Source organism: Rana temporaria, chromosome 1 (assembly GCF_905171775.1).
Source record: "Rana temporaria chromosome 1, aRanTem1.1, whole genome shotgun sequence".
NCBI classification, from domain to species: domain Eukaryota; kingdom Metazoa; phylum Chordata; class Amphibia; order Anura; family Ranidae; genus Rana; species Rana temporaria.
Window position 1 is genome coordinate 493480088 of NC_053489.1, and position 534439 is coordinate 494014526.

Consider the following 534439-nt stretch of genomic DNA (forward strand, 5'->3'; position numbering starts at 1 on the left):
AGAGTGCACACATGTATTTTAACTGTGTATTTATATGCATGTTTAGAGTTTAATTTCAATCAGAACTATAGCCCATAACTATTTTACTAACAAAAATAAGGAAAGCATTTAAGGCACGTTTTAGTGGGAGTGGAGAAGATTTAGAACCATTTCCTAGGTTTTTATTTCTGTTTACATCTTTGTTGATAAGATTTCTCCTCCCTCCTGTGTATTCATTGCAAAAATGGAAGTGATAGTAAATCCCCCCATGCTGAGGCAAAGGCAGAAGGAAAAATATTACAGAGGTTGTGAGCCATCCATTTAAATGTTTTTTAACCACTTAACCCCCGGACCATATTGCTGCCCAAAGACCAGAGTACTTTTTGCGATTCGGGACTGCGTCGCTTTAACAGACAATTGCGTGGTTGTGCGACGTGGCTCCCAAACAAAATTGGCGTCCTTTTTTTCCCACAAATAGAGCTTTCTTTTGGTGGTATTTGATCACCTCTGCGGTTTTTAGTTTTTGCGCTATAAACAAAAATAGAGAGTCAATTTTGAAAAAAATGAATATTTTTTACATTTTGCTATAATAAATATCCCCCAAAAATATATAAAAAAAACATTTTTTTTCCTCAGTTTAGGCCGATACGTTTTCTTCTACATATTTTTCGTAAAAAAAAATCGCAATAAGCGTTTATTGATTGGTTTGCGCAAAAGTTATAGCGTTTACAAAATAGGGGGTATTTTTATGTCATTTTTATTATATTTTTTTTACTAGTAATGGCGGCGATCAGCGATTTTTTTTCGGTATTGCGACATTATGGCGGACACTTTGGACACTTTTGACACATTTTTGGGACCATTGGCATTTTTATAGCGATCAGTGCTATAAAAATGCATTGGATTACTATAAAAATGCCACTGGCAGTGAAGGGGTTAACACTAGGGGGCGGGGAAGGGGTTAAGTATGCCTGGGTGTGTTCTTACTGTGGGGGGGGGTGGCCTCACTAGGGGAAACACTGATCCTCGGTTCATACATTGTAGATCAGCATTTCCCCTGCTGACAGGACCGGGAGCTGTGTGTTTACACACACAGCTCCCGGTCCCCGCTCTGTACCGAGCGATCGCTTTGTGCCCGGCGGCGATCGCGCCCGCCGCGCACACGCACGGGAGTCGGGGGCGAGCGGGGGGCGCGCGCGCGCCCCTAGTGGCGGCTGGGAGAGAGGACGTTATACTACGTGCTCTCGCCCAGCCGAGCCAACTTGCCGACGTAGAATGGCGGTGGGCGGTCGGCTAGTGGTTAAAGGATAAGTTCACCTTTGTTCACCTTTTTTTATATTTTTTATAAATTCCAGCCAACCTATGTACCAATAGAGCATTCATGTACTTTTTTGCAAAAATATCAAAGCTTTCCATAAAATGTACAGACACTTACCTTACTGTCCTATATCCATGTTTCCAAACATATCTATTGCTTCTGTCTTACTTCCTGAACAGACTGTAGGTCATGACACAGGAAAGAGTTGACCAGCTGACCTCATTAGCACACACCCTGCATCATCTACCCACCCACTCCCAGCTGCACATTTTTTTAAATGAAATGCAATCAGTGATCACCCTTCTCACTAAATACACAATATACAGGAAATTTGAGCAATGTGTGATTTTTTTCACTGTTCTGGGTCTCACAGGTTGCAGGTTCAAATACTTCTATCTGCCTTCTAGTAGATTTTAGAATGTATTGGGCGGGAAGAGGCAAACACTGAGTTTGAATAGTTATGTGCTCTCAGACAACCCCTGGAGGGGAGCACCCAGCAGGTGACTGAGAAGGATGTAAATAGTTTGAGGCCTGGAGCAGCAGGGTTCTTGTCCAGGAGGAGAAGATCCCAGCCTGAAGGGCTGTTGCCCTTCTGGGCAGGTGAGCTGAAGCCTGCAGGAGTTCATTGAGGTCCCAGATCAGTGGTAGCTGGGGGCCCTGTTGAGGAGAGTCCACCAGGTTCCCAGCTCAGTGGGAGAAGGGGGGCCTATTGCAGAGAGTTCATCGAGGTCCCAGCTCAATCTAATTTGAGCCAGGTTGAGCCAAGTAAAGGAGGTGTACGGATGATCTGACCTGGAGATTCACAGGATAAGTGTCTAGCTAATATTGGACAAGAGGTATCCAAGTGTCTGGAGACACAGTGAGTAGAGGCCTGGAAGTAGGATCTCCGTGACTGTCTGCTGTTGAACGCCTATGTGACTGTGTCATTGTTGCTAAAGTGAGGGTTGCCCTGCTGGGAGTCCAGAAGTGTTTGCGTTCTAGTCTCTGTCATGAGCGGAATTTCCCTAAAGAGAGTAGACAAATAGAGAGTGTCTTACTTTGTGCACTACATTTTGGAGTATCTCAAAAGCTTGCTTGCTCCCCAACCAATTTCAACCAGTAATAAAGCCTAAAACGACACTCACTGCCTGGGAATTGTGAAGTTAATCTGTCTAAAGCCTCATGCATGCAATCAGACTTAAATCTGACCTTTCTGTGGATTTTGGTCCGAAGGGGCGTTGGCCTTGAACTTGGTATGCATACACACGGAAGGACATTTTCAGCCAACTTTCACCAAATCACCTGTTTTTTCAGCTCTTTACCGCCACCCTTTGGGCAACTTCTGCTATTGTTGTCTGATCTTTAGCATTGGTTCTGAGCATGCGTGTTTGTACTTTGGACTTTAGTCCGATGGACTTGTGTACACATGATCGGATTATCCTACATCGGACATTTGTTGCCAAAAAGTTTGAGAGCATTCACAGCGAACATTTGTCCGGTGAAAAAGCGAAAACAATTGTCTGATGGAGCATACACACGGTCGGATTGTCCGATAAAACACGTCTGTTGGACTGTTGTTGTCAAAAAGTCAGATTGTGTGTATGGGCATTAAGTGTTGTGTGCCTGGCTGCCTTTAGACCCAAATGGGAAGACAACCTGGGAGAAATCAGCGGGACCTGTCAGGGGTTTGCCCTACATGGGTCTTCTTTGCAAAGTGATTTTTCACAGCATTCACTAAGCTGAGGGAAAATTCCCTTGTAAAGTGAAGAGCCTATTTGTGACTCAACCCTTGTGCATCCTGATAAAAAATACAGAGGGGCAGATCCACAGAGAGAGTACGCCGGCGTATCTACTGATACGCCGGCGTACTTTCAAATTACCCGCGTTGCATCGTTGTTTTGAATCCTCAAAACAAGATACGACGGCATCTGGGTTAGATCCGACAGGCGTACGTCTTCGTACGCCTTCGGATCTAAGATGCAATTCTTCGGCGTCCGCTGGGTGGCGTTCCCTTCGTTTTCCGCGTCGAGTTTGCAAATTAGCTATTTCTGACGATCCACGAACGTACAAGCGGCCGGCGCATTCCTTTACGTCGTCTCTAGTCGGCTTTTTTCGGCCTATAGTTTAAGCTGCTATTTCGTGGCGTACTCAATGTTAAGTATGGTCGTCGTTCCCGCGTATAATTTCAATTTTTTTTGCGTAAGTCGTTCGTGAATTGGGATGGACGTAATTTACGTCCAGGTCAAAACCAATGACGTCCTTGCGACGTCATTTCACGCAATGCACGGCGGGAAATTTAGGGACGGCGCATGCGCAGATCGTTCGGCGCGGGGACACGCTTCATTTAAATGAAACACGCCGCTTGAGAAACACTACGCCGTCGTAACTTACGGCGCAAAATCTTTATGGATTCGAACCAAAGCCAGGTAAGGTACGGCGACGTAGCGTATCTCAGATACGATGCGCCGGGGCAGATCTTTGTGGATCTGCCCCAGAACATTCATCTGAAAGATTGTATATTAAAGTTTCTTTGCAGCAAGATTGCATCCTTTTTTTCTACTAGAGCGCTGACTGTTTGCATTTTGGCCTCTGTTCATTGATAACAAAAGGGTTAAAAATTGCTACAGCAAAATTTCTTTTATTTCTCATTACTTTTAATGACAGGTATTAGGGTAATTATTATAGTGGATACTACAAAAGTCACACAAGTAAATATAATAGAATTACTCTGTAAATGGTTTTAGATATAATGATACAGATTATGCAGACTTTGTCATGTACATTCTTGATGGGCATATGACGTCTGCTTTCTAAAATGTGTGAATTATTAATGGAAAAAAAAAAGTTTCGCTATAGACGGTAAAGCTCTTTTTATGTTTTATATATTGTCACACACACATGACCGACCTTCTGCACATACCTGCTTAATTAAAGAGAAAGGGTTCAGTGAATACAGGAACAGCAATGTCACACCAAAAGAAAACAGCTTCCTTGTGAAACTAAAACACTGACGCAGAGTACATTACTAATAAGCTGATTACTGATGGCTAGAAAATGTTTGCTGTTCCAAAGATATTTGTCATGACCCGCATAACTTACTTAGGTTATGTAATGGTAATTTGTTGCTGTCATTTTTCTGACACTTTTCAAATTTCAGATTGATGGCTAAGGGCTGAATTTATTTTATTTTAGTGGTATGAATTAATTCAATGTTATAATGTCAGATAACTATTTAATTGAAAAAAAAAAAAAAAACAAGATGAAAAAATAATTTGGATTAAGCAGAAAATGTTAAAAGCAACAACCAGCCGACAATTTCTCAGTCTGCATTAACACATCATGCTCTTGTGTTGCAAATTAGGCAATATCAAAATGCTTGTATCCAAAAAGCAGTATAAATATTTCATCTGAATAAAATAGTAACAACATTTGCAATTTAAAATGTAATCTTCAGGCAATAGACAGTTTCTTCAAAGCATATTTTGAAGTCCACAGCATTGGTAGATTCCAACAATCCAGCAGAAAAAAAAAATATTTTTGTATAAAGAAGATATTTTTATGGTGTTGTCTATCTATCTTTCTCTGTCCGAAACCAACTGTTGCCCACTGGGTTCAATTTTAGTATGACCCGTCCCATTGAATCTTGATCATTCTACTTGTAGCTTTTGTTCCCTCAGGCCCCGTACACACGAGAGGATTTTCCGATGGAAACGGTCCTCCGGACCGTTCCAGCGGATAAATCCTCTGGCGGATTTTGATCTGATGGTTGTACTAACCATCAGATCGAAATCCACGCAGAATCCATCTGCTGTGACGTGTCGCGCCGTCGCTGCGATGATGACGCGGCGACGTGCGCGACGCTTGAAGATAAAGACTTCCACGCATGCGTCGAATCATTACGACGCATGCGAGGGAGAGGAGCGGACGGATTGATCCGGTGAGTCTGTACAGACCACCGGATCAATCCGCTGGACAGGATTCCAGCGGATAGATTTCTTAGCATGCTAAGAAATTTTTATCCGCTGGAAATCCGTTGGCTGGAATTTTTTCCGCCGATAAATGTCCGCTCGGACGTACACACCACCGGATCTATCCGCTGGAACTGATCCGCGGATAAATCCCAGCGGATAGATCCGGTGGTGTGTACGAGGCCCAAGACATTAAGAAAAGCAACCTTGTGAACAGAATTCCTCTTCCCTTCTCTAACATCCCCATTACATCAGTGGCGGCTGGTGCTCAAAGTTTTTGGGGGGGCGCAAACAAAAAAAAAAAGAAAAAAAATTGCAGCCTCATTGTGCCTATCAAATGCAGCCACTGTGCCATCAATTGTCAGCACTGTGCCATGCCATCAAATGCAGTCACTGTGCCATGCCATCAAACGCAGCCACTGTGCCATCAATTGTCAGCACTGTGCCATGCCATCAAATGCAGTCACTGTGCCATGCCATCAAACGCAGCCACTGTGCCATCAATTCGCACCACTGTGCCATGCCATCAAACGCAGCCACTGTGCCATCAATTGTCACCACTGTGCCATGCCATCAAATGCAGACACTGTGCCCTTTAATTGCCGCCACTGTGCCCATTGTCCCCACTGTGCCAATTGTCCCCACTGTGCCAATTGTCCCCACTGTGCCCATTGTCACTACTGTGCCAATTGTCACCACTGTGCCCATTGTCCCCACTGTGCCCATTGTCACCACTGTGCCACTGTGCCCATTGTCGCCGATGTTCCCTGTAAAATGCCCCTCCCCCCAGCCGGCACTTACCTTTCTGGAAGTCAGCCATCCTCCTAGTCCTTCCACGTCCCTCGATGTCTTCTCCCGCCCACAATGACGCTTCAGCCAATCAGGTTACCGATAACCAGAACCGGTGAACCTGATTGGCTGAGACACCTGTCAGTCTTATCCAAGGAACGCACCCCTGGATAAGCATCCGGAAGGCTGAGGGCTGAGGGCTGTACTCGGGAAAGCCTAGCAGAGCCGCTGGCTCTGATAGGCACTTCCGCACAGCCAACCAACTGCCGTTATTCAGGTGGCCGGCGCTCAAGGTCCGGCCATCTGAATAGACCAGCGGCCGGCAAGAATAACATAGATTCATGCAATGCATGAATCTATGTTATTTGCGGTGCGAGAGCCAGAGGGGGCGGCGCTCCAGCGCCCTCTATATACGAACCGCCACTGCATTACATGTATATTATATTAAAGCACAAAGCACATAATAACATTTATAATCCAATACAAACGGATCAATGCGGAGTACTTGTTAAAAATAAAAAGTACACTGCTCATTTTCTGTCAGACTGGCCCAGTGCAAGGCTGATGGATCTTCCAGTGGGCCTTTTTTAAAAGCTTTTGGTCTGACTGGTAGTTTACTGAAGATTAAAACCACCTTGACTTTTGTCAGCAACCTGGTGATCCTGGAACTCATACGCTGCTGATGCTTGAACACCTTCCTTGCTGCCTCTTACATACCAAAATAAATGTCAGTGCTAATGCATTTTCCACAGCCACCAATCAGATTCAAAACTTTTATGGAAGTTTAAATGGGATTGATGATGCAGGAAGCAGAGGAAAATAAATTACACAGGTTTCAGGAAATACACTCCTAGATGTGTAAGGATAGCCATAGTAGCTCACAAAGATACTACTATGGGGCCTGGGGGACATCATTAGGGGGGTATTCAGGCAATTTAAACATAGAAAATCTGTTTATATTATTGAGAATTGCATAGGATGCTGTTGATACTGCAGCCTGTACCCCTTGGCATTTCCAAAAAAGAGCTGGCTCTATACAGGAGAAGACTATCATCATCGCTATCATTAGAGGAGACTTCAGAATCATTGTAGTGACATTGATTCTGAAGTCTCCTCCTGTAATAGTGATTACAGGAGGAGATTTCAAAATCATTGTTACTATCACAAGTTCACCTTTGCAGGCTTTGCAGTAAGGAGAATTTGTTTATCTGTCTTGGCAGTGTAGATGTGTTGCCCTCAGGGCTTTTGGTCATATCATAGCTGCTGTGCCACTTTTGTGTTAATCCCTCTTGTTATTGTATTGCACCAAATTCACGATGTATCTGTGACACTTTTGGTTCTGACAGTGACTAAAACTAAATTCAGGTAGTTCTAAAATGTAAAACTTCCTGAAGACACCTAATTGGGAGAAATGCGCTGAGACAGGACAAGAGCGCTGATGTTACTTCCGGTGATGTCACTTTTGTATGTTTTTGGAACACACACTGGTTCCGATCATCGGAACAGAGGCTTCCTAACCTCTTAACAACCCCATACTGCTGAAAATCCTTAGTGCCGGGAGGGCACTAATTGATGTAAGTGCACATTTAACCACTTCTTGACCGTCGCATGAACTTATACGTTGACAGAATGGCACAGCTGGGCAAATGGGCGTATATATACGTCCCCTTTAATTTGCCGACACATGGTCACGCGCGCGGCGAGCTCCGTGACCATGGACACCGCGGACTCGATGTCCGCCAGTGTCCCACGAACGGGTCATAGAGCTGAAGAACGGGGAGATGTCAGTGCAAACACAACATCTCCCCATTCTTCCTAGTGACATGTCACTGATAGTCAGTGTTGTAAACGCCGTTACTTAACGCAGTTACTTTTGAGGGTAACAAGTAATCTAACTGATTACTCTTTCCCTCATGCTAACGCCGTTCCCATTACTTGGGCGGCATTACCGCATTTACATCTACCGCCACTAGATGGCAGCAGAGTAATTGCTTCTGCCGGTGCTGTGAATATGAATATGGGTGGAACTCCGCTTTAGAATCATGTGACCGCTGTGATGGCCTGTCACAGCGGTCTGAAAACTCCCAATCGCAAGGAGCCCTGGATACAATGAGCCCCATCCGCCTCACACTGACCTATCACCGGGGAACAACTCACATCGATCACACACACTGTGTGCGCAACCTGATCAATGAGCCGGGGAACACATGGCCGGAACAAAATGTTTCACAGAACAAACGTTCCCTATACAACACAGTGTACACAGCGACATCTAGTGGTCAACATGGTAAGTGCAGGACACCTATACAGACCAATGATCAGCAGGTTATTTTTGGTCAGTGATTTCATCTCTTCATCAGACAACAAAGAAAAATCTGACATCCCCATTCCAGATGCCTGGGGGGGTCTCCATACTAACAAATCGTTGCATCTAATAAAGCTTATATAAGATAAATAAAATAATAAACAATAAACTATAGAAAATTCTAATAAAGCCTAATCAAAGATTTTAAATTACAGACTCTGTAAACGTCAAGGGAATGTATATTATAAACATACATTTGAATCCAGCTTATAATTTGGATGTAATATATAGCAGATGGATAAGGGTTTTAAGTCCTATTAGCTGCACATACATGGTGGGACGGATGCACCTAGGCTGGGATATACACAAGATCACCATTTGTTTCCGGTTTTCTCCTCTCAAGGATCTGGCATTCTTTTGTCTTGGAGTATAAGCTCACTGCTCCCTGGCAAGCGCCCGTCACCTGCATTTTAGAAAGGAAATCATCTCAACAAAGCATTGTAGATTAAAAAAAAGTCTTTGCTGAGTAACTAATTACCTTTTCAATGTAGTAACTGAGTCACTAACGTAATTACTTTTTTGGAGAAGTAATTTGTAACTGTAACTAATTACTTTTTTAAAGTAATATGAGCAACACTGCTGATAGTCTGTTCCCTCTCATCGGGAACAGAGATCAGTGACGTGTCACTCGTAGCCACACCCCCTAACAGTTAGAATTACTCCCTAGGACACACTTAACCCCTTCAGCACCCCCTACAGGTTAACCCCTTTACTGCCAGTGTCATTTTTACAGTAATCCGTGCATTTTTATAGCACAGATCGCTGTAAAAATTACAATGGTCCCAAAAATGTGTCAAAAGTGTCCGCCATAATGTCGCAGTCACGATAAAAATCGCTGATCGCCGCCACTACTAGTAAAAAATAAATTATTAATAAAAATGCCATAAAACTATCCCTTATTTTGTAGACGCTATAACTTTTGCGCAAACCAATCAATAAACGTATATTGCGATTTTTTTTTTTACCAAAAATATGTAGAAGAATATGTATCGGCCTAAACTGAGGGAAAAAAACGTTTTTTATATATTTTTGGGGGTATTTATTATAGCAAAAAGTAAAAAACATTGAATTTTTTACAAAATTGTCCCTCTATTTTTGTTTATAGGGGGGGAAAAAAAACGTAGAGGTGAAAGATACCACCAAAAGAAAGCTCTATTTGTGGGAAAAAAAGGACGCCGATTTTGTTTGAGAGCCACGTCGCACAACCGCGCAATTGTCAGTTAAATTGATGCAGTGCCGAATCGCAAAAAGTGACCTGATCTTTAGCAGCCAAATGGTTTCGGGGCTTAAGTGGTTAACAGGGGGTTATCTGTGTTAGAGCAAGACTTCTTTTAATAAATGATAAACACAATGGGGTTGATTTACTAAAGGCAAATCCACTTTGCACTACAAGTGCACTTGGAAGTGCAGTCGCTGTAGATCTGAGGGGAAGATCTGCTGATTTTATCACCCAAACATGTACAAGCTAAAACGCTGTTTTTTATTTTCCTTGCATGTCCCCCTCGGATCTACAGTGACTGTACTTCCAAGTGCACTTGTAGCGCAAAGTGGATTTGCCTTTAGTAAATACAGTACCTGACCGCGATATTGTACATAATCGCAGTCAGGCAGCGCGACGTTGCCTGCCCCATGACCCCCATCGCGGGAGCCAGTGCCGAGCTCTGCTGCTCCTCCCGCTCGTAATACATTCTTATGCATTTAGTGGAGGCGGCGAGCTCGAGAAGCACAGCCGCACAGCAATATCCAGCGTGATCCTTAGCACATGCACAAGAAGAGTGAAGGATGAAGTGTTGGTGTTGCATAAGTTTGGTTAAAGGATTACATCAATACATTCATATACCCTTGTTATTTCAAGAATGCAAAACTCCATAGATGTTGTAAAAGTTTACCTCTGCTGCTGTAGTTCTCAATAGACATGGCATGAGCGACCGAAATAAAAAAAAAAAACAGACAACGATACCTCAACAATCTTCACCGACATGCATTTGTCATGTCCTTTATTTCCTAAAGCTGCAATAAATAGGCTGCTTTATTAAGTGTAACTGGGAAAATCTGGAATTTAGTGAGTATTTTCTCTTTTTACAACTACCTTATCAGTATACATGGCAGCGGTCTTTAGCATTTATTTCCTTGATTGCAATTACCATGATTAAGATATGTGAAGCCCAATTTACAAATAGTTTGAATGTCAGTGCAGAATTCATTGAATATTCGGGATTAGGTATAACTTGTCAAAATATCAAGCTTCAAATGAAGAAATAACACCTATCTTAATAAAAAAAACATATAACATATAAATAGTTGAAAGCTGTTTTTAACTATCGTAACTATTCCTAATTTTAACACAGTATTAAACCCAGTGGTGTATTTAGGTTTTGTGATGCCCTAGGCCTGTCTAAACTTGTGCACCCCCTAATTTAAATATGACACACCCTTTCTGTCAAGGCCACACCCCTAGCTTTTTAAAATCCGGCCTAAAATTTTCGAGTGGGGACACTAGTTCTGAGGGCCTGGGGGGGCAATGAATTCCCTTAATTTGCATAGATTTCCTCTCACTTCCTGTTTGGCTGTGGGGCAGGAAGTGAAGGGAAATCTCTGCAACGGGACAGGGATGGTAAAAAAATAAACTGACAAGGGCTATAACTCTCTTAGGCCCCTTTCACACCTGCAGACCGTATGTCCGCTTTTTCAACCATCCGTTTGCGGATGAAAAAGGGACATACATTGGTCCCTATGAGATTGCGGGTGTCAGCGGATGAACATTCGCTGACACCCGATCTCATCCGCCTCCGCAATGATCCGATTCTGCAGACGGAAGAAAACCCTATTTTTCCTTCCGTCTGCGGATCGGATGAACACGGACATACGATTTATGTTCATCCGATCCCCCCATAGGGGAAAGCGGAGAAAAGCACAGTGTGCGGGGACCGCCCTGTCATCCGCCGGCTCAGCGGGGATCAATGGAGCGATCCCAGCTGAGCATACGGAGCATACGGAGGCGGATCATTACTGATCCGCCCCGTGTGAAAGGGGCCTTACTCTATCCAAAATGAAAAAACAAAGTGTTGCCTATAGTTCTACTTTAAGCACAAATTTCTGATAATTTTATGGAGAGGACTAAGAGGATATAACCATGCCAATGGTTCAGCAGAAAACATATAGCCCAGTGAGGAAGGTTTGTGGTCCACGATGATAGGTCAGTCAAAATTAGAAGCAGTGCCCCCCCTACAGTTGCAGAATGCCGGCCGCCTGCATACCGGAAGCAGTACGGTCGCTTTATGGGGGGTGGTAGACTAATTTGCCTCTCAGCCCAGTCCGCCCCATAAGACTGGCGCTACACTAACAGCCTATTGCAAACCGGTGGGGACTCTTTCCGTGCTGCCCTAGGCCTGGGTCTTGTTGACCTAGGCGTTGATTAAACCCAAATATTATATTGCAGTTTACCAATTCGTAGATGTGATGGCTGTATTAGTTTCCTTTTTAGGCTTTCTTTCTTCTAATTTCATCTGATAATCCAGCCAGCTAGTCTGATTTTTCAAAAGCCCAAACTCTCCAGCAGAATGTATCAGTTTACATGAATGAGACCAACCACTTAACACTGACAGGGGTAATTAACTACTTGCCTACCAGGCCAATTCTCACTCTACACGTAAATATAATAAAACATTTTTTGCTAGAAAATTACTCATAACCCCCAAACATTATATATGTTTTTTTTTAGCAGAAACCCTAGGGAATAAAATGGTGGTTGTTGCAACTTTTTATCTCACACGGTATTTGCGCAGCAATTTTTAAAACGCGTAACGTTTTTTTTTTTTTGCATAATGTGAAAGATGTTACGCCGAGCAAATAGTTACTGCATTTATCGGCGTATAACATGCACAGGCATATATCACGCACCCTAACTTTAAGAGGGAAGTTTCAGGAAAACAACTTTCCACAGCCCCCTGCGTATAACACGCGGGCACAGTTTACCCCCTATTTTTAGAGAAAAAAAGTGAGTGTTATACGCCAATCAATACAATACTTAACATGTCACGCTTTAAAATTGCGCACACTCGTTGAATGGCAGCAAACTTCGGTACTTAAAAATCCCCATTGGCGACGCTTTAAACATTTCTACAGGTTATCTGTTTAGAGTTACAGAGGCGTTCTAGCACTAGAATTATTGCTCTCACTATCGTTTACAGCGATACCTCACATGTATGGTTTGAACACCGTTTACATATGGGGCCGCGACCTACGTATGCGTTTGCTTCTGCGAGCAAGCGCGCGGGGACCGCGCGGGGACGGGGGCGATTTAAAAACAGCTTTCTTGCTGTTACTGCTTTTTAAAGTGTGAGCTGGAGTTTGGCTTCAAATTTGTTAGTGTATCTAATTCTGGTAATACATTTAACACTGCCCGACCCCCCCCCCCCCCCCCTGGACTTGCAATGCTGCTGTTTTCTGTGCCTCCTGTGCTCATCCACCCAGAGTTGTCTCTCACTAATATCGGAGGTGTGTTACAGGTCAGATCACTAGGTGAAAACAGAGGGGGAAAAGCCACAGAAAAGAAAAGAAAACTGATGCAGCCAACACATCTAATGATTGCTAAGCTGCAATATAATACATTTTTGTTTTTGGGTTTAATACTGCTACCCTCCCTTATGCTATTCAAAAAGAAAGTGGTAGTAAACTCCTATAATGAATTGTGTCCTGCAGCTAAGCTTATAACAAGTCTTACCTGTAGATACAGTAAATATCTCCTTAAAGTGGAGGTTCCATCAAAAAAAACAATTTTGCTTTAAACTGTAGCTTACGACTAAAAAAGAAAAAAAATAAGAATTTTTTTTTTTTACTCATCTGGAAATGCCTGTTGCTATGCGGTCCCACGAAATCTGCCTTTGAAACCACCTAGGATTCTGACATCATCTCCCTCTAATGCTCCTGGGAAATGTGTGTCATTATTTCCCAGGAAGCAGTGCGCTGTCCAATTATCACTCTCCATCCAAGACTTCCAGGAAGTAAGTGCTTTTTTGGCTTCACAATGCCCACAAGCAAAATGACAACGCTGTAGATATAGTTTTATAAACTATCTTTTTTGAATATCTATGCGGATCGGTGGCGGATTGTAAAATAGTAAGTGACCAGATTTATATTATAAAAACGCAGGATGAAAGGACATACATTTAAAAAATGCTAATTGTGGTTGGAACCCCGCTTTAACTTGTTTTTTTTCGGAAATATTCACATTGGCTATAGCCGTGACGATGACTCCCATGCGAATGCAAGGCAGTGACACCAACGTGGCCTGGCAGAAAGCGTGAGACCAGAAGAAAGCCTGGGTAAAGATGGAAGCACTGGCAGCAGTGACAGCTCAGCGCTTGAGGGCTCCGTTTGAAGGGTAAGTCTGTAATAAAGTCCTTGAAAGTCCTAACACAATATGGCATAACACTGCAGGGGGGCCCATTTTAAAGAAAAGTTGGTAGAGTTTGCTACCTGTTTGAAATATATTTTTCTCCTAGGCCAGCGGAGATCTGCGGACAGGTCCGCCTGTCAGTTTTGATGGCGGACCTGAACGGCTGCTCCACGCAGTCCTATGGAGCATCGCATGTCAGCGGAGACATGTCCGCTGACATCCGACCGAATCTGATCCGCCAAAATCAGACATATGGCGACACGTCCATATCCATCCATGGCGGATGGGATCGGTCGAGATCTGATGAAAACAGACATGCTGTCTGTTTTCATCAGATCGCTCCATAGGAGACAGCGGTGCCCGACAAGCCCCTCCCCGCTCAGTGAGCAGAGAGGAGCTTGTCATCCGTCGGCTCAGGGGAGATCTGCGGACAGATCTCCCACTGAGCTGGTGGGGGCAGGCGGATTCCGAAGCGACGGAGTCCGCCTCGTGTGAATGGGGCCTTAGTTACATGTATATAACAGATATATCATTAGACCTGTCAAGAATAATTCAAATATTTAACCTACAAACCTTTTATTCCAGGCCACAGACCAGGATGTTAACTTTCCATCACTTTCTTGGACGCGATTGCATGTATTTATTTATTTTTGGAATCCTCTTTTTCCTTATCTACATGACATTTTCAGTTTTTAATATAAACTTTATTATTCATATAGGAAGCTGAATGTTTATACATATTTGTAAGGTGCTTCCACAAAAAAAAAAACGGCCCCGTTCCAAGGGAGTTGCAGCTTGTTTGTTTGCCAATATTGAAAAGGACATTTCTATTTATAAATTGTTCAAAGGTGAAAATATGTGTTTTAGCAGCTGAATTTGAAACAAATGGTAATCTATGCAGCAACCACCATTTTAACAGTACATACACTTCATCTCTGTCTCACTGTTCATTTCTTATATGTTGATGTACAAAGCTCCTACCATTTATTTAACTTCACTGTAGGCAGACCTATAGCTTTAAAAGGTCTTAGAGAGCAGTCTGGTTCAGTGGTTTAAATGTATATTCCAAATGTATGCTCATACTGAAAAGTCCCAGTTGTGTTCAGTCTCTGCTTTGTTTGTAGATGTGCTTATTAGCAATGTGTTGGATGTGCAATCCTTACGCAGTTTAGAGAACAGAATATACTTACATAGATGGAAAAAATATTTAAAATGTTCATTTTATTTTTATTTCAATAAAGTAAGATTCTGTAAATAATATATAAGCAAGTTTCACTCTAAAAAGATTGAATATATCATGAACAGACATTCGTTTGATCAAACATTAGAATAATCAAACATTTTTAATGGACACAAACGTCACACTTTTTAAATACATTAAAATTCACTTCGTATGAAAGAACTACTAGATGTGAAAATCTATTGTAGCACCCTCTAGTGTGCTACCAGTGTGAGAACAGGCAAATCTATGTTTTGGTTCATGTTAACATGTGAGTCTTTAATCTGGGTCAAAGGTTTATTGCAGGCCATTGCTGGATGACTCATACATGCAGCTCTCTGGTGCCTCCCACTGCCTCTGGAAGTTTGGAGAAGTTTTTAGAAACTGGAGGGCGGAGGCCAGGAGGGTTGATCTGCATACTTAGGGGTGCAGCGGGGCTGGCATGGCAGCTGAGCCAGCCCTTAAATATGGATTAGTCCTGCTGGCTGGGGAAGGGTGGAAGATGGAGATGGAGTGCTGAGAAGACTGTCGGTGGCCCTTGAGGAGAGCCCTGCCTGGGGGTGGCTCTACCTAGGCCTGGAGCTCAGGCTGGCTTGGGAGAATCCTAACAGTATTGCAGTTTGAAATTAATCTTTACCTAACCGGCAGCAGGAGCAAGGAGGACAGTGTGAGTACATCAGCACGGTCAGGGACTTACAAGGGGAGACTGCCACATGTAGCGGGTCTCTCTGGAAGACAGAATTGTGCTTAAATCTTGTATTAACTTGTCCTGGGAGATCTCTGGAGCAGTCAGGCAGGCTGGTGGAGAGACAGCCGTGTTGGTCTGGTGAATAGTCAGTCGGGGAAAACTGGTGAAGAAGAAGCCGGGTGGCCTGGGGGGAGAAGCAACCAGGTGGGTTTGCATTTCCTGCAGTTGGTAGAGCTAGGATGAGTGTCTACAGTGGAGTTGGAGGTACTCCATGATGCAGTCCACAAAACTTTGTGCCCGTTTCTAAAGGGTTGACAGTTCCTAGTCCTTAGGGGGATTTTGCATCCTTTCAAGCAGAGACTGTCAGCAGTCAGGGGTGAAATCAATCAGAGTTTTACATAGAGAAGTAGAGTGAGGTCAATGGGAGTTGTACATAGTGAGGAAGTTGTCACTAGTTTTGTTGCTATTAGGTTGGGCATCCCATAATTTCTCAAATAACTTTTTATTGAAAAAGATAAGATTGCGTACAGCATACAGGAACATATGACATAGCATAAGAAGGGATAAGAAGATAAGGCACACATCTGCCTGCATTACAGGTACTCAAGTAGTAAGCAATGTAGGCCGTCTACAAGTTTCTAGGCAATAGTTAGTACAAAGCTGAGGTCGAGAGTGCCATATCATATCCATACATATAAGTGCATTGCAAAACCTTAAACATGGAGAGAGTCATAAGGGTCATCCCATAATTTCTATTCCCCATCCAAATTATTAACCCTAAAAAAACATAAAAACCAAGCTTAAAGACTGTTCCTTGTGTTTGGAATAAGTGTGGAAGTTACTTTTCAGCAAAGAAACTCTTTAGGAACACAACTATATACAGTCCATATATCCACTCCTCCTCTTCCTCCTGCACAAATATTGCTTGCAGAACACTCAGGCCTAGCTGGAACACTGTTAGGGGTATCTGACAAGGCACTGAGCCAGATTCAGTAATAGCCCTTTGCAGGCAGGGACCACTGGACCATTTGGTGTGTAGAAAAGTCCCAGTTTCCAGTTGCCCTCCTGTGGCTAATGATCCTAGCACCACCTCTTCAGGCACTGCCAGCCCACCTGGCTGCAATTGCCCCTTTCACTAGCCCTCCTGTTTAATCTTCCACAGTTCTCCCAGACTGAATCTACGACCATCTCAGACTGCCACTCCTCAGTCCTCTCAGGCTGCCTCTCAGTCCTCCCCAGCTGTCTCACTTACCAGCCACCCGGCTGTCTCCTCCCAGAGGAATCAATTGGAGTTGTACTGAAGAATCAGTTGTAAATGTGTGTGTGTATATATATATATATATATATATATATATATATATAAATAAAGCACTACCGCGGAAGGAGCTGCTGGATTCTTGGGTGGCGTGTTACCTTTTGGCTCCTCCGAAATTCCTAGGGGTAATTGATGTGTAGTACATCTAGTAGACGTAAAAGGAATGTCCAGACAGGTGCTCTTTGCTGTGCTCTTTATTACCCAGCCAGGTAAAAACAATAAACTTGTGGTGAGGAAAGTAAAGCTGAGGAAGATAGGAGAATAGCAGATTCAGGCCTAATGATAGGAAACAGTCCTGCTCCCAAACGTAACTTCTTAGCACCACTCCCGCCAGAATGGGTTTAGCGTACCCGGACAGGCCTCTCTCACTGACCTGGCAGCCAGAGTATCACTCGGACAATTGTAGGAATAAGTCTCTGCCACAGACCCTCCTAGGTGGACTTGAACTTGGGAGAAAGTCTCTGCCACCAGGAACACCACGTGGCACACAAGCCCCAGCCAGGTAGGCCATAACGCCGGGGTGCCGTGATGTGGCCACCCTAAAGGTGGGTGCCACACTGGACGAAGAAGAACCAGAACCAATGGCATCTGCCCCATAAATACCCCTCCCAGCATGCACAGCGAGGACAAACCCTCGTGACTGGCTGCCGGGAAAGAGCACCCAGCACCGGGGCTGGAAGAACACCTCAGTACAGCAGACAAAATTTCTCACCGCTCCAGGTAAGCCCCGTAGGCAATCAAGGGCTGTTAAACCACCAAGGTGCTGGCAATGCTATTGATAGCAAAAATGGAAAGGACGAAGACTGGACAGCCGCACTCCAAAATCACTTAAAAAATAGATGTCTTTTATTTTTCAACTGTACATACAGTCACTGCAAACCAACAACATACAGTATGGCCGACGCGTTTCGCACTGGCAGTCAGTGCTTAGTCATGGCTAATGACTAAGCAGTACAGCATAATGGACTCACAGCACAGCCAAGCTGAGACAGAAACCACATTTTGCACTAACAATCAGGATCAGAGTTTAACTACACTCTGATCTACACACAAATTTAGATAGCACCAGTACTGTACTATGTGTAGCGGGATATCACATTTTTCATGTGATATAAAAGACTACCATCTGCTGATCAAGAAGGATCTCAGCTCCCTCCTGTGGCTTAATTGTGTTATAACCACCTGCTGCTTACTTTTGTCCTGATACTGCAGAGAATGTTGGGAAATTGAGTGCAGGGAGAGAAGAGACTCCATTTGCCCTGGCTTGTTATAGACTACATTACCCAGAGAGCAACTGTACAATCCCAGAGTGTTTTGCTCCTCACACGGCCTGCTGGGAGAGGTAATTTAAGGGAGAGGTCGTGTTTGGCGCGCTCTCTCTGGACCGCCTCTTCAACTCAGGAGGACACCTGTGAGAGGTGTCTTCCCGGAAGTCTAGGCGGAAATTGTGGCTGAACTACGCCTGGGCGGAGCGCCATTGAGAGAGACAGAACCTCTGAAGGAGTGATCGGACGGGACTCCAGTACCCCTGCAACTTGTCTGAGAACCGGAGGCTGTCTTCAAGAAGGATTGTGATCGGAGATCGTGGACGAAGTGATTCTGTAGGACAAGACCTGAACTGATCGGGTGAGACGGGCACCTGCCCAAGAATATTAACTGTCTTGCAGGAGGGTGGATTCTTTCTATTCATCACTGTTGGACTGTTCAGGAAATTTCCACCAGTTACTATTTCTTTCCCTTGGATTACAAATTGTGTTTTTTTTCTTTGCGCGCCAACGCATTCCAACGCATACGTGCAAGAACTGGCACGCCAAACCATGTTAGTTAGTCATATTACTAAACGACTACCTATTTAGTTGTTGTATATTGGTGATATTTATTCTCATACTTGTTGATCGAGTAATTGGTTCTATTACACTGTGAGTATTGTTACTAGTGAGAGCTGGGTGAGGCCTGGCAAGGAGGTACCTCAGTATAGATACTTTATTGAGGGAATCCCCTTGCTGCGTGCTTACACAGGTCTACATAGCCATTATAAATTAAAGTGTACTTATTTGTTATTTCTGTTTCTGACTATTGCAGGTCTCTGCAAGCTGTCTTTTATTGTTTTACCTGTGTTTCTCTTGTTTTATTCTTTCAAGTAAATAGTTACATTGGTAAAGCTGGAATTTGTGTACAGTATTTCTGTCATCCTGTGGGATCCATACCATTTAACCACTTAAGACCCGGACCAAAATGCAGCTAAAGGGGCCAGGTTTTGCGATTCGGAACTGCGTCGCTTTAACAGACAATTGCGTGGTCGTGCGACGTGGCTCCCAAACAAATTGGCGTCCTTTTTTTCCCACAAATAGAGCTTTCTTTTGGTGGTATTTGATCACCTCTGCGGTTTTCATTTTTTGCGCTATAAACAAAAATATAGCGTAAATTTTGAAAAAAAATGCAATATTTTTAACTTTTTGCTATAATAAATATCCCCCAGTTTAGGCCGATACGTATTGGTAAAAAAAAAATCGCAATAAGCGTTTATCGGTTGGTTTGCGCAAAATTTATAGCGTTTACAAAATAGGGTATAGTTTTATTGCATTTTTATCAATTTTTTTTTTTTTACTAGTAATGGCGGCGATCAGCGATTTTTTACGTGACTACGACATTATGGCGGACACTTCGGACAATTTTGACACATTTTTGGGACCATTGTAATTTTCACAGCAAAAAATGCATTTAAATTGCATTGTTTATTGTGAAAATGACAGTTGCAGTTTGGGAGTTAACCACAGGGGGCGCTGATGGGGTTATGTGTGACCTCATGTGTGTTTACAACTGTAGGGGGGTGTGGCTGTAGGTGTGACGTCATCGAATGTGTATCCCTATAAAAGGGATCACACGATCGATGCCGCCGCCACAGTGAAGAATGGGAAAGCTGTGGTTTTTTTTTTACAGTTTTTTTTTTAGGGTTATTTTTTGAGGGGAAGCTGTGTTTACACACAGCTATCCCCGTTCTTCAGCTCCGGGGACCGATCGCGGGACTCCAGCGGCAATCGGGTCCGCGGGTCCCGCGGTCCCGGTCACGGAGCTGGGTACTAGCTGGGTACTAGCACAGGACGTACCTGTACGTGCATGTGCCCAGCCGTGCCATTCTGCTGACGTAAATGTGCAGGAGGCGGTCCTTAAGTGGTTAAGGTAACAATTAATTTACATAATTTACTGTGGTGTGTTGGGATATTGTGCCCTCCAACAAACTATTGGGGTCCCCAATTGCCACTATACCAGTTGTGCCAAGGGAGGGTTTTGAGACAATTTCAGAGGTTGGCAACCAGAGCGTAGACCCAAAACAAACCAGCAGCTCCTTCGGGGGTAGTGCTACATATATATATGGAGGAAGTTGTCCCTGGTTTTGTCACTATCAAGTTGTACATTCCATAATTCCTCTCCCCATCCAAGGTATTACCCTCTAATAAAACACAAAAACAAAGCTCAAGGACTGTTCACTGTGTCTGGATGAAAGTTGAAGATGTTATGTGCCTAGCTGTGCAGCAGTGGGGGACCCTGTCATCTTCATACCTCCAACATACTGTTGGGAAGGTATTTGGGAGAGGTTTTCAAAATGGTATTGCCCCAATGCCCCTCTAGTTTATTGAGTGTTTCAATGTTTAATGCTAACTCATCTTACAAAATAGAGCTTTATGGTACTATTTTGCTGATACTAATTATTCCTTGTTATATCCTCATTTTCATGTTGCAGTAGTGGACAGCTTTCATATTTGGTAGCAGCTGCCTAAAGTTAAACACTTTTTGCATCAGAATACAGTATATTCCCTAATTCCTTATCATATAGGTTAAAATCTTCTCAGAATTGACTAATATTATCTCTACAGTTCACATATTCAAATATTCTTTTTTAAATTACTTGGCTGGCAATATTAATTATCTAGCATTCTGCAAGATAAATAAGAAATATTCAAGAGGATTTGGACCCTCTGGATATGATCAGTACAAATCTAGCTCTTGCCAGGGAAAAGAAGAAGGGTGCCGTGGGGAGAACACTTGTTGTTCATTATATTATCTATCTTCCTCTTGGACCTTGCTTAGTTTTTATCTTCCTACTTCTCTTTTTTGTAATGCTCCTGAGCATAACTCAAGGTGTCAATGGTGTCAGGCCATCTTCACCTGGAAGCTGAAGGAATACAGGGCCAGATTCACGTAGAAGTGCGGCAGCGTAAAATATCGTAGATACGTTACACCGCCGCAAGCCCACGTAATTTAAAGGGGCATGTGCCATTTAAATTAGGCGCGCTCCCGCGCCGGACCTACTGCGCATGTTCCGTTTTGAAATTCCCGCCGTGCTTTGCGCAAAGTGACGTCATTTTTTCGAACGGCGACGTGCGTAGCGTACATTCGTATTCCCAGACGTCTTACGCAAACGACGTTGATTTTTAAATTTCGACGCGGGAGCGACGGCCATACTTTATACAGCACATACGTGTGCTGTGTTAAGTTAGGGCACCCAAAACGACGACTAAATTTGCGACGGGAAACTAGACTAGCAGCGACTTGGCGAACGCGGAAAACCGTTGTGGATCACCGTAACTCCTAATTTGCATACCCGACGCTGGTTTACGACGCAAACTCCCCCCAGCGGCGGCCACGGTACTGCATCCTAAGATCCGACAGTGTAAAACAATTACACCTGTCGAATCTTAGGGCTATCTATGCGTAACTGATTCTATGAATCAGTCGCATAGATACTCTGAGAGATACGACGGAGTATCTGAGATACTCCGTCGTATCTCGGCTGTGAATCTGGCCCACAGTGTCACTGGTAAGTTTTGTATATCGATCTTTTGTTTTCTATTAGTTGGCATTTTTACACTGCTTAAAGGGGATCTCCTGCTGACTGCTGATACACTGCTGATGGAGCACAGGAACCTGCAGGTACAGGAAGCAAGGCAGTAGTCAAGACCAGCAGGAATCAGCAACATTATAGAATGCATTATGATAAAAAAAACTTCTGACTTTACAACCATTTTAAGCTAAACTCATGGCAGATAGACTGGACAGTGGGAGTGCTAAAATTAATCGCTGCATCGATGCATTGCAATTCGGGTGTCCCCAATGCAGCATCGATGCATGCGACCGGGAAAATCTATTTCCGTGTGACCTGCGCCGCCCCTCCTGGGAGATCGCTCCGAGCGTATAGCCGTTAACCCCTTGGCGCCGAGTGTATGTGGCCTCGGTTTTAGGGGGTTATACCATCATCATCCCAGTACTGTTTTTTAGAGTGGGCGGTCGGCTTTCCAGGGATAACAACCGATGTGGCTAAAAGCCTTCCGCCGCTCTTACTGGGCCTACCGTCCCAGCGAAAGATCCGTGAGCCGCCACTTCCGGCGGCTAGAGACAGACTAGCGTGAAGCCGGAAACGTAAAAAAAAAAAAGAAGAAAAAATGTATTGTTTTAAAGCACCCCTGTCCCCAAGAGTTCGCACAGCAAAGAAAACGTATACGCAAGTCGCGCCCGCATATGTAAACGGTGTTCAAATCACACATGTGAGGTATCACGCGATCGTCGGCACTAGACCTCCTCTGTAACTCTAAACTGGAAACCGTAATTTTTTTTAAAGTGTCGCCTATGGAGATTTTTAGGTACCGTAGTTTTTCGCCATTCCACGAGTGTGCGCAAAAAGACACTCACCTGTCCTAAAATCCAGCAATGTAGCCACCCGAACCCTCCATTTTCTCCCCTGCCTGTCCACAGCGCTGGCAATACTACTGTGGGCATCCGGCTGTGACAGCTTGTAGCTTCACAGCTGGGTGTGCATGTCTCACTGCGCTGTCCTGCATAGCCGGGCAATCTTCTGGGACCTGTGATGTGTCCCAGAAGATTGCAGGGAAGAAGGGCCGCCTAGGCGGCCCAAGCGAAAGTGGGAGCTTGTCAGTAATCGTGATGCATCATGATGCATCGTGGAATCAAATCGAATCGAATCATTGACCAGATAATCGTAATCTAATTGAATTGTGAGACCAGTGAAGATGCGTACCTCTACTGGACAGACAGAAGTACAAATCTTTTTGCAAGTGAAACAACTCCCATATACAGTGTGTATCTTATCTGTGTTAAGCTATTGGACCAGAGTGCAGCTTTAAATGATGAAAAAGACAGTTCTCTTTTATGATTCCCAAGTACATGATTGGATATGCATTTCACTTTTCTCATAGTTAGCATGCTAATTTCAGATGTTTAAAGCAATAAATAATTATTTTTTACTTTATACATTAGGACCTTAGTCTGGTTATCTTATTGTCTATGGGAGTAAATCTACTCCCATTTTAATTATGTATTTTTATTATATATTTTTAAATATGTCATCACAGTCTTCTGGGAATATAGTCCATTTATAGAAAAAAATTAACACTTTTATTTCAACACAACGTGTCCTATTTCACTAGGAAAATGCTTGCAATTCATAAAAGTTTCATAGGGAAAATTTTAACGCCAAAATGAAGAGAAGAAAATGGTGAACTAACCAGATAAGAAAAAATATGAATTGTGATAAATCACATAAAACAAAGCAGAAATCCAGCCACATGGTTAATTATAGAGTTGAAATATGTATGGGGGAACTGTTTTACCTTCTAAAATAGTTGTATTTCTTGTCCGGCACTTACAAGAACAGTGAACAACCTAGATAAACTAAGGCCTCGTACACACGATAGGTTAACCAGAGGACAACGGTCTGAAGGACCGTTGTCCTAGGTTAACCTATGAAGCTGACTGATGGTCCGTCGTGCGTACACACCATCAGTTAAAAATACGATCATGTCAGAACGCGGTGACGTAAAACACAACGACGTGCTGAAAAAAACGAAGTTCAATGCTTCCAAGCATGAGTCGACTTGATTCTGGGCATGCGTGGATTTTTAACCGATGGTTGTGCGTACTAACGATCGGTTTTGACCTATCGGTTAGCAATCCATCAGTTAAATTTTAAAGCAAGTTGCCACTTTTTTAACCTAAGGTTAAATAACCTATGGGGCCTACACACGATCGGTTTGGACCGATGAAAACGGTCCTTCAGACCGTTGTCCTCTGGTTAACCTATTGTGTGTACGAGGCCTTAGACAGAAAATCATACACATATGTTGTACAGTCCAGTCCTAGTTTTCATGTGTGCTCAACACCTAAATGATGCAGCTCTTGTGCCTTCTCTTCCAATAAGGTACAATAAGGTGGGTGGGTGTCAATATTATACCTAAAAAAGACATTACAGCAAGCAAGAAATCCTTTATGCCATGTTATCCGAGCAAAAAAAGTGTATGTACAGTTATTTACCATTGGATCCTTAAAGTGGTTGTAAACTCCCACATATCCCCAATGAAGTGAACAGCCTCGGGTGATACACAGAGATGAATCGAATCCTACTACATAGGTTTTTCTTATTTATCTGCAGCCCTCTCTTCCCCACATCCCTTCAAAAGGGCAGAATGGTGTTAAAATCCTTCTCTATCTGTAAGGGTCCATGTACACTGCCAAAGCTCCTAAACTCAACTCTAAAAAAAGTCTATGGGCCGGATTCAGATACGTTGGAGTATCTTTAGGTGGGGCGTAACGTATCTCAGATACGTTACGCCGCCGTAAATTAGGGCGCAAGTTCCGTATTCAGAAACCACTTGCGCCCTTAGTTACTGTGGCGTAACGTATGTGTGTCGGCGTAAGCCCGCCTAATTCAAATGTGGATGATGTGGGCGTGTTTTATGTATATTAACTGTGACCCCGCGTACCTGATGTTTTTTACGAACGGCGCATGCGCCGTTCGTGAAAAAATCCCAGTGCGCATGCTCGAAATTACGCCGCAAATCGTTAATGCTTTAGACGTGAACGTAACTTACGTACAGCCCTATTCGCGAACGACTTACGCAAATGACGTAAAATTTTAAAAACTCAACGCAGGAACGATGTCCATACTTAACATTAGCTACGCCTCATATAGCAGGGGTAACTTTACGCCGGAAAAAGCCTAACGTAAACGACGTAAAAAAATGCGCCGGCCCGACGTACGTTTCTGAATCAGCGTATCAAGCTCATTTGCATATTCCTCGCGTAAATATACGGAAGCGCCACCTAGCGGCCAGCGTAAATATGCAGCCTAAGATACGACAGTGTAAGACACTTACGCCGGTCGGATCTTAGGGAAATCTATGCGTAACTGATTCTATGAATCAGTTGCATAGATACAACGCTGCACACTCAGAGATACAATGGCGTATCCGGAGATACGCCGTCGAATCTCCTTTCTGAATCTGGCCCAATGTGTTTAGGTGAGCTTTAACCTCCCTCTTCTAAACACGGAAGAATCACATTCAGGATAGGAAGATTTTGACCACCGATTTTGCCACGTTTTGCGATTTTTCACAGCCACAGTAAACGTAAGCTAGTGTACATGAAGCCTTATAGTACTACCGAGGAGGGGGTGGAAAGGCTGCAGTTACACTGTGTGAGAACTGATTGGAGGAAAAGCACCCCCCCCTTTCACACAGCAGAAGAACTGTATTGTGAATAGACAAGCTGCATGCTGAGCTCCCTCCCAGACACAAGTTTTATCTCAAGTGCTGGGAAATCTTCTCAGAGGCTGATAGCAGAGGAACAAAGCACCAGAGAGAAATTACACTAAGGCCGTTTACACACGATCGGTCCATCCGATGAGAACAGTCCGAAGGACCATTGTCATCGGTTAACCAATGAAGCTGACTAATGGTCTGATGTGCCTACACACCATCAGTTAAAAAAATTATTGTGTCAGAACGTGGTGACGTAAAACACAACGACGTGCAGAAAAAAAACGAAGTTCAATGCTTCCAAGCATGCGTCGACTTGATTCTGAGCATGCGCGGGTTTCTAACCAATGCTTTTGCATACTAACCATCGGTTTTGACCTATCGGTTATCAGTCCATCGGTTACATTTTAAAGCAAGTTCTAAATTTTTTGACCAAAGATTAACTGATCGATGGGGCCCACACACAATCGGTTTGGGCCGATGAAAAGGTCCTTCAGTCCGTTTTCATCGGTTTGGACCGATCGTGTGTAGGCGGCCTTAGAACTTTGGAAAGCAATAAGTAATCATTACAGACTGAGGTTTACAACCACTTGAAGCAAATCAGGATCTGTATAGGCAGGTGGGTGACATCATTTTTCATAAATAATAAAGCTTGGTCTCCCCCCAACTACTGGGCAACAAAGAAGCATCCGCACAAAGACAATGCTATATACTTATCTCATCGAGCATGTTCAGGCAAACCCAAAGGCAGTGGAGGCACCCATTTTGTGTGCAACAGACAATAGCAGTGTGAGGAGTACCAGTGCCACAGAGGGTAGAAATGACAGTTGCTCAGAATAAGAGTGTGCCATGGTACTGAGTCTACCTGTGACCCTTATTATTGCATTGTGGACATTTCCCTTTTCACAGATGCCCAGGAAGCTAAAATAACAGGGAAGGCATCGTAAGCCTAGGCGCAGTTGTTGGTAGTGTACATTACTTGAGGAGAACAGATACATGCAGGGGAATTAACAAAGTCTGGCACCAATGCACCAATTTCTATATGCACATGTAGTTAGCCTTTTATGCGCCAAATACCGTAAATAAAAGAGTTGTAGAAAATGTTGTTAATATGCATGATAGTAGTGTACAGAAAAAGATATAACAAAATAGTGAATAACAGAGTACTTAAAGCTGATCTCCAGGTTTTCTGTGACTTTGAATAATTTGTTTAGAGTGTAAATATTTTAAAATCAAAGTGAAGAATTAAAAAAGTATTTTGAAGCTTAATGGAAGGTCTCTGTTAAAGGATTTGTTATCCACTTTAATCTGTTCAGGTTGGGTGTAATGGAATACAACATGCTTGCTAAGGTAAATAAGACACACAAGACTTTACATTGGATATAGTGTTGCAAAGCTGCAAGTTCTCAAGACGATGCTCCATGATAATACAGATTTGGGGGTTCTCAGACCCCAATATTTTCACAACACTATCTCTCATCTGCCTCCTGCAGTGCTGCTCCCCACTGTTCACCCCTTCTCACTAAAATAATTAGTCCACTCTGGTAATGGTGTACTTTAGAACACATTTTATCCTTCACTGGTGCATGTGCTTGATTAGCAAACGCTTTTGGACAATAATAGAAATAATAGTTGCATATCACTTGTGATTTGGCATGGCTAGCTTGTTTTCTTTTTTGTAATGTAGGAAACACTCTCAATCTGGCAGGTTAAACCCATAAACATTCAAGATCATTTATGTAACAGAACCAAAGTGGCTAAATAAACCAAAGGAGGAATCCCAGACAGGACACACAGTAACCATACATTCCTTTCTCCCAGAAAAAAATGCTTTTTTTACAGCCACTCGTTGATAGAATAAAAGCAATACATGGTTACTGTGCTGCATCCCTTTCTCCCTCTGCGTAGCTTGCCACCACGCTCTCTTATAAAAAGCAATCCTTGAATTCATAATAAATCCTCACATAAGCATAATTGGGAGCTTTTCTCTACTTCACCTCCTCTTTTTACCGCAAGAATAAGGTTAAAATCAGGTCAGCTACTATTCACTTGGCTTCTATATACCCAATTGGCCCAAATACAAACTTTAACATTTTGGGTTTGTTTTAAAAAAATCCCAGAAACTGAATTTTTGTACTGTTATAAAAGAGACAAATGCAAAATAAAAATTGCCTTTGTGATGGAGAATAAGCTATCTTAGTTCTCAAACAGAACAAGTTTTGTTTAACATTTTTGTTCAACAGTTTTGTCCTTTTTACCTACTACACCAATGGAGCCACCATACATGTGGTTGTGCAAGCTCTATCTATCTCAGCATGGGAGGTGCACTTTGACATCTTCTTCTTGGGTGCCAGAAGACCATGCTCTGGCACTGCCCTCCTGTAAGCTAGCCCCCAGTGACTGAAAACGTACAATGTGTAACGTAATTTCACCCAGTTGTCTACTAGTGCTGGCCCCCTTTTTCTTAAGCCGGCTACACACTGTTAGTTCTTTTTTTCCGTTCACTCCCGTGGGTTGAACGAAATTATACTGTCAGCCTTGGTCCAGAGCCCCTGTACTAACCATGTGAGGCTGAAAGCGCTGATCGGGGGTCAATCGGATGCTGGTTTTCCAGCGTGCTCGACCGACAGACCGGCATACACCCGGGGCCGAATGTCGGACGTTTTTTTTTTTAACCAGCTGTTGTCTCCTGACATTCGGCCCGTGTATACCTGGCTTTAGTACTAATATAAAGGGATTCAAGAGAAGCTAATATAAAGACAAACATAAGCAATATCATTTAAATGCAAGGTCTGTGATATACCAGCAGCATTTAGCCATGCACACTGGCTTACAAATCGCTGCTTCTCAGGGGTTTTGTGTTTTGCCTGTAGAAGCAGCTCAATTGTATTCCATGCACATTAGGACGATCAGGGGCTTATTTTAAGCTTACTGTTTAAAAACAGCCAATAAAACCCTTCTGGTTTGCATTTCTGATTGGAGCTTTTTGGCAGAAAAAATGCTAAACTCTCCTAAACTTGCCTAAACTGTGTACAAAAACACTCTATATTAGCGTTTTTTTGTTTTTTTTTCTGTCAAGGGAACTGGCGTGTTTTTAAGCCCAGCGTGCATGGAGCCTTAAAACTATATTTTTAAAAAACAAACAAGATTAAGAGGTGTTTCTGTTATTTGCGAGTAATTCTAATTTAAACCATATAACATGTTCTTTGAAAATAATAGCTTATACATACCGTATCTTGGATAAAACATAGAAAAAAGCCCTTATAAATATATTATTGATATGTTTTTCAGGTCTAGGAGTTACGTACATGCTTCCACTCAATGTAAAATTCTATCTACAAATTCTGTTTGCACCATTATTGAGACCTTTGTCTGAATGTGTAAAAATGTGTTAAAGAATTGCTAATAACAGGTTTGTAAAAAGGCAGTTTACTTAATAAAAAATGACAAAATATTATTTTTGTAATTTTCTAAACATGTGTTTTCTTTTGATGAAGCATTGCCCTTAGTCCCCGAGCCCGCTGCAGGCAGAAATGTCTGGTGTCCAAAAAAATTGGTTTATCCAGCATTTAGAAGATTTACGGCAGGGATCTTCAAACTATGGCCATCCAGTTGTTGCAGAACTACAAATTCCATGAGGCATTGTAAAACTCTGACATTCACAGACATGACAAGGCATGATGGGAATTGTAGTTCCTGAACAACTGGAGGGCCATAGTTTGAAGACCCCTGATTTACGGTATTGGAAATATCTTTACATAACAAGTGTTGAATAGACACTACAGTGAAAAAAGTTATTTGCTAGCAGCAATATTGGCCAGGCTCTGTGTTACGGGCTACCCTAATATAATATGCCAGGCTTACTCCACAGGCAGACTGCCATTATCAGAGGCTATAGCTATGATATGTCAGAGCTCTGCCTTATCTTTTGTACACTGTACAAACATCCACCACACCCAGTGAGCATATTCAGCACACAAAACTGATATTTTAGTTTTGGAAAGACATATGAAAGCTTGAACTAGCTACTTCAGCAATAATATATAATATATAATGTTCCTTAAAATGTAACTACAAAAATTTGGGACGGTTATATATTTTTTGCTTAAAATGATACTAAATTATAATTTAAAATGTACTCAAGCATGTATTCTTAACTCAAGAAAAGTACCTTCTATTGCTCTCAGCCTCCTCTAAATTTCTTCATCCGGAAGCAGCACGTCGCGCTCCAACCCAGACCAACGAGGACATGGAACTCACTCCCATAACATCAGGTCATCAGAACGTCACGCTCTACCCCGTAGGGGCGTCGCACTACATGGCACAAATCATTGTATGTGCTCCAGGCCATAATTGCCACGCAACTGGATTAGGTTCTACTAAATAGGTTCCAACCCAAATGGCTAAAATAAACATAACAAATCTATAGTGTAAACATATAGATATGTAAAAAATAAATGTTCAAATATTATTATTACATGGATGACAATAAAATAAATTAAAATAAAATAACCCCAAAGGGGATATATCTTAAACAAATGAATTAATATATTCATCAAATGAATATTATAAACATTACCAATAGATGCCATAATTAAATAAGCCCCAAGACTATAAACACTCACTGGTAAGACAGCCTTACAATCAATGGGGAATACTAAAAGCATGTAATAGTAACATCTATTGATATAAAATACATATAAATATACATGTAAAATTACAAAATCTTATCTAAAACAAGTCAATCTATGCATAAGACATGTATGTTAACTCTCTTATATAAAAAGGAGAAAGTTATAAAAAAACACAAAATAAAAAAATGTACATAAAAAATGTATGTATAATAAAAACCCAACTTTTCTGTTGCATGAACAATAACCCTAGGATTTGTTAATGAAGGAATTGATATCCCACTCAACGTTAAATCCAGACGGTGTGTGAGACCCCAGCTCGTAAATCCAATATGTCTCGAGCTGTGACACCCCTCCAAGGTGGAACAAAAAGATCTATGATCAAAAATTGCGTACCAGCAGGATTTCTATTGTGGTGTAACAGTATGATGGGTATCGCCACTGAGAATTAGAGCAATGTGTTCTCCAACCCTCACCGAAAAGGCTTGAATGGTGCGGCCCACATACTGTTTGCCACATGGACATGTAATAAGGTACACCACATATTTACTACAGCAGGTACAAAACTGCTTGATAGGATATGTCTTTCCCGTGGTAGTTGATCTAAATAGATGTTACTATTACATGCTTTTAGTATTCCCCATTGATTGTAAGGCTGTCTTACCAATGAGTGACTATTAGTGAGTGTTTATAGTCTCGGGGCTTATTTAATTAGGGCATCTGTTGGTAACGTTTATAATATTCATTTAATGGATATATTAAATTATTGGTTTAAGATATATCCCTTTTGGGGTTATTTTATTTTAATTTAATTTAATTTATTTTATTGTCATCCATGTAATAATAATATTTGAACATTTATTTTTTACATATCTATATGTTTACACTATAGATTTGTTATGTTTATTTTAGCCATTTGGGTTGGAACCTATTTAGTAGAACATAATCCAGTTGCGTGGCAATTATGGCCTGGAGCACATACAATGATTTGTGCCATGTAGCGCGACGCCCCTAAGGGGTAGAGCGTGACGTTCTGATGACCTGTTGTAATGGGAGTGAGTTCCATGTCCTCATTGGTCTGGGTTGGAGCGCGGCGCGCTGCTTCCGGATGATGTGCAGCTGGCCGCGCTCCCACGTGGTGTGTCACGTTGCCTAGTGGGAAGGCCTTGTTTCCTTGCTGGTTTGAGCTGGAGCGCGGCGCACTACTTCCGGTTGACGTGTGGTCGGCCGCGCTCCCACGTGGTGCATCACGTGTTGCAGCGATAACGGGCCGGGATTGGGCGTGTCTGTCCCGTGCCGTCAGCCACCGCTGTATTCAGACGACGGGAGCTAGCAGTTCAGTCCCTTTCACAGGTTAATTTTGGCTACCATGTGCTGCTTTTACAATATACACCCTGAGTTTTGGTAAATAGTCACTACAGGTTTTTTCCATTATCTCAGACTGAGGCTTGGAGTGCAGGCCGGAAGTCTCAGAAGGTAACCCGGAAGTGGTCATTCATTGGTTGGACACCTCTGGGGGACTTTTTGATGCAAGATCACAGTGTGTATATATTTGTGGAGGGCAGCAGTGAGGGTACACCCCAGAGGGTACACGCCACACGATGCACGAGGCTGCGAAACGCGTCGGGTACCCCACTGCTGCCGCTTTTTATCTGATCAGCGCTTATTTCTACACATAATGTAAGTGTTCCTACCTGCATTAAATACATTTGTAATACAGTATTATGCTATGTGCCTTTCTTCTTTTTCTCTTCCGGTTACTCTTCGTTTGGCCTTGTTTTTTTACCTCTGTTGGGTCACTCCATATATACATCTACCATCCATTTTGGTTACTACTATTTGGAGTTTCGGAGGTTGTTTTGAGAGCTGCAGCATTGATTGGTCCTATTAGATCTGCATATGCCTGATTGACCCTTACGAACGCACGTTCCTCAGGGTTACATTTTTCCGGTAAGCCTCTCTTCAGTTGGTGACGGCTTCTTCTTCTTCTTTCCTTGGTTTTCACGTTTGGATTAAAGGGGTTGTAAAGGAAAAAAATTTTTTTCATAATAAGCATCCTTTACCTGCAGACATTCCTCTTTTCACTTCCTCTTTGTTTGTTTTTGCTCAGAAGTTGCTCTATTTCTTCTCTGTTCTGTTCACTTCCTGCTTGTCTGATTGTTACTCACCACCGTGAAGGGAGGCTTTACTGCAGTGGTCAGTGACGTGCTCGCCCCCTCCTGGGAACTACATCTGTGCGGCAGGAAGCTCTCTACGTGTTAGAGACTTCAAGGAGGTGTGAATTACTGGGCGTGCCGCAATGCATACTGGGAAATGTTGTTCTTACATGAACGACCACCGCAAACCAGGAAGTGAATGAGAGAACAGAAACTAGAATGCCAGAGGTGAGATAGATGAAGGAATTTAATAGGTATTTACTCGTTTTTTTAACAGAATCATTACACTATTCTGTCTGTCTACCTTGCAGACATAAATTTTAGGCAAAAAAAAATTTTCCTTTACAACTCCTTTAAGGGAACACCATCACTCAATATTTATTGGACTATCGACCCCCTTTTTTTTACAGAGACTGTATTTGCACATATATTTTGTCACATGTATTCACATATATATGTACTGTATATATAATTTAATTCAGTGTATTCATCATTGGTTGCACTTCAGCGCTACATTTATATGTTTTTTAATGGAAATATGAGGCCTAAAATTATTAACATTATTGTGAACTTTTGATAGGTGTCAAAGTCTCAGTTCCAAAGAAATTCCAGGAACTGAACAATCTGAGAACAGCTGTAATAAAAGGACATTATAAACCAGACCTTGAATTCTCTGGCCACCTGGTAATGTAATCTATCATGTTAAATAAAAATCAAAAAGTGACAAATAACTCTCTGGGTGATGTCACTTCAAAGGGCTGTATTGAGATGGGAATTGAAGAGGAACTACTTACGTCACAGCTGGTGACTTAAAGCTGACCTATCTTAAGATTTCTGATACAGTAAAACCTTGGTTTGAGAGTAACTTGGTTTGAGAGCGTTTTGCAAGATGAGCAAAATGTTTTAATACATTTTGCCTTGATATACAAGCGATGTCTTGATATAAGAGTAGCGTCATGTCACAAGTATAAAAAAGAAGAGAGGAGCCTCTAATTGTAGCAATATGGTTACATTTAATGAAGGTACAACATTTAGAAACTTATTGCTACACTTAGAGGTGCCTCTCCAGTCCAGACTGCATTTTAAAGGGCATGGCAATTGGCAGCCCATTTTTATTTAAAGGAAGCAAAAAGTTCAGATCAAACCAAAATTTCCCTCGCAGGGGGTTCCGCAATTTTTGCATCATGGTTATTCAGCCTCCATGCTTACCTACTGATGACACAGATGCTTCATAGGTCTGTATGCTTGGGTCAAGCTCTCTCCTAGCTTTCCCGGGGTTCAAACTGCCACCTGCAGTCTCTCTAAAGAAGGTGGGTGTCTTTCCAACACTCACACACAGACTCGTGTCTGTAGGGCGGAGTCCCCCTGACTCCTCAGCAAGACTTCCTGTCTCCTTGGGTGGAGCGGTCTCCAAGTTGGAGCCCTGAGCTCTATCCCTGGGATGTTTATGAACTCAGCCCACAGGTGTGCAATCAGCATGCCTCTGTTTAAAAGAACCAGGGTGAAAGTGACACCGTGAAATGGGGTCGCTTATCCACAATATATATATAAAATATAGCTGTGTGTCCAGCCCCCACCCTCCCACCCCTTGGATATCAGACCAGAACAGGGCTCCAGACATATACACTCGTCCCACACCAGCTCTCAGGTGTAACTAGGTGGCGGCAGACACCCCTTTCACGCAAGCTGACACCCTCCTGCCCCTTACAGCACCAGCTCAGTGCCAGGGCAAGGCGGATGGCCCAGATAAACAGTGTCAGTACACCAGTGACTCATCCCGGGCGGCAGCTGGAGAAAAGAGGATAGTGTGGGGTGGAGATAGTGACATGTGACAGGCTCAGTAGGGAAGTAGGAGTAAGAAGGACACGGGCCAGGCCGCGGCACTGGAGGTATTCTAGCTGGGTCAGCTGAAAAAAAATGTGCCAGGGCTTTCTTCACCCTTTGGAGAGTCAGATGGCGTCACCCCTCTAGCGGGTGTCACCCGGGTGCGGACCGCAACCCCATATCCCCCTAGCAAAGCCACTGGCACAAGGTTGAACTGCTAGTAAGTTTTTCCTGGTTTCCAACACAACTATGCTAGTTTATTTTTTGACATTTTAAACAAGTCTGTAGTCTGTAATGAACAAATCTAAAAGCAGTATGGGGTGCAGTAATGCAAGCCCGACTGCTTTTATATTTGTTCATGTGATCACTTTTATTAATTTTTTTTGTCATTTTGCTGTATGACCATTTTTACTCTAATAAACCGTCATTGGTTTTATTGACCTGCACCATTTGGAGCATTCTTTTTTTCTTTTGTTTCTGATACATTTTGATTCATTTCAATATCCACCAGCCAGCGGAAGGAGTGTCGTTTTCATATTCCAGCCGTTTAGACCTACCTTCGCAGAACTTCTCCAGACCTCTTAGGCAACCACTGAGATCCAGCTTCCTCAATCCAGGACTTCAAGACCATAAGCTTGTCTGAACCACTGTTTTTAACAGATGAGTCCATCAATTGTGGTAAGAGTATCTCATCTTTCTTTCGTATGAAATACCCGAGATTCCAACAGTCAACTTGTCATTCCTGCACTCAATATCACCTTTTGGGAAGATTCAATCCTGTTTGTGTTCATTTCATATGGACTTTCCCATTACTGTTTGTAGCCTCTTGGCTTCCTAAATATTATTTGTTACACTTTAACCAATTTTTTGTTTAACAATTGGTGTTCACTTGGTGGTATCTTTAATCAGTGTACCATTTATGATGATTTAGCACTGCACTATTTATTTTTATTTCTGTTTGACTTTGTCTGTAAGAGTGCTGGCAGCTTTTTTTCACATTATTTGGGTTCTAGCGCAGTTTATTCTTTCTATTTCCTCCATTCACATCACCGACCCCCATAGCTCTGTCCACCCAATTTACATTACAGCTCCTGCAGCTCTGTCCCCCCACAGCCCCAGCAGCTCTGTCTCCTACCCCCATTCACATAACAGCCCCTTCAGCTTTGTCCCCCCTATTCCCACAACAGCCCCTGCAGCTCTGCCCCCCTACAGCCCCTGCATCTCTGTCTCCTACCTCCATTTACATAACAGCCCCTGCATCGCTGGCCCCCCGCATTCACATTACAGCCCCTTCAGCTCTGTCCCCCCACAGCCCCTGCAGCTCTGTCTCCTACCCCCATTCACATAACAGCCCCTTCAGCTTTGTCCCCCCTATTCCCACAACAGCCCCTGCAGCTCTGCCCCCCTACAGCCCCTGCATCTCTGTCTCCTACCTCCATTTACATAACAGCCCCTGCAGCTCTGACCCCCCCCATTCACATAACAGCTCCTGCAGCTCTGCCCTCCCCCATTTACATAACAGCGCCTGCAGCTCTGTCATCCCCAATCACATTACAGCTTCTGTAGCTCTGTTCCCCCCATTCACATAACAGCCCCTGAAACCCTGTCACCCTCAATCACATTACAGCTCCTGAAGCTCTGTTCCCCTCTATTCACATTACAGCCACTGCAGCTCACCACCCTACAGCCCCTTCAGCTCTGCCCCCATTGACATTACAGACCCTGCAACTCTGACCGCCCTACAGCCCCTGCAGCCCTGCCCCCATTCACATTACAGCCCCTGCAGCTCTGTTCCCTCTCATTCACATTACAAACCCTGCATCTTTGCCCCCTACAGCCCCTGCAGCTCTGTGCCCCCCACCACCACATACAGCTCCCTGCAGCTCTGCCCCCACCACCACGACCACATTACAACCCCTGCAGCTCTGCCCCTCCCCCCATTCACAATGCAGCCCCTGCAGCTCTGTTCCTTCACTCTCCTACTTTACTCAGGAAAGAAGCAGAGAGCGAGAGTAAAGACCTGGACCGCAGGCCGCCATTTAGGGATGTCTGCTTTAGAGGCATAGGAAGTAGAGCAGGGAACTTTTTATGTAAACCTGAACTTGTCCTGTAAAGAGCAAGTGTAGCCAGGTGATTGACTCAGAATAAGTGAGCGAAACACTGGCTGCAGCTGCTCTTTGTAGCTACTTCTTGGCGGTGCTGAACTGATTAACAACTATTTTAGCAAGAGTAGGGAGCTGCTGAGCAGAAAGTGTTCAATTGACTGAGTCAGGCAGCAATGCACTTTAGGACCTGTAGTTCTGAGGAGAGACTGTACTGTGTAATCAAGAGCTTTTGAACTACATTCCCTAGAGAGGAGATAGCAAAGGAGGAGAGAATAGAGCTGCATTTTCCCAGGCTGTACAGGACATAGCTTCCTCTTGCCATAAGGAAGATCATAGAATGCACATCGCTGTGCAGTGTGCCCCATTCCTGCTGTATATCGGCGGCCCGACAGGAATCCGACGGTAAGATTGGGGGTGCTGACAAACAGTGTCACCAGGGTGCTGAGCAGAGAGTGGACTAATCGCTGTTTGTGGCCAGATGATGAGCTGCAATATCGCTGGGAGTGGTGAGCTGCTGCTGCGGGGGTTTACTATCTGCTGCTAGAGAGCCTGAACCCTTTAGGAAATTACTATACAGCCATCTAGTGGCCATATTGCTGTCTGCAGGCTTGACTGTGGCTATTCTCATGTGCACCAACGGTACAACTGGGACCCAATGCTAGCCGACTAAAGAGTTAAGACTAAAGAGTATCTCTGCTGCTACACAGAGACCTTTACCTATTGCTTATACTAAGAAGTACCTCTCAGGGGACATTGCACTCTATCCTAGCCATTCTCCTCTCACCCATTGTTTAACTCCTATACTAACTACCCTGTAAAAGGAATATGCTTATACCTCCCTTTTCTCAGGGTGCTCCAATCCAGTCACATGATCTCCCCTAAGCAGCCAGATTCAGGGGAGAGGAGAGAGCGCTGACAACAGCTTGAATGCCAGGGTGCTGACTTCGCCTATATGCTTACTATAGGGCTTTTATTGTTGGCTGTTAGCCCTTTCCCCTGAAGCTGGCCAATGGAAGCCAATCATGAAATACCAATACTATGCTCTGAGAATAGGTAAGTATGTACATCTGTCTTCCAGGATGCAAAAGGCATGTGCGCTTGATAACACTTTCATTATGAACACTGTGACTGATCCAATGCAAGGGCTCAGAGCTTGCCTGGTCTTTAAACCAGTTCAGCTGGTATTTTCTGTAGGGGATTTTTTAAAGCACAGTCAGCTGATGATGTGATATTTTTTAAAATTATATTTTTTACAAGCTATGACAAACTCTGGAAAATATGACATTCATGCAATTATAACAATAAGCTCAGTTGCATGCTTTCAATGTTTTACTGCACCATAAATAAGGTACAGCGTTAATCGATCACCTTTTGCACAGACTGTATTCCACAGCAAAGCAGACAACGCCTATGGAAACGGGAATCATGTCATGTAGATCATGTCTTTTTAGCGTTTGCAGCAGTAGAACATAGATCGATATTGAAAGCCATTCTTTAAAGATGCTTGAAAGCAAAAAAGTCTTGAATCGAATGAGCCGATGGATAAAAAGGGGTCTTTGACCCTTTAAAGAACCTCAGTTCCTCTGACACATCAGGTTGAGTGTACAAACATACAATATAACCGGAAATCACTAAAAGTAATACCTTGTACCCAATAGTAGTGCATTATCAAAGAAGACAAGCACCAAACCAGGTAATACAGGCAAACCTAATATATTGTCACCCAGTATGGTTGGTAACTAGGCAAGAATAACATGGATTAACAATGGTGATAACACAATTTAGCATACAAAGTGATTAACAGTAGGGACCAAACATAAGATGACATTTGTCACCCAGATTAGCATAAACAGTAGCAAGGCCACCTCAAGTGTAGCATTGAGCTGTAGTAAAGTAAATTCTGCCGAGTGCTAGAACTTTACTGCCAGATCATATTTATGGTGGCGATGCTAGTCCTAGACCAACTGGGTATGCCCTGTCCAAAAGAAAAGGAGGATGGTAGCACAGGCAGCAGGAGAACAAAGGGGGCTTGCAGAATAATTATTACAGGGAGAGCAGTGCTTTGAGATGTTCTTCTGCCAGCTATCATTGGGGCTCTTGAGGAGCGTTGGTGCACTTAATCACAGTCCCAGTGAATCTTCATGCAGTACAAGTACAGTACAGAAACAGTATAGACTTGGCTGTCACTGTAGAAGGGGGGGCTTGGACTCTCCCCAAAAGTTTTGGTGATTAGCAGTGGGAAGCAGAGGCAGAGTGGACGCTCCAGTCCCACTGTGGTAGCTATGCAGGTTCTGTGATGTGGGTGGTACTGCACTGCCCCTGGGTGACTCATCCCGAGGCTCAGATCTCCACATGGCATGGTCTGCTGCTGGCAAGCAAATATCAAGACAGAGGTACTCTCTCTAACTCACTAGGTGCCAAGAGGAAGAACTTTCCTGGGCAGTTTAATAAAAATCATTTATCTCAGTAGAGGGAGAGAAGAATGAAAGGCCATGTCTCCTTCTCTGTATTGCTGTAGTACAGCACCAGGCTGCACATATATAACTGCAGCAGTCCCTAAAAGCTAAAATCATGTTAAGTCAGAATCTATTACGGATAATTATTTGGTTATATTCATTCCATATTCTTCTAATGTTTTATCTTCTATATGAGAACAAAGTTTATGTCAGGACAAAAAAAAACATTTGCAGTACTTCTCTGCAATACATACATACATTTATTAAAGATTCATACTTACCTAGGTGGATGGAGCATCAGACCGATGCTGCAGCTGTCCCCCGCCGTCTCTGCATTGAGAGCCGAGCCACGAACATTGCAGTGTTCACACATCCCCGAAAGGAGAGCTGCTGACTGTCAGTCTGCATCTCTCCTCTATGCTTCTCCATGCTCATTGGTGCGCTGAGTTGTGGAGGGTCAGGGAGCGGCCGTCTCTGCCTCCCAGCTGCTCACTATGAGGCTGAGACAGGCATCAGTCAGGTCAGCTGGCAGATCCAGACTTGGAAGTCGGGATGACGCAATGCCTGGACTGATGGCAGTGACGTCAGCAGAGAGCAGACTTCAGACCGCTCTCTGCTGAAAACGGGTCAGAGGAGTGAAAAACAAATTGCACTCCGGTGACCCATAGGGGAAGCCCAGCCTAAAAGGGTCAGGCTGGACTTCTCCTTTAAAGAACTTTCAAGTACAGATTTTTTTTTTTGCATTTATCAAACAGATTACAAAACATTTTCAGTGGTATACAGTATTTATCAGACCAAAAGGTAGCAAATAAGAGAAGTTAATAGTTAGGGTTAACATACACTTTAACGACAGTTCTGACTTTAACAATCTTAACAATCAGACTTTAAAATAAATCTTGACAAAGCAATGGATTTGCCAAGATAGAACAATTATTTTCTCATGCGAAAATATTAGTAATACATGTAAAAAAAAGTGACATTTTAGGATGACGCTTTCAAACAATTACTTGGTGCTGTATTTTCCCAACAGGGGAAACCACTTTGTTTTAGAACCAAACTTTATTTAAATGTTAGTACATAGATATAGAAAAGAGTTAATAATAAGAAACATGATTTTGGGCCGTTGAAAAACAGGAGCAGAACATAATACTGCATGAAGCTTATAAAAACTATAATAAGTCAGGGAAAACATTGCCAGAAATCCAGGTAATTACCAGTAAGCACAGGAACAGTGAAATAATGAGAACAAATGCTAAAAATAAGAGCATGATACTTGTTTTCCGAGTATTAGGGAGTTGCAGGACAACCCTAGGGGCTTTCAGGACAGGTAAGCATGTTTAAAACTCGATGGTGAAAGCCACGGCAAGATACAGGTTGAAAGGCTAAAGGGTGGTAATAAACCCTAATGCCCCGTACACACCATCACTTTATGTGATGAAAAAAAATGACGTTTTTAAAAACGTCACTTTAATTGACTGTGTGTGGGGGAAAACGTTGTTTTATGTCTTGTAAAAAACGACCAAATTTTTTTTTAGCATGCTTCAATTTTATGTGTCGTTTTTCAAAAGTGCACTTTTTACTTCACAGACATTGACCGTGTGTAGCAAAAAACGTCGTTTTCTAAGACGTTTTTTCATCCACGCATGCCCAGAAGCTACTTATGAAGCAAGCTTCAATGGTAAAACGTGGTGGAACGTAACCTCACTTTGCAAGATCATTGTGAGAAAACGATGGTGTGTAGGCAACTTCGTCTTTGAAAATTGAAGTTTCAAAAACTTCACTTTTTACTTCACAGAAAGTGTCGTTTTTTTTCATCACATAAAGTGATGGTGTGTACGCGGCATTAGAAGGACTACCTAGCCAAACAAAAAAAAGGAAATACGAGAAAGTATGGGTATCTTCCTGCTCCAAGCAAAAAAGAAAATGAGTAAAGAAAGAAAACAATACAAACAAATTAAAGGCATGTCCACATTTGCAACAACCCTTGTTGCCTCTCTGAAAGGCATTCCATGGTCGTTCTTCAGAGAATGGTTGACAGGCTGCTGGAAGGTGATATGTGGCCTCCTTGTCACCTGTTTTACCACTTCAATGCCAGGCACTTACACCCTCTTCCTGCCCAAGCCAATTTTCAGCTTTCAGCGCTGTCGCTGTTTAACCACTTGCCGCCCGCCAATGACAAATTGACGTCGGCAAAGTGGTTGTAGAATCCTGACACCCTCAGGATTCTGAGCCGCTGCGCGCCCCCCGATCGTGGCGATCGTTGTTGCAGGGTGTCAGTCTGACACCCCGCAACACCGATCAAGGTAAAGAGTCTCTCACGGAGACTCTTTACCACGTGATCAGCCGTGTCCAATCACGGCTGATCACGATGTAAATAGGAAAAGCCGGTAATCGGCTTTTCCTCACTTGCGTCTGTCAGATGCGAGTAGAGGAGAGCCGATCGGCTGCTCCTGTGACAGGGGGGGTTTGTGCTGATCGATTATAAGCACAGCCCCCCCGAGGATGCCCATTGGATCACCAGGGATGCCCACTGGACCACCAGGGATGCCCACTAGACCACCAGGGATTAAAAAAAAAAAGTATGCCACCCTAGACCACCAGGGATGAGGACACAAAAAATGGATGCCAATCAGTGCCGCAATGGATGCCAATCAGTGCCCACAATGGGCATCACTGATTGACAGGCATTGTTTGGCACTGATTGGCATCCATTAGTACAACACATATGATAGTGCCCATCTATGCCCATCCGTGCCACCTATCAGTGCCCATCCGTGACGCCTATCAGTGCCCATCCATGCCGCCTATCAGTGCCCATCCGTGCCGCCTATCCGTGCCCATCCATGCCGCCTATCCGTGCCCAGCCGTGCCGCCTATCTGTGCCCATCTGTGCCACCTATCCGTGCCCATCCGTGCCGCCTATCCAAGCCCATCCATGCCGCCTATCCGTGCCGATCCGTGCCGCCCATCAGTGCCGCATATTAGTGCCCATCAATGCCACCACATCAGTGCCACCTCATCGGTGCCCATCAGTGCCGCATTATCAGTGCCCTTCAGTGCAGTACCATCAGTGCCCATCAGTGAAGGAGAAAACGTACTTATTTACAATGTTTTATAACAGAAACAAAAAAAAACGTTTGTTTTCTAAATTTTCGGTAATTTTTTTATTTTATTGGAGAAAATAAATATCCCAGAGGTGATCAAATACCACAAAAAGAAAGCTCTATTTGTGGGAACAAAATGATAAAAATGTAGTTTGGGTACAGTGTAGCATGACCGCGCAAACTGGTCTGGGCGGGAAGGTGTACAAGTGCCCTGTATGGAAGTGGTTAATCACTTGACAACCAGGCCTATTTTGGCACTTCCTTTGGCACTCTCCTTTATGTAAAAATCTCAATTTTTTTGCTAGAAAATTAATCAGAACCCCCAAACATAGTGGGCCAGATTCATGAAGCACTTACACCGTTTTTTTTGGTAGATGCGCGGCGTAAGTGCAGATTTGCACCGGCGTATCTCTGCACCGTACCCACAGAACCAGATACGCCTCAAAATAGACTTTTCCTACCGGCGTAACTTTTCTACGCCGGAGCGGCGTGGGTGCATCTTTACACTGGACGGATCTGGCGTGGCCATGGTTTTTTGGTTTTAAATATGCAAATGAGGGAGATACGCCGATTCACAAAACTACGTTTGACCGGCGCAGGCTACTCCCGGTGAGCGTAACTGGAAATTCCGGTGCAAAGTTACCCCTCATAAAAGCAGGGGTAACTTTGCACCAGACTTGCTCAAGTCAGCTGGAGAGGGCCCGGATGGCCCGGATGGGAACCCCCTTAAAGGTCCGGAGGCCACCAGGGCCCCAGATGGCAACCCCCCTTTTTTTTATAAAAATAAATTACCAAATAAAGGGGGCTTTCCATCCGGGACCTCTGGGCCCTTTAATAATAATAATAATGATAATAATAATTATATATATATATTTTTGTCCGAAAGGCACTGGCCGTGAACTTGTTCTGCATACAGACGGCAGAACTTTTTCAGCCAACATTCACGAAACTACGTAGTTTTTCTGCTCTTTTGTCCGATGGAGCGTACAGACGGTTTGATTATACGACAAAACACGTCCATCGGAATATTCGATCCCAAAGGTGTTGAGGTCAGGACTCTGTGCAGGCCAGTCCAGTTCCTCCACCCCAAACTCACTCATTTATGTCTTTATGGTCCTTGCTTTGTAGACTGGTCCAAATCATTTGATGAAAGGGGGGATTATGGTGGGGGGTTGTTTTTCAGGGGTTGGGTTGGCCCCTTAGTTCCATTGAAGGGAACTCTTAAGGCGTCAGCATACCAAGACATTTTGGACAATTTCATGCTCCCAACTTTGTGGGAACAGTTTGGGGAGGGCCCCTTCCTGTTCCAACATGACTGCTCACCAGTGCACAAAGCAAGGTCCATAAAGACATGGATGAGCAAGTTTGGGGTGGAGGAACTTGACTGGCCTGCACAGAGTCCTGACCTCAACTCGATAGAACACCTTTGAAATGAATTAGAGCAGAGACTGCAAGCCAGGCCTTCTTGTCCATCAAAAAAATATAATTACAAATATATTAAAAAAAATATATATATAAAAAAAAAAAAAAAGGGGGGGGTTCCCATCTGGGCCCCTGGGGACCCCCTGGCCCCTTACAGGTGTACTGCCTGTACCCCCCTGATGGCGGCCCTGGTCATAAGTCTCCATTGCTGTTATGAGGGCTGACATCTCCTGGGTGTTAAAGTTTTTTTTCCTCCTCTGCCTGTGGGGAACGGGAGTAGCCATCTCACAGCAAATGTACCTTTCCTGGGGGGGAATAAAACTGGATGTACATTTGCATCGGCTGGGCGTAAGTTGGGCTGGCGTATCTCTGTAAGTTGGGCCGGCATAGTTGTGAGCATGCTCAGAAGGGAACGAACGTACTGAGCATGCTCCGTTCAAGATACGCCGGGCGTAAATCACTGCTCCAAGTTCAGAACATCATTTGCATAAGGTCACACCCACTTCCACTTACGCCAAGGAAATTAAGTTAGGCCGGTGCAAAGTTAGGCACAAGTGTTTTGTGAATACCCTACCTGCCTCTCCACGCTGGTCCGGCGTAGTGTAAAAAAGATGCACTACGCCGGTCCAAAGATGCGCCATTGTACATGAATCTGGCCCTATATATGTTTTTTTAGCAGACACCCTAGGGAATAAAATGGCGGTCATTGCAATTTTTTTCTTGCACGGTATTTGCGCAATCATTTTTCAAACGCCTTTTTTTAGGGGAAAAAACTGTTTCATGAATTAAAAAATAACAAAACAGTAAAGTTAGCCCAATTTTTTTGTATAATGTGAAAGATGATGTTACGGGGGCGTGGCTTGGCTGGGGATGTAGAAGGTCGCACGTCCTGTGAGCTCCGCCGAAAATCCATCCGATTATCCTTCTCACTAGCCCCCTGTGGCTTACCTTTGATCCCGCAACATACCTCGGCTCCTCCAGCTGCCCCGTGCACCCATGGCGGCTTCAGATCCTGCCTTAGCACGATGTCCCGGCGAAATCCAGCAGGCCGCGCGGCCCCGGACCACGCGAGCCAAGATGGCGGCGCCACGCAGTCGGCGAAGGAGAAATACAGGGCTGCTGCCCAGAAACTGTTCTCCCCGATCAGCACTCGTGAACTGCTGGAGATCCCTGGGGATGCCGAGGACAATCGCAGCGGCTCTCAGTCGGATGCCGACGACACAGTGCCCCTGGAGGATCCGTCTGCTCCTGTGCTGCCATGGAACGCAGTGAGTATTTCACCGGGGTCCCACGTGCAAAGCCCTGTGGAGGCCTCAGGCTCGGACGGGCCTGAGCCCACGCTTAGAGACATATTCATGGCAATCACGGCTTGTAACTCCTCAGTAACACATATGGCAGCCGAGCTTAAAGGGGTTAAAGCAGAAATGTAATTTATGCGCCAAGACATGCAAAAACTGCGGGACCGCACAACTGATGTGGAGGGCCGTGTAAGTGTCCTAGAGGATGATTTAGCCCCTATACAGCGGGAGACCCATGCTCAGCAACTCATGGTCGCTAAGCACGCAGCAAAAATCGATGAACTCGAGAACAGAATGCGCCGCAATAATGTCAGAGCTATTGGGATCCCTGAGAGGATGGAAGGGAAAAATCGTGTGGCGTTCATAGAACAGTGGCTGTCAGAAAAGTTTGTTAAAGAATCCTTCTCCAATATGTTTGCTGTGGAGCGTGCACATCGTGTACCCCTGAGGCCTTTACCCCCTGGAATTCCCCCCCGGGCTTTCCTGTTTAAACTGTTACACTACAGGGACAGGGATGTCATTTTGTCTAAGGCGCGCACCTTGGGAGATGTTCTGGTGATGGACAACTCCAAGATTTCCCTATTCCCAGACTTTTCGGCGGAGGTGCAAAAACAGCGCGCTCAATTCAATGATGTTAAGAAGCGGCTGCGCTTCCTGGAATTGCGATATGCTATGCTTTATCCTGCCCGGCTGCGAGTGGTGGCCAGAAATGAAGTACATTTCTTTGAGAAACCTGCCCAGGCCATGCAGTGGATGGATAGGGAGGAACGATCCTTGCGGGAAGATTTGGGGAGGAGACGCAGGAATGAGTGAATTTCATCCATCGGGTTTGCTCTTGCTAGCCGTGTTACCTGACAACAGAGCTGCAGTACTGTCCTTTTCAAACCTCCTAACAAGGCGGAGAACTATTTCCACGGGAAGTGCCTACACTGTTTAACTACGTGTTAAGTTACCCTGACAAAAGGTCTGCTGATCGTAGAGGCCTTTGAACTGGCTAGTGAACTTAGCCCCCTAGAAATGGGTCCCTCGTGGACACGGTGGTTCTTCATTTGTTTTTTGACTTTTTTCTTATTTTTGATTTCTTTGAGTTTGAAATGCATCCTGTTGGATGTAGTACTTGCAGTCTGCCTAACTTTTGCTTTTACAGGTTATGCCCAGTTTGTGTGGAGATATTCTGCTGTCTGTTGTGCTCTCTACAGTATGAGAACAATACTTTTATTTTTTCGTATTCAATATTATTTTCTCACAGTTTTTTTGATCCAGGGAAAGAGGTTTCCATTTTTTGCGGGGCAACCGTGCTCTACTCATTTTGCATGTATTTTTAATATGTCTGATATCAATGTCTGCCTATCACGAAAATGGCCACTAGGTGTGTATTGACTAGTTGGAATGTGAGGGGTTTAGGGGATAAAGTGAAACGTATGGCAGTGGGTCATGTACTTAAGCGTCTGGGTTCTTCTGTGGTGTGCTTGCAGGAGACCCATATGCTTCAGGGTCAGGAGTCCCCGTTTTCATCTAAACTATATGGTAGCCAATATCACTCTACCTTCTCATCTTACGCCAGAGGGGTTAGCGTATTTATTGGCATAACTGTCCCGTTCGCTCTCACCTCTTCTCTTATAGACCCCGGGGGTCGTTTTGTTTTTTTGCACTGCACATTGAACGGCATACAATGCATCATAGCTAATGTGTATATACTACCCCCTTTTTCAGTGGATGTTCTTAAAACCCTGGCCACTTTTCTGTCCCGACACCCGGGTATCCCAGCTCTTGTAGTGGGGGATTTTAATAATTTCCTATGTGCCAGCCTCGACAAGTTTTCTCCTGGGGCGTCGGCGGCCACCCCGAGAGGGAGTCAGACACCTTTCGCTTGGCTTTTGCAGGAGCTGGGATTGAGGGATGTTTGGAGGCTCAGCCACCCACGGGAGAAATGCTACTCGTGTCATTCAGCCTCGCATAGGGGTCTTTCCAGGATTGATCTGGGCCTGGGCAACAGTGAGATGCTTCCCCTGGTCTCGTCAGCGAGGTACGAGACCAGGACTGTTTCCGATCACTCACCTTTATGTATCGAGTTGTTGACATCTAGCATTACTAAACGTACCTGCTGGAGGCTTAATCCATTTTGGATGTCGCTGTTCCCAACCCCTGATCCGATTCGCACTGAACTAGTGAATTTTGTTAGGATTAATAGACATTCCACGGGGCTGGATATACTCTGGGATACTCTAAAGGCTTATCTGAGGGGCCAGTTCATTAGATCTATTAATTCCATTAAAACTGGAACGAGGTCCTGGGAGCAGTTTGTCCTCCGAGAGGCTGAGAGGGCTGAATCAGCTTATGTGGACTCCCCCTCTGAGAACACTGAACGGGCGTGGAACGAGGCACAGAATATGGTTAAACATGTAACTTTGACTAGAGCTGAAAACTGTTTTTTTCTCCAACAAAAATACTTTGAAGACGAGAAATCACAGAGGGGTTCGGCCCATATAGAGTCAATTAAGAGTGTCTCAGGGATATTAGTGTCCTCCCATGCGGAGGTTCTGTCCACGTTTAAGGATTTCTATGCTGATGTGTATTCTTCTAAGGTCTCGCCCACGAAGGAAGAGATTGCTTCCTTTTTGGATCAGTGTCATCTCCCGCGCTTGTCGGCCGTGGATGTGGCGCAATTGAATGCTCCGCTCACGGTCGATGAGATGCTGGAAGCCTTAGCGCTTTCCTCTCCTGGCAAGTCTCCGGGCTTGGATGGCTTGCCGGCGGAGGTTTATAGGCGCTATTCGGATGGTCTCATACCTCTTCTGAAAGACGTGTTTATAGATTCGTTTGAGCGAGGCTCATTGCCTCAATCCATGAATGAAGCCATAATAGTATTGTTGCTGAAGCCAGGAAAAAACACCCAGAGTGCTGACTCTTATAGACCTATATCATTATTGACGACTGACGTTAAATTATTGGCTAGCGTCTTGGCCACCAGGCTAGCTAAGGTCATAAATAAGCTCATTCATACGGATCAGTCCGGCTTCATCCCTTCCCGGTCCACGGCCATTAATATCAGGCGTCTTTTTCTTAATTTACAGATACCTGCTGATAATGAAGGCCAGAGAGCGATCCTTTCATTGGACGCGGCCAAAGCCTTTGACAGCGTCGAATGGCCTTATTTATGGGAGGTCCTAGGTCGTCTTGGATTAGGTGACAATTTTATTAAGTGGGTACGTCTACTGTATGCTGCCCCCACGGCCAGGCTTCGGGTGAATGGGGACCTTACGGACCCCTTTCCTTTATATAGAGGCACAAGGCAGGGGTGTCCTTTATCACCCCTGCTTTTTGCACTGGCTCTCGAACCGCTAGCGGCGTTAATAAGGTTCTCCCCCTCGATAGTTGGATTCCAGAGAGGTGACTGCATAGAGAAGATCTCGCTCTACGCGGATGATACTTAATTGTATCTGGGGGATGTGGATACATCTCTCACAGCGGCTATGGAGCTGATCCAGAGCTTTGGCTCCTTGTCAGGTTTTTCGATTAATTGGGGTAAATCCGTCCTGTTACCTGTCGATGGCCCAATTGACTCTTTACCAGAGGCTGCAGGGTCCCTACAGGTGGTTAATTCTTTCAAATACTTGGGAGTTCAAGTGTCAGTCAACCCACAGAAATATTTAGAGGAAAATATTTTGCCGCTTTTTAAACGCCTGCAATCGACTTGTAATACCTCCCGTTATCAGTGATAGGACGAATAAATTTAATTAAAATGGTGTGGGGCCCCCAACTTTTATACATTATGCACAACTCCCCTCAGTGGATACCTCGTCGTTGGTTCACCAGGATAGATTCCCTATTTCGATCACTGATCTGGAAAAAGAACGTTGCCCGCATTCGATTGTCCACATTGCAATATGACAAAGACCATGGGGGGGGGCAGCGGTCCCCAATCCTAAATTCTATTTTTTGGCCTCCCAATTACAGCATCTGTGTGGCATGGGACGGGTAAACGACAGGGACTCCATTGACACGCTGTTACGAGTGGGATCCGGGGGTGTGTCGGTTTTGGCATGTCTGGAGGCGGGTTTTCCGCATCTGCCACGGGCGGCGCCCACGGTGGTCCTCTTGGGTAAGTTGTGGGCCATGGTCAAATGAACTTTGGGTATCTCGGGATTTTTAGCGGACACTCCTCTGTGGGACAACCTGAATTTGATGGAGGTCTTCAGGCTTGAAGGCTTCATGTCTTGGAAAATGGCGGGGATTCAAAATATTGCCCAGATTTACCATAACAATGTACTTAAGTCGTTTCAGGACCTACAAAATGAGTTTGATCTACCTAGACATCAATTCTACAGATACTTGCAGCTCAGGCACGCCCTTCAGGCCCAGGGTCGGATTTCTGTTCTTCAACTAACCAGTCATAGGCTGCTCACAGATATATCCACAAAAAAGGAATGATATCCCAGATATACTCCTCCCTTTTGTCATCCATACAGAATTCAGCGACTTTACCATGTAGAAGAGGCTGGGCGGAGGACCTGGGGGACATTGACGGGGAGACATGGGAATCCTGTTTACAAGCAGGTCCTTTGACCTCAGTTTCACAATCGCATAGATTGTCTCACCTGTTTCTGTTGCACAGGGTCTAGCGCACACCGATTCAATTGTTCCGTTGGGGAAGGAGGGATTCCTCTCTGTGTCCCAAACATTGCGGGGAGGAGGGATCGCTTATTCACCTAATGTGGCGCTGTCCCAAGCTGCACCAGTTCTGGAGGAGTGTCACTGAGGTTGTTTCCTCGGTGTTCCAGGTTAGGGTCCCATTGGACCCCATGGTATGCATATTAGGTGCAGTCGACGAAGAGGTATACCCTCCACCAGTTAATATCGCGGTGATCAGGCTTTTATACCTAGCAAGGAAACAGATAGCTAGATTCTGGTTGTCCCCGCACGTTCCGACTAAAAAACAATGGATCGACCAAGTGAACCTTATTATTGTAAGGGAACATTATACATATCAGCATAGAAATCCTTCGAAAAAATTTACCTCCATTTGGCAGCCCTGGCTGGAGATGCCTGGATTGGCACCTCCGAGACTAGTTATGACTCGGTTGTTGCAGATGTAGGTGTTGTTCTCCCCCGGGTCTAGAACCTGTTTGTATATGGTACTCTATATTTCAATGGGCATTATACTTTGGATATGAGAGTTTGCACTACTGTTGGGCGGCGATTCTGAATATCCGGGCAGACTGTGGAAGGCAGAATTTCTGATGTGGCCCGTTGGCCTAGTGTCTGATTAAGTGGGGGGCGAGGCGGTTTCTCGCCCACCCGACACTTTGTTACTTTAGTTATTAACAGTATATGGTTTATGTACTGTATATTTCTTGTGCCTCAGTGCTAACATTTGTAAGGAACTTGACTTCATGTGATGGTATTCTGTACATTTCTCATGTGTGTAGATCTATATTTTTTGTACCTGAATTTTATTTTTTGGCACAATAAACCATTTTTCTGATTTAAAAAAAAAAGATGATGTTACGCTGAGTAAATAGATACCCAACATGTCACGCTTTAAAATTGCGCACACTCATGGAATGGCGCCAAACTTCGGTACTTAAAAATCTCAATAGGCAACGCTTTAATTTTTTTTACAGGTTACTATTTTCGAGTTACAGAGGTAGTCTAGTGCTAGAACTGTTGCACACGCTCTAACGCACGCGACGATACCTCACATGTGAGGTTTGAACGGCGTTTACATATGTGGGCGGGACTTGCATGCGTATTCACTTCTTGGCGTAACATCTTTTGTCATAGTATGCAAAATAATTGGGCTAACTTTAGAGGTTTTTTTATTATTATTCATTAAGCACCGAATCTTACGCAAACATTTTGGTGCGCAAAGATGAGCATAGCGTTCCCTGACACTTCGCAGAATACCATCAAAAATCCACCGGGGCCTCAAAGTATGGGACATTAAATCCATCCCTGCCAGTTTCATCGAGGCAGAGAGATTTCAATGTCTCTGTCAAAGGGAAACATACTGGATATATGCCCTGGATGTATAAATTAGGAAATAGAAATCAACACTATACTTTAGAACTGAGATACGATATCCTCATACATCATTAACATCCACTGCGATCCTTGCATTTGCCACACACACCTGGACAGATAAGGTACAACTCACAATAATGTGAACAATTCCTTTCTTCACTGCATTAAAACGAACTTGACATTCAACATCGAATGTACTCGACTTTTCACATTCAACATCGCATGTACCAAACATTTTTCATCCAACATCGTATATACTCGACTTTTCCCATTCAACCTCGAATGTACCAAACATTTTTCATTCAACATCGAATGTACTCGGCTTTTCCCATTCAACCTCGAATGTACCAAACATTTTTCATTCAACATGAAATGTACTTGACAAACCCACTTTCCATTCAGCATCGAATGTACTTGACATTCAGCATTAAATTGACTGAACAATTTCCATTGAACATCGAATGTACTTAACATTGGCCATTCAATATCAAACATACTTAACATTTTTCATCAAATGTACTTCACTCCACTATAGCCATACACATTATGGCCCAACAAAGCACCTTTGGTTATAATCTATACCCCTATATGTATGTATGTATGGACAGGTACTCATATGTACCTGCTTTTTTCCCATTCAACATCAAACGTACCAAACTCTTCCCACCTAACATTGTATGTACTTGACAATTTCAGTCTCCATTCAACATTGAACGTACTTGACATTCAACATCGAATGTACTTAACATTTGCCATTCAACATTCAGTGTACTCAATATATATATATATATATATATATATATATATATATATATATATATATATATTTTTTTTTTTTTTTTTTTACATCAAATGTACTTGACTTTCTTCCTCACCCAATGTAGTAACTTTCGTTATAATCCATCCCCCCCTATATGTATGTACAGACAGGTACTCATATATGTATATATATATATATACGCACGCCTCCAACTCATTATACTGTTAGATTGTGCTAATCCTGCTGTAACCCTGTCTGTTCCTTCTGGGACCATTAAGATCAGACGCATGCTAAGTCTAATGTGCAGAATATGTCACATGTCCATTCAAATGACTCTGGCCCTTTATGAAACCAACATCCATCAACAGGTCTACACTCTGCCCCTCTTTTTCCCCAGCCTATGAGAAGACACCAACCCCTCCCCTCTCTCCTCCCCCTCAAGCATGGGTGTAGGTCTGAGGAAGGAGCTGTGCATGCTCTGAAACGTGTTACCGACCACCACATTCACCCGATGAACGCCTCCATCCTCGATCTCTGTATGATGTTATAAAGTGCTAATCCTGCTCTAACCTTGTCTGTTCTTTCCGGGACCATGAAGACCAGACGCACACTAAATCTAAAGTCCTGAATATGTCACATGTTCAGTCACATTTTTTTTTGTTCAATAACGTTTTTATTGAGTAAGAAGTATATATGAAAACATACAGTACAAAAGAACATACATAAAATAAAATTAGAAAATAACAGAGAATAATATCAGTAGCAATGAAAGCACCAATATCGGCGAACAAAGTAACTTAACAGTGAGCACCATTAGGGACATGGAGTTATATTAGTAAAAGAGACATTTAAGAGCACGTACGTAAATACCATAACGGAAATTAAAAGTCAGTTCTCACATCTTCATATGCCACTCCACAGCTCGTAAACCAGAACTTTGCATCGCTCAGTACACAAGGACGTGATATTGAAAGCCTTCAGATCATAAATAAAACTTAAAATGAGAGTAAAGAATAGAAAAGAAAAGTAGAGAGAAGAATAAGAGAGAGGGAGAGAGAGCAGAGAGAAAAAGAGAGAGTGGGGGGGGGAAGGAGGGGGGAAGGTAAGGGGAGTTCCTCTGCCCCTGGCCGCCACCTCAAACCGAAGAAGCACCTTAGGTGTAACACCGCATCAGACTGACAGTAAGATACATATCATCAGACAGGTTGAGACATAATGTCAGCATAAGCCGACTTATACTTAAAGGCAAACCAATCGGACCATATTTTCCGTGATAAATCTGATTTGTTCTTAAGAGAATAAGTGATATCCTCCAAGTGATATATATGATCAACCGCTTCCAGCCATTGGCGCAGTGAAGGGACTATCGTCTGTTTCCAGAATCGGGGAATGAGGGACTTTGCAGCGTTCAATAGATGTGGAGTGAGTGATTTTTTATATGATCCGATTGGTGCAGCCGTACAATGCAACAATATCACCCAGGGGTCATTCGGAGTTTCAAAACCTTGTATTTCCTTCATCCAGTGTAGGATGGTTAACCAAAATGGGCGAATGAGCGGACAGAACCACCAGATGTGCGCATGGGTAGCATTCTCACCACAACCCCGCCAGCAGAGCGGGGGTGTCAGGGGAAAATTCCCGTGCAACACCGCCGGAGTATAATGCCACCTAGTCAACAGCTTATAATTAACGTCTGCGTACCTAGATGAAATAGAGGACGTATGGGCAAGCAGCAAGACAGTGTCCCTTTGGGAAGGTGAGAGTTCCTTTCGAAGTTCCTTTTCCCACCTGAGCAGAAAGGCTGGAGTGCCATGGGAGGAGAGAGAGTACAACGCTTTATAAAAATAAGAGAGGTGCCTCTCCGCTGGCTGGTCCTCAGCAAATGCAGATTCCACCAATGTTAGGGTTGTATCATCTCTGAGGGGTTGAGGTAGAGAGCGAACAAAAGCCGTCAATTGACGGTATTTCCAAGCGTCCCCACCGAAGACCCAACAATACTAGAGATAGGGGCAATGCCTGATGAAGAAGCAACACGGTGGAGGAGCGTTGCGGAAATGTTCAGTCACATGACTCTGGCCCTTGTTAAAAACCAACATCCATCAACAGGTCTACACACCGCCCCTCTTTTTCCCCAGCCTATCAGCAGACACCAACCCCCCTCTCCTTCCCCTCCCCCTCACCTCTCATAAGCTCAGCGAGCAAGCTTGGGCGTAGGTCTGGCAAAGGAACTGTGAATGCTCCGAAATGCGTTACCGCCCATCACCTTCACCTGATGTCACATCGGCCGTTCCAGCTTGGTTCCAGTACCCGGGTCATCGCATCTTTACCTCCTCCCCAAATCCATGTCACCAGGGACTCTGACAGCTGCAGGATGGCTCTCTCTTCCCCAGACAGACGAGGATTACAGCGATCCGCATGAGGACAAATCATTATATGCCTATGACCTCTTACTATCTTGTAAGTGTTTTTAATCCCATTGTGCCTTTCTCTTTCCTTTACAACCAGGAAGCATTTAAATGCAAATAAACTGATGACATCATGGTGTTTGGTCGGAGCAGCTACTGTTATTTTTGTTGCTCTCTATAGTAAACAAGACTGTTGCTCTGTTAGTTAGTTTTTTCCTGGCTTTAGTGCAAAGCAAGATAAATATGAGGATTATATATTAATCTAGAAATACAATAGGCAGTTTATTTTTAATTCATTTAAGAAACTGAAGTTCTGCCTTGGTAAATAAACAACACTCATAACACCAACCCCTCTGGCACAGCGTCCTGAATCTAATAAACCATAGCTAGTAGATGCTATTAACAATATGAGCTTACAAGCAATTAAAAATATCTCCCAGATGTTGAATGTTGTAGCTTACACAGTGTAACAAATGTTTCCCATTTTACTTTACTCAATTCTGAATCCGAGTATTATGCCGCGTACACACGACCGTTTTTCGGGTTCTAAAAAATTAAGTTTTTTTTTTATGTCATTAAAAACTATTGTGTGTGGGCTTCAGAGCATTTTTCGGGTTCTGAAAAACGGGCACATTTTTTTCCGAACATGCTTTAATTTTTCACAACGTTTTTAACGTTGTCGTTTTTCGGGTTGTAAAAAATGGTCATGTGTGGGCTTTAACAACGTGAATAATCCGCGCATGCTCAGAAGCACGGAGACGGGAGCGCTCGTTCTGGTAAAACTACCGTTTGTAATGGAGTAAGCACATTCATCACGTTGTAACAGACAGAAAAGTGCGAATCGTCTTTCACTAACACAAAATCAGCGAAAGCAGCCCAAAGGGTGGCATCATCCGAATGGACCTTCCCCTTTATAGTGGTGTTGTACGTCACCAAGCTTTGCTAGAGCATTTTTTTTTTCACGATCATGTGCAGGCAAGACCGTTTAATGATCAAGTTGAAAAAAACTTTGTTTTTTCTAGAGCCTGAAAAACACAGGGCCGGATTCATAAAGAGTTACGCCGGCGTATCAGTAGATACGCCAACGTAACTCAGAATCTAAGCCCGTCGTAAGTTTAGTGTATGCTCAAACTGAGATACACTTAAACCTAGCTAAGATATGACGGCCTGCGCCGTCGTATCTTAGGGTGTAATTTTTCCGCTGGCTGCTAGGTGGCGCTTCCGTTGTTTTCGGCGTAGAATATGTAAATGACTAGATATGCCGATTCACGAACGTACGCTTGCCCGTCGCAGTAAAGATACGCCGTTTCCGTAAGAGATACGCCGCGTAAAGATAAAGCTGCCCCCTAGGTGGCGTAGCCGATGTTAAGTATGGCCGTCGTTCCTGCGTCTAAATTTTACGTAGTTTGCGTAACTTGTCCGTGAATGGGGCTGGACGTAATTTACGTTCACGTCGAAACCAATGACGTCCTTGCGGCGTACTTTGGAGCAATGCACACTGGGAAATTCCACGGCATGAGCCGTTCGGGGAAAAACGTCAATCACGTCGGGTCACCAATAATTAACATAAAACACGCCCCCTCATCCTCATTTGAATTAGGCGCGCTTACGCTGGCCCCATTTACGCTACGCCGCCGTAACTTAGGAGGCAAGTGCTTTGTGAATACAGCACTTGCCTCTCTGATTTACGGCGGCGTAGCGTAAATACCATACGCTGCGCTGCCGTAAAAATGCGCAGAACTACCTGAATCCAGCCCATCGTTTTTTACAACCTGAAAAATGATCGTGTGTACGCGGCATTATTTGCTCTCTATTTATGATTTGTGCCCAGCAAGAAAAAATACTATTGGGAACTGTTGGTGTAGAATTGTTTGCAATCCTCATTTTTTTGTCTGCATGCTATGACTGTGTGCATGCTTGTAAAATAATCTCCACTTATTATAAAGTAAAACCTTGGTTTGAGAGTGTTTTGCAAGACAAGTGTATCACTACCCCCGGAGGAGCTGCTGGATTTTTGGGCGGCACATTACCTCGTGGCTCCTCAGAATTCCTAGGGGTGAATGATGCGTATTGCATATAGTAGAAGTAAAGGAATGTCCACGACAGGTGCTCTTTGCTGTGCTCTTTATTACCCAGCCGGGTAAAAACAGTAAACTTGTGGTGAGGAAAGTAAAGTTGAAGAAGAAAGGAGAATAGCAGTTTCAGGCGTGATAATAGGAAACAGTCCTGCTCCCCAGCGTAACACTTCTCTGCGCCACTCCTGCTGGAGTGGGTTTAGTGTACCCGGACAGGCCTCTTTCACTGACCTGGCAGCCGGAGTATCACTCGGACAATTGTAGGATAAAGTCTCAGCCACAGACATGGGCGTCCGCTCCATAGGGCAAGGGGGGTCGTTTGCCCCCCCTGAAAATGCCATTGAGAGCCAGGAGCAGGGCTGAACTGGCCCTGGGGACGATTTAAGCAGTGACTGCAGAGCTCCCCTCCCCTCTAGTTGTCCCTTATTTAGAGTGCCTGTCCCTCTTCTGGAATCAAATCCATTTGTCCCTCATTCCGAAAGGTTCCTCTTTTAGACCTGAAATAAATATACTGTCAATATAGTGTAGTGTTTCAGTCAAGGGAAAGAGGTGCTGTGTAATGTAAAGGGGTCCAGTGATGCAGGGTGCTGTGTAATGTAAAGGGGTCCAGAGCTGTGGGGTGCTGTGTAATGTAAAGGGGTGCAGAGCTGTGAGGTGCTGTGTAATGTAAAGGGGTCCAGTGATGCAGGGTGCTGTGTAATGTAAAGGGGTCCAGAGGTGCAGTTGTGGAGAGGGGGTACACAGTAGTGACAAAGAGATATTGAAAGATGCAGGGGGAACAGTAGGGTGTTTTTACATTTTAACGTGGGGTGGCGCTTTTAACCCCCGCTAGCGGTCGAAGAAAGGGTAAAATGCGACTGTGTATCGCCACTGCCAAATCGCCCCCCTCTGAAAAAATTTCAGCGGATGCCCATGGCCACAGACCCTCCTCAGTGAGCCTCAGAAAGACACCTCTGCCACAGGCCCCCTCTGGATTGAATTATTGTAGATATCCCTCCTTGGATAAGTTACGCCTGGATCTCCTTTAACTTGTCGCCCAGGTGCCGACTGACAGGTGATCAATCCCTCAGTGTGTGGCTACCTTGATCCCCGGTGGTTTGTCCGGGCCCTTTTGGACCGCCAGCCTCTCAATGGCGCTCCTGAGACTGACTCCCCACCGAACAGCAGTACAGCTTGGGATCTTCAGAAGTGGGAACCCAGTCACTCACTGGCCCCCGTCGCTGTTCAGATGCTCCGGGCCAGCATGGTCCCGGAAACAGGAACACTGCGTGGCACACATGCCCCAGCCAGGTAGGCCATAACGCCAGGGCGCCGTGATGTGGCCACCCTAAAGGTGGGTGCCACACTAGACGAAGAAGACCCAGAACCAATGGCGTCTGCCTCATAAATACCCCTCCCCAGCATGCACAGCGAGGACAAACCCTCCTGATTGGCTGCTGGGAAAGAGCACCCAAACCTTGACTCCACTGCTGCCACCTGCAGCACCGGGGCTGGAAGAACACCCCAGTACAACAGAATAAGCCTACAGCACAGCCAAGCTGAGACAGAGACCTTGTTTTGCACTTAACAATTTGGATCAGAGTTTAACTACACTCTGATATACCCTTGAATTTAACTAGCACCAGTACCATAAAGTACACAGGCGCTACACAAGCAACATTTTTAATACATTTTGACTTGATATGCAAGCAATGTCTTGATATAAGAGTAGCGTCATGTCACATCTGAGTATAAAAGAGAAGAGAGGTGGCTATAATTTGAGCAGTATGGTTACATTTAATGAAGGGTCAACATTTAGCAACATATTAATACACTCATGCCTAGTACACACAACCGGGATTCCCGACGGGAAAAGGTCCGTTGGAAATCCCGAGGGGAAAACCAAGAACTTGCTCTCTACTTTTCCCCCGTACAGACGATCGGTTTTCCCGTCGGGAAAACTCAGATGAGAGCTTTTCCTCAGGAATCCCGACCGTGTTTATGCTCCATCTGAGTTTTTCCCCAGAGGAAAACCTGCCACAAATTCTACACACTGCCAGGTTTTCTGACGGCAAAAAGTCAGTCGGGAATCCCGGCGGGAAAAAAGAGGGCTGGTTCTCCTTTTTTTTTGTCCGGCAGGTTTGGCAGTTTTCCAGTGGGAAAAATTGCGAGGGAGCATACGCACGGCCGGGATTCCCGGCCAAAAGCTCTCCTCGCAATTTTCCCATCGTAAAACCCGGTCGCGTGTATGGGGCATTAGAGGTGCCTCTCTTCTCTTTTATAATCTGTAGCTCTTGATGGATTTTGCTTCTAATCTCCTTGTGGAGGCTGCCATTTGTGGATGGACATTTTATGGTTACACAATCTATCACATTGTTAGAATCTTTTAATATGAACTAGAAACTGAAGGATTTATGAATAAATTGTTGTTGAATGAATCATTTGAGTTTCCATTATTTCTTATGGGGAAATTTGCTTTTATATAAGAGTGCTTTGGATTACAAGCATGTTTCTGGAACAAATTATGCTCGCAATCCAAGGTTTTACTGTATTTTGTACCCATTGTACGCCATATCCTTCATCGTTAGCCTCCCCTAACATTTTTAATAAACCATTGCAACAATCGTACCAAAGTTCACAAATATAATATAAATAAATCAATAAATATACTTTATTACCACTTGTTGTCTGCTGTTGAGTCATAATTTGAAAAGTGCTTGTTGCCCAACTGCAAACCTTGTGCCAAAAGAACGAATGGAAGACACACCTTAACTGCTATGCTATGTACTGTAAATAAGTTATCAGTGAGAAAAAGTAAACTGCTCCCTTGATTAAATGTTCTGTTCTGCAATTAACAAGAGAAAAGTGTGATGAGCTGTGTTCAAGATTTTGGAAAATCCTTCTATTTTTCTGTAGAGTTAGACTTTAAATTCAGTGGTCAGATCTTGAAGAGATCTTGTATTTCTTGGCACTATTCATCTAAAATTCATTTACAATGGTCTCAAGAAAACTGATTGTAGGCAGTTTTAAGCCTGGTACATGCTAGCAGTTGGTTTTTGTTCAACCCAGCGAAAAAAAACTGAAGGGCTCGGAAGGAGATCCTCTACTAACAATCCGATGTTAGTACAATGATATTTCCGCTGAGTTATTGTGTTCTGACCTTGCCAAAACACACCACGTCAATGCTCTCAGCCATTGGCTAAGAGGGCTGATCAGATACTGATCGGCAGACCTCTTTCGGTCATGACCAGCTGCCATACACATGGGCCTAATGTTGGCGAGTGTCTATTTAACCGACTGATACCACCCAATATTCTGCCCGTGTGTATGGCCCTTAGGTCTTTCAACATTGCACCAATATGAATAACAAACACGCAATTAAAAGAATGAAAATTAACATTTACTTACCTGATAACGGATGACAGGAAATAAGTATTCTCATGTTTATCTCTTAGGTTTTGTCCAGTCCAGTGGGGGACAAAACCTGCAGACATCCTGCACTGCAGGCTGATGCATTTCAATGGTCCTGGTGGCATTTCCCCCATCAAAGACCTCCCAGACGATAAACTTTTGAGTCACATCCTTATAGTATTGGAGAAAGTACTGGAGAAAACTGGGCTATCACTATTCTTGTTCAATTTATTGGCACTAAAATCTATACAGATTTGGTAGACATCAGGATATTTTTGTAAACTGAGCAGTCCTGTGCTGATATGTGGAATCAGGTGATATATTAGTGAAATAGGTTTACAGTGGCCATAGATATAACATCATATCTGGGGTGTAACACCCCATACGATGTCCATTAGGACGAAGCACGCTGGTTGACGTCCATGGCAATCGCTCTTTACTTTTTAAAGAACAAGCTTGTTTTTATCTACATTTCTGTAAGTGTAAACCCCTCTTTTTAAAAATAAAAGATCTTACGGTATTATGCTATGTGAATCCATTTGTCTTTCATGTTCAATACCAATGGAATGACTTAATACTTGCTGCATGCTTTGGAGCTTGTTCGTCTCAAGTCCGATCTTCCATCATCTATCCTTGAGGTCCACTTTCCACCTACTGCTTCACTTACAGACCACTACATTGAGGCCGAGTCCTCACCATATCTGTTTGACCCATGTGCTGTATGGTACATGTGTCTACCCCATCTGGTAAGCGTGCCAACCTTACTTTTTTTTTTACTGCACTTCATGATCGAGCACTTTTTTCAAGACTTTTCACCTTCGATTTTACACTTGTGTTGATGTTTACTCACACCATCATAGTATATTTAATCAAGATGGACTGACATGCTATACCAATTGTCTAAGGCCTTGTACACACAAGAGTATTTCCAGCGGATAAATCCTCTGGCAGATTCTGATCTGATGGCTGTACACACCATCAGATCAAAATCCCCGCGGAATACATCCGCGGTGACGTGCCGCGGCGTCGCGGCGACGTGCGCGACCCTGGAAGGTAAATACTTCCACGCATGCGTCGAATCATTACGACGCATGCGAGGGATGGGAGCGGACGGACTAATCAGGTGAGTCTGTACAGACGACCGGATCAGTCCGCTGGACTGGATTCCAGCGGATAGATTTCTTAGCATGCTAAGAAATTTTTATCCGCTGGGAATCCGTCGGCTGGATTTTTATCCGCCTGAAAATGTCCGCTAGGCCGTACACACGACCGGATCTATCTGCTGGAACTGATCCGCGGATCAATCCCAGCGGATCGATCCGGTCGTGTGTACGGGGCCTTAGGCTACTTTCACACTGAGGCGTCGGCGGCGCCGCTATTTTTAGCAGTGCTTTACCGTTGTTTTTGTGGCGCTATTCGGCCACTAGCGGGGCGCTTTTAACCCCAAAAAAGGGTTATAACCGCCGGCAAAGCACAGCGGCACTTTGGTGGCAGTTTGGCGGTGCTGCCCATTGATTTCAATGGGCGGGGTGCTTTAGGAGTGGTGTATACACCACTCCTACAGCGCCTCAAAGATGTGGCTAGCAGGAATTTTTTTTGCAGGCGCTATTTTTAGCTAAAAGTAAGCTTGTCCTTTAAGGCTAGTGTAAATGTATTGTTGCGCACAATGCTGTCAATCACAGTGTTAAAGCGGAGTTCCAACCAAAAGTGGAACTTCCACTTTAATCACTCCTCACCCCCTTACATGCCACATTTGGCATGTAATTTTTGGGGGGCAGTGGGGGCTTCGGTAGGAGTGGGACTTCCTGTCCCACTTCCTCCTTCCACCCAAGGACCGCCTCAGCGACTTCTCTTCTCAGCTTAGGCAGCCCCTCCCTTTAGGCGATCTCCAGGGACACGTGACAGGTCCCAGGAGATCGCCTGTCCATTCATAGAGCGCAGCGCGACTTGCGCATGTGCAGTTAGTACCCGGCCTTGAAGCCGAAAGCTGTCACGGCCGGGTGCCCACACTATAAATGGAAGTGCCGACCGGAGAGGGGGGAGAGGAGGGGGGAGAGGGGGGGGGAGAGGTTGTGCTGTCTAGCAGGGCAGGGGTTCCTAGAACACAACCAGGTGTGCACATTTTTAAAATGTTTGAAATATGCATTTAGAAAGTTGCCTGGAGTTCAGTTTTAAAGTAGAACTAAAGCCAAAACCTTTTTTCCCCTTTGGATAGAGTAGGGGAAGTTTTTTGTTTACCATCAGTGTCCCATTGGGAGGATTTCTCTTTCCCTATTGTAAGATTTTCCCCCTATTCCTGTTCTGGTGACAACCCAAAATTTGTGATTTTCTTTCACTTTTGATAATAACAGTAATCAGAACAAATAGAGAGGTTGAATCTCCCTGACAGAGGCTCTAAACCCTCTCCAGTCAATCCAAAATTTAAAAAAAATGTTGCCTTTAGTCTTACTTTAATCCCTTAATGCCACCTTAAGTGGGCATTAATACCAGGGAGGAGGCTGCAACTGTATCATGTGACTGCTGTGATTGGCTCAGCAGTTATGCTATGGGTTGGTGACAGCTCCAAGCAAAACAAAGCTCATGCCACTATGGCCATATTTGTCCGATGGCTGAAAGTGAAAGCCCACCTTTCTTTCCCCCTCACATATGTGTTACATGATCGGCAAGAGGTTAACCCTCACATCTTATATTAACCTTTTTCTGCAAAAGATAAAAACATTTTTGCAAAAGTTCAGCGAAACTGCTGACAAATATGAACTATTCTGTCTATAAACAACTTACCAGTGCAGAATCAGTAGACAAAAACTGTGTTCCAGCTCGATCCCAGGCACTCGCCTGCTGAGCACCGCCATTTTGGCTCTTGCACAGCATAGAGAAGATGAGGTCAGGCTCACAGCCCACACATGAAAGACTCCTCTGCCCTTACTGTAACAGTCATGTGTCACTTCCCCCATGTTTAAGATGAAGGCTTAGCTACTGACTTTGTGAAAAAGCCCAATTTTGCATATATGTAACAGTGCTGTTTAGCAAGTTAGGCTGTTTGTTTTGAGGAACTAAGTAGGACTGAAACAGCTGATGAAACAAATGATGAAGGCACCATTAATATGCTGAGGGAATGGAATGCTTTGCTGTAAAATCACATTTGTTCTGGTATTTTGTTGAGGTGGTTTTATACTGCAAGCACAATAATAATCATACTCTTGAACCTGCATATATAAAAATTTAGTTTAGCTATGCTATTTTATTTCTAGCACTCTATAAATAATCTTGCATCCTAATAAAACATTAATACGGAAAATGTTTATTGTATAAAAACCAGGTAACCAGGATGCTTCCAGCTGATGTATTGCAGAAGTCCCCTTATCTCGTATGGTATGGGAACAAACTCCCTGAAAGAGAATCAGCAAATCGTTCTCCTGGGAAGATATGCTGCTTACGTTTCCAGCTATATTTGTTAAATGACCTTTCCCTGCTGACCAGTCCATTAAATTGGAATACTGTATATTTGCTGGTGCTTTACATTTTACATGTTTATGTGGTATCTCATAAAATTTACACTGGTGTCTGTTTAGGGTTGTTTCTAAGTTAAATCTGCAATTGGCTCTACTTGCAAATTATACGTATATAAGTAACATACCACTATACAATGCCACCTGCAAACATTTTTAGTGTTATTTTTAATCCTGAAAAATAGATGTCTGAAATATATACTTTATCTGAAAGTATTAACTGATATACTTAGCTTCTTCATCTCTCTGGGACAAATGTATTTTGGTCCCTGCTGCGCAAACAACAGGTTGTACATATTGTATTTGCATAATTATAGCAGCTAACAACTACTGTGTGCAACTTGCATTTATATGAACTATGCCAATATTGTACTAAAACATTTATTGGACGACAAAAAAAAAAAAAAATAGACCAGAGAAATAGATTTTTTTATCTTCGGTGACACATTTCTGAGTGTCCCTCTGTTATGTCAACTCAACTTTCTTTCCTAGTTTCCACCCCTTAGCCCCTTCCTCTTAACATCTCATATTTTCCCTCCTCGCTATTGTCCATTATGGCCAGTACTAGCTCACCATAACTAAAAAGCTGCTCCTATATTGTTAAAGGCTTCATCAACCCATAATGCCAAGGTACAAATATCCATGTTCCACAAGAACCATTTTTGTAATGAATGCACCCCTGCCTGCCATAACAGGTATTTCTCCCCAAGAGAAAATCTAAAGGGATCTCAATAAATAGCTATAAAAGTTGATCAAAGAACAGATCCCTGGGCAGATATCTACTCCCAAGGTATCTCTGCGAGGCCAGCTTTTTACCAAATTTCTACCTCCTGAATTCTAGGACCCCTTTGTTTAATAACCTTCCCTTGCCCTCTGTAATGCATAGGTCCTTAATTTAGGCATGGAACAGAGTATCTCATTGCAGACTCACCACAATACAAAAAAAAGTTCCTTGCCCCCTGAGAACTTATTACTCTGTGACTCCACTCCAGAACACTCCCTTTCAAATATATTCTTTCCTGTTAGCTATCTCACAGAGAATCTGAATACACAAATCAAACCAAAGGACTGGGAGAAAGCATGTGTACTCTCACATAAACCCCCTAAGGCCAGCAAAGCTCAGAAAAAGAACATTGAAATCCTTCCCCATTGATATAGAGGTCTAAATGTCTTTATCATTGGCGATACCCTTGGACCCCTACCTTAACTGAATAGGCATTGGAATTAAACTCTATGATGAATCTAGAACACCTCTTGGGAGCAAAATATAATAGGTTGCACCAACACACAGTTACCTGGGCCTCCTGGACAGCATTATGTCATTCTCAAGAATTCTAAAACATGATGTTCCCATAAATATAATTCCTCCCTGTCTCGGTCATGATGGACTTGGGTGGGAATTATTCCTCAACCCCCTCCTTCTATCCAGAGTCTCTCATCTGTCCCTTCCCCCTGCTCCAACTTCCCACTCCAGATTTCCTATTACGCTCTCTGACCCTGCCTACGCTCTCCTTTTTCTGAATAATTTTCCACTCACCTTTAGCCTTTTAAGTCCTATGGTTGACACTGGATCACCCTTTAATGAGACAACTTGGTAAAACCACCAATGATTTTTGTGCTGGAGGAGATATGGAGAACTCATAATGCACTATTGCAAAACTGAAGGGTTTCTGCTTGGAAATTATACATGCTTGTGTATCTGCACCTGTACTATGTGGACTATTGATCTCCTGTACTATGGGGTAATATATGATGTGCATGTATGCATCCTGCCTTTTCAGATTTTTTTGGGCTTTCCAACACTCAATATGTTTATTATCTTTTTAGATCTGGCGCACCCTACTAAGTGATTTATGTTGTGCGATCACTTTGTTGGAGACCATATACCGTATTTATCGGCATATATATCGCGCCTCGGCGTATAGTGCGCAGCCCCAACCTGGAAGGGAAATTTCAGGAAAAATACTTACAGTTTGAATGCCCCTCGTCGTTGTCTTGCCCGGCGTCATTCGGTGGCCTTGACCGGTCCGGCGTCCGTCTGCGGCCCTGGTGGTGTCCTCCCCGCTTCTCCCGTGCTCTTTCTGAGTCGATCTCCGCTTCCCACGCTGTGTTTGAACGCCCCTGCCGAACATATACCGAGCGCAGTACACTCGGGCACGCTCGGCTCCTCTCGCATAAAGGCTAGGAGGCGGCACAGGGCGTGGCCGCGAGGGGAGCCGAGCCTGGCCGAGTGTACCCGAGTGTACTGCGCTCGGTATATGTTGGCGGCGGCGTTCAAACACAGCGTGGGAAGCAGAGATCGGCGTATCTCGCGCACCCACGATTTCCCCCTGAGTGGATCTCCGCTTCCCACGCTGTGTTTGAACGCCCCTGCCGAACATATACCGAGCGCAGTACACTTGGGCACGCTCGGCTCCTCTCGCATAAAGGCTAGGAGGCGGCACAGGGCGCTCGGTATATGTTGGCGGCGGCGTTCAAACACAGCGTGGGAAGCAGAGATCGGCGTATCTCGCGCACCCACGATTTCCCCCTGATTTTAAGTAAAAGTATACGCCGATAAATACGGTAATTGATGAAATATTGTACTGTGCCCTCCCTTGTGAATTTCACTTTATGAGATAAAGGTGTTCTATTGAATGATGATTTCAGCGTATTATCTCTTGGTGTATTTTTAAGAACAAGCACTGGGGGTTTCACCACTCTGTTATGATTAAACCTTGTTATGTGATTGATATGATATACGGTACCTTTTTGTTTGTTTTTAGATTCCATTATGTCTATAACATGTATATCATCCTGAAGAAGAAAGTTCGAAATGTGACGAGTTTGCATGCAGAGTCTTATAAAATCTTCTCATCTAACCGAACCAAAGACATATTTTATGCTATGCAGTATTTTCTGCCTTAAAGGAGTTTTCCACCCATTTTGTAAGTTTATTAAAAGTCAGCAGCTACAAAAAGTGTAGCTGCTGGCTTTTAATAAACCGACACTTACCTGCTCCACGGCTCCAGCGACGCGCCGGACGGGGCTCCGCTCCTCGCCCCCCTCGCCGGCCGGCGTCTTCATGCTCAGTGTGGGCACCCGGCAGTGACAGCTTTCGGCTTCATGGCTGGGCACCCACTGCGCATGCGCGAGCGGTGTGGCCCGGCGAGGCGCCGTCTGATTGGACAGGCGATCACCGAGGACCTGTCACGTGTCCTGAGTGATCGCCTACAGCAGCCCCTTCCTGTAGGTGATTAAGCTTAATCGCCTAGGCGATTAGGCTTAATCGTCTACCCGGAAGGAGGAAGTGGGACAGGAAGTCCCACTCCTCCTGAAGCCCCCACTCCCCCCCCAAAAAAATTACATGCCAAATGTGGCATGTAAGGGGGAGAGGAGTGGGTTAAGAGGAAGTTCCAAATTTGGGTGGAACTCCTCTTTAAGTGATTTTAATCATTTTTTTTATATATTTTGTGATTTTATGCCGGTATTGGCGATTTTTTTACATGCCTACATAAAAATCCAGAGCTCCTCATTCTTGTTTGTAATGTATCTGCACATGCCTGAACTACTTACAATTGTATTTATATGCCTCTTTTTATTATACTGTACAATGATTGCCACTATGTGAATTTTGTGAATGCTTTGATTGTTTCTTTTGTAATGTACTGTACTGTTAAAATATAAACCTAATAAACTAAGCTTGAACTAAAAAAATGCCAATACTTAAAAGAACTTGGACATACTTTTATTCAAAGTGAAACTTAACAGCTATTTTTGTTTTCCTTTGATGAAAAGTATTGCTGACTACATAAGACTTATTTAGCAAACAGCTTACACATTCTATCGAATTATGAAGAGTTGGCAAATAGGTTATGCTGCATTAGAAATTGTGTATTAGGGATTGTTTGAACTTTATTATTTTATTCCGCATTAAAGATTGGACCTGCAGCATGTGACCCTGAGACCAAGTCCTACAAAGTGTTCCCAGCTAAAAATCATAGAATAATGATGAAGGCTGGAAATGTGATGTGATTCCACGAATTTGTGAATTAAGATCCTTTGTATGACTGATGTACCAGACACTAAGCTCCATCTTCTTTATTGTAATATTGCAGCCAGAATATGTCATATCTCTCAATTACTTTTCCCTGGTCCGCCAGATGTGATTTGTTGATAATTTTTATATGCAGCTTCCTGGCAACATCCTCTACACAAAAATAGCGATGAGCTGGAACAGGATGGTGACTATGTGACCTTAATTCCAGACCAGAGCACTGGCTCAGTTAATGGAGCATGGCACCGCTAATAATGAAGACATATATTTTATAACTGACTTTTTTGTTTGCAGCTTCAAAGCACAAACACATAAAGGACTAGACGATGTACTGTAGCTCAATGTACATTTGACAGTTAAAACCTTGCCCTTCTTTTAATCATGCTTTATACAGTATTATAATAAGAGCCAATGCTTACAACTGCTAAACAAACTAAAATTGCTTTGATTTGATTTGGCTAACCGGCCTTTGGAGAGGACAAACAGTTAGAAGATTTAAATAAACAGTTTTTGGAATGTGTTTATAGTTGGACACAACACAACATAGTTGGCCCGGAACAGCATGTATTCAGCAGCCTACAACTATAATAGAAGTGGATTACAGAGGAAGCAGAAGAGTTGCATAATTTCCTTGGTTACAGGTTAATGCTTACTGGGAACTGGAAATGGGTCCTTAGGCCTGGGGAAACATCCAGAACCAGAAGCATTGTTAAACTGGTGCCATAATGCAGCTTTTTCATTATTAGCTAAATCTATAGTGACAACATACAACTGTCCCTATGAAGGATTGTTTCAGCCTACTGACAGAACTTAAAAAAGCACATACTTGACTCTTGCAACATCTGTTTAGAGCTAGAGGGCCAGATTCACGTAGCGCAGCGGATCTATAGATCCGCTCGATCAACGTGAATTAAGATCCGCTCCCGCAAGTTTAGGAGGCAAGTGGCTAATTCACAAACAACTTACCTCCAAACTTGCGACGGCGAATCCTAACTCCCCCGGCGGAATTCAAATTCCGCGGCTAGGGGAGTGTACTATTTAAATCAGGTGCGTTCCAGCGCCGATTTAAATGCGCAGGCGCCGTCCGCGAAATTTCCCGGCGTGCATTGCTCCCACTGACGTCGCTAGGACGTCAGTGGTTTCGACGCTTACGTAAACGACGTCCGTCCGTATTCGAGAACGACTTAAGCAAACGACGTTAAAAAATTCAAATTCGACGCGGGAACGCCGGCTATACTTAACATTGGCTGCGCCTGATAAAAGAAGGGGTAAGTATACGACGGGTACGCCGCTACGGAAACGTCGTAAGAAGACTGCGTCGGGTCCGCGTACGTTCGTGAATTTGCGTATCTCGCTGATTTACATATTTTTTATCGTAAATCAGCGGGAACGCCCCCGGCGCCATTTTTGAATTTAAAGAGGAGTTCCACCCAAATTTGGAACTTCCTCTTAACCCACTCCTCTCCCCCTTACATGCCACATTTGGCATGTAATTTTTTTGGGGGGGGAGTGGGGGCTTCAGCACGAGTGGGACTTCCTGTCCCACTTCCTCCTTCCTGTAGGCGACTAAGCTTAGTCGCCTTCAGGAAGTGGCTGCTGTAGGCGATCGCCTAGGACACGTCACAGGTCCTAGGCGATCTCCTGGCCAATTACACGGCGCGGCGCCGGGCCGCGCCGCTCGCGCATGCGCAGTGCCGCTCGCGCATGCGCAGTGGGTGCCCGGCCGTGAAGCCGAAAGCTGTCACGGCCGGGTGCCCACACTGAAGATGAAGACGCCGGCCGGGGAGGGGGGGAGAGGAGCGGAGACCCGGCCGGCGCGTCGCTGGAGCGCTGGAGCAGGTAAGTGCCTGTTTATTAAAAGCCAGCAGCTACACTTTTTGTTGCTGCTGACTTTTAATAAACACACAAATGGCTGGAACTCCCCTTTAAAAATAGATCCGACAGTGTAACACAGTGTAACACTGTCGGATCTAGCCCTATCTATGCGTAACTGATTCTATGAATCAGGCGCATAGATAGGACCAGTGTAAGTCAAAGATACGATGGTGTATCTGTAGATACACCGTCGTATCTCTTTGTGAATCTGGCCCAGAATGTGTAAGTCTGAAACAATGTATGTTTGGCTAACAAATGTTAAATGTAAAGTAGGTAAATTCCTTGAAAACAGGGTAATACACGAAAGTGTAAACTATCCCCTGACTTTGAAAGACAGGTAGGTACAGTGGGCCAGATTCTCATACATTTACGTTGCTCCTGGGCAGCGTAACGTATGTGATTTACGTTACACCGCCGCAGGTTTACAGCCCGATTCTCCGAACACTTACCTGTAAACTTGCGGCGGTGTATCGTTAAATCGCTCGGCGCAAGCCCGCCCAATTCAAATGGGGCGAGCACCATTTAAATTAGGCGCGCTCCCGCGCCGAGCGTACTGCGCATGCTCCGTCGGGTAAATTACCCGACGTGCATTGCGCTAAATGACGTCGCCCCGATGTCATTTGCTTAGACGTTTACGTAAATGGCATCCAGCGCCATTCACGGACGTCTTACGCAAACGACGTAATTTTTTTTTAAATCGACGCGGGAACAACGGCCATACTTAACATTTGTTGCCCCTCCTAATAGCAGGGGCAACCTTACGCGTCGCGTACGCTACGGAAACAACGTAAATTCTCAGCGTTGACCACGCGTATGTTCGGGAATCTCGCGTAATTACCTCATTTGCATAGACGACGGGGAAAACGACGATGCGACACCTAGCGGCGGGAAAAAAAATTGCTTTTAAGATCTGACAGCGTAAGAGCCTTACGCCTGTCAGATCTAATGGGTATCTATGCGTAACTGATTCTAAGAATCAGTCGCATAGATACCCGGGGCCAGATGAGGAGTTACGATGGCGCAAATGGTGTTGCGCCGTCGTAACGCCTTTGAGAATCTGGGCCAGTGTCTGTTTTTTTTTAGGTCCAACTCCCGAAACCCTAAAAGCCCTTTCTTGCAGTGGGGCTGCAGTTAACCCTTTACATACATGAACAATAGCTGCCAACATGTGTTTTAACAGAAACACAAGTTGTTATAATAAGCTTGACTTCTAAGAAATGTCTGTGACACCCACAGACATGCCAGCTAGGAATTAAACAAAGTTTGGAGTATAGTAGTTTTCTTCATGTGGCAAGAACTTTGAGTTTTGGTTTTAGAGCATTTATAGATAAAACATAGTGGCCCGGATTCAGATACAATTGCATACCTATCTCAGATACATTACGCCGCCGTAACTTAGGGCGCAAGTTCCGTATTCAGAAAGAACTTGCGCCCTAAGTTACGGCGGTGTAGTGTAAATGTGTCGGCGTAAGCCTGCCTAATTCAAATGTGGATGATGTGGGCGTGTTTTATTTAAATGAATTGTGACCCCACATATTTTACGTTTTTTACGAACGGCTCATGCGCCGTCCGTGAACGTTTCCAAGTGCGCATGCTCCAAATTACGCCGCAAACTGTCAATGCTTTCGACGTGAACGTAACTTACGTACAGCCCTATTCGCGAACGACTTACGTAAACGACGTAAAATACGACGCTGTTCGTGTATTTCCGACGTCCATACTTAACATGACTTACCCCTGCTTTATGAGGGGTAACTTTACGACGGAAAAAGCCTTACGCAAACGACGTAAAAAAATGCGTCGGGCGGACGTATGATTCTGAATCGGCATATCTACCTAATTTGCATATTCCTCGCGTAAATCTACGGAAGCGCCACCTAGCGGCCAGCGTAAATATGCAGCCTAAGATACAACGGTGTAAGAGACTTACGCCGGTCGGATCTTAGGGAAATCTATGCGTAACTGATTCTACGAATCAGGTGCATAGATACGACCCCGCACACTCAGAGTTACGACTGCGTATCCGGAGATACGCTGTCGTTACTCCTATCTGAATCCGGGCCAGTGTGTTTTAAACATTGTATAATAAAAGATATTGTATTAAAAAAAAAGAAAAACAGTGCAAGAAAAATATTCAAAGAACATGATATTACAAAAATAGACAATAGCAACAGTGAAATAAATGTGAATAAAAGCTAAAAATACTTAACAATGTTTGCCTAGTCTTGGGTTCTGGCAGAGTCCAATTCACTGCTCTTAAGTCTGATCCTGATAGAGTCACTGGCCCTCAGAATGACTCTCGGCATTCGTATTCAATTTAATTGGAGAACTGAATGTTGTCAAACTACAGATCTAGTCATCTTTTCAGGTCCCTCAAGAAGGTGCTTATAGAAATAACATGATCAATCAATAGTCTAAGGGAGATGGAGTTTTTTATATATTCAGCAGCCCCTTCTTCGAAGGCCTGATTTCTAAATGCATAATTATTTTCAAATGACCGTGTTTCAGCCTGATAACCAATATATTACTGCATAGCACAGAATAATGATCTGATAAAGATTAGATAAGATGTACCACTTTCTCAAAATGATTCATAACATCTGTTGTAGTCAAGTTGATGGAATCACTCCTAAAAAGATGGATCATCGATCACTTAAAAACATATAACTTGCTGGACTCAATACAGCATGGCCTTACTGAGGGCAGATTTTGTTAGATAAATCTGACTGAATTGTTTGTTTATATTACCAATATTTTGGACTAAGGGGGTGCTGTTGAGATCCAAGACCAACCAATAAATATATAATTCATGTGAAAAATGAATGTGCTTAAAGTGGATGTAAACCTGATTCTTGAAATTTGACCTATGCATATATATACGTAGAGTTTATTTACTGTATCTCGCTTCAAAACCCTAAGTCCACTGTGTTTGTTCTGCTCTGTTCTTCTGTTATCAGCATGATAACTTCTGACAAGTTTTCTGACACAGGAGATAAAACCAGCCTAAAATTTGTGTCGGGGTTCGTGCTATGAATAGATTAGCAGAGAGCTAGTCTGTTCAGAGCACAGCTCTGCACATTCCTTCCTTCCTCTACCTATATGGAGAGGGGGGGTGTGCCTTTCCTCCAATTGGCTGTCCCACTGCTGAACAGGAAGAGAAAACTTCTAACAGGACGTGCATGTTCTAAACAATATAGCAAGCTGAAGACAGCAGATATACATGTAAAACTTATGTAGGGAGATTTGTTTAATCTCTGTGTACCATCTGAGGCTGTTCACCTCACTGAGTATATGTGAGGGTTTACATCCACTTTAAGTTGCCGTCTATTTTACAGGCACTTAAAGGCTCACGGGCAAGCTCATTAATTAATATACAAGTTATTTCCTTATTTTTCAATTTTATTTTTCACATTTATACCTCCTTTATTTTCTACACTAGTTTACTGTGTCCTAGATCACGTTTAATACATCTTTCACATCCTCAGTTTATTGTATTATCACATACACCACTTCACTACACGGTCACTCATTGTACATTTTGAACAATTTAGCAATTACATTTAATTAAGTCATTTTTAATTTCCTCCAAACTATTTTTATTAATATTAAGATTAATTAATCTATAAACTAAACAAATTATGTAATAATACGAATAGATAGTTTTAATGAATCAAACATCTGATCCAAGATCAGCCAGTCTGAAGTCGCAGGGCAGTGCTGAACACTCACAGAATCTATGCAAATTAATTATTTACAGTGATTTTTGCATATTCAATTTCAGGTGCCTTGCTTCCTGTCCTCCTCTTCAGGTCCAAAAGTGTGGCCCCTTGCAAGCCTGGTGGGATGTGGACTTGCCTAGGGTGGCGGTAGGGACAAGCAGAGACAATGGGAATCACTAAATGCAAACGTTTTTAACCATCTGGTTTGTGCGATGCATCCCCGCTTTTTCATCCACTAAATGGTAAATACACTCATGAACAAATAGAGACAATAATATTTTCGTATAAATTGAAATGTATAACAATGCTTTTTATACCGCTAAATACCTTAAACCAGAATTTTTTAACACATTCCCTCAGAATATAATTCCCCCTGAAGAAGACCAGACACAAAATGGGTCGAAATGCATTAGGGTATTTGGAATATTCATGTAAATGCAATTGACAAGTGATGTTTTATGCTGCTGTGGGTATCGTCAACCACAGTTTGTATTTTAAATATACTGTACATTTGAATGCATCTTGTATTTATCTTAAAATTACAAGATTTTACTTAACTACTTATTTATATTTTTTTGCTGCTTAAAAAAAACATTGGGGAAACCTTCCATTTTTTCTGTATACCTGTGCATCAAACCAATAAAAATTGTGCAATTTAATAAATAAATAAATAAATATATGCATAAATAAATAAATATTTCATAAATATCAAAGATTCAAGTCAATCAAGTTCAGCCATTAAAATTGCTCCAAACTGTTGCACAGCAAAGGATGCTCCAGTCAGCTCTTTTCAAAATGTGAACATCAGTGCTGTGCTCTTTGCACCTCTGTGACCTCAATCCGGTGGATTCTCACCTTACTAGATGGACCTGCTTATTTCAAAAGTCAGCATAAGCTCTATTTTGTAGGATTCTTCCAGGAATCTCAGCTCTCTCTCTCTCTCTCTCTCTCTCCACCTGGCTCCTGTGGGGTTTTTTCTAACCGTGAGTGCACTGGTGCCACAGATTCTCAAGGGATCTCTTAAGGATAGGATTGTCCCGATACCGATACTAGTATCGTTATCGGTACTGATACCGAGCATTTGCCCCAGTACCTACAGAGAGCTCTGCACTGCACGCCGGGAACTGTAGCTTCCAGTGCAGCCCTGCAGATTCTCTCCTCACCAACATTGTAAGAGTATATTAGAACAGGTCAATGCTGCTGGAGTTGCATATCTCAGGGGGAACAATAGCAATAATTGCAGGTTTTCCAACCTGAATTATCAACTATACTCCCACAGTGTGACCAAGTGACTGACTGGCAGGATCATGGACATAAAATCTCCATCCTATCTGGCCAAAAGTGGACAGATTGAGCCACTATCATCTTGTGTCTATGGGCACCCTCAACCAGCCCTCAAAATTTCCACTTGCCTGTTTGCATTTGCATGTTCCCGTTTGGGTGGGGGGCTGGCTTCCCCCAGTCAACTATACGGAGGGCTCTGTGTGCTGCGCTGCAAGCTGGAAAGTGTAGTTTCCAGCGCAGCCCTGTGGATTCTCTTCTTACCAACATGGCGGACAGGAGGTGGCTGAGGAGACGTGTGTCCTAAGACAGCAAGGAGGAGGAAGAAGAATCTGACAGCGAAAGCACAGGCTCCGGGAAATGGGTAGGCCTACCAGAGAGAAGTGAGAACTAAATAGTCGGCGAGACCATCAGAGACCGAGACAAGTCTGAGTATGTAAGTGTGCACAGGCCGACAGTGTACGGGGATGGTGGGCGCAGGAGCTTTTGCCGCATTCAGTTTTTTTTTTGATTACCGCTCATTTTACAGTGTATGCCCATTTTTGCATGCAAACAAACACATAGCTTGCGGTGTTTGGGATGCCATTAATAATAAATGCCACAGCAAACGTGATACGGTTTTAGCTCGTTTTATAACTGCATGCAAAATTACACAACGTTTCGTGCTTTTACAAAATGCGCAGATGTGAGTGGAGACTTAGGGATGGGATCGGTGCGAACTCAGAAAGAAGGTGTCACTGCCACCCAGGCACCTAGCGTAGCGCACCTCTCAACCCTGCAGTCTGTATCAATTTACTTAACAAGGCAGATGCGGTGTGTACAGTGCCTAGTAATCAAACTTATTTTATCAAGGTCAGAGCAAAGAAATATTCTTTATGTTATTGATGTTAAAGTTGTTGTTGTTAATATTTATTTTTGTAACTTAATTCTGCATAAAACATTTAATAGTGTCATTTCATTAAATAATTTAGGGGCGGAATTGGGGGCGGGGTAGGGGTTGGGTGGGGCAACTGATGGCGAGTAACTCTTAGGGCCTGGCTGGTAGCTCAGGACTTGAAATTTTGACCCCTTGTATATACCATCTTTTTATTTCATCTAATGCAATAAAACCACACTTCTTCTTAGAAATCAGTATGTATAAACAAGCAGAAGGCTGCTTCAAATAAACTGCCCAGCCTCTCAACTGCCAAGCTGCTGTACACTCTCCTCACCTATACCGACATACTGTAACTAGCCATGCCTCCCTGACACATTGCATTCTCTGGATCTTTTAAAAGGTTTCAGAACAGATTAAAACAATACACATCCTGATTTTGTTTAGTTTTTTACTACCAGGGCTAAACTTTTTACAACATGGTTGAATTGATGTATGGAAAGATGCCAATCAGACACCAGACACTCCTATTTTACAATCTCCAGAAGGCTCATGGGACACATCAGACCTCATTATAAAGATTTACATAATGTCTACATCATATTTGGTATCTAACAAATTGTAATTTCACTTAGACGTGTTGTCAGATTGGGAATCCTTGTCACATGGAAATATAGATGTGTTTAGTATAGTTGCCAATATTGGTGTTTTCGCTGAGCACAATAAATCACTTCAGCACACCTTCAACACAACTCTCGAACCCTTTGGGTGGGTGTCTTAATTCTGTACTGCCTTCCCAAGGGAACAGAAAAGATAGCTGCATTTTCAGCTCTGCACATCCGCAGATGCATGAGAGGGCTTGTGTCTTTTGTGTCAAATTGGATTTACTCTGCATGCTCATTTTAATATATTTTCAGAATTCTATTGTCCTTTTGACTTTGTAACAGCAGCTGTTTTGCACATTTCCCTTAAGAAGGGTAAAATGGAAACTGGTGCAAACATTTCACAACACAATTGCCATGCACATTGAACATAGATGTACAGTATAAGCCCTTGGAGTATCCATTACTGGATAAAATGACATTGTATGCAAGCTTCTGCCTGGTGTAAGAGTGTTAGCAGCTCTATTACCATACAAAAGCAGTTTAGAGCTAAATGTTAGCTGCTTAACACATTCCATCCATGCTAGCCACAGAGCCCAAGGCTGTATGAATACCAATGGGCGCCTGTTCTCTACAACAAGTAGGAAGCTGTCACATTTAACAGTGGTAACAACACCACTGCTAAATATTACACTTTACACTCTAGCTGTAGTTTTGATCGACTAAACACCCATTTGTTCAGCTGTTTGCACAGGATTTTCGTATATATATTATCTATAAACAGTCCAGAGGTCTTCCACATTTTTTTTCTACTGATGGCCAAATGTTCTTAACCTATAGTGTTAGGCCATTTTCTCTATTGGTGAATGTTAGCATATAAACAGAGCATACAAAGTTACAGCACACAGAGAGATGGTACACATGGACAGAGAGAACTCAATGATAACACACAGACAAATGTTACATGCAAACACAGTCACAGCACACAGACAGCGTTTTCAGTTGCTGTACACAGACAGCATATGCAGACAGTGCTTTTTTCAAACTGATATTGGTTGGCAGGGAGCAACTCCAGTGTTAACATAATACCCACTGACATACATACAACCTTCAGGCTTACGTAATTTGGCAACCAGAGATGACACCCTCATGTCTATAGGTATTCTAGTTACAAGTTATACTAGAGATTTAAATCTTTTCCTTGTTAGTGTATTCAAGTTTCAATAAGTCTTTCTGAACTGGGAATAAATCGTATGTAAGCTATGCTCTCAGAAAGCATGAAACAATGGAGAACCTGGCACACATCCACAGTATATTGGAAGGGATCAACTTATTCCTTAGCTACAGGTCCCTTTTTTACAGGGTATGATCTGCTAATTCTTACCTTTTGGGCAGAACCTCAAATATAGCTTGGATGGAATCTAGAAATTTGGAGAGTTGTGCACCTCACTGAAGAGAGATGTAGCAGAAAATCAAGTGGAACTCTGTTCAGTACCCCCACATGGGCTTTCCTTGCTATGGACCATTAAACACCAGATATGAAGGACTGACCTAAAGAAAACGATGACTTAAAGCTGTGCCCGGAGATATGCAGTATATTTACTGAATGGAAGCTGGAGGTGCTTTTATTACTTTGACAATGTTTGGTAGTTGTATACATTTATTGCCAAGTTAAAGAAGATGGACTTTGCTTCTGGTTGGCATGGTGTTATTCAAAGAGGAAGCTACCTGGTGGACAAGATCCTTAACATAAGGTATGTAGTGTAAACCTAGTCAGGTTAGGAGTGTTGGTAATTAGAGGAAGATGTCGTCACCCTCCTGGCAGACACCTCTATGGAACACGTGCCAGGTGACTTGGGCCCCCATGTCTCATTGGCCCCAAGTCAGATTCCTAACCTGGAACCATAGAAGGAATTACCTTGCAACATGACTGCTCCTGACCAGTTATCGGTTGGTGTTGCCATGGACCAGGGCATGATATAACAGAAGGTTTCTAGCCCAACATGTGTAAACATGTTAGCAGACAGTTTGAGACTAGGTGGGTTGTGGGGTGGTTATAAACGGAGGCAGGAGGCCCCCGTAGAGCCGTGTATGTCTGTAGGTCCCTAGTGGACTGACAACTACAGTATGTGGGACAGCTAGGGACCTGCCTACAAGTATTTTGAAGCTGCCTGGTAATAAACGGTATGTTAGAATTTTGGCAAAATATTGGTGTATCTGGTTATTTCCTCTGGTCCTTGTTTTGAAGTGATATTTTTCTTTTAAACTAGACCACACTTCTTCAATAACCACACATTAAAATGGATATTTATTCTAAAATTACCTAGCATAAGTAACCTATGCTCTATATTCCTTTTTTAGGCATAATAAAGACAAAGTGAAGCTAGAACAGCAGGTAATTGTGTATTATAATGGAATGCACTCATTCTTACTCATACCTTGTCTCTGTTTTTATTGTATTCAAACAGTTGTCTCATCATTCAAGAAAGATGCATCTAATCTGGCAGCGCATTTATATCACTTAATGGCAATCTCTAGCCAGACCCTCCTGCAAAAGGTTTCTGAAACTTCTGTTATGCTTTCACAAACTAAGAAAACCCTTCCAAAAGAAAATAGTGCACGGAGTAAAAAAAAGGGAAGAGTGAAGGACTTTATCGGGAGTCATGCATCAGAAGATCATGCCATGGATTATTAATGTGGAGTTCATGTGAGCTTTCCATAGGAAGTAGAGGTGTAAGCTTGAGTAAACCAAGACACTGCACACTGTCCCATAGGAAGCAACACATCATTTATTTATCAACTCTGCATTCAAACAAAGGATGTAAAGTAATTATTGTACAACTTTGTCACCAAAAGAGCCTCTAAATGAATTATAAACATTTTCATTGCTACTTCACTAAAGGTTTGGAGAATATTTCTGAAACAAAAATAGGTTGTCTTGCCTTCCTTTTATCTACTTTAGGAGAAGAATGAAAAGAGAATTCCATTACCAAACATCTATCCTTACATGGCCTAAGATTCATGAATAGGGATGAAAAGAAACCCCCCCCCCCCCCCCCCCGTTTGGTTCGCACCAGAACCTGTTAACAGACCAAAAGTTTGTGTGAACTTTAGAACCCCGTTAAAGTCTATGGGACTCGAATTTTTGAAATCTAAAGTGCTAATTTTAAAGGCTTATATGCAATTTATTGTCCTAAAAAGTGTTTGGGGACCCGGGTCCTGCCCCAGGGGACATGTATCAATGGGAGCAGTGATTTTAATAATGCTTAAAGTGAAACAGAAAACGTGAAATATTCCTTTAAATTTCGTACCTAGGGTGTGTGTAAAGTATGCCTGTAAAGCAGCGCTTGTTTCCCGTGCTTAGAACTGTCCCTGCACAAAAAGTCATTTCTGAAGGAAAAAAAGTAATTTTAATCTTGCGGCTATAATGAATTGTCGGCTCCCGGCAATACAGAGAAAAGTCATTGATAAAAAAAATGCGTGGGGGTCCCCTTAAATTCAATTACCAGGCCCTTCAGGTCTGGTATGGATTTTAAGGCAACTCCACCCCAAATTTAAAAAAAAATAGCGTTGAGTTCCCTCCAAAAATCCATACCAGACCCTTTTTCCGAGCATGCAACCTGGCAGGCCACAGGAAAAGAGGGGGGAACGAGAGTGCCCCCCCCTCCTGAACCATACCAGGCCACATGCCCTCAACTTTGAGGGGTCTGTGACCCCTCAAAGCACCATGTCCCCATGTTGATGGGGACAAGGGACTCATCCCCACAACCCTTACCCAGTGGTTGTGGGGGTCTGTGGGCGGGGGGCTTATCGGAATCTGGAAGACCCCTTTAACAAAGGGGGACCCCCCAGATCCCGCCCCCCCCCTATGTGAATTGGTAATGGGGTACATTGTACCCCTACCATTTCACAAAGAAAGTGTAACAAATTGTAAAAAAACACACAGACACCGTTGGGAAAGTCCTTTATTAAAAATAAAAAAAATAAAAATAAAATAAAGATTCCAGCGGTGGTAATCCACTCTCGGTCTCCGCTCCAACGCTGTCGGTATCCTGCAATGGGTGATCTCCTCTCCAGGGTCCAGCGATGAGATCTTCTCTTCATCCAGGCCCAGGATCCAACAATGAGATGTCCGCAGCGCAGCGCATCCTGTCTTCACCGGAGACACCCCGGGAATGATGCGGCGGGAGCCAGTGACAGCTCTTATGTAGCTGGGGGCGGGGCCACCTGTCACATGACCCCGTCCCCCTCTGACGCAAGGGGAAACCTACGTTACATCAGAGGGGGGCGGGGTCACTGGGAAAGCCTGGGTGAAAGTTGGTTTAGCGAAAGGTAGGGTTGCACCGATACTGATACTAGTATCGGTGCCAATACCAAGCATTTGCATGAGTACTTGTACTTGTTCAAATGCTCCGATGCTTAATCCGATACCTCCTGGCCCATCCTCAGCATAGCAGGTGGGGCAGGGCAGCCTTTCAGATGATCAGTGCGGTGGTGGGGGCAGTTGTAAGCCCCAATCCTCCTGTATAGCTTTCAATAAAGCAGCTGACAGCTGCTTCTCCTCCTCTCCCTCCTGTGGCTGTCAGCTGCTTTATTGAAAGCTATACAGGGAGATTGGGGCTTACAACTACCCCCACCACCTAGAAATTGGCCTATACCTCGGCCATGTACTTACCTGGCTGAGGTACATCGATGATGTCCTCATGATCTGGCAGGATGACCAGGAACAATTAGACACATTTCTGTGCGAACTTAATGTCAACAATCGCAATATTAAATTGACACATGTACTGAATTCTCAGGCTATTTCCTTTCTGGATTTAAATGTCTCTATTATGGACAACAAAATAAATACCTGCACTTTTAGGAAACCCACGGCTGCCAATACCTTCCTCCAGGCTTCTAGCCATCACCCTGACCATCTCATTAAGGGGATTCCAGTGGGTCAGTTCCTGCGTATTTGCAGGAACTGCTCCAGTGATATTGACTTTCGACGTGAGGCAGCTGAAATGCACAGCAGATTTAAAGAACGAGGGTACCCGCAGAAGCTACCGGACAGGGCGCGGAAAAGGGCGTGGAAAATAAACAATCTCAAAGACTTATTGGTACACTCGAAATACAGAAGGTAACAAACAACAAACAGGTTAACTGATCTCCCCCCTCTAAAAGTAATGTACGCCTGTGGCCATTGTCAAGTCTGTAACCATGTGGAAAAGACCGCAGAGTTTACCAATGTGGATGGAACTATAAGATTCTCAATTAATACATTTATAATTGCACCACCACCAGGGTAATATACATGCTTGAATGCCCTTGTAAGAAATTTTACATTGGGAAAACTAAAAGACAACTCCGCATCCGTATTGGGGAACATTAACGGAGTATAAGAAACCTTACCAAAATACAAAAAGGTCCCGGTCAGGGAAAAACTAGAGAGGAACTGTGAGGCCCCGTACACACGACCAGTTTCCTCGGCAGAATTCAGCTTCCGACCGAGTTTCTGGCTGAATTCTGCCGAGAAACCCGGCCGTGTGTACACTTTCGGCCGAGGAAGCCGACGAGGAGCTCGGCGAGGAAATAGAGAACATGTTCTCTATTTCCTCGTTGTTCTATGGGAGCTCTCGCCCCGCCGAGCTCCTCGGCGGCTTCAGTGCTGAACTGGCCGAGGAACTCGATGTGTTTGGCACGTCGAGTTCCTCGGCCGTGTGTACGAGGCCTCACCCATAGCACTACACTTTGCTGATTTCCATCAAAGTAATACATCTGGATTAAAAGTAAAGGGAATATATACCCTCAATCTATCAGCAAGAAGGGGAGATTTTGATACGGTTCTACTACAGAAAGAAAAAATGTGGATATATAGACTGGGTACCCTAGCACCCCTAGGCTTGAATGTTGAGTGCAACTTCCAGCCCTTTATGGAAAGATAAAAATAAGCCAGTGATCTATGTCATTACTGGCATTCTAAGATGCTTTGAGCTACATTATATAATTTCTCTCCTTTTTATTTGTTTTCTGTGAAAGGATATGATATGACCTGATATGCAATTTATCAGCGACTTGATATGCAATTTATCAGCGTCATACTCATGTTTTTGTTCCATTAAGTTTATTTTATTTATTAATTATGATATAACTGTATATTCATTTTCACATTTCACATTTATTTCTATTTAATTTCTTATTAATTTTGGAATTTTTTATTAACCTAATCTTATGCGGCGTACACACGGTCGTTTTTCGGCATGAAAAAAAAACAACATTTTTCAGCATGTCCAAAAAACGAAGTTTTTCCAACTTCATCATTAAAAACGATGTTGCCCACACACCATCGTTTTAAAAAAATGATGAACAAAGCGTGGTGACGTACAACACGTACGACGGCACTCTGAAGGGGAAGTTCTATTCGCCTTTGGGCTGCTTTTAGCTGATTCCTTGTTAGTAAAAGACGATTCGCGCTTTTTTGTCTGTTACAGCTTAATGAATGTGCTTACTCCATTATGAACGGTAGTTTTACCTGAACGAGCGCTCCCGTCTCATAACTCGCTTCTGGGCATGTGCGGGTTTAAAACGTCGTTTTAGCCCACACACGATAATTTTTTACAACCCAAAAAAACGACATTTTAAAAAACGACATTAAAAAATGCAGCATGTTCGAATTTTTTTTTTCAGAAGCCGAAAAACGATGTGAAGCCCACACACGATGATTTTAATTGACGTTTTTAAAAACATCGTTTTTTTTCATGCCGAAAAACGACCGTGTGTACGCTGCAATAGATTTACACTCCTTCCCAGTCAGTTCATCCAAAAATTGGTGAACAAGTGATTCTTATGAGTAGTGATGTGTAAGGGATACTAAATTATGCATTAATATATTCATCTCTATTTTAAAGCAAAACTCCTTTACTTGGAGTGGTGCCATTTCAAGGTAGCAAGGTCAGTACGATTTCAGGTGCTACTTGTTGGACATTTGTGTGACTTCATGAACAGATGTCTGTTGAAGTCGCACCTCAAATCGGCAAGGGTAGTGTAGGTACTACTTTTGCAAATCGGTGCGGCACTGCAAAACCGGTGTCGCACCGACTGGAACACCACTGCCATTGCCTCTAATAGGCTGCGACTTGCCATGAAATTTGATTATTCGGGTCGCACGACGGGTCGCTCCAATGTGAACCTAGGCGAAATGGTATTTGTTAATATTAGAATTCTGGGTTTAATGTTAACTAGTGTCTGCGATTTGTTTTTCCCCCCAGGGGGGTCTTTTTGTATACCCCCACCACCACACTGATCACCCCTGATTGTCTCTGTGTCCTCCTCCGGTTTCCCGGGTCCTCCTCCGGCTCCCCGGGTCCTCCTCTGTCAGGATGATGAGCAGAGGTAAGAGACAGTTTATATTTAATTTACCTTTTCTTTCCTTTTCTTTCCTTTTCTGAAAAAATAGACAGAGTCAGTGATCACTGACTCTGTCTATTCATAACTGTCTCTGTCTCCTATCCATCCATCTTCATGCAGCTGAGGCTGCAGAGAAAGGGACAGGGAAATCTGTGTCCTCAGTCCCTTTTTCTGTCTCAAAAGGGAGATGTCAGGGGTCTGTTTAGACCCCTAATATCTCACCAAAGCCGTCCCCCAAAAGAGCTTTAAAAAAAAAAGAAGAAAGGATTGTAATAAATAAATATGCAAAGGTAAAAAGTAATAACAATAATTTAAAAAAATCACTGACACCACCATCCCCCCTTAAAAAAATTATTAAAAAAAATTGTGAAGAAAAAAATAAAGAAATTGTAAAAAATAAAATTGTAAAAAAAAAATACTGACACAGTCCATGCCTCATCAGTGCCACCTACTAATGCCCATCAGTGCAGCATATTAGTGCCTCCTCATCAGTGCCCATCAGTGCCACCTCATCAGTGCCACCCATCAGTGCCCATCAGTGCTACATATTAGTGCACTGTCACACGACATTAAAAAAACATATTGTCACTTTGGGAACCTAGTGGATCTCCTGAGTCCTGACTCGCAAAATGCGCACGTTTGCAGAACTGCAGGCCATGTATGATCTACCGCGCCAAGAGTTCTATTTATATCTCCAGATACGCCACTATGCACAGAGGGGCTTAATTTCTAACATATAAAACATTTCGAACTCTAGGCCCGCGGATACTGTGGGCAAGCACGCATACATGGTTAAATGGGAAAAGGCCCTTGGTGAGGAGATCTCCATGGAGCAATGGCGGGTGATTTGGTCTCAAGCGGCAAAAAGCTCAATCTGCACACCATATAAGGATAACACATATAAAATCCTGTACTTCTGGTACATGACCCCTGACGTTCTCCATGCCATATACCCAACTACCTCTGACCACTGTTGGCGTTGTCAGCGGGACAGGGGAACACTTCTCCATGTATACTGGAGCTGCCCGTTGATCGTCACTTTTTGGAACTCGGTCCAGCAGTTACTGGCTCAGCTTCTAGACAGGTCGATCCCCCTGACTCCAAAATTTTACCTATTAGGATTAGGATCCCCACTGAAAATCCCAGGACCCTACAAGAAATTGACCCGGCATATCCTCACAGCGGCACGTTGTCTGGTGGCTTTACACTGAAAGCGCAGCTCCCCTGCCAGGATTAAGGATGTGGAACTGATGGAGAAGATGACGGCCAGAATGCAGGACAGACTGAAGGCCCACGAAAAGGTCTGGGAGCTGTGGCAACGTCGGGAGAAGGCATCCTGAGCAGGTAGCCAAACCACACTGATGACTTCTCATCTCGTTCCCTTCCCTCTGTTCCCCTCCCCTTTCTTCTTTTCCATACTTCTCTTTCCTTTCTTTTTTCTCTCTTTTTTTTTCTCTTCTTCTCATGAGTCCACTAGTGGTGACTCTTTATCGTTTAATAGTTCACTATTGCACTGAAATGTTTATTTCATTCCATACACTTATCTGGTTCAAAAAGTCTTTGCTCTGTACAGACTAGTCACTCCCTCGTGAGATGACACATAGTTGGTCAGGCAGCGCTCTGGATATTGTCAAATATGTTAATGACCAGTCCACTGATTGCTGCTTACGAGGACTGTCTTGCATGTATACTTGTATTGAAAAATCTCTAAATAAAACTGTTATTGATAAAAAATATATATATATATTGGTAATCCGAATCGGCGAGTACTTGAAAAAAAGTATTGATACTTGTACTCGGTCCTAAAAAAGTGGTATCGGTGCAAGCCTATCGATAGGTTGTAATAAATAAATAAATAAATAAATAAATATTTAAAGGTTAAATTGTAAAGAAGGACATAAAGAAGATCTTTTGATAAATTCTATATTCTTGTAACATTGATGACTCTAATGCCCTGTACACACAATCGGTTTGTCTGATGAAAACGGACCGATGGATCGTGTGTGGGCCCCATCAGTTTTTTTCCCATGAGTTAAAAAAAATAGAACCTGTTTTAAAATTTCCGCATGGTTAAAAGAACGATAGAAAAAAACGATTGTCTGTGGGGAAATCCAACGGTCAAAAATCCATGCATTCTCAGAATCAAGTGGACGCAGGCTCGAAAGCATTGAACTTAATTTTTCTCTGCACGTCGTCGTGTTTTACGTCACTGCGTTAGACACGATCGGATTTTTAACCGATGGTGTGTAGGCAAGACTGATGAAAGTCAGCTTCATCGGATATCTGATGAAAAAATCCATCGGTTCGTTTTCATCAGACGAACCGATTGTGTGTACAGGGATTAACAGTATATTATATTTAATTAAGGAATAGTTTGTACTTCTGCACTGTGATTTGGAAATATACTTTGCTTTCCTTTTGCATAAATAAAAGTAAAAAAAAAAACAAAAAAAACATAAAAGTTAATGATTTTTAATGAATAAATAACTCCATTAATTGCTATTGTGTCTCTTGAAGTTTGGCTTTAGTACTACATGACAATAAAAATAAAATGATCAGCACAACTGTGCAATTTACTTGAAGAATGTCCAATGATTTCTTCCTGTCCTACAGGGAACATTGACATTTACGCATTATGCAAAATGCCAGTTACTTATGCAAATATGCAATGGACATTCATCCCCCTTGGATACATTAGAAGCATGACCCCTATACAATATGTCACCTGGATTTTACTGAACCAATATGACTTCACTATAAAAAATACATTTTAAATTTAAATTAAATATGCAAAATGGTTATTGCCACTTTTTCATGTTGAGTGTAATGCCCAATGTAATTTTGTTTCAATTGTACTTCAAGTGAGATGATCTCTATTGCATCACAAGTAGGGATGAGCCGAACACCCCCCCATTCGGTTCGCACCAGAACCTTCGAACAAAACGAACGTTCACGCGAACATTTAGAACCCCATTGACGTCAATGGGACTCGAACGTTCGAATTCAAAAGTGCTAATTTTAAAGCCTAACATGCAAGTTATTGTCGGAAAATGGGTTTGGGGACCCGGGTCTTGCCCCAGGGAACATGTATCAATGGAAAAAAAAGTTTTAAAAACGGTCATTTTTTCTGGAGCAGCGATTTTAATGATGCTTAAAGTAAAAAAAAAAAAAAATGAAAAATTCCTTTAAATATCGTACCTGCTGGGTGTCTATAGTAGTGGCACATGTTTAGAACTGTCCCTGCACAAAATTAGATTACTATCAGAAAAAAGTAATTTAAGACTGCTTGCGGCTTTAATGGAATGTTTGATCCCTGCAATATGGATGAAAATCACTGAGAAAAATAGCATGGGTTACCCCGCCCCCCTCCCCCCAGGTCATTACAAGCCCCTTTGGCCCTATATACTGTGAACAGCAGTATACAGGCGGTGCAAACAAGACAGGGACTGTAGGTTTGTTGTTAAGTAGAATCTATTTGTAATTCTCAACAGGTACTTCTTTAAAGTGTAGCTTCAGCCATAAAATCTTTTTTAAGCTTTTCTGAAAACTTAGAGAAGGGTTATCACCCCTGTAACATTTGTTTTGCTGTCTGTGTGCATCTGTTCAGAAGATTGCACCTCACTTTCTGTCCCAATGACAAATGATTTTTTGAGATTTTTTTTTTTGTGAAACAAGGATTGTGATAAAGCATTAGTGGACAGAAGACACCTTTTACAGAAGAGAATTTACCTTCCTATGGGTAGATTTCCTCTCACTTCCTGTTGTCTCCTTCCTTTTGCAAGTAGTCGTTAGTAAGTTGGATGTTTGAACGTAGGGTCCTGCCGTATATACTCTGCATAAATTTGGGCCCTAGGTGTTGGTGTTGCCACAACACTGTAAGCCCTCACAGTTAGTCTTGGTGGGCGCTGGAAAGCCCTGCTGTGAAATATTAGATCAAGAATTGTAATTACATGCCCCTGTTGAACAGAGGCAGAAAAATTGTGCCTTAGGCACTGGTGCTGGTGCAACAACACTGCAACCCCTTACAGATACTCTAGTTGGAGCGCAGCAATGAGCCCGCTGCAAAGTATTGCATCAAAAATTGTAATTACACGCCCCTGTTAAACAGGGGCAGAAAAATTGGGCCTTAGGCACTGGTGCTGGTGCCACAACACTGCAACCCCTCACAGATACTCTAGTTGGAGAGCAGCAATGAGCCCGCTGCAAAGTATTGCATCAAAAATTGTAATTACAAGCCCCTGTTAAACAGGGGCAGAAAAATTGGGCCTTAGCCACTGGTGGCGGTGCCCAGAACCAACAATGGGCCAGATTCACAGAAGAGATACGACGGCGTATCTCCTGATACACCGTCGTATCTCTGAGAGTATCTATGCGGCTGATTCATAGAATCAGTTCCGCATAGATAGCCCTAAGATCCGACAGGTGTAATTGACTTACACCGTTGGATCTTAGGATGCAATACTTCGGCCGCTGCTGGGTGGAGTTCGCGTTGTTTTCCAGCGTCGGGAATGCAAATGAGGTTTTACGGCGATCCACGAAGGTACGCGCGTTCGTTACGTCGTCACAAGTCTTTTTTTTCCGTCGCAAAGTTACGTTACGCACGTCGCCATTCACAAACACGTCGGGGCGCCGTAATTTCGCACAAAGCACGTCGGGAAATTTACTAACGGAGCATGTGCAGAACGTTCGGCGCGGGAGCGCGCCAAATTTAAATGGTACACGCCCCATTTGAATTAGGCGGGCTTGCGCCGGACGTCTTTACGATACACCGCCGCAAGTTTACAGGTAAGTGCTTTGTGAATCAGGCACTTACGCTGAAAACTTGCGGCGGTGTAACGTAAACGGGTTACGTTACGCCGCCGCATTTGTTTGTGAATCTGGCCCAATGTTCTTACAAGCTATCAGCAAGATCATTGAGGAGGAAAAGGATATTCACTCAGCATAACAGGATAGTCACTCAGCATCAGCATAGGCAGTCTTGAAGGGATCTGACATTTCAAAAAAAAATATTCAGTTACATCAGCATCAGGTGCTTGGTTGCTGGTGGTGATCCAAGCCTGATTCATTTTTATGAAGGTCAGTCGATCGACCGAGTTGGAGGAGAGGCGCACCCTGTGATCGGTTACAAAGCCTCCAGCAGCACTTAATATGCGTTCTGAAAGAACGCTGGATGCAGGACAAGCCAGTAGCTCAATTGCGTACTGTGCAAGCTCTGGCCAGTGATTCATCCTCAAGACCCAGTAAGCCAGAGGATTTTCGGTGGGAAAGGTGTCCAAGTCTGATCTTGCCCCTAGGTATTCCCGCACCATGTAAAACAGACGCTGGCGATGGTTGCTGGAACCGGTCATACCTTGGGGCTGCGGACTAAAAAATTGTCTGAATGCATCGGTCAGACGGTCACCTTCTCCACCGCTCCTTCTGTGACTGACCGAAGCCTCAGCAACACGTTGTCCGGGACCAGGATTTTGTAACCCCCCAGTCTCTGGGAACGCGTTGCACAGACCTTTCTGCAAGGCCTCCCGAAGATGTTTCATCTTCTGCTCCCTCTGTGACGTCAAGATAAGGTCCGCAACCTTACTCTTGTAACGTGGATCAAGGAGAGTTGCCAGCCAGTAATGATCCCTCTCCTTGATAGCACGAATATGAGGATCCTTCCGCAGGCTTTGCAGGATCAGGGAGGCCATGCAGCGTAGGTTTGCTGAGGCATTCGGTGTGGAGTCCTCTGGGTCACTGAGGACGACATGATCCGCAGCCACCTCATCCCAGCCACGTACAAGTCCATGGGTTCCTTGGAACTGTAATTGAGCCCTTGAAGACTGCTGCTGATGCTGAGTGCTAGGCTCCACCTCCATGCTGACACAATCCTCCTCCTCCTCCTCCTCCTTTTCCTGTGTGATAGGCGAGCAAGCAGGAACACTGTCTGGATAAAGGGGGCTTTGAGAGGTAAGGAAGTCCTCCTCTTCCTCCCTCTGTTCTGCCTCAAGGGCCCTGTCCATTATTATTCCACGCAGTGTGTGCTCCAACATGTGAATAAGAGGGACATTCTCACTGATGCATGCACTGTCACTGCTCACCATCCTCGTGGCCTCCTCAAATGGTGACAGGACAGTGCATGCATCCCTGATCAAGGCCCACTGGCGTGAGGAAAAAAAACCAAGCTCCCCTTACCCAGTTCTGCTGCCATATTGGCACAGATACTCATTGATGACCCTCTGCTGCGTGTAAAGCCGCTGCAGCATGGCCAACGTAGAGTTCCACCTGGTGGGCATGTCACAGATTAGGCGGTTCTTGGGCAGGTTGTACTCCCTTTGGAGGTCTGCCAGCCGAGCACTGGCATTATATGACCGTCGGAAATGCACACAGACTTTCCTGGCCTGCTTCAGGACATCCTGTAAGCCCGGGTACCTGCCCAAGAACCGCTGCACCACCAAATTAAGGACATGAGCAAAACAGGGCACATGGGTCAGTTGTCCCTGTCACAGGGCGGAGAGGAGGTTGGTGCCATTGTCGCAAACCACCATTCCTGGCTTAAGCTGGCATGGTGTCAACCACCTCTGAGCCTGCCCCTGCAGAGCTGACAGAACCTCTGCCCCAGTGTGGCTCCTGTCTCCCAAGCACACCAGCTCAAGCACCGCATGGCATCTCTTTGCCTGCGTACCTGCGTAGCCCCTTGAACGCCTACGGAGCACCGCTGGTTCCGAGGACGCATCAGCACAGGAAGAGGCCACAGAGGAAGAAGAGGAGGGGGTGAAGGAGAGAGGTGTGTCACAACCAGTAGTAGCATTTTGGAGGCGTGGTGACGGAACAACCTCCAACACTACTGTACCTTGTCCTGCGTCCATCCCAGCTGCCAGCAGAGTCACCCAATGCGCCGTAAAAGATAGGTAACGTCCCTGTCCATGCCTGCTGTATTATGAGTCAGCGGTAATATGCACCTTACCACTGATCGCCCTGTCCAGCGAGGCATGGACATTGCCTTCCACATGCCGGTAGAGAGCCGGAATCGCCTTCCGTGAGAAAAAGTGGCGTTTGGGAACTTGCCACTGAGGTACCGCACATTCCACAAACTCACGGAAGGGGACAGAATCTACCAACTGAAAAGGCAGCAGTTGAAGTGCTAGCAATTTAGCTAAGCTAGCATTCAACCGCTGGGCATGTGGATGGCTGTGAGAGAACTTATTTTGGCGCTGCAACAGCTGGGGCAGGGAAATTTGCCTGGTACAATCTGCCATCGGTGTACCGATAGTAGATTGCCCACATGTACTAGGCTGTGACACACCTAATTCTACACCTTCAGTCCTATCAGTGCAGGCTTCAGAGAGGACTAAGGGTATAGTGGGGTTGGAGATCCCAGCTGATGAGGGGCAAGGGGAGGTCCGCTTTGTTCTTTGGTGTGGGTCTTTGAGGTACGCTTGCCAACGAACTGCATGGCAGGTCAACATATGTCTGGTCAAGCATGTGGTGCCCAAGCGTGTGATGTTTTGGCCACGCGAGATACGCTTGAGACATATGTTGCAAATAGCAGCGGTGCGATCTGATGCACTTATCTCAAAAGGCCCACACCAAAGAACGTTTGGAATAACGCTGAGACACAGCAGCGCCCTGCACATGCGTAGCTCTTCGTTGTGATGCAGTCGGTGTGCTGCCCTTAAGCTGGCCCCTGGAGGGCATCCTGCCTCGTTGGAGATGTGCCTATGCCTCCTCCTCCTCCTCTCTCCTATCAGGCACCCACGTAGAGTCAGTGACCTCATCATCCCCTCCCTCCTCATCACTGTAGAAAACCTGGCAGTATGCTGCAGCTGGGGGAACATGACTGCCAGATTGCTGTCCTTCTTGGGCACCCCCTCTCTCTGGGCTCACGTTACTGCCTTCCTCTATCTGTGTACCTTCATAGGAACCTTCAAAACACTGCGCATCCTCATGCAGCATGTACCCAACACTGTGGTCAAACAGTTCGGGGAACTCCTCAGGAGGACATGGAGGGGCTAGGGAAGGAGTGAGTGATGCCATTGAGCAGAGGGAAGAGGACGCCTTGGCAGCTACTTTGCCAGACCCTGAGCCTGGGTGAGAGAGGATGAGGAGGATGAGGACGGCTTGGTCATCCACTCTACCAAGTCTTCGGCATGTTGCGGCTCAACACGGCCAGCTGCCGAAAACAAGGACGAGCGTGTCCAAGGCCCATGCTGATGAGGATGCACCGTGTCCACGACCAGCACTGTTGCCTCTAGACGCAGAGCCTGCTTGCCCTCGTGACTCTCTGCCTCTCCTTGTTGTCCTTCCAGACATACTAATGGCCTGCAGAGGGCAATGGCAGTACACACACCTTGTAGCTTTAGGTGCAAACTACAGAGGACACGGCCAGTAAACACCAAGTAGCTTTAGGTGCAAACAACAGAGGACATGGGCAGTACACACCAAGTAGCTTTAGGTGCAAACTACAGAGGACACGGCCAGTACACACCAAGTAGCTTTAGGTGCAAACTACAGAGAACACGTGCAGTACACACCAAGTAGCTTTAGGTGCAAACTACAGAGGACACGTGCAGTACACACCAAGTAGCTTTAGGTGCAAACTACAGAGGACACGGCCAGTACACACCAAGTAGCTTTAGGTGCAAACTACACAGGACACGTGTAGTACACACAAAGTAGCTTTAGGTGCAAACTACAGAGGACACGGGCAGTACACACCAAGTAGCTTTAGGTGCAAACTTTTTTTTAGGGGTCCGGAGGTTCCCAGAGGCCCATAGGCCCCCAGATGGCAACCCCCTTTTTTTATTTATTTTTTATAAAAAGAATATATATTTTTTTAATATATTTTTATTTTATTTTTCATTAAAGGGCCAATTTTTTTTTTTAGAGGTCCCGAGGTCCCCACGGGCCCGGAGGCCCCCAGGGCCCCGGATAGCAACCCCCCCTTTTTTTATTTCTTTTTTATAAAAAAAATATTTTTTTTAATATATTTTTATTTTATTTTTTATTAAAGGACCAATTTTTTTTAGGGTTCCGGAGGTCCCCAGGGGCCCGGAGATCCCCAGGGCCCCAGATGACAACCCCCCTTTTTTTATATTTTTTTATAAAAAAATGTTTTTATTTTATATATATATATATATATATATATATATATATATATATATATATATATATATATATATATATATATATTAAAGGGCCCAGAGGTCCCCAGGGCCCTGGATGGCAACCCCCTTTTTTATATATATTTGTTATATATATATATATATATATATATATATATATATATATATATATATATATATTAAATATATATTTGTTATTTCTTCTTTTATTAAAGGGCCCAGAGGTCCCCAGGCCTCCGCTTTTTTTATATATATTTCTTTATTTCTTCTTTTTTTTGTAAAGGGCCCCCCCCTGCTTCTCAATTCCAGGCGGCAGCACCCCCCACCCCCCGGTTCTCTGCTCCAGGGGGCCCATGCCTTAAGCTGTGTAGGGGCCCATAATTCCTGATGGCGGCCCTGCTGACAGGTGTTATAACCCTTATTCTATCGAAAAATTTAAAAAAGTTCTATAGTTCTATTCTTATCACTGGTAAAGTGCAATATATCACATTGTTATTTGCGGAGTTAGCATTTGTTACCCCAACATTTCATATTCCTGATATGTGCATGCTGTACCATGTCCTTGTATGAGAAAGTCTCCTGTTCCCTTTGTGTGAATTCCCTGGTGTTCCTGTCAGTCCCTCTGCTTTTCATATTAAAAACTGATCACACTCAGCAGAAGAATACACTGTGGTCAGTTATCTAGCTATGCTGGGAATGCTATGTGCTTACTTCCAATGATCAGACTTGTCCTGACACACCCGCTGCACAGCCATTCACTGGGAAGCTCAGTGTCCTGCTGTTTCTCCTCCCCGACTCTTATGCAGCTTGTAAAAAAGGGGGAGAAAAAATGGTATTTATATATTTTTTTTATATCTATATAAAAAATGTTTTGCCTTTCATTTGTTTTTTTTTAAAACGGAATGGGCAGTTTTACAAGGTGGTCATTTACAATCACTTGAATACTGCTGTAAGAACCATTCAGACACTTTGCATAGTTGAACTTTTCTTTTACACATTTTACACAATGTACACATCACCCTCAAACTAGTGAGAACTATGGGAAAAGACAGAGGGACACAGAGCCATGTATAATGTATGGAGCTAGGCACCGATCACAGGTGACAGCCTCGACCACCCGATCCTCACTGTTTACCCTCTTTGTTGTGATCTGAAAGTCAGTTCGTGATTGGACGGGACGTCTCTGCCGCTCTCTCACCATTAGCTGACCTTTGGGAATCCCCGCCTCTCCTATGCCTCTGCCGGTTACGTCACCATACTAGGGGCGTGCCTACACACTAAGCAAGATGGCGGCTCAGGACGCTGACCGGGACCGGGTGCGGCGGTGAGCTGGTGTATAAAGCTGAGAGGGGATGAAGAGGAGGAGGAGTCACAGCAGCCGGTGAGAGAAGCTGTGGGGGCATGGGGTGTGGTCAGGCTCCGGTCATGTATGGCTGGTGTGTGGTGGAGAGAGAAGGGCGGCTTCCCACTTCCATCCGTGTATTACCGGGAGAGAGGGCGGCTGGTTACATGTGTGCTCTGTGGGAGACAAGTATTGTATTGGGCTGGAGAGCTCCTCTATATGCTTCTAATGACCGTCCACTGGTGACCGTCCACCCACAGGCTTAGGAGTTCTGTCCATTCACCTGTCCCTGGATAGTGACCTGAAAGCATTTTCCCAATGTTTCCTCTACATGTCTCTAGCTGGCTTTCCTGGAAACTGAAACTGATGATGTCATTTGGCTTTCTGTGTCTGGCTAGGTAGGGTCCTACTCTTCTGTGTTGGCAAGAATTTCACATGTATGTAGATGTACCTAGGTCTTCTATGCCATGTGTGGGCAAAGGCAAAATGTTCCCTTAGAGGGGCCGCTATCACACTGTGAGGGGAAACACTCTAAGGAAGTGGGCTCCAAACTGGCATTGTTTTTTCTTTTCCTTTATTCTTTTTAGACTTTGGGCACCATTCCCCCCCCCCCCCCTGATGCTGCCACCTCCGGACTGGGCACAATTGCTTCCGATGCCACCTCTGGACTAGGCACCCTTGCTCCCCCCCCCGATGCCACTACTGGACTGGGCACCATTGCTTTCCCCCCCCTGAGGCCACCTCCGGACTGGGCACGGTTGCTTCCCTCCCTGGACTGGGCACGGTTGCTTCCCTCCCTGGACTGGGCACGGTTGCTTCCCTCCCTGGACTGGGCACGGTTGCTTCCCTCCCTGGACTGGGCACGGTTGCTTCCCTCCCTGGACAGGGCACGGTTGCTTCCCTCCCTGGACAGGGCACGGTTGCTTCCCTCCCTGGACATGGCACGGTTGCTTCCCTCCCTGGACATGGCACGGTTGCTTCCCTCCCTGGACAGGGCACGGTTGCTTCCCTCCCTGGACAGGGCACGGTTGCTTCCCTCCCTGGACAGGGCACGGTTGCTTCCCTCCCTGGACAGGGCACGGTTGCTTCCCTCCCTGGACTGGGCTCCGTTGCTTCGGTGCAGGCTTACATTGCCAGGGGGGGGTGTCCATGGATGTCCTCCCTTGATCACGCTGCCCACGTGCCCCTGAGATCGCTGTGACGCAGCTGATCACAGATCAGGGAACGGAGCCCATCACAGCAGCCCTTTACTACACGATCAGCTGTGTCCAATGATGGCTAATCCCGATGTAAACACAAACCAGTTATCAGCATTCCTTTCCTCACGCTGACAGTGTAAGGAGAGGAGAGCCTATAAATGGCTTATGTATACTAATAAGGGCACTGGTTATCAATGCAGTCCCACCACATCAGTAAAGGAGAAAAATTACTTATTTCCAAATTTCTATAACACACCATAAAAAATAATATATATATATATATATATATATATATATATATATATATATATATATCTTTTATGCAAAACAAATCAATAAAAAAATCAATAAAACCCAGTGTTGATTAAAAAAATGAAAAAAATGTCATATGGGTACAGTGTTGCATGACCGTACAATTGTCATTCAAAGTGTGACGGCGCTGTAAATTGGCCTGGGCAGGGTAAAAGTGTAAGTGGTTATGGTGGAAATAAACCTTCCTATCCTTTACAGCCAATGAAGCTGCTTCTGTTTGATCTGCAACTGCCCTGGTGCTGCACATGTGACCAGTTATGACACCAGCCATTGAATGGGTGACAGTTTGGTTAAGGACACAAGCAAATGTGACAGTTTGTCATTCCAGAAACTTAACTTTTTTTTTTTTTTAAGTTGTTAAATCAATGGGTTTAGTTCCGTTTTATGATTTTTCTGCTACAGCACACTAATATTGGTAGCATAATTATTCATTTGGAATGTATGTTCCTGCTAAAGAACATTATTTTTTTGTTATCGGTAAAGTTCCGCTTTATGTTAAGGTAAAGAAATCTTTTACCCTTTCAACCACTTTAAAGCGGAGGTTCACCCTAAAAACATGTGTATACCATTCCATCCAGCATACTGCCGACATGTACAGTATGCTGTTTTTTTTTTTTTTTTTTTTTTTTTTCCCCGCTGTACATACCGCCGTATAGCTATTCCACCCCTCCCCCCCGGCTTCCCGGTAGTGGATCCCGCGGGAGTGGGCGTTCCTATTCAGAGACTAAGTCAGGGATCCTCAAACTACTGCCTTCCAGCTGTTGCTGAACTACAAATCCCATGAGGCATTGCAAAATTCTGACATTCACAGACATTATGGGAATTGTAGTTCCTGGAGGGCCGTAGTTTGAAGACCCCTGGACTAAGTGATTGACGTGATGACAAAAGCTTCCCCCCGGCGCGTCACCAGTTACCGAAAGAAGCCGAACTGTGAGTCGGCTCTATACGGCGCCTGCGCACCGACATTCGGCTTTATGCGCCGGGTGGAAGCGTTTGTCATCACGTCAATCACTTAGTCTCTGAATAGCAACGCCCACTCCTGCTAGATCCACTACCCGGAAGCTGGGGGGAAAATAGCTATACGGCGGTATGTACAGCGAAAAAAAAAAAAAAAACCCAGCATACTGTACATGTCGGCAGTATGCTGGATGGAATGGTATATACCTGTTTTTAGGGTGAACCTCCGCTTTAAGACCCCTTTCACACTGAATAGTTTTTGCAACGTTTTAGCGTTAAAAATGGCGCTATTAAAACGCTCATAAAACGCTCTCTATGCATCTCAATGGACCCTTTCACACTGAGTCCTGCAAGCAGCATCTTTGGAGCAGCTTTTGGGCGCTGAAAAAAACGCTCCAAAAACGCCCCTCTCCATTGAAATGAATTGAAAGTGCTGTAAAAATGCCTTACCCTTTCACACTGAGGCACTGCAAAAACGCCCTAAAGCGTTTCGGGCGCTGGCAGTGTGAATGGGCTCTGAAAGCACTCGGGCTTGTAGATGAGGCTACGCTCGAAAAACGCCCCAGTGTGAAAGGGGCCTTAGTGTGAATGAGGTTCAGGAGGGTAGCATCTTTATCATGAAGCTAACGCCAAGAACACAGGGGCATGAAAACGAACATTTTTATAAAGTACTATTTTACAGAAAGTATAATTGATGATTGGAACACATTCCAGCAGAGGTAGTGAGTCAGTGAGGTTAAAAAGACTCTTTGATGTCTATGACTACCCATTAGGCCTCTTTTACATGGGCGTCCTGGTGTGTGTGTTTTTTTTTTTTTTTTTTTTTTTTTTTAAGAGGGACCCCATGACAAAAAAAACAAACATGTGGATCCTTCTGTAAAATACGGAGCATGCAGCTTGGAACTGTACGGCCCTCCCATAACCATACCATCACCACATGCCCCTGTCGCTAGGATGCGTCATTGGTTGTTAAAACGCTGGCGGTTTCCAGCTCCTCAACCACTTGAGACCACCTGCCGCAGATGTACTGCGACAGGGTGGCTAGGCTGCGCACGTTGCAGTGATTCGTGCACTAGTTTTCGTGGGCGTGTGCGCTCCGATTGGCCATCGGGGGAGCTAATCAGTGGACTCTGTCTGCCAGCCGCCCGCCACCGTTCCCCGCAGAGACAGAATGTGTGTTTCCCCAGTCACGCAGTCCCCCATACAGTTGGAAAACACAAATCGGGAACACATTTAACTCCTTGATCGCTCCTGATGTTAACCCCTTCCCTGCCAGTGTCATTAGTAAAGTGTTAGTGCATATGTATAGCACTGATCACTGTAAAAAGTTCACTGGTTCCCATAAAATAAAGTGTAAAAAAAAAAAATGTCAGTTGTCTGACCTGTCCGCCGCAATGTTGCAGTCCCGCTAAAAATCACTGCCATTGGTAATAAAAATGGCTTAAATCTATCCCCTATTTCTTAGACGCTATAACTTTGGCGCAAACCAATCTATACACTTATTGGGATTTACCAAAAATGTGTAGGAGAATACATATTGGCCTAAACTGATTGTTTTTTTTGTGCATACTCGAGTATAAGCCGAAGCACCTAATTTTACAAAAAACTGGGAAAACGTATTGATTCGAGAATAAGTCTAGGGTGGGAAATGCAACAGCTACTGTAAGACCCCTTTCACATTGAGGAGTTTTTCAGGCGGTACAGCGCTAAAAATTGTGCTGCTATACGCCTGAAAAACTCCTTCACTGCATACTCAATGTGAAAGCCCGAGGGCTTTCACACTGAGGCGATGCGCTGGCGGGAGACAAAAAAATCTCCTGCCAGCAGCATCTTTTGGAGGGGTGAGAGGAGCGGCGTGTATACCGCTCCTTCCCATTTAAAACAATGACACTGCAGCAATACCGTCCGCAATGTGCCTCTGCAGAGGCGCATTGCGGGCGGTATTAACCCTTTATCGGCCGCTAGCGGGGGTTAATACCGCACCACTAGCGGCCGAATCCTGTGGCAAATCCGACAGTATAGCGCCGCTATTTTTAGCGGCGCTATACCGCCACCACGGCTCCCGCCCCAGTGTGAAAGGGGCCTTAGTCAGGGCTTGACAAATTTGCTTAGAATCTAGGAGCCAGCTAAAAAAGTTAGGAGCCATTTTTTTTTTAAATCAGCTGTCCAGTGCCCAGAATTGCATGTCCGGTGCGTCAGGCAATAAGAATTGCTCGGGCCTGGTGTCAAGCGAAATAAGACCAAAAAGTAAAAAAAAAAATAAGGTGGCACTGATAGGCTGCATTGATTAGATGGCACTGACAGGCGAGACTGATGAGGCTGTGCTGATAAGCTGCATGGATTAGATGGTACTGACAGGCCGTGCTGATGGGCACTAATGAGGTGGCACTGACAATTGGCACTTATGGGCACTGATAGGCTGCACTAATCAGGCTGCGCTGATGGGCATCGAGGTGGAACTGACAGGCGGCACTAATGGGCCCTGACAGGTGGCACTGACAGGTGACACTGATGAGGCTGCGCTGATAAGCATTAATAGGCTGTACTGATTAGGTGGCATTTATGGGCGCTGACAGGTGGCACTCAATGATGGGCACTGTTGGGCGACGATGAGGCTGCGTTAATAAGCACTGATGGGCGACGCTGATGAGGCTGCACTGATGGGGTAGCACTGATGAAGTGGCTCTGACAGTGGTGTCACTAGGGTTGATGTCACCTGGTCTGGAAAAAAAATGTCCCCCCCCCTCTCAGTTCAGACCCCCCCCCCCTCCCGCAGTATAGATCCCCCTCACTAAGAACAGACCCCCTTCCCTCAGTACAAGTACCACATCAGTGTAGAATCCCCCCCTTAGTACAGACCCCAGAAGTATAGACACCCCCTTAGTGCAGACCCCCGCAGTATACACCCCCGCCCCTTAGTACAGACCCCAGAAGTAGTCTGGTAAAAAAAAAAAAAAAAATAGAAGAATACGTATCGGCCTAAACTGAGGATTTTTTTTTTATATATATTTTGGGGATATTTAGTAAAGTAAAAGGTAAACAAATTGCATTTTTTTTTTTTTTTTTTTCAAAATTGTCACTCTATTATTGTTCATAGCGTAAAAAATAAAACCTGCAGAGGTGATCAAATACCACCAAAAGAAACCTCTATTTGTGGGAAAAAAAGATGTCAATTTTGTTTGGGAGTGATGTCGCACGACTGCGTAATTGTCAGTTAAAGCGACGCAGTGCCGAATCGCAAAAAGTGGCCTGGTCTTTGGCCAGCCTAATGGTCCGGGGCTTAAGTGGTTAAAATAATTCAGACCCTGCCACTTTCCTCATTAGAACCCTGCAAGTGCAGCAGGAGATCAATAATAAAAAATTCACTCCCATTCACATTTTACTTCGTACATGGACACAGACAAACGGCTATTTCTTGACAATAATACAAGGTTAGAATCTGGAACAAAGTTTGTTAAAATCCGTGCAATGTACATAAATCAATGTACATGAATAGGGGAGAATTGTTTTGTGTTTTTTTTTTTTTTTAGTAGAGTTACTCTTTAACCGCTTGCCGACCATCCACCGTAGTTTTACGGCGGCAGGTCGGCTCGGCTGCGTAAAATAACGTAATATAACTTCATTTTTGCACTCGTGATCGCTCGTGACAGAGCGAGAACCGGGAGCTGTGTGTGTAAACACACAGCTCCAGTTCTTTCAGGGGGAGAAATGACTGATCATCCATACAATGTATGAACAGCGATCTATCCTTTCCCCTAGTCAGTCCCACCCCCCCTTCAGTTAGAACACAATGAGGGAACATAATTAACCCCTTGATCGGCCCCTAGTGTTAACCCCTTCCCTGCCAGTGAAATTTTTACAGTAATCAATGCATTTTTATAGCACTGTTCGCTATTAAAATGCCAATGGTCTCAAATGTGTCAAAAGTGTTATGTTTGCCATAAGATCGCAGTACCGATAAAAATTGCAGATCGCCGCCATTACTAGTAAAAAAAAATTCTTAATAAAAATGCCATAAAACTATCACCTATTTTGTAGACGCTATAACTTTTGCGCAAACCAAACAATAAATAATAATTGTTATGAAAAATATGTAAAAGAATACGTATCGACCTAAACTGAGGAAAAAAAATGTTTTTTTATATAATGTTTGGGGGATATTTAGTATAGTAAAAAATATTTTTTTTTTTTCAAAATTGTCACTCTATTTTTGTTTATAGCGCAAAAAATAAAAACCGCAGAGGTGATAAAATACCAACAAAAGAAAGCTCTATTTGTGGGGGGAAAAAAGGACTATCTTAGACAGGTATCGGCACCCCCCCCCCTGAAAGGTGTCAAATGTGACACCGGAGGGGGGAGGGTTCCGATGAGCGGAAGTTCCACTTTAGGGTGGAGCTCTGCTTTAAGGAGCTGGTCCCCGTTGGCATCCTAACAACCAATGCAAAAACTGACAGTGTCTGCTTACCTCCATTCAGGTCTGTGTAAACAAAACCGGATTGAGAATTGTTCCACTTCCTGTTATGTCTCTGAATTTTTTTTTTTTTTTTTGATATTTTAAATAAAATGTATACATTTTTATATAACACACTGCTATTGGTATTATCAAAATTTTCATGCGGTGTCCCTCTAGCACAGTGGTTCTCAACCTGGGGGTCAAATGAGGATTTGCCAGGGGTCCCCAAACCTGGGCTGTTCCTGAAGCCTGCGGCCGCCCACTCAGCCTCTTCACAGCCGTCCATTCAAGGCATAGCTGGGAGGCAGAGACTAGAGATCAGCTGACTGGTGAGGAATGTGAAGTAGGAGGGGCTGGAGGAGACCCTATCTGCTGATTTCAGCATAGGTGTCACTGCTACGAGAAACCACAAAGTCGGAGACACAGTGAGTAACACTACCTGTGATTATAGTTGCCTTTAAAAGTTCCCACTACAGTTCTCAGATCAGCAGATGACCTTCATCAAGAATACCTAAGTTGGCCGATCCCAACTCCCCAGCAGCACTGCCACTGATCCCAACTCCCCAGCAGCACTGCCACTGATCCCAACTCCCCAGCAGCACTGCCACTGATCCCAACTCCCCAGCAGCACTGCCACTGATCCCAACTCCCCAGCAGCACTGCCACTGATCCCAACTCCCCAGCAGCACTGCCACTGATCCCAACTCCCCAGCAGCACTGCCACTGATCCCAACTCCCCAGCAGCACTGCCACTGATACCATACTCCCCACCAGGGAGTAAGAGAAGTAATAAAAATAGAGAATACATGGAAGGGAGAAGAAAAAGGGGGAAAAACAAAGAAAAAGGGAGAGAAAGAACAAGAAAGACATCTAGAGAGGGATGGGGATAGACATTAGGATAGAGAGAGATAAAAGTGAAAGAAAGGAGAACAAAGAGAATGAGTGGTACATCCTAAAATGTACCATAAGGGGTTTTAATACTGTACGAGTGGAAGGGACTCAGGGAGCGCTAAATATGCGTGGGTTCGGGGTGCAAATTACTTGTCTTGACTTGGGTGCCAAAAACCCACGATAGGAAAATAATTTTACTGTTAGGGGTCCCCACAACTTGGGAAATTTTATCAAGGGGTCACGGCACTAGACAGGTTGAGAACCACTGCTCTAGCAGATATGATGCAGGAGATGGTCAGAGACTGGGGACATGGTACAGGAGATCAATGCAGCCTCACCAGTGCCCATTGTATGCAGCCTGCTAGTGCCCAGCAATCTAACAGTGCCCGTCATGCAGCCTGCCTGTGCCTTACCAGTACCCAGCCGCCTACCTGTGCCCAGATCAGCGGTGATCTCAGTGTGTCACAGAGCTGTATTTTAATTGCTAGAGTTGTAGTAACAATGTCCCGCCTCCGGTAATCGCATCGCACTGATTCAATGTCCCACCATTGGATCAGTGTGCCGTCTGTTACAGGAGGCGGGACATTATTACTGTGGTCTGTGCAGTTAAGCTCTGTGACACACAGAGATCGCATCAGGAGGGAGAGAGGACTGGACTGGGGCACTCCAGAACGACACCCCCGTCCAGGCCCCGCCCCATTATCAGCTCCATTATCTGCGTTTTTTTTTCTTTTCTTTTGGCAATGTGCCAAAAACGCAATTTTTGGCCGATATGTTTTGGCAGCTCAAATTTCGGTGAATTCTGCACAATTCTGGCTAAAATGTAAATCGCAATTTTTTTTAATAAAGATCACGATTCTCTCGCGGTGTAACATCTTCTTTCACATTATACGAAGAAATTGGGATAACGTTGCTGTGTGTGTGTGTGTGTGTGTGTTTTTTTTTTTATTCATTAAAGTGTATCTTTTAAAAAAAAAAAAAGATTGTGTTTTGAAAACTTTTGTGCAAATACGGTGTGACATAAAATATTGCAACAACAACCATTTTATGCTCTAGGGTCTCTGGTAAAAAACAAACAAAAAAAAAATTATATATATATTCATGTTTGGGTGTTCCACGTAACTTTCTAGCAGAAAATAAGGATTTTTTACTTGTAAGCAACAAATGTCAGAAAAGGTTTGGTCTTTAAATGGTTAAACTTCCTTTATCCACACGTCAGAGTTCTTTCCTTTGATAAAAGAAGGAAGAGATACTTTGTTTCCTATTTTTTTTTTTTATTATTATTATTTAACACTTGGCAGGCTGCCTGGATTTTGTTTATCCAGCTGAGAGAACTCACTGCACTTGTTAGAGAGAACCCTGACATGCTGTTATGAAGATCGGGAAGGGAAAAAGATTGCGATTCCTCACTTTTAATCCTGAAGCTCGTGTGTGTGTGTGTGTGTGGATAGATAGATAGATAGATAGATAGATAGATAGATAATTACTAGTAGCGTTGCTTTAATTGACATCATATAAGGATAAAGGTCACCCCTTTGACCTGCCAGTGAATGGAACAGATTAAATATAGTTTAAAGCGGAGTTCCGGCCACAATTTCACTTTTTAAATATAAATACCCCTGTAACACACAAGCTTAATGTATTCTAGTAAAGTTAGTCTGTAAACTAAGGTCCGTTTTGTTAGGTTGTTACAGCATTTAGACACTTTATAAAATAGAAATTGACTGGGGCTATCTTAAGTGTGGGCATCATGAAGCCAGACTGTATGACTTCCTGGATTTCAGCCTTGCAGATCTCGCACATGCTCAGTGCTGCACAAGCAGTGTAATAGGTTTCAGATCAGGTTTCAGCACCTGTACTGTCCAAGTCACATGATTCTTCGAGGAAATTTACACCCACTACATTCCCAGGAGTCTGTGCGGTGTAGGTTAGGAAGCTTAAGCACCTAGGTGCAGGAAGAGGGAAGATTAACTATTCTGCCTAGCAACAACACTTTGAAGGCATCTAAAAAAAATATTTTTTTTCTTAAAGGACTAATGATTTTTTTTTTAAAACTACTGATGTAATGTTATATTTATGGGTGGAATTCACTTTAACAATAATGCTACGTTGTATTTTTAATAGACCATTCTTAAGCCCTGGTTCACACTGGGTACGATTTGGAACGATTTGAGATGCGATTTGACATGTCAAATCGCATCTCAAATCGGCGGCAATTGTCGGCAATGGCACTGTCCTAATCAGTGCGACGCCGCATCTGCGATTTCAAAAAGTAGTTCCTGTACTACTTTTTGCGATTTTGGGACGCGAAATTGCGGTAAAATCGCGCATTTTACCGCGATTTTGAATTCACAGCAGTGTGAACCTAGGCTAACAGTGTTTACAAATGCAGCTTTAGTAAGCCCTACTTCACACTGGTGTGATTTGTCAGTTCAAAATTGCATGGAAATGGAACAGTTAAAATCATTGCAACTCAAGTTGCAGCGACTTTTAAAAAAGGTTACTACTTTTTGGGGATTTCATTGCGACTTGCATGGGCTTCAGTTAAATGAATTCCCAAGCCACAATGCAATCTGAGGTCCAAACCTCATGGCTCTGCGGCTTTGAAATTGCGCTGCGAGTAGTACGATTTCAAAGCTGCACTGGTGTGAAGCAGGGCTAAAAGTTTAACTTAAAAGTATTGTAAATGTTTTGTTTCTTGCTGCTCTTATACAAGCTGATAAAGTTAATTGGGCATTGGCTCATCTGTTCCCAAAGAGAGACGGGCACTATAGCTTTTCTCTCTACAACATGGAGATTTGTAATAAACACTGACTATTCAGAAGTCAGTCTGATAAAAGATGTAGTGAAGGCAGCAAAATCTAAAAATGTTTCCTTAAAGCGGTGGTTCACCCTCCTTAACATCATTCTAGCATTACATTCGGCATCGTAGCGCGAGCTACAGTATGCCGGTCTTACATTTTTTATCCCCGTACTCACTGTGCTATTGCACATTGAAGATTCCGACTCCCGCGGGGAATGGGCGTGCCTATGGAGAGGGAGGATGATTGACGGCCAGCTCTGGCACGTCACGCTCCCCGAAGACAGCCGGAGTAGGTCTCGGCTCTTCACGGCGCCTGCGCATAGGCTATGCGCAGGCGCCGTGAAGAGCCAAGCCTATTTCGGCTATTTCCGGAGAAGCGTGACGTGCCAGGGCCGGCCGTCAATCACCTTCTCTCACCATAGGAACGCCCATTCCCCGGAATCTTCAATGTACAATAGCACAGTGAGTACGGGGATAAAAAATGTAAGACCGGCATACTGTAGCTCGCGCTACGATGCCGAATGTAATGCTAGAATAAAAAAAAATTTTTTTATTTATTTTTTTTTTAATAGGGTGAACCCCCGCTTTAAAATCAATGAACTGTATATAGTTCTGATTTTTCTCAGAAAAACTTGGTGTCCTGCCTATTTCTTTTTTTTTCTGTGACAAACACAAGGCCTAATTGTTTAATTTGTGGTACTTTGGACATCTTCGATAACTAAGCCTTATAAAGCAGGGATTTTGGTGCCAATGCAATAAAGCAATTTCTTCTTGCACAATGTCTCCCTTCTATTTCCCAGGGATTTATAAATGGTATTTGCTGCACTATAAAAATGATTTTTTGATCTTGGAACATTTTTGCATGGGGTATACTAAAGAAAACTCTCAGTTTGGTGTGCCAGAAAGTTAATTGATAAAGCGTTCTTATTATGTTTATATGATTTATTGCTTGCATGACGCGCTTGTACACTTATGAAAAGTAATTTTTAGTTTAGAGGCGAATATAATCATTAGGCAGTAGTCAGGCACGTGTAAGTTATTTAACAGCTGAACAGACTAGACTGAAAATAGACATTTACTTTTTCATTCATTTAACAGATATAACTGTGTTTGTACATCGATGAAGAGCCATTTGTACTTAACCACGTGAGACCCGCGCTATTGACAAAAGACGTCAACAGCGCGGCTCTCAGGTGCCAACTGGACGTCTTTGGACGTCATTTGAAGTGCATTACCCGCGCGCGCCTCTGGGGGGCGCGCAGCGGGCAAACACTGTCCCGGCGCATCGCTGGGAAGCCGATGCGTGTATCTGGCGGCCGCGATGTCCGCCGGGTACATGCGATCGTCGGGAACCCAGCAGGGACGTGGCGCTCTGTGTGTAAACACAGAGCTCCACGTGCTGTCAGAGGAGAGGAGACCGATCTGTGTCCCTTGTACATAGGGACACAGCATCGGTCACCTCCCCCAGTCACCCCCCTCCCCCCACACAGTTAGAACACACCTAGGATACACATTTAACCCCTTCCTCACCCCCTAGTGTTAACCCCTTCACTGCCAGTCACATTTATACAGTAATTAGTGCATTTTTATAGCACTGATCGCTGTATAAATGTGAATGGTCCCAAATTTGTGTCAAAAGTGTCCGATACATCCGTCGCAATATCGCAGTCCCAATAAAAATCGCAGATCGCCGCCATTACTAGTAAAAAAAAAAATAATTTATAAAAATTCATAATTCTGTCCCCTATTTTGTAGGCGCTATAACTTCTGCGCAAACCAGTCGCTTTTTACGCATTTTTCGACGTATTTTTGTAAAAAAAAATAAAAAAAATCGCATCGGCCTTAACTGAGAAAAAAAATTAGTTTTTTAAAAAATAAAATTGGGATATTTATTATAGCAACATGTAAAAAAAAAAAAAAAATATATATATATATATATATATATATATATATATATATATATATATATATATATATATATATATATATATATATATATATTTTTAAATTGTTGCTCTTTTTTTGTTTATAGCGCAAAAAATAAAAACCGCAGAGGTGATCAAATACCACCAAAATAAAGCTCTATTTGTGGGGAAAAAAGGACGTCAATTTTGTTTGGGAGCCACGTCGCACGACCGCGTCAGTTAAAGCGACGCAGTGCCAGAAGCTGAAAATTCGCCTGGGCACGAAGGGGGTTTATGTGCCCAGTAAGCAAGTGGTTAATACATTTTTACTGAATTTCCAATCATTGCAATTGTAGACCTAAATAAAGATGCATCACAATGAGAGTTTCTGCATTTTTTTGGGGGTATTATGATTAGCTGCACCTGGTTGATGCTTCGGCACCAATGGGTTTTCTTGCCATGACCACTACCTCTCCTTTTTTACCCTGGATGCCGAGAATCAGAAGGGATGGGCCATGTGATTCCCTAGGACAATAGAAGTCTTGGCTTTTACCTGTCTTGTGCTCTCCTTGCTGCCAATAGATTATAATTTGGCATGTCAAATCAGCCCAATGTGAACGTAGGCTTATGCCCGTACACTTTTTGAATGGAAATTCCGACCGTGTGTACGCTCCATCGGACTTTTGCTGTCGGAATTTCCGCCAACAAAATGATCGAGCGCTGGTTCTCAAATTTTCAGACGGAAAAAATTCCTATTAGAAAATCGATCGCCTGTAGCAATTCCGACACGCAAAATTCCGATGCATGCTCGGAAACAATTTTGCATTAACTCTTTCCTGTGAGGACTGGAAGTGCAGGACAGAGAGCAGATGCTACCAGCATTGAAAGTTGTAAATTGCAAGTGTTGAGATAAGAATTGTAAAAAATAGTTTACTGCGGAATGCGTATTTTTCTTTGCTCACCGTGTTTAAGCTAAAAACAAAAATGTGATTTCTCCCTTTATGCTCTCCCCCTTTACACTCATCCCTGCTCTTCTGTATTCCCTCCTTAAAGTGATTTATAAAGGCTCATTCAACCACTTCCGGACCGCCGCACGACTATATATGTCAGCATTTTGAAGAGGGATATCTCGATTATGGCAGCAGTTTTGAAGCGTGACATGTTGGGTATCAATTTACTCAGCGTAATATTATCTTTGACAATATAAAAAAAAGTATTGCAATGACCGGCATTTTATTCTCTAGGGTGTTCGAAAACATTTTTTATAATGTTTGGGGGCTCTAAGTAATTTTCTAGCAAAAAAACTTGTTTTTAACTTGTAAACACTGAGTTTGAAATAGAAGCTTGGTCCTTAAGTGGTTAAAAAAAAACACATGTTATACTTACCTCCTCTGTACAGTTGGTTTTGCACAGAGCAGCCCAGATCCTCCTCTTCTTGTGTCGCTCTTTGCTGCTCCTAGCCCCTTTCACCTTTTGAGTGACCCTCAGCCAGCAGCTTGCTACAGCTATTGACCCAAGCCAAGTCGGACCTCCGTGTATCCACTCAGACCTGGCCCCATCCCCTTTCTCCCCCGATTGACTGACTGACTGACTGACTTTGATAGCCGTGGGAGCCAATGGCGCCGCTGCTCTGCCTCAGCCAATCAGGAGGAGTGTCTTGGATGGCTGAGGGGATCGTGGACATCACTGGAGAGAGAAGGAGCTTAGGTAGGTAATTAGGGGGGTGGCTACACATAGGTTGTTTATCTTAATGTATAGAATGCATTAAGATAAAAACTTCTGCCTTTACAACTACAACTATTAATCTATCTTTTTGCCTAGGTTCACACTGCTGCGAATTCAAAATCGCGGTAAAGTGCGCGATTTTACCGCGATTTCGCTGCCGCGATTTTGCCGCGATTTCGGCCGCAATTTAATGTAAATCGCGGCCCGAAATCGCAAAAAGTAGTACAGGAACTACTTTTTGAAATCGCAGATGCGGCGTCGCACTGATTAGGACAGTGCCATTGCCGACAATTGCCGCCGATTTGAGATGCGATTTGACATGTCAAATCGCATCTCAAATCGTTCCAAATCGTACCCAGTGTGAACCAGGGCTTTAATAGATTTTTACTCCAAAAGCATTTCATTAAAATACATTTTGATAAAAACCCCAAAATCTGATTTAAATAATAAAAAAAATATCTGAAATCATTGATGCTGGCAGAAGATAGAGGAGGAGAAGGGACATCTATTCCTTCCTTTCCTCTGTGACAAATTAAGCCAGTTTAAAAGAGAAGTTCAGGATTGAAAAAAAAAAAAAGTATTTATACTCCACCTAGGTGAATGCAGCCTCAATCCAATGCGGCATCTGTCCCCCACCAACTCTGCAGTGAAAACTGAGCGATCAAAACACTCACTTCTCCCACTTGGCTTTGAGCAAGGACTGGCAGTCAGCGGTTCTCTGCTCTGCGCTCTAGTGCTCACTTAAGTGCTGGGCCATGGAGGGGCTGGCTCAGGCTTTCAACGTATCGCTGAGAGGCCGAGCCAGCTTCCGGTTTAGGTTTCTGGGTGGATCCTGACCATTTGCTCGCAATCTGTTCAGAGCCTGGACTGGCTCTGTGACATCAGCCGGAAAAGTTATTCAGCCCGCTTTTGGCTAAAAACGAATCACAGGAGTGCATAACCAACTGTAATCCATAAATATCTTTGGATATACTTCTCCTTTTTTAAAGGGGTTGTAAAGTCTGGTTTAAAAAACAAACATTTCATACTTGCCTCCTCTGTGCATGGGTTTTGCACAGAGGGGCCCCAATCCTCCTTTTCTGGGGTCCCACCGTGGGGCTTCTAGCTCCGCCTCTTATTGAGTGCCCTGACGGAGGAGCGATTTCCCTGAGGGCGGCACTCCTGTGGGCGCGCTCCCGTGTACTTCCGCTGCTTCCATTGACACAAACAGCAGGCCCCGCCCCTGCTATCAATCTATCAAACGAGGATCTGAGACACTACCTGGGGTTGCTGTGCTCATCCTCCTCGCTGCAGCAAAGGTTTTTCACCTTAATGCATAGAATGCATTAAAGGGGTTTTCCACCCATTTTTTAAGTTTATTAAAAGTCAGCAGCTACAAAAAGTGTAGCTGCTGGCTTTTAATAAACTGACATTTACGTGCTCCAGCGTTCCAGCGTCTTCATTGTCACTGTGGGCACCCGGCCGTGACAGCTTTCGGCTTCACGGGCGGGCACCCACTGCGCATGCGCGAGCGGCACTGTGCGGCGCTGCGCTGTTTGATTGGACAGGCGATCGCCTGGGACCTGTCACGTGTCCCAGGCGATCGCCTACAGGGAGGGGCTGCCAAAAGGCGATATGACGTATCGCCTTAGCAGCCCCTCGGCGGAAGGAGGAAGTGGGACAGGAAGTCCCCTTCTCCTGAAGCCCCCACCCCCCCAAAAAAAATTATGTGGCATGTAAGGGGGAGAGGAGTGGGTTAAGAGGAAGTTCCATTTTTGGGTGGAACTCCTCTTTAAGGTGAAAAACCCTGTGGGTTTACAACCCTTTTAATTCGCTTTTTCTTTTCTAGCTATTATTAGATGGATGCCTAATCACTCAATAAAGAGTACCTGTCGCTGCTCATGCTACCACAAGGGACTTTGTGAGTATGACCACCCATAGCAATTACATGCAACTAGAGATGGTCAGAGGCTACAGGCATGCTACAAGAGATGGTTAGAAACTGCCGATAGACAAAGAGGAACATGTTACAGGAGATGGTCACAGACTAAGCACATGCTATTTAAAAAAAACACCAAGGGACAGTCATACACTGGAGATCACTTCTATCATAGGCCATTTGCAAATAAGTGCTTCCACTTGTTATTTCTACAGCTGCATTAAAACTACATGTGCTGCATTTGATATTTCTCTCGGCAAGGTCCTTTTATGAAAGATCAGAGGGAAAGCAAATCTTAAAATTGAAATTCATACTACTTACTGTCAAGTACTTTATGAATATTAAACAGCCATGTAACACGGATACCTTGATAAATTCAAGGCACCTTTTGACATTTGTCCGCATTCTGGTTGTCCAGCAATCGGCATTGGAAACTGCTGGCTGTTTACAAGTGACACCATGTAACTCATGGTGTCGCTCGGCTCTTCCATGCTATCTACACCTTGTGATTACAAAGCCTCCCAGAAAACGCTTCCTCTGTGCCCTGATGCGGCCAGAGATGTAGATGGCACAAGGGAGGCTGAGCGATACTGTGAGTTGCTTGATGTCACTGGTAAAGGGCTTACCGTTTCCAAAGCTGTTTTTTGGACAACTGTAGAGCAGCCACATGCCCAACATGATGACATGCATTTTAGGTACATACAGTATCTCGCAGAAGTGAGTACACCCTCACATTTTTGTAAATATTTTATTCTAATTTTTGACGTGACAAATGCTGAAGAAATTACACTTTGCTACAATATAAGTAGTGAGTGTATAGCTTGTATAACAGTGTAAATTTGCTGTCCCCGCAAAATAACTCAACACACAGCCATTAATGTCTAAACCACTGGCAACAAAAGTGAGTACACCCCTAGGTGAAAATGTCCAAATTGGGCCCAAAGTGTCAATATTTTGTGTGGCCACCATTATTTTCCAGCACTGCTTTAACCCTATTGGGCATGAAGTTCACCAGAGCTTCACAGGTTGCCACTGGAGTCCTTTTCCACTTCATGATGACATCACAGAGCTGTTGGATGTTAGAGACTTTGCGCTCCTCCACCTTCCATTTGAGGATGCCCCACAGATGCTCAATAGGGTTTAGGTCTGGAGACTTGCCCATTTGATCACCTTTACTCTCAGCTTCTTTAGCAAGGCAGTGGTCGTCTTGAAGGTGTGTTTGGGGTCGTTATTATGTTGGAATAATGCCCTGCGTCCCAGTCTCTGGAGGGAGGGTATCATGCTCTGCTTCAGTATGTCACAGTACATGTTGGCATTCAGGATTCCCTCAATGGACTGTAGCTCCCCAGTCCCAGACCATGACACTCCCACCACCATGTTTGACTGTAGGCAATACACACTTGTCTTTGTACTTCTCACTTGGTTGCTGCCACACACGCTATCTGAACCAAATAAGTTTATCTTGGTCTCATGATCAGACCACAGGAGATGGTTTCAGTAATCCATGTCCTTAGTCTGCATGTCTTCAGAAAACTGTTTGTGGACTTTCTTGTGTATTATCTTTAGAAGAGGCTTCCTTCTGGGATGACAGCCGTGCAGACCAATTTTATGCAGTGTGCAGCGTATGGTCTGAGCACTGACAGGCTGATCCCCACCCCTTCAACCTCTGCAGCAATGCTGGCAGCACTTGTATGTCCATTTCCCAAAGAAAACCTCTGGATATGATGCTGAGCACATGCACGCAACTTTTTTGGTCGACCATGGCGAGGCCTTTTCTGAGTGGAACCTGAATCAAACCTTGGCACCACAGATGTTTTGGAACTACATTTCCCATGATGCTCATGCACTCTGCAGTGTAGTTGAACCTCAGGGGAAATGTAGTTTCAAAGCATCTGGAGTGCCAAGGTTTGCAATCATTGGCCTAGACCATCTTATGTAGAGCAAAAATTCTCTTTTTTTAGATCCTCAGAAAGTTCTTTGGCATGAGGTTCCATGTTGAACTTCCAGTGACCAGTATGATAGAGTAAGAGTGATGACACCAAATTTAACACACCTGCTCCACATTCACTCCTGAGATCTTGTAACACTAATGAGTCACATGACATCAGAGAGGGAAAATGGCTAATAGGCCCAATTTGGACAAATTTACTTAGGGGTGTACTCACTTTTGTTGCCAGCGGTTTAGCCATTAATGGCTGTGTGTTGAGTTATTTTGTGGGGACATCAAATTGACACTGTTAAAGCGGAGGTTCACCCTTAGAGAGCACATTTTCCCCTTAGATGGATGCTCGTTTTGTCTAGGGGAATCGGAATCGGCTAGTTGTTTTAAAATATGATCAGTACTTACCTGTTTACGAGATGCATCCTCTCCGTCGCTTCCGGGTATGGGCTGCGGGAATGGGCGTTCCTTCTTGATTGACAGTCTTCCGAGAGGCTTCCGACGGTCGCATCCATCGCGTCACGATTTTCCGAAAGAAGCCGAACGTCGGTGCGCAGGCGCAGTATAGAGCTGCACCGACGTTCGGCTTCTTTCGGCTACGAGTGACGCGATGGATGCGACCGTCGGAAGCCTCTCGGAAGACTGTCAATCAAGAAGGAACGCCCGCTCCCGAAGACCCATACCCGGAAGCCGACGGAGAAGATGCATCTCGAAAACGGTAAGTACGGCTCATATTTTAAAACAAATAGCCGATTCCCCTAGACAAAACGAGCATGAAGCTAAGGGGAAAAGAGAAAAAAAAAACTAATTGGGTGAACTCCCGCTTTAAGCTGGATACACACTATAAAACTTTTTCATTAACTTTAGATTTACCTTCAACTATGTAGTGCAAGGGCCTGCCTGATTGCATACAAACTGAAAGTGTTTAGGTTTGACCTAATATTATATTGGTAAATCTGAAAATGTTTTGAAAAACAAATCATTTTCTAATCAATGATGGGAAAACCATGCAAGAAATTATAATTGAAGAATAAATGCGCATGAGGTCAACATAAGAAGATTCCCGGCCACAATTTTTTTTTTTTTTTTTCTGTAGCAACATAAAGTGAAATTGAATGCTTGATTGGTCGAATTTCGTAATCAGTGGTGGTGGCACCATCTGATCACAAAACGCACAAAATTTCAGATTTTCGAAAAAAAAAAAAATTGGAATTCGACCCATGTATGACCTAAATCTCTCTAACGGGGTAACGGACGACAATAAAAACTTACAGGTGTTCTAATCACTCTCCACTCTTTAGGTTACACTTTAGGTCCGTTTTAAAAAGGTTTCCCCTCTTTGGCTGGGTTCACACTACTACACTACTTTCATCCTACTTTGCTCTGCTACATTGGTCCTACATTTATCCTACATTGGTCCTACATCCATCCTACTTTCATGAACAGGATACTACTTTGGTCCGACTTCAATGATATTCAATGGGCCTGAAGTAGGATCAATGTAGGACCAAAAGTAGTACAGGGAGCATTTTCAAAGTCGGACTGACTTGTGTAGGACGCTACAAGACACTCTCATAGGGAAACATTGAACACAGAGCAAAGTAGGATGAAAGTAGTGTAGTAGTGTGAACCCAGCCTTTGACTTGAATAAGCACCTAGGTAAGGAAAACACTGACTGTCACTGGGGCCCTGAGGGTGCTTAATTGTCAATGATCAACAGGTTGGATGCCAGGAATCTAAGGCTCCATGCACACTGAAGCTGATAAACTGCAGTTTATTGGCGTTTTGGCTTTTTTTTTTTTTAAAGCCCATAAACTGAACTCTGTGTTGGCCTATGTGCCCATGCACACATGGGCGTTTTTTAGTGTAAATGAGGTTTGGAGTTTATTGGCTTTTTTCTGAACGCCCGAAATTTGCGTTCAAAGTGCCATTTTTTTTGGTGGAAAAAACGCTCAAAAACACCGGTGCCAGCGTTTTTTAGCGTTTTTTAATCCATTGAAAAAAAAAAAAAAAAAGCTACGCTGATTAAAGCTATTGCAAAAACGCTAAAAAACGTTGAAAGGCTCCCTGCAAAGTTACTGGCGTGTTTTTTTTATAGCTTTTATCAGCTTCAGTGTGCATGGAGCCTAAAGACTGTCCTCTTCTTCCTTGACTGTTTGCCTTTCTAATTCACATACATCAAGATATGGACACTTGTACTTGCAGTCAATTGAGGTTTATGCAGCCCAACTAATGCATGCATAGTACTGTGCCAAGTGGAAAAAATGCAACCAAAACAGAGGCTGCATAGGTCTCCAAACTTTCCAAACAAAGGGCTAGTTTACTGTGCTTCAGACTGTGGCCAATGAAAGTAGAAAATGTCCTGCCATTGGTAGGAGTATACGATTCCCCACACATGGTGGTTAGTGTGAGGAGGAAGAAGAAAGCCCCATGTTTCGTTTCATTGCTTTGAATATCATCCCATTGTTGGTATCAGTGGGAGGAATATTGCCCCATCATTGATGTAAGCGGGAGGAATAGTTCCCCATCGTTGGTGTCAGTGGGAGACATAGGGGGTTATTTATTAAAGGCAAATCCACTTTGCACTACAAGTGCAAAGTGCACTTGAAATTGCACTGGAAATGCAGTATCTGTAGATCTGAGGGGAACATGCATGGAAAATAACAAACGGCAGTTTAGCTTGCACATGATTGGATAATAAAATCAGCAGAGCTTCCCCTCATTTCAGATCTACCCCTCAGATTTACAGCGACTGCACTTTGCACTTGTAGTGCAAAGTGGATTTACCTTTTGTAAATAACCCCCATAGTGTCCCATCGGTGTCGGTGGGAGGCATAGTGCCCCATCATTGGTGTCAGTGGGAGGCATAGTGCCCCATTGTTGGTGTCTGTGGAAGAAATAGTCTTGGTATCAGTGGGAAGACTAGTGCCCCATTGTTTGTGTCAATAGGGGAAATAGTGCCCTATCGTTGGTGTCAATAGGAGGATCAGTGCTTCATTGTTGGTGTCAGGGGGAGGAATAGTGCAGCCTCATTGCATCAGTGGGAGGAATAGTGCCCCATCATTGCTGTCAGTGGAAGGAATAGTTCCTCATGTCTGTGGAGGAAAAGCGCCCCATCATTTGTGTCAGTGGGTAGAATAGTGCCTCTTTCAGTGGGAGGAATAGTGCCCCATCATTGGTATCACTGGGAGCAATAGTGCAGCCTCATGGTATCGGTGGGAGGAATAGTACCCCATCATTCCTGTCAGTGGAAGCAATAGTTCCTTGTGTCTGTGGAGGAATAGTGCCCCATCATTTGTGTCAATGGGTAGATTAGTGCCTCAAGGGCCGTATAAATGCACACGAAGGGCCACATCCGGGTCAAGGGCCACAGTTTGGAGACCACTGGCCTAGATCAATAAACTGTCCTATGTGGGTAATGGGTTTTTTAATAAATGTGGTAGGAAGGGCAAAGACATGGGGGAATTTCAGTAGCACATTAATGTTTCATAAGTGTTGCTTATTTATATGTATCCCTTGAGTCACGTTATTCCTGTGTTTTACTGGGTGACAGAACTTTCTACAATGCGAAAGATTCCACGCCCCATTAACGCCGTAGTAAAAAGCTGGCCCAGTTGCGTAAAGAGACTGAGAGCCTTCATGGCTGAATGATTCACTATAAATATAATAATGCAGATTGTTTGACATAGTAAAATGCAGCTTGTGTGTGAGACAGAGGTCACAGGCAAGCTGAATTCTGATGTATCTGGTATCATTTGATTACATTCATTAGCCTGTGCCAGGCTTGATTGTGTGCATCACTAATTCATGACATGGCTCTTTGAGCCATTGATTTTAACAGTATATTTTAAGGTTGGGGATAATCTCATCTGGTACCAGGTTACAGGTAGAGTATACAGTGAGAAATGTACATATCATGAGCTCTGATTATATCCTGTGCTGCTCTATAAATTAGATGTGCTCACCTATTTATCCAGCCTCTGATAGATGTGAGAACTTCATGCCTAGACTTTTTTTCCACCTAGTAAAGTGAGAACTGTTTTCACGATGGACCCATTCTGACAGATCTTAATTCTTCTTCTTTTTTTTTTTTTTTTTTTTTTATGCATTCTTTATTTATAGACTGTCTTCACAATTACAATAAGCAGAAAAAAATAGAAATATACAAGATACATAGACCTAACCATCTACATATAAATTCAGAATAGGTACCAATAGGATACCACCATAAGTCTAGGTTGAGAATATTCAACATATGGTAGGTACAACATAAACCCATCTTGGGCCAAAAGTATAGCCCACCAGACTTCAACAGGCTAGATCAGGGGTCTGCAAATTGTTGCCCCAGGGCCAGATGTGGCCCTTTGCTAGCCTTTATCTGGCCCTTGGGTCACTTTTCCTCCCACTAATATAAGGGAGTATTTACTCCCACTGACACCAACAATGGGGCACTATATCTTTCACCGATATCAATGATGGGATACTGTACAGCGCTCAAATAGACAAAGAAGTGAAAGAAAGATCTAAATAAATTGATCTTAAATTGTAACTGTGATGTCAAATGAATACTGAGAAATAATTCTCCCAGTTACAAAAATGCCTTGTGAAAAAACAGTCACCGTATTTATCGGCGTATACCGCACACTTTTTCCCCCCCTTAAAATAAGGGGAAAGTCGTGGGTGCGCGATATACGCTGATACCCGCTTCCCGCGCCTAGTTTGAATGCCTGCGCCGACATATACCGAGCGCAGTACACTCGGGTACATTCGGCCAGGCTCGGCTTCGCTCGTGCTCACGCATAAACGTCACAGAGCACGAGCGATGCCGAGCCTGGCCGAATATAGCCGAGTGTACTGCACTCGGTATATGTGGGCGCAGGCATTCAAACTGAGCGCGGGAAGCAGTGATTCGACAGGGAGTGCGGGAGAAGCCTGGAGGACCCGACAAGGCCGCTGATGGACGCCGCGCAAGACACCAAGGGGCAGATTTAGATAGATTAGCGGATCTTTAGATCCGCGTAATCTATCTGATTTTCGATCCGCCGGTCCAATGTGCATGATTCACCGAGAAGATTCACCAAGCACTTACCTCGAAAATTGCACCGTCGGATCGTAACTCCCCCGGCGATTTAACTGCGCATGCGTCGCCGGCGAAATTTGCCAGTGCGCATGCTCCAAATGACGTCGCTAGGACGTCAATGTTTTCGGCGGCTACGTAAATTCCGGCCATCCGTATTCCCGATCAACTTAGGCAAACGACGTAAAAATTTGAATCTCGGCGCGGGAACGACGGCCATACTTAACATTAGCTACCCCTCATATAGCAGGGGTAACTATCCGCCGGAAAAAGCCGAACGCAAACGACGTAAAAAAAAAGCGACGGGCGGGCGTTTGGTCTTGAATCGGCGGTTCTCCTCATTTGCATATCTGACGTGTGAAAAACTGCGACGACACCTAGCGGCCGGCGGTAGATTGCAGCCTAAGATCCGACTGGTGTAAGGCACTTACACCAGTCGGATCTAAGGGAGATCTATGCGGAACTGATTCTTATGAATCAGTCGCATAGATCCGACCGTGGGATCTCAGAGATACGACGGCGTATCAGGAGATCCGCCGTCGTATCCCCTTGATGAATCTGCCCCCAAGACTGTAAGTACTAAAATGTTTTTTTTTACAGGAATTGCGGGTCCACATTAGGGGTGCGCGCTATACGCCGGAGCGCGCAATACCCCGATAAATACTATAACCACTTCAGGATGTAAGGTGTTTTTCAGATTTGGTGTTTACAAGACTAAAACATTTTTTTTTGCTAGAAAATTAGTTAAAACCCACAAACATTAGATATATATTTTTCTAACACCCTAGAGAATAAAATGGCGGTCATTGCAATACTTTTTGTCACACCGTATTTGCGCAGCGGTCTTACAAGTGCACTTTTTTTGGAAAAAATTCACTTTTTTGAATTAAAAAAATAAGACAAAAATAAATTTGGCCCAATTTTTTTATATACTGTGAAAGATAATGTTACGCAGAGTAAAATGATACCCAACATGTCACGCTTAAAAATTGCGCCCGCTCGTGGCATGGCGTTAAACTTTTACCCTTAAAAATCTCGATAGGCAACGTTTAAAAAATTCTATAGGTTGCATTTTTTGAGCTACAGAGGAGGTCTAGGGCTAGAATTATTGCTCTCGCTCTAACGATCGCAGCGATACCTCACTTGTGTGGTTTGAACACCGTTTTCATATGCGGGCGCTACTTGCGTATGCTTCTGTGCGCGAGCTCGTCGGGACGCTTTAAAAAAAAAAAAAAAAAATTATTTTCTTTTATATTTATTTTATAATTTGTTACACTGAAATAAAAAATAAAAATAAAAATTGTGACACAAAAACATATAAAGAAAAACATGTGTATAAATAAAGTCCCACTACATGGAATGTTCGATTTGTCAATTCCATGTAGTGGGACTTTATACACATGTTTTTCTTTATATGTTTTTGTGTCACTTTAAAGCGGTAGTTCACCCCCCCCCGACACATTTTACCATCGAGACAGGCATTGTAGCGCGAGCTACAGTATGCCTGTCCCGATTTTTTTAACCCCGTACTCACCTTGTAGTCGTCCATCGTAGATTTCGGCTCCCGCGGGGAATGGGCGTGCCTATGGAGAGGGAGGATGATTGACGGCCGGCCCTGGCACGTCACTCTCCCCGAAGACAGCCGGAGTAGGTCTCGGCTCTTCACGGCGCCTGCGCACAGGCTATGCGCACGCGTCGTGAAGACCAAGCCTATTTCGGCTATTTCCGGAGAAGCGTGACGCGCCAGAGCCGGCCGTCAATCATCCTCCGTCTCCATAGGCACGCCCATTCCCCGGTATCTTCGATGGACGACTACAAGGTGAGTACGGGGGTAAAAAATTCGGGACAGGCATACTGTAGCTCGCGCTACAATGCCTGATTTTAAGGTAAAAGAAAAAAAAAATTTTTTTTTTCCCGTCGATAGGGTGAACCCCCGCTTTAACTGTTTTTTCACAAGGCATTTTTGTAACTGGGAGAATTATTTCTCAGTATTCATTTGACATCACAGTTACAATTTAAGATCAATTTATTTAGATCTTTACTTCTTTGTCCATTTGAGCGCTGTACTGTTTATTATGTTTTAGAATTTTTTGTATCACAAATTTTGGTACTGGCAGCTATTAATTAAATGTATCACATATTTTGGTGTTTAATTTCACATTTATATCTAGCGCAGTGTTTTCCTTTTGGATTTTATTAATGATGGGATACTATTCCTCGTACTAATAGGGGCACTACTTCTCCTATTGACCACCAACCCTGAGGCCAAATTTATTTTCACTGCCCCTGCTGGCCACAATCCAGCCCTCCTAAAATGTGAAGGACAATAAACTGGCCCTTTGTTTGAAAAGTTTGGAGACCCCTGGGCTAGATCAGGGATCCTCAAACTACAGCCCTCTAGCTGTTGCGGAACTACATGTCCCATGAGGCATTGTAAAACTCTGATAATCACAGACATGACTAAGCATGATGGGAATTGTAGTTCCTGAACAACTGGAGGGCCATAGTTTGAAGGCCCCTGGTCTAGATCTTTAATGCTCTAGGTATAGAACTTTTTTTACACCTATATACATTCTTGAAACCCTTTCACACTGGAAACGCCTATAGCGGAGCATTAAAATAGCGGTAAAACACGCTATTTTACCGCGTTTTTACAGCGTTTTCAATTCATTTCAACGGAGAGGGGCGTTTTTGGAGCGTTTTAATAGCGCTATTTTTACAGCAAAAACGCTGCAAAAACGCACCAGTGTGAAAGGGCTCTTAGTCATTTGGCAGGCTGTCGTTATAGTGTTGGCTTAGTTATAGTGAGATCTGTTGTGAGCACTACAATACAATTCCAAGCTAATGTTACAATACTAACTATACAAAACTAATTATGATTATCAGTGTATGTTAACAGGGTGGACCAAGGTGTTTATTATGCTCTATATATAGCTTTGTCCCACATGTATTTATTGTTTCAGCAGAACCTAAAAATTGGAATGGGAATGTCAAACTAATTAAGTCTTTACTCCAGGCAGATAGAATAAAAATCCAATTAATACAGCTATATATTCATTAACCACTCAACTACTTTTTGTGTCGCTTTAACTGACAATTGCGCGGTTGTGCGACGTGGCTTCCAAACAAAATTGATGTCCTTTTTGTCCCACAAATAGAGCTTTCTTTTGGTAGTATTTGATCACCTCTGCGGTTTTTATTTTTTGCGCTATAAACAAAAATAGAGAGTAAATTTTGAAAAAATAACTATTTTTTGCTATAATAAATATCCCCAAAAAATTATATAAACAAAACCTTTTTTTTACTCATTTTAGGCCGATACGTATTGTTCTACATATTTTTGGTTAAAAAAATTGCAATAAGCGTTTATTCATTGGTTTGCGCAAAAGGTATAGCGTCTACAAAATAGGGGATAGTTTTATGACATTTTTATTAATAATTTTTTTTTTTTTACTAGTAATGGTGGCGATCAGCGATTTTAATTGTGACTGCGACATTATGGTGGACACATCAAACACTTTTGACACTATTTTGGGACCATTGTCATTTTTACAGCGATCAGTGCTATAAAAATGCACTGATTACTGTGAAAATTACACTGGCAGTGAAGGGATTAACCTGTAGGGGGCGCTGAAGGGGTGAAGTGTGACCTAAGGAGTGATTCTTACTGTGGCTTGGCGTGTCGCATCACTGATCGTCGTTCCCTATGACAGGGAACAGACGATCAGTGATAGTCTGACAAGGAAGCATGGGAGAGGTTTGTTTACACTTGCCTCTCCCCATTCTTCAGCTCTGTGACCCGATCGCGGGACACTGGTGGCGATCAGGTCCCGCAGGCGCGATCACGGAGTACCCGACAGGGTCGCAAGTGCGCCGCACGGCTGTGCACATTAAATGGGACGTACCTGTATGCCAATAAAGGGGACGTACATCGTCGTGCGGCGGTCGGCTAGTGGTTAAAAAGACAACTGCTATATTTTTCTACACTGTTTTAAGGTTCTTGCTGTACAGCAGTTTCTCTTGCTGCAAGTCTCCTGCAATCCCTTATACGGCTGGATTCTGACTAGGAGAGAAATGGTGACTTCTAGGAGCCCATCAGGTTACTTATGCTAATCAGAGGGGAGAGCAAGGTAGTCACTTTGCTGCTGCTTTTTTCCTGTCCAGTCAACAGGCTGGGAGCATCTTTTGGAGCAAACTTTGCTGCTACTGCAGTGGAAATCATACATTGTGATATGCAGTTTGGCATGGGTGCCTGAATAACAAAAATTGAGTGTCCAGATTTACAGGTCCTTGGTCAAGTACAATTATTCCAGCAAATGTATTTTAATTGCATAGTTATACCCTGGCCTGGAATAGAGCTTTAAACGTACATGTTTGTTCTCATGGAAGTACTTTATTTTGTTTTATTTTAGACATAGGGACTACACGCTTCTCTGCAATACACAAACGTTACTCTAGAACAGGGATCGACAAATCCCGGTAGCCAGGTCGACTAGAAATAGGGTCCTGGCGACTTGGCTTGGAAGGAGGGCCCAAAAAAAAAAACTGGTGCCATCTGGTGGTGGCCGTTGGTATTACACGTTAAACAGCAATTCTAATGTTATTTTTCACTATTTTCACTGCCATCTTCTTCCCTCTAATTAGAACCCCCAAACATTATATATATTTTTTTATCCTAACACCGTAGAGAATAAAATGGCGATCATTGAAATACTTTCTGTCACGCCGTATTTGCGCATCGGTCTTACAAGCGCACTTTTTTGGGAAAAAATTACTTTTTTTAATTAAAAAATAAGACAACAGTAAAGTTATCCCCATTTTTTTTTATATTATGAAAGATAATGTTACGCCGAGTAAATTCATACCCAACATGTCATGCTTCAAAATTGCGTCCGCTCGTGGAATGCCGACAAACTTTTACCCTTTAAAATCCCTTTTTACCCTTTAAAATCTCATGGAAGTGTTTGCTTCTGCGCGCAAGCTCGTCGGGACGGGGCGTGTTTTCTGGCTCCTAACTTTTTTAGCTGGCTCCTAGATTCCAAGCAAATTTGTCAAACCCTGCTCTAGAATCAATTATTTTTTCATACGGTTAGCTTTCATAGGGTCAGGGGTGTCAAACTGGCGGCCCTCCAGCTGTTCCGAAACTACAAGTCCCATCATGCCTCTGCCTGTGAGAGTCATGCTTGTAACTGTTAGCCTTGCAATGCCTCGTGGGACTTGTAGTTTTGCAACAGCTGGAGGGCCGCCAGTTTGACACCCCTGGGTTAGCTCAAGGAGGGGTCACCTTCTCTCGGAAAAAGGCAGGTTTTCTTAAAATCTGACTTGTAGCCTGTTTTATTTAAAAAGGTTGCATGAAAATAAAACCAACAAAAACAGAAAATAAATACTGCCTTTAGTGACTCTGGACATAAGTGGTGTGCCTTGATCCGTTAATATCTCCTTTTGGAATACCCACATGACTAAATACCTGGACAAGCTCGTTGGCAAAAGTCTTAGCTGAGGTATTACACAATGGAATGGCTTCAGGATACCGTGCGGCACAGTCCAGTATTACCAGTATTGTATGATGGCCCCAGGCAGACTTCACTACTGGTCCCACCAGATCCATGACGATTCCTTTAAAAGGAGCTTCATTTATCGGTAACAGTACCAGCGGACTGCGAAAATGGGGTGATGGCGCAGAATACTGACACTCTGGGCATGACTCTCAATATTCTTTGACATCTACATGTAAACCCAGGGCAAAAAACAAACAAACTTTAAACTCTATTGGCTCTAATGCCATTGCACATATTACCTGAATATATTACCAACATTAAATATTAAGAAAAAAAATAAGAGAAGCTTTTTTTCTTATTTTTTTTTTCTTTCAGCAGCTTAGTAGATGACCCTTTATGTGGTAGTGCAGTTTTTAATTGTGTTGTCTAATTTCAATTTAGTTTTAGTTGTAGTCTTTTGACTAAAATGCCATTTTAGTTTTAGTCATCTGAATTGCTTTAGTTTTAGTAGTATTTTAGTCAGCTAAAATCTTATTAATTTAGTCAACGAAAATATTTTAGTAGACGAAATTAACACTGGTCAACAGAAATATAGAACAATTTGTTTTCGGATATTCTTTTGGTCGCAAGCTGGCAGCAGTCGTCACTTTACATGAGTAGATTGCTAGGTGATAAGGCAGAAAGTATTAGCTTTGTTCTGTCTTCAGGCTTTGTGCTTGTAATTGGCATACATTGTGCTGAAAGCTAGATGTCTTGTCCACCCCAAAAGCCTTCTGATTTTTCTTTTTTAAAGCAATGATCTGTAATCTTTTTTTTATGACACTATCTTCATATTGCAATTTTCTGACAAACCCGAGCTTACCGAACCTATGCTTTTCAAACTAACACTTTGCTTTAGAATTGCATACATATCATTTATTGTGGAAAGAACCTTTTCTATGTCTAATTCAAGCTGTGCCAATGCTGTTGGTCTTCTGAAAATCTTTCTATCACATTCTGTATCTAGTCTTCTATATATCATTATATATAGTAATATCTGTGACTGTTTTTGATCTAAAAGGGAGATCAAAGCAACTGTACCATTTTAAAGAAAAACTTTACAAAATACTGTTTACAATTTAATTGACCATTTCTTGAAACTGAAAAAGGATTTTTAGAAAACAGCCATTCTGTGGAGAATATTTTTGTTTAGTGTGTCCCCATGCCAATGACAAGCTTGAATAAATGCAAAAAAGCTAGCGACTCTATGTGAATATTTCTGCCCCTCAGCATACCAAAGCAGTCAGTGGTGGAGATGCAAGCGTCACTTTACATCTCCTACTACCAGATCTTTGAATGGTCTAGAACTGCCATTAATAATCAGGGTTTCTTTGAGCCATGGCTGATTGACCCCCATCTGATGGTGGCTGCATAGTTTTGAGGCCAACACCACTTGGTATACAGTCTTTTTAACTGTCTGTAATGGTGACATGCTGGCCGTCCATTTGAGGGGGACATTCCTCCCACTTACCACCACTGGAAGGCGCAATATTCCCACTGAAATAATTTTGGCAGGAATTCACAAAGATATACATTTTTTTTTTTTTTTTTTTTTCAGGATGCCTTTAGGGTAGAAAGGTTGAAAGAGGCTGGTCTAGAACTAACCTAAAAACAAAGCCATCCGTAGGCGTACTGTCACCACTGAAGGTGCTTCCATCTTCACCCGGTTTTCCTTCCGGGTTTGCGAGCTTCAGCGATATGAATGGCCGAGCCAACCATGATATCACTCCCATGCATGCGTGTGGGAGGCACTGTTTACAGCACGGCTCTAAGGGAACGTCACGGTAATTTCACGGCTGCATTTTAAACGGTGCACGTTTAGGAGATATTTACTGTACTTATAGGCCTACTCATAGGTAAAAATCATACAAGGGAGTTTACTCCTACTTTAAGTGGGATACACACTGTAAGGGCCAGATTCTCATCCAGCGGCATATCTTTGCGGCGGCGTAACGTATCCGATTTACTTTACGCCTCCGCAACTTAGACGGGCAAGTGCTGTATTCTCAAAGCACTTGCTCCGTAAGTTGCGGCGGCGTAGCGTAAATCGGGCGGCGTAAGCCCGCCTAATTCAAATTAGGAACAGGGGGGCGTGTTTTATGTAAATGTTCTGTGACCCGACGTGATTGACATTTTTCACGAATGGCGCATGCGCCGTCCGTGGAAATCTCCCAGTGTGCATTGCTCCTAATATGCCGCAAGGACGTATTGGTTTTGACGTGAACGTAAATTACGTCCAGCCCCATTCACTGACGAGTTATGCAAACAACGTAAAATTTAAAAATGTTGTCGCGGGAACGACGGCCATACTTAACATTGGTACGCCGCACTTACGCCACCATATAGCAGGGGTAACTATACGCCGGGAAAAGCCTAACGTAAACGCCGTAACTTTACTGCGTCGGCCGGGCGTACGTTCATGAGGATTTTCCCCATCATTGTTTTTTTTTGTTTTTTTTTCATTGATTCCAACAAGAATGTGTCACTAGTTTTTTTTTTTTCCTTATTAAAATGTCAATTAACTGAAATCATCAAAAACTGTCAATACATGCTATATTACATTGTGATCATACACGCCCATCCACTAGATCATTTGTTTTCGGTATACTGCAAACATCCTGGTTGATCTTGCTGTTCACTGACCGTTCTTCCTTGTCTGTGTCTCCCCCCTGCAGCCTGAGATGTGTAGACTAGCTGTTGTTATCTACTGAGCTTGCCTCAGTTCCCCTCTAGCTGATCATTTGGTTATTTTTTGCTATCTGAGTGAGCAGCCCATGCAAGGCCAGGTCAAGGGGTGGGCAGGAGCAGCAGTAGGGGAGGGGAGGAATTTTTACCTCACCCAAACTCACCTAAACTCTAGAACAGAGGTTCATAAACAGGACCATGTTGTAGCTCCATGTATGCTTTGACAGATACTGTCAAGAAAATGGCCACGAATGTGCCATGCACACTCAATGCCAACCATGGACAGCTGGTGGAAGGGGGCAGAGAATGGGCACAGGGCGATAACACCCATTCTATGGCATGTTCTAGGCATGGGCGAGACGTACCAGTTCCATATCCTTGCCTAGGGTGCTGAATGAGCCTGTCCCCAAAACTGAGCCCATGCATCAATAAAGTTACACATGTGGGTGTATATACAGTGGTAAACGACATTTCCCCTCCCCCTCTTCTGATCCATGTCCTCATGTTGTTAAACACTGAGGGTGGTATAGAAGATGACGATTGATGGAGACTTCACCTTCCGGTTAGTCCTAGCACATGCACACTATGGTCACAGGCTGGAGGAGAGGCATGAGACATCCTGTGATTGGCAGAACCTCATCCAGATCTCTTTACAGTGTGGACACAGTGAAAAATATGTCTGTCAACTTAAATTGTGACTAAACCATGGTATTGCAAAAAAATAATAAAAAAAATAAACATTTTGAAATGAGGATTTTTTTTATAAAGCTTTAAAACTAGGGTCGACCCGATACCACTTGTTTGAGAACGAGTACCGATACTTTTTTCAAGTTTTCGCCGATACCGATTACTGATTTTTTTTTTTCTTTTTAACGTCGTGGCAGTATTTTTTTTTTTACATTTTTTATTTTTTACATTGCTTTCTTCTTTTTTTTGGAGGGGGGGTTGGATTATCAATGTGTTTTTTTATTTTTATTTTTTTATTTACATTTTTATTATTTTTTAAAATTATTTTTTTATTTATTGCAATTGTTTTTTTATCAGCCCTGTTGGGTCAGTTATGTGAATGGACATAGTCAGTGATCACTGACTGTTCATTCGGAAAAGGTAGGAGCCGGATCTAGCGGCTCCTACCTCTGCTCTCCATCCTGACAGATTCAAAGGGGTGGAGGAGGACATTGAGGGGGGAGAGCAGCACGGAGGGGGGAGAGCAGCACAGAGGGGGACATGGAGCACGGACTGCAGCGAGGAGGGGGACAAGGACACGGAGGGGGGGCACACAGCACGGAGCGGGGGCACACAGCACGGAGGGGGGGCACACAGCACGGAGGGGGGGCACACAGCACGGAAGAGGACACAGGGACTTTGTGTCGCTTTGGGGGGAGTTACAAGCACTAATCACCACTGTATAACTAAAGCAGCTGAAAAAGGGGGAAGATCGGTGTTTGCAACTACCCTGCCGCACCGATCACCCTGACTGCCCGGGTATCGGGTGAAGCATCGGAGCATTTCCCTGAGTACAAGAACCCCCGGAAAATGCTCGGTATCGGTACCGATACTAGTATCGGTATTGGGACATCCCTATTTAAATAACTTTGTTGCTATGATTTGTTTATTTTAATTCTCTATTCTGAAAGCCTTTTTTATGTCATGTGCTTGGCACAGCACCAATTACCGCTGGGCAGACACAGATTCATATATCGGAAGAGTACTAAAATCTCCTCCCTGAGGACAGGAAACATCATGTGACCTGTGAACTGCAATGATTAAATAAGGTGCACAGATGATGATTTATAATAAATTAAATACAGTGGTGTGATCCTTATACATAAATAAAAGGGATTTTGACAATATGGTATGTTTAGTATCACTTTAACATTTTGGTATTGATTTCCCTGTAGAAACCATAAATGTTTGAAGATATATATATAATTTTTTTTTTTTTTTTTTTTTACATTTGATAAATAAATTCAAGTGATATTAAGGGTTTACGTGTGTGTGTTTATTTTTTTTAATAACAGACATGCCATACTTGCCTGCTCTTCCTCTTTTCGGGGGCCCCTGCCTTCATTCCTGGCCCCTCCTCCTTCGCTGAGTTCCCCCCTGTGACGGACCCCAGGACTCGATCGTGTAAGCTTCCCTTGCTCAGTAACAGAATGATCCAAGATCCCATAGCTCATCCAATCGCTTGTTGGGACACAGCGTAGGGTGTCGCAAAACAACTGTTTATTGAAACACAGGCACAAAGAGATATAAACTCTGGGACAATCCCCTCTTCTTTGCGTAATGACACAGAGTGGGGTAAACTGTACACCCAGTAAGATGAGACACAGGTACATTCAACCTTTTCAACAAATAATTCAATCGGTAACTGGGCCAGTAGACAGCCTTATCAGCAGGAAGGACCGTTGAAGAAATCCCCCCCTCTAGCAACTAATACCTGACAGTGATATAATTAACATGAGCTAATTAATTAGGCACCTAAACCAGCCTAGGCGACCAGATCATTTGGCACCTACAACCCTGAATACAAAGTAGTGTACAATATCCATTATTGTAAGCATAAAATATAACATCTCACAATTATTGGGTTCATTTTGTGAGTGTTTCCATTGTCCTTGTGCTCCAGGGCCATCAAAAGTCTGATGGCCGGATGGTGCTCCCTGCATGTTGGGCCTCTGTATGTGGTCAGGCTGTGTAAAAGTCTCACAATTGTTATATTGTCATACTCCAGAGGAATAACAGAATGTGGTTTGGGGTGTAGTTGTAAGTTTGCATATGCCATGTGAGAGAAAAAAAACCTGTTAAAATTAAAATTCTGTGAAAAAAAAGAAAATCTTAATTTTGCAAAGAATTTGGGGGGAAAAAAACTCACCATGCCCCTTGCTAAATACCTTGGAATGTCTACTTTCCAAAATGGGGTAATTTGGGGGGTATTTGTACTTTCCTGACTTGTTAGGCCCCTTTCACACTGGGGCGTTTTTCGAGCGAAGCCTCATCTGCAATCCCAATGTGCTGGTAAAGCACCACCAAGACCTTAAAGTTTTGGGGCGTTTTTGCAGTGCCTCAGTGTAAAAGGGCAAGGCATTTTTACAGCGCTTTCAATTCATTTCAATGAAGAGGGGCGTTTTTGGAGCATTTTTTTCAGTGCCCAAAAGCTGCTCCAAAGATGCTGCTTGCAGGACTCAGTGTAAAGGGTCCATTGAGATGCATGGAGAGCATTTTATGAGCGTTTTAATAGTGCTATTTTTAACGCTAAAACGCTGTAAAAAACGATTCAGTCTGAAAGGGGTCTTAGGGTCTCAAGAAAGGAGATGGGCACATCAGGTGTGATACATTTTCAGTGATTGGCACCATAGCTTGTAGATGCTATAACCTTCACAAAGACCAAATAATATACACAATTTTGGGTTATTTATATATTTATTGTGCAACAAATAGGAACCCCAATGGGTGATTAAATGCCACCAAAAGAAAGCACTATTTGTGTGAAAAAAAGGACAAAAATGTCATATGGGTGCAATGTTGTATGTATGAGTAATTGTCATTTAAAACGTGAGAGCACTGAAAGCTGAAAATTGGTCTGGTTAGGAAGGGGGTTTAAGTGCCGAGTGGGCAAATGGTTAATCTCATCTACAAGAGATGCTCAGACAGACAAACAATAAAACATATATTGTTGATAAATATTTCTGTCCCATTTGAAGAAGCCTCTCCAACCCAGTTTTCAGAAGGGCCACCATATTCCCTTTGACCATTAACCCTTTAGAAGATTATTAATATTGCCTCTTTCCATCCACTCCAGAAAGGAAATGTTATTGTCCTTATTCAGAGAAATAATCCGAACCACGCTCTCGGCATCCATTAAGTAGTTGTCCATTGTTAGAGAATGATCTGCTCTCTCCATGGGCCATAATCAGTGGGTAGGGAGCTTGCCAAAAGCCCCTGTCCTGGTTGGATCTGTCACACCCCCATAGCAAGTGGCTCCTGCGTGCTCGCTCCCAGGCTGCCTCTGTATGTCCATAAGAAAAACATAGCGCCGCTCAGCCTTTACAACCACTTTAAAGGATAAGTTCACCTTTGGAAACATATTACATGTTCCACCCATTTTTAGGGTGGAACATGTAACATGTCCCCACTGCTGCAGCTGCTCCCCACTGCCTTCTCTCCGTGTGACTGCAGTACAGGGAGAAGTTCCCCATACTAGCTGTCACTTTTTGAAAACCACATGGCTGTGCAGGGCTCCGCCTACAAGGCCTCATCATTCAAAGTCCTGTATATAAATGAATTGCATGACCCGACATCCTTTGCAACTGTCGGCTTGTAGTCCTCAATGAACTACCACAGCGCTGTTGAGCACTGTGGTAGTTCATTTAGTCTTCATGTTGGGTCCCTTTCACACTGGCTGTCTGATTAGGTCTACCTGTCAGTTTTTCAGGCGGACCTGATCAGAACCTCAATTCACCTCTATGGAGCAGCGGATGTCCGTTGACACCTGCTCCTATCCGATCTGCCAAACCCAGATATATGGAGGTCCTAGTTTCCATCCGTCTAGTGGATCGTATTGGATGGAATCTGATGAAAACGCTCAAGCGGTCCATTTTCATCCGATCTCCCCAAAGAGGAGAGCAGGACTCTATCCATCTCTGCTCTGCTCAGTGAACATTGAGGAAACTGTCATCCGCCTGCTCAGCGGGGATCACCCGTGTTATAGGGACCTTAGTGTGAAACTGCCTGCCCAAGATGTACACTGAAAGTCTGCAGGAGACCCGCATGGCACCAGCAATTATCAGCCATGCAAATTTATTTTACTTGCAAAAAAATGTAAATTTTTTAATATATATATATTTTTAAAGTGAACTTATCCTTTAAGGGTCTTTTATGCTACATGTGTTGGTTTTCTGTCATACCATTCTTTCTGAATGGCACTCAAATGCACCTCAAAAACACAAATATGCTTTCAAAACTCATGGTTTTCTGTGCATTACGCTGCTATAAAAAGCTGCCTGCCCTGAAAAACAAATACATTGCTGTGTGTTTAAGCCCATTCATTTTGAAAGGTCTGTTTAACACTAGAACATGTGATCTTACAATGCACAGCATTATGCTATAAATGGGCCCATCCTGCTAAAATAGGGAGCAACACATCATCCACTGGTATGACTTTGTTGGTGAAATCAAATTTTTCTTTCACAAAATAAGTACCGGTATGTGTTTTTGGTCAAAGGTCCACAAGAAGTGTTGGTTTCATTGTCCCTCTTAATAAATTGAATCGCAAGCCAAAATGATTGGGAAGGGTTAGAACCTCAGTCAGGTTGTTATTGCTGTGTCCGTGAAAGGTTTCCTTGCTGTCGATGTGATTACTGGAAATCCCTCCAATGTGAACACACATAGTAAATGGAAAGCCCTAAGGGCTGATGTACACTACAACTTCTAAACTTGCCAAAGCTCTTAAACTCAACTCCATAAAAGCCTATGTGTCCATGCACACGTAGGCTTTTACAAGAAACTGCTGCAGTTAGGGGAGGTTCAACCTTCCTCTACTGAACGCGGAAGGCCCCATGCACACGAGAAGCAAATGCAAACACATGTAAACATAAAAAAGTTTTTAAAGACAAAAAACGGCGTTTAAAACGCCCGGTTTTGCCGCAAATTTCGCTGCGTTTTGCCGCGTTTAGCGGCATTTTACCACGTTTGCGGCTATCAGCTTTTACAACAAATACATTGTAGACCCTCCCAAAGCTTTGAAACGCAAAAACTTTTGCGTCTGAACCCCAAATTTTGCTTCTGAAAAAACAAACCTAAACACAACTGCTTTAAAATGCAAAAAAACGTGAATGTGTGCATGGACACAAAGAATTGCATTTAGGATAGGGAAACTTTGACTGCAAAAATCGCGGTAAATGATTGATGATTGTATTATATCATAAGATTGTATTCTGTGACATCACTCTTTCGGTTATTTCTTATTATTGTTATAATATGCAGTTATTTGATGTATCTATACGATGCTCGGTTTGATTTCATATTCACCTAATAAAACTTTATAAAACAAAAAAAGCACTAAAAAAAGATTGAAATAGACCATGCATGATATTGTGTTAATTGTATTTTATACAATTGAAGACATACACTAGTAATTTATCTTTCTAGACTGTAAAAAAAGGATATTTGTCTCTAAAATAAATAATGAATTCCAGCGGTCAACCTAGTCTGTGTGTGCATTACCCACTCATCTATCTACCATAGATTTGTAATTTACAAATAGTGGCAAATTAAAAATAAGAAATAAAAGAACCCGCTAATATGGAAAGTTTACGTTTTTAGATGTGTGACTTTATTATTGCATTTTGTGGAAAACACAAAAACACACTTTGACACGCGCTGCAGCGCACTATGTATTCAACTTCAACATATGTAAATCTGCGTGTCGGTGCACTTAGAACATGCTGTAAATTTCTGGGAATTTGTTTTGTGTATAGTTTACATAGCATTATCTCATTGCACAGCTCAGTCGAACCCAACAACATGTTTTAGAAGGAGGGCTTGTGCTGTAATGCAGGAACTCTTCTTGCGGAATCATGCCTGGTTTCTTTGGTAATGAGCCATTTTACTTCTTATCAAGTGAGCAGATGTTCTGAAATTTGTGTGAACTTGTTTTTACTGTCTGTGTTTCCTGTTGCTATAAAAAGTATGTGCTTGTTATTTCCAATCCATTCTTTGCTTTGGTTAAAGGAGTACGACCTATTTTCTGTAGTAGAATCTTGTATCTCGTGAGAATACTGAATTCAGTGGTTTAATTTTAGACAATTGCATTTTCCCAGCAGTACACAGTATATCTGCAGTTTCTGTATTCACCCCCTTGCAAGTTTTCATGTTATTGTCATTGAACATTGAATCACAGTGGACTAATTTATTTATTTTTAGACACTGATCAACAGAAATAGGCTCTTTTATGTCAAAATCAGAATAAACTTCTGCCAAGCAATTTTAAAGCTTTTAAAGTTTGATTCTGTTCATCCTTCCTAACTCATCAACTAGCTAATTATTTCCTTTTTAATATTCTATAACCTTTCTATTTTAATTGCTTACCTTACTTTAGACCAAATGATGTAAACTCTGTGCTTCTGTATGCAATGGAGACAGATTGTGGCTGGTGAAAGGGGCAAACGGATTGCTGTGCATAGCCTAATTAAAAAGATTAGAGTGCCTTGCTTTAGTACTCCTCTCAAGGGTCCTCAGCCCTGAAGAAAGCATCGGGATGTCTGTTGGAAGAAGTTATGCAAATCTCAACATGCCTTAAAGTGGCATGCTATGCCGCTACTCCGGCCACTCACTGAGCTGGAGTTTGCGGCCCCGGAAGGAAGAGGGGTGAAGAATGGCCGCTCGCTACTCACGAGGAAGACGGGGACATCGTGGGCTTCTTTTGCAGGTAAGTGTCACATAATAGGCTACTATGCTATGCATAGTAGCCCATTATACTTTACCTTTGCAGGGAAACAAAGAGTAAGCAACACCCATCAGGGTTTACTTCCTCTTTAATGGGGGATGTTAGTGGGCATTTCTAGACAGACTACCTTTTTATTAGAGGTGCGTATCTTCACTGGTCTCACAATTTGTTTACATTTCAATTCGATCCTGCGATGCATCACAATGCATCACAATTAATGCTCATGGTCCTCATCAAAAAATCGAAAGGGTAAGTTAGCCTTTACAGAAAAATCTGTAAGGTAAACTTACACAGGACGCCCTCCTCACCCCCTCCGAAATATGATAAATGAAAATTTAAGTTTAAGACCTCCAAAGAAAACCATGCAATGATTGGGAGAGGCTCCATCACATGTTCTGATTATTTATATTTGTTTATGAGCTGATCACCTGTCCAGAGCAATGATCCTATCATATCGGTCTATGTGTGGCAGATGGTGTCAGATCTGAGAAATGAGAAGAAATGCGTGCCCTCCATGTATAGGGCATCTCCTCACCTCCACCCTGGGGGTGACCAGACACTTTTTCAGCGGGCCCCAGTTCTTTAGGTTTCTGGTGTGCAGGATCAGGGAGTGGGCTGTGCTGAGTAGGCTCTGGGCAGTGTCGGTAGTACAGGAGGAAAGACGGCGTGCCGGGATGACGTCAGGAGAGACATGACATAAATTGGGCAATACCAATTCAGCTGTTCTCTGCATTGATGCAGAATCGTTCAAGGCTGCATCGCAATGCATCGATGCACCGATTATTTTCAATGGCCCTACTTTTCATGCAGGCTGCCCTAGGTAAGTGGCCACATGTGAGGCTGAGTTTTCATCATTGAAAGAATTGAAATCCAATGAATGGAAGGGTTTGGCCAGGCACAGTAAGGTTGGCAACAGAAAAGGCTAGATGATGCAGTGGTCTTGCAACTGAAAAATGAAGCAGGCTCCATCTGTATTGATTAAAAGATGAGGCGGCAATGGAGTCTTACCGACGCGTTTCGTGTCATAACAGACCCCCAGATGACGTGTTATGACACGAAACGCGTCGGGAAGACTCCATTGCCGCCTCATCTTTTAATCATTACATGCGCTGTCATTTCCAATTTCATGTAAGTGCAATTGCTTATTAAATTTCAGCAATTTTTACGGTATCACGCTATGTTGCCTCCTCTCTTCTTCCCTTTTGCTTTTATTGTTGAATAATCTATCTGAGGCATGCTGTAAGCAATTAGAGTTAGTGCTCATTCATCACCCGGGCGAATGTAACTCTGTTAAGGAGCCATTGGTTGATCCCTTGTTCCACAAAGGAGACCTGTCTGGAATGTGCATCGATTTCTAAGCCTGTTTGACTCATGAAATATACATTCCTTTGAGTCCATGATTTCTGGTAAGCCTACATCCTTATCGGTGGTGGGTCGTTTTTGCTGCACTTAAGAAGTCACCTATTACAGATTTAGGTCTCATCACTTCAGCGTTTGAGTTCTAATCACAGTTGTGACACATGGTGGATGTCTTGTCACATACATATATGGATATTTAACCATTTGGTTTTATATTTGAACACCACTGCAATTTTTATGCGATTTCACTGGACTATTTTTATGATTTATTAGTCACCTTTTTTCCTTAATATTTTCAATACTTTTGAATTTAGCGCTACACATATATCCACACAAGCATGCCGGGTTTAACCTGCAATTATCGCTAACGGCTGCTATAGCCACTATATTGATAGTCACTGTCTTGTCCCGGTGGGGCCGGCTTTCCCCCGCCCTTCTGCTGAGAGAAGACAATGGTGTGGCAGGACGGATTCCCTCATCAACACTGTGTTGATGAGGGATTTTGAGCAAGTTTCTTTCCTGCAACCCGTGGTTGCAGAAAATAAATTTGCTCCGTGTATGGCCGGCCTTAGGGACCCTGGCTTACACATTGAAAGAGACTTGCCTCTCCCTGATTCTAAACTCTTTAATAGCCTGTTCACTGATATCCCACAGGCTATTAATTAGTCAGTGAGTTGTCTGTGAGTGACTTTATCTACAGAACATCTCCAGATACCAGACATAGATGTCTTGTGGAGCAGAGGCAACCACTCAAACAGGGTTAGTATAAGGCCTCATGCACAGGGGCGTTATAAAAAAACGAGCTGCAAAGCTACTACCAATGCCAGTAAAAAGCGTCTGTAAAAATGTGCTTTTAATGGCTTTTTGCATTTCCGTTAATGCACGTTTGGCTGTGCTAGCTTTTCTCTGCCTCTATTCAAAATGTACCTGTACTCATTCACATAGGATGGGGGGCCTGGATCTGTGGGCCTTCTTGTAAAAGGGGGCTTCCTCATGCCGATAAGACCCCGTCTGCAAACCCGACAACCACCAACCAGGGTTGTCGGGAAGAGGCCCTTGTCCCCATCAACATAGGGGTGGGGGGGGGCACACCCCTTCAAGTTCTGCACCGCAAGTCAGATCATCATGATCCCACTTCTATTTAAAACAATGGGCTCTTATAGGGAACCATTGATTTTGAATAGTATCATGAGAAACTCCTGACAAGGCTTAACATGGCTGTATCCAGCATTAACCCGCTTTTAGCAGCTTTTACCAGCGTTGGGTGCTTTTACAGCCTCAGAACTTGCTGGTCCTGTTTTAAAGCGGAATGCTATAAATTCTGCCGGGTGCCCAAACTTTTGCAGATGCCATTTTTTTGTTTTCTGTCATTTTGAAAGTGTAAATGATGGAAATAAAATCAATTTTTTTTACATATTATAAGAATGTCTAATCTGTAATTTGATGCCTTTTGGAGATTTTTCCATCTTTCCTTGGCTTCGTTATGCACATTAATACAAATTTTTACCTGGGGTGCCCAAACTTTCGATCCCCACTGTAGAACAATTTACCTTCTGATATGCACTTCATTCACATTCTTCATTCTGGAAGCTTGCTGTTCTGTTCACTGTAGTTAATAGTGGTAATGCACCGAAATTTCGGCAGCCGAAACATATCGGCCGAAAATTGCCTTTAAGGCAATTTGCCAAAAGAGAATTTGCGCCGATAATGGAGCCGAAAATGGCGTGGGGCCTGCTGGGCGGGCCCCTGGTGCTGCCCATCACGGGGGTGTCGTTCTGGAGCGTCCGTCCTTACTCTCTCCTCCTACCCTCCCCTCCCTCCTCGTCCATGCTGCAGGAAGCCCGTGGCATCTCCATGTTCTCCCCCCTCCCCGAACATATGCATATGGAACTGGGCTCCCCGATCCTCAGCCGATGTGTAAATCGGCTGTGCAGGAGCTCGGTCACGATGTGTTTACTCTGAAAGTGAAAGAAAGCGAGAGGTGTCTAGCAGTGTGTGCTGTGCTATCTTCCTCCTCCTACAGTGCAGTACCCAGCGTAGAGATTGAAGGTACAGTGCTGCAGCTGCTGATTTTTAAAAAGGCTGTCTATATAAGTTTGTATGCGTGTGTGTTTTATATGCGTGTGTCTGCATGTTTGGGTGTCTGTATGTATGTGTGCATTTATGTGTGTGTTTTATATGTGTATGTTTATATGCACTGGTGAGGCACAGGCAGGCTGCATGACGGGCACTGGTAGGCTGTTTGGCACTGACTGGCTGCATATGATGAGCACTGGTGAGGCTGTATTGATCTCCTGTACCATGTCCCCAGTCTCTGACCATCTTCAGTCACTTTAAGTATCGGTACTGTTACGGTTTTGGTTTTCGGCCTAGTGTATTTTTCATTTTCAGTATCGGTACCAAAAAACCCATTCGATGCATCCCTAGTTAATAGAAATGACAGTACACATGGGACAGGATGCAGATACATTGTAAACTCTGTGCAAGCTATGTAGCTTAACAAAAAATTATATGTTGTCCCTGCTCCACCCTTGGATAAATATGTTTCTTTATCGTACATCACGGGACACAGAGCTGCATAGCCATTACATGTGGGTTATAGAGTCTACCTTCAGGTGATGGACACTGGTGTAATCAATTAAACAGGAAGTTCCCTCCCTATATAACCCCTCCCCCTACTGGGAGTACCTCAGTTTTTTCATCAGTGTCTAAGGTGTTGGTCACGAGTTAACATGTGCTCTTAGGAGCTCCACTGGAGGGATCCATGCTGGATGTAAAAAGCCTCCATAAATCCGGATCCGTCCAAGGTGCTTCATAGCCAAAGTGGACGGTACCCGGGCCTCGGTACGAAGAACGAGGTTTAGCCTATAATGCCTCTCTGCGGAGGGCTGGATCCTGGGTTCCAGAACTTTGTGCCTTCTAAGGACCAAATGTTTTTTCTGCTGCCAGGGTGCTATATAGGTCCAGGGGTGTGGTGTTCCTGCCATGGACCCCGGTCCCTGAAGGTCTAGGACTATACCCACGGTGAAGGGGGAAGATTGGGCCTCTTGCTTGGCAATACCCTGCAGCGTGGAAAGGTAAGAGAGGGACCTACGGGACTTGGTTCGACAGTAGGTCTTCTGTAGGGGACTATGGGTCTCGCCTATATTATGTTTTTATGCATGGGCAATGTAAACCACGATGTCTTCTGAAACGGGATGGCTCAGGGCACCCATATACCTCCCCTAGCCGGCATGTAGCCTGGGCCACTATGTCTGTTCAGACAGGATGGCTGTAGTACCCATATATCTCCCCTTGAAGGGGCTGGTACATAAAAAAAAAAAAAAAATGCCCTTAATCCTATGCAAAGCATTGTCTTCCATGAGTAGCTGCAAGTCTTATCTGTTTTTCCACTACTATGGGCAGTAAAAGACATGCCTGATGTTTTCGCTTACCATGCTTTCCAAAGACGGAAGCTTAAGTGTTAGCTGGTCTATTGTGCGTCCCACTTCCTCAGCTTCAGGCTCTACCATGTCGCACGTGCTCACTGGCTCAGTGCAGTCGCAGAGAGGGCTCTTCAAAAAGGCCCAGACGTCAGAGCTCTGTAAAGCTGGGGGGACACAAACGCAAGCACCTTGTGTGAGTTGGATACAGATTCATCTAAGACGCCTACTCCGCATCTAACTGTGCAGATTAGCAGGCATTGTTGCTGCCAGACTAAGTTCAGCTGTTGATGCACCTGGGTTAAGCTCCTCTGCTTTTAGCTTAGGACTTTGGTCTCCCCATTGAATAAGGTCAGGGGTAGGAATATAAAAAGGAATTGCCACCTGAACCTGGTGGCCCCTTATTCTCCCCTGTAGAGACAGCTCACAGATTGAGCCATCAGACCTGTCAGGCAATCAAAGCAGCCTCCCCCAACATTGCAGCCACTCTGCATGTGTTTTGTTTTTTGCATCACATTTGTTGTTCTACAAGAGGTTAGCTGCTATGTTCGCAGCATCCTCACAAGAAGCAAAAAAAAAGAAAAAAAGCAGGGTGTGTCCCTTTTCCTGCTTTAATCCTTAAACAAAGGGATTAGAAGAGCTGGGGATGAAGGTTCACTGTCAGAGGACAGGAGACAGGAGCTGCAGCCTAACGAGGAGAAGCTATCAAAAGCCCTACAGGTTCTGATTGCACCTGCAGTCTTTTCAGAGATTCATGATGCATATAACTTCCCTCTGCCTACTTGGCCAAAGCCTCTATCTTCTCCTTAGAGTGTAAAGAGAGGTTTTCCTATAGGTGGCTAGTAAGACCTCCATATGGTCCTCAGCCTGGTGTCGGCTTCAGGCTAACCAAATGCACATCTGAGGGATGCACAGTTGCTGGTACACATTGCTAACGTCTCTTAATTGAGGAAACGCACATCTACAGAGGATAACTTCCTCTTTACCAGTCCGCATGTTGCATAAGATACATGAGTTTGGAATGCATGTGGGATAAAAACAAGTAACAGAGCATGTTTTATTGTGGATCGCATAAGGATACATGTTTCTGTCTGTATGGTGTTGCATGTTTGTTAGAGTTGCATAGAAATGCTTGAGTGCATAAAGATGCTAGTTACCTGATCACTCAAGTCCTGGATTACCCAAGGATATTTGGTCACACAGAGAGACTTTTTTCCACAGAAAGGCCTAAAATCGCATAAAGACGTTTGTATGTATAAAAATGCTGGATCACACAAGTTTACCTGATCACCCAAATCCTTGATTACCCAAGGATGTTTGGTCACACAGAAGTGGTTTGTTTCCACAGAAATGGAGCCGTCAACAAGTGTCTCCGGGAGAATGACCTCTACACCCCGACTGTTTTCCTGACCAAATGTCACAGAAATAGTACCCTGTACATAAGATGTATTGGCGTCCAGGCTCAACAAGAGATTGAACAGCTTGGGGTCAAGGATAAAGGATCCACCCGCATGCGGGGCAGATGTGTTTGTAATCCGGGGGGACCAGTTGTCACTGGTTGTGTCTCTCCCCCCAGTGCCGCGACTTTTGTGGCTTCTATGCAACATTAGAGGAGAACGGAAGCTGGCCTGATTACTCCGGCATAACCCTGACGACCTCTCGGTGCAGGAACAGTAAGGGTGGTAGTAGAGGACCCACAGTCCCTAACATCTTGTCCAGGCCTACTTTGCAGGGGGTATTACATCCTGCCTTGCAACAGGTGAATTAATGGTCTGGCTATTATAGCCCACATTCTCGAGGATCGGGGCTTTCAGAATCAGCGGCAATTCCCTTGATTCATACAAGAGAGCTGGCCTCCAGGATCAGATATCCTACGGTCTGGAAGACCCATGTTCCTGGTGTGAAACCAGATGGTGGCATCCGTGGAAGTTTGTCAAAGGTAAAATTCCTGCCTTCCTACATTTGGAAAGGAGACGGAGCTAGCCTTAAGTTATATCAAGGATCCGATCTCGGCCTTGCATCCAAAGGTCGCTTACTTCACACTCTTTGGTCCGGGCTGTTATACAAGGGGTGACGTGCATAAGTCCACCAGTTGGGTCGCCCTTGTGCTCGGAGGATTGGCTCTAGTTTTGTCGGCTTACAGGGTCAGCTCCTTGGGCCGATGCACCATATTTCTCTTCATCCTTTAACAAGGAATTGGTGTTCTTGGTTGTGGTAGCCTCCAAGAGAGTTTCAGTATTGGCAACTTTCTTGGTATAGAGCCATACTCAATTATTCTTACAAGTAGAGTGATTTTCATCCTCACCCAACCTTATTTACTAGAAGGATCTAGTATTCATTTGAATCTAGATATTCTTACCTTCCCTTTTTTCAAAACCTTGTTTCACGGAAGGAAAGGTTATTGCTTTTCTCTCAATTGAGATGAGAGCAGTTAAATACCTATCTGAAGGTTTCAGATATAGAAAGCTGACGTTTTTATTGGGCTGCCAGAAGACCCTAGATGGGCAGGCAGTGTTCAGGTCAGCTATTAAAATGGTTACACTCTCTCTCTCGTTGGAGTAAGAAGGGTCAAGGCCTATCTGAAGCGGCTGCTCGGATACGGAAAACTGATGTTGTTGCGCTACCAGGAGGCCCCAGGAAAGGGCAGGCAGCGTCTAAAATCAACTGTTTTTAAGGTTGATTCATCAGGTTATTATTCAGGCTTGTGGTTAGAGTAGGATTCCCCCTGTTTTTTTGTGGGGGTGCTCCCTACCAGGATGGTAAGCGCTTTATGCGCAATGCATTTCCAAGCCTTGATGACGCAGATTTTTAAGGCCGCAACTTGGTCATCTGTGCTTACGTTCACTAACTCCTATCAGGTGAACATAAGACGGCAAGAGGATGCAGCTTTTTGGCGCAGTATGTTGCAGGCAGCATTATAGGTCCTCACGTCTGATGGCGGTCTGCGTTGTTGGTGTCTCCCTCCCCTCAGTAAGCATTGCTTTGGGACATCCCACATGTAATGGCTATGCAGCTCTGTGTCCCGTGATGTACGATAAAGAAAATAGGATTTTTATAACAGCTTACCTGTAAAATCCTTTTCTTGGAGTACATCACGGGACACAGAGCTCCCACCCCTCTTGTTTGGGGATATTGGGACACTTATTGCTTTGCTACAAAAACTGAGGTACTCCCAGTAGGGGAGGGGTTATATAGGGAGGGAACTTCCTGTTTAATTGATTACACCAGTGTCCATCACCTGAAGGTAGACTCTATAACCCACATGTAATGGCTATGCAGCTCTGTGTCCCGTGATGTACTCCAAGAAAAGGATTTTACAGGTAAGCTGTTATAAAAATCCTATTTTTTAGTGATGATTCCCATCTTGCAGAATAAAAATCAAGCACTTTTCACTAGCTGTTTGTATGCAAGGCATTCTGTGAAAATACTATACATATTTATAGTTCTTACTCCCTCTTAAAATTAGACAAAATATGCAAAAATATGGGAAGTGTGCATCATGAGACAGATAGTGGTTGTGTTGCGTTGCATGAACAAGCACTGACTTGTGATTTTACGAAAGAAGTGTAGAAATTGAATCATGAAATGTTGAAATAGCCATGGCCATTATGTGGTGGAATTTGTTGACCAGGCACCACTTATCTTTCATTGAGCCATATCATGAATCCAAATGTATGAAGGGGATATGCACTTTCCATTGACCAAAGGGTTGTTTTTATCCAAACTTATTTAATAAAGTCTCGGCACCCCTTCAAACCTTCCCATCCTTTACAGCCAAGGAAGCTGTGATCGTAGGCTGGCCATACATGGGTCAGTTTTTTATGTCTTCAGCCAGTGGATTAAAAGAAAAAACTGACCAGACTCTATCATTCACACATTCAAAGTGGATGGTGGAGTCCTTGCTGTGTCATTGTATTATGGCAGCAGGGGAGACTCCCTTACACATTTAAAATCTGAAACCTATTGCCTGCAGCGCCGATCAAGCGAAAAGATACTGACAGGGTGGTTGAACAGAAATCACTTGGTTGATCCTCTTCTTCTGTTGAACCACAGTGGCAACATTTATCAAAATTCGTCCGAACCGTGCTGAATGGCTGAACTTCGATCCATGTATGCCCAGCTTTAGTTTCTGTTTGTTCTACAGTTGCCATCGTGCCTTGGTGGCTTTAGTTCTGTTTTAACCACGAAGGCTTCATGTACACTACAGCTCCTAAACTTGAGTTTAGGAGCTTTTGACATTTTTGTTGCCAAAGCTTCTAAACTCAATTCCATAAAAGCCTACTGTATGTGTCCATGTACACATAGGATTTTGCTGTGGTTAAGGGAGATTCAACCTCCCTCTCCTGAATGTGGAAAAATAGCATTCAGGATAGGAGGAACTTTTTGACCTTCTCCCGCAAAACGTGGGAAAATCGCAGTAAAATATTTCCAGGATTTTGATGCGTTTTGGGTTTTCCAGCGGCCGGCAGTCATAAGAGGCTGTGTACATGAAATATAAACAGGGCCAATGATAAATCCAAGGGGGAAAAAAACAAGCTTACTTTTTCCCTTGGATTTATCCTTGGTCCTGTTTATATCTTATGTAGCCTTCTAATGCTGCTTACTGTGATGGCCAGTTATAGATGGGGGCAGTGGCGTCTATTTTTTGTATCACTATTGCCTCGTACACACGGCTGGACTTTCCGAGAAAATAAGTCAGACAGGCTTTTTTTTTCTCTGAAATTTCGGCCGTGTGTAGCCTCCACCTGACTTTTTTTCTCGGATGTCCGACGGACCTTAGATAGAGAACTTGTTCTCTTTCTTTCCGACGGACTCACAGCGGACTTTTGCACGGTCAAAAGTCTGACCGTGTGTACAAGGCATTAGTGTACATGAAGCCTCACAGATCCTGTCCCTCCCCAAGCTTGTGACGGTGAAAGTAGAAGCACTAGAATGATGAGCCCACCTCTTTGACAATCTGCTCTTCCCTCTTTCCAGCAAGCTTCCATGCACTGACTGGCTGCTTGTGCTGAGTGGGATTACTTGGGTACAGAATGGATGATTGGCCCTGGACTTAAGCTGTTAGGCCCGGATTCACAAAGCACTTACGCCGACGTAGAACAAGATACGCCGACGTAAGTTGAAATGTGCGCCGTTGTATCTGTGCGCAAGACCCACAAACAGAGATGCGCCTAAAACCAGGCTACACCCCGCCAACGTATCTTGCTTACGCCGGCATAGAGTGGGCGTACATTTAGGCTGGGAGCATGGTGCCACTCCCATTGATTAGTCATTCAAATATGTAAATGAGGGAAATACGGCGATTCACGAACCTGCGTGCGCCTGACGCAGGCTACGAGAGGTGCGCTTAAGTTGTATGTCCGGCGTAAAGTTAAGCCCCATAAAGGAGGTGTAACTCAGCAGCAGACATGCAAAGGTCTGCACCAGGGAACACAAGCCGGCGTATTTTACGTTGGACGTGTGTCTGGCTGGGCGTAGGTTACGTTCATGGCGTACGCATTGCTCCGGAGTATCTTAGGCAGTTGTTCCGATGTGGTTGTGAGCATGCGCAGGGGGATGCGTCCACATCACAGCGCATGCGCAGTTCGGTAAACCTACTTGTCTGGCACTCGGACCATCATTTGCATGGGGTCACACCTCATTTGCATGGGTCAAACCCACTTCCACCATCGCCGGCCTGCACCTTTGAAACATACGCCACGCCGACGCAGCGTTGGGAGCACTGGCTTCCATGCTTGCCTCTCTGCGCTGCGTCGGCGTAGCGTATATTATTTGCGCTACGGCGGCGTAATGTACGCCCGCTCTCTGTGAATCTGGGCCTTAGTGTCTAGTGTTGCTCCCTCTACGCATGTAACTACTCGTAAAATTTACATGAAAGCCAGGCAAGTAGCATCTTCAGAAGGAGAGGTCTTCATTTAGACCTAGTTTCCTTAAAAGTGAACCTGTACCATGTGTGGCAAGTAGCCAGTCAAATGCTTGAAAAAGAGAAGGGATCTTTTTATAAGATTTATACAGGACTTTTTCTCAGGGCTTAACAGGATTATTTAAAGGGGTTGTAAAGGTACAATTTCTTGTTTTCCTAAATGGCTTCCTTTACCTTAGTGCAGTCCTCCTTCACTTACCTCATCCTTCCATTTTGCTTTTAAATGTCCTTATTTCTTCTGACTTCCTGTTCTTCTGTCTGTAACTACACACCGTAATGGCTTTCTCCCTGGTGTGGAGTGTCGTGCTCGCCCCCTCCTTTGGACTACAGGAGAGCCAGGACGCCCATTAACACCCAGCTACTTTCTCTATCTCAATGTAGAGAGCGTCCTGACTCTCCTGTAGCCCAAGGGAGGGGGCGAGCACGACACTCCACACCAGGGAGAAAGTCTTGCATTACTGTGTGGAGTTACAGACAGAACAGGAAGTGAGGATTTCTCAGAAGAAATAAGGACATTTAAAAGCAAAATGGAAGGATGAGGTAAGTGAAGGAGGACTGCACTAAGGTAAAAAAATTGTACCTTCACAACCCCTTTAAAGGTTAGAGAGCACAGAGAAGAAATGTAATAAGAATAGGGGCCTATTGGTAAAGTTGTTACTTTGCTCTGAATGGGAAAAGTACAGGTTTACTTTGAATGAAAAAAATAACCTGGATAAAGGTAGCACCAAATCATGTTATTAATCAGTAAATGCCTCTGGACTGCGAAAACAGTGCTGCACTGCAGAGGCCAAACTAACAGTATTGAGCTATACAAGGACCGTTCTTGGAACAAATGGTGCTGACGCATGAATTGCTTTATTTCCCAGCTTTACTGTGCTGTGTCTGTAGAACAGTGGTTTTCTGTGTTACATATATTTAGAGATTACTTGCTTACTCAAAGCATTTTTTTCCTTTTTTCCATACATTTTTGTAATGAACCTGTCAAGCTGGTAACTAGGTTGCATTATTGTTATCACAGTTACACAATGTGTGATAGTAATAAAACAGTTATTTTATGTTTAATCTGTTTGATGGAGTTTTCAAATGTTGAACACACAGTTCTTCTATATATCTGTGTATATATTTTTTAAATTGTTGTTGCAGATTACTGAGCTTTTTTTTTTTTTTTTTATTCCAGGCAGTAAATTAGAAGACTGCTCGCAATGGAACTTACAAATGATAGCTTTGTCCCAACTATTACTCAACTTGAAGGATTTCTCTCTGAACACAACTCCAATGTTGTTTGGCTGCTCGTGGGTAAGTTTATTGTGTATGTACAGTGGGGAAAATAATTATTTGAACCCCTGCAAATTTTTTGTAAGTTTGCCCACTTACAAAGAAATGAAGGGTCTATAATTTTCTTTCATAGGTGTATTTTAAATGATAGAGACAGAATATCTACCAAAAAATCCAGAAAACAATCACATGATACAAATGTTATAAATTGAGTTGCAGTTCAGAGTAAAATAAATATTTGATTCCCAAGAAAAACATGACTTAGTACTTGATGGAGAAACCCCTGTTGGCAAGCACATAGGTAAGACGTTTCTTTGTAGTTGGTTACCAGGTTTGTACACATCTCAGGAGGGATTTTGGTCCACTCGCCTTTACAGATCTTCTCTAAATTCTTATGGTTTCTTGGCTGTCACTTGGCAACTCGAAGTTTCAACTCCCTCTATAAATTTCCTATAGGGTTAAGGTCCGGAGACTGGTTAGGCCACTCCATGAACTTAATGTGCTTCTTCTTGAGCCATTCCTTTGTTACCTTGGCGGTATGTTTTTGGTCATTGTCATGCTGGATGACCCATCCATGACCCATGTTTAGTGTTCTGGCTGAGGGAAGAAGGTTCTTATCCAAGATTGTACATTAAATTGCCCTGTCCTTTGGTCCCTCAATTTGGCAAAGTCAACCTGTTTCTTTTAGCAGAGAAACTGCCCCAAAGCACAATGTTTCCACCTCCATGAACAAAAGGAGAGCAAAAAGAGGAGAGGGAAGCGCCAAGCCAATCCTTTAAACTGCTTAGGAATTTATTCAGTATACTGTATAAGTATAAAACAACACTAAAAACTTGCATGAAAAATGTTGGAGCACTTGCAGAGTGCTAGAGCGGGTGGCAACTTCCACATGCAATGTCACAGGAGGGCTGCCGGAAAGTCTCTATAGAGGAATCCACGGGCACCATGTGTTAGCCACAGCTGGGGTCTCGTTAAGCCTCATGGAGATGTCGACTGTGTGCCTCTGGGTGGGAGTGGTCCAGGGCGGAGCCGCCCACAGCCGTTTCCACCTCCTATGCTGTAGAGATGGTTTTCTTAGGGTCATAGTCAGCATTTTTCTTCCTTCAAACACGGCGACTCAAGTTAATCCCAAAGCGTAAAGAGCTAAATTTTGGTCTCATCTGACCACAGCACTTTCTCCCAATCCTTCTCTGAACCATTTAGATGTTCATTAGCAAAAGTCAGATGGGCCTGTACATGTGCCTTCTTGAGGAGGGGGACCATGCGGGCGCTGCAGGTTTTCAGTCTATGGCGGCATATTGTGTTACCAATGGTTTGTTTGGTGACTGTGGTCCCAACTGCCTTGAGATCATTAACAAGCTCCTCCCGTGTAGTTCTAGGCTGATCCCTCACGTTTTTTATGATCATCCTAACCCCATGAGGCGAAATCTTGCATGGAGCTCCAGACTGAGGGCGATTGAGGGTTATTTTGAATTTCTTCCATTTGCGTATTATTCACTCCAACAGTTGTCTCCTTCTCACCAAGCTTCTTGCTGATGGTTTGTAGCATATTCCAGCCTTGTGCAAGTCAACAATCTTGTTCTTGACATCCTTTGACAGCTCTTTGGTCTTGCCCGTGATGGTGAGACGAAAGAGATTATGTGGACCGCTGTCTTTTATACACATAACATGTCCCTAGGAACACCTTAAATTGACAGGACTAATCTGTGTACCACGTGAGCACATACTGTAACCAGTCTGTGGAAGCTAGAGTTATTGTTGGTTGGCAGGGAATCAAATACTTATTTTACTCACTGAACTACGACTCAATTTATAACATTTGTATCATGTGTTTTTTTCTGGATTTTTGCTGTTAGGTTAATCGGATCCTGTCCAAAAAAAATAAAAAATTTGGCCCTAGTATATATGTATGAATGTGTGTTGGGGACCTTAGGCTGTAAGCTCCTTGAGGGTAGGGACTGATGTGAATACACAATGTATATGTAAAATGCTGTGTAAAGTGATGGCGCTATATAAGTATCTGAAATAAATAAACAATAAACTGGTATGTGAATAACAGTATTGCACAGTGCTCCAAATCCACACTGAAAGGTAATTGTAAAAAAGTCCTATATTAAGCAAGTCCACAGTGAAGGTGGTTGATATTGAAGTTATAATATTGTGACTGTGTGATGGTGATTCAAGCAATGGTACAGAAAATTCACACACGTGCCCCCCCCCCCCCCCCCTGTGTGATTACCACATACCTCAGGGTATGTGACCACACAACTAAGTTTGGTCTGGAAAAGCAGCTGAACCACCTCTGGGCTCTGAGTTTAACGGTCTCTGTGGGATCCCCCAGGTAAATCCAATGATGCTTTCCTCAATTCAAATTAAAAAGAGTCTGGATAGTGTATTATCGTTTAAACTTATTAAAGGTACAAACGTCAGGGTACTCACACTTTTATGGTGCTTCCAGCTCACCAATCTACAGCAAACAGAAAGTATAAAATCCACTCCAATAGGCCTAAAAACTTGTATGCATCAGCAGCTGCTCAAAGAGAGTGTATACTGTACTGTCTCCTCCACTGTCCTGGCCCCTCCCATACGCGTGGCTACACAGGTCTTTCACGTGTCTTCCTCAGGGGGATATGGTATCATATAACTTAGATCCCTCATATCCCCCTGAAAAAGACACATGACATGTTTTTAGCACACACTATGAGAGTGTGTTCAATGCTAACGGCTATATATTTGGTTTTTTCACCTTTTTAAAATGTATTAATTTTATCACCATAACGCATGGATATAGTTGTGATATAGGTTTGGCCATCTTTTTGGTAGCTTGCAAGATTTTTATTTATATAGAAATAAAGACAGGTTAAATACCAAATAAGAGAACAAGCTTATATTTTTTGTAAATGAATAGGTGCAAATAAAAAAATATGTTTAAACATTTTAGAATAGGCTTCATGGACATGATGTGTAAAAAAACATCTATATAAGGAGGATTGATTTTTGGTAATGTCTCATAATTTTTCATTTGAAACATATTGATTATTCTAATGCAGGGGTTCTTTGGTTTTTTCACAATGCATTTTGTCCCTGTGATTGTTTTTGATTGTCTTGCTTTGTTCATGTTTTTTTTTTTTTCAATAAGTAAGTTTGTTATGATCAATGTTCCAATATTTTATGCTGAGATATTGTATGGATCGTTTGTTGGGTTACAAGTCAGACAGTTTATGCCAGAAACTGTAATTCAAGGTCAGAATTCCTTAAATAGACTAATATTTAGTGGTCAATGTTCACCTTAGGGCTGTATGTACCCTTTAAAGTAGATGTAAACTCACTCTCATCCTTTCTAAACTACTGCCATTGTGCTGATCTATAAGGATATAGATTCCTCCTGCATGTACCCTTACCTGTCAAATGTCTCCCCTCTGGCTTTTATAAGAACTGAAAAACTGCAGATTCTGTGGGTGGATCTGTTGTCTGGAGCTCGGTGGGTGCCCCGTCCTCCTCTACACTCCCCTTGTCAACATGCATTTTGTCCTGGGTATTTCTTACACTAAATTCTGCTATGATCAGTAACATCCAGTCAAAATCCAAAAAAGTAACAACATGACTTCAGAAAAGGAGTGGGGGTGGGAATTAAAAAATAATGCATGTCTCCAAGCTAGTGCATGAGATATGTAAATAACCTGTCACTCACAGCAAGGGGGCGGAACGGACTAAGGTTTTTCTCTGTAAATCCGTTTTATTTCACTGAACAATAAAAGAGGATTGCTCAGAGCTGGATTAACTCTGTGTGGCAAGACTGGGCACAGATGATAGGAAATATTTTACTTTACATTGTAACAGCAAAAAATAAAATTGGGTTTACATCCACTTTAACCACTTGCCGCCTTCCCTATTGCAAAAAGACGTCGGCAAAGTGGTTTCAAAATCCTGACTGGACGTCATATGACGTCCTCAGGATATTGAGCCACTGCGCGCCCCCGGGGGCGCGCATCACGGCGATCGTTGTTGCAGGGTGTCAATCTGACACCCCGCAACACCGATCTGTGACGGAGACTCTTTACCACGTGATCAGCCGTGTCCAGAGAGGTGACCAAGAACGTGGTGGTCACTCTGACGGAGCTCCAGAGATCCTGTGTGGAGATGGGGAAAAAGTTCCAGAAGGACAACCATCGCTGCAGCCCTCCACCTCTCTGGGCTTATGGTAGATTGCAAACTCCGAAGGAGGCTTCGATCTAGTCAAAAAAACTTTTACCTAGAGGTGGGCTTTAAGTTAAGCACATCTATAAAGATAAAATTGTGATTGATTACTAGAATGCCTTCTGATGTACAAGTAGCATTCTGGGTTTCACAGTGATTTATTACAAACATGTTTTTCTGTTACAGCTACCATCTTGTCCTGTGGATGGATTATTTATCTAACTTATTACAATTCCAGGAATATAGGACTTATTTTAACACTGGTACTAAATCGATTGTACAAACATGGCTACATACACATTGGTAAGTAATCTTTTTTTGAACACTCAGAAATACAGTGTTGTACTTTGGTAATCATCAATAGAAGCAGGAAAATGATCACATGTGTAGTGGGTTTACGTTATATTAACAAATACATTTTTATTTTTTATTTTTTTTCTTGCTCTTAGAATAACTTTAAAATATTGCATGCAGGCATTTTGTAGTTCGCATTTTTGACTTTCTTTTAATATTTATCTGAAAATGCTTATCTGCTTTGCTGGAAAAAAAAACTTGTACACAAAGATCAGTAGCACAAGCTGAAATGTATGCAGTTAAGGACTTTATTAAAGAGAAGAAGGGGTGCCGCTCACCAACCCAGTGCATTAGTATGTAGATGAATGTGGCCTCAGCCAGTATCTCTCCAGCCACATGGCTGAGGCTGGAAGGTGGCTGGAGAGATGCTGGCTGAGGTGAGTGCACTGACGCCAGCTCCCTTCACTGCAACCTGCGGGCAGATCTCTGTCTCAGCTTAGAGCAGCACTGCAAGTTTCATTTGGATCACAGTTAAGGACTTGAAGTCATTTCTTCCTCAGCCATTCCCACGCTCATTGCAGCTGATTCCTGCTATAAGGCTTAGTTTACACTTAGTATACTGCCCCTTTAAAGCGGGAGTTCACCCGAATTTTTTTTTTTAACATTAGATTGAGGCTCATTTTGTCAAGGGGAATCGGGTGTTTTTTTTAAAATCGAAGCAGTACTTACTGTTTTAGAGATAGATCCCGCCGCTTCCGGGTATGGTCTTCGGGACTGGGCGTTCCTATTTGACAGGCTTCCGATGGTCGCATACATCGCGCCACGAGTAGCCGAAAGAAGCCGAACGTCGGTGCGGCTCTATACGGCACCTGCGCACCGACGTTCGGCTACTTTCGGAAAATCGTGACGCGATGTATGCGACCGTCGGAAGCCTGTCAATTAAATAGGAACGCCCAGTCCCGAAGACCATACCCGGAAGCGGCGGAGAAGATCTATCTCTAAAACGGTAAGTACTGCTTCGATTAAAAAAAAAACACCCGATTCCCCTTGACAAAACAAGCCTCAATCTAATGTTAAAAATTAACTTTTTGGGTGAACCTCCACTTTAAGGGGGCAGTGCGACTTGTCATGTGACTTGGGACTGCAAAGTCGCATTACAAGTCGTACCCTATGATTTCCAATGAGTGCCGTTCATAGCTGTGCGAATTCAAAGTTGTCCCTACACTACTTTGGTTCGACTTTGATGCGTCTTGATGTCCATAGACCTCAAGAATACACAGGCATTGCTTGAAGTCACATCAAAATTTCTTGACTTTCAGGTCACAATGGTGGAAACCTAGGCTAAGGCAGGGGTATACACCTATTGTGGCCACAATGTAAAAAAATCACCAGTATTCGTGAAAGAGCAACATGGGTGTAAACAAAGCCTTAGTTTGTAAGCTAAGGTCCTGCTGTGTGAGTAAATCCAGCTAAAACAGCTGTTCTCTGGAAGTGTTTATTACATCTTAGCAATGCTTTTACGTGCGTTTAAAAAAACATACAGCATGCTGTGATCCTCTGCATCAGAGCTGATGTGATTGCAGAGAAAATACATATAAATGCAACTCAATAAAAAAAAAATCTCCACAAATGCAAGTAAAGCGCATGCAGAACTGGACACAAGGATTGTGGTGTAATTGAGAAATGATTGGAAAGAAAGATTTTTTTTTTTACTTTTAAATGAAGCTCTTTCATAGTAAACCATTTATTTGCCTCCTTTTTTAATATTTGCTATTTGTACAGTTTTTTTTCCTTAATTTTGTCTATTAGGTTTTTGTAGGGTAACCAATTTTTAAAGCCACATAGGGAAAAGGAAAAAAAGAGCCTTCATTTCGTTTGGAAAAAAACTTACCATGCTTTGAATTGCACTTTTTAGGTTTTATTAATTGACATACAATTGACAATACAATAATATATATTTTGCTTAAAATTTTCCTTTTTATTATAACAATATTTATCAACCACATATAACACAGGATTGGAGAATTGTAATTTCACTGTAGGCAAAACAACGCTTTCAATGATAATGATTCCACAGTTAAATACCCACAAAAAAAAAACACAGCTCAGCATTATCCATGTAAATAAAACTGCAATGATCTTTCCTTTGAATGAGGCCTCATGCACACTGGAGTTTTTTTTTGGTGTTTTTACAGCAGCTGTTTTTGGCTGTAGACGTTTTTTTCTACAGTCATTAAACTCTCCATCCTGTTATCTTATGTGTTGCCATCCATGCACACATAGGCTGTTATCAGCAGTTTTGGGCAGTGGCGTTTTTGAGCAGTAAAAAAACCCAAAACTAGTGGGTTCTGAGAGACGTTTTTTAGCTGCAAAAACGCTCTAACGCTGATAAACGTCGCTCACCAGCGGTTTTTAAAGTTGTTGATCAACTGAAAAAAAAAAGAAAACCCGCTAACGCTGGAAAAACGCTAAAAGCCCCTAGTAAACGATAAAAAACGCTATTGCAAAAACGTTGAAAAAGTTGAAAAACTCACTGCAAAGATACTGGCCTTTTTATAATGTTTTACGTAATAACGTCCAGTGTGCACGAGGCCTGAATTTTGATTTTACCTATGGGGCTGGGGTGCTGTTTGACAATTTTCTCAGACCAATGAATCTTCAGAAAACTGCGAAAACACATCTCTATAGCAGAGGTCTCAAACTGGCGGCCCTCCAGCTGTTGTGAAACTACAAGTCCCATGAGGCATTGCAAGGCTGACAATTACAAGCATGACTCTCACAGGCAGAGGCACGATGGGACTTGTAGTTTTGCGACAGCTGGAGGGCCGCCAGTTTGAGGCCCCTGCTCTATAATATTGAATGTTACAATAAGATTTGTTATATCACCGCTAATAAATATATATATCTACTATATATATATGTCTTACCTGCTCTGTGCAGTGGTTTTGCACAGAGTGGCTTATTACCTCCTCTTCTGCCCCCCCCCCCACTCTCCACCTCTGGAGCTCTCAGTGGCTCAATGCAGCAAGGGAGTTTTTGATGAGAAGTAGCAGTGCAGGCAGCAGAGCCTGTATATGTAATGAACACATGTTAAATCATATTACAAGTATAAAATATAATATTATAATATACCGTATTTGCCGGCGTATAAGACTGGGCATATAAGACGACCCCCTAATTTTCCAGCTAAAATTTTGGTTTTGGGATATACTCGCCGTATAAGATGACCCCCTTCCTACTAGTCATGCCTCGCCTCACTGTGCCATTACATGCCTCACTGTGCCATTACATGCCAGACTGTGCCACCATTACATGCCTTACTGTGCCACTACATGCCTTACTGTGCCACTACATGCCAGACTGTGCCGCCATTACATGCCAGACTGTGCCACCATTACATGCCAGACTGTGCCACCATTACATGCCAGACTGTGCCACTACATGCCTCACTGTGCCACCATTACATGCCAAACTGTGCCATTACATGCCAGACTCGCTGTGCCCCATTACATGCCTCACTGTGCCATTACATGCCAGGCTCACTGTGCCCCATTACATGCCTCACTGTGCCACTACATGCCTCACTGTACCATTACATGCTAGACTCGCTGTGCCCTATTACATGCCTCACTGTGCCACTACATGCCAGACTCACTGTGCCCCATTACATGCCTCACTGTGTCACTGCATGTCTTGACGATCCCTTACCTTATCCTGAGACATGCAGTATCTGTCAGACCGCGGCCGTCCATTTTCTTCAAAATCTGCACCGCCTCCTTCTGCTGTTCCGTGATAGGCGGAACACTCAGCTTCCCAGGAGACACTGTGTTCAGTGTTCGACTATCACGGAGGCCCTCTCGTCCTCGGTCTCGGACGAGAGGGCCTCCGTGATAGGCGGAACACTGAAGTGTCTCCTCGGAAGCTGAGTGTCCCGCATATCATGTAACAGCAGGAGAAGGAGGCGTGGATTTTGAAAAATGGACGGCCGCGGTCTGCATGTTTGGTTACCGGCGTATAAGACGACCCCTGACTTTTAAGAAGAATTTCAGGGGTTAAAAAGTCATCTTATATGCCCGAAAATACGGTATGTAATATAATTTAACAATGTTATTTGTAATGCATTGGAGTGGCAACACTCCAATGTGTACGTATTTAAAGCGGGGGTTCACCCAAAAATAAATTTTTAACATTACATTCAGCCGAGTTGTCCTAATGACAATCGGCTGTTTTTCCCCCGTACATACCGTATTTTCACCACCGCTTCCGGGTATGTCTTCTGCGGAACTGGGCGTTCCTAATTGATTGACAGGCTTCCGACCGCCGCATACAGCGCGTCACGAGTTGCCGAATTAAGCCGAACGTCGGTGCGGCTCTATACGGCACCTGCGCACCGACGTTCGGCTGAAAATACGGTATGTACGGGGATAAAAAATAACAAAAAACAGCCGATTGTCATTAGGACAACTCAGCTGAATGTAATGTTAATTTTTTTTTTGGGTGAACCTCCGCTTTAATTGAAAATTTTAAATGGAAACATGGTCTTAAATTATTAGTCGATAATGACAAATGTATTTAGGAAAAGTAGCTTGCTTCAAACTTAAACGCTTGTGACACTACGGAATCCTCACGTTGCACATAAAGAATCTGTTATTTAAAAAGTAATACACTTTGAGAAATTTTAGATACAATTCTGCCATTTGGGTCACCATGCAAATATTATGCACACTGACTTTACGTGAATTAGCTCCATTTTTACGCTTCTCTCAAGCTCATGCTTACACCCTCGCAATGAATTATATGTTCTACGATATTCTCCACTTTCATCTAAAATCAAATGATAAATTTCACAGAAAATCTTGCTTGAGCACTGTATTTTTGTTAAAGGCCTGTTCTGCTGATGCCAGAACTTGCTGCTTTCCTGCTGACAAGATAATAAAAGCCTAAAGCTAACAGTGACATCCATGTTTCTTTATTTGTGTAATGCTAGCTTACTGAACCCTTGTCCTTTTGTCTAGGGAAGAATGATTTTTTATGTAAGAGTTCTGCAGGAATCGGTTTTCCTACTTGCCTGTATCTGTATGAAATGCTTTACTGTCACAATGTAATTTTTAATGAGTAAAGTAAAGGAGATCTTGGTGTAGAAAACATAAAGCCATAACACCAGCTACCCTCTGGGGTTTTTATGCACCTTTTATGATCTTTAACCCCCTGGGTTCTTGAAAACTTGGTTGGTTCCTGTTCCTGTATAGCTCTATTGGTCCTTATTGAATAGGTAGATTAATCAATAATGAGCTGTGGAAGGGAGAAGGCTTTTGATTCATGATACATAGCTACAAAAGTTTTTAAAGTCGATGTAAAGCTTTTATTTTTTTCCTCTTAGATTGATGAACAGGCATTAAAAATGTAAAATTGGCACATTAAATGATTTAAATAAAATGGAATTACTTAACCTCTTCTTTAATGGTAATTGTAGCTGTGTGGCTGGATTTTTCATGCCTCAAGCAAGTCCATGCTGGGGGGAATGGGAGGGACTGACTGGTGCTTTTACATCATTTTCCCTAAGTTCCTGCATGTAGAGCAATGTTCTCTCAATGTAAGGGGCTGTGAACCAGGCTAGGCTTGTCTATTCATTTGTGGGGCTATGAACAAGGAAAACAATGTTTAAACATTCTGATTCATGGCTTGTAAATTTGCATAGGAAATTAATTTAGAATTTCGTTTGTGTTTTACAGGATCATTTTCCTTTTCTGTCCTCTCTGGAAAGATCATGCTACGTGAGATATACTATATTACAGAAGACATGTCTATTAGGTATGTTATGTGTTTCTATAGCCAGTGGAGTGATTATTGCAACGGATCATTTGATAATGTTTTAAATCATATACCGTATATACTCGAGTGTAAGCCAAGGTTTTCAGCCTTTTTTTGGGCTGAAAATGCCTCCCTCGGTATATACTCAAGTCGGTGTCCGTTTCTGCCAGCGGTGCCCGTAGAAAAGATGGCTGCGGGCCAACAGTGCAACTGCATATGCGCCGTTCCAAAGTCTGCCAGGCTCCGGCGAACTCGTACAAGCTCTGCTGGGTGCCGTGGCCGGGCGCTTGCCCAGTGATGTAATGTCACCGCCTGCCGCCATTTTTGAATTGGCACCACTCATTCCTGGCGGCGCCTCGCCACAGCAGGGGTCAGGGGGAGGTCGATGAGGCCTGTGCCTGGCCTGGATAGAATAGGATTCTGGAACGGAACAGTGACTGACTGTGACGGACCCATCCGTATACTGGACATATTGTGTTCGTCTGCTTTGCCGTTTTACATGAAGTCGCCCATTCGTATGTCGACCACGAGGCGATCGGACTATGCGGATGGGATCTGGGCACTATTCCCCAATAATATGCCCTCAGTTCCAGGCTATCTGGGGATACGTTATATGAATATAAAATGTTCGGCAGTTATAAAGTTATAGATTTTAATGTCTGTTATTTCAGTCTCCTATCTGGTCCCCTAGGGGAGTGTCCACCTGGTGGGAAACCTGCATAAATAATATGCCCTCAGTTCCAGGCTATCTGGGGATACGTTATATGAATATAAAATGTTCGGCAGTTATAAAGTTATAGATTTTAATGTCTGTTATTTCAGTCTCCCATCTGGTCCCCTAGGGGAGTGTCCACCAGGTGGGAGACCTACATCAATACGGGCGGGTAGCCCACAGTAAATGAGTTCGTGTTTTACCCTCATAATGGAGCTTGGTCTCGTTACTGGAGGGGATTGGGTTACTGGCCACTAAGGACGGTGTATGGAGAGAGTTGCCGGTTGGAACCTATTGCACTTCGGCGGTTAGCGGCGGTTCGTGTACTTTGGAGCTCGGGAAGAGAGGTACCGCAACAACTGGTGGCAGCGGTGGGATGAACCTCAGCGCCCAAAGAAACCACTACAACCAGGACCAAATGGAATTGCAATACCAAAACCTGAGAAGAGCTACCTTAAAGGATTTATTAGAGCAAAGAGGCGGACAGGCCAGTAACCTCAAAAAGGGGGACATTATCACATTATTGCTGGTAATGGATGGAGTACCAGCAGCAGAGGGAACCAATGGACTCAGCCCAGACGACAGAACCCCCAAAGAAGAGAGATTTGACCGGGCGGTAAGAATTAGGCTGGCCCATTATGGTCCCAACCCATCTGCGGAAATTATCGCCCAAGCCCAAGCCGCTGTGGAGGCCAACCTGCTACGCCAAAGCGGCACTGCAGCAGCCCCAGTCACAGCAGACACGGGGGAAAGAAAGAAGGTTCCGTTTGCAGCATTTAAAGCCTTCAGTGAGACAGAAGGAGAGATCGATGGGTACCTTGCCGATTTTGAGCGGCAATGTGCCCTGCACAAGGTACCCCTGGAGGACTGGATCCCTATATTGTCCGGCAAGTTATCCGGCCGGGCCAGTGAGGCTTTTCGGGCCATCCCTGACGAGGAGATCGGGGATTATGTGGCCGTCAGGGAAGCTCTACTCTCCCGGTATGCCATTACACCCGAGGCATACCGAAGGAGGTTCCAGGACACTGTAAAAACGACTGGGGACTCCTACGTTGAATGGGCATGTAAGGTGCACCGCACCGCCGCACACTGGATGGCGGGGTGCCAGGCTGTGTCCGGAGAGGAGGTGCTACAGATGTTTCTGTTGGAACATTGCTTCGACAAATTACCAACAGGGGTCAGAGAGTGGGTAAGGGACCATAAACCCTCCACTCTCCATGAAGCAGCTCGCCTGGCGGATGAGTATACGGATGCCCGAAAATTGGACAATTCAGCCACCAAGGCTCCCGCCAGGGTGGAATACAAGCCAGCAGCTACTATTTACCAAGCCCCTATGAATCGGCCCTCAGCACCCCCTCCGTCGACCCAGTATCCCCGCTCACCCCGGTTTAACTCTCGGGAATACTCCCAACCCAGTCGGTGCTACCTATGCAATCAGCTGGGAAACAAGCGACCGGAGTGCCCGATGAACAATGCCAACCAAAGTCAGTCCTGGAAGAGACCCCCAGGGGCCAATCCACGACCACCTCTCCCCGCAACTCACTGTGTGGAGGAAGAGGAATGCTGGGGTATTCTGCATGAGGCCGACCCCGTTCAGGCGGCCCACCGAGATAACAGGCAGCACCACAGACAGTGTGTCAAGGTCAACGGGAAGGAGGTCAGTGGCCTACGGGATACCGGTGCGACCATGACTTTACTCCAGAAGCACCTAGTATCCGAGAACCAACATACCGGGGACACGGTCGCAGTACGAGTAGCCGGAGGTGCCGTGTTCCGACTACCCGTTGCCCGGGTACATTTGGATTGGGGAGTGGGCGCTAGACAAGTGAACGTGGGGGTTATGAAAGACTTACCCGCCGATGTCCTCCTTGGCAATGACTTGGCCCCCCTCCTTTCAGCCTATACTCCCATGGGCCCCGCTGCAGTAGACGCTGTCACGACCCGGGCCCAGACCCGTGCCACCGAAGCCGGCCCACCTGCTGCTGCGACCCAGGTAAGACCCTCTACCCCGACGTGTATGTTAGATCCGGCCCCTTTAGGCTGGGATACCCCAGAGATGTACGGAAGGGAGACTAGGGAAGACCCGACGTTAGCGAAGTACAGGGCCAGGGCCGACTCAGGGGAGGAAGGAGTAGATGGGGAGCACTACGAGTGGGTGGGGGATAGGCTGTACAGGATCCCGAGACCGTCCCAAAAACCGAGCACCCCTCCGCACAAGCGACAGCTAGTGGTACCTGCCAAGTACCGGCAGGAGATTTTACGGATTGGGCACGATGTGCCGTTAGCGGGCCATCTAGGCTCCCACCGCACAGCTCATAGGATCACACAAAACTTTTTCTGGCCCAATTTGAACCGAGACGTGCGGATGTATTGTAGCACGTGCGACACCTGTCAACGGGTAGGAAAGCGGGGAGATCACCCAAAAGCTAGGCTTCAGTCGATGCCTATCATTGGGGAGCCCTTTTCCCGCATAGCCGTTGACCTTGTAGGTCCACTGGCCAGGGCTAGCCCCTCCGGTAAGAAGTACATTCTTACCGTGGTGGACTATGCCACACGTTACCCAGAGGCAGTAGCGCTGTCTAATATCGAGGCAGAGACAGTAGCTGATGCCCTGGTTAAGATATTCACTAGGGTCGGGTTCCCTCAGGAGATTCTCTCTGATCAGGGAACTCAGTTTACCGCTGTGCTCACCCAGCAACTGTGGAAGGTGTGCGGCATTAAACCGCTGCTTAGCTCACCGTATCACCCACAGACCAACGGCCTCTGCGAGCGATTTAATGGTACCCTCAAACAGATGCTGAGGACCTTTACTGACACTTGCAGAGACTGGGAGCGATTCCTGCCTCATCTGCTATTTGCATACAGAGAGGTGCCCCAGGAATCTACTGGGTTCTCCCCCTTTGAGTTACTCTATGGGAGAAGGGTCCGAGGACCCCTAGATCTCATTAGAGGACACTGGGAGGGGGAGACAGAGCAAGAAGGGACCCCCATAGTACCATATGTCCTGGAACTCCGGGACCGCATGGAGAAACTATCCCTGATGGTAAGGGAAAATCTCCAGGCGGCCCAGGGGAGACAGAAGCGGTGGAACGATCGGGGCGCCCGACAGCGGGTCTTCCAGGTTGGGCAGAAGGTTCTAGTGCTCAAACCTGTGAAGGCAAACAAGATGCAAGCATCTTGGCAGGGCCCGTATAAAGTATTAGCGCAGATATGTGATACTACCTACCTTATAGCCAGCTGTTCAGATGAAGGGATCCAGCGATCCTTTCATGTGAACATGTTAAAGGAGTATCAGGAGCGACCAGAAGATGTTGCGGCAGTCTGTGCCCCAGCTACGGATGACCCCGAGAACTTACCTTTACCTGACTTGTTAGAGAGGAATCCCCAGACGGACCTTACGAGCCTTGTGCAGCTAGGAGACCGGTTAAACCCAGCAAAGAAGGTACAGGCAAGACAGCTTCTGTGGGAGAAGCAGGCGACGTTCTCCCAAGAACCCGGGTACACCACACTAGCTATGCACAAAGTCGAGACGCCCGGACAGAACCCCCTACGACAACCCCCATACCGTATCCCTGAAGCAGTCCGAGAGGAAATGCGGACGGAGATACAGGAGATGACTCGGCTGGGGGTTATCGAGCCGTCAGACAGCCCTTGGGCCTCGCCTGTAGTCCTGGTGCCTAAGAAAGATGGGACCACCCGGTTCTGCGTAGATTACAGGCGGCTCAACGAACGGACCACCACTGACGCGTACCCGATGCCCCGGGTAGACGAATTATTAGACCGCATTGCCAGGGGGCGCTACCTGACCACCATTGACCTGTGCAAGGGTTATTGGCAGATCCCCCTGGCCGAGGATGCTATCCCTAAGTCGGCCTTCGTCACCCCATTTGGCCTATTCCAGTTTAAGGTTATGCCATTTGGAATGAAGAATGCTCCGGCTACCTTTCAGCGTATGGTGGATAGACTCCTCGATGGCTTCCAGGACTTCGCGTGTGCGTACCTGGATGACATTGCGGTCTACATTTAGTCCACGTGGGGGTGGTGCTGGACAAGATTTGGGCCGCCGGCCTGACCTTGAAGCCAGATAAGTGCCATTTAGGCATGGCAGAAGTGCAGTACTTGGGTCACAGGGTAGGATGTGGGACCCAGCGACCAGAGCCAGCTAAGGTCGAGGCGGTAGCTAACTGGCCCACACCTATCACCAAGACCCAAGTGCTAGCCTTCCTGGGGACGGCAGGGTATTACCGACGTTTTGTCCCCGACTACAGTACGGTGGCCAAGCCCTTGACGGACCTGAAAAACTTACCTAAGCAGGTCCTGTGGTCGCCAGCTTGTGAAGCCGCGTTTCGGGCCCTGAAGCAAGCTCTAGTGAATGCCCCTGTCCTGGCTGCCCCAGTGCCTAACAAACGTTTTCTCGTCCATACCGATGCTTCCATGTATGGACTGGGGGCTGTGCTAAGCCAGGTCGGGGAAGATGGAGGGGAGCACCCTGTCGCGTATCTCAGCAGAAAACTACTACCCAGGGAAGTGAGTTATGCGGCAGTGGAGAAGGAGTGTTTAGCCCTGGTCTGGGCACTAAAGAAATTGAGTCCTTATTTATACGGACAAGAATTTTCCCTCATTACGGACCACAACCCCCTAGTTTGGCTTAACCGGGTCTCAGGAGACAATGGCAGACTGCTGAGGTGGAGTCTGGCACTACAGCCTTACAATTTCACCATCAGCTACCGACCCGGTAAGCAGAATGGGAATGCGGATGGATTATCTCGGCAAACAGACGTCTCTACGCCTTCTCCGTCCGGTCATCCCCAAGTTGACCCGCCAAAGGGTCAAGCCGGGTCTGCCAGAGTGTTCCACAAGGAGGGAGCCATGTGACGGACCCATCCGTATACTGGACATATTGTGTTCGTCTGCTTTGCCGTTTTACATGAAGTCGCCCATTCGTATGTCGACCACGAGGCGATCGGACTATGCGGATGGGATCTGGGCGCTATTCCCCAATAATATGCCCTCAGTTCCAGGCTATCTGGGGATACGTTATATGAATATAAAATGTTCGGCAGTTATAAAGTTATAGATTTTAATGTCTGTTATTTCAGTCTCCTATCTGGTCCCCTAGGGGAGTGTCCACCAGGTGGGAGACCTGCATAAATAATATGCCCTCAGTTCCAGGCTATCTGGGGATACGTTATATGAATATAAAATGTTCGGCAGTTATAAAGTTATAGATTTTAATGTCTGTTATTTCAGTCTCCCATCTGGTCCCCTAGGGGAGTGTCCACCAGGTGGGAGACCTGCATCAATACGGGCGGGTAGCCCACAGTAAATGAGTTTGTGTTTTACCCTCATAATGGAGCTTGGTCTCGTTACTGGAGGGGATTGGGTTACTGGCCACTAAGGACGGTGTATGGAGAGAGTTGCCGGTTGGAACCTATTGCACTTCGGCGGTTAGCGGCGGTTCGTGTACTTTGGAGCTCGGGAAGAGAGGTACCGCAACACTGACCATCCATCCAGGTTAGTCAGATGTGTATTAATTAACCTATACTGAGCCAAGTATGGAGGAGGAGGGAGACAGATAGACAGAGACAGACCCCCTTCTGTACAATGTCCGCACATGCCTCTGGCCCCTGTACCATGTCCGCACATGCCTCTGACCCCTGTACCATGTCCGCACATGCCTCTGACCCCTGCACCATGTCTGCACATGCCTCTGACTTATATTGCAGAGGAATAGAGGGGATAATTTTGACCGGGTCTAATACTGGATGCTGGTTGCTTAGAACATTAAAGAAATTTACCATACCAGTAGCTGCTGCATTTCCTACCCTAGGCTTATACTCGAGACAATAGGTTTTCCCATTTTTTTGTGGTAAAATTATGTCCCTTGGTTTATATTCGGGTCGGCTTATACTCGAGTATATACGGTAACTCAGTGGGGGGGGGGGGGTAATTATCATAACTGGAGCAGAAAGAATCTAGAGCAGCTGTGCATAACATCCAATCAGCTTCTATCTTCAGCTTGTTCAGTCAAGCTTTGAGAATGAAAGCTAGAAGCTGATTGGTTGCTATGCCCAAATGTTCCAGGTTCTATCTGCTCTAGTTTTGATAAATTCTCCTCAATGGAGGGAATTAAGAAAGAGCGGTGCAGGCTATATGCCTGCACAATGAAAAAAGTGTAAATAATTTGCGCCTAGGACCCGTGCTGAATAGTGCTCAAATAATAAAATCATTAAGTAAGATAGTGACAGCTGCAGCTAAAATGTGTACCAGTTTGTAACACAACTTGGCTAATAATTTATAATAAACTGCGCTAGTCACGTTAACACTTCATGTGGTAATCAAATGCTCATACAAAAAATGTGTTTCACATTCAGTGACGCAATATAAACAAATACACATCAATATAATAACAGAGTCCCATAAAAAAAACTTTTCCAGTGTAAAAGTGCAGGTGCTCTTTAAAACTTGGTGCTTTGTTGCACGCCCCACAGGGATTTGCACTCACCAAATGGACATGACCAACTATCACTAGTATGGTCAAATGCGCTTGTAAATGAATAAATGACTTGTATAGCGCTTCACATGCGAACTGAATCGCCTCTAGGCGATTTTTGCAGCCAGTGTCGTCCTAGCTGGTGCGGTCATTTTACCCCGTAGGATCTTGACACACAGGAAAAGTCGCACAAGTGTGAAAGGGGCCTAATAGAGTTTAGTTCTGAGGACATGGGTTTATGCCACCTGGACTAGAAATTTTATATGAAAAAAACTGTTGCATTTCCAGAATGCTGCATGATGGCAATAAAAAAAAAACCTGGAAAACCATTAAAAATATACAGGGAGTGCAGAATTATTAGGCAAATGAGTATTTTGACCACATCATCCTCTTTATGCATGTTGTCTTACTCCAAGCTGTATAGGCTCGAAAGCCTACTACCAATTAAGCATTTAAGGTGATGTGCATCTCTGTAATGAGAAGGTGTGTGGTCTAATGACATCAACACCCTATATCAGGTGTGCATAATTATTAGTCAACTTCCTTTCCTTTGGCAAAATGGGTCAAAAGAAGGACTTGACAGGCTCAGAAAAGTCAAAAATTGTGAGATATCTTGCAGAGGGATTCAGCAATCTTAAAATTGCAAAGCTTCTGAAGCGTGATCATCGAACAATCAAGCGTTTCATTCAAAATAGTCAACAGGGTCGCAAAAAGCGTGTGGAAAAACCAAGGCGCAAAATAACTGCCCATGAACTGAGAAAAGTCAAGCGTGCAGCTGCCAAGATGCCACTTGCCACCAGTTTGGCCATATTTCAGAGCTGCAACATCACTGGAGTGCCCAAAAGCACAAGGTGTGCAATACACATGGCCAAGGTAAGAAAGGCTGAAAGACGACCACCACTGAACAAGACACACAAGCTGAAACGTCAAGACTGTGCCAAGAAATATCTCAAGACTGATTTTTCTAAGGTTTTATGGACTGCTGAAATGAGAGTGAGTCTTGATGGGCCAGATGGATGGGCCCGTGGCTGGATTGGTAAAGGGCAGAGAGCTCCAGTCCGACTCAGACGCCAGCAAGGTGGAGGTGGAGTACTGGTTTGGGCTGGTATCATCAAAGATGAGCTTGTGGGGCCTTTTCGGGTTGAGGATGGAGTCAAGCTCAACTCCCAGTCCTACTGCCAGTTTCTGGAAGACACCTTCTTCAAGCAGTGGTACAGGAAGAAGTCTGCATCCTTCAAGAAAAACATGATTTTCATCCAGGACAATGCTCCATCACACGCGTCCAAGTACTCCACAGCGTGGCTGGCAAGAAAGGGTATAAAAGAAGAAAAACTAATGACATGGCCTCCTTGTTCACCTGATCTGAACCCCATTGACCTGTGGTCCATCATCAAATGTGAGATTTACAAGGAGGGAAAACAGTACACCTCTCTGAACAGTGTCTGGGAGGCTGTGGTTGCTGCTGCACGCAATGTTGATGGTGAACAGATCAAAACACTGACAGAATCCATGGATGGCAGGCTTTTGAGTGTCCTTGCAAAGAAAGGTGGCTATATTGGTCACTGATTTGGTTTTGTTTTGTTTTTGAATGTCAGAAATGTATATTTGTGAATGTTGAGATGTTATATTGGTTTCACTGGTAAAAATAAATAAATATTTTATGGGTATATTTTTTTTTTTTGTTAAGTTGCCTAATAATTATGCACAGTAATAGTCACCTGCACACACAGATATCCCCCTAAAATAGCTAAAACTAAAAACAAACTAAAAACTACTTCCAAAAATATTCAGCTTTGATATTAATGAGTTTTTTGGGTTCATTGAGAACATGGTTGTTGTTCAATAATAAAATTAATCCTCAAAAATACAACTTGCCTAATAATTCTGCACTCCCTGTATTTACCTAAGATCCTGGGAGTACCAAGTATTCCAAAACTCACAAAACTGGACTTTTGTCCAGTCCCCCCGCAGGAAGCGGCTTCCCAAATCCTGCTGTCTTTGACAATAGACTCAGCCCAGCTCCCTCGTCACAGGCAGTGATTGACAGCACTGGGAGCCAATGACTCCTTGTGCGCCAGAAAAGCCAGTGAGACAAGGAAGTGAGGAAAGAGAAGAGCTGTGAATGTGCACAGCGCTGGATCGAATGAGGGTTCAGGTAAATATAAGGGGGGGTGAGGGGCCCAGTTTAATGCCTTAAAATGTTCTACCTAATGCAAGGAATGCATTAAGGTAAATAATGTTTAGGCTTTAGAACCACTCTAAGTAATACTAAGTAAGTAAATCTCTCCCCCAGTCTGTCTCTTCACCCTTTCCCATTCTGAGTGCTGCTATACAAGAACTGCAAGAGGATGAAATTTAATTTAATTTGGGTGCTTCAGGAGGAGGCCCAGACCCCCCACCAAAAAATGAATAGTCAGCCACTACAAATACTTTTAATAATAGGACTCTTGCCTGTCCAGGAATCCCACAATGTCAGCACCCCAGCCCCAGGTGCTGTTGCTGCCATTCATGGTAAGGGAAAACAGCAGTGAAGCCTTTTGGGGACAGTACCTGTCAAATACAGGTACCCCCCCCCCTCCCCGGAAAGGTGCCAAATGTAGCACCAGAGGAGTGGAGGAAGCATACAATTGGAGCATCCACTTTTGAGTGGAACTCCGCTTTGACCACTTAGCGACTGCCCCACGTAGATATGACCTAGTACATTATATGGCACTTCCAGGCCTGGGGTGCGCGCACGCCTCCAGCAACCCACTCCCGCTGTGTTTGGACACAGCAAGAGCCAGTCAGCAGGTCTGGCGGATCCGATGCCCTCTGGGACCCGCCAATCTTTCCGGAAATTAGCAGAACGGCGGTCTGCCTATGTAAATAAGGCAGATTGCCATTCTTTGAGTAGGGAAGACAGAGATCTTGTGTTTCTGCTAAGCAGGAAAACATATCTCTGTCTTCCTACAGTAAATGCAAAACACACCCCCCCCACACACACACACACACACACACACACAATATTTGTGGGAAGAAAAGGACATCAATTTCATTTGGGTACAGCGTCACACAACTGCGCAATGGTCAGTTAAAGTAACGCAGTGCTGTATCGCAAAAAATGGCCTGGTCATGAAGGGGGTAAATCTTCCAGAGCTGAAGTGGTTAAACTTCTTGCATTTACAAAATATATTTTTGTTGGAAATCTCTGCGAAAGGGACACAATCATAAACGGCAAACAGAAGAATCAGTGCTACTACCCATATAACATATTGATGACCGAGCCTCCCGGGTGCTCAATCCACAGTCGTTCGCTGAGTAGATAATGAAGAAAAGATGATCCCCACACCTCATGTGGTTACGACTAAGGTCTTATAGGCTTAAACGCGTCAACTGATTTTATTTGCTTTTGTATATCGTGAGTTCCCAATAAAATTACGATTTCTTAAGAGCAACAACCCTTGTGCGATCATCTTTTCTACACAGTAATAAAAACCAGGTGGAAAATGTAACTATTCCATGATCTAAAATACAAAATAAAACACAAAATAATAGTTTTAGCTTATTGTGTTGTAATTTTACAACCTATTTTTGTTCAGCCTATGACGTTCTGGTGTGTAAGGCCTCATGTACACTGCTGCCGGTAAACAGACATTTAGGAACAGTTGGGCATTTTTTTCACCTGCTCCTGAACTCTCCTCTGTTATCTTATCAGTACATGTACACAGGGTCATTTACAGTTGTTTCTAGGCAGTTGAGTTTAGAGGCTTTTTCTGTAACCCCAAAAAAATGCGTTCTGAAACTGTGTTTAGAAGCATTTCAAGCATCAAACGCTGCTAAACGCATTTAGCAGCGTTTCATTTACAGACGTTTTTATTTTAACAAAACAAAATGCTTCTAAACGTGTCTAAACGGACATTTTTTAGATGCCGGTTTCTAGCTGTCAAGTTAAATCGTTCAGGAGAGGTTGAACAACGTCCCGTGTACATGAAGTCTTATTTTATTATTTTTCCTATACATTGTCGATGACAAAGTCTTTTTTTATATTTTGAAAATTGTATTACTTTTTACATGGGATATAAGTACATATAGAAATAGTAGAAGGATCTAGTCCTGTCCTTTGACATAAATGCTTTTAAATTCTGTACCCTGCCTTACAATGTGGTATTTATCATTATAGATGTATTATGCCGCATACACACAACCGTTTTTCATGACGAGAAAAATGCAATTTTTTTAATTGGTAGTGAAAAACGGTCGGGTGTAGGCTCCAGAGCATTTTTCTTGACGAGAAAATGGGCGTTAAAAATTTAGAACCTGCTCTATTTTTTCTTGTCGTCGTTTTTTCATGTCATGAAAAACGGTCGTGTGTACGCTTTAACGAGGGGGGAAAAAAATGCGCATGATCAGAAGCAAGTTATGAGACGGGGAAATTAGCATAAGCAGCCCAAAGGGTGGCGCCATTCGAATGGAACTTCCCCTTTATAGTGACGCCATACGTGTTGTACGTCACCACTCTTTGCTCGAGCATTCTTTTCCACAAACTTGTGTATGCAAGGCAGGCTTGAGAGGAATCACTTCGAGAAAAACATTGTTTTTTTCCATGACGTGAATAACGGTTGTGTGTACGCGGCATTACTGTCAGTAAATACATTCTGTACCTTTTTATTTTTTTGTATTTGTTTGTCTTTATAAATTCTTTAAGATTTCAGATAAGTGCACATAAATGGTTCAATAGAAAAGATAAAAAGGTATTCAAAGTAACAACCTGACCAACATGACATACATTTTCTTGTTCAATATTTTTATTGAGAGAAAGTAATAGCAAACAATACGCAAGAATCACAATGGTAAAAAACAAGCATAGAGTTTATCGGTACATATTTATGGTGCAGATAACAGAGTAATATGTTAAATGCAATGATGCGTAAAAACTGAGTGACAACAGTACATCATGAAAAGTAGGATTAAAGGGGAGAATAAGTTCCCACTAAGTGCAAATAGCACAACTATCTTGAACATAACAATTTAGGAGAGGGTGAAGACAGTGGAGAGTAACCCCAAGGGAATACCACATAAGACCCCCGACCACATGTTCAAGTCTGGGGGCAGGTTTCGCAAACCTATGGTTCAGAGAGCGTAGAATTGAAATGTGAAATGATCCACCCACGGTTCATGACATACATTTTCAAATGCATATTCTAGTAAAGTGTCTCTGGAAAAGAGAAGTGCCTGTGTTTCATCTTTATACCCTATAGCCCACTCTGTACTTTCTTATGGTAAAATGTAATCAACCATTAAGCTAAGAAATCGTTATGCGTTACTAGCAAAATGTTGTGTCTTTTTTAAGTAATTGATTTGTGCTTCTAGTTTCTTGACAGCTTTAGTGTTTTTGTTTTTACTTGGAGCATAGCCAGGTAGGCAGCTTGCCCAATTCTGCTTTATTTAGTAACATAATGATAAGATTATATATTCCTATTGCTCGGAAATTAAAATGTACAATACTGATTTATTGGCTTTGCCGTTCTTATGCCGTGTACACACGACCGTTTTTTGGGTTCTAAAAAAATACGTTTTTAAGGGTCTAGAAAAGAACAACGTTTTTTTCAACCCGATCATTAAAACGGCCTTGCCTACACAAGATTGTGAAAAAAAAATGCTCTAGCAAAGCGCGGTGACGTACAACACGTACGACGGCACTATAAAGGGGAAGTTCCATTCGGATGGCGCCACCCTTGGGGCTGCTTTTGCTGATTTCGTGTTAGTAAAAGACGATTCTCGCTTTTCAGTCTGTTACTGCGTGATGAATGTGCTTACTCCATTATGAACGGTAGTTTTACCAGAACGAGCGCTCCCGTCTCATAACTTGCTTCTGAGCATGCGTGTTTTTTCACGTCGTTAAAGCCCACACACGGCCATTTTTTTACAACCTTAAAAACGACAACGTTAAAAACGTCGTGAAAAAATAGAGCATGTTTGAAATTTTTAATGCCCATTTTTTAGATCGTGAATTTTTTTTTTATGACCATGAAAAATGCTTTGGAGCCCACACACGATCGTTTTTAATGAAAAAATTTTATTTTTTAGAACCCGAAAAACGGTCGTGTGTACGCGGCATTAGAATCCATCAGTGAATATTCTTAGCCAGTAAATTAGTGCTGTCCGTTTTGAACAAACAGAGTAGGTCAAACAATTTTAAGTTAGGAGGCAAACTCATTAGCTTGCCTAGACTTTATCTGCAGATTCCTGTTCAGATTCCTTTGACACCTATCCATTAGGGATTAGGGACTCGAACATCGTATGTTCGAATGTTACGAGCCGTTCGCGCCAAATTCGAGTGAAGCGTCACGGCCCAGGGTGGCTTTGGCCAATTATGGCTCAGGGCTTTAGTACACACCCCACACTATAAAAGGCCGCTTGCAGGGCGTGTGCAGGTAGTGTGTTGCGGCGCTGGTTAGAGATCTGTCAGAGAGAGAGAGTGTCTGTCTTTTTTTTCTAGGTAGATAGAGCAGGCAGGCTAGTCAGTTAAAGTTACAGTGTGTAGAGGATATATATATACATCCCAGGTGTTGTACATATATTTTTACACTGTATAGTTTAGCTAGATCAGTTCTTCCTAATTTACTGTCAGGCAGTTGATTGTGCTAGCTGCAGTATTCTCACGTGGTGTATTGCCTGTGTGCTCTGCAGTTTGCACCTAAGGCTACTTGGTGTGTACTGCACTTGTGCTCAGTAGTTTTCACCTAAAGCTACTTGGGGTGTACTGCACTTGTGCTCTGTAGTTTACACCTAAAGTTACTTGGTGTGTACTGCACTTGTGCTCTGTAGTTTGCACCTAAAGTTACTTGGTGTGTGCTCTGTAGTTTGCACATAAAGCTACTTGGTGTGTACTGCACGTGTGCTCTGTAGTTTGCACATAAAGCTACTTGGTGTGTACTGCACTTGTGCTCTGTAGTTTGCACCTAAACCTACTTGGTGTGTACTGCACTTGTGCTCTGTAGTTTGCACCTAAAGCTACTTGGGGTGAACTGCACTTGTGCTCTGTAGTTTGCACGTGTCCTCTGCAGTTTGCACCTAAAGCTACGAGGTGTGTGTACTGCCTTTGTCCTCTGCAGGCCATTGATATGTCTCGAAGGACAACAAGGAGAGGCAGAGAGACACGAGGGCAAGCAGGCTCTGCGTCTAGAGGCCACAGTACTGGTCGTGGACACGGTGCATCCTCATCAGCACGTAGCCGTTGGACACGCTCGTCCTTGTTTTCGGCAGCTGGCCGTGTTGAGCCGCAACATGCCGAAGACTTGGTAGAGTGGATGACCAAGCCGTCCTCATCCTCCTCATCCTCTCTGCCAGACAAAGTAACCTGAGCCTGGGTGAAAGTAGCTGCCAAGGCATCCTCTTGCCTCTGCTCAATGGCATCACTCACTCCTTCCCTAGCCCCACCATGTCCTCCTGAGGAGTCCCCCGAACTGTTTGAACAGAGTGTTGGGTACATGCTGCATGAGGATGCGCAGTGTTTTGAAGGCTCCGATGATGGTACACAGATAGAGGAAGGCAGTAATGTGATCCCAGAGAGAGGGGGTGCCCAAGAAGGACAACAATCTGGCAAGCCACCTATCATTGTCCACCAGTGCAGCCTCATCAGTGCCCATTTGTGCCGTAGTGTCATATGGGTGCAGTATAGCATGACTGTGCAATTGTCATTCAAAGTGTGACAGCGCTGAAAGCTGAAAATTGGCCTGGGCAGGAAGGAGGTTTAAGTGCCCAGTAAGCAAGTGGTTAAGAGTGCTTCTGGTACACTAGTATGGACCTTAATCCTTCAAGACTTGTGTAAAACCCTGCTACCCCCCTTTTTTTTATCCAGATGTAATGTGCTGCTGATACTGGCCCGCCACTTCACCAGGATGAACTGTTCTGCTGGTGCTTGCCTGCTGCTGTTCAGTACACCTGATTATTTTTGATGGGGCCTTTTTATTCTCTGAATCAGAGGCTATTACTGAACCACTGTTCTCCACAGATTCACATTCAGAATCCAAATTTGTCATGCCTATATTTTGAGCATTTGTTTTCAACAGGGTGGTCAGGACACTGGTTCTGGCTGGCGATCAGGTTACCCTGGCTTTGGTGACAGTGATCAGATACAGATGTTGCTGGGTGCACTGGTGACACTGGGACAGGTGTTGCTGGATGCACTGGTGAAACTGAGATGTATGGTTAGCATACAAAAAAAAAAAAAAGAACAGTGGACATGGGACTTAATTTGAGGCTTGTCGTGAAGAATAGTACATAGTATAAGCAGTAAAAATATTATTTATTAAACAATCAGAATTTTACATTCGATGATTATCAAGTACATAATAGGATTTTGCTACGAAGATAAAGCTCTATTAAAGAGCCGACATCTAAAAACCACATTATTAGTAAAATGAATTTGTCTTGCACCAATACATAGTAGTATAATCATAAACGATTGTATAGTTGACATAAAGTTTGAAAGCCGAAATGTCTTGACATCCTAAACCTCTATGCGTTTCGTGGATCCTGTCCACTCGTCGGGAGTATGATGCAAGAGATATCGATATATCTAAGTAAATGTAAAAAGAAATATGGTAATCAATGGTTTCCCAAGGGAGATCTTAAAAAGACAAAAAAACGAAATTCTTACAAGTCAGCTTAAAAATTGACCTAGCATCTAAGCGTTTTTTTTTTTTTTGTTTTGTTTGTTTTTACCCCTCTATGTGTGGTTAGCAATCAAGGACACATTGGATGGCTGCACTGGTGTGTGACAGTTCTCACTGCTGTGGCTAGCATTCAGGTCACTGTAGTTGACGGCACTGGTGTTTGTTTTACAGTAAAATGACAGTAAAATCCCAGATCAACTCCATCTCCTCTCACATGAATCTCTGTGTCAGAGGAAACAGAACTGATGTCTGTAAAATTGCTGTGATTGACCACATGGCACAGGGCCAGTTTAATTGTATATTACAACACTGGCAATGAAGAAGAATTTTTACTTATTTATACATTTGCGCACCTATACACATCTATACGCAACATTATTCAGGTACACACAGTTTTTTTGCTCAGGGACTTTCTGTCAACAAGTTCCTGAGTAAATATCAGCAAATTGTGATGCCCCGGTTGTAGGGGCCTAACATTTTGGATTTTCCAGGGGGCCGGATGAGTAGCAGAAAAAGTACACGTTGTCTTGTCTTTGGATGATAAGGCCCCTTTCACATTGAGGCGTTATTCATGCGGTACAGCGCTAAAAATAGCGCTGCTATACTGCAAGAATAAATCTTGCCCTGCAGGCTTCAATTCTAAAGCCCGAAGGCTTTCACACTGAAGCGGTGTGGTAGCAGGAACGCTCCAAAAGTCCTGCTAGCCGCATCTTTGGAGCGGTATAGGAGCAGGGTGTTTACCGCTCCTATACCACGCCTTCCCATTTAAATCAATGGGAAACGGCGGTAATACCGCCCGCAATGCGCCTATGCAGAGGCGCATTGCGGACGGTATTAACCCTTTTCCGGCCGCTAGCGGGGGTTAAAACCTCACCACTAGCGCCCGAATACTTCAAGAACTTCAAGAACTGAAAGCAGAATTATGAGATTTCCCGACTGTGGTCTGAATCAACATGCTGCTTCTTATATCTTGCATCAGTATGGTCACCCTAATGACATCTTATAAGAGCCAGAAGAATCCCCTTGTGTTAGCTACTTTCTATATTGGTAGGTGGTATCCTGCAAAAAACATCACTCTCAATCATGAAAAGTGGCACCATTACAATTAGTTTTGGTTTAGAACAGAAAGTGTGTTGGGGAGAATACAAGTTGTGTACAGACCCATTTAGAACTAACAAAAGTCCAAAATAATTACATTTTACTGGGTGCTCACACATCTTTGCTATTGATTATAATGCATTCCATTGTTTTCTGTTTACTGCAGAATTCAAGATGGATTTATTATATTTCGTTGGTGGAAAATGTATAACCCTAAGCAAAAACAACACGGTGAGTATTTGCTAATTATAATAATATAATATCAAGAATTACTGTTGTTTTGAAACTGTGTTGGTTCTATTTAAGACATAATTATGGCTTCTGGGTCCACCTTAACTATATACTGTATACAGTGAGTGTTTGTGTATGTATGTGTGTATATATGTATGTGTGTGTGTGTGTATATATGTATGTGTGTGTGTATGTATGTGTATATATATATATATATATATATATATATATATATATATATATATATATATATATATAATCATCTTTTTTCGTACATTATGGGACACAGAAGAAGTATGAGACACTGGCTCCTTTTGCCAGTGTCCTGTCTCCTCAAGGCCAGTCCAGTGTAGCCCTTTATTGTGCCATTCAAATCTCAGTTTTTTAATTGTGTCCATAGGAGAACAACTTCTCTTTGCTTTGAGAGAAGTAAACTATTTTCATACTTGCATAGTTGGTTGAATAAAGACACCAATCCCTTCAGTTTAACCTGTATGTGTGCAACTACAATTTTCAATATTCATGTACACATCTGAAAGTGTACACTGACACCAATTACTGTGGAAGGAATTTCCACAACCTTACCTCTTTAACAGAGTTTGAGATTGAACCACTTCTCATCCAACTTCATTGTGGGATTTTTTTAGGTTTAACTTTTCTTTTTCTTTTTTGTTTTCCTATTCGCACAATTCTTTACCAGCTGCAGAGCTACTGAGCTTCTTTTTTTTGCTACGCCTCTACTTTTTGGATTTGCTACTCCTTTACTTTGCCCTGGGGGATGTACCTTGAACCCACCAGCAAGAAGATGTGGTGCCAGCCTGTTATCTTGCCCTCTGGACAATGGTGTCCACATTAGGCACTCACCTAGGTATCTGATGGAACATGTTGAGCTGGCCATAGGGTGTTCTACAGGTCCAGGGCCATGATACACCCGCTAATTGGATCCCTGCCCTTTCAGGAAGTATGCCCGCTGTGGACATGTTTTTCAGTGAAGGTTATGCTGTCCATTAACATCCTGGAGCTCCAACACTGGATGCACAATGGATACCAAACCTGAGTGCAATCAGACAATGCCACATCAACTCCTGATGGGGCACTAGGAGCATATGGCCAGATCTCAGTCTCTTTGGTCTACATTCCAGGAGTGGACAACTGGAAAGCAGATTACCTCAACCGCATTTTAATCGTACCTAGAAATGTAAACACAGGCACGTCAATCCCAGAGATTATTCTGTGCTTCGCATTATGGCCTTCCTATAATGAGTACTTAATCAGAAATTGTCCTTAAGCGCTCTGAAAGGATAGGTTTCATCTCCCCCTTGACAAATCCTTAACTCAGGGCACATCTTGGATCAGGCCTTACAGCACCATGTGCTTCTTTGGGCCCTCGACTTGGTTCTTGCTATCTTACAAAAAAAGGATTTCTACTTGGATGACTGCAAAGTGGCCTTTTTGGTTGCTATCACATCTGTCAGATGTATCCATGAGTTGGTGGCTTTCTTTTGTAGGGGACTGTTTCTCATTCTTCACAATGGCAAGGTTGTCCTACTTCTAAGATTCTTCTTCCTTAGATTTTATTAGTCTTTCACCTCAGCATAGACACAATACTTCCATCCTTTGCCCTGCTCCAGCTGTCTTGTAGAAGGCCATGGCTTGGTATTCTGGTTCCGTATTAGCGGATCCTTCAGTCTTCCAGCAGCTGGAAATGCTGCCCATGGCCCTGGGTTATTAAACAGACTAGCTGACACCATTCAATTCGTTTTAACTGTGTTCATCTAGGAATGAATCCATCTATGCTCTAATTTGTCAGTGTTGTTGCTTGGCGTCTTTATATTTTTTTATTATATAGTCATATTTTTTTTATTCTGTAATGCAGAGTGGCTGGATTTGTTTAATATTGATTGCTGTAAAAAGACTAACAGTTTTGAGACTAAAGACAATTAAATACACTACATATCCAGATAAAATTGAATGTTGATACAGGAATGAAGATTTGGTTAATATTGTTCCTCTCATTGATTCTGAATTACACAACAGCAACTGTAAATCCCCAGTGTGAAGTGTTTACTTAGTGTGATTGTCTGTGGTTTTGACCTCCGTCATGGTCATGAGCAAAATTTGTCAGGGAAAAGAACAAAATAGCTTGAGAGTAATCCTGTTATTTAGAGTACAGGGTTTTGTAAAGGATTTATTCTTATGCAGATGACGATGCACGTCCTTCATATTGTACACAAATTGCTGTAATGTGACTCCAAGTATACAGGCAGCAGCCAAATATTCAGTATTTTGTAGATACATATTTATGTATAGTATATTAATATGTCTTTATAGACATTTGCATCAGTAAAATTGTAATATGGGAGCGTGGCTTCTAGAAACCTGTTTATAACATTCCTTGGGATAAAAGTAAATGCGATTACCATTCTTATCGTGGGGAGTTTTACAGCGTTCTCTGTCTGAAATTGCTTTGTCTCAAACAAGCTTCATTGCTCAAACAATTAAACCCAATACTTTTGTATACATATTTGCAGTTGCTAAATCAGGTGGGTTGCAAACTGCTTGCATGTATTTAAAAAAAAAAAACTCAGCCAATTACTGATTTAATTTTAATGCTACTGAAAACCCCAGTGCAATCTTAGACAAACGATCTATGGGTGGCTGCTGAGACTCGAAAGGAGTCAGTCTAACGATTGACTTTTTGAAAATAATCAGCAGTTGTCAGTGTATGACAGTGCAGAGTTTCAGCTGTTAGAATACAATATCTCAGCAGTCCACCCTGATTGTGTGGGTAGAGAAATCTTTTTTTAATTTTAAGTTTTTTAATCAAAAAAACAAAAAACAAACAAACACATACTTTGGCCAGCCTTAGCTGTCTCCTAGAGCTACAGTTGGGGAAAATTAAAAAGTTACACTGGACCCATAATTTTTTTTTTAATTGGTATTTACTATCTTAACCACCTCAATACTACTATAAGTATACATACGGCATCATATTAAGGTAGGTATACCAGAATCATGGTTGCAGCTACAACCATGATTTGGATACCGTTCTTTGTAGCCAGCGATTCCCTATCTGGTAAAAGTGATCTGAGTGGCTATACAGCTGCTTTATTACTTTTATGGCTGCCACCCGCCTCCTTTACCTTGCTTTCCTGTTTTAGCAGGAAGTCCAGTATTGATGCAGCCCCAACTGTACCCATCAGTGCTGCCAATCAGTGCTTAGCAATGATGCCTGTCAGTGCCGTTTATTAGTGCCTATCAGTACCGCCTATCAGTGCAGCCTCATCAGCGAGGAGAAAAATTACTTGTATTCAAAATTTTATAACAGAAATTTTATTTTGTTTTCAAAATGTTCTGTCTTTTTTCGTTTATCAAAAAAAAAAAAAAAAACAGTGTAGGTTAAATACCACCAAAAGAAGGCTCTATCTGCCTTAAAAATATTTTACAATTTTTGTTTGGGTACAGTGTTGCATGACTGCGCAATTGTTATTCAAATTGCGACAGCACTAAAAGCTTAACATTGGCCTGGGCAGGAAGGGGGATGAACGTGCTCAGAAGGCAAGTGGTTATTCAGTGCTTGATTGAACACAGTGTGAATGGACTGAGATGCTGACAAGGTATGTGCTTGTAATTACACTGAAAGGAATAACATTATTAGTCCAGTTTTCTTCTAGGCACATAGTGTTCATTCCCTGAGGAAGGGCCGGTTTTTGGACCCCCAAAACACAGTGGCTGCACTTTAGATTGTTCCACTGACCTTTTTTGGAAATAAAGTTTGCATCTGGCCCGCTGTGGTATTTAATTTCCATTTCTGAAGACTACAGAATTTTTCCTTGTGAGGATAGTGAGGTCTGACATCCCAAACTCTGGGAAGTCCAGAAGGCTTATAAAACACAATAGACTTCCAAGGAGAAACGGACAATAGATGTACTGTACAGTATATCATATTTAGTATCTAACCAACCATTATTTCATTATTCTTAATAATATGATGGTTTGCAGATTTAAAAAATTTAATAAGGCGATCAAACTTTTAATTACATTTTTTGTCAAAACCGCAAAATTTCATACGGAAGTATACAAAAGTATAGATGTGCCCAGGAGATTTGGTATTAGGGTATTAATACTGATGAAGGGGAAGCCCCATTCTCCAAATTGTGTTCCTATGGTCCTTTGTGATTTTCAGTAAGTTATATAGAAAGAGAGAATGGCTTGTGCTTATCCTTCCCTATCTGTTTACCGGTATTTCAATGTGTCAGCCACACTCTCTGCCTCCCCGCACCCCTGCGATGGCTGCCCAGGCTGTACACCTGTAACGTCACACAGCCACAAGGACATAACTTACCTATATGTGCGCTCTCCATCCCTACACTTGTGAGTGCATTACCTTTAGTGTGTGTTTATGTGCCATTTGATTAAAGATGTTACTGCACTCTATGACTTCTTTGTGCCCAGTTCTTTTCTTTATTTGTTAGCTCTGTATCGCCTTCTCCAGGTCAAGGAAAAACTGCGGCACCACTGCAACTTCCTTAAAAATTCATGGATTTTCCTCTGTCTTCTATTGAGTCAATTGCAATTCTATTCCCTTATGTCTATCAAAACTACCATTTTAGGGTTTGGAGGACTTTGCAGTGTTGACAAGTGGAATTCAAAGTTGCTTTATCAAACTGCCACATGTACAGAAACCTTTGTGCAAAGCATCCAGGAGCACAAAATGCATGATTGTGCTGATTGCCCTTTGCACAGTTCCGGACACTCTTGAGTATTAGTCTTAGAATTATTCTTCAGTATAAAGCGCAAAAGATTTTAATCTGTGGTCTGTATAAAGCAATGCCTAGGCATGAAAGAGTATGCCACATAAGGATGATTACATTTTCGAGTGCATAATTTGTATATGCCAGCTCAGAACGTACTATTTGACTCAAAGCACTCTATTTTATGTTAAATTCTAAATATTGCAAGTTAAATGTAATCTGTCAGATTTGTCTTACATAATTTAAGATTACACTTTTAATGAGGCCTAATAGCTACCCAGGAGAATCAAATCTAAGAGAAAAAAAACTCAATCATCTCCTTGTTGGTGATAGTTTGACACGGTCCCAAGTGGGCCCTGGTCTGCTTTAATTTTCTATGTATAATTGATCAGAGTCTCTTGGAACTGATACTCCTAATTAATAGCCTAACTTTCTGTTCTTCTCTATTAAGCGTTTTACTTTTCTTTTGTGCTGAATTTTGGCACGTGTATCATATAGTACAATTGTAAATAATGTTATGTATTTTCGGCTTCTCTTTCTAAAGAATTATTTATCAGATTTAGATATATAAATGTATCTATTTCTTATAAATAGTGTTGCTCATTTTTGTTCGTTTTGCAGGCAGTTTGACCAATTGGACTGAAAATCTGCAAAAATACCAAATCTAAATCTGAACAATATTGAAGTGACTGAATTTTGGTGGACTGTACAGACTGCACTGCCGCCACTAAATGGCAGTGTCACGGTCTGGAGTCAGGCTCAAAGGCCAGTAGCTATAGCAGCAGAGCGGATATTCACACCGGTCACCCTGGCTGATGACACGGGTTCACCTGAGGTGCGGGGTCTAAGCACTAACCGGTATTCACCAGAGCTCCTGATGGTGGATATGGGATTTGCTGCGTGTTAGTGCCAGGTCCCGGTCCTCAAGATAGCCCCACCAGGAGGTTAGCAGGCGGGGAGCCGGAAGCAGATATAACAGTTAGGGATCAAGCAGAAGCGTAGTCAGGGAACGAGCCAAAAGTCGGTAACAGATAGTTGCAGGTTGGGATTCAGCAGAAGCGTAGTCGGGGGACGAGCCAAAAGTCGGTAGCGAATGGTAGCAAAGATCGGTTGGCAGCAAGAGAGACAGGAGCAAGATATTGGCTGGTGAAGGCACAATATTCTGGCAACCAGCAAGTGCAGGGACATGGCTTTTATAGAAAGTTCATGGGAGGGTTCAAGGTTTGAGGCAAACAAGATTCAAGACAAGATTATTCAAGGAACTATCCGAAGAAATGTCCAAGGAGCTGTCCAGCATTCCAGGTGGCTCAGCAAGCAGAGTCACTACCAGACACACCAGAGGTCCCAGGTTCAAGCTCGGGTCCTAACAGGCAGATTCTAGACTGCAGTCCTTTAAATTTACTGCTGAGAAACCTGGTGGGCGACGGGTCATTGTAATTGATACAGTATCCATTACCAAGTTCAGGGGTGTCCTAACTTTGTTCGTATGCGCTCTGAAGGTCTGGCGTATCATGGCGGAACTTCAGAGCTTCTTGCTGAGACCATAGGCTCATGCGCACGAGTGACGTAATCGCGGCTCCGGGCCACTTATAGCGCCGAAACTGCCCGCAAACCCAGAAGTAACGCTGGGGGAACATGAATGGAGCCGCTGCGGTGGCTTTCGGTATAAGGTAAGTATTTCATAATAAGCTAGTATGCAGTCTGCATCAAGCTTCTCCGTTATTTGCCGAGCCAGAGAGCTGAGGTTGAGCTAAGAGCAGAGAGTTATTTGCAGTTTTCCAAATGAGCTGACATTGGGATTGTATCCTAACCCCACCATGAAGATGCAGGGCCGGTCTGCAATGGTTTGTATTTCTTTCTATTGGTGTGCCCAGGCAGCTCGGACTATGGCACTCCATGTGTTGCAGGGTATGGTTGGGAAGCAGGTGCTAAACCACTTTTGAATTTGGCACCTCACGCCCACCTTACTGAGCCTGCACAACGCCAACTTTGTGAGGCTGTTACTGCACATGTGTCTCCCCTTCCCTACATCACATGCACTTGCTTTCATGCCCATTCCCATCCTCTACCCAAGCCCGCACCGTTAGCATGCTGCTCTGGCAAAGACAAGCCACTGGATTCCTGCTGCTTTACAGTGACAAGGTCGCAGATGGCCATAGAACAAGCCTTGCTCCTACGGCTGGTTGTGAGTACCTCTTGTGGGACCTGCACTCACAACTTGCAGTATGTGGGCTCATAAGTGCAGAGGGAACATTTCTGTGGACTCACTTGGCTCCTGACCCACTGAGGCAGCAAGTGTTGCCCAAGGGCCTGGCACTGACACCGTAGGCAGTTGCCCCTCTGCTGAAGTCCTCCACTAACTCCCCCAAGTGAAACACCCTCCTCTGCATTATCTAGGGAGGAATTTTCTGCAACCATGTAAGACTTCATGGCTAATATCAATTTGATAGCTGACTTAGAACACAGGATATATGTGTGCCTCTTCTTTTTCTCTTTCAAAGTATCTGTATCTGATGTTCTTTCAGCAAGAATCGGACTGTTCCTGTCAAGGAAATTTTAATTGCTGTCATATTTATCTTCAAGGTTTACAGTCCTAAGATGTATCTAGAGATCCTGTTTCAATCCTTGCTGATCATTTGGTTTTTCAACAATTGGAATCTTGTGTCTGTTGCCCTGCACTACATGCCTGATGGGTCTCTTGTCTGGGGGACCCTGTGGCTCAAATGTTAGTAGGTGGAACATCAGTGCAAAGAAATACCTATTGTGCGTGCCCTTTTATGGTGAGCACTTCTTTGCTGTCTTTCTGGACAACTTTAACAGGGGCGACAAGGCAGGGCAAATAAGCAAAAAGCAAAAGAAAGCTAATGATCAGAGTCAAACTGAAGCTAAGAAGAGTTCCTGTCCTTTCTCCCAGTACTCTAGGTTCAAATCCAAGCCTGGAACTCTGTTCCACTGCAAGCCATGGACTTCCTAAGCCTCCAAACCTGTGAGCAAGCCCTCTATACCATTAGTTGATACCCCCACTCTCCAAAATGGGGGAATGTCTTTTAGCCTTTGCTACTATGGATGATAGAATAAACATAGTATCCAGGGGCTAACTAGACTTTCAAACTCTTCCTTCTCCCCACTTCATGCTGTCAGGCTTGCCAACATCCCAGCAGCGACAATCGGATGTCTATGCTGCTTTGTCACAACTCCTTTTTTCAGGGAGTTTTCGCCATGGTGCTGGAAAAAGAAAGGTTTCTCAAACCTATTTACCAATTCCCCAAAGCATAAAGAAGGCTTCCATCCCAACACATCAGTGCTATCTCCATTTTGTGGTGGGTTTGCCACACTAAAATAAAATGTGGTCTCTTGCGCTTTCCAAGTGAATATAGTGAATAAATATGAACTCTATGAACAAAGGTCTAAAGATAAATGAAATCGCTGCTCAATCTACAAGGTGTACATGTGCACTACAGAATTAGATAAATATAAATAATGATGAGCGCAACCTCCCAAATGTCCATCAAATAAAATATATATAAGTGATAAACGTGATTAAAAGTGTCCAAAATGTTTAATCAAATCCGAATCCAAAATTGAATATATCTTAATATATGCAGTAAATTTTTGCAAAAAAGTGCCAAACAGTGCTTCTTCCAATAATCCTCCTTACAGTGAATGCTCACAAAGCGCTTACCTCACCAATAGGTAAATTGAGCCTTAACAGATTTCCAGACATCCAGAGAAACCACAGATGATGGTCTCACTATCCTTGTGTGCTATCAATAGCGCAGGTAGTACTTACTCCACGATCTCTGTGATGGCGTCAAACAGCCGAAGCTGAACTTCATGTTCTTATATTTGCTCGTATATATGGGATTTATTAAAAGCCAAATGGGCACTTACATGCAGCAAGAGAAAAAACAGGCAAATAGCAAAACTGTTTGGTGTAGAGTGTAGACGATCCGAGCGTCACTTTGCGCGTAACCGGAAGTGACACTGGAATCTTCTACACCATACGGTTTTGCTATTTGCTCGTTTTTTTCCCTTGCTGCATGTAAGTGCCCATTTGGCTTTTAATAAATCCCTTATATATTTACATTCTACACTATGAGAGGCATTTATTTTCTTCTTTGATCTGCATGTGAGCTATGTCTACATCTGGTATGTTTGACACCATCATGGAGATCATGGCGTACTACCTGCGCTATTGATAGCACACAAGGATAGTGAGACGGTCATCTGTGGTTTCTCTGGATGTCTGGAAATCTGTAAAGGCTCAATTTACCTATGGTGAGGTAAGCACTCTGTGAGCATTCAATGTAAGGAGGATTATTAAAAGAAGCACGTTTTGGCATATATTTCCACATATATTCAGATATATTCAATTTTGGATTCGGATTTGATTGAACATTTTGGACACTTTTAATCACGTTTATCACTTATATATATTTTATTTGATGGACATTTGGGAGGTTGCGCTCATCATTATTTATATTTATCCGGGTTTACCACACTACAAATTCTTTGCACTTCCCTTAGGTCTGTACACTGTACTTTGCATCTTGACCAAGGTGATCCTTCACTTGCTCTACTTCATTCATAGGGCATCAAGTGTGATATATCTATAATCTTCTCCTAAGGAAGACATAGGCCTTATCTGACAATGCCCATCAAACTGTTCAGAGGCTACAATGGTTTGGATGGTTCCTGAACCTTCAGAAATCAGCACTGGATCTGACACACTGCTTAGAGTTTTTTTTCCCACCATACAAAACTCCTGACTCTCTGCTTCCAGGTTCCGACTAAGGTTCAAGAGCCAATCAACTGTTTGCATACAAGTTCTGGAACTTGTGGTTCTTTCTTTTGAGGCCATTATGTATACCCAAATCACCTTCAGAGCATTGCAACTCAACATTCTGGCCAAGTAGGATATAAAAGAGGCACACAAATCCAGCCCTAGAGTCAGGAAAGTTTTCTCTTTGTCGCTCTGTAAGATTTTTACAACAAATGCCAGCCTGACAGGGGGCAGAGGAGCCTTGGAACCCTTTTGGTGCAGGGCATGTGATCACCAGAGAAAGATTGTCTTCCAGTCAACATACTGGAGCTCAGAGTGATGTGGTTATCTATTTAGGGCTGGACCTCCAAATTGCAGAGAAGCCGAGGCTGAACTTCATGTTCTAGCCCTGTCAGTCATCCACATTTTAGGCGTGGAAAGAAAACTTTTAGATGTTAACGTCTGCACTCTGAAAAGTGGTCTCTTCGATTGGAGGCGTTTCAAGACCTCTGTTACAAGTGTGTACCTCCTGGGATACACATTCAACTACAAACTGAGCAGAATTGTCTCCAGGTGCCGGGACCCTCTAGAACAGTGGTTCTCAACCTGGGGGTCGGGACCCCCACGGGGGTCAAATGACGATTTGCCAGTTTTCTGGTGTTACACAGGGACAAGGTTGTCTTGAGGGCTAGATCCTTTCCTCTTGGTTTCTCCTTTTCATCTTGGCCAGGACATTGTGCTTCTATATCTCTGTCCTGTGCCAGTACATCCCATGGAGATATTCCTCTATTGTTTTAGATGTGATGCAAGCTGTTTGAGTTTATCTCTCAGCTATGGCTTCCTCCTAATGGACTGACTCCTTTTTTGCCTTTCCCAAGTGTCCCTTTAACTGACATCATGCCTTTCTACTATTCCTAATTGTCTTAGGCAGATAATTATTCAAGCCTATAGGCTTAAGCACAATGTTCTTACTTTTCCTGTAAAGGCACACTACATTAATACAGTAAGTCCCTCTTGGGCCTTTAGGCAGGCATCAAACACCTCAGGCGAGTATTGTGGGGGCTGTGGGGAGAGCTGCACACAAGGTTTTTTAACCCTTCATGCACAGAATGCATGAAGGTGAAAAACCTTTAGCCTTTACAACCACATACTGTACTTTGGGGCACACATTAACATTTAGTTCTTCAAGTAAATTGTATAAAATTGGATTGAGGTGGCTCAACATGAAGTGGAAATCGCCAATCTTACATATGGACTATATTGTTAGCTAATTTGCAGTGTTAATGTAATATCATATGCATTTAGACATTATGCTGGCCACGCACAAATTTATATAGAAGTTGAAATCTCTTAGTTCAGTACCTGACCTACAAGTTGAAAATTATAGTGTATATATATATATATAATCTCTATCTCCCTCAAAATTTACACTCGCATTTTGCGAGTAAATTTGGAGGGCTGGCGAGTGTCTGGCTGGCTGCTTGGGAGCAGGGGGGGCGAGCGAGGAGAGAAGAGGAGCCGCCGCCGCCGCGTTCAAACCACTGGGAACATTAGAGCTTTCAATTCAATAGCTGTGTTCCCCGCAGCATGCGTCCTATACATCCCCTCCGGGAAACTGATAGGCAGATCACCCATCCCAGGATTGGATGGGTGATCTGTCTATCAAAGTTTCCCGGACAAGGGGGAGGGGCTGTATAAGACGCGCGTTGCAGGGAACACAGCTATTGAATTGAAAGCTGTAATGTTCCCTGTGGTTTGAACCATTCGGCGGCGGGTTCTCCCCTATACAGCACAGGTAGGATGGGGGGGGGACTCTGGCTGCAACATGTGTGTGGGTGGGGGGACTCTGGCTGCAACATGTGTGTGGGTGAGGGGGACTCTGGCTGCAACATGTGTGTGGGTGAGGGGGACTCTGTGTCACGTACCTCAGAGGGTGAGCCCGACGTGCAGGAAGTGGCAGCCGTTACTCCTCTGATTCCGGGACCCCTGATAGAGTAGACAGGAGGAACGGAAATGCAGAGTCGCACAAGCGCCTGGAGAGACGCTGATGCAGGGGCTGTTGGTCGCTTCTGCAGGATCTGATGGAGTCTCTGGAAGGCAGGTGCAGCCTGGCAAGTAGCAGACCGGTGGGAAGAGGTCTGGAAGATCAAGCAGCAACAAGTCCCAGAAGACAGTGCAAGTCCCAGAAGCCGGAGAGAAGCTGGACCAGCCGATCAGGCGCAGGGAGGTCAGGATGGTAGAGGGGTCGTCAAGCCGGGTCAGTAACAGGCGGGCGGCAGAGTACCAGGGATGAGGCAGAGGGATGGTCGGAGCAAGCCAAAAGGTCAGGGCAGGCGGAAGACAGGATCAACAGGAACAAGCCGGGTATCAGGATTAGGATTCAAGCAGGGGTAACAGGTACTGGCAGGTTCAGGAAACACTTCAGACCGGACAGCAAGGGGCCAGACTCCCAGGACGCCTTAAGTACCTTGTTTTGGCGCCGAATTGCCGTTTGCACGTGCCCGTGCGCCGTTGCCGCCGGTGCGCGTGCCCGTGCGCGCCGTTGCCGCCGGTGCGCGTGCCCGTGCGCGCCGTTGCCGCGATTGCGTGTGCCCCGCGCGCGCCGATGTGCCGCTAGCGCCATCTGGTGGCTGAGGTATTTCATGACATTGCCCCCCTCCAATGGGCAGCCTCCGGATGCCCAATCGAGACATCTCCAGTGGATGCGAGTCCTTAAATGATTGGATTAGTCTCTCAGCATGTATGTTGTCCTCTGGTTCCCATGAATTCTCCTCGGGCCCATACCCCTTCCATTTAACGAGGAACTGAATTTGGTTGCGTCTCCTCCTGCAATCAAGGATGGATTCTACCTCAAATTCTTCTTCCCCATTGACTAATACCGGTTCTGGGGGACCAGTATCTCGTTCAGGAAAGGGATTGGGAACATCCGGCTTGAGCAAAGCAACATGGAAGACTGGATGAATTCGAAAGGTTTCTGGTAAATCAAGTTCGTAGGCTACCTCATTTATCTTTCTTTTAACAGAGAAGGGGCCCACAAATTTAGGGCCTAGCTTCTTCGTGGGACATGCAAGTCTTAGATTCAGAGTGGACAAATAAACTTTGGTTCCAGGTTCCAGATTGAGTTCTCCTCTTCTTCCCCTGTCAAAGATCTCTTTATTGCGTTCCTGTGTCTTAGTCATTGTCTCCTGCAGGATCCTGTTATTTGTGTTGAAAAAGTTTAGAGTATCCTGGACAGCGGGTACCGTACTCTCCGGAATAGAATTAGACAGGAACAGAGGATGAAACCCGTAGTTGGCATAAAAGGGTGACTGTTTGGTGGCGGAGTGAATAGAATTATTGTAAGCGAATTCCGCTAAGGGCAGCAGGGACACCCAATCTTCTTGAGAGAACGAGGAGAAGCAGCGGAGATACTGCTCAAGAGTTTGATTTGTTCTCTCCGTCTGCCCATTTGACTGTGGGTGGTATGCTGATGAAAAGGAGAGACCGATTTTGAGACTACTGCAGAGTGCCCTCCAGAACCTAGACGTGAACTGCACCCCCCGATCGGACACGATGTCCGCTGGGACGCCGTGAAGCCTAACAATTTCCCTGATGAAAACTTTGGCTGTTTCCGGGGCAGAGGGTGTGCCTTTCAAAGGGACAAAGTGTGCCATCTTTGAGAGCCTGTCCACGACCACAAAGATAGTGGTGAAGCCTTCTGATGGGGGAAGTTCCACAATGAAATCCATGGAGATCATTCTCCATGGTCTCTCTGGCACTGATAACAGTTTAAGGAGTCCCCAGGCTCTAAGCTTGCTTCCCTTGTTGCGAATGCACGTGGTGCAAGACTCCACATAGTCCTTGCAGTCCTTCAGAAGTTGAGGCCACCAAAAGGTGCGTTGCAAAAGTTCCGAGGTTTTTTGTATCCCAAAGTGACCGGCCAACTCATGATCGTGACAAGAGCTCAGAACATCAATTCGTAGACTCTCGGGCACGAAGATCTTGTCCTGATGCCATAGCAAACCGTCCCTGGACTGCAGCTCCGAACCAGATAAAGGGAAAATTCCAGCAGAGGCTTGCCTGATTTGCGGTAATAAGTCCCTTTGTAACAATAGAAAGTTCCCAGATGACAAGATGGTGTCAGGGGGACTGAGAGACCCTGAATCTCCGTACATGCGGGAAAGAGCATCCGGCTTGGTGTTTTTTGACCCTGGCCTGTATGTGATATGAAAAGAGAATCTCGTAAAAAAAAGTGCCCATCTGGCCTGGCGTGGTTTAAGTCTCTTGGCCACCTTCAGGTACTCGAGATTCTTGTGGTCAGTGTAAATTAAAATTGGGTGCGCTGCGCCCTCCAGGAGGTAACGCCACTCCTCCAGAGCGGCCTTTATTGCCAACAACTCTCGGTCCCCGACGTCATAATTTCTTTCTGCTTCAGACAACTTACGGGAGAAGTAAGCAACGGGGTGTAACAGAGCCTTGGGGCCCTGTCTCTGCGAAAGAACTGCCCCAACCGCGGTTTCAGACGCATCCACCTCAAGAATGTATGGCAAACTCGCGTCGGGGTGTCTGAGAATGGATGCCGAAGTAAACAAGTTCTTCAGGGTTTCAAAGGCTGTTTGGGCTTCTGTAGTCCAGCGGAAACGAGCAGTCTGTTTGGTCAAATCCGTTATAGGAGCAATGATGCTGGAGAAAGCTCTGATGAATTTCCTATAAAAATTTGAGAAGCCGACAAATCGCTGAACGCCCTTTCGGTCCGTAGGTGCTGGCCAGTCGAGAATCGCTGAGACCTTCTGGGGGTCCATCTCAACGCCTTTTATGGAAATTATAAGCCCCAGGAACTGTATACTTGAGCGTTCGAACTCGCATTTATCGGGTTTGGCATACAGTCCGTGGGTTCGGAGACGCTCAAGTACATTCCTGACGTGTAGCCGGTGTTTTTCCAGAGAAGGGGAGAAGATCAGGATATCGTCCAGATAAATGATGACAAAGAGGTCCAGGTAGTCTCTAAAAATGTCATTCACGAAGTGTTGGAACGTTGCTGGGGCGTTACAGAGCCCGAAGGGCATGACTAAATATTCGAAGTGCCCGAAACGGGTACGAAAAGCGGTTTTCCACTCATCCCCTTCACGTATGCGGACTAAGTTGTAGGCCCCACGGAGGTCTAGTTTGGTAAAGACAACCGCGGACCCAAGACGTTGAAACAGTTCAGGCACCAAGGGGAGAGGGTACCGGTTCTTAATTGTTATCTTATTAAGTTCCCGATAGTCCACACAAGGGCGAAGGGAATGGTCTTTTTTTTCCACAAAAAAGATGCCTGCTCCCGCGGGTGATGTGGATGGGCGGATGAACCCCTTCCTCAGACTTTCATCGATGTATGTTTTTAAAGTCTCTAGTTCAAGTCCTGTTAAGGGAAAGATCCTTCCGAAGGGAACTTCAGCACCTGGAAGGAGTTCAATGGGGCAATCGTAGGCCCTGTGTGGTGGAAGGGTCTCAGCCCCCTTCTTGCTGAAAACATCCAGGTAATCGTGGTAAGCTTCTGGAACAGATTGACGGGTCTCGATGTCGAAGTCCATACAAAGTAAAGGCAGAGGAGGAGGTGGCACTTGTAAGCAGTGCTGTCGGCAGAACAGAGAACCGAAGCTGACCTTGCCCGTGGTCCAGTCAATCTGCGGGTTGTGAATTTGAAGCCATGGTACCCCCAGTATGACAGGAAACAGGGGAGAGTGAATCACATCTAGGCATAGCAATTCATGGTGATTTTCAGCAATGGTGGTGGGTAGAGGCTGGGTTTCTCGGGTGACTGGTCCGGATTTTAGCACCGAGCCATCCGCTAGGTAAACAGAGAGTCCAGTAGTCCTGGGACGAAGAGGGATCCGATGCTTGATGGCGAAAGACTGGTCCAAAAAGCAGCTGCAGGCCCCTGAGTCAATTATAGCGCTGACTTGGATGGACTCTCCTGGAAGCTGGAAGAGAATAGGAATAGCCAGATGAGCGGAATTACTTGGCAGAACAGGTAGGTGAACGGAAGACATGGACAGACACTTACGAAGTTTGGCAGGACAGGTCCTCACGTAGTGCCCGGCCTCTCCGCAATACAGGCATAAGTTGTTGACCCTGCGGCGTTGTCGTTCTTCGGGCGTCAGGGAAGGACGGAGGAGACCCAACTGCATGGGCTCTGAGGTGTCAGGAATAGATGAGGCTGAAGGAACCGGAGGAACTATACTGGAAACGGGAGGCACCCGTGGCAGCATCCAGACCGGACGAGATGGGGTAGTGGTCCTTTCCGTTCGGCGCTCCCTCAGGCGCCGATCGATCTGGATGGTCAGGTTAATTAATGCCTCCAGGGTCCCTGGAACTCCTACCCGGGCCAGTTCGTCCTTCAGTGGCTCAGAAAGACCAAGGCGGAATTGGTAGCAGAGGGCCGAGTCATTCCAGGTTGTGTCTGAGCTCCATCTGCGAAACTCGGACACATAGTCCTCTGCTGGTCTGCGACCCTGTTGCAGGGCGTGCAAAGCGGCCTCCGCGGAGGCGGCCTGGTGAGGGTCTTCATACAGCAGAGACATGGCTTGGAAAAAGGTAGTAACATTGTCAAGTGATGGATCTTTGTTTTCCAGGAGGCGATGGGCCCAAGCTTGCGGTTCGCCAGACAGCAGTGAGATGGCGAAACCCACTTTAGTGGCTTCTAACGAAAAGGTCCGTGGCTGCAGAGCAAAGTACAGTTCGCAAGCATTGCGGAAGGCCCGGTATCTACTACGTTCACCCGCGAACCTCTCGGGCATAGGGACTTTGGGTTCGGGCGGCAGCATGATCACGGATGGGGAAGCAGATGCCCCAGAAGCCGCTGCAGCGGTGGTGGGAGTAGATAGAGCCTGGACACGATTCTCCAAACGCGTGTAGCCTTCTTGTAAGGTTCGGACGGCCTGGGTCAGTCCCTCAAGATGGCGGCAAAGTTCCTGCATAGGATCCACTCCCTGCGCGGGCTCGGACATGGCTGTCCGGTACTGTCACGTACCTCAGAGGGTGAGCCCGACGTGCAGGAAGTGGCAGCCGTTACTCCTCTGATTCCGGGACCCCTGATAGAGTAGACAGGAGGAACGGAAATGCAGAGTCGCACAAGCGCCTGGAGAGACGCTGATGCAGGGGCTGTTGGTCGCTTCTGCAGGATCTGATGGAGTCTCTGGAAGGCAGGTGCAGCCTGGCAAGTAGCAGACCGGTGGGAAGAGGTCTGGAAGATCAAGCAGCAACAAGTCCCAGAAGACAGTGCAAGTCCCAGAAGCCGGAGAGAAGCTGGACCAGCCGATCAGGCGCAGGGAGGTCAGGATGGTAGAGGGGTCGTCAAGCCGGGTCAGTAACAGGCGGGCGGCAGAGTACCAGGGATGAGGCAGAGGGATGGTCGGAGCAAGCCAAAAGGTCAGGGCAGGCGGAAGACAGGATCAACAGGAACAAGCCGGGTATCAGGATTAGGATTCAAGCAGGGGTAACAGGTACTGGCAGGTTCAGGAAACACTTCAGACCGGACAGCAAGGGGCCAGACTCCCAGGACGCCTTAAGTACCTTGTTTTGGCGCCGAATTGCCGTTTGCACGTGCCCGTGCGCCGTTGCCGCCGGTGCGCGTGCCCGTGCGCGCCGTTGCCGCCGGTGCGCGTGCCCGTGCGCGCCGTTGCCGCGATTGCGTGTGCCCCGCGCGCGCCGATGTGCCGCTAGCGCCATCTGGTGGCTGAGGTATTTCATGACACTCTGGCTGCAACATGTGTGTGGGTGAGGTGGACTCTGGCTGCAACATGTGTGTGGGTGAGGGGGACTCTGGCTGCAACATGTGTGTGGGTGAGGGGGACTCTGGCTGCAACATGGGTGTGGGTGAGGGGGACTCTGGCTGCAACATGTGTGTGGGTGAGGGGGACTCTGGCTGCAACATGTGTGTGGGTGAGGGGGACTCTGGCTGCAACATGTGTGTGGGTGAGGGGGACTCTGGCTGCAACATGTGTGTGGGTGAGGGGGACTCTGGCTGCAACATGTGTGTGGGTGAGGGGGACTCTGGCTGCAACATGTGTGTGGGTGAGGGGGACTCTGGCTGCAACATGTGTGTGGGTGAGGGGGACTCTGGCTGCAACATGTGTGTGGGTGAGGGGGACTCTGGCTGCAACATGTGTGTGGGTGAGGGGGACTCTGGCTGCAACATGGGTGTGGGTGAGGGGGACTCTGGCTGCAACATGTGTGTGGGTGAGGGGGACTCTGGCTGCAACATGTGTGTGGGTGAGGGGGACTCTGGCTGCAACATGTGTGTGGGTGAGGGGGACTCTGGCTGCACACGCACACACGAGTCAGTCAGTCAGTCAGTCAGTCAGTCAGTGTCAGAGGTGGAGTAGGGTGCTTCGGACCTTCCGTTACGAGCCTGCTCCCACCCAGACCTGGCAGTCAGCTACTAGGCAGACTACCATTACCTGTCCTGCACAGGGAACAGCTACTAGGAACTACTAGGAACCAGGAATCCAGCTCTCTTCTCTCCTCGTGGACTCCTTCATTCGCCGCAGGTAAGACCCTGCCTCTCAGGGCCTACCATCGTGGGGAACCACTGACGGCCGTCCTTCTCAGGGCAGCCGTCACTCAGACCCCTCACTGCGGCTCTCTATTCCCCTCTTGGGCTCGGCATCCCCACTCGCACGGCCACCCACGATTGTGGTGGCCCCTAAACACCCCACCTGGGTGTATTTTCGGCGCTTTTCGGCGTTTTTTTACACGCCCGCGCCAGCCTGCCACTTTCCGCGGCCGCCGCGCCTCAGGAAAGTCCGCGGCTTCAGCCGCGGCCTACCGGCGCTCCGACCGTTTTCTCCCTGCGCCTGCCACCAATAGTGCAGGTCTTTCTGATTATAGCCCCTGCACCCCCAGAGGTCCCCTCCACCCCCCTGCTTAGCAACCAGATCGGTGGATTCATTTTCTTACCAACCTGGTTGCCCCCCCAGCCTGGGTCCTGTGTCTTTGCCTGGCGGCCATCTTGGTGCACCCCAGCAACAGTGACACCCAGCACCCCCCCCCCCCCTTTTTTCCCCTCATTAAGTTCAGCAGTCTTTGATCCAGGGCTTGAGCCGATCGCCTTTAGGGATCAGGAAGGAATTTTTTTTCCCTGCCGCAGCACATTGGCCAGCTTGCCCAGGGCTTTTTTTGCCTTCCTCTGGACCAAGGATTGCTGAGAGCGAGGATTCTGCGAATCCTCTCTCACCGAACACCCGCACCCCCGCCCACGGTGACTGGCAACAATGGTTAAATTGCGATACTCTGCGGAAACCATTTGGGGTCTGAGACAATTCGCAACAATATTACCTGCCGTCACCAAAAAAGCCTTAAAATTAGATCAACTTTTGAGAATCGATCGACGATCGATCATCAAAAATTTCAACCATTCAACACAGCTCAAGCACATATCATGTGCGTTGCTTAACACTAGATCAGCAGTTAAACACCGATCAGAAATCCATGATTTCTTACTACAAAACGATCTAGACTGCCTCTTCATTACAGAAAGTTGGCTGTCAGACGATTGCAACACCATTCTCGGAGAACTGGTACCAGCAAATTATCGTATCCTAACGGAAAATAGAATAGGGCAAAGAGGAGGAGGCCTGGCGGTGATTCATAAGTCTCATATTGCAATCGCTAAACCGGTCCTTCAAAATCCTCTACCTTTTATGGAAACCCTTACGCTTCAACTTCAAGCTCACTCTCAGGAGACCGTTCACATTCTCCTCTGCTATAGGCCCCCTGGGCCCAAATCGCATTTGATTTCAGCATTAACGGAGTTCATATCCACTTACTCCCTTAACAGCAATCATCTTTTGCTGCTCGGGGATTTCAATTTGTGGGCCAACTCCTCACAGGATCCCATCGCGGAGGCCTGCATCGACCACCTGGAAGGGTTAGGACTTCAGCAACTTATATGCGGACCCACGCATGCTTCAGGTCACACTCTCGACCTAATTTTCAGACAAAATCTGAAAATAAACATTCTGGGTATTGAACCTTTGCCATGGACAGACCACCATGCAATTAGCTTCATAATTCCCAGAATTCCACTAGTCATGAAAGTACCCAAGCCGGTGACAATACACTGGGCTAGATCTCAGAGGAAGCTCCACTCGGAACTCTTCAGATCTACCCTGGGAAACCGAATTGGGGCTATTCCTCCTCAGCTAGCAGCCTCAGATACATTGGATGCCATAAATGCAGCTCTGTTACAGTCAGCCGACTTAGCAGCACCAAAGCGCAAAGTCCGCAGCCGGGCAAAAAAGTCCAGCTGGTTCAATAAACAGCTGTCGCTATTGAAGCAAGAGCGCAGAAGGGCGGAAGCCGTCTGGATTAGAAGTCCTTCAGAAGACCGCCTCAACTTCTACAAAGCAGTAACTACACGATATCACAAGGAAATTTTCAAAGCCAAAAAACTTCACTTTTCCACGGTGATTAACAGCGCAATGAATCGCCCACGTGAACTCTTCAGGATGGTCACCCAGACCATGAATCCGGGATGTCTTGAAGTCCCCACTTCAGACACCCAAGAGTTCTGCAATGAACTATCGGATTTCTTCATCAACAAAATTGAAAAAATTCGGGTAAGTATTCGGCAAAACAATACTCCACTCAGTCCCCTCTTCAATCAAAACACCGACGGAACGTCTCTACAATCAACTAAGTTCACTTTGGAACCCATCTCCATTGATACCACAAAAAAATTCATTGGTGCGCTGCGCAACAGCACAGCACCCAATGACATCATTCCCACCAAGCTACTGAAGGAATGTGCCGACATCCTGGCGCCTCCGATCACACAGCTTATAAATCAGTCATTTAAGGAAGGCATAGTGCCTTCCCTGCTGAAAGAGGGCACAATCCTGCCGATCTTGAAAAAACCTAATTTGGATCCTATGGACCCAACTCACCGCCGTCCCATAACAGGTCTAAATGCTCTGTCCAAGATAATGGAGAAAGTGGTGGTAAATCAGCTGCAACAGCATCTGGATACCCACAACCTACTCGATCCATTTCAATCCGGGTTCCGTCCCGGACACGGGACAGAAACGGCCTTACTGAAAATATGGGATGATGCGCTCGAGGCCGCAGACGAAGGAGAATCGTGTCTCCTGGTTCTGCTGGACCTAAGCGCAGCCTTTGACACAGTAGACCATAAATTGCTACTGAGACGACTAACAGAAGTCGCCGGAGTCTCAGAAGATGCCTTACCATGGTTCTCCTCTTTTCTCGGAAACCGTTCACAAACAGTGAAACTGGGATCTTTCACGTCAGAAAAACGCACGGTGCCATGTGGGGTCCCCCAAGGATCCCCCCTATCACCGGTGCTGTTTAATATCTATCTTCGTCCTCTCTTTGATATTATCAGTAGCCAAGAACTACTCTATCACTCTTATGCAGACGACACGCAGTTGTATTTTCGCATCTGCCAAAAAAAGGATCATCATCTCAGATTAGAGAAATGTCTCTCTTCAATAGAAAACTGGATGACTAAGAGTTATCTCAAACTCAATAGCGCTAAAACAGAACTCTTTATGTTCAATGCCAGTCGGAAGAGACAACCAACAACAAACTGGACACCTTCGCCCATCCTGGGTCAGACCATCTCCCCTAGCTCCAAAGTCAAAAGTCTAGGAGTCACGTTTGACACCTTCATGACAATGGACGCACAAATAGGGTCAGTAGTCAGCGGGACGCACCATTTGATGCGCCTACTACGCAGACTTATTCCATTTATTCCCAAAGAAGACATAGCAGTCGTGGTGGGAACAATCGTGAATTCCAGACTGGACTATGCAAATGCCCTTTACCTCGGGCTCCCCAAGTACCAAATCGCTCGTCTTCAAGTCGTACAGAATACGGCCGCTAGACTTGTGACTGGGAAAAAATCTTGGGAATCAATCTCACCTTCGCTGAGATCCCTTCACTGGTTGCCAGTGAAAGACAGAATTGCATTCAAAGCACTCTGCCTGACACATAAGTGCATCCATGGGAAGGCTCCTAGATATCTATGCGACAAGATCAAAACGCACAATTGCAACCGCATTCTGCGATCCACCGACCAAAATCTGGTCAAGGTTCCTAAAACCAAATACAAGTCCAAAGGAGAAAGAAGGTTTGCTTTCCAGGGCCCCAGGCTTTGGAATGCTTTACCAACCAGCATTCGGTTGGAGCAAAACCACCTGTCTTTCAGAAGGCAGATCAAAACCCTGCTTTTCTGAAGGCATGAGACACAAACAACTAGCGCCCAGAAGCGATTCAGTTCGCATGTGCCGCGCTATATAAATTTTTCATTCATTCATTCATTCAACATGTGTGTGGGTGAGGGGGACTCTGACTGCAACATGTGTGTGGGTGAGGGGGACTCTAGCTGGAAAATGGGGACATTTTGCTGCATTGGTAGACATGGGCAGGCTGCATTTTTGGGCACGGATTAAGTTGTTAATATTTATTACTTAATTCTACATAAAACATTTAAGTGTAATTTCATGAGATTTATGAGGGCGTGTCTAGGGGCGGGTTTAGGGGCGGGACATGGTAGGGGTTGGGCGGGGCAACTGGTGGCGAGTATGCCTTGAGGTCTGGCTAGTAGCTCAGGACTTGAAATTTTGAGCCCTGTGTGTGTGTGTGTGTATGTGTATGTGTATATATATATATATATATATATATATATATATATATATAATGTGTGTGTAAAATTCACTCTACATGAATTGGTAAGGCATAAATAAGCATTAATCTTTTAACAATAAATATGCCATATAATTGCCATGAATATAAACTTCTTCCTTATGTCACCTAAACATAAGCATCCTTGATAACATGGGCAATAGGGTTCCAATGAGCATTATGGGTTTTATATGAATGGTTTATTGTTTTTAGCCATGCAAACCCTGTCTGGTAGGCTTGTAGTGGGTTAGAGGATCAGTAAAGCCATATAAGTAAACAGAGCCATATGTTTTGAGCATACCTGTATGCCCCGTGTAAGGTGTACCCTTACAAACTATATACAAAAATTATGTTTTTACAATATAATCTTCTTGTTTTGTCTTTCTAGATCCCAAAGCAGAAACCAGACTGTACATAACAGTAAATGATTTTGAGTTCCATGTGTACAATCGCTCTGATCTTTATGGACACCTCCAGGAAGTTTTTGGTTTAGACCCAACAATATTCCCTCCCCGAAAAGAAGATGATAAGGTCCGAGAGAATGGAAAAGAAAAGGTGCATGCTGGACTTGCGAGGTAATAAGATTTCTTCGAGTACAGAGGTCATTTGCATTTAAAATGGTACTAAAGGCTGGACATTTTTTACCTTAATGCATTCCCTGCATTAGGGTAAAAAAATTCCCAGTATTTGTATCGCCCCCTTACCCTCCTGTATAGTTATCTGAGGCTGATCTCAATTCATTGCTATGCCCATCTGGAGCAGCTCTCTCCTTTTTTACTCCTCACAGAGGTAGCAGCAGGAGCCATTGGCTGCTGTCAACCAAATCCAGAGAGGGAGGGGCAGGGCTGAGCCTTGCTGTATGTGTCAATAGATGCACACTGCTCGGCTCGGGAGCAAGCATTTAGGTGTGCTCCCGTAGGAAGTGCCTTTCTATGGTTGCGCACCAAGAACTGTTTTGGTTAGCAAAGGACTCCTCTTTCATGTCAGATCAATATGATTAGGGACTTGGCAAGCCAGAGTGGCAGTAGTGTTCCTGTTCTCATTTCTAACTCCCCCACTCCCAGCATTGCTTTAGTTTTTTCTAGGGCCCACAGTTGATGGACCTGTCTTTCCACTGAGGGAACCTTTTCTGTTTTGATGCAGAAATTTCTAGTTAAACTACATTTTCCTGCTGAGCCCTGGTGCTTTATAGCAGAGGCAGTTTTACAGGTCTCCTGGTAGTGTAGGCGGCTCTGCCTCGCGCTCTCTCTTACTTACAGAGAGATCGTTGGTCACCATCTGTGCACTTGTTTACAGATGGGGATCACAAGGTAGCTTACCATGTGATGCCCTATTTTACACTGCAGCTGCATTTCTTCTGTTCCCCCCATGGGTGCAGGGCAGGGAGGGATCTGTGAGAGCCGCTGAGAGGAAAGCTATCCTTGTAAACACAGAAGGCAGGTTAGCATTTTTTTGCAGGCTATTTGTCAGGACAATGGCTGGTGTTGGTGCTTTAATCATCACGTCACCATGCTTGATATGGTGTCAGGATGATTGAAACGCATTATTTCTATTATTACATTGTAATATAAAATTAAATAGTTCAACTCACCATAATGCAAAATCAGTCGCCTGCCACCAGATGTGGATTGTTACTTGCCACATCGCCTGCCACCAGATGTGGCTTGTCACCTGCCATGTTGCCTGCCTTCAGATGCAGCTTGTTACTTTCCACCAGATGCAGATTGTCACTTGCCAGGTCGCCTGCCACCAGATGCAGCTTGTCACTTTTTACGTCACCTGCCACCAGATGCGGATTGTCACCTGCCATGTCGCCTGCTACCAGATAAGGAATGTCACTTGCCACATCGCCTGCAACCAGATGCAGATTTTCACTTGCCACGCTGCCTGCCACTAGATGCAGATTGTCACTAGCCACGCTGCCTGCCGCTAGATGCGGATTGTCACAGATACAGGGGCTCCTTACATTATTAAACACAGGATGGAAGGAGGCAGCAAAGTGGCTTAACAACCACTTTAACTAACTGTAACTTTAAAGGATATCTGGTATATTTGTCAATGCTTTGTCCCTAATTTTCCTTGTTCTTGCCAGTGCTAAAACGGAACCTCAAGATGCATCCTCATCGTGGAGATCTCTCATACCAGTGATTAAAGTGAATATCAGCACAGTAAGTAATACATAATTGTATGAAGATGGTTTGCCCTTTATGGATATAAAGCAATAGAACCGGTTCACACATGTCTGGGGCAGTCGCGGTCCGGATTGAAAAAGGGTCCTGTGTGTGTTTCGATCTGGTTCAGGTTCAGACAGAAATTTGGACTTGAACCCGGTGAACAGACACGCACCGGACCCCAGGCATGAACCCGTGGCTGCACATATGTGAACCAAGTTCACCTTTAGTAAAATGTAATATTGCAAAAAAAAATAAAAAATTGGACCTGCAATTTACTGATTGCAATTATAATTCTCTGCAGGCTTCTAATGCCCTGTACACACGATCGGTTCATCCGATGAAAACGGTCTGATGGATTTTTTCATCAGATATCCGATGAAGCTGACTCTCATCAGTCTTGCCTACACACCATCAGTTAAAAAAATGATCGTGTCAGAACGTGGTGACGTAAAACACAATGACGTGCTGAGAAAAATTAAGTTCAATTGATTCTGAGCATGCGTGGACTTTTAACCGATGGACGTGCCTACAGACGATCGTTTTTTTCTATCCGTTAGTTAACCATCAGATAATTTTAAAACAAGTTCCTAGTTTTAGCATTTTTTTTTTTTTTTTTATTATGTGAACTTATCCTTTAAGCTCTGTTAGCAGCATTTAGGCTGCATTCACACCTTGGCGTACCTAATCGCGGCGTTTTGTCCCGCCAATTTGTGGCGAAAAATTGCGGCGTTTTGTACCGCGATTTGCGGCGACAAAACGCCGCGATTGTGAATGCAGCTTACCCCCAGGTCCACATCTCCTATGCCGAACGCCGCTTGAAAAAAAGGTCCAGGACTTGTTTTCAGACGTACGGCGTTCGGTGTGGAGATGTGAACCATCTCCATAGAGGGCAATGTAAAATCATCCCTCCAGCGTCTTAGGGGCTGCTGCGGCGTCGCGCTTCAGGCGTATATACGCCTAGGTGTGAACAGAGCCTTAGAGTCTTCAGAAGAGTAATTTGTATTGTACAACCCCAATTCCCAAAAAGTGGGGACGCTGTGTAAAATCTATATTAAAAACAGAATGAAATGATTTGTAAATCTTACAAACCCTCATTTATTCAAAACAGAAAACATCAAATATTTAAACTGAAAAAATTTAAAATGTTAACCCCTTCCGTCTTTTTGTTTTTAAATATAACTGTTTAATGTATTTTTACATTATTTGTTTCCAGAAATGTAATGAAGCAAATTTAAAAAGCAATAACAATGAAATCGTGGTAAATAGTATAATGAACAAGACGAATAGGAACATAAAAACTTTCCATCGTGGATAGTTTTGATTAATATCTTGCCATACGCGCAAGCAAAATCCAATTGGCACAGGCTTTTTGCAAAAGTAGTGGGGAGGTAATATATATTCCAAAAAAAAAAAAAATGAAATTAACTAAAAATAAGATGGAAGTGATATAGAAATGCAAATCCAGTGCGGGTTCCCGCATTGCATACAACTTGCAGACAGTACACACTGCCCTATACAAACCGCTGGGAGTGTCAATACAAAGTTAATGACACTCCCAGATTGGTTCACATATTGCAGTGCAAACTCTCAATTGGGGGAGAAATTGGATCGCATGGCTGTGAACACCCATGCGATACGATTCTAGTGTGGACCAAAAATAAGGGGTCCTGTAAGAGTTTGGTCCAAATGCGATGCAAATTCAGCCATACAAGCTGTATGGCTGAATTTGCAGCTCACAGACATGGCATGTGATCAGCACAGCAGTGCGGTGTGAATCACATGCAATGTCTGACATCGCAGCAGTGGAAACCGGCTACTAAAGGTCAATTTCTGGAAAATTTAAAATGTAATGGTAAATAATATTGTTAATGTGGACAAAGGTAAAATGTTGATGACTGATCTGACTGCATATTAAATTGTAGGGACGCTTGGCTTTTGGAAATCATTACCAACCACAAACCTTATGTGTAAATTTTGATGATGCATTCCTCACATACACCACTAAGCCCCCATCAAGCCACCTGGACCAGTTCATGCACATACTGAAAGGCAAACTGGAGAATGTCAGGGTGATGCTAGTGCCCAGTCCAAGATATGTCGGCCTTCAAAATGACGAGTAAGCTTTTAATTAACTATTTTACTATAACTCTGTTTTCACATTGGTCATGTGTTCTAACTGCATAGTATTTTTTTGCATGACTGCGTTAATTAGCTTTAATGTGTTAAAGTAAATTGTTTGTATGCTTGCACTCGCCATACTAATTGTGTGTAGACTTCTACAGCTCCCAAATAATCACATGACATTTTTTAGAATCTAGACTACATGATGCCAGTTATAAACAAATTCATAGCGCCAAAACACCAACCAAATCCAGTGGCACAACTGTGTCCATACTATACTAGTGCCACTGGCATAACCAAAGCAGTGATTATGGATGGATGAAACAACAGAACAAGTCAAGCAGACACATGGGGCCAGATTCAGGTAGAAGTGCGGCGGAGTAACGTATCGTAGATATGTTACACCGCCGCAAGTTTTCATCGCAAGTGCCTGATTCACAAAGCACTTGCGATGAAAACTATGCCGGCGGCCTCCGGCGTAAGCCCGCGTAATTTAAATGGGCGTGTGCAAAGTGACGTCATTTTTTCGAACGGCGACGCGCGTAGCGTAATTCCGTATTCCCGGACGGCTTACACAAGCGGCGTGAATTTTTAAATTTCGGCGCGGGAACGACGGCCATACTTTATACAGCAATACGATTGCTGTGTAAAGTTAAGGCACCAAAAACTACGACTAACTTTGCGACGGGAAACTAGACTAGCGGCGACGTAGCGAACGCGAAAATCCGACGTGGATCGCCGTAACTCCTAATTTGCATACCCGACGCTGGTTTACGACGCGAACTCCCCCCAGCGGCGGCCGCCGTACTGCATCCTAAGATCCCACAGTGTAAAACAATTACACCTGTCGGATCTTAGGGATATCTATGCGTAACTGGTTCTATGAATCAGTCACATAGATACTCTGAGAGATACGACGGAGTATCTGAGATCTCCGCTGTGAATCTGGCCCATGGTGTAGTATTCCATAAAGGATCTTCCAATCATTGCTGGCAGTTCATGGGATGTCCTGAACCACACGCAAGATTACAGAATTGTGTCGATAATGGTGTAGGCAACCGGCACCAGCAAAAATTCTGTAGTTTGGACAATCTTGATGATAATAGGCATATATTCACAAAGGTTGAACCTGTGTGTGGGTTTTACACAACAAACTGATGTGTCCAGCTAGTAGGTCCAAATACCACATGAAACCAGTCAGTAGAATCAAATGAATCCTTAAAACCCTTGTCATTTAACAACAGTGGTTTGTGTTGTTTGGGTTTATCTCTCAGCCACTGCTTTCATTAGAAAGTCTAATTCTCTTTTTTCATTTATGATGGTCCCTGACAAAGCATATCTACTAGGTCTGTGAGTGTATCTTGACTTTTTGGCATCAGGCAGCTGCTTCCCAGATTAAGCCCTGGTTCACACTGGGTACGATTTGGAACGATTTGAGATGCGATTTGACATGTCAAATCGCATCTCAAATCGGCGGCAATTGTCGGCAATGGCACTGTCCTAATCAGTGCGACGCCGTATCTGCGATTTCAAAAAGTAGTTCCTGTACATTAAATTGCGGCCGAAATCGCGGCAAAATCACAGCAGTGTGAACCTAGGCTTAAAAGCCTTTTGTCCACATGTTCTTTCTTTAAACTGCAGTAAGCCCCCAGTGTTCCTGTTTTGTTATATGAGCCTGGTAATGTTTTTTTTTTTTTTTACCGTTATCCATTTCTCAATTGGGCTACTTCTCAACATCCCAATCATCTATAAATACAGAATTTTGTCCTGTAATATAGGAGAAATAAAACCGTATATCTGTACTTTCTTGGAGTTGATTAACCACTTGTATACCAGTCTCTCTTGCCCTTTTAATTACCAAGCAATTTTTCAGTTTTTAGTCTTGTGATACTTTGACAGTTAGGCTGCTTTCACACTGTAGCCACCCAAGTGTTATCGGTAAAGCGCTGCTTATTTTAGCTGCTTTGGCGCCATTATTCGGTCGGTAGCGTGGTGCTTTTAACCCCTAAGAAGGGGTTAAAAATGGGGTTAAAAACTTCTGTGGCGGCGCTACTCAATCGGTTTTCACCTGCTTTAGAAGCACTGCCCATTCATTCCAATGGGCAGGGGCGGCCTGGGAGCACTGTATACAGTGTTCCTAAACCACCCCATAAGATGCTGCTTGCAGGACTTTTTCTAACGTCCTGCAAGTGCTCCGCCCCAGTGTGAAAGCACTCGGGCTCCCACACTGGGGTGGCAGGGGAGACCGTTTTCAGGCGCTTTACAGGTGCTATTTATTGCGCTAAAACGCCTAAAAACTGCCCCAGTGTGAAAGGGGTCTAACTTTGTCATGTTTTCGGGGAGAGATAGAGCTTTCTACAGTAAAACCCCAAAAATTTCAAAACAGCACACACATCCCCTGAATTACCCCTTTTTGGAATGTAAATTACACTGGTTAGCCATAACATTATGACCACTGACAGCAAAAATTAATAACATTGATTAACTTGTTACAATGGCATCTGAAAGCGGGTGGTATTTATTAGACAGCCAGTCAACATGTTGTCTCTGAAGTTGATGTGTTAAAAGCAGGAACAATGGGTAAGAGTAAGGATCGTGTGACTTTGACAAGGGCCAAATTGTAATGGCTAGATGACTGGATCAGAGACTCTACAAAGCTGCAGCTCTTTTGGAATGTTCCAGGTCTGCAGTGGTCAGGACCTACCAAAAGTGGTCCAAGGAAGGAAAACCACTGACAAGGTCATAGGTGGACAAGTGTCATTGATGCACATGGGGGGCGAAGGCTGGATCATGCAGATTCAATAGAAAAATAACTGAAATTGCTGAAAAAGTTAAAGCGGGAGTTCACCCATTTATTAAATTTTTTTTTTCTTCCCTTAGAATCCTGCTCGTTCGGTCTAGGGGAATCGGCTATTTGTATTAAAATATGATCCGTACTTACCCGTTTTCGAGCTGCATCTTCTTCCGTCGCTTCCGGGTATGGGTCTTCGGGAGCGGGCGTTCCTTCTTGATTGACAGTCTTCCGAGAGGCTTCCGACGGTCGCATCCATCGCGTCACTCGTAGCCGAAAGAAGCCGTATAGGCTCTATACTGCGCCTGCGCACCGACGTTCGGCTTCTTTCGGAAAATCGTGACGCGATGGATGCGACCGTCGGAAGCCTCTCGGAAGACTGTCAATCAAGAAGGAACGCCCATTCCCGCAGCCCATACCCGGAAGCGACGGAGAGGATGCATCTCGTAAACGGGTAAGTACTGCACATATTTTAAAACAAATAGCCGATTCCCCTAGAGAAAACGAGCAGGAATCTAAGGGGAAAAAGTGCCCTCTAAGGGTGAACCCCCGCTTTAATGCTGGTTCCAATATAAAGGTGTCGGAACATACAGTGCATGGCAGTTTGTTGCAGATGAGGCTGTCTAGCCCCCAACTAGCCAGGGTGCCCTTGCTGACCTGTGCCAACAGCACCTTCAATGGGCATGTGAGCATCAAAATATAAATGTAGTAACTCCACGCCAAAGGTGTAATAAAATAATTATACAGCTGCTGTCACTATTCTCTCTGTGGAGTGTGCATGTGAGCATCAGAACTGGACCACAGAGCAATAGAAGAAGGTGGCCTAGCCTGATGAATCGTTTTCTTTTACATCATGTAGATGGCCAGGTGTTTGTGTGTGTGTGTTGCTAACGTGGGGAAGAGATGGCCAAGATGCACTATGGGAAAAGGGCAAGCTGACGAGGCAGTGGTCTGCTGCTGATGGCTTGGTGCCAGATACCACAATACACCTTCAGAGGTCTGATTGAATCCATGCCTAGACGGGTTAGGGCTGTTTTGACAGCAAAAGTGGGACTTGCTTAATATCCGGTCATAGTGGTGTGACTGATTGGTCTATACTGGTGACATAACACAACTTATGTTTTTAGGTAAAACATGCCTCACTAGGTTTATAATAAGTGGGCAGTAAATTATTATAGAATAATTTGACTGCAAACTTGGTGCACCTGACTATGCCCTCTACACCTATTGTTGCTGTGTTTGCATTTTGTGTTTCTTGTGCAAATATTAGCTTTCCTGGTTGCCTTTCCTGTTTAAACCTTACTACACTGTTCAAAACAAATTCAAAATAATTGTTCATAATTATCATGTAAATATGTATTTTTTTCTAGTCCTCATGCTATGACAGGGCAAAAGGTATAAGATAATAAACCCCAAACTGCTTTAAGTACAGGTAGAAATGGCACTTATAAGGAGTATTGCATACAAACAACTGTTATGATTTGTATGGGATGTTTACTAGGCTTGGTAGAAAAAATACTTTTGTAGAGGTAGAATTTTTCAGCCTGCGCTTTTTGCGTTCTTTTAAAAACGTCCTTTTATAGTTATGTGCAAAAATTGAAGAATGAATCTCTGATCTTTGTGCATAGTAAATTCTTTTTTTTTCGTTCTTGCACTCTTGAGACAGACATACCTTTACATAATTTGGTTTCCTACCCTGCTTATAATAATGTAAGTGGTTAGAGGTCGACCGATATGGGTTTTTCTTTGGCCGATGCTGATATTTAGAAATCGCGGCGGCCGATAGCCGATTTGTGATGCCGATTTTTTTTTTTTTGGCCCGATTTTTCAGGCGCTTTTGGGCTAAACAATAAAGTTAGCCCATATTTTGTTTTTCATCCAAAAATTTTCATTACCTGTTTTTGTGTATTACATTTTATTTATTTATTTATATATATATATATATATATATATATATATATATATATATATATATATATATATATATATATATACATACATACATACATACATACATACATACATACATACATACACACACACAAAAACAGGTAATGAAAATTTTTGGACGAAAAAAAATATATGGGCTAACTTTACTGTTTAGTTATTTTTTTTTATTTGTTAAAGCATATTTTTTCCAAAAAAAAATGTGTTTGAAAGACCGCTGCGCAAATACCGTGTAACATTAAATATTGCAGCAATCGCTATTTTATTTCCTAGGGTCTCTGCTAAAAAAATATATATGTTTGGGGGTTCCAAGTGATTTTCTAGCAGAAAATACAGGATTTTTACTTGTAAGCAACAGGTGTCAGAAAAGATTTAGCCTTTAAATGGTTAAACTGAGAACTCTCCTACACGGAGTTCAGTTCATTGATAAGTAGCAACATTGTATATCTTTTCTCAAAACTTGGCAAGCTGCCCAGAAGAGAGAAGTCTTCTATGGGTAAATTCAGGCAACTTACATTGACTTCTATTACAGAAGCTTTTTGCAAGTCGCGCTGCTGAAGTTTAAATCAGCTTTTTTACAGCACAAATCGGCCGATGCCGATTAATTAAAAAACGCCAAATATCGGCCGATATATCGGCCAGCCGTTATATCGGCCAGCCGTTATATCGGTCGACCTCTATAAGTGGTATCAATGGCAGTGGTTTGTCTGTGTTAAAAAGTTAATGGTAATGTGATATCACATATGCAGCTTCTTTAGTCGTGCACACAAAATTATGAAATATATAGGTTATAAACAATTTTTGGTCTGGAATTTAAGCTATTATCATTTGGGTCTATTTAATTTTGTAAAAGGCTGTTTTCCCTTAGCACTTAAGTACTCAGGAAAAGACCAAACAAGCATGATAAATAAAGCTAAAAAATTAAGGGCATTTGAAAGTAGAGGAAATGTTTTCAAACTAGGACCCAGGAGGTGAGATAGCTTGGAAAATTTCTTTCAATGTGAATTTAATCACAGCCGTGTGATAGTGAAAACAATCAGGAACATTTTTCTTGTAAGATTACATCAACCTTTTCCTCTCACGTCTCAATATCCTATTACCAGTGGCTTATCTGGCAATTTATATAAGAGAGCAGTTGCAATTGTGGGCATCATCAAGCTTCTACAAGATTTTTTCTTTAAAGCCCATCTGTAGATTCCACAAAAAACATTGTTTGATTCAAAGTGCTGAAAATACTCATCTTCCGAAGTTTTATTTTTTTGAGGGGCTTGCAAACCATTTCCAGCTGCAGTGCTAAACTCCATTGCCAGGCTGGAGGCTGCAGAACAGACGGCTGCTCTCTTCCTTGAATCAGTGGTCTCTCTGCAGCCGCCCAGTATGCCTCCAACTCAGAGCTACAGTGCTTCAGTCAGCCTAGTTCATACCGTCGTCTGGTTTCCTAGCTCTGACTCAGCGAGGAGGCATGTTGGCCCGTTGGAGAGAGTCGACTACTTCCACACAGAACAACGGTTCTCCGTGCAGCCTCATGCTTGGCCATAGACTTTTGTACTACTGCTGGAAATGTTTTTTTTTTTTTAAGTAGGATTTTGCAGAATGAGCATTTTTAGCACACTGCATTTCTATTTTTTTTGTTCATGGATGCTACAGTTGGGCTTTAAAAATACCTTTACTTTCCATATGTACAGTGCCTTGAAAATATATCCACACCCCTTGAAATTTTCCACATTTTGTCATGTTACAACCAAAAACGTAAATTTATTTTATTGGGATTTTATGTGATAGACCAACACAAAGTGTCACATAATTGTAAAGTGAAAGGAAAATTATAAATATCTGAAAAGTGTGGCATACATTTGTATTCAGCCCCCCTTTACTCTCATACCCCTAACCAAAATCTAGTGAAACCAATTGTCTTCCTAAGTCCCCTAATTAGTAAATCTCAGTATAAATACAGCTGTTCTGTGAAGCCCTCAGAGGTTTGTTAGAGAACCAAACAGCATCATGAAGGCCAAGGAACACAGCAGATGGGTCAGGGATAAAGTTGTGGAGAAGTTTAAAGCAGGTTTATGTTATAAGAAAATATCCCACGCTTTGAACATCTCACAAAGCACTGTTTAATCCATCATCCGAAAATGGAAAGAGTATGGCACAACTGCAAATCTACCAAGACATGGCCGTCCACCTTAACCAGCAGTAGGCAACCTGGGGTCCTCCATCTGTTGCAGAACTACAAGTCTCTCATGCCTCTGGGAGTAATTGTAACTGCCAGCCTTGCAATGCCTCATGGGAAATGTAGTTAACAGCTGGAGGGCCCCAGGTTGTCTTCTCCTGACCTAAACTGACAGACCGGGCAAGGAGAGCATTAATCAGAGAAGCAGCCAAGAGGCCCATGGTAACTCTGGAGAAGCTGCAGAGATTCACAGCTCAGGTGGGAGAATCTGTCCACAGGACAACTATTAGTCTTGCACTCCACAAATCTCTCCTTTATGGAAGAGTGGCAAGAAGAAATCCATTGTTGAAAGAAAGCCATAAGAAGTTCCGTTTGCAGTTTGCGAGAAGCCATGTGGGGGGACACAGAAAACATGTGGAAGAAGGTGCTCTGGTCAGGTGAGACCTAAATCAAACTTTTTGGCCTAAAAGAAAAACGCTATGTGTGGTGAAAAACTAACACTGCACATCACCCTCAACACACCATCTCCTCTGAGAAACGTGGTGGTGGCAGCATCATGTTGTGGGGATGCTTTTCTTCAGCAGGAAGAGTGAATCTGGTGAGAGTTGATAGGAAGATGGATGGAGCCAAATACAGGGCAATTTTAAAAGAAATCCTGTTAGTCTGCAAAAGACTTGAGACTGGGGCAGAGTTTCACCTTGCAGCAGGACAACGACCCTAAACATGCAGCCAGAGCTACAATGGAATGGTTTAGATCAAAGCATATTCATGTGTTAGAATGGCCCAGTCAAAGTCCAGACCTAAATTCAATTGAGTATCTGTGGCAAGTAGTGATGCACCGATATCGGTGCCGATACCAGGCATTTGAGCGAGTATCTGTACTTGCCCAATTGCTCCTGACACTGAAACTGATACTTTGCGGTGCAATATGCGGCAATAAAATATTGTGTGTATAGTGTGTGTATAGAAGCACTATCTAGTGGGCAGTTTAAAACTCACAAAGTTCAGCAGAGAGAGTGCTATTCCAGTAAGTAGGTAGAGACAGAGTAGACGTTTAAAGTAGCAATCATTTATTGAAAAACTGGAGCTCCTGGGGGTGGGTAGTGAGCCGAATGGATGGCGGAATGATGAACATCCTCGTTGGTTGCCCACACAGTACGGTCTCCATAGTGGAGCACTTCCGCCCACTCCTAGCGCTTTCCCTCAGCCGGCAGCAATGAGCCCCGACCGCAGCTGTCATTTCCAGGTTCGCCGGCCTTTGCCGACTCTGTCCATTGATCTGGCATCCATTGGGCTCACCGCCTGCCCCCAGGAGCTCCAGGGTTAGAGGCAGCCATTCATTCCACCAGGCTCAGCAGAATAAAATACGGTCTGCGTGAGTCACAGTGCCTCACTGGCACACTACCATCTCCCTGCATGGGCTTGTGATCTATTTACCTAATGTCATCAGTCTGTTCAGTTTTCCAATAAATTATTTTTACTTTGAACTTATAATCTATCTCTACCCACTTACTGGAACAGCGGTTGTGAGTTTTAAACTGCTCACTAGATGGCGCTTCTATATACACACACGGAAATCACATGCGATTCTTTGCAGTGTGATTTGCTATTAAAAAAAATTCTGTTGACGCAGATCACACCGCAAAGTATCGGTACTCGGTATCAGCGAGTACTTGACCAAAATTATCGGGACTCGTACTTGCTAATAAGAAAAATGGCATCGGCGCAACCGTAGTGGCAAGACTTGAAAATTGCTGTTCAGACGCTCTCCATCCAATCTGATAGAGCTTGAGTTCTTTTTCAAAAAAGAATAGATAAAAATTAGGCAGCAATTTCACTTTCTAAATGAGCAAAACTGGTAGAGACATACCCAAAAAAGACTTGCAGCTGTAATTGCAGTGAAAGGTGGTTCTACAAAGTATTGACCCAGGGGGAGGAATACAAATGCACGCCACACTTTTCACATCTTTTTTTGTAAAAAAAATTGAAAACCATTTTCTTTCCACTTCACAATTATGTGCCACGTTGTGTTGGTCTATTACATAGCATACCAATAAAATACATTCATTTTTTTTTGGTGTAACATGACAAAATTTGGAAAATTTCAAGGGGTGTGAATACTTTTTCAAGGCACTGTAACACGAGCTCTTGTATCCTCTCAGTGGACATGTTTTTTGCAAATACAGGAGGGAGGGTCAGCAGCCAGATATTGTGTCAACATATGGAATAGTTTCAATCTCTGGAAATATCCTTCATAGACGATTCCTGTTTTTTTGCTAAATCAGCTAGCTGGTGTTGTCTGCAGTAGTCAGATATGAGGGTTGACAACCAACCTGGCCAAAATCAACCAGGTCAGACTACAACCAGCTTTTGTGAATATGGGTTATAAAATGAAGGAAAATTGTTATTTTCAGGGCTATATAATGGGACACGTATATCTCATTTGGGTTGTAGACTACCGAATATGAATCTTCTTTTCCATCCCTATGCATTTAGTAAATGATCACAGCAGAGCCTAGACTCCAGGATGAAGCATTAGTGAAGACAGCAGACACATTACTTTTTCTATTGGAAGGTCCCTCAATAGTTTCTTTCCACATTAAAGCTGAATCAGTGCTGTCTTTTTAAAATTATGGACAACACAGGAAGACTAAAATGGAAGGATCCCCATTTGTTATATTTATTTTTAGTCTTAATGTGAATGCTACTAACTAGAGATGTTATTCACCTTGGCTTAAACCTGCTTCTGTTTGACAGTCTTATAGTTACTTTATATGGTGCAAATATTCTTTTCATTATCCCTGGAAAAAATCTGATGTTCATTTTGTTGTTTTCTATTCTAAGGCCTCCAAGACTCATGGGAGAAGGATTTGTGGTCATGCAGTCTAATGATGTTGACATCTACTACTACATGGATGAGCCAGGTAATCTGAAGCTAGAGGATAGAAATAGCTAGCTGATACAAGTAATTGGCTCCACAGTTAATTCATTTCAAGGTTGGATGTAATGTTCCAGTTTCTCTATCTTGCCTGATATGTTCCACTGATGTCTGTGATGAGCATCATCTTGACAGTTGTGACCCTTGAGCTCTGTTTAGAGTTTGTTCCACTTAACCTATGACGGGCTTGTGAAGTTTGCTGCTATCTTTTTCTGGTTCTGGATTGCTTTAATGTTGTGTTTTTCCTCTATTAATTAAACATTTCTTGTGGCGTGATATTGTATTTTTCCAGTAACTATATTATTGGTGATATTTTAGTTTACTCAAAAACGTAAACCTGGTCTTTTTTATTCTGCAAGGACTAGCACTGCCTCTGATTTGCACAAAGATATTAGTTTGAATAGCCTGCTCTAAAAAAAAAGCATACAAAATGCAGGCTGTGTCTCTGGCGCCCCCTGAACTTCCAGAGCAACCCACTCTCCGTTAAACGTCACTCTTCTTGAGGAGTTGTGCTCTTGACCTACCCCCTAAAGCTCTCCAGTCTCCCTGCTATCAAGCATTTCCTGAAGAATGAGCTTGGGGTCAGGCTCATTACGTCGGCATCATTTTGTGAGTGTTTCTTTTTTCCTCCTACTTAGGCCCTTTTCACACTTGCGGACCGTCTGTCCATTTTTCACCCATCCGTTGATGGGTGAAAAAGGGTTATCAATGCATCTCTATGGAAAAACTGATGTAAACGAATGATCATCTGTTTGCTTTAGCTTCCGTCAACATACGTTTTTTAGAATGGAACAAAACCTTCTTTTTGCATGAAAAAATGGCTCTGGGACTCAAGTAAATAAGGAAAAATGGATGAAAAATTGATGTAGACTTCATCTGTTTTTACTTTGAAAAAAATTAGCTGAAACGAACGGTTCGCACGTGTGACAGGGGCCTTACTTGCATTGACTGTATTGAAAAAGTCAGCCTGGGTATACCCCTCCTCCTAGCTCCCTTTCTTAGCAGTGTGCACACACAAATAATGGCAACACTGCTATGAGAGGTGAGGCCTTATTTCCACATTGGCACACTTCTTTATGGAGCTTTTCTTATGTTATAATACTTTTTGTATGTTTTTGTATAGAAAACCTTTCTCAAACTAATGAATTTCTAACAGTGAATGTTGTTATTAGAGAAAATGACATTCATTCCAAAATCGAATGTTAACAGCAAGCAAATTTTCAAAGTACTTTCAAATAACATTTGTTATGTTATCGAATGTACTGATGAACATTTTGAGTGTTTGTTTAAAAATCAACAAGTGTATGGCCAGCTTAAGTGGAAAAACATTTTTCTGAAGTGTCTTTTTAACATTCCAATTTTGTATTAATATTTACATTTATCCCTTTTCCGTTCCTTTTGTGTGAAGTCATATGGCTTGTGTTACATGCTTTTCATCTGTCTTCTGGTGCTATAAGGTCTGCACATTAAGTATCATATGGGGCATTTTTTGTTCTTCGCTACTATTTTGACGCATCGAAGTTACCACTAATATACATGTAAATGTTAAACCAAGCCTCGCTATCACGCTGCACCTCTAAGCGGAACATGAAAACCAGGCCTCGTCCAGAACTAGGTGTAGACGAAGAGGGAAGGAGGAGTTCAACAGAACGAAAACCTCCCTCTCGCTGTCTCATTAGTAAACACAAGCATCATCTCTCTATAGTAACCGAAGCGGCATATGAGGTGCATCAGAAACTCAAGCAGATCTAAAACTAGCCCCAAAAAAAGGGGAGGCATTTCTAATCAATTCAGATTAAAAGAACAGGCCTCAGGTCTCAATAGGTATTGTGAGCGAAGACAGAAGGCTCCAGAAACACATTAAGAGAAAATAAAATAAATACAAATTATCCAGATATGTAATTCTCCTTTTCCTTCGACACTTAAAAGGACAAAAAGAGATATTATATTTATGTCCTCATCAACGTCTCCGCTGATAAAAAAATAAAAAATAAATATAAAAATATTTAATTTGAAAAAAAAAAAAAAAAAAAATTCCTTTGTATGCGTATATATTTAAAAAATATTATTAAAAAGAGGGACAAATATATATATATATATATATATATATATATATATATATATATATATATATATATAATCTCTTAAAGGGCCAAACCATTCAAAGATCTGGCTAAGTGACAAATCTGGCTATATATCAAAGGCCAGATTAGAAAGTAGATAAGATATATATATATAATAGAATTATTCGAAAGCCTCTGATACTACACACAAGGCCAACTTAGACCCAACATCTGTTGTACAAGGTGTAATCCACAAGCAATACCCATACCTCATGAGTTATCGATAAAGGCATTAATTTCAATGTCCACATTGAGACCTAACAGTTTTAGACATTTAACCCTATATATCCAACTCATTTTGAGTTTGGAAATTGCTCTTCTCTTAAACTCAAATGTCACTGGAGAGGAGTGTCTATCTATTGCTAGAAAGGAAGTGCCCGTAGGGTCTCTATTGTGTACCTCCCTATAGTGTTTAGATATGGAGTGTTCCTTGAAACCTCTTCTGATGTTCCATATATGTTAGTTTAACCTCACTTGTAGAGGTCTAATGGTTCGTCCAATATATTGGAGCCCACATGGACAGGTAAGAAGATAAACTACATGAGTAGTGGAGCATGTAATGAAGGTTTTGATATCAAAAGACTGTGAGGTACTATTAGACACAAAGTTAGTGGTTTTACGATCTCTAATCTTGTTAATAGTACAGACCGCACACTTCTTGCATTTGTGGTATCCTACCAGATTTTGGAAAAACATGGGTTTATTATTAGGAGGATCACAGGCACTTGGTGCCAAAGTATCTTTTAAAGAAGGTACACCCCTGAGAATACCACCTGTGTTTTTTCTGGAAGAATAGGGCCCAGAATGGCATTATCTCTAATTAGGTGCCAGTGTTTCCGTACTGATTTTTTTATTAAAAAAATGCTGGTCAGAGAAGCCAGTGACAAAAGGCCAAACATACTCATTTTGTGCCCCAACATTCTTTGGCTTATCGGCCAAAAGTACGCTTCTGTCTAGATGTTCTACCTCAGAAACTTTAATTTCCAAATCTCTAATGGGGTATCCTTTCTCCAAAAATCTGTTGGTCATAACCTTAGCCTGTTCTTTAAAGTTATCGACCTTAGTACAGTTACGACGCAGGCATACATATTGACTTTTAGGTACTGAATCTAACCACTGATGATAGTGGCAGCTGTCTCGAGGGATAAAAGCGTTTCGGTCAGTAGACTTAAAATACGTAGATGTTAAAAAATTTCCCTCCTCTATTCGTATCTGTAAGTCTAAAAAGTGAATAGAATGCTGATCAGCTTCATACTTGAAACATATTCCCCTATCGTTGTTATTTAGGGATTCCTTAAAAAGATCAAGTGAATCTTTAGCTCCCCTCCAAAGGAGGAGGACGTCGTCTATGTAGCGGACATTTGTTTTTCCATCAGTGTTCCTAGCAGAGTTGTCCCGGCAGAGTTTTCCCCATCAGTGTCCCCAGCAGAATTTTTTCCATTATCAGTGTCCCCAGCAGAATTTTTTCCATTATCAGTGTCCCCAGCAGAATTTTTCCATTATCCGTGTCCCCAGCAGAATTTTTCCATTATCCGTGTCCCCAGCAGAGTTTTCTCAATCAGTGTCCCCAGCAGAGTTTTCTCCATCAGTGTCCCCAGCAGAGTTTTCTCCATCAGTGTCCCCAGCAGAGTTTTCTCCATCAGTGTCCCCAGCAGAGTTTTCTCCATCAGTGTCCCCGTCAGAGTTTTCTCCATCAGTGTCCCCGTCAGAGTTTTCTCCATCAGTGTCCCCAGCAGAATTTTTTCCATTTCAGTGTCCCCAGCAGATTTTTTTCCATTATCAGTGTCCCCAGCAGATTTTTTTCCATTATCAGTGTCCCCAGCATAGTTTTCTCCATCAATGTCCCAGCAGAGTTTTCTCCATCAGTGTCCCCAGTCTCCCTCCCCCTTCCTCCCTCTCCCTCCCCCTTCCTCCCTCTCCCTCCCTCCCTCCCTCTCCCTCCCTCCCCCTCCCTCCCTATCCCTCCCTCCCTATCTATCCCCCCCTATCCCTCTCCCTCCCTCTCCCTATCCCTCCCTCTCCCTATCCCTCCCTCCCTCTTTCCCTCCCTCTCTTTCCCTCCCTCTCTTTCCCTCCCTCTCTTTCCCTCCCTCTCTTTCCCTCCCTCCCCCTTCCTCCTCCCCCTTCCTCCCTATCCCTCCCCCTCCCTCTCCCTCCCGCTCCCTCTCCCTCCCCCTCCCTCCCTCTCTCCCCCTCCCTCCCTCTCTCCCCCTCCCTCCCCCTCCCTATCTACCCCCCTCCCTCCCTATCTATCCCCCCCTATGCCTCTCCCTCCCCCTCCCTCTCCCTCCCCCTCTCTCCCTCCCTCCCTCCCTCCCTCCCCCTTTCTCCCTCCCTATCCCTCCCTTTCCCTCCCACCCTTTCCCTCCCTCCCTCCCTCCTCCCTCCCCCCCCTCTCTCTCTCTCTCTCTCTCCTCTCTCTCCTCTCTCCCCCCCTCCCCCCCCCATCTCTCTCTCCCCCCCCCCCATCTCTCTCTCTCTCTCTCTCTCTCTCTCTCCCCCCCATCTCTCTCTCCCCCCCCATCTCTCTCTCTCTCTCCCTCTCTCCCCCTCCCCTCTCTCCCCCCTCTCTCTTTTTCTCTCTCTCTCCCCCCCCCCCTCTCTCTCTCTCTCTCTCTCTCTCCCCCCCCCTCTCTTCCTCTCTCTCTCTCTCCCCCCTCCTCTGTTCCTCTCTCTCTCTCTCTCTCTCTCTCTCTCTCCCCCCTCCTCCCTCTCTTTCTCTCTCTCTCTCTCTCTCCCCCCCTCCTCTCTCCTTTCTCTCTCTCTCTCTCTCTCACCTCTCTCTCTCTCTCTCTCTCTCTCTCTCTCTCTCTCTCTCTCCCCCTCTCCTCTCTCTCTCTCTCTCTCTCTCTCTCCTCCCCCTCTCTTCCTCTCTCTCTCTCCCTCTCCCCTCCCTCCTTCTCTCTCTCCCCCTCTCTCTCTCTCTCCTCCCTCTCTCTCTCCCTGAATTCTTGGTACACTCATCCTGGGGTGTCAGAGGGGCTAAAGAACAGAGGACCCAACTTAACCATTGTGCCACATATGGATGTACAAAACATTTTGTTTTCTTGCTTCATGTATTTAATATAGTAATAGATTTTTTAAGGTACAATCTGATCATGTATCATTTTGTTTGATTTAAAGGACTTGTCCCAGAAGACACTGTAGAAAATGTTGAAGAGGAAAGCAATTCGGAAGATGCAAAGCTGCAAGATTTGCCACCTTGCTGGGGTTTAGATATTGTCTGTGGAAAAGGAACAGATTTTAACTATGGCCCATGGGCGGATAGGCAGAGGTATGCATGAATTCTGTTTTTACTCAACCAAAAAAAATCCTCAAAGACATGAATATTCCTGAAAGAGTATTAACATTTTAAAAAGAGCACTTCAAAACACTTTTCCTGTTTGAGAATTGTCTGTGTAACTGTGAACCCTGCTTCTCGGAATACAGTAATTTCCCATAAAATGTGATCTGAACCTCATCAGGTGATAACACACAAACAATTCAAATTTATTGTGTCTTTATTGAAAAGACCCCTTAAACATTCAAAGTGCTGGAGGAAAAAGTAAGTGAACTCTCTGCATTAAAGTTATTGTAAAGGTAAAGGCTTTTCACTTCAATGCATTCTCTGCACAAGTAAAAATGAAAAAGCCTTTCCATGTTAGCCTCCCCCTCAGCTGCCAACCTGCCTGGAATACTTACCTGAGCCAGATCTTCATGCAACAATGTGCTGCTCTTCTCTCCCCTCTCTCACAGGAGGCTTGGAAGCAGTGGGAGCTATTGGCTCTTTCTGCTGTAAATCAGCTCCTGAGAGCAGGGGGTGGGGCTGAGCCACACAATGTGTTTCAATAGACACACACAGTGTGACTCAGGATCAAGCTCAAATTAGTGCCCCCCATAGCAAGCAGCCTGCCATGGGGGCACTTGTGCGAGAGGAGGAGCCGCCAAGTTCTCCAAGGGGGTCCCCAGAAGAGGAGGATCAAGGCTGTTCTGTGCATCTGTACACAGCAGGTAAGCATAACATGTTTGTTATTTTAGGGGAAAAAAATCTTTATAATCACTTTAATAGCTGGTCAAACCTCTTTTGGCAGCAAATGCTTTCGGGAGCTCTGGATCAGACCTGCATAATGTTCATGAGGAATTTTTGACCATTCCTCCTTACAAAACTGCTTCAGCTCAGCCACATATGCAGGCTGTCTGGTGTAAACGGCTTTCTTGAGGTCATTCCAGAGCATCTCTATGAGGTTGAGGTCTGGGCTGTGACTGGGCCACTCCAAAAGGTAAATTATCTTTTTCTGAAGCCAGTCTGTGGTGGATATGTACGGAATGCAGTGCCAATAAACAGTTAACCTAAATATCTGGTGTTGACAAACCAATAAAATTACATATCACAATTCATCAAATACTGTACAAATAAATATAGACCACCATTCATCACTTCATATCTGTATGTGCGAAGATGCAAATAAATGAAAAAAAAAAAAAAACAAAAAAAAAAACAATTTAACCATTTCAGCCCCGGAAAGTTTTACCCTCATAATGACCAGGCCATTTTTTGTGATACGGCACTGCGTTATTTTAATTGACAATTGCACGTTCATGTGCTACGCTGTACCCAATAAAAATGTATGTCCTTTTCCCCCCACAAGTAGAGCTTTCTTTTGGTGGTATTTGATCACCTCTGTATTTGATCATGTATTTTTTGCCCTATAAACAAAAATAGAGAGAAATTTTGAAAAAAAAAATATATATATATGTATGTGTATGTATGTGTGTGTATATGTGTATATATATATATAATTTTGCTTTCTGCTATAAAACTCATCCAATAACATAAAAAAAAAAATAAACAAAATTCTTCTTAAATTTAGGCCAATATATATTCTACTACATATTTTTGGTAAAAAAAAAAAAATCCCAATAAGCGTATATTGATTGGTTTGCGCAAAAGTTATAGCATCTACAAACTATGGGATATATTTATGGCATTTTTATTTATTTATTTATTTATTTATTTTAATAGTAGTATCGCCGTTCTGCCTCTGTGGGGAGCTATCGCCGGACCTGTGATTGGCTCCCCCTCTGTCCAATCGGCGCGTGCCCCCACTGTTGCACAAAAACTGACATACAGGTATATTGTTTCACGCAATCGAGCCACCCTGCCGCGGTATATCTGCGGGAAGCGGTCTTCAAGTGGTTAAATTCATGTGTGTCCTTCCATGTGGGTCAATTATCTTAATTTCATCAATTAATGTGCAAAATGAACCAAAATACATAGAAATCATTTGTTTTACCACTTTATCAATATATGTGCAAACATTAAACAAATGTGAATGAAGAAAGAAAACGTTCCACCAGTTCATATAACTGAGTGTCATTTCCCGTGTGTGCTTTCCTCACCCGGGGTGGAGCTAGCTTGCTGACCTCCACCACATCAAGGTCATGCGACAACCATTTTTGTGAGTTCTGCTGCACTGTTCATTTGTATTGTGTATTTTTACATTGTATTTTATGTTGATTGTATTGTTTTATGGAGAACTAATAGAGTACCACACTATGATCCTTCTATCTGGCTCGCAGCCATATCCTCAATGAGATTCCCCCCAGTGGTGAAGTATTTTTACAGCCCACTGCTGTTTGAGACCCCTTCACACTGGCATGCTTTTAGCGTCTGTAAAGTGCCTGAAAAGTGCCTCTCCAGCCACCCTAGTCTGAAAGCCAGAGTGCTTTCACACTGGAGCGGTGCGCTTGCAAGACGGGGAAAAAAGTCTTGCAAGCATCATCTTTGGGGCGGTACGGGAGCTCACAAGATACCCTGCCCATTAAAATGAATGAACAGAGCTGACGAAACGCTATTAACCCTTCGGCTGCAAGCTGGGGTTTAAAGTGCCCCACTAGCGGCCGAAAAGCACAGCTATAACAGCAATAAGGCGACGTTAAAACTTGTGTAGATATGCTGGTCTGGTGACACTCGCATGCTGATTCACACATGGGAGAACATATAGAGAAGTTGACACATATTTCTATGACTTGGTGGAACTTCCTCCTTCTTCGTTCTCATTCATTTTATTTTTGCGCATATTTTGATTAACTGGTATTTTTATTTATTTTGGTTCATCTTGCACATTAATTGATAGATGATTATTGACAAACACAGAAGGAAACTTATGAATTGAAATACATTTTTTAATAGAGTTTTTGCAGTTGAAGTGATGATAGGTTCTTGTCTGTATTTATTTGTACATTGTTTGATGAATTGTATTTGTAATTTTATTGATTTGTCATGACTGGATTGACTGTTTAGTTTTTGGTGCTGCATTCCATACACATGAGAGGTATTTGTATAATAACCTCTGTTGCGTGCTGCCAATTCCCTCCTTGTTTGCAGTTGTTTTACTTCCATTCTTCCGGTAATTTTCCTGCTGCATCACCCAACTCCTGCTAAGCTTCAGCTGGCGCGCAGCTACCCTGACATTATATTGTAGAATCTTTTGGTAAACTTGGGAAATGATTTTCACCCTTGATAATAGAAAGTGGTTCAGGCTCTAAAGCAGGGAGACAAGCCCAAACCACAATGTTCCCTCCACCATACTTCACTGTTGGGATGATGTTTTGATGTTGGTAAGCTGTGCCCTTTTTGCTCAAAACCTAGTGCTAAGTATTCTTACCAAACAATTGAACTTTTGTTTAGTCAGTCTACAAAACATTTTCCCAATAGCATTGCGATTTGCCAGGGTACTTTTTGGTTAACTTCGGGCACTTAACAATGGTTTGTTTGGAGAACCGGAACCTCCTCCAATTTATAGACAGTTGGTCAACTGATGGATGCCTAAACACTGAAATTGCTCTGTCTACTATTCCAGCATTATGCAGATCGGTCAGATTTTGCTTAGCTTTTTGTTCTACCATTGATTTATTCCTGCTGTATACCTTACTATTTGCTTCTCCTGGCAGGGAGTGCTTGTGGAAATTTTTCTTCCCACCAGATTATCAGACTTTAAAGGTTTCTGAGATTGCACAGCCTGGCAAACCTCGACAGATTCAGGCGTTTGAGCTAAGAATGAACATCATTGCAAATGCTACAATAGATCTTCTTTTTACCAAAAACAAAGTAAGTATGCCTCATAAATCCAGTAAATTGTGTACAAGAAAAACAACTTATCTTGAAATATACTGTATGTAGGAGGTTGTATGGCAAAAGCACTGGAATGTATCATTGAGATGTCACTAGAAAGATATTGTAGCTATATGTGACGCTAGCCCCTTAGTGTAACTGGCTGTATTTCCCAAAGAGCTTTAAGTCAGTGAATCCAACTGTCATATCGTAATTTGGTAACACAATGGTCTTTCTGTGCTTCAGGTCCCAGTGGTAGGCTAGCTGTGTGAAATCACTGAACCATACAGGAAGCTCTCTGTATGTCTTCACATGCTGTTGCTGTAGTGGATGGATATTTTACATTTATGTCCACACAGTATTCAAAATGTATTATTCAAGTTTAAATACATGCATTAAATGCAGATTTAAAAACGCAAATCGTGGTAAAAATATGGTAAAAACGCACTACATGCTTTTTTGCAGCTTCTTCATTGAAGTATATTGAACCAAAAAGGAAAAAAAAAATAAAAAATACCCATTTGCGGTTAAAATAGTTTGACCCTTTCCAAAAATGCAGAGGCACAAAAAATGCACTGATGTGAACGTGTTCCATATGAACCCATGTTAAAAATAATGTCCTGAGTTTCTGTAGCCTTACTGTAACCAAGAAAAGCTTTATTTTTGGGGTTTTCACCTATTGGGTGTAGTTGTGTGTGTGTGTGTGTATGTATGTATATGTATGTATGTGTGTGTGTGTATGTATGTGTGTGTGTGTATGTATGTATGTATGTATGTATATATATATATATATGTATGTATGTATATATATATATATATATATATATATATATATATATATATATATATATATATATATATTAAAAACAGTTTGCTAATGCAGCACTTTTACTTACATAGAAAAAAAAAGATTCAGAATGAAAATCTAACATATACTTAATTGTTTCCACACCATGCATTTTCTTCATAAATTGCAACTTTGGTATTGTTTGATTCAAGACAAATTAAAGGATAGGGTCACCTTTAGGAGCAGTCAATAGGGAATTTTCTCCCCACACCCACTGTCACTTTTTGAAAACAGAGCGGCTATGTGGGGTTCTCCCCACACAACACCGTCAGAGATCTGTGGATGAAAAAACTACAAGTACTATCTTCCACCTCGGAAAGCGAACTTGCGGTTTGAATCGGTTACAAGCGTGCTCATTGTTCATTCATTCTTCCTCTAGCTTTGTAACAGAAAGCCTGTACAGTGGATATCCAGCCACTACGGCAACAGCATATGAAGACATACAGAGAGCTTCCTGTATGGTTCAGTGATTTCACACAGCTAGCACAAAGCTGGAGAAAGACTGTGCAGGAGCCTGACACTGCACCCACGATCTGCTGAAACAAAAAGAGCATAAATGCATTTTTTTTAACCGACGCAAATATATATATATACACACACATTTTTTTTGTAAGGTGAAGTTAAATTAAAAAAAAAAAGCATTTCTGGGGAAAAAAAACACACTGGAGTTCATTTACTAAAACTGCAGAGTGCAAAGTCTGGTGCAGATCTGCATAGAAACCAATTAACTTTCAGGCTTTTTTTGTCAAACTTAATTTAACAAGCTCAAGTTAGAAGCTGATTGGCTACCATGCAGAACTGCGCCATATTTTTCACTCTTTGGTTTTAGTAAATCAACCCCATTTAAAGTATCGAAAGAAAGTACGATCTGTCCCAAAAAATAATATTAAGATTGGCTAACTTGAATGCAAAACAATAGGTGCTGGGATTCAAGTGGTTAAGAAAAAGCCAGGGCCGAAGTAACATCCACATATAGATGCACATTGTACCGCCATATGGGAACATTGTTCTTCCAGTAGAGGTTGCAGTCGTTAACATGCACTTTCTTTTACAGGAAACAAATGCTGTGCATGTAAATGTGTGGGCAGGATCTTATTTGGAAGTGAACATTCCCATTTCTGTCACAGAAAATGGTAAGATATTTTCCGAGCATTATTGCTGAGAAACAACAGTAATCTTCATAACACACAAGCTGTTAGATGTAATGAACTAATCTTCCCTACAGCAAACTGGACAACGCATCATTTTCAGATCGGCTCCAATGCTTAGTCATGTAATATTTGCTAAGAAAATGTTTGTCTTTGTGACGCCCATTTCTCTGCAGAATTAGTTGTGCCTTTATTGCACGTTGCAATTTCTCCTCAGTCAGGGAAAAAATTGTCTATGCAATAAACAAGTTGACGAGCTGTTTTTGAATTTTGAATTTATGTGTCTGCTTGGACGGCATGCAAATTTTAATAGCCATTACAAACAAGGATTCGGGCAAGCTTCCTGATACTGTAGCATTTAATTTTTTTAATCTGTCTGCCTAGTATTTTCCAGCTAAGCTCTGATAAAGAAAACGTTGTAGCATATTTTGTTTACAGTCATTGGGCCAGATCCACGAAGCAGTTACGCTGGCGTATCTATTGATACGCTGCGTAACTGCTAGGTTGCTCCGGCGTATCTTTGTTTTGTATCCACAAAACAACATATGCCTGAAGCTGGGCTAAATCCGACTGGCGTACGTCTTAATACGCCGTCGGATCTAAGGTGCAAATTTACGCTGGCCGATAGGTGGCGCTTCCGTCGATTTCCGCGTCGAGTATGCAAATTAGCTAGATACGCGAATCCACAAACGTACGTCCGGCCGGCGCATTTTTTTACGTCATTTCCGTATGGCTTTTTTTGGCATAAAGTTACCCCTGCTATATGAGGCGTACTCAATGTTAAGTATGGACGTTGTTCCCGCGTCGAATTTTTGAAAATTTTACGTCGTTTGCGTAAGTCGTTTGCAAATAGGGCTTTGCGTAGAATTACGTTCACGTCGAAAGCATTGGCTTGTTGCGGGTTAATTTGGAGCATGCGCACTGGGATACCCCCACGGACGGCGCATGCACCAATAAAAAAAAAACGTCATTTACGTTGGGTCAAGACGTATTAACATAAAACACGCACCCATCTCATCCATATGAATTGCGCGCCCTTACGCCGAAAAAAATAACACTACGCCGCTGTAACTTACGGCGCAAATTCTTTCAGGATAAGGAAAATACGCTGTAAGTTACGGCGGCGGCGTAGTGTATCAGAGATGCGCTACGCCGGACGGAAAGATGCGCTGAGGTACGTGGATCTGGCCCATAGTGTGCAAAATAGGTTTGTGAATGCATTGCAGTTCCTCAGTATATGACTGTTAAAATAAAGGTATATTTTCATCTTTATACAGTCCATTCTTTTATATAAAATGTTTTATCTGTGACATTTTGCCAAGGCATATCTTATATGTGTGAATACAGAACAGAATGTTTTTTTTTTTGATGATCTAACATCTAAATTTTGGACTTTTTATGTAAAACACTATTTGGTATAATACACCGTAAAATTGGCATACATTATAAGCAGTGCCTCATATTAACCACTTGGCCACTGGGAGGCTTTACCCCCTTTTGACCAGACCATATTTTGCTATTCAGCACTGTGCTACTTTACCACTTAGTCTCTGGAAGATTTACCCCCCTTCTTTACCAGGCCATTTTTTGCAATACGGCACTGCGTTAATTTATCTAGTAATTGCCAGATCACCTCTGCGTTTTGTTTTTTTTTTTGCGCTATAAACAAAAAAATAGCGACAGTTTTGAAAACAAAAAACAATGGGCTAGATTCACATCGATTAGCGGATCTTTAGACCCACGTAATCTATGTGTTTTACGATCCGCCGGTGCAATTTTGCGAGGCTAGTGCAGTATTTACAAAGCACTTACCTCGAAACTTGCACCGGCAGATCGTAACTCCCCCGGCGGAATTCAAATTCCGCGGCTAGGGGGAGTGTACAATTTAAATCGGGCGCGTTCCCACGCCGATTTAACTGTGCATGCGCCGCCGGCGAAATTTCCCAGTGCGCATGCTCCAAATGACGTCGCTAGGACCCGGTCCGAAGCTCCGTGACCGCGCCCGTGGACCCGATAGTCGCCGGAGCTGAAGAATGGGGAGAGGTGTGTGTAAACCTTCCCTGTTCTTCGTTGTGGCAGTTGCATTGATCGTCTGTTCCCTGATATAGTGAAAGACTGTCAATGTTGTCACACGTCCAGCCCCGCCCCCTACAGTTAGAAACACATATGAGGTCACACTTAACCCCTACAGCTTCCCCTAATGGTTAACTCCTAAACTGCAAATGTCATTTTCACAGTAAACAATGCATTTTTATAGCACTTTTTGCTGTGAAAATGACAATGGTCCCAAAAATGTGTCAAAATTGTCCGATGTGTCCGCCATAATGTCGCAGTCACCTCCGCTATTGGTAGTAAAAAAAAAAATTATTAATAAAAATGCAATAAAACTATCCCCTATTTTGTAAACGCTATAATCTTTGCGCAAACCAAACGATAAACACTTATTGCGATTTTTTTTTTTTTACCAACAATAGGTAGAAGAATACGTATCGGCCTAAACTGAGGAAAAAAAATCGTTTTTTTTATATATTTTTGGGGGATATTTATTATAGCAAAAAGTAAAAAATATTGAATTTTTTTAAAAATTGTCGCTCTATATTTGTTTTTATAGCGCAAAAAATAAAAACCGCAGAGGTGATCAAATACCACCAAAAGAAAGCTCTATTTGGTGGGGAAAAAAAGACGCCAATTTTGTTTGCGAGCCACGTCGCACGGCCACGCAATTGTCAGTTAAAGCGATGCAGTGCCGAATCGCAAAAAGGGCAAGGTCCTTAACCTGCATAATGGTCCGGGTCTTAGGTGGTTAATGAGAGTTAAAATTGAATAAAAATATATAAAATAAAAAAGCCTGACAGAGATTCCAACTCTGGATTTTGATTGTTATTGTATTTTTTTTTTCTTTTCATCAATGTTTTTTTACTTGTTATGTAACATTATTTTTTCTTTAATTTTGTTTTTAGGTTACTCTCCAACAATTAAAGGACAGTTGTTACATGTTGATACCACAACTAGTATGCAGTTCCGGTCTCTTCTTGAAGCTGAAATGCTTGCAGTAAGTTTGCGTTAGATTTAATTATTATTTGTGTTATATTGTTAATGTATATATTGATCTCTGCCCCATCTAGTATCATAAATGATATGGGAAAGAACAAGGTTGCTTAGGTGACTTCCCATTATAAATACATTAAAGAGGAACTACAGCCATTTTGTTAAAAAACAACAAACAGTCAGCAGCCACAAAAATTGGTCCTATCAATGTTCTAGCTAGTTTTTTTGTTTTGTTTTTTACACCTGTTTAATATAGTGTGTGTCTTTTTTCTCTCCCCTTAGTTTCATATAAATGCTAGTTACCCTCGGGTGTGGAATATGCCCCAATCATGGCAATGTGAACTTGAAGTGTACAAGGCAACATACCACTTTATATTTGCTCAAAAAGGCTTTTTCACAGGTAAGTAACATGATTTGTTCTAGCATTACCAAGATCACTGACAGATTTTTTTTATTTTGTTTATTTTTATAGCCTGTAATTTGCACTCATGTAAAGTTGCTGCTTCTTTTTATGGTAATACAGTGTAGTTCCTACAACTGTTTTTCAGCTGCTTGATGACAACCAGTATATTTAAGATGATGTACATGCCACAAATTTTCAAAAGTATCCAGCTTAAATTGCTATCTATGTCTCTAGCACATCCTCCTCCTCTGTATTTTACAAATGAATACGCTTACTTAAAGCGGGAGTTCACCCGAAATTTTTTTTTTTTAACATTAGATTGATGCTGATTTTGTCAAGGGGAATCGGGTGTTTTTTTAAAAAACTAAGCAGTACTTACCGTTTTAGAGAGAGATCTTCTCCGCCGCTTCCAGGTATGGTCTTCGGCACTGGGCGTTCCTATTTGATTGACAGGCTTCCAACGGTCGCATACATCGCGTCACGAGTAGCCGAAAGAAGGTGAACGTCGGTGCGGCTCTATACGGCGCCTGCGCACCGACGTTCGGCTACTTTCGGAAAATCGTGACGCGATGTATGCGACCGTCGGAAGCCTGTCAATCAAATAGGAACGCCCAGTCCCGCAGCCCATACCCGGAAGCGGCGGAGAAGATCGCTCTCTAAAACGGTAAGTACTGCTTCGATTTAAAATAAACTACCCGATTCCCCTTGACAAAATGAGCATCAATCTAATGTTAAAAATTAACTTTTCGGGTGAACTCCCGCTTTAAAGGAGTTGTAAAGGCAGATATACATTAAGATAAAAAAATACTTCTGTGTGTAGCAGCCACCCCAGCACCTCCCTAAATACCTACCTGAACTCCTCTCTCCTGTAATGTCCACAATCTCCTCAGCCATCTAGGACACTCCTCCTGATTGGCTGAGACAGAGCAGCAGCACCATTGGCTCCCGCGGCTGTCAGTGAGCCAATCAGGGGAGAGAGGGGGCGGGACCAGGTCAGGGCTCTGTGTCTGAATGGATACACAGAGCTCTGACTCGGCTTGGGTGCCCCCTGTAGCAAACTGATGGCTGAGGGGCACTCAAAGGTAGTGCTAGGAGGGGCTAGGACCAGCAAAGAGGGACTCGAGAAGAGGAGGATCCAGGCTGCTCTGGGCAAAACCAACTGCGCAGAGGAGGTAAGTACAACATGTTTGTTATTTTTAAAAGAAAAAAACAAGACTTTACAATCACAGTGTCGGCCAGATAAAAATATGTAGCTCACTAAGAGCTTCTTAATCTTCTTGAGTTCTACACTGCAATGTGACAGATCATACTCAGCCTGTTTAAGCTTCATACTGCCTCTTCGCTGGTCAGAATTCTTCACCACTGTCCTTACAATTGTGGCAAGTGTGGAAAAAAAAAACAAGGAAGGGTGCATACAGGACTGTTTTGTTAAAGAATTTTAGTTTGAAAGCCCCTGACAGATCACATCTATACAAGCCACCACATAACTAATTTAGTCTGTGAAACTTCTAGAGGCATACTGGTTCCTTTTCCATATTAACCCTTGCAATGCCTTATGTAGGCCTTAAACGGTTGTAAAGGTACAATTTTTTTTTCCTAAATAGCTTCCCTTTACTTAGTGCAGTCCTTTTTCACTTACCTCATCCTTCGATTTTGCCTTAAATGTCCTTATTTCTTCTGAGAAATCCTCCCTTCCTGTTCTTGTGTCTGTAACTTCACACAGTAATGCAAGGCTTTCTCCCTGGTGTGGAGTGTCGTGCTCGCCAGCTCCCTTGGACTACAGGAGAGTCAGGGAGCCCACTAACACACAGCTCCTTTCTCTATCTGCAACGTAGAGAGCGTCCTGACTCTCCTGTAGTCCAAGGGAGGGGGCGAGTGCGACACTCCACACCAGGAGAAAGCCTTGCATTACTGTGTGGAGTTAGACAGAAAACAGAAAGTGAGGATTTCTCAGAAGAATAAGGACATTTAAAGGCAAAATCGAAGGATGAGGTAAGTGACTTGAGAGGCAACTTGCAAAATGACTTCTGTATTGAATTCAATGCAAGTCGCCCCCAAAGTTGTACAGGAACCTTTTTCTAAATCAGAGCGACTTGCGTCGCTCCTATTAGAAGAACGGTTCCATTAAGTAGAGCGGACCGCGACTTGTCGGGCGGCTGAGTCGCCTGACAAATTACCCCTGTGTGAACCGGCTCTCATGCTTATTTTGTTTGTTTTTGTTTTTTCGATTTAATATCTGCCAAATGGGTAGTCCTTCAGCAGCTGCATTTTTAAAAGTTACATCAGTGTTTTTTTGCATTCTGAACAGAAGACTTTGGGTTTCATTGGCTCACAATTGCATTTGGTTATAAATGATGTTTCTGGTTCTACTTTAGATCTAATACAAGACTGGTCTAGTGACAATGCACCAGATTTATTTTCCTTTGTCCCATATTACTTGGAACCCTAAAGATAATGTTTCATCAGTTTGAGATGATCTGGGCAGCAAATCAGCACAACTGGATTGATTGCTCAATAAAGCAGCAGGAAAATGGATAACCTATTTGTTTATTTTTTTTTTCTCCATTTTCATAATAGCCTTACATTCAGGGCTCATTCACAGATGATGCTGTAACCTGTGTTTTTCACCGATAGGCCACATAGAAAATAATTCACACTGCAGTGGGTAGACATGTAGCATTAAATGAAGCAGTAAATAAACAGTCCATATAAAATACCACAAAGAATCAAAAATCGAGAAACACTCTTCAAACAAAAATCAGATGACTGGTGACTTTTCCTCTCCGTGCCTTGAGAAAATAATAACTTATTTCTGCAGGTGCTCCACTCCATGCTCTTCTTATGTATTTGCACTTACCAGAGGACTCTCCCCTATACGGGGTGTTGCACTTTCACAGCCACAATGCTGTTTGCTGGAACAGACCCCTGTTGGTAATGCTTCTTATAAGTCCCTTCTCCTTGTTTGTTGCACAGTATATGCACAGAGAAAATGATACTCCGTAGTGCAAGAACGTTTAAACCAATGACATATTGACGATGAAACGCGTAGGAGAAGCCACAGTGTCACTTCCTGTTTTCATTCGTGGAACGCAGAGGAAGCATAGACTTCATTTTTTTCACTGTTCAATTGATTTTAAACAATGTAAGTGCATACCCACACTTGTATGGGAAATATATTTGGTTTAAATGTTGTATCATTTTCTCTTTGCATATACTGTGCAACAACGAGGAGAAGGGGCTAAGAGGCATTACCAATGGTGGTCTGTTCCAGCAAACAGTATTGTCACAGTGAAAGTGCAACACCCCCTAGAGGGGAGAGTCCTCTGGTAAGTGCAAATACATAGGAAGAGCACGGAGTGGAGCACCTGCACAAATAAGTTATTATTTACTCAAGGCATGGAGAGGAAAAGTCACCTGATTTTTGTTTGAAGAAAGTTTCTCAATTTTTTATTTTTTGTGGTATTTTATATGGAATGTTTATTTACACTCTTTAGGACTTTAATCAATTTTTATATTAACTTTTTAAATTTCAGTTTTATATTTAGCTAGCGTAACTTGTATTCTTCACTGTACCATGTACAATATTTACACTTTTTGTCACTTTACACTCATCCAAGGTTCACAAAAACTTGCTGTGTCACTTTATATTGGTTCACTCAAGGTTTATATTATGACACTTTTTAAAGTTCATTGATTGGCACGTATTATATATTGGTTTATCCAAGGTTTATTGCACAGTTTCAGAGCAGCGCCATGACCCCCTCCAGTGCTCACTCAGGGTCTTGGCTTTGGGGGGGGTTTGCTTAGGCTCTCAGTGGATCGCTGAGGGGCTGAGCCAGGTGCCGATTTATATGGTCGGGATCTTTCCCAAGCCTGGATTGGCTAGGTGTGACGTCAGCCGACGTCATTCAGGGTCACAGGAGTACAGAACAAACTGGAATTATAGCCAAAACTATACTTTTTCTTTAATTGGCATTGCTTTGTTCTTCATAATCAACACACGTGTGAATGAACCCTGAGCTGATAAACTTACATATCTTTGGAGAGAGTGTTTGTTTGTTTACTATCAAGTCAAAGCAGATCTTTACAAGGGCTTTAAACTATTCCAATAAAAAATTTGACTGTTAGGAATACATACCTTTATTACGATGCACCTTAGGATTTATGCATGGGATATTTGACCCACCAGTCAAATCTCATAATTTTTGTTAGCCCAGAAGGCATAGGTGCAGCATCCAGCCCCACTAACTGCAGCCTATCAGACTCTGATAGGCTGAAATACACTGCAGTTGGATACTGTACCGACCATATACATTCAGGTACTTATGCCATAGAGGCATTAATTCTGCATTCGTAGTATATGTCTGTGAATGTATGTATAGGACCCTAAACACAAATACTGCTTGGTACAGCATCCAGCCGCCGTGTACATCAGCTTGTCAAAGATTTTTCCAATCTGCTGATAGCAGGGCTGGGCACTGCACCTGCGCCTCCCAGGTGCCCAAAACACTGGCATTTGACGCTGATGGGCCATACTGCCCATGTGCATGTAGCCTAAATCAGCATCGGTATAATCAAGTAATGACATAGGTAAAATGGAGAATACTTGCGATTGCAGCATAATTGCACATGTATCTATAATATCCTTCCTTTGTTGAACAGAAATAGCATATCTTATGCACTGAAACCCTCCAAGCAACTCTGTGAAAGGTGATAGAAAGCAAAAATCAGGGAACGAATACCATAAAATTCACAAATCAGTGAATATCCCTTGAAGTACAGTTAAATAAGTAATTAAGAATTAGAAAAAGGGTGGCACAGCTGTACATCTGAGAAGAACGTGCCAAAGGTGAATGATCTTTAAGGAAGAGATTGATGAGAGAGGCCACCTATAGGTGTATGACAACTGTATATGTCTCTAAGCCTGGAGAGATGGACAAGACTGTGCACAGCCGTTTCTTAGGTGCTTCACCAGTCAGTCTTATGGGATAGTGACAAAAGAAAAACTCTACATGTTTGCCAGAAAGCACCTGTGAGACTCTGAAGGTAGTTTGAAGAATGTTCTTACGAGTCCAAAATTGAGCTGTTTGTCCATTAAACATTCCCACCATGACTAATGGTGGTGGCAGCATTATGGCGTAGGGATGTTTCTCTGAAGAAGGTCATGAAATGGTAGAGTGGATTTGGGAAAATGCAGGGAATTTCTAGAGGAAAATCTAACACAGTCTAAACATAGAAAGCAGTCTAAACCTTGTCCAGCAAGATAATGACCCCAAACATAAAGCCAAAACGACATAACACTTTTACTGAAGTTGAATGACCAAGTTAGAGTCCAGGTCTCAATCCAATAGGCAAGTTGTGTCTCAAGGCTGTCCACCTCCGATGTTCATGCCAGAGCTAGAGCAGTTTTGCAAATGGGAATGTGAAAAAATTGCAGTTTCTAGATTCGCAAAGCTGGAAAAGACCTATCCACACAGACTGAAGGCAGTAATGCTGTCACATGTGCATCTTTTAATCGTAATAATTGAAATCACTTTGCAGAGATGTACGTTCACTTTGACATTAAAGATTACAATTTGGTTAAAGGGGTTGTAAATGTTTGTTTTTTATTTTCTAAATAGGTTCCTTTAAGCTAGTGCATTGTCGGTTCACTTACCTTTTCCTTCGATTTCGCTTCTGATTTTTTTTTCTTTGTCTAAATTTGAACGCTAACTAACCCCCAGCCAGAACGGCTCGGATGATGGGGGCAAGCTTACAGAGGAGAAACTAATAAAAAATCTAGAAAAATCTAGAAAATAAAAAAACGAACCTTTACAACCCCTTTAATCAGAGTAACAAAAAGAAAATCCTCTGCTATTCAATGTTCTATAATAGTAAGGCAATAAAAAGGGGGAAATCATTTTAAAGGCTCTGTATAGACAATATTCTTATGTTGTTTGTATAAAAAAAATAAAGCATTAAATGTTCTCATTAAACAGTTAATTATCGGTATAAGCTATTCATTTACTGTCATTTTCTGCCAGGGAAATTGTACATATATTTGCAGATGTTTTTTCTTAATATTTCTGTTAAATCAATAACAAACAACAGTAGCCATTATAGTACACATGGATTTTTTTCCAAAGCTTTTATTTTTTTTTTGTTTTTAAACACTAGAAACCTTTGTATGGATTTTCTTTTTTACCTTTCATTGTATGCACTATTTTGTTCTTTTAGTATATCTTGCTGCCTGTGGAGAAACATTAAACATTGATTTTGCACTGCCATTTACGGATTTTGTACCAAGTACATGTAATACCAGGTTTTCCCTTAAAGTAAGTGTCATTTTATTGTTCTTAGTTGTGACTAAACATTCTTTGCTCTTGTCCTTTTTGCTGGGCTTCCAGCAAAGAAGAGGACAGTATAATTGCTATTATAATAGGACCATACAGTTCTATGCCAATGAGTGCTTTTGTCTTATTTGACACAATGGATATGTGTTTCATTCATACCAATGAGATTATCATTTTCATTTTCCTAAGCCTGGTACACACTATGAGTTTTTTTTTTTCCCCATTCAACCCAGTGGGTTGTATGAAAAAAGACTGTCAACCCCTGGTCGGAGCCACTTTACTAACGATCCAACGTTGGTAGATCTCCCCCCGCTGAGCTGTTGTTTTCTGACAGGGGGACGGTCCCCCCACCAGAGCACTGCAGTCAGCACTCCCAGCCACTGGTTGGCCCCTGTGTACGAGGCTTTAGGCCGGCCATACACGGTGCAGATTTTTTCCCTGCAAACATGGACAGTGTTGATGCGGGAATCCCTCCTGCTGAGCCATCGTCTTCTCGTGGCGGAGGGAGACGGTGATTATTACTAGCGGCTTTAGCAGCTGCTAGCGATAATTGCAGGTAAAACCCAGCAGGCTGGCTGTATCCAAGTTAGTCGATCGATCGATCAACTTGGTACATTCAACCTGCCCATACATGATTCCAATCTCGGCCAGTTCCTGCTGAACTGGGATACGAACTGTGTATGGCCTGCCGTAGGTCCATATAGGAAACTAAAAGTAGACTAAATAATAGTAACACATAGGGGGTTATTTATTAATGGCAATTGCACTGCAAGTGCCCTTGGAGGTGCAGTCGCTGTAGATCTGAGGGCTAGATCTGAAATCAGGGGAATCTCTGCTGATTTTATCATCCAAACATGTGCAAGCTAAAATTCATTTTTTTAAATTTTACTTGCATGTCCCCCTCAGATCTACAGCGACTGCACTTCCAAGTGCACTTGTAGTGCAAAGTGGATTTGCCTTTAGTAAATAAAGTCCTTCTTTTAGACTCCATAATAAATGATGATGTTTGTTAGCAGAGATGTTGCTCTGTGTCATTTGAAGCAGAAAAACTTGCTCTTTTAGAGCATAAAGCTGTTTGACTGTACCAGATTGCTGGTGACCCCTTTGATCATAGAAATACTCTGATTTGCTGTTCTGTTATGTTGATGTTGATGATCTGTTGTCCCAAAGTAGATAATGTTTAAATATCTGGTTTCATATCTTAAAAGGGGTTGTAAAGGTACAATTTTTTATTTTCCTAAATAGCTTCCCTTACCTTAGTGCAGTCCTCCTTCACTTAACTCATCCTTCAATTTTGTTTTTAAATGTCCTTATTTCTTCTGAGAAATCCTCACTTCCTGTTCTTCTGTCTGTAACTCCACACAGTAATGCAAGGCTTTCTCCCTGGTGTGGAGTGTTGTACTCACCTCCTCCCTTGGACTACGGGAGAGTCAGGACACCCACTAACACACAGCTCCTTTCTCTATCTGCAACGTAAAGCACGTCCTGACTCTCCTGTAGTCCAAGGGAGGGGGCAAGCACGACATTCCACACCAGGGAGAAAGCCTTGCATTACCGTGTGGAGTTAGACAGAACAGGAAGTGAGGATTTCTCAGAAGAAATAAGGACATTTAAAAGCAAAATGGAAGGATGAGGTAAGTGAAGGAGGACTGCACTAAGGTAAAGGAAGCCATTTAGGAAAAAAAATTGTACCATTACAACCCCTTTAATTATCAAGGTAAACTAACATGGTTTCATGCTCTTTAAGTATTATAATTTAATGTGTCAATTTAAGGTATTTTTTTTTAGTTTTTTAAGTGTATCCAACCTTAAAAAAAAACTTGTTTGAGGAAGAATTGGACTTTCTAGGCACCAATCGTTAACACAGAATACATTTTTTTATTGATGCCATCCCAAATGGGTGGGTTATTGGATCAACATTACAGTAAGCATTCATAAACATACATTAAAAATACATTAATTATCACAGAATATTTTTGTAATAATTAGGCAAATCAAACAAATTTAAACCAATACTGGTCCAATAAAGACATCAACAATTGTTGATGGCTAACATAAGTATTAGTATATGTTTTCGCATGAGCTCTACATGTTTCGCAGTTGAATGCTTCTTCAGGAGCTATAGGTTTTCTAGAAGGAAGAAATAGACTATTATTGGTTTACATATATAAGTTAATATATCGCTAAACATTTGTAGATGACAATAAACCGTATCATGTGTGCACTAAGGCACCGTAGCGATAGAAATGCACCAGTGACCATAGTTGCCGTAATGTCACCGTCAGGACAGGACAGCACAGCACAGTGAGGGACCACAAACAGGAGATACACTGCACTATTTTAGGACACCCATAGCCCATCCTATGGTCTGTGTACTTTTATCTTATTGAATAAAAAAAAAAATTACCATTAGTTGTTGTTTTCCCTTTATTTTCACCTTGTGATCCTGCAAGTAACACACTTTCTGCCTTATATTGACAATTCTTGCTTACCCTACTGTATTTTTAAATTTGAAATAGGACAGGACTGCAGAAACCTTCCCCTCTAATTTTCTCCATAACACAGGGGGGGTGGAGTTTTCTAGCCATGAGCCCAAACTAGGAAAAATTTTACCAATAAAAATGCAACACAGGCAAAGCGTACAGGAAGTTATCAGCAGACATTGTTATGTATTTTCTTTGCACTTAAACCATTTACAGCATATTATAAAACCCTATTGATAGTGTATTTAACAGACCAAATGGGACCAAATAAGGAAAGTTCATTGTTAGGGTTTGCTTAGTCTTCAATCTGAACAGGTTCCTTAGTGCATATATAAACATGGCAGGGGATAATGTGTTTTTTATACTTTTAATGACTCTTGTGATTTATGCAATGCTCACAATTCTTATAGTATGCTTTTATACATTGTATAATATTATTTTATATTTGTTTTTTTTGTATGGTCTAATTTTCTTTCTAGATGCGTATGGAAAACAAAAAGGAGACGTAAAATAAAAATCATTGCTGTTTTGCCTTTGTATAAATTGATAAATTTACAATTCTTGTTTTATTTTAGGGAGGAGATGTGGACCTTCTCTTGTTTTTACCCGACTGCTATCCCAGTAAATATTCTTTGCTTACATTGGCAAAGGATTGCCATCTGAACAAGACAAGTCCTGACTCCTGCAGTTCTACAGAAAACCAGAGTGGCTTAAAACACTGCAAACCAAAATGGAGAAATGTAGCACGAGTAGAGTAAGCATCCAACAAGTAACTCTGGAAAGGCCACAAAAACAACAGTCTCATGTGTAATAACTATGCATTATACCGTGTTTCCCTGAAAATAAGCCCTAGCCCGAAAATAAGACCTAGTAACGTTCAGTAAAAAACTGTAAAATTGGTATAAGGTGCAGTATGTGTCTCCCTTTGTAACTGTATTTAATACGGTAATCCCATATTTACAGCCACTGCTCTGCCAGGGGTTTCTTTCTCTCCTCCCAGCTGACATCTGTAGCCCTTTGCTCTTCAGAGCTCTGAGCGGGCTGACGTCAGCAGGATCCCGGCTCTTCCCTCCTCCCGGTGACGTCTGCGGCCCCTCCCTCTTCAGAGCGGGCTGACGTCAGCAGGTATCTCGGCTCTTGCCTCCATTTGGCTGACGTCTGGGCCCCCCCCCTTCTCAGAGCTCGGAGCGGGCTGACGTCAGCAGGGATCTCAGAGCGGAGAAGAGAAGATCATGCGGGCCCGGGGGATCTGTTAGAAAGGTACCGTATTTCCGAAAACGGTTGCAAAGGGAGACACACTTATACCAGTACCGTATAATCTTTTTATTAAAACCGATTACATAATTTTAAGCAAGATAAATAAGACTTTCCCTGAAAGTAAGCCCTAGTGTGTTTTTTGTAGGCAAAATTAATATAAGACCTGGTCTTATTTTCGGGGAAACACGGTAGCAGTGCAACCTTATCTCTTTAAAGGCAGCCTGTTATCAAAAAGTGTGTAAGCTGTGCTGCTTAACCACTTTAGCCCTGAAAGGTTTTACCCCCTTCCTGACCAGAGCACTTTTTACAATTTGGCACTGCGTTGCTTTAACTGACAATTGCTCGGTCGTTCAATGCTGTACCCAAACAAAATTTTCATCCTTTTTTTTCCCACAAATAGAGCTTTCTTGTGGTGGTATTTGATCACCTCTGCGATTTTTTTATTTTTTGCGCTATAAACAAAAAAATAGTGCCAATTTAAAAAAAAAATAAAACATTTTTAACTTTTTGCTATAGAAAATATCCCCATTTTTTTTTCCCCAAAATTTTTTTTCCCCTTAGTTTAGGCCAATATATATTCTTCTACATATGTATTGATTTGTTTGAGCAAAAGTTATAGCGTCTGCAAACTATAGGAAAGATTTTTGGCAATTTTTTGACATTTTTATTATTATTATTATTATTATTATTTTTATTTTTTACTAGTTATGGCGGTGATCTGCTTTTTTTAGCATTACCGCGACAATGCGACAGACAGACACTTTTTTGGGACCATTGGCATTTATGCAGCGATCAGTGCTAGAAAAATGCACTGATTACTGTGTCACTGACAGGGAAGGGGTTAACACAAGGGGTAATCAAGAGGTTAAATGTGTGTTCCCTCTGCATGTTCTAACTGTGTGGGCATGTGAGTGACTAGGAGAGACGCAATATAGTTTTCTCCTACTTCGTAGGAAGAAACAATATGGCTCCTCTCCTCTGACAGCACAGGGATTGTGTGTTTATACACACAAATCCCTGTGGTGGCGCTCGTGCATGCAATAGCACGTGGCCGGCAGCGATCGTGCCCACCAGCCACGCGCATCGGATCCCCCACCGTGCAGTGGGGTGAAAACAGGTAGGACGTACCTGTACGTGATTTCGCCCAGCAGTGCCATTGTGCCGCAGTATATCTGTGTGACATGGTCGGCAACTGGTTAAATCACTGCTTGCTTATCTTATGGCTTCAGCATGTTCTGAGTTAGTAAAACAAGTATGGACACCAGGGGTTCTGGGTTCAGTTTAACTTCATTTGCTGCATTTTTGTTCAGGGATTCAGAGACTAAGGCCATAGTGAAGCAAGACAGCAAGGCGCCTCGCATTTTCAGACAGAGGGTAGCAGTGGTTGGTCAATTATTTCTTTCATCACAGTTCATCATGTTAAAGCAGGTTACGGTAGTCTCTATTTGTAACTGTATTAATAAGCTACTTAAGGACCGCCTAACACCGATATACGTCGGCAGAATGGCACGGCTGGGCACAATCACGTACCTGTACATGATTGTTAAATGCCCAGCCGTGGGTCGCGGGCACGCGACCCGGTCCGAAGCTCCGTGGCCGCGGGACCCGCGGACCCGATCGCCGTCTGAAGTCCCACGATCGGTCCCCGGAGTGGCGCTGTCATTGATCGTCTGTTCCCTGATATAGGGAAAGACGATCAATGATGTCACACGTCCAGCCCCGCCCCCCTACAGTTATAAACACATGAGGTCACACTTAACCCCTTCAGCGCCACCTAGTGGTTAACTCCCAAACTGCAATTGTAATTTTCACAGTAAACAATACATTTTTATAGCATTTTTTGCTGTGAAAATGACAATGGTCCCAAAAATGTGTCAAAATTGTCCGATGTGTCCGTCATAATGTCGCAGTCACGAAAAAAAATCGCTGATCGCTGCCATTAGTAGTAAAAAAAATGTTTTAATAAAAATGCAATAAAACTATCCCCTATTTTGTAAACGCTATAAATTTTGCGCAAGCCAATCGATAAATGCTTTTTGCAATTTTTTTTTTTAACAAAAATAGGTAGAAGAATACGTATCGGCCTAAACTGAGGGGAAAAAAAAAGTTTTTTTATATATTTTTGGGGGATATTTATTATAGCAAAAAGTTAAAAATATTGAATTTTTTTCAAAATTGTCGCTCTATTTTTGTTTATAGCGCAAAAAATAAAAACCGCAGAGGTGATCAAATAACACCAAAAGAAAGCTCTATTTGTGGGAAAAAAAGGACGCCAATTTTGTTTGGGAGCCACGTCGCACGACCGCGCAATTGTCAGTTAAAGCGACGCAGTGCCGAATCGCAAAAAGGGTCCTTTACCTGTATTTTGGCCCGGGTCTTAAGTGGTTAAAGGGGTTGTAAAGGTATTTTTTTCCCCTAAATAGCTTCCTTTACCTTAGTGCAGTCCTCCTTCACTTACCTCATCCTTCGATTTTGCTTTTAAATGTCCTTATTTCTTCTGAGAAATCCTCACTTCCTGTTCTTCTGTCTGTAACTATACACAGTAATGCGACACTTTCTCCCTGGTGTGGAGAAAGCCTCTTGAGGGGGCGAGCAGGAGGGTCAGGACGCTCTCTACTTTGCAGATAGAGAAAGGAGCTGTTTGTTAGTGGGCGTCCTGACACTCCTTCTCACCCTCTCCCCCCTCAAGAGGCTTTCTCCACACCAGGGAGAAAGTGTCGCATTACTGTGTGTAGTTACAGACAAGAACAGGAAGTGAGGATTTCTCAGAAGAAATAAGAACATTTAAAAGCAAAATCGAAGGATGAGGTAAGTGAAGGAGGACTGCACTAAGGTAAAGGAAGCTATTTAGGGGGGAAAAAAATTACCTTTACAACCCCTTTAAGATAGAGTGCCTGAGCAACTTTATACAATGCCTTTGATCAGTACAAAACTTCATTCACAAGGGAAAAATTGCACTTCGTAAAAAATGCTCAGGCATGGAAATTGAAACTGAAAGCACCAGTTTATATTGGAACCATCAAATATATGGGGAGATCCAATCGTCTACAGGACACCATTGGTTAATTGAAAACCTGACAGATGTATATGGGAACATCTGTTTGGGATACTTTAAGCGAGTTTGACCTTCTTTGAGAAAAGCGGTTAAATATTTCTGATGAGCGTGGTGTGCTTCTATTGGGAGAGAGAAGAAGAGCACTATTCTTCTGGGTGTCACTTTCCTTCACATTTTGATGCATTTATCTGTACTGAGCACTTTAATATGTGGAAATCAAATTAACCAGCTATAGAAACAATAATAATTAACCCTCCTCAGACCCGCAACTCAAGCACACATGGAAAAATCCTCTTTAACCTGCCTGGCGGTAACCCCGAGTCAGACTCGGGCTTGCCTCGCTAGATCCACAGGCATGGTTTACTTACCTTGTCCCTGGATCCAGCGATGCCACCGCGCTGTGTGAGCGAGCGGGACCTCGCTCGATTCACACAGTGCCTCTGTGTGACGCCGATCTCCGTTCCCTGCGACGTTACAACGCACGGGGACGGAGAACGGCGCCAAATTCAAAAAAGTAAACAAACACTTTACATACAGTACTGTAATCTATAAGATTACAGTATACTGTATGTAAAAAATAAACACCCCCCTTGTCCCTAGTGGTCTGTCCAGTGTCATGCATGTCATTTTATATAATAAAAACGTTTCTTTCTCCCTGCAAACTGTAGATTGTCCATAGCAACCAAAAGTGTCCCTTTATGTCAAAAATTGTTTTAGATCAGCTAAAAAACAGCGATAATAAATTATAATCACTTGCAGAATTGTGCGATAGCGATTTGTGGGGAAATTCTACATAAAAAAAAAAAAAAGAATGACAGCAACAATTCTGCAACTGAGCAAATTTCTGTGATTTTGATTTGATTACATTATTGAATAATTTTTATTATAATTATATTATTATTTGTTATAATTATTTATAATTATTTATTATATTATAATTTATAATTTTGTTTTTAAAAAAATGTCATACCCGGGATGCCTATTAGAATCTTGTTTGGTCAGATTTAAGTGAGTTATTTCTAAAAATTACAGACCTACAATATAAAACGCCAAATTTCCTTGCAAATAATGGTACCGCTTTCAGCATGTTTTTTCTGAAAGAATCATACCGCCAGAGAGGTTAAGAGCCCTTTCACACCTTTCCTGCCCATAGCGTCGGCGGTAAAACGCTGCTATTTTTACCGCCGACACTATGGGCGGATTTGAGGCATTTTGGCCGCTAGCGTTGAAAGGGTTAAAACCGCCGGCAATGCACTGCTTAAGCAGCACATTGCGGGTGGTGTAGCATCGCTGTCCCATTGATTTCAATAGGCAGCAGCGGTAAACACACCGCTCCTTCTCCACTCCAAAGATGTGGCTAGCAGGACTTTTTTTACCGTCCTCCTAGCGCACCGCTCCATTGTGAAAAGCCCCTCGGGCTTTCACACTGGAGTAAATGGGGACAGATTTTTAAGGTCGTATTGCAGGCGCTATGTTTAACGCTATAGCGCCTGCAATACGCTCCAGTGTGAAAGGGGTCTAACTGCTCTGGTGTTTTGTTCTATACAAGTGAGATGTCAACTTGTAGGCTGATTCTTGAATCTGAGTACTCACATAGCAGGTGTACTTCAAAATGCTGATTCCCCCCATTGTTTGTGAGAAAGTTGGCAGTCGAGATCTCTTTCCCAGGAGATCGGAAATGAGGTGCTGTACTGCAGGGACAAAATTAGCAAAGAGTTTACTTTGAAGACTACATGGATAGCTGGATATGGACTTTGGCACATATAGCCCTGAAGGGGATTAGGTCGTGGAAATTACTTTTTCTGTTAATGGCTTACAAAAAAATATTGATTTAACCGCCTGCTCCCTTAAGTGGGAAGCCTTTAAGGCCATGTTACATGGCTCCTTTATGTCCACTACTGGTGCTTTGAGACGAGTCTCTGAAATGTTGACTAGGGAGACGGAATCTGCCATGGTCCAGATGGAAGATCAACACATCCCTTTCTAGTATCATTTATCAAAATTGGATGGATAAACGGAGATCCTACAAACTACTGTTGGTCATTCAAACAAAAAAAAAAATTAAAGCAGGTGTATACCCGCAACTATTTTTTTTTGTTTTACCTTTGAAAGGCAAAAGGCATAATTAGCTAGTATTCACCGCTTACTAGCTCATTATGAAATACTTACCTTGGAACGAGGTGTGTAGAACTTACCTGGTCCACGCCGAGCGAGATGTCATCTTGCCTCGGCGTGTCTTCTGGGTATCGCTGCTCCAGCGCTGTGATTGGCTGGAGCGGCGAGACTTCATTCCGGCAAGGTCCAGGCCTCTAGCCGAGGATCCCCGCTGCGCATGCGCCGCTGCAGTCAGCGGCGCATTGCGAGGGGTATATCTCCTAAATCGTACAGGTTTAGGAGATATTCTTTATACCTACAGTTAAGTTTTATTATAGGCTTACCTGTAGGTAAATGTGGTAGTAAAGACTTTACTACCACTTTAAGGTTGGTAAACCTTTAGCTTATTTCCCCACACCAGATCATAACCAGACAGTTATCCCCAGAATAATTTCCTTGGTGGATCAGGAGACTACAGTCTATAACCACCTACTAGACATGTTTGTATCCTTTTATACTAATTTATATTCATCTTCTGTTACCTACTCAGAAGCTGACCTTGGACTATATTTTGCCACTTTTAACTTTCCATAGCTAGCACTCAATGACCGGTATTGGAAGCCCCATTGACTATAGGAGAAATCGAGGCTGCAATCTCTGCTCTCTCCCCTAATCTCCCAGAATAGGTGGGTTCCCAGCCAATTGGTATTCCATTTTCCATTGCCAGCTTGCAGAGACTCTCCTTTCTACCTTAGAGGAAGCTTTCGATACTGGTATACTCCCAGATTCGATGAGAGAGGCTCTGATAATACTTATATTAAAATCAAGAAAGGACCCCATTATGTGTGAATCATATTGACCTATCTAATTAATACATATGCCAAAATCCTAGCCGAAGCCTTGGCCTTGAGACTTAGAAAATCTATAGAGGGATATGCTTTGTTAATATTTAATGTCTGAGGTTTACAACCACTTTAAATTGTTCCCCAACGCCTTTGCATTCAATGACCAGTAGCGTTTTTGATCTTTGTTATGTTGTGGGTCAATTTAGGTTTCTGTAATGCCTTTGATTTTACTTCTTACTACCATAGTATGAATTTGAGTGGAAAAAATGAATTTGAGTGGAAAAAATGAATTTGAGTGGAAAAAATGGTTTTATGTTTAAGGAAGGAGAGTTAAGTGTTATTGTTGTGCTTGAACAGATCAATTGCATGTGTGGATGCTAAAGATTGTTTCTGATGCTGTTTCAGGATCTCAGTCTTGATTTATAAGATCATTGATTGTTTCAAGTGGAGCTTCTTTATGTAATCATTATTTTACAAATACTGAGAAAAATTATTGAATATTTGAGGACAACTTTGTTGCTTAATGAGGCGACTCAAAGGTTACACAGATCAAACATCTCAAAGTTTACAAAGCACATCAAAGTCCATAATACTGCAAATAACGTACAAAAAATATGAGAAGAAGAAAGTAAAAAGAACACAAGCAAACTACAGAGATGTAGTCCAAACAATTTTGAGTCCCTTTGGGCTAGTAGAGTCACGTAACCGAAGTAGGCAGCATGAGTGGGTACCAAACAGCGGGTAAAAGGCCAATTGCTGTAAGTGCCATTTGGTACACAGCATAAGCGCTAGAAATGTGTGGTACTTCCTAAGGCCGTGAAGCCATCAGCAAGAGCTAACCAGACTCAAGTGGAAAACTACCCATCAAATCGCCCGGGTGAAAACGTCCACATAACAGAGCATAAAATTGGACTGTAACGAAATAAGAAAAAGGATGCAAATCCAACCAATAAAAGTGCAGCTTCTTTGGCTTTAGTGCTTAAAGCTTTGTATTCACCCCATAAAAGTGCATTTATGAGCTTCCAAAGAAAAAGGGAGAATTTCCGTGTCTGCAAAATATTCTCAGAAAGTGTTTTCTATTATCTCTTTGTTTTGCAGATCATTCGGTTGGGATGGGTTTAAGCAGGAGAATTAGGGTCTGGTGCCTTGCCCAATGTTGGGTGCAAGGTGACAGGAACATGATAGTAGTAAATCTTCCTGGGAAATGAAATGATCAATGTGAAAATATTTCTTGTTTTTTTGTATTATTAACTGGTTATTTACTGTATTTTGTTCTTGTACATTAAGGGCTGGTTGGGTGGAGTGCTGGACTGTCCCATCTGTAGTGCTTACCATCGACTATATGTGGCATCCAATTTATCCACAAAAAGCTGATGAACAGCTGAAGCAGTCATGTAAGCTTGATTTTTTTTATTTTTATAAACTGTGAAATTAAGTAATTTGATTTGTGTTTGCCATGGCAGACCTTGTTCAGCCTTTCTAAAACCTAAAATGCAATCCTTACCCTCACATTTCTAGTATCAGAAATAGAGGAATCAATGCTTTCGATGCTGAGGCCTAGCAAGAGAACATCAGAGAGAGTCACTTCTCCCACTGCTTCTAGCAGAGCAGCAGTAGATCCTTCAGAGCTTCCACCGGATAAGCTGCACGTGGAGCTGGAACTTTCCCCGGATTCACAAGTTATATTCTATGGACCCCTCCTGAGAGCCTTTCTGTCAATAAAGGTACAATTTCATCTTGCTCTTTCTAGGTGTTGATATAAAGAAAGTTCAGAATATTTTCAAGTCAAAGGATCAGTATAACTGACAAATAACTTGTTTTTTCAGAACAAGGTCAGTGTTGGCAGCCCTCCACGTTTTTCTCAGCGCAGGTTTTCAACCTATATGTAGTACTGTATGCAGCATTTCCTCCAATGACCTCTAAACCTCATACTTTTCTCACTCCTACAATGTATTTGTTTGCTATAAGTATAAAAGGATAAATAGATTAATTTATAGAAGTGCTTGTTTCTGCATGCACCCATGTCTTGACCTCCATTGTTCTTGCACTACCCGAAGCAGGCCTTTATCTTCTCCCATTGCTCTGCTGTGTTGTCTTTTTAAAGCGGTTGTATACCCACATTTGTTTTTTTTGTTTTTTTTACACCTGAAAAGTTAAAGCCATAATGAGCTAGTATGAACCGCATAATAGCTTATTATGAAATACTTACCTTAAAACGAGGTGTAGGGAACTTACCTGGTCCACGCCGAGCGAGATGTCGTCATCTTGCTCCGGCGTGTCTTCTGGGTATCGACGCTCCAGTGCTGTGATTGGCTGGAGCGGCGATGTCGTCACTCCCGCGCATGCGCGCGCGAGATTTCATTCTGGCAAGGGCAGGCGGCGGCCGGCCCTTTAGCCGAGGACCCCCCCTGCACATGCGCCGCCGCAATCAGCGGCGCATTGCGAGGGGAATATCTCCTAAACCGTAGAGGTTTAGGAGATATTCTCTATACCTACAGGTAAGCCTTATTATAGGCTTACCTGTAGGTAAAAGTTTAAAAAAAGGGTATACAACCGCTTTAAGTTGGGATAATCTTCACAGAACAATCATTTGGGGGCAAAGCATTTGTGACTGGCAGTTAAAAAACAATGTTTTTTCCAAGATTTCTTGACCCAGATATATGGCAAATATGAGATAGAGAGCAAAGAAAGGCACATACTTTTATACGTGTGTGCAATAAACTATGCATAGTACACACATAGAACTTTGGTATAGAGAACCTTTGAACACAGTGGGTATTTGAAGTGTATGTCAGGGCAAAGTTAAATACAATTTCTAGTGTATCTTTGCTCATTTCCCTAAGCTTTGAGGACATGGGACATCTCAAAAAATCTTGCATTATCAGGAGGTACTTTATTTGCACTTCAAACACTCTGTGATATATTTTCTAAACCAAAAGAACACAAATAAGAGAAATTCATTGTTAAGGCTGGCCATAGTTTTTTTTTTTTTAGCCAACGTGTTACCCCCAAGTCATCTGTGGTCAGCTTTGTCTTGTTGTAATCGGGGCTGGTGCTACCACTAGGCAAACTACGCTGCCGCCTAGGGCGCATTACTGCCTAAGGCACCCAGCCACTGGTGTTCCTACTCTCTTCTCTCTGCAGCAAGCAAATAAGTCTTGGCCACAGCAGGCAGCTGGCGCTCCATTCGTACATATTGTCAGTGGCGCGGCGGTGGAGGACTGTGTCTGTGTTCCGACTCCTGAATAAATGGAAGCAAGCAAACATTAATTGATGAGCACTGAAAGGCTGCATTTAATGGGCACTGGTAGGCTGCATTTAATGGGCGCTGGTAGGCTGCATTTAATGGGCGCTGGTGAGACTGCATTTGATGGGCGCTTCATTAAAAAGGTGGGGTATACATGGGCAGGGCAAAGGGGGTGGAGTCGGGGGTGGCAAAATTAGGTTTTGTCAAAAATCCTTGCACCAGCCCTTGTTGTAATGTGTATGCAAAACTATTAGTACAGAATTGTCCGATACATTTAACAATAAAAACGAAAGTATGGGTTTAGGTAAAAAAAAAATTGTACTCACCTCGGTGGATGCAGAGTCAATCCCCTGCCGGCTCCAAGATCGAGAACTGCGCGATCAAATACCTCTGATTGCTCAGTTCTCGGTCTTCAGGTACATAGAGCTGGTGACAGGCTCTGTCATGTCAGCCGACAGCAGGCTTTAGCCTGCTTTTGGCTGAAAATGCGGTACAGGAGTGCACAACGAAGGAGGAAAACAGCTTTGGCTATACTTATCCAAGGCATTGGAATTAACTATTATGTGTGTGCATCATATGCTCATTTACAGAGAGCCGAAGGAAAATTGTATTTTCCTATAATGTGGATGGTACTTAGAGAAGTTTATATAAAATAGGGTAAACCAGATTTATTGTAATTTAAAGCTGGATAATTAACGGTAAGCCTTTTAACTGTATTCAGCAACAGATTATACACTTGATAAGTGCATCCATTGTCTTATCCACTTTGGTACTGGCAATGCTAAATATGGATCCATCACATTTGTAATTCATACTGTACATATCTGCCTGCTGTGATGCCAGGTGAATGATGCTTTCTTGTAGAAAGGAAAGATAAGCAATGACATCCATCACTGAAGATTTATTGCTGTCAAATCCTGTATTCATATTCTACTTACATTTGTACGTACTAAACTACATGTTTTAGAGACTTGGGAAAATGTTCTTGTGTTGGATAAAATAGAGCATTTCTTTCTGATGCCTAATCAATATTCTGTTATCGCTTTGTGAGTTCTATTTTCTTTGAGGTTTTTGGCTTCTCCCTTTCATCCCAATCATGTTATAATAATTAAAACATTGATCATGTGTGTTCTCCACCTATGCAGGGAACAATTGCTCCATTTTATGCACTGCTGTATTTTTAAATGGCGTTTTTAAAGTAGAATTAGAACCAGTGGGCTTGAAGCTGAAAGCTTTATCGGCATCTGGTCTGTTGCTTTTTACAGGGTTCAGCTGTGGGACCATTCTTTTTAAATGACTTTGTTTTCCCATTGACTTTCTGTTGTGTTTCCAAACTACAGCTGTCCATAATATTTTGCATAGCAGTTTCAGTCTAAAATAGCTCACCTTCACAGCTCAATATCAGATTGGTGCGTTGAAAACCTGTGGCGCTATTGTAGAATATGTTTCTAATTAATTCTCTGTGCAGGACAGGCTACAGCTGATAGATGTGAAATAATTCAATAGATCCTGTTGAGATGAGGGTTCAAGACCAATGTTTTTAGAATAATGTTCGGGTAATACAAAAGTAGTGTTTTTTTATTTTGTTACGTTATTCCATAGACTGTAGGATTTGTCATAAAGAATGAGCATATTGGTGCCCTGTTTTTTTTTTTTTTTTTTTTTAAATCAAAATGATTTTCTGCAACAAAAATAAAAAATTATAAATCAAAATGATTTTCTGCAACAAAAATAAAAAATTATAAGGAAAACGGACTACCAGCTTCAGCACGCTGTGTTCATACAAGCCTGATGGAGGATAATAAACTACATGCGTCAAAAGGTTTGAAGGACAAAATGCATTTTTTTTTTACAATGGTTAATCAGATTCTAGTTATTTTTTTAGTACAGATTGCAATTTTGCTGCAGTGGAATAAAGACAGTCCCTGGATAACAAACAATATAGGGTCTGTAGGTTTGTTCTTAAGTTGAATTTGTATGTAAGTTACATTATTTAAGTGTAACTCCAGCCAAAAATAATATTTTTAAGTTTTTTGAATAGCATAGAGAAGGGTTAACACCCCTGTGATGTTTGTTGTGCTGTCTGTGCCCCTGTCCAGAAGATTTCACCTCACATTCTGTCCCTGTGACAATTGCATTTTGAAAATGTTGCGTTGTTGCAGAAATAAGCATCGGTGATAACGCTTCAGTGGAGGCAGCTTTTTCCCATGGTAACTTTTACAGGAGTGAATTTCCCTTCCATGGGGTAGATTTCCTCTCCCTTCCTGTTGTTTCCCTCCATTTGCAAGTGTGAGTCGTTTGTAGGTCATTTGTAACTCAGGGACTGCCTGTAATGCAGACCGTCTTTAATAGTCATGTAGACTTGGGTATTAAAACCACTTTAAGTCCTTGTACGTAAGTCAGTCGGAAAGTAGTCCTAATATCATCCAATGAGGGCTCCCTGAAATATGGAACAGAAAAGCATTTTAACCACTTCATTACTGGGCACTTAAACCCCCTTCGTGCCCAGACCAATTTTCAGCTTTCAGCGCTGATGCATTTTGAATGACAATTGCGCAGTCATACAACACTGTACCCAAATTATATTTTTATAATTTTCCCAAGGCATCTTCCAGGACAGCCCTTGAGAGATGGAGCTCCTCCCTGGACAGGAAACACATCACCCCCAGCTCTTTAAAAGGCGGTCCCTCAGGCATCTGTTCAGTTTTATGTGTTTCCTCAGACGGAGGAGACATGTCACCACGAGGAACCGTCTTTTTTACAGGGGGATGGATCAGGGAGAGTATCCATCTCTAAAGGGCTGGGGAAGACAGCTGGGCTGATTGTTCCCCTACCTTAAAAATCTCTCCATTTCTGTGGCCACGGGTTCCCTCCGCTTGTGCATGGAGTTTCCCGTTCCTTCGTTCCTCCGGTGCCCGGCGAGGGAGTGGGCAGTGATGGCGGGCATGGCGGCGGCGTCTGACAGGCGGGAGAAGCTCTCCTTACGGTGGACGCCGTGACCCGGAAGTTGCTGGGCGTAACCTCCGGGCCTGATGCGCGTCATCACTGTGCGCCGGAAACTCAGGTTCCGGTTTCTTGGCGCGGGATTCGAAGGAAGGCCGAGTCGGCGCGATATAAGGCAGCAAGCGTGGGCTATACTCTGCCTATACAGGGAAGCAGCATGGACGCTGCACAAGGGGAGTCCGGCGCCGGCTCTTCACAGGTAGGCTGGCTGTGCCAAAACCTTTTTTCCTGTGTTTTCACCTGTATTTAAAGGTAGCTAGATAGGTCTGTTAGTCCTATATTTTAGCTCAGTGGGCACCTTAGAACAGGGGAGGAGGGGGATCTTGCATATAAGTAACACTAAAAGTAGCTCTCTCTCTCTCTCTCTCTCTCTCGTTTTTTCTATCAGAGAGAATCAAAGGAAGTTAAAAACCCTTCTAAGGATAAAAAGAAATGTGCCACATGTAATGCAAGGCTTGCTTCTGGATATACCAATAGTTTATTGGGTCCCTGTATTGCTACTGTGGTGAATAGCGAAGAAGATTCCCCACTCAATAAATTTCTGGGTTCATTTAAAGATGAAATGCAAGCCACCTTTCAATCATTCAGAAAACTAATTGCTGACACACAGATTGCAGGTTCAGCTGCTAGACAGCAGGAGGTGCCCACCTCTCCAATTCTGGTAGCATCAGGAACAGGTGATCCTGTAGAGAATGAGGAGATTTCCCTTGATAATTCTGATGCAGATTCTTCCCAGGGAGATTCTGGGCAAGAAAATGTTCAGGATGACTCCCACACCCCTACTAGATTCAAACTCTCCCAGGAGGAGGTAGATGAACTAATTGGGGCTATTCATGAGACATTGGAGTTGAAGGAGGAAAAAGCTTCGCTTTCACGCCATGATAAAATGTATCAGGGGTTAAGCAGGAAAAAACAGAAGGTTTTTCCAGTGCACAAAATAGTTTCAGACTTGGTCCTGAAAGAATGGGAGGAACCTGACAAGAGGCCCTTCTTTTCAGGGGGTTTAAAAAGGAGATTCCCCTTTGATGAGGACCCTGCTGCGGTCTGGAATCAATCTCCAAAACTTGATGCCCCACTAGCAAAGGTATCTAAACACTCAGATCTCGTGTTCGAGGACATGGGACATTTAGCGGATCCTATGGATAAAAGAGGGGATGTTATCCTCAAGAGATCCTGGGACACGGCCATGGCTAACCTTAAGCCAGCATTAGCAACCACGTGTGTAGCACGTAATTTAGAGTTTTGGCTCAAACAATTGCAGGAACACCTGACAGCAGGTACGTCTAGAGAAGAGTTGTTAAAATCCTTTCCCATGCTGTTTAAAGCCGTGGGCTTTATTGCCGATGCCTCGGCAGAATCGGTAAAGCTTTCAGCCAGGGCAGCTTCTCTATCAGTGGCTGCGAGGAGAACTCTTTGGCTCAAAACCTGGCCGGGAGACACTGCCTCTAAGTTACGCCTTTGCAGCGTTCCTTTTTCAGGAAATTTTTTGTTTGGCACTCCGCTAGATGAAGCGTTAGAACGCACTGCGGATAAAAAGAAGACTTTTCCTGACAAGAAAAAGTCAGGTTTCAAGAAGTTTTTTCGTCCCTTTAAAGGGCAAAAGAAAAATCAGGAAAAAGGGAAGTCAAATAGACCCTGGGCGACGCAAGGGGGGAAAAAGAAAGCCAATGTGCTCTTTAACCACTTGCCCACCAGGTAAATTCTGGCACTTCTCTCCTTCATGTGAAAATCACAATTTTTTTGCTAGAAAATTAATCAGAACCCCCAAACATTATATATTTTTTTTTAGCAGACATCCTAGGGAATAAAATGGCAGTCATTGCAATACTTTTTGTCACACCGTATTTGCGCAGCGGTCTTACAAGCGCACTTTTTTTGGATAAAAATCACTTTTTTGAATTAAAAAATAAGACAACAATACATTTTGCCCAATTTTTTTATATATTGTGAAAGATAATGTTACGCCGAGTAAAATGATACCCAACATGTCACGCTTAAAAATTGCGCCCGCTCGTGTCATGGCGTCAAACTTTTACCCTTAAAAATCTCGATAGGCGACGTTTAAAAAATTCTACAGGTTGCATTTTTTGAGTTGCAGAGTAGGTCTAGGGCTAGAATTATTGCTCTCACTCTAACGATCGCGGCGATACCTCACTTGTGTGGTTTGAATACCGTTTTCATATGCGGGCGCTACTCGCGTATGCGTTTGCTTCTGCGCGCGAGCTCGTCGGGACGGGGCGCTTTAAAAAAAATTTTTTTGGTTTTCTTATTTATTTTTATTTAGTTTTATAATTTTTTACACTGAAAAAAAAAAAAAAAAAAAATTGATCACTTTTATTCCTATTACAAGGAATGTAAACATCCCTTGTAATAGAAAAAAGCATGACAGGTCCTCTTAAATATGAGATCTGGGGTCAAAAAGACCTCAGATCTCATAATTAGACTTAAATGCAAAAAAAAAAATTAAAAAAAAAAAATGTCATTTTTTCAAATGACAAAAAAAAAAATGTTTCTTTAAGAGGCTGGGCGGGACTGACGTTTTGACGTCACTTCCGCCCAGCAGAGCTAGGAGGACGGGTGAAGGAGATTTCTCCTTCAGTCCCGTCCCCGCTCAGCTGCCGGACACATCGGATCCCCTCCGCCGCTACCGACGGCTCCGGTAAGCGGCGGAGGGCGCGGGAGAGCGGCGGGAGGGGGGGGGGGGCCCTCTCCCGCCACCGATAACGGCGATCTCGCGGCGAATCCGCCGCGGAGACCGCCGTTATCGTGTACACCACCGCCCCCTGAAAAGATGAATATCTCGGTTGTGGCAGCAGCTGCTGCCGTTATCGAGATATTCAACTTTAAAAAGGAGGACGTCTTTTTGACATGGGGCGGTGGTCAAGAGGTTAACCCTCCTGACAAAAATCCCAAAACCCAGTGATATCAGGATCCAAGTGGGAGGAAGATTGGGGGACTTCCTTCCACAATGGAAAAAACTGACCTCCAACAATTTTGTCAGGGGAGTCATAGAAAGGGGTTATGCTCTGGAGTTCGATCAAGCACCACCAAAAAGGTTCTTGATTACACAACTGGCAAAAAATCAGACAAAAGCACAGGCATTACAACATCTCATAGGAGAGCTTGTAGATCAGAAGGTCATCATACCAGTTCCCAAACAAGAGGAGGGTCAGGGTTTTTACTCGCACGTCTTTTTAGTGCGGAAGCCGTCAGGCAAGTACCGCCTGATCTTCAACCTGAAACCTTTGAACACGGCCATTCGATACAAAAAGTTCCGGATGGAATCGATCTATTCTGTGAAAAATCTACTTCAAAAAGATTGTTTCATGGCAAAAATAGATTTGAAGGATGCCTACCTTCATATTCCTATCAGGAAAAGCTCCCAAAAGTTCCTCCGCATAGCCATTCAAGTGAGAGAAAAAATTTATCATTTTCAGAGTCAAGCTCTTCCCTTTGGCCTCTCCTCGTCCCCGAGGATCTTTACCAAGATTCTTGCGGAGACACTGGCCCCCCTAAGACTCCAGGGCATAACAGTCGTCCCATACTTAGACGACTTACTGTTCTTAGCACCGACGAGGCAAAAACTGCTGGCAGACCTAGTGGTCGCCCAGCAGTGGTTGACTCAGTTAGGTTGGATCATCAACCAGGAGAAATCAAACCTCATTCCCTCTCAGGAGATCCTGTTTTTGGGCTATATAATAAATTCAACAGAACAGAAGACCTTTCTTCCTCAAGAAAAAATCGATCACATAACTCAACGAGTAGCGCAAATACAGACAAATCTCCCTGTAACAGTAAGGGAGATAATGTCGGTTTTAGGCCTCATGACAGCCTCCATACCAGCAGTGAAATGGGCCAGGTTTCACCAAAGACCGCTCCAGTCATTCCTTTTACAGAATCTTTTAGGAAAGGACTTGGAGGACAAAGTGTTTCTTTCAGAAAAAACAAAACAAGCACTTTGGTGGTGGAGAAACCAAAACAATCTGAAAGGAGGTCTGTTGTGGAACCCCTCGGTTGTGCTCATACTGACGACGGACGCCAGCAATCAAGGCTGGGGAGCCCATCTAGGGGATCAATGGGCGCAAGGCCTTTGGAGTCACCTAGAAAAGAAGCGCTCATCAAATTACAGAGAGTTAAAAGCTGTAGCAAAAGGCATGGCAGCATTTCAAGACCAACTAAAACATCAGCATGTGCAGATCAGGTCGGACAACGTCACGTCTGTGGCGTATCTGAACAAGCAGGGGGGAACCAGGAACCCCAGCCTGATGAATATAGCCAAGGAAATGTTTGTTTGGGCAGAAGGGAATCTAGAGTCTCTATCGGCCGTTCATCTCAAAGGTACGCAGAACGGTCTAGCAGATTTTTTGAGCAGACAGTCGATCTCTCAAGAGGAGTGGTCTCTAGATCCGACAGTGTTTGCAGACATAGTTACCAAGTGGGGTCTTCCGGAAATCGACCTTTTCGCAAACAGGAAAAATGCCAAACTACCAAATTTCTTCTCTCTGAATCCAAGAGATCAGCCACTAGCAGTCGATGCCTTACAGAACAGTTGGACATTCAACCTGACCTATGCTTTCCCTCCACTTCATCTTTTGCCGAGAGTCCTCTCCAAATTCAAGATGGAGAAGACTTCCCTCATTTTAATAGCCCCCTTTTGGCCGAAAAGGGCGTGGTTTTCACTTCTACTATCCTTAGTAGATCGGCCACCCTGGATGTTGCCGTGCAGTCCGGATCTGCTGTCTCAAGGTCCGGTCCAGCACCCCAACCCAACCTTTTTTAATCTGGCGGCTTGGTATCTGAAATAGACATCCTGAAGTCCAAGGGTCTATCAGACAGGGTGATCAAAACTCTGTTGCAGAGTCGCAAGCCAAATACCAGAGCAATTTATCAGAAACACTGGAAAAAATTTAATCTCTGGCTGAAAGAGAATAGGAAGAGAGAATACGATTCTCCAACAATTTTAGAATTCTTACAAGAAGGCATCGACAAGAAATTGGCTTTAAGTACTATTAAAGTTCAAATTGCGGCCTTATCAGTTTACGTTCAACGCTCACTGCAGCAAGATCCACTTATTAACAGATTTTGTAAGGCGGTTGCTAAACAACGACCGGCCCCATGCCGAAAAGTACCGACATGGGATCTTTCCATTATGTTGAAAGCAGTTATTAGAGAGCCTTTTGAGCCGATATCAGAGGCTTCTCTAAGGTTAATTACTTTAAAGACAGTCTTCTTAATTGCAATGACTACAGCTCGCAGAGTCAGCGAACTCCAGGCTCTATCAATCAGAGAACCTTACATGCAGGTATTGGAGGATCGGGTCATTCTGAGAACGGACCAATCTTTTGTTCCAAAGGTCGCTTCTTCTTTTCACAAGAGTCAGGACATTATTTTACCCTCTTTTTGCAATAAACCTGCAAACAGCAAAGAAGAACAGCTGCATCGGCTGGACGTCCGAAGATGCCTTCTTGCCTATCTAGATGCAACTAAGGAGTTTAGAACATCAGAGGCCCTGTTTGTTCTTTTTTCCGGAAATCGAAAAGGAAAACAAGCTTCAAAAGGGACAATATCCAGGTGGATCAAAATGGCCATCTTGGAAGGGTACAAAACTCTGCACCTGGACCCTCCGCAAGGCTTGAAGGCACATTCTACAAGGGCGTTAGCCACGTCCTGGGCAGAAAAAGCCGGCGCTACCCCTGAGCAGATATGTAAGGCCGCCACGTGGTCAAGCATGTCAACATTCATTCGACACTATCGTTTGGATGTCTTGAGTAATCAAGATCAGGCCTTTGGGAGAAAAGTCCTCCAAGCAGTAGTCCCTCCCTAAACTGGTGAGTGCTTGCTCATCCTCTCAAGGGCTGTCCTGGAAGACGCCTTGGGAAAAACAGAGTTAGTCTTACCGGAAACTCTGTTTCCAGGAGTCTTCCAGGACAGCACGTTCCCACCCTATGCTTTGAGGTAGGTATATATATATATATATATATATATATATATATGCATGAATAATGTAAATGGTATATATGTTATTAACTGTATTTCAGCTCCGTCCTTCGGTTCTTGGATTAAAACTGAACAGATGCCTGAGGGACCGCCTTTTAAAGAGCTGGGGGTGATGTGTTTCCTGTCCAGGGAGGAGCTCCATCTCTCAAGGGCTGTCCTGGAAGACTCCTGGAAACAGAGTTTCCGGTAAGACTAACTCTGTTTTTTTTTCCCACAAAGAGAGCTTTCTTTTGGTGGTATTTGATCATCTCTGCGATTTTTATTTTTTGCGCTATAAACATAAAAATACAGAAAATTTTGAAAAAAACACAATTTTTCTCTTTTTGTTATAATAATATCCCAATTTTTTTTTTAAAAAATAAAAATTTCCCTCGGTTTAGGCCGATACGTATTCTTCTACATATTTTTGTTAAAAAAATTGCAATAAGCGTATATTGATTGGTTTGCGCAAAAGTTATAGCGCCTACAAAATAGGGGATAGATTTATGATTATTTTTTTTTTTTTACTAGTAATGGCGGCGATCTGTGATTTTTTTTTTTTTTGTCAGGCCTGCGATATTGCGGCGGCCGTATCGGACACTTTTGACACAATTTTGGGCCCATTCACATTTATACAGCGATCAGTGCTATAAAAATGCGCTAATTACTGTATAAATGTGACTTGCAGTGAATGGGTTAACACTGGGGGGTGAGGAAGGGGTTACATGTGTATCCTGGGTGTGTTTTAACTGTGTGGGGGGGAGGGGACTGACTGGGGGAGGTGACCGATGCTGTGTCCCTATGTACAAGGCACACAGATCAGTCTCCTCTCTCCCTGACAGGACGTGCAGCTCTGTGTTTACACACAGAGCTGCACGTCCCTGCTGTCAACGCAGATCGCGGGTACCTGGCGGACATCGTGGCCGCCAGGCACAAGCATCGGCTCCCGAGTGATGCGCCGGGGAATGACAACAGGACTTCCAAAGACATCCACTCGGCACTTGAGAGCCGCGCTGTGGACGTTTTTCGTCCATAGCGCGGATCCCAAGTGGTTAAAGCACAAGAGCTTTTGCATTGTTGCACCACACTGTCTTAAATGTATCTCACAGCTGCTCTGTCCTGAAGAGCTCAGGAACATTCTGTAACCCCATTTGCACATTTGTTTTAAATATAATTTACTGCAGTGATGAAAACTGATTCCCTTTTTTCTGGTTTCTTGCTAGTGGGGCAGAATAGACAGATTATGTCTCTTCTGCACTTAGAAGCCTGCCTGTTTGCACATTTACACTTTAGGGATAATGCTTTCAGGACTATTTCTTTTCAACTGGCAGCCCCTGTGCTAAAAGAAGTGATTCAGAGGTTCAAGCACCTAGGTGCACCTTAGATCCTGCATGGCAGGCAATCATCATTGCTTGAGGCTCTTGTGCCTCCCTGGATTGTCAGCAGATGGATCCCCCAAGTTTCCTGCTGTAAGTACCTCCCCTGGAGACAGAGGGGGTTATTTACTAAAGGCAAATCCACTTTGCACTACAAGTGCACTTGAAATTGCACTGAAAGTGCACTTGGAAGTGCAGTCGCTGTAGTTTCGAGGGGGACATACAAGGAGAATAAAAATCAACATTTTAGCTTGCACATAATTGGATAATAAAATCAGCAGAGCTTCCCATCATTTCAGATCTACAGTGACTGCACTTCCAAGTGCAATTTCAAGTGCACTTGTAGTTTTCACTTGTAGTGCAAAGTGTGTTTGCCTTTCGTAAATAACCCCCAGAGTATGTCTTGATGACTTTGTGAGACCTGCCCACCTGGGGATAGGTACTCCTCCTTTTACTAATCCACAACCTCTTGAGGAAGGTCCTTCAGGTGCTTTACTTTATTCTGCGCCTAATCAGGCAAATGCTCTTAAAGTAGTTCATCACCTCACAGGAAGGCCTTGTCTTGCATCCACAAAACCTCAGCTACATACAGTTTATACCAGGGCTCGACAAAATCCGAGCGCCGGGTCGCAATTGGGACAAGAAATTGTGACCTGGCGCCCGCCGGTAATTGAGGCCGCGGCCTCAATTACCGGCCGCCACCATCGCGCGGCAGGGGAGGTGGGGCGCACAGAGGCACAGGATCCTGTGCGCCCCCACCGCGCGATGGCCCGGTAATTGAGGCCGCGGCTTTGCGAAGTCCCAAGTTTCCTTTTGTGACCTGGCGCCATCTGGTGGTGGCCGTTGGCATTACAAGTAAAACAGCAGTTCTAGTGTGTAATTTTTCACTTTTTTCACTGCCATCTCCTTCCCTCTAATTAGAACCCCCAAACATTATATATATTTTTTATTCTAACACCCTAGAGAATAAAAGTTTTAGTAAATCAAAACCTGTATCTGTATGAATGTCCTGGAAGTGAGTAGCATTAATATTTTGAAGGTGCTGGTAATATAAATAAGCGGTCACCGCAGCACTTATCTTAGTGTGAATATAATAATTAATGTGATAGTAAATACAATCCTTGAATGCCACTAAGCTTCAGCAGTGCTTTCCACCACACTATGCATACTCAGAATACAACAATGATGTAGTGCAAACAAAACAAAAAAGTTAATGTCTAAACTTCCGATGAGCAATAGTTCATCGCCATTGTATTACATATGTGAAGATTTCTTTAAATTCTCCAAAATTTGGTGCTGTGTCTCTAGCCACCCAGGGCAATATATCTGCACAATGGCAATGGACTATTGAGCATTGAAAGCTTGGATTTTTGATGTATTTTTTTATGTTTTTTTTTTTTTTTTTTTTGCGCTACAGTTGTATGCTAACATTCAACATCCTGTCCTGCACTGTTGTCCACAGTAAGTGTAGAAGGGTGTAAGGACATGGGTGACACTATATAAATCCAAATTAACAAAGAACCCAAAACACCATATTTTTATTAAAAACAGGTGTTAAGGGACATAGGCTGAATACAGGCTAGTGCTAGTCCTTCTGTTGAAGGGGCATGACTGAAAAAGGTCTACCGATTGACATCCAATCAGCGCGGGGAGAGGGGTTTGGGTTAGGGGAATGGTGGGGTGGGCTCCCCCTGTCAGAACACAATAGCTCAGCGGGGTAGATCGCTGTACTAATATCGGATTGTTAGTACAATATCTCCTCCCAAGCTCTTTATTTTTTTTTCGTCCAGCCCACTGGGTTGAACGAAAAAAAAAAAACTCTGTGTGTACTGGGCTATAGTTTCATGTATTTATGGCTGAGAACCCTTGGAGACGGCAGTAACTTTCATGACCCAGCGATTTCTTACATGCCAAACTGAACTACCTTTTACATCATGACATAGCACTAGCCTGTCACAGCATATAAAAATACATATTCCTGCACTGCTGTTTTTTTGGCATTATGATAATACACTTGCACCTCTGGGACAAGTTCTATGAAAAATCCTCGTTTCCAAAGCATGAATTTTATTTAACCACTTAAGCCCCGGACCTTTAGGCAGCTAAATGCCCAGGCCAGGTTTTGCGATTCGGCACTGCGTCGCTTTAACAGACAATTGCGCGGTCGTGCGACGTGGCTCCCAAACAAAATTGGCGTCCTTTTTTCCCCACAAATAGAGCTTTCTTTTGGTGGTATTTGATCACCTCTGCGGTTTTTTTTTTTTGCGCTATAAACAAAAATAGAGCGACAATTTTGAAAAAAATTCAATATTTTTTACTTTTTGCTGTAATAAATATCCCCCAAAAACATATATAAAAAAAAATGTTTTCCTCAGTTTAGGCCGATACGTATTCTTCTACCTTTTTTTGGTAAAAAAAAATCGCAATAAGCGTTTATCGATTGGTTTGCGCAAAATTGATAGCGTTTACAATATAGGGGATATTTTTATTGCATTTTTATTAATTATTTTTTTTGTACTACTAATGGCGGCGATCAGCGATTTTTTTTGGGACTGCGACATTATGGCGGACACTTCGGACAATTTTGACACATTTTTGGGACCATTGTAATTTTCACAGCAAAAAATGCATTTAAATTGCATTCTTTATTGTGAAAATGACAGTTGCAGTTTGGGAGTTAACCACAGGGGGCGCTGAACGTGTTAGGCTTCACCTAGTGTGTGTTTACAACAGTAGGGGGGTGTGGCTGTAGGACTGACGTCATCAATTGTGTCTCCCCTATAATGGGGATGACACGATCGATGCGCCGCCACAGTGAAGCACGGGGAAGCTGTGTTTACATACGGTTCTCCCCGTTCTTCAGCTCCGGGGAGCGATCGCGACGGAGCGGCTATAAACGAATAGCCGCGCCGTTGTCCCGGATCGCTCCCGAGGTAAGCCGCATCGGACCCCCGACCCGCGGAAAGGCAAGGACGTATATATACGCCCATCTGCCTGTCCGTGCCATTTTGCGGACGTAAATAGTCGTGCGGCGGGCGTTAAGGGGTTAATAATTGTACAGCATCATCCTTTAATTGTTTAGTCTATCCAAGCGAAAAATACTTCAGACCATGCGCGTATCACTAGATATCCTGCAGCAGTCCTGTAATGATTTGTCTTTACAAAGTGTTTTTGTGTCTGTTTTCACTTGTATATTGATTTTTTTTGGGTCAGAGCTAATGGCGCATCACTTCACAAAGCACACAATAGGGCCTCGTACACACTTGCCATTTTTTTCTTCCCCATGACACCTTTGTTCCTGGCAGGGATATAGCGGCATAAATAACGCACCTAAAGCTGCATTTTGCACACTTGTTTAGGCACATCCAGGACGTTCATTGATTCCATTCGTCAGAATATTAATTTATTCTGGCCATTGGAATGAATGAATGAATGCTCAAGCACTTACCACGCGTAGCGCTTAGGCAGGTTTTGATGCATCTACATGTGTTTAGGTGCATTATGATGCATTTATGTGCATTCAGCCTCTAAACACTTCACTTCTAATACACCTGTAAACGCCTATGTGTGCATGGCCTATAAATGCACCGTTTTTTTTAAAGGTGTGCATGAGGCCTAAAACCTACATTTAACCACCAGATGCAACTTATGTATTATGACCTGACTTCTATGGGAATGCTTTGTGAAACATTCCATCCACAGTGATTACTTTTGGAGGCCCTGGAAAACCAAGGTGAGGTTTAGTGGTTTGTAAACATCCGCTTCCCTGTTAAAATTTGAATTGTATTTGGCTTGTGTAGACAGGTGCACAGATACAGGCTCAGTTCTGCTTAATAAATGAAAGAATCCCAAATTTCTATTGCCTTTTAACAGTGTGGACATGTTATTTTATCCAGCCTACTAACTGTTTAATTTTCTGTAACTTATGGGATGCAGGTGTCCATTTTGTGTTCATTTAGACCTCTAATCTAATAACATAGTATAATAGTTCTAATAAATTAATATTATATTTCCCCATATCTGATTATGTTTTTGTTAATGTTAAAGTGACATTTCGTTGGCTTAGAAGGAATACAATATATACCAGGGGCGTATCTAGGACCTTCAGGGTCCGGTGCAAGAAACCATGATGGGCCTCCCCCTTTTGGGAGGGTGTCCATGGATATCCTCCCAGAACTCTGCCTCCGTTATGCCCCCTGGGACATGCATCCAGCACAACTACAGCGGCCCTTTACCATGTGATTAACTGATCACATGTAAACAGACTTGGTGGGTATCGGCAGCATTTTCCTCCCACGCTGTGTCTGTGTAAGAAAAAGAGAGGCGTTAACTGCCAAGAATGTCAGTAAATTGTTTATACTGATAATCCGTGCTGCCTACTAGTGCCACCTATCAGTGCTCATCAATGCCACCTATTAGTGGCCATCAATGCTGCCGATCAGTGCTGCATTTCAGTGCAGTCTATCAATGTTTATCAATGCTGCCTATCAGTACCACCTAGCAGTGCCCATCAGTTCCACCTATCAGTGCTCATCAATACCGCCTATCAGTGCTGCATTTCAGTGCTCATCAATACTGCCTATCAGTGCCCATCACTTCCGCCTATCAGTGCTGCCTACCAGTGCCGCCTATCAGTGCCCATCAATGCCACCTATCAGCGTCTGCCAGTGTGGCCATCAGTTCCGCCTATCAGTGCTCATCAATACCGCCTATCAGTGCTCATCAATACTGCCTATCAGTGCCCATCACTTCCGCCTATCAGTGCTGCCTACCAGTGCCACCTATCAGTGCCCATCAGTGCCACCTATCAGTGCTCAATGCCCATCAGTGCTTATCAATGATGCCTATCAGTGCCATCTATCAGAGCTTATCAGTGCTCATCAATAGTGCCTATCAGTGCCACCCATCAATGCCGTCTATAAATGCCCATCAGTGCAGCATATGAGTGCTGCCTATCAGTGACACCTATCATTGCTCATCATCATGCTGCCTCTCAGTGCCTATCCATGCCACCTATCGGTGCCCATCAATGCTGCCTATCAGTGCCCATCAGTGCTGCCTATCAGTGCTCATTAATGCCCATAAGTGCTGCCTATCAGTGACACATATCATTACTCATTAATGCCGCCTATCAGTGCTGATCAATGCCCATCAGTGCTGCGCCGCCTATCCGTGTCACAGACCATTGCTCATCAATGCAATCTATCAGTGCTGTTTATCAGTGCCCAGCTGTACCACCTATCAGTGCTCATTAATGCCCATCACTGCCATGCCACCTATCCATGCCACAGTTTGTTACTTCTCAATACCACCTATCGGTGTCCATCAATGCGTATCAGTGTAGCTGACCAGTGCTCATCAATGCTGCCTGTCTTCTTAGAATGGAAGAGTGGAGAGCATCTGTCATACAGCTCAGAGCTGACAGTTCTCCCTGCTCCCCCTCCCTCCCTCTCTCGCACGGGATGACACAGATGATAGCCTCCTCCCCCCACCGCTCTCCCGTATGTGTACCATGGGAGGTGTGAGCTCATTAACTTCACACTTGACTTTCCGCAGAGCACACACAGGAGAGGGGGGGAGAAGGAGCAGATCGGCTGTCTCCCCCCTCATCCCATGCGAGAGGGGAAGCAGGGAGAACTGAGTTGTATGAGAGATACTCTCTCCGCTCAGAGCCTTGGGACTAGCAACCCCGCTGGGGCTCCCGGCAGTGGCGGAATGCTGGGGCCCGGTCGAAAATGTGACTGCTGTGACCCTGGTAGTTCCGCCACTGATATACATACCGTACTTTTATTCTATTTTGGGAACATGCAGGCTCAACTAGTATTATAGCTGAAAATCAGTTTTGCTCCGAGACAAGTGAACATCATTTAAATTTTCAATGTAGGAGGGCTTTGTACGGCAAGCCCAGCATATACAACAAAACATCTCATCCGAGCCATTGGCTAACCTCAGGTCAGTTTCAGACCAACTTCTTCTTGTGGGTTTTCCAAAACAAACAGGCAGCACTTGTACCTTTTTACTGTTCTATTAGTAGTCAGCCTTTTCACCCAGTAGTTGGCTTCTACAGCAAACAGAGCAAAAGACAAAGCCCTGAGCATCAGCCTGCTCCACATGTATAAAGACCTGTGAACAGCTGAGACTTTTACTAAAGACATGGTAAGACCTTGGGTCTAGGAATGAAGATTTTATTCTGTACAAAGCCTCTGGGTGCCACAACCCAAGGCAGGGCTAATTAAAGAAGAATTCCATCCAAAGCTCATTTGCCTGCACTTCTGAGGATCACAGGAGGGCTAAAGCCTGACCAGGCTGGGGAAAGATTGCGACCATATGGCCCGGGAGCCTCTCAGCTGCTCCACTGGGAGACTGAGCCAGCTACTCTTTCCCCTCTCCAGCCCGGTACTCCAGTGTGCGTTGGAGGGCAGAACAGACAGTGATGACTGACCGTTACCGCTCTCTGCTCAGAGCGGCGGGTAGAACTGAGCGACCAGCGGTGTTTGATCACTCAGTTCTCAGCCTTAGAGCCGACGGGGAAAAGATGCAACATCAGATCGATGCTGCATCAACCTAGGTGAGTATGATTTAAAAATGGAAAAAAAATCCCAAACTTCTCTTTTAACAGTTTTACGATATGCAGAGATTATCTGATTGTTTTCTTTGTTTTGGTTTGTGCACGGCTACTTTAAAATTTCAAAGCAAATTGCTGTACAGCGTATTTGAGGTTTCAAGTTCTGGCAATGATTGTTTTCATATCAACTGGATTTAGTTTATTACCAACTTCCACTTTTCCCTGCTTCAGGAAACTATTTTGGAGAGGAGACATGTACACAGACTTTGAAGACAGCACCTCCAGCCCTGTATTATCATGGCCACATCTTCTAGCTCTGGCTGGACTGCAGTAGCAATGGAGAATGACAAGAGGGATCATGACCTAGCTTCCAAATTAATTCATCCTCTCACCCTGAGGCCATGGGACATCACTGTATTGCTCAATGTGTATAAAGTGCATGCCAAGCTGCCAGTGGTAAGTAGAATAACATACACTTTTTTCATTATGTTTAACTTTTACGTTGCCAAGGCTTATGTCGGAACAGGAACATCCAGACAGGAACTCCGGCTCAGTAAGCACTACATACTTGGATTTCACTTCTGTTCATAAGCTCATAGTTGCTTCAGCGACCAAGAACCTTTACCAAGAGGGTCCCCCTCCTGATAAAATGAATAGCTGGGATCAGTGGCTGACAAGAATCATATTCTGCACTGAGCATTCATGTGGTCATTAGTAGGGGTTCATTAGCAGGGCTGCAAAAGAGAAGGAAATTTAGGTCTCTGTGTCCTCAATATTTTTCTTCATTGCAAATGTGAAACATCAGGATTCTACTATACTCTTGAATTTCGCTAAAGCCCTGATGATACTTTTAACAAAAATCTATGAAAAAAAAAAAAAAATAAGACCACACAAGTAAAACACTGCTCAAGGACAATCACCTTTCTTGATACTCAGCTGTCTCTGCATCAGGAACTTTAGGAAAAAGAAAGGCTGGGCGGCCGTACTCCAACGCAATCGCCTTTATTCTGTGTAGTAAAAAACAGTACGTCATGCAGCACAAGATGGCAGGGCTAACAAGTGACAGTTTCACACCTAGACTGGTGCTTAATTATTGCTGAATATAAATAAGACCACACACATACACTAGTCTCTCTTTACATCTGTGCATCGGGGGAATGTGCGTAAAATCACATGTGTTCTGCACTGCATGGAATTGTGTCCTCTCTTCAGGTGAGCTGCGGTGTCATTCATTGATGACAGCCCAATGCACATTGCTAACGTGCATGCATTGTATCACATTAAAACGCATGGTTTCAAAGAAAAAAAATTATAAACACTTAATGGGTGTGATTGTCGCACATTGGGCAGCCCATTGAAATTAAAAGAGTGTTCAAATGCAACATACCCTAACTTTCATTAAAAGCGCATACAAAATACTATACTCCCTCTTCTTAACTGATACTCTCCTTGTTTCCATCTGTTGCTTAGGCTCTTTAAAGGAGCCTCTATCACCCAGTTATCATTTGTATAGATATCCTATATATAGCTTGGCAAATTCTGGTATTACCAGGCACCAAGATGTTGATTTCATATTTTGTGTTTTGTATACATTTAGGACCTATTTCTGTACCTTTTATTGTCTTGTTTATTTTTTCATTTGTTGTTTTTGTTTCTTGATGTTACAGTCTTTACTTAATAACGTTATATTGGAAAATAAAAGCGCTTGCACTTGCGCTGTCACACATTCACAAATCTGAACTCATTCTGGCTACCACACATACATGGCATACACATGTGCACTTCGCACATTGTGGTAATGCAGATTGTGGTCCGGATTCAGGTAGGGGCGTGGATTGTTACGGCGGCGCAGCGTATCGTATTTACGCTACGCCGCCGTAAGTCAGAGAGGCAAGCACTTACGGCGGCGTAGCGTAAATGGGGCCGGCGTAAGCGCACGTAATTCAAATGAGGATGAGGGGGGCATGTTTTATGTATTATTGGTGACCCGACGTGATTGACATTTTTTCCCGAACGGCGCATGCGCCGTCCGTGGAATTTCCCAGTGTGCATTGCTCCAAAGTACGCCGCAAGGCCGTCATTGGTTTCAACATGAACGTAAATTACGTCCAGCCCCATTCACGGACAAGTTATGCAAACGACGTAAAATTTCCAAATTTCGACGCGGGAACGACGGCCATACTTAACATTGGCTACGCCACCTAGGGAGCAGGTTATCTTTACGCGGCATATCTCTTACGGAAACAGCGTATCTTTACTGCGACGGGCAAGCGTACGTTCGTGAATCGGCGTATCTAGTAATTTTACATATTCTACACCGAAATCAACGGAAGCGCCACCTAGCGGCCAGCGGGAAAATTGCACCCCTAAGATACGAAGGCGCAATCCAAGTAGTTTCTTTATCTCCATGTGTAAAAAGGGATGAGATGTGATTCATTCTGTTTTCAATGGCCTGCTGTAATGTTTTAGAATGTTTTGCTATACACCTTATCTAAAATTCTTATGCCATTTCACTTTCTTTTCCCTGTCTTGGTCATTAACTATCTGAAAATGTCTTAACCACTTAAGGACCCCTTCACGCTGATATACGTCAGCAGAATGGCACGGCTGAGCACATCAACGTATAGGTACGTTGTCCTTTAAGCCCAGCCGTGGTCCGGTCCGAAGCTCCGTAAACACACTTCAGGGAACACATAACCCCAATAGCGCCCCCTGTGGTTAACTCCCAAACTGCAACTGTCATTTTCACAATAAAGAATGCATTTTAAATGCATTTTTTTGCTGTGAAAAATGACAATGGTCCCAAAAACGTGACAAATTGTCCGAAGTGTGCGCCATAATGTCGCAGTCACGAAAAAAATCGCTGATCGCCGCCATTAGTAGTAAAAAAAAAAATTCATAAAGATGCAATAAAACTATCCCCTATTTTGTAAACGCTATACATTTTGCGCAAACCAACCGATAAACGCTTATTGCGTTTTTTTTTTTTTTTACCAAAAATAGGTAGAAGAATACGTATCGGCCTAAACTGAGGAAATTTTTTTTTTTATATATATTTTTGGGGGATATTTATTATAGCAAAAAGTAAAATATATTGAATTTTTTTCAAAATTGTCGCTCTATTTTTGTTTATAGCGCAACAAATAAAAACCGCAGAGGTGATCAAATACCACCAAAAGAAAGCTCTATTTGTGGGGAAAAAAGGACGCCAATTTTGTTTGGGAGCCACGTTGCACGACCGCGCAATTGTCAGTTAAAGCGACGCAGTGCCGAATCGCAAAAAGGGGCAAGGTCCTTTAGCTGCATTTTGGTCTGGGTCTTGAGTGGTTAAAGTGAAAATGGTTCTAAAGGCTAGACATTTTTTACCTTAAAGCGGAGCTCCACCCTCATCGGAACCCTACCCCCATCCGGTGCCCCTCTGCAGCAGCGCTGGTCTCTCTCTCTTTCTCCTTGCAGGTTCAAAGAAAACGTCTGTCAATTAAATCCTGTGGGGGGGGGGGCGGAGACGAGCCCCACTGTGTGTGTTGTGTGTGTGTCAATGGATGCACACAGCGTGGCTCAGGAGTGAACCTGCAGGTGTGCCTCCATATGAAGTGGCTTTCTATGGTGGCACAAAAGTGTAGAAGCCAAGATCTCTAGAGGGGACCCCAGAAGAGGAGGTCCTGCGCTGCTCTGTGCAATACATTGCACGGAGCAGGTAAATATACCATGTTTATTATTTAAAATGTGTATCTTAGTTTACTTTGTGTTGTACTCCAATAGAATCAACAAATCACACTCTCTCTCTCATTGTTTTAACCTCAACTGAAAACAAAGTTACACAAAATGCTTATGGTTTGGTTGGTTGGTAACTGAACTGTGGGCTTATGTGGTCTTATACTACTGTATAATGTTCAAATTGTGCATTTGCCCTGCAATCTGTATACTCATAATACATATCTCTCTTCACTTAGCATTGCAGTAATGATGCACCAGAATGTCCAACTGCTTTTCTGGAGAGACTCTGCTTTGAGATGAAGAAAACTTACCGTGAGACATTTCTCCAGCTTGTACTTTCTCCTGTGTACATATTTGTGAATGACAACTACCAGGTATTGTTATAGAAATGTTTGCTAATTGTTTTCTAAAGGGTTGCACTTTTTTAGTAATTGGAAATGATAATAGAAATGAACAATTTACTGAGTACAGAACTTGTAATGCCCCGTACACACGATCAGAGTTTCCGTCTGAATAATCGCAGACGGGTTTTTCCGACGGAATTCCGTTCAAGCTGTCTTGCATACACACGATCATACCAAATTCTGACCGTCAAAAACGCGGTGACGTACAACACTATGACAAGCCTAGAAAAATGAAGTTCAATGCTTCCGAGCATGCGTCAAATTGTTTCCGAGCATGCATGTTTTTTTTCTCGGAATTCCATACAGACGAACTGAATTTCCCGTCGCAAAAAAAAGAAAACATGTTCTCTTTCTAAGTCTGTCGGAATCTCCGAAGGAAAAGGTCCGATGGAGCATACACACGGTCGGAATATCCAATGAAAAAATTCCGTCTGACTTTTTTCATCGGAAATTCCAATCATGTGTGTACAAGGCATAAGGGATTGATTTGTTAATTTTTTTTTGCATTCCACAGTAGGATATAATTGCAGTAAGTTGCAGCATTAGGAAATGTTTGCAACATATTTAGTAGCAAATAAGGAAGCATGCTTCTGTGATTTTTTTTTTTTTTTTAATCTGGAAACAAATTGTGAAAGTATCAGAGTATACTGTATACCTGCGATAAGAGATTACAGAAAATAGTTTTACATTTTTTTTTTTTTTTTTTACAATGTACAGATTTTGTATGCCTTCTTTCAGTTCTGTGTGCGTAGATTACTTGGTGCAGTTATGAGCTTGTTCAGTATAGGGTGTATATGTTAAATGTGGTCATTTGTAATTAAACAGCAACCCTTGTGTTGTGTCATTTTAAGTTATCCTGAAATCACTTGTGAGATGCAATTTACTTTGATGTTGCTTATATGCAATTTAATAGGCAGATTCTCGTTACTTGAACACATGCTGTCATTTTTCTTTGCATTTGAAGCCAAGTAGACTGTGCACCGTTTAGACAAAAGTTTTCAAATTACTATTAGAAAGTGTCTATACTTGTTGTGGCTTGTTGCTACTGATATATTCATTACCACTTGCATACTCTAATACAACATAGCTCACCAGCTGACAGAGAATGGGTCATTTGCTTACTGATACCTGATGGGTAGAATGGACATAATTTCAAGTACAGTTGAAGTGGTTGTAAAGCCTATTTTTTTTTTTACCTTAAATTTCTTGCATTGAAGGGGTTGTAAAGGTACAATTTTTTTTTCCCCTAAATAGCTTCCTCCCTTGAACCACAGAAGAGTCAGGACGCTCACTAACACACAGCTCCTTTCTCTATCTGCAACGTAACGCGCGTCCTGACTTTCCTGTAGTCCAAGGGAGGGGTTGAGCATGACACTCCACACCAGGGAGAAATCCTTGCATTACGGTGTGTAGTTACAGACAGAAGAACAGGAAGTGAGGATTTCTCAGAAGAAATAAGGACATTTAAAGGCAAAATTGAAGGATGAGGTAAGTGAAGGAGGACTGCACTAAGGTAAAGGAAGCCATTTAGGAAAAAAATTGTACCTTCACAACCCCTTTAAGGTAAAAAAAATTCAGATGTCGGCATCACCCCCTCAACCCGCCCCTCTTACTTATCTGAGCCCTCATTCGGTCCAGCACTATGCACGTCTGCAGCTTTTCTCTCCCCTCACTTCCAGGTCTTGCTGGCTTTGCTGGGGCACCGGGAGCCATTGGCTTCCAGTGCTGTCAATCAAAGCCAGTGACAAGGGGGTGGGCCGAGTCCTGCTGTCTGTGTCAATTGACGCAGCAGCGGAGCTCGAGTGCGAGCATGCATGAGTGCCCCCAAGGGAGCGGCTTTCCGGCTGACAGGACATTATTGTTAGACAAAGCTCTGTTCTGTCTTACACCTTGGCGATCAGCGGGTGTCAGTGGTCATCCATTGGCCAGGACCTGCTGGTCGGTTTGTGCTGTGACTAATCACAGCACAAGCCATGGGCCGTCCCCCTAGCTGGAGGAGCAGAATCATGTAGAAGTAAAGCTACAAGTGGTTAAAGAATGATTGGATACAGAATGATGCGCCGTCCGTGGGGGTATCCCAGTGCGCATGCTCGAAATCACGTCGCAAGTAGTCAATGCTTTCGACGTGAACGTAATTTACGCAAAGCCCTGTTCGCAAACGTTTTACGCAAACGACGGAAAATTCGACGCTGTCCCGACCTCCATACTTAACATTGCGTACGCCTCATAAACCCAGGCTTAACGTTACGCTGAAAAAAGCCTTACGTAAACTACGTAAAAAAATGCGCCGGGCGGACGTACGTTTGAGGATCGGCGTATCTAGCTAATTTGCATACTCTACATGGAAATCAACGGAAGCGCCACCTAGCGGCCAGCGTAAATATGCACCTAAGATCCGACGGCGTACTAAGACGTACGTCAGTCGGATCGAGCCCACATTCAGTCGTATCTTGTTTTGTGGATACAAAACAAAGATACGACGGCGCATCGTAGAACTTACGGGCCGTATCAATAGATACGCTGGCGTAAGTTCTTTGTGGATCTGGCCCTTTGTATTTAATGTCATGTGACATTAGCACTGATGGGCACTGATAGGTGGCACTGATGAGGTGTGGATTATGTCAGTAGTTTATTTTGTTATTCTTTATTTTATTTTTTTATATTTTATCTTTTTATATTTTATTTTTTACAATTTATATATTTTTTTGTTGTTATTTTTACAATGCTTTCTTATGTTTGGGTGGGGGGAGTTGACAGTGTCAGGCCCCGTACACACGAGAGGATTTTGATCCGTCATCGCGCCGAAATCCCATCGCGATGTCGTGCCGTCGCCGCGATGATGACGCGGCGACGTGCGCGACGCTGTCACATAAGGAATTCCACGCATGCGTCGAATCATTACGACGCATGCGGGGGATTCATTCGGACTGATTGATCCGGTGAGTCTGTACAGACCAGCGGATCAATCCGTTGGGATGGATTCAAGCGGATAGATTTGAAAGCATGTCTTCAAATTTTTATCCGCTGGAAATCCATCGCATGGGAGAAAAATCCGCGGAAACAGATCCGCTGGATTGTACACACCAGGGGATCTATCCGCTGGAGCCGGTCCGCGGATCAATTCCAGCGGATGGATCCTCTCGTGTGTACGGGGCCTTAGTGTTTGTGTTTGTTTTTTTATTTCATATTTTATTATTTTTACAATTTTACTTTTAAATATTTATTTAACAATGTTCCTTTATATTTATCAACCCTCTTGGGGGTTGGGGGGCATTGGAGAGATATCACCCCTTTGAGACAGTCCTTTTCTCTGTAGCCTCAGATTCACTGAATGGAGAGGAGACAGCGTTGTAAACACAGTTAGTGATCACTGCATTCAAAAAAGGAAGGAGCCAGTAAATTACATATTTACCGACTCCTTCCTCTGCTCTCCATCTTGACAGATCCAGGGCAGGGGGGGGCGGATAAGGACACGGAGGGGGTGCAGGGAACCTTAGGAGCACAGAGAAGGAAATGAAGGAGGACCCAGGAGACAGTCGGGGGTGATCAGTGCTGGCCGTTACAAGCACAGATCTTCCTGTATGGATTTCAATAAATCAGCTGAAAGCCATGGGAGGGAGAGGAGGATAAACAGCTGTCATCTGCTTTATTGAAATCTATTAAGGGAAATCGGTGCTTGTAACAGCCCCTGCCACCCCGATCATCTCCTGACTGCCCCAGGTATCGGATATTAAGCATCTGAGCATTTGCACGATTAAAAGTACTCGTGCAAATGCTCGGTACCGATACTAGTATTGGTATCGGTGCAACACTACTATGTGCTATGACCTCCGCTTGCAGTGCCCCCAGGTCACCAGGTTCTTGTTCCCTGAAGACGTCCACTTGTAGACAAAATGCACGTTGGGTGGGGTCAGCCACCTGTGACGTAATTACGCCCGCCAGTGGCAACTGCGAGGCATTAGATGCTTTATGTACCCTGTGATTTTTGTGAGTATCATGTATATATAATCAATGACAAAGTTTTAGTGATACTACTCTGTGGTCTCCTATAGTTCTCTGAGGAAAAGCTGGGCATTCTTGTGAATTGTGGGTTGATTGGACGTGTTTGGAAAGTGTCAGTGGACCCTGGGAAGTGATCTTGCATATGTGTTCAAATTCTTTTGATCTCTTTTGCTTAGAGATCCTGGTAATCCAGTAAGGATGTGGCACTTCTGATTATTTGGTGACCTGGGGGCACTGAATGCAAAGGTCATAGCATACAGTATTCATATATTAGGTGGATCATCCTTTTTGGGCACTGGGAGTGAACTTTTTATGTTTTTTTTTTACCTTGACTTATTTTTTATGTAATATGGTTTATGAATTTTTGGTCACACTGTGTAGTTTATTATTTTTCCAAGGTGGAATTTTGTAATTGTGGTTATAGTACAGTTTATTTTACAGTTTATATACAGGTTATTTTTATCTTTAAATATTTGTAACTTCTTGTAGCTGGAGGACTGAGTGCAACATTTTCCTGTTGCACCTAGCACATACAAATATTAGGTTTAAATATATTACTACTAAAAAAAAGAATACAAATATATTTTATAGAAACTCCACTCCTGAAAAGAGGTAAATAAAACATGTATGATTTTCTGTTTACGTCACGCAGAAGATTGTGCTCTCAGTTTAATCAGAGGAGAAATTATATTCTTACAAACTAAAGCAATAAGTGCCTTTTCTAGTGCTTTGTGGCATGGAGATAAAAGTAAAGTAACATCAAGGGATGTGCAGGAAGTAATTATTAGCAGTGAGAGAAGTGTCTTTATTGGCCTGTTATCTAAATAGGGCAGTGGAACAACATAGTAAACCTGTTGTTTTCACTTACAACCCTTCATCAGTCTTCTCTGTTGCTGCAATTAGTGTGTATGGGATTTGACAGATATGAATTGATGTCCAAAAGCTTTATTTTTGGACAAAGGGTATCCAAAAGGTTTCTTTTCACAAGGGTTCCTAAAGTAGCACCAATGCCTACCATTACAAAAAATGTGCCGTATCACTTAATTAAAAGTGTATCTGTATTTTTCTGTTTTCTCTTATCCCCCTGCAAAATATTTGTTGATCCTGCCAGTAAAGTTCCCCTAATGTAGCCTCCTATGATGGTGTGCCAATGATTCTGCACAGCTGCTGAATTCAAAACAGAATTGCTGTTTTCATGTAGGCTGTGTCTGCTTGCACTACAGTGGAATGAAACTAGTGTTGCAGGTGGTGTGGCTGTCAGCGTTGTCACTGTTCACTCACTAGGCTGTAGCTTGTCAATCAGCACCTGGCCACACATAGCTCTGCCCACTGCTTTTGGATTGGTAGCACTGCCTCTGTTGCTAAAACCCTCATACTGTGAGCTGCATTGTCTGGGTGAAGGAGTCTGTGAGACACAAATGAAGGAAAATTACATTAAGAAGTCTCACTTCAATTTTTGTAATGTGTTACTTGAAATGTTTCTAAAGATAAATGTACTAAGATTATGTAATTCACATTGCATTCAATAAAGAAAATGTGGGCATCCTCCGAATTCTTTTCTAACCCAGACTCTGAACTCCTCCTTTTTTGTACTCCAATGATCTGCGGGCCAGGTCATTCCCCACACTAGGGGTAGAAAATGACCTGGCCCGCAGCTCAGTGGAGTACAAACAAGTGTGAGTTCGGGTTAGATATGCGGTCAAAGGACACCCATGCTTTTCACTATTCAAAAGTTCTGGTTCCAGTCTCCAAAGCTTACTTTTATGATTTGAGCTGTGTTTTAGCTTCTAGCAATTTATCTCCAGCTCTGATCCAACTACAGGGCTTTCCAAAAACATCAGTCTAAAATCATATAAAATTAAATACATTTGATTCTAAAACATTGTAGCGCACCATTCTTGCATACATATCAAGGGCAAGGCATAACACAGTGGTTACTCTGAATCTGATATAATGCAATCTTTTAAGCACTCTTTTTTGTACATGTTCATGTAGGCCAAAAACAAAAATTTGCATATGTGTGTTTAGTTCTTACATGCTTTTAGGATTTGTGTTGCTTGTCTCATGTATATCCTCATAATTTATGCAGAGGCCCACAGTGGATGGGATGCTTCGAGAAGGGCACATTAGCCTGTCTGGATTACAGCTACGTGCACATGCAAAGTTTTCTGCAGAAGGCTTACCTCTAGGCACAGATTCATTGGAATATGCATGGCTAATAGATGTGCAAGCCGGTGCTCTTACTGCCATGATCACAGTACCACAGGTAAGAATATAGTATATCCTTTTTTTATCAAAATTATACTTTTTTCTTCTATTAAGATTCTTCAGTTGCTGCAGAGTCACTGGTGTTACTGTTTGCAGGTTCTGGATCTTTTACGTTGCAGCTTAAACTTGGGGCACTGTACTCTGAACTGCCAGATACAAGATACAGAGCCTATCTGGCCCCTGATGTCACCCTTCGGGCACTGGATCCTACATTTGGTGCTCACCTAATCACATGGTTCAATATGTTGTTAGCTGTAGGGTGCTCTACAGGTCCAAGGCTGAGGTATGTCTGTTATGGTGGAGCCCCAGACCTTGAAGATCCCTTAGAGGGTATTATTGCCGAATTGACGAAGATTGTTGCATACGGCTTGTCCCTACCTTTCTGGGGAAACCACAGTACTGAAAATGGCCCAAAAAGAGTAAGGGTTTTGTCCTTTAAATGGTGGCCAATTGCACTTGGGGCTTATCCACCCAGTGCTGTTTGTAGCGTTTTCAGTCACAGGCAGGGCATCATGAGAGGCTTGCTATCTGTTTTAATTTGCCACAATTTTTTTTATTTTTGGGCTTTGACCTAGATGGCCTCACTGAGACTGTGCTGCCCACTTCTAGGTCAGGCTCACTGCACATACGCATTTAATTTTAGAACAAAATCTAAAAAAGTCTGGTTTCAGCTGCCATTCTACCACTCGTCAAAGCTTTGTTTACCTTTGCAAACCCTGGCAGGTAACCTACTGTTGTAATCATGCCCAAACTCTGGCTGTCTGGTCCAAGGCCTTGTACTGGCAGCATGGTTCTGTACTTACAGATCCTTCTATCCTCCAACATATGGAGCTGTGGCCCTGTGCCATTATGTCCATGGGTTAGATGGCAAAGCTCCTTAAACTACAAAACTTTTAGTTTTCAGGTTTCCAAAGCTAATCCTGGAACCCAGTTCTGTCATAAGCCCTGGATCCCCAAATCCATCAAGTCAGGTGGCATGCCCACATCACAATAAGGAGGCGCCCCCAATCAAAAAAAGAGGGGGCAATCTTTTGGCTTTCACAACCATTCCAGTCCTTGCCGCCACCCTTCTTCATGTTGTCAAACTTGCCAATGACCCTAGTAAGATTAGCTGACCTCTATGCTGCTCTGAGGGAGCTCCCTTCCCAAGGAGTCATAACGATGTTGGCGGAAGGAGAGGTTTTAGGGTTTATATTACAACTTGTTCACTGTTCCCAGTGGAGAAAGCAGACATCTACCCCATACTGAAACTAACGATTCTCAACAATTATCTTTGGGTTAAAAAAATCTGTATGAAATTTGCCTTGTCAATCATTACTTCCCTTCACCTGGGAGATTTTCTTAGTGTCTGTGGACATCAAGGGTGTATACTTACATGTTCTAATCTTCCCAGCACACATACACTACTTGCATTTTCGCTGTGGACACGCATTACAGATTTCTGGACCTTCGCTTTGGCTTGTCCACTGCACTTTGTGTCTTTACCAAGATGCTAGCCTCTCTGCTGGTTCTTTTTCCATCTCCCCATCCCCATAGTGGAATATCTGGATGACCTTATTCTCCCAGAACAATAAGCACAGGCTCTATCAGCCACATCAATTTGGACTGTTTAGATCTTATAGAGCTCGGGTGGATCTTAAATCTTCAGAATTCAGTGCTGAAACCAACTCATTGCTTGGCATTTCTAGGCCTGGTCACGGATACAGACCTATCCCAAGTTTTTCTTCCACTGGACAAACTCCAGACTTGTTGCTCCAATGGTCAAGACTCTACAGTCCAGGGGCCCGCCTACCCTTCCTTTTTTGCATGAAGGTTCTATTCTCCTATACCCATTATCATTCCAGACCATTGAAATTTAAAATTTTGGTGATATGGGACAGGCACGCTCAGTCTCTGGGCCACCACATCCCTCTAATCTCAAAACCAGGCTTGTTTTGGTCTGGTGATAAATAATTCTGACTGTAGAAATCAAAAAATCCTTCCTCCTAATGGTCTGGAAAGTTCTCACAACGGACAAGGAATTTGGTCTCTGCAGAAAGCTCATCTTTTGATTAATGCTCAGAGTCATTCCGTTATAGCTTCAACACTGGATCGCTTGTCTCTGAACTTATCCAACAAGGATTCAATCAGCTGATGCCACAGCAGTGGCTTATATCGACCATCAGGAAACCAGAAGTTTTGAGGCTTAAAGAGAAGGGAATCCAATTCTCACTTGGGCAAAAAGTCATTTTGCAGCTCTGTCCGCTGTGCATTTCCCAGGCATAGAATATTAGCAAATGGGTTTCCTCAGTCGTCTGGATTCATAGAGTGGTCTCTTCACACCGAGGTGTTTCTAGACCTCTGTTGAAGGTCGGGTATGCTTGACATTGACATTCTCACTCATAGGTTCAATAACAAACTGGACAGTTTTGTCTCCAGAAACAGAGATTCTCTGGCCTTTGTGGTGGATTCCCTGGTGACTCAGTTCAGCCTAAATGATGCCCTTCCTCCTGCTTTACAGGATCAAGTTGGAAAGCATTCTGGTGATCCCCCACTGGGATCGGCCAGGTAGCTGAGGTTCTCAGACCGGATCAGGCTCCTGGCAGACTCTCTGTGAGACCTCCCAGATTGGCCAGATGTTCTGTCTCAAGGACCGACATATTGTTAACGCCCAAGTCCTGAGGGATGAGCATGCCTAAATTCATTTTCTTTCCACTCCTGAACTTCATAAAGAGATTTCCATCAATTGTCTAGATGTGGTCTGTGCTGTTTTCATTTACAGGTGAAACTCGAAAATTTTTAATATCGTGCAAAAGTTCATTTATTTCTCATGAAAACCCCAAATCCACAATCTCAGAAAATTAGAATATTACATGCAATCAATAAAAGGATTGTACATAGAACAATATTGGACCGAAAGTAGAAGCTGCATATGTACTCAGTACTTGGTTTGGGCCCCTCAATGCGGCATGGCATGGAAGCGATCAGCCTGTGGCACTGCTGAGGTGTTATGGAAGACCAGGATGCTTCAATAGCGGCCTTCAGCTCTTCTGCATTGTTGGGTCACATGTCTCTCAGCTTTCTCTTGGCAATGCCCCACAGTTTCTCTATGGGGTTCAGGTCAGGCGAGTTTGCTGGGCAATCAAGCACAGTAATCCCACAGTCATTAAACCAGGTTTTGGTGCTTTTAGCAGTGTGGGGGAGGTGCCAAGTCCTGCTGGAAAAGAAAATGAGCATCCCCATAAAGCTCGTCTGCGGAAGGAAGCATGAAGTGCTCTAAAATCTCCTGGTAGATGGCTGCGATGACCCTGGACTTAATGAAGCACAGTGGACAAACACCAGCAGATGACATGGCTCCCCAAATCAACACAGACTGTGGAAACTTCACACTGGACTTCAAGCATCTTGTAGTGTGTGCCTCTCTATTCTTCCTCCATACTCTGGCTCCTTGGTTTCCAAATGAGATGCATAATTTGACCAGGTCTGTTTTTCTTTATTTGTTGTTCAGGAGTCAAGCTTATGACCTCACCTTTTTTGGTCAAAGAATCCAGTAGAGCAGTTAGTACTTCCTTGGCTTTTATCATCAATCATCTTTTGCTCATATTTGCAAGGCTGCCATCTGGTCATCTGTTCACATATTTAAATTTTGCCAGGCATACGTTCAGGCTTCACTGATGCAGGCTTCAGTCTTTTGCTGTTGCCCACCCTTCAGTTCGACTGCTTTTGGATGTCCTAGTGTTTCAGATTACTATTTCGTGCCTCATAATGATTAAGAAAATAAGTAATTTTTGTACCTGTAAAATCCTTTTCTTGAAATACTAAACCGAAACACGCTGGGAGGGCTATCCTTACAACTTTGCTTTTCCACTGTCCACTTCTCCTGAAGGTGGCAGCATAGCCCATTGTCAGAATACTATCCTGTGTCCTCCAAGAAATAGAATTTACAGGTGTGATGCTGTGGTGGTTTTCACTTGGTGGTGCTTCCTAGTAATTGCAGCCCTACCCAAAAATGCTTTTTAAGGCATTCATGGCCCACTTTTACTACTAAAAAAAAAAAATAATCACACAAATAATCAGTTTCCCACATAGGGGTTTCCACCGTCAACACAGACATAAATGTTTAGCCTCCTGGCAAGACTGCTGCTCAGACCTTTTGCCTTGGTCCTGTGGAACATCTAACGGCACTCCGGTGCTCCCATACAAGCTCTCTACCTTTGCTCTTTTCCAGGGAGGGATTGGAGTCCTCTATGTAGAGACCTCCTGTCTCTCAGTTACAGCTCCAAACTATTGTCTGGTCCTAGATGATAAGGGTGAACACCTGCCCCCTCAGTGGGTTTCTTGCAAAAGCCGGACACTGGTCTGGACACTCCCAAAACTTCAAAGTCTCTGAGCTCCAAACCCTGATTTGGAAATTAGAAAACCCGGAGAACGGTGAAAAACCCAGTTTCTCCACTCAGAACTTGCATTCTGGAGCCCTGCACTCTGCATATGTGCAAACACTGTGTCACTTTCTTCAACGTTTTCCCAGTGTCACAGCCTCGCACTGCCACACACACGTAAGACAACAATCTTATTTTTCTGTGACTATGGTTTTAGCTGACTGTGGTATCCATATAATCACAAGAACAATAAAAATAACCAGGGATGTCTCTAAATAACTAAAGGTAACACGGTAAGAAAATTAATAAAGGCCTATGTCGGCTGACTCACCAAGATAAAAAAGTGTTTAATCCAATTAAAGCAGAGTTCCAACCACAATTAACATGTTTTAAATGTATGTCCTTTCATCCTGCGTTTTTATAATATAAATCCAGTCACTTACTATTTTACAATCCGCCGCCGATCCACATAGATATTCAAAAAAGATAGTTTATAAAACTATGTCCACACCGTCATTTTGCTTGTGGGCATTGTGAAGCCTACAAGCACTTACTTCCTGGAAGTCTTGGATGGGGAGTGATAATTGGACAGCGCACTGCTTCCTGGGAAATAATGACACACATTTCCCAGGAGCATTAGAGGGAGATGATGTCAGGATCCTAGGTGATTCCAAAGGCAGATTTTGTGGGACCGCATATCAACAGGCATTTCCAGATGAGTAAAACATTTTTTTTTTACTTTTTTGGGTCTAATGAGCACAATAATGAAAAAAAAATATTTTGGGATGGAAACTCCACTCAGCCAAAAACTCAAAAAATCTAGGACTGAAAGGAACCCAGAAGGATAGTTATACAACGTTATATAACTGCTCACATAGCATACACACATTCCCATCTGCTAGCAAAAAAATTATGTAAAGACCAGAGGCTCAATGGGCTGTGCCAGCCACCAAAAGGACATATAGGCATTATGGAAAATATATCCCCTTCCACATGTCACTACCAATAGTCTCACACATAATGTGCACTAAATGTAGGTCTTGGCTTGTCCTGTGGCATTAACAAGTAATGCCACAGTCACAGTCACCACACAGATATATTTTATATTGAAAAGTCCCAGTACTGGATAAATGATAAATAGTAGTTGGTAATGGCTCAATAAGGGATACACCTTAAACAACTTTCGTAGGCCATCACTATATCAGAGGTGGAACCATACATAGTCTGTACCACTCTTCATAGATGGCTAATGATTAAATGAGCATATTCCTGGATTTAGTCTGTGCTGGAAGACAGACACTCATAGTGCTCTAGCGGCACATTAACAAGCAGGGTGGCCAGTGTTGCCTCACTGAGGATTTCTCACCATTCCCTCATAATCTGGCTGCTTCCAGCCATGCTGAAATGTGGGGTTGCTTGTAGGTTCTCCTGAGCAGTAGGTGGCATCGTGAGGCAAGGCCGAGTCCATCCACATGCTCTCACAGTGGTATTTACGGTGCCCATATCAGAAATGGAGCTGGGTATGAAGGAAGTTCAAGTTTCAATATATAATATCTGTGTGGTGACTGGATTTTATTACTTGTTAATGCCACAGGGTAAGCCAGGACCTTCACTTAGCACACGTTATGTGTAAGACCTTTGGTAGTGACACGTGGAAGGGGATATATATTCTCTAACGCCTATATGTCATTTCCGTGGCTGGCACAGTGATACATTTTTATAAGGTTTTTTTCCTTCCCCACTACTTGGTCACTCCCATTGAGTCTCTGGTCTTTACATAATTTTACATAATTTTTCTAGCAATCTCCTTCTGGGTTCCTTTGTGGGGTTTTTTTTGGACTGTGGTATCCATGTCTAAGGACACTGCATTGAACCCTTTTGGAACATTTGGTTCAGTATGCCTTTTCTGTCATCAGGTAGCAATAAAACAGTTGTCAAAGTGTGCTAAGCTCTGCTTTTGGACACCTATGTGTATAACCCTAAATGTCAAAAGCAAAAAGATGATAAACAGTGCTTTTCCATCAATCTTAAATGACCAAACTATCCCCTCTTCATATTATGGCCGAACTACATCATTTTGCTCTCTTACAGAATTCCTCAGGCTCTCATAAGATACTAGATTGGCAATCTTGTATTAAATCCAAAATAGTTAATATGCAAATACAGTGATACCTATTATAAATAAGGTGCCAAATGTGATATTAAACAGCGCTCAAAAAAATATGTGAAAATGTAAATATCAACAAATATAATATTGGTACAGTGACATAGTGAAAAATAAATAAATAATCCACCCTCTAAGTGAGTCAATATATAAGTGTCCAAAAATCCGTGCAAAAATCGCATCAAAAAATACCAGGTTGGCAAATAAAGTCCATGAACTGTCTAAGTGAACAAAAAAATATATATAAATAGTTCATAAATGGAGAGCAAAGGAAAAGAAAAAATCCTTCCCGATCTTCAATAAGTGCTTTCACCACACCACAGTGACTGCGTGCTTCCACCACCCATCAGAAATGCAAACTCACCGCAACAAATGGCCTGACACTTTCGTGTTTAGGCACACAGGCTTGTTAACTGACCCCCTCAGTTTAACAAGCCTGTGTGCCTAAACACGAAAGTGTCAGGCCATTTGTTGCGGTGAGTTTGCATTTCTGATGGGTGGTGGAAGCACGCAGTCACTGTGGTGTGGTGAAAGCACTTATTGAAGATCGGGAAGGATTTTTTCTTTTCCTTTGTTCTCCATTTATGAACTATTTATATATATTTTTTTGTTCACTTAGACAGTTCATGGACTTTATTTGCCAACCTGGTATTTTTTGATGCGATTTTTGCACGGATTTTTGGACACTTATATATTGACTCACTTAGAGGGTGGATTATTTATTTATTTTTCACTATGTCACTGTACCAATATTATATTTGTTGATATTTACATTTTCACATATTTTTTTGAGCGCTGTTTAATATCACATTTGGCACCTTATTTATAATAGGTATCACTGTATTTGCATATTAACTATTTTGGATTCTATAATTTTTAAAGCAGCAGCTCTTGCATATTTATTAATTTATTCATTTATTTTATAAATATCACTAGTGTTCACATTTATTCTCCAGCTACGCGCAGTGAGGGTGGCTCACATTAGACGGCCCTTATCTCCACCCCTTTTTTCTACAATCTTGTATTAAAACTTGTATGTCTGTGGAGAAACTTAAAGAATTTTAAAGTTGAAATTGATCTGAAACTTATTTGAAAATAGTAATTATCTTATTATTCACACAAGTAAAACTTCTAACTTTGCATTTGAAAACACAGTTGGTTTCTAGGCTGGACTTTCCTTGAGTATTCTGCTATTAATGTGTTTTTAATGGATAATGTGCCCTACCTTATGGAAACTATATGCCTTGAGTCCACTAAGTAATTACTTTCCAATTCCTCTCTGGGATTATAATGGTTGTCTCCTTGCAGATAGAATATTGAATATTTTGTGAGCAGACCGATGCAGCATTTGAACTGTGCCTGCAAACATATCACAGCTGTGCACTTTCTCCGTATAGACCAAGTATTATAATTGATTGGATAAGTATGAGGGAGAGTGAAAAGATGCCCACTTTTTCAATTTATTGCATAAAGCTATGTAGCAGTATACCGCTGAGCAAAAAAAAAAGTAAGGTAAATGTGCTGCTCAGAATTGATAAATATGTAACTTCTATTTGCAGAGAACTCTCTTGAATAACACATTGTATAAGCTGGCACTATGTACCCAAGTCTTAAAAATAATGTGACTATACAGGGGGTTAGTTTATGTGGCAGCAAGGTTAAATTCTTCTTTTAATTATCAAGCTGTGCCCATATGTTACTCATTTTTATTTTTGCAATTTCTGATTACATTGCCTTAGCCTTTACCTTGTGAGTAACCCGCTGTCTTGCAGGTGGTGTGTTTGCTGGATTGGGGGCAGACCTTTGTGTTCCATGTCGCGTGTAATGAGTTCCAGATGGAGAGGCCAAAGTCTGTGGTGATCTGCCAGCATGGCATCGATCAGAGATTTTGTGACGCTAAGGTTGGTATTGCAATGTTCAGCTTCAATTAGAGATATAAGGGGCTGATCAAATTTGTAGAATGTTTAACACCCCTACAGATTTCCTTTACGTTATTAGCAAATTATTATTTTTATTATGGTATCTACTTTGCCATTCATTCACAAGTGTCAGTGGAGCCCTGAACAACGTGAGTTTGAATACTAATTTATAGTATAAATAAAGGCATAACCTTTTTTTGTTTTGGACAGAGTGAAGATGGGTTTGAATACCTGTCAGGTTTCTATTGCTACCTCTGCCTCTTTAAGGGAGGTTCACCCTCTCTAATTGTATTGTTTCCAATTATCATTAAAAGTTGAAAGAAAATCCCAAATTTTGGGTTGTCCCCAGAGCAGTAACAAATCCTCCAATTGGGATACTAGTTGGTGACCTGGGGGTCCCCAAGAGGTTCCCTTTATTTGCAGGGATTTCCTCTCCGTTACTGTTTTGGCTACGGGACAGGGAGTAAAAGAGAAATCTTCCCAATGGGACAAAAAAGAAAAAAAAAACCTGGCAGCAGTTATAACCAGTGCTGTGGAGTCGGAGTCGAGGAGTCGGAGGAGATTTTGGGTACCTGGAGTCGGCAAACAATGCACCGACTCCGACTCCTACTAAATTTAGATTGGAATTAAAAAAGCAAGTTTAAATGTCCCAATTTTTGGGCATTTGTTGCAATTTTTAAGCATTTTACCAGGGCACCCTTAAAGTACCCAGAAGGCACCCTGATTGAGAAAGGGTGAGTTAATCTATTCCCTAGTTTAAATGAAGAACCTAAAAGATCCCAGAGACATGTAATCCCTAAAGCCATTGGGGTGGATTCAGATAGGGGCGCGCACTACTACGGAGGCGCAGCGTACCGTTTTTACGCTACGCCTCCGTAAATTACTTGAGCTACGCTTCATTCACGAAGCATTTGCTCCGTAATTTGCGGGGGCGTTGCGTAAAAGTGCCCGGCGTAAGCGCGCGTAATTTAATTGATCCCGTAGGGGGCGTGGATCATTTAAATTAAGCGCGTTCCCGCACCGAACGTAGTGCGCATGCTCCGTCTGGAAACTTTCCCGACGTGCATTTCCCGACGGGAACGTAAATGGTGTCCAGCACCATTCACAATCCACTTAAACAAACGACGCAAATTTCGAAAAACGCGACGCGGGAACGACGTCCATACTTAGCATTGGCTGCGCCTCCTAATAGCAGGAGCAGCCTTACGACGGAAGCGCCGTACGCAAACCTCGAACGCGCGTACGTTTGTGAATCGGCGTGAGTATGCAATTTGCATACTCTACGCTGACCACTACGGGAACGCCACCTAGCGGGCAGCGGCAGAATGCAGCCTAAGATACGACGGCATAAGAGCCTTATGCCAGTCATATCTTAGGCTACAGTCGGCGTATCGAGCTTTCTGAATACAGAAAGTCGATACGCCGGCGCTACTTAGCAATTACGCTGCGTATCTATGGATACGCAGGCGTAATTGCTACCTGAATCTACCCCATTGTTATCTTACTTACAAACGCGGAGTGACACTTTGTGCCTAATATTAAAAGAGTGAAATCAGAATTGCGTCACTTTTTTGTTGACTTTTTCTGTTTTGCTCCTCCCACCTACTGTATAATTAAAAAGGCACAGCTATTTGTTTCCTACTTTTAAAAAGGACCTTTGCCGTTGTGGGCCCTCCTTCTCGAGGTAAAATCTATTCATTTTAACAGAGGAAATCGGAAAAAGGGACGTAAACGTAGGGCCACTATTTTTTCTTTCACCTTCTGTTTCCTGTATATCTGCTTTTTCTGTATTTTAGTGGACATTCTGTTAGGAAGCTAAATGCTCATCTTGTTTGTTGCTTTTTTTGCAGTTAAGCTGCTATCCAGGACCATGTCTGCCAGCGGATGACCTAAAATACCGAATGACGCGACTGTCAGCTGATGGAGCAGATCTCTACATTGTAGAACATGGCTGCGCTACAAACCTGAAAGTGAGTTTTTCGGAGTAACACATAGCAGTACTTGATTTATTTGATGCCCTGACAGTTAAAATTAGTGGCCCTTTTTTGTTTGGGCTGACAATATCCTAAATCATTTTTTTTATTTCACTAAATAAAATAACATATGATTTAGGAAGGCAGTTGCTGTCTCTGGCTTAGAGCTTCCAATTTTGCTTTTGTTTTTGTAGCAAATGCGGGGCTAATAGGGCAGTGATTAAGAAAAAGTGGAGGAAAAGAAAAGGAAAGGTGTTAGTGGGAGCACTCAATTGACACCAGGCATGTCACTTTTAAATGGCATTGTTCTCTGTCATTTACTCCTGAGCCCTGAACTATGCATCACTTACCTTTGACCCCTGAACTCTGTAGTAAGTGGGCCAGAGTTCAGAGGTCAGTTGTAAGTGATGCAGGTTGCAGAGGTCAGTAGTAAGTAGTTTTGTGTGACAACAAATAGGTCACAATGCATTTGGAGGTAAATGCAGATTGTGTTATCTACGTTCACATTTGCATCTATTTACTTTGAGTATGACCTGCAACACTATAGCAATCCACAGCCCAGTAATACGCCCTCGTTAAATTCCTGTTTCGAATGTCTCTACAGCTTTGTAGTTGCTTATCAATTTGTTTATATAATAACTTATTCTTTGTTACGGTGTTTTATTTTCCAGATGGGTGCTATCAGGCTTGCAAACTGCAACCTACATAACCAAGCTGTTGGTGAAGGCATTAGTGCTGCAGTTCAAAATGTGCAGCTGAAGCAGTACATTGAACAGCTGGACAGTAGCAGAATAGGGCTGCAACCTGCAGTCCTGCGCAGAGCTTACTGGCTGGAGACAGGCTCTGTCGTTTTAGGACTCATTACTGCAGATATCGCCCTGGCTGCTGATCATTCTTCTAAACACGAGGTCCAAAGGAACTTTCTAGAAACTCATGACAACAGGACTAAAAGGTAAGTGACTTGATCTCCACGCCAGTTTCTTTGTCAGCTCTTATGACTGATTTATACAGTATAGTACTAATGAAGCTGTCGAATTGCAGCAAACAAAATACCCCAGATGAGGCTTGTTTGTGGAAAAGAAAATTAATTTGTTCAAATGCAGCTTATCAGTCGAACTATTATAATTTAAATATAAATGTATAATATAAGGAGTTAGACATTGCTAAAAATCGGATTTTTATATTTATACATTTTATCTATGAATTATAATCTCTGACGTTACTTCATTGCAACATTACACAGGCCATAGATAGTTGACAGAATTAGTAATGCCTCCATTCTCGCCTCGCATTGAAAAAAAGGATTCCTTAGTCAAGACCAGACTCGTCAGTAAACCTATAATTCCTTTATCGTACATTGCTGGACACAGATATGGCATTTTTTGACGATTAAGTAATGTTCCACCTCCAGGTGATTGGACACTGGCAGATAGGAAACCTGAACCAAGCATAGCACTTACCACTCCCAGCATACCTCTTCTTTTTTTTTTTTAGCTAGGGTCCGTAGGTGATGGGCAACTGTCTTTCTGCTTTGAAAGATTTTTTCCCTTTTCTTCTGTGTGAACTTCTAGCAAATTTGCAATTTGCTGTCCTGCTGCTTTGATAGCAACACTGATAGGTTGCCTTGAGGCTTACTGCAGCCCTGAGGTACTGTACCCATATCCCACAGAATGGAAGGGAAGGCCTGTAAGTTGCTAGCTGGCACTGAACACCATGAGAAGCACTAACCCTGGCACACTGCTGCATCAGCGTGTGAACATTTGTGGGTGCTCTACAGGTCCAGGACCATGGTCCAGTGTCGTGGAGCCTAGATCCTGAAGACTCTTGTGAGAGTACACTTACCAGGTCCAAAGATGTAGATTGAGCTGAGTCTCTAAGGAAATGGCAGCTTTGCAATGCAAGACTTCTTGGTAAGTGCCCCCTGATGGATCCCAAAGTGCTGTGCTTTGGAACAGCTGGCAGACTTCCAAATGAATATGAGGCACACAGGCTGTAAATACCTACGCCAGAGGGGTTTCCCTGTGATTTTTCTTTACCAAGCCTACTACATTGAGAGGAGGAAGAAGAAAAGGCGTGGTCATGATAGGCATTTTCTTCCACATTCAACAAATCCTCCAGGAGGATGTCATGCTCATAGATCTACTGTGGGGGTCCTTATTGAGGTGATGTGTAGCTGCAACAATTTTTCTTGCATCAGAAACCCTCCAAGATGGGGTCGCAAGCTCACATCTCAGCACCTTCACTTCAAATTCCTTTCTGTCCAGAAGTTTTATATGGAATCTGTCTGGTCAGTGATTGCACCCCATTAATAAGGAGATTTTCTGAGATCGATGGAGAGCAAATATGCCTACATTTTTTTCACCTCACCACCGCTGTCTGCATTTTGCAATGGGATAAAAAACAGATTTGTGCCTCTGCCTTGGCACAGCACCATAAGTATTTACCAAGAAGCTGCCCTCCTGTATTGACTCTCCTTTAAGCACAGGGAATACCTATTTTGGGATTACCTGTTTCTATGGGAACAATCAGCAGACAGACTGTCTCTCGGGCTGGGGAGCAACCCTTGAGGGGCTCAAAGCTCAGGGGAGATGGTCAAGGACAGAGCATTGCCTGCCCATTAACATCCTGGAGTTACGGGCGGTACGTCTGGCCCTACGGTCCTGGACGGTGGAGCTTCAGGACTGCCCCATCAGGGTTTAGTCTGACAATGCCACTGCAGTGGCCTATATCAACCACCAGGGTGGTACCGGAGCCATTCAATTTAGGAGGAAGTGAACCATATATTAACCTGGGCATAGGGACATGTGTCAGTTCTATCGTGGTCCATAACCAGTGTGTAGAGAACTGGAAGGCAGATTATCTCAGCCACCAGCAGATCTGCCCAGGGGAATGGTCTTTACACCCGAATAAGGATGAGCTCCGGCGTGTTCGCATAGAACACGTGCAGAGCCCGCCAGGAAGTGAGCACGGCGCTGTGCTAATCACCAGACATTGTCCCAATGCTCGGCTGCAGGGATCGTGAAATGTCTCCCTGGCTGTTATTAGCGCAGCGTCGTGCACACTTCCTGGCGGGCTCTGCACGAGTTCAATGCGAACAAAACAGAGCTCATCCTTACACCCGAACGTGTTTGGGGAAGGAAAATGGTTACTTGGTAATGTGGAAACCTCTAGGGTTGGGATTATGTGGGCAACGAAAAGAATATATATTCAAAAAATTATAAAAAATATATTTTAATACATATGCGTAGAAAAATTACAAAAATTACATGAAATACAAAATTGGTGAAAAAGAACAACACATTTACATTGAAAACATATAAATAGACAGATTGACACTATGCCATGTTACAACATGAAATTCACCCCAAAGAGGTGAATTTGTGAAAGATGGACTGATCCGACGCGTTTCCGAAAAAACTTTCAAAGTTTGATCTTCATCAGGGATGTAAAGTGTCTTTACTGTCTAAATAGAGAAAATGTTGATTGAAAAATATATACAATGAAATTATATTCAATATTGTACAAGTTCATACAGATGCAATAAAAAACTCACTTCATAGTGCCTATGGCTGTGTCTCCATTCTACACCTGAAATAGCCTCCACAGTGCTGACCCAAGATCCCCAAGCCGATCCGTAATCCAAATCCACATAAAATCGCCAAACACTATCTCATCAGAGATTGAGACCAAAAAGGTCAAAAAAGGTGTTTAAAAAAGTGAATCTAGCAAAGGAAAAATCAATACATAGTAAAAAAGGTCATTCAAAAACTCATGGATGATGAAAGCAAGTCTGTATTTGTCAAAGGACAAAATAAAGGAATCCCACTTACTTTATGGAAAAGTGGACTAACTCTCAAGATGAAATGTTTTCCATATGGAGAGAAAAAGGTGCCCCAAAGAATATGTAACCTGTGGAGATTATCCAGCAGATATACTAAAAAACAGAGGGAAAAGAACAGCACCATTTAGAAGGAATACATCAATTGGGAGAAGTTTAAAGGGATGATGGCAACTACATGGTCAATTGTATAGGCTGGTTTATTTAGGAAAATGGTTACTAGGAAGACCTATTGTAGGATCTGGAAAGCCTATATTGCTTGGTGTGAAGTCAGAAAATGGCATCCTCGGAAATATGTGATTGGGAGAATTCTGTCTTTTCTACAGTCTGCTGTGGAAATCAGATTGGCTTTGAGAACAATCAGGGGTCAGATTCCGGCCTTGTAAGTATTCTTCCAAAGGCCCTTAGCCTCCCATTCACTGATCCAAACCTTTATGCAGGGGGTAACTCATTTGCTTCCCCCATTAGGTCACCTATGTGTCCTTGGGACTTAAACCTGGTGCTGTTGGTGTTACAGAAACAACCGTTTGAGCCTATCGAGGAAATACCATTAGGCTTGCTGTGACGCAAGCTAGCCTTCCTGATGACCATCACTTCAGCTAGAAGGGTGTCGGGAGTTGGCAGCCCTTTTGTGCAGGGAACCATACTTGATCCTTCACCACGACAGGGTGGTGTTACGACCTGTTCCATCCTTTTTGCCAAAAGTGGCGTTGGCCTTTCATTTTTTGAATCAGGACATTATTTTGCCTTCTTTTTTCTTTTAGCCTCATTCAGCGGAAGAGAGACAACTGCACCCCTTAGATGTAGTGTGAGCAGTCAGAGTTTATTTGTCTGGATCCGAGGATCAGACTCCTTTTTTGTTTTACCAGAAGGACCCAAGAAGGGGCAGGCAGCTTCCAAGACTTCCATTGCCCATTGGGTCCGTAAATTGATCATTCAGGCCTACGGTCTGAAACGTGACAGAAGAGACCCTTTTGGTCTTTTCTCCCATAAACGCATCCTCCTGCCTGTCAACTGTCATGTACAATGAGCCACGCATTGCATTTATTGCCCTAATCTGCATGTGCGGTAGTGACATCATTGCGGCCCGGCCTATTAAATGGCTGAAGGCACAGTACCTGGAAGGAAGGCCGGGAGAAGATGGAAGCTCTGGGTGCTTGCTTAAGCGATCCCACCGCATCGCTGGGAGTCCATTCACAGGTAAATCTGCCCTAATGTACTAATATGCTGTGGATACTTGCACATTATGGCAAAACCCAACTGGGGGCCCTTAAAATAGAAAGTTATATAGCGGATTTAACTACTGCATTAAAAGCTGGGAAATCCACTTTTTGCAAGGGCTTCCATCACACTTGGAAAGCGTGCTTCACATAGTGAGAAGCAAGGAGGTGTTATCTTAACAATTCTCAGCGGGATGCATTCTGACCTTCATTCAATCTGGTCAGGACAAAAAGCCTGTTTTAAGTGCTTTTAAAGGCCAGATCTTGGCTGTAGCATTATCTATTTTAGACTGCTTTCCCCTCATTTCCTAGCTGATTAACAGCTTTTGTTTACCAGTGTCCAGTGGCAGTATAACTCGGGTGTCTCAGAATCCTTTGGACTTTGTGGTATGTCCAAAACACTGTTTTATTGGCTGCTAAATATAAAATGTAACAAACTAAAAAAGGGGAGTGCTATTACTAAATTTTGCTTCTGAAAATGTGATTTTCATGCCATCGTTCTTGCTTCATTACTTTAAGTCACTGACGTACATGTAGCATGCAGATAATGCCTTATGACTTTACACTTCTCTAATCTTTATACTTCTGAGCAGTGTTGCCAACCATCAGTATTTTTACTGGCAGCCAGTAAAAAATGGGCTCTTTTCTCCTGCCAGTAAATGCCAGTAAGAGAAAAAGGTTGCCAGTAAAAAATATGGCTGTGACACTCAGCTCGGAACTGCCCATGCGCAGTTTGGGTCTGGAGGCGATCGAGACTGCTTGAGTGCCTGCTACAGTGTGTTCAGTTGTTGCCAGCAGGGAACGGGACTGGTGCAGGTGGTGTCTGAGAGTGTTGTGTGATGTCATGGTGCAAGGGAGCCAAGTGGAGCAGCCAGAGCCTTGTATGCGGGTCTAAGGGAGCAAGGCAAGTCAGTAGGAGGACTGTCAGTGCTGTTTGGAATGGGACCACCTGGTGTAGAGAGAGATAGTCTCTGTGACTCAGGAGGGGTTGTGTCGTGTAGGTCAGTGGTCATCAACCCTGTCCTCAGGGCCCACTAACAGGCCAGGTTTGCAAGATAACTGAAATACATCACAGGTGATATCATTTGCTGCACAGTGATTGCAGTATTCTAGTCTGCATCTCCCCAAGGTAATACATAAAGCCTGGCCTGTTAGTGGGCCCTGAGGACAGGGTTGATGACTGCTGTCAGTGTCGCTGTGAGAGTAAATTTTTTATGTGTGTGTGTGTGTGTTTTCCATTCTAATTTCTTTCCCTCCTGTCCCTGAGCTACTTACTATATCGAAAATAAAATAATAAATCATTTTTTTGTCTTAATATCTGCCTTAAATCACATATCTAATTGCATATTGTACTTATTTGTAGCTGTATATACTGAAATGTGTACTTAAAACTGTAATTCTGTAACTTTTGGAAATGTCAGTACATTTTGGGTGTTGTGTCAGTAATATCAATCTGGTAGGATGGTAACACTGCTTCCGAGTCAGCTATCCAAAGTATAAATGCCAATGATTCATAATAACATCCATGCAATGAGAAATTTTAAGATGATTCCAGAAAAGCCAGCCTTCATATGTCTTTTGTGACATGTTTACATTACAAAAATAGGCGTGCATTTTAATGAAATAATGTGTTCAGCCAATAAAATGGCTTTTCAGATTTCATTCTATTATAATGATCTAAAGAATGGGGTTTTCTTTGGTTAGCAAACTATTTAGACATTTGTTTTTATCAATAATTTTTAGTGGAACAAATTATTGTACATAAACAGTATAGGCAATGCAAAATATTACTTAGAAAAGTTATTACTACAAAACGTTATATTCACAGACATTTTGTGTGTTTATTAGGTTGTGGTTCCTGTGGCCTGATGATGCAGTAAAAAATAAGAGGAGCCGGAATAAGTGTGGTTGTCTAGGAGGCTGCCGTTTTTTTGGTGGTATCGCCACAGGAGTTGACTTTTTCCGGCTGGAGGAGCTGACCCCTTCAAGCAGCTCAGCATTCTCAAACACCAGCTCAGAGTCTGATATGTTTTATGGACAATCTTTGCTACATCCTAATGAATGGATTATAACTAAAGAGGTGCCAAAAGTGGGAGAAGGTAGGTTGTAATCGTGTTTAGGTTTATTGTATGGTAGGAAAGTTCCATTCCCCTCCTTCATCTGTTATCTATGAATCTCTTGTAAAAATGCCTAATGTGGAAGTATAGTTTGCTTTTAAACCCTTTATCATGTTACACTCATATTTAGGGTGGAAACGAAATGGTCACATGCACCAGCTCCCTCATTCCCATTTCCACTCCCCAACCCCTCTCATTCCCATTTCTACCCCCCTCACTCCCATTTCCAGCTTCAACACCCCCCTCACTCCCATTTCCAGGGCAGGCATTAGACTGAGGTCATTTCTCCTCGGAACACCGGCACTGGGGAGCTGCAATTCATTGAGGGAATCATAAATGCCAACATGTACTATGACATACTGAAGCAGAGCATGATGGGTTAAGGTGATGGACTGGCTAAGCATGTCTCCAGACCTAAACCCTATTGAGCATCTGTGGGGCATCCTCAAACGGAAGGTGGAGGAGCACAAGGTCTCTAATATTCTCCAGCTTCGTAATGTCATCATGGAGGAGTGGAAGAGGACTCGCAACCTGTGAAGCTCTGGTGAACTTCATGCCCAAGAGGTTAAGGCAGTTCTGGAAAATAATGGTGGCCACACAAAATATTGACACTTTGGGCCCAATTTGAACATTTTCACTTAGGGGTGTACTCACTTTTGTTGCCAGCAGTTTACACATTAATGACTGCGTGTTGAGTTATTTTGAGGGGAAATTTACACTATTATACAAGCTGTACACGCACTACTTTACATTGTAGCAAAGTGTAATTTCTTCAGTGTTGTCACATGAAAAGATATAAAATATTTACAAAAATGTGAGGGGTACACTTTTGTGAGATACTGTATACATTTTTTCAAAATTGCCTTTTTCTTTTTAATACAAAATCTTCATAAGCACATTTCACTACTAAAAATACATCATATTGAATATATAATGGGGTATTGCACAATCAGATCCAAAAGATCTTTGGGGTAGAGTAAGGGAGGGTTATCCCTTGATAGATTGTCCCCATTGGAAGATTTCCCCTCTATTACTTTTCTGAGGACAACCCAAAATGTTTGATTTTCTTTTACTTTCACTTTCAATGATAATGGTAAATAGGACAAATAAAGAGGCTGAATCTGCATAATGGGGGTACAAACATCAATAAAAACTTACAGATGTTCTCAGAGCTTTTTTTCTGCCGGAACGTGTCAGAACAGAGTTCTGCCACCTCTGGCAGCCCTGTCCCCTCCCTCTTGTCATGAAGCACAAGGTAAAGTAAAGGCCTCACTTCCTCCACCAGCTTCTGTGTGCTAGTGTCGGCACTGCATCCAGGGCACATGATGCTTGATGTTTTAGGATGGATGTCCCGGGTCTCGACGCTGCAATGGCCCACATTGTTTGTAAATATAGGGCTTGGGGAGGCAGCTTCTTTCTCATCTCCACCTGCAGCCTGTTACAACTGTGTAGCACAGAGAGGAGGGAAGTGCTGCGACACTCCTCCTCTGCTCCGTTTAATTTCTTAATAGGCAGAGCTGTGGAACATCACTGTGTTAAAAAAAAGCCCGGGCACAGCTATCAGAGCCCTGGATGCCTGCATTCTGCAGTGTGATAGAGAGCTGTGGGGGAGGAGGACAATCTGTGAACAGGCGAGAGAGCTTTTTGTGTTGGGGGTGGGAGGATTTGTGAGTAAGCTGGAAATAGGGATCAGTGAAAAAAGTGAGAGAGCTGGGGAGGGGGATCTGTAAAAAAGTGAGAGATTTGTGCAAATGGAAGTATTTGTGCAGAGGTTATAGCATGGAAGGGGGTTTGCATATGTTACATTAATGGCCCCTGGACAATACTAATGAATGCTGCACTCTGTACAGTGGGTTTTACGTTGCGTACTCCTGACCCCTGCACACTGTATGCTGTACTGCACATTACACTCTATATTGCATATTCCCGACCACTGCCCTCTGTACACAAGGGCTATATGTTGAATAATCCAACAACTCTGTATGTGGGGATTACATACCTCCCAACTTTTTGACATGGGAATGAGGGATACCTATCGGCAAAAGTATGCAGGCATAGAACACACCCCTTACCACGCCCCCTTAAAGGAGAATTGTACAAAAAAATAAGATTGGTTAAGCTCACATGCTTTTTTTACCACTACTATTCCTTTATATAGGATTTTGGAATTTACAAATGCAATTTAGAAATCAGTTAAAAGGTTTATCACTGGAAAACACTTTTTTATAGATAAAACGTGCATTTTATATACAAATATATAGATCAGACCGAAATGAGGGACAAATGAGAAATAATTAGGGACAGAGGGACATTGCTTCAAATCAGGGACAGTCCCTCGAAATCAGGGACAGTTGGGAGCTATGGGATTATAGCAGTCAGGGGCATGCAAAATACATCATAACATACATCATAACATACAGCATAGAGTTCAGCAGTCAGGAAAATGTAAGGTACAACAAAACTGATAGAGTGCAGCGGTCAGAAGTAGGTAACAGCCTAGTATAAAGAGAACAGGGGTCATGATTATATAATGTATAGCACAGTATACAGGGGTAGTGGTTAGGAGTGTGTATCATTTGCCTCAGATTATGTATGTACAGTGTACATTACATACTCCTGATCATAGTCTCTATGCTGTATGGTACATACTGTACCTTTTTAATATTGTGTACTGTACATGTTTATGGCTACTGCACCCTGTATGATATGCACTCCACTGCACAATACATACTCCTGAGTCCTGTACTCTGTGTTTCACTTTTCTGAACCTTGCGCCTTCTGCGATACACAGTTCTGAGCCTCGATCACACCCACTATTTGGCAACCCGCGTAATTTTCACCTCTAAAGGAAAGTGTGGCTAGCGGTGAGGTTATGGTTGGGGTGGGGCGTTGGCTGGGGAGGGTGAGTTCCAGCACTTATTTTCTGAGAAAAAAAGCCCTGGATGTTTTAATCCCTGTGCACTCTATCCAAAACTTAAAAAAAACTTTTGGCTTTAGTTATACTTTAAATGGTTTATAATAAATAATCCACAAAAGGCTCAGAAAATTCCCAAATCTGTACAATACTGCCAGCAAGTAATTATATGGATACCGTGTGTTTAGCTGGATAAAGTACTATAAACATCCAGGAGTCAAAGTCACTACTGACCATGTCAGCCATGCATAAACCATGCACAGTAAATCGGTTCCAATACATGCAGAATTTAGCAAATATAATGGATAAGATGCCTCCAGAGCACAAACAAGCAGACTCTGTACTTTGCTTAATTAAACTCGGAAGCCATCAAAGTTGCTGTTACCGATCACAAACCATTACTCATGTTACTGGTAGGAGCTGATTGATGCTTGGATTGTGCACTCCTTATTAACTGCAGGTGGAACTGTATATCTATAATGTGCTTGAAATGTATGTTCCCTTTTGCATTCTCCTTATTTCATATCCATATGCCACCTTCTAGAGTCCGTTAATCAGCATAAGTTGGAGGTGATTGAGGGTGGTACAATCTAGAGGGAAATTATGCAATCATTCACTCAGGTTTTTTTTTATTTTATTTTTTTATTTTGTTATTTGCCAGGAACCAGGCATATATTCAGGCAGTTGTATCCTATCCTAATCCTCCCTTTTTTCTGCTTCATCCTCTTGTTACAAAGTAGCCATATACCAAATGAGAAAACAGAATATGGGGCAGAACTGGAAGGTTCCACACTCTTCAGTACAGTGATGGTCTCTTCCCCTTATGCAACAATATGAGCTTAATTGGTGTAGAGGTGTAGAAGCCAGCAGAGCTGAAGCCACAAGGTCACAGACAACTCCAGGTCCTGCACTGAATATGCACAGCAGCTAAAGACAAGAAATAGAAATAGAAGTAACTCTAATAATTATAATAATTGATGTAAAATAATATTTATTATTATATTATATATAAGTGTGGATGCATACACTCTTTTAACTTGCAATTTAAGTGCGTTTTCAATAAATAACATTTTACTTTTGCATTAATGTTATTTTGTAATATTTTCCAAATGTTTTCCTGGTTTGTCTTTCCCTCCCATCTCCCTCACTTTCCTGTTGGCCCATCACTATAATGGGCTGTCTCACTAGCGGCGACTAGCCAATAGAAATATGCAAGAGATAGGATGGCCAAGCTTCGGTAATAACAGGAGGTGCCAGAACTTTGCCATTCAAAGTGGCTCAGTATTTCAGATTCACGGCAAAGACTTGAGTGCTGCTTAATTATGTGCAACCCACCTCTAGGTGCCTGCGCTATTTCCTAAATGCAGGACATTTTAGCTTTCAACTGTATCCTGTTAAAACTTGTCCAAATATAAAAATGGGCATTTTTATTTTTCAAGGTAAGTCCGCTGCCTGTAGAAGAAAAGAATGGGACGCCAGGTCTGTAGGCATAGAGATTGAAAGAAAAGCACAGCATCTGAGTCTACAAGTGCCACTGCGGTCTCACAGTTCTTCATCTTCTGATGAAAACAGCAGTTGCAGTGCTGCTCTGCCATTGCTGGCTGGTGAAAAAGACAGTCCTTCTTCTGCAACTGAAGAAACTTTGGGAAACATAGACTTTCCACCCAGAGCCAAGTCACAAGAATCTCATAGAAGGTAAATGCTGTTAATCTTCTTATTTTAATTATTTCTGTAAACAAATCCAATTCCAGGTAAAGAATTTTTTGCAAGCGATTAGTATTCTATATTACCAGTTTAACCAACTTTAACCTCAATTTTTATACAACGTTTATGCTAGAAAGTTTTTTTTACCAGGTTTTCTTTTGTTGCTGGAAGGGTATAACATACATTTTTTACATTTGCTATGTTATGTTCAAATGTTATCTCTTCCTTGTTGAGTATGCAAAAGTTATAAAGGTTTATATTCATTGGCCTTTGAATTAAGTATCGTTAAGGACTAAGTCCGCCTTACTGACCATGTTTCATATTACACCCATATTTTTATTTATACCCATGTTATTCCCACAGTTTACAGCCCCCAACCCCCAAACTGTCCCACCTTCTTAGTGAATCTGTGGAGTCTTCCCCCCCAGACTTACGTCACCTCTTTGAATTCGGTGCCACTCTGTCTCCACCGGCACATTTGCCATTTTTTCACAGAGTTCTGTGAATAGAGTGACAAGTTCCATCTGCCATACAATAGTAGTCCATTGATACATCCGCTGTCTGTACCTCGGTAGGGGCCTTTAGCTGGAGGATGAATCTGCAGGAGCCTCAATCCACTGATAGAAGTTGCAATGTTTCTCAGGCTCTGATAGAAACAATTAGTAAACAGACTTTTCTTGTTCCTACAGTACAGGACATAGGCGGATTAGGAGACAGCTGGATTATAGGCAGGCACCTTGAGTTATTTGGACACTAGCAAAAAGACTGTGAGGCCCCCTTTTTTTTTACTTTCCCACTCCCTGCAAGCCTTAGTTTTTTTTTTAGTTTCTTTAGGTGTTGAATGTTCCTCCTCTACTGAGTGGGGATTTTTTGTTGTGTTGGTTACATTTATTACATAGTAAGTTATCCTTCCCAATCCCCCAAGAGGCAATCAGATTTTCCCTCGCTCAACTTTACCTATAAATGTTAGTACCCAGTTATATTATAATATACAGTTGTGCTCATAAGTTTGCATACCCTGGCAGAATGTATAATTTCTTGGCCATTTTTCAGAGAATATGAATGAGAACACAAAAACTTTTCTTTCACTTATGGTTAGTGTTTGGCTGAAGCCATTTATTATCAATCAACTGTGTTTACTCTTTTTAAATCATAATGACAACAGAAACTAGCCAAATGACCCTGATCAAAAGCTTACATACCCCAGTTCTTAAAACCGTGTATTGCCCCCTTTAACATCAATGACAGCTTGAAGTCTTTTGTCGTATTTGTGGATGAGGCTCTTTATTTTCTCAGATGGTAAAGCTGCCCATTCCTCTTGGCAAAAAGCCTCCAGCTCCTGTAAATTTGGGCTGTCTTGCATTAACTGCACATTTGAGATCTCCCCAGAGTGGCTCAATGATATTGAGGTCAGGAGACTTGAGATAGCCACTTCAAAACCTTCACTTTGTTCTGCTGTAGCTAATGACAGGTCGACTTGGCCTTGTGTTTTGGATCATTGTCATGTTGGAATGTCCAAGTATGTCCCATGCGCAGCTTCCTGGCTGATGAATGCTGTTCCTCCAGTATTTTTTGATAACATACTGCATTCATCTTGCCATCAATTTTGACCAAATTTCCTGTGCCTTGGTAGCTCACACATCCCGACAACATCAGCGATCCACCTCTGCGTTTCACAGCAGAAATAGTGTACCTTTCATCATAGGCCTTGTTGACTTTTCTCCAAATGTAGTGTTTATGGTTGTGGCCAAAATGTCCAATTTTAGTCTCATCACTCTAAATAACTTTGTGCCAGAAGGTTTGAGGCTTGTCTCTTTGCTGTTTGGCTTATTGTAAGCGGGGTACTTTGTGGCATTTGAGTAGTAATGGCTTTCTTCTAGCAACTCGACCATGCAGCCCATCTTTATTCAAGTGCCTCCTTAGTGTGCATCTTGAAACAGCCACACCACATGTTTTCAGAGAGTCCTGTGTTTCAGCTGAAGTTATTTGTGGGGGTTTCTTTGCATCCCGAACAATTTTCCTGGCAATTGTGGCTGACATTTTAGTTGGTCTACCTGACCCTGGCTTGGTTTCAACAGAACCCTTAGTTTTCCACTTCTTGATTAGAGTTTGAACATGCTGATTGGCATTCTCAATTCCTTGTATATTTTTTTATATCCCTTTCCTGTTTTATACATTTCAACTACCTTTCCCACAGATCCTTTGACAATTTTTTCGCTTTCCCTATGATTCAGAATCTAGAAACATCAGTGTAGCACTGGATGAAAGATGCAAGGGTCTGTCAGGAGTCAATAAACTCATTGACCTTTTATACACACACACACACACACACACACACACACACACACACTAATTACAAGCAAACAGATCACAGGTGAGGATGGTTACCTTTTAATAGCCATTCAAACCCCTTTGTGTCAACTTGTGTGCATGTTATCAGGCCAAAATCACCAGGGTATGTAAGCTTTTGATCAGGGTCATTTGGGTAGTTTATGTTGTCATTGTGATTTAAAAAGAGTAAGCACAGTTGATTGATAATAAATGGCTTCAGCCAAACACTAACCATGAGTGAAAAATGATTTTATTGTTATTCATATTCTCTGAAAAATTATCAAGAAATCATAAATTCTGCCAAGGTATGTAAACTTATGAGCACACCTGTATAATAATATAAATTATAATATATAATCCAGGCCTTTTTTAAAGCAATCTGCTGAGCTTGCCAGAACCACCTCTGGAGGGAGACTATTCCACATTTTCACAGCGCTTACTGTGAAGAAACCTTTCTGTATTTGGAGATGAAATCTTTTTTCCACTAGACGTACAGAGTGCCCCCTTGTCCTCTGTGATGACCTTAAAGTGAATAACTCAAAACCAAGTTCACTATATGGACCACTTATGTATTTGAACATGTTGATGATATGTCTCCTTAATCTCCTCTTCTCAAGAGGGAATTAGTTAAATTCTTCTAATCTTTGCTCATAGCTGAGCTCCTCCGTGCCTCTTATCAGTTTGGTTGCCCAAAACGGAACTGCATATTCCAGGTGAGGTCTTATTTACTGATTTCTTCAATTTACTCTTTTTTGCTGTATTATGGCCACGGTGCAATATTATGCAGTTTGTAATGCGGTGTCCCATGACGAGCTATTTAGTGGCCATAATTAAACCCTACCAGAGAATACGTGGGGCCTGTCTGTAAAATTGCTTTGGGCACTGGATTTTGCATTAGGCACCCACCTTGGCACGTTGTGCAGCTTGTTAGGTTAGCCACAGGGTGTTCTACGGGTCCAGAGCAGATGTGTAATCTGCATTGGTGTCACCAAGTCCCTGACGACCCCCTCGCTGAGGGGGTGTGCCCTTACAAAGTGGGAAATTGAAGGTTAATCTCTACTCTCCCCTGTTTGGAACTGCTAGGAACCACTGGGGCTGCAATTAGGAATGCTATGGATAAGAGGCTTGAGGCTCTTCACAAATCCTTTTTTGCGCTAATAGGTCCAGCAATGCATCCCATCATTGCCTCAATGGCAGTCTGTCAGACACTTGCAGTCTCTACAAAAAATGCACAACACAGGAGTCGTGCCATGTAGATAAAGTCAGCAACCAGGTGAGGATGAATACAATTTCCCTTTATTTTGTCCAAGAAGTCCACATGCTCCAAACTGAGTCAACAGCAGTGTTGGCTCTGTCTGAAACGTGTACTTCTTGTACAAAATAAAGAGAAATTTTATTCATCCTCGCCTGGCTGCCAATTTTATCTACATGGAAGGACTCCTGTATGAAAAGGAAAGCATATCCCGTAATCCAGGATCCATTTTTATATAGACCTTGAGCTTTTAAACTCCTACCCTCTGCCTTGAAGTATTGCATGGACGGGATGGCTGACTCCCTATGTCAAAGGGTTAATTTTGTCTCTGACAGGCCTCCTCCTCGTAGGTTTAGTCAGACTGCACCATAGCAGTGGCTTACATTAATTGCCAGTGTGGAACCAGTAGCCATGCATCTCAGTGAGAAGCAGACCTGATTCTGCAGTGGGCAGATTTTTTAACTTTGCGGCCCTGTCATCCATATACATTCATAGTGTATTCTCTCTCACTAGCAGCTGGATTCAAGGGGCGGTACCTACACTCAAAGTTGTTTTGGGACATTTGCCAGAGATGGGTGTGGCAGAGAGAACAGCAAGTCTCATTTGAGAATCCAAGAGCCTTTGCAGTGGACACTCTCTGGTGACCATGTGGGACCAATTCTCTCTGACATATGCCTTCCTTTAAAGGTCCTCTGCCAGTTTTGCTGAATCAAGTTCCAGGGTGTCTCTGTGATACTTGTGGTCACAAACATTGTCTAAGAAGAATGTAGGTGTACTCTGGTTGATGTTTAGTGGCCATTAGACTGTTTGGATCTACTTTCTCAGTTTCCAGTGTTCTATCCTGCTTCTTGGTTGCTGGATTTGACAGCTTGTGTATTAAAGCCCAGGACTTGAGAGACAGGAGTCTGGAAACGTAGGTTTTGCTTACACTTTTAAGTACCAGTAAATCGACTTTGCAGAAGGTCTATTACTGCACCTGGGAGCCTTTTTTTTTGCCTGGTGTAAAGGGTTAGACATGTAATCCTTGCCAGTACTTCTTCGGGCATATCTTGGCTTTTCTTCAATCAAGACAGGATTTGCATTTGGCCCCGATATAATCAATGGGGAAATATAGGCCTTGGCTATTTCAGTGGCTGTTGGCATCTCACTCACTGGCGAAGGCCTTTGCACAAGGCATAGCTCATCTAATTTTCCCCAGATGATCTGGTAGCACCAAAGCATCTGAACCTAGTGCTTTCGGCTCAACAAGCTCCTCCTTTTGAGCACATTCAGGATATATCTTCATTTCTCTTAGAAGGATGTCAGAATTCGCTGTCTTTCCTTGCAAGGAGCCATTCCAGGTAGTTCACATGGATAAGATCATCCTGCAGCCTAAGGTATTATTTTGTTGCCTAAAATGGTGTCGTCTTTTGACCTCAATCAGGCCATAATGCTTCCATCCTTTTGTCCTTCTCCAAAACACCCTTGAGAAGTGACACTCCACTCCCTGGATATGGTTTGAGTTGTTAGAGTTTACCTCACAGCCACCACCTAATTTGGACAATCTGACTCCCTCTTCCGGAGAGATCTTGCACGGGTCTCAGTCCATCCTGTTCCACCATTGCTAGGTGAATATGTCAGTTTGTAGTTCGGGTCTATTCAGCAAAGGTAGGCTTTTTCCCTTTCCAGTGATGGATCATTCTACTAGATTCAGTACATCCTGAGCTTATCAACATAAAGTTTCTTAATTGCACCCCTCTGATTGGTATTGCTTTGTGTTGTTCCAGTCGTCTCTCTGAATCTGCCTGTGTTCTGTAATGTATGAACAAAATTTGACTGACCTGTAAAATCCATTTCTTGGACTATACTACAAGGCATAGGCCACCCTCCACTCTGTGGTCCCTTTAGGCTAAGTTTTCATATATGCAGGTGAAGGAATGCAAGCAAATTGCACTCATTCCTGAATCTGCAGGCGAACTGCGCTGCTATTTAGCAGACACGTGGGGCTGCCATTGATTCTTAATGACTGGAAATAGCAGGCTGCAAAAGCACATGTCATTTCTGTGAGGTTGCAATTAAAAAAATGGTTCAGGGACTGTTTTCTTGTGTTTCTCGCAAATGAATGAACTGCTGTGCCCGAGCAAATGCAAAACACCAATTGCATAGGTGTGAATCTAGCCTTATTGCTTGCTAACGAACCGAGGCTTGCATTGGGAAGGAGGGTATTTTTTATGGAGATCCTCAGTCTTTTTGCCAGTGTCCAGTCACCTGAACTTGCATGCCTGTAATGCCTATGTCCTGTATGTACTCTAAGATATGGATTTTACAAGCAAAAGGTGGACTTTGCCTTTAATGTACTAAGTGCAGGTGTTTGTTTGCACTGCATACAATGTAATACCCCGTTAAAGGTGTGTTAATTAAACTGTAAATCACAGACTGGTGCAATCATGTTTTTGCAACAGCTTTCAGAAAATAGTCAAAGGGTTGTTTGTATACTGTATTTTTATATACTATATGTGATATGGAGAAACATGGTGACATCACATGGGCTAAGTTACATTTATTTTTTTATTTTAGTGTTACAGTTGAAGCCTCAGGAAGCAGTCCAGTTTCACCAAACTCTCAGGACCGGTCCACAGTCCATTCTCCACTTCGCTCTCCACTGAAGCGTCAGGCATCTGTATGTTCCACGCGGCTAGGTAGTACAAAGAGTCTTTCAGCTGCATTTTATGGGGATAAACCAATAGGTCCAGTTGGAGTTCAGTTTAGTAGTGATGTCTCACGCAGTGATGAGAATGTCTTAGACTCTCCAAAACAGAGGAGGAGCTTTGGCTCCTTTCCATATACTCCATCTGCAGACTCCAACTCTTTCCATCAGTACCGTTCAATGGACTCTAGTATGTCTATGGCAGATAGCGAAGCTTATTTTTCTGCGGCCGAGGAATTTGAACCTATAAGCAGTGATGAAGGTCCTGGCACATATCCGGGGAGAAAAAGAAGGAAAAAGCAAACTCAAAAAATTGACTATAGCAGAGGATCAATTTACCACAGTGTAGAGGGTCCTTTAACTGCTACTACACAGGTGGATGGAAGATTAGATCCAAGAACATTACCACTTCGAACTCATGCTTCTCAGGCTTCATTCGTCTCTGCCCTAGGTGGGGAAGAGGAAACACTGGAACATGTATATGCAATGGAAGCCGAAAAACCTGTGGATAATGAACAGACTACTCAGCAGCCAATTATGTCCTGTTATCAGAACTATCTGAGCCAGTTTCAGGTGTTTAACTGGTCTGTAAAACACCCAACAAATAAAAGAACTTCAAAATCTTCCCTACATAGGCCATTAGACCTAGACACTCCAACCAGTGAAGAAAGTCCAACTTCCTATGAACAGCTTTGTGTTCCAACTTTTAAGGTAAACATATAGTAAATAATGGGGAAAAAAAGTCATGCGAGCATTTATTTTACATAATAATTCCATTAATGTAAGATACAGCCCCATTTTTATGTATTGTTTTTTTATGTTCTACTTCTGTGTAAATATATATTAAGTTCAGGGGCTAGCAAAAAGTAAGGATTCACCACTCTTGGAAAATGTTCATTTAATTGTGTAGAAAAAAAGCTAATCACAGACATGCCTCAAAACTATTTTCATTTAACATTCTAACCTTCTGGATTTAGGAAACCGTTAACAAAAATATAAAAGAAAGAAAACTGTAGTGAGTAACAACTATTTTTTTGCAGATCAAGCAGAGGAAAACAATATGGAATTACTCAATTTTGAGGAATCATTATGGAATCACCATGTACGTTGCAGTTCTAAAACAATCATCTGCATCAGATTACATCCTGAAAATGATGTCATCACCGAACATCCTTTCAATTGATGGAATAAGAAAAGTGTCCAAAATCTCAATATAAACTTGTGCATTTATTGAAGATTTAATGATTGTCATCTCCCCGTACCTTTTACCTAACATGCAACCCCATATCATCAACGACTGTGGAAATTTGCATGTTTTCTTTAGGAAGTCGTCTTTATACATTTCATTGAAACTGCACCAAACAAAAGAAGACCTTAAAGCGCCAAGATAGGGCACTTAGGACTCACCCCCCCCTGCCTCCCTAGCAAACTCTTACCAGAGTGAGAGAGAGAGCTGTGCATGATGTCAGAAGCCTAGGCTTTTTACCAGCCAAGAAACAGGAAGTGGGCTGTAATAGGTATTTACTGGCAGGAAAAAAAATGCAACGATGAAAAAATTATTGAAGGTGCGCTTTAAAGCAATATGCCTTAAAAACAGAAAATGCACAACAATACAAATGAGGAACAAATAGTCAATAACGAGTCAATGTCTGTGACCCAACTGTTAGACATTGGCTAAAGGAAATGGGATTTACATACAGAAAAGCCAAACGAAAATCATCATAACAATTAAACAGAAAAAAAAGGTTACAGTGGAAAAGCAATCATGGACTGGATGACTGAATGAATGTGATATTCAGTGATGAATTATGAATCTGCATTGGGCAGAGTGAAGATGCTGGAACTTTTTGTTTGGTGCCGTTCCAATGAAATGTATGAAGACGACTGCCTGGCGAAAACATGCAAATTTCCACAATCATTGATGATATTATGATATGGGGTTGCGTGTCAGGTAAAGGTACAGAGGAGATGACAGTCATTAAATCTTCAATAAATACACAGGTTTATATTGAGATTTTGGACACTCTTCTTATTCCATCAATTGAAAGGATGTTTGGTGATGATGACATCCTTTTTCAGAATGTTATCGAATGCAAATGTTTGTTTTAGAATTGTCAAGTACATGGTGATTCCATATTATTTTCCTCTGAATTGAGTGATTACATGTTTTTTTCCTCTGCTTGATCTGCAAAAACAGTTGCAACAGACTAGTTTTCTTTATTTTTTTAAGTGCCTCTTAAAGCCAGACGGTTGGAATGTTAAATGAAAATTAGTTTTGAGGCATATCTTTAATTCTAATTTTTGCCAGGTGTTGTATAAGCTCAAATGTTAAGGGTCATCCGTTGACCAGCATTCTCAAGCTGGTTCAATATCTAATCAATCTTGATGTGTTTTTTTTTTTGTTTGTGCCAAGAAAGGTGGTATATTAGAAAACTATTCTCACAGATTCTAAATTGTTGAGTGTTTTGTGATCTTAATTATTTTGTAATTTAGATTCTAACGCCTTACTAGTGTTTTTATGTACTGTATGCCTTGAAAACCTCCCTTTTTCATGCAGTGAAATACTAATTGGCTGCTCTATCCCCACATACCAATAATGTAATCAAATCTTCTACAGTTTATTTGATTTAGCATGCTTAGTATACAGGGTATACACAATCCGCAGTCCCCTCTTTCCTAGTTGTAGTTTTGCCATGCATTTGTAAACATTACAATGACACTGTAAGTCCTTTTCTTTTGTTTTTTAGGTGGTGAGACAGGGTCTGTCAGCCAATGCCTTACTTGACCGAGGGATGCAGCTTATGGGTTCTTCCTCCAGGTAGGTTGTCAATATATAACTGCATTATTTAACAGTTTAAAAGACTTACGTGTAATCTCACTTATTCATATGTAAATTGGTTGGAACAGCTTCTGTCTTTTAAAATATCTTGTGGAAAATCTTGCCAGGTGGTTAGGATGTCATATGTGCTTAGAAGAAGTGGAGTAAAGAACAAACACATCTTGTTTTGCAGGTTGTTAAGCCTAGCCTGGACAGATATGTGCTTCCTTCATTATCCAGAGTAATTGGGCCTCAATAAAACTTTCCTCTGATTGAGAAAAGAAGAAAAACAATACAAAAACAGATTAGACATAGCAGTACACAGATCCAATTAAAAGAAAAGGCTAAGGCTTCATGTACATGGGTTGTTTTTACAATCTCTCCTGAACAATTTAACTTGACAGATACTGTAGTAACCCACGTTTAAAACGTCAGTTTTGCAACGTTTAAATGCTGCGTTCAGCAGCGTTTTGCCGTGTTTTTTTTTTTTTCAAATTAGCCAAAAATGAAAAACACCTGTAAATAAAACTCAGCTAAATGCAAGTTACCGGGTTTAGCCGCATCTAGAAGCATTTGGCGCTTGAAAACTCAGCTTCTAAACCCATTTTTTTTCCAAAAAAAGCCTCTAAACTCAACTGCCTAGAAACGACTGTAAACGACCCCGTGTACATGTACTGATAAGATAACATAGAGGAGCGTTCAGGAGCAGTTGAAAAAAATGCCCAACTGCTCCTAAACGTCCGTTTAGCAGAAGCAGGTGTACACAAGGCCTAAAATAAATGTGTTACTAAGTCCAGGATCCTGCATTCACTATATATGGTCTCCCACAGTACACATAACATAGAAATGCAATTATTTTAGTAAATATAAACTGCTAAATACCCTTTCTTATCAGCAGTATATAGCAGTCTTGTGACTTCTATCACTGTCTGCCTGAGCACTGGTTAAAACTTGTAGGAGAAGTTTTTATTCTCATTAGATTGTCCTATGAGACCCCTGACCCTCTGTCTGGACAGTGGTGATTGGCCCTATGCTGATCACATGCACCCTTCCAGTAAAAATAAATAAATAAACTCTCTAGCAATACACGCTAAGCTGAGCATGTACAGAGTCCCTCCGAGGCTCTGTACTATAAGCAGATGGAAGTAAAAGAAGCAGAGGATCAGAGAAGACATGATCGAACAGGCTTTTTACACAACGCGGGGGATTAAACCCTTGGGTTCCACAGTGAGTACAACATGCATGTTTTACTGCATATACACACTGATTTTACTGTTGCAGGTTTAGTAATACTTTAAACTTAAAGTGATTGCAAACCTCAGACATGACCAGTCCAGAGCACTAAGTGTGATTTCTGCCTGATACTTTGTTCATCTATTATCAGTATGAATAACTTCTCCCAAGTTTTCCTGACACCAAGACCCCTTTCACACTGGAGGCGTTTTTCAGGTGCTAGTGGGATAAAAATAGCGCCTGTAAAGCACCTGCAAAATGCCTCCTCTGCAAAGCGCTTCGGCAGCAGCACTACACAGGCACATTTAACCCTTTCTTCAGCCGCTAGCGGGGGTTAAAGGCACCCCCCTATAAGCCGCATAGTTTTTAATTTCCCCTCTTTCTGTTCTTCTGACATATAAATAAATACGTGAAAATACAAGTCCAGAGATGGGTATCAAAATTATTAAGGGGACTGGGGGACCTCAATTATGAGGAATGACTACACGCACAAAATTTTTACTCCCCTCAAGAAGAGACGCTTGAGAGGAGATATGATAGCCATATAAAAATATCTCAATGGTGATCCCAGCGTAGGTAGGAAACGATTCAGTCTAAAGGAGTGTAAGACACTGGGCCACACAAGGAGACTGAAAGAGAAGCGGTTTAACCTTAAAGTGATTTTAAAGTCTTGTTTTTTTGCTTTAAAATAACAAACATGTTATATTTACCTCCTCTATGCAATGGTTTTGCACATAGCAGCCCAGATCCTCCTCTATTCGGGTTCCTCTTCGGCAATCCTGGCCCCTCCCTCTTCTGAGTGCCCCCACAGCAAGCAGCTTGCTGTAAGGGCACCCTAGCCGGGTCACAGCTTCCTGTATTCATTCAGACACAGAGCCCTGCCCCCTTTCTCTCCTCATTGGCTGACTGATTTTAATTGACAGCAGCAGGAGCCAATGGCGCCGCTGCTGTGTCTCAGCCAATGAGGAGGGTAGTCCCGGGCAGCAATAAAAACGGACTGCCTTTCGTTATATTTTATTGCATAGAATGCATCAGGATAAAAAACCTTCTGCCTTTACAATCACTTAACCACTTCAGCTACAGAAGGTTTTGCCCACTTACTGACCAGGGCATTTTTAGAGATACGGCATTGTGTTTCTTTAACTAAAATATTGCGCAGTCCTGCAACTTTGTACCCATATTAAATTGCTGTCCCTTTTTCCACAAAGAAAGCTTTCTTTTGGTGGTATTTGATCACCTCTGCAATTTTTTTTTTTTTTTTGCGCTAGCAATATAAAAAGACAGACGTGTGAATAAAAAAACATATTTTTTACTTTCTACTATAAAACATTCTCAATAAAAAAAAAAGTAAAAAATCAAATTTCTTCATCGATTTAGACCAATATGTAGTCTGCTACATATTTTTGGAAAAAAAAATCCCAATAAGCGTATATTGATTGGTTTGCGCAAAAGTTATAGAGTCCAAAATCTATGAGATTATATTGAGGAACTTTTAAATTGTTTTTATTGTTTTTACTAGTAATAGCGTTGATCAGTGAAGTGACACTTTTTGGGGACCAGTGACACCAATACAGTGCTAAAAGAAATGCACTGTCACAGTATAAATGACACTGGCAGGGAAGGGGTTAAGTGTGTGCCTGGAAGGTGCTTTCTAACTGTGTGGGGGACGTATACACTGGATGAAAAGAGAGATCATGTTTCAGCCTAGCTGAAACACAAGATTTCCCTTTTGCTCCCTGACAGATAAGCGGTTTGCCTTGTTTACATTGGCACACCGCTGCTCCGTCTCACTACAGAACAATTGGTGGACCGTGGTGGCCATGTTGGCCACCAGACCCGCTGATTGGCTCCCACTGTGTCCAATCACAGTGCGAGCAGCGTTTTGGCATCCTGCAGCACATGCAGGTACGTATTTTTTGCGCAGACGGGCTGCCCTGCTACAGTATGCGGCAGGGCGGTCTGGTTAAGCTGCGTAGAGGGTTTTTCACTCAGGGCGGTAAGGATGTGGAACTCTCTTCTACAATCGGTGGTGTCAGCAGGGAGTATGGATAGTTTTAAAAGACCCTTGGACGTGCATCTTAGTGAACACAATATATAAGGATATGGGAAATGATTATCTACATGAACACACCCCCACACCGGTTGAACTGGATGGACTTTTGTCTTTATTCAACGTTATTAACTATGTAACAAAGTACCTATAAAGGTAAGAGACAGCAAGAAAAAGCCTGACAGAGGGTCTAACTCTTCACAGCTCAAATCTGGGAAATACGTTTTGGCAGGAGCTGCACTTTCAGTTTGCACCCATGGATTTAAAAAAACTCTTTCAAATTTAAATGTGATTTTTACACTTATGTTGCCAAGTTTAGTTTATTTTCTTTGATTAAAATAAAGACCATGCAGCCTGTGAATGGCATTGGATGGTAACAAATGGGCTCTATCACTGGCTATAAGGCTTTACACTCCCCATGGTGCAACATGATGGGCATGATCTCCATTCTTTCGCCTCATCAAGCATTGTTTGGCCGCAGAAGCAGGGGAAACTCAGGGGTCTAGCGAACAGGCACCACCTTCCTGTGCCTGCGGGACTGAATCACTCCACCACAGCTATCACAGGATCCGATCCCCAGCATCCTCTTGCTCTTCAAAGCCCTCAATCAGTGTTACTGGTAGTCCTAGATCTGTATCAGACCTGATAAGATACTTGCCTTCTAAACCAGAAATAGCAGCCATACTCCAGTCCCTAGAAGAGGCACTTTCCAAGGGAAATGGCGGTCATGCGATCTGATCTCTCTGGTCTTTTAAACCTGAGTGGAGAACTATGAGGTCAGATTAGATTCTCATGATGAAGCCATATGGGAGCTTCAGGGGGGTTGGCAGGCAGATGGCAGATCACACACTCCACCATACTCTATAAGTTGGATAACCAGGGAAATAGGAGAAGACAAAATAACATACACATTTGGGGGCTACCGAGGAGGACCTGCAGGATGCGCTGCTGGGTAAACAGGTAACTTTCTCCTTACTTTTTGACAGAGTACTGTCTAATGAATCGCCAAAAGATTTTGAGGAGAAAGAATCAGCAATGTGTAAGCTTTGCCTTCAGTCAATTTCTGTGGCTCTACACTCACAGTGTACCCTGACTTGGCTAGAGAAACCTTGGAGTGCCCACTCGTGAATAAGCAATGCTTAGCAAATCTTCCTTATAACTGAGGCTTTCCCACGTGTCTTATTGCTTTTAGGCTGGGTTCACACTGTTGTGCAGAGCAGCTCAAAGTAGGAGTCCATTGCGTCCCTGCTCTCCTTTTCAGAGATGAATCGAGTCCGATTTTTGCCTGAATTCGGACCTGAAACAGAGTCAAAGATGCACAGGACCCCTGTACAATGCACTCCGCAGCCACCCCGGAGATGTGTGAACCAGCTCCATTGGGAGCTGGTCAGAGTCTCCTGTCATGCGAATTGGAATGCCGGGAAATCCTCATTCAATTCGTAATAGTGTGAAACCCAGCCTTGGATGCTCCTTCACTATTCAGGTTCCCTGAATAAATAGAAATCTTCTGTACCAACCTCCACGTTGCAGTCCCTGAGCTTCCAGGCTGGCAGGATGCATTTACCAGTCTTTGTGGCGCAGCCGAGGTGTCAGTGAACAGGACCCCCCTGCCTTCTCTCCATATTATGGGTGACACCACTCCATTTTGTCAGCTGTTCTATTAATTCCAATTACATTACATGTTGCTGAGTAGCTAATGAGTATGTTTTGCTTAACCAAATTTAGAGATCCTGTTTTTTTTACAGACTGCTAACTAATGCAGTTGTCTATTTCACTAAGGAATTTAGTCTGCCCTTTGACCTTTTGGGACTCCATTATCCAATCATGTGCAGGCATTTTTTTTAATGCACTTGATTGGGTATTCTTTACAAAGTGAAGCGCCACCTTATTACACTTACTAAAGAAAATGAGTGCGCAGTCTATTTGTCTTTAGTAAAACCACCCCAAAGTGCACATTCAATTTTGCTTTACAGAAAATGAAGAAAGTGACATAATGAGCCTTAAGAGTTTCAATTTGTATGCAAACAGATAGGCCCTTGCACTACATTGTTTTGGTAAATCTGAAAACAAAAATCTGCAGAAAATCTAATAGTGTGTATGGGGTCTAAATTAAAAACTTCCTTTAGGTACAAGGGTGCATACAACCTCTTCTATTGCTTGCGTTTCAGCGTTCTAGCAGAATCTCTGTAACGGTAACACATTCTCCTTCTACTCAACCAAAACACCAAAAGGCACTTATCTTCAGTTACTTACAACAAGCTAATCTATCTTCTTTACTAGCTGACATACTTAAAACCCCTAGAGTCCTTTCTCAGGAAAAACTTTTTCTAAGGTAACAACAAGCATGGGCACGGAAAAAGAATATGGCACAGATGGCTTAACACTGGCATTTAATAAAACTTTAAGGAATCACTTTTCCCCAGTTTGACTTTCTATGCTAACTCTATTGCATCAAGTGAAAACATTTGACCTGAGACATTACAAGCACATATTACAGTGATTCCCAAACCAGGGAAGTGTGTGCAAGCCACGGGCTAATCTCGCTATTAAATATCGACATAAAGCTTTATGTTGGGGTTCTGCCGACAAGATTATTGCCTCTTCTTCTAGAATAGATATTGCCAGACTCTGGCAGGGAGGCCAGAGATCATTCTTTACAGACTTTCTCTATCGTGACAAATGCACATACTGTACATTCAACAGGGTGGACTGGGACGACATAAAGTGGTATTGAACCCAAAAGCAAACATTTATTATATTGCAGCTTACCAATTCTTAGATGTGATGCCTGTAATCATTTTCCTTTTTATACATTGATTCTTTTTTTTTTACCCAGTGATTCTGTTTGGGTATTCTGCTGTTTTTTTAACAGAACAAGCTGTCCTGCAGATGTAGCAGTTAGGGGGTTTAGACAAGCAAATTAACACTGACGGTAGGGCCGAAACAATTAACTGGTTGCCGACCAGCCGCCGTCGTTTTACGGCGGCAGGTCGGCTCCCCTGCGCGAGAGCACGTAGCTATACGTCGGCTCTTGCACAGGCCAGTAGGGGCGTGTGCGCGCTGCCTGCTCTCCCCCGACTCCCGTGCGCGTGCCCGGCGGGCACGATCGCTGTTGGGCACGCGCGATCACTCGTTACAGAGCAGGGACCGGGAGCTGTAAACACACAGCTCCCGGTCCTGTCGGGGAGAGAATTGCTGATCTTCTGTTCATACAACGTATGAACAGAAGATCAGTCATTTCCCCTAGTCAGTCCCCCCCCCCACAGTTAGAACACACCCAGGGAACATACTTAACCCCTTTCCCGCCCCCTAGTGTGAACCCCTTCACTGCCAGTGGCATTTTTATAGTAATCCAATGCATTTTTATAGCACTGATCGCTATAAAAATGCCAATGGTCCCAAAAATGTGTCAAAAGTGTCTGAAGGCTGATCACCGCCATTACTAGTAAAAGAAAAATATTAATAAAAATGCCATAAAAATACCCCCTATTTTGTAAACGCTATAACTTTTGCGCAAACCAATCAATAAACGCTTATTGTGATTTTTTTTTACGAAAAATATGTAGAAGAATACGTATCGGCCTAAATTGTTAGTTTTTTTTAACCCCATTATGTTACTAAACATCTCAGGCCGGGGTCACACCTTTGTTTTCAGATGTTTTTTTGCAGAAACACACTACAGTTCATTTACATGGTTTCCTATGGGACACGTTCACATGCATGATTTCTTTCTCGTACATCACGGGACACAGAGCGGCATATTCATTACTATGTGGGTTATATGGAGTACCTTCAGGTGATGGACACTGGCAATCTCAAACAGGAAGTGCCCCTCCCTATATAACCCCCTCCCATAGGAGGAGTACCTCAGTTTTTTCGCCAGTGTCTTAGGTGTTGGTCATGGTTTAGCTTTGCCTCCACATCCTTGGGATCAAGGCAGGCTAACCGGATCTGTCCAACGGCCTCAGTGCTAAAGTGGACAGTATCCTGACCCCAAAGCCATGGGGTTTGCCCATAACGCTTCTCTTTTTAGAGAGCTGGACCCTGGGCCCAGGACTTAGAACCTTGGGTATCTAAAGCTCCTGTTTGCCAGGGTGCTATATGGCCCAGGACAGTGGCTCCTTCATAGGAACCCAGGGCCTGAAGGTCTAGACGCCACCCACGGAGATGGGGGAAGATTGGACCTCTTGCTGTGCAAAAGTCCTGCGGCATGGAGCAGGTAAGTATTGGGGAGCCTGCGGAACTTGGTTCTTAGCAGATTCCCTGGAGGGGGGTGCACAGGGGGTCATGCCTGGGTATGCTCTGCATTGGCAAGGAATCACTATGTCTATGGTTAGAGACAGGATGATTCAAATCTTTTTCCCCCAGTGATAGGTGTCCTCCCTGGTAAGTGTTGTTTAGCTGGGTCTGCTGCGCTAGGTGTGGGATCTCTGTGAATTACAGGAGCCATGTTTCCCATGCTGAGAGGAGGTCTGTGACCTACCTGAGGGCTTACCTGCCTGGGTGCTGCGCCGCTCCGTCCTCCTCCTGGGCGGCGATTTACATATAGGAAGGGGAGGCCCTTCCAGTAGCTGCCAAAAGCTCAGTGTCTTCCTGAGTTAGAGAGGAGGAGGACGCAGAGCGGAGCTCGCTGAGGACACCCAGTGGCGGAAGGAAAGATTACAGTCTTTTTCTAAGGAATAGACTGTCAAACCTACAGATAGGTTTCTTTTTCCTTTTTTCAGCAGATGGCTATTGGCAATACTTATTAAGAGACAGAGTATTTTTCTTTTCCTCATAAAAAAAAAAAAAAAAAAAAAAAAGATATATATAAAAAAAGAAAAAAAAAAAGAAAAGAAGAAGAAAAAGGGAAAGAACTTCTGATCTCCCTTCTCAGTTTGGGCGTTAGTCTCTATCGTTCCCAAACCGGCAGATCCCCTTAGCTACGTCTGTGGCTGGGTGATAGCAGGTGTACCTCGGTATTGTACCATGGCTTCTGGGTCAGAGGGTACAAAGGGTGGGGATTCCCCCGCAAAATCCGAGGGCTCAGACACGGCTATGCCGCTGCTCTCCCCACAGGACATATCAGGGCACGCCCTGATGGGACCTGGGGGATCTGGTGCTGGGGCTGGTCCAGTTCAGTCCAACCCCGGCTTTGTCACTGAGAGGGTGCTTGCTGTTTCTTTAGGAGAACTAGAGAAAAGAATGGCAAAAAGAATAGCTAAGGCTATATCGGGTAGAAAGCGGACTAGGTCTCCGTCACCCGAGCAGGAACCCTCAGATTCAGAGATCCTTTCCCTAGGGGAATTGGATAATCCTGACGTTTTGGACCAGGGTGGTCATATTTCAGGATTGGATCAAGCCAGATAGAGTCTTTTTACCACCTAAAAAATTCTCTGTTTTATATCCTATGGAGGAGAAATTCTCCAAAAGGTGGGCGCCCCCGGCGGTGGACGCAGCCATCTCCTGTGTGAACAGATCTTTAACTTGCCCTGTAGAAAACTTACAGGTGTTTAAGGATCCGGTTGATAAATGCTTGGAAACATTACTTAAGGCCTCCTTTACTTCAGCAGGGGCGATAGTTCAGCCCGCTGTGGCTGCTATTGGAGTTGCCCAAGCATTATCAGATAAAACTAAGCAAATGCTTAAACTTATCCCTGCCCAACAGGCAGAGGAATTTTCGGATATACCCAGGGCTATACGCTTTACGGTGGATGCTATCAAGGACTCCATCCAGCAGGCGTCACGTTTATCCTTATTTCTAATCCATATGAGAAGGCTCTTATGGTTGAAGAATTGGGAGGCTAAGCCCCCGTGCAAAAAACTCCTGGTAGGGTTTCCCTTCCATGGAGGACGTCTCTTCGGAGAAGATCTGGATAGATATATTCAGACTATATCAAGCGGCAAAAGCACTCTCTTGCCAGTCAAGAAGAAGGCCCGAGGGCCCGCATTTAAGCGCCAGCCCTCCCCGGGGCAGGGGCCCTCTAATACCAAACAGTATCGACGGCCTCCTGCAAGATCAGGATTTAACAATAAGCCGCAGGGCCAAGCCACGGGGGGCAAGAAGCAGTGGTACCGCAAGCCTGCGAAGCCAGCCCCCAAGTCGGCCTTATGAAGGGGCGCCCCCACCCACGATGGTGGGGGGAAGGCTGCGTCTCTTTGCAGAGGTTTGGGAAGCCAGCATTCCCGACTGCTGGGTACGGTCTTCCGTGACCACAGGCTACAAACTAGAATTTCTAAAATTCCCTCCTCCTCATTACCAGGAGTCAAGAGTACCAGGCGACCCTGTGAAAAGAGCCGCATTGATGGCGGCATTGAATCATCTGCTATGCCAGAAGGTGATAGTAGAAGTACCAGTCCGGGAACAGGGATTGGGGTTCTACTCCAACCTGTTTATCATCCCAAAGCCCAACGGCGATGTCAGGCCAATCTTGGACTTAAAGGGAGTAAATGCGTACCTAAGGGTCCGCTCATTCCGGATGGAAACTATTCGGTCAGCTGTCGCCGTGCTCCAGAAGGACGACTTCATGGCGTCTATAGACATAAAGGATGCTTACCTTCATGTGCCAATTTTTCAGCCACATCAAGTAGTTCTACGCTTCGCGGTGGCTCAGCGTCATTTCCAATTTGTGGCGCTCCCCTTCGGGTTGGCTACGGCCCCCCGGGTATTCACGAAGGTCCTAGCCCCAATCCTAGCCAATCTAAGGACCCAAGGAGTCACGGTCCTGGCTTACCTGGACGACCTCTTGGTCGTAGACCACTCGTCTCCTGGCCTGGAACGAGCAGTGGCCCTCACGGTTCAGTACCTCGAGAGGTTCGGCTGGGTCCTAAATCGAGACAAGTCAGCATTCCTGTCCACAAGGCAGCTGGAATATCTCGGCATGAGATTGGATACAGAACAACAGAAGGTGTTCCTACCCCTATTAAAGGTCAAGGCCATCAAAGAGCTAATACAAATAGTTCTAAGAAAGAAAAGGCCAACTGTTCGCCTATGTATGCGACTACTAGGCAAGATGGTGGCCACATTCGAGGCGGTTCCGTACGCCCAGAGCCACACTCGCATCCTGCAGGCAGCCATCCTGTCAGCATGGAGCAAGAGGCCTCAGGCCTTAGAAATTCCTTTGCCACTCTCACCAAGAGTGCGGCAAAGTCTATCTTGGTGGTTAAACCCTCAGAATCTCCTGAAGGGAAAGACTTTCAGTCCTGTGACCTGGAAGATAGTAACCACAGACGCCAGCCTGATGGGCTGGGGAGCAATTTTGGATGGTTGCACTCGCCAGGGCACTTGGGCAGCGGCAGAGAAGCAGTTGCCCATCAATATCTTGGAGCTCAGAGCTGCTCGACTAGCCCTCAGGGCTTGGACGTCCAAACTACAGGGGTTCCCGGTGAGAATACAATCGGACAATGCCCCGACGGTGGCATATATAAATCACCAAGGGGGAACCAAGAGTCAAGCCGCTCAGAAAGAAGTGAGCTTGATTTTCTTGTGGGCAGAAGCCCATGTGCCCTGCATATCGGCTATATTCATTCCCGGAGTGGACAACCTACAGGCGGACTTCTTAAGTCGCCAGACTCTGTTGCCGGGGGAGTGGTCTCTGCATCCACAGGTCTTTCAGACACTCTGCCAGAAATGGGGAGTGCCGGACGTGGATATCATGGCATCGAGACTGAACAAGAAGCTAGACAGGTTCATGTCCCGCACAAGGGATCCGATGGCCTGCGGAACCGATGCGTTAGTTTGCCCTTGGCATCAGTTCAAACTTCTTTATGCATTTCCCCCGCTCCAGTTACTACCCCGCCTGCTGCGCAGGATCAGGGTGGAGCACATACCAGTTATCCTGGTAGCTCCAGCATGGCCCAGAAGGGCATGGTATTCACTAATCCTGAAGATGGTAGTGGGAGACCCTTGGACTCTTCCTCTACGGCCAGACCTGCTATCGCAGGGTCCGATCCTCCACCCTGCCTTACGGCATCTAAATTTGACGGCCTGGAAGCTGAATCCCTGATTCTCAGGGGTAGAGGTCTGTCTCAGAAAGTAATCTCTACCCTAATCAGAGCCAGGAAACCGGTCTCTAGGGTGATTTATTACAGGGTCTGGAAGGCCTATGTAGGCTGGTGTGAGTCCAAGCGATGGCTTTCTCGCAAATTTACCATCGATAGAGTATTAAGTTTTCTCCAGCTAGGAGTGGATAAAGGACTGGCATTAAGCACAATCAAGGGACAGATTTCAGCTTTGTCAGTGTGGTTTCAGCGGCCGCTGGCCACCCACTCGCTGGTTAAGACCTTCATTCAAGGGGTCTTGCGTATTAATCCTCCAGTTAAATCCCTGCTTTGTCCGTGGTATTTTAATCTTGTTCTGTCAAGTTTACAGAAACAACCTTTTGAGCCGTTGGCTGAAATTCCTTTGGTTTTACTGACAAGGAAGTTAGTATTTTTGGTCGCCATAGTTTCCGCCAGAAGAGTATCGGAACTGGCAGCCTTATCCTGTAAGAAACCATATCTTATTTTACATAAGGACAAGGTCGTTCTCCGCCCTCATCCTTCCTTCCTACCAAAGGTTATATCCAGTTTTCATCTAAACCAGGATTTGGTATTACCATCCTTCTTTCCTAAACCTACTTCCAGAAAGGAAGGGTTGCTGCATACCTTGGATATTGTCAGGGCCATGAAGGCCTATCTTAAACCTACAGAGAAGATCCGGAAAACAGATGTGTTGTTCATTTTACCGGATGGGCCCAAAAAGGGGCAGGCAGCTGCAAAATCCACCATCTCGAGGTGGATTAAACAGTTAATCACTCAGGCCTACGGCTTGAAGGGGTTGCCTCCTCCGTTATCATTAAAGGCTCATTCTACTAGGGCCATGGGCGCCTCCTGGGCAGCACACCACCAGATCTCTATGGCTCAAGTTTGCAAGGCGGCAACCTGGTCTTCTGTCCACACGTTTACAAAGTTCTACCAGTTGGACGTAAGAAGGAATACTGATACAGCCTTTGGGCAGGCAGTGCTGCGGGCTGCAGTTTGAGACCCTCGGATTCCGGGGGCTCCCTTTTGAGTAAAATTTAAAATTATTTTTTTCTCAACTAAGTTGGATTTATTATGATTTAAATCTCTAAATTAAATCCTTTTGTCTTGGGAAGATGTCTCCCTCCCCTCATTGTAAGCATTGCTTTGGGACATCCCACATAGTAATGAATATGCCGCTCTGTGTCCCGTGATGTACGAGAAAGAAAAAGGGATTTTTAATACAGCTTACCTGTAAAATCCTTTTCTTGGAGTACATCACGGGACACAGAGCTCCCACCCCTCTTATGGGGACCATTTTGGGAGGCATACTGCTTGCTACAAAACTGAGGTACTCCTCCTATGGGAGGGGGTTATATAGGGAGGGGCACTTCCTGTTTGAGATTGCCAGTGTCCATCACCTGAAGGTACTCCATATAACCCACATAGTAATGAATATGCCGCTCTGTGTCCCGTGATGTACTCCAAGAAAAGGATTTTACAGGTAAGCTGTATTAAAAATCCCTTTTTTTTCAGCTGCTGCGTATTTGGAAAGGGCAAGAACTTTGTTTCTTTGGTTCAATATACTTCAACGGAGGAGCTACAGTAAAGCATGTAATGCATTTTTGCGGCAATTTGTGTTTTTTAATCTGCCCAACAACAAATTGGCCCAAAAAATGCAAATCGCAGCAAAATTCTTTTTTCTAAGGTTAATAATCGATTAATCGAAAAAATTGTCAGCCAACTAATCGATTATGAAAATAATCGTTAGTTGCAGCCCTAACTGACAGGGTGCTTACAATATTCAGCTTTTTTCAATTATGTAAACCTTTATCCCAACCGGAAACAAATCTGTTGCTGCAACTGCTTATAAAGTGTTAGCTGGAGTTTGGCTTCAATTTGTTAGTGTATAGTACATCTAACACTTTCCTTCTCCCAGTGTGACAATGCTGCTGTCCAAAGGTATCTCTGTGCCTTTGGAGTATATGCCCCCCTAATTCAGGATATGTGTTACTAGCTGGAATCACCATGTTAAAACTGAGGTAAAAAAAGCCCCCCCAAAAAAAGAAAACAAATGCAGCCACTACATCTAATGATTGTTAAGCTGCTGATTTTGGTTTTATTATCACTTTAATGACTTCTCTACACTACTTGACCTGCATCTGTCACCGTCATATTGCTGCACTGTATGATTCACTAATGGTTTAGGTCCCTATAAACGATATAATAATTTAACCTTTTGGTCTTCACAGTGGCTGTGGTGACCTTTGCCATCCCTGCTATTTGCCAGCTCTTTGAAAGTGTTTTTGGCAATGGCTTTGAAAGTGTTTTTGGCAATGGTCTGTAATAACTCAGACATTCGTAGGGTTTGCTTCGGAGGTCAACCATATGAACTGTGTACTACATAGATTAAATGGTCCCATATTACTCTACAAAATCTGCATGACTGCATTTGGAACATTTTCTGTGTTTAAAATAAACCTTAATAAGTCAGAAATATTGAATTTCACACTCTCAAACCACAAGATTCAAGAACTGAAACCGCACTTCCCTCCAAATTATTTTGTTGTCCATTACTTTTCTTCAAACCTGCCTAACTATTCCAAACAAACTATATTCCCCTCCTGAGCCTTGTACACACCGCTAGTTTTTTCCATTCAACGAAAAAAGAAATAGCTCAGGTCGAAGCCGTTTTACTAACAATCTTGTGTTAGTACAGCGATCTCCCCTGCTGTGCTGTTGTGTTCTGACAAGGGTACTGCCCTCAGCCCTCCAAGTGATTGTAGTCAAGATAATTACCTGCCAAGTGTTTAAATTTAATTTCTTACGATTCCCTTAACTTTTTTAACATTCTAAAATCTTTAGCAACTACAATTTTATGGAAAAAATAAATAAAAATTGTGTGTATTCTGGCACAAGAAACAATATAGTATGCTACGCACAAAGTATTATTCCTAATTAAAATCACATGTCACATTGAGGTGGAAAATGTTGTTTCACAAGCTATGCTCAGCAGGTCCTCGGCCAAGGAGGGGTTAAATTCCCAGTGTAATGGTGCTGGCGTAGCTGTGATTCTTGCTGAACACAGGAGGTAGCACCTAGTCTACTATTTTTAGCTTTATATTTTAATGCAGTCATTAGAAACCAAGAATCTCTCAAGCTATTTTAATCAGAACCAAACCTGCAGATGATAGACCAGTATCAAAAATTGGACTGAAGGTCCGCAAGAATTTATCAGCAAGGAACAGCCGGTTTTACAAAAATACAAATATCTTCATTAAACATAATATCGGCTTATACAAAAATCTATACCTCCCACCATATGATCAAATAAAAGTTGACAACATTGTCAAAAAGACACGGGTAGCTACCACAAACATTCATCCATCCACATACATGCTATGTGCAAAAATTATATAGCAGAGGCCAGCTGTGGAAGTACTAAAAATAATGAGTTATTAAAAAAGAAGTATGGCCAAAGCTTCCTTTGGCCATACTTCTCTTCTGGGTCACCGGAGTGCACTTATTTCTGCGCTCCTTCGATTAGGACGCTAAAGCCTGCTGGAGCCTGTCCAGGCTCTGCAGGGATACCAATAAAAATGTTGGTATCTACCCAGATTTCTGATGGCAACTAGCTCAGCCTCTCAGCATGGCCCTGAGAGCCTAAGCCAGCCGCTCCTACCTCCTCCACATCAAGGTGGTCCAGTGAGCTCTGGTGGGGCGGAGCACAGAGCCGGTGACTGACAATAACCACTGCCTGCTCAATAAAGACTGACAAGTGAGCGATCAGCGGTCATGTTCTCAGTCTTAAAACCGGAGGGGGACAGTTGCAGAGACAGCCATATGTGGCAGCCTGTCATTTAGGTGAGTGTGTGTGTGTTTTCGGGTTTTTTTTTTTTTTTACATCTTCTCCTTTAACCCTTCTTAAATCTTTGTTGTTTGCACCTGCACTCCCATCAATTGCCTTTTTAAACTGTATAAGATCCTCTTGCAATCTGACTTTGCATTACACCACCTGTAATTTTCAAAATAGGAAGCAGACCTTGGCCAACAGAATTTCGACAATCACATATCCTCTGTCTCTTGTAAAGTTGATAAAAAATAAATTAAAAAAAATTCTGTCTCAATGGCATAAAACAAGAAATCTGCATCAGTCCTTTTACATCTCTCCCCCCGTGTTGGAGTGGATACAGTGATATCAGAACACACACTAATTTCTCTTATCGTCCATGGACGGACACAGCTCCTTAAATCTTGACAAGTGGGTTATGTTCCCTGTTTACAGGAGAGGACTAGGCAGAAACATGTTAAATAGTTAAATACATGTTACATTAACAGAGTTGAACAGCCCCGCCCAGGGGGCGGTCCCTCCAGACATAACCCTCCTCACTGCAGCTTGCAGCCTCAGTTTCGTTCTGCCTAGCAAAGGAGAAGGACGTATGGCTCCCTTTGGGCCCAGCGCCCTGAGGAGAAATTTTATTTTATTTTACTTTACTTTTTCTTGAAGAATCTTCTTTCAACTGTTGGCTGAGAGACAGGCTGGATATTATAGATCCTTGTAGTCTACTCAGTCCGACCAGCAAGCGTGGGCACACCTTTGCAAAGAGGCTTGGTCTGCCACGCCATACCTCATGACTCCTGAGGTGGCCGGTGAGCTTTGCTCCGAGGTCCACATATGACTGAGCTGTGGTGTTGTCTCAATCACAGTGGACCGGGCCGACAGCTACCTCCATTGCGGTTGTAGTTCTGTCAGGAATGCGTCAGCGAGTCCTCGCTCGGACGGGTAAGTACAGTCCCTCCTGCTTCGGTGGGTTGGTACGGCTGGGCATTCCTGGGGTTCGGGGGTCCCTTCCCCTTACTTCCCTGCTCCTTTCCCTTGCTGCATTGCTAACATTGCCGCTGTCAGGGGGGAGGGGGCCTTCCTGAGGGGACTGTGTTATCTGGCCTGTGTTTTTTTTTTTTTTTTTTTTTTTTGTATTGGGCTTTCCTGTGAGGTAAAAAGCCCTGTGATGAGCACAGATGTTTATGATTATACTTCAGCAGACGCTGACTGATTGGTGACACCTGTAACGGTTTTGCTTTTTATGCTGTATCTGTGTCTTATCCTTAAATAAAACAGCCCTATGAGGCTTTTCCTGTTTAAACACAGGTCCCTGCAAAAGTTACCTCACGGTTCTTTTCCTCACAGGCAGCGCTGGGCAGTCTCCTCCTGAGGGAGTCCCCTGGTTACCCCTGGTCAGCGCAGCAAGTGGGTGAGAGGCCCTGAATAGGGCTCTAGGAGCTTTTGTCTATTTGTATGGACAGGTGTGCATATTATAATACACACTATATGTAAATATTGGAGTCAGTATCTGGGTCCTTCCCCACATGCTGGTGGTGGCAGCAGGTGTTAGCACCTGTGATTCCCACAGAGTTTTTATTGTAGTCCTGGACACAGTTTGTGCCAGGGTGGGGGTGGACTGCGGGCGGGCGGTAAAAGAGTGCCCCCTTCCCCCGTTATCCCCTGGGGAATGCTCTGTTATGGAGCCATGGACTAGGTACCTAGTTGAAAAAAAAAAAAAAAAAAAAGGCAGAATAAGGCATTTATGGGTGCGCTTTTTACTGCTGCAAGGGACTCTCCTAAGCTGCATAGTGCAGCTGGGTTTCCGCCAAGGGCTCGGTCTTTTTTGGATCACACAAATCAGACCGCTGTGTAGGTTTTTTCCTTCTGTGCCCTTCTTTGATAATTTCTGAGATGCGGAATGAGAAAAGCCACTGAGGGCTTTTGTAGTCCCTCACCGCCGGGCGGGAACCCCTACTTGTATGGATCTGACTGATAGAAGATCCGAAGTACTGACCCGTTCCATGTTTACCATGCTGGGGTCTGGCTTGCGGCCTATTGTGGCCACTACACTGGGGTCTCAGTGGTCGCTGGCGCTATTTTTTTTTTTGGGAGATTTTTCAATTACATTGAAAACTCCCATTGGCGCCCATTTTGTCGTAGCCACGCTATGGCGCAGCTTACATTGTGCTGGCCTTTTTCCTGTGGCCGCGTTCTGAACGCTCGGCGGCCATCTTGGAGTAGTCCTGACCCCTAGTGCTGTATACAACTCACAGAGTGAGCATTTTGCACCAGACAGTGGAGGAGCACCGACTCTCTCCTGAGGTTATTAGCCTAGCGGACCAGCTGGTCCAGGGCCTCATATAGGTCTGTGATGCTTCATTGAATGCTGCGCCCTTGTTATCCAGGGCGTCTGTTTCAGAATGGTTTTATGCACACGGTGGTGTAGTGCTTAACTCCATTACTTGGCAGCAAAAGAGTCATTGGTTCGAATCTCCAATCTGCCTGGAGCTTGCATTGTCGCTCCCTGTGTCTGTGTGGGTTTCCTCCGGGTACTCCGGTTTCCTCCAAAGACATGTGTGCATACACCTACATAATATACATACACACTATGTGTGTGTATTATTTAGGGGCAACCCTCCCAGGCCGTCAAAGGCCCAGCTGGGGGACTAATCTGTCCCTGGGTGCATAAGCCGATCACGCCGGCACCCAAATCCTGCCAATGTATATAGCCTTCCCTCCCTGTCTCTAGGTAGGAGGGGCGGCTTGCAGGTTCACAATTCAGTGAAACCTCCCTGCTCTCCGACTAGTGGGTCTGCGAGGTGGTCTCTTCGGAGTACTAGATAGGGTTTCCTCCTATCCACAGAACAAAGTTCTGTCCTTGTGTCTTCCCCTCCCGGCACGTCGGTCTGCCTTGGGCAGTGTGGGATTTGCTAAGCTGCAAGGTAATTTTACCTTTCCTGCAGGACGAGAGTTTTGGGGTTTTCTATGGGCCTCAGGCCCTAAATACCTTTGTGAACGTCGGGTAGTTCCGCATGGAATCCATTTGTTCGGTGGTAGCTGCGCTTCATCCGGGGGATGTCCTGACGTCCTCGGACATCAGGGACGCATACATGCATGTCCCGTTTTGCACATGTCACAGTGTTTTTTTCTGTACTTCGTGATGAGAGAAGGGTCTCTGTCAGCCTGTGGCCCTCCCTTTTGATCTGGCGTCAGCACCATGGGTTTTCAGCTAGGAGCTCGCACTTATTTGAATTTTGTTGGGTCAGCGAGGCTTTGCCTCATTGGCTACTTTGACGACTTTCTTCTGAGAGCAGCTTCTGTCTCCGACCTAGTGGATGGGTTATTCCCATTCAGACCCTCCGAAGATTCGGGTGGATGTTAGACGTTTAGGCCAGAAAGTGTAGCTCAGTGGCAGCAAGCCTGCCCTACATGTGTGCGACCCAGGGTTCAAATTATGGGCATGCTAGGTTCCGACTCAGCGTTGGAGTATCTAGTGTTGATCCAGACTCCTCAGTGGCAAAGGTCCTTCTTCCCCTGGAGAAATTGCAGACTCTTCAGTCTGCGGAGAAGGTATTGGCATCACGCAATCGGTCTTCTCTCCGGGCGCCTGCTGGTTCAGGGTCTGTGGGTAGCCTCCTTCAAGGTGGTACTGTATGCCCAGTTCCACACCCTGGTTTTCCAGTGGAACTACTGTCCAGGTGGTAAAAATCTCTTGTCTCTGAAATCATTAGATTCCTGTGCGCCACCTAGTCAGAGTCTCTCTGAGTTGGTGACAGAGATTCCCGACTCTTCGGTCCGGGAAGTTGTTCCTTCCTTCCAGTGGTCGGTGTTTACGACGAATGCCAGCTCACGGGTTGTGAACCTGGAGGTTCACAAAACTGGGGGGTCCAGTCGGCCCTGATTCGCTGGACTTGCGTGGACCTATGACCACACCTCCTTGAATGTGTCTGGTCTCGGTAGCTACCCAGGGTCGGGCCTGGCTAGTGCCTGGTGGAAGACCGCCTGGGAATACCAGGTGCTGTCTACTGTTCATTGTCCTACTATTTTAGGCGATCAGGCTATGCTTCTCCTTGTGGTCGACCAATCTGGTTTCAGCCGGACAACGCCACGGCCGTGGCTTCAGTCTACCATCAGGTATGCCGGCAGGCAGACTACTGGAGTCGCCAGATGCTGGACCAGGGCGACTGGTCTTTGTGCTTTGGGGTGTTTCGGCTCCCTTGCAGGAGGTGAGCCTCACATGGCATGGATCTCCTGGCAGCTTGTCTCCGCCGCAAGGGTGTCAGTTAGTGGCCAGGTCTAGTGATCTTGTACAGACGCGTCAGTCGCGCTGGTGGCCCTGTGTTGTCTGTATCGGTGATTTTTTGCCATTCCTCCATGGTAGTTGCTTCCTCGGCCGCTCCACAGAGTGGATGCTGAGGAGATCCCGATGATTCTAATCGCTCCAGATTAATCTCGGCGTCCTTGGTACGCTGATATCGGGCGCCTGGTAGCGGAGGCACCCTGGCGATTGCCAGGGCAGGAGGTTCCTGTCTCAAGGTCCCATACTTCCTCCTGTTGTACAGTCACTGACTTGCTTAACATGGTTATTGGAAGCCAGACTTTAGGTGACCAGGGTCTGTCTGACTCGGTCATCTCAACAGGGCACCGTAGTCTTCTTCCGGAGGATCTACCGTCGCACCTCTCTTGGTGCGAAGGGATGGAGTGACGTCCACGGGCGTACTTTCAATGTCCAGGGTCCTGCTGTTTTTAAAGCTTGGATTGGATCTAAAAATTGCTTAAAGCACCGTTTGGGGGCAGATTTCAGCCTTGGCTGTGTTTTTAGTGGCCTTTTTGCGGCCCGTTCCCTGGTGGGTCCCCTTTTTTTGTGTGCAAGGGGTTTGTCATATACTTTCCCCTCTTGGCCCATCTCTTCCCCCATGAGTTTTGACTCTGGTGCTCTCGGTTCTTCAGGAACCTTCCTTTTGGAAACATCAGAGAGATTTTCTCTTGACACTATCTCAGAAGGTGGCCCCTTTAGTGGCCTTTACCTCTGTTAGAGGGGTTTCTGAGTTGGCGGTCTTGTCTTGCAAGCCGCCATGCTTGATCCCCCATAAGGATTAGGTGATGGTGCGCCCGCGACCTTCCCTTCTTCCGAAGGAGGTTTCGGCCTTTCATACTTTAGGCGTGGTACGCGCTTTGCGGGTATACCAGCCTACTACGGCTCCATTTCGGAGCTTCTGACTCTCTTTTGTGTCGGTGTCTGGTCCACAAAAGGGCCTGGCGGTCTCGTCGACCACCATTTCTCGGTGGATCGGGCAGGCCGTCATACAGGCCTATGCTCCTAAGGGCGGGCCCCCCTTTTCCGGTCACGGCACTTTCGACCAGGGCAATTGGTGCTTCCTGGGTTTTTTTTTTTTTTTTTTTTTTTCCCGACATCATGCGTCGGTCTCACAGGTGTGCGAGGCGGCGATTTGCTCGTCCGTTCACGCTTTTTCCAGAATTTACATGGTTGCTGTGAGTGCATCTTATGATGTTTTTTTCAGCCGCTAGTTTTTGCCGGCGGCTGTTTAAAGTTGCACCTCCTCCGTTGAGGAGCTCTGCTTGTTTTGGGGTGAAGTTAAAATTGTTTTTACTGATATATTTCCCACCCCTCGTTTTTTGACACTGCTTGGGGACGTCCCACTTGTCAAGATTTAAGGAGCTGTGTCCGTCCATGGACGATAAGAGAAAATAGGATTTTTTGTACTCACCGTAAAATCCTTTTCTCTGAAGTCCATGGACGGACACAGCTCCCACCCCTCCTTTTTAGGTTTGTACTGCTTGTTACGAACTGAGGCTGCAAGCTGCAGTGAGGAGGGTTATGTCTGGAGGGACCGCCCCCTGGGCGGGGCTGTTCAACTCTGTTAATGTAACATGTATTTAACTATTTAACATGTTTCTGCCTAGTCCTCTCCTGTAAACAGGGAACATAACCCACTTGTCAAGATTTAAGGAGCTGTGTCCGTCCATGGACTTCAGAGAAAAGGATTTTACGGTGAGTACAAAAAATCCTATTTTTTGATGGCTTTGCCTGGTGATTGAGACCTTTTGGGTTGCAGTATTTCAGTATATAGAGAATGATCATCTTCTATATATTGAGACGATTCCAGAACACTGGTGGGATTAGGCATCTTCTTCCTTGTGTTTCAATGTACAAATGATCTAGCAGACCGTTATAAAAAAAAATGATTAAGCCCCTTTCACCCAATAGCCACTTATACCCTTTGTCATTGAAAACATTGCGTTCCTTCCATAAAACATTGATGTGAAAAAAATGTCAATTAAATTCACCTAATAGAGGAATCGATCCATGATGCCCGTGACACTCAGGATTTCTTTTGTAAGATATGGGCATACTAGAGCCAAATTTAAAACTTCCTTCTTTTACCTAGAAGTAATGTTTACTATTCTGTAATATGTTAACAGCAATGACCTCCATGTTTTTTGTATTTCGGTGTTAGGTGTTTACTGTAGTGTTTTCTGCCTGCACATTTGACCCACTCCAGTCCTGGGCACAATGGAACTGCTCCTCTGGAACCTTATCAGTGGTCAGAACAATGTTCCTCTTGTTATAATGTATGTTGTTTTTTTTCTTAATATTCAGTACTCCGTACACTCCTTTGGAGAAGAAGGCAATGGAAAACACAGATGATGAGACCCTGACTGAAGAATGGACTTTAGATCAACCAGTGTCTCACACCCGTACAACAGCAATTGTAGAAGTAAAGGGTACAGTGGATGTTGTTCTTAGCCCGTTAGTTGCAGAGGCATTGGACAGGTATGACTATAGTTATTTTAGTTTTATCAAATTAAATTTCTACATCAGAAGAAAGTGAGATATTAATGTAAAAGCTGTTCCTTTTAGTAGATAGTTTGCTTTAAAATGTAGGCACTTACTGTACTTAAATATTATTCTGACATTATTTCAGTACATTTTTGCTTTATAGTCGACTTACATGCATCCTCACATTCTTTTTGCAACAATATATTTAAATTGGGAATTGTGTATCCTTGTTACAATTTTTTTTCTTCAATGGTGCGACACATTTGCTGTTTTGTATGTTTTAATTCAAATTACAATCACCTAATGTATATGGAAAACTTCATAAAGAGGAATTACTAAAGATCCATTATATGCTTCCTTAAGCAAAAAAAACTTGGTCTGGATTCGAAACAAAGAAAAAAACTTTGCGCCACTGAAAAAGGTGAATCAAATAGTTGCCAGGAAGCAGTGTGAATGTGAGCTGACTAGCGTCACAGTGAGATAAAAAAGGGTTAAACACCGTGCTCAGCTAATGCAAATAGCAAATGTAAGAAATTCAATATGTGCATCAAAAAATGCAAAATATTTCACAATCGTATATTAACAGTCCTGCTTTGTTGTGAAATAAAGTGCTTGTGCGTAGATCAAATTAAAGGTGCTCCAATTCAGTGTTCAAACAATGGTGACCCACATGGATGTGCGCTCACCTTTATGAGTTGATCACCTAGAGTGGTGTAATCCAGGTCAGCTATAGTGATCACCTAGAGTGGTGTAATCCAGGTCAGTTAACCCCTAGACCAGTGATATGCAATTAGCGGACCTCCAGCTGTTGCAGAACTACGATTCCCATGAGGCATAGCAAGACACTGACAGCCACAAGCATGATACCCAGAGTCAGAAGCATGATGGGAGTTGTAGTTTTGCAACAGCTGGAGGTCCGCTAATTGCTTATCCCTGCCCTAGACAGTGTGTGTTCGTGATGACGCAATCAAGCATCAACGTGTTTCAGCCAATAGAAATGGGAGTCATCAGGAAGCTCTAAATCCGTCATCTTAAGTGTGGGGTTATATACACTTACGGGCTACAGCCTTAAAGGGGTTGTAAAGGTACAATTTTTTTTTCTAAATAGCTTGCTTTACCTTAGTGCAGTCCTCCTTCACTTACCTCCTCCTTCGATTTTGGTTTTAAATGTCCTTTTTTTTCTGAGAATCCTCACTTCCTGTTCTTCTGTCTGTAACTCCACACAGTAATGCGAGACTTTCTCCCTGGTGTGGAGTGTCGTGCTCTGCTCCTCCCTTGGACTACAGGAGAGTCAGGATTCTCCCTACGATGCAGATAGAGAAAGGAGCTGTGTGTCAGGGGCGTCCTGACTCTCCTGTAGTCCAAGGGAGGGGGCAAGCACGATACTCCACACCAGGGAGAAAGCCTTGCATTACTGTGTGGAGGTACAAACAGAAGAACAGGAAGTGAGGATTTTTTAGAAGAAATAAGGACATTTAAAAGCAAAATCGAAGGATGAGGTAAGTGAAGGAGGACTGCACTAAGGTAAAGGAAGCTAGTTAGGGAAAAAAAATTGTACCTTTACAACCCCTTTAATTATGGAGTGTTAAATACTGCTAATGGTTATATTTTTAATATGTGATCCAATAAGCAGCAAGGAACCAATCACACTCATCACAAACAGCAGCTCTGTAGTTAACAACTCGTGTTGAAGAAAAAAACACAGAAATAGACTTTATAGTGCAATATTTAGGTTGAAGCATTTATTTAAAAAAGTATTGGTACTTTAGTTTACAGCAAGGTGTACAAACTGAGGCTTAAAAATTCTGATTGCCCCCTGTAAGACGTCTTTTCGGACGAAACGTATGTCGGGCGATGATGGAAAATAGTGGTGACATTTTAATGCTTGCAATGAGAGGTGGAGTGTTTTCATGCAATGCTTGTGTGTACACCTTGCCCAGTTAGAACAGTTCAAATTTCAACATTTGGATTTCTGCATGTGCCAGATCGTGATTGTTTTTTTATTAAGGGCTTATTTAAATCTATGCAATTAAACAGAAGTTTTAAATTGTGTTAGTTTGCGTGTGCAATGCTTGATGTGCCTTTTTAGATGCGTTAATGCATGTTATTTAAATCATTACAGACAATGGCAGCTCATAAAGATGCATGATTGTTAATAATGCATGTAAAAATACATGAAAACATGCACCGTAAGGTTTGAAATTCCAGCCTTAGTGTAATATCAGTTCTACAGACAGATAATATCAGCAGATATGCAAAATAAATAAAACTGATTAAAATGAATACGCTTAGACAATAACTTAAAGGAAATTGACTTAAAAAGGAGGTCCAACCCCCCATGAAAAATTAAAAGTCAGCAGCTACAAATACTGTAGCTGCTGACTTTTAATAATAGGATACTTACCTGTCCTGGAAAGCAGTAACCTCGCCATCCAAGGCGATTGTTTCCATCAGCTTCCATCGGATTACGCTGCTCTTTCTGAATAGCGCGACGGGGGCAGAAAGAGGAGGGGCCAACTTCATCTCACTGCATCCAGGTCTCCTGGAAATTGGGACGGTACCTGTCAAAACCAGGTACCCCCCCCCCCCCCCTGAAAGGTGGCAATGGAGGGAGGAAGGAAGGAGATGAGCAGAGCTTTCCCTTTTGGGTTGAGCTCCACTTTAAATATATTTTTTACCTTTCATTTTTTGTATTATTAAAGCTACACTAAAGGTTCAGGTTTTTTTTTTTTTTAAATAACAAACATGTCATACTTACCTCCACTGTGCAGTTCTTTTGCACAGAGTGGCCCCGAACGTCCTCTTCTGGGGTCTCATGGCTGCTGTCTCGGCTTCTCCCCGCAATAGCTAACCCTCTCTGGGAAGCTCTCTCCCGTGTTATACACTCGGTGTTCATAGCCACCAAGTGTATGACTCGGACCCTCCAGCGGCCGCGTCACTGGATTTGATTGACAGCAGTGGCTGTGCTGCTATCAATCTATCCAATGAGAAGCCAATTAGCCATAGAGAGAACGACGCGGAATCGCGCCCACGGAGATTCAGGGCTCAGGTAAGTAAAAGAGAGTGCATGGTGTTTTTTCATTTTAATACATAGGATGCATTAAGGTGAAAAAACACAAAGCTTTACAACCCCTTTAAGAGTGCAATTAAGTAGAGCAGATTTAGAGCGATATCAATACTGAATGCCAAAAAATCTAGGAAAAAAACAATTGGTGCTTTAGTCCATCAGACTCCATCTATAACTGAAAAGTTTGAGAGGATTGAACATTTGACTTTAGAGCCCAAAAGTAAACATTCAAAACACAAAATTCACATAAGTGCATACAGATTTAAATTCTGAAATAAAAAGAAAATTATTGCGCACACCCAACCTATATATAGTGCATACATCAGCTGCGTTTCAAGTGTGCCATACAGCACAAAACAAACATAGTAAAAATAAGGAGTCGCGCTATTTAAATGTGATAACAACAAAAAACACCAATGATTGTGAAATACAAAATATAAGTGACTGTTAGGATAGCATGAATATCTCCACAGTAGTAAATTAATACAACACAAAATGGAATATGAGCAAGCCGAGAGGTTTGAAGGAGTCCAAAGGTATAGTGATGAAAAAAATCCCAGATGTCAGTGATTGTAACCACGCTGTGATCAGGACAAACAGGAGACCTCCACCACAGATATTACTGACTCTTACCGCAACTCAGTAAAATAACAGCAGAAATGGTAACAAATCCACAGCAGCAGCCCAAATGATCAATCCTCCAATAACGGTGTCTTTAACATAGGACCTTCCCATTCAATGGCAGCCAGCATTCAGCTCCAAACACATGTAAAGAAACACCAGGGAACATACATAGCGTAATACTGCGCAGATTTTATTTGAAAGGAAAGTAGCCAATTGCTTACTTACATTTCAGACTTTAAAAACAGGCTTCAAGCGAACATAAAAACAGTAAATAAAACACAGCCGGCCGGCCTGTGTATGGGCGTGCGTTCGGAGTATCCGTATCCTCACACGTGTAAACGCTGTGACGGTCAAGGCGTCTCCTCCCGGCCGGCTGTGTTTTATTTACTGTTTTTATGTTCGCTTGAAGCCTGTTTTTAAAGCGCGACTCCTTATTTTTATTAAATGCTGAAATGTTTTAGTCCTAATCTGTATTTCAAAACAATGAGAGAGAAAAAATTGTTGTTTACATTTTGCAGTATAACAATAAGGTTTCATATGAAAAAATAAAAAAAAACACCTTAGACCTCTAGCTGCAATACTCCTTCAAATAATGGCAGTATAACAATATTAGTGTCTTTGTGTATTTGCTATACTTATATGTTGTTTTGTAACACAAGGGCAGTTAATGTGTTTTTTCTTTTTTTTATTCAATGTTTGTCCCCTTTTTATCTATTAGGTACATAGAAGCCATGGTTCATTTTACCAGTACAAGACATCCAGCTGCAATTGTTGATGATCTGCACACAAAGGTGCTAAAAGAAGCCGTTCAGAACAGCAAAACTACTTTCTCTGAAAATGTATGCATTTTTTTTCTACTTCACATCACTGTAATGATAACATGTTTTACATTTTATTTGCAGAATATGTACACTATATAGGCAAAATGTTGAACGGAGTGTGGTGTGCAAGACCTTAGTGGGAATATAAGAAGAAAGGAAAGACAATATAGAATTCCTATGTAAATGTCTAAGAATCATTTTGTTGTAATCATGAAGAATGGAGCTATAATCTTTACATTAGGGCTGTGTATAATTTATGTACTGGTACTGGAAAATATATTGGTGCTCTCATAAAACCTGTTAAAATGAAAGCAATATATTGTCTTCTATTTTGGAGCTCCAGGGTACTATTTACTGAATGATGCTATGCAGTAGTACTTTCAATGGTCTTGATCAATTTATGGAAGTAACCATCTGTATTGCTGTTTTTTCCAGCTCTCTTCAAAGCAAGATAATAAATTGACCAAGCCCGAGACTCAGGTTAAAGGAAGCACAAATCAAACACAAGCTAAAGCTGTGCTAACCCAGGATAATGTGAAAATCAAGGGACTGCAAGCCAATGTTTCTATTCCCAAGGTGATGGTTTACTTCAGAGCTCTTGCAAATGTAACCACATATTTTTAAAGTGCAACATTACCCAATAATGATATTTTAGTTGCAGGCTGGCTTCTTTCTTATATTTCTCAGGGACTCTAGTGACTCCACATATTCCCTTACCGAAATTTACTGCTCTGCCCCAACTGTTCATTGCAAATATTGGTATCATTAACCCTAATGAAGAATAAATCCGTACACGATTAGTGTGGACATCGATCCTTTAGGGAGCCCAACTTATTATGTCCTTAGGGTGAAATGGAGGTGGGTAAAGTCTCACTTACAAGCTGTTGGCCACTGGATTGCTTTCACAGGCAGCAGGAGGGGATGTCCCCGTCCCCCCGACAGCAATTAACACCAGTTTACCACAGAGCTGCCCGAAGACCAGATAGTCCCCAGCCATCTCTATGATCCTGGGAGGCTGGAAACGAATGCCGGCTCTGGCAGACATAAACACTGCCATTTGTTTTCCTTTTAAAAAACAGAGATCAGTGTTATATATTGTGTTTTTTGCATTAAAATGCATGAAAGTGTATTTTTCCCAAGGACTTGCGTTTGAAAAATCACTGCACAAATACAGTATGACAGAAAAAATTGCAATGACTGCCTTGTTAATCTCTAGGGTCTGTTTGGGGGGGGGGGGGGGGGGGGGGTTCTAAGTAATTTGCTAGCAAAGAAATACAGATTTTCAAGTAGGAGAGAAATGTCAGAATTGGCCTGGGTGGGAACTGGTTAATAACACACCTTGCTATTCAGTTCTGTGTCTGTCATTTTTGTTATAATAATTAATTTGCCTTTTTCAGGTTAATCTCTGTTTGTTACAAGCATCAATTGAAGAGTCCAATACATCAACAAATAAAAGTGTTACCCATGTTTCTTTGGTTGCTCTGTGCTTTGACAGAATTGCTACACAATTCCGTATGAACAGGTAAAGCATTTTCATTGCTCTTCCAAGTTGTTATATACTTATCAAAATCTGAAACATATCCTATTTTTAGGCAGAGGAGCATAACACCTGCTATGGAGATAAAGTATAATCTGCGCTAAAGTAAAGTGTATTGCTGCTGCCCCCTTAGCAAGCCCCACAGAAAGGGGTGTGAATAGAGATAAAATTAGGGAGAGGGGTGACATATGCTGATATGATAATGCAATCCAATCCAGACTGAGTAAGGTTTCCTGGAGTAATGAAACACGCTTCCCTATGTTCTGTAGGTATAGTATATAGTAAATGAATGTCGGGTGACTTCTGATGGGTATGCTCATATGGTAATAAGAGCTGCCCTGTACCGTCAGAAGGTGAACCCTATTAATAGTCAACCAAGAATGATAAAGGTTCTGTGATCCCTGTGCTGTAAAAGTTTTATGTGTAAAGAGTTAATGAATGCTTCCCCTTGGGAATGTGTGAAATATAGTAATGCAATCCCTGCATAGCAAGATTAGGGATAAGTGTATGTGTTGCTCATAAGTTCCCAATAGTGGGGGAAAAGAGCCTATGTTTCAAGTAAATGCTGTGTATAAGTCAAACATGAAATAAAAATAAGTAAATAGTTAATGTCCCTTAATGAACAATAGTCCTTAACCACTTAAGGACCAGCCCATGTACATATACGTCCACAATATGGCACGTACAGGCACATGGGCGTATGGGTACGTCCTCCCCTATTAGCGGGTGGGGGGTCCGATCGGGACCCCCCCCGCTACATGCGGAGGTCGGGTCCGCTCGGGGAGCGATCCGGGACCACGGCGCGGCTATTTGTTTATAGCCGCTCCGTCGCGATCGCTCCCCGGAGCTGAAGAACGAGGAGAGCCGTGTGTAAACACGGCTTCCCCGTCCTTCACTATGGCGGCGCATCGATCGCGTCATTCCCTTTATAGGGAAGACACGATCGATGACGTCATTCCTACAGCCACACCCCCAAACAGTTGTAAACACATACACAGTGATCCCTAACTCCTACAGCGCCGCCTGTGGTTAACTCCCAAACTGCAACTGTCATTTTCACAATAAAGAATGCAATTTAAATGCATTTTTTGCTGTGAAAATGACAATGGTCCCAAAAATGTGTCAAAATTGTCCGAAGTGTCCGCCATAATGTCGCAGTCACGAAAAAAATTGCTGATCGCCGCCATTAGTAGTAAAAAAATAAAAAAAAATAAAAATGCAATAAAACTATCCCCTATTTTGTAAACACTATAAATTTTGCGCAAACCAATCGATAAACGCTTATTGCGATTTTTTTTACTAAAAATAGGTAGAAGAATACGTATCGGCCTAAACTGAGGAAAAAAAATGTTTTTATATATGTTTTTGGGGGATATTTATTACAGCAAAAAGTAAAAAATATTGCTTTTTTTTCAAAATTGTTGCTCTATTTTTGTTTATAGCGCAAAAACTAAAAACCGCAGATGTGATCAAATACCACCAAAAGAAAGCTCTATTTGTGGGGAAAAAAGGACGCCAATTTTGTTTGGGAGCCACGTCGCACGACCGCGCAATTGTCTGTTAAAGCGACGCAGTCCCGAACTGTAAAAACCCCTTGGGTCTTTAGGCTGCATATTGGTCCGGGGCTTAAGTGGTTAATACATAAGTGTGTAAAAAACACACTGAATGGCCTATAAACGTGAGTGAACAGGCTCGAAAAGTTCTTTCCTCAGACACTTTCATAAGTGAAGTAGCATGTCATTCCTATAATTTTTTTTAGAGACTGCGGTCTTCGCAAAACATAGAGAACCTGCATCAATTCTTGTGACTTTTCTAAAGCAGGCACATAAGTCTTTGCAGTATCCTGCTGTGTAAATAAAGAAATGTAGGCAGAGCTTGAACAACAATTGAAAAACTGAATATTTTCTAAACTATCTTTCTTTCTTTTGCAGGGGTGTAGTGGAAGAAGCCCCAAATAACCCAGAAACTGGTCGGCCAACTGTAAACTTTGAAAAATATGCCAATGCTACTAAGATGCAACCACAGTCCTCGGGATCCCTAAGGTCCAATGCTGGAGCTGAGAAAGGAAAAGAAATAGCTGCCAAGTTAAATGTACATCGAGTACATGGTCAACTTCGGGGGCTTGATACTTCAGGTATACAAATGGCGGTTGATTTAATAAAGGAGTAGAGTATAGTCGCTTTGCAAGGGAATTGTCACTTTGCAAAGGAATTTCACTTACTGTATTCTCAGTTAAAGTGGTTGTAAACTCTGTTACACCACTTGTACCTACAGGTTAGCCTATAATAAGGCTTACCTATAGGTACTGTAAGTATCTCCTAAACTTGCACAGTTTATAATATATTCACTATATGCACTGCTCCCGATGTCATTGGTGCATGCATACTGAAGAAACGGGCCGCTGGTGCCATTTCTTCAGTACCTGTGCCGTGACTGGTGGAATGCGTGGGGTTGACGTAATCGCGGCTCAGGCCAATTACAGCTCCGGAGCCTGCGAACCCGGAAGTAACTCTGAAAGATGTCGGCCGTGGGAGCGGAGTGCGGGCGGCACTACAGGGCATCGTTCTAAGGGAAGTATTTCATAATGAGCTTGTATGCAATGCATACTAGCTGATTATGCCTTTGTCTTGCAGGTTTTTTTTTTTACAACCTCTTTAATGGGGGTAAAATTTCATTTGCAAAGAATGCCTAATTATGTACGAGTGAAAAGTAAGAAAAAAATCTTAGTCATTGAAATGAGGACACAGGAGAAGCCAGCTTCAGAATCAGCATGTTGGCTGTGAACCCTGCGTGTACAGAAACCTGCACAATGATATATTGATATCTCCCCTTTTTCTGACCAGCTTACTGCAGGTCTGGTATTTTAGATTTTCATCCAGTGCCAGGGGTCAGTCAGTTATTATTGGATATTTTGCAGTAATGTTTTTTCACATTCTTGTATATTGCATTGGCGAGATTAGTTGTCTGGTAGGTAGCCTCAGGCCCCATACACACGAGAGGATTTATCCGCAGATACGGTCCAGCGGACCGTATCCGCGGATAAATCCTCTCGAGGATTTCAGAAGATTTCTATGCGATGGCGTGTACACACCATCGCATTGAAATCCGCGCTGAAATCCTCTGCCGATGACGTGTCGCGCCGTCGCCGCTATTATGACGCGGCGACGGGCGCGACGCTGTCATATAAGGAATTCCACGCATGCGTCAAATCATTACGACGCGTGCGGGGAATCCCTTTGGGCGGATGGATCCGGTAAGTCTGTACAGACGAGCGGATCCATCCGTTGGAATGGATTCCAGCAGATGGATTTGTTGAGCATGTCAGCAAATATCCATCTGCTGGAAATCCATCCCAGGGGAGATTTATCTGCGGATAAATATCCGACGGAGTGTACACACCATAGGATCTATCCGCAGAAACCCATTTGATGGGATTTATCTGCGGATAGATTCTATGGTGTGTATGGGGCCTCATTGTTATCATGGAACCTTCCTTCCCTAATTCTTATTATTTAGAAGTGTAAAGCTTGGACCTTCACATATACGTTGTAGACTGGCTGGTCTCTTGTGTAACCATTTTTTTCCGCTGAAGACCTGTTCTACTGCTGACTTTTCCCAATTTTTTTCTGTTGACTCGTTCATGTTGTTGGTGTTTGTTGTTCCTCCGGTTATGGTGGGTTGTTGGCTCACAGCCTCTTGCTTGTTCAGGCTCTATGTTCCTGCAGGTGGAGTCATTCTTTTTTGACAGTGATCTCTTCTGCCCTGGTCTTGAGGATCAGGTTGATTCTCTGCGGCATTCCGATTGTCGTGGCAGTTCCCCCGTCTTCAGGTAGTTCTGAGTTGCAGACAGTACCCAAGTCACATTTATGGGCCTGTCATTGATTTTTGCCAACACCTCAGTTGGACTGCTTTGGAACATTCCAACTGTTTTTGAATACCCGTGTCTGATGATTGATTAGAAAAAAAAAAAAGACCTAATTACTTACTGTAAAAAAAAAAAAAATGCCCTTTTTGCAAGAAGATTCCCCAGCATAGGTCCTGTTTAAGCTACATAAAATCCAATTATGTGCTTCTTTCATTTTTGCCTTGGCACCCTGCATAAGTTTCAAGATGTTTTGTGCTGTGTACCAATTCTAAACAGCTCTGTGTAGAATTCTACTGTACAGTATGTTATGTAGAAAATTAAACTGAAGTCTTATTGCATATTGGTTTAGTTTCCATTTTAGATGTTTTTGCTTCAGAAGAATGTGTTTTTGCATTTCGGCTAATTTTGTATATGAACGTATATTTATTGTCCACTAATTGTTTGCAAATTAGCATGAGATGAATACAAGTTTATGCAAGTAATTTTGGTTACAGAAGATTGAAAAGAGGCCATAGAGATATTGCCATCTTTTGGAAGGAGAATGGGGATTATTGTTGAAAAAAATATGCCTTCTTTGTCTGCTTTGTATTTTTGAATAAGAGCTTTGCAAAGGGCTATCTGTATGTAAATTGGCAACATAATACAGTCTTATTGGTATGTCAGGGAAAAAAAAATAATCCTCATTAGCATGTCAGCTAAATGGGTCTAAAGCTGAAAACAAAATCTCTATTACCATTATCAGCTTCCTCCAATTTATCCCTAGGTAAACCGCAAAGTCGGCGTTGCACCGATTTGGACGGTGACTTTGCCGGCAATAGCTGCCGATTTGGCATGCGATTTGACATATCAAATTGCATCAATATGAACCTAGGCATAAGGACATTTACGCCACACATTGGTACCTTTTGAAAATTAGGATTATGTGAGGAAGTTTAATCCCACACAACCACGATATATGTTTAGGAAGGCTGAATCACTAAGCCATTTATTCGCTCACAGTGATGTTACTTGGAAAATGAGTAACTCAGATGGGGTCTCGTTTGGTTTGCATAAATGTGACACCTGTGACCTTTGTGGGTATATGTTATTGGGACCCACTTTGAGACTCTCCACTGGGAGGCTCCTAAGGTGTAGACAGCATGTGGACTGTGGCTTTACGGGCGTTGCCTATGTTCTAGTCCAGGGATATGCAATTAGCGGACCTCCAGCTGTTGCAGAACTACAAGTCCCATGAGGCATAGCAAGACTCTGACAGCCACAAGCATGACACCAAGAGGCAGAGGCATGATGGGACTTGTAGTTTTGCAACATCTGGAGGTCCGCTAATTGCATATCCCTGTTCTAGTCTGTGCCTGTGGGGCCTCCAATCCACCTGGCTTGAATGTCAGCCTGAGCTATAGTTCCTTTTGGAATACGTGTGTGTGTGTGTATAATATATATATATATATATATACATATATATATATATATATATATATATATATATATATATATATATATAGCCAAATCCTCAAAAGGGATACGCAGGCGGAACTGCTGTTCAGCCTGCGTATCCCTGTGCCTATCTTTGGAACTGATCCTCAGAAGCAGTTTTCCAAAGATAGGCAGAAGATCCGACATCTGTAAGAGACTTACACTGTCGGATCTTAGGATGCAGTACCGCATCCGCCGCTGGGGGCATTTTGTGTCGAAATGCCGCCTAGCGTATGCAAATGAGGACTTACGGAGATCCACAAAGCTTTTGAGCTTTGTGTTTTCTGCGTAAGTTTACGTTTGCATACGTAAAATTAGTTCTGCTTTTACAAAGTGTAAACTAGTTGCACCTTGTAAAAACAGACCTTTTTTTCGATCGCCGCAAATTTTTTTTAATTTAGAATTTTTTTTTTCGGCGCGTAACTTTTTTTTTACCCGACGCAACTTTATTGTCCCGTCGCAATCCACAAAGCCCGGCGTAACGTAATTTCACGCGCTGCCCGTCGGGAAAATGACGTCACGAGCATGCGCAGTATGGCCGGCGCGGGAGCGCGCCTCATTTAAATTGTCATCGCCCCCTGGAGAAGAGGACCGCCTTGCGCCGGGAGAATTTAAGTTACACGGCCTGAAATTTCTAGGTAAGTGCTTTGTGGATCGGGCACTTAGGTAGAAATTTTAAGGCAGTGTAACTTAAATGGGAAAAGATAAGTTAGGCAGGATCTTTGAGGATTTGGCCCATACATTTGAATAGTTTCCTTGCAATAATTCTTTGAAAAAGACCAAACAGGCAAAGGGAAATAGATACGGCCAACCTGGATTCCACGCTCCAATCCCGATGATCCAACAGTTAACTCCACACAAGTATTATTCCCATGGAACACAAAGCAACAAACTTCATGGTGCTGTAATCCTCTATCTCGTTTAGTTAATTGAATAAAAAGCAGTACTCTCACAATTTACAGGTAAAAAGATACGCTATTTTCAATGTGGAAAACTTCCAGCGTTCCCCACCGACAAGATGGCTACCATGTCCCGCCATACGCTCACATCACGTCACATGGATGTGGAGTGATGTCATGTCCAGTGTTGCCGTGCCGCTTGTGATGATGTCATTTCCGGTGCTAACAGGCTATGTGGAGTGAAATAATTTCCGGCGCACATACACACACGTTTGAGAAGGGACAAAGTCCTCTCGGTCCTTCATTTAGGGAGTCCACCCCACAAGGTTAGCCTCTGATTTAGATGGTGCGCTATTGGAGAAAACAATCAGGCACTTTCTTCACCCAACAACCTCTGGTAGCCCCTCTTTTATCCACCAAGGAAGATATGGAGCAATACGTTTATTGCATTTCATCATTCCTTCATGGCTTTGGGCACAAATAGACTTTCATTACAATACTTTATGGTCATCCTTTCAACCTTTTTTCATATGTTTGCCTTATTCTTATATGATTATTTGTGAGGACCTTTAAATGCCTATTTTAATATATAAGGCATATTGTATGAAGACGAGTCTGGATGGAGAGTCGGTCTCACTATAGGGTGGAGTTTTGGCCAGTACACAGAAAAGCAAAATGTTTATGAAGATCCAATGACCCTCTAATTTTACAAGCTTACACTTGAGTTCAGGCAAACTAAAAAGGCATGCTATTACAGCTGATTCCCTCCATCCTGATTATATGGAGCTGTTTATACAAACCCTATTTGGGATATTCCACAGTGCTCTTTTAGGACTTATAAGCAGCATTCATCTACAAGTGATCCTTGGTTGGTGACCTTTCCGCTTTCCAAGGCTGCACAGCAACACATGAGCTTATTTGAACTTGGAATACACGTTGAATTTATTGTGTGTCACTACTCATGGACTTCTAAAGTGGGCAATTATATACGTTTAAAGACAAGATTTTGGCATGGGGGGGCATTCAAGGTCACCAGATGTAGTGGTGTTAATTCTGATTCTTGGGCAATTTTTTTTGCATTTTTTTTGTAGCTTTTTTTGTTTAATTATTTTATGGTATATGTATGTGTGTGTATGTATGTATGTATGTATATATATATATATTTATTTATTTAAGCATGTTTTTTACAGCTTATTTTTTTATATGTTCGGTGAGGTTGGACAGTCGCAACCAGGTTTTTAAGACTTTTGGAGAGTGTTGTAATTTACAAATACTGGTGACGCCCCCACTGTTTATTTAAAGTGCATTCGGAAAGAATTCACAGCGCTTCACTTTTTTACACATTTTGTTATGTTACAGCCTTTTTCCAAAATAGATTAAATTCATTATTTTCCTCAAAATTCTACAAACAATAGTAATGACAAAGTGAAAGAAGTTTGTTTGAAATCTTTGCAAATTTATTAAAAATAAAAAGGAACAAAAATCACATGTACTTTAGTATTCACAGCCTTTGCTCAGTGCTTTGTTGAAGCACATTTTTCACCAATTACAGCCTCAAGTCTTTTTGATTATGATGTTACAACCTTGCCACAACTATTTTTGGGCAGTTTCTCCCATTTTTCTTTGCAGGACCTCTCAATCTTCATCAGGTTGGATGGGGAACATTGGTGCACAACCATTTTTAGATCTATCCAGAGATGTTAAATTAAGTTCAAGTCTGGGCACTGGCTGGGCCACTCAAGGACATTCACAGAGTTATCCCGTAGCCACTTCTTTGTATCTTGGCTGTGTGCTTAGGGTTGTTGTCATGTTGGAAGATAAACCGTTGCCCCAGTCTGGGTTCTAGAGCGCTCTGGAGCAAGTTTTCATCAAGGATGTCTCTGTACATTGCTGCATTCATTTTTTGCTTGATCCTGATTCCAAGTTCCTGCCGCTTAAAAACATCCCCACAGCATGATGTTGCCACTCCTATGCTTCACTGTAGCGATGGTACTGGCTTGGGGGTGAGCAGTGCCAGGTTTCCTTCAGACTTGACGCTTGCCATTCAGGCCAAAGAGTTCAATCTTTGTTTCATCAGACCAAAGAATTTTGTTTCACATGGTCTGAGAGTGCTTCAGGTGCCTTTTAGCAAACTTCAGACAGGCTGTCAGGTGCTTTTTACTGAGGAGTGGCTTCTGTTACAGACCTGATTGGTGGAGTGCTGCAGAGATGGTTGTTCTTCTGGAAGGTTCTCCTCTCTCCACAGAGAAACGCTGGAGCTCTGTCAGAGTGTCCATCTGTTTTTGGTTACCTCCCTGACTATAGTCCTCCTTCCCCGATCACGCATTTTGGCCGGCGGCCCACTCTAGGAAGAGTCCTGGTGGTTCCAAACTTCTTCTATTTATGGATGATGGAGGCCATTGTGCTCATTGGGACCTTCAGTGCTGCAGAAATGTTTCTGTACCCTTCCCTAGATCTAATCCTTGATACAATCCTGCTAAAAGTGTACTGGGGGCGCTATAGAGTAATATGTAATTACACAACTTATCCTAGTATATTAATAAAAATGTGTCCTGTTGTACGTAATAAATCAATCAATAATTCAATAGTAAATAAGTCCCATTGGTGCAAAAAAATACATAAGGGCACGTTAAATATTTTAACTCAAGAAAACGGATACAAAATTTACTCGAGATGGTACAGAACCCCTTCAATTATTCATAAATTCGATCCAGACGCATCTCCCTTATGTTGGAGATGTGACTGTGCACCAGGTACTCTAATACATATTTGGTGGGAATGCTCCGCGATAACTAAATTCTGGAAGGACGTCCATAAACTAATTATGCAAATTACTACTTTTGCACCCGACTTCACTCCCGAACAGTACTTATTACACCTTTCTAGCCTCTCCCATTCAACCTATAGTAACACCATTATTATTCACTTAATTAACGCAGCAAGATTATGTATCCCCATCAAATGGAAACAAACTCTCCCACCAACCATTCCAGAATGGTTCCGCAGAGTTAATCACATTGCCAGCATGGAAGAATTAATACACCAGTCAAGAGACTCCTCTAGAGTCTACCTCGATAAGTGGTCATGTTGGTCACACTTTACGAAATCAGCCGAGTATCGTATGTTAATGGTATCCTGAAAGACTGTTATGATTTCGAAACTTTTGTTCTATTGAAGTAATATGTGTTTAGTACATTTTGAAATGCCATCCTAGGCCAGGTTTGATACGCCAGTTATTGCATATTTCGATCAATTGCACACCCTTTCCTAACCTATTCTTATCCTCTCCCCCTCATAATACTTGTTTATTACTAAGAACAACAACGCACGTTGTTGACTACTTTCTGCATGTTAATTTTAATTTTAGATAATATGCTTTGATAGCGTTTCCTCAATGTATAAATTGTATATGATGATTTAATTAGAATGTCTGTAATCTTTTATCTTGAAAATCTAATAAACACATTTAAAAAAAAAAAAAAAGTTTGCACGACCAGAGACGGTTTTTGTAACACAGCAAGAAATATATCTAGAGGATATTCGAGCATTGATGTTGTATCTTTGTTTGCACCAATGGGACTTTATTATTTACTATTGAATTATTGATTGATTTATTACGTACAACAGGACACATTTTTATTAATTTACTTGTTGTTGCATATTTTAGGATAAGTTGTGTAATTACATATTACTCTATAGCGCCCCCAGTACACTTTTTAGCACGCATCAGATAGAAGTCACATACACTTCATCACTTTCTAGGGGAGCAGCTTAGCACACATTGTGTGTTTGGGACCTTTACGTGGGCACCCAAATTATTGTTTAATAATATATATATATTTTATTTTAAATCAAGTAATTTTAATTTTTAATTTTGTTATTGCTCTTTTTACACACATTTACATTATATAATATAAGATAATATAAGATACAAAAATGTTTAATACAAACTAACAATGTAACAATTTGACATTCCAACAGAATAAAAATAATCAGAAAAGGGGAAAAAAGACCAATACCTCAACAACATTAAACATCTAACAAGACGTTACAACAAAAAACATACACCTCTATACATCATTAGGTTCGATCTTTGCTACCAAGTATATTACAGATCGTATCTCCTACCTCTATTCCACCACTTAATTTTAATAATATATATAAATATTTTTTTGGCGCGGAATTGTTTTTTATACTTGATGCAATCCTGTCTCAGGCCCCGTACACACGACCAAGTTTCTCGGCAGAACTCAGCCAGAAACTCGATCTGAGCCGTATTCTGCCGAGAAACCCAGCCGTGTGTACACTTTTGGCCGAGGAAGCCGACAAGGATCTCGTCGGGCCAAATAGAGAACATGTTCTCTATTTCCTCGTTGTTCAATGGGAAATTTCGGCTCGCTGAGATCCTCGGCGGCTTCACAGGGAACTCGACGAGCAAAACGATGTGTTTTGCCCGTCGAGTTTCTCGGACGTGTGTATGGGGCCTCAGAGGTCTACAGACAATTCCTTTGACTTCATGGCTTGGTTTGTGCTCTAACATGCACTATTAACTGTGGGACCTTATATAGGCAAATCATGTCCAATTAACTGAATTGACCACAGGTACACTCCAATCAAGTTGTAGTGGAAACAGGATGCACCTGAGCTCAATTTTGAGTGTCATGGCAAAGGCTGTGAAAACGTATGTACATGTGATTTTTTTTTATTTTTTTTTTTTAATAAATTTGCAAATATTTCAAACTTCTTTCACGTTGTCATTATGGGGTATTGTTTGTAGAATTTTTAGGAAAATAATGAATTTAATCAATTTTGGAATAAGTCTGTAACGTAACAAAATGTGTAAAAAGTGAAGCACTGTGTGAATACTTTCTGCATGCACTGTACAGTGTGTGTGTGTGTGTGGCCTTGAGGATTATTATGGATGGCATTTTTCAAAATAGTAAAAGTGATAATTGCTTATATTTATTGATTTCCACACACACAGTATACTGATTTTCCATTAAACTATCAAAAATGACTATTTCCTTTAGCTGGAGTGCAATTTGCATATCATTTTAACAGTGTTAGGAAACGCAGAAATAATTTAAACTTTTTGCTAATCTCCCAAACGCTTTTTTTCTTTCTATTTGTGTTTAGCGTTATTCAAATAAAAAAAAGTTTAATATTGGTTAAATAAGTGATTGAAATGCTCAGTTCCAGTTTATCTGTTTTACAGTGTGGTAACTGTAGCTTAATTGCCAAGCATAAAATAAGTATTATTGTGTCTGCTACTTTGCAGTTAAGCATTTTTCAACCTTGTTATTGTGTTTCTTTCTCTTGTTTGATCAGATGTGGGAACCTGTGCAATCACTACTATTCCCTTTGAGAAATCAAAGGTTCTTTTCACTCTAGAAGAATTAGATGATTTTACATTTGTGGATGAAACTGAGCAGCCTCCAGCTACTGATGTCACACGCATTGGTCCAAGCCAAGAAAAATGGGGTTGGATAATGTTTGAATGTGGAATTGAAAACCTGGTAATCAAAGGTAATTTTGTTCTGTCACTGTCTATAATAAAAACTAATTGTGGGATTATGGGCTGTGATGCAGTTGAAAACCTTAACAGAACACACTTATAATGTATTGTGTGGTTGTGGCAGGGCACATGTGTAGAAATAAATAAGAGAAGTTGCTAGTAAGAAATTGTTTTTGAAAGTGTGGCTGCTGGAGTAAACCAAACTGTGGAATGCTACAGCTCCTCCAGAGTTACCATGGGCCTCTTGGCTGCTTCTCTGATTAATGCTCTCCTTGCCCAGCCTGTTAGTTTAGGTGGACAGCCATGTCTTGGTAGGTTTGCAGTTGTGCCATACTCTTTCCATTTTCGGATGATGGATTGAACAGTGCTACATGAGATGTTCAAAGCTTGGGATATTGTTTTATAACCTAACCCTGCTTTAAACTTCCTCATAACTTTATCCCTGACCTGTCTGGTGTGTTCCTTGGCCTTCATTATGCTGTTTGTTCACTAAGGTTCTCTAACAAATCTCGAAGGGGCTTCACAGAACAGCTGTATTTATACTGAGAATAAATTACACACAGATGGACTATATTTACTAATTAGGTGACTTCTGAATGCGATTGGTTTCACTAGATTCCAGTTGGAGGTATCAGAGTAAAGGGGGCTGAATACAAATGCACACCCCACTTTTCACATATTTATGTGTAAGAAAATTGAAAAGCATTTATAATTTTCTTTCCACTTCACAATTATGTGACACTTTCTGTTGGTCTATCTTCTGTTGGCACTGTAAGGGTACACTGGGGGGCATTCCCTGTAAATCTTGTGCCAGTGCCAATCACCTGAAGGTAGCAGCATATAATCCATGGTCTATGACAGCAAGTTCTGTGTGCTATACTGTACTCCCACATATGAAATTTACAGATAAGTAAAAATTTAAATTTTGGGTGCACACAAACACAAAATAGGTAATATATTGTGTATTTTATTTTTTTGTAAAATAAAAAGATGAGGCTACAATGAATAAATAGATACACAACATGCATCAAGCCTTAAAATGGCACACGCTCAAAAATGGCAACAAATGTTAGTGCCCGAAATTGTCGCTTTAAAAGCCTTTACGGGTTATTAGTTTAGATGTAACCATCAATGATGGCACTTGAAATATTGCTCTCAGTTCAATGTTTGCAGTGCTCTGTAACTTGTGTGGGGCAGTTATTGTTTTTGCCTGTAGACACACCCGCCCCATACTGTACGTTTATGTTCTCGTGTGCATACGTGAGAGCAGGGTATTTGGCTTTTTTTGCGTTTTTTTTTTATGTTACTTTACTATTTTATCTTTATTTTATTAACTTATTTAAAATGGAAGACCATGCTAAAACTAAAATCCCTGCATCTATAGACACCCACGATCTAACACTAACCTATCTAGCTCTGTAAAGAAAAAATCAGTATGCATACCTTTTTTAAAGCCGATCCGACCCGATCCCCAGCGGCAGAAGCTCTGCAGAGAACACGGCCGACAATGGCTGTGAAATGAATGGGATGTGACGTCATCCATAGACTTACTATGGGGCTTATGTTGTCGGACGTGTCCTCTGTACCCACCTCTACAGCGAAGCAGCGGCTAACAGCTCAGCGTGGGATCGGGTCGGATCACTTGCAGAAAAAGTATATATACTGATTTTTTCTTTACATCTTTACAGGGCTAGATAGGTTAGTGTTAGATCGTGGGTGTCTATAGATGCAGGGATTTTAGTTTAAGAATGGACTTCCACTTTAATATTACAATTCATTGCTATAGCAATAGGAGCCCAACAGCCCCTTATGTGATAGCATTTTGCTGTGATGAGTTCTCTTTACTAAGACATCAGGGGGCAGTAACTTTAATGGGCCGTAAATGAGATTAGGCAGCTTTGCAGCTTCCCAAAAAGCTTCCATATGAAAACTCATCACCTGCTGTACAAATGCTTCACATCCCTGTCTACCAGCCACCTTTTATAAATTGCGCTAGTAGACAGGAGGATAAGGTTAAGTATCTTTCCCCACCCAGTAACCCCATACTTTATCTGTCCTACTGTAAAGACTGTTCCATAGAAATAAATTATTATTGCAGCATGCATGGAAAGTTCACAGCTTGACTGGGAGATTTTTTGACAATAGGGCTGTGCAACATCAAAAAGGATGCACATCAAAGCTATTGCCAGAGCAGGGACAGCTAGGCAACCCTTTTATGGGGTAATACTTGAAAGGGGTTTGGTAAGAATGCCTGACCCTAAACAGGATAGTTATACCAAAAGTATACTTTTAGTGATCAAATATGTTTGTATATGTAATTATCCTACTTTTTTCCTGGAGGTAAAATATAACATTTTGTTTTCTGCACAAAGGTGGGCGGCAGTCTGGTGCTATATTGTACAACTCCTTTGGCATGATGGGCAAGTCAAGTACCACTGACCAAAATGGCCTGCAAAAGTCTAATGACTCTTCTGATTCCCCAACTGGTAGTGGCTATAGCACTGATGTATCGGATGATAATATCCCATGTGATGGTGTTAGTCCCTCTTCAGACATCAATGGAAATTCTGTATCCGATGAACAGGTAAATCCTCATGCAGTATGCTGTTTGCTTATAATATTAATTTCTTTCCCTACTGACATCCTTCTTTCATTATTCATTCCCAACTTTAAACACCTTTAAATCTCTCAGTCATTTTGGGTATGAGTCTGTCAGCAGGGCACATCTTGACTTGGCAATATTTGCCCACTCTTCTTTGCAAAACACTCCAAATCTGTCAGATTGGAAGGGCATCTCCTGTGCACAGCCCTCTTCAGATGTTCAGCTTTCTGGCACAAGCCTGAAGGTTTTGTGCCAGTATTAATTGGTATTTGGAACTGTTTATAATTCCCTATACCTTGACTCGATACATCTAAGGTGGCCTCTGGAACTCTGTTGAAGTCCTCATACATCAGAAGGTGACTTTTTCTCAATCTCTGCACTTTCTTCCATAGCTAGTGCAGAAAATAGAGTTGCTTGGTGTTTGGGACATTTATCTTCACTAGGGGTGTTAATAATTCTTGGCGCATCGATGCAGCATTAAACGATTCTGCATCAATGTCTCTCTTAACATCATCCCGGTGTGTCCTGTCTCTCTTGACATCATTCTGGTGTACTCTTTCTCTCTCGTCATCCCGGCGCGCCCTGTCTCTCTTGACGCTATCCAAACGCTTCATCTCTCCTCCCGTGTCTGCCTCGCCGCCACTCACGGCATTGCCACAGTACATTACATGACCAGAATGTGACCCTTTAACATTTGAAAAATATAGCTCCAATTTGGATTAGACAAATGCATCCATGTGACCAAGAGTCAATGGCTATCCTCTCACAGGATCATATGCTGATGAAGTGACTTGTGCAAAAGCCACAGTGTTCTTTGGGCAGCAAGTTACATTTTTTTCATTATTCCATCTTATGTTCTTATTAGTGCCTGCAATAAGCCTTAATCTCTAGGGCAGCCTACCTCAAACCTTTTAACATGAAGGAACCCTAGAAATAACTTTCAAGTTTTCGAATACCCCTGCTAATAATTACTACTTACTATTTACAGCTCACAGTACTTTACAGTGTGATGGTCACTGTAAAGAACACTCCTTACATTTGTGGTCATTTGGAAGAATGACGTCTTACTGATACCTAGAAAGATCACTGTTGTCAGTGGGTTCTTACCTGAGAGGCAGAAATTGCTCATTGTTCAAGGCCAACCCCTGACAATCTCCGAAGGAACTCTGGTTGAGAAAAGCGGAATTCAAGTAGTTAAAGTGTAAAATATCACACACATATCAATAGGGTATATGTCATCATTAGCAAATCATGATGTTTTTTGGTTTAACAAAAAAGCTCTCTCTAAAGCTGGATACACACAGGTTTTTTTTTTCATTCAACCAGTGGATTGAGGTGGGTGCAGCAATCCTCCCCAATGTGCTATTGTATTCTGACAGTGGGACTCCCCACTGTCAGAATACACTGATCAGCACTGCAGCTGATTGGCTGCAAGCATCCGTGGTTATTGCTGCTGGGGAAGAATAAAGTTCTTCTGACTGCTTGAATTTTTTGATGAAAACCACGGGCAGTAATCTTGATGCATCGCAGAATCAAATAGTTGACAGGATAATCAAATTGAATCGAGACCAGTGAAGATGTGCCCCTCTAAAGTTCACTAAGTTCACTATCGTATAGAGAACATCATTGCTTTTTCAGGTCAGAATAATGTTCCTTTCTAGTTCATCCACAATAATATTATTAGGTTTGAAAGCTACCGAGTCCATGACTTTTTTTTATTTTTTCTGTGCGTTTGACATGACAATATTTGGAAAGTTTTATGACTAAAATGTAGTGCATGTTTACAAAATTGTGTCTTCTGGAGGCAAATATCATCACACTGGAGTTTTCTTACCTCCTTCCATAAAGAATAGTGTATGAAGAGAACTGTAGAGAAAATCTGAGCGAATAAACATTTATAACAAACAACTAGGAACAAAAATACTCTTGCTCCACAAATAGTAGTTTCTGGACATCGCAAAGAAAAAATAAGACAGACAGGAGTTTCCTTTGGGGAATAATTAAATAAGTTAGAATGAAAAGCCTGATAATATAGGTAATAATTTTATCGATACCGCCGACCACATTCCATTTAGGATCAAGGCATTTGGGTGGGTGGTATGGTAAAAAAAAATGTATATGAATTATTTCTCTGGACACTATTCCTCCCATTGAAACCAATGATCGGGCACTATTCCTTAGACTGGAACCAATATTGGGGCACTGTTCCTTCCGCTGACACCAATAATGGGTCAGTCAGGCCCCCCTAGAGTCTGAAGGACCGTAAACTGGCCCTTTGTTTACAAAGTTTGTAGACCCCCGTCCTAAAGGATACTTGAGTATGCATTTAATGATCTATTTTTTTATTTTTATTTTTGTTTTTTAAGGATGAAGGCGTTGAGTCAGATGACTTGAAAAAAGATCTTCCATTAATGCCACCTCCTCCAGACTCCAGTAGCATGAAGCTCACTTTAAAGGAGATCTGGTTTAGCTTTGCAGCACCCACAAATGTACGCTCAGCAACTCTTACCTTTTCCAGGTGTGTGTGGTTAAATAAAAAAAAATGGGCCGTTATGTGCTATTACAATGTTATTGCAGGATCAGCTCCTAAATGGCTTTGAATTTTTCATTTAGGCAATTGAACCTCCTCAGTACTGCAACTCCAGCAGTCAGTGCATGGTTGGTTCCTATTGACCAGTTAAAATCCTCTCTGAACAAGTTGGATACTGAGGGCACATTAAGAGTCTGTGCTGTAATGGGCTGTATTATGACTGAAGCTTTGGAGGTAAGTGAAGGGTTAATTTGTTTATGCACTTGTTTTGGAATGTAAGTTTGCTGTTAAGAGGGTAACGTGGGTGAATTTCCTAAACTATGACTTTATTCATGTTACTGTCATTTGTAATGTCATTGGATTTTTCCTTTTTTTTTTTTTTTTTTAATCCTTAGTGTGTTCGTTTTTGGAATCAGCATTATATGTTTATATTTTTTTTATATTCAACAAAATATGATGTCAAACCTAAACACTTTCAATTTGTAGGCAATCAGGCAGGCTCTTGGACTACATAGTTGAAGGTCACTCTAAAGCAGTGGTTCTCAACCTGGGGGTCGAATGACGATTTGCCAGGGGTCACCAAATCCTGGGCTGTTCCTGAAGCCTGCACTGCTTTTCCAGCCTTTTTGCTGCCACCCAGCTTGGCTGTTGTTGGAGCCCACGGCTGCCCACTCAGCCTCTTCGCAGCCCCCCATTCAGTTTCATAGCATGGCTAGGGGGCAGAAACTAGAGGTCAGCTGACTGGTGAGGAATGTAAAGTTTGAAGGGCTGGAGGAGACCCTATCTCCTGATTTCAGCATTGGTGTCACTGCTGCGAGACACCACAAAGTTGGAGACACTGTGAAGTTGGAGACACAGTGAGTAACACTACCTGTGATTAGAGTTGCCATTAAAAGTCCCCACTACAGTTCTCAGATCAGAAGATGACCTTGATCAAGAGCACCTAAGTGCTGATCAGAACTCCCCCCAGCTCTGCCACTGATCCCACCCCCCACGAGCACTACCACTCATCCCATACATGGAAGGGAGAGGAAAAGAGGGGGAGGAATAAAGAAAACGAGAGAGAAAGAATAAGGGAGAGAACAATAAAGATGGCTAGAGAGAGGGATGGGGAAAAAAAATGTATCCTAAGGGGTTTTAATACTGTACGAGTGGAAGGGACTCAGGGAGCACTAAATGTCCATAGGTTAGGGGCGAAAAATTTCTTCTCTTGCCTTGGGTGCTGAGAACCCACCATACAAAAATTATTTTAATGTTAGGGGTCCCTACAACTTGGGAAATTTTATCAAGGGGTCACGGCACTGGTAGGTTGAGAACCACTGCTCTAAGGCCGCGTACACACGGTCGGTCCATCCGATGGGAACGGTCCGAAGGACCGTTTTCATCGGTTAACCGATGAAGCAGACTGATGGTCTGATGTGCCTACACACCATCAGTTAGAAAAACGATCGAGTCCAACGTGGTGACGTAAAACTCAACGACGTGCAGAGAAAAATGAAGTTCAATGCTTCCAAGCATGAGTCGACTTGATTCTGAGCATGCGCGGGTTTTGAACCGATGCTTTTGCTTACTAACCATCGGTTTTGTCCTATCGGTTAGGCGTCCATCGGTTGAATTTTAAATGAAGTTCTAAATTTTTGGACCGAAGGATAACTGACCGATGGGGCCCACACGAGGTCGGTTTGGACCGATGAAACTGAACTTCAGTCCGTTTTCATCGGTTTTGTCTGATCGTGTGTACAGGGCCTAAAGGTTATTGAATAAGATAATGGTACAATGTATGGCTGGCCTAAGGCTATTTTCATAATTTTCTTAATAAACTACGTGAAGTGATTGGTAAATACCTACCACCAGTGGCCAAAAATCTTGAAACTTACATGACGAATACCATGGTTAGGAAAACAGACAAAAGGGGTAATAAAATAAGACTTACCAAAAAAAAAAATAAGACTTACCAATGTAATCTAACTAGTAGTAGTCTGGAGAAGGTCTACATCAGGGATTCTCAAACTATGGCATCCCATGAGGCATTGTAAAACTCTGACATTCACAGACATGATAGGAATTGTATTTTTTTGAACAACTGGAGGGCCATAGTTTAAAGACCCCTGGTCTACATCTTGCTTGATGCCATAAAAGCTGCGGTGGCACCTAGTAAAGTCCATAAATCTCAGGCAGACTTCACACCGGTGCATGTCCATTTTCATGCTCTTTCCTATTGCTTCAGCCAGGTGCATTGTCATGCATAGGTATTTTCTGCCATTTCAATCAAAAGCACCTTATAACGGGCATCAAATGAAAAATATATATATATAATAAAAAAATATATATATAATATATATATATATATATATATATATATATATATATATATATATATATATATATATATATATATATTCACTAACGGGTCAACATTCCACATATGAGAGAAACCACAGGCAACCCCCAAGTGTACCCAGATTTTTTTTTTTTTTTTTAGAAAATGGACTATCTTGGTACCCAAGGACTACATAAAAACATCATATAAAAAAAATAAAATAAAAATAAAAGTAGATTTTATTGGTACAAAGTCAAGATATTCATATATCCGTGTAAAAAAAAAACATTTATCTTATATTTATTTGAAACATAAAACATATATCTCTGGTAATATGACACCCTCATAAATTAAGAAAACTTAGGGTGTTATGTACAATTAATCCTCTACATGTTTCGTGGACAACTTACCACATATGTTTATGCCAACACTACTAAAGGCAATGATAAAACACTGCACATGCATAACCATGCGTTAAAACATTCAGGTAGAATATTTCCTGAACATCTTGTAGGCACAGCATATATCCCAGAGATGGGTGATGTTTGGCAATGACCCATTATGTGTAGTTCTTTTAAAAGTTATAGTTTGTTGTTTTGCATTTACCTTTTTTTGCAGAATAAAAGCATTCATTTCCCAATGCGGAGTAAATACAACCGACTTACGAAACAAGCTCGCTTCCTGCAAGAAAATCCCTCCCCTCTGCTTTGCAACTTGCTTCATCATTATTTACATCAAGCCAATTATTCCATTATTGAAGATGCCACACTGGTAAGTTTAAGGGGTCTTTTCATTATTTCATGCCTGTTAAGTGTGTGAAAGATTCTAGTTTGATGTAAATAACATTCCTTGGTTGTTTAGAATGATTCTGCTACTTTCCTTACAAGATTAATTTTCTGCCATGAATATGAAAAGCACCATATCTCAGTGGACAAAGATGTGTGTTTGTACTGAACCCACATTTTGCTGTATTGCAGTACCTCTACACACAAAGTCCTGTTTGTCAATCAAATCCCTGCTACTATGGCAATCACCTGTTTTCTTCTGGTAGATGGGTTTGACAGGTTGCCATCATTGGCTGTGTGCAGTAATAGGGCTCTATTTACAGTAACAGAAAAGCATTCTCACTGACTTGAGCTTATGTGGCAAGTGCATGGAACAAATATGACCTGCTTGTCATATACTCTGACCTCTAATTACTGACCCTTATCATTTTTTTTTTTTAATCTCCAGCTTGCTAAATGACATATATGCTATTTGGTAACCACTCTCTGCCCTTTTCTGACACCTCCTCTCTTCTCTATCATACATATTGGTTCACCTCTTGTTACTTGTGCTTCTTTGGTCTTTTCTTTATGTCTCCTGCTCACTGTATTATACATGCCCACCTTGTAAGTAAAACACCCACTTTCATTTAAATGGCATAACAATAAATCAAATGCATACTTTCTGAAAATACACAATTTTTTCTTTTTATACACCATTTAGCAAGTGGCAGACATTTTAATCTGGTTTCCAGTTTGAGTGTGGCATTTAATCCTTCAAACCTTTTGAAGATTTTTTTTTTCATTCTGGATAAACTAAGGGAGGATTTTGACACCTCTGTGTACCATTGGGGAGATTTTTCTTCACTTCCTGTTCCTTAGTCATGAGAGGAAATCCCCCAAAGTGAGGGAATTCTGGTGTGAATAGAGGGGAAGATTTCCCCTCTATTCGTGTCTGTAATGTGTCGGTAACGGTCAACAGGACAAATAGGGTGAATCTCCTTTAATGGAGGCACAGACCATAGAAAAAATTGACAGGTGTTCTAATCCGTCTCCACTCTATCCAAAACGTAAAAAAAACAATTGCCTTTAGTTAAACCTTAACATAGGTAGGTTATAGATCTGTTGATTCTGCCAGAAATCCTGTGAGATTCTGATTTCCTGTGCACTCTGCCTTGCCGCACTAAATTCTCAAGCAGTTTTATTATTCCTAACTAATTTTCCTCTGCTGGACTACGAACACCCCTTCTTTTTTTATTGTGATAAGGAGATGGTGAAGTGTTCAATAGTCCTAATCAGGAGAAACAACATTGCTCTTCCATAGATACAGTACAGTAACAGTGAGTGTGTTCTCTGGAGTTTTACCTCAAACAATGTTGTCTAGAGGTTTCTTTGGACTACAGCTCTCCCCAGTGTTATGAATAACATTGTAGCCCTGCATGGCAGGACCGGTCAGTTGCTATACATTAAATATTTGATCTTGAGTTTAGCTAAATATATCATTTTTATTTTCATGATGCCAGAACTGCCTCATACAATTGTAGAGATAGATATCTTTTTATTCTGGTAAAAGTGGCCCCATAGGCGGGTTCACCACCTCCTTCCGCTTTCTGATTGTTTCTGAGTTTAAACCGAGCAGTTGGTAAGCCCGGAACCAATCCGATCTGGCTGATGGCTAGACAGAAAGTCAAGTGAGGGCAAGATAGCCCCCACTCGGCTCTATGCCCTGGGGATTTGGAGCGAGGTCTGACACCCCTTCCTGTTCTCGGGCTTAAAGAGATGATTTTTTTAAACTGCTTTCGGACCGCCCTACATACATTTACTACCGCAGGGCGGCCCAGTGCGCAAAATCACGTACCTGTACATGATTTCATGCACGCTGTTAAGGGGATGAGCCGCTCCCACTGTGATTGGACACATCAGAAGCCAATCAGCGGGTCCGGTGGTTGGGATAGCCGCCGCGACCCGCCAATCGGTCACAGGAGAGACGGATCATCGGTGTGCCGATGTTAACAAAGCACACCCCTGATCTGGCAGGGAGGAAAAGTGAAAGATCGTGTTTCAGCTAAGCTGAATCACGGTCTCCCCTTTCCTCCAGTGTAACACCCCCCCCCACCCCACAATTACAGCTCCCAGGGAACACATTTAACCCCTTGATTGCCCTCTAGTGTTAACCCTTTTCCTGCCAGTGTCATGTATACAGTAATCGGTGCATTTTTATAGCACTGATCACTGAATAAATGTCACTGGTCCCAAAATAATGTCAAAAGTGCTCGAGCTGTCCACCACAATGTTGCAGTCCTGCAAAAAAATCGCCAGTACTAGTGTAAAAAAAAAATGCCATAAATCTATCCCTTATTTTGTAGAAGCTATAACTTGCACAAACCAATCAATATACGCTTATTGGGATTGTTTTACCAAAAATATGTAGAAGAATACATATTGGCCTAAATTGATGAAGAAATTTTGGTTATGTATTATAGCAGAAAGTAAAAAATATTGTTTTTTTAAAAAAAAATTTCAGTCATTTTTGGTTTTATTAGCGCAAAAATAAAAACGGCAGAGGTAATCAAATACCACCAAAAGAAAGCTCTATTTGTGGAGAAAGAGGAAATTTTTTTTTGGGTACAGCATTGCACGACATGCAATTTTCAGCTAAAAAGAAGCAGTGAGCATGCACAATTTTAAAGGATGACATTTTGAGTATCTGTTTACTCGGCGCAACATTATTTGTCACATTATACAAACAAATGGGCTAACTTTTCTGTTTTGTTTTTTGTGCAGTTATTTGTTTTGTTTTTTTAATTCATTAAATAAATGTAAAAAAATTATTTGCGCTTGAAAGACCGCTGTGCAGACATGTCCTCTCAAGTGCAGAAATATAAAACTTTTAATATCCCCTAAAGGGGTTAAAAACACTTACAAGATGGTGGATGAAGCAGGCATGTAGCAGGTAAGTGTGTCCAGAAGATGTTCCAGTGGCAGGGCAGTCCCAGTCTGATGATAAAGCTTCCAGGGAAGTCCACAAGATAACAGCCAATTTGTGCTGAGTGTTTAGGGAACACAATGGTGATGGAGCCTGGGGATGATGTCAGAGAAAGCCACACAAAAACCAGCATGGAACACAAACAGGAAGAGGGCAGGAAGTACACACACACTTCCTGCCCTCTTCCTGTTTGTGTTCCATGCTGGTTTTTATCTCGCTTCCTCTGACATCATCCCCAGGCTCCATCACCATTGTGTTCCCTAAACACTCACAGCACAAATTGGCTGTTATCTTGTGGACTTCCCTGAAAGCTTTATCATCAGACTGGGACTGCCCTGCCACTGGAACATCTTCTGGACACACTTACCTGCTACATGCCTGCTTCATCCACCATCGTGTAAGTGTTTTTAAACCCTTTAGGGGATATTAAACGTTTTATATTTCTTCACTTGAGAGGACATGTCTGCCCCCCCTTGTCATAGCAATAAAGTTAAAAGTGGTTCTAAAGCTAAAAAGTTTTTTTTTTTTACTTTAAAAGCAAAATAACATAGGCAAAGCAAGCAGCATAGAATAGTTCATTGAAATAAGAACATTATTATTATTATTACCTTTGTGTCACAGAGTGATGGACTCCCTGCGTTGGTCACCTTGAAGAAAGGGCTTGTTGCTCTTGCTAGGCAATGGATGAAGTTTATTGTTGTTACACCTGCTTTTAAAGGCGTTCGCTTGCTCAGGCCAGCTCAACCACTGAAGCCTCAAAATTCAGTCAAGAAAGAACAAGAGGATCTGAATGGTTTGGAGAATGGTGCAGCTCTGCAGAGTGACACCAGTGCTGATGGTGCAGAGTTTGAATTTGATGCAGGTATGCTTGTTCTATATACTGTTCTGAACATAATTAATTTTTTCACTGCTTTTGAGATGATGAACTGCTTAATAATAAGGTCAAATTCCAGAAAGGTCTTTATACACTGCAGCTACCAGATGCCCATTTTAAAGGTGCCTAACTTTATTTTTTTTGTCATATTACATAGGGCAGAAATCTGAACACACCAAAATCACGTTCAGGAGAAAAGTGTTTGGGCAGAAACTAGATGCGCCTAAATGCACCTAATCGCTAGGCACGTTTACTGCTTGAGTGTTCATTTCAATGTCCAGAATAAATGATTATTCTGGGCAATTAAATGAATAAACATCCAGACGCTTGATGGAGCGAGAGCCATTGGAGCGGAGCCGAGCCATGCTGCATGTGTCTATGGACTTGGACAGCTCAGCTCGGGAGAGAGCCCACACGTGTGCCCTATAGCAAGTGGCTTGCTATGTTGGTGCATGCGAAAGTGGAGAAATCTAAAACGTCGGTGGAGGACCCCAGAAGAGGAGGTTTGGGGCATCTCTGTACAAAGCCATTGTACAGTGCAGGGTAAGTATAACTAACATATTTATTTATTTACGACCACTTTAAATCTTCCGTAATTTGACACCTTACATACCTTACACAAATAATATATTGTGTCATGAGTTGAGCATGCAGAAATCCAGGTAATTCCAAAGAGCTGACACATTTTTTCCTGTACCTGTTCACCATCTTTCATGTGTGTTCTTTGGAAAAAAAATGGCTTTATGACTTTCAGCCATTTTTAGACTCTGAAAAATTATCATTTGTTCTTTTGAAGCTAAAAATACCATATAAGGGTGTAGGGCTGAGATAATATACAGTATCTCATAAAAGTGAGTACACCCCTCACATTTTTGTAAATATTTTATTTATATTTTCATGTGACAACACTGAAGAAATTACACTTTGCTACAATGTAAAGTAGTGAGTGTACAGCTTGTATAACAGTGTAAATTTACTGTCCCCTCAAAATAACTCAACACACAGCCATTAATGTCTGAACCGCTGGCAACAAAAGTGAGTACACCCCTAAATGAAAATGTCCAAATTAGGTCTAAAGTAGCAATATTTTGTGTGGCCACCATTCATTTCCAGCACTGCTTTAAGCCTCTTGGGAATGGAGTTCACCAGAGCTTCACAGGTTGCCAATAGAGTCCTCTTTCACTCCTCCTTGGCAACATCACAGAGCTGGTGGATGTTAGAGACCTTGCGCTCCTCCACCTTCCATTTAAGGATGCCCCACAGATGCTCAATAGGGTTTAGGTCTGGAGACATGCTTGGTCAGTCAATCACCTTCACCCTCAGCTTCTTTAGCAACGCAGTGGTCGTCTTGGAGGTGTGTTTGGGGTCCTTATCATGTTGGAATACTGCCCTGTGGCACAGACTCCGAAGGGAGGGGATCATGCTCTGCTTCAGTATATCACAGTACATGTTGGCATTCATGATTCCCTCAATGAACTGTAGCTTCCCAGTGCCGGCAGCACTCATGCAGCCCCAGACCATGACATTCCCCCACCATGCTTGACTGTAGGCAAGACACACTTGTCTTTGTACTCCTCACCTGGTTGCCACCACACACGCTTGACATCATCTGAACCAAATACGTTTATCTTAGTCTCATCAGACCACAGGACATGGTTCTAGTAATCCATGTCCTTAGTCTGCTTGTCTTCAGCAAAACTGTTTGCGGGCTTTCTTGTGCATCATCTTTGGAAGAGGCTTCCTTCAGGGACAACAGCCATGCAGACCAATTTGATGCAGTGTGCAGCGTATGGTCTGAGCACTGACAGGCTGACCCCCCACTCCTTCAACCTCTGCAGCAATGCTGGCAGCACTCATATGTCTATTTCCCAAAGACAACCTCTGGATATGACGCTGAGCATGTGCACTCGTCCTGTTAACTGCTGTATGGTTTTTTCCACCGTGCTGCAGCTCAGTTTCAGGGTCTTGGCAATATTCTTATAGCCTAGGCCATCTTTTGTAGGGCAACAACTCGGATCCTCAGAGAGTTCTTTGCTAAGAGGTGCCATGTTGAACTTCCTGTGACCAGTATGAGAGAGTGAGAGCGATAACACCAAATTTAACACACCTGCTCCCCATTCACACCTGTGACCTTGTAACACTAATGAGTCACAAATTGCTAATGGGCCCAATTTTGACATTTTCACTTAGGGGTATACTCATGTTGCCAGCAGTTTAGACATTAATGGTTGTGTTTTGAGTTATTTTGAGGGAACTGTAAATTTACACTGTAATACAAACTGTACACTCACTACTTTACATTGTAGCAAAGTGTAATTTATTCAGTGTTGTCACATGAAAAGATATAATAAAATATTTACAAAAAATGAGATACTGTATGTCAGGGGTTGGCAACCCGCGGGCTGCACCCGGCCCGCCACTGTTAGATGTCAGTGCTTGTGATTATTTTGCGGGCACCTGGTCCATGAAAATTTTCACCACTATCCTCTTCATTGGACAGCGGTGAACATTATGGGGGAGGGGGGATATAGAGGACACTATGGGGGGGATACAAAGGACACTATGGGGGGGAATACGAGGACACTATGGGGGGTGCAGAGCATACTATAGTGGTGGGTGGTGCATGGGTAAGAGGACACTGCTTTTGGGGCACAGGGACCCCATCACCCCTGGGGAAAGGGACCCCATCACCCCTGGGGACAGGGACGCCTCCTCACCTGAGGACTGGGACCCCATCACCCCTGGGGACTGGGACCCCATCACCACTGGGGACTGGGACCCCATCACCCCTAGGGACTGGGACCCCATCACTCCTGGGGACAGGGACTCCTCCTCACTTGGGGACAGGTAACCCATCTCCAGACCAAGCTGGCTGGCAAGGCTGGCGTCAACCACCCTTGGGTGCCAGGATGGGGGAGAGAGGGGGCAGTAAAATAGGAATCCCCAGCCACATGCTCCCTCAGGGTGAACTGGCTTTGTATTAGTGAAGCACTTTAAAGTGAGGTAAACCTGTACTGTTTTTAATGCTGTTAGGATTATTATTATCTTCATTTATTAGCAGGCCCTCCATGCATTCACATACATTGAATAGAAAAAGGTTGCTGACACTGCTGTATGTAATAATTCTGCTTTCTAGGAGGCTTCATTTGTAGATTATGGAAATGGCATAGATGAAGTCAAACGGTTATTTTAGTTTTGTAATTCTTAATGTAATTTCCTTTTCTTTTAAAATCAACATTGGTTTTAATTAAATTGTCTTGCACTAAAAGTAGCAGCAGATTTGTTCAATTATATGCATTTTAAGCAGAAACGAAGGATGAAGATGATAGACCTGATACTATAACACAAGGTTTATGCACAGCAAATACTGTTAGTTGGTGTGATATGTGTAGAATTAATTGCCATGTGTAGGTTGCAGATTTAATTTAAGATTTTCAAGCTTGTAGGGCCTCAAAAGATATTACTGGTACTTTTCCTTTACAGTTTTCCAAGCTAATGCGAATTCTGATGATCTAAGACTTTTTAATTATGGTCCTCTTCGTTTTAGTGGTCTACAGAAAAATATTTCATGTTGGGGGAGGATAACAATAGCAAATTGCTAAGCACATAGCTAAATGACATAAATGCGAACCACTGTCTTATCCGCCAAAGTATTTGTAAATCTCATGAGCCAGATACCACTAAACATGTCATAGTCAGGTGTAATACTGAGTACACACAATCATTTTTCAGGTTCTAAAAAATGACGTTTTTTTTATGTCATTAAAAACGATCGTGTGTGGGCTTCATAGCATTTTTCGGGTTCTAAAAAATGGCAAAAAAAATTCGAACATGCTCTATTTTTTAACAACGTTTTTAACGTTGTCGTTTTTCGGGTTCTAAAAAATGGTCGTGTGTGGGCTTTAACGATGTGAAAAATCCGTGCATGCTCAGAAGCAAGTTATGAGACGGGAGCGCTCGTTCTGATAAAACTACCGTTCGTAATAGAGTAAGCACATTCATCACGCTGTAACAGATAGAAAAGAGCGAATCGTATTTTACTAACACAAAATCAGCTAAAGCAGCCCCAAGGGTGGCGTCATCCGCATGGAACTTCCCCTTTATAGTGTCGTCGTACGTGTTGTACGTCACCGCGCTTTGCTAGAGCATTTTTTTTTGACGATCGTGTGTAGGCAAGGCCGCTTTATTCTCTTAAGGACCGCCTCCTGCACATATACGTCGGCAGAATGGCACGGCTGGGCACATAAACGTATATGTACGTTGATCTTTAAGCCCAGCCGTGGGTCGCAGGCGCATGCCTGCGGGTGTGCTCCCGCGACCCGGTCCGAAGCTCCGGGACCTGCGGACCCGATCGCCGCTGGAGTCCCGCGATCAGTCCCCGGAGCTGAAGAACGGGGAGAGCCGTATGTAAACACGGCTTCCCCGTTCTTCACTGTGGCGGTGTCATCGATCGTGTGATCTCTTTTATAGGGATCCACAATCGATGACGTCACACCTACAGCCACACCCCCCTACAGTTGTAAACACACATTAGGTGACCCATACAACCCCTTCAGCGCCCCCTGTGGTTAACTCCCAAACTGCAACTGGCATTTCCACAGTAAACAATGCATTTTAAATGCATTTTTTGCTGTGAAAATGACAATGGTCCCAAAAATGTGTCAAAATTGTTCGAAGTGTCCGTCATAATGTCTCAGTCACGAAAAAATTTGCTGATCGCCGCCATTAGTAGTAAAACATTTTTTTTTATAAAAATGCAATAAAACTATCCCCTATTTTGTAAACGCTATAAATTTTGCGCAAACCAACCAATAAACGCTTATTGTAATTTTTTTTTACCAAAAATAGGTAGAAGAATACGTATCGGCCTAAACTGAGGAAAAAAAAAGTTTTTTTATATAATTTTGGGGGATATTTATTATAGCAAAAAGTAAAAAATATTGAATTTCTTTCAAAATTGTCGCTCTGTTTTTGTTTATAGCGCAAAAAATAAAAACCGCAGAGGTGATCAAATACCACCAAAAGAAAGCTCTATTTGTGGGAAAAAAAGGACGCCAATTTTGTTTGGGAGCCACGTCGCACGACCGCGCAATTGTCTGTTAAAGCGACGCAGTACCGAATCGCAAAACCTGGCCTGGTCCTTTAGCTGCATCTTGGTCCGGGTCTTAAAGTGGTTAATGATCAAGTTGAAAAAAACTTTGTTTTTTCTAGAGCCTGAAAAACGTAATTTTTTAGAACCCGAAAAATGATCGTGTGTACGCGGCATTAGGCCTGGTTCACACTTATGTGTTTTTTGTGCTTTTTGCATAAACGCAATACAGTCTATTTAACATGGTTTTCTATGGGACACGTTCACATTTATGCTTTTTTCAGCCACTGCATTTTTGCATGTAGTGCGTTTTTGCTGCAATTGTGCCCACAGTTTGCATTTTTTATTCTACCTAACAACAAATCGGGCAAAAAGAATGCATAAAAAATACAAAACGCATCAAAAATGCGTACGCAAAATGCACCACAAAAATCACTGCAAGAACAAATTAAAACCTAACTGCATAGGTGTGAACCAGGCATAAGACTTGCACTGCAGTTATGAAAGTAAAGATCTCACCCCCTAACTTGCTGGATAGACAGTGAATAAAAGTAGAGTACTGATGAGCTAATCTCTCTGCTCACTCAGCTCTCTTCTCCTTTCAGTATGTTCACTGCCAGTATTTGTAAACCACTGCAGATCCTGATTATGTTCTAGTACTAGTCCTCCCAGAAACAAGTTTCTATACAGGGGATTACAAGAGGCTGTTGTTTAAAGGGGTTATAAAGGTTTGTTTTTAATTTTCTAAATGGGTTCCTTTAAGCTAGTGCATTGTTGGTTCACTAACCTTTTCCTTCGATTTCCCTTGTCTGTTTCTCCTCAGTAAGCTTGCTACCATCATCCGAGCGGTGGTTAGTCAGCCAGAACAGCTTACCGAGTAGGAACAGGAAGTGAGAAATTCAGACAAAGAAAACAAAGAAAAACATTTTTTTAGAAGGGAAATCGAAGGAAAAGGTAAATGAACCAACACTGCACTAGCTTAAAGGAACCTATTTATAAAATAAAAAACAAACCTTTACAACCCCTTTAAGACAGTTTTGGGTACTTGCACTATATGATTTTAAAAATACATTTAATTTGAATGGATACAAAACTGCATTGATTAATGTATTTTACATCTGTTTTGAATTGAGCTTTACAGTGAAAACATGTTTATTACAAGAGACCTTTTTAAGGACTATCTTGTATTTTTACATTTTCAATCGTCTGTTCTAGCTACCATTAGTGAACATACCATGCTGCTTGAAGGGGCAAATACAAAGCCTCCACAAACTGGTGTTACTTCAGGTCCTGTAAGTGGTGCTGAAATTATGAGGAAGCTGTCCAAATCTCATGCTCATAACGACTCTGCTTTGAAGATTAAGGTAGGTTTCTCTGCTTTTTTAGCTGTGCATTGTGAGATACAAGAAACACCATGAAGTTATGTAGTGATAATATTTGTTCCCGAGAGGACACAGGGTACTTCATGTTCATAACTACTTGGGTTAGTAGTGACTGTAATGGCTTATCTGACTGTAATGGCCCTTATCTCATATTTACACTGTTTTAAGGACACAATCCTCTGGTTCCTGTGTAGTGAGGGAGGGATTTGTGTAATCAGCTCTCAGGGGTCCTCACTGGTTTGGAATGCCTGGGACACAAATGTGGGTGCTCTCCTTCCTCCCTTTTGTGGGAGAAGGAGGTGTCAGGAGGAGGAGAAATTTGTGAATTCCTTGTAGATGATTTCTCTCAGGAGGTGTCTCCAAATCCTGGGCTTTTTTTATACAAAAGACCACTGTGGCCTTCCTTGTGGATATGGTGCACACTAACTTGAAGTTGCCTCTTCCAGAGTCCTCCTCTTTTATAGTCATTGGATTTGGGTCCTGACAGCTGCCTAAAGGATCCAAAATCTTTTCCTGTGCACGCTCAGTTGCAGAAAGTGATGAACACTGATTGGGCTCACCAAGCGTTTTGCTCATCAGTACTGGTGGACTAGGTATTCTGCAAGATATAGGATTCTTCATCTTCTGACCTGACTGTTTCCTATTTGAATAAGACCCTGATGGTTCCGGTTTATGAGGTCCTGGTCTTTAAAGATGCCACAGATAAGAAATTGAAGGCCCTCTAATTGAAAGCCATCCTAATCTCTGGTGAGTGGGACTCTGCAACCTGAGGTGGCTTTGGTGGGAGTATTACAAGCCCTGGGCAAAGCTTATACTTAATACCAGAGAATCAGATCCAGGGGATCTTGCAATTTTTCTGTTCTAGAAGATTTTCTGAGAGCTTTGAGTTTCTGTTTGGATATTTTGGAAAACTCCATATGGCAACTTTCCCAGTTGGTCATCATGCATGTCCTAATAAGAAGGATCCTATGGCTCAAGTGCTGGCCAGGGGAACCTCACTGCAAAAAAACAACTCAAGAGGCTGCCCTTTTGAGGGTGAGTGCTTGTTTGTACCGCCCTTGGCTGCCTTCATCCAGAAGTTGATTGTGGGGAAATGCTCTAATTCCTAAAGAAAGCCAGAAAAGGTTGCCACCTTTAGCATTCAAGAAGAGTTTATTTTATTGAATAAATATTAAATAAATATATCAAATATCAATGTTTGAAAAAGGTTAATTGTTAAAGAATTTGTTCAAACCTTATTGTACTGTCTTTTTATGCATGGCGCAAGGCCCATAAGTATCATGCTTGACAGTATATTGTGGCGCATATTTTGACCTTTCTCAAACCTGGTGTTGAGATATCTCTGGTTTTAAGTACCATCAAGAGGCAGATCTCGCCCTTTGCTGTTCTGTTTCAAAGACCTGTTATGTGCAGGGTGTCACACAAATTGCTTCACCTTTGCAGGCCCCTTTGGCTCTGTGGGACCTCAGTTTGATCTGGTTTGCAGACTTCTTTTGAGCCATGCCGAAATTGCTCTTTACTCACAATGTTGTCTTTCTAGTTGCCATTACTTCAACTTGCAGGGTCTTAGAGTTGTATGTGCTTTACTGCAAAGAACGTTTCCTGGTTCTTTACCCACCATAAGTTGGTGTTGAGACCTTGGTTCTCTTTTGTTCCTAAGGTGGTTTCCTGACTCCACCTGAATCAAGAAATTGTGTTGCCATCTTTTTTTTCCTAATCGGAGTCTGAGTCCCTTTTCATTTTGAGGTTCCTCACAAGGGTGTAGGCAGCTTTTTTATTCACCATTTCTAGGTGGATTCCTTAGCTCATTTCTCAGGCCTGTTATCAAGGGAAAGGTTCTTCCTTTCCAGTGAAGGCCCATTTCAGAAGCAATGTCACTACTTTATTTGCAGTCAGGCAGCTTTGTGTTGGGTTTCTTCCAGTTTTGCTTTTAGATTTTAAAGGTTTTGTTGCCTGTGTTTCCCCTTGTGTTAAGTGCTTTTGGACAACCCAAGTAGTCATGAATATGAAATGTCCTGCGAGGTATGATTAAGAAATTAGGATTTTTGATTTACCTGTAAAATCCTTTTCTCCGAGTACATGACAGGGCACAGGGATCCCTCCTTTTTTTGTCTGTGTTCCTCATTGCTTTATAAAAAACTGAGGCTCAGTTGGGGTGGGAGGGGTTATGCCTTGGCCTTTTTTTCCAGTGTTAATTTACTTGAAGTTGGTAGCATATCCCAAGTAGTCTTGAATATGAAGTGCCCTGAGTCATGTGATGTACTCCAAGAAAAGGATTTTACAGGTAAACAAAAAATCCTAACTTTATTGACACACAAAAACTTTGCACCAGCAAGGTGTCATGTGAGAAATGTCCTTGTGCACTATTAGAAATGGTATGGATTTGAAAATCTTACGTATCTGTCTTAAATAGCAGAATGAGTTTTTGCCATTCCTAGTGCTCATAAGGCAAAAAAAAAAAAAAAAAAACTGTGTATGGCTTAAAGTAGAAGTCCACCCTAAAACTAAAATCCCTGCATCTATAGACATCTACGATCTAACTCTAGCCCTGTAAAGAAAAAGAATCAGTATACATACTTCTTTTTTTTTTTAAGCTGATCTGACCCGATCCCAGGCTGAGCTGTCAGCTCCGGCTTCGCTGTGGAGGTGGGTGCAAAGGACACATCCAAAAAAGAAAGCCCCATAGTAACTGTATGGGTGACGTAACTCCCCACTCATTTCACCGCCGTTGTCGGCTGTGTCCTTTTCAGAGCTTCCACCGCTGGAGATCAGGTCAGATCGGCTTCAAAAAAGGTATGTATACTGATTTTTTTCTTTACAGGGCTAGATATGTTCGTGTTAGATCGTGGATGTCTATAGATGCAGGGATTTAAGTTTTAGGGTGGAATTCTAATTTAAGCCATACACAGGTGTGTTTTTTTTGTTTAGCCTTATGAGCACTAGGATTGGCAAAAACACATTCTGCTATTTAGTGGTCTAGATATGTCCATTATATGTACAGTACTGTAGCAGAATTTACAACAGATATACACATGGGATGATTGTCGTATCTCCAAAATGATGTTTAATTGTAAAACAGTGCTAAAGTCAACCTATCAAAAAATAATATATATGTTACCATTGCTGCCCTCTGTTATTTTCTAGCCATCATGCTAGTTGTATGGCTGTACTAATTAGTGGTTGTGTGACTTGAAAAATTATATATAGGTCAGGGCTACTGACGTTTGAACCTAGAAAAGTAAGAGAGACCACAGTGACTGGCTTTTGTTCTGTTGTGAAACCTTTAGGCTATATGTACACTAGCCTACTCTAGCCGTTGCTGTGGGAAAGCACAAACTGCATTTACCCGTGGTGGTCAAAACGTTCCTATCCTAAACGCGATTCTTTCACATTCAGGAGAGGGAGGTTTAACCTCACCTAAACGTGGCAGCTCCTAAACTATGCTAAAGCCTATGTGTACATGGATAAATAGGCTTTTATGGATTTAAGTTTAGGAACTTTGGCAAAAAAATGTCAAAAGCTCCTAAATTCAAGTTTAGGAGATGCTAGTGTACATGAAGCCTTAGCCAGGCTATGGGCATTCATGTACTTACATATTCTTAACAGTAAATTAAATGGAATTTGAAACAAGCCCACAATGACTTCTGTAGCTATAGGCACAATGGAGCTGTTCATCTTCACATTTTACAGCAGAACCACTAAAGTCATTCAACCCAGTTAAGCACCTTAGCTCCCGCTGCTTCTCCCTCACTGAGCACTTTTTTTTACATGAGAAATTGAAAGGCTGCTGCGTCACTCTTAGGAGGAGGAGCTAAACCTCTGAAAGAATGACTTGGCTCAACTTTAGGGCTTCAACTATCCAGAGGCCAGTGATGTGTCATATGAAGACATGGGGGAGGGAGTGGAGTATTAATTATGCATCCATGAGATATTTATTTGCTTCCAAAAGCCTACTTAGTGCTTCTGAGAACAGCTACAAAGTGGTACAAATTACCATTTTAAGCCTACATTTAAGACTTTTTTTTTTCTATGCATTTGTCTACTTGCATACAGTGGGTATAGAAAAAAATCATCCCCTTTAAAAATCAAATTTTGTTGCTTTGCTGCCTGAAATGAAGACAGGAACAGTTTTTGTTTTATGCAGCTGTCATTACTAAGTGCAACTTCTAACATCCAAGTAAAAGATATTAACACCAAAATATGATAAAAAAAAATATTTCTATTCTCGCTCTATGTGTATTTTTAATATCAGATGTGTAGGTCATCCATGCAAATAATTAGCGCATCATAAGTTTGCAATGCAATCCCAATTTTTATTTTCTGTGTGTTTTTCTTTCATGTTTATTTTAATATTTAGCTATACACTACTATACAGTTACCACGATCAGTTTATTAGTTCAGCTGCTGAGGGCCACTGAGTCTTTACTTTTACCTGCTATTTCTTTAGGGTGTAACAGCTGTAGTTTCTTACAAAGGTATTCAGGACTTTAATGCATATATTCATTTTTCATTCAATGCAGTGTCTTTTACCATGAGATTGTTTACATTTGTCTGCAATAAGCTCTTCTTGCTTTTGTTGTTTAGGGAATCCATCCATATCAATCTTTGAGTTACACCAGTGGAGACACAGCAAATGACTCTCCTGCACATGTCAGCAGGTCTGGATTGCCTGTTAAGGAAAGTCCACGGAAAGAGAGTCTCTTGAGTTATCTGACAGGGAGCTTTCCAAGCCTACACAATCTGCTGGAGGGGACTCCACAAAAAAGTGCTGCTGCTGCAGTTAAAAGCAGTTCCCTTACCAGGACAGGTACCCAATACTTGTCAGGTTAAACATTTAATTCTTTTGACCCCATAGTTCTGTGAAATTGCTTCAGTAATACTTTTTTTTTAATCAAATTATAAAGTTCTAGGAGCCTCAGATATTAAGCTAGAATTTGCCATCATTTTGGTTGCAATATTACTTTCCCTTTATTAAAGTGTTACTAAACCCACAACAGTAAAATCAGTCTGCATATGCAGTAAAGAAGGCTGCTTATACTCTGGAACCTAAGGGGTTAATCTTCTGCATTGTGTAAAAAGGCCGGTTGATCCTGTTTTCTCTGATCCTCCCCTTCTTTTGCTGTCCCCAATCCATCTGCTGATAGCACAGAGCCCTAGGTGTCACTCTGCACATGCTCAGTTTGGTGTGCATTGCTAGATAGTTTATTTTTTATTTTTTGGGAGGGTGCAGGGCCAATCAGCACTGTCCAGACAGAGGTTCAGGAGGCATGCAGCCTCATAGGACAGTCAGAAGAAAGTGAAAAAAACTCTTCGTACAAACTTGAACCAGTGCTTGGCCGGACACAGATAGACTGCTATATACTGCGGATGAGAAAAGGTATTTAGCAGTTTAAATTTACTAAAATAATTGCATTTCTATGTTCTGTGCACTGTGGGAGACCAGATATAGTGAATGCAGGGTCCTGGGTTTAGTAACACTTTAAGTAAAAAGCAAAGAGCAACATTTTGAAAACTGTATACTATTGTGAGAGTATTCACATTTGAAAACTGCAGTTCTTTTGTGTTCACATATCTGACATGTATTTTATAACCCTCTCTTTTTACATGATAGATCTTAAACTATCATTTAGATCTATCATCTAAACATGTTACATCTACATTTAGAAGATGTAACATGTTTTGGCACATAGTTTATGCCAACTGTGTTACAAAAAGGCTATGTGCTGTGGAGGATCAAATAAGATATAAAAAAAACTGCTAATTACTATCTATCTATAAAGCAAAGCACAAGTAATTTAATAATATTGCTGCATATGTGTTGTCTCTCACTGCTGCCACCATACAAATATGCAAACAACAATGCTCAAAGTGTAGAGAATTATCACTCTAAAGTGGCTCTGTGATATAACCTTATTATAGATGTACACTTGTGGTAACATAAAAGTCCATAAAATTTAAAATCCACCAAAATTGTGCAAAATAAAGTGTTGAAATCTTCTCCCGTTAAGATAATTATCAATCACAAACCACCTTGCATGCACTGCTGATCCCTCTCCCCAAGATGTATAAACTCACCAAATCGCAATGCCTCCCACTCTCACGTTTGGCATAAAACACTTGAACGGTTGGATATTCACATAACTGTTTTATGCCAACCATGGGAGTGGGAGGCATTGCGATTTGGTGAGTTTATTCCATCGCGAGGTGGTGTGTGATTGATAATTATCTTAACGGGAGAAGATCTCAATACTTTATTTTGCACAATTTTGGTGGATTTTATTTTATGGACTTATTTTATGGACTTTTTTCTAACCATGGGTGAAAACCTATAATACTGTAAGATTAAATCACAGGGCCACTTTGGAGTGATAATTCTCTACACTTTGAGCATTGTTGTTCATTGATATAACTTGATTATTATGCACTCTAATTATTTGTTTACATAATAATTCATACAGCCTGTCTTTTCTGTTTCATCTAAACATATGTGTACATTGCATTGTCTTCGTTCTGTCAGTTCATGTGCCAGTTGATGTAACACTTATTCCTGTCATTTTTCATTTTCTAGTGTATAATATATTGTTTCATATTCTAAGACGTGTAAAACACATCTAGTAAGCTAACTGATAATGGAGTTTGCACAAAAATTTAAACCATCCTCTTACATTGTATACCCGATGGAAAGTTTGTTTAAGACCCCAGCCATAAGAAATGTACTGGTTTCTGTCATTATTGTGTTACCAAAATATTGAACAGTACATACGTCTTATCAGAAACATAGTTCTGTACTGCCTTCCCTTTAGTGAGTCTCGGTCTGTGTAGTACAGAATAATACAATGCTAAATTAAGCACACAAATAATTTTTTTTTACCCCAGTTTATTTTACAATGATTGAGAACTTGGATGAAACTTTTAACTTACAACATTAATATACTTGGTAAAAAAACTTTATTTATTATTAAAGTCCTCTGAATCGTCTCCTAATTTATTGATACAGGGAATACTATGGGCACAGAAATTTTATCAGAACACCCCTTATTGTCTGAACCCTCCTCTGTGAGCTTCTATAACTGGATGTCAAATGCAGTGGGTAATAGAGGCAGTGTGGTACACGAATCGCCCCTGATCAAGTCTGGAAACAACAGCCTTCCCACAGGTATTGGCACTTAGGTTTATTTGGACATTTTTTAGTACATGAAGGGACAGAGATCACATATCTGTTTAAGTACCGTATTTATCGGCGTATAACACACACTTTTTTCCCCTTAAAATCCGGGGAAAATTGTGCGTGCGTGTTATACTCCAAATGGCTGCCTCGGAGGGGAAGGAGGCAACGAGCGCCGCCGAAATAGAGCCAAATCTCCTGTGTACTCGGCTCCGCTGGCAGTCACGCCCAGTCCCTCTGCCTAGCATTTACATCTTGCCCATTGGACTGGTGTTATGTCCATCATAGGAGCCGGGCCAAGAGGCGGGACTGCAAGACGAGCCAAGTACACAGGACTTCCGGCTCTGTCTATCTCGGCGGCACTCGTTCCCTCCTCGGCAGGGGAAAGACTGCAGATGGGCACTAATCATGCTGCAAACAGGGGAAAGACTGCAGATGGGCACTAATCATGCTGCAAACAGGGGAAAGACTGCAGATGGGCACTAATCATGCTGCAAACAGGGAAAAGACTGCAGATGGGCACTAATCATGCTGCAAACAGGGAAAAGACTGCAGATGGGCACTAATCATGCTGCAAACAGGGGCAATACTGCAGATGGGCACTAATAAGGCTGCATTGATGGACATTTAAAATGTAATTTTTTTTCCTTAAACTTCCCTCCTAAAATTGCGTGTTATACGCCGATAAATACGGTAATATTCAGAGATGGTCTCTTTCGTTTATAAGGCTGTTATAGTACAACAATATAATAAAAAAAAGCACACTAGTGCATTCTACAGTAAAACTAATATCAGGTAAATGTCATCTAATTATTTTACTTTCAGCCAAAAATCGCACTGCTAGTTGCTGTGCTCCCAGTGCACACTAAAGTTCAGTCTATAAACAACAAGGAAAGGAGCTACTACCCAAAATTAATGAAACTCCTCCTAAACTGTTGGGTGCAGGATGTTGGATGCAGGCTCAGATGCCGAAGTGATGAATGAGTAAAGGACACTCCGTAACTCCATACATGCTCTTTAAATCAGTCCAAATTTATTGTATCTCCATAAAGATAAAAGTACTGCAGAGATAGAATCGTTTGAAACGCGTCTATCTCTGCTGTACTTTTATCTTTATGGAGATATAATAAATTTGGACTGATTTAAAGAGTATGTATGGAGTTGCGGATTGTCCTTTAGCCAAAGTTCAGTCTAGTATTGTTCTAATAGACTTTCAAACCCGTAAGTTATCCAGGAATATTGGCTCACATGTCTTTGTGTGTTATGTGATCATTGTCACATACTGCATATTCATGCTTTCATTCATAAATAACATCAACATTTTTATATACTGTCATCTGTGTTGTTCATTGGGAAGGGTTTTAAAAGGACTTGTGACTTCTCACATTAGACTTTACGTAAAACCTGAAAGAAATAAAAAGCAAAGGAGCTTCTGGCATCAACCAACAAGTGCTCATTGTCATTTTACACCTAGACAGTCAACATCCAGAGTTAAAGTGGCTGTAAAGTCAGAAGGTTTTTCATCTTAATGCATTATATGCATTAAGATAAAAAGCCTTCTGTGTGTTATCCGAAAGGGGCACACTCCCCAAATGCCCCGCTGTGGTGCAACCCCAACTTGGCCCACTTCTACACGATACCAGAGCCACACGCGTGGGCCAAATTTAACATTAAAATGCTTTCCCAAGTGGTTGAGGGCGATTCTTTGATCCCGTTATCTCTACTCCGCTCTAAATTTAATGTTCCAGAGTCGCACTACTTCCGATATTTACAAATATCCCATGCCTTCAGCTGCCAGTTTCCCATGGCTGGCCCACAGATTGTCCGTGCCTCTCTGGAGGATCTCCTCCGATCTGACTGGCTAAACAAACTGACTTCCCAGATTTACTCTCGCCTCCTTCGGGTCTCCCTTCCAGCCTTAGACAAGCTTAGGGCCCGCTGGCTCCATGATGCCCCTGAACTTGACGGAGATGACTGGGATGATATCTGGGACTTTCCCTTCCGACACTTGGTCTCTCTTAGAGACCGTTTAATACAGTTTAAAATAACCCACAGGGCCTACTATACCCCATACAGACTGCACCAAATGAATCCCAGCCTCCCTGCGGAGTGTTGGAGATGTGGGGGATCTCCAGGAGATTTCGCCCACATCTTCTGGTCATGCCCAGCTATAGTGGGATTTTGGGAGGAGGTGAGGTCGTGTATCTGTTTGGTCAGTAACATCCCATTACAACTCTCTGTGTCCGTCTGTCTATTGGGACTGGTTGAGCAGTTGAGCAAGAAAAGATATCGCACTCCATTGGAAAAAAACAGCTCCGCCCACGAGTATTTTTTGGAAACAGCTAGTGAATCAGAATCTCCCCCTATATAGACACTTATTTCAACAGAGGTTGTCCCGCAAAATACCAGATAGTATGGTCTAAATGGTTAGCAGGGCCATCCACAGCTTAATATACACCTCCACAGATGTGGGGACAGTGGTCCTCCGGGACTACAACCCCCATGACGCAATGTCTTCCCGGTATTTAAGGTACAGAGGATAGAAATCACATGTATCTGTGAGATGTGTATCATTTCTTGATGAAGTTCTTCCAGGTATCAGGGATTAGATGAGAGCAGAAATGTTGTTACTTGGACTTCGGTGCATACATTCACTCGGTTTTATCAAGTGAATGTTAGGGTACAGGAGGATGTTGCATTTGGACACTGTGTACTGCAGGCAGCAATATAAATCCGGTTGTTCTAATGGTGTTTCTTTGATCATAATGGGTTTCCTCCCCTCAAAAGCATTGCTTGGGGACATCCCAGTTAGTTATTATGACTGCTCTGTGTCCCAATATGTACGCTAAAGAAATTAGGATTTTCTTTATCGTACACCACGGAACACAGAGCCATTACATAATGGATTAAGGGTCACCAGCGGTTATTGGACACTGGCACAACCAATTAAAGACAGTTCTCCTCCATATAACCCCTCCCATCAGGGAAGTACCTCAGTTTTTTCGCCAGTGTTTAAAGGTGTTGGACACGATAGAATGCTAAAAGGAAAGCTCTGCCAAAGAGACCCTCTGGGGGTAAAAGAGCTATGCTTCTGGACCCACTCAAGCATGATCTGGGCCTCATGCATGAGGCGTCGCCTGTAATGTCTCTCTTTGGAGGACTGGGCTCTGAGGTCCAGCACTTTTGCTACTTCGCTAAAAGTCCTGGTCAGAGTCTTTTACAAGCCCCAGGGAAGAGGTATCCTTTAAAAAGAAACCCATATCCCTGAAGGTTGGCACACACTGCCCGGCGTGAGGGGCGAAGATTGGTACTGTCTAATCTTAGCAGAAACCTGCGACGTGGATAAGAGGTTAGAGTCCTAAAAAAATAATTTTAAGGGCCTTTCCTATACTTTAAAGTGAGGTGTCTTCTCTAAAGCCGCCACTGGGGGGAGTAAAGAGACTCACCACGTTTGTATGTTAAGAAGAAAACTACATTTCCCTGCTGCAGCCTGGCTTCAGGTCTCCTCCTCCCCCCTCCACCTCTCTAAGCACTAAAAGGATAAGAGGTTAGTAATGGGGCAAACAAACATGTTTTACGCATAGGAGGGGGAAAAAACTCACCACAAACGATCGCCGCCATTGCGACGGGGGCACGCTTTTATCGGAGTAAGGCATGCGCGTGCACAAAACGGCGCCAAATTTTAAATGCCATAAAAGGAACCACAAAGCCCAGCAGACTTTCTCCTTGAAGGGAACAGCAGCATTGCAAGGGACACATGAGATTCCATGTGGTTGGGGCTGGTATTACCAAAGAGAGACACTCACTTGGGCATTGAAACTGTGTGTTTGAAGTTGCTTACTTTATGTAGATTGCTAAACTGAGCACAGTAGTCTATGCTTTTGTGTACCTTGGCTTTGCATAAGCAATATGGCCAGGACAAAAAATAAGCTACTTGAGGCGGAAGGCTCTATCACTGCTGGCTCAGCACCTTCCTCACCTGTATTAGCCAATGCACCTGTACAGGATGAGCCATTGCCGCTATCTGGGATAGCGGGTTCTGCGGTGAGGCCTGGGCCTGCGTATGTCACCAAAGACACTTTAACAGTAGCCCTAGACAATTTAGAAGGGAGAATCGCTACGTTAATTGCTAAATCCTCAAAAAAGGAAAAAAAGCGAAACAGATCCCCTTGTGTGGTAGACCTCCTTTCAGAAAGATCTGAGGATGAGTATGATGATTCACCTATAGAAGATAAAGACGAGGAGTCGGATCAGAGGAGACATTCTCTGCATCCCAGATCCTGAAGTCGCAGGTGCAATGTTATGCAGGAACAGTATGTTCCACATTTAAAGTGGAGTTCCACCCATAAATATAACATTACATCAGTAGTTTTAAAAAAAATTCATTAGTCCTTTAAGAAAAAAAAAAATGTTTTAGATGCCTTCAAAGTGTTGTTGCTAGGCAGACTAGTTAATCTTCCCTCTTCCTGCACCTAGGTGCTTAAGCTTCCTAACCTACACCGCACAGACTCCTGGGAATGTAGTGGGTGTAACTTTCCAGGAGTCTGTGCACTCCCCAGTCTCGAAGAATCATGTGACTTGGACAGTACAGGTGCTGAAACCTGATCTGAAACCTATTACACTGCTTGTGCAGCACTGAGCATGTGCGAGATCTGCAAGGCTGAAATCCAGGAAGTCATACAGTCTGGCTTCATGATGCCCACACTTAAGATGGCCCCAGTCAATTTCTATTTTATAAAGTGTCTAAATGCTGTAACAGCCTAACAAAACTGACCTTAGTTTACAGACTAACTTTACTAGAATACATTAAGCTTGTGTATTACAGGGGTATTTATATTTAAAACGTGAAATTGTGGCCGGAACTCCGCTTTAAGTTATCTTCTTCAGGGTTAACTGAATCATCTGTCTTCTCCCTGGGTTCATTAAAAGCCCAGCAGGGTGCAAGCTCCTTCCCAGTGCACCCGTTACTAGAGGGACTAATGTACGCTGACTGGCAACATCCAGACAGACGTTTCTCACCTCCTAAAAAGTTTGATATTCTTTATCCTATGGAAGAGAAGTTTTCCAAGAAATGGAGCCTACCTTCAGTAGACGCAGCTATTTCTTGTATAAATAAGACCCTGACCTGCCCGGTGGATAATGCACAGGGGTTTAAGATCCATCTAAAAAGAAATTGAAATCTCTACTAAAATCCTCCTTTCTTTTGGCCGGTTCAGTTACCCAACCTGCTGTTGCAGCAGTTGGTATGTCTCAGGTCATCAAACAACAGATAGAGGCTCCATGCAAAAAACTCTTGGCCAGTTTTCCCTTCCATGGCGAACGCCTATTTGGGAACGACCTGGAAAAATATATCCAAAAGATATCAAGTGGAAAAAACACTCTTTTACCCGAGAAAAAAAAACAAGCGGCCTTGTTTTTAACGTACTCTTTCCCCAGTTTCGGGAAAACCTGCCTTCAGCCAGTGGCAATGGCCTTTTCAGCCAGCCTCAAAGGCCAAAGGAAATCAGGCTCAGAAAAACAAGAAGCAATGGGGTTCAAGAGCTAACAAGCAAGACCCCAAAGCCTCTCTGTGAAGGGGTCAACCGAGTGGGGGGACGGCTGCGTCAGTTTTCAGTGGCATGACAAACAGAAATCCAGGACAAGTGGGTAGTATCCACAGTATCCTCAGGGTAAAAACTGGAATTTCAAGAGATCCCATCTTCTCAGTTCCGAAGTTCAAGACTCTCCAAAGATCCACGGAAAAGAGGATCCTTCTTAAAGGGCTTGGATCACTTGCTGTCTCAAGGAGTAGACACAGAAGTACCCCTAAAAGAGCAAGGTTCAGGTTTTTATTCAAACCACTTTGTGATCCCAAAAACCAAATGGAGACGTCAGACCCATCCTGGATCTAAGATCTCTAAATCGATTTCTGAACATCCGCCATTTCCGAATGGAAACTATTAGATCCGTGGTCGCCACCCTACAAGGTGGAGAATTCATGGCGTCCATAGACATCATGGACGCATATTTACATGTACCCATCCATCCTGGGCACCAAGGATTCCTAAGGTTTGCGGTAGAACAGCGCCACTTCCAATTTGTAGCCTTCCCTTTGGTGTAGCTACTGCGCCCAGAGTATTTACAAAGGTACTAGCTCCTCTTTTGGCAAATCTGAGGACACAGAGCATAGCGGTAACAGCCTGCCTAGCTCAATCAGTGGCATGATTAAATCACGCTGCGCTCACTACGGTAAATTACCTGGAGCATTTAGAATGGATTGTAAACCTACAAAAATCATCTCTACAAGCCCAAAGTAGGGTAGAGTATCTGGGCATGATCATAGACACAGCCCAAAGCAGGGTATTCCTGCCAGAGCCAAAGATACAGTCTCTGAAAGACCTGATCCACAAGGTCAGGACAAAGAGGGGGCTGTCTATTTGCCTTTGCATGAGGCTTTTAGGCAAGATGGTGGCCTCATTCGAGGCTGTCCCCTACGCCCAGTTTCATTCTAAACTATTTCAAAGCAGTATCCTAACTGCCTGGAACAAAAAGATCCAAGCTCTGGATTTACCCATGCACTTGTCTCTACAAGTGCGCCAAAGCTTCAACTGGTGGCTAAAGACCAAAAACCTGCGGAAAGGAAGAACCTTCCTCCCAGTCACCTGGAAGGTGGTGTCTACGGATGCCAGCCTATCGGGCTGGGGAGCAGTGTTCGAAGAAGTCTTAGCCCAGGGAACCTGGGCCAAGACCGAAGAGAGTCTGTCCATCAACATACTGGAGATCCGGGTAATATATCGAGCCCTCAAAACCTGGACATACAGGTTACAGGGCCACCCTTTTAGGATTCAATCCGACAATGCTACTGCAGTAGCTTACATCAATCACCAAGGAGGCACCCGCAGTCAGGGTGCTCAGAAGGAGGTGCATCAAATTTTGGCATGGGCAGAAGAGCAGGTTCCTTGTCTTTCTGCAATCTTCATCCCAGGGGTAGAAAACTGGCAAGCGGACTATCTGAGTAGCCAGCAGCTAACACCAGGAGAGTGGTCTCTACACCCCGATATCTTTTAGACCATCTGCCAGAGATGTTGTACCCCGGATATAGACCTGCTAGCATCCAGGTTTAACAAGAGGTTGGACAACTTTGTGTCCAGGACGAGAGATCCGCTAACCTACAGAACGGATGTTCTAATAACACCCTGGAATCAGTTCACACTGATCTATGCATTCCCTCAGATCTTTCTCTTACAGAGACTACTTCGCCGGATCAAGAAGGAGGGAATACCAGTAATCCTAGTGGCCCCAAATTGGCCCAGGAGGCCTTGGTACGCCGAAATCGTAAAGATGGCGGTAGGAAGGCCCTGGAAGCTTCCGCTTCAACACGACCTGCTGTCTCAAGGTCCAGTGTTCCATCCTTCCTTTACGAAAGCTTAATTTAATGGCCTGGCTGCTGAGACCCACATCTTGAAAAAAAGAGGGGTCTCTGGTCGAGCTCTTTCTACACTTATTAATGCTAGAAAACCAGACTTATCCATTATAGAGTCTGGAAAGCATATGTTTCATGGTGTGAATCCAGAGGATGGAATCCTCAAAGATTTGAAATAAGCAAAATTCTTGCTTTTTGCCAGTTAGGAGTGGATATGAAATTAGCCCTTAGTACCATCAAGGGTCAAATATCACCTCTAGCAGTCTTCTTTCAAAGACCACTGGCATCTCATCCCCTAGTCCGGGCATTCATTCAAGGGGTACTGCAGATCAATCCGCCAGTCAAGTCTCCCTTGTGCCCATGGGATCTGAATTTAGAATTGTCAGTGTTGCAGAAGCAACCTTTTGAACCTATTCGCCACATTCCGCTGATTCTTGTAAGCAGGAAATTGGCATTTTTGATTGATATCTCTTCTGCTAGAAGAGTATCTGAAATAGAAGCTCTTTCGTGTAAAGAGCCTTATTTAATTTGTCACAAAGACAACATTTTATTATGACCCCATCTGGCCTTTTTACCTAAGGTGGTGTCGGCCTTTCATTTAAATCAGGACATTGTTCTGCCTTCTTTTTTTCCAGATCCGCGGACAGCGGAGGAAAAATTATTGCACTCTGCACTCTCTGGATCTAGTGAGAGCAGTAAAGTTGTATCTGCAGGCAACCGCTCAGATACGCAAGACAAATGTTTTGTTTATTTTGCCAGATGGACCCAAGAAGGGCAAAGCGGCATCGAAATCCACCATTTCTAAGTGGATTAGACAAGTAATTATTCAAGCTTATGGTTTAAAGAACAGGACTCCTTTTTCTGTTAAGGTGCACTCTACCAGGGCGATAAGTGCTTCATGGGCAGCGCATCACCAGGCTTCGATGACTGCAACTTGGTCTTCAGTCCACACATTTTCCAAATTCTATCAAATAGATGTAAAAGGACATGAGGATGCTGCCTTCGGGCAAAGTGTGCTGCAGGCTTCTTGTCCGCAAGCGGCCTGCTTGATCTGTGTCTCCCACCCTTCATATTGAGCATTGCTATGGGACGTCCCATTATGTAATGGCTCTGTGTCCCATGGTGTACGATAAAGAAAAAGGGATTTTTATAACAGCTTACCTGTAAAATCCTTTTCTTGGAGTACACCATGGGACACAGAGGTCCCCCCCTTTTTATCGGAACCTTTATTGCTTGCTACAAAATTGAGGTACTTCCCTGATGGGAGGGGTTATATGGAGGTGAACTGTCTTGAATTGGTTGTGCCAGTGTCCAATCACCGCTAGTGACCCTTAACCCATTATGTAATGGCTCGGTGTCCCGTGGTGTACACCAAGAAAAGGATTTTACAGGTAAGCTGTTATAAAAATCCCTTTTTTTCTACAGTTTACCTGTAAAATACTTTTCTTGGAGTACATCACGGGACACAGAGATCCCTCCCCTTTTGTCTGGGAAGTTTATTGCTTGCTACAAAACTGAGGTACTTCCTGTGTAGGAGGGGTTATATATGTCTTTTTTGATTTTCCAGTGTCCATTTACCTTTAGGTGGCATATAACCCAGTTAGTTATTATGGCTGCTCTGTGTCCCATGATGTACTCCAAGAAAAGGATTTTAAAAAGTAAGCTGTAGAAAAAAAAATCAAATTTTTGGTTCAATAGACTTCATTGAAGAAGCTGCAGAAGAGCCTGTAGTGCTTTTTTGCTGTGATTTTGTCATGATTTGTGTTTTTTAATCTGTCCCACAACAAATTGGCCAAAAAAATGCATAAAAAAATGCGCAAAAACGCACCTCCAAAAAGCACTGCAGATACGGATCAAAAGCAAACTGCATAGATGTGAACCAGGCATTAAGCACACAATTTTACAGTAAACCAGAAAATAGGTCTACAAGCACACATATCAAAAACACATATTCCACTGCACATAACACCAATAAAAGGGTTTCTTAAAGTGGTTGTAAACACTTTACAACCACTTTTACCTACAGGTAAGCCTAGATTAAGCCTTACCTGTAGGTGCTTGAAATATGTCCTAAAACTCCACGGTTCAGGCCAATCACAGCGCTGGAGCTGCGATACCCGGAAGTAACCCCGGGGAGAGATGTTGGCCGTCCGAGCGGTGTACGAGGACGGCTGCGGGGGCTTCGATCTGAGGTGAATGTTACATAATGAGCTAGTATTCTATGCATACTAGCTTATTATGCCTTTGTCTTGCAGGTGTTTTTTTTTTGTTTTGTTTTTAAAGGTGGGTTTACTTCCTCTTTAAGGAATGTACCAGAAAATGGCACAGTAGACATCCACAGCCATAATAAGCATGCATTTCAACTGCCAACCAATAAAAGGAATTGAACTCCACCTCAGTACGGTATTAAGACTCAGTCATTACCGCCTGCTCAGTTCACCAGGGGAGGGTAGGAATCTGTCTCTCGCCAAAATAGCCATGGCCACATAGTTTTAAATCTCTTCATCCCAACCATCAACAAATACAGTGCCTTGCAAAAGTATTCACCCCCCTTGGAATTTTCCGTGTTTTGTGGCCTCACAACCTGGAATTAACATGGATTGTTTGAGGATTTGCTGCATTTCATTTACAGAACATGCCCACAACTTTGAAGGTGTTTTTTTTTTATTGTGAAGCAAACAACAAATAGGACAAAATAACAGAAAAGGTCAATGTGATAACTATTCACCCCCCACCTTTTGTGGCTATCGCATCTCCAAGTCGCTTTGGATAAGTCTCTATGAGCTTGCCACATCTTACCACTGGGATTTTTGCCCATCTTTCATTACATAAGCGCTCCAGCTCCTTCAAGTTTGATGGTTTGCGCTTGTGAACAGCAATCTTTAAGTCTGACCACAGATTTTCTATTGGATTGAGGTCAGGGCTTTGACTAGGCCATTCCAACACATTTACATGTTTCCCCTTAAACCACTCAAGTGTTGCTTTAGCAGTGTGTTTGGGGTCATTGTACTGCTGGAAGGTGAACCTCCTTCCTAGCCTCAAATCACACACAGAGTGGTACAGGTTTGCTCAAGAATATCCCTGTATCCATCTTTCCCTCAACTCTGACCAGTTTCCCAGTCCCGACTGCTGAAAAACATCACCACAGCATGATGCTGCCACCACCATGTTTCACTGTGGGCATGGTGTTCTTTGGGTGATGTGATGTGTTGGGTTGGTGCCAGACATAGCGTTTTTAATGATGACCAAAAAATTGTCTCATCAGACCAGAGCACCTTCATCCATACATTTTGGGAGTCTCCCACATGCCTTTTCACAAACTCAAAATGTGCAATTGTGTTTATTGCTGAAAGTAATGCCTTTCTTCTGGCCACTCTGCCATAAGGCCCAACTCTTTGGAGCGTACGGCTTATTGTTGTCCTATGTACAGATTCTCCAGTCTCTGCTGTGGACCTCTGCAGCTCCTCTAGGGTTACCTTAGGTCTCTTTTCTGCCTCTCTGATTAATGCTCTCCTTGACCGGTCCATGAGTTTTGGTGTGCGGCCGTCTCTTGGCAGGTTTGCTGTTGTGCCATGTTCTTTCCATTTGGTTATGATAGATTTGATGGTACTCCTAGGGATCATCAAAGATTTGGATATTTCTTTATAACCTAACCCTGACTTGTACTTCTCAACAACATTGTCCCTTACTTGTTTGTAGAGTTCCTTGGTCTTCGTGGCAGTGTTTTGTTATTTGTGCCTCTTGCTTAGGTTTTGCAGCCTCTGGGGCCTTTCAAAAAAAGGGGTGTATATGTAATGACAGATCATGTGACCCTTTATTGCACACAGATGGACATCATTTCACTAATTATGTGACTCCTGAAGGTAATTGGTTGCACCAGAGCTTTTTATGGGCTTCATAACAAAGGGGAAGAATACATACGCACATGTCAATTATTCGTTTTTTTTCCCTGAAAAATTGTTTTATGTATGTAAACCCAATTCATAAAATTTGAGCTGGGCACATATATCTGCAGTATTTTGTTGTCTCTCTTCAAAGAACTAAGTCCCATAGCTCTCTCCTGATCCGTTCCTCTGTTATTAGCCTGATAACTCCTGACAAATTCTTGGACACATCAGATAAAAGCAGCCTGAAATGGGGAGGTTGCTAAAATAGATTGGCAGGGAGCTGGCCCTGTTACAAAACAGTTTTGAGAGCCTCTGCCTATGATCAGAGGTGGTGTGTGCCTTTCCTCCAATCAGCAATTTTAGCTATCTTGGCTGTATGCCCAGACATCACATTCTGTGTTAGACCCCTTTCACACGGGCGGACCGCTTAGGTCCGCCTGTCAGTTTTTAGGCGGACCTGAACGGACGCTCTGTGCACCTCCTATGGAGCGAGCGATGTAAGCGGTGACATGTCCGCTGACATCAAACCCACTCCGATACGCCAAATTGTGACGGATGGAAACCCTATTTTCCATCTGGTGGATTGGATCGGATGAAAATGGACTCTACGGTCCGTCTTCATCCGATCCCCATAGAGGAGAGTGGCACTCTGACAGGGCGGTCCCTGCACATTGTGCAGAGACAGACCTGTCCTCTGCCTGCTCAACGGGGAACGACGGAGCGATCCCTGCTGAGAAAAACTGAGTCCGTACACGGACACGTCCGTGTGAAAGGGCCATTAAACAGGAAGAGAAATACTCCTAACATGATCTGAATGTTTTAAACCGTGTATCAATTTGAAGACAGCAGAAATACATGTAAAACTTATGCAGGGAGATTTGGTTTATGCCTGTGTATCATCTGAGGCTGTTCACTTCACTGGGTGTATGGAGGGATTACATCCACTTTAAGCACACTTTTTATATGTTGTGACGCTATGCGAGGTGCGATACATGATCATAGGTACATTTCACCTCGCATACGTTCTATCATGAGAGACTGAACCGGAATCCATTCCGGGTTTTACAGCCTCTGTGCCTGGCTAGGATTCCGGTCCGGATGTTTGGGTCCACTGGAGTCCACAATCAGCTGGACTTTAAATGTCCAGGAAGAGAGCACAACAGGGCTCTGGCTTGAAACTCAGGAAGGGACCTGAGTGAGGGGAGCGCTGAGTGCTGGACTGCTTTACTACATGTTTTGTGGGTGTCAGGGACTAGCCCCACACTGTATAGAGAGGAGATCCTGTTTGTTTAGTTTAGCGCCGGACGGCAAGGATTTAATTTATTGTTTTGTTTATTTTAATCTGCAAACCGTTTATAAATAAAATCTGGCATCCGCCAGACTTAAAAGAAAGTGCCTGCTTACAGACTGTGATTTCAGAAAAGGTGATCCCCACGAGCTAATCCCTCACAATGTATATAGGTTTGCTATTTTGCCTGAAAACAATTTGTAATGTTAAATAGCTACTCTTAAGATTTACATACTGCTCAGCCGGGTAAGTGTCTAATTTATTATATGTCCCCTTTCCATATCCAGTCTGCTGATTGCACAATGAATCATCCGTATCGCCTGAGATTTTAGCAGAAAATTGATCTTGGAACAAGTGAACCTGCATCAGGATGTAGTAAAGCTGTATATGAAGTAGTAAAAAAAATTTAAAATCCTGTCTGTGCAGTGTGACAGGAGTATGTAGAGCACAAGATCATTGAAAGATCAATATACATTTTTTGGCAAGTAAAACAGTTGTCATATATTCAGGAAAGTCTGCCAACAGAGCTGTTTTGTGGACAAATTAATTTTGTTTACACTTGTTTACATATAAAGTGTTTATTTTATTCCAGCAACAACACATAACTTGCCAACCATTCCTTCAGCTTCGGATTTCAACACCGTACTATCAAGTGATCAGAACACAATGGATGGAACCCACTCTCAGCACAGCAGCAGCCAGGATGATATAGCTGGCATTGAAGAAAGCAACCAAGGATTCCCTGCTGTCCAGCTTGCAGATGCACAGGTTGAAAAAGACAATACTTTTATATGACTTATTGAGAACTCGCTTTGGATCTGCACAAACTAACGCTTAAGACCATTTTAATCAGATCTCTGGCCTAAGTAGTTTGACAGTGTAAAATGAATCCCTTGCAGCCATCTGTGGTGAAACAGAAATATATTACGGGCTATAAATTCTCACATTTTCTTTGCGACCCTGAGCAAGCGATTTTTTTTCTTTCCTTCATTCAAAAAGGTTTTACTTGTAGAGAGTAACATATTTTACACTTTAGACAAAACTAGTAAAAATAGCAGCTCTTTTGAAAAGCGATGATCTTTGAAGGTTCTTTGGATTGTTTCACAACGTACTTTTCATTTTTTATTGATTAATATGATCAACCATACATACTCAAAGCTCTCTCGTGCTGCGCTAAGATTTGGACAAAAAAGTCCGGCACCAAATGAAGCCTAGATGTTCTATTGGTTGTCCATATAGGCACGCTTATAAAACTCTTTTTAAATATTGAGAGCTGACATATCCAGGGACAGTTGCACACTGCACATCTCTCTGAACACATGCCACTGTTGACACTAGTTGTACCCAGGGCTGTATCGTGGCCTAGGCCAACAAGTCCTAGGCCTAGGGCAGCACATTGCAGGGGGGCAGCACGGAAAGAGTCCCCGCCGGCTTGCGCTATTAGTGTAGCACTGTTAGTGTAGCACCAGTCTTATGGGGCAGACTGGCAGAGAGGCAAGCATCCCGCAACTGAAGGGGGGGCAGAGCTTCTAATTTTGACTGTCCTATCATCCTGGACCACAAACCTTCCTCACTGTGCTGCATATTTTCTGCTGTACCATTGGCATGGGTATATCTTTTTAGTCCTCTCCATAAAATTATCAGAATTTTGTGCCTAAAGTAGAACTATAGGAACACTTTTTTTTTTTTCATTTTGGATAGAGTAAGGGAAGGGCAGGTCTTTAACAGCAAGGGGTGTGGCCTTGACAGGAAGGGGTTGGTCATATTTAAATTAGGGGTGCACGAGTTAAGTCAGGCCTAGGGTAGCACAAAACCTAAATACATCAATGGTTGTACCTGATGATGATGATTACGACTTAATCCACTTGGGACTCTGTATCCAATAGACAAGGCTGAAAGCTCAAGAAGGGAAAAGAATATTGAGTAGTATGTTAATCTTTATTATATAATAAAGTTGCAATATCGATGTACTCACAGAAGCTTAGAAACAGTGCACATGTTTTGTCAGTTTGACTGACAGCAAACTCATTGCAGATGGTCAGAGCGGAAAAAAAAGTATTGACAGGCAGGATCAAGGCTGGGCTTTACGACAGCTCTGTGTATCACTGTTTTTCAATAGAATTATAAATTAAATCATTTTTGTGAAGTAATTATATTTTTCCTGATATTAAAATTTTAATTACAGTCATATAATTTATGTTTTAGGTGGTGTTTAAACCTTTGCTGAGTCATACAGGTATCCAGCCACAAGACGTTGTCCCACTAAGCTACAGGATGTACTTTGGGGAACACCTGTCCTTCTCTGGCACTTTAGACTGCCTAAGAGCTGACATTGTTGATTCTGATACTTCAAAAGAAAGAAGGAGCAAACGAGCCAGAAGGTTTGCTTATTTTTTTTTAATACGTTGTCATTCAGTCATCTTATTTTTATAATAAAAGCTGAAATATTATGTCTTATTTGTATCTTTAGACAAGGAGCCATCAATCTTCCTCCACTTGAATTCAAACCAGCTCTAATGCTAGAAACCTTCAGTATAAATGCAGTGGTAATGGAAAAATCTATGTCCACTCCCCAGAACCCTGCCAGCGCACTCTCGTTTCATGATCTCAGTAAAAGATACTATAACACCTTCCACTGTAACTTCACCATATCCTGCCAGTCCATCAGTCAGCATGTAGATATGGCCTTGGTACGGCTTATACATCAATTTAGTACAATGATTGATGACATCAAGGCAACACAGACCGATATTAAACTCAGTAGATACACAGCTGGATCTGCTTCGCCCACCCCTACCTTCAAGACAAGGAAACATCGAGATTTTCGCTCCTCTGATTTCAGTCGCAGCTCTCGGGGCAGTCTAAATGGAGGCACAAGATTGAATAATTTAAAGAACAAAAGAGCCAGCACTGATAACAAGAAAGAGGCTCGAAACAAGAACTCATTGGGAAGGTCAGAGCGGAGAACCTCCAAGGTTTCTCGCAAGGGCTCTAAAGATGCAGTAGATCACATGACAATCCAAATGGATGACTCAGATTCCATAACTGTTTCAGAACAAAGTGAGCCCTCTGCAGAATGCTGGCAGAACATGTACAAACTACTCAACTTTTACTCTCTTATATCTGACCCCACCGGGTTTTTGGAAAAGTCATCCGAACCTCTTGGTCCTGCAGGTATTGGTTAACACATTATTGTTTTTTTTTTATTTTATTACATCAAACAATATCTCAAGTACCCTGTGTCCCTGTGAAAAAAAAAATGAAGGGCAGTGCCTCTGCTGGTTTAAGTTTTTGTATGCTCAGTGTAGGTGAATGATATCACTGACTGCATTACTTTTATGTCAAACAGACGCCAAAAGGAGGCAGGTCTGCCTGGATATAATATATAAAAAAGACTAGGAAAGTAACCATGACCTCTCAAGAAATAAGCCCAATAAAAAAAAATATATATATCTCTTAGAGTAATTGATGCTTGGAACAGACTTCAGCAAATGTAGTGAGTTAGTCCGCAATAAGTAAATTAAAGCATGCTTGAGACTTGCATAGATCCTATGAAATAAAAGGTTAAAAAGGGGAAGGGAAATAATAACAAAGGGGCAGATGGTCCACTTTGTCTTTTTATGAAATCACTCTCTTCTGTGTTTACACTGGCACACAGGAAGCCTAGAGGCAATGTTAGATATGTCCTTGCTCTAGAAATGGCAGCTCCCAAAATGAGAACCTTCAAATAAAAAGGTGTGGCCTGGCAACAGGGAACACATGTTATGCCGCGTACTCCCGACCGTTTTTCACGACAAGAAAAATAGCCATTAAAAATTTAGAACCTGCTCTATTTTTTCTCGTTGTTTTTGACGTCGTGAAAAACGGCCCTGTGTAGGCTTTAACGACAGGGGAAAAAACACGCATGCTCAGAAGCAATTAATGAGAAGGGAAATTTGCATAATCAGCCCAAAGGGTGGCACCATTCGAATGGAACTTCCCCTTTATAGTGCCGTTGTACGTGTTGTACGTCACCGCGCTTTGCTCGAGCATTTTTTATCACGATCGTGTGTATGCAAGGCAGGCTTGAGAGGAATCGATGGGTACGTAGTCATTAAAATGTATGTCACAAAAAAGTATGCATTAATGGACCAAAGGATAAAAGAGTCCAATTAATTTCTTGTTTTTTACTAAACAAAAAACAACCACCCGTTTCTATGGTCAGATAAACATTCCCTCCTCATCAGGGCTTCAGTTAAAGTAAGAACTTAAAATGGACTCGAAATAGATTTTCACTGTGTGCATCTGTGTAGGAAAGCTTAGAGTTACTGGCCAGTAGTATCTGATTTATCTTGCTTTAAGCTGCTGTTTTGAATTTTTTTAGGAAGGAGTCCATCGGAGCCAACATGCAGGGTGGTGTTTGAAAATGAACAGGACAACAATAGCCTGAATAGGAGTCAGAGAAAACGCAGTCTAGTTACAGCAGAGCCTCAGCATGTCACTCTAATAGTGTTTGGAATAGGCATGGTGAATCGCACTCACCTAGAAGCTGACATTGGAGGCCTGACTATGGAATCTGAGCTCAAGAGGATTCATGGCAGCTTTACACTGAAGGAGAAAATGAAAGGTAATGAAACAGAATTGGAGTAGGTTGAAAACCATGAATTTTCTTCACTTTTGTGAATTGTGTTTTCTACCACTTTTTCTTGTACTTTGTAATACAAATCAGCATAGTCTACTCTTTTGAAACTTGAAAACCATAGTTTGTCTTTCCATACATCAATAATATTATAACCATGCATTACTGACTGTTGTGAACCTGATTGTAACGTGATTGCTTATTCACATAAATTATTTATGAGACGTATGTTCTCAGAATGAAACAGTAAAGTGAATAACTTGATTCTTTAATTCTGAAATTCCAAATATGCTCGCTAGAGGAGAACAATTTTGTTTCGACACGTTTCCATAACTCTGGTTTAAATTATATATTTTTAAAACAAATGTTCTTTTAAAGAGCACTTGCAGCAAAAAGCTTAAATTCTGACTCTAAGTTTTTGCCCTGGTTCACTCCGGTATGCTTTTGAAATCACGCTACTTGCACTGCCGATTTCATTGCCGCTTGTGACATCATTTAACAGAAGTCTTTGCAAGTTGTAATTAAATTGGTAAAAAGTAGTGCAGGAACCTTTTTCATAATCGCTGCAATATGAACAGTTCCGTTGCTGGTAATGGGGTGCAACTTGTCATGCGATTTGGAACTGTGTGAATGGGGGCTTAGGACCCCCTCCCTGATTGGCTGATTGATGACAGTACAGTGAATGAGCATTGTGACTCGTGGTCAGGAAGTGTTACTGGCAGGATCACCAGGTGAAATTAAAGGAAAAAAGGAAAACCAGTGCAGCGACTACATTCAATGACTGGCATTTTGCAGTTTATTACTTTTTTGTTGTATTTAGATATGCTTTTTTTTACAGCCTCACTATAAAGTGATCAATTTCCAATAAGTCCTTCCTCACCTGTTTTACATTTTTACTTTGTCTTTTTAAGATGTACTTCATCAGAAAATGACCGAGACATGTGCCACAGCTCATATAGGAGGTGTTAATATTGTTCTTCTGGAGGGCATTACACCAAATATACAGTAAGTTGCTCTTTTTTTTATTTATTTTTTATTTTTTTACGGTCTGCGCATTAACCATACAATATATGTTGATGAAGTAGTCCTGTATCTAGGATTGTCATCTGTTACATTTAGTCAAATGACCTTTTTTGATGGCCCATGGCTCTCATGTTCAAGGTAATAAGTGCAAGTGAACACTGAAAGTGTTGCATGAATTTTTTTTTTTTTAATAGTTAAATATTTCACAAAATTGCTCAGACTTCCCTAATCCGTGTGGATTTTTCCACTTATCATTTAGCATTTCACATGTGTTTTTCTTTCAGCGCTTAGCTTTATTTTACTATTGTAATAATTTCCTGGATCAATCTCTCTCCGCAGTTTTTCTAAAATATTTAAGATGGCACTGCATAATCTTGTAGGGTCCAGTGTATCCATAGGTGTGCGCAGCCTATAGCATTAGGGTGTGCACCCTAAATCTCAAAAGTGTGTGTGTTTCCACATAAATATGACCCCGACACATGGATCTCTCTACTGGCACAGTGAAAGAGAAGAGCGTAAACACTTCTCTTATAGCAGAGACGGTAAGAGGGAGATCTTTCCAATCTTCGTGCCGATAATGCTTAAGAACATGGGGTAATTAGGGTGTGCCGAAGCACATCTGGCACACCCTGTGCGCACACCATTGAGTGTATCATAGTTTTTTTTTAACAAATTTGTACTTTATACTGAGCTGTTCAATTTTATGTGTGACAGCGAGGGGTGAGCAAAAACATTTGATCAATATTCAGCTTGACATATCATTTTGTCAAAATTGAACTCTTGTTGACTCAACTAATTTCACCTTAAAATCTGCAAGATAGGCAGGCCAAAGATGATGTGATTTTCTTTACTGCAACTAGGAAAGAAAATCTTGTTATTCCCTCATCAACACAGCCAGTCTTGATGGGGGAATCGCTCTCATGGAGTTATTGGCTTTTTTTAGTTTTTTGGAGCCTTTAAGTTCAACAGTGCTAAGGATGATCATATACAATGTGAAATTGCCGAAACTGGGCTCTGTTGGTTGAGAAGTGTTTGATCCAGAAAGAGAAGTTTCTACATAAACTGTTGATGGAGAAGAAGGTGTGTTGTCTTTTTATTTGGTGATATTACTGATCCTTTGTCTTTGCCAGACTTATTGCCTGGTTCTTCTGCAGGTTCCCCATCACTATTCAGGCACACAGGGATGTTCCTTGCCTCCAGGATTTTTTTCAGCTGCCGACTCTCCTGTGCCTCAACAGATTTACCAATTTTCCTTTACCCCCTTGAAGTTTCCCTAATCCAGAGATCCTTTCTCTATTTACTGGGTCAGCTTCTCCCCCTTAGGATTGCTTTACTTCTCTTGGAGCATATAATTTCATCAAGTAGCACTGTGTACCCCTCATTATGTGAAACTTACCTTAGAACGAAGCCTTCCAGCGGCGCGCTGTCACTGCTAAAGGTGCTTCCATCTTCACCTAATCTTCCTTCCGAGTTTGCAGACTGCGGGTGTGTGAGTGGCCGGAGTCGTGATGTCAATCCTTCGCATGTGCACTGGAACCGCCATTTATGGCACAGGACTCTGAGGGAACGGCACAGGTCACTCCAATAAACTTGACATTTCAAGAGCATTTACACCTGTGATTAAAACCTAGTCTGTTTTCCTGGCTCCCCCTTTGTGGGACACTCAGATGCCCCCCCCCCCCCCCGGAAATAAATCAATAGCTGGAAGCCCTAGTGGACAATATCCCCCGAAGGGCCTAAGCCTGTAAGATCTAGCCAAATTTTGCTTCGTCAAGATTTAGTGTTAGAATTTGTCTGTCTCCTGTTAGCAATGTACACTAGCTTTGTTCCTCACGGGAAGGGTCCACAGAATGTCTGCCCCCTGACTCCATCTATAGAATGGGAGCTACCCTTTTCTTCTCCTTGCAGAAGCCTCAGGTGTTGAGGGGCTTTCCTGTTTTTTTTTTTTGTTTTCTTTCCCAGCTCTTCTCAGTCTACCTCAGTGCCTTTGTCTGTTGTGAGTCTAGTTCCTTTACAAACCAATATGTTTGTCCCTGAGAACCAGGTAGTTCATGGCAGGATTAGTTGGGCTTCTTATCTGCTGGCTGTTATGAACCTATTTCCTCATCTCTGCCAGGGCATCTTTCATTGGAGAATTATTTTTGCTTGGGTTGCTTTCTGGTATCCATGCATAATGGGATACCATCCAGGTGTCTTTTACGTGTAATTGGTAAGTCTAGCTTATCCTCTGCTCCATCAAAGTTGTGACCCATCTCACCAGTTTAGGGTTAGGCTCTAATATTCCTTGTCTGCCTACCCTTGTCAGGGGTTTGCCCTTGCATTTACACCTTCGGTCATGCTGACTTTGTGGAATTAAACCTTGGGTTCTTTGCTGGTTCTAGGAGCCTTTTTTGCACTCCAGACAGTTTGTGGTTATAGTCGTTCTTACCTGGTGAATTTCATCTTGGCAACGTGATTGCCTGTTGAATAGTGTCTCGAAGTGCAGAGTTCTCACTTTATGACCCTTAGGGTCTGGTGAGTAAAGGCTTAGGGCCTTTGTACTTTAATCAGCTGGTCTTGTCTTTGCAAGGCCTTATTCCCAGGTCTGATACCTGTTGTTTTTTCAGGGACCTACTCCTTATCCATGGTGGTTGTTGGTTGTTTTCCTTCCTAAATTGGAAATAGTTGTCACACCCCTTGGTGGTTAAGTCTTTTCAGCTTCTTGCTTGGTCTATGGATTGGTGCTCCTTTCCATGTTGACTTATTCGTCTCTAGTTGGTAACCATTTTTTCTTGGTCCTGGGCATCAGGCCGATTCCCCATTTCCTAACTCTAGTTGTTTTGGCAGGTTCACTTATAAGGCTTAAAGTTCAATTTGGGTGCTATTCCTTAGAGTGCTGGTAGTCCTATTTTGTTGGGATTGTTGCTAGTTGCCCACCCCCTCATTTGTACAGATTTTTACATCCTAATAGTATATAATTTCTGGGTCAATGGAGAAGAGAACAAATAGGATTTTAGTACTAATTTCTTGTCTATGCTCATGCTCTTGGTACTTCTTGCTGACTCACTGAGGCATGCTGGATAAAGGGAGAAGCGAGAGGGGAGGGGGAGGCGGGGGCGTTATGCTGGGCTCGGCTGTCCTACAAAAAAATCTTTTTGCCATTGTCCAAATACTACTTGTAGCCGGAAATATAACCTGACAAGACATGATTCTTGTGTATCCTCAATAACCTTCAAAAGGATTTTTACAGTACAAAAATACTATTTTTATTTTTCTTCCGCATTAAGGCAAAGTGCATTGCAGTTAATAGAAGAGAAAAGTGAAAGTAAACAATTTCACGGTGAACTAGGTTTTGCCTAAATTTCTCTGCTCATCTCAAAGCCAACTTTTCAATCTGTAAAAGAGAAAAATGTTTTCATTGGAAAAGTTAATTACCGAAGCTTAAATAGATGAGTAATGCTTTTTTAGAAGTTTGTCACACACCACACACTACCTAATATTAAAAAGTGATAGCTAGAAATCAGTTAGCTAGGCCCCTTTCACACTAAGCGCTTCTAAACTGCCAGTAAAACACTGAGGCCTTTTGAAGAGCTTTCCATTCATTTCAATGGACAGGGGGATTTTTTTACTGCCCTGCCAGTGCACTGCCCCAGTGTGAAAGCATTGATGGATTTTTAATAGAAATAGGTTTTTCGTGAGCTTTTCAGGCGCTTTTTTTCTGGCTTGAAAATCCCTGAAAAGCACCTCAGTGTGATAGGGGTCTTAGACTGATCTGTAACTGAGTAGGATAAACCCTGGGGGTCAACTTTGTGTACAGACCTACAGTATGTCTTTAGTTATTACTGTGTAAAAGCCTGTGTACTTGGGCTTCAACACCCTTTTATAACAATATAATGTATAGAACTAGTATGTGAGCAGAGTGATAATTCTATTCCATTCTGATTGAGGTTGAGGAACTACACTCCTCTAGAAAGTTTAGGTAACCCGCATTGCCACAACAATTAAACAATGAGCCTTTGTCTATGTAGTCAAATTACTGTTGCACCACTTTCTGTATCAATAAATTAAACATTTACACTATGATAAGCACATGTGGGCAACATTACAGATGGAGCAGTGTGGAGCCTGGCTCAAAAGGAACAATAGCCAGGCTCTAGCCTCAGCTTAGCAAATGTGTCTGGTGCAAGTGGGAACTATAAGCTAGGTTATGTTGCTTAACTATTTGTACTTTAAACTTGTAGGCTTTAGTGCATATTTAGAGAAGCTATTTAAAGTCACTTTCTTAGGTTTTCAGTATGTAACTTGACAGCTTTGCGTATATTTTTATCCTTTCTTTGGTTTCTTTTTGTTTCCTTCTTGCTTTCTCTTGAACCTTCATCTTTAGACTGGAGGATTTCCCTACATCTCCAACAAGCACAGCCAAACAAGAGTTTCTGTATGTCCTGAGCATTCCATGTATAGTGGTTGTGATTGTGATGTGTTTGTCAGAAGTGTTTTATTTAATCATTTTGACATCCCTTATGATTATTATTATTATTATTATTATTATTAATGTTATTATTTTCTTTGTTTGAGATATGGTAAGTATTTAACTTTGGACAAATCCAGCTTACATACAGACAAGAGGAGTAAACTTGCATTTAAATGAAACAATCCTTTGTTAAGTGCATTGTTAAGAAATCCTTATGTGGTATTGTTTGGGATGGTACACTCAATCTATAAAGAATTCACAATTTACATGCAGGTTTATACTCTGCTTGATGTACCGTATATGTAGCTATCCAGAAGTGGACGAGAATTGTCACTGTGTTTTAGTACTAGCTGCTTTACCATCCTAGCTTGCGTGAGGACCCTTGAATTCAATGATAAAATAAAATTGGTTATTAGGTAGAAGTGCAGCATATGTTAAAATCAGTTAGGTAGATTCACAAAGAGTTAGGCCGGCTTATCTACAGATAAGCCGACCTAACTCTGAATCTAAGCCGGCCTATGTTTAAGTGTATTCTCTAACAGAGATACACTTAAACATACCTAAGATAGGCTGGCTTGCGCCATTCTATCTTAGGCTGCAATGTTTCTTTTGCCCGCTAGATGGCGCTGCCATTGCGGCCGGCCTAGATTATGTAAATGAGGGACTACGCCGATTCCCGGCGATTTACGAGCGTACGCCGGGCCTACACCGTCGAGTTACGTTGTTTCCGTACGCGATAGGCTGCCTAAAGTTATTCCACCTATGAGGTGGAATAACAATGTTAAGTATGGCCGCCGTTCCCGCCGCGAGGTTCGAATTTTTTACGTCGTTTGCGCAAGTCGTCTGCAAATCGTGATTTACGTCGTCTACGTACGCGTCAAAATCAATAGGCCCGTACGGCCTACTTAGCCGCAATGCGCACTGGGAAATGTAGTCGCCCGGCGCATGCGCAGTGTAAAAAACGTGAGGTCAAGCCTCATTTCAATAATACACGCCCCCCTCTCAGTCATTTGAATTAGGCGCGCTTACGCCCGCTCGTTTCAGGCTACGCCGCCTAAAATTTGAAGGTAAGTGGTTTGAGAATCACTTTTAACCTAAATAATTTTAGGCGGTGTAGCCTAAATAAAGTAGGCTAGGCCATCCTAATTTTAGGCGCCCGTACGTGAATCTACCCCAGTGTAGCTATGTATAAGATTCTGTGCTAATTTATTATGTGCAGATTTGCAGGAAGAATAATTGTAAAACAAATTACACTATATGAAAGCTTCTTAAAGTAAATCTCTAGCCAATTTAGTTTTTGGTAAGGTGGGCAAGGGTTAGAATTGCTATCAAAATTTATTGCTGTGCCCTATTTGAAATGTACATAATTTGTCTAGTTTTTGGGCAGGAAGTAAGTAGGCTCCCCAAGATAGACACTGACAACGTTAAAATTACTTTTCTTTACTAGAATGGGAAAAGGCTAATGCGGTTTTCCCGTCAAAAAAACAAAAAAACAATGGTTTTCCCAACGTAATTCCTCTCAAGCCTGCCTTGCATACACACAGTCACACAAAAGTTTGGTGAACTTTTGACTGCCAAGAACGCGGTGATGTACAACACTATGACAAGAATATTAAGTTCAATGCTTCTGAGCATGCGTCGACTTGATAGTGGTTGTAAAGCGACTTGCTAGGGGGGGCACTAGGAAGGCAGGAGCAGGGGACCCTGGAAAAGAAGGGTCGGGGTTGCTCTGTGCAAATTCATTGCATAAAGCAGGTAAGTACAACATGTTTGTTATTTAAATTAAAAAAGATCTTTATAGTCACTTTATGGTGTTCACGCAATTCACCACAGAATTTTATTTTGACCAAACAGTAAGGGCTGGTTCGCACCACAATTTCTGCGTTCTGTATGTATTTCTGCCTTCGTGTTTTTTTATGCGTTCTGTAGTATTTTTTCCCCTCTTTTTTTCATCATCTTAATCAAGGATATGTGCATTCTGGTGCACTTTGGATGCACTCCAGTCCATTCTGGTGTGTTTTTGTGTTCCATATAGAAAAAATGCAGCACCTTCCACTTTTGTTGACTGTGCTGGAATGCATTGCACTTGTGTGAACTAGGGCAATTGGAATCCATGTTAAACACTGTCCGTTAATTTTTGATGCAGAATAAAAATGCACTGGACTGCATCTGATATGAACCAGCCCTAATACAAAAATATTACATGTTATGTCCAATTTCATAAAAATACACCCAGAATTACTAAAAAGTACATTACAAATGGGGTATTAGAAAGAAAAAACAAAGCTGCGCCAATAAACCTAAATACAGATGATGATAATAACCAGGTCTCTTATGCCCCGTACACACCATCACTTTATGTGATGAAAAAAAATGACGTTTTTAAAAACGTCACTTTAATTGACTGTGTGTGGGGGAAAACGTCGTTTTATGTCTTGTAAAAAACGACCAAAAAAAATTGAAGCATGCTTCAATTTTATGTGTCGTTTTTCAAAAGTGCACTTTTTACTTCACAGAAATTGACCGTGTGTAGCAAAAAACGTCGTTTTCTAAGACGTTTTTTCATCCACGCATGCCCAGAAGCTACTTATGAAGCAAGCTTCAATGGTAAAACGTGGTGAACATAACCTCACTTTGCTAGAACATTGTGAGAAAAACGATGGTGTGTAGGCAACTTCGTCTTTGAAAATTGAAGTTTCAAAAACTTCATTTTTTACTTCACAGAAAGTGTCGTTTTTTTTCATCACATAAAGTGATGGTGTGTATGCGGCATTAGGCTCAATTATATATAGATAGATAAAAAGTCCCGGTAAACACTTTGCATATATATATATATATATATATATATATATATAAACAATCCTGAAGATAACACCTCCGTGATCTCTTAACTGTTTCACACTGAAGTGAAGACCCACCACCGAGTTTTAAAGCTGCTTACCAGAGGGCAAGCATGATTTGCAGTCAGCTATAGCCCAGCCGCGGCCTTTACTTTAGTGGACTCCCAGGATTACAGGTTCCAGGAAAAAAGAATTTCCGGCACGATCACAAGTTCATCCAGATGACATAGATGGAGAGAATTCGCACCATAGTGTATTTCCATAAAAATTGGCTTTATTTTAAGAGATTAAGTATGTACTTACAAAAAGCAGAAAAAAACATGCAGTAAAAAACACAGATGCCGGCCGGCAACAAGCGGAGCCCTTCCTCCTTAGCGTGGTGACGTCACTGCATGTCCTCCCAGACGCGTTTTGTCATTCCGTAGACGTTTTCAATAGGATGTAAATTGGACAAATGGGGTATTGTTTACTAATAGTACCACACCCAGGTAGCATAAATAAATTGCACCAATCAAGTACCAAATTTGATTCACAGATCCTCTAGTACACTTGGTGGTGGTTAATAAAGAGCTCATCCAGCTTAGCCAATATAGCAAGGATAAATTCCAACTCCAGGTTTTAGAGCAGCATATGCTCCCATCCAGATGACGTCTTTTTCAGGGAAGGCCTTGCATATTTTAGCAGGGCAATGCTAATCTCCATACTGCATCTATGACAACTGCATGGGTTTGTAGTAAAATAGTCCAGGTTCTTAACTGGCCTGCCTGCAGCCCAGACCTTTCACCAATTAAAAATATTTGGCGCATCTTGAAACTCAAAATACGTCAGATGACCCAGGACTGTGGAGCAGTTAGAATCCTATATCAGGCAAGAATGGGGCAACATTCCTCTCCCAAAACTTGCAGAAGACTGCAGAGGAAATAAAAAGGCCAGGCAGACCATGCCCTTCTGACAAAAACTCCAAATATTCCAGACAATGACTTCAGCTAGCCTGATGGAACTCAGACTGTAGTCAATTATTGCTTTACTATGATCCACTTATGGCATTAAATAGCTGCAACACACAGGAGGCACATAGCCATCTGTATATTCTAGAATGTTATTCCAAAGCACAGGTACTTTTAGTGCCAACCGCCAATATTTCATTAAATCAGAAAGAGTATATAGATGCCTTGAGATGATACAATATACCATATAGCTGTTCCTTAAGGCTGGTGGGGGTGGATTGCTATTACTCCATACAGCTGGCAGGCATTTAGAGACCCAGACACACAACGGGAAGTAGTGACCTCTTGCGTTGGATGATATACAGGACCTTTAGTGTGGGATCAGCTATAACATACAGTATATTGTATCAATTCAAGGCATCTGTATATATTCATCTTGAAGATCCGTTGAAGTGCCTGTCTTGAATATTTTGAGTTTTTGTCAGAAGGGCATGGTCTGTTTGGCCTTTTATGTCCCTTGCAGTCCTCTGCAAGTAGTTTGGGATATCCACATAGGTTACCATACACAAGCACTATATGATTTAAATGTATTTCCATATGGTTTGAGGAAATGTGCCATTTTTTTGTAGTACTGTTTAGGCAGACACATTTTCTGTGGTGAATGGTGGAACACCTTAAAAGTCCCTTCTTGATGTAATTGCTGCAGTACTTTCCCAGTTATACAGTAACGTCAAAAAATGTTGGCTTGAGTTCCACGTTAACATAAATTTGAATACCACTAAAGTTAACTTAATTAGATGCACATCATGGTCTGCAAGTTTCTCGTTTATGCCTGCTGCACATTCAAAAAATAATTGCCCTGATGAGAATCAAAGCATATTGGTAAAAACAGTGACTGATATCTTGCTCTGATCTTTGTATGTTTTCATGTTACTTTAAGAAAACGTAATATGCACACATTGTCTTGGCACTCCAGTCAGCAAGGTTTTATCTAATTTAGCCATATTTACAGTTGCAATTTGGAAGTATATTCTGGTGTGCTGTTGTAAGCAGCAGGTTACTTGTCGATTTCCATCTTCTTCTTTTTTTTTTTTTTTTTTTTATCAAAATTTTTTAATTTATTTATTTATTTTGCTCATTCCATACAAAAATAAGACAAAAATAAATAATGATAGCTACAAACACTTCTTAATATACATGCAATAAGATAAGATAAAAACAATAAAGACAACAAACAAGACAAACGACACAAAGGATTGTTCAGATTAGAACAACTACGTTTCAATAAGCAATACTTAATATTGCCCTAAGTCGATTTCCATCTTTACTCTTCAATTGTGTCAGGTCTATAGGTTGTTTATAGTAAGGGATATTGAGTCCAACATATTTGTAGTCTTCAGACATTTTGAAAGAGAAGGTATGTCACAAAGAATGAGATGGAAAGATCCCTGATCAAAATGACATGCCTTATTTGGTGGTAGTTCCATTTGTATGATACTTCTAGTTAGAATTGACACTTTGTAGCTGAAAATGCAACTGAACTGTGTACAGGATTGTCTGCTCTTCTAACTCAGATTTTAAACTAGAAATTTACACTGAAATTCTATATTGACCAATACAGGTAGTTTACTGTGAAGTGTTTTGCACTGTACTTTATCTGAGACTGGACAAACAAGAACATGTGTGCAGTTAATGCATGAAAATTGATTGGTAGCTTGTACTACCAACTTGACGGATGGGTATTCAACATAGTCTTTCATTAATCCTTTTTTATTTCTTTCTTTACACAGGACCGTGGTCAAATGCAGTATTGCAAAGTCCCAGGCACTGTATAGTGCGCAGAGGGGCCTCCGAACAAGCAATGCTGCTGTGTTTAAAGTTGGAGCAATCAGCATTAACATTCCACAGCACCCAGCTACATTGCACAGCATGATGGTGCGCAGTTCTCACCAACTCTCAAAGCAGATCTCAGACCTCATCAGGCAGCCTTCAACAGTGTGAGTTGTGCTATACATATCAGAAATGAGTTCAGTAGGCCTTCCGTTTACTAATGGTGCAAGTACAAAAGTGTCTTAGAACATCGCATAAAACAAGATCATTTCCCAGCAGATAATCCCTTCAGAATGGTTTAAGACTTCACAAGTGCATCTAAAGCAAAAACTTTTTTGGGGTTTTGAGAATTTGGAGCGTTTTGGGCCAGTATTCAAAACTTGGCAGTTTTTTGTTTTGTTTTTTGCTATCTGTTCCCAGTTAAGGAGATTTTTCTTTATTTCCTGTTCTGTACACACAACAGGAAGTGAGATAAAACCTCCCCAAAATTAGGGAAAGCCCCTCTCAGACATTTTTCCCTTTATTTCTATTCTGGTAAAAATTTCCCCTCACTTTTTGTCCCTATGACAATGGTCACTAGAACAAATAGAGAAAATTTAATTTTGTATCGTAGACACAAATGGCAAATAAAGGCTTGGCAGGGGCACTAACCTTTCATTACCCTATCCAAAATCGAAAAAAAAAAAAATCATATTAGATACCCTACAAATATGACCCCTTCCCACCAACCACACACATATACGCGGCCTCATTGAAGTGGGCTTTTTTTTTATGGGGTCGCATATATACATATCTCCTTTTGTGCCTGGGGCACAGAGACCTGGCTCTCATCGAACTAATGATCGGGAACCAGGACTTTTTTTGTTTCTGGGTCATCTGATCGCTGTGATAGCCTCTGATTGGCTATCACAGTGATCAGTTACTGTGAGCCCACCCCTGTGTTTATTTCCTAGAGATAAAGAGGAAGGAGGAAATGTAAACAAACCAAAGTGTATAATATTAAATTTAGGAGGAGGAAATGTAAACAAACCAAAGTGTATAATATTAAATTTAAATAAAAGCAAAAAATACCAAACATCAATATTTGCCAGGATTAGTGTTAGGGTCAAGGTCGGGGGCAAAGGTCACAGTCAGCATATTTTGGGTGGAATACAAAAAAAATTGTATCTGTGTCAGTATGTTTTATGCAGGATAAAAATAAAAAAGCAAAATGCGCACCATTTTTTTTGGGCTGTACTACGGGTACAAATAACAACCAACATACACATATGTGGTATCGCTGCAATCGTCAGGAACAGAAGACTCTATTGTGGGTTGTTCTTTGGTGGTAAATTATGATAATAGCAAGACATTTACAGCTAAATAAAAAAAAAGGATTTTTTATTTTTACTCTTTTTGGGCAGTTTTCCTTTGATAATAAAAAAAATTGGGAGCTATCCACTACCATTTACCACCAAAAGAAAGGCTAATTTCTCTGGGGGGGGGGGGGGGGGGGGGACAAGGTATAATTCACCTGGATACACAAAGTAGTTGTGCCGACATGTACAGTTTTACAAACACATGTCAAAGTTGCAAAATTGTGCTTGGGCATTTACATTTACCGGCGTATAAGACGACTCGGCATATAAGACGACCCCCTAATACACTGCAAAAAAATGTGGTTTTGTGGTCTACTCACCGTATTAGACGACCCCCCGCCGCCGCCACCGCCGGGTGCTTTGTAAGGCTGTATGGAATGCCTTTTAAAAACGAAACCGCCGTCGCCGGGTGCTTTGTAAGGCTGTATGTAATGCCTTTTCAACACGAAAATGCCGCCGCTGCCGGGTGCTGTATGTAGTCTGTATATGCGCCGCTCAGCCAATCCCGATGCACTGTGTTGATGACAGAGCATGCTAAGCCTGCTCGGATTGGCAGAGGTTATTACTCCAATCCAAGCAGGCTTGGCATGCTCTGTCATCAACAGAGTGCATCGGGATTGACTGAGCGGCGCAGAATACAGGCTTAGAGTGCCTGGCGGGCTGAAATCAAGCAAGCAGCTGCTTAACCCGGCGTATAAGACGACCCCCGGTTTTTGGCTGTGAAATTCCGGTGTAAAAAGTCATCTTATACGCCGGAAAATATGATATTTTACCCTTATGCCGCATACACATGGTCGTTTTTTGTGATGAAAAAAAACGACATTTTTAAAAACGTCAATTAAAATGACAAAAAAAAAAATCGAACATGCTTCAATTTTTTATGTAGTTTTTCAAAACGTCGTTTTTTTGTGTAATTTAAAATGATAGTATGTTGGTAAAACAACGTTTAAAACAACGTTTTTTAACCCGCGCATGCTCAGAAGCAAGTTATGACGCGAGCTTGAATGGAACAGAGTGCCGTCGTACGCGCTGAACGTAACCGCGCTTTGCTAGAGCATTTTGAAAAAACTATGGTGTGTAGGCAACGTCGTTTTTTAAAATGAAGTTTGAAAACGTTGTTTTGTTTCATGATAAAAAACATTGTTTTATTTCATCACAAAAAACGACCGTGTGTATGCGGCATAAGGTGTAAAATGGTTAAATGTAGCGTCGTGTAGCTAGGCTGGGGAAATAGCATTACCCTTATGCGTTTGTTGGAATACATATGAGCAAAAGTTAGTTTGAGAAGTTGAAAATTACAGCTGAAGAAGCAAACAAAATATTGGCATGCATGTAAATGTATATGAATGTCTACAAAAACATTATTATAATATAACATTGCCTTTTTATAAACCACTTGTATGGCCATGTGGAAAATATGTACCGTTTTCCAGATTTGGGAACCACTTTGAAAAAAGAGAATTCAAGTTTAAGATTTGTGTTTTTAGTAATGTATTTAATGGCTTGTTTGCATAAATCACCAAGTAGTATATTACTAATAAATCATCTGTGGGATGCAAACATCTATAGGAAAGTCTAAAGTAGTTTTCTCTTGTCTGTGGGCAACCTAAAGGTTAAGTATTTACATGAAACATTCTCCAGTAATTGTAAAGCGAATTTATCAGGTTAATTAAACATTCACATCAGAAACATGTAGGTCTGTTGTTATAAATTACATGTAGAGGCCAAGATGAAGAGTTTACACTTTTAAACATATTTCCAGACGTTTCTACCAGATCATTTGATCAATGCCTGATACACATTTGATCTATGTCTCTTTTACAGGGTGCCCCCTCCAAAGGAAGATGTAGCAACTCCATTGCTATCTGAAAAAACCCCGTCAAGTGTTAACCAGACTCCAATTGAAACAATTGTATTCCCTCAACTCCCGGAAGGACTTGAAAAGAAGCCTATAGTGCTGAAGTTCAGTGCGATGTTGGATGGTATTGCTATTGGAGCTGCATTGTTACCTTCCCTCAAAGCAGAGTATAAAATGGGGAGAATGAGAAGCCATGGGATGACAGGTAAAGATGAGAGCTTTCAGGTTTTTGGTCACATTCAGGCTCGGTTCACATACATGCGAATTGGATGCATTTTGAACTGTGTCTGATTCACATGACATGAACCAAACCAGCTTTCTCTGAAGCCGGTTCACGTATGTCCGTACCAGCTGCAGACAATTTAAAAAAAAAAGAATTCTGTAAATTTTTCATTCTAGTTAAGATCCGATTTCAAGTAGAAAGAAGAAAATAATATAAGCATTCCTTTGTTTCCTATTTTAAACGTTGAATGCATTTTTATTGCAGGTGCACAGACAAGGTTTACATTTGAGCTCCCAAATCACAGACTGCGCTTCACATCCAGGGTCTCTTCTACAGATATGTCAACTATTCCCCCCTCAGCCAGTCTCAATCTTCCTCCAGTCACCATGCATGGTAAATACATCATGGAAGAGCATGATAACTACTCAGATCAAGCCTGGAGCATTGAGGACCTTCCTGCTAAGCACAGTTACTACCTCCAGGGAAACTATTTACGTTGTGTGGCTGAGGTTAGTAGCCCAAAAAAAGTATGCTCACTGGGTTTATAAGTGTTGGGTACCTAGCTAGCATATAATGTACCATTTTTATGTAGGTTAATTAAGGTACCCATGGCAGCTAAAAGTACATCAATAAATAACCTCAGTATTGGAATTTTGAAAGAGACTGTTAAACTGCGTAGCATTTTTATTACATTTCAGTTGCTTTCTGATTTCTGGTCTAGACCAAAATGATGTCATACATCCCATGAGTCATCTTGGACATTTTTTTTCCTTCATCTAAAGGAGGGGCTTTCTCTGCAAAGCATATCCAATTGCCTGCATGCCTGAGCCAGGGCTATATGAATTCCAGGAAGTAAATTCTATTTGAATCATCTGCCATTGCTTAAGATGGCTAGAAATGCTATATAAGTGTTTTTCAAAGTGATTTCTCAAGCCAAATAAAGCATAGAGACATGGATGAATGGCTGAGTATGCTTTGACTATTAAAAATTAATTATATAGTACAGGGCTCTACAAATTGCAGGGATGCACAGTTCCTATCGCCCAATGCCCGGGACATGTACTTCTGGGCTTTGGGCGGTTTACTTATCGGATGGAAGCATTCGGTCAGCTGCTGCCACTGAAACACTTCCATACACCCCACGCGTGCACCCCCCTTTATGTATCCTAGGCTCGGCCTGCCCATCTGCGGGAGGTAGAGGGTAGGGACGTTTGTCAGCTCTCCTCCCCTTCTTGCTGCTGTCCCAGAAATGATGTGCATGACATCACTTCTGGGTCCCCTCTGACAGTTTCCATCAAGGGCTTGAAAGAATCTAATGCAGTCCGATGTGCATTGCATAAAATTCAGTGGAGCGCAGGGGAGACACACTGGGTGTCTCATTAAAGAGAGACTGTCACCAAAAAAATTATCACATATAGGACTTTTCTCCCCTATGTGATGGAAAAAAAGTTAAAACATTTTTTTTTAATTGTAAAAAATTTAAGTTGCATCCAAACGCAGAAAATCCTCCCCACAAAAATGTGAGCCCACCCCCACGTATATGCATGTACAAATAAACGCACGGGTCGGGGCACCTACACCTGAAAGTGTTGATTGTGATACTTATGTTTCATATCGCCACACACATCAGAATGAGAGCAATAATTCTAGCACCAGACCTCCTTTGTAATGCTAAACTGATGACCTATAGGGGGCTTTTAAAGCCGTTAAAGCATCACCTGTGGATAATATAGGGTACTGAAGTTTGTCGCCATTTCACGGGCGCACACAAATTTAAGGTGACATGTTGGGTATCTATTTACTCTGTGCAACCTCGAGTTTTATGTTTTACCAAAAACTTGGGTAACTTTAATGTGGTTATTACAAAAAATTTGCGGTAAACCTTTGCTGTAATATTGTTGACATAAAAAATTGGAACTACCGATGTTTTATTCTCTAGGGCAGTGGTTCTCAACCTGGGGGTCGGGACCCCCTCGGGGGTCAAATGATGATTTGCCAGGGGTCACCAAATCCTGGGCTATTCCTGAAGCCCGCACCACTCTCCCAGCCTTTCTGCAGCTGCCCAGCAGGGCTGTCTCTGGAGCCTGTGGCCACCCACTCAGCCTTTTCGCAGCCGCCCATTCAGTTCATGGCATGGCTGGGGGGCATAGACTAGAGGTCTGCTGACTGGTGAGGATTGTGAGGTGGGAGGGGCTGGAGGAGATCCTATCTCCTGATTTCGGCATAGGTGTCACTTCTACGAGACACCACAAAGTTGGAGACACAGTAACACTACCTGTGGATTATAGTTGCCATTAAAACATTAAAAGTCCCCACTACAGTTCTCAGATCAGCAGATGACCTTGATCAAGATTACCTAAGTTGGCTGATCAGAACTCCCCCCAGCATTGCCACTGATCCCATTCCCCTCCACCAAGGAGTAAGAGAAGGAATAAAAATAGAGAATACATGGAAGGGAGAGGAAAAGAGGGAGAGGTAGAAATAAAAAAGGGAGAGAAAGAATAAGAGAAAAAACAAGAAAGACAGCTAGAGAGAGGGATGGGGGAAATAACAAGAAATTAGGATAGCGAGAGATAAAAGGGAAAGAAAGGAGAACAAAGAGAAAAAGTGATACATCCTGAAATGTACCATATGAGGTTTTAATATTGTACAAGTGGAGGGGACTCAGGGAGCGCTAAATTTCCGTGGGTTAGAGGCACAAATTACTTTTCTTGCCTTGGGTGCCGACAACGCACGTTACGAAAATTTTACTGTTAGGGGTCCCCACAACTTGGGAAATTGTATCAAGGGGTCATGGCACTAAAAGTTTGAGAACCACTGCTCTAGGATGTCATAGGGCTACATAAGAGAAGGAGTTTGGTCATTGAAAATAAAGCTTTGTTAAAAAAAAACTGTCTCCTAACTTTTTTAGCTGACTTCTAGAATAAGAGCAAATTTGTCAAGCCCTGACAAATTTTGTGTTTGTGTTGCTCAGATACAGTTAAGTTCTGATTTATTCATTTAAACACCTGAAATCCCAGCACCCCCCTAGATCTGGCACTTCCTTTCCTGGCGGCAGTGGGAGTCCCTGCTTTCACCTCCACCGGTGTTATGCCAAACACGACATCCTTCCAAACGTGCCTGGCTTGTCCTTGCCGCCCACCATTGCGGCTGATATGCACAACGTGGCATCCCTCCAGATTTGCCTGGGCCACATGCGGCCGCGGGTTGGACACCCCTGCTATAAAGGGTTAAACATCACACCTGCTTGAATTTGTCGATTTAGTAATTTTTTTTATAATTTTGTTTTACATCACTGCTGTATTTAAGTTATACAGCTGTAGATAATAGAAATCCAATAAACACTTTTCAATAATTAAGCAAATACAATTACTGGCCTTTTAGTTAACATGCAATTTTAACCTTAAAGGGTTTGTAAAGGAAATTTTTTTTTGTCTTAATAGCTTCCTTTACCTTAATGCAGTGCTGTTTTCATGTCCTCATTGTTCGTTTTTGCTCTCAAATTGCTGTAATTCTTCTCTGATCTCCACACTTCCTGGTTGTCTGTTTCCTGATAACCTCAGTACTGGGAGCTTTCTCTCTGTGGTCACTAGTCAAGGAGGTGTGATTACTGTGTGTCTAAAACCCCTCAGCACCAATCAGTTTCATTTTCCAAACCATCACTGCCCTGTATTGGCTCTGTAGTTCTGTACAGCAGAGGCAGGAAACAACATGCAAAAATGAAACTAGAAACTACAGGTACATTATATAATTGATTTTTATCCATTTTTAATCGTTTTTAAAAGGAATCAGTTAACTATTATGTCTCTATACCCTGTAAACAGTAATTTCAGCAAAAAAAAATATTTTTTATTTACAACTCCTTTAAAGTGATTATAAAGGCAGAAGGTTTTTATCTTGATGCATTCTATGTGTGTGCAGCAGGCCCCCTCAGCCCTCCTTAATACTTATCTGAGGCCATCTCTATCCAGCGATGCTGCACGAAAGACTTGGCGGCCCGGGACTGTCGTCCTTATTTGCTGAGACAGCCCTATTGGCCTTTGCTGCTGTCAATCAAAGTCCAGTGAGCCAATGAGGAGAGAGAGGGGGCATGGCCTAGCTGGGACTCTGTGTCTGAATGGACACACAGAGCTGCGGCTCGGCTGGGGTGCCCCCATAATAAGCTGCTTGCTGTGGGGGCACTTGTCAGGAGGGGGGGCAGGAGCAGAAAAAAAGGACCAGAGAAGAGGAGGATTGGGGCTGCTCTGTGTAAATCCAACTACACAGAACAGGTAAGTATAACATGTTTTTTATTTTTAAGGGAAAAAAAAGAGACTTTACAATCACTTTAACTGTGGAAAGGAACATACCCTTCAGGGCTACAAAGATAGGCAGGTATACTTATAAACCAGCCTTCACCACCACACTGACTAGTGCCAAATGTACATCTTCCTTTAAGCCCCTTTCACACTGGGGCGGGAGGTGCGGTGGAGGTATAGCGCCGCTATTTTTAGCGGCGCTATACCGTCGGAATTGCGTCGGTATTCGGCCGCTAGTGGTGCAGTTTTAACCCCCGCTAGCGGGCAAAAAAGTATTAATACCGCCGGCAATGCGCCTCTGCAGAGGCGCATTGCCTGCGGTATAGCCGCGGTTTCCCATTGTTTTCAATGGGAAGGAGCGGTGGAGGAGCGGTAAACACACCGCTCCTCTCACCGCTCCAAAGATGCGGCTAGCAGGACTTTTAGAGCTCAGGACTTCTGCTAGCGCACCGCTCCAGTGTGAAAGCCCTGAGGCTTTCACACTGGAGAAACAGTAGCCGCTGTTTAGGGACGGTTTGCGGACACTATTTTTAGTGCAATAGTGCCTGCATACCGCCCCAGTGTGAAAGGGGTATAAATGTTTCAAACTATTACAGTGTACTGCTCTTCTGTCTATTTTTGTTGTCAGTTTGAAACTGACTGTCCATCTGAATTACAGGTTGGGTCATTTGAACACAATCTAACCACTGACCTACTGAACCACCTAGTTTTTGTACAGAAAGTCTTCATGAAAGAGGTCAATGAAGTAATACAGAAAGTCTCAGGTTTGTGGTGTTTATATTATTTTTAGAATTATTATTTTTAGTTCATCTTGGTTGTGTGATTACAAAAAAAACTACAATCAGAAAAGTTTGTTAAATAACAGCAAATGTACAGAACCCTTAAGATTATTTTTAAAAACGTTTACGCATGTGTATAATTACACGCAACCTTTTTTCTTATAAATGTAAAGTTTTTAAAAGTTTCCATTATGTTCGGTTACTGATATCATCCAGCCTAATGTCTACAATTAAAATGACTACAAACACTATGGTAATTTCTAATACCTTTACATTTTCTAGCCACTTCAGCCCTGGACCATTATGCAGGTTAAGGACCTTGCCCGTTTTTTTGCAATTCGGCACTGCGTCGTTTTAACTGACAATTGCGCAGTCGTGCGATGTGGCTCCCAAACAAAATTGGCGTCCTTTTTTTCCCACAAATAGAGCTTTCTTTTGGTGGTATTTGATCACCTCTGTGTTTTTTTTTTTTTTGCGCTATAAACAAAAATAGAGCGACAATTTTGAAAAAAATTCAATATTTTTTAATTTTTGCTATACTAAATATCCCCGAAAAATATATAAAATAAAAAAAAAATTCCTCAGTTTAGGCCGATACGTATTCTGCTACATTTTTTTTGGTTAAAAAAATCGCAATAATCGTTTATCGATTGGCTTGCGCAAAATGTATGGCGTTTACAAAATAGGGGATCGTTTCATGTCATTTTTATTAATATTTTTTTTTTTACTACTAATGGCGGCGATCAGCGGTTTTTTTTTGTTTTTTTTTGTGACTGTGACATTATGGCGGACACATCGGACAATTTTGACACATTTTTGGGACCATTGTCATTTTCACAGCGAAAAGTGCTATAAAAATGCACTGATTACTCATGTGTGTTTCTAACTGTAGGGGGGCTGGGCTGGACGTGTGACGTCAGTGATGGTCGTTCCCTATATCCGGGAACAGACGTTCACTCACATTGCCACAGTGAAGAACTGGGAAGGTGTGTTTACACACACCTCTCCCCCTTCTTCAGCTCCTGTGACCGATCGCGGGACACCGGCGGCGATCGGGTCCCGCGGTCACGGAGCTTCGGACCAGGTCGCATGCACGCCAGCGACCCACGGCTGAGCTCTTAAAGGGGACGTATATATACGCCCTTGTGCCCAGCCGAGCCATTCTGCTGACGTATATCCTAGCTGAACTGGCTGTTCTGTATTATAAATGTTCTGAATCAAACCTGGGTGAAAACTGAAGGCCAATTATATTATTGACTGTTTGCTTTGAGCATCAATGATACTATTAACAGTTTGAACAAAGAAGGACACAGGTGGGACTTTAATTGAGGCATGCACCCCAGGAGATTAACAATGACAATTGAATATGGCTGGTAACTGATCCAGTAGAACTAAACACATAAAATGAAAGCATTGCATGACAACAATTAACAGTCAGTTATTTAATAATGTAAAAATATAACAGATACAATAATATGATAACCCTGGTACAATAGTCAAAGAATTTGATATTGCATAAATTCCAACAATTCATAGTATCAATAATAAAGATAAAATAACATGATTAGTTCATACTAGAAACAATAAAAATAAGCCAATTCATTGGAGCGTGTCTCCATGATATATAAATATAATCTTAATACGTTGGTACAGTCCAATTGGTATAAAAATAAATGGTTGGTAATCAAATTGTCATATATTGACCAAGGGGGCATCTGTTGGCTCCTAGTAATATATAATTGGTTCATAATATAGACATTGTACAAAACTGAATTAATTAAAATATCTCCGTAATAATTATAGCCATGATTGAATGATGGATAAATAAATTAAATCGATATATAAGATGATAGGTGGTACAGTAGCAGTGAGTGGGGGCATCTATTGGCTCAACGCGTTTCGTGTCTACTGCCACTCCTCAGGAGCAAGGTATGAAGTAGAAGTCTATAAATATTAAAACAATATCATTTTAGGTAAAGATATATATTAGATTCAGTTATCCAGTTATCCTGCTCTCCACTGGATATTTCATCAGTGTGGCGGGGTCAGTCCACCTCAGCTCCCGGGAGCTGTCACCTTCCCAGCTACCTTCCCGGCCACCTTTCTGCCCTCCTAGCCTATGCCCATAGTCATTGACATATCTGTAAATACCTTGGGGAATAGTTACTACTCTATTTCTTTCTCCTTTTTCCATAACTGGATCTACTACATTTATCTTTACCTAAAATGATATTGTTTTAATATTTATAGACTTTTACTTCATACCTTGATCCTGAGGCGATCGCTCGTTACAGAACCGTGTCAAAAGTGTTCGAAGTGTCCGCCATAAGGTCGCAGTACCGATAAAAATTGCTGATCGCCGCCATTACTAGTAAAAAAAAAAATATTAATAAAAATGCCATAAAACTATCCCCTATTTTGTAGACGCTATAACTTTTGCGCAAACCAATCAATAAACGCTTATTGCATTTTTTTTTTTACGAAAAATATGTAGAAGAATACGTATCGGCCAAAACTGAGGAAAAAAATTGTTTTTTTTATATATTTTTGGGGGATATTTATTATAGCAAAAAGTAAAAAATATTCTTTTTTTTCAAAATTGTCGCTCTATTTTTGTTTATAGCGCAAAAAATAAAAACCGCAGAGGTGATCAAATACCACCAAAAGAAAGCTCTATTTGTGGGAAAAAAAGGACCCGAATTTTGTTTGGGAGCCATGTCGCACGACCGCGCAATTGTCAGTTAAAGCGAGAGAGTGCCGAATCGCAAAAAGTGACCCAGTCATTGACCAGCAAAATGGTCCGGGGCTGAAGTGGTTAAATGAGAATTTGAAATGATCATTTTAAACAAAACCTGTTAGAAGAGTATTATGTAGGCTGCCACTGTCGACATTCTATTCGGAACATGCTAGTTACTTTAACTGGCTACTAAATTGCATGCTTTTTCTTCGACAGTTCCTCCGAAAGTATTAAAGCCTATTGAAGTATGATTGCCAGACAGCTAGTTTTCAAAAAAGGTCAACAGTGGCCACCTATATATTTCTTGTGGCACAGGTTTTATACAGATGTTTTATAAACTAAAAGGCATCAATAGAGGAATGCAGTGTTTAAATAACACTCACCTTTTTAACCAGCTCTGCCCACTTAGTCAGATGTGTAGTTTTCTTGGACCTTAAAGCCTGTTGTATTCTTTAGCTAGGTGTAAGTCTCTAACTTATATTGCATATGCAGAGTAAGGAAATGTTTTGCCGTAAGGTCCTGGAAATGAAACTAGGTTACTGGACTGGAGACAAGAGCATGGAGATGAGCATTGTTTATAGATTTAGAAACTAACATTACTTGCATTTAAGTCTAAGTCTTTTTTTTTTTTTTTTAATGAGTACAGGCAGTCCCTGGGTTACAAAAAAAGATACAATGCCTTGAAAAAGTATTCATACCCCTTGACATTTTCCACATTTTGTCATGTTACAACCAAAAATGTAAATGTATTTTATTGGGATTTTGTGTGATGGACCAACATAAAGTGGCACATAATTGTGAGGTGGATGAAAAATTATAAATGGTTTTCCAAATTTTTGACAAATAAATATGTGAAAAGTCTGGCATGCATTTTTATTCAGCCCCTTTACTCTGATACCCTAACTAAAATATAGTGGAATCAATTGCCTTTAGAAGTCATTTACTTAGTAAATAGAGTCCATCTTTATGTAATTTAATCTCCATATAAATATAGCTGTTCTGTAAAGCCCTCAGAGGTTTGTTAGAGAACCTCTGTGACCAAATAGCATCATGAAGGCCAAGGAACACACCAGACAGGTCAGTTGTGAAGCAGTTTTAAGCAGGGTTAGGATATAAATTTAATATCCCAAGCTTTGAACATCTCAGGGAGCACTGTTCAATCCATCATCCGAAAATAGAAAGAGTATGGCACAACTGCAAATTTACCAAAACATGGCCGTCCACCTAAACTGACAGGCCGGGCAAGGAGAGCATTAATCAGAGAAGCAGCCAAGAGGCGCATGGTAACTCTGGATGAGCTGCAGAGATCGTGCACTCCACAAATCTGGCCTTCATGGAAGAGTGGCAAGAAGAAAACCATTGTTGAAAGAAAGCCATAAGAAGTGGTGTTTGCAGTTTGAAAGAAGTCAAGTGGGGGACACAGCAAACATGTGGAAGAAGGTGCTCTGGTCAGAAGAAACCAACGTTTTACTTTTTGGCAAAAAAGAAAAACGCTATGTGTGGCAGAAAACTAACACTGCACATCACCCTGAACACGACACCCCCACCATGAAACATGGTGGTGGCATTATCATGTAGTGGGGATGCTTTTCTTAAGCAGGGACAGGGAAACTGGTTAGAGTTGATGGGAAGATGGATGGAGCCAAGTATAAGTCAATCTTAGAAGTAAACCTGTTATGCCACGTACACACGATCGGTTCATCCGATGAAAACGGGCCGATGGATTTTTTTCATCAGATATCCGATGAAGCTGACTTTCATCAGTCTTGCCTACACACCATCAGTTAAAAATCAATTCGTGTCAGAACGCGGTGACGTAAAACACTACGACGTGCTAAGAAAAATGAAGTTCAATGCTTCCGAGCATGCATCGACTTGATTCTGAGCATGCATGGATTTTTAACAGATGGACTTGCCCACAGACGATCATTTTTTTCTATCGTTTTTTTCACCGATGGGGGAAAAAAACGATGGGGCCCACACACGATCGGTTCGTCCAATGAAAATGGTCCATCGGACCATTTTCATCAGACAAACCGATCGTGTGTACAGGGCATTAGAGTCTGCAAAAGACTTCAGACTGGGGCAGGGATTCACCTTCCAGCAGGACAACGACCCTAAACATACAGAGCTACAATAGAATGGATTAGATCAAAGCATATTCATGTGTTAGAATGGCCCAGTCAAAGTCCAGACCTTAATCCAATTAAGAATCTGTGGCAAGACTTGAAAATTGCTGTTCACAGACACTCTGCATCCAGTCTGACAGTTTGAGCTATTTTGTAAAGAAGAATGGGGAAAAATGTCAATCTCTAGATGTGCGAAGCTGGTAGAGACATCCCCAAAAAGACTTGCAGCTGTAATTGCAGTGAAAGGAGGTTCTACAAAGTATTGACTCAGGGGGGCTGAATACAAATGCACGCCACACTTTTCAGATATATATTTGTAAAAAAAAATGTAAAACCATTTTCTTTCCACTTCACAATTATGTGCCACTTTGTGTTAGTCTATCACATAAAATACATTTATGTATTTGGTTGTAACATGACAAAATGGGGAAAGGGGGTATGAATACTTTTTCAAGCCACTGTAGGTTTTGTAGGTTTGTTCTTAAGTTGAATTTGTATGTACGTTGGGACAGGTACATTTTTTAAGTGTAACTCCAGCCAAACAAATAGTTTTTTTGGATAGCAAAGGGAAGATTTATCACCCCTGTAACGATTATTTTGCTGTCTGTATCCCTGTTCAGAAGATTTCAGACCAATACCCTGTTTAATCCTCATTTAAACAGTGTTAATAAAGCCTCAAAACCACCTTTCAATGGCTGCCATGAATGCTACAATGGACACCACACAGTGCAGTACACACAGTTGTGGTAGCATTGTGTTTTGTTTAAAACAACTTCAAGACCGCAATATGTATATATACGTTTTGAAGTGGTTTACCAGGATTATGACTGGAGATATCAGCCATAACCCTGGTATATTTTTCTTCAGCCAGCAGCTGGCTTTCTCATGAAAGCATTCCAAGTGGCTCATGAGTCGCTGGAACGCTTTCAGAAGCAGCAAGAGGGGACGCCACGCTCCCACCACCCACCGGTGTGTCTCTGTTCTGTTTCCACCGGCTCGTCTGAGAAAAGATCCGACCGGAAGGCCCCAAAGGCGATCAAAGAGTAGATTGTCTTTGAACGCCCCTATGGCCTTGGAGGACCGGAGCGACGTCTAGGCTGGAAGTAAACAATTACAAGGGATATTAACATTCCTTGTAATAGGAATAAAAGTGTTAAATGAAAATCCCTAAATGCATACGTAAGTCGCATGCACATGTAAACGGTATTCACGCCACTCTAAACAACTCTAAACAAATAATCTATAAAAAAATAAAATAAAGCGTCGCCTTTTGAGATTTTTAAGTACCGTAGTTTGCTGCCATTCCATGAGCATGCGCAATTCTTTACACATAGATTTTGTTTTGTTGTTTGGGAAGCTCATTATAGTTTGGCATTCAAATTTTCCAATGCATGTTTGTTAATATCAGCATGTTTATATCCTATTGAGTTGTATTTGAAATGTTGTCTCTATATCTACAGGAGGCGAGCAGCCAATTCCACTGTGGAATGAGCATGATGGTACAGCAGATGGCGACAAGCCAAAAATCCTCCTTTATTCCCTAAACTTACGATTCAAGGTGTGACTTTAATACGATTTCATTTATTTGAATTTTTGCTGTGTGTTTGTATAATTAATAATATATACATATATAAACCAGAACTACATTTAGTTTGCTTAACCACTCCAGCCCCGTACCATATTGCTGTCTGGGAAACTTTTTGCGATTTGGCACTGCGTCGCTTTAACTGACAATTGCGCGGTCGTGCGACGTGGCTCCCGAACAAAATTTTTTCCCCACAAATAGAGCTTTCTCTTGGTGGTATTTGATCACCTCTGCGGTTTTTAATTTTTGCACTATAAACAAAAATAGAGTGACAATTTTGAAAAAAAATAAATATTTTTTACTTTTTGCTATAATAAATATCCCCCAAAAATATATAAAAAAAACTTTTTTTCCTCAGTTTAGGCCAATACGTATTCTTCTACATATTTTTCGTAAAAAAAATTGCAATAAGCGTTTATTGATTGGTTTGCGCAAAATTTATAGCGTTTACAAAATAGGGGATAGTTTTATGGCATTTTTATTAATATTTTTTTTTTTTACTAGTAATGGCGGCGATCAGCGATTTTTATTGGTACTGCGACATTATGGCGGACACTTTTGACACATTTTTGGGACCATTGCCATTTTTATAGCTATCAGTGCTATAAAAATGCATTGATTACTATAAAAATGACACTGGCAGGGAAGGGGTTAATAGAAAAAGTCCATATATAAGTAACATGAATCACTTAAGTAAAAGTCCATGAGGAAATAAAACATATCCCTTGATGATAAGCATAAATTGATGTAGGTTAAATCACTGCAGTTAATGTCCTACGATCCACACCACCAAGTGACATGTAAACAGTATAGGTGAACCCTCCACCGGAATAATGGGCTGCTTACCAGAGGGCAAGCAAATCGAGCAATTGGCTGTAGCCCAGCCACGGCCTTTAACTCCTCAGGGACCCCGGATGGAACAGGTTAACCACAGGTATTCGATGGCAGCCAAACTCCAATTATATCTATAGAGAGTGGGTACCTGTAAGCAAGCCAAGGCTGTAGGTGTGTGGCTTGATCATCTGTCCTATAGTGTGTGCTGACTATGCCTGGTGAGAAGTTTTTTGCCAGCAAGCGGCAAGTCAGACAGGATCGTGCCAATGCTGCAATTTATGCTTATCTAAGGGATATGTTTTATTTCCTCATGGACTTTTACTTAAGTGATTCATGTTACTTATATATGGACTTTTTCTATATACCATACTCTCAGAGTTTCCAATCAAGAGTGTTTTAAATTTTGTGGCGCGGCTTTTTTGTTCTTGTATTGCTATCTGTGTATCGCACGCTAGCTGCCCGCTATAGTCTGTTAATTTAGTGTGAGTATTAGCGCAGTTTTGTTTTTTCCCTAGGGAAGGGGTTAACACTAGGGGGCGAGGAAGGGGTTAATCATGTTCCCTGGGTGTGTTCTAACTGAAGGGGGGGTGGGACTGACATTGTACATACATGCCGGGAACGCGCGTCGGGGTCAGGGGCGAGCGCCCCTATTGGCTGAACGGCGAGATGACATATAGCTACGTGATCTCGCCCAGCCGTGCTGACCTGCCCTTGTATAACTGCGGCGGCTGGTCGGCAAGTAGTTAAAGTATAAAAAAAGCCAAACTTTTTTTTTTTTCAGATTTTTTCATATTTTGGATTGAATTGGGAAGGACTAAAGCCACTGTATCTATTTTCATTAGACTCCCAAACAGATACACAGCAATAAATATCTGACAGTAGTTCTAATCCCTCACCACTCTGTCTAAATCTAAATAAGTGTTGCCTTTATTCACTGTGGGGGTTTTTTTTTAAAAAAAATTCATTTTGGCATCTCAGTGCTGCTGATTTCCCCAGTTTCTTTCAGCCATTTTCAGTCCACATGCTCTTGCTTCAGTATCATAAACATATTATTGCTATGCACCTTTCCTGCCCGATGTGTCTCGGCACAGAAGCTTGTAGTCTCAGTCGGGGGAGAGTTTGAAAGTGTGACACCACAGGGGGAGCATAACAGTTCATTGCCTTAAAGGGGAAGTTGGGCCCTACTTCTACGATTGATCAAAGGAGTGCAGGTGTTCTGCACTCCTTTAACCCATTTTCAGCAGGCTAAAGCCCACTGTTGGTAAATGTCACTCAGCTGGTCCAGGCTTGGGAAAGATCCAGACTTTATAGTCGGGATCCACACAGAAGCCTGGACTGGTAGCTGGCTCAGCCTCTCAGCACTCTGTTAAGAGGCTAAGCCAGCTGCTCTTTCCCCTTCCCAGTTCAGTGCACCAGTGATTGCTGGAGGTACAGTGGAGCGAAAGGGAGATCTGAGCTATTGGTGGTGCAGAGGCTGTGGGGGACAGATACAGCATTGCATTGATGCTGCATCCACCTAGATAAGTACAAGCGTTTGTTTTTTTAATATATATAACCCATACTTCTCTTTTAATGGTGGCAGGATCACCAGATATGAAAGCTGCAGGTTTAAAGATATCAAAAACAACATTTGGAGATGCATTCAAATATCTGCTTGTGGTTCAAAGAAGTCTTAATTTTTTTTTTTTTTTACTTTCAGTTAATATTTGGGCGATATGAGAAACCAGTGGGTCATTTGGCTTATAAGCATACAACATAACAGGACTATAATTTTTCGATTGATTTTCAAAACAAATGTGCTTCTTTTTAAAGCATGTTTGTGTATGATGTTTTTCCTGGATTATAACCATGCCATCCACTTGTTCTGATTTACCAGATTATTGACTGCATCTTGACAAATAATACTGATAATTATATATTGGATTTATGGTTGCTTTATATTCTTTGCTATAGGGCATCCAAGTGACCGCTACAACTCCCTCCATGAGGGCAGTCAGATTTGAGACCGGTCTGATAGAACTGGAGTTGTCGAATCGAATTCAGACGAAAGCCTTACCTGGAAGCAGTAGCTATCTAAAGCTTTTTGGCAAATGTCAAGTTGATTTGAACTTAGCTCTTGGACAAATTGTGAAACATCAAGTAAGCATCTTTAGATTTAGTTAATGTAATCATTTTCATTTGGCTTTTTTATGTACATGGTGAATTTCTTCTTTCCATTACCATAACTTGTCTAGACTTGTATTTTGTTGCAGTCATCCTTACATGCCTTTTCTTAAATATTAATATATTGTGATTCATGCAGGTTTATGAAGAGGCTGGATCAGATTTTCATCAAGTTGCCTATTTTAAAACCCGCATAGGCTTGCGTAATGCACTGCAGGAGGAGATCAGCGGCTCTACAGGCAGAGAAGCAGTGCTTATTACCTTGAGTAGACCCATTGTCTATGCACAGCCTGTAGCCTTTGACAGAGGTACTAGCAGCTGCCTTTCTATTCCTGTCTACCTTTCACAATCAGTGTAGAGTACCCTAAACAATACTTTACTTACCTCAGATGTATAAAAATATGATCATAAATAAGAGGCTGATTTTCTTAGCTTATTTCGGTCATACCTATGTGTGTGTTCATAATTTGTTCCAAAACACATTGCAACCTTTTCATTCTGTACAGTTCTCTTGCAAGCACTCACAATTTATAAAGCCTGCTTATGTTTATTGTTTTTTTTTATAATCCTTTTAGAAACATTTAAATTCTTGCAGCCCTGCTGGTTGCTTGCAGGTATTTTTATATTCTGCATCTTACAAAATGTGCTTGTTCCCGATTGAGTGTTCATAATTTGACACCGTTTACGTTTTTTTTTTTTGCTTTTTTTCCTGGTTATGTTGCTCATGCCCACAATATTAACCATTAGTCTCTATATGTACTAGATCCTGAAGAGATTTCCCAGTTAATAAACTGAATAGGTATGACAAAGTTTTATCATTTACTTCTCATAATGACATATAAAGTGACTTAATTTGTATCCCCTTTTTCCGATCAAAGCTGTGCTATTCTGGCTGAATTATAAAGCAGCATATGATAACTGGAATGAGCAGAGAATGGCACTAAACAAGGATATTCACATGGCAACAAAGGAAGTAGTAGACATGCTGCCCGGAATTCAGCAGACATCTGCCCAGGCTCTTGGAACTCTTTTTCTCCAACTCACAGTCAATGATTTGGGGATATGTTTACCTATCACCAATGCACCACAGGTATTGAGCTCAGCACCACACTTAAATTTTTAACCATTTGTTATAAACTAATGTGTAGTAATTTATATAAGCATCTGCAGGATACACATATAATTAGTGATGTGTTACACTTATGCCGAGTACACGCGATCGGTCAAACCGATGAAGCTGACTGATGGTCAGTCGTGCCTACACACCATCGGTTAAAAAAAACGATCGTGTCAGAACGTGGTGACGTAAAACACAACGACGTGCTGAAAAAACAAAGTTCAATGCTTCCAAGCATGAGTCGACTTGATTCTGAGCCTGCGTGGATTTTTAACCGATGGACGTGCCTACAAACGATCGGTTTTGTTCTATCGGTTAGGTATCCATCGGTTACATTTAAAACAAGATTGCTTTTTTTTAACCTTTGGATAAATAACTGATGGGGCCCACACACGATCGGTTTGGTCCGATGAAAACGGTCCATCAGACCGTTCTCATCGGTTTGACCGATCGTGTGTACGCAGCATTAGCCTTTTCATCACCTCATTCTTTTTATGATCAATTTCTGTTTTGTTTCTTCCAGGCAAATCACACCGGTGACTTTGATACAGGCTCTGCATTGGTACTGACCATTGAAAGTACTTTGATAACAGCATGCTCATCAGAGTCTCTGGTGAGCAAGGGGCACTTTAAAAACTTCTGCATTCGTTTTGCTGATGGATTTGAGACCTCTTGGGATGACTGGAAACCAGAAATCAGAACGGATCTAGTGATGAATGCATGTAAGTATATTTCTCTGTTCATTTGTTTTGTTATAGCCACAAAATGTCAAGTAATACAGTGGGTATAGAAAATAATCTTCCCCCCCTTTAAAATAATAACAACTCCATAGATTTTCAATGGGGTCTAAGTCTGAGCTCTGACTAGGCAATGCAAGGACATTCACCGTTTTTTTTACCTTCAACCACTGTGTGGTCATTTTTACTGTGTCTTTTGGCTCATTGTCATGTTGGAAGGTAAACCTTCTTTCCGTTGACAACTTTCTGGCAGAGGGCAGCAGATTTTCCTGAATAATTTGATGGTATTTTACCCCATCCGTTTTTCTTCGCTCCTGACAAGTGCTCCAGTCCCTGCTGCAGAGAAATACCCCCATAAGAGAATTTTTCCACCTCCATGCTTTACTGTAGGGATGGTGTTATTTGGATGGGGAGCTGTATTCGATTTCCGCCAGACATATTGTTTGGTGTTGAAGGCAAACAATACAATTTTAGTCTCATCTGACCACCTTAAATGTAGGCCACATAGAAAATAGTGTTATTGTCAAATGAGACTAAAATTGAATGGTGATTCTTTTTTATACCCACTGGGCCAGATTCAGAGAGATCGGCGCATCTTTAGATAGGCGTAGCACATCTCATATGCGCTACGCCGTCATAACATTGAGAGGCAAGTACAGTATTCACAAAGCACTTTGCTCCCATATGTACGCCGTGTAACGTAAATGGGCCGGCGTAAGCCCGCCTAATTCAAAGTAGGGCGTGTTGTATTAAAATGAATCGTGACCCCATGTAAATGAAGCGCCGAGTCCGAACGGCGCATGCGCGCGCATGCTCAGAACCATGTCAAATTTACTCCCTAACATACGCCGGCTCAATGCCTGTGACGTGAACGTAACCTATGCCCAGCCCCATTCATGTACGACTTACGTAAACAACGTAAAATTCCTTTGCATTACCTGCGCCTCATATAGCAGGGGTAACTTTACACCGGACGTACGCCTTACGTAAACGGTGTAGCTTACTGCGACGGGCGCAAGTACGTTCGTGAATCGGCGTATCTAGCTCATTTACATATTCGACGCGTAAATCAACGGAAGCGTCCCTGGCGGCCAGCGTAAATATGCACCCAAGATACGACGCCGTAGGAGACTTACGTCGGTCGTATCTTGGCGAAATTCAGGCGTATCTTGTTTCCTGGAATACAGCGCATAGATACGACGGCGCATCCTTGAACTTACGCCGCGTATCAACAGATACGTTGGCGTAAGTTGTCTGTGAATCTGGCCCACTGTATGTAGAAATTCTACTAAATGTGTACACCTTCTTTACAAACTGTTCCGCTCGGACTATTAAAATCAAATCACCCTTCCCCTCGAAAACAGTTTCTTTGCCTTTGAAGCTTAGAACTTCATGGGAAACTATGGTACATTTTCAGAACATACACTCTTAAGGTATTATTGTAGAATTTACCTAAAATTATTTTATCCCAAGTCTTTTAACTGTTTACAAACTTGATAAATCATATTTGTATTTTCTATGCAAATTTTAAAATTATCCCTATAGTGACTAAAGTGAATTATGTTTTATATAGGTTTTTAGGTAAATTGTTTTATAAGTTTACAATATCAGCTCTTTGTAATTTTGAATTGTTTATACATTTTGGAAAATCACTTAAGCCTAGTACACACCACTAGTCTGTAAAAAAACAACCTGACATCACTGGTAAGAGCCACTGTACTAACAATCCAATGTTAGTACAGTATTCTCCCCTGCTGTTCTATTGTGTTCTGACAGGGGGACTGTGGCTGAGAGCGCTGATCAGGAGACGTTAGGCTGCTGGTTTTCCAGCATGCTCAATCGAAAAAAGCTGGCCGAACAGCTGCCATACACTAGAGCCGAATGTCGGCTGTTTTTTTATTAAACCAGCTGATGTCGCCCAACATTCGGCCGTGTGTACTAGGCTTAAGAGTGTACAGGTGAATGGGTACAAAAAGCCTCCAGTGCTGTTTCTTTTTATATATATATGATATAGGGAAAAAATTACAAGCTTGTCTTTTTGAATTTTAGGGCCTGGTGGCTACAGAATTGGGTTGATTTACTAAAACGGCTGCATTTGGAATCTGGTGCAGCTGTACATGGTAGCTAATGAGCTTCTAAGGCTGGGTTCACACTGATACTACAGGATAAATATATATAATAGTGCGCTATATTACAATGTGTTGGTAAAAAAATATAGTGTGTAAGGCTGCCGACACAACATGGAAAAACTGTAAGACGAAATATAAAGAAAAAATGTGGCGCCAATAAAAACACAAATGCCCTGTAAGGCAGTATCAGACTCACAAAATCAATGAGACTTGGACAGTGAGTACATATGAAGAGATCGAGGAGACTCCCCCACAATCAGGTGAGTACCCGGATCAATAAATCGTGAATAATGAGTGTATCGACTCAAACCACATTTCAATCAACAGGGAAGTGAAATCCACAATGTAAAAAACTGTGCACATAAATGAAAACAAGTAACTGTGATATTCATAAAGTGTCAAAGTAGAAAAGAACAATGGTTGTCATGAACCATGAAGTCCCATTTAGTGCATATAAATAATTTGTATGCATAAAGTTTATACAGTCCCAGGGAACATCAATCTTTATGGTAAACGGTGTTATATCTCCAGACAAAATCAGCAGTAGAAATAAATAAGTTGTACCCTTACCGGATGGAGTAGACCACATCTCACCATACGGTGGGGGGTCTTCAAGGCTTGCGTAGGCCGATTGCCTTACAGGGTTAACTCTCCAGGCACTCCTAATGCTCTTTTCCGGTAGGACCTTTCCACTCTGATTGAACCAGGGATCTGGAACTGGTGACAGTGATGATGATATTCCTGGAGGTAGATATGCACCCCAGTAGAAGTATTTTGATACGAAACCGGTCGGGCATCTGATCATATCCATCCCACACTGCGCACAGCTACTTTTATCCTTCTCTGAAGTGTGTGTGCCCTTGATGCTAAGATTGCTTTTGCAGTGCTGCTTTCTTTTTTGGTGTGATAATGGTTTATTGAGAATCCCTTATTTGAGACTTTTGGGAGCTTATCCTTATTTTTGAAAATTTTTAATAAATTTTTTTATGCGATGAGGAGGTGTTTTTTTCTTTTCTTTTTAATTTATACTGGTACACTGGATCCCCTGAGAACTCCAACTACCTCCAGGAATATCATCATCACTGTCACCAGTTCCAGATCCCTGGTTCAATCAGAGTGAAAGGTCCTACCGGAAAAGAGCATTAGGAGTGCCTGGAGAGTTACCCCTGTAAGGCAATCGGCCTACGCAAGCCTTGAAGACCCCCCACCGTATGGTGAGATGTGGGTCTACTCCATCCGGTAAGGGTACAACTTATTTATTTCTACTGCTGATTTTGTCTGGAGATAATACACCGTTTACCATAAAGATTGATGTTCCCTGGGACTGTATAAACTTTATGCATACAAATTATTTATATGCACTAAATGGGACTTCATGGTTCATGACAACCATTGTTCTTTTCTACTTTGACACTTTATGAATATCACAGTTACTTGTTTTCATTTATGTGCACAGTTTTTTACATTGTGGATTTCACTTCCTGTTGATTGAAATGTGGTTTGAGTCGATACCACTCATTATTCACGATACTACAGGATAGTCTTACGACTTTCATCCTACTTTGCTCTGAGACATCGGTCCTACATCCATCTGACTTGAATGAACAGGATACTACTTTGATCCGACTTTGTGATAGTCTGACTTGTCCTTTGACCAATCAAAACAATCCAGTGTGAGATAAATTCCTTTTACTGCTGCTGTAATCACCATGTCGGATGGTAAGGACAAGGGTCCTACTTTGATCCGACTTCAATGATATTCAATAGGCTGAAGTAGGATCAAAGTCGGACCAAAGTAGTACAGGGAGCATGCGACATGAGCTCCCAATGTCAGAGCATTTCTCATACCAGTGTGAACCCGGCCTAAAGTCGGCTTGTTCAATTAAGCTTTGGCAATAAAACTAGGAAGCTGATTGGTTTTTATGCTGAGTTGCACCAGATTTTTCACTTTACAGTTTTAGCAAATAAATCCTAAAGTCTGATCATTTTGTCCGTAGTGTTGGTAACTTACAGGCGGTGTTCTTATTTCCGGTGGATACAAGTTTATCTTTGAAGAGCATGACATGTAGTTACCGTAATAGTGTATGGCATTTATCCTTAACTTATTAAAAGTTAAATATTCTTGCTTTTGTAGGTGTTGTGCCAGATGGAACATATGAAGTGTGTTCTCGGACAACAGGGCAGGCTTCGGCAGGTACGATCAAAATAGCAATTCCTATAATAACCTTGAGGATTTATGAGAATGCAGTTTGGTTTGTATATTCTTGTGCTGAGTTTCTAAAAAAAAGAATGCACTCATATTCATATGTATTTTCTTATTCAACACTAGAAAGCAACAGTGCTGGCACGTGGACCCTCAATGTATTGTGGAAGATGTGTGGCATTGATGTGCATATGGATCCAAATATTGGAAAAAGGCTTAATGCCCTTGGCAATACTCTGACCACACTGACCGGAGAAGAGGACATAGATGATATTGCAGATCTGAACTCTGTAATCATGGCTGATCTCTCAGATGAAGATGAAGTTGACAGCATGTCTCCTACAGTCCATGCAGTATGTTCACATACAAGCATTTGCCATTATTGTGTTTGTCCTGATTTTTTTTTATTTCACTTCAGGCTGACGCATACAGTATGCATTTGATTGTCTATAGGGAGGAGGGCTAACCATGATATGCAAGTGGGTATGAATGCTGGTGGCTAGATACAACGCTTCTTCCTTTTTGACATTTCTACCTCAAGCTGATATGGCGGTTACTTAGGAAATGTAGCTCATGTTAAACCAGTAATGCCTCCAGAAATATTTTTGTATTTTGCTTACTGTCTGTTTCTAATATAATACCTAATCATTTAGAGCATTGACCTACTTATTATTTAAAACTAGATTCTATGAACCAATTGGGAGAAATATGTTTTTCAGTCTCTAGGCAATGGCATGATGCTAACTCATTCTACAATCCTGCCAATGTAAAGTCTCACATGGACATGCCACTGTTCACAGTAGTTTATCTGTATTGGTATGTGTAATCTTGCTATGTATTGATAATAGGCTTGGAACGCTGCAATTAAATTTGCACTAAAGCTTAAAAAAAATCCACAGCAAAGAGAATTTTGCCATATGACTGTGGTGCCTAATGTAAGTGTGTACAATTTAGATGAAAATGCCTTTCTATCCTCTTTATTGTAGGCAGTATATAGGCATGCACTTGTTGAATTTATACACAAGCAGGATTGTGTCATTTTTAAGGATAGATTACATTTGTGAATCTGAAAGCTGAGTGAGAAATCTCAGAAGCCAGTTGGTCAATCTGACTAAACAGATACAGCTGGCTGTACATTAGCCTTTATTAGCCCTTTCTGTTGTGCTATTTAGAAGCAATAAAGCTTGCTGACACTTGCTGTACATTGAACAGACTGGCACCTCAATTAGTTTGATACAGATTTATTTCTAAGTTACTGGCATTTTATAGAAGAAGATCCTGGACTGCCGCACTCCTTAAAACAATGTCTTTATTGTACAAATGAAATCCAAAAAACTGGCATTTTTCAAGCTTAGGGTAAATTTTATCAATACATATTTTCATTTACTTTTAGGGATATGTATATATATATATATATATATATATATATATATATATATATATATATATATATATATAGCAGTTTGCCTGGGGAAAGTTCATGTACATTCGTTCTGTGAGTATGAAGTAAAAAAACAAATCCCATTTCCTGTTCTGGGCAAAAGTCCTTCAGTGATTTAAAACAGAATATACTACATTTGGACATTAGATGGTGCTAAGTATTATAGAAATTTCCAATGATGCTTGATGCCACCTAGTGGCCAAATGTAATATTTTCAATTTTAACAGCACAGGAACATTTGCTTTGTTGCTCGATTCACACAGAATGAATGTAGATTCACTTATTATTTTTATACACCCCTTATTGTTACCAGTCATGGTCAGGTGCTTATTACAAGTTTTAGAAATATGTAAGAGATCATTAACTAGAGTGTTTTTTGTGCGTAAGCCAGGAGGTATACTTACTGTTTTGTGACCGAAATGTGGCCCTTTGGGGAGCAATAAAGCCTTTGGTTTAGAGTACTCCCTCTCCTCTCATAATGTTTATCTTTGCTCATTTTCCTCCGTTACTTTCTTCTAAACTTTGCAAGGTAGTTGCTTCATCAATTAGTATATTACTGGATTGTCGGAGAAACTAATATAATGTTTACATAATGTTTACTGTCCAGAATTCAGAAGCAGTTTTTATAAAATGGAGAAAGCCACAAGCTTTACCTTGGTCAGCGACTTGTAATCACCTACTTGGCCTCAACCACAAACGTCAACGTTACTCAGTCCCCTGCAGATTATCTCTCTGGTTCAGGAAATATCTGACTCCGGTCCTGTCAGTACACACAAAAGCGCAAGCAGGTCTCGCTCATGGGCAAATGTATGTAAAAAAATAATAATAAAGTTACAATAAAAATGGTCTTCAAATCAATCCACACATTTAATTGGGTGAATTGTAAAAGGAATGAAATCTGTTACTAAATCTATGATTATTGCATGCCTAACTCACAGGGAGATTGTGTTGCAAATGATGGAGTTATATAGACCTTTGTGTTATGAATATTGGTATGTAACAAATTATATTTTTCTAGGATACTGTTGACCACAGACGACCTGGGCAGCTTGGAAGCCAGAGTGTTGATCAAAGAGGAAGGAAATTTGTGAAACGCTTGGTTGATATACGAGAACTCAATGAACAAGCCAAAAGTTATTGATGATCTCAAGTAAGTAACTTTTACAGGAATAGTTTTGGTAGATCTGAAATATATATCAATTGTGTTCGTGCAAAAGCAGATTCCTGAAGTTTTTTAGTTATTCCCTAGCTATTGCTGTGACTGTTGCACATGTGTATTATGTCATATGGTAAGCACAGGAAACTGGGTAGTAAGCACAATAAGTCAAAGGTTACAGCTTAGAGAACATGCACTCAAAGCAGAAGTAGAAGATTACGGCTTAAAATAAAATTCTCTAAATCTACTTGCATCCACAATCTAGATTTGCAGACTAACCTACCCTGCAATGAAATAATCGATATACATTCCTTTTCTGAAGCCGGTCCCACCCTGAGCTATTAGCGGTGGCTTCTCTAAGTAGATAAGTAGATGGGTGCAAAAGAGACAGCCGACAATGGAAGCCCCATAGTAACTCTATGGGTCACGTCACTTCCCAGGCATTTCCCAGCCGTTGTCGGCTGTCTCCTGCACAGAGCTTCCGCTGCTGGAGACTGACCAGAGTGGTTTCAGAAAAGGAATGTATAGCAATTTTTGCTCTACAGCGTTAGATCGGTTAGTCTTATATTCTGGATGCAAGTAGATTAGAGATTTTAGTTTCAGGGTGAACTTTCACTTTAAAGCCGAGTTTCTGACAAAAAAAAAATTAGAGTCAGCAGCTACAAATATTGCAGCTGCTGACTTACCATTAGGATACTTGCACGCAATGTCCTCACCCGAAGTCGATCTGTCCCGCTCTCGAGTGCAGGTTCCGGCATCTTCAGTAAGGGAATCAGGAAGGGAAGCCTTGTGGCTTCACAGCCTGGTTCCCTACTGCACATGCCCGAGTCGTGCTGTGCATCCTTATTGGTCCCTGTTGTCTTCTGAGACCTGTGTGTTTCTCAGAAGATAGTGGGGGGGTGGGGGCTTGGGACAGAGGAGGGGCCGGACATGGCGTAGATCACCACGGAATCTGCCAGAAGTAGAAGAAAATACCTGTATTAGGCAGGTATCTGCTCCCCCCCCCCCTAAAGGTGCCAATTGTGACACCGGAGGAGGGGAGGAACCGGAAAAAAGTGGAAGTTCCATTTTTTGGTGGAACTCTACTTTAAGTCCTTTAGCTTGTATGCTGTTGTATATATTTTCTCATATTTACATGGGACTCCTGCTGCTGCTCTAGTGTGTTCCCACAATCCAAAAACTTAGCAACAAATGAATGGTCTTTTGTGCAATTTTATTTTCTTTGTTGGTTGAACTAGATGGACTTGTGTCTTTTTTTTCAAACAGAATAACTATGTAATTTGACCCCACACTGTGTAGTGTTCTTGCTTGTACCATGGATCTGCTGTAGAAACATCAGATCATAAGCTCCATAGGGCCAAACACTGGTCCAATGATGAAAGTGTAAACTAGTATGTCAGTGCTATATGATCGTCACAAATATTTGCACTTCATTTGGTATTGTAATGCTTTTAGATGAAGAGCAATACATACCTGCATATATTCTGCAATCCTTATTCTTTTTTTATCTGCTGTCCAACCCCACTCAGATGATATGCAGCACTTTATATTAATTTTCATGTTTAGAAGTGATTTTAAGATTTCTGTCAAGTTTGCATTGCAGTGTGTGTAAAGCAACGTGAGTTATACAAAAAGTTTTGTCAGAACGATATGAAAGAGCATTTAGACATAATGGCTTAATACAATATTGAAAATAATGCATTATATGTTGACATTGAAACTAATTATGCATTCTATTTTTTTGTAAGAAAACTTGGGGCAAGTGAGGGAACCATAAACCAGGAAATTCAGCGCTATCAACACTTGGAGTCAGTGGCAGTAAATGACATTCGTAGAGATGTTCGAAAGAAGCTGCGCAGATCTAGCATGAGGGTAGGTTGCTGAAGAGCATTTTCATGTATATAATAAGATATTGTTGAGTGTAAATAAGAAGCTTTTTACTTGTTATAATTGTCTCCTCACTAGGCAGCCTCCTTGAAAGATAAATGGGGTCTTGGATATAAACCAAGCTACAATCGTTCCAAGAGTATCACTGCTTCTGGAAGACCACCTCTGAAACGAACAGAAAGAGCCAGGTACATGATGCTTTATACTCTCAAGGATTTAACATATTAATTAAATGTCTGCGCTAAGAATTACCTTATGTGCACAGTAGCAGAAGAAATAGGAGTATATACATTATTGGGCCCAACAACTCACTTGGTTGCCATTTTTCTTTTTCTTTTTTTTATATATATGCATCAAAGGAAAAAGTGAGTCTTTATCTGCTCAAGTTTAAAAAAAATAAAACAAATACCAAATGATCTTGTTTGAGATAAATATACCCTGTTTTTTTGTACACTTTTTTTCTACACATTATAGGGATTATATTAAAGTACCATTAGTGCTTATCTTATATTATACCATGCGTGCTTATATTAAAGCCTTTAGGCACAGCAGTTTGTCATCTTACTGTCATTAATGAATGTGTACTAGTGCAACAACTTGTACTTGCCTGTGTGGGATTAGATCATGCTAAATAGGAAAATCAGCAGTGTTTTGTGTTCTTGGTAGTTTTTATGCAGCGGTGTAGACCAGTGGCCTCCAAACTGCGGTCCGGGGGACGGATGTGGCCCTTTCTTGCCTTTATCTGGCCCTTGGTGCATTATTCCACCAATGGACATGATGGGGCACCATTCCTATTTTTCCCATTGATACCAACAATGGGGCACTATTCCTCCCATTAAAAACAATATTGGGGCATTGATGCCATGGCATTTTCTGCTCCCACTTGCCACAATCCGTTCCCCCTTAAGGTGGATGTAAACCTGATTCATGAAATTTGGGCTGGGCACATATATCTGCAGTGTTTTCTTATCTCTCTTCAAAGCACTGTGTCCTGTGGCTTTCTCCTGCCCTGTTCTTCTGTTATCAGCCTGATAACTTCTGACAAATTCTCTGACACATGAGATAAAAGCAGGCTGCATTTTGTGTCAGAAAGAGAGCTATAAATAGATTAGCAGGCAGCTTGCCATGTCACAGAACTCCTCTGAGAGTCTTTGCCTGTGGAGAGAGGGGTTGTGTGCCTTTCCTCCAATCAGCTGTCTTGGCTGTTTGCCCAGACTTCACACTCCATGTTAAACAGGAAGAGAACATCTAACACAATCTGAACTTTCTAAACAGTATTTAAAGTTTAAGACAGCAGATATACACGTAAAACCTATGTAGGGAGATTTGTTTTATCCCTGTGTATCATCTGAGGCTGTTCACTTCACTGGGTATATGTGAGGGTTTACATCCACTTTAAGCCTGAAGGACAGTAAATTTGCTTAGAAAGGTTGGAGACCCTTGATGTAGACACTATACTATAATAATTTGCATCAACATTTTAGATGCACAACCAGTAATAGGCACGATGAAGCTTTTGCCCAACTAACACGTAGATATCAACTTGTAATAGACAATAGAAAGCAGTTCCTCACAAGTACATTGTTAATGCTTTTTGCTTTTACATAGTATGTGTTTGGCGTGTTGTGTATAGCCCCCTAACGAAACTTATAAATTGATCTGTAACCCTTTTAGTGAGTTTTTGTCCAGCCTGTTATTTTCTTTACACTGCAGTACTTTTAACTGTCCTTATCAGGAGACAAAAATCATATCTATTTGCTTTCCTGTTTAGTTCTAGAGTAGAGGGCGAAGAGCTTCCTGAAATTCGTGTTGAAGCTGCTTCTCCTGCAGGTCCAAGAGTGACATTCAACATTCAGGATAGTGTAAGTATAATGCTCAAACTCGAATGGCCCATCTCACCAGAATCAAAACTTGTGCTCCTATATGTTGGGTGGTTACATATCAAAGTTATTAGGTATGTCCCTATACTTTACATATTACTCATAAAAATTACACCCTCCCCCCACAGGCATTTTTCAACAATAGTGAACTCCTGTTATCCTCCTCCACCTCCATCCTTGTGAAAAAAAACAGGCATTTGGAGGAGGTGGGGTCCCCTCCGTGTTAGTACTTGGAAGCTTCCAAATCCCCTGAAAATTATTATAATGTAATCCCATTTACAATACCAGTATTTAGATAAAAAACGTGCCCATTTCAAAACCAAGTTTTTGTGTAAAAACTTTTATGTTCTGGCAAGTTAGTTCATTTCAGTTTATTTTTATTTACTAAGTTGATCTTCTTTGGTGACATCTTAGACTCTTTCTTTTGTTTTAGTTGTTTTGCTATTTTAATTATGAATTGTATTCACCTTACTGGATAAAATCACCTTACTATGTGTCCTCAGTCTTTAAGATACATTTATGATTTCATGCCCTAATGTAAGCTTTATCTTTGTATGACATCCATTGGTTTATGAGTGTTATCTAAAATCAAGTGTTTTTATTTTTTTTTCCTTTTTCAATAAATGAAGTTAAATAAAACAGTTTTAGGGATAAATCGTCAATCTCGCAGTTCTTTGGAGGAAGGGTATTTCAAGGTATTTGTAAATGAAAAACTCTCAATTTCACACTAACTTCATGCAAATGCTAATTACTTTTTACTCTTTACCACCTGAAATATAAGCAAAATGTGCATCAATTAGTTTTATTTATTGCTGATGCTAAAACAAATGTTAAGTAACACAGTTTTTTGAATTCCTTTAATATCAGTGGACAAATGCATCTGTCTGTAAGAACCTCTAAAATCCCCATGGACATATAGGCAGTGGCGTCTCCAGCTTTCATATTTAGGGGGGGCACATGGGGGGACAGGGACAAAAGTAGGGGGGGCAACTATAAAATGCAATTTTATGTATATATATATATATCCTGGGGCCCTTTACTACGATCCCACTATGGGCCCTTTCACATGTTCTGCAGTGAGCTCCCTTCCTACTATACTGGGGCCCCCCAGGGTGGCAGAAAACAAGAGATATATGTCACCAGCACACCAAGAAAATATAAGGGTCCAGAGCAGTGGGAGAACTATCAGGGTTGCAAAGGTTGTCTTGCCAACGGGCCCTGGTGTTCTGCCACAGTGGGGATCCCCAGCTGTCCTGTCCCTGCTATTTACAGCGCTGGTCTGGCGTCTGTCTCCTTGGCAGCGGCTGCAGTGTATTAGGACCTAGTGCTGGTGACATTATGGGTGCATGCAGGGGAAGGCTGGCACTATTGGTTATAGAGAGCCGAGCCCCCAGCTGGTCACCTAGTAGCAGTAATGCTGTATAACCTTCTCTGTTGACATGCTGATCGGCATGTGATCCAGGTGATGCTCCCAGTCAGATCTAATAAACAAAGTATTTATTAGCATCAAGAGTACAACCACATAAATATAATCAACCGTATGATCAGCAGCCATGTGGGCTCTATGTCTGTAAAGTGTGGGCTTTGATCAATAAAATCACAGATATTTATGACTAGGATTTGACTAAGAGCATCACCTGGATTGCATCCCGATCAGCATGTCAGAGAAGGGTCCACTGCTGCTAAGCAACCTGCAGGGAGCTCCACTGTCTACAACCAATAGAGATGGGCTCGGGTGTGTTTGAAATCCTACATGCCCTATCACGCCAGGAAGCCGACACTCCACAGTGTTAATCAATGTATGGGCTGCCTAAGAGCTAAGACCAGCCATTGCCAGTTTAAATCTCAGCTGGTTCAGCAGAAACTGGCTGAGATTTGAACCATTAATGAGCAGATTCTCTTATAATTATCACTAGTGGTTGCTGTATAGTTACTAGTGATAATCACTGTTTGTCGGGAGAATATCATTGCTGGGCAGGAGGGATATTCTCCTGTCACCACTGTCTGTTGATGGGGGAATCATGCAAGTTTCTTTCCTGCAATCTGTGGATGCAGGAAAGAAATTTGCACCGTATATTATCTGCCTAACTGAAAGTGAAAGTAAATTGTGAATGTTTTGAAAGAACAGGAGAGGGGAGGGAGACAGATGGGGGGGAGAAGGGATGGAGATAATGTATTTCAGTGATTACAGTGTACTGCAGTCTGCAGTGCACACACTTAAACACGGCCCAGGCTAGAATATCTGGTTGTGTGAGCGCTCGCATTATGCAGTGTCGGCGAGCACAGGGAGGGGGAGGAATCCCCCGCAGAGCTGACTGGGGACGCTCTCCCTCTCGGGGAGCAAAATACAAAAAATGCAAAAAAAGAAACAAACATTTTTTTTGGGGGGGGGGCACATGGTGGGGCACAGCATGATGTTGGGGGGGGGGGGTCAGGGCCCCCTCTGCCCCCCCCCCCCTAGGGACGCCTCTGCATATAGGCTATAAATGAAAGGGACAGTCAAGGTTTTTTTTTTTTTTTTTTTGCTTTTTCTAAATAATAAACATGTCATACTTACCTGCTCTGTGCAGTGGTTCTGCATAGAGCAGCCCTGATCCTCTTCTTCTCGGGTCCCCCGCCGGCGAACCTAGCTTTTGGCCAGTGCCCCCAATAGCAAGCCACTTGCTATGGGACATTGGTGTGTGTGCTCCCTCTCTCCTCATTGTCTCCCACTGCTGTCTCAGCCAGTGAGGAGAGACCTGGGACAACTGAGGCTCCTGTGCACATCGCTGGATCGATAGGGGGCTCAGGGGAGTATTGGGGAGGGGGACTGAGGGGGGGAGCAGCACACAGAAGGTTTTTTACCTTCATGCATAGAATGCATGAAGGTAAAAAAAAAACTTCAGCCTTTACAATCACTTGAAGTTGCTTTATAGACCTACTCCCAGTTAGTCCAAATAACAAATATACTACATATAAATTTGGGGGAACAAGGCAATGTAAGGCACAAGGGGTTACAGATTAAAGTTAAATATAACCTGAACTGTGGTAGCTGTGACCAAATAGTGCAAACAGGGCGATAGACTATTTACCAGTCTGAAGGCCTCCTGAAGATGATCATTTCCCCATTACTGATTTCTATTTCTCATTCTAAACCGTGCCTTTGTGTGGAGGAAGCCATCTTGGTAGAAGAAGGGCTTTGCTTCCTCAAATCAGAACTTTCCACAGATCACAATTTGATGACTGTTGGGGGAAAATTCAAGAAGATCTTTGCACTACAAGTTCTCTAGTACAACTTGCTCTCTAGCAAGGAAAACAATTCAGCAGCACAGTAGTGAAATTGCCTAATTTAATGAGCAATCGGAGGCAGCAGTGCCTTAGATGATACAACCCTTTCCTTCAAGGGAAATGTGCTGCTACGGTATTTTGCAGGTGGAATTCAAAGTAGAACAAATATGTAGTTTCGTTTTAGGCAACAGTTCCCAAAAAGTGTATTGGGAACTGGTGAGAGTGCAGAGAAGGGCAACACAATTGATAAGAGGCATGTAGGACCTCAGCTATGAGGGAAGGTTAGCTGAACTGAATCTCTTGAGAAGCGGCATTCTACATGGTGATATAGTCACCATATCCAAACTTGTCCATATAATGAGCTTTGTTTAAAGTTATTCCAGGAAAGGAATTTTTTCCCTTGGTGGAACAAATTAAACCATGCTTTAACAATTTCAGCACAGAAGGTTTTACCCCCGTAATGACCAGGCCATTTTTTCCGATACGACACTGACAATTGCACGTTTTAATTTTTTTGCGCTATAAACAAAAAGACCGCCAATTTTGAAAAAAAAAAACAATATTTTTTTACTTTCTGATATGAAACAACATACCCAATAAATCAATCAATTTAGGTCAGTATGTATTTTGCTATATATTTATGGTAAAAAAAAATCCAAGAAGCGTATATTGATTGGTTTGTGTAAAAGTTATAGCATCTACAAACTATGGGATATTTTTTTTTTTTTTAAATGGCATTTTTTTTTTTTACTAGTAATGGCGGCGATCAACGATTTTTAGCGGGATTGCGGCGGACAAATCGGACATCTAACTGACACTTTTGACACTTTTTTGGGGACCAATGACATTATTACAGTGATCTGTGCTAAAAAATATGCACTGTTACTGTACATAATGACACTGGCAGAGAAGGGGGCGATCAAAAGGTTAAGTGTGTCCCTAGGAGTTGCTTGCATACTGTGTGGGGGATGAACTCACTGTATGAACAGGGAGGCCTGTGTTCCAGCTTAGCAAGATCTCTCTGCTAATACCTGACAGGATGGCGATCTGCCTTGTTTACATTGGCAGACCACCATCCTGTCTCTCTGGGGAGCGATTGTGGGTGGCCAGAGGACATCGCGTCCGCCCGACCCACTGATTGGCTCCCCCTGTGGCCAATCAGCATGCGCCCCTCTTGGCTCTTGCACGTACAGGTACGTTGTTTCGCGCAATAGAGCTGACCTGCCGTGGTATATCTACTGCGGCCAGTCGGCAAGTGGTTAAGAGTCTTTTGCCTTTCTCTGGATCAACTGTTGGTATAGCGTTCTCTATATCAAGTTTTGTAATTTGTATTCATTTTGTTTTCCATTTGGGATGGGAGAAGCCTAGTGCTCGTTGTCAAAATATAACATACCGTAGATTTTTAGAGAGCCTAACCAGATAAGGTTAGTTATACAAGGGCACCAAATTTTGTCCATTGATAAAACAACAAATGCATCTTGTTGCCAGCAGTAAAAAGACCTTGCTGTACAATTTGCTACATATATTTGCATGAACAGATTCTTTCACTATAATAGACCTTTGATTTTCAGGAAATCTTGGTGAATCAGACTACCATCTTTACAACTGCAGTGCTTACATTTTTATTTGCTCTCGGTGGCTGGGTGTCCTCCATACCTGTGTACTGTTATTGATCACAACATTATTCCATCCAATCTCTTTCATTGCTTACCAGCTCATTTGTGTCTCTTATGGAAATTCTTGGGTTTTTGAAATACCTGCCAAATTTTTTCCTGGTAATAAGAGCTAAACAATGCCATATAACTCTTGTGTTTTTGTTTTTTTTGTTGTTTTTCTTCCCCCCCTGAAACAGTTTCCAGAGGAGGTAGATGGTGATCTGTTGTCAGTTACCATTGATGGTCCATCTCATTACTCATCCATTAGTGATGGTACACATCCTGTGTTCAGTTCCCCAAACACCCCACTAGTGTTTTCACCAGGCATTCCTTTCCAGACTGAAGAAAAGAGAGAAGACACTTCTTCCTCATCCTCCGAGGAGTCTGAAAAAGAAGAAGACCATGAAAGGGAGAAGATGTATATTTACAGGAAACCTCAGTGAGTGTTCTTCTATTTTATTTTAATTAGTGATCCAAATGAGCAGTTGTAGGACTCATTTGTAGTCGCATCTAAAAAAAACAAAAATTTTTTTGGCAGAGTAGCTCTAAATTACCTTGTCTGCAGCCTCACTTAAAGTCCCAATTTATCCTTTACTTTCATTTTCTGAACCAGGGATGGAGGTGCTATACTCATACACCTCATTTAACCACTTGCTTACTGGGCACATAAACCCCCTTCGTTCCCAGGCGAAATTTCAGCTTCCGGCACTGCGTCGCTTTAACTGACATTTGCGCGGTCGTGCGACGTGGCTCCCAAACAAAATTGACGTCCTTTTTTCCCCACAAATAGAGCTTTATTTTGGTGGTATTTGATCACCTCTGCGGTTTTTATTTTTTGCGCTATAAACAAAAAAAGAGCGACAATTTAAAAAATATATATATTTTTGTTACTTGTTGCTATAATAAATATCCCAATTTTTTTTTAAAAAAAACTATTTTTTTTCTCAGTTAAGGCCGATACGTATTTTTCTACGTATTTTTGTAAAAAAAAAAAAAAATCGCAATAAGCGACTGGTTTGCGCAAAAGTTATAGCATCTACAAAATGGGGAACAGCATTATGATTTTTTTTCATTATTTTTTTTTTACTAGTAATGGCGGCGATCTGCGATTTTTATTGGGACTGCGATATTGCGGCGGACTTATCGGACACTTTCGACACAAATTTGGGACCATTCACATTTATACAGCGATCAGTGCTATAAAAATGCACTAATTACTGTATAAATGTGACTGGCAGGGAAGGGATTAACACTAGGGGGTGAGGAAGGGGTTAAATGTGTAGCCTGGGTGTGTTCTAAATGTGTGGGGGGAGGGGGGTGACTGGGGGAGGTGACCGATGCTGTGTCTCTATGTACAAGAGACACAGATCGGTCTCCTCTCCTCTAACAGCACGTGGAGCTCTGTGTTTACACACAGAGCTCCACGTCTCTGCTGTTACCGGCTGTGTCAACGACGATCGCGTGTACCCGGCGGACATCGTGGCCGCCAGGTACACGCATCGGCTCCCCAGCGATGCGGCGGCACAGTGGTTACCCGCCGCGCGCCCCCCAGTGGCGCGCGCGGGTAATGCTTTCAAATGACGTCCAAAGACGTCCACTTGGCACCTGAGAACCGCGCTGTTGACGTCTTTTGTCAATAGCGCGGGTCTCAAGTGGTTAAAGTCCCAAATTTCCCCTCCCCCCCTTTTTTCTTAGCTCTAAATTATATTTAAAATTTTATAGAGAGTTGCACATATAGATATTTGTATAGAACCTGTAAGTCAACTAGTGGTTGGGTAACCTTGAAACACAAAAACCTGTAGGAGCCCATTCACCCCTATTCATTTTAAATCCTGTTAATACATTTACATAGGTAAGTCATTGTTTTACACTGTTTGTAAGAAAAGCTGAGAATATGTGGTATGCAATCTCCTGCAGGAGTAACCACTCATGTCCCACATTCTTCTCCCTGCTTGGGACTAAAAAAACACCCATAACATATTTCCCCTTTACTAAAAAGCACCTATCAACCCGTCCTATTCCTGGTAAGCGGTCCAGTGCTCCAGACTCCTGGCTGACTCATGATGTCACTACCAGAGCAGAGTCAGAAAATGCCAGGCATAGAAAATAACTTCCTGGTGCAGCTCAGCATGTAAGATAATGACATTGCTGCTCAATAGATACAGAAATGTCACCTGCAACAGTCTTTTTTCTACAGAACAATTTGTCCTTGTCAGGAATTTCTCCCTCTAATATGCCTGCTTTAAAAGGAGAGTTTCTCCATAAAAAGGCTGTCTATCAAAAAGCAGATTTCATTATACTGTTTTTATTAGTCAACTCTAAATATTGGAGATGAATTAACAGACCCCTCCAGGCTACTGGCAGCCTTAGACTGCACTGACTGAATGACCAGTCAACATTGACATCCCTTCCTCCGAGATTTGTAACCATTCCAAGCCCTTCCCCTACAGGCTCATGTCTAACTATTCACCTATGCACAAACTCCACCAACCTGATACACATTTAGGACCCGCTTTTCCTTTTAAGATGCCCATAAAATAAGGGCTCACAGCTTACCCAACAAAAAACATTGTAGTGATTTGAAGGTACTAATCGATTAGCATGCATTATTTTATACATAAGCTTTTAGATACAATTTGTTTTCCTTTACATTTTCAGTTGATATTTTCCTGCATGTTCATAATCACAAAGTATTTATTACATAAAATAAATATATATATAAAATTAAATACACCAGCGCTTAAATGTTTCATACACTCAATTTTTTTTTTCACGCACACATGCAAAAGACACGTTTGATAACATTTTTATTTTTATCAATGCTAATATTTGGTAGCTGTTATTTTTGTAATAATTGGGTAAATGAAAGTAAAAGTCATGCTAAAAATGAAATCTACCTTTATTATCTTTATAGGCAAACCAACCGCAAGAAAGCCTCTGGATTTGCTGCAGTCCATCAACTATTCACAGAGCGTTGGCCTAGCACACCATCCAACCGCAATGTATCCGGCACTGCCACTGAGAGAAACATAGACTTTGAACTAGATATAAGGGTAGAAATTGACTGCGGTAAATGTGTTTTGCATCCCACAATTCTGCAACCGGACCACGATGAAATCAGTATGAAAAGGTAATCTTTACAAAGCCTTGTTTAAATGTAGCGGTAGTGCAACCAAAAGGTAATGTTGTAAAGGGCCAAATGTATTTTTGTATATTTTTATACAAAAAGCTGGAGTTACTTCTCAACCATGATCTAGTGTCAGATCTTTGTTAAAAGACTGAATCTGATTGGTGCCAAAAGCTGAAGCAGAACTACAGTCCACATTATGATGGGTGGGCTGTTGCCATAATGTCCAAATAGGGACAGGAACTTTTACATATTATAGTACTTTCCTTCCAAAGTGCCCCCTCTTTTACCCTTGAAATGCAGTGTTTATAATCTCCCTAGTTGCTCTGTCATTACCCCTGATATTGCCTGGCTTTCTTTCAGGATAGGAATCTTCAGATTTTTTTATTTTTTTTATTTTGAATTTTATTAGTGTTTACATTTCACTAGACACATCTGAAGCTTCCAGATATCCAAAAAGGCATCTAGCTGGGTTACATATATTTGGCATTGTCAGAAGACAGTGAAATCGAATATATCTGACCAGAAGGATGTTATTACAGGACATTGCCATACCATGTAAAAAAAAGTTCCACCAGCATATCCGCCACATCTGTGAGAAATCAGAGTGGGAAATCTGCTGTTATCTTGATTGGCCATCCCCAGGGATGTAATTCCCATACATGCACACAAGATTTACTCCATCCTTACACCCAAGACATTGCGCATGGAGCCATGCAAAAATTACCACATTGCTGCCAGGCAGAAAGTGAGATTTTATTGCTGAAGAGCACAACAGACCAGTTCAGTGAGAAGGGCCTAGGACAGTGGTTCTCAACCTTCTAGTGCCGTGACCCCTTGATAAAATTTCCCAAGTTGTGGGGACCCCTCATAGTAAAAGAAATAATAATAATTGTAGCGTGGGTTGTCCGCACCCAGGGCAAGACAAGTAATTTGTGCCCGATAGGACATTTAGCGCTCCCAGAGTCCCTTGCACTCCACATTTTAGGATGCAACTCTCTCTCTCTGTTCTCCTTTCTTTTCCTTTTTATCTCTCTCTATCCTAATCTCTTGTTTTTTTCCCCCATGCCTCTCTCTAGCCGGTATTCTTGTACTTTCTCTTGTTCGCTCTCTCCCTTTTCCTTTGTTCCTGCCCCTCTTTTCCTCTCCCTTCCATGTATTCTCTATTTTTATTCCTTCTCTTACTCCTTAATGGGGGTATGGGATCAGTGGCAGTGCATTTGGGATGATGAGTGGCAGTGCTGGGGGGTTCTGGTCAAGGTCATCTGCTGATCTGAGAATGGTAGTGAGGACTTTTAATGGCAAATATAATCACAGGTATCTTCCGACTTTGTGGTGTCTCATAGCAGTGACACCCATGTAAAAATCAGGAGATAGGGTCTCCAGCCCCTCCCACTTCACATTCCTCACCAGTCAGCTGACCTCTAGTCTCTGCCCCCCCTCAGCCATGCCGTGAACTGAATGGGCAGCTGTGAAGTGGCTGAATGGGCAGCAGCGGGCTCCAGGAACAGCCCAGGATTCAGTGACCCCTGGCAAATCATCATTCGACCCACAAGGGGGTCCCGACCACCAGGCCTAGGAGGTCAAGGCCCCCCTACCAGAATTTGCCTCAACTCATCACTGTCGGCATTTTTTTACACAATATTAAAGTTCCAATTTTAGTAAAAACACATTAATGCTTAAACCCCAAACTCTGTTTATTCTAAATGCGTGTAAATCATAATGGAAACTCACACTTTCCCCATACAATATTCCTTGTTTAAAAAGAAAAAGCAATCACACATAAAGCAAACAAAGTAGAAAATGTGGCATTTAAAGTGTAACTCAACTTTCGTTGAAGAAAAATACAGCAAATTAAAACAAGTAATACAGCATATACTGTACTATTTAAAAATAGGCCGTATTGTAATGTAATGTTATTAAAAGTACCTTCCTTTTTAAACTGCAGCACTGTAATTTTCTGTGTAATATAGCATCCTTGAGCTGTTCTGTATACCAACAGTGTACAGAATGCCTCCAAAAATGTAACTTCCTGCTTGGTGGAAGAACTCTACACTAGGATACAAGTCAAGTTTTAGACATCTTCCCGCAACAAAAATGTTATTTTTGGTGAGATACTTTGTAAGGATTAATCAATTCTGAAGGGATACAAATAGTGCAGGTTTTCTCATCAGACTTCTTAACCACTTAAGGACCGCCTAACGCCGATATATGTCGGCAGAATAGCACGGCTGGGCACAATCACGTACCTGTTCACAATAAACAATGCATTTTCATAGCACTTTTTGCTGTGAAAATTACAATAGTCCCAAAAATGTGTCAAAATTGTCCGACGTGTCCGCCATAATGTCGCAGTCATGAAAAATAATCAGTGATCGCCGCCATTAGTAGTATAATAAAAAAATATTAATAAAAATGCAATAAAACTATCTTCTATTTTGTAAAAGTTATACATTTTGCGCAAACCAATCGATAAACGCTTATTGCGATTTTCTTTACCAAAAATAGGTAGAAGAATACGTATCGGCCTAAAATGAGGAAAACATATTTTTTTTTTTTTTAGATATTTTTGGGGGATATTTATTATAGCAAAAAGTTAAAAATATTGAATTTTTTTCATAATTGTTCTATTTTTGTTTATAGCGCAAAAAATTAAAACCGCAGAGGTGATCAAATACCACCAAAAGAAAGCTCTATTTGTGGGGAAGAAAGGACGCCACTTTTGTTTGGGAGCCATGTCGCACGACCACGCAATTGTCAGTTAAAGCGACGCAGTGCCGAATCGCAAAAAGGGGCCTGGTCCTTTACCTGCATATTGGACTGGGTCTTAAGTGGTTAAAGTGTACCAGCGGATTAAAATTAATTGGGCAGAAATAGGTGGAAACTGCAACAAAGTTTGCTAAAATCCTTGCAATGTATATTATTCACCCAGTGAATAATCTCAACAAAACTTGAGTTACAATCTATTAAATGTGAGATAAATATTTTAATTTAAATTTTTTAAGAGAAAGTACTGTATAATGATTTTAGTCAGTTGTATTTTCATATTTTTCTTTAAATATTTACAAGTTGATAAACTCTTTGCTTAGGAGTTATGACAGAAGCTCACGTAGTCTTGACCAAGATTCTCCATCTAAGAAGAAAAAATTACAGAACAACTATGCATCTACCACTCATCTACTAGCTGGAAAGAAGGTGCCATCATCTCTCCAGACTAAATCAAGTGACTCTGAAACTACAGTTTTTTATATTCCTGGAGTTGATGTGAAGGTAAGATCAGATTGAGGTATGTTACTTTACTGTGTTCAAATACAGACATAAGGATGAATTAAAAGGATTTGTTTTACTCCCCACAAAATCCTTTTCTCTATGTTCATTGAATACACAACAGCAAAGTTTCTTGGATCTGGTGGTTCTGGGACATACATTCTCAAAGCAGTGTGTAAAAAAAAGAATACAAACTAAATCTTAACACAAAAAAGGCAGAAGTTACACCTGAAAAACTTTACGCACAAAACTGGGAGATGCAAATGCATCACTCTCATAAGAATTGGTAAAAGTTTGAACAGAAGACCAAGAAATTGAATCCTGATTACAGAAAGCCCGGAAAGCACTTACCGCTCTAGTGGAGACATAACCAAGACCTGAGGTTAGGCTAAGACAGTGTTTCTCAATTCCAGTCCTCAGGCCCCCCCCAACAGGTCAGGTTTTCAGGATTTCCATTATTTTGCTTAGGTGATTTGATCAGTTTCACTGCCTTAGTAATCACCACAGCCTTTTCATCTGAGGGAAATCCTGAAAACCTGACCTGTTGGGGGGGGCCTGAGGACTGGAATTGAGAAACACTGGGCTAAGAGGATAGGGCCTAGACAATAGTCTGATTTATCCTTCTTGTAGTGGAAGAGGCAGCCTGATCCTTCCAGAAGCTGTCCATGATGATGAAAAGAGAACCTGTCCTATGGTCTCAAAGCATCTAGGTAAACCCTAAGTACCCAAGCAAACATCCAAATGATGTAGGGCTCTCTCCTTGCGATGAACTGGTTTTGGACAGAGAATGAAGAGCAATATTATAATTTATATGGTAGGCTGAAACTACCTTGGGAGGAAAAAAAGGCTTATCACTATGCAAGACCAAAGAATTATATATGCCAGTTTAAACCCTGTGGGTCAAAAAGGCAACCTTTTGGGTGATTGTTAAAATGGAAAGTCTCCCAATGTTTTCAAAAGTGGCTTGCTACTTAATCGAAAGCAGTAAGTTCAGGCCACACCGCATCAAAGTCCGAGGGAACCTCTTTTACATAGGCGCTTACCAGGATATTACAAAAGAACGGTGCAAAAAAAAAACATGGCCATAGTCAAAATTTGACCCCTGATGGTACTCAAGGGTAGCCTTTGATCCATGCCATGCTGAAGGAAATCCAGAATCCTTGACACAGAATAAACTCATGGAGAAGCATGTAAGGACTCAGACCGTGCAAAGTAAGCTTTCTATGTGCGATGATAGCTTTTAAAAAAATAGCTTTATGAGCCTTAATTATAGTAGGAATTACCACACCAGACAGACCTCTGTCCCTCTGGACCTGGCTCTAAACAGCCAAGCTATTAAAGCCAGTGACTTGCATTCTCAACTTATACATGCTTAAAGCGGAGGTTCACCCTCAAACTGAACTTTCTGTCTAACATATCTGCAGCCTTAACATATCCCTGTAGCGTTGTCATTTTTTTTAAGATCGGTACACTTACCTGTATTCTGCATGACTTCCGGGTCTTCTTCCCTGCGGGGAGTGGGCGTGTCGCTCCTTTTCCCCGATGAGGCTTAATGGAAGCTGTGCGCAAGGTCTCCTGGGAGTGACGTTTCAACACTCACAGGAGACCATCCGAAATAGCTAGGCGTGTATTCTCGCGCTAGCTCGAGTGCCGCGGGAAGCGGGTCACATGACTCGCAAAGCCCGTCATGTGACGAGGAATCCAGGAAGTGTTTGCTTGTGGGCTTCACACTGCCCACAAGCAAGATGGAAAAGCCCTGGACTAATTTTTATAACCTCTTCTTCTTCACGAAAACGGAACCGACGGAGGGAAGAGCGGCTAGCAAGTGAGTAGTACCGTGCTAGCTAGATTGCAAAGCATTGCATATTTTATAAAAAAAATGCATAACCTGCGGAACCTCCGCTTTAATAGACTCTTGCACATTTTTAACAGAAGTAGAATCTTTGTCTCACACAATTAGGGAGGAATTGAGTTAGCCCCTGCCTAATTAATGCCACTTGTAAATTGCTTGAAACTTTAAATTTTTTTAAAAGATTTCTATAAAATCTCTGTGTCCCAGTCTCGAACAAATAACGTATAAATATAACAACTCAATTCCACATATTCATATTGTAATAAGCAGATATTGGCTATTAGAATAACAAAGGCTTTTAACAGTGTACCCCAATGAAGGCAGAGCAAATGTAAGAACTCTGGGTCAAGATACAACTGCCCGATGCAAGACCCAATGACTGGATAGTCTCCTGCCAGTTGTCAATAATGGGAATGTACACCATGGAAAGGCACTATGACCACACTCTTTGTCCCTCCTTAATGATTGCCAGAAACCGATAGTTTTGAAACTAGAGCAGCACCACAGGTGTATTTTAGACTTTGCATGAGCTAATCCAATAACTTGACATAGACATTTTCATTGGTCACTTAGAGCGATAGTGTTTTTTTCAGCGCAGTTTAGAAGAGATTGTCCTGGTAACATATTACTATTTTCCACTCAAAAGTGTGTTTTTTTTTTTTTTAAAAGGGAAGAGATGTAAAAACCGTATTGTCACCAGCAGCCTCAAGTAGCATATAAGTAGTTGTAAACCGTTACATATACCCAGTGAAGTGACTGGGCTCAAGTGGTACACAGAAATTAAATAAATCCTACTACATAAGTTGTACCTGTCTATCTGCAGTCTTCTCTATTATACAGCTTGTCTGAGCTGTCAAAAAACAGGGGACAGAGAGCTGAAATTACATGCTTTAGAGCTCAGTGAGCCGATTGGAGGGAAGGGACACACCCCTTCACATTGCACACACAGGAAAATAACTGAGGCTGTCAATCACGGGATGTGTCCTGGCAAAGGAACGAGGCTGTGGACAGAAATGGCACTTTTAATGTTCTGGTTTGAGACAAGTACACACTATAAAGGGATGTGCTTTGTTCATATTTCATGTCTGAGGTTTACAACCACTTTAATCCAAAAAGTAAAGAATTTTACAGATGTTCAATATTCAAGTCAGCCTAATTCTATGCTTGGATCTTAGATCTCTAACTCATTGTTTATATGCATTTCTCTTTTAGTTGCATTACAACTCAAAAACACTGAAAACTGAATCGCCAAATGCCTCAAGGGGATCATCTTTGCCAAGAACTCTTTCAAAAGAATCAAAGTTGTATGGTATGAAAGATACTGTACCATCTCCTTTACCTAGTAATGTCCACAGCAAGACTAACACATTGTTACCACCCCCACCCCCACCAATCCCCTCAGGTACTTTTCCTCCAACTAATCTATACCTCATAACCGTTTGTATTACCTGCCTGTAACAATTTAATGTCTAAACAAGTCATATTTTTGTAACCCACCACCCATCATCAGCTTTAATTGGCATTAGTAAATGAACAGAAGAGAAATCCAAATTAAATCAATATTTAGTGTGAGCACCCTTTGCCTTCAAAATAGCAATAGTTTTTCTAGTTACACTTGCACACAGTTTTTGATGGAACTCTGCAGGTAGGTCGTTCCAAACATGTTGGCTAACTAGCCACATACCATGTGTGGATGTAGGCTGCCTCAAATCCCTTTGTCTCTTTATGTGATCGCAGACAGGCTCAATGATGTTGAGATCAGGGCTCTGTGGGACCAAACCATCACTTCCAAGACCCCTTGTTCATCTTTACACTAAAGGTGATTGTAAAGTCTCCTTTTAAAATAAAAAATAAAAATAACAAACATGTTATACTTACCTGCTCTGTGAAGTGGTTTTGCACAGGGCAGCCCAGATCCTCCTCTTCTCGGGTGCCTCTTCACTGCTCCTGGCCCCTCCCTCCTTTCGAGTGCCCCCACAGCAAGCAGCTTGCTATGGTGACACCCGAGTCACAGCTCCGTGTGTCCATTCAGACCCGGATCCCTGGCCCTGCACCCTCTCTCTTCCGATTGGCTAACTGAGTTTGACAGCCACGAGAGCCAATGGTACCGCTGCTGTCTCTCAGCCAATCAGGAGGAGAGAATGCGTTAAGATAAAAAAAAAATGTCTGCCTTTACATCTCCTTTAATGACATTGGCTGTAGGTTTGGGGTCATTGTCCTTCAGCGGAATACATTTGGGGCTAGTCACATGCCTTCCTGATGTTATGGCACGATGGATAAGTGTCTGTATTTCTCAGCATTGAGGACACCATTGATCCTGACCAAATTTTCAACTCCATTTTCACAAATGCAGCCCTAAAACTTGCAAGGAGCCTTCACCATGCTTCATTGTTGCCTGCAGACAATCATTATTGTACCGCTCTTCAGCCCTTTGTTAAACAAACTCCCTTCTGCTACAGCCAAATATTTCAAATTTCGACTCATCAGTCCAGAGCACCTGCTGACATTTTTCTGCACCCCAGTTCCTCTGTTTTCACACATAGTTGAGTCACTTAGTCTTATTTCCACAAGGAATTTTGCTTTTTGGCTGCAATTCTTCCATGAAGACCATTTTTGGCCAGACTTCTCTGGACAGTAGATGGGTGTACCTGGGTCCCACTGGTTTCCGCCAGGACTGTGCTGATGGCACTGCTGGATGTCTTCTGAGGACGAAGGGAAGTAAGCATGATGTTCCTTTCACCTACTACATTTCTTTGGCTGACCACTGTGTCTATGATCCTTAACATTCTTCAAAAAAGCTTGAACAGCACATCTTGAAACCCCAGTCTGATTTGAGATCTTGCTGATGCAGTATAACTAAACTACCTTGTGTCTTGCTGCTGTACTCAGTCTTGCCATTATGTATGATCTGTGACAATCACACCTTAATTTCAGAGTTTGGCTGTTCCTTTCCCAGTTTTACGCCTAATACACAGTTGTTTCTGTTTCAGTTAATGACTGTTTCAACTGCATATGAAATTCATGATCATTAGCCCCTGCTTGGTATATTTGGTTAATCATGTACCTGACTGTAATCCTACAAAATCCCTGACTTTGTGCAAGTGTATACAGTTGTGCAAGTGTAGGAATTGATGCTGGTTTGAAGCCAAAGGGTAGCCACACCAAATATTGATTGCTTTTCATTTTTTTTCTGTTCGCTAACTTTTTGTTTTGTAAATTGATAAACAATTCTTACTTTACAGCACTTCACACCTGCCTAATACATTTTGCACGGTCCTGTATGCAACCGCAATGCTTCCTGACAGCCCTAATTTTTTCTCACTGTCTGCATGTGCGCAGTAGAAATCCAGAGACTTTCTACTGAGACAGAAATACACTAGTAACATTGTCAGGTAGCAGTCTATAAGGCTCTACAGTATAGACAGCAGGAAGAATATCCGGGCCCGGCAAGAGGTAAACATTGCGGTGAGCCAAAGGGCAAACCCACATTTTACATTTACAATAAAATTTACATGACAGATTTGTATATCTTTAAATCTACTGATTGTTTTCAAATGTGGTTTTCACAAAGTAACAATTACTTAGGTATTTTGTACTAGATGTCCAGACTGAATTTACCAGGTTGTGACATGGCTAGATTATTTTATAGCTAGATGCAGAAGCACATTATGAATCATTGATTAGACCATGCTTTGCTAAAATTGAAACTCTGGGGTGTTCATCAGAAAATGCAGTGAAGTCAGAAGCCAAGTGCAATGATCAGAGGGATATAAAGCATAGAGAAACTTGTCAGGAGTCACAAACACCTATCAAATCTCCCATTAATTCCTGTAGAGCATTGGGAGTACTTAAGTAACTGGAGTTGAGAAACATTGACCCTCAGGCAAAGCAAACACTACCATAATCAGGACTAAAGGGCCCAAGTTGACCACCAGAGCTGTATAAAGCTCAGACTTGAGTGGTAAAGCAAAAGTTCACAAATTCAGTAAGATTGTTTTCAATTATATTGCTCAATAATTTTCTGTATAAAGGAAATATATTTTGATTTTAACAGCCAAAGGAAAGGGAAGTTGTGGAGTGAAAACAGCAAAATTGTATGCTTGGGTAGCACTTCAGTCTTTAACCTGAAGAAATGGTTATCAGTCCAAACCTGCTTGATTTTCTGGAGAAGGCCTTGGAGACCATACCCATAACACCAATAGACCGAAATTACACTGGTAAATATTGCATTTCAGTAATCTTTCTATGCTCTTCCAACAGACAACGAAACCTTACTGGTAAATACAGCATTACGATAGCAGACTGAGTTATTAATGCCATCTTTTGTTTTCAGAGTTATATGCATTTCTTTCTTGGTGGTGGGTAATCATAAGGATCAAATTACTGCAGCCTAGTGGGTTTTTCGCACTTGATGGGAAAGGTCATTTAATCGTACACATTCATATACAGTCAGGATTTTTTCATTCTTACAGCTTGTCCGTTTTATTTTTATTTTTTTACTGGAAGGACTTTGCACTAGTGCTAAAAGCTTCATAAGATACCTAGAAATAATTGTTTTTCTGAATTTGTGTCTGTGAGAAGTTCAAATTTGTCTTATTTAAATGAGGACATGGTCTTCTTTATTTTACTGGAATCATTTCACGATATATACCGTAGTTATGAGCTGAATATGTAATACAAGTTGTTGAGTTATTGTAACTATTAAAATATATGAATTAAAAGGGGGAAAAGACACCCAAAAAAAAAATGAATAGTTGTGAGATTTTGCTCAGTCTAGCTTAAAGCAAAACTAACCGAGGTTGAAGGAAAGAAAATTGCATAATGTATGGCTTGCTTTATTTTAATTTTTAAATATATCCATAAAGCTTCTATCAGTAGAATTTTTGGTTCTAACTCACCTTTCCCGAATGTACTTTCAGAAGTTTAATTAAAATACTAAACATGTAGTAAGTTTCACACAGGTATCTTTCATTTTAGTACCGTTACCATTATTTTGTCATACTGGGCATAGCATGTAATATATATATATATAATTTAGAGAAATTGTATGCAAGTTATGAAATGTGCCAGAATTGCTTTTTCAGTAATCGTGTAAACAATATGTTCTCTTCATTACAAATGTGCCTTTATTGGTGTGTTTTGTGCAAGCATTTACCTGTGCGTGTTTCGGGCTTTTTTTACAGCAGTGAGTGCCCAGGATGAAGATATTGGACAGTTTGATCTGCAGGATCCGTTGGAAGAGTCAACTACCTCATTAGTGTCCTCTTCAACCTCTGCCTATTCTTCCTTCCCAGTAGATGTGGTTGTGTAAGTAAGAGTGCAGGTAAGTCTGATTTATAAAACTTTTTTATATTCTTAATGATCTCCTTGTTTTTGGAGTAGCTCTTTAGATTTCCAGAGTTTTATCCTCATTCTTATTCATTTTCTAGCCTTCCCAGATCAAGTTTAGCTGCCTACCAGTTCACGTGTTGAATGCATGTTGAAGCTGCCCTCATTAGATCTAGTGTTCTCCTCAAACCGAAGTGACCTTGAGACACTGGGTTCAGCCCATCCTTCTGATGCAGTCCTGGGAATCTCTCCATTGCCAAGTGGATCAAAAGCAAGCCTGAACAAATCTGGGATGACAGGTGAAACTTTATAATGTTTTAATAAATTCTTTATTTTCATTTTGCAAAAAGAAATTACAGACAGTTATACACCTTAGTAATTCAAAGCAATCCAGAGAGATGTATAGCACTCGAAAAAACTATCTGTACAGAAGGATGTGCATATTCATAGGAACTACATGTATGAATAAAAGTACAGCGAAGATACAGTAAGGATGTGTGTATCATGCTAGAGGACATTACAATCGATCTCTCATCTGTAATGACTGTGAGGCAAGGAATCAGCTGAACATTTTCTTTTTTGTCTGGTTGTTCTTGTTTGTATTATGGCATGCTAGACTGTTTTTTAAGACCAGTATGTTCATTGTTGCTGTTTGCAAGTTAACAAATTATGTTGGCAGTCTTTACCACTTGAACACTGCCTTTGGCTATATTTTCATCCATACTCGCTCTCATTAGTTTGCTTCAGCACAGTTAGATCTTTACCCAGAACTGTTGTTTTTTCTTGCAGGGCCATCCCCAGGGCTAGGCAGCCCTCTTGGAAGGATCGACACAGCAGCAGCCAATCAGATTTGACCAACTCAAGCAGCAACTCATCAGGCCTGAGCTTCACAGCTTGCATTGTCTGATTTCTCTCTGTATGTTTTTCACCCCTATGGAGCTGGCAAACAGAAATCTGGAGTCTCTGGTCTTACTCCAGGTTCCAGTGGTTTAGGTATGATAAGATGCATTCTATAGTATGCTGATAAAATGTATTCTGAGTAAATACAACTATATACGGTATATACTCAAGTATAAGCCCAGTTTTTCAGCAAATTTTTTTGTGTGCTAAAAATGCCCCCCTCGGCTTATACTTGCGTCACCTTTTTGCGCCTGATCTCCCGGACTTTGGGGACCCGGTACCGGCTGGCCGTAGGTCACTTCCTCTACAAGTGTGCAAAGTTTGTTGTCCGGGGGACCTACGGCCCTGGAGCACCGATTTTTCAAACCCAGGCACCTCTTCCATAGACTCCCATGTTAAATGGTTTTTCTCCAGTGACTTTGGGGACCCAATATCGGCCGGTCGTAGGTCCCTGGACCCCAAACTTGGCACACATGTAGCCCCACCCTTCCTCTATAAGTGTGCAATGTTTGTTGTCTGGGGGAACCTACGGCCAGGGAGCATCAATTTTCAAATCCGGGCACGCCTTTCATAGACTCCCATGTTAAACGTCAGTCTAGTCCTGGACACAGTGAGGCATAGACACAGCGAGGCATGGAAGCAGTGAGGCATGGACACAGTGAGGCATGCAGATGGCCACCCTAGGCTTATACTCGAGTCAATACGTTTTCTCAGTTTTTTTTGTGGTAAAATTAGGTGCCTCAGCTTATATTCGAGTATTAACGGTAAAATGTTTCTCATCAGATAGCTCAGACATAGTTATTGAACTGCACATCTAACAATAATTAACAAAATACTAAATATATTTCATATCACCGTTTGCAGATTAGTTGAAATAGTTGTTAGTTGGCACAGTTTATACAACTGGTTTAAAGGTATGACTTTTGACATATTATTTACTTGTAGGTCATGTGGATGAAGAGCTCACATCAGTGACGGGCCGGAAAGATTCTCTTAGTATTAACCTGGAATTTGTCAAAGTCAGTTTGTCCAGAATGAGGACGTTCTGGTGGAAATTCTTTCTTTGAAGGTGTGTCCGCTAACAAAGCTACTAGCAAGATGGATACTACCTTAATAAACATTTCAGGTAATACATTCTATGCCACATGGCTAAATGCAGTGACGCTTTGTATTAGGCTAACATATGTTTCTCGTTCATTTAGCTGTCTGTGATATCGGTTCAGCTTCTTTCAAGTATGACATGCGTCGACTTAGTGAAATTTTAGCATTTCCGAGGGCATGGTATAGAAGAAGTATCGCTAGACGCCCTCTTTCTTGGTGATCAGACTATAAATGTGCCCGGTAAGACACCTTAGTCAAATGTAGCTTTGGTTACTGTGGCAAAATACATAAAGCTTTTGAGGTGATGGGAAATAATGGTGTAGACCAGTGGACACCTTGGTCATATGTAGCTTTGGTTACTGTGCAAAATACATAAAGCTTTTGAGGTGATGGAAATAATGGTGTAGACCAGTGGTTCTCAACCCTGTCCTTGCGTACCCCCAACAGGCCATGTTTGCAGATTTTCTTTTATCTTGCACAGGTGCTTAAAACCTGTCACTGCTAGATCTGTACGCTCCTACAGAAGTACCCACAGGTGGCCAAATCTGTACGCCGTATGGACCTCATTTCTCCCTCTCCTATAAGCTTATATATTGTTCAGCAGGCTCTGAGAGCAGTGCAGGTGGGGGTGAAGTTTTTTCTTGGGGGGGGGCTTGGTAAAAATGTGTTTACCAAGCTCCCTCCTGTAGTACAGTAAATATAGGCAGCGATTGCTCCTATATTCACTTACAGCTGATACATGGTAAACCGCGAGTGTTACTATGTATCAGACTGTCATTTTATGAATGAATGAATGAATCAGAAAATCTCTATACAAATTCCTCATTCATTCGAGTGCTACAGAGAAAAGGGACTCTCTTTAGTTCCTTTTTCTGTTTTAAAAATTAGATATGGGATCTGTTTAGACCTCTGATATCTCACCAAAGACCCCCCCCTCCCCCAAAAAAAAATGAAAACAACTGTAAAAAAAAAAAAAACAGGTCCGCCCACACTCAGCTTCTCCACAGTGACGGCCCTCAGCCTCTTCTCCCCCGGCCAACCCGATCCATCCTGTCCTGGCCAGAGGAGAACCTGGAAAAAAAATAGCAAATGTTAATTTGCTATTGTCACAAGTGGGTGGGTTCAAAGTGCAGTGCTCTACGCCTGAGCCCAACCTTTTTCAAGCCAATTAGGGCCTCAGGTTCTAATCATGTGGCTTGAAAAATAAAACGTATACAAAGTTTGAGTCCCTCGCCCTGCAGGGGGGCAGCGCCCCTAATGAACCTGGCCACTCCTGGTCATGACCCTTTCACATGGAGCGGACTCTGTCAAGCAGATTCACCTGCTCAGTGTGGGATTTGTCTGATTCCCGCTGAGATGGCGGATGACAGGTCCGTGTCCGCTCCACTGATGCAGAGCAGACATGGACACAGCCCGCTGTTCTCTATGGGGCGGTCTGATATAAACGGAACACCTGTTATGTTCTATTGGATACCATCCAATCTGCTAGATGGATGAGGAATGTGATCCCCATCCCTCTGTTTTTAGCAGACTGGACTGGATCGGAAGCAGGCGGGTGTAAACGGACACATGTCCATTTACATCAGCCTATCCATAGAGAACAATGCATGGTCCGATTGAGCCCGCCTGAAAAACTGACAGGCAGATCTGATCGATGTGCTTGTGTGAAAGGGGCCTCAGGCCTTGTTCACACAGGGCATACACCGCGTACCTTTAAAGCAGTGGTTCTCAACCTTCTAGTGCCCGTGACCCCTTGATAAAATTTCCCCAAGTTGTGGGGACCCCTAGCAGTAAAATAATTTTCATAGCGTGGGTTGAAAGCTCCCAAGGCAAGACAAGTAATTTGTGCCCCTAACCCATGGACATTTAGCTCTTCCTGAGTGCCTTTCACTCTTACAGTATTAAAACCCCTTATGGTACATTTTTACTTTCTCTTTGTTCTCCTTTCTTTCCCTTTCATCTTCATTTTTTTTCCTTTCTCTCCCTTTTTCTTTGTTCCTCCCCCTCTATCTCCCTTCCTAGGAGAACAGTCCGGTTATCAGGAACAGCCCAGGATTTGGTGACCCCTGGCAAATCATCATTTGACCCCCAGGTTGAGAACCACTGCTTTAAAGGGACTCACAGGTGTTCCGTGCATCTCTGTGCAGGCAGTCCCATTGATGTAATTTGGGATGCAGCAACTGCACAAACAGAGCCCTTGCTCCCGATTTTACATCCATGTAGATAAAATAAAGATACTTATCTTTGTGTTAAAGTCTCATTAAATGAGCCCACTGCACACTATAGTAGGGAACTAACATGTCAGACAGCCAAATATTAACATGTATATTATGAAGTCACTCACTGTTGTACTAATGCCATTTTTTTTTTTAAACCTTTTTATCCTTGCTGATGACTGAATTCTATTTAATTCTTTTTTTAGCCTCTGGACCTGGGACTCCTGATTCAGTTGAAGGAGTCAGCCAGCATCTCTCCCCTGAATCTTCTCGCAAAGCTATTGCAGGACCTGGAGCAACCCAGTCAGTCGGCGTCATTCACTCACGCGGCACAGTCACCCAATGTTTTCAGTGATCACAGTGCAAGCAACAGTATGTCTCCTGGAATAGCATCACACTCTTTGAAATCGCCTGCTGTAACCAGATCGAGAAGTGTTTCAGATTCCTCTGCGCCACGCAGAGGTACCTTTTAAACATGATTGTTAATAGCTGTAGTAGACAATTCTCTTGGTTGATAATTGTTGATCTCTTGCTGCAGGCTAGTTCCTTTGTACATTTCCATAGCTTTTTCCACTGCCTTAAAGCTATATTAAAGCCTTGTTTAAAAAACAAAACTTACCTGCCCGAATCCCCCTCTTTTTGAGTCCCACGCCGGCACTCCTGGCTCCTCCCTCCTGCTGGGTGCCCCCACAGCAAGCTGCTTGCTGTGGGGGCATCCAAGTAGGCACACTCTTGAGCCGCAGTTCTGTGTGTCACACTGGTGGTGATTGACAGCAGCGTGAGCCAATGAGCCAATTGAGGGTATGAGCCCCTGGAGAGGCAAGGCTCTTGTCTACATCGCTGTATCAAGAGGGGGTTTAGGTAAGTATTGGGGGGGGGCTTCTGCACACAGAATGTTTTTTACCTTCATGCATACAATGTTCTTTTTTGGATTACACAAATCGGACCGCTCTGTGTAGGTTTTTTCCTTCTTTGATAATTTCTAAGAGGCGGAATGAGAACAGCCGCTGAGGGCTTTGTAGTCCCTTACTGCCGGGCGGTTCAGTGCCCCTTTGAGGAGAACCTCCGCTTGTATGGATCTGACTGATAGAAGATCCAAAGTACTGACCCCTTCCATGTTTACCATGCTTGGGTCTGACTTGTGGCCACTACTCTGGGGTCTCAGTCACTCACGGAGTGAGCATTTAGCACCAGACAGTGGAGGAGCACCAACTCACTCCCCAAGTTATTAGGCTAGCGGACCAGCTGGTCCAGGGCCTCATATAGGTCTGTGATGCTTCATTGAATACTGCACCCTTGTTATCCAGGGATTCTGTTTCAGAATGGTTTTATGCACACAGTGGTGTAGTGGTTAACTCCATTACTTGGCAGCAAGAGAGTCATTGGTTTGAATCCGGACACTGATGCCAATTCTGCCTGGAGCTTGCATTGTCCCTTTCTGTGTCTGCGTGGTTTTCCTCTGGGTACTCCGTTTTCTTCCAAGGCATGTGTGCATACACCTACATAATATACATACACACTATGGGCCAGATTCAGGTAGAACTTACACTGACGTATCTGTTGATACGCCGCGTAAGTTCTATGATGCGCCGTCGTATCTATGCGCCGTATTCAGGAAAAAAAATCCGCCTGAATTTTGGCTTAATACGACCGACGTAAGTCTCCTACGCCGTCGTATCTTGGGTGCATATTTACGCTGGCCGCTAGGCGTGCTTCCGTTGATTTACGCGTCGAATATGTAATGACCTAGATACGCAGATTCACGAATGTACCGTTTACATAAGGCGTACGTCCGGTGTATAGTTATCCCTCATAAAGCAGGGGTAAGTCATGTTAAGGTATGGGCGCGGGAACAGCGTCGTATTTTACGTTGTTTTACGTAAGTCGTACGTGAATGGGGCTGGGCGTAAGTTACGTTCACGTCGTACGCATTGAGCCGTCGTTTCTTAGGGAGTATATGCGACGTGATTCTGAGCATGCGCGCGCATGCGCCGTTCGTTCGGCCCATTCATTTACATGGGGTCACGGTTAATTATAATACAACACGCCCACTACCTTCCAAATTTGAATTAGGCGGGCTTACGCTGGCCCATTAACGCTACGCCGCCGTAACTTAGGGAGCAAGTGCTTTGTGAATACTGCTCTTGCCTCTCTATGTTACGTTGCGTAGCGCATATGAGATGCGCTACGCCCGATCAAACATACGCCGCTGACTGTGAATCTGGCCCTATTTGTGTGTGTATTATTTAGGGGCAACCCTCCCAGGCCGTCAAAGGCCCAGCTGGGGGACTAATCCGTCCCTGGGTGCGTGTAAGCCGATCACTCCGGCACCCAAATCCTGCCAATGTATTTAGCCTTCCCTCCCTGTCTCTAGGTGGGAGGGGCGGCTTGCAGGTTCACAATTCAGTGAAACCTCCCTGCTCTCCGACCAGTGGGTCTGCAAGGTGGTCTCTTCGAAGTACTAGATAGGGTTTCCTCCTATCCACAGAACAAAGTTCTTTCCATCGTGTCTTCCTCTCCCGGACCATCGCTCTGCCTTGGGCAGTGTGGGACTTGCTGAGCTGCGGGGTAATTTTACCTTTCCTGCAGGACGAGAGGTTTGGGGGTTTCTATGGGCCTCAGGTGAACGTCGAGTAGTAACGCATGGAATCCATTCGTTCGGTGGTAGCTGCGCTCCATCCGGAGGACGTCCTGGCGTCCTCGGACATCAGGGACACATACATGCATGTCCCGTTTTGCGCATTTCACAGTGTTTATTTCTGTGCTTCGTGATGAGAGAGGGTCTCTGTCAGCATGTGGCTCTCCCTTTTGATCTGGCGTCAGCACCATGGGTTTTCAGCTAGGAGCTCGCACTTATCCTAACTTTGTTGGGACAGCGAGGCTTTGCCTCATTGGCTACTTGGACGACTTTCTTCTGAGAGCAGCTTCTGTCTCAGGCCTAGTGGATGTGTTATTCCCATTCAGACCCTCCGAAGATTCGGTGGGTGTTAAACGTTTAGGCCAGCAGGTGTAGCTCAGTGGCAGCAAGCCTGTCTTCCATGTGTGCGAACCAGGGTTAAAATACTGGGCATGCTAGGTTCCGACTCAGGGTTGGAGTATCTAGGGTTGATCCGGACTCCTCAGTGGCGAAGGTCCTTCTTCCCTGGAGAAATTGCGGACTCTTCAGTCTGTGGTGAAGGTAATGGCATCACACAATCGCTCTTCTCTCCGTGCACCTGCTGGTCCGGGGCCTGTGGGTAGCCTCCTTCGAGGTGGTACTGTATGCCCAGTTTTACACTCGGGTTTTCCGGGGGAAATACTGTCCAGGTATTGTCTCTGAAATCATCAGATTCCGGTGCGGCACCTAGTCAGAGTCTTTCTGAATTGGTGACAGAGATCCCCGACTCTTCGGTCCGGGAAGTTGTTTCTTCCGTCCAGTGGTCGGTATTTACGACGGATGCCAGCCTCAAGGGTTGTGGGCCTGGGGGGTTCCCGTCGGCTCTGAGTCGCTGGACTTGCGTGGATCTGTGGCCACACCTCCCTGTATGATCCCGCTCTCGTCTGGTATCGGTAGTTACCCAGGGTCGGACCTGGCTGGTGCCTGGTGGGTGACCGCCTGGGACCACCGGGTGCGGTGGACCCGGTCTACCAGTCTTTGTCCTATTTTAGGCGATCAGGCTATGTTTCTCCTCGTGGTCGAGGAGGTTGCAAGGTCGTCCGATCTGATTTCAGCCGGACAACGCCACGGCAGTGACTTCGCTCTACCTTCAGGTATACCAGCAGGCGGGCTACTGGAGTCGCCTGATGCTGGACCATGGTGTCTGGTCTTTGTGCTGGGCTCCCTTGCAGGTGAGCCTCACAGGGCATGGATCTCCTGGCCGCTCGTCTCCACCGCAAGGCTGTCAAAGCTGGTGGCCAGGTCTAGTGATCTGGTACAGACGCGTCAGTCGCGCTGGTGGCCCTGTGGGGTCTGCATTGGCAATTTTTTTGCCGTTCCGCCATTGTAGTTGCTTCCTCGGCTGCTCCACAGAGTGGAGGCTTAGGAGATTCCGATGATTCTAATCGCTCCAGCTTGGCCTTGGCGTTCTTGGTTCGTCTACTCTGGCGGTTGCCAGGGCGGGAGGTACCTCTGTCTCGAGGTCCCATGTTTCATCCTGTTGTACAGTCACTGACTTGTTCAACATGGCTATTGGAAGCCAGACTTTAAAAGACCGGGGTCTATCCGACTCGGTCATCTCAACAATGCTGAGGGCACGGTAGTCTTCTTCCGGAGGATCAACCTTTGCGCCTGGCAGGCCTACATCTCTTGGTGCGAAGAGATGGTGTGACGTCCACGACGTACTCGGTGCCCAGGGTCCTGCTGTTTTTTACAGCTTGGAGTGGATCTAAAAATAGCTTAAAGCACTGTTTGGGGGCAGATTTCAGCCTTGGCTGTGTTCTTTCAGTGGCCTTTTTGCAGCCCGTTCCCTGGTGGGTCCCTTGTTTGTGCAGGGGGTTTGTCATATACTTTACCCTCTTGGCCCATCTCTCCCCCCATGAGTTTTGACTCTGGTGCTCTCGTTTCTTCTGGAACCTTCCTTTTGGTAACATCAGAGAGACTCTCTCTTCACACTATCTCAGAAGGTGGCCCCTTTAGTGGCATTTACCTCTTTTAGAGGGGTTTCTGAGTTGGCGATCTTGTCTTGCAAGCCACCATGCTTGATCCTCCATAAGGATTAGGTGGTGGTGCACCCGCGACCTTCCCTTCTTCCGAAGGTGGTTTCGGCCTTTCGCCGGAAAAAGGACATTGTTCTTCCATCCTTCTGTTCTCGGCCGGCACATCCTACGGAGGTTGCCTTTCATACTTTAGGCGTGGTACTCGCTTTGCGGGTGTACCACCCTGCTTCGGCTCCGTTTCGAAGATCTGACTCTCTTTTATGTAGGTGTCTGGTCCACAAAAGGGCCTGGTGGTCTCGTCGACCACCATTTCTTTGTGGATCAGGTAGGCTGTCATACAGGCCTATGCTCTTAAGGGGCGGGGCTCCCTTTCAGGTCACGGCACTTTCGACCAGGGCAATTGGTGCTTCCTGTTTTTTTTTTCCGACATCATGCGTCGGTCTCACAGGTATGCAAGGCGGCGACTTGGTCGTCCGTTCGCGTTTTTTTTCCAGAATTTACATGGTTGCTGTGAGTGCATCTTCTGATGCTTCTTTCGGCCGCTAGTTTTTGCAGGCGGCTGTTTAAAGTTGCACATCCTCCGTTGAGGAGCTCTGCTTGTTTTGGGGTAAAATTACAATTGTTTTTACTGATGTATTTACCACCCCTCGTTTTGACACTGCTTGGGGACATCCCACTTGTCAAGATTTAAGGAGCTGTGTCCGTCCATGGACGTTAAGAGAAAATAGGATTTTTTGTACTCACCGTAAAATCCTTTTCTCTGAGTCCATGGACGGACACAGCTCCCACCCCTCCTTTTTAGGTTTGTACTGCTTGTTACGAACTGAGGCTGCATGCTGCAGTGAGGGTTATGTCTGGAGGGACCGCCCCCTGGGCGGGGCTGTTCAACTCTGTTAAGGTAACATGTATATAACATGTTTCTGCCTAGTCCTCTCCTGTAAACAGGGAACTTAACCCACTTGTCAAGATTTAAGGAGCTGTGTCCGTCCATGGACTCAGAGAAAAAGATTTTACAGTGAGTACAAAAAATCCTATTTTTGTATTTGAGTTTAGATATACTTTAAAGCGGAGGTTCACCCAAATAACATCTATATAAAAACCAACTTTTTTATACTTCTAACATGTACAGTAGGCATTTTTTAGGCTGTACATACCTTATAATCTATATTTGCAATCCGGCTTCCGGGTACTCACTCCCGCGGGAGCAGGCGTTTCCAACCTGAGATGCAATGTAATCTGGGAGTTCGCCCAGATGATTGATGTCCTTCAAAAAATGTTCCCCTGGCGGATAAGGCCCCCCCCCCTGTATTGCGTAGGCACGTCACGAGAGTCACAGAGTTTCCGAAAGGAGCCGAACATGTAGAGCCGCGAGTTAGCTCTACACGGCGCCTGCGCACCGACTAGGAGCCGTGTAGAGCTGACTGCGCAGGCGCCGTATAGAGCCGACTCGCAGCTCTACATGCTCGGCTCCTTTCGAAAACTCCGTGACTCTCGTGATGCGCCTACGCAATACAGGGGGGGGCCCTTACCCGCCGGGGGAACATTTTCTGAAGGACATCAATCATCTGGGCGTACTCCCAGATTACATTGCGGCTCAGCTTGGAAACGCCTACCCCAGCGGGAGTGAGTACCTGGAAGCCGGATTGCAAATATAGATTATAAGGTATGTACAGCCTAAAAAAATTAAAAATAAATGCCTACTGTACATGTTAGAAGTATAAAGAAGTTGGTCTTATATAGATGTTATTTGGGTGAACCTCCGCTTTAAGACAAGTATTAACTGTTCGTAAACATTATATACACTGATTTGATGCTTTGTCTTTTCTTCAAATGTTTTAAATAGTAATTAAATTGTATTTTCTACTGCCGTATGTACGTCCCACATTCGTTTTTGAAACGATGGAGACTCATCGGATTGTACCATAGCTAATGGTGTATATAGGATACATTTCGATTTCCTTTATTATTGGTTTCTCATATTGATTGGTTGTATGTGGCCTTTGTATAACACCATCTCGTTTCCAGTTCTGATGTAAAATTAAACCACAATGCCAAAGCTTATGTTTTAGTTTTTTAATGTTAAACAGTGACTTACATCTATATACTGTATGTGACTGGCACAATTTACTTCTATGTTGCCAACATAATATATCAATGTCTTATTTAGTTGTAGTTGGTCTCTAAAAATATTTTTTCTCTTCTCCATTAGATTCTGTCACCAAGACTTCAACACCATCTTTCAGTAAAGCTAATAAACTATCTAGCCAGCAGGGGTCGCCGTGGGAAACTCTGGTTGTGTTTGCAATTAATCTAAAGCAGCTGAATGTTCAAATGAACATGAGCAATGTAATGGGAAATACAACGTGAGTTCATAAGCTCCCTCGTAACACAATATTGAGTGCCAACTGTGCAACACTTAACTTACAGCCCCTTTTCAATTGACATGTAAGAACTAGAGCCAAGGGAAAGGTTAAATCTATATTTTCAATCTGTTCTTGCTGTCTGTGTGGGGTTTTTTCCTTGCTTTCTTTTATAAAGGTGTCAGGCTAAACAGCAATTGAGGTATGGAAGTAGAAGACAGAAGCGAAAGGGGAAATCACTCCAAATGGGACACAGGCAGTAATGTAGGTCGGGTAAGAAGTAAGCACAGAGCCTCTGTAAGGGTTTAAGAACAAAAGGAGATATTTTATGAGGACACAAACAGAATCTATATTATTCACCATTATTTGCACAAATAACTTTTACGCTATTCACCAGACCTGAATTCAACTGGTGAATAAAATGGTGGAACTGTAAATTTTTCATGTCACATGATTTCTGCTCGGTTATTTATCAAATGCATATTTTCATCGAAAAATAAACTAAAATGAATTGGAGTGCAAACAAACACACTATTATACCCATTTTTGGGGGTAGAAGATGGGGTTGCGTTGAAAAAATAGATAACCAAAAAATAAATCCTGAAATTGTGTATGCCCGTGTAATAGCAAAAAAATAATTTGGTTGCAAAAATTTTCTCAAGCGACGCTTTAAATGATTTTTACAGGTCATCAGTTCAGAGTTGACCGTGATCTATAGCCCTAGAATAATTGCTGTCACTCCGACCACACACGTGTGGCACAATTGATGTTTACATGTGCACCCTACTGTGCCTTTTTACATGGGGATGACGGGGGCTCTATTTACAAAATATATATTTTTATTTATTTTATACAATTCCTTTTTTTTTCACTTTGTTTTTTACTTTATTGCTGTCACAAAGGGGCTAAAAGACCCCTTATGTGATAGCATGGATAGGTGGCAGATGCTCTTTAAGGAGGCATGCGTGTACCTTAGTTATTGACAGCTTCTAGTGACTCTGAACTAATACATGTCAAGAAACTAATCAGTGTGTGTAGCCAACAGTGAAAGAAGCTAAATCCAGCTATAGATGGAACTATTTTCTTTCCTGCAACCACAGGGTTGTAGGAAACCAAATCACTCAATTCCCCCATCAACACAGTCAGTGTTGATGGGGGAACCCCTCTTGCGGATCCATAGTGTTCTCTGTGCGAGGGTGTGGGGCAGTGGCGGCTGGTGCTCAAATTTTTTTGGGGGGGTGGCGCAAACAAATGAAAAAAAAAAACCTTTCTCAGGTCAGCCATCCTCTCTCGATGTCTTCTCCCGAGTACCGCCCTCAATGTCGCTTCAGCCAATCAGGTTACTGGTAACCAGACCCAGTGAACCTGATTGGCTAAGGCGAGTGTCAGTGTTAACCAGGGAATGCACACCCCCTGCGTTCCCTGGTTAACTATTTGGAAGCCGATTAGACCCAACAGGCTGTAATCGGAAAACCCATCAGAGCCGCTGGCTCTGATGGGCATTTCCAAACACCAACAAACTGCTGTTATTCAGATGGCCGGCGCTCACCAGGGGGCCGGCCATCTGAATAGTGGATGGCAGCAGCGACAATACATAGAGATTCATGCAATGTATGAATCTCTATGTATTGTACACTTGAGTGAGGCCGCAGGGGAGAGAGGGGACGGCGCTCTTGCACCCACTATGGACGCACCGCCACTGGTGTGTGGGAAGCCGCCCCAGCCAGGAGAACACAAGTATTATTGCTAGCAGGTATAACAGCCATTAGCAATAATCACATGTAAAATCTGACAGGCTGGTTCTAGCCAAGTTGATCGATAAACTTGAGTACATTCAGCCTTACCATACATTGTTCGAATCTTGTCCAGTTGGCGATGGCCGAGATTTGAACCGTCTATGGCCGGCTTAAAGATTAATTGCATCTAGGATAGTATTTCAGTCCCTTTTCTTTGTTTTTTCTTATCCCTCCAAGTAGACTTGTTAACTTAGCCGTTTGAGTATAGTTTGACTTAATCACTTATCTCTCACAACTGATGAGACGTCTGCTAAACCAACGTTAATTTCCAAAGGTAATTGCAGGCTCCTTTCTTTATACAAGGAATCACAACCCAACGTCCATTTACTTTAATTAGCCAATTGAGTTTATATACAATTTAATATATGTGAAATAATGACTAGCATAGTGAGTGGTATCTATTTGTCTGTGTTCAGGTGGACTACAAGTGGACTAAAAAGCCAAGGTCGCTTGTCGGTTGGAAGTAACAGGGATCGGGAAATCAGCATGTCTGTTGGGCTGGGGAGGTCTCAACTGGACTCCAGAGGTGGAGTTGTAGGTGGAACAATAGATGTAAACACCCTGGAAATGGTTGGTAAGTATTGATATGTTGTATATTAATGCCACAGTTTCCCAAATAAGTAAGCTGCAGGCCCCGACAAGTCACCCTGTGATCTGTAGACCCTACCTCTAACTTATAAGAGGCTCCACAGTGGAAGCACATGAATTCTGACAAGATAGATGAGGGCAGATGGACTGGAGTGAGCCCATCCCTCCTTTAAAGGTACTGGGGCACATTGAACACCCAGCATTTAGCACAATGGCTGCAAAAGATGTCAATGTGTTACCTGACCTAAAATCAAGCATACAAACAATCTGCCACTGGCTTTTGCAGTAAAGAACAGTTTCCCAAATAGGTTTTCTGGATATACATTTCCTAATATTGGGACATTGATTTACTAAAACGCGCAAAACCTGGTGCAGCTGTGGATAGAAACCAATCAGGTTCCAGGTTTTATTGCCAAAGCTTATTTAAACAAGCTAAAGTGAGAAGCTGATTGGCTACCATACACAGCTGCACCAGATTTTGCACTCTCCAGTTTTAGTAAATCAACCCCCATTGTCTTTTGTTTTGCTTCAGATAGTTTTGTTTGTTGTGCGTAGCACACACTTTATTTTTTTTTTTGCATGGCCTTACAATGCCTGCCACATTTGAGATTCAAACCCTTCCCAGATATATACATCATGGAAAACTTAGGATAGCTATATAAGTAATACAAAAATCATTCAATATCACAATAATTCCAATGAAATAATTATGTTTTTCAGAAGCTGGTTACATTGAATAATCAATTAAATCAATAAATAATGATTTTAATTTTCTCCTGGAGAAACCAAACTAAGTTCATCAAAAATAAACGTTCTTTATGTCCTATTAAATAATTACTTTCAGACCTCATGCACACTGGACATCAAAATAACGTTATAAAAACGCTTTGCAGTGAGTTTTTCAACCTTTTTCGTCTTTTTTCAACATTTTTGCAATAGCGTTTTTTACCTTTTTCTTTTTTTAAGAGTTTTTTTTATTTTTCAGTGGATCAAAAACTTTTTTGAGTGTTTATCGCTGTTTATGACGTTTATCAGCGTTGGATCGTTTTTGCAGCTGAAAAACGTCTCTCAGAACCCACTTGTGTGCATTGACACATAGGATAACATGATGGAGAGTTTAATGACTGTAGAAAAAAACGTCTACTGCTAAAAAACAGCTACTGTAAAACATCCAAAAAGGTCCAGTGTGCATGAGGCCTAAAGCTAAAGATTGTTTGAAAAGATTGAATCTGTCTAAATTATGATAGAATAAATGTTCCATAAAATGTGGGTAAAAGATGGATTTCCAACCCTCTTACTTTAGCTCCACAGATTTACTGTCGATCTTATGGTTACGATTACTGTACACAAGTAATCGTTAAAAAAAATGATGATCTTGATTCAACCCCCCTGACGATCTCCAATGTAGAGTTTGCCGATTCTTTCATATAACAAGTGGAGAGACTTATCAGCTGTCAAAAGAAAATATCTGGGCAGTCTGCCAAGTTCTTAACAGAAAACATTGTAACCAATGCTTCCTTCTTAGATCAAAGGGATACACTTCTGTGTGTAAAGAAAAAGGGCAGTCTGCTAAGTTTGTAACAACATGAAACATTGTAACTAACGCATCCTCCTTAGAGCAAACTTCTGTGTGTAAATGCAGGAAGTTTAACCATTTAGGCCCGGATTCAGAAAGGACTTACGACGACGTGTCTCCAGATACGCCGGTGTAAGTCCAAATGTGCGCCGTCGTATCTATGCGCTTATTCAGGAAATCAGATACGCCTGAATTTTGGCAAGATTCGACCGACGTAAGTCTCCTTACGCCGTCGTATCTTGGGTGCATATTTACGCTGGCCGCTAGGGGCGCTTCTGTAGATTTCCGCATCAAATATGTAAATGAGCTAGATTCGCCGATTCACGAACGTACTTGCACCCGTCGCATTAAGCTACGCCGTTTACATAAGGCGTACGTCCGGCATAACTTTACAGCTCATAAAGGAGGGGTAAGTCATGTTAAGGTATGGGCGCGGGAACAGCGTCGTATTTTACGTCGTTTGCGTAAGTCGTACGTGAATGGGGCTGGGCGTAGGTTACGTTCATGTCGAAAGCATTGAGCCGATGTATCTTAGGGAGTATTTGCGACGTGATTCTGAGCATGCGCCGTTCGATCGGCCATTCATTTACATGGGGTCACGGTTAATTATAATACAACATGCCCACTGCCTTGCTACTTTGAATTAGGCGGGCTTACGCCGGCCCATTTACGTTACGCCGGCGTACATATGGGAGCAAGTGCTTTGTGAATACTGTACTTGCCTCTCAATGTTCCAAATCTTTTTCTGACACTTGTTTATCAATATCAATATTTTTTGCTAGAAAATTACTTGGAACCACCGAACATTATTTATATTTTAGCAGAGACCCTAGGGAATAAAATGGCAATTGCTGCAATATTTTATGTCACACTGTATTTGCTCAGCGGTCTTTCAAATGCAATTTTTTGGGAAAAATACACTTCAATTAATAAAATAAATAAATAAAAAATAAACGGTAAAGTTGGCCCAATTTTTTTAGTTTTAATGTGAAAAATTATGTTATGCCGCGAGAATATCGCGATCTATCTTCTAAGCAAAAAAAATTGTGATTCTCATTTTAGCCAGAATCGTGCAGCTCTACTGTAAACTTATAGTGGAGTATGCAATTTTTGCTTATTTTGTGTCCTCATGTTTTCTAGTTAATAATAACATGAGACATTTGAGACATTACAGTGGGGAAAAAAAAAGTATTTAGTCAGCCACCAATTGTGCAAGTTTTCCCACTTAGAAAGATGAGAGAGGCCTGTAATTGTCATCACAGGTATACCTCAACTATGAGAGACAAAATGTGGAAACAAATCCAGACAATCACATTGTCTGATTTGGAAAGAATTTATTTGCAAATTATGGTGGAAAATAAGTATTTGATCAATATCAAAAGTTCATCTCAATACTTTGTTATATATCCTTTGTTGGCAATGACAGAGGTCAAACGTTTTCTGTAAGTCTTCACAAGGTTGTCACACACTGTTGCTGGTATGTTGGCCCACTCCTCCATGCAGATCTCGTCTAGAGCAGTCTGGGCAACACGGACTTTCAACTTCCTTACAAAGGTTTTCTATGGTGTTGAGATCTGGAGACTGGCTAGGCCACTCCAGGACCTTGAAATGCTTCTTACGAAGCCACTCCTTTGTTGCCCGGGCGGTGTGTTTGGGATCATTGTCATGCTGAAAGACCCAGCCACGTTTCATCTTCAATGCCCTTGCTGATGGGAGGAGGTTTGCACTCAAAATCTCACGATACATGGCCCCATTCATTCTTTCATGTACACGGATCAGTCATCCTGTTCCCTATGCAGAGAAACAGCCCCAAAGCATGATGTTGCCACCCCCATGCTTCACGGTAGGTATGGTGTTCTTTGGTTGCAACTCAGCATTCTCTCTCCTCAAAACACAACGAGTTGTATTTCTACCAAACAGTTCTACTTTGGTTTCATCTGACCATATGACATTCTCCCAATCCTCTTCTGGATCATCCAAATGCTCTCTAGCAAACATCAGACGGGCCCGGACATGTTCTGGCTTAAGCAGGGGGACACGTCTGGCACTGCAGGATCTGAGTCCCTGGCGGCATAGTGTGTTACTGATGGTAGCCTTTGTTACGTTGGTCCCAGCTCTCTGCAGGGCATTTACTAGGTCCCCCCGTGTGGTTCTGGGATTTTTGCTCACCGTTCTTTTGATAATTTTGAACCCACGGGGTGAGATATTGCGTGGAGCCCCAGATCGAGGGAGATTATCAGTGGTGTTGTATGTCTTCCATTTTCTAATTATTGCTCCCACAGTTGATTTCTTCACACCAAGCTGCTTGCACCTATTCAGTCTTCTCAGCCTGGTGCAGGTCTACAATTTTGTTTCTGGTGTCCTTCGACAGCTCTTTGGTCTTCATCATAGTGGAGTTTGGAGTGTGACTGTTTGAGGTTGTGGACAGGTGTCTTTTATACAGATAACAAGTTCAAACAGGTGCCACTAATACAGGTAATGAGTGGAGGACAGAGGAACCTCTTAAAGAAGAAGATACAGGTCTGTGAGAGTCAGAAATCTTGCTTGTTTGTAGGTGACCAAATACTTATTTCCCACCATAATTTGCTAATCAATTCTTTCCAAATCGGACAATGTGATTGTCTGGATTTGTTTTGACATTTTGTCTCTCATAGTTGAGGTATACCTATGATGAAATTTAATTACAGGCCTCTCTCATATTTTTAAGCGGGAGAACTTGCACAATTGGTGGCTGACTAAATATTTTTTTCCCCACTGTATGTTCAAGTGTTCTTATCAAGAGAAAATGGGGGTTTTGTACACTTCTTTTTTTTTTTTCTTTTTTTTTTGTACAAGTGTGAAGGTTTTCTTTTTTGAAGAAAATTCAATAAATATATCTTTAAAAAAAATATATATATGATTGAATATAATTTAACATGTTGCCGTTTACAACTCAAATGTTTGTGTTTCACTTTAGCTCACATTTCAGAACACCCTAACCAGCAGCCCAGCCATAAGATTCAAATCACAATGGGTTCCACTGAGGCTCGTGTGGACTACATGGGATCCAGCATCCTTATGGGGATCTTCAGCAATGCAGACCTTAAGCTACAAGATGAGTGGAATGTCAACCTGTACACTCCCATGGACACCAGCATCTCTGACAAAAGGTATAATGTAATTTACAACCCTGCATACATAGTGTATTTATCAAACATGTTACAGATTTACTATATATACTATCATGATGTGCTTTCCTTGTAGACTGAATAGCTCACTTTTTGAAATGTATTATTTTAATTAGCATTGTTGCAAGTGAACTGTATATAATAATACTATATAATATCTTTATCCTAGTGTCATATTTATCCATGGGGATCTGCAGTGGGATATTTTCCAGGTAATGATCTCCCGATCTACTACTCCAGACCTCATCAAGATAGGAATGAAGCTGCAAGAATTTTTCACTCAGCAGTTTGACACAAGCAAGCGAGCTTTATCTACATGGGGTCCAGTATCTTACCTTCCACCAAAAACTGTGGTCCCCAATGTTGAAAAGAATTCACGTGAGCAATGTATGAATTTTTTGAAGCTTTAAAAAACGAAATTATGCATATTTTTGTCATTAAATACTTAAGAGATTTTAGGTTTTAAAAAGGTGGCAAGGAATAAGATGTAGAAGAACATTCCTTTTCTGGTGTAATGTGTAAGTGCTATCCAAATGTTAACATCTAGTGATAGGGTGGAAGGAGAGAAAGCATGCCATTGGTGTCTCACAGCTACCTCAGACTGAGCCCCCTTTCACACTTATATGACTTGTCCTACGATTTTGGACTGCATTCTCCATGATTTCGAATGACTACCATTCATATTGGCACGACTTTAAGTCGTGCCGAATTCAAAAGTAGTTCCTGCACTACTTTTTTTAAAGTCAGATTCCGTATTAACAGATCCGACTTTGACATGCGACCTGTGCATGACTTGTGCATTCAGGGGAACTCCGTGCCAATTTTTGGAAGAAAAAACGGCATGGGTTCCCCCTTCATGAACATACCGGGCCCATCAGTCTGGTAAGGATTTTAAGGGGAACCCCCACACCAAAAAAAGGTGTGGGGGCCCCCCCCCAAATCCATACCAGACCCATATCCGAGCACCGGCCGGTCCAGGAAAGGAGGTGGGGATAAGCAAGTCACCCCCCCCCCCCCCTCCTGAGTCGTACCAGGCCACATGCCCTCAACATGGGGGGTGGGTGCTTTGGGGCAGGGGGGGGGGGGCAAGCTCATCCCACCCCCTTTCCTTTTCGGATAATGGTCTGGTATGGATTTTGGGGGGACCTTTAAAATCCATACCAGACCGATGGGCCATTTTTTTTTTTTTTTATTCGAGTGGAGTTCCCCCTAATTATTTGGGGGATCAAAGTCACGTCCCTGCTCATAGAAGTCGCACTTCAAGTCGTGGCAAAGTCGGACCCACAGTCGTATGACTGTCTTGTCAAAATCGCGAAACTTTGAAGTCGCACAAGTGTGAAAGGGGCCTGAGAATGAACTATTAGAAATCTCTTCAATTATTACAGGTACTTACATGGCAATGTCAATTTACGCAGTGCTTTACATATACATGTTATACATTCACATATGTCCTTGTCCTCAGAGAGCTTACAATCTAAGGTCCCTAACTCACATTCATACATACACATAAGAAGACCAATTTAGACAGGAGCCAATTAACCTACCAGCATGTGTTTGAAGTGTGGGAGAAAACCCTCACAGGCACAGGGAGAACATGCAAACTCCAGCATGTAGCGCCAGGGTTGGGATTCAAACTAACGACCCCAGTACTGCTATGGGGAAGTGCTAATGAGAACATAACAGCAGGAGTGAAATATACAGTTCCTGAACATGCAGGAGATACTACTGCTTTAGTAGTGATATGGTTTAGAAGGTGTTAGCTTAATATGTGAGTGAAATAAAAAACCTGTTTACTACTACTGCTTGTAAGATCACTGACCAGCTAGAGATACAGCTGCAAAGAAGATGGGGCAGCAAGACAGTCATTCAATATCTATGCAAAGGGAATCGCTGACAAAATGTAGATTAGGAGAGGTAAGTAAGAGAGGCTAAAGCTGGTCATACACTTTTTTTTTTTTTAATTATTCAATAAGGAACGTAATCCTCCATCCTTACAAAGAAAGCGTGTTAAATCTTTCCATTAAAACATACTTCATCAAAATGATATTAGGGCTTGTGCCGTTGTTTAAATACAGTTTACTTTCCGGTGCATTTAGCTTGCATTTGAGATCAGTTTGAGATGCTCCCGAATTCAAGCTGAGTGGCCGTCTCATCTTTCTGACATGCATTTGACCTACTAGGAGGCATCAAGCAGTTTTTTGCATTCCCATTGGCTTGTAAAGTGTAGAAAGGCAGTTCTGTAGTCAACAAAAAACCCTGTACACAGGCCTTTAGGCTCCATTTACACTGGGCTTAAAAAAAAAAAATTCTGCCACAAAACTCCAACACAATCAAATGAATTAAAAATTCAGTACTTTGAATGGATGTAGAGAAGACCGCAGATGAACGGCTACAAATTATGTAAAAGTGTTTTTTTAATCTCTGTGTATCACCTGAAGCCAATCACTTCTCTGGGTATATGTAAGGGTTTCCTACCACTTTAAGTCAGTGCGCATGGACCCTTATGCCGCGTACACACGGTCGTTTTTTGTGATGAAATAAAACAAAGTTTTTTATCATAAAACAAAACAAAGTTTTTCAAACTTCATTTTAAAAAATGACGTTGCCTACACACCATCGTTTTTTAAAATGCTCTAGCAAAGCGCAGTTACGTTCAGCACGTACGACGGCACTCTGTTCCATTCAAGCTTGCGTCATAACTTGCTTCTGAGTATGCACAGGTTTAAAAACGTCGTTTTACCCACACACTTTAATTTTAAATGACACAAAAAACTACGTTTTGAAAAACGACAACAAAAATTGAAGCATGTTCGAATTTTTTTTTTGTCGTTTTTCAGAAGACATAAAACAACGTTTTCCCCCGCACACGGTCATTTTAAATGACGTTTTTAAAATTAAGTTTTTTTCATCACAAAAAACGACCGTGTGTACGCGGCATTAGAGTAAAAAGTCTAGCTAACGTGAATACATTTAGGAGCTGAATATTACATCCAAAAAAACTGTATCTGAACTGTTATCATGACTTGTATCAGTAGTCTGCAGCTATGATCAATGTGGTATCAAGCAAGGACCAAGTACAAGTAAAGTGATTTGAAGGTTGCACGTTTCATACAACAGTGGAATGCTTGCCTAATAATTATTTTTAACCGTCTTGTCTCCCTCCTCTTCTCTTATGTACTGCCAGCTGTTGTTGTCTTCAGTAAAGTTCTGAACTATAGTAATGATGATTTTAGAGCTGCAAGCTGCTCAGCTTGGTTCAACCATACAGTAGGTGACCGCGATATTGTGTCAATCTCGCTCCTTTTCTCTCGGCGAGATTGACCACCTACGAGCCCCGTCGCGGGAGCCAGCGCTGAGCTGGCTCACCAGGAAGGGAAAAAGCCGATATGGAAGTGACGGGGATCCGACTTGGATTCCCGCCAATTCCAGACGCTGTTTAGTATGAATCATGGGGGGAACTCCACGCCAAATTTTAAATAATAAAACGGCATGGGTTCCCCTCCAGGAGCATACCATGCCCTTGGGTCTGGTATAGATTGTAAGGAGAACCCCCCTACAACCGAAAAAAACGGCGTAGGGGGTTCCCCCAAAATCCATACCAGACCCGTATCTGAGCACGCCGCCCCGCCTGGCCGGTCAGGAAAGGAGTGGGGACGAGCGAGCGCCTCCCTCCTGAGCCATACCAGGCTGCATGCCCTCAACATGTGGGGGGTGGACCGCTTTGGGGCAGGGGGCACACCCCAAAGCACCCTGTCCCCATGTTGATGAGGACAGGGCCTCTTCTGACAACCCTGGCCATTGGTTGTCGGGGTCTGCGGGCGGGGGGCTTATTGGAATCCGGGAGCCCCCTTTAATAAGGGGGCCCCCAGATACCGGCCCCCCACCCTAGGTGAATGAGTATGGGGTACATCGTACCCCTACCCATTTACCTGGAGGAAAAATGTCAAAAAAATAAACACACTACACAGGTTTTGAAATCATTTATTAGTCAGCTCCGGGGGTCTTCTTCTGACTTTGGGGGTCTTTTTTGTCTTCTCCGTTCTCTTCTTCTGCTCCGTCATCTCCGCGCTCCCCGGTTCTTCTCCCGCTCTCCAGTGCCTCCATCCTTCTGCCGGGCTGTGCCGCTATCTTCTTTGAAGCTCTTTTACTAGCGGCGGCGCCAGCCCAGTCTTCCTCGTTGCCTTCTTCTCTCTTCTTTTTTTCCGATGTTGACTCGACGCTCCCTTCCCTTGTAATGCCGGGTGTGCGGTACACATAATTTATATAGGCCCTCTTATGACGTCACAGTCCCAGCAATGCTCCGGGGTGGTGACGACATAAGGGGGGCGGGGTAATTATGTCGTCACCACCCGGAGCATGCTGAGGGCATGCGGCCTGGTATGGCTCAGGAGGGAGGGAGGGTGTGCTCGCTTGTCCTTACTTCTTTCCTGACCGGCCGGGGTGGCGTGCTCTTATACGGATCTGGTATGGCATAGGGGGGGTTTCTCCTTACAATCCATACCAGACCCAAGGGCCTGGTATGCTCCTGGAGGGGAACCATGCCGGTTATTTTAAAATTTGGGCGTGGAGTTCCCCCTCATGATTCATACCAAACACAGTGTCTGGAATTGGCGGGAATCCAAGTCGGATCCCCGTCTCTTCTATCTCGCGCTCGCTGGAATGTGCTTTTCCTATTGCAGCGAGTGCGAGATGTCGGCACCCTGTCACCGAGAACCAGTGCAATGCAGTCGTGCTGGAAACATATTCTCGCGGACAGGTACTGTATATAAAAGAGCAGAGCAAGGGCTGTCAGATCAGGTCCGCCTGTCAGTTTTTCAGGCTGAGCTGATCGGACATAGCATTGTCCTTTATGGAGCCACAGATGTCAGCAGACATGATCCGCTGACGCCGCCACCATCGATCCAATTCTGTCCGCCAAAAACAGACAGATGGTGATCTTATTTTCCATCTGTCCGATGAATCGGATTAGATGGAAATGGACCTTACCTGTCCATTTCCTTCTGATTTTAACATAGAGGAGAACGGGACTGTGTCTGCTCTGCACAGCGGAGCGGACATGAATCTGTCATCCGCCAAGCTCAGCGGGAATCAGTGGGCAGCGATCCTCCACTGAGCAAGGTGGATTTCATTAGGGCAGAGGTGCCCATGTGAAAGGGGCTTAACAGTAAATTTTGACAACAAACATGCACTTATTCTTTAGGAAGACAGAAAAAAAAAACTACAGCATATGATTCTAAGCAGAAAAATACATAAACCAGTTTCAGCTGTAATTGATTGGAGACAATATTATGACGTGCCACACATGATCATTTTTGGTTTGACATTTATTTGTTTTCTGTGAATTTTAGTGCTGGATGCAGCTCACCACCGTCATTGGCCCTGGAGTACTGAAGATCATCTCTGGCTGTCACATATCCTTGTTTCAGATCCCCTTGCCAGAAGACACTGTTCAGTTAGGGGGCTCAATGAGCTTACACGGCAACCACATGACCTTTAGCATGCTTTCATGGACCCAATTTCCGTTCTAAATCTTGGGCATTGTTCACTTGGAGGAGCCAAATATTGCATTTTGGACAGAAGCACAAAAAATTTGGGAAGAAGGTAAATTCTCTCTAAATGTATTAAAGAAAAACTATACTGTAAATCATTGTATTGGGAATCCAAATGAAGTTATAAGCAGTTTAAAACTTCCTCTTGGTCTGGGTTTCCTTACAGATTTATTTGTTTTAAATTAAAAAGGTAAATGGAAATTCACAAAACTTTCTTTGTCAATGTATATTGCTGCGGAATACAAACTAGCCAGGAAAGACAAGCTTTGCTTGATTTCTGTCCTAATAGAGACAGTTATTCCCCCAGTGAGTGCTTTAATGTTACCTTTAAAACTTCATAAAGAAGGTGTCAAACACCTCTGCTCTTCATGTTTTTGCCTTGTGTCACTGCTTTTTGCACATGTTAGTAGCAGGAGTGGTTAGTGATGTGATGAGATCAGAGTTTTGCTGCTGACTTTTGACTAAGGCCTGGTTCACACCTATGCATTTATTTAATTTTTTTACCTAGGTCACCTATGCATTTTTTAGTGCGTTTTTAGTTTTGAAGAAACACACTACAGTCCATTTAACATGGTTTCCTATGGGTCACATTCACATCTGTGCATTTTATGGAAAGGGCCAGGGACTTCTTTCTGTTTTTTGGTTCCATAGATTTCAATGGATCAAAAACATGTATTGAAAAATGCACCTGGAATATGCAAACTTAAACCTGCAGTGTAAACCAGGCCTAAAACTCTTTTGTCAAGTTTGCTGTTTTGGGAGTATGTTTGAAGCAGCTGATGGAGTGGATCATATAGGTACCTCTATGTCTACATGCTTGGTGAATAGGAAGGTTCACTTTAATGTCATACTAGACTAATGTGGATGCAGGACATTTTTTTTTTCTTAATAAAATCTTTATATTTAATTAGGTTCAAGTGAACACTCTACCTATATTGTGCAAACTCTGGATTTTCACCTTGGTCATAACACTATGGTCACCAAACCTTGTGGAGCACTGGAGAGTCCTATGGCAACAATCACTAAAATAACACGGAGAAGGCATGAAAATCCACCACATGGAGTTGCCAGTGTAAAAGAATGGTTTAATTATGTCACTGCTATGAGAAATGAAGGTCAGTCTTTTACAGCTGTCTACAGTTTGTCAGAAGTACAATGTGATTGTAGTTTTAGTGACCAGTAAAAGAGTATGTCCCTACAGCAATAAACCACACAGCATACTGTGCAGCCTAATGCAGTACAGCAGATGGGAATTCAATTCTGAAAAAACATTTAGCAAAATATTGGTGCTTTGTTAGTGAGGGCTGCAAGTAGGACAAGTGTATATATAAATATTTAATTTCACGGTTTCCATGCAATTGCTAAGCATTCATCTTGGTTTGTATGACTTTAAAGCTGGCCATAGACAGTTGGAATCTCATCTTGTTCAGCGGGAACTGCCCAAAATTCGAAAAGTGTGTAGGCTGGCTGAATGTACCAAGTTGATCGATCAATCAACTTGGGTACAATCAGCCTGCCAGATTCACTTGAAATTATTTCTAGCGGCTGCTATAGCAATGTCACTGTCTTCTCAGGCAGGGTAGGTTTCCTCCACCGGGAGCAGACGAAAGCTCCACAGGAGGCACTTCCCTGTCAGCACGGTCTGTGTTGATGGGGGAATCATGTGGCTGCAGGAAAGAAATTTGCACTGTCCATGGCTGCCCTAACTCATCTTAAATGTTGAAACTCGTGTGCTGATTATCAACTTCTGTTAGCAGTTGCAAGGACCTAAGATGTAAAAAAAAACCTTTCAGACTATCCTACATTTTGGGCTTACTCCAGTTTTCAGGCATCAAGGCTGAATTACTGAACAAGTTAAGAATACTCCACACAAAAAAGAGTGAAGATTCACTTAAATTATCCAAGCATGTGCAGATTAAATAAATAAACATTGATTGGATAATTGAAATGAATTTTCATTTTAGGTGAACATTCTCAGGTAATTTAGTAAATCGGACTCCTTGCCCCAAAATCTGTTCCTGACCTAAGCTTGTGGCAGGATTCCAACACGTCCCCAGTCAGACCATGAGCTTGGCAATCAGCAATGAGCCTCAGCTTTGCCCTGGTTCAGTTGGGTGCGTGTTGGACTGCTGCAGTGGACTTCTACAGTGAGATTCTTATTTGCAGGCTAGTGGTGGGGCATAGGCTATACTCTGTGGTAGTGGACATTGTCACACGGAAGATGATGTGTACAACATTGAAAAATTACACCCTGAAATGTTTGTCACAAAACTTCATTTGAGCTTTAAAAATAAAAATTGTAAGTGTATGGTGACAGAGAAGCGATTGCAAACTAATGTATGTTTTATTTCCCTTTAGAACTGAACTTGCTCCGAAATGTTGATGCAAATAATGCAGAGAGCAGCACAGCAGTAAAAAATGCCAGTCTGTTGAGTGGATTTCGGGGAGCCTCTAGTTACAACCATGAAACAGAAACAATCTTTGCTTTGCCCAGAATGCAATTGGATTTTAAATCTATACATGTGCAAGAGCCACAAGAACCAACACTGCAAGGTATATGTAAAGCAATGGTCATAGGGGCTAATGTTTGTATTTACGCTATAGGAAAAATAAGCCTCAGCAAACAGTAAAAGAATCCTTGTTTCATTTTCAAACTTGGAATGTAGAAATGACAATCAGAAACTCATTGTAAGGGCAAGTAGACATGTTTAAAGGGTCACTAAAGGATTTTTTTTTTTTTTTTAGCTAAATAGCTTCCTTTACCTTACTGCAGTCCTGGATTCATGTCCTCATTGTTCGTTTTTGCTTTGATGTTGCTGTAAATCCTCTCTGTTCTGGACACTTCCTGGTTGTCTGTTTCCTGATCACCACAGTACTGGGAGATTTCTCACGGTGGTCACTAATCAAGAAGGTGTGATTACTGTGTGTCTAAAACCCCACAGCACCAATCCAGTTGCGTTTTTCAAACCATCATTGCCCTCTATTGGCTCTCTGACTCTGTACATCAGAGAACCAGGAAATAACAGCAAAAACTAAACTAAACTGCAGGTACATTATATGATTGATTTTTATCTATTTTTAATCATTTTTAAAAGGAATCAGTTAACTATTATGTCTCTATACCCTGTAAACAGTCATTTCAGCTAAAAAAATGTTTTTTCCTTTAGTGACCCTTTAATGTAGCACACGTGTTATACTGTACATTAGCCCCAATGTTCTTTTGTCAAGTTCCTAGTGAATACTAAACTGTTCTAATTGCGAAGAATAGCTATCAGATATGTCAGTTTGCTATACAATGCGGTTGATTAAACTGGATGGACTTTTTTTCAACCTGACGAACTACAGTATCTCACAAAATGTGTATATACATTTATGATCCCCTTGGAGGCCCAGAGGTTTGGGTTCAGTAGAGAGGAGAGCGGTTTTGGTAAGTGATTATTAAACCAGAGAGGCATGTGGGAGTGGAATGTAGGAGCACTAAGTTTGCTCCAGAGTGTGCTTGCATGGGTACCCCCTTATGGCACAGCTTGCCAAGGGGGTACTCAGAGACGAGGAAGAGCAGCTCTGTGCAATACCATTGCACAAAACAGATGAGGGACAACTCTGTGCAATACCATTGCACAGAGCAGGTAAGTATAACATGTTTGTTATAATAAAAAAAATACATATGTTTTACAACCACTTTAAATACATCTGTTCAGTACTTGCTCATGTAGCCTGAAAAAAATAAAACAAAATTTAGTCATTATATCTAAGGACTGGTATGCTGCAATTTTTGTAACTAGAAAGTGAAAGGAGAATCCGCAGACTGAAGAACGCATCTCTCTGCCACCTTGATGTCACCTCTGCTGTGCAAAACAAAATACTGAATTGTTAATGAATACAGAGATGCATGATTGTGTGTTTTTATATCTGCCTAGAATTCAGCTTTAACTTAATTGGTGTCCCAAGTCTCCCATATGATAGCATAGTGCAGGTGATTGGTTCTCTTAGGGAGACATAAGGGGTCTATTAGACACTTAGGGGGGGGATTTACTAAAATTGGTGCACACATAATCTGGTGCAGCTGTGCATAGTAACCAATCCGCTTCTAGGTGTAATTGACACAGCTTATTTAAACAAGCTGAAGTTGGAAGCTGATTGGTTAAGTATTCACAGCTACACCAGATTCTGTGTGCACCATTTTTAATAAATCTCCCCCTTAATGTCTCCCCTGCACTCTTTCCACGCAGTTCCCAATATGCTTTGGCAGTGCTTCTGGATTCATAATGCACTACCGAGTTTACCAATTTTCAATCCTATATTTGTGGGTGTTCAAAACTCTCAGGAGAAAAGAGAAAGCCTGGGACATATGATTAACCACTTGCTTACTGGGCACATATACCCCCTTCCTGTCCAGGTGCAATTTCAGCTTTCGGCACTGCGTCGCTTTAACTAACAATTGCGCGGTCGTGCGATGTGGCTCCCAAACAAAATTGACGTCCTTTTTTCCCCACAAGTAGAGCTTTCTTTTGGTGGTATTTGATCGCCTGTGCGGTTTTTATTTTTTGCGCTATAAACAAAAAAGTGCGACAATTTTGAGAAAAATACAATATGTTTTACTTCTTGCTATAATAAATATCCCAATTTAAAAAAAAAAAAAAAAAACATTTTTTTTCTCAGTTTAGGCCGATATGTATTCTTCTACATATTTTTGGTAAAAAAAAAAAAAAATCGCAATAAGCGACTGGTTTGCGCAAAAGTTATAGCGATTACAAAATAGGGGACAGAATTATTATTTTTATTATTTTTTTTTTTACTAGAAATGGCGGCGATCTGCGATTTTTAGTGGGACTGCGACGTTATGGCGGACACATTTTTGGCGCCATTCACATTTATACTGCGATCAGTGCTATAACTTACTATGCACTAATTACAGTATAAATGTGACTGGCATTGAAGGGGTTAACACTAGGGGGTGAGGAAGGGGTTAAATATGTTTCCTATAAAGTGTTCTAACTGTGGGGGAGGGGGGGTGACTGGGGGGGGGGTGACCGATCTGTGTCTCTATGTACAAGGGACACAGATCGGTCTCCTCTCCAGAGACAGCACCGCTGTCTCTGTGTAAAACGGCAATGAGAGATGATCTCATATGTTTACATATGAGATCATCTCTCATTGGCCGCACAGATCGTAAACGGCCACTCTGATTGGCCGTTCGCGGCGATCTGTAATTGGCTGTGTCCAAGGGACACGGCCAACACAGATTTTCCCCGCTGCGCGCTCTGGAGCGCGCGCGGGGACCGCCCGAAAGGGCGGACGTCAAATGACGTCCACTTGGATTTTGGGATCCGCGCTGTAGCCGTCAATTGACTAGAGTGCGGGTCCCAAGTAGTTAAGCAGCATGCCTACCCACATGCAGGAAAAGTGTCTGCATTGGGATAGGGTTCAGCTTCAGTACAGTAATAATCTCCATAATCATAAGCGTTATCTTTTAGTTTAGCAGGAGGATGACTATGTTGATGATTGGAAATTGTATTTTTACCTATTTACACCTGTCATTTTGTTCACTACAGATGTTGACAGTAAGCCAAAGGTGGAGTGCAGCGTTGTTACAGAGTTTACAGATCATATATGTGTCACAATGGATGCTGAATTGATTATATTTTTGCATGATTTGGTGTCTGCCTATTTGAAAGAGAAAGAAAAAGGTATGGATTATTTTGTGTAATGTCAATTGTTTTTTTTGTTTTTTTCAATAATTGTAAGAAAAATGATAAACTTGCACATACTGTATACTGTACATCAAGCAGCCTTAACTTTATGACCACCCACCTAATATTGAGTAAGTCCCACTTTTGCCACCAAAACCATCCTTACCTTTCAAGGCATGGAAGCCAGTAGGCTTCTGAAGGTATGCTGTGGTGTCTGGCACCAAGCCATCGGTAGTAGGTCCTTTAAGTTCTCAAAGTTGCGAGGTGGGGCCTCCATGGATCAGACTTGTTTTACCAGCACATCCCTCAGATGCTCGGTTGGATTAAGATCTGGAGAATTTAGAGGCCAAGACAACACCTCAAACTCGTTGTTGTGTTCCTCAATCTAGGGTTGCACCGATACCACTTTTTTCACCGAGTACAAGTATTGATACTTTTTTCAAGTACTCGCCAATACTGATTACTGATACTCTTTTTTGTCATGTTACAGTGGCACTAATATGCAGCACTGATGACGCATGGACTGTGTCAGTAGTATTTTATTTTATTTTTTACAATTCATTTTTTTATTTTTATTTTTACAATGCTTTCTTTTTTTGGGAGGGGGAGGTGTAGAGTGGACTGAGTTTGTTTTTGTTCGTTTTTTTTACAATTTTAACCTTTAAATATTACATTTTTTTATTTTTATTTTATCAGCCCTGTTGGGGGGTGGCTTTGGTGAGATATCAGGGGTTTAAACAGACCCCTGACATCTTCCCTTTGAGACAGGGAAAGGGACTGAGGACACAGATTCCCCAGTTCCTTTCTCTGCAGCCTCAGCTGCATTGAAAATGAATAGGCAGGAAACAGCGGCTCCTCCATTTATAAACTGAAGCATGGTAAACAGTTATGAACAGAGTCAGTGATTACTTTGTGCATTCAGAAAAGGAAGGAGCCAGTAAATTACATATTTTTTGTGGAGGACATAGGGAGACTGGAGGAGTATCAAGGACACGGAGGGGGACTAGAGGAGCACCAAGGACACAGACAGCGACTGGAGGAGCATGGAGGGGGACTGGAGGAGCACAGAGGGCATGGGGGGGACTGGAGGAGCACGGAGGGCATGGGGGGGGGGGGGGCTAGAGGAGCACAGAGGTGGACTGGAGGAGCACAGATGACACAGAGGGGGACTGGAGGAGCATGGAGGACACAGGGAGACTGAAGGAGGACAGAGGAGGGCACGGGACAGTCGGAGGTGATCGTGCATATGCTTGGTATTGGCACCAATACTAATATCTGTATGAACATTGGCCAAAGCAACACACTGCCTCTGCCAGCTTGCCTTTTTCCCATACTGCACCCTGGTGCCATCTCTTCCCCAGATAAGCGACATACACAGTCACACTCGCCCAGCCATCCACACATGATTCGTCAGACCAGGCCACCTTCTTCCATTGCGCTGTGGTTCAGCTCTGAAGCTCACGTGCCCATTGTAGCTGCTTTTGCTGTGGACGTGTGTGTTGTGTGTGTGTGTGTGTGTGTATATATATATATATATATATATATATATATATATATATATATATATATATATTTAAATTATATATATGCCTGTAAATTTACCAGACAACATTTTTACATAGTGCATCATATTTGGTACCATCATCAGTTCACACAGAAACACTCTTAAAGAGAATTTTTTTTACAAGGATCTTTATACAAGCATTCAGTACATATCAAAGGGTTTCCAGAGCACTAATTTATCTAAGAGGCAACAAAACAGGGCAGCTTGTATTCCAGCTCCTTTTGTCTAATAGAAACCATGGACTCACGTATCTGCTGTGATGACTTATGGATTTCTCTAAATAATGGGTCTCTTTCAGCACACTTGAAAAGTAATCATGCTAATGATTTCACTAGAGCTGCACCTGTCTGGATACAATATTTCATAATATTATTTCTTAGTTATACAGGACACAGGATCATACCTCTGTACGATATTGCTCTGTTGTCTGCAGATCCCCTGATATTCTGGCCCGGATTCACGTAGAGCGGCGTATATATTTGTGCGGGCGTATCGCATCTCATATGCGCTACACCGACGTAACACAGAGAGGCAAAAACAGTATTCACAAAGCACTTGCTCCCTACGTTGCGCCGGCGTAGCGTAAATTGGTCGGCGTAAGCCCGCCTAATTCAAAGTAGGAAGGAAGTGGGCATGATACATTAAAATGAAGCGTGACCCCATGCAAATGAGGGGCCGAACGAACGGCGCATGTGCCATCCCGTGGACGTTTCCCAGTGCGCATGCTCAGAATCACGTCGGAACGAACGCCTAAGATACGTTGAATCACTGAACGTAACCTACGCCCAGCCCTATTCACATAGTACTACGTAAACTACGTAAAATACGACGGCTGTTACGTCGTCCATACCTTTGCATGGGTTGCGCCTCCCTATAGGTGGAATAAATTTATGCCAGACGTACGCCTTACGTAAACGGCGTATACTCATGCGACGGGCGCAAGTACGTTCGTGAATCGGCGTATATCGGTCATTTGCATATTCGACGCGTAAATCAATGGAAGCGCCCCTTGCGGCCAGCGTAAATATGCGCCCAGGCTCCGACAGCGTAGCAAACTTATGTCGGTCGGATAAAGCCACATTTCAGGCGTATCTTGCATTAGGAATCAGACGCATAGATACGACGGCGCATCTGTGCACTTACGCGGCGTATATAGAGATACGTCGGCGTAAGTGTTTCAAGAATCCGGGCCTCTGTGTTTAGTTGTTGCTTTGTAACGTGACACTGATAGACTCTGTCCCTTCCACAGCCACTTCTTTCCAGCAGCTAGAGTCTGTAACACTCCCCTTTGTAGTCTTTCAGACTCTGCCAATGATGTAACTTCCTTCATAGCTCTGATAGTGGGTGGGATTGAATACATCCTAATTAGCATTTGGTCCCGCACAGTCACACCTACAGATAGATTCAAAACCTCCCAAGTCCCGCTTCACAAATCACAGCATTATTCCAGAAGGAAACCCTTTCATATAATATATACAGCCTGTTCTGAAAGATAGATTAAATGGATCACAACTAAAATTCAGTCCTGCCCAGTAAAATTTGTCCTCCCGTGTGAATAGGGAGAGTCCCCCTTCCCCCCACAGATCCCGCCCTCCTGGAGCCATGCTCTCTGAGAAGTGATTCCTTTACATATTATAATAACCTCCCATAGTCCTTGCTATGTAGTTTTGCAATACGCCATTATTCTTTGGCATGCTGCAAGACAGGAAAGACACAGGTGGAGGTATGACCCATTTACACCATTCACCACCCACATGAAGATCCAGAAACATCCAGAGAAACCCTAGGACCACCCACATAAACTCCGAGAACTCCTGAAACTACAGAGATTAAAATTATCATGGCGCATGTAGTATCAGGACTGGAAAAGGAAGTCAAAGTACTTAGAAATTCATCCAGGAGAAGTGACGTCACAGACACAGAAACCCGCTGTATACAGCTAAAGGAAGATAGTTATACAAAAACTGACGGGGGGTTGTGATTCAACTACATGCACAATGCATCTGTTGTTTTGGGGAGGAAAAGCTGGAGTTCTTCAATAAATATGTATCATCAAACATTGTATTTCTTTTTTAACTCCTTAGAAGATCAAGTGTGCAGAGCACTTGGTTTTGCTCAAGTCCATCCCTTTGTGTCTAAGCAGTGTGGTCGGACAGGTTGACCCCTGTCCAACAATGCTGCTAGGAGATGGACAGATTTGTAATTGGTAACTCTGATCTTTGGTAGCGGGGCTGTTTCAGAGATCAGCACTGTCATTCACAAAAGCGGATCACTGGCAGCACTTTGTGTCTTTTAGGGCTGTTTACACATGCACAGCCCAGCCGATGGATGACACAGTGTGGCAGCACTGTGTGAGCTTTCTTTTTTTATGAATGAGCAATCAGCAATGTTGGACTGTTTTACACATGCAACCATACCAACTCTGCTGATCGATCACTGATATATAAAGAAATATAGCCCACACGGCGCTGCAGCACTCTTCATCATCCAGACTATGTATGTGTACACAGCCCTGATAGACACACAGAGAGCCATGAATGATCTGTCATTGTTATGAGTCAATTGTTATGACATTTAGTGCTGCTTGTTCATCCATAATACTAAAAGATCATTCAGAGCTGCAGGGCAAATACTTTACACAGAGCCAAAAAATTTCACTTGAATGAATAATCAGCATTGATTGTTCATTTGGGCTATGTGTCGGCTGTGTCTCCCCTCACAGGAATGCCCATATTTTGGGCTTCAGGAGGGGGTGGAAATACGACCAGCATATAGAATTGTTTTTAGGGACAACAGGGCCGCTGATCAGAATAAGACTGAGTGTTAAATGAACTTGGTCCCCTGGGAAATAAAAATGATCTTATTTAAGTCTTTACCATGGGTTATAAGCAGCTACTTTCCAGTGATTGGAAACAGGCATAAAAAGCTCCTGGGATATCCCCTATAGACCTCCTGCCACTCCTAGCTAGCTTCACTTTTGTTGCTGGTGTCCTTAGGTGATGGACCTCTTCTCTGAGAGCTAGTTGGAGTGATGGTACACAACCACCTTTACACAGGAACAGAGCTGAGGCTGTCAGTGGCAGGTTGTGTGTTGGAGCTCCTCCCCCTGTCACCTTGTTACCTCTTGATGTTAAGAAAACTCATGCAGATAGAGGAAAGAGGCAGCAGAAAGAAATGACACTTAGTGACTGAAACAAGCACACACTTTAGAGGGAAATGCTTTGTTCATATTTAATCTCAGAGGTTTACAACCACTAAGCATTACAGCTGGTAGCTCTGTCATAATGAAAGTTTGCAAATGGCAGTATACAGGCATCAAAATCCATGCTTTCTTAGGCATCTCGAGTCATTTTCTGCTTTGCAGTGACTAAATTCACACCTAGATGTTCAGCAATGCCTAGCTGCATTTACACAAACAAGACATTGCTGCATTATGGGACTGTTCAGCCTGTTCTATGGCTAAATACATCCATACAAATACATCTAGACTAGAGGTCGACCGATATATCGGCTGGCCGATATATCGGGCCGATATTCAGTCATTTTGGAGAAATCGGCATCGGCCGATTATTATCCAAATGTGGCCGATATTTAGCAGATCTGCATCAGCAGAGTGTGGAGAAGGAAGGAGGAACATGGGGTTCCCCCTCCCTTCTCCACACTGTCTGCAGAGCAGTGCCGTGTGTGTGAAGGAGAATGAAGCTGTCGGACTGATGTCGGGGTGGGCGGGACCCGGGGTGGGCGGGACTCAGATGTCCAACACCAGCCAATGGGATGAGATCATTGGCTGGATAGCTGCTGGGTCCCGCCCACCTCCAACATCACGATGAATCTGAGCTCCTCTCTCTCTCTGCTCTCACAGTTTCACAGCACATAATGTAGCTGAATGTGTGAAACTCTCTCTTCATACAGTTTCACAACTGCTGCAGAGAGAAAGAGGAGCTCAGATTCGTTGCGATGTTGAAGGTGGGCGGGACCCGGGGTGGGCGGGACTCAGCAGCTATCCAGCCAATGATCTCATCCTATTGGCTGGTGGACAGCTGAGCCCCGCCCAACCCGGTCCCGCCCACCTTCAACATCGCAATGAATCTGAGCTCCTCTTTTTCTCTCTGCAGCAGTTGTGAAACTGTATAGAGAGTTTCACACATTATCCACTACATTATGTGCTGTGAAACCTGCCAGTGCCATCTGCTAATGCCAACCAGCCAGTGCCACCTGCCAATGCCATCCAGTGCCACCTGCCAATGCCATGCCAACTAGTGCCACCTGCCAATGCCAACTAGTGCCATCTGTTAATGCCATCCAGTGCCACCTGTCAATGCCATCCAGTGCCACCTGCCAGTGGCAACGCCATCCAGTGCCACCTGCCAATACCATCCAGTGCCACCTGCTAATGCCATCCAGTGCCACCTGGCATTGCCAATGCCATCCAGTGCCACCTGCCAATGCCATCCAGTGCCACCTGCCAATGCCACCCAGTGCCATCTGCCAATGCCACCCAGTGCCATCTGCCAATGCCACCCAGTGCCATCTGCCAGTGCCATCCAGTGCCACCTGCTAGTGCCAACTAGTGCCACCTGCCAAGGCCATCCAGTGCCACCTGCCAATTAGTGCCACCTGCCAGTGCCATCTGCCAGTGCTAACTATTGCCAATTAGTGCCACCTGCCAGTACCATCCAGTGCCACATGCCAATTAGTGCCACCTGCCAGTGCCAATTAGTGCCACCTGCCAGTGCCAATTAGTGCCACCTGCCAGTGCCAATTAGTGCCACGTGCCAACCAGTGCCACCTGCCAGTGCCATTCAGTGCCACCTGCCAATCAGTGCCATCTGCTTTTGCCAATTGGTTCCATCCAGTGCAATCTGCCAGTGCCAATTAGCGCCACCTGCCAAAAAATAAAAAAATCGGCCTAAAATATCGGCCGCAAAAATCGGCATCATATATCGGCCATCGGCCGGCCCAAATTCTAAATATCGGCATCGGTATCGGCCAGAGAAAAACCCATATCGGTCGACCTCTAATCTAGACACTGTAGAAGTGACTATGGGAAGTATAAAATTAGTTTTACCACCTGGATCACATTCTTGTAAATGCAGGTGCCCTGTGTACATGAAACCTCAATGTTTGCCTTGTAACAGGTTTCCAGCAGCTGAGAATTGTAGTGTGTTGAAGATAATGACATAATAAATGGCTAAAGTGGAACGGAATTCAAAAAGTGAAGATTTGTTGATTGTGTCTATGCAATACCATGAACGACTTACCTTTTGTCCTAATTAGAAAAAAGCATTTCCTGGTCTTCGAGTGTAAAAAGGCCCTCTTGTGCCTACAGCCCTGTAGGTGTAAAACTTTCAGTGTAAAGCCTCATACACTTGGACTTCAAACAAACTTTTGCATGGATTTTTGTCCAAAGGGCATTGGCCGTGAACTTGGTATGCATACACACGACAGGAGTTTTCAGCAAACTTTTCCAAAATCACGTGGTTTTTCTGCTCTTTACCGCCACCCTTTGGACAACTTCTGCTAGTGTTGGTTGATTTTAACATTGGTTCTGAGCATGCGTATTTGTACTTCGGACTAAAGTCCGATGGATTTCTGTACACACAGCAGGACTTTGCACCATAGGACTTTTGTTGCCGAAAAGTTTGTCCGTTTGCAGAGCGAACTTTTGTCCGATGAAAAACGAAAAAGTTTGTCCGATGGAGCATACACGCGGTCAGATTTTTTTGAAAACCTGCTAATTTTGAAGTTTGTTGTCAAAAATTCCGATCATGTGTATGGGCCTTAAATCAGAGTTAAATCACTGCTGCCTCTTACTTGCCAGTCTTAGGAGATTTGGAGTGAGATCTTGTGATATCCTTCCTGTGCTGCTTACTGTTATCCTTGCTGGAGGCTCTGATTTGAGGAAGCAAAGCTCTACCTCTACCAAGATGGCCACCTCCGCACAGAGTTCAGAACAAGGCATGGTAAATCAGTAATGATAAAATTACAAAGACTTTAAATATATCATCACCTACAGTACATCATATCATCAAAAGATTTCAATAATTTGGAGAAACCTATGTGTGCAAGGGACAAGGCCGAAGCACAATATTGGATGCCCATGATCCTTAGGCCCTCAGACAGCACTGCATTAAAAACAAGCATGATTCGGGGGCGGAGAGGAAACGTTTTTCCCAGAGGGCGGCATTCTATGAGGAGGGGGAGAACACTGGACACATGTTAGCAACTATTGCCCACTCCCAGCAGATGTCTCCCTCTATAGGGGCGCTGCATACCTGCACCAGTGGAGTGACTAACTCCCCAGACCAAATTTTGTCTGAACTTGTGAGATTTTACTCCTACCTGTATGAATCTAAGAGGGCATATTCGCTAGAGTCTCTGACAGAATACCTGGATCCCGTCTGTTTACCGGTGGTGTTGGCTTCCAATAAGGCAATGCTTGACGCCCCTCTGACCCTTGAAGAATTACAAATGGCGACCAGTTTGTTCCCTAACTCGAAAGCCCCAGGGGACGATGGACTCCCCGTTGAAGTTTTCAAGCAGTATGGGGAAACAGTACTGCCACACCTTTTGAGGGTGTTTAATGATGCGAGGGAGGCCGGAGCCCGGAACATTTGATATGTTTTCTATTTTCTATTGTGAACAAAATATGGGTTTGTGAGATTTGCAAATCATTGCATTGTCACGTCCCACCTTTTTTGGAATTGGGCTTGTATAATTATTGAAAAGGCTGTACTTTGCCTTTAAAACCAAAATGGGCAGGCTTTACCTTAGTCTTATTTTACTATGCTACATAAACCGGGACTTAGTGAATCCTATTTCATATTTTTATTGTGGATTAGGATATTATTATTATTATTGATCTGTTATATGTAATATCTCCTGCATAATTGTCTGCCTTTTACCCACAGTTATTTTTCCACCACGAGTTTTCACAACACGTCCAGGACAAAAAAGTCCAGTGATCCAGATTAATGATGCTTCTTCTGAGAAAGAAAAGGAAGAAAACACTAATTACACTTATGTGGACTGGAGAGAATTCATGTGCAATACTTGGCATCTGGAGCCCACACTAAGGTTATTTTTCTTTCCAAATATGTACTATATTGTTCTTAATTTAGCGGTTTGTATGTAAAAAAAAACTGTAAAGCCTTGTACATGTGCGGGTTTCCTGAGGGGAAAACCGAGAACCTGCTTGGTAACTTTTTCCCCCTACATACGACTGGGTTTCTCGACAGGAAAACTGCCATGAGAGCTTTGGTCGGGAATCCCGGCTCTGTGTATGCTCCATCGCAGTGTTTCCAATAGGAAAACTGGCGGGTTAAAAACCGACGGGAATCCCGGGGGGGGGGGGGGGTGAGATGGTTCTCTCTTTTTTTTTTTTTCTGGCAGTTTTCCTGTTGGGAAAACTGCAATGGAGCATACACACAGCCGGGTTTCTCGGCCAAAAGCTCTCATGGCAGTTTTCCCGACAGGAAAACCGGCTGTGTGTACGAGGCTTAAGGTACAGATACAAACCATGGTATTTAAAGTTGAACCATACTAAAACCCCTATCTATTTAGATTGAGGTGAATGTATTGTTACATTTGGTCAGATTTTTCTGTGGTTTCCTCTGCTGGTTATCTAAATTCTCATACACTTTTCATGGGACCACTATTTGTAGTATGCAGAGGACTGGGAAATGCTTAGTGTGAATTAAACACAGGCAACACACTGACATTGCCACTATTTCAAAATCCATTTGAGTTACTATAGCAGTTAACTGATAGCAAATGTTTAATGTAACTGGGATCCTTTTTTCCTGATCTGTGCCTCCTCTCCACTTCAACTGCTTCCACGTCTGTTGTACAGGACAAAGGTGGAGGGCATTTTGGTGATTCTGATCGCACTGGCTTGGCCAAGAAAAATGTTGTATGCTAGTATTGTCGATCTCTTGGCAGACGAGCCCGCAGGCTATTCCAGGTCAACCATTTTTGCTATTGCAGGGTGCGATCTTCCAACCTGCTATAAGGTCGTTGGCTTTGATAACATGGCTATTGAAGCCCAAGTCAAGAGGGGAAGGGGTGTGTCTGGTTTCCGTAATTCCTATCCTCCTGAAGTCTAAAAAGTCAACCTTCAGGAAAGTGTACCGTCATATTTGGAAGACTCATTTCATCTGGTGTGAAGCTCATATTTGGGCTTTTCTCCAGTCTAGAGTGGCGATGTCTCTGACTTTGAGTATCACCAAAAGAGATGGATCTCAGCCTTGGCTGTACTTTTTCTGAGACCTATCATGTTTCATTCCTTGATTAAAGTCTTGTGCAGGGTATCTACCTCAGTCCCCTTTTCCTACCTCAGGTGTCTTCTCCACTCCACCAGAATGAGGACGAGGTTTTGCCATCTTTTTGTCGCAATCCTAAACATACTAAGGAGTTAGGTGCTTAGGTTTTTGGATGATGATCAAGCTGTTTGCATTCTTCTGAAGTGTACAGCTTTGTTTTGACAGATTGATTCCCTGTTTGTTTTGACTGAGGGTCCCCACAAGGGTCTGGCTGCTTCGCAATACACTATTTCTTGGTGGATTTGTCAGCTAATCTCTCAGTTCTATGTTTTCAAGGGCAAGATTCGTCCTTTCCCTTTCAAGGCCCATTTCCCAAGGAGTGTCACTGCTTTCTTTGCGATTCATCATCAAGCTTCTGTTGTTTACATTTGTAAGGCTGCTACCAGGTCTTCTCTTCACGTTTACAAAAATGTTGTTTAGCTAAGCTGGGAGGGTATGCCTGGGTGGGGATTCCTTCATTTTTTTGGCCAGTGTTTAGTCACCTAAAAGTGACAACATGATCCAAGTACTCATGAATATGAACTCTTGGCCTGTGAGGTATTCTTTAAAAAATGATTGTACAAGGATACCACGAATCCTAAATATTAACACTGTATGGGTTTTTAAGCTATACACAGAAACCAGATTTTTAAACCACAAAATTGTTTAGTGGTGCCTGCTAGTTTCTAGGCCTGGGCTAAGGCAGTTGATCATGCATTACTGGAAAAAAAAAAAAGTCAGATTTTGAACTGATTGTTGGACATTGGGTAGGGAGAGTTGTAACTGATTGTGGATAAGGCATACAAAAGACTAAGTGGGAGCTGATCTTGGACCATTTATGGAATAAGTAGAGTTGGAGTTGATCTTAGCAGGGTATGATGATTTTGGACATAGGGAACGAAAAGGCAGAGCAAGAGCTGGTCATAGACAGGAGAAATGAGACAGAGTGGAAGCTGATTATAGCTGAGAGATAGAACAAGATTGTGTGCCACTGAGATGCTAAGCAGCAACTGATCATGGACTAAAGGGGGAAGAATTATGAGGCAGGGGAAATTTTGCCTGAGACTTATGCAGGTCATACTTGGGTCGTATTCCAAAGTAATTTTCTTTCAAAAATCAGAAGTTTCATGTGTTTTGTGATCCGATAGTGTCGCCATTGATTTCGACATTCGACCAACCAAGCCTTCAATTTCACCTCATGTTGCAACAGAAAATAATTTTTTTGTCCGGCAATGTTCTTTTCTTTTATTGCAATTGTGCGCATTTCTTTGATTGTATTTCTCACACAATTCTCCCATCATTGATTAGAAAATAGTTTGTTTTTAAAAAACTCCAACATGCCGATCACTCAAATTTAGATGGACGCACAAAAATTGGCCATTGCTGTTGCCCACTAATGGTGTGAATTTGAACAAAAATTCTTATAAACGAAAAAAAGAATGTTACTGCTGCGATTTTTTTACACATTCACTCTTAGCTAAAGAATCCTCTAGCATTTGCAGTTTCTTTTAATACTACAAATAAAGGTTTGAAACTAACATGCTAATCTCTGAGCTGCACGCTCCAATATTTGTTAGGAATTCACAGGAAACAAGATGTAGATTCATATGGTAGCAAAATCCTTCCGCAAAAACAGAAAGTTGCATTCTTTCTTCATAACCCAATACTTAAAGAGATATTCTTCTGTGCTGATGATGGTAGCCGACGTGTGTTTAAAACATACACATTTTTTCCTAATCTTTAGTAAATATGTGTGATTTTTTTTAAGGTCTTTAATCTTGGTGTAGACAGAATAGTGGGTAAATGGCAAATTTGTTTTGGCTTATTTAAATGCTGTTCATTAAAATATTAGCCAACAAAGCATATTATAGGTAACAATTAAATCTAGCCCACAAAAAAACTAGGAACATTCTCAGGAAGTAAAGGGTTCAGAGGCATATTTTTTAAAACCATAGATTGTCCATTAATAGATAGTTGGTAAGTGGGTTTGTACTTCTACAAATATGACTCTGGAGTGACAGTGCTCTTGGTGCTTGCATCCACTTTTAGTTTTTATACTATCCAGTACCTTGAAAACCTGAGATTTTATAATACAAAAACATGACTCTTGTGACTATGCTGGGGCTGCTTCTTTCCACGCAGCTTATCAATCTGTTGGCCAGTAACATTTCCTATCTTACTTTATGGCCTGTAGGGAGGAAAAAAGAGCACTAAAGACCATTGTTGTTGTTTCTGCAAGACCCCTTTCACACTGGGGCCACATTTGCGGTAAAGTAGTGCTTTTCGGTCGCTTGCAGGCGCTTTTATCCCCAAAGAAGGGTTTAAAAATGTCTGTGTTGCAGCGCTTCGGAAGCACTGCCCATTCATTCCAATAGGCAGTCCCACAAGCACACCGCCCCAATGAGAAAAGTCAAGTTTGAATGAAAGGGAGGTGGTTTTCAGGTGCTTAGCAGAGGCTATTTCCAGCGCTAAAGTGCCTAAAAAAAAACAGCGTGAAAGGGGTCTAATACAGCACTCTGGTTTGTCTTGGTAGTGGGTGAACCTAGAAATAACAAAGTGTGCAGGCTTTGAGAAGTGCCTCTATTTTAATTATGCAACTAGATTACCATGTTTTAAATCCTTTAATTAAACTTTAACTCAATGGGGTTGATTTACTAAAACTGGGGAGTGCAAAATCTGGTTCAGCTGTGCATGGTAGCCAATCCGCTTGTTCAATTAATCTTTGACTAAAAAGCCTGGAAGCTGATTGGTTTCTATACAGAGCTGCACCAGATTTTGCACACTCCAGTTTTAGTAAATAAACACCAATGTTATACAAGAACCATGATGTAGAAGAAGTATTACTCTGATTACTTTATGGCAGTACATCAGACATGCTTGTTGATTAAGGCCCCTTTCACACGGACGGGTGTTCTGCCGCAGTTAAAAGCATGTTTCTTTCTTTTGAAATTCAAGACTCCAGGCACAGCGATTGGCTGCATTTGTACACTGCAATTAGCTGCGTTTACATGCAGCTGCGTTAAGCTGCGGTTGGCCATTACTGTCATCCCCATATCAACCGTTTTTATTTTGATGTGCTTCCTGTTGTTTTTTTTATTTTGTTCACGCTGCTATCCACAGCTGACACAGTGCACTATGATTACCTGCAGTTATGTGCAGATAGCTGCGCAAAATCGTTCCTGGACGCAGTCAAATCTATTTTTTCTATCTGCACCATACCGCATGTAACGAAACCGCAGCTAAACGCAGTGTGTGAATGGGGCCATAGGAAAGCATTGTGTGTGTTTAGCTGCAGTAGATAACTTGAGAATCTGCAGCTTAAAGCACCATTCTATCCGTCCGTGTAAAAGGGGCCTAAGGCAGAGCGTTATAAACATCAGTCACATATTTGCCATATGGTTGCTATGGGTGACTGTTCTTTGTACATCATCACTGCACATTGTACTGCCTTTTTCGAACATCTTCAATGCTCAGCTACTGTCCATTGTGTTTCTGCTGTAAAATATTTTCACATTTTACTGAAACCTTAAAAATGTCTCTTTTCAATGAATGAAAAGGCAAATAATTTCCAGTGTCCCTAAATTCTCTGGTACACTTGTGAATAATGGGGGTGGTGGGAGTAGCATAGCTGAGAAGCCAAACATAGATCACTAGTACAGTACTTTTATTTTTTTTTGCATATTTCCAGACATGTAGTAATGTGCCTTCTCATTTCCCTCTTCTTAGGCTAATATCTTGGACAGGAAGGAAAATTGACCCTGTTGGAGTGGATTACATACTTCAGAAATTAGGATTCCACCACGCCAGAACTACAATTCCAAAATGGCTTCAGCGTGGAGTAATGGATCCACTGGACAAGGTTCTTTCGGTCCTGATTAAAAAGCTGGGGTCGGCTTTACAAGATGAAAAGGAAAAAAAAGGAAAAGAAAAGGAGGAGCACTGAACATGCAGAGAATTGCGAACAAATTGTCAGAGATCAAATAAGTTACACTTTTTTTATACTGTACAGAAGAATGTTTTAACAGATGCATTGGATTTGACCAGCTTTTTTTATTTTTTATTTAACTGATGTTAACTCTCATCCCTGGGAGCAGTTTTAGCTACATTTCTTCCTGTGATCACTCCCATGGCCTTTTGCTGTGATATGACATGCCACTGCAATATTTGCATTTCTGCGCATTCATCCGTTTTCCACAAGACATCATTTGAGCCTGAAGCGGACCCATTAATGTAGTTCTCCTCCGGCACTTTGTTCATCTCAATACAAATAAGACTCAGGGATGAGAGGGGTTAATAAATTCCGTTGTGAATGTAATTGTTTACTGTGGTGCATGCTGCCATTCTGCATAGGATTACGCACTGCATACGTCTGTATATTTTGGACTGAAAAAAGGGGTTCAACACTGTAAATGGATGGGGTTTGTGTCATTACTTTAAAGTGCAATATTATTTTCTGTAATAACTGCAGAATGTTAACTGTGAATTTTCTTGATTCCCCCCTCCCATTGGCCATAATAATAAATTGTTGACAATGTGAAAATGGTTAATGATTGTTTTGTTTATGTGGCTTGTTGGTTATCTGCAGAGATTGTTTGGATAATGTTAAGTGCAGTATATACATTATCTCACAAAAGTGAGTACACCCCTCTCATTTTCTTTTTTTTTTTTATAATTTATTATATCATTTCAAATATTGTTATTGGGTTTTCACAAAGAAAATTGAGCAAAGATAAATGTTTATATGACAGAAACAATATAAACAAAATAAGGTATGATTAATACTGAGTCAGATCGATGTATATTGAGTAATACATAGGAACTGTGAAATCATCAAAGTTTTAGATAAACCATAAGTTGTATTTATTATGGTCAGAAGGGGTGACCCCTCTCCCCGAACACCCCTATTGGGAACATAGTGTGTCTCAGAGTTAAGGACACCCCCTCCAAATTTTTAACATTTCATGCATTATATCTTTTCATATCCAGACACTTTTGTGGGGGGGATTGCAAATAACCAAAAAATAATATAGCACATATATTTGCGACACAAATCATATTGTAATTGAATGTTAATAAAAATGAACTTTCATTCTCAATCTGCAGCCACTGTAATTTTCTGAGAATGCATTGCAATATGACTACCTGGGGTATTCTGTACACAGACTGACCACTCCCCAGAAACATCATTTCCTGCTCGTGTGATTGGCTCACCAATTTTCCCAGAAGTCTGCCTAAGATGCAAATCAGATTTCAGGCATCCCATGCAATCAAAATTAAATTTTTGGAGAGATCCTTTCAATAGGCACATGACTAAAGGGATGCAGGCCCAGCAGATTTTCTTATCAGTGTTATGCAGCTGAAAACCTGACAGTTAATTATGAAACCACTCACATTAGACCCACTCAGAACAGAGACACAGACAAACACACAGGGATTTCTTAAGAATAACAAAAGGTAGGAATCTGCAGCAAAGGTTGTTATAATCCTTGTAATGTACATAGATCACCCAGAGGGGAATTTTTTTTTTTTTCCTCAACAAAAGAGTTGCGCTTGAAGAAATAACACTTTGCTACAATGTAAAGTAGTGAGTGTACAGCTTGTATAACAGTGTAAATGTGCTGTCCCCTCAAAATAACTCAACACCCAGCCATTAATGTCTGTGGGCCCAATTTGGACATTTTCACTTGGGGGTGTACTCACTTTTGTTGCCAGCGGCTTAGACATTAATGGCTGTGTGTTGAGTTATTTTGAGAGGACAGCAAATTTACACTGTTACACAAGCTGTACACTCACTTATTTACATTGTAGCAAAATGTACTTTCTTCAGTGTTGTCACATGAAAAGATATAATAAAAAATATTTACAAAAATGTGAGGGGTGTACTCACTTTTGTGAGATACTGTATATATTTCCATCTCTAATATTATTAAAGGGACATATAAATAGAAACGCTTTGTAGTACAAATGATAAACGGTTACAGTAAAGATGCTGTATCATTTCTCATGAAGGAGGCTGTTGAAACCAGCCATAGATAGATCATAGATCAGATTTGATTAATCTATGGGCAGGCTGGTAGTATTGAAGTCGATTATTGGTATGAAATTATTGCTGACACTAGCAGTAATCATTGTGTTCTGCCAACAGGGAGGGCCCCCTTTTTTTTGCAGGAAAGAAAATCAAACAATTCATGGACTCCAACATTAGTTAGACAGCTTCTTATAAGAAGTGCTACAACAATCTTTATTTTTTTATTTGTGTATCTATGGCTGCACCTCCCCTAATAATCAGTTAATTTGAGCACAGCTGATTTCAAAGGACTCAAGAATTCACACAGCTTTTGCTTATATAGTGAACCTACCAACACCAGGAAAATGCGGTGTTAAAAATGCGCCTTTAGAAGCTTTTTGCATTGGCGATAATGCATGTTTAGCAGCGTTTCTCTGCCACTTCTATTTTCCACTCCCAAATCCAATTACTACAGAGCACAAGTCGCATGACATGTCAAAATCAATGGCTTCCTATGAGAGCCGTCTTAACTGATCCGACTTTCAGGCCTTTGATTTGTATGGAAGTCCCATCCAAGTCAGATCTGACCCGACTTGTGGCATGTAACTTGCGCTCTGAGGATCTTGAAGGGGAACCCCACACCAAAATGTAAAAGAAAAAAAAAAACGGCATAGGGTGTCATCCCTCCCAGATCCATACCAGGCCCCTTGAGTCTGGTATGAATCTAAAAAGGGCACCCCACGCCAAAATGAAAAAAAAAAACAATCTGCCCACCCCCCTCCCCAAGATCATACTAAACCCTTTGGTCTGATATGGATTTTGAGGGGAGCCCCACACCCAAAAAACAAAACTGTGTGGAGTCCCCCTAAGATCCATATCAGACCCTTATCCAAGCATGCAGACCAGCATGTCAGAAAAGGGGGGGGGCGGCGAGCGAGACCCTTCTCCTGGACCATACCCGGCCACATGCCCTCAACATGGGGGATGGGTGCTTTAAGGCAGGGTGGGGCTCTGCCCCCCCAACACTAAGCACCTTGTCACCATGTTGATGGGCACAAGGACCTCTTCCCAACAACCCTGGGGGTGGTTGTGGTGGATCCCAGGCCCCCCATGTGAATGAGTATGGGGTACATTGTACACCTAACCATTCATCGGGGAAAAAAAGCAGTGTAGTGTTACAAAAAAACAAGAGACGATTCTTGACAAGTCCTTTATTCGTAGCTGCAACATGTTTTCTTTCACTGCTACCGTCACCGATGTCTTCTTCCTCCAGTCTTTTCTCTCCGCTGATGTCTTCTCCCTATGGTAATGTCTTCTTCCGCCGGTCTTCTCCCTCTATCTTTTCCCTCTGACATCTTCTTCTGATCTTCTTCCTTGTATTCTGATGCTGGCTCCTGTCGTTATGCCAGCTCCGTTATCTGCTGGTTCTTATATAGCCATGGGGCGTAGCCATCTGGTGATGTCTCCCAGAGACCCCTCCCCTTGTGACGGCACAGTGATGTCACCGGATGGCCATGCCCCATGGCTATTTAAGAACTGGCAGACAACGGAGCTGGCACGATGATGGGAGCCAGTGTCAGAAGAGGAGGGAGAAGACTGCAGGAAGAAGACAGTGGAGGGAGGAGACTAGAGAAAGAAGACAACCAGTGACGGTATCAGGGAAAAAAGACATGGAGCTACAACGGGGGACATTCTTAATTTTTAATAAAGGACCATGGACTAAAGGACCGTCTCCTGGTTTTTGTAACACTACACTGCTTTTTTTTAGGAGTGAATGGGTACCCCATACTCATTCACATAGGAGGGGGGGATTGGAATCCATCGCCCAGGGTTGTCGAGAAGAAGCCCTTGTCCCCACTTCCCCAAAGCACCCACCCCACCTTTTCCTGACCTCCCAGGCTGCTTGCTCATGGTATTGATTTGGGGGGACCCCACGCCGGTTTTTTTTGCATTGCGTTTTTTTCCCAAAATTCATACCAGACCAGAGGGTCTGATATGGTCTTGGGGGGGCACGCTTTTTTTTCCATTTTGGAATGGGGTTTCCTTTCAAAATAATTTTTGGGCACTTAGGCGTCTTTTCTGCTCAAAAGCGCCTCTCAAAAACACACGTTTGGTGGGGGCTTTCTTTCCTGCCTGTAAAGCCATAGTGTGCATAGAGGGGTGTTTCCAGGCAGAAAAAAATAGAGCCTGGAAAATCCCCTCCTTTGAGCTTCTTTGAGATGCAGTGTTCATGAGCCCTAAAGCAGTTGCAAGAATTTATGACAAAGAGTGTTCATTGTGTACATGTGACAAAATCACAAATTCTCCACAAATGTGGCTTGTATGGGAGGGCTACAAGAAAAAAAGCCACTCATCAAGAAAGGTCACATGCAGTCATGACTGAGCTTTGCCAAAACGCACCTTGAAGACTCTGGGGCCACATGGAAAAAGGTGTTGTGGTCAGATGAGACTAAAATTGAATTATTTGGCCTCAACACCAAATGATGTCTGGTGAAAATCCAATACAGCTCACCATCCAAATAACACTATTCCTACAGTAAAGCATAGAGGTAGTAATATCCTGTTACAGGGATATTTCTCTGCAGCAGGGACTGGAGCACTTGTCAGGACTGAAGAAAAAAAATTAATGGGCCATAATACAGTCAAATTCTTGAGGAAAATCTGCTGCCCTCTGCCAGAAAGTTGTTAATAGGAAGAAGGTTTACCTTCCAACATGACAATCACCCAAAGCATACAGCCAAAATGACCACACAGTGGTTGAAGGAGAAAAGGGTCAATGTCCTTGCATTGCCTAGTCAGAGCCCAGACTTAAACCCCATTGAAAATCTGTGGAATGACTTGGACACTGCAGTCCACAAACGGTCACCAGCAAATGTAACTGAACTTGAGCAGTTCTGCAAAGAATAGTGGGCATACAGTAAGGTCCATATATATTTGGACACAGGCACAATTAAGCTTTAATTCAAGGGGTTGAACAAATATTAGGTACACATTTTAGCAACTGCAACCATTTTTATACACAGTCCCCCCATTTTCAGAGGGTCAAATGTGATTGGACAAATTTATATAATCATAAATAAAATGTATATTTTTTATATTTTGTTGAGAATCCTTTACTGGCAATAACTGCCTGAAATCTGAAACCCATGGACATTACCAAAGACTGTTTCCTTCTTTCTGATGCTTTGCCAGGTTCTAACTGCAATTGTCCTTTGTGGGTCTTTTTGCCTTCAGCAAGTGAAATGCATGCTCAATTGGGTTGAGATCAGGTGATTGACTCGGCCATTGCAGAATATTCCACTTCTTTTCCTTCAAAAGCTCCTTGGTTGCTTTTGCAGTGTGTTTTGGATCATTGTCCATCTGTACTATGAAGTGCCGTCCAATCAACTTTGCTGCATTTGGATGAATCTTGTCTGACAGTATGGGGGCTATTTACGAAAGGCAAATCCACTTTGCACTACAAGTGCAAAGTGCACTTGAAATTCCACTGAAAGTGCACTTGGAAGTGCAGTCCCTGTAAATCTGAGGGGTAGATCTGAAATGAGGGGAAGCTCTGCTGATTTTATCATCCAATCATGTGCAAGCTAAAATGCTGTTTCTTATTTTCCTTGCATGTCCCCCTCAGATCTACAGCGACTGCACTTTCGAGTGCACTTTCAGTGCAATTTCAAGGGCAATTGTAGTTTGCACTTGTAGTGCAAAGTGGATTTGCCTTTAGTAAATAACCCCCTATATCTCTAAACACTGCAAAATTCATATGGTTGCTTCTGTCACATCAATAAACACAAATGACCCAGTGCCACTGGAAGCCATGCATGACATCACACGCCCCCACCATGTTTTACAGATGACATTGTGTGCTTTGTATCATGAGCTGTTCCAAGCCTTCTCCACACTTTTTTCTTCCCGTTATTCTGGTACAGATTAATCTTAGATTCATCCGTTCAAAGAATGCTTTTCCAGAATTGGTCTGGCTTTTTTAGAGTTTTTTTGGCAAAGTCTAATCAGGCTTTTCTATTCTTCAGGCTTAGGAATGGTTTGCCCCTTGTGGTGAACCCTCTGTATTTGCTCTTGTGAAGTCTTCTCTTGATTGTAGACTTTGACAATGATATACTCACCTCCTGGAGAGTGTCCTTCACTTGTCTGGATGTTGTGAATGGGTTTTTCTTTACCATAGAGAGGATCCACCACTGTTTTCTGTCGAGGACGTCCAGGCCTTTTTATGTTGATGAGCTCACCAGTGCTTTCTGCTTTCCTCAGAATGTACCAAACTGTTGATTTGGCCACTCCTAATGTTGCTGCTATCTCTCTGGTGGATTTGTTTCATTTTTGAAGCCTAACAATGTCCTGTTTTACTTGCATGGACAGCTCCTTTGAATGCATGTGTAGGTTCACAGCAATAAATTCCAAATGCAAATACCACCTTAGGCCCGTACACACAATACGAAAATCAGATGTAAAAATTTGAATGGCGAGCTGTCTGACGATTTTCGGATTTTTAGTACAGTTCTTTCAACGGCCAATTTTGCTTTTTCATCAGACAAAAGCTGAATGTGCAAATTATAAATTTTTTGTTGGATATGAACTCAACGTCCGATTTTCGTTTCATTAGTACAGTTTTCAACTGGAAAAAAAAAGTGTGCCTGTGTCCAAATATAGATGGGCCTAACTGTATATTGCAAAGTCTAGATGTGCAAAGTTAGTAGAGACATATCCCAACAGACTAAAGGCTGTAATTTAAGCAAAAGGTGATTCAACAAAATACTGACACAAGGGGTGATCCTTATTTTAAAGAGGGGTGACTCTTTTCTATACCCACTGTATGCTATAGTTTTACACAAGATATATACAGGGCAGGCGTGTACTGGAATTTCCCAGTGGGCCGGTTTCAGTGACGGCCATTAATTTAAGCACTGCCGGACTCAGCGCGGCCCACTTCGGTTCTTTCCGCCCCCCGCCGCGGCTCATTCCGGACACTGCACACATCGCTGAGAGCCTGAGCCAGCTGCAGGTTCAGGCTCCAGTGTGGAGTCCAACCATATGGTTGCAATCTTTCCCCAGCCTGCACTGGCTCTGTGACGTTGGCCAGCAGCAAGCTTCAGCCCTCTACTGAAAATAGGTCGCAGAGTGAACTGCAATCCTGTGATCCACAGAAGTATAGCCAAACGAGCTTTGGCTGTACTCCGCTAAAGAACCATATACTACAAATATAATTTCCTGACCGCTTATCACATTTTTAGAGGCTCTGAAGCACCAGGACATAAAAAAGAAAATTGCCCCATTTTGCAAAGCAAGCACTCCAATTTATTTTCTGAGGCCTCCTACACACGACAGAGTTTCTCGGCAGAATTCACCGAGAAACTCGGTCAAACCCGGATTCTGCCGAGAAACTGTCGTCTGTACACTTTTGGCCCGATGGAGCCGCCGAGGAACTCGTCGAGAAAATAGAGAACATGTTCTCTATTTTCTCGTTGTTCTATGGGAGAAGGCGGCCCGCCAAGCTCCTCGGCGGCTTCATCCCTGAACTCACAGAGGAACTCGACGTGTTTGGCACGTCGAGTTCCTCGGCCGTGTGTACGGGGCCTAAGAGTCATGTTCAGCCTTTTGAAAGTGTAACTTTTTGCCACAGAAAAGAAAATGTAAATATTTTTTTTTTTTTTTACACAAAGTTATCATTAACATTTCTAACACATCATAGGTAGTGATGGACAAACATCTGACGGGACGGTTTGCGAACGCTAACCGCAAACTTGTCCGCAAATGTCAGCGAACTGCAAGTTCCCAGCGGGCCCCATTGACTTTAATGGCAGGCGAATATTAAAAACCCGCAGGTCATACTCAAAATACTTACTAGCTGTGCACAAATAGTCACACAACATGGACACTGACCTACCAGAAGTATTAAGTGAAAAATCGGATACATAAGTAAGTGCTGGCCATTACAAGCCCCAAAAATTAGCCGACAGGCGTTCACCTGACAGCAAACAACTTTGTATTCTGTGGCTGGAGGTACATTAAGCTATTCACCGGATACAGAAGTAAGTGTCGGCCATTACAGGCCCCAAAAATTAGCCCACAGGCGGTCACCTGACAGCAAACAACCTTGTATTCTGTGGCTGGTGGTACATTAGGCATTCAACGGATACAGAAGTAAGTGTCGGCCATTACAGGCCCCAAAAATTAGCCCACGGCCACAGGCGTTCACTGGACAGCAAACAACTTTGTATTCTGTGGCTGGTGGTACATTAGGCATTCACCGGATACAGAAAAGTGTCGGCCAGTACAGGCCCAAAAAATTAGCCCACAGGTGTTCACCTGAATTTGAATGAAACATGGTCTACTGGTCACATGTGTTGAATTCCTCCGAGATCCATGCTTCATTCATTTTTATAGGATGTGAGGTAGTCAACACTGTGGTGAGCTAGGCGAGTGCGGTTATCGGTCACGACCCCCCCCTGCTGCGCTGAATGTCCTTTTGGAAAGGACACTGGATGAGGGGCAAGCCAACAGTTCCATTGCAAATTGTGCAAGCTCTGGCCAGAGGTCAAGCCTGCCCACCCAGTAGTCCAGGGGTTCATCACTTCTCAGTGCATCCACATCGGCCGTTAACCCGATGTAGTCGGACACCTGTCGATCTAGGCGTTCCCTGATGCTAGATCCGGAGGACAGCTGTCGATGGGTCGGCTGAAAGAATGATCTCATATCATTAGTGACCAAGACATCTTCAAACCGCCCTCTTCTTGCAGGCACTGTTGGATTGGTACCTGAAAACTTTTTCTCTGTGAGTGGAAATTCCTCTGCCAGCGGACGCAAAAGAAGAATGCAGCATTTCTCGAAGCAAGGCCTGGAAGTGCTGCATTCTGGTAGCCCTCTGTGATGGTGGTAACATTTCCGCCATGTTTGGTTTGTCCCGGGGGGTCTAAGTACGTTGCCACCCAGTACTGGTCCTTGTCCTTTATGCTTTTTATACGGGGGTCCCTCTAAAAACACTGGAGCATGAAGGCCCCCATTTGCACTAAACTGGAAGCGCTGTCATGGCCTGGCTCCTGCTCATCATCCAGGATAATGTCATCCTCGTTCTCCTCCCCCCATCCACGGACAACACCAGGGATCCCAGAAAAGGTTTAAAGCATGCTCTTCTTGCTCCTCCTCCTCTGCCCCGGCACAATCCTCCTCTGACTCCCGTTGTTGACTTGTCTCAGGTGGAGTAGCCCCCCCTGGGAATTCATCCAGCATTCCGGCTTCCTCATCTTCCAGCTCCTTGACGGCTTGATCAATGACACAACGCAATGCACGCTCTAGAAAGAAGGCGTAAGGTACAATGTCACTGATGGCGCCCTGGCTGCAACTGACCAGTTTGTCAATCTCATCAAATGGCCGCAGAAATCTGCATGAGTCACACATGAGCAGCCACTGGTGCGGTGCAAAAAAAAACAAACTCCCCAGAACCTGTCCTGCCGCAGAGTTCGTACAGGTAGTCGTTAACTGCACGTTTCTGCTGGAGCAGCCTATCAAGCATATACAATGTTGAGTTCCATCACGTTGGGCAGTCACAAATAAGACGTCTGATGGGCAGGTTGTGTCGCCGCTGAATGTCAGCAAGGCGAGCCATGGCCGTGTAAGATCTTCTGAAATGGGCCGAGATTTTCCTGGCCTGCCGCAAGACGTCCTGGAGCCCAGGGTATTTGGCAACGAATCGCTGGACGACCAAGTTCAGGACGTGTGCCATGCATGGCACGTGTGTAATTTTGCCCTGTTTCAGCGCGCTCAGCAGATTGGCACCGTTGTCGCACACCACTTCACCAACTTTCAAATTGAGCGGTGTTAGCCACTGATCTGCCTGTGAACGCAAAGCTGAAAGGAGTGCAGGACCAGTGTGGCTCTTGTCTTCCAGGCACAACAGACGCAGCACAGCATGTCAACGTCTCACCTGGCATATCGAATAGGTTCTGGGGATCTTGGGCGGCGCAGCGGAAGAAAGGGTAGCATTGGAAAATGAGGAGTCAGCCGAGGAGGAGAGGGAGGATGGAGTAGGCGGAGGAGGAGAAGAAGAGGCAGGCCTGCATGTAATCCGTGGCAGTAAAACCAGATCTACATGGGTGCCACGGTTTACATGCTTGACGACCGTCAGAAGGTTCACCCAGTGGGCAGTGAAAGTTATATACCTTCCCTGCCTGTGTTTGCTAGACCACGTGTCTGTGGTCAGATGTATCTTGGCACCAACACTGTGTGCCAGAGATACATTCACTTGCCGCTGAACATGGCCATATAGCTCTGGAATGCCCTTCTGTGAAAAAAAAATCCTTCCTGGGACCTTCCATTGTGGTATTCCAATGGCCACAAATTTTCAAAAGGCCTCCGACTCCACTAGTTTATATGGCAGTAGTTGGCAGGCTATCAGTTCCGACAAGCCAGTTGGGCAAGAGGGTTATCCGGCGTCATCGTTTTTTTTTACAATCGAACATTTGGGCCACGGAAGCCTGCCTTTTTGCAGAAAAACGTGAGGAAGGCATTACAGAAGGTGGAGTGGAGGACAATTGTGAGCATAGAGGGGAAGAGGCTGGACAGTGAGAGCCTGGAGTGTGGCTTTGTGGGTTCTGATGGCCTTGCTCCCACTGGGCTCAGTGATGGGAGGCCAGGTGCCTTCTTAAGGTGGTCATCCCCAGGTGAGTGTTGGGCTTACCGTGACTTATGCGTTGACTGCAAAGGCTGCAGATGGCAACACTATTGTCTGCAGCGGACACGTTAAAAAAAGCCCACGGGGCGTGACCGGAAGCCGAGCTGGACGGACGTGCTGCCTAGGAGCTCCACACCAGCCCGCAGCATTTAGGCCGATTTCGGGGGAAATCTTTTAAATTTCATGAGCTCCTCCCGCACCACCAGATCCTCCACGTCCAGAGGACTCTCCCTGCCGTTGTCCGGAGCCTCCACGTCCTTCAGGGACTATTTTAAGATCCCCGACATGCCGCCGGGTAGCCATAGCAAGATGGCGCCGGACGCCGAGGCCTGTCAGCACCGCGGCCTCGCCCCGCAGCACGGGCAGAATACAGCTCCGCCACAGGCCCCCAGGGATCCACCGCCATCCCCGCAGAGGACATCGGACCCCGATGGGTCCCAGCAAGGGGTGAGTGACCGAGGCCATCAGCCTCAGATGCCGCCCGTGCGGCGCGGCGACCAGGCCGCAACGCATCCTCCGTCGCAGTTGCGGCAGAACGCGGAGACCACCCCCGGATCGAACCAAGCGGCGCAGGCCGTGGGGTCACAGGACACTGCCACCAGGCCAGCCTCCCCCCCGGATCCACTTCTGGACTTCCCGGCCCTGCCAAGCCCATCGCACCCCCCCGCGACGGTGCGGCCTAGCTCACCCCAGGCGCACAGCTTCACCTCTGTGTGGGCCCCGGATCCACCGCAAGCCCAGAGAACCTCACGCTCTGCAGACCCGCTCCGGACAGGGGCTCAGACAGCATATCACCCCCTCCTCTCCTATGCCCAGATGACACAGGCCAGCATGCCATCCCAGGGGGACGTACCCCCGGGGTCCACCCTACAGCCCCCCCTGACCATGCCATGGACTGACTCGGGGGCTCCCCCGTCCAAACACCCCCCGTCCCGAACCAAGAGCCCCACCGTTGGGCCCCATTGTCACACAACCTCTACATCCCCCCACCAGCCGTGGGGCCCGGATGGAGCCGAGCAGCCCTCCTGGCAGACCTATTTGCAAGCCTTCCCCACAAAGGAGGACTTTAAGCAACTGATTGCGGATGTAAAAGACACTTGCCGGACTGAAATTCAAACCATTCAAGCAGGCCTTAAACACCTGGCCGATAGAGTAGAGATGGCTGAAGAAGAGATACAGGAGACTAAAATGGCCGTACATAGGACCCAACTTCAGGGCTCTGAACACCGCCTTATGCTACGGGACATGCAGCGCCACTTGGAGGACCTGGACAACAGGGGGCGCCGCAATAACATTAGAGTGCGAGGCCTCCCTGAGGCGGATGAAGCTGAAGATTTGCAAAAAACGCTCCAGACGATGTTTAATGACCTCACAGGGGCTCCCCTGGACAAACACATTGAAATAGACAGAGCTCATAGGGCCCTGCGCCCGAAAGGCCCCGCCTCTAAACCACGGGACGTTATTTGCCGCATACAATCATATCCGCTGAAGGAGACCATCATGCGCAAAGCCCGCGCTGTCCGTGACCTAGTGTTCGACAACTCCCCGATACAACTTTATCCAGACCTCTCATGGATCACGCTCCAGAAGCGGAGACTCCTGCAACCACTACTACGCTCCCTGCAAGAACGGAACATTCTTTATAGATGGGGCTTCCCCTTTAGCTTAACGGCTAAACATCAAGGGAGATCGGCGATCCTGCGATACCCCGAAGACCTAGACTCTTTCTGTGACGCCCTGGACATCCCTGTCCCTCAACTACCTGATTGGGACCTGGTGGCCACTCCCCCTCCACCCCCGGTGGTCTGGCAGAAGGTTCCACCGAATAAACGCTCCAAGGGCCCGGAGCCCTCCCGCCGATCCCCCAGGCACAGATCCGAAGGCCCTGGTGTTGGAAGGCCCTTCCCCCTGATGACCAGCTGATCAAATGGCGAAACCCGACCTGTCCGGCCGGACACCACGAAGCACTGATCTGTACTCCCCCTTCCCTTTTTTTTCTTTTTAGATTGGTTCTTTATTATCTGTTTCGTGCGATGCAAGTTCATGACTGTCCCCTTCTCTTTTTTTTGGAAGCTCAGGTGCTCCAAATCCCTGCCTCTCCCCCGAAGGCCCTCGCTACATTTTTGTTTTCTATTTAACGGGCTGCCCTGAGGCGCCCCTGTCTGGACTGACCGGATTTCTGGATGCTGATCCCCCCTAGTGGCTACCCGCTAGAGAGTTCCTCCCTGGACTTCGGTCCCTCCGAGTCTCCCCGGCCCGGACATCTTAAATCTCCCGGCCGGGGAGTCCATTTGGAACTTATATGGCCCGTGACCCCTTGGTCACCCAGGGCATGTATGAGAATGTTTATCGTGTTTACTCTGTGTGTTCTTACTCTTTTTTCTTTCCCCCTTTCTAGAGCTCCCTGCTCCTGCTCTCCGCAGCCTGTGCCTCGTCCCCATTGGCCCCCGGCCTTCCTCGCGCTGATGTCACGCTCCTTGACCTGGACTCGTCGCCTGCTCCACCAGATAAGTATACGAGTAGCGCACCCCCTCCTAGGCTATGGCTAGAATTTTTTCATTAAATGTACATGGGCTAAATTCCAACAAGAAACGACACCTGGCGCTCCGAGAGTTTAGGCAATCAGGGGCAGATATTATCATGGTGCAGGAAACCCACTTTGATAGGGCTGACTCTTTTACATTTGCAGCCCGACACTTTCCCCAGGTATACCAGGCTTTTGGACCAAACAAGAAGGCGGGCGTAGCCATCCTCTTTAAAAAGGGGTCCCCTTTTACATGCTCCTCCACATATTTAGACCCTCGGGGACACTTTCTTATCCTCAGGGGCCTGTGGCAGTCACAGGCCATTACCCTCTGCGTAGTCTACGCTCCCAACACACATCAGCACCATTTCTTAACCAGGGTTCATGCCCGACTTTTCCGAGAGTCCCATGACATACTGGTGATCGGAGGAGACTTTAACCTGGCACACTCGGCTACCTGGGACCGCCTAGTGGCAAACACCCAGACCTCACAAACCCGGGCCCTAAGGGATTCAAAGTTGTTTCGCCAACTGACTAGGAAACACGCACTCTTTGATGCCTGGCGAGCCCTCCACCCAGGAGATCGCCAGTATACATTTTATTCGGCCCCACATCGCACACACACGCGGATAGACTACTTTTTCGTGAATAACAACACACTTCGGATTGCAGAAGCGGCTAGTGTCCTGCCCATCTCCTGGTCGGACCATGCCCCCATCACACTGTCCCTGAATTTAACCGCGCCCCTCCGCCGGCCCTATAACTGGAGGCTTAATGACTTCCTTCTGCAACACGCCCCCTCGAAACAGGAGCTAGAAGAGACCCTTCAGCACTACTTCGCTGAAAATGACACACCAGATGTTTCCACTTCCACCCTGTGGGCCGCCCACAAGGCGGTCCTGAGGGGAAAGTGCATGGCCCTCTCTTCGGCCATGAAGAAAGATGCCGGTGCTGCTAAAGCATTGGCCGAACGACAGTTGAAGGCCCTGGAGGCTAAGCTCCTGCAAAACCCATCCACCGCACTCCTTAAACGGATTGTCCAAACGCGCACGACACTGCGAGACCTCGCTTTAGGCAAAGTAGAAAAGGCGCTAACCCGCCTGAAGCAACTTTACTATGACAAGGGCAACAAGGCGCAGGCTCTCCTGGCCAGGAAACTGGCAGACCAAGCCCTTACCTCTACCCCACACCAGATAAAGAACAGGGGGGGCGATCTCGTAACACATCCTAGGGACATAGCGGCAGCCTTCGCGGACTACTATACGGACCTATATAATAAACCGGAAGTACCACACGATCCCCCTTCTCCCGACCTGAAGGCCCGAATGACCCAATACTTGGAACAAGCAGGTCTACCCCGACTTCAAATAGCAGACTTACAGGGCCTGAACGCTCCTATATCAGCGGAAGAGTTAGCAGACACTGTGAAAGGCCTCCCAGCCCATAAATCCCCTGGCCCTGACGGTCTACCGTACGAGTACTACAAGGCCTTTCTCCCGTTACTCAGTCCCCACATGACCACACTATTTAACGCCTTCCTCCACCAGACCCCAATCCCGAGTGACATGCAAGGATCCTTCTTGACCCTCATACCTAAACCGGATAAAGACCCAGCCTCTTGCGCTAGTTACAGGCCCATAGCGTTACTTAATTCAGACCTCAAAATATTCACCAAACTTCTATCGATTAGGCTGAACATTATTCTTCCCTCCCTGATCCATAAGGACCAAGTAGGTTTTGTGCCGCTACGCCAGGCAGGGGACAACACCAGGAAGATCATCGACCTGATTGATGTAGTCAATAGGGACGGTGCGGAGGCTCTCATACTGAGCCTAGACGCCGAAAAGGCCTTCGACCGCCTAAGCTGGCCCTTTATGTTCGCTACCCTGCACCACATGGGGTTCAAAGGTCCCTTCTTGCGGGCGGTACAACACCTATACTCAAACCCCACCTCCCAAGTTAAAACCCCCTTTGCCACATCCTCCCCCTTCCAGATAGCCAACGGCACGCGCCAGGGATGCCCACTTTCACCTTTGCTCTTTGCCCTATGTGTCGAGCCCCTGGCAGCATCCATACGGGGAAATCCGGACATTAGGGGCATCTCGGTACGGGGAAGGGAATTTAAGACATCCTTGTTTGCGGACGACATTATTCTTACCTTGACCCAACCCAGAATCTCCCTGCCCAACCTCCATGTTGAACTAGATAAATACGGGTCACTGTCGGGGTACAAAACGAACGCGTCAAAGTCAGCGGCCATACCGATCAACATTGCGGAGGCTGAGGTCCACCACCTACAATCGAACTTCCCCTATACCTGGGAGAGTTCATCCCTTAAATACCTTGGGATCCATATTACACCATCCTTCAGCTCCCTGTATCAGGTCAACTTCCCTCCCCTATATCGAACAATCAGAGGCCTTCTCCAAAAGTGGAAGGCACATCATATCTCGCTCCTAGGCCGAGTGGCGGCCATAAAAATGGTTATCCTCCCCAAACTCCTTTATCTGTTTCAGACGCTACCCATCCCGATCCCGTACGCCCACCTCCGCAAGCTTCAGGGTGATATGCTGAAGTTTGTTTGGAACTATAAAAAACATAGGATTCCTAGGTCGGTCATGACAGCCTCACGAGGAGACGGGGGCCTGGCTTTCCCCAACCTTGTTAAATATTACCAAGCTACCCAGTTACGTGCAGTGGTCTCCTGGTTTCCCCAAAGGTCCTTTAATAAGTGGACGGAGATAGAAAAGATATGGTTAGCCCCGGTCCACCCAAATAGCCTGTTATGGGATGCCGATGTGGGAGTGGGGCCTGACCGTTTGTTAGGCTCGATGTCTTTGCTCAGAGGACTCTGGCGTAAGATATCCCGAGAAGTGGGGCTTAAGTCCGAATGCTCCTTACTAAACTCTTTTGTTTGCAACCCCAAAATACCGGATAGCTTGACCCACCAGATGTCTTGGCCCTGGGCTTCGCGAGACCTATTCCATTTTGGACACTTGGTGGACCCCAGGACCCGTAGGCTGCTGACATTCTCGGAGCTCCAGGTGAAACACGACCTGCCCAGACAGGTGTTCTATAGCTACTTACAAATAAGACATTATGCCCAGACAATAGCCCCAAAGCTCCAATTTTCGCAACCGTCCCCATTTGAACGTATTGTCCTGGAGGGGCGCCATAGACGGGGGCTGATCACGGATATCTACCAGCTATTGAACGCATATGATTGGCAAGGGCGGGGGAAGCATGCATATATGCTGAAATGGGAGAGAGAGCTGGAGGAGCCACTGCCGATGGAGGCCTGGCAGGCCGTCTGGAGGCAGGCTGCCAAATCGTCCCTATGCACCCTGTATAAGGAAAACTCATACAAAATTTTGTATTTCTGGTACCAAACCCCGGACATACTCCACAAAATATTTCCATCCACCTCTGACCGATGCTGGCGATGTCATCAGGCCAGAGGCTCTCTCTTCCACATCTATTGGACGTGCCCCCTTATCACCCCGTTCTGGCAGTCCACGCACCAGCTGCTTACCCATCTTTTTGAGGCGCCAATCCCCCTAACCCCTAAACTATTTTTACTAGGCATCTCCCAACCCCGCCTGGCCAAGCCATATAAAAAACTGCTTAGGCACGTGCTAACGGCGGCTAGATGCCTGATAGCCCTTAATTGGAAAAAGACCACACCCCCGTCCCAGGAGGCCCTTTACGCTAGGGTCAAGGACGTGGAGCTGATGGAGCGGATGACAGCCAGGATACGTAATCGCATGGATGCCCACGACGAGGTCTGGAGTGAGTGGCACCGGCGGGAGGACCCGCCGGGGGCGGACGAGGTGGCAGGCGCGGTAACCTAAATCTCCTTTCTCTCTCTTTTCCTCTTTCTTCTCTTGACTCTCCTTTTCTTCTTATACAACTTACTGTTTCGGTGTCACCGTTGACGCCAGAGTATAGAAAACGGTTTGAAATGCATAAGTTTGTTGACCTGACTGACGGTAGAGCCAGCTTTTGGAATAGGGCCCCTAGGGCCGGAATCTCAACTCCCCCTCTACCCATAAAGGGCGAGGGTAATATCAGTACTCTTGGATAAGTGTATGATTTGGCTACTGTTATTACCTGCATTTATCTGTATCTTGTGAACCGATTTATACCAATAAAAAAAAAATGTTAATTGGAAAAAAAAAAAAAAAGCCCACACTGCGGAGCCATGGGCCGGCATCCTGGGAGCGCCAGATGTGACCGTACATGGTTGATGCCTCGCTCCTGATACATTAAGGGCCAGATTCTCGTAGATCGGTGTATCTTTGTGCGGGCGTAACGTATCCTATTTACGTTACGCCTCCGCAACTTAGACGGTCAAGTGCTGTATTCTCAAAGCACTTGCTCCGTAAGTTGCGGCGGTGTAGCGTAAATAGGCCGGCGTAAGCCCGCCTAATTCAAATGTGGAACAGGGGGGCGTGTTTTATGTAAATAACTTGTGACCCGACGTGATTGGCGTTTTTCACAAACGGCGCATGCGCCTTCTGTGGAATATACCAGTGTGCATTGCTCCAAAGTACGCCACAAGGACGTATTGGTTTCGACGTGAACGTAAATGACGTCCAGCCCCATTCACGGACGACTTACGCAAGCGATGTAAAACTTTCAAAATTCGACGCGGGAACGACGTCCATACTTAACATTGGTACGCCGCATGTATGCCTCATATAGCAGGGGTAACTTTACGCCGGGAAAAGCACAACGTAAATGGCGTATCTGTAAAATCCAAAAGCAATAGAAGAAGGAAAATCACCGCTCAAGGTGGGTCTGCTATAGGGTCATACACAGGTGTAGGATTCCAAGGGTGCTGGCAGTGCACTAGGCAAGCATGGGCGTAAAATGAAGGATGGATGGCCGCACTCCAAACCAAACAGGTTGTCTTTATTTAAACGAACAGCAAAACATACCAGATCACAGCAACAGAAACAGGAGGATAACCGACGTTTCGCACTGACTTAGTGCTTATTCATGGCTGAAGCAAAAGAAAGGTCGCCTTTCCTCAGACTGACAGTCCAATCAGTCTGAGGAAAGACGAGGAGGAGGGACACACAGCAACTTCATCACAACAGAAAAGAGACACACGCGGACCCGCTCTTTGCAACATTTGATGCAATTGATTACACGCGCAGTAGCCTCAGTGCCGGGACTTTGGCACTTTATCAAGTAAGAGGCCATTTGGCTGTCCTGTCATTTTTTATATTGCTTTTAATAAAGGATAATATACTATTGCGACCTTTCTTTTGCATTTTTTGATGGGATGTGAGATTTGCTACCTGCCTTATTGCTGATTGAGATGTCCTCACCTGCATATTCCATGGTTACAGTTGTGTAACAAAGCTGATTTGACCTCTTTTTAACTAAAGGGTCCACTCAAGTTGGTAAGGAGCCAATCTATTTATTCACGTCGGGTGAACGTTATTTCTTTGGTGGAGGCTTCAATTGTTTTTCTCCAGACACAGATCTCACTTTATGAAAAAATCTCTTTTAAGGACTTTTGTGAACACTTGTTGTCTACACAAATTTTCATCATTTTTTCATATATATTTTTTATTTATCACTTATAATTTTTATTTTTGTTTTTCATAAGCACATACTTGGATGGTTTCATATATGGACTATTATTCATTTATTACTATGTTTATTCACGTTTATATATGTTCACGATTTTGTTAGACATAGCGCCCCCTCCCTCACATGTTCCATATTGCTTCAGTTACCTGAATTTGGGGAGCAGCTGTATATTTGTTACTTTTATATTTTCACTTTTATATTTGTAATTCATTCTGGTCCTACCCCTGAGTAGGTCCAACCGTGGCGCACAGATTTTCCATACCTACAGGGTGGCCTTAAGCAACCAATCGCCAGCTTGCTAATATGAAAATTTACTCTGTCGGCTCCTGCCCTCTGTCCAGAACTGTGCTGCCTCCCAGTCTCCGCTTTTGAAACAGGTAGGACACTATGCTATGGGAGGGAAGGTTGGCCAGAGGTTACTGCTATAGGGAAAAGGGGGGCAGAAGACACCACTGTGTGTGTGTGTGTGGGGGGGGGGGTGATGTGAAGGGGGCAGAGGACACGGTTATGGGCAGTGTCCTCTACCACTCTTTACATCACCCCCCATTCCCTAAACCCTGATTTCTCTTATCACCTTCCAGGACGGCACCCGAGAGATGATGGCTCCTCCCTGCAGGAAACACAATCACATGACAGTTTAAAAAGCCTCACCCTTCCCCTTGCTCCCCTGTATTGATTGTGTTTCTCCGAACACAGCGACACGTTTGTTTTGTTTAAGGAAAACCTAGAGACCGGGGAGGGTCAAAGGTACCCCTGTGAGACAGGTCTTAGGGAGGCCAGGGAGGGCTGAACTAACTTGTAGACTTCGGTCCAAACTCACAGGTCGCCCCCAGTACACGCCAGTGCTCTGAGCTGCGGGGAGGTGAGCCATCACTGAGTGCTGTTGAACCACCGCCATTCGAATTGCTGTTCCCGGGTCTTCTAAACTCAAACGCCGCGCTCCAGGCCTCATTCTGAGAACAGGAACCGCATCACAGGAAGTGGGCGGTTCCCGGCTGCGTAACCCGGAAGTTCCTGTCGGCAACGTGGAACAGCGTTGGGCGGTGGACAGGTCGGCTTGCGGACAGCTCGTTCAGGAGTACCGGCAGCCAGGACCGAGTCACCCTCCTCATGGAAGAGGACGGAAAGGCAGACGCGACCGCTGGCAGATCCAGGTCGGGGGTCGGTAAGTACTAATCCCCCTGGAAAGGGAGGAGGGAGGCAGTGAGAGTTCCCAAACTTTTAGGGAACGGCCAGTGCAGGATCTGGCCCCCTTCTCGTCTGCTTTCTCTCCTCCCCAGTACAGCCAGCAGTCTTGGGAAAAGACAGAGTAATATATGTGTACCTCATGTCTTTCAGAATCCCCCAGCGGAGCCCAGGAGGCCTCAGTTCAGTCTCCTGCCGCTACAGGGCATAGTTCCTCTAAAAAATGTGGGAATTGTAGAGAGAAGCTCCCCAAATCCTACTCTAAGCCCTTCTGCTACAAATGTATTAATACTCTAGCAGGAAAGGAAGCTGCTACAATGATGAAAAATTTTCTTGCATCCATGCAAACAGAAATGTTAGCAACAGTGAAAGCTTTCCGGGAGGCAGCTGGGCAGTCAGCACAGACCGGGACAGAGGAACTTACCCCCAGGGAAGGAACTTCCTCTCTGGAAAACCCCTTTTCCAGGGGCACAAGTGCTTTCTTTACACCCTCACAAATTCCCCCTCTGGGTGAGGTAGAGGGTGAAGAAAGTGAGGTAGCAAGTCTACCCAGGTCTAGGCACAGCTCAGGAGAGGTAGATGGAGACCCAATTAGTCAGTCTCAGGAAGACATACGTCTAAGGAGACACCTCTTTGCCGTGGAAGATCTGGAGGGTCTCCTCCAGGCAATTTACGCCACAGAGGAGATTCCAGAGACCCCTAAACCAGCCTCAGCTGGATAAAGGATAAAGTTTATAGGGGCTTGGGTGACACCCAGTCTAAGGTATTCCTCCTACACCAGTCCCTTAAGGAGTTAGTCCTACAGGAATGGAGAGACCCTGAAAGGAGAATAATCAAACAAAAAACCTGGAAAAGAAGGTTTCCCTTCTCCCAGGAGGACGAGGAGGTCTTTTTAAGCTCCCTAGACTCGATGCGGCTTTATCGCAAGTCACTAAATTGTCTGATCTCTCCTTTGAGGAAGCGGGTAACATCAAGGATGTGATGGACCGCAGAGCAGAATCTCTCCTTAGAAAAGCTTGGGAGGCCAACTCAGCAGCACTGAGTCCAGCTTTAGCAGCAGCATGTGTAGCCAGGAATACCGATATATGGGTAGAAACACTCACCGAACACCTGGCTCAGAATGCAGAGGCAGAGGAGGTGGTTGAATCACTTACAGTGATAAGGAAGGCGATTGCTTACCTAGCAGACGCAGCAATAGAATCTGCTAGAGCATCAGCCAAAACAGCAGCCCTCATTAATTCGGCTAGGAGGGCAGTTTGGATCAAAGCTTGGGAGGGAGATGCAACATCCAAAGGTAAACTTTGTGGCATCCCCTTTCAGGGTTCCTTGTTGTTTGGCAAGGGCTTAGATGATGTCCTGGCTAGGTCATCAGAAAGAGGCAAGAAATTTCCTGTTAAACCCAAAAAAGAAGGTTTCAAAAAAACTTTGAGGCCCCCAGGGGCAGGGTAAACAAAAAGCCAAAAAGGAACCTTACAGGCGTTGGAACTTTGGTAAAGGGAATAAGAAGAACAACCTGCTTTTCCCTCCTCCCAAAGCCAGCGACAAACAGTCCAAGTGACGCCGAGATCAAAGTGGGGGGTCGACTGTCCCAATTTTTTCCCCAATGGGAGAAAATTTCGAACAGTCCTTACATTCGCCTAATAATTCAAAAGGGCTATCGTCTAGAATTCCTGACGACACCCCCCTCCATGGTCACCTTTACACATCTTCCCAGGGATGCCCTGAAGAGGAGTTAGCCGAACAACTAGTGGTAGTGCCGGTACCAAAGGATCAGCAATACCACGGATTTTATTCCCATGTATTCGTAGTTCGCAAACCATCCGGAAAATACCGTCTAATAGTGAATCTGAGAAACCTGAACAAGTTTCTGGAATACAAAAGATTCACTATGGAAAGTATCTATTCGGTAAGAAAGAACCTCATGAAGGAAGCCTTCATGGTGACCCTAGACCTCAAAGATGCCTACCTTCACGTGCCAATTCATGTGGATCACCAGGCATACCTGAGGTTTGCGGTCGTAGTGGAAGGAGAAATCCTCCACTGGCAGTTCAGGGCACTACCATTTGGGCTAACTTCCAGCCCAAGGATATTTACAAAAATCCTAGCGGAAGCAACGGCATTCTTACACCTCCAGGGTATATCACTTATACCCTATCTAGACGACTTACTGATTTCAGGAAAGTCAGCCATCCAAGTTATGTTGGATACCAACAGGGTAATAGCAGTCCTGGAGAGTCTAGGGTGGATAGTCAACAAAGAAAAATCCTCCCTCAAGCCAGAACAGGTCAAGACCTTCCTGGGATATATAGTGGACACCAGGCAGCAGAGGCTCTTCTTGCCAGAAGACAAGGTGTTAAAACTAGCCTCAGCAGCAGGGGACCTAATAAAGAACCCCAGACTCTCCAGAAGAAATGTTCTGAGAGTCTTAGGCCTTATGTCAGCAAGCATTCCAGCGGTAGTCTGGGCTCAGCTTCATGCCAGGACACTGCATTTCTTCTTCCTGTGTTCATGGGACAGAAAGAGAGAGTCCTTAGACCAGGAAATTCTGCTCACCCCTCAGGTCCTGACCTCCCTGGAGTGGTGGACGTTTTCACCAAAACCTGAAGGAAGGGCGACCATGGGCACAGTGGAACCCAGTGAAGGTTACCACGGATGCCAGCTCCTGGGGGTGGGGCGCCCATCTGGGAAAGAAAAAAGCCCAGGGGCAATGGGACAGCTCACTAGCTCGCAGGTCATCCAACTACATGGAACTCAGAGCAGTGGGGGAAGCCCTAGTAGCCTTCCAGGAAGACATCAAGGGCAGAGAAGTCCAAGTAAGCTCCGACAACTCTACAGTGGTAGCGTACCTAGGTCACCAGGGAGAAACCAGATCCAGTCACCTACTAGAACTATCCAAGGAGATCTTGGAATGGGCAGAAGGAAGAGTGCTCTCTATCTCAGCCATACACATAAAGGGGACGAACAATGCAGAAGCAGACTTCCTCAGCCGCTACCAGCTGAGGCAGGGGGAATGGGAACTGAACCCAGAGGTCTTTCAAACCCTGGTCCAGTGCTTTGGAAATCCGGAAATAGACTTGTTTGCCAACCGACAAAACAGGAAGGTAGAAAGGTATTTCTCGATTTCCCAGGAAGTACAGTCAGAGGGTCTGGATGCACTATCCCAGACCTGGCGCTTCGGACTGGCCTATGCCTTCCCGCCGGTGGCGCTTATTCCGCGAGTTCTTCAAAAACTCAACAGGTCTCCAGGCCAGATTCTTCTGATAGCCCCATGGTGGCCAAGAAGAACTTGGTTTGCAAACCTAAGATCCATGACGATAGTGGAACCACTAAAACTCCCATACAGGGCAGATCTCCTCAGGCAGGGCCCAGTACTTCACCAAAGCCGGAATTCTTTCAGCTAGCGGCCTGGTTAGTGAGCGCCAGATCTTAGAACACAAAGGCTGCTCAGAGAAGGTCATAAGTACTCTCCTCAAGAGCAGGAAACCAGTAACTCAAAAGATTTACCTTAAAGTGTGGAAGACCTTCTGTTCCTGGGGTAAGGAAAGACAGGTATCTTCAACCTCTATCCCGGTTATCTGGGACTTCCTCCAGGATGGGGTAGACATGGGATTAAAAGTTAGTACCCTTCGGGTCCAGGTAGCGGCCCTCTCAGTCTATCTTGACAAAAGATTGGCTAAAGAGGACCTTATTAGATGTTTTTTGTTGGCTGGAGAAAGAGTTTCTCCAGTCCAGAAATATAGTTGTCCGCCTTGGGACTTAACTAGGGTGTTAGAGGCGTTATCTATACACCCATTCGAACCTCTGGAAGAGGTTTCCCTTAAGTTTCTAACCTTAAAATTGACTTTTTTGTTAGCCATTACTTCGGCCAGGAGGGTAGGGGATTTGCAGGCGCTATCCATTAAAGAACCCTTCCTGAGAGTACAGGCAGATAGGATCACTCTTAGAGCAGACCCCCTGTATTTACCTAAAGTGGCATCCTTATCTAATAGGACGCAAGACATAATATTGCCGTCCTTTTGTTCTGAACCAAAGAACGAGAAAGAAAAGAAATTTCATTTTTTAGACGTAAGAAGGTGTCTTCTCACTTATCTAGAGAGAACTAATGCCGCGTACACACCATCACTTTATGTGATGAAAAAAAATGACGTTTTTAAAAACGTCACTTTAATTGACTGTGTGTGGGGGAAAACGTCGTTTTATGTCTTGTAAAAAACGACCAAAAAAAATTGAAGCATGCTTCAATTTTATGTGTCGTTTTTCAAAAGTGCACTTTTTACTTCACAGAAATTGACCGTGTGTAGCAAAAAACGTCGTTTTCTAAGACGTTTTTTCATCCACGCATGCCCAGAAGCTACTTATGAAGCAAGCTTCAATGGTAAAACGTGGTGGAACGTAACCTCACTTTGCTAGAACATTGTGAGAAAACGATGGTGTGTAGGCAACTTCGTCTTTGAAAATTGAAGTTTCAAAAACGTCATTTTTTACTTCACAGAAAGTGTCGTTTTTTTTCATCACATAAAGTGATGGTGTGTACGGGGCATAAGAGTTTTAGGAGATCCAATCACCTATTAGTTCTACATGCTGGGCCCAGGAAGGGACTGCAGGCATCAAAAGTTTCAGTCTCAAGATGGATTAGAGAAGCTATATCCATAGCCTACGTATGCACCGGAGCGACAGCTCCCATTAAAATCAAGGCTCACTCTACTAGATCCTTAGCTACTTCCTGGGCTGAGAAAGCAGGGGCCTCCTGGGAACAAATCCGCAGCGCGGCTACCTGGTCCAGCCATCACACATTCCTGAAGCACTATCGTGTGGAAATGTTGTCACAGCAAGACTTAGCCTTTGGTCGAAACGTTTTACAAGCTGTGGTCCCACCCTGAAGGTAGGCCTGTGTATACTTGATTATCCTCTCGGGTGCCGTCCTGGAAGGTGATAAGAGAAAACCTACGTTAGGCTTACCGGTAACGGTATTTCTATGAACCTTCCAGGACGGCAGGCATACTTCCCGCCCTATGTGGAGGGAAAAGGTAAGTACCTATAAGGACTACGTCCCTTGTGAACCAGTTCAGGATTACTCTATTACATACTGGGGAGCAAGGGGAAGGGTGGGGCTTTTTAAACTGTCATGTGATTGTGTTTCCTGCAGGGAGGAGCCATCATCTCTCGGGTGCCGTCCTGGAAGGTTCATAGAAATACCGTTACCGGTAAGCCTAACGTAGGTTTTTTGAGCCTAATGCACTCCCGAACCCCACATTCTGGTCACCCCCATATCAGTGTCCTCTACCACTCTTTACATCACCCCCCACCCCCTAAACCCTGATTTTTGAGCTTAATGCACTCCCGAACCCCACATTCTGGTCACCCCCATAGTAGTGTCCTCTACCACTCTTCACATCACCCCCCCTAAACCCTGCATTCTGAGCGCAACGCACTCCTGATCCCTGCATTCTGAGCACAACGCACTCCTGATCCCTGCATTCTGAGTGTAACACACTCCTGATCCTTGCATTCTGAGTGCAATACACTCCTTAAACTCTTCATTCTGAGCGCAACACATTCCCGAACCCTGCATTTTGAGCGCAACGCACTCATTTTGAGCGCAACGCACTCCTGAACCCTGCATTCTGCGCGCAACGCACTCCCAAACAAAGGAGTGACAATAAAACAAAAAAACTCATGCGTTTCTGCGACAACTAAGGCTTTTTTTTTTTTTTACTAGTAATGGCGGTGATCATTGATTTTTATCGGACTATGATCAGACAGATCGGACACTTTTGACAAATTTTTTCAGGCCAGTGACAATTATTTTTGCTATAAAAATGCACTGATTACTGTGTAAATGTCACTGGCAGGCAGGGCCGCCATCAGGGGGGTACAGGCAGTACACCTGTAAGGGGCCCGGATGACAACCCCCTTTAAAAAAAATATATATTTTATTTTTAATTTTTTTTAGAGGTCCGGAGGCCCCCAGGGCCCCAGATGGCAACCCCCTTTTTTTTGTATTTACTTTTTATTAAAAAAAAATATTTTTTTTTTATATATTTTTATTTTTTATTAAAGGGCCAATTTATTTTTCTTTAGAGGTCCGGAGGCCCCCAGGGCCCCAGATGGCAACCTCTTTTTTATTTATTTATTTTTTATAAAACAAAAAAATATTTTTAATATATTTTTATTTTATTTTTTATTAAAGGGCCAATTTCTTTTTCTTTCTTTTTCTTAGAGGTCCCCAGGGGTCCGGAGGCCCCCAGGGCCCCAGATGGCAACCCCTTTTTGTTGTATTTATTTTTTATAAAAAAAAAAAAAAAAAAAATTAATATATTTGTTTTATTTTTTATTAAAGGACCACATTTTTTTTTTATAGAGGTCCGGAGGTCCCCAGGGGCCCCAAGGGTTACTAAAGGATTTTTTTATATATATATATATTTTTTATTTCTTTTTATTAAAGGGCCCAGAGGTCCCCAGGGCCTTGGATGGCTACCCCCCTTTTTTATATATATTTTTCTTTATTTATTCTTTTTTGTAAAGGCCCCCCCCCCCTGCTTCTCAATTCGCGGCAGCCCCCCCTTCTCAATTTCTAGGGATTGTAGAGCTGAGATATACTCACCTAATCGTTTGATTCCCCCAGTGCAAGACTGATTCCTTCAGCTCCTGACCCCTGCCAGCGTGGTGGATTGTCCCTGACGTCATCCCGCCCATAGACCTGCTCTGGATGTGAAGACATTAAAAATAGACCACCACTGGAGGTACGAGAGCACCATTTTCCTGGAGGATCAATGGATTGGGTGAGTATAGGCTCTGTGTTCACCACTAGACAAAAGCAGCACAAACACTGCATAGGAAAAAAAATGTGCCTGGAGTTGGGCTTTAAAGGCTACATTCATCTTTTCCAAAAAATAGCCTATGCGATCAAGGGGCCCAGTAGATATTAAAAAAAAACTGAGCAGCTTTGTAAAATGTTTAATAACTTTATTACCATATCAGAAAAAAAAATTTGCGCATACCACACGTGAATAACTAGAAAAGCTGCGTCTCAAAAATGTCATACAACATACATAAACAATGGAAAAAATAGGAGTCGTGCTAATTACAAAATTGAGTGTCATACACAGCCGTGAATGAGTGAATAATATACTAGTGATGAGGAGTCCAATGTAATGAAAACAGAACTGAAAATAAAAGTATTAATACAGAGTCCATAGGAGCACAACACAGAATAGGGATCCCGAATGTGAATAGGATTCATCAGTAGGTGATTTAAACATACAGGAGGCCTCCACCACGAGAAACACAGACCCTTACCAGAGTCACTGATCTCTGTGAGATCAAAACCAGCATGTAATACAGAGGGACACTGTCACAGCAGGGAATGAGCGATCCACCATCCAGTAGTTATATGAGAATCAGGCTCCCGTATGTCCAACAGATGGATCAATCCAGGGCATGCAAAAAAAAAGGATCAGGGACAGCCCATAGCGTAAAACCATATGTGGAAATTTATTAGGTAAAAAATATATTGCGCAATCCGAATGTCATAAGTAGGCAGAAAGTGTACACAGCAGCTAGAGCGTGTGCCCTTACCTACGGGTCCTCACACGTGGAACGCGATGACGTCAGAGCCAGGGCTGTGGAGTCGGAGTCGGAGGAAATTTTGGGTACCTGGAGTCGGAGTCGGCAAACAATGCACCGACTCCGACTCCTACTAAATTTAGATTGGAATAAAAAAAAAAAAAAGCAAGTTTAAATGTCCCAATTGACAAAAAGTTATAATTAATGACTTCTCTACTGTAAGAATAAAGACCAATGCATGCAGTGCCTCACGTAACCGCAAAACGAACACGTTAAGTGACCGTGAAGAAGCATGCTTTTCATGTGCTTCACTATATGGCACGCAACGCACAGTTAGGAGCTGCAATTCTTATACTTTCCATAGTGTTGTGTTCTGCTTTTACAGGGAACGCATGTTAGAGAACCAGTAAGTGTCCAAATAAAAAAATTCCAACAGGAGTTTTATAAAGCACTAAAAGAAGTTGAAAAGTATGATCGCTCATCAAAACTTATTGTTGAAGAAGCCATCCTTGTTTATCCAGAGATCGTTAGTGATGTGGCCAGAATAGTTACTGCAATGCCACCCACCCAAGTCAGTGTCGAAAGATTATTTTCAGCCCTAAAAATAATAAAGTCTGACTTAAGAGCCTCTATGAAAGAGGATCTGGCAGAGGCAATTCTCTTCCTTAGAACTCTACATTGAATTGATTTGCATTTGCTAAGCCTATAACTACATTTCAAGATTAATATAAACCATTTCTAGGTTTTACAGATTTTGTTTTTGGTTCATTATAGATAAGCTTTGTTTTTGTTCTAAAACAACCAAATAATGTGGTTTGTATTTTTGAACTGGTAAAAATCCTGGGCCAAATTCTCAAAAGAGATACGCAGACTTAACTCCATTTTTCTAATTTTACACGGCGCGTATATTTGCGCGCGATCGTCAAAATGACTTAAGCAAAGATTTCCGTATTTTCAGCCGTACTTAAGTAGTTACACCTGCGCATTCCCGGGCGCAAATTACGCTAGGCTCGCCGCTGTTTTTGATAGGCAAAGATGCAAATGAGGGAGTTAGGGCGATTCTCAGAATTAAGTGTGTGTGCCGTATTTTCCGCCCTGTGCGCACCTGTTAGTTTTTCTGACTAAATTTCCACATTATAAAACCAGCCCTAATTTTACACATGCTGTGGAAGGGTTTGCAGAAGGAAGTGACTAGAGGTTACAGCTCTAGTTGTGAAGGTTGTTGTTGAAAAATGCCAGGACCAGCAATGATTTTGACGGCACTTGCTGCCTTACAGGCACAAAGGAGGAGGAGGGCACAGAGGAGGAGGATGAGGGCACAGGCGCGTGTTTATCGGCCACGCCGTGATATTTGGCAAATGCCAGTTTATGAGGTCATTGGCAACTACCGATTTGATAGGGAGGCCATCCTGGAGATTACCCAACTCCTTCATGAGGATCTAATCGCCCCAACCCTACGTTCCCATGCCCTGACACCTCTTGAAAAAGTTATGGCAACACTGCATTTTCTAGCGAGTGGCTCCTTCCAGCGAGCATCTGGAGGTGTGGCTGGGATGGTGCAGTCAACCATGAGTAAATGCCTACATCAGGTGGTCCCTGCCATACTGCGGCGCATGAGCCATCAGTTTGTCATGCCCACCCAGGAGGACCAGCGTGTGCAAGCAATGACAGACTTTTACAATATTGCTGGCTTTCCTAAGATCATCTGGGCGATTGACTGCACCCATGTGGCACTCCAGCCCCCCCATGATACTGAACACCTGTTCAGAAACAGGAAAGGCTGGCATTCAATCAATGTCCAGATGATCGTAGATGCACATGGCCTCATCTGGCACGTTTGTGCCAAGTTTCCCGGCTCGTGCCATGATAGTTTCATACTAAGGCAGACCAAGATCTACAGAGACTTGGAGATGAACGTGTATGGAGACAGCTGGCTGATTGGTGAGTGACATTGGGGTCAGGTATGCCCCCCCCATGATGGAGACATCACAAGGGGCACATGCATGACTAATATTCTCCTGTCTTTTCCCTTACAGGTGACTCAGGATATGCATTGGGACCCCACCTGATGACCCCCTTTAGGAACCCCCAAACACCCGGAGAACGAAAATACAATGAGGTGCACGTCCAGACCCGGGCTATAGTTGAGCGGACTTTTGGCATGCTTAAAGTCACGATTCAGATGCCTGGACAAGACTGGGGGTACACTATTGTATTCCCCAGACTTTGTATGCAAAATTATTGGTGCATGTTGCATACTGCACAATTTTGCATTAAGAAGGGGCATGCATGTGGAGATATCTCCTGACCTAACCCCCCACCCAGGCAACCCCCCCCCCCCAAACCCCTCTACCCGGTCTGCTGAGGGCCAGGCAATCAGGAGCCAACTGTCTGAAGGCATCTTTGCCCAGTAAATGCATCCTAATACAATTTTTGTTTTTGATTTGCCAAGACCAAATCACAGAGATTATGTGACCTTTAAATCTTTATTTTGGTAAATAAATGCACATTACTTATATGCCAAACAGAATGTTTATTTTGATTTACAAAACGCACATTAATTATCTCACAATGAGAATGCATGAATGCACGTCACTGTGGTCCCTAGCACAGACACATCACATGCACATAGAATTGGATTAGATCCAAGTACCCCCCCCCCCCTTTGGTACTTGGGAGCAGTAACGCCCCGCCACGGCTCCAATTATGTCACTGTGCATTCATACACCATTCAGGAACCTAGGATGACTTCTCCCTGGTCCTGGGGATCCCTACTCCACCAAAACTGAGGGTGACACCCTTATGTTTTCAGGAATGCCATCCCCCCACATTCACACATCATTCACACACATATACCAAATCATAAGTACAGTGTAAAAAAAAAAAAAAAAAAAAAAAAAAGTACCCCTGCAAATTAGGGATGTTGCCGAGTGCTCCTTCTGGGCTGGGCACGGGGACGGGCACGGGGACGGCCACGGCCAACTGGGGGATCTTCACGGGGGGGGGGTCTGTGCAGGGGAGGGAGTATTTTCAGGGGGGGGGGACTGTGCAGGGGAGGGAGTATTTTCAGGGGGGGGGGGGACTGTGCAGGGGAGGGAGTATTTTGAGGGCGGGGGGACTGTACAGGGGAGGAAGCAGCCTCCCCTGGTGTCTGTCCTCCTGCTGGCCTTCCCTCCAAGGCAACGGCTATCCTTGTCAGACAGGAAGTTATGGCAGCCGTATTGGCCTGCACAGCCCGGGTATTGGCCTGCACAGCCTGGGTGAGGGCAGTCACCTCCTGGGCCACACCTGTTGTGGCGTTCCTCAGGTCCCACAAACAGGTGATGACCCCCACGGAGTTGGTGGCCACGTCACCCAGTGACTCCCTCATTGCACCCAGGCTGCGCTCCACCTTGCTGATAGTTTTTTGTATTGCAGACAGACTGCGGGTCTGCCGGACATTGTCCCTCAACAGACTGACCGGCAGACGCACCAACCCCCCCCTGTTTTCAGGGGTCGGCATCCTACTTGCCCCTGAGGCTTGTGGCCTTGGAGGAGGAGTTGGAGTGAGCCATGGGTGCTGCTGCATGTTGGAGGAGGGTTGGAAGGGGCGACCCATGATGGTGGCCTGACTTCTGGGCGCCTGTGGGGTTCCCTCAGGGGATGATTCAAAAGTCATATCTTGGCCCATCATTATTTCCTGCCCAATCAGAATATTGTCATCTTCCTCCCCCTCATCCTCCTCCCACTCAACATCCAAATTAGGGGAGTTGTGGGCACTCCCCTCCCATGGCGAATCCTGCCCTTCTTGGGACTCTGCATGAGCCTGTCTTGGGGGTGGTGCAGCAGCCTGCCCTGATGGGCCTGCAACCTCCTGACCTGATGGGGCTGCCACCTCCTGGGCTGATGGGCCTGCAACCTCCTGACCTGATGGGGCTGCCACCTCCTGGGCTGATGGGCCTGCAACCTCCTGACCTGATGGGGCTGCCACCTCCTGGGCTGATGGGGCTGCCACCTCCTGGGCTGATGGGGCTGCCACCTCCTGGGCTGATGGGGCTGCCACCTCCTGGCCATCTGGGGAGGACACAAAACAATCACAGGTTGTTGGATCCATACACTTGGCACATCTTCCCTTCCCCCACCCACACATGCTAATCCCCAGATAGAAATTCCAAAAAATTACCTGTCCTCATAAGAGGATCATTGTCAAAGCCAGGCAGGCCCACCACCTGCTGTGGGTGGAAACACTGGGCCACTGCCCATTCCTCCTCACTCATCCTGACTGGGCAGGGTCCCCCTCCTCCAGTGCCCCTGGTATGGGCATGCAGCGTTGCCAGCTTGTTCCGGGACACGCTCCTCAAGTCATTTATTTTTTTTTGAACTCCAGCGATGGTCCTGGTCTCCCCCCCCCCCCGCCGCATTGATCCGATCGGTGATCTTTTGAAGGATCTCCTTCCTCCTGGCCGGGGTGGTGGTGTGGCTCTCAGGGCCATGGAGAAATCGCCCAAATTTAATGACGCCCTGAGCAAGTATATGCTTCTCTGCCGGTGAAAAATTTAGCTTCCTGCGCTTGGGAGCCATGACAGACAACACCCAGCAACAGGGAACTCAGCCAACAAACAAACAACAATACACACACACACCAAAGAAAATACAAACAAGCCAAAATAAAAAATAGACAGACAGCTACTATTAATTCGAAAACAAACAGGCAAAAAAGGAAAACAAAAAATATAAACAAAACCCAAAAAATACTATTAGGAAAAACAAACAGGCAAACAATCAAAACAAAAAACAAATTAGCAAAAACAAACACCAACTATACCCTCCAACTCCACAAACACTTTTCTCACAAAACAATCTTACCAACAAACACTGACAAACGTTCAAAGCAGAAGCAACTTGCTTTAGGAAGGGAACACAGGGAAATACTTTTGCAATTGAAGTGTGTTTGACTGGGGCTATTTAGACACAGGGCGATCTTCAAACTAAGTACGCTTGGCCTTTTACCTATCTCACTGATTGCGCTGACCAAAGTTCTGCACATGCGCATTGAGGTCCAGATTCGTGCGCGCATGCGCAGTACGGCCGGCACTTCATTTGCATGGGGTCACGGCTCATTACAATGAAGCACGCCCACTTCATTCCCACTTGCCATAACCACGCCTTAGGCATTGAAACTTAAGTTAAGGATGGCGCAGTTTTGTGCGCAAATGCACTGAGAATACGGTAGTTACGACACCAACTTAGGGCGCCGTAACTTAAATGACATAAGTTAGATAATCCTAAATTTACACATGGTTTTGAGAATTTGGCCCCCTGTTCCTGATGTTTATGCCTGCTGCTACTATCCAGTCACTTGATTGTTTTCATTGTGTTTGTCTTTTGCTTAAACTGTGCAATACAGTAGACTGTTGGCTTCCCAGCCAGTAGTCCTGTGGTAGGTTGCGTTTCTTTCCCTCAAGGAATGTATAAAATATCAAAAGAGGGTCAGGGGGGAAAATAACAATAAGGCACTCACATTGGCCCACATCCGAAGTATAGGTTCAAAAAGAAAAAAGTTGTACTACATTAAGTAGCGACATGGCGGACTTTAGAGGGCAATCACAGGGACGTATATCGTTATAAAAATAAAGTTTAATTACAAAATAGTACATATACAAATAAATTTCATATAAAAAATGTTATCAAGAGAGAGAACATAGATACATATTTGAGCAATAAAACGTCTCGCCGACGCGTTTCGCCTTACGGCTTCTTCTGGACGAGTTGTATGGTTTTATAACACGGAAGTATTGCTACTTGTATGTGTCTGAAAGAGAGTTGTACATTTATAACATATAGATAACATAAAACATAATCCAATAAAAAATTGAAAGGCAGCATGCAATAAAGCCAAATATAGTACCAATAGAGTTGGTGGTCATCTGCATCCATCAAGGATCATTGGGTTAGTACCAAAAATAAGTACGTAAGCTGTTAAAACAGAGAAAAATAACCAGAAACTGACAAGCAAAATATCTCAGTGTATATATAGCTTTATATATGTGTGAACAATGTGCGCACATATATATGCATAATATTGCGCTTGAGCAAACAAAGAGGGCCAAATGAAGGACCTACCCGGTTGACAATAAAGACACGATTTCCTGATGGTATGGGGAGCCACAATAGTAATAGGTTCTAGGAAAGAAAAGGGGAGCAGGTAAATGTATCTGTGCATATGCTAGAACCTAATGAGAATATAGACAGCAGCCAAGAGGTTGTAAAAAAAAAAAAAAAAAAAATGTCAGGAATGGCAAATATCAAAAATGGTTAGATTACCTCGAAGATAGTATAAAAAGGCAACAACCGGGACCAGCAAGGCAGAAGACAGGTGAGAAAGACCTGGAGGGAAAATAGATTCCGTCGCTGGGTGACTACACTGCACTGTCCGCAGTAAAGGGCAGATCAAAAGGCTTTAGAACCTGTATGTAAAATGGCCAGAATAACCCATATGCACAGCGGATGAAAATCGCAAATAAACAGGGATAACGATAAGGTATTACCTTGCCGCCTATGAAGTGATGTGTGTCCCGGGGAGGTAGCAGCCTGTGCTCCACGCCGAGACAACGGCTGGAGCTGGCTTTAAATAGGCCTGACCAGCGAGGGCGTGTCACGTCGGAAAGACGCGATGACGTCATCGTCATCGCGCCTGGGCCTACGGCGCATAAACATAGGAGCATCAGCTAAGGCTGAGTGAGCTCCAACCAATGAGCGACTTGGTATCCATGCTGACGTGTGTAGCCATGCCTGCCTATCCCAACGAGACCCAACAGGTGGGCGTGACTATAGGCGGGGCGGCATCGATCGTAATCATAGATCATGCCAACCCCCAGGCTAAGATGAAAATGAAAGGAGCCGCATCAACAAACCAGTGTAGGTGGAAAGATAAAAAATCTTTATTTATTTATAATTTTATTTAATTTATCTTTCCACCTACACTGGTTTGTTGATGCGGCTCCTTTCATTTTCATCTTAGCCTGGGGGTTGGCATGATCTATGATTACGATCGATGCCGCCCCGCCTATAGTCACGCCCACCTGTTGGGTCTCGTTGGGATAGGCAGGCATGGCTACACACGTCAGCATGGATACCAAGTCGCTCATTGGTTGGAGCTCACTCAGCCTTAGCTGATGCTCCTATGTTTATGCGCCGTAGGCCCAGGCGCGATGACGATGACGTCATCGCGTCTTTCCGACGTGACACGCCCTCGCTGGTCAGGCCTATTTAAAGCCAGCTCCAGCCGTTGTCTCGGCGTGGAGCACAGGCTGCTACCTCCCCGGGACACACATCACTTCATAGGCGGCAAGGTAATACCTTATCGTTATCCCTGTTTATTTGCGATTTTCATCCGCTGTGCATATGGGTTATTCTGGCCATTTTACATACAGGTTCTAAAGCCTTTTGATCTGCCCTTTACTGCGGACAGTGCAGTGTAGTCACCCAGCGACGGAATCTATTTTCCCTCCAGGTCTTTCTCACCTGTCTTCTGCCTTGCTGGTCCCGGTTGTTGCCTTTTTATACTATCTTCGAGGTAATCTAACCATTTTTGATATTTGCCATTCCTGACATTTTATTTTATTATTTTTTTTACAACCTCTTGGCTGCTGTCTATATTCTCATTAGGTTCTAGCATATGCACAGATACATTTACCTGCTCCCCTTTTCTTTCCTAGAACCTATTACTATTGTGGCTCCCCATACCATCAGGAAATCGTGTCTTTATTGTCAACCGGGTAGGTCCTTCATTTGGCCCTCTTTGTTTGCTCAAGCGCAATATTATGCATATATATGTGCGCACATTGTTCACACATATATAAAGCTATATATACACTGAGATATTTTGCTTGTCAGTTTCTGGTTATTTTTCTCTGTTTTAACAGCTTACGTACTTATTTTTGGTACTAACCCAATGATCCTTGATGGATGCAGATGACCACCAACTCTATTGGTACTATATTTGGCTTTATTGCATGCTGCCTTTCAATTTTTTATTGGATTATGTTTTATGTTATCTATATGTTATAAATGTACAACTCTCTTTCAGACACATACAAGTAGCAATACTTCCGTGTTATAAAACCATACAACTCGTCCAGAAGAAGCCGTAAGGCGAAACGCGTCGGCGAGACGTTTTATTGCTCAAATATGTATCTATGTTCTCTCTCTTGATAACATTTTTTATATGAAATTTATTTGTATATGTACTATTTTGTAATTAAACTTTATTTTTATAACGATATACGTCCCTGTGATTGCCCTCTAAAGTCCGCCATGTCGCTACTTAATGTAGTACAACTTTTTTCTTTTTGAATGTATAAAATACATTCGCATATTAATACAGAGGAGTCGGAGTCGGGGAGTCGGAGTCGGAAGTACATAAAACTGAGGAGTCGGAGTCGGAACATTTATCAACCGACTCCACAGCCCTGGTCAGAGCGACGCCTCCCGACGTTTCGTCACAAAAGGGACTTGTTCCCGTGAACAAGTCCCTTTTGTGACGAAACGTCACAATCAACCAATCAACCAGCTTCACTGTCCCTGCTGAAGAAAAGCTTCTCCACAACACAATGATGCCACCACCATGTTTCACGATGGTGTGTTCAGGGTGATGTGCAGTGTTAGTTTTTTGCCACACATAGGGCCAGATCCAGAGAGAGAGTACGCCGGTGTATCTACTGATACGCCGGCGTACTTTCAAATTTCCCACGTCGTATCTTTAGTTTGAATCCTCAAACTAAGATACGACGGCATCTGGGTTCGATCCGACAGGCGTACGGCTTCGTACAACTTGGGATCGTAGATGCAATACTTCGGCGTCCACTGGGTGGAGTTCGCGTCGTTTTCCGAGTCGGGTATGCAAATGAGCTTTTTCCGACGATCCACGAACGTACGCGCGGCCGTCGCATTCTCTTACGTCGTCTCTAGTCGGCTTTTTCCGGCGTATAGTTAAAGCTGGTATTTTGCGGCGTATAGATAGACTTGCCATGTTAAGTATGGTCGTCGTTCCCGCGTCGAAATTTGAATTTTTTTTTTTTTTTTTGCATAAGTCGTCCGTGAATAGGGATGGACGCAACTCACGTCTAAGTTAAAAAAATGACGTTGTTGCGACATTTTGGTCTCATCTGACCAGAGCACCTTCTTCCACATGTTTTCTGTGTCCCCCACATGGCTTCTCGCAAACTGAAAGTGGGACTTCTTATGTCTTTCTTTCAACAATGGCTTTCTTCTTGCTAATCCTCCATAAAGGCCAGATTTGTGGAGTGCACAACTAATAGTTGTCCTGTGGACAGATTCTTCCACCTGAGCTGAGAATCTCTGCAGCTCCTCCAGAGTTACCATGGGCCTCTTCTCTGATTAATGCTCTCCTTATCCAGTCTGTCAGTTTAGATCAGGGATCCTCAAACTACGGCCCTCCATGAGGCATTGTAACACACTGACATTCACAGACATGACTAGACATGATGGGAATTGTAGTTCCTGAACAACTGGAGGGCCGTAGTTTAAAGACCCATGGTTTAGATCAGTGGTTCTCAACTTGGTGGTCGGGACCCCCTCGGGGGTCGAATGACGATTTGCCAGGGGTCACCGAACTCTGGGCTGTTCCTGAAGCTCGCACCGCTTCTCCCAACCTTTTCGCGGCCGCCCAGCAAGGCTGTCCCTGGAGCCTGTAGCCACCCAGCTGGGCTGTTCCTGGAGTCCACGGTCACCCACTCAGTCTCTTCGTAGCCACCCATTCAGTTCACGGGATGGCTGGGGGGCAGAAACTAGAGGCCAGCTGTGAAGTGGGAGGGGCTGAAGGAGACCCTATGTCCTGATTTCGGCATAGGCGTCACTGCTGCGAGAAACCACAAAGTCGGAGACACATTGAATAACGCTACCTGTGATTATAGTTGCCATTAAAAGTCCCCACTGCAGTTCTCAGATCAGCAGATGACCTTGATCAAAAGCACCCAAGTTGGCTGATCAGAACTCCCCCCAGCACTGCCACTCATCCCAACTCCCTGCCAGCACTACTACTCATCCCACCCCCCCCCCCCCCACCAAAGAGCAAGTGAGGGAATAAAAATAGAGAATACATGAAAGGGAGAGGAAAAGAGGGGGAGGAACAAAGAAAACAGGGGAGAACGAATAAGAGAAAGAACAAGAAAGATGGCTAAAGAGAGGGATGGGGAAAAAACAAAAAAAATAAGGATAGAGAGATATAAAATGGAAAGAAAGGAGAACAAAAGAGAGAGAGTGGTACATCCTAAAATGTACCATAAGGGTTTTAATTGGAAGGGACTCTGGGAGTGCTAAATATACGTGGGTTAGGGGTGCAAATTACTTGTCTTGCCTTGGGTGCTGACAACCCACGCTACGAAAAGTTTTACTGTCAGGGGTCCCTACAACTTGGAAAATTGTATCAAGAGGTCACGGCACTAGGCAGGTTGAGAACCACTGGTTTAGATGGACGACCATGTCTTGCTAGGTTTGCAGTTGTGCCGTACTGTTGCATTTTCTGATGATTGAACAGTGCTTCGTGAAATGTTCAAATCTTGGGATATTTTTTTTATAACCTAACCCAGCTTTAGCCCCCTTTCACATTGAGGAGTTTTTCAGGCGGTACAGTGCTAAAAATAGCGCTGCTATCCCGCCTGAAAAACTCCTTCACTGCAGACTCAATGTGAAAGCCCGAGGGCTTTCACACTGAGGCGATGCGCTGGCGGGAGACAAAAAAATCTCCTGTCAGCAGCATCTTTGGAGCGGTGAGAGGAGCGGCATGTATACCGCTCCATCCCATTGAAAACAATGGGAAACCGCGGCAATACCACCGCAATGCGCCTCTATAGAGGTGCATTGCGGGCGGTATTAACCCTTTATCGGCCGCTAGCGGGGGTTAATACCGCACCGCTAGCGGCCGAATCCCGCGGCAATCCCGGCGGTATAGCGCCACTATTTTTAGCGGCGTTATACCGCCACCGCAGCTCCTGCCTCAGTCTGAAAGGGGCCTTAAACTTCTCCACAACTTTATCCCTGGCCTCTCTTGCATGTTCCTTGGCCTTCATGATGCTGTTTGTTCACTAAGGTTCTCTAACAAAACCTCTGAGAGATTCACAGAACATCTGCATTTATACTGAGATTAAATTACACACAGGTGGACTCTATTAGGTGACTTCTAAAGGCAATCGGTTCCACTTTTAGTTGGGGGTACTGTAGCAGAGTATGCCACAAATGCACGCCACACTTTTCACATATTTATTTATAAAAAAACTTTGAAAACCATTTATCATTTTCCTTCCACTTCACAATTATGTTCCACTTTGTGTTGGTCTATCACATAAAATCACATAAAATCTAAAATCTACTCTAATTTACTTTTTGGTTGTAACACGACAAAATGTGGAAAATTTCAAGGGGTATGAATACTTTTTCAAGGCACTGTATATACATCTTATTTACAAAGGTTAGTCAGCGTAGGTGCTAGGAGAGGATTGAACCTTTTTCAGATTAGTTAGGCTAGGTTTCCACTTTTGCGACCTGAATGTCGCGTGATTTTGATGCGACTTGAAGCAATGCCTATGTATTCTTGAGGTCTATGGATCTCAAGTCGCATCAAAGTAGGACCAAAGTAGTGCAGGGACTACTCTAAAGTTGCTGCGACTTGAAGTCACACAGATATGACGGGTCCTCATTCGAAATCATGAGGTACGACTTGTCATGCGACTTTGCAGTCCCAGGTCGCACTAGTGGAAACGTAGCCTAAAGCTTTGTACACACAATCATATAATCATAAGTGTCAAACTTTTGTCCGAAGGACGTGTGCCTGGATTTTATCTTGCTTACAAACAGCACACATTTGTCGGCCAACAAACTCGAAAGTAGTGACATACTATGTGGTTTTTCAGCTCTTGAGCGACACCCTTTGGGCATCTTCTGCTAATGTTGTGTTTGGTGAGCACTGATTCCGAGCATGCGTGATTGTACTTTGGACTTTTGTCTGACGGACTTGTGTACACACGGTTGAAAAATCTAAAACAGACCATTGTCCGCGGAAAATTTTAAAACCTGCCATCCAACATTTTTTTCCTACGGAAAATTTGACAGCAATTGTCTGATGGAGCTTACAAATGGTCGGATTTTAAGCCAACAGTCTGTCAACACACAATTCCTACCGGAAATTCCAATGGTGTGTATGAGGCTTTAGGGCCCTTTCACACAGGCTGTCCGATCAGGTCCACCTGTTAGTTTTCAGGCAGACCTGATCACACCCTCCAGTCTCCCCTATGGAGTGGCGGATGTCAGCTGAAACCCGCTGCCATCTGATCCTGCCCACAAAAAACAGACGGATAGTGGTCCTATTTTTGATCCGTCCAGCAGATCGGATTGGATGAAAACGGGCAGGCGATCTGATTTCCCCATAGAGGAGAGATGGACTGTGTCTGTGTCCGCTCTGCACAGTGGAGCAGACACGGACCTGTCATCTGCTGTCTCAGTGGGGCGACCCCCCTGCTGAACAAGTGTAATCCGCTGTATGGAGCCGCCCGTGTGATAGGGGCCTTAGGGTTACCCTGGAATTTAACCTCTTCCCTACCGAGTCATAGTAAAATGATGTCGGCAGGGACCTTTCGTACTTTAGACTGGACGTCATATGACGTCCTTGCTTTTCCGGCCGCTAGGGGGCACGCACGCGATCCCGCCGCATTGCTCGGGACCCAGTGCGCGTGCCCATCGGCCGCGATGTCCGCCGGGCACCCGTGATTGCCCGCAATCACGGCAGGACCAAGGATCTGTGTGTGTAAACACACAGATCCATGTCCTGTCAGCGGTGAGGAGACCGATGTGTGTTACCAGTACAGAGGAACACACATCAATCTCCTCCCCTTGTGAGTCCCCTCCTCTTACAGTTAGAACACACTTTAGGGAACATATTTAACCACTTAAGGACCGCCTCCTGCACATATACGTCGGCAGAATGGCACGGCTGGGCACAGGCACGTACCTGTACGTCCTCTTTAAGTGCCCAGCCGCAGGCGCGCGCCTGCGACCCGGTCCTAAGCTCTGTGACCTTGGACCCCATCGCCGCCGGAGTCCCGCGATCAGTCCCCGGAGCTGAAGAACGGGGAGAGCTGTGTTACACACAGCTCTCCCCGTTCTTCAGCTCCGGGGACAGTTCTTCACTGTGGCACTGTCATTGATCGTCTGTTCCCCGATATAGGGAAAGACGATCAATAACGTCACACGTCCAGCCCTCCCCCCCACAGTTAGAAACACATATGAGGTCACACTTAACCCCTTTCAGCGCCCCCTAGTGGTTAACTCCCAAACTGCAATTGCCATTTTCACAGTAAACAATGCATTTTTATAAAAAATGTTGCTGTGAAAATGACAATGGTCCCAAAAATGTGTCAAAATTGTCCGCCATAATGTCGCAGTCACGAAAAAAAATCGCTGATCGCCGCCATTAGTAGTAAAAAAAAAAAAAAAATTATAAAAATGCAATAAAACTATCCCCTATTTTGTAAACGCTATAAATTTTGCGCAAACCAATCGATAAACGCTTATTGCGATTTTTTTTTACCAAAAATAGGTAGAAGAATACGTATCGGCCTAAATCGAGGAAAAAATATGTTTTTTTATATATTTTTGGGGGGATATTTATTACAGCAAAAAGTAAAAAATATTGTTTTTTTTTCAAAATTGTCGCTCTATTTTTGTTTATAGCACAAAAAATAAAAACCGCAGAGGTGATCAAATACCACCAAAAGAAAGCTCTATTTGTGGGGAAAAAAGGACGCCAATTTTGTTTGGGAGCCACGTTGCATGGCCGCGCAATTGTCAGTTAAATCGACGCAGTGCCGAATCGCAAAAACTGGCCAGGTCCTTTACCTGCATTTTGGTCCGGGTCTTAAGTGGTTAAACCCTTCAGCGCCCCCTAGTGTTAACCCCTTCCCTGCCAGTCACATTTACACAGTAATCAGTGCAGTTTTATAGCACTAATTGCTGTGTAAATGTGAATGGTCCCAAAAATGTGTCAAAAGTGTCCGATATGTGCGCCGCAAAGTCACAATACAAATCGCAGATCGCCGCCATTACTAGTAAAAAAAATAAAAATGGCATAATTCTATTCCCTATTTTGTAGACGCTAGAACTTTTGCGCAAACCGATCAAATACGATTATTGCGATTTTTTTTTAACCAGAAATATGTAGAAGAATACGTATCGGTCTAAACTGAGGGAAAAAAAACGTTTTTTTTAAAAAAAAAAAATGATATTTATTAAATCAAAAAGTAAAAGATATTTGTTTTTTTTCCAAAATGTTCACTCTTCTTTTGTTTGTAGCGCAAAAAAAAAAAAGCAGGAGGTGATCAAATGCCACCAAAAGAAAGCTCTATTTGTGGGAAAAAAAGGGCGTCAATTTTGTTTGGGAGCCACGTCGCACGACCGCGCAATTGTCATTCAAATTGCGACAGCGCTGAAAACGAAAAATTGGTCTGGGCAGGAAGGGGGTGAAAATGCCCTGTATTGAAGTGGTTAACCACTTCCAGACCTGCGCACGACGATGTACGTCCTCTTTTTAAAGATGGATATCTCGGTAACGGCAGCAGCTGCTGCCACAAATGAGGTATCCATCTTTAGTGTGCGCGGTCCGGTACACGATAACGGCGGTCTCCGCGGCGCATTCGCCGCGAGATCGCCGTTATCGGTGGCGGGAGAGGGCACCCGCGCCCTCCGCCGCTTACCGGAGCCGGCGGTAGCGGCGGAGGAGATCGGGTGCGTTCGGCTGCTGACTGGGGACGAGACTGAAGGAAGAATCTCCTTCGCCCGTCCCCATAGCTCAGCTGGGCAGAAGTGACGTCAAAACGTCAGTCCCGACCAGCCTCTTAAAGAAACTTTTTTTTTTTTGTCATTTGAAAAAATTACAGTTTCAATTTTTTTTTTGTTTTCTTGCATTTTAGTCTAATTATGAGATCTGAGGTCTTTTTGATGCTTTTTTCTATTACAAGGGATGTTTACATTCCTTATAATAGAAATAAAAGTGATCAAATTATTATTATTTTTTTTTCAGTGTAAAAAGTAATAAAATAAATACAAATAAATAAGAAAACAAAAAAAAATATTTTTAAAGCGCCCCGTCCCAACGAGCTCGCGCGCAGAAGCGCCCGCATATGAAAACGGTGTTCAAATCACACAAGTGAGGTATCACCGCGATCGTTAGAGCGAGAGCAATAATTCTAGCCATAGAGCTACTCTGTAGCTCAAAAAATGCAACCTATAGAATTTTTTAAACGTCGCCTATCGAGATTTTTAAGGGTAAACGTTTGACGCCATGCCACGAGCAGGCGCAATTTTTAAGCGTGACATGTTGGGTATCATTTTACTCGGCGTAACATTATCTTTCACAATATATAAAAAAATTGGGCCAAATTTATTGTTGTCTTATTTTTTTAATTAAAAAAAGTGATTTTTTTTCAAAAAAAGTGCGCTTGTAAGACCGCTGCGCAAATACGGTGTGACAAAAAGTATTGCAATGACCACTATTTTATTCTCTAGGGTGTTAGAAAAAAATATATATAATGTTTGGGGGTTTTAAGTAATTTTCTAGCAGAAAAAAATGTTTTAGTCTTGCAAACACCAATTCTGAAAAACACCTAAGGTCTGGAAGTGGTTAAAGCACGTCGGAAGGAAATTAACTTCACCTAGCAATGGCTTAGGACCTCAGAAGCATCTCGAACTGATGTCATCAACACAAGTCCTTGGACTGGCCATGCTGAAATTTACCCTGAAGTGGAAACCTTCTATTAGTATCCCCATAATATATATGCTCCCTGCAACCACCTGTTCTGGGTTTATAATCTCCCTCTGGTTTCATTTTGCATTGTTGTTGTTTTTAACAGAAAAGTATTACATTGTTTAACTATAGCAACTAATCCTCCCTATTCAATAATTAGACTCGAAATGTTCTTCTTACCCTTACTTCATACATAACCACCTATCGGCAGCCATGTTGTACAACACGCGGTGGGTGGAGACTACTTCCGCACACTAGTCTCTGAACACCGCAGAATGTAGGCGCACGGGACGCCGATAGGTTGCAGACGTCACGTGAGCAGTGTTGCCCTGCTGTGATTGGCTGAATGTTGCGAGGCTTGGCGCCGCGGTGAATAGCGAGGAGCGATTTGTCAGGTGAGCGCGGAGATAGAAGAGAGCGGAGGTAATGTAAGTACTTGTGAGGGCTCACAGGGTGACTTCTGTTCCAGGGGTCTGAGACATTTTGTTTAGTCTGAGGTGCAGCTTCTTCAGCATGGGCCTAGAATTTTTGGAACACCTTGTGTCTATTATTAGTTTCTTGCCAATAGCTTGGCTGACCTGGCTTCTAGGCCTTGAGCCCCTAATGAGGAATTTCACTACCTCCACGTTTCCCTAAATAAGTGTGAATAGTGAACACAATACACCATATGTGATTAAACTTTAAATAGAAATATACAAAGATAAGCAATTAAAATACTCAATAATATCATATTATACACAATGTATATGGCGCCAACAGTTTACGCATTGCTTTACAATGTACTGTATAGGGGGGACAGTACAATTACAGTAAAGTTCAATACAAAAGGTACTGGATTATTATATATATATATATATATTTTTTATGTATTTTAATTGCTTCACGTGTGTATGTTTCTATTTGATGTTCACAATTAGAGATGTCCTCGGGTGTGACAGTTGGAATACACACAACCGTAAGGGCCCTTTCACACAGAGCGGATCAGTAATGATCTGCTCCGTGTGTGTCCGTACAGCTCAGCGGGGATCCTCCGTAAAATCTCTGCTGAGCTGGCAGCTGACAAGGCGGTCCCCGCACACTGTGCAGGGACAGCCCTGTGTTTCCTCCGCTCTCCCCTATGGGGGATCCGACGAACACGGACCGTATGTCCGTGTTCATCCGATCCGGCAGACGGAAGAAAAATAGGATTTCTTCTGTCCGCAAATGCGGATCTTTGCGGAGGCGGACATATTACGGGTGTCAGCGGATGTTCATCCGCTGACACCCGTAATCACATAGGGACCCATGTATGTCCCGTTTTCATCCGCAAATGGACGGATGAAAATGCGGACATACGGTCCGTACATGTGAAAGGGCCCTAAAGCAACAAGTGCACTTCCTTTTAAATGTCCTATAAATAACTGAATAGTGACCACAATACGCTGATTCTAAATAGAGATGAGCTTTGGCGTGCTTGAAATCCCACATGCCCAATTCTGTCACGAACCTGACAGTGCACACGTAGGGTTGCCACCTCATCCCTTTACGCCGGGTTCACACTGTTGCGAATTGGATGCAAGATCCCCGCCCAATACGCAATAGCAGGAGAATGTGAATGGCTCTCTTTGGAGCCGGTTCACGTATCTCCGATGCGGCTCTGGTGCGAATTTGCACAGGAGCCCTGTGCGTTTTTGGGCCGTTTTAGGTCTGAATTCAGCCCAAAATTTGGTCTGAAATCGGACTTGAAACGGTGAACCAGGATGCACTGGTCAATGCGGTTCCCAGCAGGGGACATTAGGTGTGAATGGAGCCTTAAACCAAAACCCATACTAATTAAACAGGTTCTGAGGCTAATTTAATGCAGATAAAGCACCAAGTGAGTTTAATTACCACCTTAATCAGCCACATATCCTGTGTAATTAATGTGTTTGGTTTTAAAGGGATGAGGTAACAACCCTATACACACGACTAATCACAGGCAGTCAGACATTTTCCGATCTGTGCATCTTCAAACTGGGAAATGTCTCACTGCCTGTGATTAGCCGTGTGCAGTGTCTGCTTCTTGGCTGGATTGGGCCTGTGGGATTTCGAACCTGCCCAAGCCCATCTCTATTCACAATCAGTTTATTGTCACTGTTCAGTTATTTATTTATATGACATTTAATCACTTGCCAACCTATAACTGCAGCAGGTTGGCTCAGCTGCTCAAATCGCTGTAGGTGTACGCCGGGTTCATACACAGCTATTTTTGCTGCACCCATTGGCCAGCGGAGGAGCCAATCAGTGGATCCGGCGGACTTGATGGCTGCCTGCGATCATTTCCTGCAGTGACAAACAGGGATCTGCAATAGTAAACAAGGCAGATCTCAGTTCTGACAGGGTATGACACAAAGATCCTGTCTTTCTATTATACAGGAGGATGGATCTATGTGTTGTACCAGGCAGCCCATCCCCCATACAGTTAGAACACACCGTGAGTGAACACGTTTAACCTCTTGATCGCCCCTAATGTTAACCCCTTCCTTGCCAGTGCCATTAGTGCAATGTCAGTGCATATTTTTAACACTGATCACTGTAATAATGGCACTGGTTACCAAATAAAGTGTCAAAAATGTCAGGTGTCCAGTCTGCCCGTCACAATCTCAGTCCCGTTAAAAATCAAGATCACCGCCATTACTAGTAAAAAATAAAAATGCCATAAATTCCCTATTTTGTAGACGCTATAACTTTTGCACAAACCAATCAATATATACGCTTATTGATATTTTTGGTAAATTTTTTTTAGCAGAATACAAATTGGCCCAAATTGATGAAGAAATTAGATGTAAAAAAAAAATAAATAAAACATTTAAATTATCGGGTGTGTTTTATAGCAGAACATAAAATATTGTTATTTTTTTCAAAATTGAGTTGATCAAATACCACAAAAAAAGATCTATTTGTGGGTAAAAAAAAAAAAAACGTAAATTTTGTAGAGAGAGAGAGAGAGAGACTCTGACTCTCTCTCTGTTTAGTATCCAGGGGTTCACTCAGCACAAAAATACTTCTATGATTGTTACTGAGCCAATTGCTTTTTATGGGTTCAGGTAGGCAAGCTCCACCCAGGGCCACTATGTGTCCCTACGCCTGCAGCCATCTCGAATTTGTGACGAGGATATCCTAAGAGGTTACGAGACAAAGGACATGCCCTTCTCGTCTGATGGGGCTGAGTATGACAAAAAAAAAATTCAATTTATCGGGGTATAGCGCGCACCCCTAAAGTTGCCCGAATTCCTGTGGAAAAAAGATGTTTTGGTGTCTTGCGCGGCGGCCTCGTCGGGTCTGGCGTCTGTCTGCGGCTTTTGGTGTCCTCTTCGTCGGGTTTGGCGTCCTTCTGCGGCTTCGGGTGTCTTCGTCAGGTCCGGCATCCATCTGCGGCTTCGGGTGTCCTCTTCGTCGAGTGCAGCGTCCTCGCGTCCTCCCCGCTCGTTTCCCGCGCTGAGTTTGAATACTGCGCCGACATATACCGAGCGCAGTACACGTGTATCGTCGGGCAGGCTCGGCAACTCTCGCGCTGACGTCCTATACGCTCAGGACGTCAGCGCGAGAGGCGCCGAGACTGCCCGAAGATACACGAGTGTACTGCGCTCGGTATATGCCGGCGCAGTATTCAAACTCGTGGCGGGAAAGCGGGTATCCGCGTATACCACGCACCCACAATTTTGCCCTGATTTTCAGGGCAAAATAGTGCGCGGTATACGCCGATAAATACAGTATATTGAGGCATTCCACGAGCGGACACAATTTTGAAGCGTGACATGTTGGGTATGAATTTACTCGGCGTAACATTATCTTTCATAATATTAAAAAAAAATGGGGATAACTTTACTGTTGTCTTATTTTTTAATTAAAAAACGTGTATTTTTTTCCCAAAAAAGTGCGCTTGTAAGACCGCTGCGCAAATACGGCGTGACAGAAAGTATTGCAACTAGGGTTGTCCCGATACTGGTATCGATACCGATACTAGTATCGGGACCGATACCGAGTATTTGCGATAGTACTTGTACTCGCGCAAATACTCCCGATGCCTGATAGAATACTTTTTTTTTTTTCCCCCGAGTGCGGGTGGAGAGGGGGCGGAGAGCGGAGCAGAGCAGTCCTCGTATGGGGGAGAGGACTGCACTTTGATACGACGGGTGACCTGTCTGTCAAAGTTTCTGGGCAAGGGGGAGGGGCTATACATGACGGCGCGGCGGGGAAACACACAGCTATTCAAGTGCAAATGACAGCTGTTGTGTAACCCCAGTTCATAGTAACTAGATGTCGGAGGGGGGTGGGGGGATTGACTTGGCTTTGTCTTAGGGGACACAAGGCTGCATTAGGGACATGGCTGAATTTAGGGACACAAGGCTGCATTAGGGACATGGCTGAATTTAGGGACACAAGGCTGCATTTGGGACATGGCTGAATTTAGGTACACAAGGCTGCATTAGGGACATGGCTGAATTTAGGGACACAAGGCTGCATTAGGGACACGGCTGCATTTAGGGACACGGCTGAATTTAGGGACACGGCTGAATTTAGGGACACGGCTGAATTTAGGGACACGGCTGAATTTAGGGACACGGCTGAATTTAGGGACACGGGGCTGCATTTGGGGACACGTGGCTGCATTTAAAAAAAAGTATCGGTATTGGCGAGTACATGGAAAAAAAGTATCTGTACTTGTACTCGGTCCTAAAAAAGTGGTATCGGGACAACCCTAATTGCAACAATCGCCATTTTATTCTCTAGGGTGTTGGGATAAAAAATATATA

The 534439-nt window shown here is 43.1% G+C and overlaps 2 protein-coding genes across 8 annotated transcripts in view; both read left to right on the forward strand.

Annotated features, from left to right (window-relative positions):
• Positions 1-92862: 92862 nt before the first annotated feature.
• Positions 92863-486848, forward strand: KIAA1109 (KIAA1109 ortholog). The gene is given in 99 exon segments (XM_040330387.1): positions 92863-92984; positions 143674-143792; positions 148155-148271; positions 153995-154073; positions 171200-171264; positions 193835-194021; positions 195539-195614; positions 197543-197736; positions 207494-207573; positions 212834-212984; positions 216644-216800; positions 218705-218783; positions 221759-221850; positions 222129-222246; positions 224625-224683; positions 224686-224782; positions 228466-228563; positions 231640-231818; positions 239603-239709; positions 239834-240039; positions 249771-249789; positions 258731-258778; positions 258781-258938; positions 262436-262573; positions 268695-268871; positions 277168-277296; positions 279165-279284; positions 279959-280239; positions 286194-286444; positions 290816-291071; positions 297220-298060; positions 300097-300167; positions 321876-322049; positions 326465-326585; positions 327003-327143; positions 327965-328089; positions 330036-330238; positions 339670-339867; positions 342229-342440; positions 344825-344976; positions 345072-345222; positions 347927-348079; positions 351680-351920; positions 358237-358385; positions 362988-363210; positions 365401-365559; positions 378738-378913; positions 380351-380526; positions 380616-381319; positions 382509-382751; positions 383675-383768; positions 388150-388200; positions 393814-394020; positions 397036-397274; positions 397557-397801; positions 402249-402354; positions 408696-408793; positions 411608-411793; positions 411957-412125; positions 412696-412907; positions 413458-413656; positions 417935-417994; positions 418130-418356; positions 420463-420573; positions 420575-420594; positions 422349-422472; positions 422566-422675; positions 424259-424349; positions 429487-429728; positions 432204-432419; positions 435506-435686; positions 438748-438937; positions 441590-441657; positions 441659-441752; positions 442719-442858; positions 442965-442992; positions 442995-443162; positions 443653-443685; positions 443688-443761; positions 443763-443856; positions 444709-444803; positions 444805-444889; positions 444966-445069; positions 445071-445104; positions 447287-447359; positions 447361-447542; positions 453925-454078; positions 456288-456445; positions 460992-461184; positions 461372-461589; positions 466551-466579; positions 466581-466694; positions 466696-466741; positions 466744-466803; positions 467663-467866; positions 469110-469304; positions 472307-472441; positions 480920-481085; positions 486035-486848. Coding segments are annotated over 98 exon segments (14964 nt in total). The 5' UTR covers positions 92863-92984; positions 143674-143698; the 3' UTR covers positions 486252-486848.
• Positions 486849-529945: 43097 nt separating this feature from the next.
• ADAD1 (adenosine deaminase domain containing 1) overlaps positions 529946-534439 on the forward strand; it is a 317973-nt gene continuing 313479 nt past the window's right edge. For 2 of the 7 annotated variants that reach the window (XM_040330417.1, XM_040330424.1), the window contains exon 1: positions 529947-530092. The gene's annotated coding sequence lies outside the window, so the exon portion shown is untranslated. Of the gene's footprint in view, positions 530093-534439 lie in introns of all 7 variants that reach the window. The other 5 variants (XM_040330399.1, XM_040330449.1, XM_040330441.1 and 2 more) reach the window with 4 other exon arrangements.